Here is a 576,716-nt window from a genome sequence, read left to right as displayed (position 1 = left end):
ACTTCACTGCCTTCCACAAGTACTTTGTCACATGCATCCCTAAACTCTACCTATGTACTATGCAATCTCCTTCAAAATACATCTGCTTTTAGAAACATACTATCCCATGCTTGTACTGACAACAAAACAACTTGAAGAATAACAAAAACAAAAAAAGTTAAATTTTGACTGTAGAGTTGAGAAAGGTCAAATTTTAAAAACTGTTATATCAGGCTTAATTGTATATGGAAATACTTTACTTTTTTGGTAAGTTTATGTTAGTTTAACAAAAAACAGGCTTTCAAACTGATTCCTGCACTGAGTAAACAGTTGTTGCTGTAAAACCTCCTGAGCACAAACAATACTATAATTGCCTGGTTTACTTCAAACATAATTAAATAAAAAAATTAAGGGTGGAATATTTTTAACTTGATGTATTAGGGTATACACTGTGCAAGTATGGAAAAGCTCAGGTAATTATCCTTACAGCATCTTTTTATTACGATTCGTGAATTGAAATTACCTAAAAGATGCAGCAGGATATTAAGAATGGAATTTAGCTTACATGTGGAATTGTTAACAGGAGGGAGAAGATTCATTTAAATGAAATTATTCCAGGACCATAAAAAACAGAAACAGAAGTACTTACTGTGGTTTCATTCTTATTTAACTTAAAGGACTGCCCACCATGCAGAAGGCAAAAGCATACACAGTCAAAACAGGCTCAGACAGCAATTCATGAATCATACAAGAGTATCTCGAGCTGGAAGGGACTAGAGGGATCATTGAGTTCAACTCCTGGATGCCTGCACAGGACACCACCAAAAATCATACCACGTGCCTGAGTGCTGTCCAGATGCTCCTTGATCTCAGCCAGAGTTGGTGCTGTGCCCATTCCCTGGGGAGCCCGTTCCTGCTCCACCAGGATGTGCATTACTGTTTTGCAGCCAGCTTCTGCTAGCCAAGATTTCACTCTGTGTCCTCCTCTGCTTTGAAAGTATACATCTCCAGTATCTCCATGTTTTGAACATCTGTAACACTCACAAAACACATTTCTTTGCCCACAATCCTCTTCAGACCTAACCCCTCTGCCTTTAAGCTACTCCCACTGCTGTTAAAGCAATGTATGGATGCACGGCATCACTCATCATAAACGTGTTTACACTCGTCCATATTTTAGGAGCAACTTCGAAAAAACATTCCAAATAGCTGAAAACACTCCATGTAGCCAAAGGAAAGATGCAAATGTATACCAGTCCTTTCTTTTTTTCTTTGAGCCATTTTTCATGTGAGGGGTTATTACAAGTATAAAAGTACTGATCAGATTAAAAAAAGAAAAGAATCAACCAAAAATAATTCTTTAAAAAAAGCCTTAAAGATGGCATATTTTATATTTGAATAAAATCAATGGCTATTTTAAGAAAAAGAACAAAATAAGTGGAAGTTCTAGCAATTCTGCACATGGAATTATCAGGTAACTTGTAGAACCATATTCTACATGCTCCAAATGAAGCAAGTTCCCAATTTAAGCAATTTTGATAATCTCTCACCTAAAACTCCCAAAAATTGGTAACAAAAGATTTCATCATTATCTCTTAATTTAATTCAGAATTAACATGTTTCCAGAGGTAATGCTGAGAAAATTCAGCACAAAAACCTCTAAAGACTACTTTGGATTCATGTTTATAAGTGTTATGGTTAGAAAAAAAAATGCAATTTTTGAAATTTACATTTTTTATTTCCATTTAGTACATCTTGACTGCCAAGAAATTCAATGTAATCTTGTTCTCTGCTTAAAACCAACCTCAGAATTATTTTGTGGACTAGTCCAATTAAAGTAAGAATTCCAGTTAGACTTTGCTGAACTAGCTATCAAATGATTTAACTGACTCATGCAGATTATCCCAAGCCCAACATGCCATAATAATTCAGAGACATGGCAAATATCTCAAATAACTGGGAAACAGTTATTTGAGACATCTGAATACAAAAGTAGTTAAACTTGTATTTTGGGGAGGGACATATTGTAGTGGCCTATGTATTTCAAGTGTTTATTAAAGCTTAATTTCTTTTGAAATACATAACAAAAGTGAACTATTTGCTTCCATGACATAATTTCCCTTCTTCCAAGAGATAAATTATGGAATTTTAGTCATGTTAAGGAAGATCGATGCTGACTACTGAACTCCACAAAATCTTGGCATTTCCACTGCATTAGACATCAAAATCAAAATTAAATAATCTGATAAAACTGAAGATTTAAATAAGCCACAGAAACACATAAGCCTCAGTTAGCAAAGGGCAAATATTTTAAAGACTTAAAAAAAAAATACAAAAATTAACTTATTATGGAGTGTATTTTTTGCCATGAAATTACCCATGGATAACAGGTTCAACAAATAAGAACTTCCAGTCAGCTAGTAAAATTCCTGATATGTGTCCATATCCTGTAGCAAGAGAAAGTGGTAAACACTTTACCAGGGGTCAAAAAACTAACATCTCTCCAGCCCAGGACATCTTTTTGATGAATGTGAAACAGCTGGAATAAACATATCAAGGGTAACAATTGTGATCCCATGGTAGACCCAGCTGTTGCAAAAATAAACCTGGGGGGAAAAAGCCAAAGACTTAAAAAAAAATGCAATATAAACCCCTCCTACATCAGACAGTCCCATTGTTTCTGCTTTATTTTAAAATACAGGACTTACTGCAATCACTGGTCAAAAATGAATGTACAGATTAATTTGTTAGAAGGAAACCCAGTTTATAAAATGTTCAAAAAAATCAAAGAATGGTTGTTTTATTTAAACAGCAAGTTTTATCTTTAGCAACCTTTTGTACCTGCTAGTGAGAAAGTTATTTGAAAAATAAATGGAGACTCAAACTAATACTGTTAATACTTTATTAGTGTAATTTTTTAGCTTTCTATTGGACAGAACATAAATGCAAACTCCAAAAAAAATTCAGAGTCCTCTGCCATTCAGTAGAAGTGACCATGGCAGTCCATTTCATGTTCATTCTTTGTTACAGAAACAAGAGGAGGGAAAGGGGAGGGAAAAAGCATCAATAGAACAATTAGGCACACAGCTGACACTTACTGTACAATGATATGCACAAGTAATTTATAACAGCTCTATGAGTTTATGAGATGTGTTCTTCAGATTCTTCCTTTGTAATATATGAGCTTTGCTCAGGAGAGCAAGGATCATTGAGAACAAAGGAATTAACATAGGAGTAACAAGTTAGACTTTTAAAACAAGTCCTTAAATAAACTAACATAACAACAGAATGCAGAATTGTTCACCTGAGAAAACATTTTTAACCTAGACTTCAGAACATTAAAAATTCATTTATTTTACAGCTATTCAAATACACATGCATTAAATGAAAATATTGCACAAAATTAAAATTTAGATTGTGGAATTGATATAGCTTCATTTTGGTACACATTCTGGTAGCACTTAAAATTTACTGTTTAGTTCTAGCAAACACCAGCAGCACAAGCTTGAGGATAAACCAAATGAAAAATTCAATTGCTCATTTTCTCTTAAAAATAATTAAGGCTAAAACAAGTGCATTTGTTGACAGTGGCACAATTTTCAGCGGCCAGTCACAGCACCTAAAGGCCAGAAGATACACCCAGACACTTAAGTGCTGTAGATTAACATTCAGTTTTGGAGACTTCCTAGGATAATAGGTTCATGAGTTGACAGCGTGGGTACTTCAAATTGTCAACAGGAAAACCTTTTAAATAAAGATACATACAAACTCGTTTTAACAAAAATTACTCATTTCTGATGGTTCTTGCCAGCCAACAGGCACCACTGAATTAGGAAGCCACATTCTGTAATTAAATACAGAAGACAAAACTTCAATACATATATACATATGCACACATGCGTATATAAATGTGTGTATAGGTATATGTAATAAATTCATTAAATAGAACAACTAATAAGCACGGTGTATTATGTTCATTTCACATTCCTAGAGATATTATTTTATTTTTGTACAGAAATGTACCAGATAATTAAAAAAAATAAAAGCCAAATTTGTATATTATCACTATCCTCTTGAAATTTTTCATGGTACCTACAGATCAGTAAAGGTTCCACAGATTTGACAAAACAGTATTTGAACTTCCCACTTTCATACTGCTTAACAAATTCAGTGACTTAAAAGACATAAATTAGATTTGGTAGGATTAATGAGATAATTACTGTATCACCAAGAAAACAACTGCTGAATGATCTTTCGTCAGTCAGATATCAGTTATGCTTGAGCACCCTGACATCAGAGGAAGATACAGGCATGTAAACAATAGGAGCTGGCTATGTTGATTACTTCACACAGAACTCAAGAATTTTGTTAAATTCAAAAGCATTTAACCATCACACTTCTACAGAACCTGCAGAGAGGAAGGGAGAGGGGTTCTTCTATATTTACCAAGTCATCTTACTAGGGATTACAAAAGAAACGGATTTAATTTACAGCATTTAGTTCTGCAATAAAGAAAAAAAACAAGTGCACTTGAGCCCATGCATACTGTATGAGAATGTTAACAGTACAATATGATCACCATTAAGTAATATGATAAAAGGCTACATTTCATTAATAGAGTCCATGAGAAAAATTATCTATATAGAGGTGTCAGTCAATTTAACAAGGTCCTTTGAGAGCCTTCTATCTTGTCTCAGAACACTTTCATCAAAGGTCTATGTTTCTCTCTTGCATAAAAGGACCATTTGCTCCCATTAAGACACAAATTACAACAAGGATCCTTGGGATCCTTGATCTATAACTGTATTTTACCCTGTGTTTAGTGTTCAGAAAAAAAAGGGACTCTGAAAGATTACCTTCTATTCACTCAAGATAGTAGTACTCAAACAGTCAGGGACTACAAAAAAGAAAACATAAACTGAGATATGCTGTGGCCAAACAGGATTATTCAGGTGTTACTGTATTTTTAATCGGACAGAACTTCTTCAATGAAACTAAACAGATGGATGTGGGGCCTTGATGTCAAATTTTTATTAAAATTTTACACTATGCAAAAAATAAAAAAATTATTTAAAAAAATATTGTTGTTTTATTTCCTTTTTATTTTCATATATACACTGAGATGCATTCAGAAATTTCCAAGTGTTTGCATATGACTAATGAAATCTTTTACCTGTGAGGAACCAAGTAATTCTAACATTTTTCCGTATGAGGCTTACGCACTAAAAGATAAGGAATCTTTCAATTAAGTAGGACATAGTTCTTTCACATCCCAAAAAAGCTCCAGATTTTAGTGGAGAGTTGTGTGTAAACTGTGTCTTAGTGCAATTTCCTCATCTTCTAACACAGTATCTATCCTCTTTGAAATATATATCCCTTTCCTTCTACAATATCAACTTATGTTCCAACAGATCAATTGAACATAAATATGATGCTCCTTCTCCACTGAAGTTACATGCAAAATGTATGCCAGGTGCTGTAAGAGCAGCATATGGCCCTTAAAGCTACAGAATAATCAGAATAAAGGGTTTGTTTCTACTGCACCTCTGCTTTCACTAAAACCCCCATTAGATATAAGGTTAGTTTAATTTTCAAAATATGAAAGGTGATGCAAATGTGGCATCAAAGCCACCTTACCTCCACTTTTATTTAATAAATTTACTTTTATGATGGGGCTATAGCTACTTCTCCCCACTCTTCTGAACCAGCTATTCCACAGACTGCTTTTCTGGTTAACTCAGCCTTTACAGGAATGTTAAAATAGCCCTACAGAGCCTCAACACTTGTAACGCCAAACAATTCCACCTGACTCTCACACATTGCACCATCTCCCAGTGCCAGAACACTCTTTTCTTCAATTGTGTCACCACAGTTGTGCTTTACTTGAACAGCCTGGCACTTTGCATTGCTGGCAAAACATCGACTCAGGAACGGAAGGGATCAGCATTCTGATATACTGGGCCAGTTTTCTTCTCTATGTTGCATGAAGACGCACCAAATCATTTAAGAGACACAAACCATTCTGGTAGTGGTTGAATTACAAGTGAAGATGAGAAGATCCACAGGTCTTACAGATGCATTAATAATCTAATATGTGACACTAGAAGACTGGTGCAGAAATGACGGCATGTGAGTTTGAAGCCCCAGAGAATCTGCCCAAGTAATTAATCCTGGACAAACAAACACCAGCTTAATGGATTTGAAGTGTCACCTTTTCTGTAAGGAAGGCGCTTGAGTAGAGTGTAGTCTCTGCTTATATCTCTGCATTTGCTTGGACCTTGAATGCAGTTTGTTGAACAGCTCAGGGAACTTATTTTGTGGAAATAAGGTTTCTAGGAATCTCTCCAGAAACACATACACCATTCTCTTATTCAGCTGACTGTGCTGGAACATTTCGAAGACGCGAAGAATGCCCTTCCGCGTAGTCTCAGCGCCTATGATGTGCTTCAGTTCATCTACAAAAATGGAAGTCACATAGAAGTTAAAGCTAAATTCTACTTCCATGTTAACAACAAACTTAAACTGACTACTGAAATATAGCCTGAAATTCGAGGTAACAGTGCCTCTACATAAACTAAAAATTCTCTTATAGAAGACAGTGTTTCTGAAAATTACTCCACCCTTACCCTGTGGAAGTGGAAACCATGTTTGCAAGAAAAAGTACTGTTTCTGAATATATCTATTTCAGGTACAATTCAATCCTCTAGAAACTTAATACTGGGTTGGCTGTAAGAGAATTACTGACAGTACACATGAAAATGTCAAATGCTGTAATAATTAGAAACTTTTTTCTTTAAACACAGTTCATATATCAATGTTTCTTCTCAGTAATTAAAACAATCAACATTAATTTCAGTAACAATGTATGGTACGTATTATTAGGCTTTTATCCCAGACTCACTTACCTGGCATTACCTCCAGCAATTTGGTTTTCCCTGCCACTCTTGTTCTCATTCTAATAGCTTTGTCCCTTCTTGGAACTGCTTCTGCTAAAATGCCATTGGGCCAAAAAGCATCTCTGTAACAAAAGCAAATCTGTCAAAATACATTAACGTTTTATCAAATGAAAAGCTCTTTTAAATCTCTCAAGGCTAGCTCATAAAATAAATACAAGAAAGAAATTTGCACAAAACCTAACACACACTTCAAATATCAGAAGAGAAAAAAAAATGAAGAATAATGAAGAAGATTAAAAAATCAAAACCAAGTAGTGCAATACTATCAGTAGCTACCATATACTTTTTTAGTAAAGGAATCAGAAGAAATGAAATTTTAATAAAACAATGCAAATCAAAATCATTCAAATTCTGCATAGTTCTTACATAAAATAAACCTAAGCCTTGCTTTTACTAGGCTTTATTGCTATTGAGACTCTATGTCTACTAATTGCTTCATCAAAATTTTGACACTAGCAGTTAGCCTTTCAACAAGCTAAAGATAAGAAGAAATAGTTTCAGTATAGTAGAAAGTCCAGTGTAAAAGGAATCCCTCTAATAAGCTATTTTGCCTCAGGGAAAGACTTTTTTTTTTTCTGAATAAAAAGTACACATTCTTACAGCTTAATCAAATAATAACAGTACACTTGTAAAGTATGACCCTTTGGAGAATATATTACCCTACTTTGACTTTCACTCCAACAAAAAAAAAAAACAAACTAGAAAGAAAAAATGCACATAGCACTTTCTCAATACCAATGTAGAGGTCACTAAAACTTTAAGGAAATGGATAGTTTCAAATTCAGATCTCAGTTCCATTGTATCTATCCAAAGTGAAACATTATCTCAATGCTGGGACTCTTTTAGCAGGAATTGTTTCCTTTAAAAGCAAGTCACATATGCCTTCATCAAGACAAACATTACATCACTACAGTGATAAATGATGAAATCTCTAAGTATACCTGTACTCTAGCTCTTCTGGACTGGTTAACAAAGATGCTTTAAGGTAGAGTAGAAAACTTAAAAATACTCTTTTCCATGTGACAATTGCTTTCTCTCACTTAACAGGAGTAAAAAGCAGCGTATGATACAACTGTATTTTGGAGAATGACAATAATTTCCTCATGTAAGAAGAACAGGAAAACATATAAATATTAGACATCAATTGGTGAGTGTTTCATATTTAACATTATGATAAAAGACATACCTGAAGCGTTTCACTGCATCTGCTACTTGCTCAGGAGATGTCATCCAATCAACATGATCAACTATTTTTCTAAAATCAAAGCAACAAATCTCTTGTTAAATTTTTAAAGCAGAAAACACATAAGTGAAGCATTTTAAAGAGCATTCTAGGGCAAACAAAGTATAATTTCAACTTTCTCCAACTCTATAATACTGCATGATAGGAAGTCACTGATTCTCAAGATAGAAATCTAAGCTCACTGATCACTCTCTAAAGGTAAAGCTTTTTTCTTTTTGGGTAAATATATGATCATGAAGTTGGCTGCAAAGCTGCTGTTGCATCTCCCACCAGCATAAGATAACTGGTTTGCTTGTAGAGCACTCCTTTACATGCTCTACATGGAGCACTCTTAGATTCTGCTTCTGTGACTCATCATTCACCAGGCCGCCATTCACCAACCCATACATACAGCTCTACACCCCAATCTAGGATGCTTACAGAAATGATACAATGATACAATCTGTGTATCACCATAATTCCAGGACTGTTTCTCTAACCTCAATTTGAATTTAGTTTTCTAAGAAACAGAAAATGACAATTTTTCTGCAGAATGCCACTAAATCCCAAGAACTTGATGGGGCAAGGTATGACTGGAGACCAGAAAAAGCCATGAATATCTGAAATGGCTCTAGAAGCAGAAGCAAACTAGTACTACACTACAGCCATCTCTGCCATAAGGAAGCAGCAGCATGTGCACAAACTCTGATGCATATATTACAATCTGGAAAAAGCAAAAAAGTATACAGAGCTGTTCAACAGGGCAGCATGTTCCTGGAAGTACAGTTCTCAAGACAGTTTTCAACTGGCTGTAAGGAATTATTTGAGAAAAACCGGTGCTATTTTATCACATGGTTACATCATTACTGCTACCACAAGTCTATATGTTTAACAGTGATGATGAAAACATCACAAATATAATTGTGAAGGGTAAAAGGAAATGATACAGTAAGGAATGTCCTGAAAAAATGTAATAGGAAGCTACTTCTTAAAATCTAGAAATAAAGTTTCTGATTCATGGCACTAAATCAAAAGTAACAATGCAGCTCTAAACTTGTATCTAGAATTTGTTGTTGTTCTTTATATTTCTTCAAATTTCAGAAATAAATTATTTTAAGGCAAGCCTGGAAACTGTATATTTCTAAGCCGAGGGCAAGAAACATTACTTAATTAACACTATTAACTGGCTTTGCATTAATAAGTGTACATATGAATTATAAAGAACACGGAGTGGCCAAAACAGACCCCGCGAAAGTTCTTTTCCTTTCCCAATTCCATCTTCAAATTGTGAGAGCAAAAACTTAATACAGCAACTCAATATAGTTCACATAACTTGAAAATGCTAGTGTATCATTTGTGGCATTAAAAAGATCTAAGGAGAAATAGTGCAGAAAGTAATAAGTAATATTAATAAAAAATGGCATAGTAGTAAAACAGGGCAAAAAGCATACATATTAAGTTACATTCATAGAAATGTGAACTAATGTGAAAGCTCTTTTGTAAGTTCTCTGGCATGTAAGAATTACTGTATTTTGTTTCAATAATGCTTTGTATTTATCTCCATTTTACACCATATTTGCACTTAGTTCATTAATTTTCTTCAAAGAGGAATGCACAGATTTAAACCACAATAATTTAGTAACACCAAGAACGATGTGTAGAAAGAGACTATACAGCATCACTCACATGATTGCTCTGTGTAAGAAAAACATACCTATTAATTGTGTCACCATATGTTGCTCTAATAAGTTGCTGAAGCAGATTTTTTATATTTCTTCTTAACCACTGATTTCTCTCCTTTAAATCAAAGACTTCATCCATAAGTAGGAGCATCACTCTCAGCGGAATATTGTCATCCACCTGACCACCAAGTAAAAGAAAAAACAGTAAACTTTTATTTCAGTTCAAGAAAACAACAGTTTTAGAAGCTACTTTATGTGTCAAATACTTCAGTATAAGCACAACAATGACAAATAGTTTACTCTGTATTTTACTGTAATGTGAAATCTTCTCTAAATCTTCCATAACACCATTAGGAGCAAAGAAGGAATGAAAATTAAATTTAAAACCAGATACACTGAAATTTTAAAATGTGACAAGAAGAAGCAGCTATTTCAAAAGTCAACAGTTATTACAGAAATTTAATAAGATTAATACATGTAAATATGTCCTAAAGAGATACCTTATTCCTGACCTCTTCATTGGTTGCTGTGTTTCCAACTGCCTTACACAAAAACTTGGGAAGGAGCATTTCTTGGGCACTATTTTCTTATGGACATTAAAAACAGTGACATTTCACTGTGATGAACTGCTCTTTATTTAGACATCATTGTAACCTGCCTGACTATCCAGTGCTTTTATGCTTGAAGATTAAGAAAAGGATCATAATTTTACTTTTATAGTAGATCATGTTACACAGATTGGCCTACAAAAAACATGTTGGAGGGAAAAGAGAAAAAAAAAACAAACAAAAGTGAAACCCCCAGCCATAAAACACAGAAACAGTAATACATGCACTCTTCACAATACTTCAATGTTGTGCCAAACCATTTCAGTGCTAGAAAAAATGTTAATTTTAAAAGGAAGTATGCAAATTTCTTTTAAAAAAGCTTAGAAGTGTTTTGAAGTGCCTGATCTACTGTCAGAAAACAATAAAAGTATAGCTGAATGTATAATAAGTAACTAATTGGTTTCAGAGGTGGCAGTTTACAAAGGACAAATGTCAGACTCACATTGTCATCAATTGGTGCTGCAACACGGCAATGGTCAGGATCTGAATAGGTTTTCTGCATCAGAGGTGGCACCTGCAATACAAAAGGCTATGTTAAAGATGGAAAAAATACTTTATAGAGTATGCATAGCTCAGAAAAAAAAATGATAAGAAGTTTGGTTATGAAAATATAAACAAACAACATTTAGTCAAAAGTAACTGCAAACTAATGCAGACAAATATACATCAGGTCTTTCACCTTCAAAATCAAAATCAAGTCTGTATACATTTCTGTATAGCTACCAAAATTACCAACACCTTTAAGACAATCCACATCTAATCAATCAAGTGCCTAATGCTTCAACTGAAAAACACCTAAATTCTTATCAGACTGACTTTTTCCTTTTTGGTATTTCTTCCTGATCTTAACTCCTGCCTAGTCCCTGGCTTCCCAGTGAGTACAACTGCAAATATATTGTTAGTCATAGGAAGTAACCAGCAATGAGAAAGTTCAAAGATAGTTCTTTTACTCTGCAAGTAATTAAAAAACTCACATATCCCCCTAGGCCCCAATTTATTATTCCCTTTCATGATTTAAGGGTTAATTCACCCATCTCAGTTGCTGTTCTACATCTGCCATATATAACTGCTTTGGTAGCACAAAATGGAACAACCCTAACCACAGACCTTACAACTACACACAGAAAGAGGAAGACCAGAGAAATAAAGGGAAGATGAAAATGTTCTGAGCATAACTATTTTCACAGGACTTCCAGACTGCATGTCACGCTACCGTTCCTCACCTCTAAAGTATTATATTTGATGAATATAAGAGATGAGGGAGGACGGCATGAAAGACAGAAAAAAAAAAAAATTTAAACAAGAATTCAGCAAGGAATAAGCAGAAAAGAGGCTATCTCCTTATTCTCAGTTTCAAAATATGGGGTTTTTTTTCCCTAACGAAAATAGCAGATGCAGGAAATTAGCTGATTGAGAATGGTTTGTTAAAAAATAAGAAAAGCCATGAATCTCATGTTCTTCTCAAGTTAGTTCTTTGAATTAAGTGAAGGAGAACTGTAACAGTCTGTAGATGCCATCTTAAGATGCCACATGTTACTTAACAGCAAAGATCTCAATTTTTGTAGTAAAATGCCTGTTGAACCTTATTAAAAGTTGCAGGTACAAAAGAGATTGATCTTCTTTTTAATGATTTGACTCATCTATATAACATTAGTTTAAGTGAGTCAATAGTGACTCTTCTGTTAATTTACTAGTATGTATTAACCACCAGTATTTTCTTACCTTGAAAAATGATTGCTTTATGTCTTGTCCCAGTCTCTCTGACATTTTACCCATGTTGTCTGACATTTTAGTCATTCCCTCTGCCAGGCTGTCAGGGATAGACTTGACTGCATTTGATACGTTTCTCATAGAGTTACGCAGTGGATTTACAAATGTGTCCATCTGAAGGGGAAGATGTTTAACCAGAATTGTATAATCTATGAGGACACCAGCATATTAATACACTATGAGAAGTATGGCTCTGTTCCAGAGAACAAAATAGAAGAACAACTCAAATTACTTAATTCATTACAGAATGCAGAATACAGTTTTAATTTTACTTCCATTTATATTTCTCATTTGTTACAGCCCTACTGCAGCTATTTACATCTCTCAACAGATGTTTTCCTGAGTCATTTCCATTTCCCATCCCTTGGTTTTTCTTAGCTTAATTTTAGTTTCCTTTTCTTCATTCAATACCATCTCTCCCTTCCAAGCTTTCTACTTCCAGATGTTTCAATTCTGCTTTCAACTCTTCATCTTTGCAACATGCCTCTTCTAAACAGCACTGGAATAGTATGCATCATGATAAGTATAAATTAAAAACATGCAGTAGTTCCACAGACACTGCTACACTTTTTTTTTCAGTATGTACTCTAAATTCAGTCCAAACAGAGGCACAAATACCAGAGTGATGCCCTTTAAGAAGTTATGATTATAAAGAATCTTGTAAGCTGGAAAATACATCTTAGCAATTATATAAACCTTGATAAATATTTAACAATTTCACTGTTAATTATTTAAAGAATATAGGCAGGACAGTAACTTGAGGTGACAACGGAGTTGCTTTTTATATCTAAATCACTTCAACTTTAGAAATGGCTACATTTGCAAAGTAGATGGTCAAACACACCGGTCAACTGAACAAAGAATCACTTGTCTGAAGGCAGCTCTGGTGGCTTAACAAAAAGGATGCAGAGCCCAGAGCTCTGAATTTGACCAATGACTCTGGATGGTTACATCTAAATACATAACAGGTGCTTTTGAAGGGAAATGCATATCAGGTTTTGGGCTGAAGAGTGGAAAGCATGGAGCAGCAAATACAGAGTAAAGAACTGAAAAGAGAAATCAGAAGGAATAAGACCATGAAAAAAAAAATCACAGATGTCTGACAGAAAGCAACTTGCAACAAACACACTTTTAGAGTAGTAGTCTCAGTGCAATTCACTGCATATAATTTCAAAATTTTATTTTCTTGTCATACAAACACATTTACCTATTATAAAAATAGTAATTTTTTGGTTCTGTATGTCCTCAGATACTTTGCCACTGAAAGTTTTAAAGCAACTCACCTGCAAGCTGCTTTCAAAGTGCTATATAGCTCTTTAATATTAGTTCAACATGTCTGTTTAATGCAATCATTGCATGAATGAATTCTCTAAAGTTCCCTTGACTATACAAAATATTCTTACCTTCCGTGCAAAATCTCCCTTCCCTTTGCTGTAGGCTTTATTCTCCAGGAAATCATACACATAATGGGCTAAAGCTGGAGAAGCTTTCATCATTTCAGGATTTAACAAGAGCTGAGTAAAATAATTTTTTAAAGTTACTTTAATACATAATGAACAAGATACAATCAAAGGCATCACATCTAGCAATGTATTTTTTCATTCCTGAATTTTATTCCAACATTATAATAGTCTCAAGATGGAAACAGTATGTTTCTTAGTTATTGCCATGATTTTAAGCACTACAGTTATCATAGCATCTCAAAGAAAAATACACAGCTTTATCATCAAACTGTCCTTTCACAGTGTTTTACTCATCTTCATTATTTACTGTTTACATGTCCATTGACTTGGTCAACATATTTTAGTGTTATGTGACCAGAAAGTCCCTATGAAGGAAGACAATGGAATTTTTTGGGGAGCTGATACAGGCCTTATCTGAACAGAGGAACTGTGTGGTTTGCTACACTGCTGGAGTGGTTGCCATGGACATCTTTACACAGAAGCAGAAGAGAAAGTGACCACAAAGATGTCAGCAGGAGAAGGTCAAAGGCATAAAGCTCAAAAACAACAAACCTGCAACCTAATCAGCTCAGCAAAGCTGTGACAGAACTGGCTGAAAATAAACCAAAACACCAAAGAAAATGCAAGCTTATAGTATCAAATTTTTATGGTATATTATTTAGTTTTGTGTAACAACTACAACAGGCTTTTTTTTTCTCTTTTACAAAAGAAGAAACCACAAAGGCAAGCTACCTCCAAAAAATAATTCCAAGCACAGAGCTAAAAAATACAATAGCAGCTTACCTGCAAATAAGCATTTAAATCTTTTTTCCTCTTTTCCAAAAACTCTCTGTCCATATTGTTAAATGTTTTTTTGCCAGGAAGTTTTAGTATATTTGCAAGGTTTTCAAACTAGAAAAAAAGAGAAGATTTTTTTGTTCTGTTTTCAAGAGTTTCAAGTATTCGTATAAGGACATTTTATTCACCTATTCTTATATATCATCTAATACCTGACAGAAAGAATACTGCATCATGCCTGGAACTCAGAATTCTCAGAGAAGCCTAAGTGAGAGGTATGCTGTCAAGAACAAATGTATGAAAATTTCCAGGAGGCGAGAGATCAAGGGTAAAATTTAATTTCTTGTGAAATTCTCTTTTGAAATACACTTTTGAAATACAAACCAACAGAGTGTGCAAAAGGCTTAGGCTCAAAATTGATTATGATTATTTGGAATGAAATTACTAGGATTATGAGACTATATATAAAAATTTTCAAGGGAACTTGAAAATCTTTTTAAAATCCCTTTCCTTTCCTATCTTGATCAAGCCTATTAAGGAAATAATTAAGTTTTTTTTCCCTGGAGAGATGGCAGCACCCGGTTTACACACAGGTTATCACAACATGCTCTATATGTCAAGATCTGTGCCTTTTTTCCAGGTAATGACAGTAACTGGCATTGGTCAAAATGCATTCTGATACAGTTTTGCAGGAAGAATGGCAGTCCCAGGGAAGCAGAAAGGAAAGAAGAGGCCCTAACACTTATTAAGGCTGAATATATTTGGTAAAATACACAAAAAATTAAAAAGTAACAAGAACAGGACTTGAAGAATCAGGACTATCCCCATACAGAATCCAGACTTCCTGTAAGTAATATCCTTAAGGTGGTAAAGAGAGAAACATACAGTATTTCAGGCTTTAAGAAACAATCTGGAATCAGGTTTTATCCTTTTCCTCTAGAAAAGACCACAGCATTACAGATTTTAAGATATATTTTCTATTCAGTCCTTGCAAGATCTCTTCCTGTATCATTAACCTTTGGAAGGCCATGAAGCTCATATAAAATTTATAGCTTGTAGAAAGCACCAAAGAATAGCTCTTTATAAATTCCATTCCCTTGCAAGTAGGTCATATGGGAAAATAACTGAACAGGAGATGGTCTAGTTTTCATTTGGACTCTTATATCTAAGCAGAAGCAATGTAAGCAACTAACAGCCTCTATTTTAAATATAGATATCTACTTCAAATGGTATTTATTACATGACTGACTAAAGGAACTGGTGTGAATCTATTCAGTGCTCTGAGGAAAAAAACTCACTTTCAACAGCTAACTTAAATTCCATTTTGGATCAACTCCTATTTTCTCTGAAAAGTAGTCCCTGCCCTTCTTATTAATTTTAAATCAATGATTCTAACTTTTACCCTTAACATGTCAGTAAGAATGTCTAAGATAAGCACACTGAGATGCCACAGCAAATCACAGAAATCTGCCTACTTTTTTCAGTCTTAGTGCTCTAGGGTAACACTTCTAGTCTCTGTAAGTTCAATCAGGCTTAACAACCAGAAATGTTGAGCTTTCATATTTTGAACATCTTTGCTTTTGCCATTCATTTTACTCATTTGAAGTTATGTCAGTTTTAAATGACTGTCCCGTATCAGCAGAATGTTAATTCACTCTAAGATTCAGGATTCTTCAAAACACTGAATTAATTTTAAAAAATCAATTTGAAGGAGCACAAAAGGTGGTATATCAAATCTATTGACAGCACACTAAGATCATCAAAAATTTACAGGAAAGTTGGCCTTCGTTTATAATTAATCCAAATATTCAATGTTCGCTTTTTTAGTAAAGCTTTTTCAATTTTTATTATTGCTGTAACTTTAAAATGCTAACTTAACTGCACAGAATTTGTTCTCTATAACTCTCAATAACAGAGTAAAGGGATATAAACTAACACTTCTGACTAGTTCAAAGGTTATGCAGTCAAATCTGACTTCTCCAAAGGCTTGGTTTAAAAGCACTTCAGCCCCTTTTTAAAGGAAATGTGTTTTTGTCCTTTTTCCATGTAGGTTCCACTTAGAACAAGCTGGTGAATTATAACTCTCTATTTATTCCTTCTTTCATTTTAGGAGGCTTAAGAGTCTGAGAATACAAGTACAGCAGTAAAAGGCAGATTGCTAGTAGTATAGTGAAGTGCTACCAACTCTCCCTTTTGGGACCTCACCAGTTCTTAACATTCAATTAAAACCTAAATACCTATTTCCCAACCTCAGCTTTTGTTTGTTAATCTTTGTGACAAATATAACTAACTCCCTCTGAGACAAACAGCACTTCCATACAAAGATTTAAAGCAAAATTAAGCAGCATGGGAAGAGGGGGGTTTCTAAGTTCCATTTCTTTTCCATAGAGTAATCATACAAGCACTGGTTATTAAACTACAGACAGGAATGCCTATAGGGAGCTTCATGAGGTGGGTTACCTGCTCAGTGATCCTCATGTGGAAGTCATGGAAGTCACTGTAGCGCCGATACGTTTTCCACATCTCCTCGCTGTTTGCGTTCCGCCGGTGGACGGTGATGGCGTACAGGGCATATGTCTTGCCGTGGTCATTGCACACTCCTGCCACAGCATATGGGTCAGAGTCAGCATAGACTAGTGGTTTTCAAAACAAAAACAAAAAAGGAACAAACAGAAAGAAGGAAGACGAAAGGACACAAATGTGAAGTGAAGAAATGTCTGGAATGACAGGCTTGAAAGACAAAAATGGACATGCAAGCAGGAGACTAAACTATCCCTTTAACTTAAACCCTGTATGATTCCCTCCAAAACCTACTACATAAACTTAAATAGAGATTAAGCAGCTTTAAAGCTAGACAGTTTTCAGTGACATGCAAAACATAAACAAACAGAAAATTTTAAAACGTTTAAATAGTAAATAGATCTTAAAAAAAATAATTAAACGTAAAGAACTCAAGATGGAGGTGAAAGACAACTGTGAAACCAGAAGAAATTCCAGTCTGCAAAGTAGTCTAATCACATTGCAAAAGTCTGCCCATCGAAAAATCTATAAATACATGACAGTGATTGCAAGCTGCAAGCATTCAGTTTTGTTATTGGCATCAGCAGTTTGTTATTAACACTCAGATAAAAAAACTCTCCATGCTATTTTAGTCCACTATACATACAGACATGTGTACATATATATAATGCATTCTCTGCATGTGCACATACACATTGTATGGAAAAGTCAATTCAAAAATGAAAAGAATATAGCTCTCTGAAATAGAAGCAAACATCTTTTTGATCTCTGTTAAATATCTCATGTAATAAAGAAAAACAATTTCTAGCTAAAGTTTTTAAAAGATAACCAAAAATGCTACCACAATTAGGACATAAGCTACTTCCTTAAACTAAGTCAGTAAGAAAGTAGAAGGAATAAGGGAAAAATATTATACTAAGAGAATGAAACAGTCAAGAATTATAATTCTGTGACTAGAGAGATGGATTTCAGAATTTCTTAAAATAATTGCTAAAATAAATCCTACTCAATAGTAAGTATAATGAATGGTTCTCCAGAGACAAAAGTAGTAATAATAATAATATCATGAGTAATAAAAATTAAATCACTTTTTAAGAACAGATATATAATCTGTGACCTATAGAACAAATACTGTAAAGATTTCCAGAAGGACTTAATGGAAAATATGAATTCAGATGTTTTATGAGGCCAAAAAATAAGACAATCAGGATTTCAAGGGCCTGTAATATTACAAAACTCAAAATAAATGGTGGAAAAAAAGTAAGCAGACATCATAAAAACTCACTTACCAGTATCTGAGATGTATGCATGAAGCTGAACTGTCTCATCAGAAGGGACATTTGAAAGGTCATCTAAGGACTGCAGGGTGGGGAGATAATGTAGGAGAAAAAAATGGGAAAAAATGCTAAGATCAGAAATCCATTGTATTTGAGATGTGTTTTGATTAATCTATTTAATTCTCAAACTTTCAGTTCAGTATATTAAAAGCTTAGTGCACTGTAACAATGCAGGTGCTCGTTATCAAAGCTGTTCTTTTGCACAGTACAGAAGCTTTCATCTCCTCCATCACTTCACAAATAGTTCTGTTGACCACTCATATTTGATCTAACATATTTGCCACTTCAATCTGATATCTCAACTCTAATGGAAATACAGCTAAAAATGGTCTTTTACTGAGCACTGGGAAAAAAAAAAACCAACAAAACCAAAAAAATCTCTCAAACATCTGGGGAGATACAGATATTGTGTAACAGGTCTTTTGGCTTTTACTTTGATAGCATTCTGTTTTCTTTCCAATGCCTTTACACAAGACACAAATGTTACACAGTAGTAGAAACTGGAAGGTTTTCTGCTTTATGTTAAAAAAAAAGCCCAGCCACCACTTTTCTCAGAAATATTTTTGTCATAAAAAGATGAACAGATACATCCTCAGCTGAGACATGTTCTGTCTCCATATTTAATAATTAATGGGATCAAAAGAACCTTATGGGTTTAGAGATGCTTTGTTTTTAGTTAAAATTAATACATCTGATTACTAAGATTTAACACAATAAAGGTCTTCAAGACTGTTGAAAGACTTGCATATGAAACTGAAAGAAATAGAGGATAGGCCACTATGCATCCTAATCTGAAATTACCAGCTTAAAAAAAAACAGAGTTGGAGCTACCTAAGTAGAATTCACTGACAGTGTGATCCCAGTTACTTGATATGTTTTACCCCAGAATTCTAAAATTCTCCAAAGAAACACTTTCAGAATTAATACAGCTATCTGCTATCTTTTATAATTTAACCAAACCAATTTAATAGTGACTTATCACACAAAGTTACCTACAATGATGAGGTAACTTGTTAGCAGTCTCATGCCCATATCAGAAACTCTACCTACATCAATTCACTTCCTAAATCTGTTTCCTTAAACATAAAAAAATTAATCAAAAGATAGGGTGAACTTAAACACGAATTATTTAAAGACTCTGCTATTGCCTCTTCTTCATCTGAATATCAACTCCACAATAAACCAACATCATTCTCCATCCCTTCCTCCTCTACCTCTCTAAAATAAATGGCCTGAATGTCTACTACTGAAGGCAAGGGAAATAACATTTCTGTTATTGCAGTAGGGAGTCTCCTGAATGATATGCTTGTAGACTTATAGCACTAAGGTCCCAGACTGAGAAAAGCCAGAAAAAAGAAAAGCCCTTCTGGGGAAATCTGTTTTGCCACTACATGCTATAGTGCTAGGAGTTTATGTCTGTTGAACGGTAGAACAGATGAATTTATGCAAAAATATTTTGACAGCAGACATCATCTTTACCTCAAGAATCTATAAGTTACTGGATGCTGGAGAGTTATTCTGGTAAAGTATCACCATAAGTGGGCTGTTCCTTTAATCTTTATCCTTGTTCTCAGTCATTGCTGGACACAGCACTCGGACTTAGTCCACTCTTGAGCAAGTCCCTTGGACAGCCATGACCCTGTCAGATGTGCTGCTCTATACTGCAGTGCTCAATTTAGAAGCAGAGCATCACCTGAGAATGGCTAACAGAAGACATTTGTTGAAGCTTGAATAAAGTGCTTCATGTTCTGAAAGCTCTAGGATTTAATTATCAATAAGATGGAAGGGATGTGACGTTAGAACACAACTATCAACTGCTCAAATGTTTTGTCTGCTACAAAACACTGACACTAAGGTACTGTTAAATTTTTTTTAAGGCGTAATTCTTTCTTTTTTTCTTGCTTCCCTTCACTGTCACTCAAGTACAGATTTCTCTGTGATACTGAGTGGAGGTTCAAGCTGACATATGCAAATGACAGCCAAAAGTTCAACCCAGCCACTTCTGCTGTCTTTCAAGCTCTTGGAACACCTGTGTAACTCCTCCTATTTACTCAATGCAAAGCTCTCATTATGGATCCTTTAGAGGAAATCTGCAAGAGTCTACAAATATTAACAGTGATTTTATACTTCCCGAATGTGAACCACTGGTTTAATATAGTAGATTAATGTATCAAATAAAAAGTCAGAAATTAAGATATTTTTGTAAAACAACTTTTCCTCAAAACAGTTTTGAGCTTCTCTTACAAATTCTTCCACTGAAAGTATGAACTGCAGACAATTTATTTTATAACAGAAACTTTAGGAAACACTCAGCTGCTGTGGTATGGCACTATACAGTAACTATTAATACAAGTAAATTAAAAGGCTGAAACCTGAACAGATAACACAACAGACAGACATTTAATATGAGCTAATATCCCTGCCATTAGATATATTCACAGGAACACAAGTTAATTAAAAACCTAAAAATACCACATCACAACCCAACCTCATTTAATACATTGTCATTAGCTGCAAGTACAGAAATTCCCTGACCTTTGAAGTAACCTTTCCAAGGTCTATTTTTCTTACGTAACAGACTAACACAAGGGAGCTAAACTATGTGTACAGAAATTTACTCTTGACATGGAATTCAGCCAGCAAAAACTAATCTATCAGTATTCAAACACCTGTAAAAGCACTGAACATCCTGAAAAATATGGACTACAGAAAAGTACAAGTAGTTCTGCATAAAGCGAAATTTACTTATGTATTTCTCCTAGAATGTTCCTAACTTTTCATAATAAATGTAGTATCCTATAAATACACTTGTCACAACAAAAACAAAAATCAAGTCTTTGAAGGCTCCCATGCAAATACCTATTTGCACTACAACAGTGCTTGGTAAAGACTTAAGAACTTTCTAACTTAGCTTGGAAAGTCACTTGAAACAAAGCAGCAGATAACCACTAGGCAGATAAGTCACCACAATGACAAATCCTCATCCATAAAACATAACTCTGGTATCTCACAATATTAGAAAGAGTACTTTTAAAGAGATTAGTCATTTAAAAGGCTCTTGTGAAAAAATAAGGCTAAATTAAGTTTTTCTTCTGCACATTCCAGGTGTTTGCATAAATTGCTAAACACCTCCCCTTTTCTTTATGTTTCAAAATGTCAACAACACGAAAATAACAGGAAAGAAAATCCCAGTTTAAGTTAAAAAGCCATCCAAAACCCACAAAAAACCAAACCTCATAAACAACCAACCCTCACACTGAAACACATTTACATTAATGTTACTTGTATTCCTTCAGAAAACACTCATTCCTTTGCATGCAAGCATGACCAGCACCTTCCAAGAACAAACTAGAAGGGCCCAGGCACCGCATAATCCAGGAAATTGCATGCAGATTGTAAATCTCTATGTAAATCTTCACAAAACTAAAAGGTTTGGAAACAGTCTCATATGTCCAACTGAATTTTGCATACTTTGTGGCTCACTGCTTGCAGAAATATAGGGAGGATATATATCAAACTTTTAATGATTTTCCCTTTTTAAATAACTGTATTTGCATATTCGGTTTAGGTACAGTGATTTAACAGTGATTTAACAAAGACAAACTGACACAGGTCAAGAATCATTTAAAAAATAAAATTTAACTTGAAATTGGACAGATTAAAAAAGCAAAGACTCGTGGCTGGAATAAACTCCAGATACTTTAATGTTTCCAAATCAAGTCCTAATGAAAAAAAATTAAAAACCAACCAAAAAAATGCAATTAAATTCCTCATTTTACAGTCTCGTTGAATTTAATCCTTTGAAAATTCTGTTTCAAAGGATTTATCTTCACCTATTATTATGTAACTCCAGATTTATATCTATTTAAGACGAATAAATAAGGATAAGAAAGTATGCTTTCCATAAATTAACTGCTTCTATGAGAAACAATGCAAGATTAAAATAAACATGGGAAAATACAAAAAGGAGCTTTATCTTATAGAGTAATTAATAACTTGTGCATTTCAATTTGATTCAAAAACTCTTTCAGAAATTCAACTGCTGTAAAGTTAAAACCTGTAATGTACATTAAGTTAAACTATTTTATCACACTTTCTCTACTGTTGAGGACAAAAAAAAAAATTTTTAAAAATCCAGACACTTACCAGATTTATGCTGCCAGTAGGAGACCCATTAAAAGATTCTGGGAGCAGTGAGGAAAAGGAAGGGAAAAACTAGTTTAGAAGATTTTCCCCCACTGTAAGGCACACATAAATAAAAATGCATCCACAAAACATTATGGAACATGAAATAGAAGTGTGGCACTGAGAAAAATACTGCATGCAACATGCAAATGCTTCAAATTTCCAGTAAAGACATTCAAAGAAATGTAAGTTTATAAAGATTCTAAACAAATACTTCATTTTTTCGTAACATTTTTTAAATTTATATCCCCACATTGTAATGCTTTGTTAAGGAGCTAGTTTAACAGCAAAACCAATTTCCACTGGATTTGTACTTCAGTTAACAAGCTCAGTGATTTCATTTGCTTTTAAAAACCACATCTCCTATGTACTTTCAATTTCTATTTCCAGAGAGGAGTATAGTGATGTATTAAAAAACCCAACATATTGAAGAGTTTTAAATATTTTCAAGAAAAAAGCAGAATGGAAGAATCGCATATTTATTTTGGTGACAAACTAGTTACCAAGATCTGACAAGAATTTATGTAAGATTAATAAACTTACTACAGTGAAAACCCTATGTGAGTCCCAAAACAATTTACACACAAAAGCACAAGGAGAAAAATTAACTTAAATATCAGAGACACGATAGGAGGATTTAACTTCCAAAAAAACAATGTGGATAATTTTAAAAATTTCATTTTAAAGCAGAGAAATACCCCAGGAAATACCCCTTAGAGATACAGAGCTCACCTCCTTCACCATCATCTGATCCTCTGAAACTGGGATCCTTCAGCATGTCCAGCTCAGCTAACATACGCACATACAACACATTCTGCTTGAACGAGGGGTAGAACCTCTCATCTCGCAGCATCAACTCATACACCTTTTGAAACGAAAATGCCAACTTCAGAAATACTTCTTGCATTTTTTAATTGAACAGATTAGTGTTTAAATAAATTCTACTTGAACAAGAAGTACCTGTGCATATGTGTCTCTGACTTACTCTTAATGGAAAGGTTATCAGAAAATATCTAACAAGTCAGACGTGCACATCTAGGAAGGGAAGTAGCACAATAGCTGTAAGTTCTTCTGTCCTCCACTCTTAACCCTTCCAATTGCAGTATAAACCTATTTGGTCTTTATCCATTTCATAAAAGATTATCTCAGTCCCTCCTTGTGGATAAACTATAAATATAGACCTGCAAACACTTAGGGCAAGAGGTGAGAAGACAGAAAAAAGGGGAGGAAAGACACCATACGTGACCTTTCTGACAACTTCTAGTTTAGCCAACACAATTTAAAAAAAGATTTAACCACACTACCTCAAACAATTTACCTTCACAATCAAATATAGATATATATATAGATATATATAGATATACACACACACACACAAGTATCCATACATAGCAGGAATTTATTAATAATGTTTGGATACTCATGCAAACTCTAGAATATTTTAATGATTTTTTCCCCGTGCACCACTGTTCAAGCACTATCATCTAGTAAGAATAAAACAAAACCCCAATCCATCCAGGTTTGAGGAAGCTCAATTCTTTTGTAACCTATGGGAAATTTATGTTCAGCAGAATTCACAAGCAAGGCCCAGATTTCACGAGGTTCTTAATTAAATGGAAGTCCCAGTACAATAGTGTGATTCTAAATTCTACAGCTCATATCACTGATTTGTAGCATGAATGAGAACACTGAAGTAACAATCTAAAATAAAAACATTTCAGGCTGGGTAAATTATTACCAGAATATTAATAATTCACTTTTCCTTTTTAAATACATATATTAGACTTGAGTGATAGAGTCTACATATGCAGGTAGTAAATACACTGGTTTTTTCTTCAGTACTTGCTGCTTCTGAGTGCTTCACTGCAGAAAAGGACCAAACTAATTTCTGGGAACAAATATAGTATTTAATATGGGACCATTACATTCACCTTTGAAAAAGAGAAGTAAAACTGAACAAAAACTGTGTGTATCAGTCTACTCATGACATTTTTCTTAAATTGGTGCACTAAAACAAAGAAAAACATGATAATCCTAAACTGTGTTTCATATTTAGATTCATACAAGAAGGATACCTACTCCTTCTGTCTACTGCTATGGGCTAACAAATGGCAAAGAAAAATCTGACTATTTTAGACAAGTTTTAGGGTTTAGATATTTGACTTCCACCTTTTTTAGCATCTCTAATTATGCTTTATACTCTATAGCATTAACAGTTCTTATGAAATAAAGGATAAACAGAGTATACCTTTCTCTGAATGTCATCAAAGATTTCAGGTGTTGGATCCTCATGGTTCAGTGTTTCTGCAAGTTTTGCTACTAAGTTGTCATCAATATTAACTCTTGGAGATGCCTGTCATAGAGATCTAAATCAACTTTTGTAGCATAAAAATAAGAAAGCTCTACTTTAACAAATAATATCCAATGCATTGCTGCAACTCTCTAAGTAATTTAAATTTCTTCTTCACAAATATCTCTGTCTAGAACATACAACAGGAGTCAGATCCCCTCCACCTCCAAAATTAAGCTTGGAGTTTCTTTTAAAATTTGGAAGTTTCAGTATTAAACACTAGGAATTACATCAAAAACAATTTATACATACATTTTGAAGCAGTACCTAAATCAGATTTACTCAGACTTATAAACAGTTTTTATCTATTTATGAAAAATATTTAGATTCAGAAATCAAGAACAAGCCAATAAAAAAGTAACAGGATGAAGTCCTGAAACATCTGAGGAAAGGCTAACAGACTGTCAACTGCCCATTTCCAAGGGAGAGGTGATTTTTATGCACACACAAATTCACAACAAAGATACTTGTCAATACAACTTGATGAGTGGTTTCTACCACAGAGGAATCCTTGCTGCCTATTGAAAGATACCCAATGGTGATATTGGAGCAATTTACACAGACAATTGTAGAGAGGCATAGGAAATCTATTTGAGACCCAATCTTAATCCAAGTTTGGACAAATACTCAGTTCCATCTTTTTAATAACACTTCTAAAGGGGCAGACAAGGGTGGAGGGCAGAATAAAAGGAAAGAAAAGGATAGATAGCATAGGCAGAGAGACATTTTTTGATTCTGTCTTTACATTGTCTCTAGTTTGTGTATTCCAGAAAGTCAACTTCTTAGGAACACGTTCAGTGCATCTGACAGGGCTGTGAGTGGCAATATGAGCCTTTTTAAATGAGGGGGAACACAAAAGAGGAAGACTTCCTTACTGCTTGACATGAGAGAGAGAAGATGTAAAAGCAGTGGCTTAAAGGTCAACATCTAAGCAACGTGAGCCACACAAAAACCACTTCATATTAACTTAGCTATTACTATATCCAAGTAGTATCAGTACAAAGAATAAAACCAAATTGCAGAAGTTATTCCTACCTTTTCTGATAAATATTGCTCATAAACTCCAAATGCAGCTGCTCTTAATAGACCCTTGGTCTGATTAGTCTGATGTTTTCCATCTTTCTGCCGGCTTTGAAGTACCTCCAGCTGTTGCTGTGCTGTAACCCTGTATCCTTCCACTGTCATCCAGAAAAACAGATGTGCTTGGCCACCAGTTTGCTGCATGTAATCTACAGAAAAGAGATCTTAGTTATTGTTTAGATCTTGGAATAAGAATTCTCTATTATGTTGACTACATATGGAACACCAGGATCTGGTAATACATCTGGAATGCTTACCATATAGAGTCAATAAAAAAAACCCCACATACATATCATGATATGTAAGTGTATATATGTATACATATATACATATTGGTGATAATCAGTGAAAAAAAAAAACTGAGAGCAAAGTCTAGGAATTAAGTAATGAATTCTCAAATGCCCATGTAAAAAGTGAATCCATCGTTACTGTGTGAATGGGCATGTACATTACACAAATGGAAACAAAGTTCAAACTGAATTTCTAAAACACAGATTTACAGAATCATACAAACATTTGGATTGGAAAATATATAGACTGTCAGTCTAACACTTTCAAGTCCACCACTAAACCATGTTCCTAAGCACCACATCTAAACGTCTTTTAAACACCTCAATGTATGGTAACTCAACCAATTCCCTGGGCAGCCAATGCTTCACCCTTCTGGTGAAGAAATGTTGCCTAATACCCAATGTAAAACTCATCTGGCACATCTTGAGGCAATTTCCTTCTTAGGAGAAGAGAGCAGTCCTCACCACACTACAGCGTCCTTTCAGGTAGTTGTAGAAAGTGATGAGGTCCTCCCAGAGCATCCTTTCTCCAGCCTAAGCAACTCCATTTCCCTGGACCACTCCATATAAAACTTAGGCTCCAGACCTCTCCTCAGCTTCAGTACCCTTCTCCGGACATGTTCCAGCATCTCAATGTCTTTCTTGCAGTGAAGGTCCCAAAAATTCAACAAAGGATTTGAGGTGTGGCCTCATCAGTGCTGAGTACAGGAGGTTAATCACTGCCCTAATCCTGCTGGCCACACTATTGCTGATCCAAACCAGGATATCACTGGCCTTCTTGGTCATCTGGACTCACTCCTGGATCATGCTGCTATCAATCACCACCCTCCAGGTGCTTTTCTGGCAGGCAGTTTTCCAGCCACTCTGCCCCCAGCCTGCAGCACTGCCTGAGGTTGACACAAGTGCAGGACCTGGCACTTGGCTTCATTGAATGTCATACAAATGATCTTGGACCGTAAATCCAGCCTTCTTCCCTCTAGAGAGCCTTCCTGCCCTCCAGCAGATGAACACTCCTACCCAACTTAAATGTCATCTGCAAACTGACTGAGGGTGTTCATTTTATGCCCAGGACAGCCTCAAATATCACATCACCCTATCTGCAAACAAGAGGTTCAGACAAGTGCCTTTCTAGGTTGGCTGCCTCACCAACTGTGTCAGGAAGTACCTCCCACACACTCCAGGAACTTCCTGGACTGTTTCCATCTACTGCATTAAAAGGACTATAACCACCAACAAAACCAATGGATATTCTTAGTACTGACATTTAGTAATTCCAGTCCTGTGAGTTAGCATATTCTTTACAAATAAAACAGATCAGACAAATTATCACTTACCCATAAAAAACTGTAGTGCAACATTGTCTACCAGAATATGGTCCAGAGGGACTGTGCAAAGTTTTCCAAAGTTTGCTGCCAGTTTCACAGTATCTATTTCCTGTAAGACACAGCCCAGTGTGTTCACAGGCACTTTTTTAAAATTAACTTTTAAAACTTGTACTTACCACAAAGCATATAGGTTTGAAAAAATTACATTACATATAATAAAGCAGAATCTGAATTATTAGCTATTTTCATGATCACTAGTAAATGAAGACCTCAATTAGAAGGTCATGCTTTCTTAATTATTTGCCTTCAAAACAGGTTGCAGATATTCTACTACATGATAAGCTGGATTTTAATACTGCTGTTCATGTGATATTCCACAGGTCAAATTAACCCCAAACACCTCATCGACAGTGACAGTAGCAAAATTAATTAACAAGAATTAATTTCAGCATTTGATGGGCCACAGGTCATGACATCTTGAATTCATCTCTGTCACATTTTCTTCTTCCTATAAGACATTTCTTGCTATTATTGAAATGCCTTCAGGTCCAGCTATAGAATGCTTAATCATTTTAATAGTCAATGCATGCAGAATATTACATTATCTTGGAACCACATCTAGGCCGAATTTAATAGAGTCAAGAAGCTAAGTAAAGCCAAACATACCAACACTAGTCATTCCTTAATTATAAAAAAAGCAAAATGAAAAACTAATTAGTCATTTGCAACCTCACTCTTTTGAAACTAAAAGAAAAATTAAAACACTTACTTTTCCTGACTGCAATCTCTGAATTCTTGAATCACATACTTTAATAACATATAATAAACTGTTTATTTGATTTTTAATAGTGTTGATATCTGCAAGCAAAAACAAAGACAATTAAGCAATGCAGATGACTAAATAAAGTCTTGGGTTTTTTTCAATTTAAATACCTTGCTAATGAAAGTGAACAAGAAGAAATATTTTTCTCCTCCCTTTTTCAGATTAATGGTTAACTGACTACCATTATTACCTTAAATATTACTGAAACTCAGAACCACCAGCCAGGCAGCTTTGATTCAACAGAAATACACTTAGCTAACCAAATTCTCTATACTTATGAAGAGGAACCAAACACACACCAAGCAGCAAAACACTTAAGAAAATGAAACCCAAGCCTTATCACTTCTCACGCAACATTTTTTCTATATTCAATAAAGTACTTCATACTATGTTGCACCAGAGCTTTTATTTTTTAATTGTTGCAACATTCAACAGAGATCATGCTGGTAAATGCATTTCATATTTTGCAAAATAATGCAGCACTAACCATCTCCTGCTGTATCTAGAGATCGAAGATATTGCAATTCTTCACTTGCTTTATCTTTCACAGCTTCCAACTCTCCTATATTATCACTTAATTTAATAATATTCATAAAGGCCTCATAGTTACAGTTGGAATCACGAATCTGAAACACAAAGTTTTACAGTGTAAGTAATGGAAAACAGCTAAAAGTACAAGATATTATTTTTCTTCAAGTGAATTAGTTTGCTATAGCACTGCAAAGTGGCATTTTGAAAATTCCTTGACACTTTTAAATCTTCCTTTTGTTTTTGAAATTTTATATGGACTAAGACAGAAAAAGCATGCATAGTTAAAACCTATCTCACACCATCACTTTCTGTTTTCAAGAAGTACAACAAAGACACATGGAAAGTCCATCAACCTGAAGATTTCTAAAATCCGTTCCACCTTCTTCTGCTATTATCTCCTTAGCTAAGTAGGCAGAAAATGGTGAGACCACTGAAAAAGTTCAGCTTTATCAAGACTCCCTGCAAGTACACACATGCTCTGAGAGTAATGGCTCCTTAAGATACAGAATTACAAAAATAATTAAAACATTATACATGTAATCATAACCTACTGAGGGGAAAAAAAAGGACATGACTCCTCTCTGGAACCCTAATTCAGATACCCTGGCAAATACAATTAGGCTATTTAAATACATACTGTTTTACCAGTATTGGCATAGAGTGAACCTGCTTTAGGGACTCAAAGGAATTTGTGCAAGTGAAGGAAGCCTGCTGTGCTGCCAAGGTCACTGGAAACTGTGCTGTGAATGCAGCATGGAGATCAGGGAAAGGTTGGCAGCTTTACAACATGTGCACACAGGTGCTGAGAGTTGAGTTCTAATGCTGTCTTTACCATCTGAAGCTAAAAAAAGTCACTTCACCCACATCTCTTATAAATGCTCACTTTGATATGGAAATGTAATATTTGGTCTGTAGAGGAAGTGCACTGAAGAAGTGCATTGACATGAGCTGCACAAAGCAGAAAGAATGGATAGAATCAAAGTTAATGGAAAAATCTCCCTAGAAATCTGCTTTTAAAAGTAATAGTACAAGCAATACTTGAACTTAAAATATTTGTAAATTTGTGCATTTCACAGTGAAGAGAGAAGTTTGAATTAACTCCTAATTTTATATTGAAGCTTTGTATTTTATTGCAACAGTATTGGACTGTGGTATGCCTAGAAACCTGGAATTAAACTTCTCTTTTCCAGAAACTGATCTTTTCATTCAAGTCTGACTTTATGTCAAAGGTTCCAAAAGCAGACAGGATTTATTTCAGTCATCTCTACTTCTGACTTTAATTTCTGCAACAATCTCTATTTCATAAGACTTGTATACAATGTTTTCCTTATCTTTTGCCTTGCACATTTGCTTCTTCATCTCAGAATGCAATTTTGAAAATTAGTTATTTGGGACATCACTATTATAACAGAAAGCTTTATAAAAAAACTCAGAATCCTATCTCTGGATGCAGCCAGGGGCAGTGCTCAGTAAATAAAGAATGAGGCCAAGTTACAAATAAAGAATACACGTAGGAGGAAAGGGGAATTGAAAATTGAAAATTCTGGTCCAGATGAGCAGTATTTTTTCTTACTAAAGCTAGGTTCCTGTAGAATGTGTGCAAACTTTTATATGAAATGGAGGAGGCTGGAGTGAAGGAAACATTGCACACATACACTTGAAGACATTCTGTAATTCCATACATAATGAGAACTTTGAAATGTAAGGGTGCTTGCAGCATAGAATTTGAATGTACACTGTAAGATTAAATATATGAATAAAAAGAGAGAAGCTGAGGGGAAAAAATTAAACTTGATTCATGAACTATAAGAGATAATAATGTATAAGTGTAAGTTTTAACTTGCTTTGCAAAGAACCAGTAATATTAATTATAGCACAAATATTCTATTTATATTAGCTTAACTATATACTACTACATCAAAAAGTTTGAGAGCTCTTCTTGCAGGTGCATTAGAGAATTACCAAAGTAAAATAAATGTTTCTGCCCATTCAGTTAAATCATTTAGGGTTAACACAAACAGTTCTAAAACAAGTGCCCTGAAAATCCTTAGCAGAAAGTCGAAGTTTCTTATTTTTCATTCTTGAGGCCTCATAAGCTTGAAAGGCCAAACTGTAAACAGAGTCAGGGGAAAACACCTCCACAGTTACTGCCATAATTCCCAAACAGCTAAGCAGAACAATAAGAGTGAACTTTACATTTTGTGATACATTTGTCCTCAGTCAGGCAACTTTTGCTGAACAACCAAAATGAAGAGTGAAGATTTTTAAACTCTCTTTCTGTGTGTGTATAAAATTTAATATAGCAGCCCTAAGATCATTAACTCTGCCAACATATCCATTGGTAACGTTTATACCAGACACCTATCCACAGTGATTAAAGAGAACATCTGTTGAGCTTTATATGAAAATGTTCTGGAAATACAAATAATTTTTAACATTTTAAATCTTACCATCCATATGACATACTGATTAATATAATCAGGATCACTGAGCTGGTTTATTAATGGAAGAAGAATTCCTCGGGAGAGGATTTCCTGAAAAACAAAGGATAATAGATTATTTTATGCATTTATTCATAAAGCTACTAAAACTGCAACAATTTAAACATCACTGAGTAGAGCTTAAAACACAAAAGTGTAATTACAGAAAACATTTAATAGCCACTACTACATTCTCTTCCAATTAACACTACAAATGAAAATGTGTAATTGCAAGAAATGACAAGAAAAACAACTCAAGAAAAAAACAACTTTGAGAAAAACAAAATCGACTTTCTCATGCTTTTGTTAAGACAGAGCTAAAAGAACCTTCAAAAACATTTCAGACAAACTGTTCATTGCTATTAAATCAAGACTCCACTGCTCTGAAAAAACCCCAGTATTAAATTAGATAAATTTTAGAAAATAAGACCAGCAGTTTAGGTACTTTTTTTTTTTATGACATGAAAACTAGGAATAGCTTTTAGAGTCTGTATTTACCCTGACAAAGTATCGCATGATCTTGTTCTGGAAGTCTCCAGGAGGTAGCAATATATACAGTAAAACCTCACATAGATCCCTTAGGAATCCTAGAGAAGGAAAACAAAAACCCCTCAGCACAATTTCGTATTATGTTACTTCACATCTTACCTGATATCACTAAATCCCATAGATAAATCTTGAATTTTGAGTTCAAACATATAATGTATCTCTTACAAGCATTTCAGTAACATCTTTCACTGAAGAAAAAGATCAGCCTCAAATGCAAGACAACAAAAGCCAAATTGCAAGACTAAAAAAAAACCAACAAGCTATCACTAATTGCTTTTTCTTATTTAACATATACAACTTTTTTTCTCCACCTTCAACACTTTGCCTAAAAATATAGTGTTTTTTGAGAAAATGCTACAGAAGTGTAATAAGGAAGGTACATCTAATGAAAAGCAGTAAGAATCTGCAAAACTATCTCCTTCTTCCCAGGAAAAAATATTTTTCTCTTAAAATTCTTCCAATGAAAGGAGGAAGACTTACATATATACATGATTCATTTTAGTTATAGCATTAATATGTACAAACCAGAGGAAATACACATATGGCAGATAACCACACTTTGAAAGTCATATGCTAAGATTTTATGCATTTAATATTGTGAACATAATTGTTAGTATTTTAATCTAGTCTCTTGCACTAAAATATTTATTCAGAAGAAAATATTGAGAGACCTTCTTCATCTTTGGGAGAAGTGCAGACTAGATCACGACAGACTTCTTTTTCCATTTCAACTTCAACCTCAAAGAATGTATCTACAAGTTCCTCAGCATGATCTGTGCAAAAGAAAATAAAAAAAACATGTTTTTTTTTTAAGATTAGAAACTTGAGAGCAACTTGAATTATAAAATAAACCTAAATTTATTTTACACATATAAGATACTCAGACTCAATAAAAAAATACTTCTTATTACCTTTCATCTGATTGCCTTTCTCTGCTATCCTTTGCTGAGCTTTTCTGAAAACTCGAAGATGAGTGCCAAAATCATCAACAAGTCGTGTAGTGAAATAAGGCTGCCAGTCTGTTTCCTTTGACCTATAAGTAAAGGACATCCATGGAAATTAATCCTTTTATTGTGAACACAAAGAACAATAATAAATTCCTACTTTTCCTTCCTTCCTTCCTGCCAAGAACCACACTGATAGTAAACATGGAAATGCAAAATAATAAATCAGTCTCCTAATTGACTATCCACTGAAAACCCAAATATTGTAAAATACCACTCCTGCACAACATTAATATTTATGCTTGATTTAGGTGAAAGTCAACACTTGCATCTAGAATAGTGTTCTCATTTGTGACACTTGCAAATATCTGTGAGAAGTCCTGAAATAAACAGTTCACAACATAAAACTAAAATACTCTCCGAGTATTTTTCAGGCATACTTTTTACCACTTTGGAAGACATCTAAACAAAATAATTTTCTTCTGAATTTGCAGAATACGTACCAGTGACAAAACACACATTTCTCTTGAAACTAAACACAATCTAATATTCTCAACAATTGATTCCACAGCTTATATGAGGTTATATACTTATCATACTCTTTCAACAACACACATAAGTTTAGATCACAAAACAGTCACTGTTAGATTTACATAAAACTACTTCCTTAGTGGTGCAAAAAGGATAGAGGTATTTTTATGATATCTGTGCCTTACTAGGCAAGTTAAATATATGATTGTGCATTATAGGTTTAATGAACCTTCATGCTAGTAATAGCTCTTACACCACACTAAGTTTTTTATTACCTGAACTTTCTCAAGATGCCCACTTTGTTATAGCAGAAATCCTTCTACAACACTTTCTATTTTTTGTGTTTGCTCCCTTACCAGCTCTTTCCTTTTTCAAGGAGAGAAAGATATAAGGAATTCTGGAAGAAAGGGAAGGCTAATGCAAAATCTAGACGTGTAAATAAGAAGCAGAGCTGTCTGAAAGGGCCATTGATCAAACAATCCAGATCCCCCATCTGCACAAGACAGAACCCCACAAAACCTCTGGGTGGCAGCCTTACCCCAGGCTCCCAAAGCTGCAGGTCTCAGGGAATACAAAATTCCCACTGTACTCATTCTCTCCAGATGCTGACAGGCTGCATGAAACTATAGGTGATGGTACTAACCTAAACTACTTCAGCTATATCCAACTACAGGAATTATAAATACACTACATAATTTTTTTCTGCAGAAGAACTGCTGCAGGCCTGTGAAATTGATTTGCTTTCTGCACCAGAATAGAACTGCACAGACCAGTGACTATTTTTGAAGAGCTATACTACTGTAGGAAAGAAAAATAAACTTGCAAGAATTTATTTGACCTACTTTGCCACAAACTCAGTGCTCCACACTTTCCAATGAAGTAACTCTACCACAGACAAAAACACTGAAGCTGGATAGCCAGGTCCATTTCATGCAGCCATAAGTTTAGTTGCTGTAACAGTTTATTTAGCATAGTTTTCACCATTTCAATACTGTTTCCTATGATTTTCATTATTGTACTATACTATATATTGTATATTATATTTGTAATTAATATTATAATTAATTTTTTCTAGTATTAAACCCAGCTCTCCATCTGTGACCCTCACTGTCAGAAAAGCACACTAACCAACATTTTCAAATCAGCAGAGGGAGGGGACAACACTTTAAAATTGCTATGAAGTTACTTATATTTAGGTGACCCACAACCTCTTCTGCAGAGAAAGCAAGTAATAATAAGCACAATGGGATGAATACCTGAAATAGAAACCTAATAAACAAGTGTATGGATATAAAGGCACATGGTACTTGGGCTGAGAAATCAGCCATTCTAAAGAAGGGAATTTTCCAGACAGGTTGCTTAATCAAGTAGCAAAAAGACAGGGAACAGTAGCAGAAATAAGGGGTAATTGACAAACTAGCCATTTGTCCTCAATCCTGTTTTTTAAAAAAACAGGTTTGCATATGTGACATTGTATTTCATTCCCCAGACTATTCTTTTTAAATTCTCATTGTTCTTTCATATGGAAGAGCCACTTCTAAAAACCACTTCTAAAAATCATCTAAGTTGATAACTATGTTGAATTCAGACTTTTGGACTGAATTTAGACTTACCTCAGGAGTGGCCCTACTCTTTACATGAAAAACACCTGAATATAAAGTGGCAATGGTTCACAAACTGAATGTTTAAGTTGTTTAAAAAAAAATTTAAAAAATCAAAACAACTCTCCAGAAAACAGTTCAGTGATTTTAGACATTAATCTAAACTTTGAAATGGCCATTTTCCAAAAAATCATGACTTCAAACACCATCATCACAATTTTTCCCTAAAGACTGTATTTCTTATATTATAATCCTAAATTTATATATGTTCTTTCTGTAAAATACACTGAGCTATGCTAGTACATAAACTTAATCACTTATCTGCTACCACACAACAGGATATATTGATGTAAACAAAAATAAATCTTACCTGGCAGAAAACTGAACAAGTGCATACTGAAGAGCCTGCCTAATTTCCAGAAGAAAGGATTCATCATCACTTAGTGTATAATACCAATACTGCACATAGTCTCTCAGGGAAAACTGAATTACCTGAAATTGGAAAGAAAAGAAGAAAAGAACTAATGAAAAAGGACAAAAAAAAAAAAAGAAAAAAGCAGCAGTTTTTTGTGCCTGAAAACACAATAGCAGTTGACCTAAAAGGTTAACAGAGTGAATGATAGTCCTCTGCCATTATGAAACTGGGAGTGAAACAATAAAATTCCCATACTGAAACTTCTTTTTCAGACTGGTTTGCACACATTGTTTTTATCACCACTACACTGAGAAAATAAAATATAATGAAAACATACTCAAATATTGCCCAATATCCTGGCCCATCTCCCATGTTTTTTCATTTATCATTTTAATATATGGTAAAACTTTGAAATTCTATTTGTCACTGAACTACTACTTTATTACACAGTCAATACTTGCAAAAAAATAAAAGTAGGTTAAATACTCCTGGTTAGAACTTACCTGTTGCAAAGGCTCATCAATTATGTTTGCACCTGTCAGTCTTCTATCAATCTTAATAGGTCTGGTTTCACGTTTCATTTCTTCTATGCACTTGAAAGAGATTGGGAAATGTAACTTTGCAGGGTTTAGCTCTAATTAAAAAACAGCTCTACTGCTTATGATACATATGTATACTTCCAGTAATGACTTCATATATTTTCTATATTATTATAATTTATAATAGCATAAATTATAAGTGGAGAGAAAATATAATCAAAGAATCACAGAACTATTTGGATTAAAGGTCTAGTTCAAACCCCTTGCACTGAGCAGGGACATCTTGAACTACATCAGGTTGCCTAGAGCCCTGTTCAACCTGACCTGGAATGTTTCCAGGGATGGGGCATCTACCACCTCTCTGGACAACAATATTTTCTGTCATTTTTTCTGTGTACTGCATAATGATGAAGAATTCCTGGAAACCTACTTCTTGCTTAATATAAAGGAGCAAATGTTTGTTAAACTAAATCAGAAGCCAATAAAACTCAAATAGTTAGAAGAGGGAAGGTGGAGACACAACAACAGCACAAGGTTGTTTTTGTGCAAGACTCCAGTTCCCCTTTTGTTTGTGAACTTGACTGTGCAATCTCAGGCTGGTAATTCTCAGCTGAGTTATGGCTTCTTTTTCCATATCAGTTTATACTATAGTCTAGAAGAGAAATTACTTTTTTGTACCATTGCTACTCAATGGATGAGCCTCTGGAAAGCAGCTGATGAGGAAGGAAAGAAATTTCTTTATAGAAGGATTTGCAACTCAAAGTAGTTAACTTCAAGAATTACCTCATCAGAGCTGACTTTTGGCAAGTGACATACTGAAAAAGAACTCCCTCTACCAGTGCTTCTCTCAAGTGGGCTAATGCAGAGTCTTTCTAGAAAATTTCAATGAAAATTGGCAATAAACTACTCAATTTTCACAGAAATAACAACCCAACAACTTACACTATTGCTCAAATAAACCAGTAATCTCTTTGATCTAGAAAGATATGACTATATTGGAAAAGAAAATAACTGCCAAACCATAAATGAAGGAATTATAAACCATATATCCAAGGTTTTTATTCTATGTGACTCACCCAAAGTATCTCACATTCAAATCAGTTAACAGTGAATGGCAGTGAAATACTTCAGGTGAGAAAAAAAATCATCCTCCTATTTAAGCAACTCTGTATCACAACACAGAAATATTTTGTTGCAAAATTCTATGTATTTCTTAACATTCCAGACTAGGGAACCTACAATGCTACTTTAATACAAATAAGACTGGGTCACATTCAAAGAATTAGTATATTCCACCTATAGACTAATGAATTTGCAAAGTATTTCCGTGTTGATTGTGTTAAAAACAGCAAAATTTTACAGAACTGAATAATTAAATGCTTTCACTAAGCACAGCAAAGTAAAAATTACCAGACAAAACTGTCAAAATAATTTTGAAGGACTGCATTCATAAAACCACATTTGGAAAATAGAGAGGAAAATGCAGAGAGCAAAAAAAGCAGCAGGCACAAGAAAGAAAGGGAAACAGAGAATATGCTAGATTGCTTGGTAAAAATTTGAATGTTCTTGTGCTCATAGGATCCAGGTTTTGACCTGGATTGCAGGAATTAATCTTGTCCAACCTTCTGCTCAAAGCAGAACTAATTACAAGGGCATATTTTCTTATTCTTTATCTCCAGTGAAATCTTTATGTGCCTGCAGTATAATTTAATTTGCTTTTGATATGTCTGAAGACATCTAAAATTGAGAGTATGTGCTTTTATTCCATTATAGGTACAACAGCTGACTGTAGTTTCACTTGGAAAGCATTGTTGATTTTATTTCTGTCTTCCAGAGACCGACACAGAAGACAGACTTAAAGGAAGGACCCAACTCACATGACAACTATCCCATTTGACTGTCACTTCACTCACAATTAATCTGATGCACTCTATTATTAAATCATTGGTTAGGAAATAAGGGCATTGCTTGTTATTACTACATTTGATATCTCCTTGCTTCATTGTAAGCAGGGAGGAAGCACCTGGAAGGAATGCAAGACACAGACTCCACAAAGTAAGATGCAGCAGAAACAAATTTGTTCTGTAAGCATCTAACTGCACTGAGTTATTTCAGACCTTTGTTCCACTGCACTAATGGGTATTTTTGAAGTCCTCTCTTGAAACTGTTTGGTAACTGTCAAATATGAAATATGCCTCACTTAGACTGTGCTACTATTTCCTCAATTGTAGTCACAGAGTTTCATGAGTGGACAAGACACAGGGTATTTACACATCTGCCTCAAATCTGTGACATAGGATATGACCCACCGACTTAAAGAGACTCAGAGACTATTCAGGGATGCAACATGCAACTACTGCTTGTAAGCTGTTATCACTGTTTTCTTACTGTACTTTGGCAATATTATACCCAGCCTGCAGAAACTCTTTGTCTTCTGGGTGAAGCTTAAAGACATCAACTATCATAAACAAACATTTCACACTTCTGTTCAAGTTCAAGTGAAACTGTAGTTCCAACTGAAAGTAGCATTTAACAGTTCAGAAAGCTCTAAAATTATCTTTCATTTGACATTGTTTTGTCTCAAACCTCCCTGAGTGTATGTAAAGAAACAAAAAAAAAAAAACTGTAGAAAGGTATACAATCTTCCATCAAAGGTACCTTAAATATTCTCCTTAATGTGAGGTATTAACTATATATTTGCTAATAAGTATAATCTGCAGCAATCAAGGACACGTATCAGCACCAAATCTGGTGTTGTAATGTACAGTACATTCTACACATTACATCCAGCCACAGCTTTGATGCTCTGTATTATAAGTGATCTCTAAAATCAAGTATTTGAACATTTATCTTAGCTTAAAGAAAATCTATACATTCCAAAAATACTCCAAAACTACGAATAAAACTCTGATGAAAAGTGCATCTTATGAAGAACCAATATCACCAGATTACTCATCAGACTATCACAAAGTAATTTAATGCTCAGGTGATTTCAGCTTATACTTGGTTCATGGAAGAAGTATAATCCATGTGAGCCACTAGAAAGAATATCCATTTTTAAGACTACTTAGGCCAAAATTACTTTAAACACAAAAAAAAAAATTCCGGTTAAAAGTATTATCATCTTCCATACAAGTCAGCAGAAATTTAATACAGAAATAGCAAATAGGAATCACAAGCAAACACATTTGGTTTTAGCTGGGACTCATCACTACTTGCACTGCTACTGAAAAACTCACCTACACTCGTTAACACCCCTTTAATGCAGTAGCAAAAGAGAAAACACTATTGTAGAAGACAAACAGATTTTATTTGGTGGACAGCTTCAAATAGCATTTCATGAGTCAGCTAAAAACAAATACCTTCGTATTACAAAACGTAAATCCAGAGATTAGTTGAGATGGATCAGTTGAAAAAAGTGCTGTGTCAATAGTCCATACTCAAATCTACTGATCTAAAGATATCAAACTACTGAATTTGCAGAGATTACACAAAAGACTCCACAAGATTTTATTCTTTTATAAAGCAACCAGAGCATACATGCACACCGAATCTAAAAAAGTAACATTAACATTAAAAAAAGTTTCAGCACATAGAGTAAATTTAAAAAACAGGAAAACTTCTCTAAATCTGCTCTCAGAACACAGGACATTAAAGAACACTCCACAATCTATATAACAGAAGCACTAAAGTCTATATAGCATCAAGAATCTTACTCAACCAAAGTGAGGTTTCATTAACAGAACAGAAACATTAGCTGACAGCTATCTTTTCCTTTTTCAGCCTTAACCTTTGTACTTTTCATCTGGAGCATGTAAGTGTAAAGTAAGTGACCTTATTTTACAGTTTGGGGTATACATTCAGATTTATTTTTAAATATTCAAAGACTTAAGTGAACAGGTCACTTAGCAAACAAGCGATGATCCAATCACAGAAAAAATTCTCTGACTAGAAAACATACTGCTGAATCACAAGGTAAATTTCTATGTGCTACTGATAATGCTGAACACTCACCCCCTTTGACAGACAACATGAAGTGTAGTGAACTGACAGCTAAGGAAGAACAGGATGCTTCAGTTATTAAATTAAACACAATTAGCAATCTTTGGGTTGAAGTGTTTATTTTGATGAGCACAAAAAGATTAGGCCGAGATATATCTAAACTTCTAACATCTAACAAGATGCACTGGCTCAGGAATTCCTAGAAATTCTTCTACCTCTTGGCTATTAATGACTTTTTCTGTACTAAACAGATGAAGATTTAGCCAGTTAGGAACCCTGAACTTAAGTCCATTAACAAAAATTATGTTTCTTTTAGGTATTCAGAAAAGAAAAAAGCTGAAAGTGGATTCCACTGCTGCTCTGTATTCTTATATGCATTTCCAGAATTTTTGCTTGGTCTTGAAGATAGCCAAAGATAACCACTACATCCTTGAAGTACTGCAAATCTAGACTTTTTAAGTTTGACTTTCTAAGGCAGACAACTTTTTGACCACAATCAAAAGTGGAGAGACTACAGATCCAGTGATGGAAGACAAATAAAATAAATAGCTGCAACAATCTTGCATATAAAAGCCAGAAAGAGCTATCTCCCCAAACAAAGACACACAAGTAATCTAGAAAGGAATGATTTATTAATTTTCTCACAGATATTAGTTGGTCATACCATACTCATCTCTCACAATGAAGAAACAATGCTTTAATCAAACTTTCCATAACCCATTAAAAAACTTGTATTTCATAAAGGAAAAATATTGTATTTCACTTAAACATTGCAGCTGACTCAAAAGCAGGCTCTTTTACCTTCAGAAATGGGCACAATTGTTATATTAAAACTGTTTATTTCTAACCAAGTTATAAAATCTGATCTAGAAGTTAAGACCAGAAAACTTTCCTTACCTTAGGGATCCCAACCGATGTACAAGGGAGAAACGAATGTTCACACTGCTCAAGATATTTTTCTGAATTGCTTTTTCCAAATAAAAGAGTAACCACAAACCCCCTGAAATGGAAAAAGAAATACCACCTACAACAACAGCCACATTTTATCAAGTCTAGAAAATATTTAACAGCAAGTTATAAAATGACAATACATGACATATTTACTCTTACAATACATGTTTACTCTTGTGCTTTTTCACATTGTAACATGCTGCTCAAAATAACTGACACAACCCTAAGTATGAAGTTTCCCACTCTTGTATTGTCTGTCTTGATATATTCTTTCCACACAGATCTACATAGCACTGTCTATGCTACAGTGTGCCTGCTGTGATGGCACATTGCCTGTGCTCACAAATATTAGCACTTGGGAAGAGGGGTACATACAGAAGTTGCTTTGGTTGCATTTATATGGAGAGTCTCCAACACTATGAAGAGATAATCTTTGCAGGCTGCTCCACTGTAGTGTAAGCCACAAAATCACAGTCCAGGAATAAACTGATGCAGCAAGCATAACTAACTGCATATGTTTAGACATTGTGCTTACCCTTGCTAGAACAGCAAGACTTTATTTACACTAATTTATGACACTAGGGCACAAAAACACATGAATATCTAGCAGGTTTTACTAAGACATAGATGAAAACCTAGAGTCTGCTCCAATTCTAGCATAAGCAGAGCATGCTGCCTTTGAAACATTGAGCAAAGACAAAAAGAAAATAGGTTAGCCTTGGAATGGCTAAACACACACAGCTTTTTACACAAATTTCAAAGCATTCAATTTAAAGGCCAGCTGACCAGCATTTGTGACCACAGCAACTCACAAAGCTATTCCAGGCCTGAAATGTGCTGAAGTAATATGTTCTTTTAATATAGATAGCTGTTGGCACATGATACTCCCATTTATAAGATATTGAGAAAAAAAATCCTATCCAAGCTAAAATATGTCATTTAAAGGTTTTAATTCCCAAAATTAAAAAAATTATTCAAAAGAACCCCGGAGGCCCAGTAATTCAGAAGCTGTGAAGTTAATTCCATGAAAGGGGGAGGAAAGAACCAAAAAAGGCTACACAAATTATTATCAGTAACATGACAATGCATAAGAGGAGTTCACCAGATACTCTATTACAGCCATCTTTACCTGCATATGACAGTAACAAATAAAAACAGGTTTAATTGCCCTCCTGCTACCTTTAAGATCACCAAGGAGAGTTCACAGACAAGAACTTGCTTAGAAAAATCTCAATATTAGTTTCACTAAAGTTTGAGACTCATTCAAAATAATATTACTAATATTACCAATATCCTTTAAAAAATGCTAACCTTCTTAGATGCCTTGAAGTATTCTCAGTTTTATGCTAGAAAAGCTAGGAGCTGCTTCTTCTCTGGCAGAAACTAACACGTTTTATTCTCTAACATAAAATCTTGTGAGCATTAGAAAAGAATACATAGTCTGACCATTCAGGGCATCTGTTTGCTAACCTGAATCTTCTAGTGTAAATGCTTATTTAATTCATCAAGAGGATTTTCAATACATGAATGAGAAATCATATTAGTCTTCCCTAAATTAATAGAGCATAAAAAGGAAAAGATTTTATTTTGCTTCACGTTTCAAAAATTCTTCCAAAGATTACTGGATGGCCAGCTTTTTTTCAAGCGTAGATTAACAACAGAACAAAGGTAAAAGATAGGAAAATGAAGACCACAGATTATCACTTTCCCCTCAAGTCTGAAATGTAACAGTCTCAGCTGAATGCTTTGTGAAAGTCAAAAAGCAGCTACAGAACCATTCCTGATTTGGTCAGCAATTGCAATTATTAATGGAGCCTGACAGCCACATACATATGGATGTAATTGAGTATCAATAATTATGGGATTTGATGACAGAAGAAACTCTTTTAAATAGTGAATCAACCGATGATCCAAGTAATTTCCATTTTTTTATTTGGCAAAAACACAATTCACATCATTTTTATTTCACTTCCTTAGGACTGAAAGAGGGAAGGAAAGAGAATAAGATAAGAATCATTCTTAGTAGGATGGTAAGATACAGGCTCAGCACTCAGGTAAAGGGGTCTACACCAGTACTTGAAGAATAGCACCCTGTAATACTCTACACAGGTTAAGTAAACAGTATCTATCTTTAGCCTCTTGCTTTTGAGCTCCGTTCCCTAAGTTACCAGATGTTATGAGTTACCAGATCCTGAATGGAAAAAAGCTTGAAATAAAACAAAATAGAGAAATTGTGATTTTGAACTTTTATTCATATATACAAATGGTTTCGGTATTCTTCCATGTACCCCAAAAACAATAGTACATTTACTACAACCAGCTGTGCAACCACAGAGTTGAGTGCAAATCAAAAAGAAATAATTAGCACATAATTGGAATTAAACAGTATAAACAGATTGATTACATTGACACAGATATGGCATCACCATTGTCTTCCTGCATAGCTCACTGATGTATTATCTAAATGCTTAGGTCAATACTAAGAGTGAAACCAGCTGTGATTCAGCATTTTCTTTTTCTAAAACTGAAAAATGGGACAGAAGTTGGACTTTTGGCTAGTGGAAGTCAGAAACCTTTGACACAGGGCACTTCTTTTTTGAAAAAAATATAAAGACCTAGAAAACTGTGTGACAAATTTGATAAGAACACCAAGTTTCAACAAAAAATTCAACCACAAAAATCCATGTCCAAAATTGCTATTTTGGTCCAGAGAAGGGCACAGTAAGTGTTACAGACACCACTAAAATCATGAGCCAAAACTATATTTTTGTTTTCTCAATTTATATATATGATGTTATGGCATATAATTGCTAATCATAAGTGCAAAAATTACTTCGTAACGATTTCTGTTTGTTTATAACAGAAGCATGACCAAGCATTCTGTGAAACTCCAAGGGAATTAATTAAAATTTAAAAAAAAGGAGGCAAGAAAATTTCAGATATAAACCCATTTGGCCTAGTTAGCATTCACAATTCTGCATACTGAGTGTTAAAGTGTGTCATTCTGAAAAAGATTAACAGGGTAAAAAAAGGGCCAGATCACAGCCATAGCCAAGATATATATGTTAAAGTAGTGAAGTGATGACATTCTACTGCAAGGGCTGGGACTTCACATCTATATATATAAGTAAACACTCTGCTCTAACAGATACACTACCACTAGATGAATTTATCCTTAACAAGATCAATGTTTACTGACTAGCTACAAAAATGAACCAAAGCAGCACAACAACCACAGCAAAGAGATATGAGAGCTGATTTGAGAATGAGTGAGCTCAGGCACCACATGCAGTTTAATGGTGCAAAACTGTAGCTGACTTCAGACACGCTCTGAGACCCTGCTTCAACTGTTAGCTTTGAAAAGCCAAACAACTGAAACTGTGCAAGAATGAAGGATAAGGTCTTATATCCCATATTATTTTCCATATTATTTTCCATACTGCAAGTAGTAAGGAAGTGGTAAGATAGAAGAGCAAGCAGATGTACTCTTGCCCTTTGGTTGAACTCTGACTTTTGCCCTGGACAAACAGATAGCAAAATAAGCTAACCATACCTGTATCTAAACTCTACTAAACTCTACTACATTTTTATGAGATATACAGGAATATACATACATTCTGCATGGTATCAAATGAGGTAAAAACAATATCCCACTAAGACATTCTAACTTGCCCTTGAAAATGTTTTAATGGTTACAAGGCAAACATCATAATATACAATGTATTAATGGTGTTAAACTTCACCTGTTTGCTCCCTTCCTACCTATATAGATATAACATATGAAAAGTCTACAGCTGCTGAACTGATGTATTTGTTCAAAGTGTATAATTATTTCCACACGCCCAGGACAGCATCCACTCCCATGAATCAAGTGCCTTAGGAAAATAAGATTGTGATAGAAAAGGAAAGGCAAGCACTTAAATACAGGGAAAAAACCTGACACTAATAAAAAGTATGAACTGAAATTACTACTGTTTTTATGTGAGCATTTACATGAGTCCTCTAACATCCACTAAAAACAGCTAAATTGAGATTTCAATTACAGAAATTTTGCTCATAAAGAGGTGCTTAGATGTGGAAATATTAATTACATAAAGTCACTTCAGATTTTCAGAGCAAGCTCATTGCTAATATACCCATTAAAATTTTACTTTTACAGCAAGTTAAGCACAACAGTAATATACTTACCCACCCACAAAGCAGAGGATATAAAATGCAAAGTAAAATACAGCGAAGGGTCCAAAAGTTGCTAGAAAAAGCACAAGACTTCCCCATCCCCATATGGAACGACTGGTCTGTAAACAAGAACACATTGAAAAGGAATAATTAATATTATATTCATACAACTTTAAGTCTCCAGAGCAATACTTGCAGTTTCTATACTTTATATATATATAGATATAGATATAAATATATATATATAGATATAGATATACTTTCTATACCTTTTTTTTAAGAGTATACTGCTGTCAAATACATCCCCCATTATACTGTGGGCCAGTGACCCAGTTTAGCCAACATTAGAGCATTTTTCTTTCAAATACCGTTCCTCATTTCTCACTTCAGATAAAACTATCATCCTTTAAGGTGCCACTTTTTTCTTTCCTATTCTTCCTTTGTGCACTTTTGTTTCTTGAGGTTCCTCCCTCACCTCTTCCCCCATCCCCACCCTGTGAAAAGTTCTCCACCATCTCCTAGGAAAAGCAAGCTTTGTGATAGAACAGGAAGAGACAATATAGCCTTGTTTTACACATCTAGACATGTTATTTTCTACAACCAAGCAATGCTGTTTCCTCCCAAGATCAAAGGAGGTGCAAGACTAAAAAGGTGTCCCTTTCTCCAGTCAAGTCACAGGCAGGTCAACAGGTGCACCAAATAATTGGCACAAGTACACTTTGACTCCTCCACATAAATAAAAGGGAGGGAAACTTCAGAAACTCATACTTGGGCAGTGGCAAGGGTTGTTTGAAAAGTCCATAATGAAGTTAAAGAAGGTCACAAGAGCATATGTGAGGATAGTGGAATTTTGGGGGTTGATGTCTGGCATAAATGCAGCCAACAAAACTCCACCTGCACTGGCAGTCACCAAGAGTACAAAAAAAGCAGCAAGATACACACTTGATCTATCTGTCTATATGCAGATGTGTGCCTGCACATACCTGCACATACATACACGGCAACCTAAAAATGCAAGGCAGGGAAGACCTGACTGATCCGAGCTACTGCAATAGATTTTAGACCATCACAATGCTGCAATGCAGTCAACAAAGTTTATATAAATTTGATTCAATCTAGTCTCTAGTTCAATATGGAAAGCATGTTTCAGCCAAGTCCCAAGAGTGTGAAACACAATAATGACAAGTATTTATAGGCCACCCAAACTGTTCCAGCTCTAAGGTTCTCAATTTTTTTGGTTTTTTTTTTGCTTGCTGCTGTTGTCTAATTTACGCCTTTCCTAACAGTGATCAAATGACACCCTGATGGGAACTCAGACAACTGTGTCAACAAGTAACACTAAGGAAGTATTTAAATAAACTCGTCTTGCAGTTTGACATTTAGAAAACAAACAGAGATTGAACACCAGATTTGCAGAGAGCCCTTTTTTAGCTTTTAATATGAAGGAGCTCATTTCTCTCAAGGAACTATTTAGATTTCATCTTTTCATCTTAGGCAGAGAATTAAAAATAATCAACTTTTTCAGAAAAAGTTTTAAAAATCATATAGACAGGGGAAAATAATATAAATTAAGACTCCCATATACTATGATTATTTTTTAAGATCAAAAAGCAAAAGCACAGCTCTGAAAAGAGACTGTATCACAGATATAAACTGCAATAGTCATAATAGTTTAATTCTTCCTAGTCAAAAGTTTAATGGAACATTGAGATGAAATTATATTTTCTTCCTAGTTGAACCTTCTTTGCCAGAGATACAAGTTGTACTAGCTTTGTTCTTAGTGTTTAAGGCTGGGAAAAATTAAACATACAAGCATGTAGATGAGTGTAATTAAAGTGCCGCAATTAAAAAAAAATGCATTGCAAGTTATTCAATTCTCTTTAAGCTGAGGAATTGCTTTAATAGATAATATAAACCACAAAATCCACACAACTAAAATGCTGAATTGGCACTAATAAAATCACAATCGAGTAGAAGATCCTGTTGTTTTTGTTGACTCATAATAAGTAAATGCAGTAGATAATTGTGGTGTTCCAGTACATGAAGAAAGACCATAAGAAAGACAGAAACTATTCACAAGGGCATGCAGTGACAGAACAAGGGGGAATGGCTTCAAACAGAGACTAAGTTCAGATTAGATATAAGGTGAGAGAGGGTGAGGCAATGGAACAGGCTGCCCAGATAAGCTATGGATGCCCCAACCCTGGCAGTGTTCAAGGCCAGGCTGGTTAGGGCTTTTAGCAACCTGGTCTAGCAGAAAGTGTTCCTGCCCAGGGCAGGGGGGGTGAAACTAGATGATCTTCAAGGTCCCTTCCAACCCAAACCATTCTAGGATTCTATCATAAACTCCTTGGAACATGGAAAGGAGAGACACACCAGTAGAACAAAAAGAAACAAAAAACCCCTGGCAAATGTAACAATTAAACTAAAACATGAGATCCCATTTACACACATTTCAATAAAAAAAAGAAGATCCAGCATATTCATACTCTCAGAAATACATTTTAAAACTTCTGCAGATCCCTACAAGCATGATGAGGAAGATATGCACACACAAGATAGCATTTAATGATGGCCTTTTTATGTCAAAAACTCATTATGCTTAATCACATCATTCAAAAAAGTTTAAGTTCTAAATATGGAATAAGCACTCTAAATGACTTAATTAAACTAGATGGATGTATAGCCAGAGTTGGATGAATGCATAATTAACAAAGAAAGCTCTATAACTCTAGTAAATAAAACAGTGACCTTTTGTCCTATGCTCCAGTTTTGTAATTTAGCATACGAGTACAGAGATTCAAATCTCATTTGGTATTTTAATAGGATTTCTTAAAAATTGTACAACTTGGTACACTGCAGGAAGCATAACAGATATTGGCCCAATTCTTGATTATTCTAAATGAGTGGTTTATAGTCTTATGGATTTCGAGACATTCAAACAGATTAAATAATCAGGATGCTACCCTTTCTGCTGACTGCAAACAAAACTTTCCCTAACTCCACACTTCTTGAAGGGACTTCAGCAGTAAAACTCCTAGAGAAAAAGAATGAAAATTTAAAAGTTCTTTATACATAAAAACCAACTATTTTTTAATAGAATGTCCAAACATACACAAATATGACTATACAGCTGGTTAGTATGAAAACAGGTCAGGTATTTAAATTCAAGTCTCACAGCTTATTTCCAAATTTTATTTATAATGTCAATTTTTTAGAATATTTACATATTTAGTGAAGCTCTGTTAGTCATACTAAAGTTAGCTGCAGGGTGAATGTTTATCACTCTTAACACAAAGAACAAACCAGTCTCCTGAAGAAATGGTGTAATTGCTGGTGTTTAAGTCACAGCTATCCAGACCCTTTAAAAGAAACTGACCTGCCCTATATTGGCAGGGCAAACTTCCAAGCTGACCTGGCATAGGGCTGTCCACCGACTTTCAAGGAATTAGGGACAGTTACCTAAAACCTAAAGAGATACACAGGCCTTAGTGCTGTGGTGGGCATGGTTGGGTATTTTCTGGGTGCATACATATGAATAAAGGATGTTTATTTCATGCCAGCAGCTGTTCCACTTCATCAGTTTTCAGCCACTTTTGCTTACCACCACTTACAGATACGCTATGTTTGTCTCACCATCATTACTTACTAGTTTTCAAGACTAAGATTTTGCAAAAAGACTTCTGCAGTATATTACTAAGGTCATACATATATAATGGGTTCATGCACATTGTGGCTACATATGGCAATTTTCTTTCCACAGCTGGAGTTGCTTCAGCAAAATAAACTGCAGTTGAAGTACAGGGGTGTCTGTAAGGTCCATCAGCACACTCCAGAGGCTCATGAGGTGTGAGAAGACACAAAAAGGTGAATATTTATATATGATTGATTCAGCTTTTACAGATAACAAAACTGTAATCTCAATGACACGTGTTTGGCTTTTTTTTTTTTAACTAGGTTTTATCAATTTTTCACACTGAATGCTTTTTCCACAGTATATAGCCAAGTATTAAAAGTACAATTTGCTTTTTGTTCTGGTTTAGGGCAAATTTGGGAGGAAAGCCACAAAAGGGGCCCTTCAGGGAACAGATTCAATCAGTGCCTCCCACAACTCATTCAGGGAGAAATATTTCATCAGAGAAAAGTGGGGAAAAAAAACTGTTTAACAGACAAAAAACTTCCCAGCACAAAAATTAACTACACCAAACAGTAAAAATTCGTATCGCTCTGACGAGATGCCAAACTCAGCAGGGTCCCTTCCAAGGGTCACAGCCCAGCTCACTCAGGCTGTTCTCAGTCCCTCTGTGGGTCACAGCCCAGCTCACTCAGGCTGTTCTCAGTCCCTCTGTGGGTCACAGCCCAGCTCACTCAGGCTGTTCTCAGTCCCCTCTGTGGGTCACAGCTCACTCAGGCTGTTCTCAGTCCCCTCTGTGGGTCACAGCCCAGCTCACTCAGGCTGTTCTCAGTCCCTCCAGCTAGGAAATGCTGTGGCCCATGCCAAGCCTGGTGGGCCACAGATGTGAGCTTCCAGTGCTCTTCTGGGTTTTCAGTCCAGAGCTGGTTTGAACAATTCCAAGAAAAAGGGAAAAAAAAAAAAAAAAAAATCCACAGTCCAGGGGACCCCTTTTCACCTCTGCTAACCAGAAAAACTAACTAAAAGCAAAGAGCTTTCTCTCCCACTGTCCGGTGCAGACAACACAGTCTGTGTGAAGAATGCAGGGGAGCAAGTGCTGTCTCCACTAACAAACTTTGCACTTCTTGTCTCCTCTTTTCATTCCTGAAACCAGTCTTAAAATTACAGAATTCAATATTCAACACCAACAGAACAGACAATTTGGGGATATAAGCATCATAAAGTCACCCCAAGACATTTTTTAAATGCCTATTTGCTTCTTCTTTCTCTGGTTTCTGCATACTAAGGCAGCATTTTGATGGTCTAAGCAACATGCCATTATAGCTAGTAGTGCTGAACTAGGACTATGTGACTTAACATGACCATTCACACAGAAGTTTCTAGAAATCCACAATCCACAGGGATTATTTCTTCCAGAAACAAACACTATTTTGTCTTACTAAAAAGTAACTTCAATAGATTTCTTATTTCCAAATCCATCTGATAATCTTTCGGACTTTTACCCCACACCTATTTTTAAACAAGATCTTCAGTCTTGACACATCTTTCTCTAAAAATGATTCACCAAGGTAATGTAGGCTTGTTGTTAGGATTTAAACTAGTGCTGTCAATTTTAGTTTGCAACTGGCAGTAAGGTAACGTGTGTCTGGTTTAGGGCAAAACAAGTGTTACTCCACAAGTCCAGATGACAGGCTCTTCCTAGCCCCCTCTGCCATTCAACAGAGGACAAGTGCTTCCACTCTTGTGGTTCTGGTGCCACCACCCTCCTACTCCAGTGAGAAGCTCCCGCTCCAGGCACTTGTCTTCCTTCACAATTCAGTTTGAGTGGGAATTGTGGTTTCAAGTTTGGAGACACAGTTTGAGAGGAAATAAAGAATACCCATATAGGAAGGCAGGACTCTGAAATCATCTGCTTGTCAATCTTATTAAAGCTGCTGCAGAATACAATGTAAGTCTTACAGTAGCATCCAAAAGATTTATACCACCTTGGAAGATTATAATTTGTGATTATTTTCATATTTAATGGTCACAACAGAATAATCTGAACTTTGAAAGAACAGCAACATTTAAAAACAAAAACATGTTTTCGTTGCTCATAATTATTTTACTATGCTTATAAAATTGCATTTTTCCATTAACATTTTAAAAGTAGCAGTAGCTGACCTGTTTCTCGCCAACACTGATAAACTATTTTTTGCCATTTGGGTAGTCAGTAGTTTAAATTACTAGGGCTTTTTTTTTTTTTTTTTTTTTTCCAATGCCTCCTCTTGGCCCACATTAAAAAAATTGTCAGGGATTACATTTACAGTAGATGTCAAGTTTAATTTTGTTAATTCCACACATCTGCCTTTTAATTTGACTTCCATTTTGAGTGCAAATGGAACATGTTCACATATAAACCTTTCTATAATTAAGGTGAGTGTCACTTTTGTCAAGTGATTAAAAAGATTATTTTAGGTTTCAAATTACTGTCTCTTCACTAGCATGACAAGTAAAATTGGAAAGCTGTTCCAACCAGAGTGCCAATTTCAGTGCAATGAAACTGTTATGTTACACTACTCAGAGAAATATTTAACAATTGTGAAATAAACCATTAACAACTTTCTAGTTACATTCTCCTATCTGCCAAAGTTAAAGCAATCATCTGAAATACATGTCAGCAGGGTTTTTACTTCCACATATCACGATTTTCTAACAACACTAAAGGTATCTTTTTAACATCTTTCTTCTTAACCTTTTGTCCTTTTCCTTCCTTAGGCCAAAAAGGCAAAGGAAAAAAAACCACCCTCAACTCCACTCCTACTTCATACTATGGAAAAATAATTGTAATGAACCTACACAATAATTTACTGCAATACTCCCAAGGAATCTCCTGGGATTAAAAAAAAAAAAAAAATTTAAAGATTTTTACATAGTCTATTTTGCTTTTATTAAGTTTAGATTTTTTTACCCAAAAGAAAGCTTAAAATTCCAAAACATATAAATATACACTAAAAATCTTTTAAATAAATAAAGATGGCAACATTAATGAATGTTAAGACTTAAGTTTCTTCTAGGTAAGTGTAATATTCCCACTGATTCCTCCTAGTTACAGAGGCTGGAAACTCTGTTGCAAGCAGGGTCCATCTGTTTTCTCTCTACCTCACCTCCTCTTCTTCCGCTAATGCACTCTGCATGTCAAATGGCTTAATTACTTAACAGTTGCATTAATTTAAACACAATCATGTCTAACTGTTCTGAGTTTGGGTTTTCCTGCTGTTCCTCACACTGCATGAAGCAGCAAAGCTTTTGGGATCATTTTCCCCTACAGCTATGCAAGGCAGTCTAACGTACTAGGCTCTAATGGATAGCTGACAATTTTTCATTTGTATTCATTATTACTGTGGTTTTGACTATTCCTGAAACTCAGTTTAAGAAGGCAAACATTTAAACAAAAATACATGGTAACATTATACTGTGTAACTAGAAAGATTAAAAGTTATTGTGCACATTATTTTGATTTTAGCATTTATCCAGAGAACAACAAATTCCCATACTAAAACTTTACTGCTTGCAATAATCAGGATATTACTATACAACTTGTAATATAATTTTACCAAAAAGTTACATTCCATATTTTGACACAACTGTGTTTTTGCAAGAAAAAAAAATTTTTTTGATTAACACTTACAATTCTATAAGAAATGGCAAATATTTTCAGCGTCGAACTTTCTTCACAAGTGAACAGTCACAAGCCAAGATTATTTTTTCTTCCTCTCTCACACCTGGCTTTGCCACCATTGCTGATCATCACACAAAATTAGGAAGCGAAATGTTTAATTTTAAACTGACCTTCATTTTACTAACCTTTATTTCCTGTGCTCACAGCTACTTTATTATATAGCAGAAATACCAGCAAGGGACAGTAAAGTTTCATTCCACTTAACCTTTACTTGAGTGGCCAAGTACTTAATTTGCTGTGAAAAACAAAGAGGCAACCTTCACAGATGCACACCTGCTGACAATATGCTTGCATTAAAACCCAGTCTGAATCATATTATAGTTAAAGGATATTGAATTTTGGTCAAATTAAAAAGAAGCATTTGAGTATCTTTGGTAACAATGGGAAATAAGAGATGCAAGCCTCACTTTCTGCTACTTTTTTGAATATAAAAGTGACATATTCAAATTCATCTTCAATACAAATTCCAATGTAGTGATCATTTTCCTTTGTAACAATCCATATTGACCTGTATCCAAGCTAATCTATTTGTTTGGATAGAAACCAAGACAAAAAGATAAAAGCATTTTGAATCACCTTAGGTGATTGAAATAGAGCTAGGCTTGACAGGATTGCTTAAGGTGATCTAGAGTTAGATCCCTCTATCTTGAATTCAAGCCAATGAGATAATCTAGACTGTTCTACATTCAGCTTCTGGATAAAAAGATTACATCTATTTTCAGTTTTGCTGGTGAAAATAGTGGCAAAGGGGAGAGAGGGGGAATCCTCCAGAATCTTTAGCAGGTGAAAAAATAAAAGTCTGTTCTCCTATATGGCTCCAAATAATGAGATCACATGTGGCAAGTCAATAAACTGTTATTGTGTATTTCATTTGTGACTATTGCTCAAGCAGCATCTTCAGCTTTTTACTTTCCTGCTGCAAGGGGTTATCAAAAAGTTCTTGTCACCATTTTTTTCTTTTTTCCCTGCTAAAGAAACCTGATTCCACTGAATGAACTCCAAGAATCATGAACTTTGCTTCGAGAACAATTTCAACCACTCCAGCTCCTAATAATTTATCTCTATAGAAATTTACTGTATGCATTGAATGAGTCTCTCTCTCCTCAAGAATCTAGTGGTCATCTCTTTATGTTTCTAATAAAAACATGAAGGCAGAGCTCACAGATACTACAGAAACTGTTGCATGGGACACATTTTTAAAAAGATTTCTTCATCCCTTAAGAGCTACGCTTTTAGAAGGCAAAGAAGAAATCTCTTTAGTTCTAAGCTGTTCTTCTATGGTAGTGGTAATTTCAACTCAGCATCCCTTCTGCCAAGCAACAGGCATCTGCCTACTACTGGAACTTAAATCTCCATTACACTTGCCCAACACATACCATTACAAAAAAAATTTATATAAAGATTATTTATATAAACACTATTTTGTACTTGTGATCAAAGGCAATGCATTATTGTCTATGATCTTTACAGGGAGGAAAAAGTGGGAAAAGATGGGGTATAAGAGGTCTGATGAACAATGATTACTTTTCTTAAAATAAACCCATTCTTTTTTTTTTCTGTGGAGATACCACAGAATTTCATAGCAGTGGCTGTGTGCAAAACGGTTTGTGCAATCTTGAATTGAAAGAATCAGCTTTAAAATGAATAAATACAAAAAAGATGCACAATAATACACTACCTGCTTTGGAAAATCTTGCTTCAAAAAACAACCCCACAACAACAAAAAGTGAAATTAAGTGAAGGCGCACCGTTTTTGCAAATACAGAAGTGTCAAAGATATGAAGGTACAAAATAAGACAAATTATATAAAATTTGGAACATTTTGGAACTGCACACTGCAGTAGCAGTCATTGAGCTTTATTGCTTTACTTTTTTCTAAACAACTCATCACATGTAAACAGCAGACAAAGCCTTCAAACTTTATACTGATAAAAATACTAAGATTTTTGTTTGTATCACTTGATGACTTATTTGAAAGCAGCAATAAACAAATAATTGTCCAAGCAAATTCCTTAAAATCACTAGTTTCTTCTAAACAGATTAATAAACTATATATTTCCATATATATTTGCATGAAGTGTGATTTTATTTTTTTTACTGAGTTAAAAGTATTATATGTGCTTATACATACTTCACAGACACATAAATATTATATAAATATTATACAAAATATTAACATAATATTATACAAAATCCAGAACATAAGTTTATCGAATGAGATTTAGTCATTAATTTCTCATCAACCTTTCAGTACTCTGGCTTCCCCTATAAAATTAGCCATGGAAGAGTTTTGTTTAAATCTTTAATCCACAGGTAATATTGTGCTGCTGTTTTCCACTTGCAGCAAAATATTCATCATTATTCCACTAAAGTTAAGATGCAACTGCTTTGGACAGTATTCTTTGAATAGTTATACCCCAATCTCATATATCCCAAAAAAGCAACATTCCTCATCCAAATGAAAAACTTACTTTAAAAATACTAAGCTAAAAATACAGCTTTAGAATATTTTTTTCAAGGACTGTACTAAATATAAAGATTGACTCTACTTTCCTTATTAGGTTATGCTATAAATCTGAAATAATGTAAGTGAAGAAGACAATTCACATTATCTATCATAATTGCCAGGAGTCCCCCAATAACAGACATACTCAACAACACTAGAAATTGATTTGCACATTGTCCCTAGTGATAAAGGCTGTTGTCTCTAAATACAGTCAGTCATGCTATCTACCCTTGTAGAATTTTTTTTGGCAAATGAAATAATGCTGTTAAAACATCCCTATCCTTTTTACTATCCCTAAAAAAAGGTGGTTGGATTTTTTTTTTTTTTTTTTTTTTTAATGTAGTAAAAAGGAAGAGAAAAGCTATAAGCAATAATGTAGTCTTCAAAATGGAAAACCACATTGAATTTCTCACCTGTAGTGTAAAATGCCACCTTGATTAAAGACAATACTGTAATTGCTATTCTGGAATTAAAAAAAAAAAAAAAAACTTAACAGAAAGTCACCATAAATGATTTCTCAGACTATATTGGCAGCAGAAGGCCATCAGCAAGAAAGGCCAAGGCCAGGGAGAAAGGAAAAATATATGCCAGTCAGCATCACCTCAGTCCCCAGGAAGGTTGTGAGCAACCAAGAGAGATTTACCAAGTGCAAATCATGTCTGACCAACCCAATTGCTTTCTATGACGAGGTGAGTGACACTGAGGGCAAGGGCAGGGCCTTAGATGATGTGAACTTTGCCTTTAGGACAATATCCCACAGCTTCCTTATCACTGAATTGGTGAGGAACAGGCTGGATGAGCAGATTAAATGGCAAATAAAAAATGCTGGATGCAAAGATATCATCATAGTACATAGTTCAGCGTGCAGCCAGTGGCTAGGCAGGAACCTTCATGGATCAATATGGGACCAATGATGCCTGAGCAATGTGGGTGACGTGACACAGTGAGTTCCCAGTAAAAGGGTGCACAGAAACCTTAAGTGAGGTGAGCACTCATTACACTGGAGGGCTCTGATGTGTGTCAACAGGCAGGAGAAAGGGGCTGACAGGAACCTCATCAAGTTCAACAAAAACAAGCACAGGTTTGCACTGGGGTGGACTAACCCTGAGACCCCAAGGTGGGCTGTAAGGTGAAAACAGTATTCTACCCTCTATCAGCAGAAGTGTCACAAGCAGAGACAGTAAAGTGAACCATCCTCTCCATTTGGACATCCCTGGATTCCTACATCCAGTTCTGGTTTTCCTGTTACAATACAAATCCATCTGGAAACCAATGTCAACCAAAATGTCCAATCCCACCACAAAGGATTTTGTGCTAAAATAAAATATATCCATGTTATGAAGCCACACGCTGGCTACACCTGCCACCAAGAGAAGGGTAGATTTATAAAGATTGGTGGTGCTCCCAATTAACATTCTGATCCCCCTTTATGTGACTGAGAAGTAACACAAATTTTAAAGTATCACCCCTTCACTATATCTGATTTCTTGTCAAAAATCTACTGATAGTACCATAACAGTTCTTAAAATTATGTAGTGCTTTTTAATCAACATCGTAATTTATAATCTGGAAAATGAAATTGATATTAAAAATAGAACTCCAAAGATCAGAGTATGCTCCACAAAGAATTTGCTGTCAGTACACAACTAACAAGTAGTATCCCAAGCTGCAAATACATTTTTAACAAACTTAAAACACTGACAGTAACCAGCAGCTTCCTCTGGAGATTGTGATATTACTCCACTGTTTTCTTCAAAAGTTTAAATTTTATGCAGTTCTCATAGTGCCACAGGTTTTCTCCAGTTACAAAATACAGAAACTCTGATACAACCACTATTTCACTACAAATTCCCAGTGGTCTCTGAGTACATCTGAACGCTTACAGGGCCAAATTTCGTCTGAAGCATGCTTACTGGATGAAGACAAAATAACCATGGGAACAGCTGTTATACAAAGTGACACAAACGTCTACAAAGCTAGAGTAAGCCTAAAAACTTCCTGTTCTTCTCAACAGTTTTTCTGGACAGAATATCATCCAGTTGCACAAAGTAAAGCAAGGAAATCCAGTGTCAGCAAGTTTTTCAATAGTCCACAATATACAAAAAATCTGCAACCTTTTTAATAAGCAGCTGATGCCTAACTCTTCACAGAATGGAGAGTGCCAACACAGAAAATCAGCAGTCTGATTTTGCTTTGAATCAGCAAAAAAAGCCCTTACTTAAGAGGGGAAGAAATTGTTTAAATAATATTGTCTTTTTCCATTGGGACAACTGCAATGGGAATGTAACAGAAACAAATAAAATCTCCTTCATGTACTTAATATCCCCCTTTTCCAATACCTCCTACAGTCCTTACTGCTTGTGTGCTCTACCTGCTTGCTTTCCAGAGATGTTTGGCTGCTCATCCCTGTTGGAAGGCTTGCTCACTCTGTGCAACTCTTTCACAGCCCTCTCTGCACTTCGGTCTTTTCCTTAACACTGTTGCTGAGAAAAGAGAAAACTATCTGCTGCCTGCACAACCCTGCACAAGCCACTCGAGTTTTACTGAGTGGTTTGCTACAGAACACTGCTGACAGCACTGCAGGTAACTAAGTAGAGTGGAGTCTCCTACAAGCTCTTCCAAGACTCTGCTCCATGACCTCTGTCCATCTGGCCTCTCCATGGAAGCAAAGAGCCTGTTGAGTATCCTATTTCAATCTTTTAGCCTCAAGTACTCATCTTCCTCCTTGTACAAAATCTGGGCCCAGAATTAGCATGTCAACTATTTCCTGGCTATCTCCTAGGTTCACATACTGCTTCTCCCACAAAGACTCAGAGGAGGGAAAACAACTGTGAATACCTACAAATAACATTTACATAAAGGAACAGTTCTTTGAACTTGCTGGAATACTTCATTCTCATACATAAGGGCATGGAATATTTCCAACAAATTTAAATTAATTAGGAGAGGAAGGAAACCACAGAAATGGTGCATCAGCTCTTGCCACTTCAAGATTATAGACTGAAACTAATTGAGTCATTTGACTATCTAGCTCCCAGGGCAAGTTTTGCGAAGATATCTAAAAACTTCAATCATTGCCACATGGCCAAACAAAAAAAAGAAACTTAATTGGAACTACCAAACCTGTACTTGTAATTTTTTTCAGGAGGCAGAGGTACATTCAGAAGTCACAGGAGGAATAGGGACACTCCCTGTTTTCAAAAGTACAGGAATTATTTTGGATATCAACTAATTTCAGATCTACACAGAAGGAAATGCACACTAACACTATGCACTTCCCTAGTGCCTAACCATGCAGCTGTTGATTTGGCAACTTATTCTGTGTTCCCACCCTCCACAAGACTGGTTTACCAAGGCAAAAGAATTCTTCTTGCAGTTGCTACTTAGCTGCTAGACCTGAAACAAGAAGCTGTCAGACCAGCTTGTGTCTGGTGGAGGGGAGAAAACAACTTTAATAGCAGCCAAACTAGATCCAGTGAAGTCAAACATGAAATGCACTCCTAGTATCTTAAATGCCTTTATGCCTGGATGGCATCTAAAGAAAAATATATGGCCACCCCAGTGACAGCAACAGACAAATAAAAATATATAAAGAAAATAATAAACAAGAGGGCAATACATGAGAAAAACAAAGAATGAACAAAAGAAGAATGGCACAGACAACAAGGTGGAAGCATTTACAGACCAATCCAGGTACACAACTCTACACATAAACAATGCAGCTACTTTTATCACTGGGAAACAAACAAAAAAACATTTGGCATAAAACATTACAAAATAGCAAATAAGGGAAATAAGAGTTATAGGCAATTCTCTAGAAATCTAGAGAGAAAAAATAAGAAGACTGCAAGCATCATGTTATATTGCGATTGTTAAAATATAAAAAATACTTCAAACAAAAAAGATGCAAGTATAATAAAGCACAATTAAAAGAAACAGTGATTGGCAAGAGCCAACCATCATTAATTGGAGAATTTAATAAAGGAAAATATCCAATAAAGAAATAGAATAGCTTAGAAACATTCATAGATATATTGCTTGCTGTTGGTATCACTATTGCTAATTCATAATCTTCATAAGAATTTTTAAGAAGCTGCAGTAGGCTAACTGACAGACTGAAGACCTGTACCATTTAAAGCCCAGACTTTAACAACAACATAAAGAAATAAACATAAAATTTATTTCAAAGTTTTAAGCACACATGCAAGTCAAGCAAGAAGCAATAAGGAAGAAATGAAGCACATAGTTGTAAGGCCATAAAGCAAGGTACCAGTATTAAGTGCTTGTATACACAAAGTAAGGACAATTTGACACACCTACTGCACATTATTCAATTTAGAAAAAAATGCTATGAAGATAAAAACTTTGGTAAGTGTGAAAATTTTAAAAAAAACCTTATTCTAATAGCCCAATGCTATAAATAAATAACTTCTTATCAAAACAATAAAAATTGTATTCACATAAACCAAATTGTTCTCCACAAAAATATTTAAATTTTATACAAGAAATAAACAAGCATAAAAAGCAATTTCCATTTCATTATATGTACCATCAAATTAAACCTGCAATTCAAGCATTAAAGCACAAGACTTAAGACTTCCATAGCACATGATTTTACTTTACAAAGTTAATGACATTTCCATTTGTCAGCGCTGTGATCAAAAATACTAATTTGAGTATATAAACTATAAAATAAAGTATTTTTCTTCCAGTTATGTTAAAAGAGGCTGGATACCTCAATCCCCAATAGGTTTTAATTAAAAATTAAGATATTTTTCAGTAATATACACACCAAGGTATACTGGGAAAGAGGGAAATGGAACCACAACCACTATAGATTTTTAGAAAAAAAATAAAAATCACACAAATACAGACAAATACAGATGTAATTTCAAGCACAAAGAATTCCTTCAGTGAATAAGGAATATATATATAATTTTTATTGTTCCCATTGTTTTCAAGATATCACAAAAAATCATTACATAGGCTTCAGAAAAGTAAGCTGATACAACAGTATGAAACACCACAACCTTTGGGGAAACCTAACCTAAACAAAGTTCTGATTTATTATAACAGACATAGAATGTAAAGTTTTAAGTGGGCCTCACACAGGAGAAAAGACTCAAGTCTCAGAGATATCTCAGCCTGCATCTGCCATTGTTAGAACAGCAGCAGGGCAAGCAAGGCTTCCTCACCTCTCCAAGTCAGGCCTTTCCAACACCACGCTGAGGATCAGCAAGACTTCAAAGCAATCACTCTCTCTGCAGTAACACAGGCTGGACACTTGTTTCCCCAAGGCATGTGCATCACCAGATTTTCAACTCATCTGCACAGTCTGGAATGCCAAATCCTGAGTAAGGGGTGACTGGAAAGACCATGCACATTTGTTCCCCGTTGCTTTTAGTAGCACTTAAGAGGTTATGTGAGAAACCATTCCAAGTCTGAGGCATTATTTCATTATCAGCTAGACAACTGCTGCAAAAATTTTGCTATTCTAGATTAATTTTTTACTTGGCCTTGTATAACAGTGCTGACTGGAAGAGTGGAAATGCAGGGTGCCCTACAGGATATGTAGCAATTCAAACTTCCTGCTCAAGTTCATTCCCTTACATTACAAGAGATAGCCTAACCTGCACTGCCTTAAAGGCACCAGCAAAAGTGCTGAGTAGTCATTCCCTAAAACTGCAAAAATATACTGATAAACAAGAATACATGATCTTACAACAGTAAGATTTCTGAAATCAAAACATTCTGAAAGAAACAGATTGGATTAAAATAGAGCCAGGATTATCCCTTTCCACCAAGAAGCATGAGATTAGGGGAAGAACTGCAAATGAACAGATAAAAGATTTTAAAAACTAACATTGTAACAAAAACTCAACCACATTTAAGCCATCAATACTCTTCAAAAAATGTTCCCAAACTTATGAACATTCTTGGAAAGAAAATGTGTGCAAAGCTCATCCTCCTACTCAGAACTCCAATCACAATGGGATACTGAATTATGCATTTCAGGCATCAATGGTACCTGTGAACTTTTAATTAAGGCATATGAGCCCTCACATGAACAAACAGTGCTATTTCCACCTGTGAAATAAAACGGTTTTGATATTTAGTATTTCTGATTATCAAAAAATCCTTCCAAGTGAAGTTGAAGAAAGGACATCATACAAGCCATGTGATGCATGAAGGGGTTTAATAGGATTCAAGCCAGCAGAGATGATTTTATCTCCATCTCCTGCTGGCAACTAGTGGACTGACAAACTGGTGAGGTTCAAATCAAATTAGTACTGTGCTCACTGTCTGAGAAAATAGGCAAAACAGCAGGACTGAAAAGATTTCAGTGCCTCTGGTAAAGCAGCTTCAAAATAAACTGCTGTACTAACCACTGTGGTCAAATTCCATAATCCATACTAGGAAATCCCTGATTTTTCATTAAAAAAAAAGTAGCTAAAATTTGTGGGACTTTTTTAAAGTGTTTGTAAAATGTCAGTGTTAGAATACAGCAATAAATTTGGCTCACATTATTTTAACTGCAACACTGAGTTCACATCACATTTCACACAGAACACAAAGTCAATCAACATTGCAATTTCTTCAGAAATCCATCTCCACTCTCTCAAGATTTTACAGCTGCTCCTGTCTCAGAGCAATAATAATCTTTAACAGGTCCTCCAAACTATGACAGTTTAGGAATTGACCTCTTGTCCAAAACAAATGGCAGTTATAAAAGGAGTCCCCCTGGCTGAACATATCTATCATCTAAGCTTCCTCACAGTACTAATAAAACACCCATTTCACCTCAAACTTGTAAATCACAATCATGCCGTCATCATTTGGAGATGTGATTCCACAGAAATTATGTAAACACGGTTAGAGTGCTCTTGCTCAAACCTGTCAACATGCTTACATCATGAAAAAAAGCCTTGTTTTATTAATTCAGAAATCACACATTACATGGTGGGGACACAAGAACAAGCATCAGGCCCAAGCTTACAATGCCTTGTACTTCCTGAAGCCTCTTGCTCACATAACTGCAAGTGCCAAATTCAATTGTTTTTGCCATCATTCCAGCCTTGGTATTCTCAACCAAGCAATGGGGGAAATTGTTAGTGAGACTTCTACTGTTGCAAATAACTTTGATACAATATCAATGACTTCTCTTTTCTAATAATAGCAGTTCTCCCAATGCTACTCAAAGAAAACATGCTTTGTCATCTTTGTAAGGGTGAGGAGATGACAAACATTTAAAAGAGAGATAACTCCCTAGAGTGCAACCAGACAGAGAAAATCATCATTTGGAGTTCCTTCAGCTATCTAACCAGACAAGCTATTATTATTTTTGTTGAAGAAATGAATTTCATACTTTTCTTCTTCCATGCTGTTTTGAGGAATGGTCCAGACTGACATTTTAGAGTTGTTGCTGAACTCTGCATTCAGTCTCAGTAGTTTAGGCCCCACTGTACACTCTAAGAATAGTCCTGAGTGTTCAGACACTATCTTTTACTAGTAGCCAGCAAAATACTTAAAAACAAGTACTTAAGAATATATCGTGTTCTCTCCAAAAGTTAGTTTTTCTTAATTTCAGCATTTCTCACACACTTTCAACTGACACTTCTTAAACTATGGAGTTATTAAAAAAGCTGTATTAGGAACAGTTAGGGACACAACACAGACCAGCAGTAGGAGAAACCTCGTTGACAGAAAATACTGAAGGAGAAAGAGGCTTTTTACCTCCCAAGGGCTTGCAACTACTGCTCCAGCTAGATCTCATCTAGAAAAAAACACTGGTACTAAAGAAAGCCACAGCACACAAGTTTCACCAAAGGACAGGAAACTTATTTATTTCAGCACCCTGATAAAAGTCTACACATTTGAAAATGGCTCTACCAACAGAACATAGATCAGACACATAAAGCATAGAGCAATCTGCCACTGACATGTATCATGGAACAGGAAAAGTTAATGCTACAGTACATCAAGCAGTTAACTGTGTTTTCCATCTTTCAGAGCTGTACTTATACTTTACAATGTGCTACTGTTGCAGAAAGGCTAATTCACTATTATTCTAGAGCAAGTTAAGCTGCTGAGTCAACCTTTATTCTTAAAAATCAGGCTAATTTGCCTGGTTCTGCTCAGAAACAGTTCTCAATGGCTAGTATTTACCAAAATTTAAGAAAAAAAAAAAAAAAAAAAAGAAAAGTTGCTAAACTTCTCTTATAAAAAAAATGTAGATTATTTAATGGAAAGGTAGTACATGCATTATCTTGAATGATAAGGGAATTATCTTGACCAGCTGCAATAACAAGAAATACCAACACATCAGAGCTCATATAGTATGATTGATTTTCAGTTGTGGATAAGAAAAAAAGTTTCCCTACTTGGTCAAAATTTCTAGTATGATTGATTTTCAGTTGTGGATAAGAAAAAAAGTTTCCCTACTTGGTCAAAATTTCAAAAATCTTCTCAACTGTCACTAGTACTGCAACAAGTTACTCTTGCTAAGCTGAGAATTAAGTTGTCCAAAATTCAGCTGCTGATAAATTCTGAAGTCCTCTCTAAGCATCTCAAAACAGTTTCATGAATAGCTGGAGAGAAAAAAAAAAAAAGGAACCTACTTCTCAGCTGAGATAAAGTGCCTTCTTCAGAGGTAACACACACTGCAAATGCAGACAGCACAGGCCATCAATTTAAAAGACACCTAAAACTTCTTGAAAATTAAGTCGAAATCCTACTGAATGTTCCACCAGAATTTAAGACACTACTGACTACCAAGAGCCAGAGCTGTAAAGCACCAACTGCTTCCCCATAGTCCATGCAGTGCAGTTACCCCTGCACAAGAGGTGAGCATGATGAAACCAGTTGTCCAAAAAGACAAGAGAAAGAACACTGCTACTTGTGTCTGTCATGGCCCTGCCAGATGAGAAAGTGCTGAGGCAATAAGTCACACAGGAACAGGCCACACTGGCCTGGAAAGCAGAGGAGACATCTGATGAACAAGAAAAGGGGAACAAGTGAAAACGGACAGAATGGCCAACACAACAGACTAGGGAAATGATCATCACAGAAGGGCTCTAAACCATGCTGACAGAATATATGCAATGTTACAGCAGAAATAAGTTTTATGGTGAAAAATTTGGAAATTATATTTGCCAGCCAGGTAAATAAATATGTATGTCTGGCATCCAACAATATGGGTTTTGAATGCAACTAAAATAAGATGGGCAGAAAGGGCCAAATAAAAAACACACAGAGTATTTTTTCCTGACAGGAAGTGTGATCTTCCCCTGAAGTTACTGATTGCAAAGTCCTAATCCTAACTGCATTCACACAAAACTGAAACGAATCTGCTGGGGTCCGCATATATGGATACAGCCAAAGGATGAAGGAAACTGACCTTGAGAAACTCAACACTATGTTACTGCATGATAACAATACATGTAAAACCCAATCCGCCTTTACTTCCTTCTCAAACATATTTAAGAAAAATTATTTTCTACATTTCTAAGTTTTAAAACTAGGCGCTATAACAGGAGAAATGGAGCTAAATGTTTAATGGCTAAAAAAAAAAAAAAAAAAAAAATACAGTGACTTTGACCACTCTAGAAAGCAGCAAACTTGACAAGGCCACAAACATCCAAGACCAGAAACGAGGGCAGTTTTTGCTTCTAATGTCAGTTCACCAAACAGTCCATCTCAATTTTCATATATAAAGAAATCATGTATCAGTAGACTTGAAACAATCTGCATATCCCTCCAAAGTGTGGTAAGGGTTCACAGGTGCAACTGTGTGCAGCTTCACCAGGATGCTGTAGCTACTAAGGCACCACTGGAACACCCAGAAAAATGCACTGGGGAAAAAACTCTTCCAGTTCACCTTAGGGGGGTACTCCTGACAGCCTAGAGCTCTCTGACTGCCTCAAGAACTCCCCACAACTGCTTTTCAGGCAGGCAAAGCTGCAATTTTGCTAGATTCCCTTAAAATCTAAATTCATCTTCTTGGCAGATACCCAGGCTGGAATACTTCACCTTGAAGCATCTTGTCTACAAATAAGATATGTACAGGAACTAGAAGTAGGGAACATCAGAACCCTGTCCCCTTGACTCCAAGAATAAGTGTCCTAACTGGTCATCACATGTGAAATCACTAAGCTTTACCTCAAAAAGCCAATGGATTGTCATTCACACTGATAGTAACAGAATTTCAAAGCCAATTAAAAAAAAAAAAAATTCAGTTCCAAGATAAAGTGTCTTGGATGGACACACACATCCACCATCAAAAGGAACAAACAGTCCAGTAGGAGGCACCGACCCAGAACATTCTATGCTGCCCTTAAAATAATCTAAATTACTATGGCTAATGCTTATGCATCACACTCACCAACTCTCTTTGATGCAGCTTATTAATCCTGACCACCCACCAAATACCCTCAATGCAAAAATAGGTCATGTATTTTTACATGTTTAACTCATTCTGCAAATTTTAATCTGCTGGGGAAATCTGAGAGCTCATGGCTCTACAGAACTGCTTTCTTAATGTCTTAAAACTTTGAACTGATGCAATTTAAAGCCTGGAAGATACTGTTTAATATCATCCATGAAAGAAAAGCTGAAATGTTCAGGTGTTGGATAGCAACCCTTTACCCTGCAAGACTTAAGACAACTCACTTTGGGATGAATAACCTCCACTGTAGAATAAAATGACAAATTATAAAACATGGGTAAGGCAGTCATTGTATTGCAGAAGTATCTGCACTCAGGACACCTTGCTGACATTAAAAATAGAAAATCAATTGCTCTTTGCAGACAAAAAAGAACACAGGGTAAAAGTCTAATTTCCAGCAACTGGGAAGCACTGCCAGATTCCACTTTTTAGAATGCCTTTGGACACAGCAGACATTTATAGCCCACGCTGATCCTCAAATACCTGCCTGCCTCATAGCCGAGCTGCTTCGGGACAGAAACCCTCCACCAGGCAGAGGTGAACCGGGGCAGCCAACTTCTAGGGATTACCTACTGACACAAACTCCTGCAAGCACAGCTGAACCTCCGGGCTTAAGCCCTCCGAGAAGAAAACAAACACGGAGGCTTTAGGAAGCCAGAGAGGAGGCCAGAGGGGCTGCAGCCGGCGCGGGGCCCAGGCGGGGCGATCTCCGGCGCGGCTCAGGGCCGAGGCGGGCTCCCCTCCCCGGGTGCGCTCCGCTCCCGCAGACACGGGCCCGCCGCGGGGGCGCGGCCCCGGGGCCCCGCCGGGCAGCACCGCCCGGCCGGCTGCGGGCGGCGGCGGAACGCGGAGCGGGCCCGGCTGCCGCACGGAGAGGGCACGGCGGACCCGCTCCCGCCCGGCCCTGCCGGCAGCGGAGGAGGGAGGCTGATAAGAGGGGCCCGGCGCTGCCCTGGGCGAGCCGGCCAGCGCCTCTGCCCGCCGCGGCCAAGGGGGACGCTGCCAGCGCCGACACAACTCGGAGGCCCCGGCGGAGGGCCGAGCCGCGGCAGCGAGCGCTGCCCGCTCGGGCGGACGGCGCGCCGCTCCCCGCGCTCCCGCACCTCGCCGGCAGCGCTCTTACCTCTGTTAACATTATTACCCCGCTGCGCTGCGGCGGCGCCTCGGCGGCTCTAGCCCCGCAGCATGGTGAAGCCTGGCGGCCGCGCGGAAAGCTACCCCGCACCCCGCGGGGAGGCGAGGCGAGGCGAGCGCCGCCAGTCCCCGCCGCCCGGGTCAGCGCCCGCCCGCCGGCCCCGGCCCCGCTGCCGCCCTCGCAGCCCGGTCCGGAGCGGCCGCCATCTTGGGACGGCTACGTGCGCCGCCGCCCCGCCCCGCCCAGCGGGGCCGCCCCTGCCGGGGCCGGCGCTGGCGCTGGCGCTCCGCTCCCCGCCCCGCTCCCCGCCCAGCCCGGCCCGGCCGCGCCGCCACCCGCACCCGCACCCGCACCGGCGGAGTCCGGCGCACGGCGCGCAGCTCGAAACTGCGGGGCGTACTTTTCGCCCTATCTCCCCTGGTGTGACCTGTCTTTGAGCTCTTCGGTGTCAGGCAGCTGTGCTGCGGACGCTAATCGAAATATTTTGTTAAATTTCTGAGCAAGCAGCACATCTCTCCTCCGCCAGTGACGCACGCAGCGCTGGGAGTCTTTCCCTGCTCTGGGTGCTAAGGCAGAGCGCGTGTCCTGTCCGGAGCACAGGTCCTGTGAGGAGCGGCTGAGGGATGCGGGTCTTTAGCCCGGAGAAAGGAGACTCGGGGTGACCTTATCCCTCTCCACAGGTGCCTGAAAGGAGGCAGCAGCCAGGCGGAGATCGGTCCCTTCTCCCGGGAAACGGGAGGACACAGCCTTAAACTGCACCAGGGGAGGTTTAGGTTAGATATTAGGAAGAGTTTCTTCATGAAAATATGTTTAGACATTGGAGTGGGCCGCACAGGGAGGTGGTCGAGTCACTGTCCCTGGAGGTGACACTGGATGTGTCACTTCGTGTCATGGACGTGGTGGTGATCAGTCGTTGTTGGGACTCAGCGATCTCAGGTCCTTTCCAAACTCACTGATTCTGTGAAAGAAGCTTTTGCAAGCCTGTCACCTACAGTATTGTTAAGTAATGGCATAAATTATGCCGTCTCCTCAGAAACAGAGCCATGTCTGCCCCATCCCAGAGAGCCCCGGGGTGATGTGCCCCCACAGCTTTGTATTTGAATACACGGAAAGATTCCTGTCTGAAACTTGTTCTTCCTTTAAGCACTGTTCTGTGGGCTTTTGTTGCGTGTTTGCTTTTTCACTAGACTTTAAGTTACACAGTTAACCTTAAGTGCATTAGGAACAAGATGGGCTTTTTTTCCGCAGTGCCTGTAACACAACATGCACACCAAATAGCAATGTTTTGCAGGAAACGTGGAGGAAAAACAGCACTACTATTCTAATGTGAAGAAAATCAACTTTCTTCAATTACAGTGTTTTTTCTCTCTCCATGAAAGCACAATCTATTTTCTTGCAGAAATGTGAGGGACGTTAAGCAGTTCTTGAGGCTGATGGGTTTTGTAGTTCTGTAATTGTCCCAGGGATTGTTAAATACTTTACATTTCAAGGTTGACCACTTCTTAATTTTATTTGTGGGTATTACTGAGTTTCAGTTTTACTCATACAACTATTTTTCCCCAGCTGTTAGTCATGTGAAGCAAAAAGAGCAAACCCTTGATACTCAGAATTATTTGCCTTTTATAAATAATAAAAAATACTAATTTTTCTAAGTGTATAATGTTTTTTGATTCTGAGTCTATAATTCTAAATGTTTCATGTTAGCAGTACTCTTTTCCCCAATCTGATCCCTCAGGAAAATTCCAAATCTTACAGCACACACAACTCGACATTAAACAATAGGCTGGTCAATAAAGTGCTATGCAGAGGTCTTGCACATGGTATTTCACCACCTTGATAAATTAAAAACTATTAAAAGCCATTGAGAAATAGGAGTTGTGAAATGCCAATTCCATTGTATTGCTTTGGTCCCCTAAAACTTTGTAAGTGCTCATTTGGCAGACGTATATGCACATGGCTAGGCACTTTTGTGTCTTTCTCTGTGCTTCAAGTTGAGCAAATAATGTCCTGTGCTCAGATCTGTGTTACAGGAAATACTGAAGGCACATAAAATAGCTGATGTAAATGATCAGTAGTGTGTAATTATGAAAAAACTTCAACACATACTTAGGTACATAGGAAATAGAAACAAAATATTTAAAGCACCTACTGCTTGACACATAATTGAATCAATAAGGCACAGTGTCATGAACAGATAAATTAATATTTCATAAAATGTAAGTGCTAAGCAGGAGATAAGAAATCTCATTATATTTATGATTATATATAAATAACAGCAATTGAACCAAGGTAATAGCCCAGAAAAACAAACTTTCTAGGCACTGTATCTCTTTACCTTGTATGTTGAGCTACAGCAGCCCAGGTTTTCAAAAGAAATAATCCCTTTTGACAATTTACTGCAAAGATGTATATATCCTAAGTGTGATAGATGTAAAAGAAGAGCAAATCTTAAACAAATCTCCCAGTGAAATGAAGTCACAATTAATACTTTTTACTTGAATTTGCCCCTACCTCTGCTTGGCATTTGGCAGCCCAACAGCATAAAAGTCTGGAAAGTACCTTCTGTTCTTGTACTGCTAGAATAAACCTACCAGTACTTCTGCTGAAAACTCTTCTCTGTTTTACAGCAATCAACAGAGCCTTAATAGTGTTTCAAATTGTTGCTAATGCTAGAATCCTTTGTTCTTATTTTTGGTCAATATAATCCAAATATAATTTGGACCAAATATAATTTGGCCAATTACAATCTCTATAAACAGTGTAATTGCAACAGCAAGGAGTGAGGCTGTGAGGAAGGACTGAACCGTATAGACTCAAGGTAGAAGAAGCCTCATAAAGGAGAGGTGAGAAGGGGCAGCAGCTTGGGAAGAAGAAGATATCAGGGAATTCTTGAAAAACTGCTGGGAGGAAGAGAAAACAAATCAGCAGTTATGTTGCCAGTTGCCATTCTTATAATAAAAAAATGGGAAATGCACAATTTTTTCTAGAAAGGAGGATATTTCTAAATTAGTGTGAACAAATCTGGAAATGAGGCTTCAACAGAGACCGAAAGAATTATCAATGGTAGGCCAGAAGCACTTGTTTCCCTGAGCCCATCTTCAAGTGACAATAATTCCATTAGACTTGATGAGTCATCCATGAGAGAGTTCTACCCATGTCATCCTTTTGGCATTCATTACAGACAGCTTGGGACAGGCAGTGCAACAAGGCAGCATATTAACAGCAGCAGGGCAGCCACTTTAGCACCACACTCACCCAGGCAGAGCAGCACACGCCTTGTTTTTCATGGCACTTCCACAAGCCCACAAGCACGGTGTGAAATTCTGTGTTAGGGCAAGTATTTATATCTGCAGTCAAAGGCAAACCTGGCAGAAAGTGTTTGCACACAGTCCTTAAAATACTCACAGAATTTTTTTCTCTTAGGCCTAGACAAATGCTTACTTCATCTAGAAGGAGTACCTGAAAGCTGATAGCTGCAAATACCTTCATAGTTATAAAATAACTCCAACCTGTTGCCAAATATCTTAATGTTCTTTGCAGTCATTACAGTTTTCACTATAAGCTCAAGGAGTGGTCTGATGGTCTAGATCCACATTTTGAAATCCCACAGGGGACAGTGGGAACCATGGGGCTGTCTACTGAAATGATGGATGAATGCAGCATTAAAATCTGAAATACAGCAGGAGAAGACAGAGATAGCGCCATCAGGCTCTACATCCAGAAACTTATTAAGGTTTTGTAAAGTAAAGCATAGGAAGTGCACTAAGTTAAGAGACAAAAATATAGTCATGAGGGGGAGGACACAACACACACAGAAGCAGGGGCACAAGCAGGATTTAGTAATAAAAGAGCAACTGTGCCAACTTGCAGCGAAGCACAAAGGAGTGCAAATTATTTTCCAGCCCTGAAAGGAGGGCAGTTCCACAACCTAAATAACTGTTAGCTCAACAGATTATGAGAAATGAAATTGGTGACCTAATTGTCATCCCAATAATCTCTGAAAGAGCAGTAGCCTGCGTTTGGAGAGAAAAGGATACACTCTCATGGCCTGTACAAGAAAACAAGTGAAGACTAAGGAGTGGGGAAACTACAGGCAAGATTGGGGAGGGGCTGACTGAAAGAACCACAGTTAGATTTTGTTTTACAAATCAGTTTCATGGGAGTGGCTACAAAACTGTTTCTAACATTAGCCAGCCTGAACTTCTGTACCTTCTTTACAATCTAGAAAGATCTTTTACAGAATTGTTTATGAATGCTGTAATTGGTTCTGATTGCCCATAACAACTGGTGCAAACTAAAGTTTGACTTCTGTTCTCTGGTTTAAATTGCTCATTGCTCCAGCACATATTTATTCTATTCAGTTAATTATTATAATGATTTGTTACTATGTATTCCTATGTTTTCCTCAGTTTGTTCCCAAGTTGTATCCTCCCCTGAAGTAACCCAGTTTGGTATTCCCTGCTCCTTGTTCCAGTTCCTTCCCTGTCCATTACTGTAACCCCGCCCCTTGTTCCAGTATCTTCCTTGTCAGTCCCACCCTGGGCCAATGCCTAGTTGCTCAGCCACCTTGGAAAACCCCTGTTACTCGAGGCCCCATTGGCCCCTTCTCCTTCCCCTGTTTCCCTCATTGATTTCTACACTGTAAGGCCCTGCCCTCCACTTTTCCCCTAAGGATCCCTTATGGGTTAATTGTTTGTACCCACTCCCCAATTTGCCCCATATTTATTTGCCTCCAGGGAATCCTATACTGGGACAGTTCCCCACACCTGGCACAGCACTGGTGTGTCCCCAGTGTGCTGGCCCAGGCTCCAGTGACTGTGTCACTGGTGACAAGCTCCAGAGAGCTCGTAGCTCAGGCTGTGGCAGCATGGTTAGAGTTTGCATAGGGTGGTTCAGTTTGGGGTTCACTCCTTTTGTTGGGGGAGAAGGTGAGGTGGAGAAGATCTGTAGAATTCGTAGAAATTAAATATTTCAAGTTGTAAGTTTTAGGTGTTTAGGAGCAATTCTCTGTGATTGCATTCCACTCTATTTCATATAAGATCACATGACCCAAAAGTCTACAAAGCAACGTGATTGAAAGGGGAACTTGAAGTATCTTTTACATGTGAAATTTGAATATTCTGTTATTTCAGGGTGTTGTCAATTTTAAGCTCTTTGGTCAGAGTAGCCTGATCAAAAGTTTTGTTTCTGGTCTGGATGATGACTGTATAATTTCCAATTAAATCTCATTCACTTTAAGCATCATTTACCTGAGATTCAGCACAGACAGAAGATGCAAGGTTGTATGTGAGAGGTCTACTTGAAGCAATATGATGTGGATGTTGGGCATTAGATAAATAATTACTGAAGAAGCAGCAGCTTTAATTCCTGCATCATCCTTTGCAGTAGGGATGCAATATCTCCCCAGTGTTCTCAGAATTGTTTACGGGAGTCTGAAATTTCTTTTAAAGCTTTTGCCAGTGTACGTCTTGAACATTTTGTATTCAAACAGCTGTCTGCAGCTAGACAGCCTACACAGACACTGTTTGCATTAGCAAATAATCCTAGTTGTCTAAGTAAGTATTAGAATAAAAGATAAGCTGCATTTTTAATACGAAGAGAACATTCACAATTATGGTGTCTTTTTCGGAAGTCTATCACAGTGAGAGTCATATCAGAATTGTAACACAGATGTTAGTCATTAGCTGCTTGGCTTATGCCTAGGGATTTTCTGTGAAAATACTGCAGACAAACAGAACTTTGTACACTGCTGATACAAAGGCAAGCAAACAATGCAACAAACTGTTTCGAAAAGTCATCCTAATTCTTAAAATTCCTTTGGAAACAACCAGTGCAATTCTTTATCTGAATGATACGGGAATTTGTAGATAAAACTGTTAAATGAAATTTTTATTCTATGTTGTGGTAAATGTTCCCACTCCTTTCAAGTGTGTCAAGAGTCATGAAAGCATGTCTGTGATTTAAAGATATTTCTATTGCTCTTCAGACTATTTGCTGTTACCTGAGCTTGTTATCCACAATTACCCATTGCAAAAGGGTTTGGATGGTTTTTTGGAATTCTGAGATCAGAACCCCTGAGTGTGTCTGGCAGGTAGATCAGCCTATGAGATGGGCCCATCGGTCTAAAAAGTATCAAAAAGAAACTTCAAAAGGATTCTTTCAGTATTCTCTCATGTATACATATGTACAGTATCAGAATGAACTGCAAACAATGTGTGTACATGGGTTTTGGTTTTGTTCAGTGATGATGTCCCAGAAGACAGTTTACTTTTCTGGAAAGAAGGATTTGCTTGCATCATTGTATCATAGTTATCCTTCCTTAGGTGCAGGTCCCCAGCAGGAGTTTGGGCCTGAACTTTCAGCTTGCAAACCGCTACAGTAGCGACTACAGCGATACTGGCACTGCGATTGTTACAACAATACAGCCTTTTGCCAGCGACTAGTGAACAAAATTCCAATGGTCAATGGCACAGAGAACACGAAATAAATTATATCTAAAACATTTTGGGAGGAAATACCCACTAATAAGAATAACAACAAATTAAAAAAAAAAATACAAATAAGAAGCAAAGTTATTCATTATGCATTAAAAAAATTAGCATAGTTTCCCATATCTATATTCTGTAAAATTGATGTCTTTTGTGTCCTCTTTATGTAAATCCATATGAAGACATCATCCTTAAAAGTTTAAGAAGCCTAACTACCTGTACTGCAGTTAACACATAGTACAAAAGGTTCTTGGTTAGAAAATTAATTAAAAAAAAAAAAAAAAAAATCTGAGCAGTATTAGAAGAGATAGCAATTTTTTTTTTTTTTTTTTTTTTTTCCATTAAGCGATGTTTTCCACTGGATCATAAAGGCCTAATCCATAATCAACAAAATTTCTAGGACAGTTAATCTGCTTATAGGGGATGGATGTGGGGGAGAAAATGAAAAGAATCGAACAGCTATAAGTAAAATAAATATTCTGTCTGCAGTATCAGCAAGCTCAGGTGTTCAGAAGAATCATTAAATTGGAACTGAAAGTTTTTTTATATTTTCTGTGTTACCTGAAACTGTATTTTCAGGCTTTGCCTTGTAATCATGAACACTACAAAATCTTTTAAAAGCTTATTTCCTCTGACAGTAAATGATTTAGCTATAAAAACTATAAGAAAGAAGCTAAATATTGTAAGTTATAGTAAACTTTTAGGACTTGTAAAAAACTGTGACAATATTGGAGATCTTATTGTACTTTCCTTCTATCATTCGTCACTGACATTTGCATTTTGTCTATGTGTGAAGGACTTAATTAGTACTGTATGTGCCCTCAGAGTTGAAGCTTTGGACCTTAAAAACCACCTTGGGATTTGTCTGCATTCTTCTGCTGATTTGTTTTCCTGCCCACTTAGAGCAGTTTGTTCTTAAACACTGATGTAACTACAAAATGTAGATTTAATTTAACCAATGGATACAGCCATAGTAAATTCAAACACCTCAAACGAAATGCTGCTTGTAATGCATTAGGAAGAGACAGCACAGAGGAGTACAGCAATTTTTCCTTATTTGAATAACATTTCCTCTGGTTGTCTGGGATTCTCACAATACTCTCCCCTGTGGACTTTACAACAGAAAGCAGTGTCTGCTCCCCTGAAGGAGCATTAAAACCTGGTCCTATGTCAATGCCAAGTTGTTTTTCATGCATTGCAAGGACTACCAAGTCCTTCCTTCACCAGAAAAACCTGTTCCTCAGGCACTCCTCTTCCTCATTTTTGGATGCATAGTCAGAGGCCATTACGAAGAATTTCATTTGGGTGCATTTTATGTGTCCCTGAATAGATTTGATCCTCTAAATGTTTCCATGGTATGTTTGCTTTAATTTTGACATTCTTTTTTTCTCCTTGAGTTTTTCAAAAGTTTGGTTTTCTGTTTTTGTTTTAGGGGGTTTTTTCCTAATGTTGCTGTTTAAGAAAAAAAAAAAAAAATCTCTGATTGTGTGTTCTTCCGTCACTTTACCAGAAGGACTAATCCTTTCTCATAATTTACATCCAGTTCCCAGAAAGACAGACCCATTTCTCCACAGATTATTGTGAAAGATTTGGAACCATGTATGCCACTACTGCTGACATAAGGACATCAGCAATACACTTAAGGTCACAAAGGATCAGCAAAGGCATAATCTTAGATAGGATTTTGCAGAGTGACTCACACCCTTGAGCATTAATCCTTGCAGCCAAGGCATATCCTAAAGTAGGGATGTGAAATTTTCCATAATAAATACCATAATTTTCTGATAATTCCTGTTCTTTCTTAAGATAGTTCCTCTAGAAATGCACACTTGAAAATAATTTATAAGCTTAAAATGCATGTTTAGTCTTTCCCTTTCTCCTTGAAGTCAGTGGGTTTAACAACAGATATCACTCTTTCTTCAAGCTGAGAATGAAGTACTTCAGGCTTACCTATGTCCCATATTACAAGCTGTACAGATGCTGCAGTCAAAATATAGTCTCAAGCCAAAGGTACGATCACAGGGGTTGTATTTGAAAACACTGAATATGAGTATCACTTGACTCAGACTACTCTGGAGTCAAAGTTGAGATTGCAAAGTAAAAAACTAAGCTAAAATCTCTTTAGCAGCTATGCACAGGAGTCTGCAATGCAGTTTTGAGTTGAAATTTAGATCTGCTTAGTCATCATAGTGATGGAGATTTTGGGTTTACACAGGTAACTGCCAGAAAAAGCCTGATTTATTCCAAATTCACCAGTGCTTTGGAGGTGAGAAAAGAGAAAATATGTGTTCTGTCCAAGCTGAATATATGACTGCTCTGAACAGGGTTATTTTGGATTTTTTTCCACCTATTAAATTAAAAACTTGCCAGTTAGGAACAATTAGGTACACCAAGTTCTTCCTCAATACACAATGCAATTAAAAACTTATGTAATGCATTCAGGTGTTGCCAGAGTTAAAAACCAAACAGCACCTCTAATTTAAGTTGCAAATTATCTGACAGAACTGACAAAGAATAAGGCTGGAACAAATATTTTCCAGTTATGAAACATAAATCAGCTGCACTAGATCTTTTCTTGCCTCTTTCTGGAGCAGTCCAATGAGCACACAATGAAGAGTTAGAAAGTATATCAAGAGAAAGGAAAGAAAACTAAGTTAAAATAACATACTTGTTAAGAAAGTTTAAGATTAAAAAAAAAAAAAAATAGAATTACAATCGCATTTACATCCAGCTGTGGAAAATAAACATCTTCCTTGTGAAGTCTAGTGTTCATCCACCTGTACCTTCTCTTCTCACCCTGTGCTACTTTTATTTTTTCTTTTATTCTTCACCCTGTAATATCTGGATGTAATATTTTCTTAATTCTATTCCTCCATTTTCAGAGGGGAAATATGCTTCCTTTCAGTTCCTAGGCCCCTGGTGTGGCAACAACTCCATATTCCTTTCAGAAATACCTCTCTTTCTCACAGCTCAGCATAAATACGTCTTTTGCTTGCCATGTGGGGAAAGCATCATCCCAGGGGAGTGAGCAAGTTGCCAGGATTCATGTGCCTTCTGCCCCTCCCTTAAACCAAAGAGCTTCTGTCTCTGAGAGGAAATGTGCCCTGGGATAAAACTGATGGTAGCTACCAAAAGCATTTCTGGATAGAATAGTCTCACTAATGGGGATAGGATATGTTTTCTCTGTAACTTTAAACTGCATTCAATAAATATGAAACAGCTTTAGATGGATAAATCAAATAGAGTTCACTATAGCAGGTTCTGGAGTGGGTTTTGTTGCTTGACCTAAAGCTGCCATCTGTGAAGACATGTGCCTGAGCCATGTGATGATGGAAGATGCTGCTGTAGGCAAGCAAGTTTCTGTCCTCCTTCTTGGAACAGAAATGTTTACTTATGTGAATCCTAAAGTCTTAGAAAACTGGGTAAGTAGGAAAAAAATGCATTTCTAGTTTTTGCTATGGGTACTGCTGGATTCAAACCCCTCCATCTTGGTTACTCCTAATGCTTTAAGCCCTCAAAAACTTTTGCATCTCTTAACTTTACTACTGGAATAACTTATATAATCACTCAATGCACAGAACTTATACTTTAAATCAAATATGTTAAAGTGTCTGTAGGATTGTGACTAGAGCACATTTAGATATCTTCTGCCACCTGCTACTGACTGGGTAGCTCTACTCCAAACAGTGTCCCACAAGCAGGTTGATATTTAAAAATATGTGATTGGTCTTCTTCTCCTAAATCTGGAGAATTCCAGGACACAGAAGACCTCTTTAGCAGTCTTTGTCCAAAAATAACTATAAAGAGACAGAGTTTTGTTCCACAAGGACATTTATTTCTGTCAGGATAAGGAAAAATACTTTCCTTACCTTAGGTGAGAAATGTGAATAGAATTGCTTTTATTCATCAGGGTCCACATAGCTGGGACTAGGCTAATTACACAGAGGTTGGCAAAGCCTTTGTAAACTGTTTCTTAAATTTTACATTACATCTAGAGAAAGTTCAATGGTGGAATGAATTACAATGAATTTGAATGAATCTAGAATGAATTGGAGTCCTGCATTCAAGCTAAAGAAAGCAAAACTATTTATTTCCATAAAACATTTTCCTTTTTTTATGTTCTTTAGAGTTAACACACTCATCATGCATGTCAAGTACACAGCTGCTGATTAAAAGATTGCAAAAGGAATGCAAAGAAAGATCTTTTTAAATATACAGAATGAAATAGTTTGAGTGGCATTTGGTGATTTGTTATCCAATTAGGAATGACATTTAATTTTAAGAGTTGAGCTGTTTTTAAGATAACATTTTGTTGGCTCAGGTGCATATGCCTACTAGTGTGATTACTGATTGGAACTCCCAGGGTTTTAGGCACAGATATGTGGTTCCTTACATCTTTTTCCAATAATCTCAGCTTTAATGTGTGGAACTGTACTTACTGTTGTGAATGACAGAACCCCAAATTTATTTTTGCTTCCAGTTTTTATGTATTATATACATTTCTAGATTTTTAAGGAAACAGTAGATTTAAGATGTTCACTGACTTCACCAGTATTGGTGGTAGACCTTCCTCTTCAAGAACAAGGAAAAATGCAGCTTGTTATGCAGGCCACAAACTGTCATAAGGACAGTTTTGAGGTGTGCAGGCATTAGCATCGATTTGACAGTTTTCACATTAAAATCCTATGGTGGAACTAATAAATGACTAATAATGTACTTTCTTCATAATAAATATTTTTAGGTGGTTTATCTAAAAATGGCAGCATTTACAAGGAAAACTGACTTTTTTATGCTACCCCAACTGTATGAGATGCTTCATAGAAATGAGCAAAACTACATCTATACTGTTAACTTGCAAATGAGGGGCTGCAGTGATGGCTCACACTCAAGTTAACCTGACATAAATTGACTCTGTCTCCTCATGTGCCCAGCTGCTCAGTCCCAGCATCTTCCTTAGTGCTGCTACAAGCAGGGAGGCTTTTGAGTGGGCACAGTCAGGCAAGTTATTAAAGAGCACATGCACCCATTTTTGCATGTAATCAGCAGGATTTAATCACATTAAACAGGCTGTATAATCATGACCTGATTCTGCAAAACTGTGAGTTTGAGTTTTGCATCTCAAATGACTGCACATTTTAATCATGTTAGAGCTTATATGATACTAAGCACAAACCTGTGCTAAAGAAATCTATTTCCACTTCAATAGGATGCAGTTGACGGTAGTACTGGGGGAAAACTGTGATGAGGGAATTAGTAGGTTGGATATGGGCTTTTTATATAATATCAAAAATAGGTGTGCCACAAAATAAAAAGAGGAAGGACAGAGGAACAGATTATTTCCTGTTTTGCTTTTAGAAAATTGTTTTCTTTGAAATGCTTGCGTGTCTTTAAAAAATGCTGTAACTGCCTGGATTAAATCAAAACAGTAATTATGATTTCATGAGTTATTCTGTATCTTTTATAACTGAGACTTTGATCTCTGACATCCTATTTTATATTAGTATTTATTACAGACCACCATGCTGTTACTTGACAAATAGGGAATCTTTCATTATGCTGGGACTTACATATAGTTAAAGTATCTTGCTGGGAGTATAAAAATAATATCTTTTCCTATATAAACCTAATTCTATAGCTCAATTTTGGTTTTTATGAGCAATAGGGATATTTTCCAAACTAAATAAAGTGTCAGCTGTTCTTAATGTATTTTTTGTTGTATAATATGCAGATTACTGCTGAAGGGTGTGTTTTAAATTGTATTTTCAAATTGGTTTTTATAAGATGATAAAAATGCCTGTGTGGGCTCAAATGTGTGTGTGTGTTGAATGCATGCACACATGCATGTTCATCTCTCTGCTTTCCATTAATGCTTTTGAACCCTTTGGCTAATTCCAACTAAATTAACTGAGGACCATAGTTCTAAAAATAAATCTGTTCCTGCAAGGCTTGGGAAACGGCCAAGTAAAATAAGGAAATCTTATCAGTGTTGTTGTTAAAGGAAAAGTTGTTGTGCAAGTGCATACATTATTAGACACTGGAGAAGCTACCTTGAGGCCACCCTGTATAACTATCTCAAACGAGGGACTTCTTGGCTGATACCTAAACTGGGTGATGCATGTTAAGATATTCAAGATGCAAAACTGTCAGTTTTATGTCTTTTTTCTTTACCAATCTTGGGAGCATTTCCAAGTCCTCCATTCACATGCAGCCTTTGATGTTACAGCTGTTAAATCCCTGGAATACCCAGCTCCATGAAATTACTTGAAGAGTTTTAGAGGGTGCCTGTTGCCTCCATCCAGCCTGTGCAGATGTTTGTTGCCTGCTGATAGCATCACCTAATAGGCAGTGTCCTTCAGGAACATGAATCCAGCCCTGCTAGCCTGTCATCCACCCTCTGGGATGCTCTGTAGTGCATGGCAGTCAGATAATTAACTGAAACATCCAAAGATAGATTTGCAGAAGTTTCTCAGCTCATTTTCACCTTTGAAGTCGTAAGCCAACCTCCCTGTACTAGCAGGGACTTGGTGCTGCCAGCCACCTTCAGAGGTTTGCAGAGCACTAGATCTAATAGCTTAAAGGAATCAAAAGTGCAGGAAACTCTGCAGGGTGTGCCCCATTTGATATTTTACGACTCTATTGTTGTTGTTGGGGTTTTCCCCCATTTTTCTGATACTTCAAATCCAAATACTGTATGGCAGAATGAAAGTTTCTCATTAGTATCACATGTGTCTATGGTACTTTTGTCAGATTTCTGAGGCTGATGTTATCTTGATTTTCTTGAAACCTCCACACCTACAGAAAAAAGTTTATTGGATTGTGGTCAAAGAGAAAGCTTTAAGAAATGATGTAGTAACATAAAAGCAAATCAAAAAAGAAATAAATGCAACTTCACACTTATAAAAATAATTTAGGACTTTTTTGTGATTTTGATTAACAAATTATATGTCTGTACATTGTCCTTGTATATTAATAGTGTGTCTTAACTAGATAAAGGTGCTAAGGAGGACATTCAGAACATCCATAGCAACAGCAGTGCTGCAGTCACATACTACTTTTAGGGTTTTTTTTGTTTGCATAGAAAATACACTCTCCACTTGGCATAGGCTATAACTACTCTAAAAATGTGTTCTAAGTTGTAATTTGGTCTTTTCTGGTTATTCTGTATGCAAATATATGCAAAATGCTTGATAAAGTACTAAAGCTTTCTTCTATGTGCAACTGCATTTATACAGAAATTAGGAGAAAAAGAGATTGATTTATTGCTATACTTACTTGAATCAATGGGTATTTCATTTTGCAATAGATTTTCCAAGTTCTCAAAATACTAAGAAATATAAGGACAGCTATTTACCTCTTTTAAAGTAATTATGAAGGACATTTGGGGAAGTCATCATCATCCATGCATGAAACTGTTGCTTTGTAGGCAAACACCAGTAGCTTTTCATGCAATGGTGCATTTACGTAGTAAGAATTTAGGAGCTTTTATGAAGTTTGTGATCTTTTATGGAACTTTTGGGGAATTTTGGTATTTCTAAAATATTTTGCTATAGAAACTAGTGTGGAAGACCACTGATATAAAAACCAGATTCTAATCAAGAACTTTAAATTGCTGTGGATGCATTCCACAGTTCAATCATAAAAACTTATTTATAGCCAAACTGTTTTATAACAAAATATTTATTTACTTAGATATTACAATCAAAACACACAACTGAAAAAAATTATCTTATTAAAGATACAGTTTCTTACTATTTCAGTTAAGGTATGAGATTTCAAAATAAAAGGGTGGGAGCACCTGCAATGTCTTCGAACAAGACCTAGAATGACAAAACAATATTCATGGTAATTTTAAGTTTAAGGTTTACTTTCAAAGGCTGGTTATAAATCTAAGGAGCAGAATAAGCTGTCTTAGAAACAATTAATATTAAAGTTTGATTTTCTGTGGATTTATGATGTAGTCACTCATCCCTATAGGTATCTCCAATGTCCACCACAATTTGCAAATAGAACCCAAATAGCCCAGCACTCAGCATATCCTAAATCTACCTTAATTTTACCTGCTGTCTTTTTTGTATGACTAGTTCAGTTACATCTGTGCTGGCTGGCTGGCCAGTTTAGCACTTCTGCTAAATAGGATATGAATGTTTCCATTCTATCTGTCTTTCTTCTAATGGGCATTAGTAGCAGCTCTTTTCTCTCTATAGGTGTCATTTTCTTTCTCACTGAATATGAGGACATATATCATCTGTGAAACCTTAGTGCTTTTTGTGGTGACTCATGCTACCAGCTTCCAAGTTACCAGGAGGGGAGCTTGCACAAGGAGAACCATTTCATAATTTCTAAGGAAAGTACACAAAAAAAGAGCCAAATTTAAAAAAAATCGCATTATCTTTTGACTCTCTTTTGCATTTTTTCGTTGTGGCTTTAGCATAAAACCTATGAACAGTTGTATGGAACTAATTCTGATCATGATCTTTTTGAACCCCATTCAGTCTAGTACACAGGATCCTAAAGTGACATTGGGCTAAGCATATGATTTTGAGAGGCTAAAAAGTGAGAAACAAACTAAAGCTGAAGAGGAATGAGCCTCTGAATCAATATACCTCCTGTGAAGTCACACCATATTCCCTGGATATGTATTTAGGGGTGCCCCTTTACTCTGTGGCTCCAGTGCACAATAGTCCAGGTCTGCCACTGCCACAGTAGTTTTGCCATCCCTGGATTGAGAGTACAGGGTGTCACTGATGAGCATTTCACTTGTGAAGCTCGTTCTACATTGTCTGTCAATCCAATTATAATTATGTTTATTCATGAAAATCTGTAGTAGTTTCTGATGTTCTCCCAAGCTTCTAACATTAGTTCAGGAATACCGTAAGATTCTTTATTTTGCCAGCTTCATAACAATCTGTCTGATTTTCCTTTTAATCACATTTCCTTCTTTCTTTTTTCCCACATAGGCCCCAGGAGACCTAATTTAGTGCATTGCACCTTCCATGATGATGGCTCTACATTTATGCTTAACTGAAGAATTGACTCAAAATTAAAAATATAAACCTCTCATATCAATGGACAAAGTGTATACACTGATAGGTATATAAATTCACAAAATTGTTTAAAAGTCAGAGCATATCTCTAATGCAGTTGCTATCTGTCAGACAGACAGCCATGTCAAAAAACACATTTCTTATAAAATTTGGGACAAACTGTTTTCAAAAATTACTGTATCTTATTCATCACTACAATTGCTTAGTACAAAGTCTCTTGAAGATTAAAATTTGCATTTTCTGATGCAAAGCAGATTGTTACCAATGGGAAATAAGCATTTTCCTGAGTCTTCATCCCAGCTGGTGTTCTAAAAGTATACCTACGTTCAATGACCCTTTTAGGATAATTCTCTTTCTGAGAGATTTCAGAGTCAGAATGGTTATTTAATGATAACAGTTGAGCCACACAAAGCAAAATTTTGGAGTTAATTTTTTTCATCAGGATAATTGTAATTCCAGAGGAATTCTCAGTGAATGAAGATGTATGGTTTATGTCAGGGCCACAAGTGCACAGAGAGCCTGCAGTTGCTGTGAGGATCCTTACCTGAGACCTGGACCCACACAGCTTCTGCCCCTGGCCCAAGACCTCAGTTTAAGCTCTATCTGGTCCTTTATTTGAAACTTAAAGCCCTTACCATTGATTGTTAATGGGTGCAGAACTATGCCAAAACTCTTGTTTTTCCATGTGTTCTACAAACCTGTTCTTTCTCAAGCCCCCTTGCTCAGCATCTCAGGGTAGAGTTAGTAAAACAAGTTCCCTGTCTAAAAGTCTGCAACTAATTTATTGCTTGATCTAAGTTTACACAGTAGCATCTGAGAAAATAGAGGAAGGAGTGGTGGGGGAAGCAGTAGGAGTGAAATAAGCAAGAATATGCTTTCCTAGGAGAATCAAAGGTATTGGATGCTTGCTCATGTTTTAAAAGGTCTTGTGTGGTTTTCACAACATGTGCCAGGTGATGCTAGTTTTGTACTGGGGCTATGACTTTTACACTGGGGCTATGAATCCTCATGCTGATCTGTTTGCCATGCATAATTCTGAAAGTGTTGGAGAACTTTAGACTGGTTTGGGTTGGAAGGGACCATAGCCATGCCCTCCTGCAGCTCCCATCAGTGCTGTGGGGTCTGCCAATGCCCTGTGGGGTTCTCTGGCAGGGCCAGTGACACCAGTGTGGCTGCAGGGTGGGAAATGGGATGTGACTCAGCCTGCTCCCTCCTGTCCTCCTACCCCAATTCACTGCCTTTATCCAGACTAGTCATTAGCTCTACTTTCTGTTTGTCTGAAGATAATTGTTCTTACTGAATAAACCCACCAGCCATTAACTGGTACTACTTTACTGTTGGGTGCTTGAAGAAACAGGACTTAGCATGAGAAATTTAGATGAAAGAACTTCTTTCCTCAAGCAAGAACTTTTTCCAGACTAATCCTTCCTCTCTGTCAGTACTTGGTGTATACATTAATAGTATTAAAATTTCTGAAGAAAGTCTGTAAGGAAAATTTTGTATGTGTTTGGTTTCTGTGTTTCTTCACTGTGAACTTTATCTCTTAGCCTGTTCAGTGACAGATGTCAGAGCAGGTTATTAACTGCTGCTTTTAGCTGAGCTCTGCAATTTGACTTCCAAATTGCTAAACACAGGGTTCTGCAGCCAGAGACATATTTAGAGTGCAGCAACAGGTCTCTTCAGTGCAGCACTATCTCCAGTGTCACTGACATGATTTCCATGGTCTTAAATGAAGAAGTTGGCAAAGCATGTGACTACTAAATCAACTCAACTGCAGGAAAGCAAATGTGTTAGGCAGGTAGAGACAGGGATGTTTGACCCCTTCTCTTGTCTTTCAGATGGGACTGAGATTCAAAATACCAGACTGTGGAGGTCATAGGTTGTGTTTGTTCACATTAGAATTGGGTCATTGCAGCTTATTTTTATACCTCCTTTTTCTTATCTTGCCCATACTCAGGCTGCTTACTGAACAAGGGCAGCCTGAGCAGAGTTAGAACCCAGCCTCTGAATAGATCTAATTTTAAAAAACCAAAAAAAAAGATCGGCTAGAAACTTTTATTTTAAAGGAGTTGTCTGAATGAAAAAAATAAGTGCTTTTTCAAATGCTTTTCATTGCTTTGATAGTTGTCTATCATTGAACAGAGATGGACAAGTCCTTGAAGAAACCTGTATGTAAATACTACAGATGAAAGCACTTCTACACTAAAAAAAAATAATGGTTCTGCTTCTAGAGAATAGTCATGTATTTATGGATAGTAGAGTATTCACACTGCTTGTCCTAGGTATGTGAGGACTTCAAGACTAACAATCTACAAAGATAAATGTACTTTTAATGCAAAATATGTATTTTTAAATTTTTGAAAATATCATGTCTCTTTCAAACAATACTAAATGAGATTCTGATTCTGAACATCTCAGGTATGCTCAAAACAAAAAACAGGATCCTTAGCTACTGCAGATAAGATATACCCCTTATAATATTCCCTCTTTTTCTTCTATTTTTAAAGGTTTTTAATGATAATGAAACTAAACAAACATTTCCAAATGTGTGAAATGAATTATCTGCCATTACTACATGTCAAAACCTTGGTTTCAAAGTTATCTTAACAAAATTAGATGGATGAAAAAGAAAGGAATTGCTGTCCATGCAGGAGGCAGAAAAAATTTACAAGTAGAGCAAGACTTACGAAGTAGAGAAATAGTGATTTATTACTTTATAACTATAGCCTGATAAACAACCACTTGACATGGACTGAACTGCACAGTTTCCCTGTGTTTTAAGGACTAAGTACTTCAATTGCAGGAATAGATGCAACTTTTTTAACATTGAATGGCTTTGTGCAAACTTTTTCACTCTTTCAGTGTCTGTGCTGTGAGGAATCTTCACAAACCATGATGATGATATAGCAGCAGTAACAGCATGGCTTTTACAAACGCTTCTAAAGTACTAGTGACAGACTTAATGCTTCATGACATCTCTGAAACAGGGAGTAACATGGTTATGTCATGTCAGCTCCTGTCTAAGAAAGAATTTACTGGTGGATTTGAGGCTTCTGTAAATTGTTACAGAGGAGCAAGGCATCATGCTCCCAACATATAGTAACAATACAGTGAATATGAGCAAACCACCTATGTTTTTCTTCCAAGTAACCCTCTGAAGAGTCCTGAAAATCATTCTGTTTACTGGATTTGTTTCCTTCTCTCAACATCCTGAACTCCACAATGTCAAGTGGAGTCACTGCAGCCAAAGTTACCCTATGTTTATTCTTTTTTTGCCCATGTTAGGGGGTGGCCACCCATGCCTTCTAGAAATGCCCTGGGTTGCTTGTGCTCTGCTCTGTTGTCTGTTTATCAGATAACTGGTGGTTCAAGTCATTCCTGATGAATAATTGCAAATGTGAAGGCACTTCAGTTGTCTGAGGAAACCTCATTGATCAGAGGTCTGTAGGAGACACCCACCAAACATTGTCCATCCTAATCTCTCACCCCAGTCTATAAACTTTCAACTGCATCATGGCAGAGTTCTGGCCATCCCTGTTGCTCTTACACATGAGGGGCTGTTCCCTCTCCTTGCTGTCCTGAGTCTGTCTATCCTAAAAAGCCTACATCCACCCAAGAGAGCTGTCCAGTCCTGTGAGCTATCCTACCATTCTCCTTCCCCCTGCCCATTCCCTGTGGATGTCAGTTCAGGAAGTGAAGAGGTACTCAGCTCTGCTGATTTAAAACAGAAGGTATAAAATCAATCCCTGCTTGTCTTATTTTCCCTCTCCTCAGTTTCTTTTTTTCCCCTCTCTTCCTTGTTTTGGAGGTCTGCCTTATCCCTCTCTTCAAGCAATTTTTGCTTACCAAACCTGTTCTACCACTTCACTCACAAGCTGATCAGTTGGTTGCAAAAGGAGAGGAAAGGAGAGGGGAGGTAAAACAGCTTGGTCTTGTTGGCCATTCCTTTATAGGTGGCTACTACTTTAGATTTATCCTCTCTGCTCCATCATAGATTTCTTCACAGCTTGTAGAATTTGAAATCTTACTTCCAGTTTGATTTTTAGGGAACAATGCATTAAAATCATACTGAAAACAGGCTTCCAGACTTGTGAGCATATGACATGATTTGGTCAACCATGTTGTATCAGAATGCTAGCACAAAAAGTGTATGTAATAAGTTTGGTCTGCATTAAAGGACTGACAGGTGTTAGTGCAAGGGAAGATATTAAAGGGTCCAACTTCCATCTCCCTTTCTGCCATAGACTGCATGATATGCATCTTTTATGTACTTCTTGTTGTATCTCTAATAGGGAGATTTTTTAAAAATGCAATATCTGTGTAAACTGCTCTAGGAAATCAGATTACACAAACCATCAGTGTCTGGAGAAGATAATTATTCCAAGGACTGGTCAGTGACCACCTGCAGTATTCACTGCTGTCCTCAGCTGTCACAGCTGCCTTAATGCAGAGATGACTTTCCTACAGGGCAGCAGAGGACCTGTCAGCACTTTCAAGTTGCTTGTTGGGATGGAATGAACTTTCCCCATAGCAGCACTGTAGTGCTGAGGCTCCTCTGTGTAGCCCAAGCAGTGCTGATAGCTCAGCAGTGTTTTGGATATTGCAGAGCAGTGTTTGCACAGCATCAAGGCTGTCTCTTCATCCCTCCTGCCAAAGGCCAGCAGCCTGGGGGTTGGGAGGCTGGGAGAGCTGTCCCACACTCACCACAGGGATTTGCCATGCCATGTGATAACATGTCCAGCAATAAAAGGTGAGGGGCAGGTGGGAATGGGCAACTTGTTTTTAAAGTATTTGTCTTCTGAAGTGACTGCTCTAAGTACTGAGGCTCTTCCTCCCAGGAAATATGGACAATGTCTGCTGATAAAAAGTAGAGAATAAATCTTACTCTTTCTTTTGGTTTTTATTTTTCCTCTACGTACAGCTTTTGCTTCTTTCATTAAAGTGCCTTTATCATGACCCATGAGCTTTAAATCTTCTTTTCTGCCTGCCTTGATGAGGAGGGGAGCTGAGAGAGCAGCTCAGTGGGCACCTGGCAGTCAGACAAGATCAACTCACCACACTTACTTAACATAGTTAATAATAATTTAGATACAAATAAAAACCCCAAAATTCAGAATTCTTGCAGCAGATATAGGGGGCAGTGGATATTCATTTGCTTTAAAATGCATCTAAGATGAAATCAACCAGCTAATGAATTTGTTGAGACTTGCTAATACACAGGCAGTCTCAATGGACTGAAAGTGACTGCCAAATGAAAAATTGGCACCCCGGTTTCAATAATACTTGCTCAGACTATTGATCACCATTAACAGGATGAGAATAACATTGTGCCAGTAATGATCTATAGCTCCTTACTGATTTTTAAATGGATTTATATCAGTCAAGAAATTAGGCACATCATCAGATTCCATTTATAATCTATATCAAATGTTTACTTCCTTTGCCAGTGTTCAGAGATTATGCTGACTTCTGGTACCTGGGTTCTGAATACTGTAATAGTAAAGCTATTTATCTTGAATATAAGTGGAACCAATATTAACATCAAGGATTTAACTCTAGGTGGCAGTTTAATCCATATTTTTTTTCAATGCAGTCAGCACAAGCATAGTGATGAGCACCCTTTTGTAAATGCAATATTATAAATGCTGAGAGAGAAAGCAAATAAAGCTGTGGTGACAGTTATTCTGATTTTTAAAATATATTTCTTCCTATAGCCACTTCCTATGTCACTGACCAAATAGATTTTAGAGGGTATGACTAGAATTTTAATTTCCTGAATTATTACTCATTTCTATAATTCTGAGATGGCCAGGAAGAGCCTGATACTGACTCTGAAACACTTCTGCAATTCTTCTTTTACCATATTTTTGGCTAAACCAGTCAGTAACTACTAAATAAATAATCTCTAGTAGTCTTGCTGCTACTTTTTCAAGTATTTGATGTTGGTTGCTGCTCCTGAGAAGTCTGCACCCTTTTTTCAGCCCCTGGCTGCATTTTTTACTGTTGAAGGTTCTGATGTTCAGGATATGCAGGACCATAAAATAATTCAGACTAGAAAGGAAAAGCCCTGGAGGGTTCTAGTCCTACCTTGTGCTCAAGGCATGGTCATCTGGGAGCAAGGCCAGGTTACTCTGCAGAGAAGTTCATTTTGCAGACTGATGGCTTTGGAGTTCAGTTACACATGCTAAGAAAGCCAAGGGAAAGGAATGTCCATCCTTCATTTTAATAGGAAGTAATTACTGAGGCTGGCAGTGTAACTCATAACTGAGAGACAGTGGATATTATTGAGTGTTATGTGTTAGGAAAACTGAAAACTGAACAGATTTCCTTTTCATCCTACATAGACCTGAGCTATATGAAGAATTTTAATAGTGGTCTCAAATGACATGCCATGACATTTCAGGCATATATTTAAAATGCAGCAGTGATCAAGGACTGTGATTTTCAGTTGGAAAATGTAAAATTTAAAATTCCAGTAGTTATGGCTCATGGACTAAACCCTGTCTTAGTAAATAGGAAGGCAAAAAGTACAATTAAAAGAAAATGTTCAAAGTTAGTTAGAAGAGTATTAATTTGGTATATTTTGAAAGTAGATAGCAGAGAAGGAAATAAAATTATCAAGAAAGAAACTGATGTATAGACTTTTTTTTCTTTTTCTTCCTTTTTTTTTTATTTTTATTTTTTAATTGATTCAATAGCAAACAATCCCATCCTTCTGTAACCAATGCCAGTGAAAAAAACATTCTGTGACTTCAGTTGTGGCCAAATCAGACTCATTAACTCCAGCACCATTAACTGAGGTAGGAACAGTATACTCTATCCAACCACCATGCGGGGCTTACCATAGGTCAGCTGTTTGGCTTAAACTAGGAAAAGTCCCCAGCTTAGCCTGAAATGATATATTTTTTTGTTGAAATGATATTTTGTTGTTGTTGTTGTTGTAAAATCCCTGTGGAACAGTAATATTCAGACTTAATATACTTTGGGTGATGCTCAGTATTCCTAAAATGACCTACATATTCCAAAGCTAAATATTGCCTTCAAAAGTGACTGAATATTTAGGGAACAGTCTAAGGAACTATGTCACTGTGTGCATTGCAGCTGATCCAAGCCAGTTATGTAACATGGATCTTGCTGACAAGACAGAGAGTTTCTAATTTTAAATTTAAATAGATTTTTAAAGGTAATTTGAGGTTTTGGGTGGCTATACCTATTTCAAAATGCATTGCTGCATATTCATAGATATCCAATCCCAAGCTTGTCTCTAATTGAGATGAGTGTGATTACTAAGGAATATAATGGATTGCTGCAAGTGATTATGGGAAGTTGTCCCAACAATTTACTTCACTACGAGAGACAGAAACTCCCTGTGGATGACCATTGTAATCCTTGCAGGCAGTCTAAGTTCTCTGAATGGAGTAAGGGAATTTTAATTTTTCACAGTAATGTAAGCTTTCATTTTAAGTATTACTCTATTTGAAGGCATATTAGACTATACACAATCTAGCTGGAACAGAGAGACATGGGCATCAAACTGGCATGTGGGGTTCCTAAAATATAACCTAATTTCTAATGTTTATGTAACTCTTAGTAAGATGCCAAAAACAAGCTCTAACAAGCCTAAAACAACCTTTCATAGATTTTTTTTTTGCTCACTGGTGACAATTTAAGGCAAGATCCCTTATCTCCTTCAGTCACCTCTCTTTTCAAAATCCCCATTCTCTTCCTGCTCTTGTGTCTACTGGGCCCTGATAACAGCACTAGTGCTTGAATTGGTGTCATTAAAAAGGGTTGGCAGTCTGGTTTTAATTTTATTAAAATTTTCCATATGGTACAGGAATCTCTTGAGGTTCAGCTTTTTGGTTTAGTTTTATTTTATTTGGGAAAATATAAAAATCCTGATCTCTTAGGCTTCTGGCTTGAAAGGACTTCATTACCAGGATTTCTTCTGTCTCTGTTTCCAGATTCAGAAACTAAGTTAAGTCATTTTGATGAATACCTTCTTGCATGGGTAGACATACTGTCACTTAGTTTTTTGCTCAAAAATGCGTACTACAGAAAAAAAATGATGGGCCAGTTTAGATTGATGAGTATAAGCTCTAGATGGTACTTCTTTCAGTTTTGGATTTTTTTTCTACATGGGAATGTGTTAGAAATGTCACCACCTCCATAATAGAAAGCATAAAGGTAAAGCATGATTTACCATGGATTGAATTTTCCTGAAATTATGTTTATAGAGAAGTTAAGAGCTGGTTTTGTTTAAGGCCCTGTCACTTTAAAATGTTGAGTTGCAGGTCAAAACCACTCTAAGCATTAATATTATTTAAAATTATCTTGATTTATCATTACTACAACTCATCAAAACAGTGCCAAATTCTTTTGATTTAACTGTTGAAATTGCAGTATTTCTATTACAACATGAAGAACAGAGTGAAATTATCTTTTAAAAGAGGCTAGCCAGGAAAGGTACAAATTTCCATTTGTACAAATTGTTTTAAAATAACTCAGTAGTTAATTTTATGCTCTTCTACAGTTTAACTGTCATACTTATTCCCTACATCTCATATTCTGTTAAATCCCTGAATTGACCCTGCTACAGAAGCATGCTAGAAACTTGTCATTGATAACCAGAAATATCAGTCAGAAAGGTACTAAACTCAAGACAACAGAACCAGTATCCATCTTTCTCTCATCCTCCCCTTGTGCTAAACACATTTGTTACAGCTCCACTGTACCTTTTCCAGTGCTGCAGAACTCCTCCAGAGGTGCACATCTTCAAGTAGATTTCCAAATGTGCTAATAGGAAGCCTCATTCTTGGAGAAGACTCATTTTCCATGTCTCTGAATGAAATTCAGAAAAAAAAATTAGCCTGTATTCTAAAAAAAACCAAATTAGGTTTATAACCTGGTGCAGCTTCCTCTGCTCTCCTTTAATATCAGTATAGAAACACTATGCTGTGTTATCTTCTGTACAGATCACTGCACTTAGCATTTGGCTATCCATTGCATGTAGTCCTGTGTTCTCTGTAATGAAAACAAGAAACTGTAATAGACTTTTCCTGCCTGCTAGTTGAAATTATGGCAGGTTTTATTTTGACAGAATAGTTTTGTGGATTGATTCTCCATTTTTTCGGTTGTTTCTATGACTGATGAATAATTTATATAAATACAAATTGCATAAATACAATGAAATGTATGAAAATAAATTTGTGAAATGGGACTATTTTTCATTAAAAGTTTAAGCTCCTAACAAGTCCCAGGACTATTTTAATGATATGAAAGTTCCTTATACATGAAAATGCAAAGATCTTTTGAAAAACAGATTTATTTCCAAAACATTCCTTTTGAACAATAAAAAAAAATTGAAAAATGAGAGAATTCAGCTGTTTTAATAAAGATGGACCTAAGTATTTCTTGGTTTAGATACAGAATATAAAGAAAGGTACACTGAAGCAGTGGGAGTTATCACAGAAACACAGGCCTGAAAATAAGAAAAATTGTGATTAAAATGCAGTTCTTATTACCCTTAATAAAAGCAAAAGTGGATTCCTAAAAAAGAGGAATCTGTGTTGTAAATTTGGCTGCAGCAAATAGACAAATAGAGTTAATTAATGAAAAAAATTATATTTTTTATTTTATATAATTTATTCTATTTCAAGTATTTAATTCAAGTATTATTTATGAGAACAATTCGACTCACCTTAAAAAGTGACTAATTTTTTTCTGGGATTATGCATTTGCTGATGTTACCTAATATTTCAGGAACTGCTCAATTTTTATCAGCATCCAAACTTTTCTGAATTCTGTAGCAGTTGGCTACTTATATTTTCTGAACATTTCAACCTTAAATCAACATCTCAAGGATTTAAAGGAAAGTTATTTTCTGAAATAAAGTAAGTATTGTAACAGTGCTTCTGGCAGCATTATAAAGAGGAATAGATGCAACCTAGGTGATCTAATCAATCCATCTGAACAGAACAGGAATATTTGCCAGGTCTCCTGCAGTCTCTATTGTTGTTAATTGATTCTAGTGTGATGTTGGGCTTTTTCATAGCAGCATGAAACTGCTAACTCATGCTCACTTCCAAATAGGATATAACTTTTAACTCTTGTTTCAAATTACCTTAACTGAAATACCATATTTTTGCACTCTCCTTGCCCAAGCATGGTATTTTTACTTTTGTAATTGTATTTCATATTTCTCTGCTAATCTCCCAAAAGGAACTTGAGTTCTGATCTGTTTCAGCATACCTATGGTTCCTTTTAGGTCTGTTTTTCCCTCAGATAAAATAACTCCGTTCCCTCAGGTCCTGTCACTGTCCCCACAGAGATCAGTGCCTGTCCTTTCTCAGTGAGGAAGTTCTTACTGCAATGAAGTCTCTCCTCAGCCTCCTTTTCTGCAGGCTGAGCAGTCCAAGTGGCCTCAGCTGCTCCTTGCATGGTTTCTCCTCAAGGCTCTTCACCATTTCCATTGCCCTCCTTTGCCTCTCTAACTGTTTAATGTCTTTTTTTATTGTGTCACCCAAACTGCCCTCAGCACTGGAGGTGAGGCTGTCCCAGCTCAGAGCAGAGCAGGACAATCCCCTTCCTTGCCTGGCTGTGATGCTGTGCCTGATGCCCTCCAGGACAGGGTTGGCTCTCCTGGCTCCAGGGCACTGCTGGTCGTGTTCCCCTTGCCACTGATGATGACCCCCAGATCCCATTCTTGCAGAGCTGCTCTGCAGCATCCTGTTCCCCAAACTGTCTGCACATCTAGAGCTGCCCTGCCCCATCTGCAGACTCTGGCACTTGGCCCTGTTTAACTTCATGTGGTTGGTATGAAGCATTCCCCACCCAATCCAATTTGCTTGTTTAAAAAGCCTTAACCACAAGAACCGAACTGCTTGCTTATTCCTTGCTGCATCACTTATTCATGTGTGTGAAATACAATCTTTAGACAGATCTAATGTCTGGTGGAAAATGCACATTGGATTACTGTGCAGTGCTACATTTGTGTAGTATTCATTTCAGAATGTGTTTTACTTTAGGTAAACTTGCCTGAGTTATTTTGTTCATGGAGCTGAACATTACAGAAGAAGCCTCCTGAGAAAACAACAATGAACAGTACAATTTAGGGAAATGGTTAATTTTATCTTTGTTTTGCCAAGTCACAATTCATTGTCCATCTTGATGGTGTGAAACTAATTGGCTTTTATCACAGTTACTTTACCTCCAAAGGCACATAAAATTAATGCAAAATAAACATCACCATGATCAAAGACAGACTGATTAAAAAGGAAATAGATTCACATGAAGTTGAAACCTACAACAGGCTGTCTCAGAATTATAAATCAAAAAGTTTTTCAGGTTATAAACTATGACTCCAGTATATTATTTTACATTTGCTTTAACCTTGGAACACACTTAATGCATCTACTCTGCAGCGATTAATACGACTGATGAAAATAAACTATGGAAAGGCAATGTTATATTGCATGACTAATTATCAGGTTACTTGTTTACAGCTTTTAAAATATTTTTTTCCATATAAATAAGTCAAAGCCTGTTGAGCTCTGTGTTGTATAAGAAACGTGATCATATTTGACTGTGATACTTCCAGGGGGAGTCTGTCACTTCCAAGAAATTATACTTTGAACTGAAAAATCTCCAGCCTTTCATTTTCCTGCATTCAGTGCCTCTTATATTTTCTGTTTGAAGGAAGATCCTGTTTGAATATGTGAGGAATGTAATCTCTCTCCTCAGAGTTCACATTGGAACAAATTTGTATATTAAATTCCTTCTATAAAAATCTCAAATAACTTTGGCAGTTGCTATTGAGTCTGAATGAAAGAAGGCTTATTGGGCATGGCCACTGAGGAGTCAGGATCATCATTTGACTTTTTAAATTTAAAAATGAAAATGCCAGTGACTTAATGTAATCTCAGTCTTCAAAGAAGAGTGCAAAAACATTATTGTAAAAACAGACATTTCATCTTGAAGACAATAAGTTATATTTAATCAAAAGTGGCAGTTAGTTTTATGTGAAGCAAGTAAAATTCTAGAAAGTTGAAGAAAGATATATATTTACATGGGATTTGTATTTGAAGACTTGACAGTTACTCTGTAGAGGATAATTGATTTTAGAGAATATGATTCTTAATTAAATTGAATGGCTTAGAGACTGTTATTGGAGGAAATATCTAAGAGTTGTTAAAGCTACACAGAAGTAGGATAAGTTCAGAAATCATTGTCATCTACAAATTCATATGCTGACACTTAACCAGACAAATATATAGAAGACTACAGTAAAGAGGAAAGAAATTAATTATTCCTCACATGCACTGGTGGTTGCACAAGGAGTCTGGAACTAAAACTGTGAGAGAGGGAGCTCATATGAATGCTCTCATTCCTGGAGAACAGGGAAAGAGAAGCTTCTCTTCAAATTATTTCTGGAGAAGGCAAAGCCTTTCTCTTTCTTATGACCTTCATCACAGAGGATCCAAACAGGACATGTTGATATCCAGTAAAGATTATATTGGAGATTACAGGTTTAATTAGAGGCATCTATATTTAATATTTTCTATAGTATTTAATATGTGTGATATTAAATATCTCAAAGATAATGTGTTAGGGCATTGATGTGGGTGCCCGAGTGAATCCAAAACATTAGGCAAAATGGGGATTCAGAGTCTCCATTGTATGTGACTGTAGGAAGCAGTGGGGAGAAAGACAAAATCTGGGGAATGAAGAAGTTACACAAGGAATTCAGATATCCATATGCAATTTTCCAGAAGAACAGCCTGCAATTATTTTAGGTGAATTCTATTTATTTATGTTGTTTTACCAACAGCTTTGTCTATTTTCATATAATAGGGTGGGTGGGTTATGTTGGCACCAGTAAGCCAGTTGTGTTCTGTATTGTCAAAGACAGAATTAATATATAAATTATGTGCAGGCAATCTGGACACAACTAAATTGTAGAGGTTATGCTTTCTGAGCTGATGGTCTGCACAGAATTCACTGATGGTTACCAGAAACTCCAGCCTCAGCATACAGGTTACAAGGTCAAATGAGGGCTTTGAGGGTTGGAATTTTTTTGTTTGTTTGTTTTTGCTAGGCAAAAAGAATTGTTCCTTTTGTAGGTAACAATGAGTCACCAAACTGCCTCAGCCCTTCTGCAAAGCAGCAGCAGAGAAAGTTTAAATTAGACAAGGCCACTCTTGAGGTAAGGATTACTAAGCATTAAAATAGATGTCATGGGAGGTTGTGTAATCATCTCCTTTAGAGGTTTTTGAGAGCAACAATAAAGTAAAATCTCTCTCAAGTCTGACAAGGCACCACTTATCTATTTTTCTGTGATACTTATTTTATTTTCTAAAATCCAGCATGTATAGCATCTTATAGAAAATAAAATGCATTGCACTTAACACTGGTGACAGGAGGCATTGAAAATACTTCCAGTTTATTGCCTTTCCCATAAAACCATGAACATGTGATAAAGATGAACTGAACTCTTGTACCCATTTAACTATTTTTCAAATAAATAGTTTAATCTTAGTGAGAAAAACTGCAGAACAGAATTAATTTGTTGCCTCTATCTTTTTATAGTCACAGAACACGAACATCACTGTCTTTAAGAACAATAAACAACCACAGCTGCATTCCCTGCAGTTGAATTAGTAAACAGAAGGTAAAACTTTTCTCAAACGTCATCTAAGTCGTCTGCAATGAGGGAAATAATGTGGAACAAACATAATCGAGAAACATAGCCATTTGAGATAAATATGTTTTCATCTAAGTGCTTGTTAATCTATTATTGGCCCATTCAGAATCTGAAAATACTAGTGTTGTCTTTTTGACTTATTTCCCAGTTCCTTTGCTCTTCTACAGCACATTTGTAAGGATTACAAATTCAAACCTTTTGCTCCCTTTCCATCAAGATAAGCTCTTTGTCTCACATAGAGAAGTTTTATTGCAAGGACATTACCTGAAGCCTCTGACAAGTACCAAAACAGACCTTCCTATCAGATAGCCAGGTCCTCTGTGCTCCTCTCGTGGCCATTAGCCTGCTGGCACCATTTCACTTAAAGTTAGCATCTTTGTATCATAGCAACACCAGAGAATGCAAAGCAGGAATAACACAGTGGTGTTTTGTCACAAAGGACAATTGGAGAATTCCTGAATTGACTCTTACGTTTGAATAATTTTTATGTACAAATTCATGAAGCAAGTTTCCCATCAGATACATAAATAATGGCATTCCAGCATCGAGCCAGCTTGTACATGAGAAAAATGGCCTCTTTTTTCTTAAAATGTATGGCTGTGTCACCTGCTCTTCAGTCACTCAAGGAGAAACAAGTTCCACAATGTTATTGTGATGAGGGCAGGTCAGCTGGTTATTTTTAGCTTGAGCAAACTCCCACAGGAGGAAACATTCTTTACCTACAGCTTATTAGCATTCAGAGCTGCACAACATCCATTTGAGCATCAAAACAGCTATTTAAGCCTTATTTTTACAACCAAATGCTTGCTGTTCAGCATTAAGAAAAAAGTGACTCAGAATAAAAAAAGCATAATATGTTTCTGATCTCAAAAGCAAAATGCAAGGACTGATTACTAAAGTCTCTGGCAATGGAGTAATTAGCATATAAACACAAGGACAGCTACTACCAGACGTTAATGACTATAGCCATTAAAACTTCCCTGGAGGAGGGAATGCAATTTTCACTGTGTTTTTTTAAGGCTTCTTTTCATTTTTTCATATCTGTGTAGTTAAAATTTTGATGGAAGATAGCATTTAGGTTAAAACCCCTTTATTAAGGTCTAGTGAGGATGACATTTTAGGATAGGCAGGATCTTTTCTGTTGTGCTCCTTGACCTGACTGCATAGGTTCACAGACTTAAGAGTTTATCTTTCTACTTTGCTATCTAGACACAGGTTTTCTGAGAGATATTTTTTCCCCAGAGAGAACTCCAAATTATCATCTGGAAAGGTTTGGAAGTATGATCTACATTTTGATACTAATTGTATATCTATACAAAGTCAGGGTGGGAATGTTTTCAGAAGGAACCTCTCTAAAACTTCTGCTTGCTGTCATCTCCTGGATGTATTCCCACTGCAAGGTTAGATACTGTCTGATTTAGCAGACATATACAAGGAACCATAAAAACAAAAAGACAGTGAAAAATCATTGCTTTGTTTAATTACAATACTGCACTGGTGTTAGAGTTAATTAGAAATGTAAATTTCAGTCAAATTTTGAAGTTGTTCATTGTTTACCAGTAGAGAGCAGATCTTTCCTTCCTTCAAAAAGGAAAGCAACCTACTTAAAATTTCTAAAATACCTCATTTAAAAAAATATTTTCAATTCTCCTTATATTTGTTGATAATACTTCTGACCATAAGTTCCAACTGTTTGAAGGCTGACATCAAAGAGGCTCTGTCATTCACTTTGAATTAGCTGAAAATTCTGAGCATTGCATTTATCACAGAGGTTTTGAGGTCCTAGGTGGTTTTTTCTTACCCTCATCCCATGGAAAATATTTCTATTCCATCCTCTTACACTAGGATTTATCTTTTCCAACTTCCCCATACCACTCTTTCCTTTTTAGGTCGTTCAGGATGCTGGTGTTTACAAGCTGCATAGTACAAATCAATAGAGAGATTATGAAAAAATAGTTTCTCTGGAAGAGTTTACCAGCTGGCAAAACCTGAGACATCCCTCTGTCTTCAGCTGCAGAGGCATTTGGAGCTGCTGGAAATCCATTCACAATGTCAGTTGCTAAATTTGTCCTTTATTTCTAATATTTTCTCCTTCAGCTTCCATTACCCTGGTAGCCACTCAGGAGTGGAACTCAAAAGTTCTGTTGCATTATGTACAACAGAGGAATCAGAGCATGTAGGTAAGAGCAAGCAACATCACTGACACACAAGAATGTTGAGAAGTCCTCAACATATAAGGGATGTATAATCTGAAACAAAATAAAAAATAAATAACCCCACCCAACACTCTCATTATTAATTGCTTCATTATTAATAGAGTCTGATTTATATATGGATATTAACTTTAAGAAAATCTAAATTAACCAGAAGTAGTAATTTTGTATGCCCAGATAAATAGATCAGAGAAACAGATAGACCTGAATCTGTTACTTACTTTTTTCCTGAAATAAGTTTTCCATTTTTTAAGGATACACCTAAGAAAATGTACTGGTTGTCAGTATCTCAGTGTAAACTCATAAAAGCTGAGAGAGGCATCATTTGGTTTTCTTTCTTTAAGTATTTTCTGATGTCCTATCGAATGCCTTGCTGCATTTGTGGATGTTGGAGATGTTGGACTGTTCTTTCCAGTCACATTTAAGGAAATGTATTTGGCTAATTGCATTTAATAGTTTGTGAGGCTTTTCCTGTTTCTAAACTGACTCTTTGGTGTCAGATTATTATTTTATGAGTTATTTGATCTGAAACAGAGCTTTAGATTGACTAGACTGTGTAGCCATCCTACCTCTCATTCAGGACTGCAGTGTGGCATTGCTGTGGGCACCCATTATGGCCAATTAACTGTGTGAGAAGGAGCCAGTAATGGTTGTGATTTGAGAGTAAGAGATCCTTAGCTGAGAGTTAAAGGATAAAATGTGTAGGAGTCTTGCAATTAGAGTGGAACAGGTGGAGAAAGTTGCTCAATACAATCTTGTGCTCTTACTTGTCCAGCAAATCTTTTTCTTTTGGCTTCCTAATCCATTTCTTAGACAAACTCCAGTCAGGAGGAAATGTTTAGCACATTATTGACCCCTCTAGCTAACAGAGGAAGAGTTTACCCTGCTCTTCCTCAAAAACCCCTGGCAAGGGCAGGCCAGGCAAGCATGAGCAGATCAGGATTGGGGGCCCCCAGGACTCCTTTGCATGCTGCCCTGCTGCCAGGTCTCTACTGCAGCCACCATGCATGGAAAAGCACCAGGTCTAGTAACCACACTCCACAGCACAGATTGTTGTTGAATTTTGTCAACGTTCCTGTTAATAAAATTTGATTGCTGGGTTGTTTTCAGTAAATAAACACAGAAGAACCATGTATGCTGCCAGAGTGAGTTGAAGCAATACTGCAGGGGAGCGTTTGCTGTAGTAGCAGGGAGTTTTAGTGCTCAGTACTTGGAGAAAGTACAATTAAGTCACAGGCCTGGTAACAACTCGGGTACTGCTGATCCATTAGGGCAGTTAATTGGTTATGCATTGGCTGCAATCCTGACTACATGGGCTGTTAATGCCCAAGAGACAGGTTTCATTTCCCGCATCCAAAATGTTCTTTCAATTCTCAGGCCAACAGTTCCCATCATGGGATGGGGGCATATCATCAACAGTTCCCTTCTCTATTCTGTACAAATGTTTATGATCATATTAGCATGACTATATGCACAGATTACTACTATGCAGCATTTATACAGAGTAACAGAATGACAGATACTGGGGTACTCTTCCCCCTTTTTGACCTCAGTTCCTGTTGTGATATTCAGGAGAGTGCTTATCAAAACCAGCTTGACATTCAGAAATTTTCAGTGGTGTCAGTAAACATCCTTTCTATGAAATTGCTGTTGGTTTCCTCAAGCTAATCATTCTTTGAGTCTGAAAAGTTCTAACTCCTGTCACTGGAAAAAAAAACTGAAAAGAAAAAAGGAACAAAAAAAATCCTTAAATCTGACTTGCAACCCCTAATGAGAAAAGAAAAAAAAAAAAAAAATCTGTCATCTCATTCAGAAGAAAGAAAAAATGCTAGCTTTTTAAAAGTGAAATAAATGCTTTCTCTAAACATGATCGCAGTTGACAAAATGCTGGATGTTTAGGTGGCAATTATAGCCCTTTCAGAGACTGTCAAATCTTGTCACAACACATGTTATAAATGAGGACAGATTTAGACATCCTTTCTGACAGTTATGTGTAGGATGTGGATGGTTGGCAGTTAAATTTCAAATGCAGGGAAATTTTCCTTCCAATAAATCTTTGCTTGTTTATTAAGAGGGAGTTGCCGTGCACTGAATCTTGTATCTACCATGTGCAGCTTTTCATCCTTACAGCTTTTGACATTTCACTTTAACTTTCTTTGTGACAGCCATCTGAACATTGTTTTAGGTAAAAAAGTAACCTACGGTGCTCTGGAGATGTAAGAATTCTTTTGGTGTTTTCATACTGAGATGAGAGTAGGAAACGTGTCGTATTATACACGGATGGATAGATAGCAAGAAAGCAAATAACTGAGGTTGCAACAATGCTGATTGAAGGGAGCAGCTTCATGATGCTCACAGAAAATGGGATAATGCCCTAGCCCACATTCATCATGTAAGATGTGCAAAATGTTGATGAAGTGTTAGTAATAACACTGTGCATCACAAAGGCATCACAAAGCACAATCCATGTGATGATAAACTACTTCATGTGTCATTAAAGGCCAAACCTGACGTGGATTTCAAATTGCTTTTGATCTTAAGAGGACAAGCAGCATGGGGAAGAGAGAGGTAAGAGGAATCATATTGCCATGGGTAAGAATCCTGGCTGTGTCAGACAGAACTTTTTCAGAAGCTCTGAAGGTGAGCGTGCTGGAGCAGCCTCAGTGTTGTAATGAGCACAGCCTAAGCCTTGTCAACTGCTGCTGCCTAAATCTGCTAACCAGCACAGACAGTGAAAAGCTTTGCATTCACACTTCCTGCAAAGGCTGATAAAGAGGTGAGAAAGAGAGAGGCAACATCTCTGTTAGGTGATGTCCAGCATACCTTGCATTATATATATTTAATGGAAAGAAGGCAGCTACAGCTCCAAATGCCAGTAATCCCTTCAAGCTCCCAGAAGCATCTCTTCCTGGAAGAAACTAGTAAGAGGAAAAAAAAAATCTGCTTATCCATTTTGTAGTCCTCTCTCACTGAAATATGACACTATAGACCAACTTTTATGAATGGTGGTGTATAAAACCCCAGTGAATTAGGTAAGTGTAAAGCTAACATTTCATGGAGCGAGGAAGAGATGTAATCTATGATATCAGGACCTTGTGATTCTCTTATTTAGCTATAGTAGCAGTTTAGCACAAGACAGTTACTCACGTGCAAACTGTTAAGCAGATCTATGAGCTGTTTGCTGGACTGGGACCAAAGTGCTCATTGCGTTGGAGGATGGAACCCATAAACTGGAACATTGTGGGCAGCTATACCTTTTGCAGAGCTGAAGTTTTAGCACTTTCTATTTTCATGAGAGTGACAGTGTTATGTAACTAGCATATAGATGAACTTGTGTTCATTCCTAAAGATCATAAAATATTCAAGAATATTTGTGAGGTTCTATCTTGAGTAATACAGCTTAAGCCCGTGAATTCTGAATGGGTAACTCTCCTGTTTCTGTCTGGTTACAGACCATTCACTTAGCCTTAATAACATGCATTCAAATAAATGCTTTCTATTTCACAAATGTGAAAATAAATTTGCTGTTTCTGTGCTCCAAGACATCAGCTTTTATTGCCTCATTTGGGAAAACAACTGAGTTATTTGGTTCATTTATACTCTATTCAAAAACTGCTTTAATGGGGCCATCGTCTTGCATCTCAGAACTCCTCATGAATAGAGCTGTATATTCCCAGGTATCTCCCTTTCTATTTACTTGGAGGAAAAAATCTTAGGGGGTAAAAGATAACAGGATATCTCAGGTATGCATAACTAATTTGTTCATAAACTACTGAAATGCAACGTGTCACTTTTTTTTTTTTATTTGTTCAGTTCTTTACTCAGCTGAGCTTGTATGTCTCTTCTTGGCTTTATAGATTAATTTACTATGTGTGAATAAATTCTTCCTGACTATGTGTGAATAAATTACATTGTATCTTCTTCACAATCATTCAATCCATGAAACCTGGTTCACAATAAAATACTGGAAAATGTTTGTCTGTTCGAGGAATATTTCTGACTCTTTTTAAGGAAATGTCATATTTGCATGTATGCATTCAGAAAAAAACAACAAAAAAAGAAGAATTAGCTACTTCAGAAGTAATCGTCACATTATTGGATTGCTACGGGAGTACACCAGCTAATTTTACTGCTTTAGGCAGTAATTCTGATTGTTATGAAGCTTATCAGAAAATTAGAAGCACCAACAATTTCAACTCTTTTTAGTGTCAGAAAACTAATCTTTAGGATTATAACTGTTTGAGGTTTGCCAGACATGTTCTCCTATATCTACTCACATATTTCTAATTACAGTAAAAAATAAGGAAAAAATACCCCATTAGGATAAAATAACCAACATGTTCTCATATAATATCTGTAAGGGAGCCAGGGACTGGACCTGGGAAAATTAAAATGCAATAACAAAACATTCATGTTTAGATGGAAGCACTTTAAGGCTCCTTTCAATAAATGGCTTTTCTTCAAGGCAAATAGATCTTTCACTGCTGAGGGATATAAGTATATCTGTACTATACCTGTTCAAAATCATGACCTCCAAATTCTTACATTAGAGATGCACATAAGCCAGTTAATGGCACTGCTGTTGGTGCTGTGGAGGGAAAAGGATATTGTGCCATTCTGTCACTGTGTCTGCTCTGAATGTCACAGAGGCCACATGCACCAAGATGGTAGCCAACTCAAGTTGTACAAGTTCCTTGAAGTTACCATGGTTAAATACACAGGAGTGTGGCAGTCCTGTTTTATTTCCAGTCCCCTGGAGGCACTACCAGGACTTACTGACTCTGCCTTCCCTCCCTGAGCTCATCTCAGACTAACCATAACCCCATTTCAGACCAATACGTAAAGAAATCTGAAAGGTGAAGAATGAGCACAAGGAGTCACATCTGGTTTCTGCAAGTTCTACATGAACTGCATGATGATGCCAGAGGAAAAAATGATCTGAGCTAAAGTCACTGTATTCCATTGACAGAAGGCAGAAAAACACATAACTGTAGATTTGGGTGCTCAGTTCTATATTCCTGTATTTGAAAGGATTTGGTATAAGTCACAAGACCATCATTCTGTACTGAAGAAATGACTGGATATCTCCTCCCCCTCCAGCTGCCGACAGCTGGAATTTAAAATTTGCTTCTCAGCCTACCATTCAAAATTACCTACAATTGCAGGTAATTTGGTTCTACATCATTGGCCAAAAGCACTGGCCCAAACTTCCACAGGATGTAAGATATTGCAAGATATTGATGCCCAGTATACAATCAAATCCTAATGAGTTGCTGGTTAGTTTTCTGCAAGACTAGGGTGAAACTACAGCAGCCATTCCTTATATGAATGGTGTACTGGGAAAGGCCAAAAACTTAAATGTAACATGATACTGCTAGGTGATTTCAGATAAAGAGAAGGTAAAAAGAAATAGAGAAAACACCAGAAAATATAGCTGGAATGGTTTGGTTTGAACAGAGCAAAGAGAAAAAGCAAATTTTTTTTTGGTTTGGACAGAGCAAAGGGAAAACAGCAAATTTTTTTTGACCTAATGATTGACAAAGATAACAATGTTTGAATTGTTCTGTTGATCACTGTTTGAGGTGTCACAAGCATATCTGACACATTTCATATATTTTTACAGGGACTATTACTGATCTCTTTTCATTAAAAATCAGAGATAGTCACTAGTCAATAATATGAAGAAACACTGAGATGCTGAACTTGATACCAGTCCTCAGTTTCTGTTAGAAAATTACTTTTCTACATGTACCAAAATAATTCTCAATCAGATGGTTCTATTAGCACTGGCATTCTGATGGTGTTCTAAAGAAAATTATTTTTCCGTGGACTGATGTTAAGGACCACCTCCTTCAAACTCAGCAGTGATGCATCCCAACAAAGAGGAAGTCAAACAAAAACACACAGAGACATGCATGGATGAGCAAGGGGCATGAACACAGACAGACTCACCCTACAAAGGGTGGAGCACATCTCCTAAAAAGAAAGGTTGAGAGAGTTGAGTTTGTTCATCCTGGCAAAGAGAAGGTTCCAGAAAAACCTTACAGCCCTTTCCAGTAGCTAAAGGGGACCTAGAGGAGACCTGGAGACAGATTTTTCACAAGACTATGTAGGGATAGGACATGGGGTACTGGCCTTAAACTGAATGAGGGTGGATTTAGAGCAGATACTAGGAAGAAATTCTTTCCTCTGGAGAGTGGTGTGGCACTGGAAACTGGAGCAGAGATACAGGTTGTCCAGAAAAATTGGAAGCTCCATCCCTGGAAGTGTTGGATGGGCCCTAAGCAATCTGCTTTGGTTGCTGGCATCCATGCCAAAAGCAGGGACTTTGAAACAGCAGGATCTTTAAGGTTTCTTCCTACTCAAACCTTTCTATGATTCTATGTTTTCCCATTCTTTACCATGCTACCAGGAATAATGCTTCATCATTCTGTTTCAGCAGTGCTGACAGTATTTAGCTTTGTACTAAATCTGCCAGACATCAGCCACGGCTACAGGCACAGACACAGAATTAGAGCAGCATGAACAATTTTTATAGGATACAGGAGTGAAAAAAATCCTTTTTAATTCAAGATAACCAAAAGTTTGGTCATTGCTGACCAGTACATCATCTTTAAGGAGAAAATGGGTTTGAGTCATCATAATGAAGTAATTTCCTCATAGATTCTTTTATTATGCCAAGAGCCATCTGTACTCCAAAATTTTAATGGTGTCATAGTATCAGAACATAAAACAACCATCAAAAAATGCACAAATATCTTTGTAAGGCATTGGCAAATGACCAAAATGTGGCTTTCTAGAGTATGGACAATTGTCCTTGCATCCTAGACAAGAAGCTGTACAAATTAAAACTTATTAGGGAAGGTTTGGAGAGAAAAACTGGAAAATAGAATACTCAAATTTTGCCTTATATATATGCATAAGTAAGATAATAATTGGTCTATTAGCAATAGCTTTGACAATTTATGCCATATATAGGGAGCACAATCATATAGAAATATGTGTGCATGTATTATTGCATATAGGTAAAACCTTACAAAAGGAAGGCCTTGTAATATCATGTCTCAGTCTTGCTACTTTGGCTAAGCAGAAAATGACTGTGGGAAAGTGACTTGGCTGAATTAGAGGTAGAAATACAATTTATGTCACCATCACATGTTCACACTGTGGGATATGGTGGTTGGTTGAATTATGTTTGTAATGATTCAAAATTATGTATTTGATGACTGGTTAATTGCCTAAAAAGGCTGGGTTTTTGGAATAAAAAGGGTCTTCTCTGCACCTGCCTGGGGACCCTGCATCACTACAGACCCTCACCTTACATATTATGCTTTGCAAATAACAGTAAATAAATAGAGACTTTTCAATTAATAAGTCCTTTCTTAATATTAATCTTTATAGGTGAATTTAAAGATTTTCTAAAATTTTGGTTATAGCGATTACTTAACTTGTGTGGTCTTAACCCTTAAGAAAAAATGTCATAACACATTTTATTGGAACAGGCTTACATAAATAAATGTGAGTGTCAAATAAATTCTGTAACAAATAATATTACTACTATTTCATTAGTCTCACTTTTTAAAGTGGCTGAATGTTCTCTAGTAGCTACATTGTATGCAGAAAGATTTAGGGCAGAGATCAGAGTTTCTCTCCCTTACATATAAAGGCAGAAATCCAGAAAGAACAGCCTTTGCTTCTCTTCTTATGCAATTCTAGTACTGTGTCTCAGTGGAATAGGAGGAGTTTCAAAGGTTATGTACAGGTGAATTTTGTTATAATCATGAATTCATTTTTATACAATAAAAAGACTGCAGGAATTTGAGATAAAATTTTTCATTTTGCGTAGGGGGATGAAGAGGGAGCTTTCAGCTATAACCTGGATGTTCATGCTTAAATATTATACATACATTTATACATACTTAGGAATAAATATGACACATACATATTTACATGGTACACCTATATGCTAGACATCATATGCAGGTATGTATATATATTTATATACGTGTTGTAAGATTTTATACTGTACTGCACAATTTTTTAATAATCATTACCACAAAAAATGTATGAGGCTCCAAAATGTAGAATATGTCACTCCTACAGAATAGGTGGTATTCAGTGAAAAAGTACTTTTTTTTTTTTTTTTTAGGTACAACAGATTGTGTGAAAGCTTTCAGAAACCCGAAATTCATTCAGTAAAGTGACCTCAACAAAGTTATTGGGTTACATGAGAAAGAAATGGTAGGCTTTTTTCAGCAACATCTCCTGAATTTCTGTAGCTGAGAGATAATAATCATGATGACTGATAGAAAAGAAAAGAATAAAACTGTGGAGAAAAAAACTGAGTGAAATATTTGAAACAGACTAATATTTTGTAAGTAAAAGAAACTCCTTGGTAAATCCCATTTCTGACTCTTCCCCTGAAATCACCCTCAGATTTTTCAGGACCCTATCCATGTCTCTAAATTGAATGTATTAATATTGTGGATGTCCACTTCATCCTGTAGTGTTAATTTTAGAAGGAGTATTCATTTGATATTATTGAACACAATACATCGCCTTGATGATACACATGAATTTGTAAACTAATAATAACTACATACTCAGAATTTATGTAAGAGTAGACATGTGTCTTCTTGGTGGTCTACAAATGAGATTTTCTGGCCACTTGACTGGTAAAAACTTTCCTGTATGACAAAATGTAATTAAAAAAAAAAAAACTGTAAAAACTGAATAACAGACAGCAGACTCTGCAGGTGTTCAGCACCTACAATTGAATGAAAAGTTGTTCTCTGAAACTATTTCCCTCCATTGCTTGAACAGGGAGCTGAGGGCAATGCAGTCACCTAAGTTATGGCAAAAGAGTTTCAGTTCTGTGAAAGCAGGATGCCAATGCACATTGTGGTTTGGAGGATGCATCTGTTGGAGTATGCTGATTCAGTGTGATAGAGAAAGAAATTAATTTTTTGCATTTATTGGAGAATGAAAGGTTTGATGGTGCAGGTGCCAAAGCTCTGTGACTCCCATTGGCTTGGATGAGTATGGGTGGTGCTTTTCACCTCACATGATTTCCATGTCACCTTCCTTGGGTGTGCTGAGCATCTACTGTGAGGTGCTGAGCAACCTCAAACCTCATTAAAGTCATTGGATAGAGCCTTGAGCTATCTCGTGAGATGAAGTTGCACTATTTATACTCTGAGAACATATGTATACTGTACTATTAGTGCTAATATTTTTGTCAGAACACTTTCTTAAAGCAAAATGTGAGAACATTTGTGGGCAGTAATCACAAAACAGGGTTGACAGCTCCTTCCTTCTTTTACTCTGTCACAAACGTTTTTCCTTTCAACAGATTATGAAATGTAAATGGAACTGGTCATTTTCAGAAACTAGTGTTATTTTATTGATAATACATGAACACCAAAAGGGAGCTGACAAGGCTGTTGTCAAGTAGAACTGATAATTGTAGGGTGTGTGCAGCCCTACCTTAAATTGAGAGAGGAGTTACACAGCTGACAGCAATACCTGTAAACAGGAAGTGCATACTGCATTTGCAAAGGTTCATAGAAGACAAGGGGAATAAGACCATCTCTTCCATTTCCACCAGATTAGCAGTTACATGTCAAATATTATTTTACCAATAACTTTCCTTGTCATGGAAGTTTCTCCCTGTCTGAAAATCCAAGACCTTTCCTCTTGGCTGCAGGAAAAGCTCGCTTTCTGTGAACATCATGGTTCATACTGTCCTATGGGACTAAGCTGTGGGATCTCAGGCCAGAAACAATACTGGAAATTAGCAATTCAGAACAAGAAATTACAGGAAGGAATAATAAAGTCACCAAATTGTTTTGTACCCCAGGAAATGACTTGCTCAAATACTCTCATGGAATTGTTTGTTGCACTTGATCATTCAATGAATCATCATTAGGTCCAGGCTGCCTGTATCAAGCTTTTGACAAAAGCACCCAGCAGTAACTTCTGCCTGTTCTCCATCCCACCTCTGTCATCACTACAGAGCGTGGGATAATAATAACAAAAAAAAAAAAAAAAAAAAAAAGATAAATCAGAAAGCCGAAACAAATCCTACCTGATGAATCATTCTAGTGAGGAAGATTGGTGTAATTTCAGACTCACTCTTTCATTCAGAATCACATATTATCTGTTATTGCAGTTAATTGTAATAAATGCATAACAAAACCTGACACAAGCACGATCTGGAGAGGTTTAATGACTGGGTGTTGCTCAAAGAGTTCCTTTTCTCAACTTAAAAAGAGTTTGTTCAGTTAGGAATTAAGAAATTCACCTCCATAACATTCTTTACCCTCTAACAATGATTATGAGCAACAAATAAAACACATCAAGTGCAAAGGCCAGTCATTTTATTTTTGCAATTATGAAGCACTTTTGCAAAGACTAATGCATCTGGAATTTTTTAAGCTAGATATGTTTATGATCTATGGGAAATTCTTGATGTAGTTGTGATCTATCCTTTTATCCATGTTTGATTCAGGGTAAGCCAAGAAAAATTTCAATGCCTGCTAGCTTAGTAGTGGCAAAGAATACAAATTACCTTCCAAACTTGGGATCAGCATAAGACAGAAAAAGGTGCTCAGTCTGTAAGCCAAGATTTGTACAATAAGGTATGAATACAAATGTGCTCCTTTGCTGGAACTGTACATATTTATGCCAGGAAGAAGCAAGGACATCAGAAAATCAAGGAGACAGTAAGAAAACAACACGAATATGTAAACAGGGACGGAGTGACAGAACTTGCTCCTCTGCCTGAACAAGACTCCAGATAGGACTATCACTGGAATCTGTTGTCAGATGACTTTGAGAAAGACACTTCAGAATGAGTAAAAGACCAGGTCAGAGATCAAAGCAGTGTTAGAATACCTGAGGGATTTGCACCAGTATAATGGGACATACCAATGTCTTCAAGACTAAGTTCAGAAAGTTAGGCAACATTTAAAATGGCAAAAAAGGATTTGGACAAAAAGCAGGCAAAACTGCTGCAATCAGAGGTGTTTATGATATGGACAGAAGAGGATTCAGGATCAAGAGCAGTATAGAAAAGCAAGGACAGGACTCAGCTTCAGCTCCAGTTAGTCCAAAACTAACAGGAAATCTTTCACCAGGCACCCAAGCACTGTACTTAGATCCCCTTTTTGTATGACTGTTTGTGAGTTCTGTGCTGCTCACCGCAGCATTAGAGGGCACTTAAACACCCTTGCTTGTGAGATCTGCTTTGGGGGCATGGATGTGTGTAGGCTTGGCATTATGAGTGAGCAGCCCAGTATGGCCACTCATTTCATGACTTACTGCACTCACAGAAACGAGATATGTCTATATTCCCTGCACACAAATAGGTCAGGATCAAACACCACTTGACTCTGTCATGTTTTTAAGAAATAGCCCACAAATTTCCAAATATTGGCTAACCACTGGCACTAAAACAAACGTGTAATTACATGTTTAATTTTACCATCTGAATAGTCCTGTTGAATGTAGGTATGTGTACATATTTCTGAAAGTCGAGGCACTGAAAGAGCTAATCACACATTAAATTATCTCTAGTGTGTGGGAAATATATTTTCATAAGACATTTAAGTATTTTTAAAACAATTAATTTTTTAATGTTATTCTGAAAAATCCTATTATCTGTAAAATGTTGGCATCTGTGTTAATGTACTTATGTTGCTATTAACTGTAGCAGCTAAGAAGTTATTTATGAATTGTGTAAAACCGACCAACTAAATGGCTGATCTTTTCACAGGGAAAAACTCAACCATTTTCTGCAAACAAAACCAACAATTATACCCAATCTAAAACATGTAAAAATGTTTATAAGCTATTGAGCAAGACTAGAGGACTCATGCAAAAGAAGGACTTTAACTAATTCTCAGTCTAACAGACATCATAAATAAGTTACACTCCTTCACCTCACCAAATTTTGATGGTCTTCTTAGGGAAGACAAATATTAAAATTTTAAAGAAGGCCTTAATTCAAATATTCTTAGTAAAAGCACAGATCCACAATTTAACAAGTATGAGTATATTGGAAGTCCAGTTTGGTCTTGTTAAATGTCCAAGGATTTTTCTGTTCATCTTGATGGGTTTCACTTTCTGTGAGCTGGACTGGAAAGGGATATAGCTGAACATCATCTTAATTTTTAATGGTCACACAGTACAGAACATCCTAGATATTTACTTTCAGTATCATAGTGAGGGAAGTACTCACCACTTGATGTGTTTTGGGTACTGCTTGATGAGGTGTTATACCTCAGGGCCTTTTTAGTACCTAAGTTAGTTTCCAGTGAAAGCATGGAATTTCCAAAAGCTATTTCTCCACAGTATTAACCATACTAAAATATGTGTCAAATGGTTTACTGAATGTTACAGTGTTTTATGGATATTAGTTTTCAATATTTTCTGTGTTTCTATTTGACTGAGGGGAAAAAAGAGAAAAAAAGTTTTTCTCCTAGTGCTTTCACTAGGCACTATGTAAAGTAAGGAGCCACGGGGAAGACAACTTTTCTTTTTCAGTGTGGTTTCCAGAACTGTTTGTAGCCATCCAAAAAATGACCTTTCTAATGATCTGTATGAGAAATATGCCAGCTTTTCCCATTCAAAAATCCAGCACTTATTGTAAATTAGAGTATATATGAAGTGCATTGTAGCCTTCACAGTCAGCAGACACCAGATCACAATGTGGCAGAGATGAAGCTTCAAGGATGATGTTTGTCTCTTTTTAGGGATAAAAATCTTTTAAAGATTTCAGTACCCCATCTCAAGTTTTATAAATTAAGCTTATAATGCAGGCACAACACACTCTTTTGTCACTCCCATGACTTTCAGTAAATGTTTGCAATAACTCAGAAAGACAGTGATAACATAGGGAATACTACATTTGAAAGAAAAAATGCACATATTCACTCCAGCAACTCAGTCAAGCCTATAAATCATTTTTTGATCTGTAGGATTAGAAGTAGATAATGAAGAAATGGAACAGCATGAGTAGATATAGGGAAAGCAAGATAAAGACTGGTGAACATAACTACCATGCACCACCACTCCATTATATTTATTAGCAGTGACTGGAAATAAGTGGGGCAAGCACAGCAGTAACCAAAACATGGAGGTGTCTCAAAGATGTCTGTTATTTTCCAGTATAAATTCAGGAGTTCCCAATATAGCACTAGTACTGTGACTAGTCTTTTAAAATCTAATTATAATACTGATACTTCCTTTGAGTAGACAGAGAGCAAGAGTATATCCTGAAACAAAAGTTATGGATCAGTTTGAAGTATATTGATCTCTCAGGGAAACAGTGCTGTGGGATTTCATTAGCCAGTCTGGACCTGGATCTGTCATATGGCACTCCATGACTTACCATCCAGCAATAACCCTGAAACTGATTCCCAAAACAAAACAAACTAATGAGATTCCTCTCTGAGTTGAAACATACTCAGACACTGTTCAATTTCTCGTTCTGAGAAGTGAGATTGATTTTGAGGGTCACAAAAACCACTGTTGACCACAGCTGGGTTTTCATCTGCTTTATTTCTTGAGCAATAAATGACATTCAGGTCCAAATTCCAAACCTCTTTTATTTATTTATTTATTTATTTTTAAATTTTAGCAGCTTTACCTTTTCTAAATTTAACTTCTGGAAAGAATAAATTCAATCAATCTAAAAAAAAAAAAAAATCAATTAAAATGCAGCATGAAAACTTCCAAAGACTTTAAGTGGAAGATAGTTTTTTTGCTTGTTTTTTTTTTTTTTTTTTAAATTTGATTACTTAGATATCCAAGAACTAAACTCCTAACCTTTCCCTGGAAGGAGAGAAATAAAAGGTGATACTTTCTCTCCTGAGTAATGAAGAGATCTACCTTAAAATTTTAGATTAGAAATAAACGTGGCTAAACCAGATTACATTGACTAAAGTGCTTTATATGCTGTATAAAACTATATTAGGAAAAGAGAATTCTGGGGGCTCTTGATCGCTACCAAAGGGACTTAGTGTGCATTCAGAAAGGTGAGCATCCTCTAGATGAAGACACCAAGAGATACTGAGACTGATAAGAAGACCGTGAGAGAAAGCAGCAGTAGAGAAATGCGCAATCATCCCGGGCTGTGACAGTGCAAGGGAAGAGAAGCGCACAGCACGCAGGACCCGCACGGTGTGTGACACCCCCTTTCTCCCCGTGGCGCAGCCGGGACCCGCTGGGGCAGCGCGGGCGCCGTCCCGGACGCGTGTGCTCGCTCCATCCCCCTGCGGGCAGGGCAGGGCAGGGCAGGGCAGGGCAGGGCAGGGCAGGGCAGGGCAGGGCAGGTGTGTCCCCTCTCCCGAGGAGTGGCAGGGGCCACTAGCAGGAAGGGTGCCGCGGGATAACGCAGGGCTCGGAGCGCGGACTCGCCCGGGGCGCGCTCTGGCTGTGCCCGCTCTGCGCTGTGCCCGGCGCGGAGCTGCGAGCCCCGGCCCGCTCGGCCCCCAGCGGCCGCGGCGGGGAGCGCTGCAGCCCGGCCGCTCCCCGCCTCCCCCCGCGCCGCGCCGAGCCGAGCCAGCCGCTATTTTTAGCAAATCCTCCCCGCGTCGCCACGGGCGGCGATCGCAGCGCGCAGCCCCGCGCCAGCTGCCGCCGCCGCCGCCCCGCCCGCCCGCCGCGCACGGCACAGGCTCGCCCCGCCGGCGCGATGGCCACCTAATCGCCACCTAATCGCCACCTAATCGCCACCTAATCGCCACCTAATCGCCACCTAATCGCCGCCGCCGCAACTTTTCCTCCCCGCGCCGCGCCGCTGCTTCCCCCGTGGCTCCGGTGGAAGATGGCAGTTGGGGGAAGCGCTGGAAGTTGCAGCCCGCGAGCGAAGAGATAAGGCGGAGGAGCGGGAAGGTGAGTGGCACCGCCGCTGCCCCTCCGCCCCGCTCCGCTCGCCCCGCCCGGCTGCGGCGGGCAGCGAGCGCGGGGCCGGCCGGTCCCGCCGCCCGGACGTTGTCCTCGACCTGCCGGGGCGGTATTTTTGGGACCTTCGGCAAGGCTTCGGGAAGTTGCACCGTGTAAGGGCTGGCAAGGTGGCGGGGGAGGGAGGATACAGCAGCCCCTGGCAAGTTTTGCTTGGCTGTGGCGTGAGTGGAAAAGCAGTTCCCGAGCGCTTGCCGTGCCAGGCGGTTGGTGCGTTCCTGGCTCCGGGACCCCCTCGTCCTGCGGGTCCGGTACCGGCCGGAGAGCGGCTGCTGGAGCTCCGCGGGCGGTGCCGGCTCCCCGCCGTCGGCTGGGACCGCGTAGCTCCGCAGGGAGCCGGGGGAACTGCCCCGTGGGGCCGAGCAGGTGGGCGACGCCGGGGTGAGCCCGCTCGGGCACCGCACCGGGCCCGTGTCGGACCGCCCGGAGCGGCGGCACCGGAGAGCGGGTGCGTCCCGTCCCGTCCCGAACCGTCCCGAACCGTCCCGAACCGTCCCGTCCTGTTCCCGTGCCGGGTGGGTGGTCAGAATTTTGTGTAATTGCATTTACGATGGCAAAGCGGTGCTTTCATCCCGGCTGGCAGCTTCCCGGTGGGCAGCGCGGGGCATGAGGAAGGTAGTTTCCAGCAAAGGTACAGTTGTTTTGACTCATCTAAAATGTCTGAGTTTTGATATGAAATGGGACAGAATAGCAATCAGTAATCATTCATGCTTATCATTCTTACAGAAGAAAGCAGGTATTGCTCGTAATGCACAAAATGCATATTCATAGTTGAATATCTACCCCGAGCCCACAGCAATTCATATTTTTAAGTGCTCTGAAAGGTCTAAACCCGCTGTTAAACAACATGAAAATTTAAGTATAGACAAGTATTTCAAACAAGCTGATCTTTGAAAAAGAAGTAGTGAGGTGAATTGTGGAGACCTTTTGACATATGAAAATGCATGAATGTGTTTTTTTGATGCAAAAGCTGTTGAGATTCTCTGTTATAAACTGCACAGAACAAGCGCTGACACAGAAACCAGGAATTTTAAACATTTGTCTTTCAACACTGTCAGCTTAAGTTCCTTGACATTTTGTTTTCTGTGACAGAAGAGTAGTTTTGTGACAGTTATTCAGGATTTAATTTGCAAGCTCATAAAGGCCTGTAGATGTGATGAGAACTCAGGAGCAAAAAAAGGTTTTCCAAATTTCCTGTCCTGCTCAAATGTCGTGTCCTACTCCTATCTTCTCTCTCCACACACCTAGTTCCACAACAGCATCCATATATCTTTTGAAGTTATCTTGCTGCTGAGTGTCTTTAAATTTTCTCATGTCCAATACATTTCTGTATCAGTGGCCCCAGCTCATATATGTTTTGTACCAGGAGCACCTACTATGTTCAGAGATGCCAGCTTGTTCTCTGTCATAACATTAGAGCAGTCTTGGAAGTCGATTCCATCCCTTCATACAGTTAAGTTGCATTGTTATTTGTGTAAAATAACTATGTCCCAACTCTACAGAACTTTCTACCATGAATAATGCAAGTAATATACTATTTTAATACTTCTTTTTTCATTGTCATGGCAAAGATGTCATCCAAAACATTGGGAATAAACATGTCATGGCTCCAGAGAAAAGCTGCAGTCAGTCATGTTTACGGTGCCAGTTTCTTCACATAAATATTGAAATGGCTGTCTTTTAACAAAAATCTCATTGTCAGTTCAGAATTCCAAAAAACAGAAAAACATGCCATTATTCTTCTTGGTGACCAGCTTGATGCAAACACAGCACCATAGTTAAACCTACCCAAAAGCACTGGTGTCAGTGTCAAGTCTGTGTGAATGTGTAATACACCCAAATGTTGTGAATCTGACTTTAAAGTGTTAGTTTTGAAAACAGTAGTGTTTGGATTTCCATTAAATTGCTTTTCCACAAATGAAGTTTGGTCTGCACGACTAAATGGGAACATTAATTTGTAAGCTGCTATGTACCTTCAGTTCACCAGCATCTTCCTGATCCCAGAGCAGTTTTAAAACAAAAGTGAAATAGTATCTTCCCTGCTGGAAATCAGTACATGCTTCATTTAGAGCTGTTGTTCCTATTAGAATTTATTTCTGTGAAAAAAGTGATTATACTATGATTAAGTGGCATATGCAGTTTCTAATTTCTTGATAAAAATAACATTGAAAAGAGATCATTATAGAAATTATATACTTTCTAAAAAGCATGTGAAGTGGAAAATAATTTTCAGTTCTTCATCTCACTACTTGAACTAGCTCCATAGAAGTTATATGCTGAAAATATGTATCAAATTTAAGTTTATGTGTCCTGATAATTATATGAATTCTGGTATGTGTTACCATGAATGCTGACGGAACCTAAATGTAGCTGCAGTAGTTAGTTTCTTAGTATTCAGCTAATGCTTAGTCGGTGAAATGCAGCTTTGAAAGTAATCAAATCCTGTTGTGAATGAACAACCATAACCAATGAAAAATGGCAAGAGAGTTGGGATGTAGTCTAATCATCTCCAAATTGGTAAATTAAGCAGATATTTACCAGAGTGTGTGTACTCTTGTTTTATATTCATCGGTGTTCAGGCTAGATAATTTAAAACTGCTTAGGATATGTGTGTTCAAACTGCAATATAAAGTACTTGTAGCTTGCAGCTACTCATAGCTGAACCATTTAACTGAGAGAACTTAGTACATCACAGGAGTGAGGCTTTTTCATTTTTACAAAGGAGTTCTGAGACAGATTTGTTGAGGATTATATTCTGAGTCCTATAAGCATGCCATTAACATGAACTTTCCACATAAATTCAAATTAAAGGAATGAGTATTCATCAGAGTTGTCCAGTCTCCTCAAAAGTAAGGAAATGTTCTTTAAGCTGCTGCAATTAAGTAGAAGGTACATAATACATTTGTTGAGTTAAATTAAAGATAGCTCCCATGTAAAGACATTAGGCTATTCTTTGATAAAACTTATTTGTCATGCTTCAAGGCTTCAGTAATGATTTCCAGGTAAACAGGCAGAGAACATTGCATTGCTGAATCACTTAAGGTTATATTGTTTGCTGAAACTGATAGATGAGTAAGGCATTTTAGAGCTAACATCACTTGATGAAATCACCTTTCATTTTCTCCTTCTGGTTTTGAGTTTTTAAATCAGGATGTTCATCCATGACCACATAATTTTTTCCTTACTCAACGTAACTTACTTGTAAAGAATATATTATGTTGTGAACATCAGCTCATGCTGGGTAAGAGTGCACTAATGTTGAATTTATTGTTACAACTTTAATAATAAATTACAAAGTTTATTTGTGCTTCCAATCTGTAGCTTAATCTTCAAGCAGCTAAAAAATTACAGTGAAATAGTGCTTAAATACTGCTCAAAACTAATGTTTCAATGCTTTGAGGCCAGTTTAGACATTTTCTGTGAGGAGATGCCCACACTTCTCCATCCGTCTCCATTTCGGTACAATTTGTAGCTGCATAACTTTCTGCCAAAGAAGTTTGTCAATGCAAAAAGTTAACACGAGTTCAAAAAAAGATTTGGACAAATTCCTAGATTAAAACAAACCACAAAAAACCCAAAACAACAACAACAACAACAACAACAACAACAACAAAAACCACAACAAAAAACCACCAAAAAACCAAAACCCAAAAAAACCCCACTAAAAAGCCAAACCATATCAAAGGCTAGAAAATAGAGATATAATGCTTCTGAATCAGAATGTCCCTAACCAGCAATTATTCTGGAGGCTTCAGAGTGTTTCAAGAAGGTACCATTCAGATGGTTGCATTGCACTTCCTCACTTTTCCTTATACATTTGCTGTTGGGCATCTGGGGAAAAGGTGTTGGATTCTGGACAAGTCTTTAGTTTGATTAGATTTTACTGTTCATGAATTTTTACCCAGTCAAGGTGGACAAGGTTATATGCAATTTAGACATTCCTTTATGGGGGAAAGTGATTGAAAACTTTTGTTACACAACCTTCAAGCAGATGTTTACTTGAATTAATTAGCATTAATTCAATGTATGATGTTGATTATAAGATGGAAAGGTAATAGCAAGCAAATATTTGTTCTTATTTTCCACTAATTTATTGTTAATGTTATTTTTCAATATAATGTTAACATTGGTCATTCACATCATGATACATTGTTGAAGTTGTTTATGATATGTAGCAACTATCAGGATACTTTGTTTTAAATCTATTGCATAACTATAAACTGTTTTTGTTTAAGAAAACAAAATGCTTTTCAGTAAAGGTGGCTCAGAAGTGCTGGTAAGAAGATGACTCCTTACAGCACATCTTGTATTTGTCCCTAGTTCCTCAGTTTTGGATTTGAAGATGATGGATTCTATATCTATTAATTTGATTTCTGCTCTGAGATGCCCAGTCTTTTATTTAATTTTTGTTCTAGATACAGAGTGGTCCTTCTCTAGAATGGATGACTGTCACTCTTATTCAGACTTGAGTCTGGTTTTCTGGTTTAGTCTGAGCATGCATGAGCCTCTACTGTCATGTACATTGAACCCAGCTTTAGTTTCCATGCTCTTTTAACCTGCAAGAGAGGTGAAGACCTGGTCTAAAGGGTATTTTGAAAAGGTCCAGTACACAAGAGAAATTAGCAACCCTGAGGATGCCAATCTTGTGTGCTTGCAAGATATGTGAAGATTTGAGCCTGAATTTATTCATAAAGGAAGTGCTGCTGCACTGTGCCCTTGGTGCCTCAACCTTTTACAGTGCCAAGGATCTTCCATTTGCTGCTGCCTTTCCATTGCAGCTCTGTCACCTTCCACCAAAGCTTCTAGGGCAGTGTTTGCCTTTCTGTCCTCATGCTCTTGGTCTCCTACTGTTTTTCTCATGGCCTTGTGCCTCCAGGCTGTGCTACTGCTGTTATGGGAGGTGACTGACACTGCTGTCAGAGTCAAACCCTTTCACCAGCCTTTGCTTACTCTGCTTTTTGCAGCTTTTAGTTTGCATTAGGAGGAAGACAAGTATTTGCCCAGCCTTCCCCAGTAATATATGCAAAACTTAACAGCCAGTTAGTTTGCAACACCAGCCTCCGATCAAAAACTGATCCTCATTCGGGGATGATGGCATCATAAGGGGGGACAGGCACTAGGGAATTTGAACAAAATTTATGTGGAAATTTATGTGCTTTCAGTGGGAAAGGTAGTAAGGTGCATCACCTGATACACTGGAGAGAACACCTGGGAGAGGATACTTAATGGGGAAACACTGGCAGTTCTCTTCTTGACTAGCCACTGGAGCTTTCCCTTTCCCCTTTTAATTTTTTCCTTTTGCTTTTCCAGTTACCTTTCCCCTTTTTAAATGTTTTTAGCTCTCCCTCTGCCTTCTTTTTCCCCTAAAGAAGCTCGTGTTGTTTGCTTTGATGCTTGTCACCAGCTATAAACTCTGCAACTAAATCAGGAAGGGACATAGACATGTTTATATACTTGTAATGAGAAGTTTAGTTAAGTGTACAAATAGATTGGTACATGGTCGATTTATACTTTGTAAATAGAAATTATCTGATAACTTTCCTCTTTTTATTTCTTGGTCAAAGAGAAATTATACATCTGCTGAGTATTTGTTTAGTCAGCCTGAATTTACTCTTCTGGTTTTTGATATTTGATAGAGAGATATGTGAGAATATCTCTATTCCACCAGATATCTGTGTGTCCTTCTCTGTATGCTCTTCAGTCTGAATTTAGATTTTTTTTCAGTAAATGTGATCAGAATAATAGTCTGTGCCCCACAGAAATCTCTTTATTGTGTAGTCCAAGGGTGGTAATACTCCACCTTCTTTTTAAAAAAGCTTCAGTGATGTGTCCTAGGTTGTATTAAACTCAATCTGAAAGTTTAATTTCCTGTTACTTTTTGTAATGCTCATGTTTACACTAAATCACAGAATCTTGAAGGGACCTGTTGGTCTGAATACAGTCAAAATAGAATTTAGACCATGTTGTTTAGGGGTTTGTTTAAGTCTATCTGGAAAAGCAATTCCACAACTTCTCTGGACCATCATACCCAATATTTAGGTATCCTGATAGCACTTTTTCTTTATTATGTTGAGCCATAGCTTTCCAGTTTCAATTAATGAGTATTTTCTCTCAGTTTTGCGCTGTGCATGCCTGTGAAGAGCCTGGCTCCATCTTTTTGGTAAAGCTCCTCATAAGCAGGGACAGGCTGGTGTTATGTCCCTGCTAAGGCTGCCTCATCTTCAGGATGAACAGGTCCTGCTCTCAGCTTTGAACAGGGCAAGTTCTCCAGCCATTTCCTACTTTGACAGACTCTGGAGGAAGCTTCATTCAGTTCCTTGGAACAGCAAGACTGGAAGCAATATTCCAGATGAGGGCTAGTGCTTTAGTAAAGTGGAAACATGAAACTTCATATTGGTGAATCTACCAAACAGTAAATAGCATCAAATTCTGACAATCCAGGAATGAGAAATTAGGCAGAGCTTTGCTGCCTTTTAACCATAAAATTAATTCCAACTATTGTACGCTTTTAAGGATTTGTTATTGCTTACGTGAAAACAAAGTTAATTTGGTATTTCTTCTCAGGAAAGTTCTTGAATCATGTTATTTCGGAGTAGGGAAATAATGTGATATTGGAATTTTATTTAATACCCTAAGCACATTATTATATCTCCTTTTTAGAAGCATATTAAGAAAATTGTATGACACAGATTTTTTGTATGTCTAGGCATTAAATTATACAAAGTTCTGATTATTAAAGTTTTTGACAGTTAACATTAAGTCTCCAGAGTACCTAACTATGGAACTAAACCTTGCTTTGGCAACAGCTTGGTGAACTGCAGGCATGAATTTAAGATTTCCAAGGAAAAAAAAAATTACTTAGTTTGAAATGGGAAATAAGCAGCATGTGCATAAAATGTGTAAATCATTCATATTTTGTTTGTTTTGTAGATAGATAGCTCTTCAGTTGTCCATGTATAAGTTAAAATTTTAGGAATGTGTGGCCAGTATAAAATACGTACAGTTGCCATTCCAATCTTTTGTGTTTTCCCTTTTGGCAGTCAATACCATTGACATTGATTAATAAATCATACTATTAGTTAAGCAGGATTTTGATATTTCATTTGGAGTTGAAGCTGTTTTATATATTTATATGGGATATAAATAATTACTCTATATATTCTCTGAAAACATAAATTGAAGGATCAGTGGGTTGAAATGGAAAATAATTTTCAATACTTAAAACAGATCATAGTCTTTAAAGTGGGTTAGGTCTGCCCTCCTGACCGCCATAATCAGCACCAGGGATCTAGCTGGAGGTTGCCATAGGATTCTTTTTGGCCTCAGTGTACTCAGTTTTCCTTCCATAAAAGTCAGAGCAATAGGAAGCAGCAGAGGACTGAAGTTGAATCTCATCCACAGGAGCAGAGTAAAAACATGGTCAAAATACAATCCTGTGGCAATCAGGACCACAGCCTAAAAATGAATAGTTCAGGGGGGAATCCAAGCCAAGATACAAATCAGAGAAAGGTATTTGCATTTGTAAATTTAATTTATGGGTACCCACTGTAGTACCAGCCCTGCAGTCCCTTCCTCTTGCATGTGCACATTCCATGCTTGAAGGTGGACAATCTGCACAGAACACCAAGTACTGTGGATCAGAGTGTAACAAAGAAAAGATGAATAAAATCTTTTAGGGGTGCTAGCTCTACTATTTCAAACATATTAGTCTCTTTTGAAGACTGTGAATGAAGAAACCACCTAAGAGAATATTCAGCTGCTCTCAGTATATCCAGGTTACTTACTCAGAGTCTCTTGGAAGACTGTGAAGTGTTTATATTTATCTATGCTATCACATACACCTTGTCTTCCACTCCATCTGGCTATATGCTTTCACCCCCCTCCAAAAAAAGGAAATTCTGTTAGGAAAATGTGGTTAAATATTGTTATCTTTTGAACAGTTGGAACGAGAGTTCAAGGCTTCCTTTTGACTGGAAAGTGAAGTCAGTAAATGGATTTTTTTGGTCAAGAGGCTTTCTTCAGAAATTGGAAAAAAAAAGGTACAAGTTTAATGTAACTAATAGGTATGTAACCCTAGGTTTGTGTAGCATTTTAGTGAGATACATATAATGTAGAATCCACATCCATTTTTGTGGATTGGTATCAGCCTATTCATGTGATGAGACTTCCTTTAGGACTTCTGAGAGTTGATAAAAAATTTTTCTTCCCTGTGCTAATGCATGTCATTTATACTGATCCAGATCATGAAGAAAATGCAGACTTCAAAAGGAGGTGATAGGAGATGAAATCTAAAAATTTGCTGAGGGTGACGCTAACATTAACAATATTAGGACCTTGATTGAGGAAGTCAAAGATTTTACTTGTCTTTGGGGAGTTTTGCAATTGACTATAATGAGATCAGGATGTAACCATTGCATGTGAAATTTTCACCTCTTTGGTTGCTTGTTGTTTGTCGAAGCAGATCAGATGAAGGGGAGAGCTTGTGAAAGCCCTGTTGAGGGTTCAGATCTACTGAAGACATGCATGGAAGACTGTAGTAGATTCCCAGTCATAGCAGAAATAGCATGAAGCATGGAATCTAGGATAGGAGCTGGCAGCTTTAATTAATTAATTCTTTAATTTATTAGGGCAAACCATGGAAGCTGATTCAATTTAGACAGGCAGTCAAAGCAGTGGAGGAGCTAGAAAAGTGTATAAAAGATAATTCCTGATTATTTTTTCCTGCTGTCTTTTGCAAATTACCTTTAAATAAATTTAGCAGATTTTGGCAGGGTACATTTTCCCTGCATCAAATTGTCTGCGTGCTTCTATTCCCTCCAGTTTTCCTTAGTGATGCCTAAATATAAGTTTGTAGCTTCTTCAGTGTGCTCTGATTACATGCAAACAGAGCATGCTGGTATGCGTAGGCGATTTTTCTGGGTGTCTGACAAATGAAATAATTTTTCTTTAGGCCACAGAGTAGTAACTGAGCTGTATCCACAATTTCACTGCAATTTTTCTGGGGAGTCTGTATACAGTGCCTGTGAAAGATCTGGAAGGGCTGGTTGACTTTGTGGTGACAAATTGAGTGTCATTTCTGACACTGCTTCACATTTACTTATCCTCAGAATGGACATCCGTACTTTTGGAGAGAGTTGCTGGGATGTTGGTTGTCTATGGAGTCTGTATGCATCATTTTTCCTTATTCTTTTCATTTCTATGGGGTGTTTGTATTGCTGTCTCTGTGAAAGAGACTGAGCTGGGAGTGACAGCAGGAGACACAACTGAGAGTCTTTTTCAGTTGACATTTGGACCATAATTTAGGTTGTATGCCTACAAATGTCAGCTCCAAAGACACTTCTGTGTAGATAAAGAAGCAACATAATAAAGGCATTACCATGTTAAGAGAAAAAAGATGGATTTTTTCCAGTGATTTCAGTCTAAGTATTTCAGGAGAGAATTAAAGAAGGCTTTTTTTTTCTGTATTTTAAGGCCATAAATACAATAAAAAAAAATTAAGACACATTTTAAAAGTGTTTTAAATTCTGCTTGCTTACTCTGATTGAGAGTGATTATCTTGCACGAAACTAATTAACTATGTGATATGTAACCTAAAGTATTTTTCTAAAAACATCATAGGATTGCTTCATCTTTAGATTGTTATTGCTGTGTTATGTATATGGTCATTTTATATGACTCACCTCTGTGAAAAATAACTCTGTGTATCTTCCTGCTCCATATTTTAATCAATATGATGAAAATACCAACATCTGTCATTTATGGTATGTAGTTATATTCCAGAGTGAATGGGAAATGCATAGATAGGCAAGGCCAGAAATGGGATCTAATACATGTATCTTTTTTTGTTCATAATTGGGTTTTAAGCCCAACATCCTAACAGGATGTGGACTATGTGCTAAGCAGACATAAAGCAAAGCAAAGACAATTATTTTTCACCTTTGGAGCAGTTACTGTACATTAGTGCAATGATCCATCAGATTTTCATATGCAGGCTGTTATCCTCTTGTCTACAAACTTTTCCCAGTAATGCTGCTGCTTCAGTTAGGCAAAGGAATAATTAACTACACTGATCTTAACAGAACTTTAACAGTTTTTGCTGACACATATCAAGGTAAAAAAAATGAAAATCTGACTCATGTCAGATTGGAAATGTGTTATCTATTGGCTCAGTCTAATTATACTGGATTAATTCTAATTGCATATTGTCATCCAGTACCCAGAATTCTAACAGTAATTGAATTCCTGCAAAGTTATAAGGGTGATTTAAAAAATAATGTAAACTCCATGGAACTTTCTCTGTAAAATTTAAATTTCTGGAAAAAATCCCACTGTTTAAAGAGAATAACCATTTTGGTGAGGAAGTTTTTGTAAGAAATCACTAATAAATATAGGGGATTAACATGAATAGTAAATGTATATCTCAAGGTTTTTCACCAGTTTTGTTCTATTATGTATTTCAATAATTTATTGTGTAATACTGAATTAGAGAAGTTTTGTCATTTGTTATGAAAGAGGTACAACTACCAATATTTCTGGTTTAAGATGACTGCTACAGCTGAATTCTTCATGTTTACCCTGGTATAGAATGGTGTTGGCTATGGCATTACTAGAAGTAGAAATGTGGATACAACTTTTTGTGTAGTAGATAGCTAAAGAAACAATCCTCTCTGAATGAGGAGTTTATTTGGTCATGACCATTTTGCAGCTAGTTAATTGTTTAAAGTGAAAGTGATGCTATAATGCATGTGGGCAGACATAGCAGTTGGTACTTGAAACCAGTTGAGTTTCATTTTGCATCAGTCATTTAAAATTGTATTGATTAGACAATAAAACCAGTGCTCCTAGAAGAAATAAAGGGTAGGTTAAGCAAGAAGAAAATATGTTTTTTTCAAGTTTTAATAGATGAGGAAACTCGTTACCTAATAGTAATAAATTTGAATTCTGTCATTTCACTTTACATTGATTTTTCTTTTGCAATGCATCTGAAAATTAATAGAAGCTTTGCCTATTTTATTAGAGTTCTGCAAAAAAAAAAAAGAGGGGAAATAAAAATTGCATGTGAGGATAAAGCCAATAAAATCTTCATGATTTAAATGGAAGCATTTCTGGGAAGCAAGTGGAAGCTTTGGGCTTGGATATAAAGGCTAACACAGGCAATTGGATTAGGCAAGTTCATCTTGGCTATGGCAGCTAGAAATCACTATCTCTAATAGAGAAGTGTCATTGGAGAGCAATGGGAAGTGAATATGTAATTGAAGAACTCTCTATCTCCATCCTGCCTCTCATACCAACACCTTTGGTACCATAGAAGAAAACATCCCTTTCACACAGTGAGATGTATCATGTACTATGAGTGAGAAAAATATTGAAAGAGCTAATAAAGACAGTCCCAAAGTGAAAAATAAAAAACCCAAACAAACAAATAACGTTTTTATTATTTGAATACACTTATGCCAGCTGTGCTGGAAATGTATACAATATACAGACTTGAATAATTTATGCATGGATAGACAATTACATCAAATAATAACAAAGCCAGATTGTTTCTTGATTTTTTTAAAGGCCCACCCTATTTTTATGTTGAGTTCCTGGTTAGAAAGAAACATCTTTTATGTTCCAATAGAAATAAATAAGTTTTAATATTAAAATAGAATTTATTCACTATTGAGTGAATGTAATTCACTCAGTATTTATTCGGTATTGAGTTCACATAATTCCTGGAACAAGAAAGCATCAACAGGAGAGCCCTCCATTCTGTGTAAGGTAAAATCTGCCATTTTGCTACAGAATGGGGTGTGTTCTCCCTTTTTGCATAGTACTGGCCCACAGAAGGTAATTGCAGCTTTTGTATATAAGCACTGGGGACAGTTTGGATAACTGAATTGAATAACTGTAATAAAAAAGCTGAAAGAAAGAAGGGACATTCAACACTTCAGTTTTTGGAATAGTGACTGAGAGAGAAGCTGTGCCCTTATAGAACCTATGAGAGAGAGCTAAACTCTTAATTCCTCTTTACAATAATTTGAAATGCAGTCAATTTCAATCTGCTGTTTCAGCAATATGATTCATGCAGAAAGAATGTTTGTTTCTTATTCAGATTTCAGTAACCCTCCAGTTACTGTGTCCAGTGGGCATAAATTCTATTTAGATAAAGTGGAGTATTGTAACTGTGTTTAAGACATAGAATTCTATGCATGATTGTTCATAAAGACTGGGATTCATTTTCCTGCACTCAGAAATTTTAGATGCCACTGTAAAATTATGCATCTGAGTTTATTTGTGGGGAAATCACTCCTGATTATAGCACCAAGTTTCTGTATGAACAACTTCATATCCTCTAGATGCTCAGGCCTACATCCCAAGCTATGACATCTGTAGGCTCATCTCAATGGCTAAGCATTTTTAGCATACCTGGTGCTGGCTATATTGTCCAGCAATCCTATTTATTTTCTACTTATTTTCTTCTTCTGAGTACTGCATTGTACCATATGCTATGGAGAAGGGCATTGCAAGGTGTCTGTGTACATGGTCTCATCTCAAACCCAACATAAAATACCTGATTAAAGTAGATGAGAGGAAACATTGCCCAAAGAACACAGCTGGTGACTGTGCAGCCATGGGTAATCACAATGGTGCCTATGCACACAATAAGGGGACAGCACTGAGCCAGTATGGATACAGTCTGTGCTGGTACAAGACCTTCCAATGCATGACGCTGCTTCCTTTTATCAGTAAGCATGTCCTTCCTTATGTTTTCTCCCACAGCTTTTTCCCACTCCCTGTGGCAGCCTGATTCCAGTCAGTCTCACAGCCCTGAACAGAAAGTCCTCTACCAATCACAGCCAGCCAGCATGGACAAATCTTTTTTGTTTTTTTCCTCTTGCTGGCCTTCACGATGCAGAATTTTGGATTACAGGCCTCTTAGTGTTTCAGAATCATGAGGCACAAAGACATAAGTAAAAAAAACAGCCAACTCTTCTTTTCATGAGACAAGTCCTGCTGTGCTTGGCATCCAAATCACAAAAACCTGCCAGATAAGTGGATTCTTCCCAGTTGCCAAACATGCACCAACCACCATTCAGCCTGCAACTTCTAGAGCTTCTTGTGTAATTTTTTATGGAAATCCAGTTACAGGATAGGTGAATGTGTTTTTGTAGTCAACCTTGGATGGCAGGAGGGAGATGGCAACCGAAGAAACCCTGACTGAAAGCAGAGAAGCTCGAGCAGCATCCTGCCATTGCCTAGCATGCAAGTGATTTCTAGCTCACAGCACACAATTCTGGACAAGCCAAGTATAAAACTTGGAGACAATCAGAGACTTGAATGACTTCTCAAGTGTCTTCTATGCTTGGTGCTCCATCCTGCATCTTTTATTGGTGAAGGATGCTTAAGAAGCATGAGTATGTGTTCCTAACATTGAAAGTCAGCAGTCTTTGCCGTGTCCTGCCCATGTTGCACATTCAAAACCAGATTAGATTTCCTATTTATTCCTCAAGTCTCTGTTTCTCCACGTCAATAACTTCTCACATGAATCTGGTCCTTTTCCTGCTCATGACCAGGAGAAATAGGTCTAAACAACATCTGAGTTGTTTAAAATTTGGGGAAGTGTGCAGGTGTTTGTGATGTTTGTCTTTGCAGACTGTGAAATACACACTGGATAGGAGACCTAGAGAGAAAAATACTTTGGTAATGCTTCATCTTTATTGTGTTTATTTCTAGACTGAACTGAATAAGTGGGTTGAGACACTCAAGTTCCCTCCTTCTATCTGGAGTGACACTTGAGACAAACAGTTGTGTGCTCTCTTTGCTCACTACAATGCTGCTTCATTTGATGATCTGTCCCAGTCATAGCCAGGAGAGAGCTGACATGGCAACATCTGAAGTGGGATGGTCCTTTTTGGTCTGAAATCAAACCTGGATGTCCTGCAGTTTGAGAAGTTTTCCATTTTTTACTTTCTTTAGTAGCTAAGCATCTGCTAAATGCCAGATAGCAGTTTGAGTAGAGAACAGGAATGGTGGGAGAGCTGGAGCTCTAGATCTGTACTCCGGAGGTCATGGTGGTACCTGAGTGCAGGGCTTAGTTGCCTATCTTGCATGCTGGAATTACAAGCCATTATTTTCCTCTTATCTTGCAGCTGGGGAAAGCTTGTGTCTTCTCCTCCTTTTGGAAGGTGGTATGATAGATCTGAATTCCCCTAATTCTCAGGGCTGGCTACTGAGCAGTGTACATAGCCTGTCACATCTGGCTTTTTATTCTGCTGAATCAGATTAAGTTATTTGTACATGTATCTAGCCTAAAATTTTGGCATCTCTGAGATGATTTTCATGTCAGAGCAAGTTTAGGAGTGATAAGTGGACATATCAGTGGATAGTGGGACTGTTCTGACTTCTTCAGGTGTCAACTTCCATGTTTTCACTGCTTTGTCAGGTTCTCTAGCATATATCTAAAAGAGCTTGTGTCCTCTAGGCAGAACTTATATATCTTTATTCTTTCATTTCCTTTTTGCCCAGCTGGCAAAAATTAGTAGCTGTAGACACAAAATTAATCTAATTCTTCTTTTTTATCTTAGGGAAAATCAGCGAGATCCAAGAAACTCGTCTGATGGCTCTGTGAATTTGTTTCTAGGCTGTGCCTCTGCTATGGGGCTGGAAGAAGATCCCAAGGCAGGAAGAGGTTATCTGAAACTAATTTTGGTGCTTTACTAAAGGTGACCCTAGGGTTTGTGGCAGCCCCTCCATGTTCTTCATGGAAGGGACAGGTGTTACATGAAGCACTCACAGTTTCTGGATACTGAACTTTATAAACTTCAGTTTGGAATATTTCCTTCTCCTGGAACACTTGACATTGTTCATGATCCTGATGAATGACCATGAAATCTTTCTGTTAGCAGAATTATAAATCCACATGTGGCCTTCCAAACGTGGTCACATATGGCTCACAGACCTCCCCTTGCTATATAATCTGTGGTGCCCTGACTTGTGCAAGAGATTTCCTTTAGAAATTAAATGGCTGCTTGTCTCATTTTCATCCACAGCCCTTGGTACAGATTTGCTAAGGGGAGGGTGAAGTATGATGGCTTGGCAATGTGACAACAAACTTTTAAAATCTTGTTCCTTGAATGATTGTTTCTGGAAGGTTGTCTTTTAAGTAATATGTATTACCTCTTGAGTTGAATATCTGAGAAATTAAGAGAATACAAAGTATTTGACAAGTGCTACAGAAGGTCTCACATCCAGGAAAACATCAGTGGAGAAGTTGTTTATATCAATGTTGCTTCTCTAAGGGGGTGTACACTGCTGTCTTCACTTCTTTGTTCAGAGTGATCATAACAAACAATCCTTTCTCCTGTGGCATTTATGAATTACTTCTGTCAGCTGTAATTTAGATTTGATACAATATCAAATGTTGATATGCAGGTTATAATGTGAAAAAAATACCAATTTTTAGCCTCTAAAAGTGGTATAGATTGGTGACAGCACAAAGCTTTCTGGGCTTAAGTCAGACTTATGCATCTGAATAATTTAAGGCTCTTCTTAAATGTTTTCTTAGATTTATAGGAGAAAATTCACCTACAGTTGCTAGAAAATTAACTGTAAGCATATAACCAGATTAAAAAGAAAAGTGCTGCTTTACCTCTTTCCTCCAAGTGAACTTTTAATTTTCTGGATGAATGCTTTTTCCAAAATACAACTTTTGTCTTTCTAACTGCCTGTTTTAGAAAGTGTCTTTCCCCCAACTCATTTCTCCTTTGTGCTGTGTCGTTTCTTGACTGGATTGTAAAAGAGCTCATGCTGTGGTCACTGTTCCCTGCAGCAATTTCCACGGCATTCTGCCTTTATATCACAGTTGTTTCTCTGATAAGTTGTTGCACCAAGCAGGATTACTCTTTCAGTATTTGTGGCTTAAATACTTGTAGAGATTTCACTTTTCTTCTCAGGTGCTCCACAAAGCCATGAGAACTTTCCTTTTGCCCCTCAGAATTAGTAAATCCAGTGTTTTCTGTAAAACTGTTTAGATACCTGCAGTTTTGAATGCTGCACCTTTTTCACTTGGTTTATGAAATCACAGATGTATAAAATGGTTGGAGTTGGAAGGTACTTTAATGATCATCTGCTCTAACCCCCCTGACCTAGGCTGGGACTCTTTCCACTAGACCAGGCTACTGAGAGCTCCATCCAGCCTGGCCTTGAACACTCCCAGGGATGGGGCATCCACAACTTCTGTGTGCAGCCTGTTCCAGTGCCTCACCACCCTCACAGTAAAGAATTTCTTCCTAATATCTAGTGCAAACCTATGCTCTTTCAGTTTGAACCCATTCCCTGTTGTCTTTGTCCTTGTCCTGCATGTTCTTGGGAAAGTCCCTCTTCATCTTTCTCACAGACTCCCTTCAGGAACTGGAAGGGCACAATTAAGTTACCCCAAAGCCACCTCTTCTCTGAGCTGAACAATCCCAATTCTCCCAGCCTTTCATTACAGGAGATGTTTCCATCCTTCTAATCACCTTCTAGGCCTTTCTTTGGACTCATTCCAACAGATCAGTGTCCTCCCTGTGCTGAGCATCCCAGAACTGAATGCAGTATTCCAGTATTTCAGGTGGGATCTCAGGAGAGTGGAATAAAGGGACAGAATCACCTCCACTGACTGGCTGACAATGCTTGTTTGGATTGGTTTCACAGGACTTTAAACTCAACTCCCTTCTTTCTAAGATACGTGTCATACCTGTTAAAAATCAAATTAATGCAATTCAAAGTAACAGTCTCAGTAGTAAAGTATGCCTAAAACTGTGTACAGCAAAGCCACTTTTGCCAAATAAAAATTTTAAGCTGTGATTTATTAAAGCATGTGGTGAAAAGCATCTTATGAAAAGGATTGAATAAATTATTACAATACATACATGCAATATTTTTGAATACAATGTATTTCTTAGTAGGTACAGTACGCACAGACCTTAATTTCTTCTTTGAACAATTTGTATTTATGTATTTCCACATTTATTTTAAATGCTCACATAGAGGAAAGGTGTCATACACCTAGCACCAGCAAATGGCATGCAGTAAGCAAGTTATAGTCAGTAACTAAATTTCTTATATACTGTGAGTTGGTGCTACCAGAAATAAATGTGTCTGTTAAATCTAGGCATATACTTTGAAATTTGATACTTTAAAATTTCAGTGTCATAATTTAGTTCTCAGTCCTGCTCAGCATACACCGAAGTAACAACAAAACAAAACAAAACAAAACAAAACAAAACAAAACAAAACAAAACAAAACAAAACAAAACAAAACAAAACAAATAAACATCCCCCCCCCCTCCCCCGCCCCCCCAAATAAAAAAACAAAGAAAAAAGAAGAAGTCTGATGTCTTTCAAGAGTACCCATGGCAGATCCTGGACTTCTTCTCTGTAGAACTGTACCTGCCTAAATTTAAAATGCTTACCCTGCTGTTTTCGATCTTTTCCTGTCAGTTTGATTGTAGTGGTATTCTTTGAAGACTTACTCAGTGATTTTATTTTTTTTTATATGTAGAGAGATTAAATGCATTTTCTTTAATAATCTTGGTAGAAAGTGAGTGGTCTAGCTCAAAGTAAAGATTGCACAGTTTGAGAATTTTATGTGTCTTTAAACTACAAGGACCTGTTGAAGAGAACAATGATGACACATATCTAGATGGAAACTCTTAGATTTAAGTTTTGAATTTCAGTTTTCTTTTAGGCTTTTTCTTTTAGTTTAAATGATGATTGTGACTCATGTGACATGAGAGAACCCTTTTAATATTTGTATATTTCAATAGCACTGAAAGTATAGTAGTCAATGAAAGAAAACTTAGATGGGGCAAGGCAAATCTTAACATTTGGTGACTGCAATGGGAGATGTTGAAGTGAGAGGATTTTTAAAAATTAGAATAATTTTTATTAGAATAATTTTTATACCTGGGAAGTGTATTTAAAATGAATCATATTATTAGCAAATAAATAGATAGACAGATATCTGAAAATATATTACAGGGAAAAAAAATTTATGAATATACAGATTTACTCCTTTGCCATAGATGGACAAAGGTTGCCGTAATTAACCAGGCAAAATATTAACATGGTTGAAACAGATTAGAGAAGCCCAGGTAGAAAGTGCTGCTGGATGAATGCCTGGGAAATTCAACAATTTGGATACATATAATCTATGAATGTCCCAGTAAAGAGAGGAATTGGGGAAAGTTGTTAAAGCATGACCTGAGGAACAAAAAAATTAATATTAATAGATTGTGTATAACACTAAACTAAAGTTATTTCTTTCTAAAGCTGTACCTATAATGCCACTTTTTCCAGATGAAGGTTTTATTCTGGCCAGGAAACAGTAATAATACAGATTTTTCATCAAAGCAGCTGCTGTAGTCTGTAATGCACTTTCTTTGGCAGATGCCAATGTTTAATTGTGACTTCTGTGCCTAAACACAGGTAGCAAAAACCTCTTTATTCCAAGGAGAAAATGTCTTTCTCACTGACAGTACTAGGAGATATTCCTGATGTGGAAAAGGTCAATAAATCCTACAATTTTTCTTTCAGAGCACCATGCCTAATTTCCTCGCTATATGTGGTACATCATGAAAAAACTCCCATGTTTCTGATATCAGTATCAGGAGGAAAGACAAAGAACTTCTTTGTGGGTCTTGGCACATTGACTGTTTTGTTTTTTTTTTTTCTGTCTGCATGTGAAGATCTTTAATTTTTTGTTAATGTAAGAATAAAAACATCATGAAATTTTGAAAGACATGGTAAATACTGCTACTATTTTTTATTGCCCAGCATTTGAACTGCATCAAAAAATATTAAGATGTTATTAAATGGAAGCAGAAGGACATTTCTATACATTTCAGCAGCAGTGGATTTTTATTATTGCATTGATAAATATATTTGGCACTTTCCTCCTGCTGAAATGGAAATGTTTGCCATTCTGCTCTATTAAAACTTTAAAAAATACATGAAACTGAGGGTTCTTTGATTTACTTGCTTCATGAGTTGCCTTGCAGGTCTTTTTTTTATTTTATTTTTTACTTTACCTGTTCCCCTTGCCCCAAGCTGATGCTCTTATACTTACATTTATTTCTGAATGGAACTTCTGCTTTTCTGTAAACCATCCTAACTTGTACTTACTGGTTCTTTGCCTTGTATCTTTATCATAATAATTGGCTATTTTAGCTGAAGGCATGTCTTGGGGTAAAGTTCAGCTCCTTACATCATCTTCTGGCAGCCTAGCAGATTCTCTTAACCTTTTCCATGTCTTCCTCTGTCTCCTGTTCTGTTTCTCAGATTCTGGGCAATTTTTTCTTGACTGGTTGAAACTGGATCTTTTTACCTGCCTCTAGGAAACTGGTATTCTTCCTAGTTCTACTAAAAAAGAGGAGTTGAATATGTAGTATGCCAGTTTTATTGGGCTTTGTCAGTTAATGTCAGAGGGAAGCTTCTTTTTGACTTTCCTAGGCATTAAAAAAACCCTAAAAACTTTGCAAGGTGATTAAACTGAAAAGTATTCATGGACTAGTGCAAATGCATGTGCTGCATAGCTGCAGCATCTGTACAGCTTTTTGTAGCCCTGAAAGGTGAAAAGGCTACATGCTGTTAACTTTCATCTGGGTAGGTTCAATTGTGTGCTTCTTGTAGTAGTGCAGAAAAACAACAAATAACTGGCAAGGCTTTTCTTAGTTTCAGGTTAGTAGCTGTTTTATCACTATTCAGCTGTTTTGTCAGTACTAAATCTCAAGCCAACATCTATAACAACTTCAGACTTTTAGTGGAAGCATCAATTTTTTTGCGTTCTCAAAAATGTATGTAAATATGAGCTTAGAATCATTGAATGGTTTGGGTCAGAAATGGACCTTGAGGATCATCTATTTCTAACCTCTCTGGCAGGGGGTCATGGGCAGGGACATCTTTCACTAGATCAGGTTGTTCAAAGCTCCATCCTGCCTGAATTTGAACACTTTAATGATCCACAACATCCCCTTGACAGCCTCTTCCAGAATCTCATTTCCCTCATGATAAAGAATTTCTTCCTTATGTCCAACCTGCCCTCTTTCAGTTTCAAACCATTGCCCATGTCCTGTCAGTACATGTCTTGGTAAAAAGCTTCTCTGATATTCCTTATAAGTCTCCCTTAGATATACTGAGAGTCTGCAGTAAGGTCCCTCTTAACTTACTCATATGTGATAATATCAATTCTGTGAAACCAATTCTTTATTTTACTGGGAAGTCAGGTTGTGAACTAATGCTGAAACAGCTGAATGCTCAATAATTGTCTATCTGTAAGCAAGTAGAATATATCTTTTTATTATTATTTTGGTTTCAATTTCACTACATCACTCATTTTCTTAAAACTGATACTATAATCAAAAAAATCTTCAGTCACCAATGCTGGATATTGCTTCCTTGTCTTACTTAATGCTTTGCTAGTATAGAGATCCTTTAAAATAAAGCTACATTTGCCAGGTTGCTTTTTTTGGAGCCTGAAATGACCTGAGATTTGGCTCAGGCAAAATTTGAGTGGGTTTTGAAAGGAGGTGACGTGACTGCACTCATTTTTTGGGAAACCTCATCCGGTTTTACACAGGCTTATTTTAGCCACAAGTTTATGGTTAGGGATTTTTATGTTCATGAGGAGAGTAGCTTCTTCCAGCTGTGGGACAGTGGAGCTGTTCTATAATTACTTGCTTTAAGCTCAAATTTTATATTGCCAATAAAGCATACTTGAACAAAGAGCTTTCTTATTGTGAAGGTCTGTGCCTTTATTTAAGTTCTCTGTCTTTGTTAAATAAATAGTTTTAATTATTTGCTAACTAATTAAGTCAGGTATTTTTTACTAGGTACAGCAGAATTTTTTTCCTTTCAAATTTTGAGTTAGGTTTTACTTTGTGTAATTTTGTTTAGAAAAATCCAACCATGAGGATGTTCATGTGTTCTAAAGTCAAGAGAAATTTAATTACCATGCTATTAAATTTTAAAAATAAAATAAAAATTATAATAGCATCCTTATACTAAATAAAATAAAAAACAAAACCTTGGTTATACTGGAAAATATTTCAATGTGATGTTTATTTACCAGTCTGTGGTATGGCATGCAACATGTCCTCAAGCATAATGATGCAGATTGTGTTGAAATTGTTTCTAGTTGAATTTTCAATATGGTTGGTGTTGTAACAAAAAAAAGGAAGTCGGTATCTAAAGTGAGGAGTCTGCAGCAGGATGTATGCAGCTGTATGAGCAGTCATGGACTATGGACAGGTTATTGGCACTTTGCCAATAAAAATAACATAAAATCTTTTCCTGTTTGTGTATCTGGACTTACTGGCTACAAGAATTTGGCAGCAAATCCAAATGTAACAATATAACTTTAATTATATTCTCTTATGCTTCTTGTTGTGGGAAAAAAATCTAGGGTTGCTTTCATTAATGTCTCTTTTACTATGGAAATATGGTTAGCAAAGGGACTTATGCTTGAATGGGAGGTGATGGTTCGTTTGGATACACATGTGATTTTTGTACAGAAAAAAACCTCAAGTTATATTTCTCTCAGTTTTAAACTTGAGTTCTCCTAAAAGTGGGCTGTTAAATTATATAGTGAATATCTTGTAAATTCCTAAACTGCCTTTACTTTCTGGTGTATTCACAAACACTGTGTATGTGCTTTTCTCTTAATCCCAGTACAGTCAGAATTTGTATTTGGAATGACAGTCTGTAATTCCTGTTTTGGTGGGATTTTTTTTATTTGTTTTGTTGCAGTTTTGTTTGTTTTTTTCCTCACTGCTGGAAGATCCCTCTTGCTCAACGTTATATAGAAAAGAGAAAAGTTGCCTTTCACATTCCTTACCCCAGCCATGCGCTGGAATCCTAGTTCTGTTCCACTTCCCCATTTATTGTGTCCTTTCCTGCCTCTGTGCCTTTGCTAACCCATCTGTGCACTTTCCTTGGAGTCCCACAGGCTGAAGGAATGTCCTATTTTATTTGACATTAGTTTTGTTTATGTTAGTTTGACAAGTGATGGTTGGACTTACAATTGCTTCTGCAACCTGAAAATATATTTTTAAAGATGACATATTTGCTTTTCAGTTTCAAGTTCTATCAGGCTCTTGAAGTTATGCAGCAGTAATTAAAAACATTAATGCATTATCTAAAGTTTACAATTAACATGATAGATTTGGATAAGTCACAGACCAAGTTCTATGTAACTTCCCTGCCAAGCCAGGGATAAATACCCATTTTTATGTGTAAGAAAACAGCTTTTGCTATTCTTTTACCTATTTTAGTGGTAGCAGCGAGAGAAATAGTCTCACTGAAGCATAAAATGAATTCTATGATTTTGTTTGATGGTTGGCATCTGCATTTTCTGCAAGCTGAACAAACCAAGTGTCCTCAGCTGCTCTTACAAGGCAAGACTTACAAAGTCTTGCACAGTGCTTGAGGTGGGTCCACCCCAGAGCAGAGCAGGACAGTCACATCCCTCAGCCAGCTGTTGATGCTGTGCTTGAAGCACTCCAGGAACATTTTGGCTTCCAGGGTGTACCATTGACTTAGACTCAGCTTGGTATTGACTGGGATCCTCAGATCTCTTTCCTGGCTGTTCACAAATGCAGCCTCTTCCATGGATATTCAGAATGCTGATGTTAAAAGAATGGAAAGAAAAATAACCAAGCTTTTAATGTATTTAAACAACATCTTTATATGTTTCATGTGTTTGTGGTGGCAGGTGCAATGTCGTACATCACAAGTGTTTGCCAAAACCATCGAGTTTTAGTTCCAGCTGTTTTCATCCAGTCAGGATTGATGAAAAAGCATTGAGTCACCCTTAGCCTTGGTTTTCCTTGTTGTGCTTCTGTTTTCACCGGAATTAAATGCAGTTTCTTTGTATGGGCAGAAAAATGATTTGGAGTTTTTTGTTTTGCTGTGCATGTGGTTTTTCTTGTAGTTTTTTTCTTTTTTTTCTCCCCCAAGTAGTCATGAAACTTGGTGATTTAGATTCTTGAGGTTCTGAAATCTGTGACTCAGAAGTGAATTTGAGTGTGGAAAAGAAGAAGCCCACACAGTGAGCTTCAGTTCGGTTCAGTTGTGATTCCTACAGTTGTAATCCTAACAAGGAGGGAAAATGAGTCTGTTGGTAAGAAGTCCATTATTTTTTGTATGTGTGTAGCTAGATGCAAAAGTACATGGGTACAGAATTCATTTTATTAAATTGGGAAATTTACCTGTAGCTTGTTGCTCAGTATAAATTTTAATTTTTTTTTTCTTTTTTTTGGAACTTATAGTGATATTTATGTCTGATATTTACAAATGTGGGAACTTCCTTTTAATTAAGTGTAGGTACAAAGAAATTTGCATTAAATATCATTGCAAGTATATATGTATATCCATATATCTGATGGGTGCATCTGATGATTTTATGTGTGTTGGGTCTTACTTTATTTGCTCAGCCCTCAAACACTGAGCAAGAGTCGACAAGAGCTTGGGCAGAATGTGGGTTGTGTTTAACTTTTCCCCTCCTCCTGCACAAGACTTACTTTCCATGAGCTTCATGAATGTTATTAATTTTTCCCATTATTTTGTTCTGCTACTGCTAAATGACAATACACACTTGGAGGAGATCAGAATTTTCTCAGAAGTGCTGATTTATGATATGAATTGATCACCCAGGTGCATTAATAAGTCTTTTGCATTGCTGTCAAGTTCCTGTAGGAAAGATGTACTATAATATTAATTCATAAATTATCAAAGAAATATTTTTTTTCCAGTAACATTGGTGAAATAACAGAAAACTTTTTGAGCATGAAAATAATTTTCAGTTGTCAACCCATGATCCAATATAACTGTCTGACACAGGGAGTCTGTTTTCTTGGTTTGTATTCCACTGCTGAAAATGCCAAAGTATTAATCAAACTTCCATGTATCTTTTAGTCTCTGCTGAATCATACTCTTAAAACATGTCAGTTTAGAATTAAACCTTGTCTTGCGAAAACAAGTTAGGCTCTACATTAAAGAAATATATTGTCAAAGGATATTCAGTGCAAATGTTCTTCAAAGCATCAGCTGCAGTGAAAGGTTTATTTTCTTGTAAGACAAGCTCTACAAAATTTGTTACTTATCAAATGCTGCAAATAACTATTTCAACAATTAGAGACTTTGTGATAATAGTTCTTTAGAATTGAAAAGACAAAACTGAAGCCTAATGTATCTAGAACTTGTCTAATCTTTGATAAAATTCAGTGACAGCACAAATAAGTTTTTCTTGTGGGGTAAGTTTTCATAAAATAATTCATCTTATATGTTATTTTGCCATTTATATGATTTCCTGAAGAAAATTTGGCTGAAGCTTGTTTTTAATGAACTGAAAACTACTTGGCCATTTAGCAACAGAAGCTAAAGAAATCTTGATTTTTATAAAGACAAAAATCATTTTGCTGCTAAGCAGATAAACCCACTTTTCCATCATAGATTGAAATGGAAAATTTTGACTCCTCTCAGCTACTTTTAATGCATGAAATAACACTGGACATCAATCATCTCATGTAATGAATCACAACTATGAAAAATTTACAAGAGGAGTTTGCTTCTACTTCTTTCTAAGCTTGCTGACAGCTTCTACTTTGTCTATAGGTACTAATGTGATTTTATCACTCTGTAAAAATCTAAAAGTTATCAGTCTCCACTGTGGGTGTGTCTGTTTCTTTGTATTCTGGGGACTCCTGGCCTAAAATTGTCATTAGTTTGTATTTTCCTTGTCTTACTCCTGTATAATATTTGGTTTTCTAGAGAATTGTCCATCACATGCAAGTCAGAATTACAAACAATCCAATTATTCCTGCAGATTTTAAGTTCTCTGCTTTATATTTCTTCAAATATTTGTTTCTCAGATTAATATTTTAAGATGAGTAAGTGATTTAAAAATACATTTTTTCCTAAAATGGTGCCTCATATCATAAGTGGCTAGGACTTGCCCAAAACAAGAAATATATGTGTGTATAGAAGAGTACAATGGGTGCCTGTAAATGAGGTAACACTTCTACAGCTTTTTGACTATGCCTGTGTCACTGAATGCATCTGAGACTGGATACTCTTTAGAGGAGAAACTGGTATACATGAGAAGGTCATGCTTGAGACCTGTGTTTTGAAGTCCATAGAAATTTGCTAATTCAAAGGCATGGAGGCATGCTGTTCCATATTTGAAATTTCAAAAACATTTTGATAACTTTTAAAGGTCAGTTAAATAACAGAGCATTGAATGTCTTATTACACGGATTTAATTCTGGATGGGACATCTAGCTCCTAATTTAATAGAAGTAGCAAAAGTGGTTCAGAAGAAACCAAAGAGGGTTTTGTACCCTCCATGGAAGGGCTGAAGAGTAGAAGAATATTATGATGATTCACCTTGAGGTTTGTCTGGATTCATCCAAACCAAGTGTCAAAGCAAAGCTTACAGAGACATATTGTGCTCTAAAAATAAGAACTGTTTGCAAATTAGGTGCTCTTGAATATGATAAGCCATGCTAATATATATATATAAGCATAAAATCTAACAAGAATATGGATTTTTTAAGGGTATTTTGTTATAACTTCTCTCTAGCCTTTTTGAAGGCATTGGTGAGATTCCCAAGTGTTTTTGATCACATCAAAATGATTAATCACTGCATGCTAAGGAAGGTTTCAGTGAGAGAGAGTATGTATTTTTGTCTTAAAATCAGCAAAAAATATTAAATTCAACAAATTTTACTGAAAGTAAGTTTTTGGGGATTTCAAATTAAATTTTTATAATGTCCGAGGCATTCTATGCATGAAGTTGCTCTTCTAAAATTTTATTATATTTTTTCCTTTCAACCATCACATGCTCTCAAGTTTTCTTTAAGAGCTGGAAAGCAAAGCAAGACTGATTCCTTCAGAGAGCCATTCAAATCACAGACCAAGCATCTGAAACTGCCTTTGGAGGCTTTCAATTCTAGATAAGTAGGCTCTTCTTGTTGAGTCTGTCTAAAACAGACAAACTTTCATAGGGAGTTGATAATTCTCATTGTTTCAAGAGAGATGTTCTATTATTCAAAATTAATATGATGTTGCAGAAATGCAAAAGTGTTTTTTGTGTGAAGGAAGCTTTGATGTTCTGATACTTTCTATTTATAAAGTCCTACTGTAGTAAATATTCAGGTGTTGTGCATGCCAGATTAAACTCAAAATATAAAAAGGTAGTTGTTCTACTGCCCTACATGTGAAAAAATAGAGTAAAAAAAAAAAGGAATAATGAGGAACTGTGTTGGTGTCTCTAGTTCTTCATGGGTAGCTATATGTCAGTTACCACACTGTGCAACAAGGTCAGTAACAGCTGAGATACAAATTAGTTTAAGAAAAAGGAAGGGGAAGTGGTTGGGAGAAAGTTATTTTTCATCTGGTGAAAAGGCAAACATAAAAGAAAGCTGAAGTGTTGTGTACTACATATCTTGTACATCAGCTCTACTTTGTGAGGGCACATCTGAATGGCATAAAGGAAGAAACCAGGACAACTTAAGCTGCAGCAGAAGTATTTCTGCAGTTGTGTGGTGAACAGGTTCCAAGTCCTGATGAGGTTGAGAGAAAAAAGGCTGTTTGGCTTTTTTTTTTTTTTAAGCTATATTATATTTCTAACTGATTCCACTGTGAAACAGAGTAGAAGCTTGTGCCAATTTGTTGTAATTGGCATAGTAGAAGTCCAGCCAGCAGGGTAGCAACATGTTATTTAATCCTGTTGATTGATGCCTTGGATTCTCTTTTGGTGGAAAATATCATCTCATTCTTGATTTCTAGAAAACTTATTTGCTTCATCTCTGTAGTAGGCAATGAATGTAATAGAGTTGTTGAAATAGCTGTGTGGCTTTATTGCTTGCTTTAAAGAGTTTCAGGAAGGAGGATTTGTTTTGCTGGACAGAAGTCTGAGCCTTTCCCAGCTGTGTGAGTCGTGTGCTCACAGCATGAGTGAGGTCTAACACTGCTGAATATTGCATAAGAGTATTAACTTGTTGGTCAAAATAAATAGTTGCATGTTAGAAGTATAGCTGAGGATTCTGTACAGATTCTGTAAGATGTGCATTTCTGTTAGGCACTCCATCAAAGATTATTTTGTTGGGGAAGTAAAAAGAGTGTGACAGTCCAGTATTTGCTGGAGTGGTTCTTTTATACAAAACCTTCAAAGTCATGTGCTACAGAATTGTTACAGACTTCAAAAAGTCTTTAAGTAGATACCTAATTAAGAATAAGATGCCTGAATCCCTTATGGCAAAATACTGAATCCTGCACTGAGCTCTGGATTCTGAAGGCTTTGCTGTAGAGCCACTAAATTCCCACTGAAAGCAGTTATATACCCCGATGTCTATGGGACTAGACTTTGGTCTTTTTACTGCAAGAAAATCGGGACTGTATTTGCATATAAAAGTCACTGAATAATTGCATGTGCTGGTAATGTCCTGGCTTTGGTTTAGCTTTCACTTGTTCTACATTTTAAAACCAATTATAATAGCCATTTGCTTTTTGAATTAATGTCCTTAAGTACTTTGTCTTGGAATTCACAGCATTCCTTAGCACCTTACCACCTTTTCCATATGCGGGCTTACTTCCTAATCAAATTTAGAAGTTTGATACAAGCTTAGAAGGGTTCAATTTGGCATTCTGGATTTGGCTTACATGGGTGTAAATCGCTTCAGTAAAAGTTGATTGTGATTTGTCTTCCAGTCATTTTGTTGTTATGTATTTTTTATTATTTTTTCTAAGGTCTATAGCTTGATTTCCTTTTAATCCAATGTTCAATTAGAATCTGTATGAATACATATGAAGAATTCAATAATTTTCTTTTGAAAAATACATATTTTTTTAAACCATTATGCTTCTCATATTCTAGAGAGAGCAACAATTGTTCTTTTGGGTTTTTGTTTTTAAGCTTTCATTTATTTTAATTGAGCTTCCTGCTGAACTGTTCATTGGACAACAGAATATGTACTAATTCTTACAGCTTTTTTACATGTTTGGCTTTTTAACACAGGGACTGTTAAATGTGAGAAGTGAATATTTCCTTCTTATGACACTTGAGCACTTTTGGCACTTAATGACCTCCAGCATTTTAATCTCAATTCCAAACAACAATTTTGTTTCAAAGTAACTGAAAGCTATTTTAAAGCAATATATGCAGCAGAGAAACAACTAGATGTGTTATTAAATGTGCTGACCTATCATGTTCAGAATTTAATGAAGCTTATAATTCTATATTTTTATCCACAAAATTTTTCATGATTTTCTAGACCCCTTTGCAAATAGAGGTATTTTAGGTAAAAAATCCTCTTGAAAGAGAAAGATCTGGAAGATACCTCCAGGATGTAGTTTTTAAAACTATGAATTAATTTCAGAAGTTCTCATGAAAAATTCATCTTGGGCATGGGGAAAATAGAAGTAGAAATATAGATTTCATCTGAATTCTGTTGATTTATATTCATTGCCTCCTATCTCAGAAACTCAATTCCCAGAAGAATTTTGAAGTATAGACACAAGATAGAAAAAATGTAGTCAGTGAATATAGTTTTGGGACAACACAGTGAGAGATGGCAGTTTAAAGGGATGGTGTTAACTTGAAATGCTTATTTGTGTTAGAAAACACTGTACCTACAATGTAGTCATGAGAAACATAAGGTTTGTGGTGGCTGGTGGGCATGAAAACCTACATTCCATCTTGCACCCTTCTTCTGTAGCAATTTCAAAGGTACAGCAGTCATTGAAACATATGAACTACTGAATTTCCTTTGAAGAAAAAGAGGAACTTTTATGGTTCCTGGATAAGCAAATGCAAGTTGTTAATGTGTAGCATCACCTCCAGTGATATACATGAAGGTAGAAATAACTTTACTGTATATTGTGCTGTAGACTAAAATAGCAGCTTGATAATGAGTAAAGGATGAATTATCATTCAGTTAAAATGTAGTGTAAAATAAAAACCCCTTAGCAGGTTAGTGTTGAAATGTTAAAATGTAGTGCCTTAAGAAGAGCACTTAGTCTATCCTAAATCCTGGAGCCCCTTGCTGTACCTTAGTATCTTCAGGAATTTTGTGCTGTTTTTTGTGAGTGGGGATGGAGCACAAATTCATCTCCCAATGAACCAAGCATCCCTCATGAAATTTTAATGCACAGTGGCCTGTGCTGTACTTTTTTAATTTTCAGTGCTAACATTAAAAAATGTGGCATTCTATTTTGCAGTGTCTAATTTGCACTATGACATTCCTTCAGAAAAAGAAAAGAAATGAAGCATGTCAGCTCATGAGTAGAAGTGTATTTGAATGAGTATCTGTGTTGTGAATATAATTCTGTATATGGTGATGTGGAATTTTTCATGTTCTAAATATGAGCTTTGACAATGTGAGCCTTGTATCATATTTACAAGGAGTTGTTAAAACTGAACCTGAACAACAACATTCAGCTTAGTGAAAGCTTTGCATTTACATGAAATATATGGAAATTTAGTTTCAGGAAGGATGCCAACTGCCACTTCATTAAATATAAGACTACCAGTACAGTTGAATTTCCAAAATTCCTTAACAAATCTTTTTATGGGAATCCCAGCAGAACACTTTCTTATACTGGAATTATTCTCACTAGGTTTACTGCAATGAATATTCAGTGCTGATGCTGTCTTTAGTGATCTTGAAAAGGGAAAATCATATATTCTCAGAATATCTCCAGACCTGTGGAGGTACCTAGTCCACAGTCTTCTTCAAGGCTGGGTCAGCTACAGCAAGTTGCCCAAGACTGTGTACAATCTCCAAGGATGGAAACACCAAAAACTTGCTGGGCAGCCTATTTCTTAGCTGTTTGGCCTCAGTAACAGGGGTAAAGAACCTTCTGATGTTTACATGGAATTGCCATATTTCAGTTTGTGCACATTGCTCTTCTTCTCTCTCTCTGGGGATCACTGAGAACAGTCTTGTTCTGTCTTTACTGCTTTTGACCTAGCTACTCTGCAGCAGGGCACCTCCTTTGCCTCTGACCTTGGGCCTTTTTCTGTTTCTCTGACACCCACCCCAGCCTTGGCACACACATTCAGTAGATCCAGTTTCTGTAGTCCATTGAAGTCCCTCTGAATGACAGCAGAACCATCTGCTCTGTCAATCACTCCTTCCAGCTTGAATCCTCTGTAGAATTGCTGAGGTTATGCTCTGTGCCATGAGCCAGGTCCTCAATGAAAAGCAGCACTGGAACCAGTGTTGACCCCTGGGGGATCCATTGAAGGGACTTTGGCCTCCAGATCACAACCCTTAGAGCTTGGCAGCACAGACTGTTTTCAGCCACCTTGCTGTTCACTTTCCTGCATTTCAGTTTGTGAGGATGTTCTGGGGAATGCTGCTGGCAGCTTTTATTATTCAAGATAAACATTTTCAGCTCTCCCCGATCTATTTTCTAACTATTTAATTGTAGAAAACTGTCATGTGGGCCAAGCATGATTTTCCTTCATAAATAAAAGCTGCCTATTTCCCACCTCCTTCCAGTCCCTCACAGGCTTGGAAATTGTTTCCAGAATTATTTGGCCCATCACCTTCCAAAACACTGAGTTGAGGATGACTGGCCTTTGGTTCCCTGTATTCTTTGTCCTTCCTGAAGACAGGAGAGATGTTTGCTCTCTCATGGTCTATTTGAAACTCCCTGATAGTCATGACCTTTCAAAGCTGTTCTGGGAGTGGCTTTGCAGTGGTGCTGTCCAGGTCCCTCATGGGAGCATCCATCCCATTGGGTCACATGAACTCATGTGTGGCCAGTGTGTTTAAATCTTCTTTAACTGGATTTTCTTCTCCAAGGCTCAATGTTCCTTGTTCCAGAAGAGAAGTTGCTTTTTTCTACAGTTTCAGCCCAGCTGATATGCATAATCCAGTACAGCATTGGTGTGACCACTGTTTTGAGTATAGAATGTCACACAAATGGAATATTTGCAGTGACAGGAGCATGTCAATCGTTATCTACTAATCTCTCTCACACACACAACTATCCCAATTATTTATATTGGGAGAAAGAAATTAAGATTTTTTTTTGTGAGGAGAAAGCTTACCCATTTGAGAGTGCAGCTGGAGCTGACCACTTGTTCTCTGCTCTCATGTGGGTTTCAAATATTTGCTTCGATGGGAGGTCTACACAAAGCAAATTTACACAAAATTAGAGTTTCAGTTCCTAATGCCCAGAATTTTCCTAATGCTCAAAAATACTATGTTTACTTTAAATATATGCTGAAAATTCACTCAAGTAAAGTCCACAGTTATGCATCAATATCCTTTTCTTGGTTTCTGAGAGAAATCACATCATCCCACCTGAGGCAGGATGCTGAATGAATGGATGCTGGATTCACTGGGAATTATTTTTTTCATGATCTATGTAGCTGCTAAGATAAAAATGAGTTCAGTAAAATTAAGTAGAATCTTAGAACTCCTGAACTGTGTCTTAGTTTTACTTTTATTGATTAATCTTGGAGCTTTATGCCTGCTGCAGCCAAAGTAAGGATCTGCCCAAGTGCACGTTTTGGATAGGCTTAACAGTAGAGTCTGTTCAGTTTTATAGCACTTCCATCTGATATTTGGTGATTTCTGATGCATGAAGCAAGCAAGGGAAAGTAATTAGGATTTTCATGAAGGATTGAGAATTTTGGTTTTACAGGTGCTGTCTGCTGGAGTGCTGGTTGTGTCCAAATATCATGCCTATTTGGGCAGTGTATGTCCAGCTTGCTTTAGGGGGCATAACAGCAGAAGTTCCTTATCTAAAAGTGTGATTTGCCTTTCTTAAATGATAATGATGCTAAACTTAAATGATTATACTTGGTTAAAATGTAATTTACTATCTCAAATTTGGCTGAGCTCAGCTTGAAACTAAATGTGCAGTTGGTAGTTTAAAAAAAGTGACAAAAGCTGCTAAAATATTCATCACTAAGAATATCTTTGACTACTTAGATACTTCAGGAGCAGTGGCTGAATAGGATAGTCACATTCGTAATGCACTACAACCTTCTCTCTCATTATGCTGTTTATATCATGCTTGAATGAAAATATATTTTAGTTCCCTGAAAGCCTCTTCTCTGTAGCTTTAAACTTTCAGCAGATGGGAGTATTAGAGGAGAATTTTTGCCTCTGCTTCTGTACTGAGCTGAGAATGTCACAGGACTGTGAAAGGATTTCAGCCAAATTGCAGAACCTTCCTTGCCCTGCTCTTCAGCAGCCCACGCCATTAGCAGCTCCTTTGGGGTATCAGAGATGTCATTAGCTTGTCATGGGAGATCCCTTCAGCTGTGCTAATTATTTCAACAAGTTCTATTCATGAGCTCTCCAAGCACTGGAGCTTTAGGAGGTACTAGTTATTCCAGAGACTTTTGAATGCAGATCAGTTTCTGCACTTTCATGTTTCAATCCTGACTGCAGTAAATCTGAGAATTGGCCACTCCTTAGACATAAGGATGTAACCCAGATGTTTGTACCTCATGGCTTCTATTTCATATAATACTCTAATCACAGAGGAGAGAGAAAGGACACAGTTCATGCTTTGCTTTCTGGTGTTCTTATGTGACTGTGGATGGGCTATAATGCAAATTTCTAGCTGAGGTGCTCTGAAGCTTTAGGATTCTGGTATTGAGTCTTTCAGAGGCCATAGCTCTTGAATTTGCACACTATAGAAGAGATTTTAAATGTTCCTCTGTTTAAGTGTGTTTGACATAATAATATTCTCTTAAAAATATTATGTTGTTAACAAACAATCAAAGATGTTTTTTTCTTCTTTATTTTACTCAGATTCACTCCACTTCCAGAAGAATCTCAAAATCTGAACAACTTCTTCCACAGTTTGCTTTGTACTTTAACAAGATATCATTCCATTAAGAACAATGAGCTCCACAACGCCAGGTCAGTTTGTTTATATTTATACTTCACTTCCTACAGAAAACTGTACTTTCTTAGGAATTATATAATCCTTTGTGTTGATGAAATTAATTTAGCAAATGGCTGATATGCAACATTTCTTATAAAACAGGACAATGGCTGTTTAGGCAGAAAAGGATATCTTATCACAGTTGAATTTTAAAGCCAGTATAATCCTACAGTACATTTAAATTTTTTTTTTTGTTTTTTCTTAAGAAACTGATTAGTCATGATCTGACATGAATAGGCATTTTGTAACCTTTTAGTTCTTAATATGTGTAATTAGACAATAATTTATTTTCTGCCTTTGCACAGATGCTTCTTTTAATGAAAGAATTCACATTGTATCCTGTTATTTTTCTGTTTAGCTCCAAAGTCATCTTTGCCCATAATAGGCATTCTTTGCAGAGCTTCCTCCTTTAAATATGTGTAATTAACAATGGTCTCTGAACCTGCTTTACCCAATGCCTGCAAAATGAGTCACTGAACTGCAGGTTCACTTGATAGAAAGCGAACTATCAGTAGCTGTTTAAACTTCCAGGAAAACAGAATGCTGCATATGGAACATGCCTTGACTTCAGTTCTTTTGAGGAGTGAGAGTCCCCAATTCAAATCTCTGCAACGTCCCATATGGTTCACACTTTGTTCACCCACACTTGAAGTATCTATTCCTAGTACTGTTGGTAAAATAACCCTTTACAGGTGGCTTATTTTATGACTGCTTCAGTTTTGTGCAAGCAGCCTATAAAAGCATCAGGGAAAACACTGTAATACTTTGTGAGCTGTATTTATCTGTACTATTGCATAGAAATTTAATTCAGCAAGTGTTTTTTGAGAATTGTTGATTGTAGTATTAAAAACTGGCAATAGGTTTTACATCAGATGGAGTCAAGCATAGCTGGGTTTCAGATTTGGCTTCTTTTTCTTATAGTGCAATTTGGTGCATGCAGTGAATTTTCCATACAGAGCACAACAGAGCATTCAGCAGAAAGGCACATCTTTATCTGTGTCACAGTGGTACTTAATAGAAAATACTCTTGTACTTTCCTAAACATACAGTTCAAATGTCAAGATACTCCAGCTGATTTGGTATCCTTCTAACATTTCTTCTTTTGTGTTATTTACAGTCTGTGGAAAGAGCCAAAAATTAAATTCTCTCTCACACAAAGTAAATTTTCCACTACTTTTATTGGTATGAAGAAAGAAGATAGCAAACATGAATCCATATTTATTGTGTGTTTCTGCAGGCTACATCTAATGCAAGAGAAACAATCAGTATAACCAGATTAGTATTAAAGGTAGTTAGATACTTCAGGAACATCACTTTTGGTAGGAGTTAGGTGCCTAAATATCTTTAAATCTACTACTTACTGTTCCCCATCATTAGAGTTTCCCTCTGAAAAGTGAGTTGCTTCACCAACCATTTGAATACACCTCTGTGGCATGTACAGAAATGCAGTATTCAAGGGCAGTGTCAGCCTTGGGATCCCCATTTTTCTTTCCCTCAATGAAACAGCATGAGGCAGGATTTATTTGGACTTTAGTCTTGCATCCTGCTTAAAGTTAATGCCATGAACTGGAGGAGGATGAGTGTCTCCATGTGGCATCTCTTCTGTCCCCCAACTGAGAGAGGCTGAGATGTTCTGTGGAGTGTTTTGTCACCTTTTAGAAGTCACTGAAATTTCTGGTTCCAGTGCAGTCCCTGTAATAGAGTGGTAGGAGAAGCTGCCATTTCTCTGAGCAGCTAACATTTGATTTGAATTTTTTATAAGAAAAACATTACTAAATTTTCTTATTGCATCCATAGTAACTGAGTTCCCCTTTTCCAGTCCTCTTCAAGTGTGCATATTTTTATACATGGCCAATGTCTTTGTCCCATTGCAAGTGTTATTGCTATATTGTTTTTTATGAAGGTTAACCTTATGAGACAAAGAGATGGAAGGGCAATTCCATTCAACTTTAAAGGTCTCTTCTGACCAAAACTATTTTATGACTCTGTGATTCAAATGATTCACTTGCAATTTAGGTCTAAAATATGTATCAGGTTGTGGTTGTTTTACTTGTAAGATGTTACAGTAGTTGCAAATGTCTCTAGTATTCCAAAAGAAGAATTAATGAATTGCCAGTGACATGAGCAGCTTCTTCCTATGATGGCAAGCCTGTGGTAGGGCAGTTCTTTTATTTATGGCTTGTAATTTGAATGGCAAAAGCCTGAGAGTTCAGTAGTGTTAGAGTTGGGGGTTTTGTGCTTTTTCTTTTTTATTCCTAATCATCTTGATTTCCTTCAGGGAATAGGTTGTTATACTCTGCTACATCCAGTGGTTAGGGAGTTTGAAATAATTTTTAAGTGGCATGCTTTAAACACATGCAGTGTACAGACAGTATTTATGACCCTTTTTTCCTATGGTGCAACACCATGATGCTATCTCATTTGAATACCAATCTGTGTCTGGTACATAAGACCTGTGAAATTTTCATAATATATGGTAAATGTTGATATTTTGGGTTATGGTTGTAGGTTACAATGAAATAGTGAATGTACTTTTTTTGCAATGTATCCAGACCACATATATCTATATAGCTTGTGTATGTACATTCATACATACTCTTTACACAGAAGATAACTATATTTAAAAACAGAGAGAAGAAAGAGCAAGATGCAAACTGGTAAAGCAGTACTTGAGAGGTATAGGCCAGCTCACTTCATGGATGGTTTGTTCTGTCAATGAAGAATTCTAAAATGCTTTAGAAAGAATTGTGCGCACTATGCTAAATTTCTGTGGTTTTATGATGGGATGTGGTTAGTGAAAAAACTTATTTCTTTAGAATTGCTTTCCCTTCAAACCTAAATTGTCTGGAAGCCCATTGAAGTACCTTATGTGGAACAAACAAAATTCATGCATATTTTATTCAACCATTATCTGAGAAACCTCTTTGGATAGAGTTTGTTTGTAGAACCAATGCACATCAGTATTTCCTTATATTGTATGATGCAATGAATGTGGGGCCTGCAGCATAGCAACATCTACTTGCAACAGCTCTGTAGCCCATTAAATTGATCCCAGCTCTTTGAACCTTCAGGGACCAGGCTCTTGCTAATCTATGAAGCTATTAGGTGAATGCTGAATCTCAACAGGGAAAGGGGCTGATGTTTGCTTTGCTTGTTATGAATTGTAAGATCATTAAGGAAGTGTTTGCATTCTGTGTCTGTATGTTCTGAACTGATTACTGCTCATAAAAAGCATTGGTTAGGAAAAGAAGATATTTATTTCACAGAATCACAGAATTGTTAGGGGTGACAGGGACCTCTGGAGTAAGCATTCAAATCCCTCTGCCAAGGCACTGTCACCCAGAGCAGGTGGCACAGGAACGTGTCCAGGGGGTTTGGAATGTCTCCAGATAGGGAGACTCCATAGTTTAGCCCATTCCAGTGCTCCGCCACCCCCAACGCAAAGAATTTCTTCCTCACGTTGAGGTGAAACTTCTCGTGTTAGTTTATGGCCATTGCTCCCCATCCTGTAGCTGGGCACCACGAAAGAATCTGGCTCCAATCTCCCAGCACCTGGCATTAAGGTATTTTTATGTTTTAATGAGATCCCTTTCCAGCCTTCTCTTCTCTGGATTAAACTGGCCCAGCACCCACTCTTATGGAAAATAACATCAAGTTTTAAGACAGACATTTTTTGTTTAAATACTGATACATTCCAGTGTTGAATTAATATACTCACAGGTATATTTTGGAGTTCTTTCTCTCTGTCTAGTATTTTGAAGCACATCTTCTATTGACATGGCAGTGTAGTTGGAGATTGTGTCTGTTGTATGTCTTCCAGCTCCATTTCCAAGGATTCTGGCCCTTGGAGAGGATGTTACTCATCTGAAGAGGAGAGAGCTTGCTTCATTTAAAGCATGTGTTGGTTTAATACAGTATTTTTTACCCAGATTTTTTTAAGAAAACAGCATCTATGGGGAACGATGGATTATAAATATTTCTGTGAAGATTCAGATCACAGGTGTTCTTTTTCTAACCTGAGAAGGGAAATGAGTCCAGAGAGATTTCATTTTTTTCCCCCTTTGCTTCTCCTGTCACCCAGATCTTTCGGATTTTATGCTCTACTATTCCTCTTGAAATTCAGAGCAATATCGGAATAGTTAAATGAAAAATATTATATTAAAAAAACAAATATTCTATTAAAAATATTATGTTAAAAAACTAAATTGGTCATGGAATCATTTTAGGGAAGAGAGACAAGTAATATTAATACATGACACTAACAAATTATGAAGGGAAAATACCTGAAACTCTTGACATTTATGGAAGTTTTCTAGATGCTGCAGCTATTGTTAAAATAGCAGTGTTTGGTATCACAATTTCCCAGTGGAAAACTACATATACAGTTCATCCAGTTTCTTGTTTTTGTTATTGCAGACAACTGAAATGGGCAGAGAGTATTTACTGTCCCTGCTTTCTGAGCATTTCAACATGCCTGCATCTGAAGACAAGTTCAAAATGTGTCAGGTTTACTTACATGCAGCTAGGTGAATCAGCTCTTTTATCTATCTGTAAGTACTGAACTGAAATCCAAGTGTGATATATAATATTCTTGAAACAGCTGTCCAAACTTTTCTGCTCTTCAGCAGCATTACTTATTTTTTCATGTCTATAGAATCATCTAAGAGCTTCTATAATCAATAGAAAGTTATATTTCTTAATAAACTGAATGGGAGAGAAAGGAGCTGTATGCTAAATTCTGCCAGCTCCTACTTTTGGATCACTTTCCTGTCATCTTGATTCTGAATTTCTTTGATAGACATTTGTTTGTTCCTCATGAGAAATAGCTTGTTATTCCTCACTGCAAAGCTGACTCCCCCTGTTTCCTTGTTCTGCTTTTCTCTGCATTTTTATAAATAATTTTCCTTGTATTAGTAAAGACTAAATATAGAAAAAGTTCCAAAATGCAACTTTCACTACTGTTTTAAAATTAAAATGCATTGTAAGTTCATGTTGCAGTGCAGTAGCCATCTCTTCACCAGCAGTGGATGCTATGAACAGATGAATATATTGATGAATAATCATGTATCTTACTTTAAAATGTATTTTGTTAACTTTTTGGTAAAAAGATGTAAGAGAACTTTGAGTCCAAAACAAAGAAGTCAATTAAATATCAGAAGGCTAAAACCTCTTCTTCACACGCAGGTCTGTTTTGTCAGGTGTTTAAATTCCATTGGAGTTAAGTGCATGGATCTTTTTCAGATTTCTGACTGCAAACTGAAGGAATCAAATGCATTTGTTCCTTGTGATGACTTTGTGATGGATTTTCCTCAGATTAAAAAATAACAGCCTCACAGGCTGGATTAGATATATATGGAGAATTCACTTAATATGGCTCAATAAGATTCAGGATTAGTAGGTATGTTATCTATTTCTGTCTGTCTATGTATGACAGAGCACTGCAGCTCTGTAAGATCTCCAAAAGGAAAAAATAATCTACAAGCTCAGCCTTAATATGATGTGTGTAAAAGAAGGGGTCTTGCCCCACAGCTCTTCCTGCTATTTTTAACTTTTAATACAAAACATGACTGAGAAGTGCAGCTCAGATTTTGACCTCTTGAATCTCCTTACAGACCTCCAAAATAGTTTCAGTCTGGCATAAATCTTAAGTTTGTCCTTATGAAATATAAAAGGTGTTGCTGTTTAGAGACTCTAATTTTCTCATCATAATTTAAGCCTGACATCTTTATCTAGGTATTTCTAGGTAAAACCCCAATAAGCTTGAATGAAAAATTTAGATTCAGTGTGTTCTGCCACTGGGGATTTGATGTACAAGATTACCAAACAATGAAGAAAATGCTCTGTGCATAAGAAACATAATCTTGTTCACTTGCTATAATATAAGTGTGTAAATACATTGATCTACTTACTATGCTTTTTTTTTTCTTCCTCTTGGAAATAATTTGCACCATTTACAATGAAAATTGATAATTAAAGCATTAAAGTGTTATGGTTCTACTCTTATTTGTGCTTCCATACTTTCACATGTTCATGAAGTTCTATTATTTTGAATGCTAATTCTTCAGATTATAAATGAATAAATAATGACAACAACTAGACTGTGGGTTGTGGGATCAGTTGTTACTTTCAGCAGGTTCAGATTAACTGAAAAAAACTTTTTTGTCTGAAAAGTGTGTTTGGTATAACTTTGTGGTACATTAAGATGATATATACACACAAACTTTAACCTATGCATATTAAAAATATTGCTGTCTCTTCAAACAGAATTGTGCTTGACAATTAGAACTATATTGCTATTTTTTTCAGGAGTCAGTTGTTAATACTAGCTGCTGAATGGGTTTGTTTTTTTCTTTTCTTTTTTTTTTTTTTTTGTCTGGGTCTTAGCCTTTCAAAATAACTATTTTGTTGGCCTGTGTAGCCAAAGCACAGGTCTGACTTTTTGACCATTAGCACTTTAAAAGATAAATTAGTTTTCTGGAAATCTTGAAATGTTTCTAAAGCTTGTAAAGATTCTTTAGAGTGGCTTTTTTAAATTAGAGGTGAAAATTTTTCTCATTTTAAGTATTTTAAGTAAATTATCCTCAGTGCTCACTTAGAACATGCCCCTGTAGAAAGAGCCATCAAATTTATTGTCCAGTGATAAAACACAGTAAACAATAATCCACTGTCCTTTTTGCTGATTAATTGTTTATTAAACCAAGGTGGCACAGTTATGGTGTCATTGGAGTCTAGTGAACTTTAAATAGGTAAATTTATATGTTTACATTTTGAGTGACAGAAAAGCAAATCAGAAGATTGCATTCTCTCTGGAGAATGAAAATATGGTGTGTTATAACAGTGTTGATAATTAACCATTGAAATATGCTGGAAAATAGTGGAGAGGCTGATTCCTCATGTGGCTCATCATTGCAAACTATGGATCCCAACAGCCACCTAGAAGTTGCTTTGATTGTCACTAAGTATATGACAAAATTTTCAGTGTTTTTACTGAATAGAAGTCTGCCATCACTCTGAGTGAGTTTGGAAAGCCTCCAAATTTTGAAGTTTTGATTCCCATCTCTCAGGAAATATTTAACCAACTCTGCTTTTATTACTTTACTGTTTGTAATCCTGAAGTCATTGTGTTTGCTGGAAGCTTACACAGTGGGAGCCTTCTTTTTTGCCTCATGAAAGTTTGCCTTTACTTGTAGCAAGATCTTTAGCATAACATAAAGACTTTCATAAGTATGGGAATTTTCTCTAGGAACAAAAATTGTGTGTAATTCTAAATTAAGTCAGAGTCTGAGGCTCAACTAAAGAGATGTCCCTTCCCCATGTCATTTCAGGAGTTGATGTGTCTTCCTGTGCTCTAATTCCATATGGTCCATGGCCTAGATTTTTGTATTATTGGAGGAAGGAAGGGTTCACTGCCATCTCTGAATTTCCTATCTAGGCAGCTGGACTGTCATATATACAGATTATTCCTTGGACTATGCCAAATATAAGAAATCCTAATTCCTTAGTGGGTAAGACTAGTCCTAGATAAGTATATCCACTTTTTTTGCTCCTTTTAATTTTTTGACATTTTCTCAGGTTTTTTATTATTCTCTCCTTCTCCCCAGCATCTGAATTCCATTAGTCTTGTCATAGTTTGTTGTTTTACAGGCAATATTTACTTTAATGTACTGTCTAACATGTTGTTTAAGGAGGGTGGCACTGGGGGGGAAAGTTCAGGGTATTGTGTTTTCAAGCAGTCCTGATTAATATAGCTCAAAGTCTGTAAATAAAGTTTTGCCTCTCCAGGTAGTTCATAGCTGTACTCTATTTGGCAGGTCAGTTGGTTTTCCTAATTGTTTTCTAATTCTTTTCTCACATTTCCATATGGAGAATTTCTGTTGCAGTATCCAGATAAACAGTAGCAACAAAAATATTTTTACAATGTCGTTATTAGCAGGGTTCTTTATATCTGAAAACACAACTAGTGTGGAAGATGTTCATGCTTCCTGCTTTCCTGCAGACACACTTTGCCTCATGGGTGGTTTGGCTCATCAGATAAATCTCATTTCAATTGAGTGATGAAGTGTCAAGACTCATTGCTGTGTGCTGGTCTTTGTGGGGGGGAGGACACAGGAGAGTGTCACCTCCAGGACAGGAGAGCCAGTGGAGCTGCATGGTTCGAGGAGCCACTGGGGGAGGTCACATTTTGAGAAGTCTTTTTCAGTGTCAGTGCCAGAATAAGCAACTCTGGCTGACTGTTGTTCTCACTCTTCTCATTGACTCCTCAGCCTGTGTGGCCACAGGATGAAATGGATTCAGGAGCTAATCCAGGCTCAGCTGTTCCCAAAACTAAGGGCTGTTTTTAGCCTGGATTGGTTCCTCAGTGCAGTTTACTACACAGCCACACAATAATCTTGGCAAAAGTTAGGAAGGAAGAGGGAAGAGAAAAAGTGCATTTAACTCATGTCCTACATTGGGAAGAAAGGATCCTTGAACAAGAGAGGCATGGTCAGCCTCCATAACTGTGGGACTGCTTCACCATAGTACAACTGGAGAGAAGTACTAAGGACTTCTTCATACTTCTTCACTTTACTGGTCATTTCTTTTATGCATTACCTGTTCTGTCCATGCAGAATTTAGAGGCTCAGTGAACACTTTTACAGCTGAATGAAATGACCAACAAAGTCACACCATCAGTCACATCATACACCACACCACTTCTAAAGTGAGAGTTCAGCATCTGGATGCCAGGCATTCTTTCATATTCATTAAAACATAGGTAACACAAAGCAGGTAGGAATATGTGAAATGTGGTATTTAAAAAAATCATAGATGTAATATTTACCTATATAAGTTTATAACATCTACAGTATTGTAAATCTATGTTTCTAAAATCTTGCATTATACAGGAAGTTAGATTAGACTCCATGAATAAAAAAGTTTCTTCATTTATTAGTTTAGCTGTATGAATATTGCTTATATTGAATACCCTAAAAAAGGCATGTTTGCCAACTTTTAATGTTTTCGCACCCACACACCACCTCCTAATTTTGTCTCTGGCAGATGTGTTTCTGCAGAATAAGTGTTTCTGCAGTGATAATTATAACACTTACAACAGGTAATTTGCAGATTCGGTAACTCACAAAAAGCAGGACTATTTCATTGCACCTTAATTTTGATGCTGGTAGGAATTTCAAAACCTCATTACAAAATCTAAAATGTTAGAGTTTATGGAATATCTTAATCTGTAAGCACTGCTTTGCAGCATTTAGCAAATGAATGTCTAAAGGGAGCTCAAGGTATGATTTAAATTGGGGAGGGGTGTGTGTCACACTTGACTTCATATGACGATGTGTACATTGTGGGTGGATCCAAGCCCTGCTTGGCCTGAGACAGATTAACACAAAAGATGTTTTGGACTGTTATTCTCTGCAGGGGAGGATTTTTGTTTTGTTTTTTTCTTTTAATAATAGCAAAGCTGGGCAGCTGTCAGGGGTCCTGAGGTAATACTTAATTTTTGTGATGACTGTACTTCTAAGGGTTGTGGTGCAGGGTGTTGATGTCAACCTCAATCTCTGTTCCATAGGGGAGTCTCCTTCAGGTTCTGACCTCTGGCTGGAAATTCTGACAAAAAGAAAGGCAACCAGAGGTGGTTTGACAAAACTCACATTAGTTAAGCATTAGATATTTTGTGTTCAAAATTTTTGGTTTAACATTTTGGCAGGTTTCTGCTAAAGCAAAGCACTGAGCTATTTTAGGATCCCTGAGTTCCTGCCCAAAGTTCCCTTTGTTATCAATTGTAGTTAACAGCTGACCTGAAGACATGAAGACTGGTGGCCTCTGCCATGCTATTTTATCCTCTAACTTGTTTAATGTTCCTTTCCTAGGCCATCATTTGTTGGTTGTTCTCTCCAGTCTTCTCTTAACTAAGTTGTAAAAATCTGTTACTTTAACCTGTTTTCATAGATAACAATTTTAAATCTGTCCATGGTTTTTTTTTCTTAGATTCTTAAAGTGCTGTTTGGAAGTGATAGAAAAGTTTCTGTTCCATAAAAATGAAATTATGCGAATACTTACTGTTTATTAGTCTCTCATTATTTTGTAACCCTCAATTTGCAGATAGAGTTATTCTCAATTGAATTATGGATTAGTAAGGGTTGGTACCCCTCAGTGCATGACTGCAGGACATTGCCATGATATGAGTAATAAAGATGACAACTCCTTGCATGGCTTCCTCTGTCTACTGCTCTTTAAGGCTGCATATGTGCTGTGCAAGAGTTTACAGATTTTTCAAAACTGAATGTTCACACTATTCATTTACACAAGTCTGATACTTGATTTTTCCTATGTTGGGAAATGGAAAATTATCTGACCTGAGTGAGAAATTCACAGTGGATTACTGATCTGGGGCATGGTAGAGCAAACAAGGGTTTTCTGTAGGTATAGAGCCAGCTAGGTGTGGTGTATGCTCCAAGCTGTGTGACTCATATCTCTTGTGTTAAAAAAACATCTACTCTGTATTTGAAAACAGTACTATTTTGAGGCAGTATCCTACATAAAGGCCAGTGCACAAACTTTAGGCTTCATGAAGAAGCAGACATCAGATATCTTTCATAGCTCCCCCTAAGGTGCTTGCAGCTGTTTCTCTAGCCTTGAAGTATATCTTTAGTGACTTACAGTGAATACAGCTCATTTAGATATCCCCAACTCAGCTTTCAATAGTTGCTATGGGTGCAAAGAGCACACTTTCAAAAAAAAAAAAAGAGTGCTCAAAAGCTGCCTCAGATCCTGATGAATATCTTTTTTCCTCTATTGAAGCATTCAGCAGTTGCTCTAGACAAATTCACAAGTGCGTGTAAGCTAAGTCAGGAAAATCCTGAAATAGCCACTGAGTACTTTGTCTTTTCTGTTCAGCTATTTTTAAAGAGTAGAAGAGAGGGGAACTCAAAACACAATGCTTCTATATGAAATACTGCATCACCTTCCCCATGTTTTATTTCTGTGACTTCATAAATATTTTAGCTTTTAGTCTGGAATATTAATATATACCTTTTGCACCAGGTTACTGGATATATTTGAGGGGTCTACTTGCTTTCCTCACAAAACATACAAGAAAACTTGTTCCTTTATGCACTCCTTAAGCCATTACTGTCCAAGGAATCTGTGCTAGATGACAAATACTGTTTTGATTTCACATAGCTGATCAGGAGTGCCTATAGACTTGTGGAGGCACCATTCATTTCTTTGTCAGGGAGACTAAGCTGCACTGGCTGTCTTTGGGGTGCAGACCCCAAAAATACATTGGAATTTAATAATATAATCCTTTCAGTAAGAAATAGAAAAATGAAACAAACCCAGCACTGGCATGCACAGGATATTGGAAAAAAAGACAGTGACACAGAGGCTTGAAAGCAGCATAGAGAAGGGAAAGTGAGGTAGAGTGGAGATGTTAAGAGCCATGGAAGGGGAAACACTGGACTTGGATTAAAAGAATAAGGAGCAAGAATATAAGAAAAAAAGTATGTAGAGAAGAGATATGCAGAAACCTGAGAGTACATGAGAATAAGTGTGTCTAAAGTGTTAGTGAGGAAAAGAAATTTTTTGAAAGAACTTCCTGGGGAAATAGCCTCCCTTCCTCTTGGCACTGGGACTCAGTGTCACAAGGGAACTGGGACTAGCTTCAGTAGTGCTCGGCATGCCTGGATGCTGAAATGGAGATTTGTTTCAAAGTTGACTAAGATTTTACAGCTAGTCAGTACTTTATTGTGCTGAAAGCATTCCCACTGATAGGTTTCTAAGGTGTTTTGCTGGCACTGGTTTCAAAGCTGGTTATATTAGTGATGTAGCACAGTGGATACGGGCTGGAAGAGCAGCTGCCTGCTTTGGTTGGGAAGTGCAAGGGTCCGGAGATGGAGGGTGTCACACGTACGTAGCACTCTATGCAAAATAGTAAGTTGCAAGTTCATGCAAAATGGAATTAATACCATAAAACTGAGCATGAATTAGCTTAAGATTAGCTGTATTTTACTTCATTATACTGGTTTATTTGTCTTAGCCTTCCTTCATTCCCGTTTTGATGTTGCAATTCAGTTATACCATGGAATGAAAAAATAAGAGACCTTAAAAAAAATCACAAAACATATTATGCATTTAACCTTTCTGGTGCATGTGTTTAACATCATCTTGAGAGGGTTGTTTTAATTGTACAAGAATAATCTGATATTTTCCGGTCAAAAATCAGGTATAAAATCTGTGTGCATGTGTCTAGCTATAAAAAACAGAAACATGATAATGCTTCCTGGACTTGCAGCATCCACTGTTCTGATGTTTTCAGGGCTTTAGCAGCAGAATTCAGTCATTCTGAATTGTACATTGATAATTATTTCCACATTAAAAAAAAAGTGATTTTTCTGGTAAGGAGTTGGTTATGCCGTCAGGGTTACTTGAGATGTAAATCATCCTGTTGTCCATCACTGTCTTCTTCCTGCTGTTCCAGCTCTCCAGAGGTGCTTTCTGCAGTCCTGTACAGAGGCAGGAGGTGCAGAAGGTCTCTTTAGTTGGAGCACATGATGTTTTATTTAACCATCCATCTCTGCTGCGCAGTGACTGTGCCACAAGAATTGCACAAAGCTTTTCTTAACTGTAGGCGGTTGTTCATTTATTAATGTAAACACCATGTGCCTTGGATGTGCGAGCACTAAAAATAAAGTTGCAGAGTTAAAAATAGATCTCTGGGAGTACTGAGATGCTGCTTAATCAGAACCAGCTGCAAGCTGTCTAGAAAATGTAAGTTACATGGAGCCAGATGGCTTTTGCCCTTTTTGCTTTAGACAGCATGTAATTTGGGTAACTGCAGCTACAGTAATGTATTTTCCCAGTCAAACTGTTTGATAAACATATTTGTTTCGATGAGACACTTCCAATTACAGAGCCAGTAAAATGTTAATTTATTTTAATATTTCTCCATGTGGGTAAGCCAAAGGAAAGTTACATAATAATAAACTCAAAGGCATGCACAATTACTTCTCACAGCTGTATTCAGCAGGAGCTGGATTATGACTGTGCATCTTTGTGCAGGAAAGCTCTTATTCTGGGAACAATCTCACTGAAAGTGAGGGAAGAAGGATATAAATTAAATTAATAGTGATCTGTGGGAGTTGTGTGAAATGTTTGCAGGAATAAGACATTACACAAAAGTATAGGAAGTGTATCAGAATGAAATCTGGCAAGTGCACCTCAAACAAGAACCTGTATGATTTCAGGAAGGGTTTCTTGCACACTTGCTTGACTGATGGTATTAAAACCAAAACCTCTTCTGAAATTTGGCAGTTTCCACAATTCACCAGGCTGTTGTTAGCGTCCTGTGTTCAGACTACATTTATGCATCTCAGTGGCTGGTCTAGGAAGGGGCAAACTGAAGCTTGAGTTGACTTTGCTTGATTTGGAACCACTTGGGGTGGATGCTTGGATTGGGAGGCTTAAAGGCAAATACCTCAAACTGCAGGATCATCCTAACTTGGTTCTCAAGGTCCGCTGGTCTGCACCTGGGGGAGTGCAGTGTGAAGAGTCTCAGACCATTGTAGCTGTGTGTGCATAAATTGCTGTTAATTGCTGTTAATTCTCATACTTACATAGCTGGACTGGCGTTATGATTGTTGGAAAACCTGGGGGAAGTAGGTGGCATGCATTTGAGGAAGCAGGCTCTTTTAGGAATTATTGTAACAAAAACCAAGCCGTGCAAACCTGAGAAGCAAGTGACCAGCTTGCATCCTTTTGAAGCAAGGATGTCAAATGAAGATAGTTGTGCAGAAGATCCAGAAAATGAGCCTTGGTTTAAGCAAAGGCTTTTGAAAGATGGGATGTATTAAGGTGCCTGTTTTACAGGCAGATGATACAAATTACTTGCAATCGGCATAAAGTAGTCATATTGAGTGATTAAATTTTTCCATATCCTTCTCCCATCAGTGTTTTACATTTTCTGTGATAACTGGAGTTAGTTACAGTCTTGATGTTCCTTAGATATTCGAGTTTTGCTTTTTTAATCTTAGCACTATTAGCTGTAATTAAACGAATAATTGAATTTTCTGAATGAAATGCCTTTTTCTCTGTAATGTTTTCATTCAATTCAGTAAAGATTTTTCTTGCTCTGCTTCATCCAGTCTCCCAGAATTATTCAACTTCAATGTCTTCTATGCAAATTGTCATCAGCTTACAAATTTAACCCTCCCTTGAGAAACCACACAAAAATTCTAACCTGCTTCTGGAGGTAGCACTGGCTGCCTGAACTAGCTTAGGGGTGGGTTGGCAAGATGTGTTTGTTTTATTTTCCTAAATGCTTATATTTAGATATATTTACCATGCAAATCTGTCTGAAATTGGTAATGTAGCATTCTCTCCTCAACTTTCGTTTTTTTGCACCTGTCATACCCATGAGTCATGAGATTCTTTTTTTAGCTACAAGAAGCAGTTTAATCAGTTTTTTTGTGGCGTGTAATTTTTATACTAATTGATGTCAAGCAGACTTCTAGGTTACAAGGTTTTGGGATACATTTCTTTATGAAATTAACTTTTAAAAGTGTTTTGAAAATGCAATTATTGACTTTAAAAAAAAATTGCTCTTGTTTGGTATGTTTGATTATTGGCTGAAACTACTAGTGATTTAAGAACCTGAAAATCTATCCTTGCCTGAGTCTGATTGCAGGGTCTATTTACAAGCAGTTCTTAAAATAGTAACACTTAGAGTCAATTTCTAAGATGTTTTAGGCTGAAATCAAATTATTAGAATTTACTAGTTTTTGACAGCAGAAGTGATAAACCTGTGCAGATGAATTTTTAAGTAGCTGTGTACATGACATTCAGTCTTAAATTGATGAATGCCTGGATTTAGATCATTCCAGCTGTAGGAAAAGCTCTGTGATGATCTGATTGTTCCAGGCTTTCTCACTTAAATATTTTGTTGGTGACCTAAAAATGGTTGCTGCTCTCTTTGCCTCGGCATAATTATGACCCACTCCTAAACAGAAAAGCAAGAGACGAATGGGAAATAAGATTTCCCAAGCCCCTTGGCTAAGACTTCAGTGTTTTCTTTGTTAAGAATCTGATAGAAGAGATAATACCTTGCTTATCTACTATTTTCCTCCCTTCCACACTTATCTATTGAGGAGATTAAGATTAGACATGGAATTCGCTTTATGTTGGTTGTGCTGTTCAGCAGATCTGAATGGGTATAAGCAAAGACATATGTACCAGTAAGGATATTTAATGGGAGATAGTTACTTTTGAGGGAAGGAGAAGCAGGCAGTCATGTTTTTCACCAAATTTCCTTTACAAATGCTCATGAAATATCTAAAAATTTCACTTAAATGACATCACAAGAATTTCTCAATCCGATGTTTTTCGTGCAGGTCTCCTTCCACTAGACCAGAAAGCCCTGTCCAAACTGGCTTTAAACACTTCCAGGTATGGGGCATCCACACCCCTCTGGGCAATCTGTTCCAGTGCCTCACCACCCTCCCAGTAAATAATTTCTTCCTAACACCTAATCTAAACCTATCCTCTTTTGTTTTACGCTGTCAGCCCTCGTCCTGTCACTGCTTGCCTTTTCAGAAGATTGCTGTCAAGAGTTTAAACATTAGGACTTTGCTAATCTGGTGCATTCTGACTGAAACAGCCTCAGAAGCATTTGCAGGAGCAGCCCAACATAAACCCAGTTAGGGGATGGAAGCTGGGAAAGATCATGCCTGGTGCACAAGTGCAGACAGGCTACTGGCAGGTAGTGCTACCCTTCCTTGCCAATCAGAACCTTCTCCTCCTCCTTTACTTCTTGTTTTGTGTGGCCTGAGAGTTATTGTGAGCCAGGTGTCCTGGGTTGCAATACAGGATGTGACCAAAAGTGTGTATTCTATCACTATCTGCTGAAACCAGGTGGGCAGTGATCCTTATCTCAGTGGGAGATATGCTCTGCTAATGGGCCAGCTGTTAAAATCATGTGAGGCAACCATCTTTATCTTTTCACAACCTATCCTTCCTCCAGGGAGGTATTCTCTGTTAATGGCCATTAAATCCCACTGTATGACTGATAAAATTACATCATTCCACTGGGAGATGCTCCAGCCAGGAGGAGGAGCCCAGCCTTTCCTACCTATATAAAAACTGAGATTTGGAACACCAAAGTAGCCTTTTTCCACTGGATTTCAGAGGAAAACCCAACCTTCCCACATCATCTCTGGACCTTCAGAGGAAAACTGCACCCTTCTACAGGAGCACTGCTTCAACAGACCCACATTTGTCACTCCAGCCACCATTTAATGGGACTGCTACCAACACCCTGACTGATGGAGCGCCAGGTTGTATTCTCTGTCAGTGTTTTGGGATTGTTCTTGGTAATACTGTATTTCTATTTTAGTTTTCCTAGTAAAGAAGTGTTATTCCTAATTCCAATGTCTTTGCCTGAGAGCTCCTTAATTTCAAAATTATTAATTTCAAAGGAGAGGGTTTACATTCTCCATTTCAAAGAGAGGCTTCTGCCTTTCTTGGCAGACACTTGTCCTTCAAACCAGGACACCAGGTAATCTTGGTTTTCCCTGCAAAAGATGGATAATTTTAGGATATCTTACTATCTCCTTGAATTTGTACATGAAATTACATTAACATATTAATTTTCCAGGTTTAAGATAGTTTTATGCCTACATATAAATAAAGGTTGAAGACTGAAAACTGCAAGTGGCCGCAGGTTTCACATACTGCACCCTTTCTTTTTAGATTTTAAGGGTAAACCCCTGTATTTTCCTGGAGAAAGCCGAATTTCCTATATAAACATAAGCTTTTTTAAACGTGGAAATGTTGGTTTATTGTAATAGTTTCTAGGCTTAGATGGAAGTGCTCCTCTTGATTACTTTTAATTTAAAAGTAGATCCCTGTCCTCATTTTCACACTGCTACAAGAAGAGAGAAGTTGATTTACTAAAGGAAAAAAAAAAATCCAAATTTAATAATTTAAATATGAATTTCCCCTTTGACAAAAAATTAGGCAGGAAAAATAATAAAGCTGCAATAAAGGCTTACACTTATTATAGAGGGTCTTGCATGCATTATGGGGTGTGCTTTTAAAATGCCCAGGTTTTTCTGTATGATATTGTTTCCAGGGTCTTTGGGTTGGTTTACACAAGGACAGGAAAAAAATTAATATACACTAATCAGATTTGAAACAGATTCTTCAAATTGCATTAAATCCTTGTTCAGAATGCTTTTAAAATTTGCTTCCTTAATTTAATTTATATTAATTTTTTTTGGAGGTGACCTAAACTGTATGGAGTTAATTTAATCCTTCATGAGTATCCATAATGGGGTTGAACTAGTTTAACCATTCCTTTTTAAAAGTACGTCTGGATTGTTTTCAAATATTTTGATATTCCTTTGAATTTCTTCTTCATTTAAGATGAAATGTCTAGAATTGCTTTTATACATGTTTTTTTTTGGTGGTTGGGTTGTTTGGACTTTTTTTATTGTTTTCAACTTACTATGCTATTGTAAGAAAACCCATAAATTTTTGATTTAAAGTATGTTGGTATTTGCAAGCAAGAGACCCATTATATCTATTCATAGTTAGTGACCAGGAGACAGATGATATGAGAGTCCCAGGCTAGTTCTTGGAAAAGTGCTGAACTTTTTATTCCATCTAGTAATATATTCTCTCTTGTGCAATGTATCTTTTGAAGTGTACTGTTATCTGCTTTTTTCTAGCTTTCCTTACAGCCTTTAAAGTGATACATTTCCCTTCTTGTGTTTGAAAGGATGTTGATCTTATGGCAGAATTTGCTGAGTGATTTCCATATAATTTGTCATTAAAAAAAAATAGGAAAAGATTAAATAGATCTGTGAGGTTCAATAAATGAAACTATTATCATATTGCTAAGGGTGAATGTATAGCTATTAATTACTCTCCAAACTAATTAATATTGGAATGAATTTTTAATGTAATCAGAATTTTCCTCAAATATTTATCTTTAGGCAAGAAAAACCCCAACCTTTCCATACTTCTTTAATGGTATTAATTTTTTAATATAAGGGAATACCACAAAAAATAAGGGTGGACTTTTTCTTAGTTTCCTCTGTTACCACTGAGAATCAAGATGTTATGATTATGATGGAAGAGGAAAGTGTTGTTCCTTTTCTGGTCTTTTCTATAGATGCTAAATAATTAAATTTTCACCAACTTTATTTATTTATTTGGTATTTTTATATTTGATTTGTAGCTAATTTTGTTATCTGTGATGATCTCTGTGAACATATTAATTCAGTGTGTATTAAAAGCAATAGCTTTTAGTTCTGTGTCTGAGTGCTCTTCCACTCTCTGTATATCTCTATAAAGCTTAACATATTTAAATAAATGATTGTTTCCCCTTTTGCTGTCAGACCGAAATAAAATGTCTGATGCATCTGACAGATCTTTTTTATTTTTTCACATAAAAGAGAAAGGGGCAAAAGGAGGGTACAAAAATACTCACACAGTTGTAGCACACACAAAGTCTTCTCAGTCCCAATTAACATTAAGACATACCCATGGCTCTTATCTTCTTACATCATAAATATTCTATAATTTAAATTTTGAACCCATGTTATTGTATATTTTTCTTATTGATGAAAAAGTTGTAATATTTTGCTAGATTTTCTGATATTTGAAAATTATTGTTGTTACTCCTGGACAGGAAGTCATTGTGACCCCTCTTAGTGCTTATCTGATGTCTGTATCCTCAGAAATTCTCATTTCCAAGCTGCTTCTCTACATTATCCCTCATGTTATAATAATCATATTGGAGTCTCATTGCAATTTTCTGTGCTCCGTATGTGTTCAAAAGATTTATTTGCATTTCTATCCTGAATGTATTAAAATAATTTTGTTGAAAAATGGCTTGTGTTTTCATCTCTTTCAATTTCTGCATACTTATTTTTTTTAATCTGCTGGAATTGCCATCAATTTAAAGGTAAAAGAAATGCAAATACTTCTTAAACATGCATTTAGCATGTCTCCTGGATGCTTGAAGAGATAAACTACTTATTAAATTATAATCAAACTCAAATGTTTGAATTTTGTCACATGAATGTAATTTTTTTTTTCTGTTGATAGATGATTTCTTCACCAAAAAATGCAAGATTTGCAAGAGTTAACAGTATTGATCAGTGTTATCTAACAGCAGGCTGAATATGAATTTACAAAAAGTTGGTTTTCTCAAACTGGAAAACTAAATCTGGTTTGTGATGTAGAAATATACACTTAGAATGTATATATTCATATTTTATCAAAAAATGTGTCATTCAAACTCCTAATACTTCTTTGCATGCCAAACTGTGTTTCTGGTATCTGCTGAATAGTTTGTGATTGACAAATTCTTGGATTATTTCAATATGAATGTAGGACTGTGAGAAAGATGCTTTCTTTAATAAGTAATATTAATTTCCTGAAACATTTGTTTTACATTACAAGCTTTTTTTAAAAATATATGCAAGAAATGTAAAGTATGCTGGGTTTGTGGTTCTTTTATTTATTTGTTTTTAACAGCATAAGAGATGCAATTGCAATTATGTGTAACATAGGGATTGAAACAGCACAGGATTGAACATTTTAGATTTAGATTTTAACAGGACTGAATATTTTAGACAGGTAACTGTCTAACTCATCTGAAGAACTGTTCATTTTCATAGGGCCAAAATTTATGTAAAGTCGAAGATTCTGAAGTGCTGTTTTATAAGAATCTGAAAGTTTTGTTATGTTTTCAGAATTTTTAAGAGCCAGAAGAGCTGGACAACAAAATCACTGAGGATCAGTTCTAGTAAATCAATAGAGTTAGTCCCAGAAAAACCAAGGTGAATTAAATAATGATTCAAATATTCTAGTGGGTTTTCTTTGTTGTTTTTTTTTTGTTTGTTTGGGTTCTTTGTTCATTTCTTTTGTTCGGGTTTGTTTGATAATTCAAGTATATGGAATTACTCAGCTCTGGAGGTATTTTATAGTCTGCTTTTGGCCAAATTAACGTTTCAGGAGCCAGATGTTAGGGTTCTGACCGCCACCCATAAATACAGGCAGGCTCTTTGCCAGTTGTGGTGGGCAGACCCTTACTGGATGCCTGGTGCTCACCAAGGCTGCTCTATCCCTCTACTCCTCAGCTTGTCAGGAGAGACAAAATATAGTGAAAGGCTGGTGCACAGAGATAAAGGCAGGGGGACATCACTCATCAAAGACTGTCACAGTCAAAACAGGTTCACTAGGAGAAATTAAATTATTCCCAGCTACATCAGAATAAAATAATGATAAAGTAAACCCCAGGCCTTTAAAACACTTTTCTATCGTACCTCTCTTCTTCCAGGCTCGTTTCACTCCCAATTTTGTTTTTCATGTGGTACCTTTGCCCTGGTGCTGTCCTTCAGGATACAGGTTGCTCCAGTGTGGGTGCCCAAATCCTGCCACGGGGTCACAAATCCTGCCAGGGCTGCTGATCCAGCTTGGGCTCCTCTCTCCATGGCTCCACAGCTCCTGCCAGGAGCCTGCTCCAGCATGGGCTTCCCATGGCTACTAAAGGGTATCAAGGGAACAGGTTCAAAATAAAGCAAGGGGCCTTTTTTTTTTTTTAATTTTTAAATCTGAGTCTAAGGGAATTGTAAACAAGTACCTAAGGAGAAATGCCTGAAGGTTTTTTAGCGTATCACAATCATATCTGCCTCAAAATGTTCCTTGGAAAGGGTTTGGAATCTCAAATACTATTTGGGGGAGCATCATATATGTCTTGTATTTTTCTCTTCCCTGGACAGCTGCTTGAGAATACTGATGGAGATAAGATATTGGTCTTAACTTATATTTCATCTAACAAACAGTTGAAGTTTTTGTTGACTTCCTAATTCTTAAACTAAGAGGTTTTGTAATTTATTTATGTTTAAAGCAAAAAACTGTAATCTGATCTTGTCTCATCTTCACTTAATGGAAACTGGCAAAATATTATCAAGGTATTTGAAGGATCTGTTAAATGCACAGCTTTATTTCTTTCCAATAATGAATAGTTTCAATAACTGAATATTAGCTCTTTAAAGCTGTGGACTAGAATATTTAAAAAAAAAAATGCAGTCACTAATGTCAGTCTAGAATTTTTTTGTGATGTTTTATTTTTTCAATCAAACACACTAAATTCAAACCAAGCTTTGCTCCAAGCATGTCTGATGTATACTGAGGTATCACTGCTTAATCCTTTTCCCTATTTTTATTCTTTTATGAATTTAGAGGTGGACCCATTTCAATCTACAAGATCATTCCTGTACATGTAGACAAATATCTGCTGTTATAAGGATTTCTATTTGAGTTCCCTTTTTGTCGGTAAAGTTTTTCTTCAAGATATTATGAACAGCAAAGACAACAGTGTCAAATAAGTTTTTAATTACCTATTCATGTCTAATACTGAAAAGACTTATTCTGCAAGCCAGCACTACTATAGCAGCAAAAGCATATTGTGTTAACTTTATTCTTCTGAGAGAACAGGCTAATTCCCCAGTGGGAGACAGAGGGGGGCAAAGAATACTCCAGCTTAGCCATGTCTGTGTGGCTGCATGTAGTTTAATGATAATGATTAAGTGATAGTGGCCCTGCTGTGCTGTGATGTGAGGCAGCTGACTCCCAGGCAGATAAATTGCTAGAACAGGTTTATAGGAGTGAGTGGATTTCTGATGACTAAATCAGAATGGTGGCTACACTTTTTTTGCTTTTGTTCTGATGGTTTCAAGTAAGCCAGGTAATTTACTTACCAGCAGCATGTGGAATGTTGTGGAGTATGGAAAAGGAAAACAGAAGGTCAGTACATAATTGCTGTCCCTCCCTGCCTCCCAGTGAACATTCTCAACTTCCTTCTTAGAAGCTTCTTGCAACCTCATTGTGTGACCTGGAGGTGTCCTTAGCAAGAGTCATGTAACAAATATGGAAAACTCTGCAAAAGTAGCTTATGGGATAGCTAATGTTGGTAGGACAAGCTAGTAGATATTAGTGTACTTCTTTTTTTTCCTTTGTCTTCAGTCAGAGTGAGGATTGAAGCATGAGAGATGGATTTTTGTGTTTGGACTCAGTTGTTTATTAATTTTTATCTACAGTACGCTGAGTGCTACAGCACTTTTAGCTAACAAGCTAAAAGTGAAAAAAATGGAGGTTTATCTTGCTTGTTACAAGGTCCTTTAAGACCTAACTGTCCAATTAAAAACTAACATTTATTTTATTTATATTTTTGACCGAATGATCAAACACTTGTGACCTGCAGTGTGACATTTTTTTATCCAATTAAAAAAGTAAAAAACTAAGAAGAAGGAACAAGAGGAGCCAATGCCTCAGAACTTGCATTTCGTCCCATACTTATTACTATATTCTAAAACCCTAAACTCCAAACATTTCACCATGTGATGTTACACACTTCTATTCAACTTCACCTCAGTGATTCCAGCTCCATCACTCAAATTTGAAAGCCTTCTCCAAGACCTCAAGTCAAAAGCAGTGTTCTCCTGAGGGTCAGTGTCAGAAAGCACAGAAAGTTCAAAACTCCCAGGCTTCAAGACTCTAACGAGTAGCTAGAAAAGTTTTTAAAAGCATGACTTTATTTCTGGCAAAGATGGGCCTAATGCCTAAACTGGTCAGATCTTCTTGATTTATTCTTCCTGGAGCAGTTGAAGACATGTTCCTGCTCTTGGGTCTCTTAGTAGTCCTCAGCTGGAGGTTGCAACTCATTTATGTCCTGGCAGTTTTACTTAATGGTCACAAACAATTTAGGAACATTTTTCCTAGGATATTAACTGCCATCTCTGAGGATTATAGGGGAAATAGATTAAAAACCACTGATGTTAAAAAGTGGTAAGATATGGAAAGGAAATGTAAGTTCACAATGTTTCATAGATTGTTTATTCAGGTTGGATGTCCAGAAACAACTCTGCTGAACTGGAGCTGTGCAAACAGCAAATAATGAAACAACCTCATTTACACTCAATTTTTAGATTTTAGATTTAGATTTTTAATTTTTTTTTTTTCTTGTGGCTTTAAGCAGTTCTTGGGAGCAGTGTCTTTCCTCTCAGAAAATCCCCAAAGAAATGAATTTATCAGGACAGAGATTTTATAGCTTCCTGAGGGAGGAGTTACAGAGGAGAGTTAGTGGTCCAAAATCTCCAAGTTCAGCAAGTCCATTTTGGGCTTAAAGTATTACAAAATTGGGATTCAATAAATTTCTAGGGTTAAAATTATTTTTATTTATAGAATTATTTTTTTAAGTTTAGAAACTGTTTACATCCCTGTATGATGAATTACTAGTTCTGTAGACTTTAGCATTATTGAGTAGAATATGTTCAAATTATGTGATTAAAGAAATTAGGGGTTTTTTTTTGCATGTGACTGCACTACCCTATATGATTAAACTCCATGTAATGTGATGTACAATAGTTTCTAGGACAGAAGACAAGGCAATAAATGGTTGGTAAGGAATTTAGGCATACTTAGAATGAAAATTAACTAGATTTTAGACAGCATTAATGTGTTCTGCTAAATTCATATTTTTTCTACTATCTTTGCAAATTTGAATCTATCATGATGATCAAAATGGAGAGGAGGACTGTCAATTTGTTTTTTTACAGCTCATAGGAAACAAGCTGCTGCTTCATTTTGAAGAATACTGAAATACTTTATTTCTATATGAAGTGTGCGGGGTGACTTTATTTTAAGAAATACATAGCAAACCCCACATATCTCTATGATTGCAATAAGTTACTTCTAAAGATAAAATAAGACTTTTTGTTGCTGAATTGTATGTCTTGTACAGTTGTATTTTTGATTGAGGGTGGGAAGTGGTATTGGTGTGCAAATGATAACAGCTGATGCAAAAATGTTCTGGAAGAGGTAGTACTGTAGCATGGCTACAGTAAAATTGAAAATTTTTGAATTGAAATTCAAAAATTGCAGATCATCTGAATAATATTAATGAGAGAGACAAAGGTAATTTATTGAAAACATTTGGAATTCTAAGTTGCTGTAGCTGAGTGTATCATATCAAAGCTTTAGAAAAATGCTTATCATATTTGTGAACAGTGCTGTGAAATCTTGTGAATGTTTAGCAATCTCTTTCATCCACCCTTTGTTGAGATAATTGTGTAATTTGGACCACTACTATTTTCCATTCCGAAATACCTAAAATAACAGAAGTCATCAGAGTTACTAAGAGGTAGGATATGATATTGTTCCTGTCTGAAGGACTGCTACCAGAGGGGAAATGTGCAAAAACTTGTATTTTTTCCTCCCCTCCATCCCCTCTAGTCAACTGGGGACTGATAAACAACTGGTTTTGTTGCCCTCACCCAAAGCAAACCCAAGTCCAGTGGAGGAGGGACAGGCTCATGCTTCCTTAGGTAGTCTTTTTCTCTGTCATTAAAGTGACATGGAAACTAGCCAAAAAGGCTCTAAGTTTATCTGAAGTAACACTTGCAGCTTTGTGGAAGTATGCGGCTGAGTAATAGTACAAAAATAGCAAGTTATTTTGAGGAAGAGCATATGTTCTGTAACAATGAGAAATTGGTATACAGATAAAAGAAATTATGTATCTAAATATAAATTTCAGATGAGAAAGATCTGTGGCTTAGTGCCACAAAGTTTTCTGGAGATGCAGCCATTAAAAGTTGTTTAATGCTCATTTTTCTAACATAGTTATTTAAAGACACACCATCATGGGTAAATTGCTGTACTGCCTTAGGGGTGCATATTCTGTAGTCTGTAACAGCACAGATAATAGGCACTTTTTATATTCCAGTGCACACTGATATACAGGGTACCACACAGTGATAATTGCAGGGGTTATTTTTCTTACAAGAAGGTACATTGCAGAGCCATGGTGTTTGCTTGCTATTTAATGACACTGACAGCCAAATGAAGCTATCTCCTCTCAGAATTAAGCATTAAGACAACACTGGAAGGGATTTTCAGGTGACTTAAGGAAGCAGTTAGATATATATCTGTTTAGATACTGGAAAACAAATTCCAGTACCATCACTTGTGTAGCATCATTCAATATTTTTCACGGTTCATCAAATAGCAGCAAAGTTTGCTTAGAAGTGAGAAAGTATTGCTTTGAGTATTAAAACTTTCCTTCATAGAAGTTTCTCTATTTCATGGAAGAGATTATCTTCTTTATAAAAATATGAAGTGTGCACCAGGTCCCTCAAAGTCTTTACCTTTAAATGCTTCTGCATCTGCTTTTTAATTTAAGCTTCCACTTAAACAATTAGAGATTAGCATATGTAAAAGTCATACTGATGAGCAGAACAAGAGATTAAAAGATTAAGATGCAGTTAGACATTGAATAGCTAGAACCTAAGGCATTACCAAATAAAATCCATGTCAAGCTCTGCATAATGTAAAGCTGACTGAATAGACTGAGCTGACTGAGCTTTGAAAGCCTCAAAAGTAATTACATAAAATAAAATCTTCATTGTTAAAATTCTACTTTTCAGGAGGTACCAGTCAGAAAATATAAGACCTTAGGACAGTCTTGACAAAACAAACCAATTCTTATTGGGTTTTGGGTAAATATTTTTTATCTTTTCTGAGCCACTTGCACTTCAAAAATCTGCATGGTACCTGCTGTCATTTGCTGTCTATAAGAAAGGTATGATCATGCACAGCTTCTGTTTCAGAAGAGGAAGAATGTTGGCAAAGGAGGGACATACAGAATTTAGGAGTCATAGAAACATGCAATGTATGTATTTTTAACCTGTTTGTCTTCCTTCCTCTCTCCTAATCATTGAACAGCCAGCTTTATCTCAGTAGTGTCTGTAGTACAAAGTACCTGTTTGCTACTGCTGGGGAAAAATGAGGAGAAAATGTTCCAAAAGGAGAAGGTTCCAAAATTGAGACAGAAAATTATTGAGAAACTAGGATGAAAGATGAAGAATCCTTATGAGGCTTTTATCCTCTGGATTCTTTCCCCATGCATTTTCTCAGTACTGCTGAACATATTGAGACAAAACAAATTAAGTGGTTTTAGCTCTTGGCTTTACAATTCCCTGAAAAAGACAGATCACTTTCCTCTGACCCAGCAGGCATCACTGCATCTAAAATAGTACCCAAAGAAGGATGTATAGGAGGTAAGATGGTATTTCTGCTGTTAAAACTTTAACGCACAAATTTGTATTTGGTGTTTAAAGTTGTATTCTAGAAATAAAAGTTAAAGAAATCCTTGTGATTTTCATGACTTTTCTGTATGTCTGGGATCTGTTCCATGAGTATTTACTGGTGTGTGCTACACCCCCTGGTTTATTTTCTGTGTAACTAAGTGTGCAGAGAAATAGCTCATACATGTCCAGATTTCATCCTAATACTTCAGATGGAGCCTGGAGACTTATATGATAGGTAAATTATAGACAAGGAGTCAATAAAATACAAAAATATCACCAGCCACTGTAACTGTGAAATCTGGGCATTGAGAGAATAGTCCTGTTGAGGCATTCTGGCCAAAATCAACAGTTGGAATTTTGAGTTTGGAGAGAAATTGGAAGACACTTGTCTTTAATGAAGGGGAACAAAATGTTTTATATGGCGCTCCCTTTGTAGAGACGTTCCTAGTACTCTATTTTACTTGTTTATTCTTGTGATTTTAAAAAAAGCTGCGCACAAAATGCTCCTCGTTTGGAGCTTTGTGCATCCATGCCATATGCTAAAAACATGATAAAGAGTAGTTGTAGAGTCAATGCAGCAACACTTATCCTTTATCTTTCTCTGCACCCACACTGAAATAACAGACTTATAGTCTGTTATTTTCTGCACCATTTTTTCCTCCTGCAGACATGAACTTTCTGGCTATACCAGGTCAATGCTTTTCAAATTGAACAGGGAATTTTTATATATATATATATATATACATATATATATATATTTTTTTTTTTTTTTTTTTGTGACTGATGTTTTGAGAATCTACATTTAGGTTATTTTAAACACTAGGCTGGTATATCTGGAGTATATAAACTAAGAACTGAAGCCTTAATAGTGAATAAAAGTGAATACAAAAAATTCACTGTTTTTAAGTACTGTGCAAGCACCTGTTCTGTAACAAATTTTATGCAATTTTTTATATTTTCACTGTATCATCTGGAAGTTAAAGGAAATTTTAGGAGGATTTTGGGAGCCAATTTTAGTACTTCTGAACTTGTTTGAAAAGTGTAGTCTTCAAGGAGAAATAATACCAAGTTTAACTTATACATGCTAATATCTTGGCTTATTTCCATATCTGCTGTGTACTCTAAAATGTGAAAGAGGGAATAGGTTCTTATCCTGTCTGATCTAATTTTGTTTAAAGTTTTTTTTTTTCACTTTGAGCATCCGGTGACAAGCATTTTTAGCAATGGAATCATAAATGGACTTATTGCTTGATTTTTTTTTTCATACTTGAGTTTTTTTCATACTTGATTTTTTTTTTTTTTTCATACTGACATAAAAGGAAGTGTCTAGATCATGTATCATGAAGTACAATGTGTGTTTATGCATGGAGAATCCAGAGCTGTTACAGGAAAAAAGGTGGTATAATTTCACATGAAAATGTCTGTGGGCAAATATGACACTCATAATTTTAATTGCAAAAATAATTATCACATCATGATAGGTAGAACATATAATCAGTAGTTTTTTCTTGTGCATAAGGTGCTGATCTCTTTGTGCTTTGACCGATGTGTGAGAAAAAAGTATGTTTTGTAAATGACTAGTAAATTTCACTGAAGAGTTTTACTTCAGATATCAATCCTTTGTGACAGCTTCATGTATGTTGCTTTGGTCATCTCTTCCTTTAAGTGAAACTGTGAAAAACAGCCCAGATCACATAATCAAAGGAAAGACATAAAATAACATTGCAAGTTCCAGCATGCTCAGTCTTTTTACAAAGCAAGGATCCACGAGATAAGAACAAATATGTACAAAATGAGGTTTTTTTCTGGCTGTGGAACACGAGTAACATAAGAACACAGAGAGATGCTGCTTTGTGACTATCACTCACGGAGGAGGCAAAGCTGAACCTTCTTGGAGTGGCTCCATCCAGGAACAGCTTGAGGGGCCTGTACCAGCAGTGATCCAGACAGGAGTTACATTTGTCTCCCAGGCTCTGAAAATAAGCCATCTTTGTAGAGTAAATTTGATCCTTGTGTAACCTTACACAGGATAAAGAGCATTCTTGTTTAATTTAGTGCCTGTTGAGTCTCGGAGTCTTTGTGTGTTGAAGAAGCCTCAAGGTGTTCCCAAAAAGGAAAGCTGGCATTGATTCTCCTGTGATTTTTATAATTCTCAGGCTTTCCTCTGACAGAGCTCTTGGCCTCAGGATGCCTGCACTCTGAGAACAGGGTGACTGGAAGAGTTTTGTTATTAAAAAAAAAAAATACAAAAAACAAACCACTTTCAGAAAACCAAAGTCCTCTGAAGGGCTGCACTGTAGCATATACTACACACATTGGGATGTGCAGTCCTGGCATTGTAAAATTAATTTGGAGTGTTTTCAGTCTATTGAATAGAACAAAATGTAAAAGTCAGTTTTTAAAAAAATGCCATTTCTGTTTTGTCCATATGAACACTATTTTTAGATTCTGATCTTCCCCCCTCCCCCACCATTCCCCTCTTATGAAAAGGTATTGTAAAGAAACAGCTTAGGGAAATGAAACAAGCTGTCCATATTTGTAAAAGTTACACTTCCTCATGGAATTTCAGTAATGTATAATAACAGGTCTAAATGGGGATTATAACAGTTTAGATATTTTTTGTTATTATTTTTAATAAGAAGAAGGACTGTAATGATTTCCCAAGAGAGCAAGGATGACATAGCTAGCAATCATGCTGGAAGAAAAATAGATACCTAATGTATAAAAAAAATCCTAGTTTATAATGATTTGTCTTTTAGAATGAAACATGGAGCTATTTTTTTCTGCTGTGGTGATGTTAACCTAGTAGAAACATCCGACCAAACAGAGCAACCTTTGAATGCTGTAGAAGTTGGCTAAGTAAAGTAGTAGACACTGTAGTTGACTAGTCTAAAATTTATGGGTTGCCTGGATGTATGGTATGTTTGCAATGTGGCATACATATATTTATGTGTATTGTGTCCAATGAAAACAATTTTATGCACTAGCTTAGGTACAGTAATTTTTATTTGCTATCAATATTTAAAATTTACTATTTCTAGATAAGCCAAATTACAAATTACTGCTGAGATTTCACCAGATATTGAAAAGAAAAATTAATTCTTCTAGAGCTGAAGGTAGTATATGATGCAATCTGGCAATTTATCTCTGTTTGTTATTTAAGTAACTACTCAATCTCATGCTGTCCTATAATCTGCAGGAAGGCACAAGCAGATTGTACACACAGTTAGTGTGTGCTAATAGATTCACCAACATGGTTTCTCTGATGAGTTCTAAGGGCCCCAAATTCGTGGATTTTCATGATAAATTATGAAGGCTTTTCATGGAAGTTTGAATAATAGATTGAATAATAGTGATAGGGCAAGGGGGAATGGATGTGAGTTGAAGGAGAGCAGATTTAGATTAGGTGTTAGGAAGAAATTCTTTACTGAGAGGGTGGTGAGGCACTGGAATATGTTGCCCATAGAAGTTGTGGCCCCCCATCCTAGCAGTGTTCAGGGTGAGGCTGAATGCAGCCCTGAGCAACCTGTTCAAGTGAAAAGTATCCCTGGAAAAAAACACCGGTCTGCCAACACCCAATTTCCCTGAATATGTGTAGGGGAAAGCTGTCAAAGCTGTTCCACAGCCTGAGATTCCTTTGCATCAGTGCAGTCATTACCAGTGAGGGAAAATCTGTCCTGAGGCTAAAGGACACTTTGAGCATTAAATGCTGTGGCTACAGATGAGCTGTGAATGATCTGTGTGAGCTACTCCAATGTATATGTTGGAATTCCAAAAACGTTTTGACCATCAGGTAAGTGAAGCTTTGGGGCAGTATCTTGATAGAGATAGGGGAAACATACAGCCATTATAGTGTTTATCAATAATGTATTTCCTTACTATACCAGGAAATTGCATAAAAACCAGGTAGCATCACCTAGTCCACATTTCTACTCCTGCTGAGTAAAGTCTTTTTTAATAACCTACATGAGTTATGTTTTTGCCAGGTTTTGGAGGATCTCTGTCTCTTCAGATCCTGTTTTCTTTATCTCCCAGGAGAAGTGGCAGGATTCCACATAGCCTGCTTAGTAACTAAATATTGCAGAAATTAACAGTACTATTGTAAAGTCTTTTGCATTGTCAAACTACAGCAAATGGGTCTTGGTGATATCCAGCTGAATGCCAAATTACTGGGGAGACACAACAATAATGCTGTTGAAATTACCTGCTGTGGAAGAAGATGGCAACATATGTGTGATAGACTTTTGTGGGTACATTGAAAGTTCTTACAAAATGTAGCTTCTCTACAGAGTTAGATGGGCAATCCCTTTGGATGGAAGAAAGAAATATGAGAGAAAGTGAGGTGAAGTATGGCATGTCCTTGCTGCCAGGTGATTCTTTCATAAAATCTTTTGTAGCCTGCTGACTGGGGATGGGATGTGGATGATGGAGAGGGACACAGAGTGCAGCTCCTGCCTCAGCCACGTGTTGGCTTTTGGATGTGAGGGGTTTTTTGGGTAGGGAGAGAAGTTTAACTTTGTTCTAGTTTATGATTTACCTCAGGTAATAAAACCTCTGCATGTAGGCACTAAATCTTTGATGTACTTCACAAATACCAAAGGAAAAATCTGAGTAAACCATAAGACCACAAATGTAAAGATAACTTGGGCTCTTTGGCTTTAGCCAACTCATCTTAATCCATTTTATTTTACTGCACAGGAACAAAGGGAGATGTCTTGTTTGTTTTATCCACTGCTGCTAAAAGTGGAAATTCTTGGTGTTTAAAGGAGATTACTAAAGGAGGACACAGATTGTGTTAATTCTTTCGGAGTTCCTTTAATGTGTGGTGTTAAACATCATGTATTAGAAAATGAAGCATAGCTCAGCAGTGAAATTGAAATTTGAAGTAAGTTCCACAGAATTGGATTGTAACTTGAAATGAAGAAGCATACAGTATATGTATGAAATATGCTAACAAATATGGCTTTAAGGTAAAAAATTAAACATATTAATTTTAAAAAAGTAAATTTTTTTATTTCTTTTCTGTCTCTCATTACCTTTGGTCACTTGAAGTGATTATAAAGTACAGATTTTTTTGTTACATAGCATCCTCTATTCAGATACAGATGCATAAGTACCTGAATAAAATTTCTTGTCCATTGATTGAAAATCAGCTTGACCAGGGCTGTTAGATAACTTGACTAATGATATGAACAGATAATTTATTCTTCAGTTCCCACTAATGCAGAATGTTATCTTCAGTCAAAGCAGAAATGAGAAAAAACAACTTTAAATAGATTTTTGGTTGTGATTTTTTAAAAATTTTCAGTCCAGGTAAACAGAGATTACCCGTGCTTGGATGTTGTGTCTAGTATTTATTATTAATATAGGTATTGAACATCTGGTTTGAGACCTTAATAATCCTGCAAAGGTGGTGTCACACTTCTTTTGGTTTTGTTTTTTTAAAAAATAAATAGAATTAAAAATCGGGATAGTGAGCTGTATTCTGAGCCCATAGAGATAGGCACTGCTGTGAGAAGTGGGAGGGAATAACAGAACCAGCTAGTTGACTAACCACTTCCCTTCTTTGTTGCTTTTAATATCAGAACAGCCTTGCTAGCTTTCTAAACCACCATAAGTTACATTAGAGAGACCATGTACACCCTAACTGGTAAGTTCCTTTCATTTTACATCTGAATTGAAAGAGATTCTCAGTGGCTAAAAATTGAATTAGAGGTATTGCTTTGTGTTATTATAATCATAAAAAAATTGTCTTCTGTGTTGTTAAAAGTAAATAAATCTGGACACATACCTGCCTTAGCAACAAACTTCATGCAGGATCAGAAGGATATATTCACCTGAAAAATTACAAGTTAATTACCAAAATAGTAACAGTTGAAAATACAATGCAGGTTTGTAAGATCTGAAAAGGGGCTGATTGATGTTTTGGAATGAGTTGGGAAATGAAATTCCATTTCTGTCACAAGTACTGTATCTTGTGCTGTGCTGTCCTTCACAAGCTGAATCCATTTCTGTTGGTTGCTGTTACTCCTTGGTGGTTGGAAGATTTGTCTTTGATGGTTTCTGTTGCAAGTCCTGGTAGTAAGAATTATTAGAGTTTAAAGTCCTAAATAAAAGGCTAAAGAAACAAGAAAAAACTTTTTAGTTTAGTTTCACTTTTAAGTGCACTAAATAACCTGGAGTGAGGATATCTTACAGTGGAGATTTATAGCCAAGGCTAAAATAACCTGGGTTTATGAATGCTGTGCTCAAAAAAGTGTCAATCAGCCATGGGGCTGTATGAAGTTCAAGCCTGGTGTCTTGGCAGCAGTAGAATGGAAGGTTCTAGCCTGTATTTACTGGATGGGAATTAGGTCTTAGTATGCAGCCAAAAGCTGTAATAGGGGTTTTACTTGCTACAGCTATTTCTTTTTGTCTTACTGATCATGTGTCTGATGTTGCTAAATATACCCAAGATTAGGGAAGGGCACATGGGCTCAGAAACTGTTTTATTGTAGTCATTTAGTAGGATGAGCTAATTTCCATTGTCAGTATATTTTTTTACTTAATAGCTTTACTTGAAATGTATTAGGAGCTTTTCAATAATTTTCCTAGCAATAGAAGCCCAAACCTAAACAAGCAAGCAAAAAAACTCAAGTAATGGGTGTTTTTCCTAGGGAAGGTATAATGAAAAAGTTGTCAATATATTTTGGGTTCTTAATTAAGACATTCTATTTTATTGCAAGCTGTCTATCCACATTAGCACTCTATAGTTTCCACAGCAGGTATTTACTGAGTGGCTGCTGTGTATTCTTTTCATATTTGATATTTACTTTTGAAAGATGAAAACATTAAGCTAAATGTTTGAGCAGCTTCATGAGGTTGACAAAAAGTAGGGATTTGCAATTATTAGAGTTTTATTTATAATCTCACACTTAAAAACATTGCAAGTAATTCCATTTGAATCTCTCAGAAGAAAACATGGTGGGCTGTGGATCATTCAGTTGTGGCTGCCAGCCTCTTGTGCTCTAAGATATGGGTGGGCTGTCATGAAAAGGCTTCCACATAACTTATCTTAAATGCTGATGCCTTTTAGCAGCAATCAAAGAATAATTCTTTTTCTTCTTGCAGAACTTACTGGGTGTTAAATCTAGAAAAAATGTTAGAGCAGTAATAGCTGCAGGAAGTGTTGCTTTTTGAGGCCATCCACATCCCTCATCTGAGCAACATGAGCGTCATTAGCAAGTAATTTGTTCTTACTAAGTGACAAAATCTTGTTTTGCAGACATCTTAACCGTTAGTATTGTCCTCTGCTTCTTTGTGCCAGATTTTATTATTGTTACTCTTTAACTTGGTTCTCCAGCTGCAGAAGATCCCCTTGGGGTTTCTCGAATTTTTCCCTCATTCAAGTCAGCAAAAATTTCACCCCTTCCTTCAGCCTTCACTGTATTGCAGTGCCTGCTGCTGGATCCCCAGCAAATTTACACAGTTCTTAAAAGTCTTGGTGGACCTGTGACAAGAAACATTTTAGTAAAGGGATTTGGTGAAGACTACCTTCATTTCCAACTGAGCTGGAATAATGCAAATATATGATCATCCCAGCTGTCATTAAAGGGAAGCAAGACAATCAGAGAAAAGCAGCCTTGTCCTTTCCCCTGAGCATCACAACTGCTCAGCCTGGTCTCAGGCAGGGCAGGGAGCAGCTCCTGGGTGCTCTCTGCTCTCCCTGATCCCCAGCAAAGGCAGCTCCACCGTGGGAGCACTGCTGACATTCCCTTTCCTCTCCCAGCTGCCATTTTTGGGAATCTAATATGTTTCACACCCTGCCAGACCTGGCAGAAATCACTCCATGAATTCAGAAGTTATTGTGATGAGGGCCTAACGGATAAGTTTCATTTCCTTAGGAAACTAGGCTAAAAATATCTTTTTAGCTCTTCTCTGTGCAGAGGAAAATTTCTAAAATGTTACACGAAGTTTGTTGCAAAATAGGAGGCAAAAAGTGATTAAAAAAATGACATTTTAGTCAATCAATGTGAGGAATCTGTTGTTGAGTTTTAAGGTATTGGGTTGTCATTTTTTTTCTCTCCAGCACTCAAATATGCTTAGTGCTATTCTTGAGACCATCTATTTTTGGTCTTAGAAGTAGCTATCATGTAATTATATGTGTTACCAGAGCCTAACCTCAGGAATCCTGATTCTGTCCAGTGTTTCAAATCGATGTTCCCAATCCAGTTTTTAATCTCAAACCAGTTGTTCTTTTATTCATTCCAAAATCTGTGGTGTTAGGAGTCATAACAAGTGTAGCCTTGTTCATATTATTAACTGCTCAACTGGCTATCACTGAAATTAATGAACTTCATTGGATCCTGAATACTGGGATAGAGGAATCCTTTCAGGTTAAGAACCCCCCTTTTTGAGATCTGTTTTCATGTAAAGCTTTCCCTTAGACAGTTTTCCTCCTTTAGTTAATTTTTTTTTTTCACTTGCAGTTAGTTGAAATCAAAAGGGTGTGCCAGCAAATGTGAAATAATTCCAGAGAAACTTTTCCTGTGTAATTTCTGTGCTACATGGTGCTAATGTTAGGGAAGAGGTCGCTGCACACCCCCCACCCCTTCCCACATACATTTTTCTGTTTTTTGGCTTTTTTTTTTGTTAAAACACTTCTGTTTCTGTATCCACAACATAGGCAAAATGAGCAATGTTGCAGAAAGGCAAGTTAGGCCTTAAAATCAAGCTTCTGGCTAGAAAATAGGTTGTCCTCAATGAAGTTTTCAGTTTCATTAAATGTAGTGTGAGTCACTATACTGAGTATAAGGTGAAGTATATATATGCTGAGTATTTTAAATCCTGTCTGTAAAATCTGATCCCTTAATACTTCTATAGGAAGGAGAAGGTCAGAGGGAGGAATGGCTGGGGGAGTCTTTGGTATTGCACTATCTCTATAGCTGTTTCTGGAGGCATGTGGAAGAAATGAAACTGTCTCAGGTTTCACAGTTTATGGGAGAAGATCCTTAGCAGCTCCATCAGAATGTGTCCCTGGCAATTGCACATTCCTTCATTTCATCTGTCTAATCTCCCTCCCCAGCTCAGATACTTGCAAGGTCCAGCCTGCATTTGTCATCTTCTGTAGTTACTGTGGGGAGCAAATGGCACGTGGGCAATGATTAGAATTCTAAATCATTTCCATGGTGCATTCCCACCTTCCTGTCTGGGTGCTTCTAGGAAATGAAACTTCAGTTGAGTTTAGAGGAATGGTGAGGCTTGATGTTTCCCAGCACGTTTTTTTTTAAAATCCAAAATAATTGTCTTATAGGAAGTAATAGCATTTTAAAGTTCTGAACCTTCTAAGTTGCCTCTCTATATCTCTGATAATGGCAGCATCATTCTGACAGTGTAAATTTCAAGAGTTAATGGAGAATTTTGAATTATACAATTCACTGCATAGTATGATCAATTATTTTTTGATTTTTTGAGTGTTGGTGGAAGATGAAATGGAACAGAATTGGTTTGAGGAGTATACAGGAATTCTGTAGGAACAGAGCTGAAATTGTCAAGTAGCAACTTGAGAATGTTTCAATAAAGGCTGGAAAACATTTGCCCTATTTGAGTTCCAGTTTAATTGTGTCATAAATATTGATGTCATTTTATTTTTAATCCTGATTTTTTTTCATCAAACATTCTTGTATGAAGCATGATCATTTCACATCAATGTTTGAAAGCAGAGGAGGCAGGAGAGTGTACAACTTTGTGAGAAAGCTTGAAAAGCCCTATATTTGCAGCTGATGTACTGTTGCAGTGAAATAGCAGATGCTGCCAATTATCATCACTCTGATGGCTCTTTAGTGTTGTTACATTTTTCAAATTATTCTCAGCTCGCTAATTTGATACTCCTACCAAGGCTGTTACTAGAGCTCTCTTATTTCATTATTTATAATTACTTTGGCATTGTAAATGAAAACAATCCTGCTGCTGATTCTGTAATTTATAATCTGAGTAATTGTAGATTTTCATTAATTTCTTATTATTTGCCAAATCTTTGTTGTGCAAAAGACTGTTATTACTGCCATTTATTTAAGAAATGGTCTCATGTCCTGGGAGATTTCTTTCTTTCACCTGGGATCTATTTGAAAATTATATGCATTTAAAAAAAAAACTGCAGGAATTATTTCCGTACAGAAGAAAATACTGAATAAAATTTGGGAGTAAACAGCACAATTCATGGAAAAATCGTGAACAGCATTATTCATTTAATGTTTGGTATTATGATTCCAGTTTCTTTTTTATCTGTCTTTACAGGGAGAGGGGTGAAGAAAAAAGGTCTTTAAGCAAACGTATTTAGGCAGATGAACACAGTATTTAGGAATAAACAAAACACTGAATTTTAAGAGTGTGAGGTCATAAAAATGTTTGGGAGATCACAACCATTTTTTACTCTCTTACAGATTTCTGTTTGCAGAAATTCTAGCAAGATTGTTAGCTGAGTCTAACATGATGATTTGAAAGGATGAACTTTTATATCAAAACGTATAGCAAAGTGGGAGTAAAGTTTTGAAGTTATGCCAGGAGAATCTTTGACTGACAGATGAAGACTTTTTTTCTTATGAGTTTTTTCCCTGTTGTAGTGTTTTCCCAGACTGTGAAGAAGATTTTAGACTGTGTGAACCAGATTTATCCTTTCATGTACTCACTCACTCAGAATTGCTGTATTTAGAAATGTTACAGACAGTTGAATGCTGTTTAATAATAAATTGGCAAAAGTTCTAAAGGATATAATCTTTTCTCAGACATGTATTTTTCTGAAGAGGCCATGCAATAGTTTCTTAATGAATATTTATGGTTTATTACCAAAACCTTCTCCCTCTAATGTCACGCATGTCTACTAAGAATACTTAGTGTGGAGATCGAATTAAGAGAGCTGCTTTATTTTCCATGAAGGCATGGCAAAGCTTTCAGTGTGTCTGCTGAAGGCTGTTCTTCCTTAAGTTAGTTATTTGCTAATTAACTTAGGTTATTTTTCTTGCTTGAACACATACTTGTACACCAGAACAAATGGAACACTACATACTATTTTACAAAACCACATTTGGTGCCTTGAATTAACTCAAAAATAAGTTAACTTGATGGGGAAATAAGGAATCATTCCAGACTTTGACTTGAGCTTAAAAATAACATTTTATGTTATTGCTGTGTGACTCAGACACATAGCCTACAGTCATGTATATACTACAGGCTAGGTATGTGAAGAATATAAAGCAAACCACTTGGACAGTAATGTTGAGTTGTGTGTGTAGGTAGGGTCCTCTTCTTTTTGGAGAACCCTCGTTCTTCTAGTACTCCTCATGGCAATAGTTCCTTCTTCAAGACAGCATTCCAGACTGTCTTCAGTTTTATGTGGCTCTGTGAGGATCTTGCTTATCTACTCTGATTTGTCAGCAATTACATTGACAGAGAAACAGGATATATGCAAGAAAGTGGTATTCTATTGCATTTTCCAGAAGACACATCTTATTTGACAAGCTATTTTCTTGTCCAGCATTTTTCTTTATTCTCAGAAACAAAAAAAATACCAAAACCCTCAAACCCTTCTGAAATAATAGACCTATCTCTCCAAATTATAGACCAAGAAAATCCCTCCAAACCCATGAACAGAGCAAAAAATAACTTTCATTTATGTGAAACGTTTTTGCTGAAGCACAGTTTGCAGCAGTTTGGCTATAGAACATTGCTAAATTGCTTTTTTTTTTTTTGGGTGGTAGAGGTGCAAACTCGTCTTGGGCCTTTCTAAATCTCACCTGGTTTAGGGGCTAATTTGGCCCTGTTTTTAATACCAAAATATAGTCCTGTACTCCCCAGGAAGTCACCCACTTCTTTCCATCCATCTCATTTTAATGAGAAGTCATCCATTTACATATTTATCTGCTTTCCAATTCGATTCTGCTGCTTCCAATCATCATTCCCCATTCACCTAAATTTATAATCCTAATTCTGATTTTATAGCTCTAGCATCAATAAGTCAATATGTCCCTTTTAGACAGATGCTAGTTTACTGTTTCCATGCTGCAAACATCTGGTAGATGATTCTTGCTGCATCCTGAGATTGCAGAAAGCTGTGTTGGTACTATGCCCAAACTATTTGAGCCTATTTCTGAGCAGCAAGGGTTCCCTGGAGTCCTGATTGCAGTTAAACCACTATCTGTTAGCCCAGGAGGCACACAGAGATTTATTGCATATGTTTTCAGAGAGGTTAATGGTATTCCCTTTTAAAACCATGGCAACCCCTCTCTTTTGTACCCATATACATATATTCTTTGATTCTGAATTTTGGAAGAAGATAATAATGGATAATCATCAGTTAGGCTTTAGAATAATGGCCAGGGAACAATCTAGCAAGGAAATTCCTAATTTGGGAATTTGCAAAGTTATGTGCAGCACAGGAGAGGACATACAGGACAGTGTGTACCTGGTGTTTGCTGGAAGCTGAGTCAGAATTGTGTGTTCTGAAGTTTGGCAGTAAAGCTATTCTCCTTTTGTTTTGCTAATTCCTTCACTGTCCTTCCCCATGATTCCTCATTCTCTATTCAAAGGTGTAATATACCTATTGTAAATAAAACCAGAACAAACAAACAAACCTTGTTTTGTATTATGAATGTTCTTCTAAACAAAGAACAAAATCTGAAGTCTAAATATGCCTGACCACTTGGAACTGGAAATGTTTTGATTTCTCAAAAAAAAAAAAAAAGTCAATCTTTATGAAGTTAAACAACTACATATGCAAATAAAGCCATTTTCTAATTAAAAATAATTTCATTATTACAGACTGAATTAAAATGACAGTGAAAGAACAGCCTCAGGTGTATGACTGTGCATTTTAAAGTGTTACATTTAATGTTTGTGCAGAAGATTTTTATATTTTAGAAAGTGATTAGCACCTTGGCTGTACTGCCTTCAGAATATTTTTACTTCTGGTTTTTTTTTTTGGTTTTTTTTTGTTTTTTTTTTAACAGTGCATAACATTTCAAGATTTTATTTTCTTTCAACATTTGACCTACTTAGGAAAAAAAGTTCTGATTAGCACCATGTAATATACTCCCTCAGTTTTGGAAGTGCCTTTGGGTAATGTATTGTAGAGAAAAGTAATCTCATCTAGTAAATGGACCCTATCACATTTTAAGATATAGATTTTTTTCCCCCATCTATTCCCTATGCCTAATTTAGTCCTCAGATGCAGCCCTGTTTAATGAATCCACGTTCAACTGTCGAGCTTTACTGATAGCTTAATTATGTTTGCATACAAATTCTTTTCTTCCATGGCTGATTAAAAAGAATCCCTCTCTTTGAAGTCAGGTGGCACAAACAGAGCCTAAACAGTTTATTAAAAAATTAGGTTTTTGGGTGCTCTTTATTTTCTGGGTTCTGTAAAGCACTTTGTAGTTAGCAGGGCCTAAACAGCTGTGTCCCCAAAAGGCAAGGGTGACCATGGCTGTGGGCTATGATGCTAGTTAGGGAAAACCTGTGGGCAAGCACAAAACAAATTGGCTGTTTCATCTAGACTGAAGTGGAAGCAGGATAGTTTGGAATCACTTCCACACTTCTCATTTCTTCCTTTACCCACTTCCCATAATGTGGAGCCCTTGTTAATGGGGTAGTATGCATTCATCTGGGAATTGCTGAGGGAGCTCCTAAATGTTTCTGATTCCAAGTATTCAATAGCTGCAGGAAATAAATTTCAGCATCAGACATGGGCAGTTATTACATTTCTTTCCTTGAATTCCAGGGTTGACAAGAGGAATAACTAATGACTTAAAAAACCCCAAAAATCTGAAAGAAAGGTATCTTCTTCACTGCTTTGCTGCTTCAGCTGGGATTAACAGGTGGGCATTGGTGGGTGAGAACCTGACTATTGCCACCAGAATTTGCCTGAGAATGGATAAACCCCATTTAATGAGTAGATCAGAGTAGATTAGAAAGAATCACAAAGTTTTATGTAACAAATAGCTGATGGTGCCTTTTGTAATGAAAGCTAACCTTTGTGGCTTTAGGGGCTTATGAAGCTGCAAAAGTGCAAACTAATTTTTAATGGTGAATTTCTGAATTCAGCTGCCAGATGTGCTTACAACAATGAGGTGTAGGTAGTAAAGGATGAACAGGCTTGATACCAAAGCCAGAGTGGAGGCTTGTCAAAATTGAATAAGGCAAAGTTGATGATGTAAAAGAAAATTCTGCCACTTCAGTCCTTGGTCTGTTTAGAGCAATGGTTCCCAGTTTGCCCTGAACCATGAGTACCAGTTTGGAATGAAAAATACATTGTGGGCAGCCCTGTGCTTTGCTCTCTGTGTTAAATTGGTGGGGAACCCTGGGCACCTGCAGGTCTTGGGTTTGTGTCCCACCAGCTGAAGTCTCTTCTCTGCAGCATCACCTTAATTATATTAATTATATTTTCTTGAGTATTCAGTGTGATGCCTACAAACAGTTTTATTTTTTTTCCATAAATATTTTAATAACTATAAGTACATTTTAATAAGACATTAATTCTATTTTTTTACATTAAAAAGTGTTTTCATTGTTGCACACAATTGATGTTTTTTATCATTGAGTCAGAAAATTTTAAGTTGATTTGTTTGTACATTTTGGTCTAGCTGTCTGTGCATGGTAAAGGAATACTTCTAAAAGTTTCTAGATCACATTCCTAATACAATGTTTCTAATAGTACCATCTTTCCTATTTTTAAAGCTGCTTGATAGAAATCATGTACAGATATATTTTGCAATTTTCCATCTAAGTTGCTTCCTGCACTACTGATGGGAGTCAGATGGCAGATGTTTGGAGTGCAGATTGCTACTTCTTGGGAACTGTCTCAGTCACACCAAAGGAGTAGAAGCTTGCACAGAATGGCTTTTATTTCTGGTTTGCTGTCTTTCTCTTTCTAATTTCTCTTGTAAAATCATGTTTGGTAATAAATCTCTAAATGTTAGGCTTTATCAGAAAATTTTTTGTTTTCATGTGTTAGGTAGAGATTTTTCTAAATGTGTATCCATGCAGCTCTTGCAGGGGTGTGGAAAAAATAAAGGCACAGAAATTACATAATTATTTATTGTCGTGTCATTTCAGTATTCAGGCTTGCAATTTCATAAAGCAATTTGCACAAAAGAAAAAATAATTGAAATAATGTAAGAATCATCTGAATGCTGCCCAAACCACTTATTTTTTCATCTATTTGGGTTGTATAGTACAAGATCATGAAAGTCGTGGAAGAAAGGGAAAGAATTGAAATTTACACAGACATTCTTTATACTGATTGTAGGCAAACCAGCTTCATTGTGAGGCAATATAGAGAATAAAAATTACTGTTCACACACACTGAATCCAGAGATTCACAGATTTAATACAACCAGTATAAAGAATGTCTAAAAACTATGTGGTTTTTTGGCTATAATTTCTTTTGAATTCAGGTTTGTAAAGAAAATGTTAGATTGACATCAAATTAATTATTTCAAACAATATACTCAGATTCTCAAAATAGATTGCTCCAATAACATGTTCCTGTATTATTTTGTAAGCTAATTTACTACTCAAGTATTTTTCAGAAATGGAGACCTGAGCTTTTTATGGAGGGCTTTTCAATAACTTACAGAAATTTAAATACACTAACTGGGAAATTTTAAATGCCTACCTATGGCAACTCATGTTGAAATCTGTCTATGTATTCTGCTACTGTTTAAAAATATGTGTGGAATGTTTACAGAATTATTTGTTACACAATTTTTTTATGTACGTCAGCATCATGAGTAGAGAAAAGGATGAAAAGATACACCCATAAAAGAAATGCCATTGTGTGCAGAACTGTTTACTTTCAGAGCATATATTTGTGTAATAATTGCAGTGTTTCTCTAGTTACCTATTTTCTTCAGGTAGTCACATATCTATCATGTAATTAGTCCTGTCTCAAAACAGATGCCATATTGGTGGCTGTGAGGCTTTTTATCAAAGGCACTGATCTGTTAATGTTCCCTCATTGAAAAACAAGATTTGAAGTATTTAAGTGTATGCTTTTTAAGTGTATGTCTAAAATATTTTTAATGCTTAATTTCCACATCAACATAGTAGTTAGTTGTACAAATGCATAACACAGAAAGAAATGTTACTTTAGAAGTAGGTATGCAATTAATTCATTATAGATGCAAATTATGATCACATTAATTTTTCCTGGTTTATGGACACAGCAGCAGTTTCTACATCAAGTGGCTGCATTTCAGTTGCTTTGTTGACATTGCAGGTGCCTACAAAGTATTGATGATGGTAAATAAACAGGAACCATATAATTATGAGGGATTTGGAATTGAGGATGGCTTTTCAAGTCATGGACTCTCATAGTGGAAAGAAACAAATATGCTTTGGGAGTATCCCATAACAGAAGAATGCTGCAGACTTCCCCAACTATTAGATCTCCTGAAAAGCAATCAGGTGCTGGTCTGAATGGTGGGTTCTCACAACAGCATTTTCATCTGGATTTCCTGAGACTCCCCAAACCCTAGTTCTGCTGAATTCTTGCATCCCAGCTGAGTCATGTTCTTGTGTGACCTCCCTGGCACATATTTGGTCTTTGCTAGAGACTATCTTAAACTATGCACAAATCATGTCCTAAGTAATCCTAACTTCAGAAACTATTGTATGTGAACATTTCTGAATCTAGAGGAACAGGTTGCTGTCTATTTGCAGGTGTCTTATCTTGTGCATTTTGGCTAATTCTGCTGTGGAAACTGCCTGAGCATCTCTCTGAAATGGCCAGAGACTCCATTCAGGATGATAATCATCTCACTGAAACAGATGAGTTTATCAACTGACAGCAGGACCTGCCTGGGGGAATCATTGCAACCATCCAAAGTTCCCACATGGCAAGCTCCTTTGGCAATTACTCAAAATACATATTTGCAGGTGGAGTTGTAAATAGGTCCTTTTATTTCATCCCTGGGGAACTCCCTGGGGAACTCCTGTGCCACCCAGGGAATTAAGGATTTACGTGCACTGGATGTGCACACAGGCACAGCCCTGTCACCAAGCTGCTCAACAATTAGAATAGACATGGGCCTGGAGAGAAGAGCCATCAAGGAGTGCTGGTTGATTTCTCAAGGATCTCCCCATGCAGGCTCCATCCTAATGTGTATAACAGTCAAACAAAACTGCTGGGAGGCCTACATGGATAACAAAGAGGTCCTAGCAGAAATCTGACATCAAAGGGAAGTCAAAACAGGGACAGGTGATTTTGGAGGAAAAGGCAGATTTGGTTTGCAAAGCCAAAGCTCACTTGGAGCTCTATCTGGCAAGAGATGTTAAGAACAAGAGTGATGATAAATGGTTGTGCAGGTGTATCAGCCACAAAAGGGAGACTACTGAAAATGTCAGCCTACTTCTGAGTGGCTCAGGGGATTTGGTGACAGCGAACATGGAGCATACTGAGAAACTCAGTATCTTCTCCATCCTGTCTCTTTTCCTACCTTCAGGAGTCAGGTGCATGGAACTGTCTGGATTACAGAAGGCTGATCCTCAATAGAAGATTGAGGAGCACAAACTGGACATGCAGAAGTCTGTGGGAGCTGGTGGGTTGCACGCATGAGTGTTCAGGGAGCTGACTAATATCTTTGTGAAGACCACTCTTGATTATCCTTGAAAAAGTGTGGTATTTGGGAGAAATAAAATGTCATTCCTGCCTTCATGAAAGGCAAGGAGAAGAATACAGGGAGCTACAGTCTGGTCATCTTCAACTTGACCCCTGGGAGACTGAGGGACCAAACAACAGAGGAAATCACTTCCAGACATATGAAGGAGAAGAAGGGAGTTGGGAATAGTCAATGTGGACTTAGAAAGGAGAATCATGCTTCACCAATCTCATAGCCTTATGCAGGGAGAGGGGTGGATGTTGTGTATTTATACAGCAATATTTATATAGCTGTGCAGCACAATCTCCTGTAGCATTCCCATGGATGAAGTATGGATAAGTGAACAGGGAGGTGGACTACAAACAGGCTGAGCTGCCAGCCTCAAAGCTTTTGTAACTGCAGCCCCTGGTACAGCTGGAGGCCAGTAACTAGTAGAGCTCCTCAGGGCTGATAACTGGTGCCAGAACTGCTTAGCAGCCCCATTCAGGCACCTGGCAGGTTGGAGAGATGTACCAACAAGAATCTCGTGCAGGACTTTGCATTTCTCTTGGCTGAACTTCAACATTTGGAGGAATAAACACATGTACCAATTCTGCCAGGAGGCCAACTGGTTGGGAAGCAGTTTTGCAGAAAATAGCCTGAAGATCTTGGTGGAAAAGTTGGAAGAGGAGCCAGCAAGTGTACCATTGCAGCAAGGGAGGCCAGCAGCCTCTTAGGCTGCACTAGGGAGTTTGCTGCTCAGATGTCTCTCTTTTGAGAACAGTTCAATACAAAGTATTTTGAAAAACATTTAAATATCTGTATAAGGTGGGGTTTCTCTTAATACAGCTGGAAAATGAACATGATGGTCTGTGTTGTTTTAGTCCCATTAGATGTTTTTAAAAAATTTTTTATGAAATACATAGCTATAATCAGCTTTTCCAAGAGCTTAAAAATCTGACTGCTTTCAGGGAAATTGAGCTTGATTTAGCCAGTTGCACTTCCATTCCTTTTCTTCCTGCAAATACTATTCACAGAAATTTATGTGTAAGAATTAATAAGTGTTTGTTGTAAGTTGCAAAAAACCAGATTAGCTTTACTGCATTTCTTCAAAATCTGCTGTATCAGATAAATTATGTGTCAGTAGCAAAAATCCTTGTCATTTTTTGTATTATTATAGTGAAATACTGAGAAAAGGCTAATCTAAACTACAGCTTCCATAACTTGAAGGTCAAAGCCTGTTTCCATGGACCTTATAGTGTGTGGTGCAGATTTTGTCTTCTTACAGTCACTGAAAATGAAAGCATTGCTGGGCATGTAAAACCTGCAGTTCTCAGAGTGCCTGTTTGGCATGAATAACCTCAGGCTTGTTTTGGCTTTCTTTCATCCTTCCCCCACACCCCTGAATGTGAAAGAAATTGCTTTCTAATCTATACCATTCATTCTAATCCATACCCCTGGCACAGAGATTGTGTGGAACAGTGCAGTGGAGACATGCACCATTAGATGTATTTCTAAAAAAGGGTAATGTGTAAGTTGTAACATCCAGAAGCTTTTTTTGATAGTGCAATTAAAGAGAGAATTTCTTCTCAGTAGTGTTTCTCAAAGCCAAAACCTTTTTTTTCTTGGCAGATTTTTCTCTACCCTTCAGGTACTTTCACAGATGCTTGTTAGAGACTGAGTATATAACTATAGCAGTAAAAATATAAGGAAAGATTTAAAATTATGCTTCTAAAAGAAGAAAAAGATATGGGAAATCATTCTGTATGAAATGGCCCTCTGCATGGAGGTTTAGGGAATAACATTCACATGTACCCTGCCCTTCTTGACACATGGAAGAAGCTTTTGTGAAGTCCAGACTTAAAGAGAGGGCTGAAGATTTCTTTGTCTTCAACAAAGCAAAAAAGCAGTTCTTCAATGACCATTTCACTCTCCAGTTTAGTTCTGAGGTGAATTCAGATGAGGTATAGATGTTTCAAGATCTGAAATGGGACTTCTATGCAATTCTAAGATATATGAAACAAATTGGGGGAATTTCTATTTCTTGGAAAAGCTTATGAGGCCCATTTAAATGGCACACAATAACTCCAAATCCTGCAGTATTGCAACAGTGTGAAAAAGTTCCTGCAAGATGCCAGGTCCTCCCAGCACCTGCTTTAGCTATGCTGGGCAGTGTCTGAGGTGGAGGCCAAGCTTAGCCAAGGGTTCATAAAACACTATCATGGTAATGAGAGTATAGTTTTAGCCTTTTGTTTTTTGTTTTTTTTTGTTTTTTTTTTTGTTTTGTTTTGTTTTGTTTTGTTTGGTTTTTTTTTTGTCTGTTTGTTTTATTGGACAGTATTTCCCATTTCAAAAAGATCTTGCTATTTGGAGAAGCAATAGATTTAGCTGAGTAAAATTTTTGTAGAAAGACTGACAGGTAAAGACATACTCTGTTAACTAGACATGCTAAGATAGCATCCACAGGGAACTGAGGCAACACATGGATTATTAAGGCTGCTAGGTTTGGGAGTGGTGGAGATACTGGCTAGACATGAATATTGGCACGGGGATAGCATTGTGGTGAAACTGGGGTTAGAGGAATTTACCTGCAAAAGTCCAGACTGGGAGAAAACTGCTCTGCAAAGGAAGGTGGCCGCTCTTCTCCATAGTTTAGAGTTTCTCTCATATTGAAGGGATGTTGGAAAAGTAAAATGTGTTTCAAAGTGATTTTCTTCAACATGGTAGGGAGCTAAATGAAGAAGTGAATCATTTTATTTTCAAAGGAGGAGGTAGGTAATGTCTGACAAACTGCTTTTGGAACCTTGGTCAGTGAATAAGGGGAAGAATGTAGAAAAGATTTTTGTTAAATGAGTAAAATTCATCCCTGCAATAAGAGTCCTAAGAAGCATAGAGGTACTTAATTAATTTTTTTTGCTATAATCCACATAAGAAGAGCAAGCAAATTAATATGTCAAAGGCAATCCTAATCCAACGTTTTGTAATTTTAAAATGCTGGATTTTGTGCCCTTAATATTCTTTGGGTTTTAAATTTGTAAAATATGTATATTAAAAGTCTGAAAGTAGAGTCATGAAACTGTGCAATTCTGATTTTTGCTTTTTCCTAGTGGACAGCTGTTGCAAATCTTAATGGATAAGTATTTTTATAGTTTTGCTTTCTGGAATTTTTGTTTCTTTTTTTTTTTGGTCATGGGGTTTTCTCTGGTGTGTGTTAGTGTTTTCTGTTGTTGTCAGGTAGGTTTTCTGTTTGTTTGTTGTGTTCCTCAGAAGATGTAAATGAAGAAAGGAAATCTGTCTAGAGGTATATATAGTTTCCATGAAGCACTATTGTAATTTTCATTATCTAAGTGATATATGGTAAACCAGCTTTAGGCACAAAATGGCAACTCAGTTTTAACTGTTTATACATTTTGCTACTTGCATTAGTCTTTTGCTTAAACAGTTTTATAATGAATATAGCTAAATCCTTCAAACTCTTCTGAAAATATTTTGTCTCTTTGACAACATATTCTAAGGAACTCATGGAATTTGGTTTAATTTTAAGATCATTTCTACAATTAAATATTTTGACAAATTACTACCAGCTTTATTCTGCTGGCAATATTTTGACAGATGGGAGAAAATGTTTCAATTTTAGAAAAGTATTTTAAGGTAATAAAAGAATTGAAAAGTTTTAGAGGTACCATCTTTGAAAACACTACATTCAGTCTTCTTTAATACTGGGAATAAACTGGGAATAAACTGGAAGTAAGACTCAATATGCTTTTTGTATTGTAGACACATGTCATTTACTCAGAATGATTTAAAAAGAGAGAATTAAAGTGGTTTTTAAAACTTAGACCTATGTGAACAATCTAGAAAAATCTTAAAGGTTGATCTTGGAGATTCCTCTGAGTCCAAAAACTTATGATTTTTTTTCTTGACCTAGAAATGTGTGCAATATACAATACCTATACAATATATAATACAATACAATATAGCCTCTGTGACAAGTGTAGGGAAAAATGTCCTGTGGGATGCTTACCATTGCTTGAAGAAAAGCCCACTGTGTTTGTGGCATTTTATAAGTAGCTTTGAGAATTCGATATCTTTTATCAGGTGGTAGCTACATTAAACAATGCAGTGAAAATTGGGTCAAAAGAGGCAAGAAGATGATGCTAATTTGTGGAACTGGTGTTGCTGACAGAATGAGCTTCCTGCTTGTGAAAGTTAGCTGGAATAAGACTGCTCAATAAATAACTTTATCCAAAGATCACACTGTTGTCTCATTAGTGCTTCACATCTTCCTTTGCAAAGCACTAAAATAAGCTTTTTAAAATGGCCAGCTTCACCTGGCAGTTGCTGAAAAGAAAAAATCTCCCCTAAGCAGCATTGCTAAAAAAGTTAATGAACTGAAGTGTCTTCTTTTTTTTTTTTCTTTTTTTTTTTTTTCCCCAAGAATCAATATTTATTGATTTGATTTTAATTTGGATGAGAATCAAATTCCATATAATTGTTAGGATTACAGTTTCACTGCCTTGGTGAACAATGTAGTAGATGAAGTGGGTTAACCAGCCTTTCATAAGGATTTTTTTATCCCTTGGGTTAGGAGTGCAAAGCTAAGTGTGATGTTATTGTAGAAGAGTCCTGAGACATTCAGGTTCTCACCTTACCATTTCCTCAAATATCAACATGCCCAATAGCAATTAAGGTATCTTTGTAACATCTGGTTTATAAGCTGTATTCTTCTTTCCTGAGCTAAAAAGCTATGTTAAACTCATACACACACTAAAAAAAAACCAAAAAAAAAACCAAAAAAAAAAGCACATCATTAAGCAGATTGCTTTTTTTTTTTTTTTTTAATACAAGAGAAAAGCATTTCCCTCATTCCCTCCCTCTTTGATCACTTTCTGTATCTTTAGACAGAATTAGGTATTTTCTTATTTTAACAAGTGGTTGAGATCTGCAGTAAAAGTTGCAAGGAACCAGCCAAGCCTAAAATAGGTCTGCCACCAGCTCCTTAATCTGTAACAGAGCTGTTTCCCAGTGCCCTTCTTCCAATGCTTTTTTGTAGTATTTTGTTTGGGAGCCATGCATGGGTGTCTGAAGTGGAGTCATTCAGTACTGCCCTGTTTTAGATGAGAGCATTTACCCACTTCATAATGGGCAAACTGGTTCCTGTAATACTTAGGCAATGAGGACAGGATTTATGCTTTTGTAGCATGGTTTCTTCTGAAGCTGTACCTTTGCTGAGTGCTGTTTGCTTCCAGGCAGGTTTCCAGGAACTCTCTGGGCTCTCGCTGGACTGTGAACTTGCCACTTAATAGCAGCAACCTATACTTAATGCAGTATTCACAAAATCTCTTAAAATCCATGGATTGCATGAAGAAAAGGGTTAGCTGAGTTCCAGGGAAAGGGCTCTGATGGGCAAAGTCCAGAAAATGGATTTTTTGAAGGGCAGATTTGAAAGTTGGGAAGAAGATGGAGCTGGGCTAAGGATCACCCTCCATGTGCATGGGGGGACCAGGGAGTGAGCCACAAGAACACATACCCACTGTAACTTTTCTGTATAATCTAAGGAATGAGCAAATCAGTCTTTTGTTTCCCTGATCATTTCGGTTTTGTTTGTCCTGGGTGAGCAGTGCCCTGCTCTGGTGCCATCTTTTGCTGTGATGTTATTGTGCACTAGGACGTGGTTCAGCCTGACGAAAGGTGTTGGATCCCTGTCCTGTCCTCTCGAGTCTCCCTTATTTGATCTGACAGTAATTCCCTTCAGCTGGCTGTCCTTCTGCTCTAAAGTGAGCTGTCCTGACACCCTTCTTGGGTATGAAGGGGTCTCCAGCCTAGCTGTGTTCCCTCAGTGCTGCTGCAGATGGAAAGCACTGGAGTCCTTCCAGCATGCTGCTGTGTGTGGGATAAAGGTGTGCTAATTGGCAAAAAACCCCCAAACCACAGCCAGATTTTTTTGGTGTATTTTATTATTATGGTCATGGATTGAGTGGGGGAAACAGATGGAACAGAAAGTTTCTATCTTTGTAACTGAGATTTCTTTCTTCCTAATTGAACTGATCTTTGGTTACTACACAAAAAGTTTGAATGCTGCTGCTGAAGTAGCAAAAGTGTAGAGTAAATGCTCTTATCTGTGTGTTCTAACTTGGAAATACAAGTCCTTTTTTCAAAATAAATCAGGCTGAAAATGGTATTTAGTTGCAGAAAATTCTGAACAAATACCAAAATTAATAATTGAGTAGCAGAAATTCTGAGGAAACTGGCACAAAAATGCTGGCTCATATTGCATGCACGATGGGGAAGTAGACGTGTTTTAAGCAACGAATGAAAGTGTTTTGAGTCTTTTAGATACACACATTTGTGGAAATCAAATAATTTAAGTTTGTTAACTTTTATTATTTTAAGAACACAAGAAAGTGAATTTACCTGCAAACCCCCTTGACCTATGACTAAAAAAGCCCTGTAATAACCACCAGATTTTTTGACTGGAAATTTGTTAGTGCAACTGCAAGCTGCTGAATGTATTTTTTTTTTTTTTGAGTTCTGAAGCTCCTGTTATGTAGGTTTTATCCAAAAGTAGGATATTTATGTAAATACTTCAATTTCCAAGGGTATTAGCCTAGTTTATAGAGAGAAATCTAACATTTCCAGCTGGTAAGATTAGTGTGTGTGCATCTTTACACCTTCACAGAAATTATGATTTGTCTTAAAGTTTTAGTTTGAAAAGAGCATTTAGTTTCTGACTTGATATAGTCTCTTTAAGAATTGCAACACGCTTACTTAGTTTTAATTACTAAAATGATCAACTTTCATTAAACAAAGAAATGCTTTTTTTTCTGACAGTAAGATTAAAATAAATGCCAAACAAACTAAAGTTAGACTAAGCATCTGAAGAGCTGGGACAGTAATAATTCTTCAGACACTATTCTGCCTAATTCTGTGACTAAAGAAGGTAGTGGCATTTGTCTGTATTTCAGCTGCACCTAAAGGTTTCAGGATGTGCCTGGTGTAAGGTGAGCACAGAAATTAAGTTTCCAAACTGAGCTTTTTAAGCACTTCTGGATCTGTGAGGGTTGGCTGGAATTGCCATGTTGTCAGTGTCTCTATTTATTTAACATTGATTTAGTGTAAAAAAAGGGTTCTGGAAGTGGCATAAATGCATTAATACTCTTCTATAATTTTGAGGTGTTTATTGCATTTATATGCCATGTAATTTGTTGGTATGCCTACTGTTTTCCTGTTTGTGCTTGATACACAATCAAATACTAACATAAAAACAATTCATACTTTCCATCATATATATGCATACACATACACTTCTCACTTATGTTGCAAAAAGTATTTGGAAGAAACTGAAAGTTTTTGTTACCACTCCACACTAGGAATTTTTAGTTTGCAGACTGGAACTGTGCTAGGAGCAGCAGATCTCAGCACTGCTGGCAGTTTTCTTCAACAGAGAACATGAGAGGCAAGAGTCCTGTTCTCTTTGGGCTGCTTGCTCTAGACTGTTCCAAGAAATCACAGAACCACATTAGCCCATGTGAGTATCCTTAAGCAAGTGAATAACTCAGTAGTTCTTAATGGCATTCAAAGAAATCTATTCTCCTTTGATCTTCCATTTGAAATTGGAGTGTCAGATGATTATGATGACATAACAAAGGTGTGAAAAAACAATTTACACTGGAACTTGCATAGTAAAGACAGTAAAAGTATATTATTTGGGGGGGGTCAACAGTAGATGTACTGTGCAATACTCAAGTATGTTCAGTGCTACTCAAACCTTTTTTTGTAGAAATATTATGTATATATCATTAATCAGCCACTTTTAATGAATCTTCCCATATACAGACATTTTCATTTTTATACTATTTTGTCCTTTGTCCAGTGCTAACTTGTCAGAGGACAAATGATTGTGATATTACATGAAGAGACTCTTCTGCATATGTAAAATATTTGAGAGTTATGAGGATGACAGGAATTTTTAATTTTATAGCTCCCAACCTTATATTGACTGGCTCCGTATTCCAGAGAGAAAAATAAAGCAACTTGGAATATTTGAGACTAATGAGTATTTCTCCTTAAAATTTTTCTGACTGTTGACATTTTGCATCAACTTTCACGTCCCAAATATTTGCAAAATAGTAGTAATAAAAAAGAGGCTAATATAAAATTTCAACTTTTTAAAAATATTATTTACTGATGGTGTTCTGATTTTGCAAGACATGTTAAAACAAAAAGATTTCCCTCTCTGAAGAAATTTAGATTGTAGATGTTAGACATAATACTGCAAGTATATGTGGACATGTGCATAGACCAAATACAAAAAATGTCTCCTGCTTCTAGCAGAGATATTGCCATAGAAATTGTATTAGATTCTGCATGTATTTGGTGCACTGCTTCTATTATTAGAACCTTTATTTCTATGCAGCACGTGGATTTTACCACTATTCTGGAAACAATCAGATTGTGCAACAAGAGACAGATTGTTGTGTGGTCTGAAGTATGAGTTTGTCTAAGACTAAATTCCATTTGCCCTGAAGGGAAGCTTTGCCAAGTTCTAACCCTGAATTCAAGAGTTTCAGTCTCTATAGCTAATGTGTTCTTTAACATGTTCTGTTTTTAGTTTTGAAATTCACCTACCGTGTTAAGTCACAAGATAATAGTTGAAAAATCTGTTTTCTGTGTCATATCTAGCTAGACAGAGTTTTGTCAGCTTCTGATGAAAATTGTGAAGTGCCTTGAGACTTGCAATGTGACAGACTCCATTTGTGTTGTACTATATTAAAAACTGTTGTTTTTTAAAAAAAATAAATCACATTTTTGTTCCAGATCTGCTTGAATGCTTTTTTAGCAGAAAGCAGACTAGAATTTTCTTTGACTTATTTTCTGGATTTAGAAGTCATAATTCATAAGCATGCAGTGCTGTCAAAAGATATGCATGTACCAGAAGAGAGTTCTCCCAAATGTGCCTTTGCCTCTAATGGGTGCCCTAGATTTATGTTGTAGTCATGTGAATATGCATGAAAATAGATAAAAATCAAGTGGATTGTGAATTTTGGGAGGGAGATAGGAGGTGATTTTGAGATCTGTTAACTGAGGGGGTAACATATTAGAATAGAAGAACAAATTCAATTTAGGAAATAAGACTGGGAAATTATCTGGGTTTGCTTTTTTCTATTGTGTTTCTGTTGTTTAGTAGGGTATTTAGTTTTGCAGTACAATATATCTAATTTCCTACAGTATTTTCAGTACTTTATCAAAGGGTACAATTTAACGTGAATGTTCTGTACTGTGTGTGTATATTTCATTTGCATGAAGCTACATCAGGTTTCCATATTCATTTCTGCATTATGCAGAAACAATTGTTCATGGCTTAAAATCCTTCACTAACCTCAGAAAACTGAAAAAAACCCCAAAAACAAAACCCCAAACCAGACTGACAGCTGTCAACTCTAACTTTCAACTTTTCTCTAAGAGATTATTCTTTTTTTTTTTTCCAGAAAACCAGTCCTTTAACTGCTATGATTTTCATTCAGTTCAAAATAACTTGTCAAAATTACTCATCTTCAGATTGCTGGAGCTTTAGACTAGAAACCTATACAACATTTTTGCATTGTCATTCTGTCAAGCCTTGTAGGAGAAGGTTTCTGTACACTCACATGAAATCCAATCCAAAAGACAGTCTCTGTAATTTGCTAATTTCTTAATAGCAGGATTCTGTTACTTAACTTAAATAATTTTAAATTCTTTTTGAAATGAGGATTAATGAATAGCCAAAAAAAGAATAATTGAACATTATTTAAAAATAAGATATATATATATAAAATGTTTAATTTGGATCACTAAAAAAATAATTCTGACAAGTTTTAAAATACAGAAAAAATAAAATTAATTGCTAAAATGAAAATTTCACAAACTTTGTTTAAAGATAATTCTAGAAGGAAGAATATAGAAAAAAAGTGAATGTCATAATCTGAATATATGAAATAAAAATATGAGAGAAAAGTAAACTATAGAATTGTTATATTGTATTAATAATGCTTGGATTATATTCTTTGTCTTCATGTATTTTAAAATCAGAGTGTACCAGATTTCTTCCAAAAATCCACCTAGAATTAAGACTTTCTTCTTGAAGCCACAGAGAAGCATGAATTAAATGTTAGTGTAGCCTTAGCATTGAATTAATTTCTTATGCTTGCTTGGACTCTTGCTTCTGACATCAAATTCTAATATTCTGCATAAAAGTGAAACAGCAACAGCAGAGTGTTGCAATTGCTTGATTTTGTAATTTTATCTGGCTGGTGGGGCAGGTCTATCAAGCCAGATGAAAACATCTGGGTTATGTGCAGCTGCTTTTTAAGCCTTGACTGCTGAGAATGGCAAAACCATTTTCCATTCACTGGGATAAACCAGTTTCATAGGAGGAGGAGGAGTAGTTCATCAGTACAAGATCATTTATTGTGGGTTACAGTTGTGCTGTGATATACTGCCATACTCACAAAGGTTATGAGATTATGCCTTGCCTGAATTTCAGTTTTTAGCTTTAAATGGTTTTCAGTTTCAATTGCTGAAACTTCAATTGAGTTCATCTTTCAAAGCAGTCTGTATCACAGCTCTCAGAAATATATTTTACTATGCAAACCTTTCAATTTCATCAGTTTAGGTCTGTTTTCAGGAATTTGTTTTATATATGCAATTTTTGCATGAGTAGAGAAAGATATTCTTGTGCCTGTGAAAACACATCAGTCCTGCATTTTTTAAAACACCCAGGAGAACATTTCTGTCCTAATTATTGCAATACTAGTGGCTAAGGAGTGTATTCATAAATCTGTAAATCTGCAGTCCATCTTACCCTGCTTTGGTGTGAACTAAACTAACTAGAAACTGATGTTTGTGGCATTAAATACTTGAACATTTTCCCCTGGGTATTTGACTTTAATCTTTCTGGCCTGAGGCTTTACTGTGTGCTCTTCACTTTCCAGAAATTACATGAGCTGAAATCACTGTGAGTTTTACACTTGCCTTCTTGGCTTATGCACAAATACCAGTAGGTAAGTAGGTGGGTTGGCATGTAAACATTTATTTTGAGGATGCTTTGCAGTCCATGTGAGCTAGGAATATTTCACACTTGAATGCTTGGGTTTTTTGGGTTTTTTGGGTTTTTTTTTGTTTTTTTTTGTTTTTTTTTGTTTTTTTTTTTTTTTTTTTTTTTTTTTTTTTTTTCTATCCCATGGCTTCATTTGGGAGTTTAAATAAAGTGTATGTGAGAAAGTGATCACACAAAATTTAGTCTGAATATCTCTGGTTAGGTCAACTGAAGAGACATATGGTTGTTTTGTATTAACCTACTACACAGTCTTGTTCTTAATGCACAGAGAGAGATCTCTTGAGAGCCAGGTAGGTGTTATTCAACATTGATTCCTTTGGGATTTTTCAGTTTGTTTCCAGCAAAGGTAGTGTTTTTTTGTGTGAAGAATCAAAATTCCCTGTTGTCCTACAGGCCTTAAAACAGATATCAATATGGAAATCCTACCAAGAGTTTCCCTTGTACAAAGAAAAGGAACAGTAAATGCTTTGTGAGAAAAAATTTGATAAAAATGGAATGTCCCAAAACTTGGAACCAAATGTTACAAATCAATATGCATGCATCCGGAAATAAAAAGAAAAATAGTTGTACAATAATTTAAAAGTTTGGTTTCAACCATGAAGAAAATCTATTTAGTACTGAATGCTTTTTCTTAACATATTGTGCTGCTAAGCTGCATAAAGTTAAGCTCTCCTCAAACTACCAGATATATTCCATTAACTGGGATGCAGTGGTGATCATTCTCATATTTTATGGCATTTTCTTAGTTGTGCTTGGTATGTTAACTGTTACTGCCAATAACTTTGTACTACACTTTTCATGCCTTCAAGTATAGGGTACATTTAAAACATCTTTATAAAGGTTTTGAGGGTGAGAAGGCTATTTGCAAAGGATGGGAGAATTGTATGTAAAATCTCAGAGCTGACAAAATTGCTTGCCAAACCTAATGAATTATACTGTCTTGAAGCTGAGTCAAGTCAGGCTTGACATCACACTGGTATAGTCCAGAAGCAGGGCAAGAAGGAGGCTTTCCCATAATATGCTGTGTGAATGTAGCCTGGGATTGTAATGGAAACAGTTGTATTTTTGTTAATTTTAAGGTATGCCTTCTAAATGTACACATTGCAATCACTTCTGAATTATTTACCTTTCTTTCATTTTCCCACTTTCCCCTCTAGTAATTAAAATACCCTTAATTGCCATGGCTTTTAGGTATGGAGCTAAATCAAAGCCTGTGAAAACCATAAGCAAAATTTAACTTTGTACCCCCAAGGCTGACAGAGAATAAGCATTTTTATGTCTTTCTCAGTGACAGAAAAATATATTGGATCTGGAATCCTTGCATTGATGTGGGAGGAAAGGTTGGATGGCTGGTTGGTTGGTTGGTTGGTTGGTTGGTTGGTTGGTTGGTTGGTTAGCTGGTTGGTTGTCTGGTTGGGTGGTTAGCTGGTCCTTGCTCAGGAATTCTGTTGGGTGAGTGGGTCAGAAAGTATTCTTATGTCACTGATAATGTTTTAGATTTTATAATGTCATTAGTGTGTGATCAATGGCTAGAAGTCCTGAAATTAGCAATTTTTTTTGAATGGACAAATCCCCATAAAATAGCTCAAATGCTTAAAAAAATTCCTGATGATATTTTTTTCCAGTATATTCAATCACAGAAAATCAACTTTTCTAAACAAATTAATTGCCAATGCCAGTTTTTAATTCTTAAGCATCCCAAACCCAAGGTCAGAATTCTACATGCATTACTTCCTTAAAAATAAGCAGAACAACCAACAGATTCTTAAGCTCTAAGAAATGCTCTAAAAATGTCTATCTTCTATTTGTGTTTTGCATTCCTATAGGTTAATATAACCAAACTGATTTTCCTCCTGATGTTCTGTTAACTGAATTTCCTCTGAGGCACTATGTTTTGGTATATGCTATATTTTATCACAGAGTAGATTTTTATATGCAAACTATAACTCTCAGAAGCACACTCCATTGACACCACTTTAAGTACAGTTGCACTGGCAGTAATATATCTGCATGAGAAGAATCCACTAAACAATAAAATTATGTAAATTAGACTATAGGAAGATTATTCATAAGCAAATGCCTAGATGTAAGCTTAGCATGTCCTCTGTGGTTCATGGATTTTGTTAAAGTATGACAAACAATCCTGGCAGAAATCACAAGAGAAATTAAGATCAAAGCCTAAACATAAACTAAAAGAAATGAAGTATTTTCCACTGATCAATTAACAATATGCTTTGCTGCCAGCCTGCAGTCATAAACCAAAGAGGAAATCACATTAGGCTGCTTTTATAATCAGGAGTGGAAATGGCACTTATGGATAAAAAGAGAAAAACTCATTATGTTTATCTCTGTATTGTTTTTTAATTGTTTTCCCCCCATCATTGTTATTTCTCATCATTCATATTCAGATTAGATACCTAATTTTAGATGAGCGACCAAGTGTGTAATAAATGCATGAATTCCATTTGGTTTAAATATCCCCACCTAATTACCCTGTGCTTTTGTTATCAATCTCAGATGTTAACAGTCAAATGGCAAAAGGGGTTTTTAGTAATTAAATTGTTAGCAGAATTATTGTAGAGCACGTTGACATACCAAATGCACTGAATCATAACTATAAATAGTCTGTAAAGGCTCTCAGTGGGAGCGAGATTAAAAAGCAAAAGAATAGCAATCTAATATTATATTTCATGTCCTCTCCCTGTATTTGAAACTGCCTTATCCTTGTCTCCAGCATTGTTTACCATCTTATGGGCTATTGAGCTTTTCCTATTCTGAATTTCTTTAACATCTCTTAGATGCTGAAGAATAGGAAAGTCCTGCTGGAAATTGCATACATAACAGAGCACAGAAGACTCTTTTCCATTTGATCCTGTAAACCAACTCTGCAATAGTGGTAAATGCAAGTATTAAGTGACAGTTGCTTCCTCAATTTTTATTTTTTCCTCTCTCAGAAGATATTTCATTGAGGGAAAGATATGGGAAGCTATGCTGTTGAAAGGACACCCATGGTGTCCTTTCATGTAGGACAGTAATGTCAGTATGTGTTTTTGAATGAGATGTGTGGAGTTACACCCAGTTATGAAGGGTTGTATTGATTTCCATAGCAGCAGGGGACAAGTATGTTCCTTCTCATCTTCAGAATGAATATAGTACGTGGAGTTGTGTCTTAGTTTTTTAAGTAGGAGGTGTAAGGAAGGAAAAAATAAATGTCTTCAGGCCAATGTAATTAGGAAGGGTTTTTTTTTTTTTTTCCCCTCTGCTAGGCTGCAGGCAGCTCTTCTGCCTTCCCTGCAGTTAAAAACAAAGAAGAGAAAGAAAGACAAAGAGTAAACTTTAGTGCCCATGGTTCAAAGTGTGATATAAAGTCCCTTCCCCATCTGCTGCCAGTCCTCTGCTGTGTAAAAGTTCTGTAGGTGAAACTGAGTGTCTTCATGAAGTGCAGTCCTGCTGCTAGCATTTCAATCCCTGTGCCTTCCCCATCCTGCCACTGTCTCCCCCTGAGCCTCTTCTCTGCACACCTTTTTCTCCCAGGACTGTTTCATTCTGCCCTGGCTGCCTTTCCTTGCCCTGACCTTGGTCAGGGCACTGTCAGTGCCACTGCAGGGTGGCCCAAGTCAGAAAGTCCAGCTTAGCTTCAGATCTGGTTAGGAGAGGTTAGTGCCAAGGTTGGGTTTTGCTGGATGAGAACTGACAGTGGAAATCTCATGAGTCCCATGAGGAATATGGTAGTTGAATAAAACAGATAAGCTGAGGGACTTTGCCAGAAGAGGGGAGGAAAGACCAGGATCTGAAGATATTTGGCTGAATGGCAAGTCAGGATAGACTAATGGTTTGGTTTTTGGGATAGGAAGGAATTTTCCTCTGAGTCATATTGGCATAAACGAATGCGGTTCTTTTTCCTTCCATTACAGCATAGAGTCTTGTTCATTTGCAAGGCTCACCAGGTTTGTTTTACCTACTAAAATTTCTCCAAGGCTACTGCAACTCATTTTTGTTTTGGTTTGGTATTTTTTATTGGTTTTTTTCCTCCTTCCCTCTCTGTTTCTTGCTCTCCCTCTGTCTCTTTCTTTCACTAGTTAATTTTCAGTGTACTGCTGCTTTTGAGGTTCATGGGTTTATTCTGTGAAAATTCTGGCACTTGTTCTAAATATTTTGAGGAAAATTCTGGGAAAAAAAAAGTTAGATTTTTTTTTTTTTTTTTTTTTTTTTTTTTTGGCATGTTGAAGGCCTGCCATTAATTTGGGTCTGCACCTAGCTGGAAATAAAGTTAAATCAGTCTTTTTGGTTGAAAAGTACTGAATCAAACCACCCAGGTGTCTAGCTTGGATTCCTGTTAACTACTTTTAGGCTGTTTCTTGCTCACTGCACCAATTTTGTGGTTTGTCTTCTGAAGTGAATAATTTTTCCATGACCTGGAATGCTCTGTAATGGGAGAAGAGGGACTTAACACTGTATTTTGCATTTGAGCCTGCTCACTACACAAATTTTAGCTGTTACAACATTAATTTTTTAATTGAGTTAGTCCTTGAATTTACTTGTGTTTTCTTAAGTGTATGTGTAAAGTGAAATCACAGAGAGGATGCTACACATGGAACATCAAAGGCTTTTGATTTCAAAGACTTTATTTCAAAAAGGAATGCAAGGGTTACATTTTGTCCCCTTTTTTGTTCAAGTAAAAAAAAAAATGTCGTTGATCTGGTAAGAGCTGCTTCTCAGTGTGTATGAAATGTACTATAGCATACACCAAGGCAAAATCTGTCATAAATCCTAAAATCACAACAGCTGTTGAGTTGATTGTAATGCTCACTTCATATTTATTAGGACTTTTATAGCTATATTTCCTAATTGTTCATCATTAATGAAGTTCCCACGTCTTGTAGAGGTCACTTCAGTGCTTGTATCAGGAGATGTTCAAATGGAGTTAGATCATGTTTGTCAGCGGGCTTTGAAATCTAATTAGGCAGTTACAGCTTAAATTCCACAGCTCAAAATAAACGGAGCTCCATCTTTTCTGTGAGCTATTTTCAAACAATGAAACCTGCTGAGTACAGACGAACTACAACGGGCAACGCACAGATTTTGTTCATCAAGAATAAAAATGGTGCTGAAGAATGCTGTTACAGTCTGAGAAATGTTAGGGTTTCAAAAATTGCCATTTAGCAGTAAAATGTACTGGATATGCACAGTGTATTTTGTGCAGGCTGCCATTTATATTTGCAAATGAATTATTATTATTTGCCATGAAGAATGGACCTGCATGTTTAAAAGAGTGCTTCACTTGCTCCAAGCAGGTCTTTTGAGAGATTCAATTTAAGAGATTAACTGCTATAAAGTAAACTATCTTGCAGATATGTGGAGTAGGCAATTGTCTTTCCTTGACCTGTAAGTACCCAGAAACATTAGCTTCTGAGGATACTCTTTAGCATTTTTTCTAAAGTTTACTAGCTTTTAAAGCTTTTTAAAGTGCTGGGATGGACACTGGTGTTTTGGCAAATAACAAGTCTTTTAGATTATATTAACATTTGGCTGTTTGTGCATGGCACTTGTGAAGGCACAGATGAACCTTTGCTGATTGTGGACACAGGGAGGCTTCACTTGTAAGGAGCCTAAAATTCTTGCTTACATTTTGTATATGGTCACCTGCAGGGGAAAAGATGTGTGCTAAGCACTGTGTTAGAGGGATGGATCTGTCTGTACCACTTGGAAACCACTGCTCAGCAGGGAGAACATGGAGCTGGAAGCTGCCCAAGGTGCACCTGGCTGCCAGCTGTATTTCTGTTTGGCAACACAGAGCTGGGCAGGCTCTTCTGTAAAGCAACACAAACTTTTGGTACTTCCAAGCTGTTAACACTTGCAATGAAGTAGTGTTTCAAACAGAAATTTCTCGTCCTCCTTTTACATCAAGAATAATTCCAAGGTGCACAGCTTTAAAATAAAAATTAAATTCCAGAAATAAATCATTAATGATTTTTTGCTCTAGACATTTGATTGTCTAGGGATTTGCATTGGTCCTGAAAAATCCCCAGATCTTTTTTTGCCAGATGACATTGTGCAAATTTGGAAGAGGGACAGTTAACACAGCAATCTTTCAAATGTCCTCTTTTTCATAGTTCTGTAATGTATTTATAAAATTGTGTCTCACTTGTTCCTTTGCTGATGGGTGCCACTGAAAATGACCAAAAACCAGCTTGGTTCAATTTTTGTTACTAATAACCATGCCAGCCTCTCTCTTCTCTGATAGATCCTGCTAGGTTCAACTGAATGCATTACAAAAGCGTATTTATTTCTAAAAAAAAAAAAAAAAATACATAAAGGATCAGATATTATCTAATACAGAGTTTTAGTATACTGTAAAGCTATGTCAGTCCAAATAATTGCATTATCTGCAAAAAAAGTAAAATTGTGGGGTTTATATTTCTTTTTTATTTAAGGAATTCTATGGGTTTTAGTTGTATAAAAGTGGCTTAGCCTTTATCATTCTGTCTAAGTGCTCTGGTCGCACAAGTGGACTATTCCTTTGGGTGTAGTATCTTTTAAGAAGAAATTCTTTGCATTTTTACACTCACTTGCATATTTTGACCACCTTTCTCTTTCCCATCCTCATTCTCTTTGGTTTTTGTTTCCTGTGATACATCAGTCTCTCACTTTGAATGTCAAAGAAGTTCTGCCTCTTGATTCCTTTTTAAAGTATACTGGTTTAGTCTAGAAATTAGCAGTCTATCCCAAACATCTCACCACTGACTATTAAAGTATTGCATTATGTTGGATGTGATCATGTAGAAACTGGTTGGGAATTAATGCATCTTCAGCCTTCAGCAAAATCACCAAATAACGGAGAGAAGCCCACAGATGGTGCTTTAAATTAGTATTGATATGATATTGAAAAAAAATCTGAAGCACTGAGATTAGTTTTAGACTTCTCATTATCACCTAAAATATCCAAAATGATGAAAAGGTGTTTTCTCCTCCCACCCTGCTCCTTCAAAGCAACCTCTACACAGATCCAAGAAGGCCAGTGGCATCCTGACCTGTACCAGCAATATATGGCCAGCAGGACCAGGGCAGTGATTGTCCTCCTGTGCTTGGCACTGGTGAGGCCACACCTCAAACCCTCTGTTAGTTTTGAGTTTCTCACTACAAGAAAGACATTGATGGCTGGAGCTTATCCAGAGATGGACAATGAGCAGCTGAGAGACCTGAGGGTGTTTAGGGAGGCTCAAGGGTGTCCTTTTTGCTCTCTACTGTCTGGAAAGGAGGCTGTAGCCAGGTGGGGAATGGTCTCTTTTCCCATGAAACAGTGACAGGACAAGAGGAAACAGCCTCCAGCTGCACTGCAGAAAGTTGAGATTGGATATTAGGAAAAAATTTCTTCAAGTGTGGCCAGGCATTGGAATAATCTGGGCAGGGAAGGAGTGGAGTCACCATTCCTGGAGATATTTCTCAGATGTGGAGGTGTGGTGCTTAGGACCATAGTTTGATGGTGGACTTAGCAGTGCTGGGCTAACTTTTGGACTGGATTACCTTAGAGTTCTTTTCCAACCTAAACAATTCTGTGATTCTGTGATGTGTTCATACTGCTGAGAGGCTTTGATTTTAAATGTTTAGAGGGAGATTTTGGACTAGTCCTTTTTATGGCATGAGTTGTATGTGTTGCTTCAGTTATTCTGATTGACTAAGTCAAGTATTTGGTGATGCCATTTCTAAGCCTCTAAAGAATGAGTGAAATCATGTTTACTAAATAGGATATCTCCTGCTTAGCTTTAAGCCCACCGTTATCAAAGATACGGTTTCTTTTTCTTACATGATAAATTAAACAACAGTCTTATTTTCTCCCCTCTGCAAAAATTCACAAACACTTTTCTCTTTTTAAGTAGCTTTTCATATTCTATTGAAATTTTGATTCCCTCTGAAATGACTACTGTGGAGATAAACTCTTAGCAAATCTCATCTTGCCTTGTTTAAAATAGCTTAATATGGAAAAGAAAAGAAAGAAAGAAGTCCTGAGGTTTTGTGAAAACTCTTTCCAGTAACTTTTAAATCCCTTTGCAAAATAAAGTCATAATATGATAGTAATAAATCAAGAAAATACTTGTTCTTTGAGACTGTGTGTTTCAGCATATTTACATTTGAAAAATCTTGTCTGTGTTAACAATTGATGAAAAGAAAATTATTTTCCCAACTCTTTTAGGTCAGCTTACCAAAATCTATTATTGCCAATACCAAGGTTTTTTTGTTTATTTATTTAGAAGTTTAATCTCTTTGACTAGGACAGAGTTACTGTGAGACCTTATGCTGTCTGGTTATCTTTAGATATTTTAGAGTCCCCTGCCTAGCTCCAGAGAACCTGTGGTAGTTTTTGCCTGCAGTGCTCTGGCTGCTTGGGCCAGTTGTAAGACAAGGGACTTTATTCTGAGAAAAAAGGTAAAGATATGATGGTGACAGAGTCATTGATGTAGTTTTGGAAAGATCTGCTGAAGAAGCTTTCTTAGCTTTCTCTCTTTTCCAATGTTTAAAAAACCAAAAAACTGCCCCCCTTGAAAGACTTCTCTGCTATCTCAATGGTCAAGTGCCATCCAGTTTTTTGTATTCCTCTGCTTTTGACTTGTTTCAATACATCTATGGCAAATACCATAATGTGGGCTTTTATCCTCCTAATATCTCCAAAATGCCTTCTAATACAGACTCCATCCATGTAATACTTCTTCTAGAGAAGGTATTTTAGTAGTGTCTGAAGTTTTCCTCTTGCTTGATCTTCTGTCTGCTTTTTGATGTTGTCATTATTTCTTTAGAATTAACTGTCATATGTTTGTATGCAATATTTTTTTAAAATATTTCCACTCTTCATTTTTAAAAATGTCATTGAATATTCACTGGATATTTGCATTTTATTTACATTTAATAGCTATACCTGGTTTTCTTGCAAAAGAAAATGAGTTAGATGAAACCACAGGTCTCAGAAAATAGTACAAGTAGCATTGGACAGAAAGGTTTATTGGTGAGAACTCTCTTCAGGTAGTGGGTTCTCAATATAAACTTGTTCCCTTTGCCATCTCCCTGATACCATGGCCAAGCAAAGTGGCAGCAGCCCCAGCTGTGGTGCTGATACTGCCAGATGAATAGTTTGCAGTTCTTACTCCAGAAGAGAGATGACAGAGCTCCTTGAGGAGTCCCATAACTATTTGACCAGTTTGAAGAGTTCTGTGATAGACTTAGGAGGCATCTATCAACAGAGAGGGGATAAAAGGGATAGACTGTATTGTTCTTTAAAATGAAAATAATTTTTTCAAAGTTCCTTGTGCATTTAATGGCATGAAGGCAACTGCTAAAACGGCAGCCACACTTGCTATCTCGTGAATTGCCATAGGAACCATACGTGTATCATCTCTTGTGATAATTAGAATTGCCATTCATAGTGTTGAGTTGACAGTCAGTATCAGAAACCACAAACATATGAGTTCAGTGTAACTGTAAATGTCGTGACCTTGAAAAATGCTTCTCCCCATCCCTCTCCCTTCCAGTCTTTTCAGCGTTTTCGTTAGTGTTGACCTTAGCCACGGGAGCATACACTTTAAATAAATGAGGGAAGCTCAGCAATCCTTCTGCCTACTGCTGCCATCTCCTGGGTGGAACCGACCCCACATATGGAGAATTCCTTTTCCTTCTGTAGTGAGAGAAGGCTCAGACAGTTCAGCCTCGTGTGCTGAGGAACTAAAGGCTGTGTGATATTTCCATGCCATATGTATGTGGGCAGTTGATGGTAATGGTGAAAGTACAGCCACAGACAGTTAATTTGTTTTACGTACTGGTGGTGCAATTCTACATTTTATTAAATATTCACATTGAAAAGAAAGCAAGCAAACAAAATCTGCCAGATCCTTCCAATTTGTTTGCAATGCTGTAGTCTTTTCCTTGAGCAAAAGCTGTGGTCAAACAAAATGATGTTTTCCACTTCCTTTTTAATTTCCATGGTTCTTGTTCCCCACAACAAACTTTACAAATTTGATCTGCAGAGAGGGTCATCTTTATCAAATATATGTTTCTAGAATAAATATATACAACCTTCTGTATATTTATAACTATGTATGTAGGAGTGTTTTTTGAACAAAATCCTGTTGAGGCAGATGTCTGGAACTTTCTTTAGTTTTATGTCAAAGACACATGGCTCATACCTCATCTAAATTTGCTCTATCCAATTTACATTGAGCAAGGATCTGGTCAAAAGTTGTTGCTAGAACTCACAATGACATTAGTATGGGAAATTTCTGATGAATACTAGACTTGGGATCACCATGGGGATTTAGTTCAGCCACCCAGATATTACAGAAAAACTAGAAATTCGTTTCCAAACTAGCAATCTTGCTTTAAAAAGAAATTAAGATAAATATTATTTAAGGACTCTACCACAGAGATCCAGTAATGATTGTGACGGTAAAAAGGTAATAGCAAATTGCAAGTCAGTTGCAACAGATTAAAATCATAAAGTAGCCTGTATATTATTGCTGGTCTCTATTTTCATTCATCTCTTGCACAAAATTGAAGAGTTTTCTCTAGCATGGCCTGAAACTGCAAACTAACTTTAAATTCACTGCCAGATAGTCTAACATTTGGAGACTCTATTTGAAGCACTTTTTGCATGGCTATTTGCTTAAATGCCAGTATCTGGATAAACTGCAGTGAGGGATGCTATTGCCAGTCAGTATGACACAAATTAAAAACTCCTTGCATTAATGACATTTAGTGGTCAAGTTAGGAACTGAAGCAGCAAATATTACCTAATGGCTTGTACCAAATTTCTCATAGTGAATTGACAAGCCTAATTTTGTAGCTAGAAATGCAGATTACTGTCCACTGTTATCATAAAATAAAGGAGTATTAAGGTAGGGCTTTTCCTTTCTTACAATGTTTTAATGGCTTGATCTGATTAGGTGTTGCTTTGGCTTGACAGGCTCACTCAGTCTTTCCACTGTGCTTTTGCAGTCTCATTTCCTGGGATGTTACTGTGAAAACATCAGGAGAAATGCTGTCAGCAACTTCCTCAGGAGGGGAAGTAGAGAACCAGACACTGGTCTCTTCTCCAGGGTGACCAGTGACAGGACCCGAGGGAATGGCCTGGAGTTGTATCAGGGGAAGTTTAGGTTGGTGATTAGAAAAAGGTTCTTCCCCCAGAGGATGTTTGGGGGCTGGAACAGCTCCCTAGGGAAGTGGTCAGAGCAGCAGCCTGACAGAGCTCAAGAAGTGTTTGGACAATGCTCTCAGGCACGTGATGGGATTCCTGGGGCTGTCCTGTGCAGGACCAAAATCTGGGCCTTGATGATCCTTGTGGGTCTCTTCCAGCTCAGGATATTCTGTGATTCTATGTGAGAATGATGTTTTCAGCTGGTCTCCTACATTAACCTGGGGGTAAGAAATGCCAGGGCTGATCTAGTCTGAACTAGTTAAATACCATTATTCTTTCAAAAGCATCTTGAATGTAGCCTATTTAGAGAAGGTGACCAACCACCTGATATCTCCTCTTTTACCAACCAGCCTGTGGTGGCACAGGTCATTCATCCTGCTGCCAAAACTGCCATGGGACAGCCAGCTCACCCTCCAGCCATCCTTGGTCACCCTGCTTCCCAGGCTGGCTGGTTAAGCAGGAATGGCAGCAGTGAGGGAGAAGAATGGAATAAAGACAGTCCCCTTCAGAAGAACAGCACAAGGAGCTCTCAGTGCACTTAAAGATCTGCAGCCCATGGGAAGCCCTTGGGAAAGGGGCACACTGTGCAAAGCCCTTGATGACCACCCTCAAACTACCCTCTGAATAGAAAGCTCTTGAAATTGCAGAGCTGCATGGCTGCTCCTGCCTTATGGGTCCCTCTGCTGGCCTTAGTTGTTTGGTTGAATATTTTCAAATAAAACACTAATTTAGTTTTCTGTCTATTATCATCATTAGTGCTCTGGGCAGAGTCAGAACCACCCCCATCTGGCAGCTCCCCAATCTCTTCTGCAGATTCAGCTCCCTGCAGGTTGGAGGCTCCCTGCAGGGCCTTTGGGAATCAGGGAGAAACAGCAGGTCCCCACCAGTCAGAGTGGTTACATGATGGAGGTATTAACAGAAATACAAGAGGCTTTATTGAAGTACTTCTGTCTGTTAGGCCAGGAAGAAGATATCATTTTTTCAAACCCATCCGAATGAATTTCACTACTGAAAAATCATGAAATGCATTGGAATTATTGTTTATTAAAGTTTAAGCTTACCCTGTTTGCCAAATACATATTTATGTCAATGTAAAAAATGTGTGTATGGCAGAGAGGGATGGAAATATTCCTTTGGAGCTAATTAAATTCTGAAGATGAAAAAAATGTAGTACACAATCTGTAGATTTTTTTCTGGTAGGTTTGGGATTTTTTGTTTGTTTGTTTTTGTTTTTGTTTTTTTTTTTACTTCCTTCTGTTCTCTTGTTATATTGATGATTATTTATTTGCTTTACATCTCAGTTCAGGAGTTGTATGGCCTCCTAATTTTTTTTTTCAAGTTTGTATCTGAAGCTGGTATCATAATTCTAGAATCTTCAGTTTATGAAGTTTTCTTTACTCTTTTTCACTGTCAACCTGCATTGCATTCCTCTTTCCCCAGCTGAACAAACAGAAGGCCATATCCATCAAAAACACAATCTTGAATCAAGTGAGCTCATATAAACTATATACCTACACAGTACTGAATTAAAATTGATTTGTACTTATGGGATGAGAAATCATTTCAGCTTTTCTGTTCATCTTTAGAATAATTTATTATTTTCTTAAATTTAGCTCATATGAGAATGGCCTTAGCAAACTAAGTTATAAACAAGAAATTCCTGCCAGAAATAGTAATGGTATTTTGAGTTTTTGTTTTGGGTTTTGTTAGGTTTTTTGGGTCTGGGGGGGTTTGGGTTTTTTTTGGGTTTTTTTTTTTTTTTTCAGTCTGTGGGGATTTTTTCCACTTTAAAATCTTTCTATAAAATGGAGGTGAGGAAATTCTGTCAGATCTGTCTTCAGATAAGAGCACTGGGAAAAATCCAGAACTCAATCCCACACCTTTTGCCTTAGAAAACCTTTTGCATGTCTATCACTTTTTTTTCATTTTCATCAGTGAAACCACCGTCTGAGCTGATTCATATAGACTGCTGCAAATATGTTTCAGTTGCCAAATTCTGATTAAAACCCACTCATGCCTGAAGCCAGTTTGAGATTTACAGGTTATCAGCTGTCCTTGTGCTTTTCGTTGTGCTAAACCAGACTTATGTATCAGACTTTGCTTTCAATCTAATTTAAAGGAGATCTTGTAGAAGGAAAAAAGAAAAGTAGAAAGGAAGAAGCTTGTGACATTGAGGTGATTTTAACTCAGCAAAGTAGGTTTTAGTGATGTAATGGATGGTCACATTTTACATATACTGTTTATTATCTAATAAAACAGAAATATTACCACCTTGTGTTTAAATCCAATAGTTGCATTTGCATTCCCAAGAATGCTGCAGTTCAGAAGGATCTCAGACAAGCCATTTTACACCAAATCTCTCAGGATTCTGATCCTGCTGAGGTTTGTGTTCTCCTCCTTTGTCCTGCTTGCAGAGAGGATCTGGGCCTTTCCTATAAGCCATTCACTGTCTGCTGCTCCTCTAAACCAAGGTATTAAACAAGCAAGCATTGATTGTTCTGGAACACAGTGTGGATTCTAAACTTCAAAGTGAAATTAAATCCCATGCACAAAAGAAACCTGAATATATTTCACCCCAGTCTTGCATCACAGCTGTATTTTCATAAGAAAACAAAATTCCCATTGGTTAATATAGGCAGTCAAATGCATAGATTTTGAAATTAATTATAATAATGTCACATTCACCTTGTTGCACTTTCATTTATGTAATTATATAGCATATTCAAGATCTAATTTTTTACAGCATCATTATGTAGAAATTATGAATGGCATTTATTTCTTAGTAGAGTTTTTTTGTCAGTTTGAAAAGCTAGAATTAAATTTTAAAGCAGCCTTTTAATTTTGTCCTAATTACTAAATTTTATTCTGCTACTTAATGTATTGCATATTTTCTAATACGTATATTATTTGGCCATAAATATTCTGGCTATGTGAGAAATACACTTCATTAAAACATACTACATTCTTATTACACATCAATAGAGTTTATTATTTAAATTAATGTGGGGTTTTTTTTCCAGTTCATTCCTGTCTTAGATATCTGAAGTTATTTAAAATCTCCCAGATGTGATAAAAGGATTCTACAATTAGCTAGGGCACTACATTGTGTCCCTACAACACATACAATATAAATAACAGAAAAATATCTGATTGGTTATTGTGTGTTCCCCCACCTAACCTAAAAAGCTATTTTAATAGATGCATGGTTTGCAAGATACTGATATACAGAATCTATTGTAAAATTAGAATTAAAAAACCCCAGATTATTTCAATATGAAGTTTTAGTTCTATTCTGCCCCCATTTAGATTAAGCATTTCTTAACTTCTGAATGATACCCTCCAAGGAGAAAATATATTTAAGAAAATACTGCTATTTTAAAGGTATGGTAAATAGTATTTGTTCTAGTAACAGTTCTAATAATTTATTAAAAATACATTAATATACAAAGATGTTTGTATATTTGATATTTTCAAATTAATAATAAAGAACAAATAACTGATTTTACTGTGTTTTCATATAGGCTGAACCTATAATTGGGTCCTGAGCGTGAGTTTAGATGAAGTGTTAAGCAGAGTATAAAAGCTGTGGCAGGCAAAAATTCATTGTCAGTCCTTGTATTATAAAGTAAGATGAAAAACTCATATGCTTCCTGAAACAGACCTGTGGTTTGGAGTTTTTTGGTATTATACCATAAATATCTAACGAGGCATTTCTTACTGTAGTTGGAGCTGTGTAATCCATAGATACAGTCTACTATATTTTTTAAGGTTCCTCATTTCACACTTCTTAAAGTCCCTTCTACTTCTTAAGGATTAAAAAAAAAACTTTATTGGTATAGCAGCTTTGAATTTCATTTCCACTTAAAACAGCAGAGAGATGTCCTGCCAGCAGCAGTTAGCTGAGCGTGGTCTATTGCCATAAAGATAAACTGCATGGCTTTCCCAGCAAGGGAGGTCAAAGGACACATGCCCAGCTATTTATTTGCTTTTAAAGCAGAAGGAATATGATTTATGCAGGATATTAGCTAATGTCACAGCGCTGAGCTGTGCAGGTGCAGCCATGGGAGCCTGACCCCGCTAATCCCCCTGAGCGCAGCGGGCACGCAGGCAAGGCTTTGTTCCTGCCCTGCTGCTCCACTTGTGCCTCACTTTGTGCTGGGCTTGCACAGCTGAGGCTGCATTTCCCTGCACAGGCTACCAAACCACTCATTAGATTCGAATTGAGCGAGTTATGGACATTTGGGCAATGCTTTTTGGGCAGGATTGCTGGTTCCTGGGCTGCTTTCAGGCTTTTTGCACAGGTTACTCGCTTGGGTTTGAAGCTGCTCCTGCTCAGTTTTGTACTCAACTTTTGCTGCAAGTGCGTCACAGCTCCCAGCCATCTGCTGATACAAAGCCTGCTAAACAGCCTCAGCTGATGGGCTCTACAAGGGATTCATGCACATTCAAACAGGCTTGAGGCACACACACTCACTCTTCAGGCAGCTGAGCCACAGATGACATCTCCATGAGCTGACTCTACCTGTTTGAAATGCCCCAATAATGCATCTAGTAATTCAGAGGTGCTTTAATGATACATCAGTACCCTGTCTTACCTGCATTCTGTGACATGCAAAGCATAGATGGCCAGCCCAGCATACAGAATTTTTGAGCCTTGTTATCTTCTTCAGCATATAAGTAGAGAGCATAAATGTTACAGGCAGCAATCTTATTGTTTCTCTTTCTAACTGTTTTTTCTCATGTTACTGTTGGGCTTATTTGAGGTGGGGATCTTATTCCTTATGTGCTAGCAGTGTGTAAACAGTCTTTGGAGTTTCAAGCACAAGAATAGACTACAATTTTACTTTGAAAGATTAAGTAAATAATGATGTTTAGCCCTGGAGGTGAGGAAGTGCATAAATATATGACTGATGATTTTTCTTTAGGAAAAAAATAATTAATGATGGTTCACTTCAGAGTTTGTCAGAAGAGTATTATTATGAAGATTTGGACATTGCTTCAGTTTGAAATATTTTCTTACAAACACGCAGGAGATTGTGGTAATTAAAGAACAAATGCATGCTGAATTTTTGCACTTAGAATGTAGAAAATGAGGGCTTATTATACCTTTTACCTTTTCCCCAGAGGGGCAGAAGAAGCATGTCTTCCCCAAGATGGTTACACATATTATTTGCATGTGTAGTTATTTCAAAATCATGTAGTTATCTCCTTTTTCAGATATGAGAGAAATATTTTTATAGGTTATATTAAAAAAGTGTGTTCTGTAAAGACACATACAGAAACCCCTAGAGGGAGCCAGAAGCCTTCCTTAGAACTGAAACAGCAAACTTGTACATGGAGTTGTAAATTACTTGGTTTTTCTGTTCTAATACAGTATTTATTCCTACTTTATTTAGTCTGAGTTTTAAACATGCTGCTATTTGTGCTACTCAGAAATATATTTGACAGTTTACATGTTGAATTTCATAGCTATTTGCCATGATGTTTAAGGAGGGGAATGTGCAGCAGCAATATGCACTGAATGATGGAGGGGGCTGTGAGTGTGTCCTGCTGTGCTGGCACAGCACTTATTGGTGGGTGTGTGCTGCATTGGATAGTGCTGAGGAGATGGTCCCCTTTCTACCACAAATCACATCTGTTTCAGTTTTGAAATACAGGAGAAACACATTTCCTTTATTGTCTCACTTCTTTTCAAAAACTAAAGATAGTACGATTTGTGTGAGTTTATACTTTCTGTTTAGTTCAGCAATGATGAAAAAATGATCTCTTTTGTCTTTTTCCTCTGTATATAAGCAGAAGTAGGGGGAGATAAAGCAGTTTCATCTTTCTACTTCACCCTTCGTAGTTAGGACCCAATCCTCACAACCTGTTCATATACTTTTTGTTGTGCCAAGAGTTTATTGCATGAACAAATTTGTTGACAACTTCACTATAAAGTGTATCTGCTTCTGGGAAAGTCATGCTATGCACTCAACAAAATGTCTCCCAATACCCTAGCAAATCAGCAAAATATTTTAATAAATGCTTTACTCCTATGAACCAAATACCCTGATGGTTATTGGATTTGTCACAGGATATAGGATTTCTCCTCTGGCCATACTGACCTTCCTACACCATTGTGCTGCAAACCAAATCTTAATATAATCAAATAATGAAAAAAAATGCTTAATTAACAATAAATGACCCCATTTTCAAAAGCAAGTAACTAATTTTGTGGTCCATCATTAAATCTTGGTTTTTAAAAATTCTGTTTGGTTAGCATTTTGATCTGTGTTTTGAAAACACAGCAGAACATTGAACTATTTTTAATCAAAAAGGTATCAAACTTCTTTCAGCAGGACACCACATTTATGACTAGACTTAGATCTTGTAACTCCTGATTGGCACAGAAATGAGCAGGTCATGAAAGGCTTTTCTCCTGGGGAAAAAAAAAAGTGCTATGCGGCCATAAATTCTGATATACTCTCATTATTGCTCAAAGAATTAAAGAGCACTAGGTAAATGACTTTTCCCCTCCTCCCATGTGCTCCTGAGTCATATTATAAATGCATGATTCTGTTGTTGAGTGATGCAAAAGCTGCTGTCACAACCTTTTTGTTATTGCCAGAGTTTGAAGCAGTCCTTTGCAATGTAAACAAAAGACATCAGTGAAATTTTTTTACTGTATGATGCCTATGAAGAGCATAGAAGCAGGAGGGGGTTCACAGAACCAGTAACCATGCTGAACTACCATTCACTACTACTTCTAACATTGTGTGAAGGCTCATGCCAGTGAAGATCTAAGTAATTATTTAGTTTGGGAATCCCTTCACACTGTTGGAATATTCTTCTTACTATTTTTGTATAATGCTTGACATTATACAGAGTGCTTCTATCCTAAGCAAAGTAAAAATTCATGACTTAAAAGATGAAACCATGTTTAGCAGATACTTCTAGAAGTGAGCGAGACCAATACAAATTCAAGTGATTTTAATTGAATTGAGTGTAAACTTTAACATGGCATTAAATATGGGAGAACAGTTTTTAATAATTTGTGTATCAGAAGTTCTCTAACTTGCATAAATTCCTTCAGATGCTTAATACCAGCCCTGAATTATCAGTGCCTTGTTTCAGTGGCTGGGTTCTGCTCTTCAGTAAACAAACTTGTAACATGTGATGTGGATGTTAGAGGGCATATAGCCAGATTTGGAGTATAGCAATATATTAGTCTGCATTTCAAGTATATAAATTATAAGTTCAGCTTGAAAGCACTGTGTAAATGTACATTTTATAAAGGCAGATGAAAGCCTATCAGATAGTAAGAAAAAACTAAGCACAAAAGTACCCCAAATGAGAAGAAAACACAGTGATTTATAAAGCATGCTTTTAGCAGCATTTCTGAGTTTCATGTGCTAAACACCTACTCTTGACCTCGAATTGACCTTGAAGTTTATGAGCAAAAGGTAACAATTATGTAAGGGCTAAAATATGCAGACAGGACTTTACTGCCTAGAAAGAACTGCTGTCCTGTGTTTTGTTTGAATTAGCACACTTTGCTGTTTATGAAACTTAGCTTTGTCCTTTTGGGAAGCCAGGGGGAAAGGGGAGCTGGTAGCCAGTGTGCAGAAATCTCAGAACTGAGTGGGGGGTGAGCATGGGAGGGTGGCACATGCATTGGGTTAGGGCAGTTCTGCAGCAGAAGGCAGCATTTTCTTCTTGGTGTCATTTCTGAAAGAGAGAAATTATCCCAGAGAGTGTCTCCAGACAGAGATTTAATGCTGGGAAAGCTTGGTCACAACCTAGACTTTCAAGGAGAGTGAAATGAGCCTTTTTTATCTAAAGCACTAGCTCAGAATAAAATGGACTTGTCAGAGACTTGGCTTTATTAATTTTTATCACGTCTTACAGCCTTTACAGGGTGGCATCAAACTTCAGCCTTTGAGTCCTGGTGCATTCATAGGGCAGAAAAGTGACTGTGTTGCATCACAGCTCTTTGTCTGAACACAGAAATTAAATCTGAGAAATAATGCCTTTAGACTGTTACTTTCACAGTATTCACAAATATCCCTTATAATTTAAATTGATGTCTCTGGTTTTTATCCTTTTGTAAACAGAGGGCTTGTTTTTTTAAAAGGAAAAAAAATTCCCCAAACAAAACCACCTTCAAATCTACTGCATTGTTCTTCTGTTCCTTTGAATAATGCAACAGACAATGATGTGACATTTGAAAAGTAGAGGAACCCAGACATACATACATAGTTTTACAAATAAACTTTCTTGTTTTTCCTGCTTTCTAGCAGCATGGAATCTCAAAGCAGTACAGGCTGTTCATGACATACATGCATGTCACTAATTTTGGCAATAAATGAAGCATTCCTCAGATCCTATTTTGCTCTTAATGTTAGCCACAACCAACTCCTTTGTCATGAGAGGCCTGCTGAAGGTGCAGTTTCAATTTTACTATTGTTTTTCATCCTCTAAGACCCCGGAAAAAGCAGTGTCTACATCAACTGCACAGTGATATTTTTATCTACTTTTCTTGCAGATGAGTTTAGGGAAGAGGCTGCTGTTTGAAGAGTACTTGTAAGGTACAAAGGGCTGAAACCTCACAGTCTTTTCCTCTCAGCAAAGTCAAATGTACTCTCTGCTGTTCCAGTCTCCAACAAGGAATGAGAAAACTAAGGAAATTCCAGGGCATTGCTTTGAACAGCAGGTGTTAGGTTGCTGTGTCTTTCCCAAACAGCTGTTTTAGCTGCAGAAGAAACAGACCAAATGCACATACCCCACCTTTGGAAAAATTTAAATCATATATTTGAAAGTTTTCACGTATATTTAAGTGCATGAAGTTATTTTATTAATGCTAAAGCTACTTGAAAACTAATTGTTACAGATGCTGGGAACTCTCTTGGGCATATTACTTATGTTTGGTGACAAATTTCACTAAAAGCATTGGACAGCATTTTGCTTCATAGTTTCTTTAAGGCAGAGGTTTCTAATGGCTGCAAAATCCTCTAAGCAGTAATGAAACCCTCTCTTTTAATATTTCCTCAAAAAAAAATAGGTATGAATGCTATTATTCATTAGGAAACTATAATAAAATAAGTCCCTTTGCCTAGCTGGCTTTCCTGAGAACTAAAGGAGAATTTTTTAGGCAGAATAAAATTGTTCTCTCCAGTAGTGCCGGTGTGAAATGCTGTTCAAAATTCTTGCTAACTTGAAAATTTGTTATATTTCTGTTCTAGGCTTCAAGGACCTTAAGGTAAATTATGACATATCAGATATCATTCTTTTTCACAATTCCTATAAAAAATATCTATTTAACTATGCATGAAAGAACTTTCAATGGGAATGAAAAAGTTAACCTTTTTTCCTAGGCTCCTATTGGGGTGTATTCTAATAAGCTGTAAGACCATCTCTGAGCAGGTTAAAGAGGCTCCTCACAGCACAATGGGCATGCTTTAAATCAAACCCAGTGTGCCAATTTTGCTCTAGTGGAGTACCTAGGAAATAACTTTCTTATTGTATAAGATGTATCTAAATGCTGTGATGACTCTCTGCACTGTTTTCATGACTTTCTCCCTGAATCTCTTATTTGATAGATCCAATGGGGTACTTTCATCCAGTGCTTCAGGTGTTCTCATGGATCCAGTACAAACTTCTTGTTGCAAAATAACTAATTTAACTAACCCAAAACAAATCCTCAGTTGGGAAGGTTTATGTTGCATAGTGCAGAACTGAGCATTCAGGAGCCCCTTTGGCTGTGGTTACATCTGGGGCTGGCACCACAGTGTCCAGCTGTGCAGCTACTCAACAGTTTGAGGCTGGTTTTCTTTTTTTCCCTTTAAATACTTCCATTTCATCAGAACAAAGTGGGAAATCTTTTGAAATCTAATAATTTGACAGTGTGGCAAAGTGATTTTTCCCCAGGAGAAGGCCTGCAAGGCTGTTCTCATTTGGACAGGAACTGTCTTTCAGGAAGACCCCAGAGCCCTTTGCTCAGCAGCATCTGGCAGGCTTCAGTGAGGTTCAGAAGCCATTCTGCTGAGCCTTGGTCTTGTAATGCATCACTCATGCTCTTTAAGGCAATCTCATAAATTATTAGTACACTGAATGTAGATGGTGTTTCTTGTCCTTAAATCCTTAAGTCATTTACTGTACTGGCTCTCCAGAACACATCATGTTTTTTCATAGTTGAGAGTGGGAAACTTAGACATAATGTCAGTATGCTGAACTGAGTTTTACTAGTATTGAAAAACTGATGTAGGGCTTGGACTAATATTTTAAATTAGTACTATCTGCAGTACAATGCAGAACTCAGGAATTAGAGTTGCCACACTTGTGTTTTCCATGTGAATGCTGCAACCTTGGCTTCATAAGTCAGAAATTCTTTGCTGTCCCCGGGGGTAAATCCTTCAGTTGGTTAAGCATAATGATAATTAAACACATCCAGCAATTGCTTATTCAGAGTGCTCAGGGGAATGGGCTAAGCATTGGGAACTAAGATCAATGGTGGCATATGGAAAAGATGCCAGGAACCAAATCATCCTGCAGTGCATCTCCTACTCCAAGTATATTGTAGAGGTGTACACTTCTGGATGGAAAAGACAAAAAAATGCATGTCAAGGCACCACCAGGTATAAAAGCATGCACAGATGAATAACATAACAACATATATAGTAACTACAGGGTTTTGCACTTGTGTCCCATGTTTTCCACAAAAATGTTTTCATCTTCCAAAAAGCAATAATCTCAGTGCTTAAAATGGCATTTAGGAGCATGAATATAGCATAGGGTTTGTGTTTTTTTACTGTGTATATCAACTTGTTTTCTCAGCTTCCCATATGATATAGCCTTAGTTTCTACTGCATATTAATATCACCACATGCTAGAAATAAAAGCCAGAGAAAGGATAAGGGCCTTTTCCAAGACCACACAACAAGTCAGTAGCAGAACTGGAATGAAACCACAAGAATTCCTGGCTCCTTATTAGATTTTTAAGGCATTTTGGAGGGCCTCATCCAGACATGTAGAGAACAGTTTATGTAGAAAAGTAAATTTTAAACATGTCCAAAGAGTGATTTACACTAAGCTGTGTTCTATGGTACAGTGTAAACCGGGTTTGAAGGCACTGTCTACCTGCTGGCACTCTTCTGATTGATTTTTCCAGCCATTTGGTGGTACTTTGTCTCTGGTAATAAAGAAAGCCAAGGTAAAGAGGTCAGTAGTAGCTACAGTAAATGGTTAAAACACATGTCCTTAGTAGCCTTCTCACAAATTGGTTCTTTAGGGGGGTTACTGTGAAAGATAGGACACAAAGCCCAACCACACATGGTTCCAGTGGTATCAGGTAGAGGGCACAGAGAAAAAAATTCTGTTGTAACTCCATTCAGCAAGTAATGGGCATTGCATCTCAGAAGCAGAAATTAACATAGATGCTGCTGGGGTTACAGTTGTTTACTGAAACAAAGGATGATGAAAACAGCTTGTTCAAAACTTTTTTAATCACCTTTGATCTTCTTGAATGGGAATATAGATTTTTGGGGGTGGGCCAGAGTGGAAGTAAATGCTCAGCATCATATGCCTTAGAATAATATTTACAGTGTCTTCAAAAGCCTTCTATTTTTAATCTAAAACACTTGCATTCGTTTACACCAGCACAAAATGATATAAAAAGTGATAGCTGTTCTTTTATATCCATTCTCAAACAGTATAATTAAAAAAAAAATAGGGAGAATTAGCCTTACCATTGCTTTTTTTTTGGCTACTGAGCTCTTACAGCAGTGGTATAGAGGAGAATCCCCTAATGAAAAGCAAATAAATACACAGGGAACTGAACTGATGGCACTGTTTGTGTGATTTGGAAAGCAGATTGTTCGTAACCCAATGGAAAGTTTAAGGAGCTGGCCTCTTCCTCAGTGTGCTGCAGCAGCAGCCTGGGAACTGTCACAGCAGAACCTGCCCTGCTGTGTGCTGGCCACATTCACTGAGTACTGAATTTATGCCTTACAGCCACTTTTTTTCTATTTTTTTTTTTTTATTTTTATTTTTGTAACAGCAGCAAATTTAAACTGCATCCTAAAGTTTGAGACAGTCAAGCATGAGATTCTTCCTGCTGCACTTTTTACAGACTCTTAACTCAGATGCCTTTCAACTGGGAAAAGGAAATCGTATGTTGTTTCTGGCCAGGCCTACCTGGCAGCTACCAAAACAGGGTCAGAGAATTCAACATTTGTAATAATAGATGGATTTTAAGTAGTTGATACCTATGTTTTGCTTTTTAACTGAGTTTTGGTTGTTATTAGAGCAAAATAATTAAGCTACTAAAAGCAGTACTGCTCCCAGGATTTTTAGTTTATCTGTATTTCACATGGGCATTTTAAAATGTAATTTCTTGTGCTATGCATAGGGAGAGGATTTTTTCATCTGTGCCAGTTCCTTTACTGGGAGTACTCTTAGCCAACTTCTCTTTATTCTTGAAAGACCAATTCCTTTCTGCAGCTGCTTTATTCCTGGTGCAAATGCTAACTCAGCACTGGCAGACTCCCCTTGGCAGGAATGCATTCCTTCCTTTGCAGGATTTGACACCAGGAGAACAACTGGTGCTCAGGGCTAGTCCCAGAGGATCAATAGCTCTTCCAGGGGATGCACTTTGATGGTGAGAAAGCAGCCTGCTGTGTTAAGCTGTCCAGATGATCTGGTCAGAGTCTGGACTGCACAGCCCACCATGCACAAGGCCAAATACCTGTTTCTCAAAGTGGAAGTGGAAGAAATTTTCCAGTCAGAAAAAGATATTCAGAGAGTTATGGAAAATTTTGCTGTGAAAAGTCATTTGGTATTTGTATGTATAAACCTAAGCTTTATCAATTTCTCTTCAGGAATTACTATTTTTTCTTGGTGAGAGATCATGATCTTTTATGCCAACAGTAAATCCTGTGAAGTGAATGATGAATATAAGGAACTATGTAGTCATTGAAATGACAAAGAGTTTGCTTTCACGCATTTGGGAAGTTTTTCTCTAATTTAATCTAGAAATAAAGGGAAATTATAGGAAGTATAAGTAGCTGCTGTAGCTAAAATGTCAGTTGTTCTAGTTATTTTATCTTAGAAAAAGAAAATTTCATACTTGCTTGACTTCAATACCAAAGTATGTATCTGAAATATTTCTTTTTTCTGTTGCTTCTTTTTTTAATTGGAATGTCAAGTCAAGAGTCTTGTATGACTGGAACAAACTGTTTCAGTATAATCACATTGCAAGCTATATTTATCATCTTCTTTGACTGTTGAGATTTTATAGCAACCAAAGTTTCCCTGTTCAAATCCTAACAAATGTTCAAAAGATGTATGATACAAGATTTTAAATCTGTGTTACAATTTTTTAAAAAGAAAGAAAGGAAGCTAAAAGCCTGCTATAGGGCTGTGACAGTTTTTGAACTTCCTAAGAAACAGTAAAAATAAAATAGTCTTGAGGTTAGGCATCAGGACCTAGATCTTCTCTCACCAGTCAGCCAGAGCGAGGTACCATTTTTTGCTTTGTTTTTACCTTGTGATATCCAAACTCTCAAACTCTCTGACTTCAAGTAGGTCAGAAAGCAAAAGTTATGTTTGGGACCTCCTCCAGCTGAGAAGCAAACTGGATCTAGGTCTTCTGCTTCCTGCTAAACTGGGCTTTCAGGGGAAGCTTGGCAAGGATCTGGAAGCTGTACTACTTTTCTGGGACATCTATGCTTTGAAAAGAAAGCTGCTATGTCTGCATTTTGAGAGAAACCTATTTTTTTGGGGACAGCTAAGGTATGTGCAGAGCACAGCTACCCTAAGGGTGATTGGGGTGCTGTTCTGCCTCGTGTCCAGGCTGCTCAGGGCTCAAGAGCAGCTCAAGCACTGCAAACCTTGGAGTAAAGAAGTTGTAGTTTACACAAAGGCTGATTTTGGTGCACTGCAGCATCCTCAGCCAAAGGAAAGCACTTGGTCTTTGGTGCTGCTTAGACTTTATGGGAGTTCAGGAAAACTTGAGTTGGAGATCTGAAATGTGAAAAACTTTAGTTATCTATATTCTGATCTATAATATGACTGAGTACTGGATTTCCCATGTTGTGCAAAAAAATTACTCATAGAACCATATCCTGAAGTATTGTGTACCCCCTTACCTCTTGAGTAGTTTTTATGCCAACCTGGGCATGAGTGTGTGCAATCACTGTCTCTTCATGACCCAATATTCTTACACAATATAATCTCCACAAACTGTGACTGCAGAGTTTGCCTCTAAACACCTTCTTAAAGCAGACTTTAAATCCATCATATGATTACTGCTATTTCAATTAATGTTACTGTTTGGGATATTTTGGATCTGATCCTCATTTTCTATGGATTCATGAAATTCAGGACTAGGAGGGGCAAACTTATCACCACATTCAATGGCACAAACAAGAGTATCAATATATGTTGCTTTAAAGCAACAGCATGCCTATAATTTTCAGCACATATTGTGCACATATTACCATTCAGTATGAGTTAATGTTAGTTTTGCTGCAAGGAAATTGTGACTTTGATATAGAAACAGAGGTAACCATTAGGCTGGGGACAGATATGCATTGTGGGCTTCAATACTGCTGCAAACATACTGAGAAGGCAGGCTGGACTGCAGTAGGGTTTCTTGCATGCAAAGTTGCTTTGATAATTCTCTTTAGAGTGCAGCACACAAAGGTTTGCACTCCCATTTTTTGCATTTTAGATAGGCTGGATAGATCTCTTTTAAAGGCAGGCAGAAGACATTGTCATGCAATCTGTGGGTATTGAGAGATGTGGGTCAGCTGTGCTGGGTGGGAGAACATTGCTAGACTTATTTTGCTGTTGCTGGCAATATACCTGAAGTTTCTTGACATATTTTGCATAAATATTGCATTTAGCCCATAATGTTTTGGCCAGTAAACCATTAGTCCTGTAGTAGGAGGTGCTTTAAAACCTTTAATGAGATGTCAGGTGAACTGCAGTGGCTGGCACTGATGGATGGGGATGCTGAAGCACTGGTGAGGTGCTGGGGCAGGGCTCCTAAGGTAAAGGCCTTGTTCAGAGCTTCCTTTTGCTTGAGCAACAAAGCTGTAATTACATAAACAGAACTGCTTCAGCCAGCACAACGTGTCATTATGGATTTTCCAGCTAATCTGTCCATTCATCTTAATGGTGCAGAACTTGTGCTTCGTGTCACTCTCTGCCTTTGTTCCACTCCTTCATCTCTTGAAACGTCTGTCATGAAGAAAGTGTTTATCTTGAATTATGTGTTGAAGAAGGTTAGAGAGCACACTTCTGAAGCTTGGCATGAAATTTCCTAAACAAACCTTGCCGGTTGCTTCATGAAAATAACAGAGGTATGGATTTCAGATTAACATTGCACATTAATGTTTTTGGAAGCACTTAAAAATAACGGCTGTGGTGTTGGTGACTGAAGGAATCCCGTGGAAGTGCATGTGACGTGCATTATTAACAAATCAGCTTATTCATTGTAATGAATATTATTATGATAAATGTTATCTTAATGCCCAATGATTAACAGTTATTACAGAGACTTTTTATTAACTGAAACATTTACTTGTATTACGTTTAATTTAATAGAGTACAAGGTTTAAACACTTTTCTACTTGGATGTTTTTGTATTGGGCTAATGCTGGTATTGTGTTGCTGTACAAACACTTGCAGAATTTACGTGTGTGGGGAAGTGGAGAGTGCAGTGTGAAGGCTCAGGGACCTGCTGGAGCTCGAGGCACAAAAAGGATTATATTAGAAACAGCAAAGAGTCTCTGAGTCACAAGCAGCTCACAGCTGTGAAATGAAATTATTTCACTTTAGCCTCTCTGCTTCTCTTTTTCCAATAGCTATCTTCAATTTAGGATGTGATCTTTTCCTTATCCTTCAATAAGACATGGTCTCTGATGAATTTATTTAAGTTACATGTAATATTTCAATTCTTTTTCTGCAGCCAGTTCTGCCTGTTCTGACACTTGTTTTTCTAAATTTGATATAGATATTTTTAAAATTAATATTAGCTATATATCTGAGTACTTTATATATATATAATATCTGGAAAATTTGTTGCAGCAAGTAAAAAAACAGCTAAATAAAAACTGAAATATGTTCAGGAGGCCATTTGGATTCTTAAGGTTTGTTTTCACCACAGTCATGTACATAAACAAATAAAAGAGAACAGGTTTCTTATATGCATCTGCCTAGTTTGCTTTCTTAGAAGTGAGGATGTTGTTTTTTCCACTTCACTTAAGATCTCTGCTGTACAGTTTTCAGCAATTTATAAAAGTATATACTAAATCTTAAGAATATGAATCAATAGGATCACTCATGCTCAGAACTGAAACTCTGCCTATGCACCATTCTCACAGACCTTAAAAGCTATAATCCAATTAGTAATCCACTTGATTTCTCACACTTCATTTTTTTCATTTCAGAAATAACATTGCTATTTTTCCAGTAGATTAAGGATTTCTGAATGGTTATTATCAGTACTAAAGTGAATTTGGAAGTGCAGATAGTAATTTGTAATTCAGCTAGACGTGGCAAAATTATTTTCTATAATTAATGAAATACTCATAGTTTAAATTTGGTAAAAATCTAGTTGATGATTTCTCTTTTTGAATAAATTTCTTGTTAAGTTCTGTGGAATTGTCATCTTGTATTTGTACTCAGAACTCAGGTTTTCTTTAGGGTTCAATGTTAAATTGAGCAGAATATGTGTAGGTACTGCACCTACTCTAAAAATAAAGTCAGGGTCTTACAAATCGTCATTAAAAGTAAATATAAAGCAAAAAAATTGACAAAACATCTGTGGATTTTGAGATGTCCACATTCTTTCCAATCTTGGAATGTAATATTATGCAAAGCATGGAGTAAAACCAACTGGTTTGTATCAACTCTCCCTTTATATATAACTAAACTGCATAAACAACAGTGAAAGGCAAAAATAATGAGACTCCTTTTTGTTCAAAGGAAAAGTTTAAGAAAGACAGAACCAGAATGGTTTTCTGTAATGAAGATTAGTCAATCTAATAGCAGCATTGCTAATATCTAGGATTATTTAGGAAGTATAATGGTGCACTACTTTAGGATTTTTAGGTTTATTTGGATGCTTATGGGGGACTTCTGCTTAAGAGAATTAAAAGGGCAGGAATAGGTGCTTTACAGGATGCTCAGGTGCCAATACTTGTTGAAGGATTTGATGACAAGATATAATTTCTCACAAACATTTGTGGATCTTTGTCATGTGTCATGTGATTATTTTTGTTTGATTTTTATTTCTATGAGAAAATCAGTGAATTGTGTAATTGCTTAGGAAATACACCACTGCTACAGTATTTGAAATGTTGATTTTATGTGGTACTAGACCTCTTGTAAATGAAAAGTGAAAGAACTAGGGTGCCATAAATGACATTTCAATAATCCAGGTCACTGACACAACGTTAGTTCTGAAAGGGATGTATTTGGTACTGTTCCTAAGCTTTGAACTTCTGAAGTAAATCTCTTTTATTGATCATTAACATTCCTCAGCTGTTCCTTGAAATTCCCGTTATGTCTGGATGAGAAAGTTAGGAAATACATTATTTTTATTTTAGGACTATAGAACTTGCAAATAAACGTCAAAAATTTTAACACATTTACTGTTACTGTTTTCCATTGAGATTCACTGGGCTACATTTTGGAATGGGATTTATTTTTCAGTTTTAAAACTTCCTGGAAAGTAATACCTGTCATCTTCTTTTTTTATTCTTAGTATGAGAATCATTTAAATAGCTACAAATCTGATACAACTCAAAACCTTAGAATTAAAGAAATGGTGGAAGGCTTTGGAAGACTTCGTGCTGCAGAATTCTTTTCCATTCTGTCTGTGTGCTGCAGCACTTATCACTGAAATCCTTCTCTCAGCTGCTGCTGTATACCAAATTAGATCTTCAACATAGCACTGAAATCAGTGTTTATTAGACTAGATTTTCCCCATGGCAATTAAGCATTGAAGGTGAAATCCTGATCATTATAAAAATGCCTGTATTTTGAGTAAATTTTAGACCTAGTAGTTTTTTTTTTTTACTTTCTATTTTAGTCCATTTATTTCTGATATCATCATAGTAAATATGTTAGTGACAAGTGCCAAGTCTCTGTCATGAATAGCATATGAAGACAGTGTTAAGTCCATGATGCTTGCTTATTAAAATACCTCCTGTACATGAAAACAGTTCTGCTGAAAGCTAGTTTACTAATAAAATCAAGCCTCTTTATAGCAGCTATCTTGCACTGCCCTTGGTACACCCTCTCCCAGTGTGGATGATTTCACCAATTACCTTGGATGGGGAGTTCCTGTGTCTTTAGGACATGGGAATTTACATTTACATATTTACATTGAATAGACACCTATCTTTACTACTCACAGTCCAGCCAATATAAAAACTATTCTTATGATATTTTCTAGAATGTATTTCAACAAAACATGAACGTTCATTTTAGTTTATGTTTTATCACAGGACAAGAGATCATACCAGTTGAAATTAATTCCAAATTAGTTAATGATTGAGTTAGCAAAATGAATCACTTTTGAGAAGGATCTGTTGGGTGTGGGGAGCAGGGGCTGAGCAGAGGGCTCAGGAAGGCTCAGCAATCAGAGGGACTGTCAGTACTGTACAGCTGTAGCAGCAGCAACCCAAGTGTGGCCAGTACCTGTGCCTGATGCTGTCCAGGTCCCAGTGTGAAAGTCACCAAAACAAACCTCTCCTGTGGATGCAATCTGTTTAACCCCAGCCAGCAGCAAAGTCCCACACAGCTGCTTGCTCACTCATCCCACAGTGGGGTGGGGGAGAGAATCACAGAATCCCAGTGGCTTGGGGTGGAAGGAGCCTTAAAGAACATCTTGTTCCAACCTCCCTGCAGGGACACTTTCACTAGACCAGGTTACTCAAAGCCCCATCTGACCTGGTCTGGAGCACTTCTAGGGATGGGGCATTCAAAATTTTCTGGACAACCTTTTCAGTGCCTCACCACTCTCACAGTGAAAATTTCTTCCTAGTATCTAATGTAAACCTCCTCCCTTTCAGTTTGAAGCCATTCCTATTGTCCTGTCATTACATGCTCTTGTAAATAGTCCCTCTTCATCTTTCTTGTAGGCTCCCTTCACTTATGGAAGGCTGCAGTTAGGTCACCCTGAAGCCTCTTTCAGGCTAAGCCATCCCAGTTCTCTGAGACTTGCCTCACAGGAGAGGAGTTTCATCTCCCTGTTCATCTTTCTGGCCATTCTCTGGACTTGTTTAAACAGATCAATGTCCTTCCTGTGCTGGGGACACACAGGCAAGGCATCACAAGGGCAAAAGTGAGAAAACCTGTGACTTGAGATGAAGGCAGTTTAATAGGTAAAGCAAAAGCTGTGCATACACAAGCAAATCAAAACAGCGAATTCATTCACCACCTTCTGTCATCTTGCTGGTGTTCAGCCGTCCTCAGGAGAGCAGACTCCATCAAGTCACATAAAGCTGTGGGCTCCCAGGTGCAGGGAATGGCAAAATCAGGCTCTGTGGGGCAGCTGATGAATCACTGAGCCTGTGGGCTGGGACAGCTTCTGCTCTGCACAGGGCTTTGAATGTTTGTGCTATGGCTGGTTCATATTTGCTGTTTGGAAATGGGGGACTGCAAATAAAACTGTGTGGCTAACGATGGTTTATTTTCTGCATGTTTAATATATGAAAGTAACTAGCAGGTGACTAGAAAGAGTTTTGTTCTGTCCTTCATGTTAAGTTGATTTACTATTATGAAAGCAAACACAGATTTCCTCTCTTGTAGACTTGGTGCTTGAGACTGCACACAGGGTTTTGTACAGCATTCCTGAGATGCCTGAATAAATGTGTGGATTTTCTTATATAAATGAGAATGCACATACAGTAATATATGCATATATAAGAATATTATTTTTTAAAGTTTATTTCTACATGCATTTTGTAAATGGCAAATACAACATAACGCAAATACAGGTGAAGAACTTTTCTTTTTTAGTCAAAGATTTTAAGAGCAATATGATCAGAAGATAAAAGAATGTCTAACCAGAATAGAAAAAATTTGTTTGGTAAAAGATTAAATAGCATCCACCTGCAGATACATGATGGAATATCTGTTTGTAGATGTGTATAATATTGTTGGTTTATTGTTAGTAACTAATGAACTGTTAAAGTTTCTTACAGTAATAAATGGTTGTCTGAGGCCCTGCATTTGACCAATTTACAAGTGTAAGTCAAAGTGAAGTAATTTGTTGTCAAGTGTCTCTTGTACTTGGAGAAGCTGAACTGTAACACTCATCCAGTGATTCACTTATGTCAGTGAGGAAAAGGTTATTCTTCAGCTGCATTTAAAATTGGAGGTTTTCAAATGCTATGTGTGAAAGTGTTGTGTGAGTTGAAGGAAAAAGTTACACTTAAAGCAAGCTTCTGATGTCCAGTTCCATGAATATGCTGCAATATATTGCTATTTAGGTGGAAAAAATGAAGTAAAAAAATGGGATGTATTCAGTTCTTCATGCACTTTGTTATCACGTTGAACACTTTGCTTGTGCTTTTTCTGTGCTGCTGAAGGCAGAAGGTTCCATACATGGGAACCTGGGAACTGGTTTCTTTAGGGTTATAATTGTGTGTCAGTCTGTGCTGTATAGAAATGGCATGTGGCAGTAAATGTGAATCCATAATTTACATACAGTATATCTATGAGTTGTTTTGCAGTGCAAGTTTCAGTATAGATATGCTTTTTACAAGAGAAAAGGCAACAAACAAATTACATGCAGGTTTGTTTTTTTTTCCTTCTAGAGGGCTATAAAAGGCTTTAAATCACTCCATTTCACTATTGAGTATTTTATATACTCAGTAAGTATTAGGGAAACCAATAAACATTTTAGAAGGCTTTAAATGGTATTAGAGGTATTATTTTTGTGCTTATATAAGGTATAAGTACCTTAGTTCAAAGGTAAGGCTTAGACAGTGTCATAAACATAATCCTAAAGGAACTAAAATAGATTTCTGACTCATAAGTATATAACAACTTTTAGAATCAACATAGTCAATCTTCTTAAGCATTCAAAATACCTATTTGCACCTTTCACTGAGAAGTTTGGGAATCTCACATTTTCAGATGCAAAATTCATGCTTTGGGCCTGCTGTTGTTGCACTGTACTATTAATACATCCTTTAGAGTCAGGGCATATAACCATATGTGGGTGGATAAGGGAAACAGTTGGTAGAAAGCAGAGGAAAACATTTTGATTAAACATTTGAGTGTTTTGTTGGGCTTTGGTGGGGTTTTTTTTGTTGTTTTGTGGTTTTGGCGTTTGTGGTTTTTTGTTGTTTTGTTAGGTTTTTTTAAGGGAAGGAATGCAAATGGCTCTTTGAAGCTGCTCAGAATGTTGAGAACTGTTTTAGAACCGAAAATCCCTGCTCAAATCAGAGATGAAATGCTTTCAGAATGCGAGATGCCCTATTGGTGTGCTGAATAGATGTGTGTGCAGAGGACAGGTAGATTTATCTATGTAGTGTGTAACATGCCTAAGCCAACTCAGACGTCTGGAGATGTCTACGTGATGGATCGCACAGCCTCATGATAAATGAGTTCTCTCTCTGCATGTAGCTGAATGCAAACAATGTGTGTGTTGTGTGTCCAAAAAAAACCCCTTGTGAGTTGCCCTTGAGACTCACTTTTAGTTCAATGGGTTTTGCAAAGGTAGGAATGAAAGTGGGAATAGCAGCCCTTCTGATACATCTAAAGAGGATGTTGCCATCAAGGTGGAGCTAGGATTTTTATGGAGATGTCTAGAAAGATAACAAGAAATAGTTGTCATAGATTTAGAATAAAAGGAATATATATATATATATATATACTAGGATAATTAAGCAAACAGATTACTCAGGGAAGTTATGGATCCTCTGCCCTTGGAGTTTCTCTGTGCCCAATGGGACTAAGCCCTAGACAGTGTAATCCAAATTGTGTTGATCTGGCAGAGCAGAAGGTTAGGCTGGAGGTGTCCCAAGGTCCCTGCAAACCCAAGTGCTTCTGGGAATCTGCAGTACTTGCTGTAAACTCAGTCAGTTTGCCTCCAAATGTATGCCATTTCCTGCTGCAGAAGCTGATGACTTGCCTACCTACACAGCTGTAATAAAATGTAGCTCTTATATTATAAAACAAAATAGAAAACCTTTATCTTCTAGATTTAAACTTCACATTAAGGATAAATCTAGTATTTTTCAGTCACTTGTCTGATGCACTCCATTGAAACATGGTCTGGTGTGTAAGGTTCTTTTTCATCATAAAAAATCTGTTCATGTATTAACATTTTTCTTCTATCACTGGACAACTTACCTTTTAGCACACTGTGCTTTTGAATCCTGACCTTCATTTTTTGCTTCTCGTGATTCTCTTTGAATTGGCTGGTAGGGGGAGCTGTTGGTTGGAGTTCAGTCCATCCGGTTAGTGTTGTTTTTCTTTGGTATTATTATTCACTAGAGAACTGACTGTTTAAATGCTTGAGCGAAAAGACCATTTTTTCCAGTTACTGTGTTCAGAAAATATTCATTTGGGTACAGAAAATGAGAAACCAGGAAACTTGAACAAGAATCTCTGATGTTCAGCTCCAAACTGCTACAACTTAATCCTTGGGAAGAAGTGATTACTGGCATGTATTTACCCAGTATTATCACAGCCCCTGAAAGGCTTGAGTGCTATATCTGTAAACAGGGTGTAGCACTGAACTGATACCTTGATAAAGTTCATTGTGCAGATCATAAACCCAGCAGGGTTCATTTGTATTTAGGATTGTGCTCTGTTCCAGCATTTGGAAAGTGTTTGATTTGGCTGCAGTATCCTTCCCTGATCCCACCCTGGTTTAAATTGTGCTTTTTCTCCTTTTCTTTTCTGTGCTGGATAGTGCAGCTGAAGCAGTCCTTTGCTTTCCATGCTGGGCTGAGAGCAGAATGAGAGGGTTGTTTCTTCCCTTAGGGCTGGTGTGGGAAGGAGTCAGAAATGCCTTTCAAAGAGTCTTTCAAAGTCAGGAGTAATTGATGCTTTTTGAATTCTCTAGACTGTGGTCTGTAGCTTACCAGTAGACATGTTATGTGGTTTTGTCCCCATCTGCTTGTTCCTGTCAATTCTGAGGAGTTTATATGATCTTCACAACCAAGAAGTCTGTTGTCTTTTATGAAAACCTGGAAACCTTGAGAAAAATGCCAAGGAATGCCAATATTCAGGACTCATAATACAAAACTTTCATTCAGCTCCTGTTCTGGTGTTGTTTCTAGTGTCTCTCTTGATCTAAAGGCAGGTCTGGAAGAAGAATGCAATACCCAAGGAAGGCATCTAAGCATGTTTGCTGTGCCTTGCCAGGCTTGTGCCATGAAGTGCAAAAGGGGAACAACTGATTTTCAGTGCTGTTGAAAGTAGCTTATCTTATTCACTCACAAACTATTCATGCCATGGTCAAACCACCAACCTGTTTTAGAATGCAGATACTTCTTAATGTACAGGGTCTGCTTTATGGCAAGGTTCCAAACTGCTGCCAGTTAGACAGTCAAAAGGCAGGCACTTGAGTTCAGATAATGTAATTGGGTTGAAGAGAAAAACCCCCCAAAATATGAGATTTGTCTCAGATTTATTTTCTAGTCATTAGACATGATCTGCTCTTTTGTACATTTGTCTCCCACTCAGACACAGGAATTACATGCAATTATGAGCTCCTAGGGTGAAATCTGCTGGCCAGAATTGCAGCCAGACCCCTGCAGAGGGAGCTGGCGCAGAGGACTTAACACACTCTCTTCCCTGCTACCTTGGACTGCTGGAAGGATTTGGACTGTGAACAGATGAGCCTTTTCTGTTCCTATTTCCTCAGTTTGAAATGTTGATTCTTCGCTTGCAGATAATCTTTCTATCCTTTTTTGTCTGGCCCACAAACTTGTAAATCATGTCATTCATGTCCTCATGGTTGCCAGCTGTATTAATCTTTAAAAATAAAGCAAGCCACTATATTTTCTTATGGCAGACATCCTGGAGCCCTCTGTTTTGGATGTTACAGGCATCATGCTACATGAGGGCCAAGAGAAAATTCCTCAGCATAAAGCGATGGAAACAAATTTTTATATAAGATTTCTAGTTTTTAAAAAGAGGGAGGGAAAAGAGAACAAAGGAAAAAAGAAGAGTTTTGCAAATTAGGAGGCATTTTTGGGCAACAGACCTTCAAATAAATGGCCTTGATTCAACCAAAACTGCAGTGACTCATAATCGCATCAGTATAACATTTCTGCCTCCCACTGGGAGGTTTTGGCTTTTCCAACTGATTAATAAGAGTATCTGACAGTCATCTTTATTTCTGACATACTGGAAATGTACTCAAGGATTTCCAAAAACATTTTTAATACAGGCATAGTATTATCAGAGAGGTCATGGGACCCAGATGCTATTTGCTGAATTATTTCTTTTCCCTGCTGTTTAAAAAAGAGCAACAAAGTATTTGAAGTTAATTTCAGTCACTTGAAAATATTTGACAGGCACTCTGCTGTTGAGACTCAACTAATTATTGATAATTTATTTTTCAAGGATTGTTTATTTTCAATTCTGGAACAGGTAGAAAAAAAAAGTAAGCATGATGCATTTTCTTGTGTCTATTTATGTAAGTGTATGTAGATGTGTAATTCTGGATTGAACTGGCTGCAACCTCTATTGTTGGGTTGCCCTACTCTTCCCATTGAATAGAATTCCACAGTACATTTTGCTTTGAAAAGCTCTTACGCATCCCTTGCTTGTAAGTTTCTTTAAAGCTCTGCCAGACTCAAAGCATTAGTTTTTTCTTTTAGCATTACTGAGACGTTAAAGTATCAAAAATTAACACTTGCTTTATGCCAGCTTTAATGCTAAGGAAAACTGTGGGTGTTTCATTAAATGGTAATGGCATGTGAGTGGCATGAAGTCCAAACTGCTCTAGCAGTAAGAAGAGCCATAGGAAGACCATGTTGGAAGCATCTTGGAGCACAGAGCTGCAGAAGGAAGGAAAGGGAAAGACTCTGGCCAGCCCATTTCTCTTACCCTCAATACCTGAGTATGTCAGAGGTCTGACTCTTCTCAGGGAGAACACTTGGGACATGAGCTCTCCTGATTTCTGGGTTTAGAAAGCCATAACAGGCTTCCTGATGATTGTCCCTTCAAATTCAGCAAGTCAAAGCTGTGGTGCACCCTTTAAACTTTTGAAAGAGCAAATTTTAGTTGCAGGCCAGTTTTCTGCTCAGCATCAGTGCTGCTGCTTGGCAGTGTACTGAAGTGCTGACTATTTGTATTTCCTTCAGCTGGGGTGGTATTTAGTGGGGTAAGGTAGTGTGGCTGCATAAACCAGTGTTTATTTTTCCTTTTATTTCTGTAAACACATTCTTTCACACTTCATTTTGCTGCTTTAAAATTATGTTGTTTGCATTGTGAACTCATGCATGCAAACTCAGGATTATGCAAGTTTTCAGGAGCTGCCAGAACCTTATATATGTTTATATATTAGATTGGTCTTTAAATGTGTAAATATGCATTAAGGTTTCTGAAGGAATTACACTCTGTTCAGAGCACAGGGGAATGTAAATATCTGTTACACATCTTTATATGTTGTGGTAATTTCACTTGCATAAATATCTAGTAGTGGACTCAAAATTAAGAAGACAAACTTTTAAGAGTGTGCAAGTTATTCCTGCAAAAGTAAGTAATTGCAGACCAAACTTACTAAATGTGCATTTAATTTAACTGTTATATGGTATGTGCAAAACTGAAAGTTGCAGGAAGGAGGAATATCCCTGTGAAAGTTTATTTCAGAAAACTGAGATTTGAAGGATAACTACTTGGTTGAATCAATCATGACCTCATCGGATCAAAACCATATTTGTAGGATGTTTTGATTCACAGCCATGTGCCACAAAGGCTGGAAAAATATTCCTAAACTTACTGCAATATTTGTTGTCTTAGTAGCTCGTATCTGGATTTTGGACTACATTTCATATACCCAGAACAATTAGAAAATTTTACTCCTAGGACAGTTTTTACACAGCTGTAAAAGGTGTTTTTTCTGAAGCAGCATCTTCCAGTGTGTGACACTGTGACAGGATGTTTGGTTAGAGAGGAATGAAAATTGAAGGTTATTGAGTGTGACATTCTAATTAAAACAGGAGACTAATCTAGTCCACTTCTACTTCCATGTTCTTTCCCTTGCATCATTGCAAACTTGGGCTGGTTCCCCTCTGCCCTCTGTAGGTGCTCAGTACTGCTTCAGTCAAGCCACCTCATCTCTGTGTTTCAGTTCTTTATTTTATTACAGAGCTAACAAGCTGCTTCTCCCATTCTTTGACTTTTATATCTATTTTATCTCCATTCAACAGGGGCATGAGTTTTCTGCCCCTGCTCTGTTTTATGAAGAGCCTTTCTTGGTGGTAATCGTATCTCAGGTGGGGCCCCTATTGCCATAATAAATTGATCTTAAAATAAATAATCACATTTTAAACCCACAATCCCCTAAATATCTACAGGATTTTACACTGTATCTGTGCACCCTACAGTGGAAAAAAAAAAAAAAAAAGATCCTGCCTGCAATATTTCAACTAACTCATAAGCATTTAATCACAATTTATGGCCATAACCATAACCCTGATGTAGTCTGAGACCTTTCTGCTGTGAATTCATTCAGTTCAGTAGTATTTCATTGCAGGTTTTACAGAAGTCTCATATTCCTTAAAAATTAATGATTTAAAGATGAAAATAGATTCTTTTCACCATGTTATAATCAGGTTTTTTTCAATTTTTTTTTTTTTTTTTTTTTTTTTTTTTTTTTTTTTTTTTTTTTTTTTTTTTTGCTGCCCATGCATTTTCTGTTCCCAGTATATCAATCTTTTCTGTGGCTGGGTGTAAGTGCTGCAAATGCATTGGTGGAAGGCTGGATGCCTTGATTTTGTTGACAAGGCCTTCAGCAATGGACCAGGATGTGACTGGGTGAGGTCTGAGCCTGTCCTGGGGTGGGTGAGGGTGGCAGGTGTCTCCTTGCTGGCCACCTGCAGGGCAGGGCATTGTGCCAGCCCCTGGGGCCATGGAAGGTGAAGGCTGGCAGTGGTGAAGCCACAGCAGCTGTCCCAGGCACCTCTCATGCTCAAGAACATGCTGGGGAATTTCCAGCGTGCTTTGAATAGGTGAGGCAAGACTGCAAGTTAAAAATATTTATGTTTTCGGTTGAGCTGTGCCTGGAATGATGTGTCAAGTAATGAGTCCTGCCCAGTGCAGGTTTGCTCACTTTCTGCCAAGGACAAGCTGCACAAGTATAGCAGACAGATGAGCTTGGTCCTTCCACAGAGGAGGCAGACATGCCCTTCCCTAAGGCTCTGGTCATTCACTTGACTCCTGGTCAGTCCCAGGTGTCTGCTGAGCCAGGCTGGGGACTTTGAGTAGATCCAGAATTCTTTGCTGATCTGAGAGTGACTTTATCAGGACTCTGAAGGCACCCTAAAGACCCTCTCTCCTCCCTCTGTCAAAGGCAGTTTGGTTCCTCTTGAGCTCAAAATGGGAAGTGGTCCACCTGCCCCTGCAGAAGTACTTACAGTTGTGGCATGGTGGGGTGGGCAATTTAAATGAATCAATTCTGTGCATGCCAACTTATTTTAAATTTGCTTCTCTGATATTAGCTGCTGAGTGCTTATTCATTTCACTTCATGATGAAGGCAGGTTGCATTTTTGCCAGTGCAAACCATGCTTAATAGTGCAGCTTTCTCAGAGGTGTGTGGTGAAAACCAGCAGGAGGATATCATCAAGATTGTTTTTTTTTTTATTACCACTAAATAATTGAAAGAGCAACAAATAATTATATTTTTAAGTTAAGGATTTTTTTACTCCCCCAGGCTTAATTAGCCAATCAAATCTAACTGCCATGTCATTTGTGGTTTAGTCCAAAACAATGACATGCAGATGCAATCTGTAGGATAGATGAATTCTGGTTTCCCTGGCATCAGTGAAACTTCTACTAATTTAGTAGAGATCCCATATGGTCTACCACTTTGCTTTCCTTCTTAGAGAGAATAATGTAGTTTCACAAGAACAATGGGGATTTTGCATGGATGGAAGACAGCACAGAGAACTGAAAGAATAAAGTCTTTAATGAATTGCAATGTAAAACTGAAGAAAAAGAATAAGTTGAGCATGTGTCACAAATGAAACTTCTTTTAAAAACTCCAGTTTTTCTAAATGATAGCAAAAATACATAAAAAAAATGTTATCCTATCCTCTCAAAATTTTTAGGGCTAGTTTTTAAAGCTAGTTTTAAATACAGGAATTTAGGCCTTCATTCTTGAGGCAACAGGACTAAAATGATAACACCCTCTGTCTTTTCCCACCAAGCTTTAAATCAATTTCATTGGGAAACTTCAAACAGATTTAGCAGAAGAGCAGAAATCTGGAATTCACAATAGAAAGTCTACAGTGCAATGACTGTGTGACAGCTTGTCTTCTAATTTTTTCCTGAAGGAAAACAGGATTTATAAAGCTATTAAGTGTTAGTTTTTCTATAAGACTTCAATTAGTGTTGTTTTTTCAAGCAGAAATCAATTTTCCCTGCTCTTTTTCTAAAGTCCATAGATACACACAAGCCAAAGTAGCACCTACAGTTTGAATAAAAACTAGCCTGAAAAAGAAAATTAGTAATTTTTATGTATATTTTTTTCTTTCAAGTAGGAACCTGTGCTCCTTTTTGCTTACATTATTGGGAATATGTATATTCTAACAGCTAAAAGAATAGGCATGAAGAATATACCAATTTTGTCACTTTGTTTTCACTAATCTTTGGTAGATAATCATCCTGCCCTCTGTTGACACTGAATTATAGTGCAAACTCAGAAATTCATACCAGGTAGCAACTTGAGTTTTTCTTGTTTAAATATGTAAGTTCCTTCTTGCTACTTCCAGTTGCTGAGAGCAGTGTGCAGATCTTTCATGCTAATCATCAAAGAAAAAATAATGTTACATTTCTTTGGACCTAAGCCAATTTGAACAGCAAACCACTATTGTATACCTAACTTTTAATTCAAATTTTAATTCTCCTCATTCTTATCAGTAAAACAATTATTCTTCTTGAAGAGTATTGCTTTGGGGTTTTTTTTCTGATATAGTGCAGTACTTCAGTCTACAGGAATAAATTTTTGTCATTATATTGAAAACTGTGAAACAAAGGTTTTGAGGTATTTTTCTCTGCTGTTAAGAATTTGCTTTTTCTATTAAAAAAACGATTTTTTTTTTTTTTTACTCAATAGACATTCCACACAACATGTGTGTCATAAATATATCCCAGTACATCTAAACAGACAGCCCCAGTCACTAATTTGCATAGTTGCAGTCAAAACATTTCCCAATTTGGTACAGATATTACTAACTAGTATCACTCTCTCTTATAAAAACATTTTGTTGCTATCAACTGACACACTCCTTTTGCTGCACAGTTGCATTCTGAAAGCCTCTGTCTTATCTACTCCTAATTGTGTGATTTTTTCTAAACCATTGTTTTTAAACTGAACTTTATTGAAAGATTTAATGGCTTATAAATAGTAAAGAGAGTAATGCTTTGTTAACATCCCCTAAACTAGTTTATACATGTAGATTTTTAATACCAGTGATGAACCACAGAATAACTATGCTGATGCAAAACAATATACAGTATAAGGAAGTACTTATGCTTTATTTTTACTTCTTGCATGTGTTTCTGTAAAGCTCAAATTATCCCTTGACTAGTGGAAGACAATCTGTTAATTGAAACCTAGGGTACTTTTCTCTTTCTCAAGGCCCAATTTAGACTAGATTTCAAAAACTAAATAAACAACAGTCTGCCTGCCCATTAAAAAAGGACTGTGTCAGGTTTCTGTGTAATTAAGTCTTTTAAATAATCTCCACTTAACCGTTCACAAGGGGCCATGTAATCTTTAAGGATTTACATTGCCATCCCCTTTTGTCCCAGAGTGATGGGGATATGACTGGGCACGGCAGGGTGGGAAGGATTTGCTCACTTAAATACAGCATGTACTGTGTGGCACCAGCACTATGTGCAATAGGAACATTTAAAAATGGTGAGGGAAAGGTTTTGTCTACAGTGGCATTTTAGCTAATACTAAACCCATAGCAGATGCTCTGACTAGTTAAACACAAGGTTTAAGTTGAATAAACTGTCCCTCTGCAATTTTTCTGTATTGCAGTGGTTGCTTTAGTAAAGGCATTGCAAATGTTGGTGCATAGAGGATGTGTGTGACCCCTGTGCATTGCAGCTTTGCACTGCTCTGTTCCCCAAATCCCAGGGTGGGCAGGACTCTCCTGCTGCCTGTGGTGACCATTTGGCCATCTGGATGGGAACTGAGCACCAGGGGTTTATAGGTGGAAAAATCTGTACAGAGTGGCTTTCTGAACACACTGGAACTTCTTGGGAAAATAATCTAGAGCAGGGAAGATTAACAGACCTCAGAGTGCTGAAACCCAAAGAGCTGGAAGGAGACATTTGATGAAGGGGAGCAGAGGTGTCACAATGATCACTGGCAGGAGCACTGGCACTGTGACTGCAGGGTTGCAGCTGGGGACTGAATAGAAGAGCAGACTTGCACAGAAGAAAAATCCACTGCAACACTTTGCTGCAGGTGAAATGTATAACAACTGTGCTTGGAATGCTGTAAATTCTATGCAATGCTAGCCACTGCTGAGGACAAGGGTAATGTCACATGTCACATCCCACATGGGCAGCCAAGTGGCTTCAGTCTTCTAGAGCTGCACTTCTGCTTCAGTGAGTCTTATCAGACTTAACAAAACTAAAAACTGAGCATGGTGCTGCAGTGTGAATTGGAGGAAAACCTGTAAGGATGTGTCAAGAATCTGGAAAAAAATGTCTTTATATCTACCTTGCTGTTCCATGCAAAGAATAAGGTGTGGGTATAGATTACATAACAATCAAAGAGGAGAGGGAAAAAGGTGTGATAGAGCAATGATTTCAGTGAGCAAATGTATCAGAAGTTCTGTGGAAAAAGCCAGCACACAGAGGTGTGGTTAGAGGTTTGGTTACAGCAGCTGTGCACTAAGGTGTTAAAATAAAAGTTGTGCCCTTGAGATTAATCTGGTGTTTCCTCCTTTTTTAATCTTTAATCAAACCTAAAGTTTGTTTTAGTTACTGTGTATGTGTGGTGCACATACTGGTGCACATGGATACAGCATTCTCTCAACGTGCCTGTACTGAATAATTATAAATCATTAGCATGATGTGTGCAATACCCCCAAAAATATTCACAGAATCAAATTTTCCAGAGAAAATTAGTGAATTTTTGCATAAAATGTTTACTCTTGCAATGGTTTAAATATATTAGAAGCACTGGCTCAAGGAGTGGAGTTGAAAGTATTTGGAGGCTGGGAAAAGAGTATGTTTGTTCTGTTCTTACTCTTTTCTATGTAACTACACGAGTTACTGCATCAAGCTGGGTGCAGAGCTAAGTGAACCTGTGTTCTGACCCAGGACTTCTGTTCCTGCATCACTCTAACTTAATCATGTAAATTAAATAACAAGCTCATTGAAGTAGTTTTTAAGCTTTAATGCAAGAACTATTGATATCTTAAAAAAAAAAAAGGTGCTTGTGGAAGTGGAACATGCATTTCTTTTTCTGTGCAAACTAGAAAAGTATGTTTTAATTTAAATGCAGTTTTAAAAAATATACACCTAAAAGGAAGAATATTTGAGAGAAGACTCAAATACTCATAAAGGTGACTGTAAAGAGCATTCTTTGAAGATAGTGCTGTAGTGCTTAGGCTGCCATAGTACTATTGCTGGTTCTGCTTTGTCATGGGGGAGTACTGGGCTTGGTCAGGCAGATGGTCACTGAAGAGATTATTTAGATTATTTTTGGCTTTTGAGGTCAGTATTTCGGATCCAGACTCTAATCTTTGCAGGTGTGGAATTTCTTTGAATGTATGAAATATTACTAATTTAAAAATAGCTAATGTGAGTGTTTGGTGGTTTTTTTCCATAAATATTCATTGAAAAAAATGCTTCTGAATTTAGTCTTTGCTTGCCATATTCCAAGCAGATCTTTATGGCTGAATAATAAACCCCTGGAAATAGGGGTTTTAATGGAAAATACAATTTAACCTTAAGTAGAACAGCACCTTACCAAAACATATTTTTGAAATCTACAAAATCCCTTACTTCCAAGGGTGGTGTTACAGTGAAAAGAAGTTCAATAACCGTTTAATTTATCATAAATATGTAACATATTTTATGATGATTTGATTGTGTTAAAAAAAAAAATTCACCTTATAGATTTCAATAAAGCAACCCACTGGTAAACTTATTGCAGTTGCTTTTCTTTGCCTTTCACTCAGGGTCTCAGAAGAGTGAGACTTAAATGACTTCATGTTAGAAGCTGGTTAATAAAAGGTAGATTTATTTTTCCTTTGACTTGTTTGTGAAGCTGAAAAAGGACAAGGCACATCACTGGTGTGTGGCAAGCTAATTCCTACAGTTATTAAACTGGCTGTGAGTAAAACCTTATGGTTAAGCTGAATAACCCATTTTCCTTTGTGAACATGAAATGCAATAAAAAAATCCAAGAGATGATTATCAAAATCAGGAAAATCCCCTGAAAATCTTCAGTCAAACAGAAGAAACAGATAAATGTAAATTATGTTACCTTTTGGGCAGACTGCTCTTTAGGAGTGACCCAATCCAGGCATGGATCAGTCTTGCTTCCTGAATTTGCAGTTTTACATTGAGAGCTGTGTTTGTTTACCATACTCTGCCTAAATTGAAGTGGCACCAAGGGCTGCCACAAATCAAAGCAGAATTCAGGTAGACAGTTTCCTTTCCAAGTAAATGATTCAACATTCATTATATCTTCCTAATGAAATAAGGATTATTGAGCTTTCAGTTTTGTTTACCTTCCCATCCTGTGTTATGTATAAATTAGAAACTGAGAAGCAGAAGGTAGAAGTTAGATTTTTATTTTACTGTACAATGTTGTATTTCACTACTCTATTGCTATTATCTAAGTTGCATTAATTTAGAGGAAATAAAGATGTTATTTGGCACATTTTTTCAGTGTTGTTTGGTAGACATTAGGATTGTTTCAGTTGAACTTGGGAGGACTTCTGAATCAAGCAGTGGCATTGTAAGCTGAAAATAAGAAAAATAATGGTAATAAATGCTTTGTATGTAGAGCTATGATGCTTACAGGTGAAGCTTAATACTGTATGCCAAGCCCTTAAAACTTTAAAAAAATTATCTGAAGTTGAATAAACAGAGTAGTTCTGAATTAAAACTCTTATTGAACATCTAGGAAATCACAAATAAATAGTATTGCTGGTTCCTTTTTAATCATTCTTCTGAGAGCTCTTTCCTGAGAAGCCAAGAATCTCTCCAAGAAATTCTTAAAATACCATTCCTACAAAGTGGGAATGCAAAGTGATTTTTGTTGTTTTTACTGGAATGTGAATTGAACTGATGAATAGTAGTGGAGTATATGATTGATATTATAGTGTGGATCTAGAATCAAGTAAGTTATTAATTAGACATTACCAGAATATCACACCTTTATATTTTTTGTTGTTTTGTTTTAATCCGCACTTGTAAATTATTTTGATCCCCTTTTCTCTCTAATAGTGAAATGAAAATTACAGTACAGAAAAAAACATGAAGTCAAAATGTTTTCAATTAGGGTTTATAGCCTATGTCTGAAAATGTTTGGCCTATGGGCTTTGATAGAGTTTTTAAAGTTTGTTTTGGTTGAAGTTTCTTTTTAGTATAAATATTGATTTTATTGTAATTTTCACAAACACAGACACAAAGAATTGACTAAAAAACAACTAAGTGACAAGTCAGGAGTTAGATTTTGTTGTAGTTGGTTTTTGTTTTGGTTTGGTTTTTAATTTTAAAAGCTGGATGAAGCTTTGATTATGCTATAAAGTACTCAGCTATTTCTTCAGTTAGTTTGTGATCAGGTAAGGGAGTACAAATGAGTTTCTGGGCAGTATTTCAGTTAATATTTCTTTTCAGTGGTAATGGATGGTGTTCTTCTGAGAAGTGTTCTTCCAGAAGTCAGTGCACAGTAACCTGCACACCTAAATAATAGCTTGGCCTGACAAAAATCACAGCAGTTTGAAACTCCTAACAATGATTTTTTCAAATTGCTTTGTAGTTCATCATGGCCAAACACTTACCAAGTTCTGAAGCTTTATATATTTATGTTCTGCAAAAGCAGAAATATGGGAAAAAAGGGATAGAAAGGGGAAGAAAAAACCCAAGTTGAGATTCCTGCATTGTAGAATCAGTTCAAAGCTAAGACTCTTAAGAAAATTGGTTACCCTTTTCCCTGTAATGGAATTCATGGTAAAAAAAAAGTAATTACTCTTCTTTTATGATGTAAATTTGATATTTTTAGATTAATAGTTTATATAAATTCTATGAACTTTTCCTTCCTCAAGTTGACTGGAGCATTAGAAATTGCATGAATCTTTATTCAGGGTGTTTCCAGGGCTTGTCTAGGGCTATTAATTAGCTTTTTACATTGCATACACTAATTTTGCATCATATCAGTATTTTTGTCAGCCTGGATTCAAATAATTTTTGACCCAAAGGCAAGGTGTAACTGCAACATTTGAACTTGAAGGTCCCCTGTGAATGCAGTTATGTACTCCATTGTAGCCCTGCAGTAATTCTGCAGTTTCTGCATCTCTATGGTAGGAAGATGTCATGTAAATGCAACCCCTTTTCCATTTATTTTTTAGTTTCATCCCATTGCCTGTGGACCTCTTTTCTTTGTTGTTATTGTTGTTTCCCAAGACCTTTCACTTATGCCTTAAGCAGTCTATGGCTTCTTTCCTCTCTTATCTCCCTTTTTCTCATTTGTTTTCATTTTCTTCTTGGATAGCTCTCCAAATAACTTGCATCAATTTTGTGCAATTCCAGGCTTGAAGTTCTAGCCACATTCCACTAACTCAGACTTTCTCCTTTTGTTTTGTGCCACTTACTCATGACATCTGTCCTCCAGTAGCAAAGATGTATTCTCACTTTGTTCAACAGCTTTCCTTAGCAACTTGTTATGTTTTCAGATGGACATCTTTATACTGTCTATTTATGCTTTTCATATTTAGAAGATCCTGTGTGCACCTGCAAAACTGTGGAATCTACAAAAATTTAGCACCAGTGGTGGACATGAGTTGCTGCCTATTTCAGCTGGTGAACAATATTGTCAATGACCTCTTTTCTGCCAGTTTACTTTAGACTTTCTTACTTTATAATTAAAGCTCTCAGAGGTGGATATAGACTTTTTTGGTGTTTTTTAGTGTTTTTTTTTTCTGTGTTCTAGTCTTATTTGAAGTATTACTCAGTGCTAAAGGTCTGTGATTATCAATGGTAGTGCCAAAAGATGTATACTTTGGTATGTACCTTCTAGTCCAAATCCAGGTAAGTTTAACTATTTTGCACTACAATTTTTGTATTCCTGATAGCGATTCAAAAGCTGATACACTTTTAGCTAGTTTTGAAAGAATTGCTGAAAACAAAGGTAATGATATTTGACATCCTTATTTTTTAATGGAGTGTCATAAGATATGTTGAAAATTATTGCACTGTACTTCACACCTTGATTAACTTGAATAGGTGAGTTCTGCCCTCACTTTCTGTCTCCCCCTTGAGAGGAAATATTAGAATGAAAATCTCTAATTTTTTTCTTTAATCACCTCCACCCCCTTTTCTTAAAAAATAACTGCTTTATATTCAGAGCTGTCATATAAAAAAAAATCGACTTTTTTTTGGTACAAATACATTTCTATTTTTTTGCTACTACCCAATTTTTTTGTAGAATAGATTAAAACTCTTGCTAGAAATTTTGTGGCAATATTTTCTGTATTTTGTGAAAAGCTCTTGGAAGTAATCAAAATATTCAACAAGGCTGGAACTTTACCCAGTTGTTAATTGGCAGGTTAAACTTTTATGGGTTTCTGGTACCCTGGCGATACATGACTATTAAAAATTGCAGGTGGTTCAGGGGAAAGGGGGAGGTGAGTTCCTGTGCTAGTAATATATCATAAAACTATATATTTCATGAGCCTGTTGTGAAAATGGAGACTTTAATACTTTTTCACAATATAAGCTGATTAAAGAATCTTTATGGATCTCATTAACTAAAGCTTTTCTCTGTGAACACTGAAAAATGTAATTCTTATGGATAAAACCAGCAAAAATAATTACCCTCTGTGGTACCTCCTTTGGTTTAACAAAAGCAATACCATATCAAATGTGCTTATTTGCTCTGAGCTTGTTTGCCCTTTTACACAAAATGCTGTCAATGATTTGGCCATTTTCCTCAATACTGGCATCATCAAGCATAGGAAGTGAAAGGGTAGCATTGTTGCATGCTCCAACTACCATAAAGTACTACAATGTGTTTCACAGAGTCACAAAATGGTGAAACTGTTGAGTTTGGAAGGAACCTCAGGAGATCATATACTCTCACCTCCCTGCCCAGAGCAGGGCTGGCTACCACAGGTTGGTCTGGGCCAAGTCCAATAAGGTTTCGAACATCTCCAGAGATGGGTACTTAATAAACTCTGTGGGGCACCATGTTCCACTGTTTGGCCACCCTCACAGGAAAAAAAAATCTTATCTTTAACTGGAATTTCCTATACTTATTTTGTGCCCATTGTCCTTTCACTGGTACTACTGAGAAGAGTCCATCTCCATCTTTGCAACACCATCCCTGCTCAGACTTTTGCAGACATTAGTGTTTCCCTTAAGCCATCTCACCTCCAGGCTGAACAGTCCCAGATCTCTGTCTCTCATAGGAGAGGGTCTAAGCCCTTTGTAGACTTTTTCTGGACGTACTCCAGTGTGTCCCCCTCTCTGCCATATTGAGGAACTTTCTTTATGCCCAGAACTGGACACAACCTTCCAGATGTGTCTCACCAATGTGAAAGGATCACCTCCCTCAGCATTGTCCACCTCCCTCAGAGATCCTGGGTGTATTCCTGTCAGGGCTTGTGGTAATGTTTGCCCTTTCCCTAGCCTGATCCTCTTCTAGGGTTGGTGGGTCTTTGCTCCAAACTTTCCCAATGGTCTCAGTGGCTCTCTTCTCCTGAGCTCCATGATTTCATGGTCACTGCAGCCAAGGCTGCCTATGATCTTCATCTTCCCATCCTTGTTTATAAGTATGAGGTCCAGCAGAGCACCTGCCTTTGTCCATTCCTCAATTCAGAAGTGACCACCAATGCCCTCCAGAAACCTCCTGGATTGCTTGTGCTCTCCTCTGCTGTCCTTCCAGCAGATTGCAGGTGGTTGAAGTTCTCCCCCTTGAGGGTGAAGACATGGCAGTTCGAGGCTCATTCAAAGCCCAAAGTTGCCCAAAGAAGACCTTATCTACTTCTTGAGATGATGATTTTAAAAATTATTTTGTTCTGCTTTAAATGAGCAATCTTAATGCCTCATTCAGCCTTGTAAATCAGATTTTACATCACTTGCAGTGTTAATGAAGGATAAAAGCAGTGAATAGCATTTGCAATGACCTTACTGGACCTCTTTTATATAAAAATATTGTTTCTTAATATTGTTTAATAGCAATAGTTTCCTATTAAGAGATAGTTTTGTGTCTGTTGCACGGTGTTTAATTAAATTAATGTTACATTCAGTCAGATATATTGATTCTAATTAAGATTGAACAAAGATAGGCATCCTGTTTATTCCACTTACAGTTTCATCTTATCTAGTATATGATGGTAGATTTCTCCTCATCTTAAGATAAATATCCTTAGAGATATTTCCTGTATTATGTAGCATAGTTATTCAGTGGTAACTACATCCCACACATTTTTCTTGAGAGTACTGGTTTTGTTATTTTCTAATAATTTTGTTCCTGGTGCCAAGACCAAGACTTTTGGAGGTTTGTTTGGAACAGTTCACAAAGACCACAGTGGTTTTTAACCCAGCTCCAGGGGACAGGTAGGTGTTTACTGGCAAAGGCTGAAGAGGTTTATGCCTGGTTTTTTAGAATGTTCATGCTCTGTTGTGCTGGTCCTGGGACTGCCCCTTTTGCAGAGCACAGGGTGTTTCCACTTGTGAAGAGGTGCACCAAGCAGCAAGACAGCCCTGAGCTTTAAACTCCTCTATCAGGCCTGGACTCATCTAAATTTATCCATTTCTGAGACTTAGGGCAGGATTTCCCCAAGCCTTTTCACTGAGGTACTTTGTCCTTCTTGACATCCCTACAGGGCTCTTTGGGTCTAGAAAGAGGCCAGGCAGAAAGAAATTCATTTGAGAGAAGTATCAATTGTCTCCTCCAATAGGGAAGATGTCTTTGAAGTCAGAAAAAGTGTTTCACATGCTTTAACAGATATATATAGATATATCTATATGTATAGATAGCATACATATCCATCAGGACAGCCTTTTTTATATGGAATTTGTATGTATTTCCTTCTCTCCCTAATTACATTGAAATAAACACCCACTATCCCAACATGAAAACTTGAAATCCTGGTTGCTGTTTGTACACATCACTCTACCCATCATAACTTCTGTGAATTAATTCACTTTTCTGATCCCACTACAGAGGGTGTCACAGCAAGTTCCTTACTGGGAAAACTCTTCATGTCACTGAACCAACTGTGAAATTCACAGTTTGTTCCTTTTTTTTCCATTCTGATGATGAATATTGGAAACAGTAGCCTGGAATGTGAAGAATGGCAATTCCAAAATGAAATAAAAATATTTTGATAGAAATACAAGATATTTTGGTTATAGAAAAGTTCTTGATCTTTCTCTTCTTTTCAAAATTTTTGTTATTATAAATGCAGCAAGGACTTTAACTATGTGTCTTCAAATACCCTTTGAAAACAAGAAAGAAAAGATCATTTACATTTAAAAATAGCTTTCTTTATAAAGCATAGCTTTTCCCTCATTCAAATTCAAATGCAAGATTAATATTCTGCTTTCATAATTTTCATGTTACTTAGTAATTTAAAATTCAGTGGCTACAAACCAAAAAGAAAGACATTTCTTGAAACATGTCTGTGAGCTGTCACTGTATTGGAAGGAGAGTTCTCATGTATTAGCACAAGGAATCTATACAATATATAGCTACATGTTTTTTTCTTGCTCTATGATTTTAAGAAAAGCATGTGCAAGGGGTATAGTAAAAAAATATAAAAAATTAAGGAAACCAGCTTCTCAGTGCAGAATAATATGCTTGTGAAACACCATCAAGATAAAAAATACAAAAAATTATCTTGAAACAAAAGATAAGTCACAAGTATGAGCCTACAGGAATGTGTTTCTTCATGCAAATAGAAATTTGAGTGTAATACTTTTCCTTCAGCAAGAAATTATATACTTTTCATGGCATAAATATAAGAACAACTCCCAATATTAGATGAATGGATTCCAGAAATTTCAAAGCATGCCACCAACGAAGCACTGGCTCTCATAGACAGAAAGAATAAAACAGCTATTCAAAAACTAGACACTCCTCAGCTATATTTAATACTAGAAAATAGAGTAGCACTTTCACATTTATTCCACAGGGCCTCATTCCAGAAAACACTTCCATGAATAGAACTCAAAGACACTGCTTATATGCATAAAGGTGCTTATGAGTGTTTCCAAGAATTGTATTTGCTATCTCTGTATTTGAAAAGCTACAAGAGTTTAATTTATTCCATTTTGAATTATTATAAAAGCCATGCAAATGCACTGAAAGCTCGCCTGGCTTAATTTAAATAATCATCAATGTGATTTTAGTTTTATAAAAGAACTTTAAAATAAGCCTTAAATTTATGATTTATTGAATCGATTTAAGTAATTATCAAACTAGTAATAAGTGAAAATGTATTACCTTTGTTATTTGAGTTCAACCAGATTTAAGTTAAATGATTTGGAGTTTTTTCCTGTTTATAATTAGTTATTCCTTATAAAATCAGAATCTGGTAAAAGAAACATGTATTCCATGTACACTTGCTTTCACTTAATATATATTAAAATTATAAGGCCTGTAAAAGAAATGTTGAGAATTTCAAATATGCCTGATGCTGGAACAGGAATGATAGATCCAGGATCCTTATAAATGCTATTATTTGAGCATAAAATTTCCTCCTTCAATGATAAATGGCTGCACAGACTATAAAAAAGGAACACATTTATATCTTGTTCTTTCAATAATAGCTTTCAGCTTGTTGTCCTTCAAGTTGCTTTCAGTAGCAGCATTATAATTTTAATATGTATGTATGTCCTTCATTACAAAAAAGGCTCTTGGGCAAGTCTAATAACACCTGCACATTACCAGCAATGAACACCAAGCAAATTTGTAATGAAAGAGAACTTCATGTGCTACCACACATCAACAGTCCTGGCTTGTTTCCCTGATTTGTTTTGCTGTCTAAATTTTCAGCATCATATCCTGAATACTTTTGTTTCTTCATACCCATACAAAAATGACTCTTCTTGTTTCACATCTCATTGCTGTGAATTTAAATGGGATGTGAACTAAGTTCTTGGCTTCTTGGTCAGGTGATTTCATCCTGTTCATAATGAACTGTGCTATTTCTACATGGTGGACTGCAATACTGGGGGATCAGGGGCAAAATAATGACAGACTGAGAGAGGGCTTTCTGTCTCCTCTGTTTTGTCCTGTGGTGCATGAGAGGTGTTTGCACAGCAGACTGTGTGTCAAAACAAGCAGATATATTGCTTATCCATGCAAGGAGTGGGAAAAATTTTTGCTGTTCATGCTGTTCACTATTCCTCTCTGTGCTTAAGTGCTGGAAATGGAGGGTAGTGATTCTCTTCTTTGAGAAACTGGAGTAGGTAAGACACAGCTTGCATGCAGCTCATCACTGGGGTAGACTCAGTCTAAGTGAATTGGACATTCTTTATGTGTAATGTCCTTAATAGTTGGGAGTTTTGTTTTTCATATGGTTAGAAAGCAAAATTTTGTCTTCTGAATGAAAAGTACAAGTGAAAAAAGTGGCATTGAGATGCAGAGAGCGCCATTCAGTTTGCATCACTTTAACCATCTCATAATCAGGTGTTTGCTCCAGGACGGTCTGCTATGTGTTCCTTCACAGCTCAGTTGAAACTGGTAGTCTGAATCACTCTGAGTGTGCCTACCTCATCTGTCTTTCTGCTATCTTGTGGAGACATTCAGTGAGATTTATGGTCACCCTTCAAAATAGTGTATATGTAATTCTCTAGTAATGTCACTGTAACTGTTGTGTTGGTTTGCTTTCATCCCTTTAATTATCTGACAGTGCAAAGTGCTTTGTTACCAGCAGAACACATACTCATACACTGACTCTTACAGATCAGTGTTTTAATTCTATGCAATTCATTAATAAACACTAGTAGCTCTATGAAGGAAGTAAAAAATTCCACATGCTCATTCTAGCAGTCTAGTCCTTAATGAGATTTTTCAAGCAGATTGGGCTGTAGTCTGCTGTGGAAAAGTAAAGGATCTCTGAGTAGTTTAAACAGAAGAATGCTTTGCAAGAACATGGCTCTGATGGAGATCTCCTGAGTCTTAGGAGTCTCAAGTTTTCATAATAAACTCATGTCTGGCATTCCTATTTATATCTTTAGAAAACCACCCCTCAATTTCTGCCTGTATTTTGGCACCTCCAGGCAGTTATGTATAATGTTATATGTTAGAACAAATGCTGGATAAAGCCATTGACATTCTGACAATCTTGTAAGAGGAGAGCTCTTAGGAAATTTAATATCCTCACCCCAGAACAGGAAAAGTAATCTTCCAGGTTTCAGGAGATGGATGGCTGTATACTCTATTTTATTTTTCTACATTGAGCTCAACAGTCCCAACTATCATTAATCATTTCAGAATCTCTGCATTGCTATTTTTAGAAGCATAAAGAATTTCAGTATTATAACATGATATGTGCTATAAAGAGGTCAAATAAATGATCAGCAGTGGAGATTTGTTGTTAGAAGTACATTGGGATAAATTTGAAAATAACTTTATAGTGCAGAACTACTGGGTGAGTGCACAGAAATTTACTAAATTGCAGATTTCAGCTGCTGAAGCATTTTAAAATATTGTTCCTGTTTAGTTTTTCAACTTGGTAACCTCAGAACACAACAGCTTATTCAAAACAGGTATCTTGGATTTCACTTCTAAGAAATGTTTTGACATTTTTTATACATGTTTAAAACCAGGTGCTAAAAAGTATATAGGCATTTTATGGCTTTGTCCCTTTTTGTCACTTATTATGAGACTGCTCAAATTATGTCAGATCACTGAATGGAGGCAGCTCTGATTAGGGAGCTGCTTTGTCTGTGGGAACTGGTCTTTCCAAGAAAATGTACAAGAGGACTTCAGCTGATGTTCCTCATTTGTATCCAGATGTGTCCATTTAAGAAATTAACATCAGTCAGAGATAAATTCAGAGCTCTAGCTTTCATGAATTTGCCTAAGAGCATGATGTATGGAAAACACATATGTAATATGGTGACACTAAGCATGTTCTTATGGTGCCTTAAGGCCAAGGTTAGTTAATTAAAAACTGGTGTTTAAATTTGAGTGTAAAGACATCTTTGCAATGCAGAGGTTAACTGCAGAAAATCTATTTTTAACAAGCATTACAAGTTTACCAACTCCAGGTTCCAGGTACTTTCCGTGCAGTTGAATAGTCAGCAAACACCAAAAAAAAAAAAAAAACCAAAAAAAAACCCAAAAAAAACGCAGCATAAATTTCTGCCTTGATAACAGATATATATATTTGGCTTGAATCAGGTTAACTGCCCAGCTTTCTTCTCTTCTTTTCATTTAACTTTTTGTTCAGTACCAATCCTGCTGCTTCTACCACATTGCCATAAGAGTCAGTAAAGTCTTCTAGACTTCCAGTGCCTTATGCCTGTGTGAATTGAATACACAATAAGACTTAGGAACAAAACGACTCTGTGCATGTTATTGTTTTTATCAATTTACAATAAGGATGGTAGTTAAGCATACAGATGCACTTATTTTCTTGATTAAGTAAATCAAAAGCATTTTCTCCTTGAACACAGTCTTTGGATAGTCTGTGCCTTTTCAATGATGTAATGAAGAACAGAACAATCCTGGAAAGGTGGCAGATACATTTGGACAGGAATATAGAGAAAGCTTTATCATGAGTTGGGAGAACATTTTCTTGAGGTGCTTATATTCATAATGACTGTGTAAAATAAAAGTAAGCTGAAAGTGCATTAATACACGCTTGGGCTGTGATGCTGTTAGATTTCATAAGTGAAAATGGCTTACGATTATTTTCAAATTCCAGTGCTGATCTAGGAATTGTTTTTCTGAAAGATGGTATTTTGCACTTTTGGGTCCTTACTAAAGCAGTGTTTGATCACATTACTGCAGTTCTGGACATGCTTTTAGTTCTGCTGTAAAACAGAAACAAGGTGATAAATGCTTGGGACAATTAAGTGATCTTAGGAGCTGAAATCCTGACATAATGAAGTCAATAGCAGAATTTATATTAACTGTAATGGGGCCGGGGGTCTGAATCATCATCTTGGGACCTTGATCAAGGGTCATGACATTTAACCCCATTTTCATTGCAGGTGAAGCTACCAAGAAATAAGGTGATTCCTCATTGCTAATTGCTCAGAGCACTGTTCATACATGGGAAAAGTAACATATGTAGGCGTTTCAAGGATCTATGGAATTCTTTATATATGTCATGTTTTGAGATCTGCTGAAATGTCTCACAAGGGAAGAGAGGGAAAGCTGTTCATTGTTTTCCATATTGTTAGCAGCTATAGCTGTTATCATATGTGTACATTTACATACAGAAATAGTATTCTAGACATAAATGGATGTGTTATTTTTTTTCTATTCCCCATGCTGTAATATGATGTATTGAGGCTTTCAAGTTCAGATATTTTGAGTAGAAAAACAAAAGTGCATCACCAAATCTTGCTGAAATGGCAAATCATAGGCTGCTAAAACATTTAAGATGCTGAGAATTTATTTTTTAAAACAGTAGAAAAGCTCTTGCTATTCCATTTGTTTACCACCCATGTCTTTATTTTAACTGTATGCTTTATAAATCTACAGATTATTGCCTTTATTGAAAAGTTTGCGTGTTATTCAAGATGACTTGTAAACTTGTCTCAATCTTCCCTAGCAAGGGAAACAGGAAATACCAGAGAACACTAGACTCAGTAAACCTATAAAATTTGAGAATGCAGCCCATTATTTCTAGAGACTTTTCACATAACACTTTGGGAAGCAATGACTAATTAGTTTTTGGCTTTAACAATAACAGTTTGAGGGGATTTTTGGTTTTGTTTTTATAGCTTTCATATTAGGTAGAGGAGGGAAAGTGACTCTGAATGATGAAATATTGGCAGTGTATACACTTGCTTCTCAGTAGGAGCTCAGCTCTTTGATCCCTAGTACAATTACATTCATTGCCCAAGTTTTATTGCCACGCTGGAGAGTTAACAAGCAGCCGCTACGCTCGTGACAGCATCCTAATAGACTTTTGTTCAATAGGTAATTGAATATTTAAAATTAATGTCTTAGATTCTCTGGATTCTTGGTAGTAATTAAATGTTCACAGCATTTTTTCATGACTGCTTCACAGCAGTAAATAGAGTATTTATATTGATCTGATCTATCCAACACTTCAACAATTCTCCCGAGTGTTAACTGCAGCTAGAGAAACACTTTAGTTATTGTTCCATTTTTCTTGTCTGAATACTTTGTTGAGTATTATTCTTTGAATTGATAAAGCAGCAAAGCTCAACTGACAGAAAGCTCCCCAGCTTCCTGAAGAATATTTAAATTTGTACTCACTTTGGGCTCTTCCTGTAAGAATGGACTTGTTATCAAGTACTGATGAAATTTAAAAGTTGCAAATATGATGGAGGCATATGTAAATGACAATTGATAATTTTCTTTTTTGTTGCTCACTTCTATGATCCTTCAAGATTTTACCTGATATTTCAGTTAATTATAGGAAATATTCTATGGGTAGCTTTCTGAAATAGAGTGGAGGAATTAACTATTATCCAGTGAATAGAACAGATGACTGAAAATCAGAAAACCTGATTTAATTTTCATTTTCTCCTATTGTTCTAAATTATCTTGGAAGAATTACAATACCCATAACTGCTCTAAATATTTTCATTTACCCTTCTAGCTTTTCTTTTTTGAGTAAGGGTCTGACCTTTAATGTATGAAAGGTATCTCAGCTACCACTAGTCAGAGAAGTACATACTACAGCAGTTAAACTTGAGTCAACATGCAGTTTAATTCTTTTAAAATACAGCTTTGCATTCCAGAGTATCTTTAAAATTTTCATTTTTCCTTTCTATTACAAACTCATAATGGAATAATGTAAAAACATGGGCATGAGCTAAAATATAATAATTGCTCATGAATGTGAATGGTTTTATCTACCAATTATATCATATCATACAGAACAGGGTGCTGGAATTTATGCTACTAGATATAACTTGTGTCATTAGTAGAAATGCAAAGAGTTGCCTTTGTGATACAAGATTTTCATACCATTCCAAACCAACACCACTTTCTTGTTCCCATGTTCAACAGGACTCACTGGAATAAACTTCTCTGAAGATGGTTTCCATTTTCAGGATAGTCTAAATAGATTGTGCTTTTTCTGTATTCTCCAAATCATCCCAGCATGATTATCATACCTTTTGGGGAAGAAAAATAAAAACAATATGCATAATAATATGTATTAAAGAGATGCACTTTCTATTACAAAGCTAAACTAAGCTAAAGCAAGACTGAGTAATATTCCATATGTTCTATTTGATCAAGATTTGTTTGATCAGTTGACAAGAAGAGATTCAAGAAAGGCAATTAGCATCAATACAAACTCCTTTCTCCCAGATTAAAGAAAGTGATTGCATAATGTCAGGTTTTTTGTGTTTTGATTATATGGAAAATGATTGTTTGATTATGACAACGGAATTGTAAAATAACTTGAAAAAAGGTCTCTCAGAACATTATCTTTACCAATCCTAATAAACCTTCATTTTGGCAAGTGAGGAAGATCTCTCCATGATACTGAATAAGGTTTCAAAAGGCACAAGAGGTGGACTCCAGCTAATCAGCTGAGTCCATTTAAACCCAGGTAGGTTCAAAAGCAGTTTCTGGTCAGTATATAAATCACTGCTGTATTAGACAGTGTTTAGAGCAGAGACTACCAGCTCTGTATGTCCTAAATTGATGGTCCTGTGGTCACCTGCAGAACTGCAGGGCACAGGCTAATCACAGTTTCCTCTTCTTATTGGCTTTGATTTTAAGGTCTTGATTTTCTACAAACAGATTTATCAATTGCTTAATCAGGATATTATTCATATGAATAAGTGGAATGACTGAGTTGGTAAAATTCCCTGACAGTAGCACTGTGGCAGGCCTCAGAAAATTAATGTGTTCAGATTCAGTGATTGATTTCTTATATTTATTTCATTCCTTTATTCTACCCACTTTAAGATAAATGCTTGGAGTGCAGCCTTTTGTCCTGATGACTAATCCAGTAATGCTGTTAAAAATTAAAAGCAATGTTGAAATACTTTCCGAAGTTTGATAGTCACATGCCATAGGAACATAGAAATTACAGTTTTTGGTGATGAAACATTTTCTAATTTAAGATACTGCCAAAATGAGGTTCTCTGGGTAACATCAGAGGTAATTGAATAAATAATAAAACTGAGTAATACTTGTTTAGATATATACTGAGAGAGAAATGTGATTTTAAAAAGCATTAGTTATTTAAAGATTCCTCTGTCTGGTTTTATGTTTGTAATTTGCCTGTAGAACTAAGGAGCAAGAGTACAGGACACTTGAAAAGTAAATATTTTTCTGAACTCCTTTATGTTTTAAGGATGAGATATCCCCTGACAGCATGTCTATCTTGTAATTCAAAACCTAAATGGTTGAGTTTAGTTTCTGGGTGTTGTCTAAAAACCCCTTCCTGTTTGCTGCATAAAGTTATTGAAATGCAGTCTGTTACTGTGAAACCTGCTACATATCTAGAGCAGTTTACTTAGGAAACTACTGAGATATTTATTTTTCTGGAAGGTGAGAGGTAAAACTGATGTGATGGAAGTGAGTGGCTCCCTGATTCTGAAACCTGAGACCAGTTTGTGCTAATTCACTGATGGATGTGCCTAAACACATTAATAAGGCTAAAATAGACAGAGGCACCCAGTGACGCATGCTGGGCTGGGGATAATGGACTAGCAGAGGGGTTTACTGAGGATCTGTTCCACTGGGAACAGAGCCTTCATATCCTAATTAGAGCCCTGTAAGCCTCCATTTAGTACTGGAAATCCAGTATCAGGTTTACTGAGCTGATTTTAATTAAAACTGATGTTAGTCTCAACTTCATGTGGGTTTCTGACCAAAATAAACTTGTGTAAGTAGTGTATGTGTGCATATCTACATGTGTACTTGCATATGGGTCTGTTGGAGAGTACTTGTGCCCGTGCTTTTGTATTCTGTTGTACTGAAATCTTCTGTAATTAAGAAAAGATCATCCCTATTTTTAAACTAGTAATTGTCTGACTTTGAAGGAAATAGTGACAAGTTATTTTTACTTCCATGTTATCACCTGTCATGTTGAATCTAGTACCAGGTGAGGGCTCTGTGACCCTTATACTGGGAGAGGTGGGAGGGACATTTGTGCTTCCCTGGTCTATAAATAGCCATCTTTGTGTAACCATTGCAGAACCAGTGTCAGTTGTAGATGAATAGAGCACTACTCCTACATATAGAGAGGACTGTAATATCTCAACAAAGGAAATAGGGTTAGGAGGTTTTTTTAGCTTGATTTTAGAGACATGGTGTATCAACATAGATTTAAAAAAGGACTGCATTATAAAATCTGAGGGAAGACAGCCACTTTTTAATTTCTGGTTAGGTAGAATAGGAAATTCTTAATTAGAAAATGTATTTTGCATATTCCTGTATTTAAAATGTGTATGAGAGATATCCACATGGAATTGAGGGAAAAAAAAAAAAAGTGTGGGGGGAGGGAAAAAGAGTGGTAAAATAATGGCATGTTGAAACAGAAGAACAGGTCTGCAATTAAATTGGATATATACCCTTAATTTTCCTCCTTTTCTCTTTGTGCATGGCCATTTCACTTTCATTGTCAATATTCCTCCCCCCCACCACCTTCCCCCTATGGAATGTGGCTTTTTTGGTAATACTTGATCTAGCTGTATGGGTTGTATGTAGAAGTCCCATTCTTTCTTTTTTAGCCAAAGATGTAACTTTATTTCCCATCTGCCCTTCAGTCCTGGACTGGATACAGATTTTTTTGTGTGCTTTCTAGCATTTTTGACGGGGCTATAGACTCTTTTATCTATGTGTTTCACAGATTATTTTTGTCCCATAATGGCCTAAAAAAATGAGATTGTGTTGTTTCTATATTTCACTTTATAGCTAGACAGCTCAAACTCAGGACACTCCTGGTGAGTTACTCTGACTAGTTCTGGTTGATCTAGGTAGTCTACCAACAGCTGTATAATAAGATGCTTTGCACTGTGCTTCCCAAATTGTCCTGAGAATAGAACATGGTTGTGCTATATTAAGACAGGATAGCTCTGACTTGACAGCACAGCACTCTTCTGTTCAGACATATTCTCAGAGGTTATCTAAAATAACTATATAGCTACCCAGCTTGAAAAATTCTGCTTCTCAAAGTACCCAGTAATAGTATCACTGTGTATCAGGTCAGATCCATTCTACTTCTGTTGTAAATATCTCCCTCAGAAGAAAATCAAAACTTGAAGCCTGGGGAAATCATACCAGAACATTAGGTTAGAAAACAGCAAAACACCCAGGTGCTGCTGGGGGTAAATTTAGCTAAAACTTTGTGTCCCAGAGAGGTTCCATGCAGTTAAAGCTGCCTGCTGTGCTGTCCAATTCCTGAGCTCTGGCAGCAGAATCCTGGGCACACAGACTCTGCTGTCTTTGGGGGAGACAGGAGCCCCTGCACAGGTTCCTGAGGAGCAGAGAGCTCTGTAATGGGCTTTTCCCACTTACCCAGTAAGAATACCAGTGTTAGACATGCAATATCTGTTCCTCTCTCCTGCATTAGCACCTTCCTTGATAATGAAAAAGCCTGTCTCAATCCACTGGGCAACCACAACACTGATGCAGATGTTCAGGCTCTGTCCTTCACTTAATTGAGGAGAATCTTGTTATTTCAAAGGGGAACCATGGGTAAAGGTTGATGTCTCACATAACAGAATGGCAGCTTTCCTGGGGAAACATGAGCTCCCTTCCTGCAATCAACCTAAATAATAAACCTAGTGCAATCCCCAACAATTAACAGCTCAAAGGCAGAGCTGCTAGTTACTCTGTTCTTGCTGTGTGTTAATGGTTGTGCAAACAGCTAGCTTAAACCACCTTTAATTTATTCTAAGGGTAAGCTTCCTCTCTTAGGAAGCCTACCCTTAGAATTTGTGCTATGTTCTGATGGTTCCACCTTCCCAGAGCCAGCTGGCAGCAGGGAGGAGACCTGCTGATTATCACTGCTTAGCTGGAGAGCTGCTGATTATCACATCAGATTTTCACTCTACCCAGTGCCATGCCAGTGTAAAGGGAATGGAAACATCATTAATTTTCCTTTGCCCTTTAGAAATAGAAGTCATGAAAATGTCTCCAGTCACCAAAGGAGAGGCTCCCTAGGCCAGAGTATAGGCTTGGCCCAACAATGTGTGTCAGCATTTTGTCTGTCACACAGAGGGAAAATGTCTCGTGTGGAAGCTATGGGGTGCTGACCCACAGCTCTCCTTTCCCTGGCACTCCAGGAGTCACTGATCAATGACTTTGGCAGGAACTGTGTTCAAGGGCAAGGAGAGAATTCAGATCTCAGGAAGTGTTCAGCTTCTGTAACCAAGAGGAAGACTTGCAGTTTCTTTCCTCATTCACACAAAGCTTCCTAACTCAGTAAAAACACAAGAAACTATTCCTTCAGGTGACAGGCTTCAAGCTGAACATGGACAATGTGGTATTTGGAAAATAAAAACACTGTCTGGCACAACGCTCTGGCTTCAGACTGCCTAGACTGAGCCAGGGCCTTTGTTAATTCACCCATGCTGAACTCCACCAGCTGACAGACAGCAGCCTGTAGCCCATAGACATTCCTATGGTCTGGTTCACATTTCTGGCAGCATTGCCAAACAGGAAGCTCAAGGAGAGTCCCAGCCAGCTGTGGACTAGGTGGGCCTTTTTCAGAAAAAAGAAAGTGCAAAGTATATGTTGGAAGGGACCTCTATCCATCTTAAAGCAGGTCTACTTTAGTATACAATCAACAAATAATTTTCTTATTCATCCACTGAAAGTTTTTTTCTTGCATATTTAAATGGTGCTACTCAGATCCATAATTCAACAAAAGATTGATTAGGTGGGAGCACTAAAAGACGCTCCTCAGGCCAAGTAATATCTTCTCTAGCAAGTTTTGTTATCTAAGATGTGGGAGTTTTGGTTCTAAGGAACTAAAATTGTTAGTGATGGATGTTACCTGGGCAAAATAATTTTTCATTTTGTCCAGATTTTTTCTCTAAAAGAGCTGTCTTAGCTGGCTCAGTTGTTTAATTTTTTTTTTTTAATTTTTTTTAATGTTTTTTTTTTTTTTTTTTTTTTGCTCCCCCACACCTTGAACATTATGGGAGACAAACAGCTGAGGTAAGGAACAGATTAAGCTATTTTGCAACTGTGAGAAGTTAAGTACAGGATAATATAATGAAACTATTGGATAACCTGAATGGTAGGTTCTTTACTCACTCTGTTCCTATTCCAGAACATGCAAAATCATGGTTTAATTGGAGTTGTCAGTCTCTGGTAAAGTCATTGGGAGCTGAAGGGGCTTAAGCCTCTGTTGATATGAGATGAGTCCTAAAAAGGCTTAGGAAGAAGAAAATCTATTTTGATTTGCTGCAATCTACATCATGCCTGTAAAAATGATCCTGAAATGTGTTGTTCAGAATGCATTTTCACATGACACCAGCGTGTACAGACCTTTTTACTGGGGGCTGCAAAGCATAGAACTTGTAGTATAGAACTCTCAAACTCTGAAACTTGTTTTTGACTCTTGTCTTAAAAACACATAAGGAAATAATGTAATTGTCTGTACTCCATTAGAGATTGATACATCACAGGTAACTTTACAAAATGCATTAGAGAAACTGGCTATATATTGTAAAAAAGACCAGCATGTAGACTAATAACTTTAATGTTCATTTATTGAAAGGCCTGCAAGAACTTTATCTATGTCAAATGCTTACCTAACTGCTAGATCCAAGACCAAAGCTTCCTTGCTGTGCTAGATCAACCTGATAAGAGTACAGTGGTTTTTATGATGGTTAGATTATATATCCAGTTATTTTGCATAATAATAATTGGTAGATTTTGAATGTTGTAGTGTGGTATTTTGGGGCTTATATTGTAGGGCTCCAGTAGATGGCAGAGGAGACAGACTGTATTGGTGAAGGTCTCAGGTACCCTGTTAAATTATGTACAGGTAAAGAAGTTTTATTTAAGCTTCAGCAAACTTGCCAGTTCCCTTCATTTCCCTCAAGTGGAACTAGTGTGTAGGGTTTATGGGGGCTTACATGCCCTTCATGGTTGTTGGACCTTAGTTTGTGAAAATAAAACATACTATAATAGGGGTTGCACATTTGGGATCTGGAAAGATTACAAAGGTCTTTTTTCTCCTGTAAATTTCAGTCATTGATTTTAGATTCAGCACCTGAAGGAAAAATAGCCTATGGGGACAGTCCTGCTCTCTAACTTAAAAATATTTCATAAAAGAAGCATAAACATAAGGGGCTTGATGTTTGTAGGCAGGAGCCAAAGCCTGTCTCTGTTCTCATTTAAATCACGGTAAACCTCAAATAATAAAACTGACATAGTCCATATGCATTATTAAGAGACTCCATTTGGTCAAGATTCCCTGTCTAAGCCCATAGAACACTCAATAAAGCAGCTGTAGAAATCTCCAGGTAAGTAAGAAATTAGTAGCCCATACACAGCCCCAAGTAAAACTTAGAAAAGCAAAGTATTTTTCCTCTTTTGAAATGGGTTTGTATCATGCTCTGTGCTCACCTGAATGAGAACTACAAACCTCTGACCTGTAGGAAGAACAGCACAGATGGAAGTGTGAACATTGAGCTTGTGAATTGTGGTCTAGATTTGCTGAAACTTAGTATGATGAGCTGTGGAGAAAAAAAAAAACAAAAGACAACAAGAGGGAAAAGAAAAAATATTGCAGCAATCATCATATTTTTTCTGGAGGAGCCATTTGTCAGTGAGTAAGAGAATCCATATTAGGTCATGCTGATATGAGAATTTACATCCTCAATGTGTCCCCTGGTACATCTCCAGTTTCCTACTTAAATTCCTCGCTTAAATAGCTATAAGTGGTTCTGGATCTCCTGTGATCTCTTGCAAAGCAACATCTGTGGCTGCAGCAGTGTTTTTCTGGAGGGCTCTCCCTTCTCATTGAAGTTACTTTATTCATCAGCTTGACAGCTAAGTTAGCAAGTTTGTCCTTGGGAGATTCTGCTTCTTTAGAAGGAGAACAACAGAGCAAATCTGCTGAATTCTTTCAGGTACCATGAACAGCCATAGGAAGTGCTGTTCAGGAAAAAAGAATTGCTCCCCCTTATGTCAAGACCTGAAATTAATTTTATCATTTTATGCTGTTGGTAGGACCTCTGAAATATGTTTTTAACTTTAAGTGAAGAAAGAGGGGACTAACATTTTCTGATGCATGCTGCTCAAGGCAGAGATTACCTTGTTTTCTGAGGCCTTACATTGTAGTGGCCTCACATTGATCGTAGAGAATTCCTGGCAATGTTTATCTGAAGAAAATTTTGTGCTGCTGGTAACCATATAGTGAAAAAACAACATGAATATGTGAAAAATTTGATTGAAGGAATTACAGCTGCCACCTTCCTCAAGAGCACAATAGCTTAGTTAACCTATTTCAAGTCTTCCTTTTCTCTGTTAATTTTAATGAACTTGTTAGTTTTTTCTCTGTTTAAAACCATTTGTGAGGACCTTTGTTGCATGTTCTCAATGGGGAGTTGCTACCTAGCAATGTGGGATGCTAGGAGTTTGTCAAAGATCCTTTGGATAGTAGATGCCATCAGCCCTTCCTGAACTGCTCTAAAGAACCATCTGTCTTATTTATCTGCTGCTATATCTAGTCTTCATTCATGTTTCAGTCTGAACAATCAAATAATTTGTCATCTGAGTAAATGAAATTAAATGGAATTGTGTCTATGTAATTTCACAGTTACCATATTTACCTACATCTTTTGCAATGTTTTAGTATCAAGGGAAGCTTCTGGAAGTTTTAACTTTCATGTATTTTTTAGCATTATTGACTGAGATTGTGAAAATGTGAATTTATAGTTACATGTGTTATGTCTGAGAACATAGATCCACAGACCACACTGGACAATGACAAAATTTCCTGAATTCTACACAGGAGTTTTGCACATTATAGGAGAGCATAATAATGGATGAGTAGTGGAATGCTTGGCAGTGTTGCTGACCACACCTGTTAAACAGAAATTTGTAGCTGCAGCAAAACTAATTAGGCATTTTTTAGTAAGACAATAATCCTGTCAGAGCCAGCAGATAACATACTTACTTCTAATCAGCTTTCACTAATCACAGAAGGTAAAATTAGTTATTAGTATTGAATCACAACTTTCCTTAAGTAGCAGTCTAAATCTAATTACCATAAGTTACTTTACTTTCCAATTAATACTTTATTGTTGTCCACAAAGGTTTTGGTGAACCAGAGGCTATTTATACCTGAACTGATCATGTGCTCTCTTTTTCTTCAGTATATTTGTCCAACTGATGTGGAGTGATCAGGTACTGATTTTGCAGCTGAAAAGTTCATGACTCTCATTAGAGTGAAGTCTGGTATCTTGATTAATCATTTGATGTGTTTTGAGGTTGGTTTCAAATTTGTGTAAACTGGCATGACTTCATAACCTTCCAAATCCCACGAAATGCATATCTGCATTTGTAGGAAAAGATGATTAAGCAGGAAGGGACCAAAAAAAAATTAGTATTGAAGTAGCTTTTAAAAAAAATATAACCCAATTTTATTTCAGCAATGTATTTGATTTTTAAAATATTGAGGTGCCACAGCTTAAGAGAGTATATCACCTTCTACCAGCTTCCTGTTGTTTTCAATAATATTATGACTGTAGAGTCTTTAGAACAGCAGAATTGAAGTTAGTGGAAACAGAATTACACCAATGCTGAAGTCTTCCAAAAATTCTGTCCTAAAAATACTTGTGATGTCTTATGAGTTCCTTCATGTATGAGGTCATACACTTGAAGTTGAGCTCAGTGCTCAGTGCCCTCAGCTCTCTGAGTGGGACTGTTGGAGAGCTGACAGAAGAGGCTGCCTGATGGAGCTGTTATCTCCACACAGCCTCCAGGATGGGAGGCTCACTCTGACCTGGAGCAGCCTCCACACCTGCAGTGTAGAGTCCAGCAGGGGAGGGTGGGAACTCTAGGCTGTGCTGTCCCTGCAGCCTCTGGTGTCAGCTGCAGTGATGGAGGCAGCTGTGCTATGCAGCATGTGTTGGACTTCAAGTGGCATCCAAAGCCTGTAGTCCTAGGGAATGGAATACAAATAGACAAATCTGCTGCCAAGTCTGTGATGGTCCCCAGGCCTTTTAACTTTGGTGATTCTGGAGCAAAATCAAGATCACCAGTGAGTAACAGAGCCATGGCTCTACATAATTCTGCTCCTGACACATTGGGGCACAATGAACAGGTCTAGCTCAGACTCTGAGGGGTGGTGGGTTGAAGGGACATGGCAATAGTACTGAGGTTTTCAGTTTTTACCTACCTTCCATCTCATCTGCATCACTTTAAAATAACTTTGTATTAATTTGTAGTTCTGGCAGCAAGTCCACAATTTATCCCTAGATGTTGCAATACTATAAAGTAAATAAAACAATTTTCTGGCTTTTGGTGTGGCTGTAGTAAATATTCGCTGCACAAAATCTAGAAAGAAATATAAACTTTATAATTCTTTTATAAAAAATAATTTCTCTCACCAAAATGGAATTGTGTATAGAAGTTCCAAAGCAATTTTAATTTTTCCCTCAGTATTTCATGGAAATTTGTTGGGTTTTATTTTGTCGTTTCTTTTTTTTTCCCTCTCCAAAAAGCCGTATGTGCTTTAAATATGAAAATTACTGGTGCCAGCATTTCTAGAAAAGGTTAATATTGCCTGTAAATTGTGAGAACAGATTCCCTGCATCAGTTCAGAAAATTGCTGAGCTTTTCTCTTCCAGTCTTTGTGGACTTGTACATGAAGTTGTATTATTGTAAGATAGCAAGCTCTGATCCCTACACATAGTTTGCACAAGCTTCAACCCAGCTCAGGGAAAATGATTTTCCATGTGGCAATTCCTTCACTGAATTGCAAAGGGTCTGGGTTTATTTCTGTAGAGTAAAATGTGCCTTTAAGCCTGAACTTAAACTCCTGACAGATTGTTGTTTGACTTGGGATTGTTTTGGTTTAACTGGTGCCTGTGGTGCCCGTGTGTGCTCTACAGGACACTGTGCTGGTTGAAGGCTGCTTCATCTGTGCCAGAGACTTGTTACTTTCCATCTGGGGCTCATTATTTCCAAAACTTTGCCAAAATAAGGGCTTGTGCAACTTCTGTACTGAAGTCAAAAGCATCTAAGACATTCCAGTAGATCATCTGACTGGTGTTGTCCTCAAATGAAAATACCTTTTGCTGGCAGAGCTCTGCAGCTGTGGGCAGCAGCAGCTGGATTGCAATGGGAGCACCAATTTATCAGTAGGAGCTACATGTGGAGCAGGTAGTCTGTTCTTGGCTTGAATTTATTACCTATGTGTTTAAATTCACCAAAATAGGTTGCTTGAATAAACCTGTCTATGGTTGACCCATCATCATAAATTACTTACAAAATTAAGTACAAGAACTAGTAAGTGTAGATCTCAGGCATAAGTCTTGCACTGAAAGGTCTTCAGGTGATTTCCTGACTCGTGGGGCACCATAAAAGATGAGGATCTCAACGTGAGAACAAAGGACCATTCATGCATGGGGTGTCTCAGTAAGTTCTGACTTCCCCACAGAAGTTTCATTTTTCCCATTTTTGAAAAATAGAATTAAAAAAAAAAAAAAAGTGAGCTGCAGAAGGTTGCCAGGAGAGTGCCCAGTCAGGTTTTGAATGTGTCCCCATATCCAGAGAATACACCAGCTGTCTTGCCAAACTGTTCTACTGTTTGATAACCTTTGCAGTATATGGGGGATATTTTTTTCTTATTATTTCTAGACAGAATTGGCTGTATTTCAATTTGTGCTCATTGCCTCTTGTCCTTTCACTGAGCACCATTGGGAAGACTCTGTCTCTTTCTTTACTAAAGTATTTATACACATTCACAAGATCCCCCTAATCCTTTTTGTCCAGACTAAACATTGCCAGCTCTCTCAGCTTCTTTTTCAATGACAGATGCTCTACTATGTGACCCAAACTGTACTTGGAGATAGCAGACAAGTCCCTTTTAATCAGCTACTAGGTATTAGGGTTTTACCTAAACTCTGCTTAAAAGGACTTGCTATTTAAAACTATTTAACTCAGTCAAAATAAACTACATTCTTTAAAAAGGAGTCCCTGTGCTATTATTTCTGTCAAAGTTGTTTTTTTATTTGTTCTGTTGGGGTTTTTTGTTTGTTTGTTTGTTTTTTTAATTTGCTCATTACTTTATTTAGTTTTACCTGTTGGTAAAAATCTACACTAAACAGGAGAAAATTGTACCTGTTTTTCTAGTCCTCACCCTTCATTCCTGGAAAAGTGTGAGAATTTTTCATTGCTGAGTTCTGACTTCATAGTCCAGTTAAGGAAATGCATGAGAGACAGTGAGGCTGTATTGCCACCCAGAATAAAAATCATGAGTCAGTCCCCAAAACTCAGTAAGCTCAGAAGCTATTTACTGAATAATTATATGTTGTTTGACTATCTTTAGGACAGTCCTATGTTTGCCTTCTTTTTTTAGGCTGGAGATTTATGTCACGTTCTCAAGCATTCATTTGAACCTGTAAGATGAAAGTAATTGTACATATTAAAACCAACATTTTTAAGCATTTCATTTTTCATTTCCATATGTTTACATATATATGCATATATACATACATATATGTGCATATGACAAAGTGAATTCTTAACTAAAATTCTAACTGTTCAATTTAGATATGTAGGGAAAAACAGACAGTATGCAAAGAATCTGTGATAAGCTTGTATGACATTAAATACTGCATGATGGATGCAATTCCATCAATCAAAAGATGGAATAGCCAAATGTAATTATTTTGCTTCAAGATTATTTGTCGTGGGACATTTTGTGAAAATTGTATCCTCTTTAGGTTCAATAATCCACTAAGTACAACTTTGTTGACTTTATTCTTTGAGAAAATTTTGTTTACTTTCATGTTTCTTAGATTTTACTATATACAGGTCTAAATGAGGCATAATTTATCCCTCCAAACTCAGTAGTACAACTCCAAACAGAATAAAACCAAATTATTTCATCATCTGCCCTTATATCTCCTTATCTCACCTCAGAATATTACAAACCATGCTAATATTTTACGACCAAGAAATGCAGAGTAGAGAAGTAATTCTTTACTAACACCCAGTAGAAATTCGGCAAGTCCCTGAATTACCTTTAAGGGATTAAAAAGGAGCTTTTTTTGTTTGTTTTATTTTTCTTTGGTCTTTAATATTTTCCCTGTAATTATTATGCAGCAGGTGTGAGCATCCTTGCTACCAAGCAACTACTTTTCTACCTAGGATGTAAATACGTGATTCATTGCCCCTATGGAGCCCTGAGTACAAGCCTTTAATAGCTTCACAGTTAATTATTAGTACAATGTTATGGTGACATATTTTCCTTTTGTTGGTTGGGGATGCCATTAAATGAACAGGGAGGGCTCACTTAGCAAAACTTGTTAAATGTTAACTGACTTTGTACTAAGGCATAGCTTATCTGAAAGGTGACATTGCAAACACTTAATTCAGATTGCATTAGATTTATTACATTTGTGAGGTTTTGAAACTCTAAAAGAATAAAACCTCTTTACATACAGGCTGAACAAACAGTGCCAAATATAGCTGTATTTCAGAGAAAAAAAGCATCTTTCTTTTTCTTGATTTACACATGCAGCCATTCACCCATATATATGTGTGTGTAAATATATATATATAGATACATATATTTACGAATTTCCATTTTTATCAGATTGTAAATATTAGGCCATCAGCCCATTGTTTTTTTTTGCATGTGCTATGCAATTGATTTTTTGGCTGTACCAGATTTTACTGCATGTAGACCTATCCAGAGCCCACTGGTCCTTGGGAGCAATGAAACAGGGCAGATGGGAATGGACAGTTCCTAATGGACTAAGTAATCTATGGAAAGGAGCTGCTCCTGTGCTTGAAGGCAGAATTAATAAGTCAATATGCTAGCTGATTCTTATACTTTTTAGTGAGGGAAGGACAATTATTGTGTCCCTATATTTAATTTAACTCCTCTCTACGATTTTCATCTGGACACAACTTTAGCTTATTGAGGATATTTTTGAGTTCTCAAGCTCTCCTTACTAGGTGAGATTCATTAGTATTGTGTTTTCAGGTGGGTGTTTTTTCATGTAGTCTCTCTACAGCCTCTGAGGATTTAGCACTTTCTACTGTCTCGTTTCCGTTTCAGCAGCTCTTATCCTTAAACATAAATTTCACTTTAAAAAATAAAAAAGGAAGAGGGAGAAAAAAAGAAATCTACCTTGTTGCCTTTGGCAGAAGCATAGTTGGATCAGGTCCAGCCAGGACCTGGCTGCTCAGATCAGACAATTACTGTTTGTAGTTACTTCTGCTTTTGTGAAGTTTTGGTGTATCAGACTTTATATGTCTGTGTTTGCAGAAGCCACAGCTTTTTATGTTTAAGAATTCATAATGACCTTACATGGTGTTCTTCAACAAGGGATTTCCCTGCAATGAAACTGTTCATATGTGCAAATGGCAGTGGGATATTTTTATATAAGAGGTGAATTCAGATTACTTGGAAGAAAGATGCGTTTTTCAATAACAAAAGTTTAAATGGTGCAGTGTCAGCTCCTGCCATGGCATTTGCAGCTATGCTGTGTATAATGCAGGACTGAGAAAATAAGTACAAGAAATGGCAGAAATACTTGATTCATGTTATCATGAGAGATGGTGGAAGGCATGAAATTCTGCAGATGAGTCAAATGGTGGGCAATCTGTACATCCACTGCTTGATTTTAGAGGCCCTTTTCTTATAGCTGGATGGGGAATTGTAAATGGGCTGCCTTGTAAAAATATGAAGAATATGAACTGGCAGGTGTTGTAGGGCTTTGTCACATTTTTCCACTTTCAGGGATCCACCTGGTACTGAACTCCTGATACTGAGGTTTGGTCACTGGCTGTTGGCTGTAGGTGACTTCCTTGGCTTTCACCAAACATTGCACCTCCAAATCTTGTATAAACAACCGTGGAACCAACCATGGAGCCAAACCTGAATGCCAGGCTGCAGTACTTTAACCTCAGTGGGTATCCCAGCTTGAGCCCATGGCACTGGGTGCATGGTCACTTTTTATGGCTTGAGGCTATACTGCAGAACACTTTGAATATAATTTTAAGGAAATAATATATAAATGAAAATGTGTTGTTTTCTTATAACAAAGGAGCATTGTGCCTTGTGTTCATGGTATACTTTCATATAGTAAGAAGGTGATTATACCTGACACAGCTGTTTTTATCAATTGGAGTGAGTCCAGAGGAGGGCCAACAGGATGATTAGTGGGATGTAGCACCTTTTGTATAAGGAAAGGGTGAGAGAATTGACATTGCTCAGCCTGAAGAAGACAAGACTGTGAGGAGACCTAACTGTACCTGAAGGGTACAAGAAAGCTGGAGAGGGACTTTTTGCAAGAGCATGTAATGAAAGGACAAGGGGAAATGGCTTCACACTGAAAGAAAGTAGGTTTAGGTTAGATATTAGGGTGAAATTTTCACTCTGATGATGATGAGGCATTGGAACAGGTTGTCCTGAAAACCTGTCAATGCCACATCCCTAGGAATGTTGAAGACCAGGCCAGAAGGGGCTCTGAGGAGCCTGGTCCAATGTACCTGGATCAAAAACCTGTGTCTCTGTCCATGCCATGGGGTTGCAACTAGATGATCTTAAAGGTCCCTTCCAACCCAAAGCATTCTATGATTCTGTGATTCTATGATTCCATGATGACTCCAGTGATGAATCTAATGATGATATGCCATAACATGATAAAACCAAGCTCATACATGCCTTTTACTTAGTTTGAATAATAAATTTTCAAGTTGGGTTTTAGTGGTTTTGATAAGCTTCTAAAACAGTAAGAGAAAATTAACTTTTTTTTTTTTTAATTTATTTACAACAGAACTGTTTATAGTGACAGATTTTTGTTGAAGCAGTAATTCAACTGACAATTGCATTGTCAGCTCTTATCTCTAGGTAGGAAACAAAAGCATACATTTGTATTGAACACATATTTCATTGTTAAGTGTTATGGGAATTTTAATTTGCAACCTCTCAAAGGGAATAAATAACTTTTTTCTTTCTCTTTCTGTTAAATGATTCCTCCCTCCCAATCAATCAATTTTTCCCTTTGATATCAATTTTATTCTATTTTTGGAGCTATCAATTGTAGGTGGCAGCAGAAAATTTCCTATGGATTCAATAGATGTGTAGTCTTTATCCTCAAGTCAAGTTTGCAAGTGCAGGGAGGAGACTGAAGGATTTGCACCTTTGCCTTGGGAAAGCTCAAATAGTTAGTAGCTGATACTTGACTCCATCTTATTTGTGGCACTTTTAAGTTAGAACAAAAAGATCTCCACCAAAGCTTTTCTCTAGGCTTTTCTTCCCTAGCAGTGAACACCATGAGCTCAGATAAATTCCCAACACTGGTACCAGAAGCTTTATAGTTTGAAAGAAAGCTCAGATCTTGCCATAGCTGTGAGCCATGAGCTCTCTATCCTTTGAGAATATATTTTATATATATTTTTGAAATATGTATTCTGATAAGAAATTAAGTTTGTTGATTTTTCAAGCTTTCCTAATTTGTATTGCAACAACTTTCAGCACTTCTCACTATTCACTGTGATAACATTATCATATAATTCAAACAATTGCAAAGCATCTAGAACTAGGAAGTGTTTTGTTAATTTCATAGTTTTGACTTTGTTATTTTTTTCATATTCCAGTGTTTCCTCCTCCCTGCCTTTCCTTTTGTGCTCTGGGATAATTTAGAAATAGCCAGTGATCTCATCGATCCTGTCAGGTGGTATAGTGAAGTAAATAAGGTCATTTAAGGCTTATCTTTAATGTGCAATGTCATTATTTTTTCTGTGGGTCAAATCTGCAGGGCTTAATATAATTTGAAGCAGGTTTAATCCTGTCAGCCACTGGCTTAGATTTTGAATAGAACTTTAAAAACTAAGAGTACATTAGTCTTTAGAAAAACATTCCACAAGTATTATATATAAATGGATAGCACTAATCCTGTCACTTTCTACTCTATTTTTCCACAGTAGTTTTTCTAAATTGATCTCTATTTCTTTTTTCCTTTTTTTTTTTTTTTTTTTTTTTGGTTTTGGTTTTGATTTTTTGTTGTTTTTCTGGGTAGGAAGTGGTGTTTGGGTTTTTTTTTCTGCTATTTTGCTGCTTTTTGATTTGCTATTCTGCATGCAAAATCTGTGTATTGCTGAGAACTCCCAACTCATTTTCCTGCACCTCTTGGAAGGCACTCAGCATTTCTCAAGGTTAGACTCAGTGTTAAAATCATCACAGTTGAGATTTGTTTCTAATTTTAGATGTGACACCATCTTTTGTGACATGATGTGACCATATTTGTGAGGAAGAGGTTAGGACAGCAAGAGTCATATCTTTAGCCTGGTATTTAATATAAAAACAACAGAAATGAGGACATTTCAAAAAAGGTGATTTTGCTGGGCTACTATCTTTTTATTCTCACATAAATAAGGAAATACAAAGCAACCTAGGAACTTTTGCAACTAAACTGTCAGGATTTTCTTAAAGTAAGTATAGAGTGGAAAATTGACATATTGATATTAATATATAGAAATATGGACTGGCTTGACATCAGGTTTAGTGATGATGCTTTTCACACCAGCTCCACCAGTGCATTTGCAGAGCTCATAAAGGAGATCTTGCACTGAAGGCAGTGGTACAGTGTAGGCACGACCTAACCTTCACTGCATACCTCTAACATTAGCTCACTATGGTTATTTTAAGCTTTTCTTTTAATATAACCTAGTAATTTCTTTGCTATTTTTTGCTTAGTTGGTATAAAGCACCTGTAAACATCAGGGCTCAAGGTCCTGGTAGAATGAGAGACCTCAGTCCCTTTTGTTATTGTTACTTCTAGAAAGTTTATTTTATAATGAAAACAGACTGAGTCACTCAGATGAGCTTTTTTTAAAAAGAGCCTTGCATGCTGATGTTGTACCTTGTCCTTGAGCAGTTTAGCTTTCTACTGCTTGATATTCAATATTCAGATAATAAAGGGAGACTGGTGCCAGTCTTGCATATCCATGGATGGCAAGTTCTGTGATTTCTTTTCAGTTGTGTGTCAGTCTAAGTGCAAAGGTAAAAGTTGCTTTAAGATAGTCTCCTATTGTCTCTCTAGCACCATCCATGCACATTGTTCTTAAAGTGAAAATTAGAAAGTTCGTCTCCACAGGAACAAACTCTTGAAATGAAAATCTAAGGATTTAGTAGATTTAGATAGGAAAGTATCCCTAGAGAACTGAAGAAATTGTTGAAATTTGGACACCTAGATATGTTCAGAAAGCTCTGCTCTGTGCTTTGCAAGCTCATCCTGTTTGGTGACGTTGAACATATGCTTTTAAGCCATTTTATCTTGTTCAGTCTCAGACTGATAAACAATGTGGTTTTTCCCAAAGTGCCATTTTTCTGTGTTTGTTTTTCTAGCAGACTTCCAAGTTGCACAGTAACTATCCCTCTTCTGCAACCACCTTCCACTCCTCCTTTTCTATTCAGGGTGCAACTGTGCACAGTGGAAAGAGTGTTTTCTGTTCTGAAATAAAAAGCCTACCTTTGTTCCATGTTTTCCAAAAATATGGTTTTATACCTCTCCATTTTCCATATGACAAAGGCTAAAGCTGCCTCTGGAGAGATTAAAAATGGTGAAAATTAAATATCAAGCCTTAGAGTATGTTGCCAGTGTCCTTACATCTGCTTTGACATGGTGAGTCAAAAATAAATTCCGCTTTTTGGATGCTTTCCTTTTCAGTTGGGATTGCAACAATATGAAATTGCTGAATTAGAGAATCACCTCTGTTATTTAAGTGGCAAAACAGGAGATGTCTGTACCAGTTTGTTGGCTTTTAAGGAGCTAGACATTTCCATGGGAAAAGAGACACAGGTTAAGAGCAATGAAACTTAAACTGTAAAATTATTTCTGAATGCTATAACCACCATTGTCCTCTCTAAAAAAAAAAATAAATAATGGGATGTGACAGAATTGTTTGTGTTTGAAGATTCCTTTGAATTTGAGGACTCAAAGGGAGAATTTCAGTAGTTTAGACAACAAATCCTGTGGCATCTCTATAGACAGAAGAAAGATGAAAGTTTACAAGTATAATAAGAAAACAAGCAGTAAAGAACACATTCTGAATTAGATTTGAGGAAGAATGTTTGGGCTGTTAATAAGTAAGGAAATTGCAGTGCACAATGTGTATTAAAGGATCAAAGAGGAAGAAGCAAATGTGTGAAAATGTGTGAAATACAATGATAAATATAGAATGATGAAGATTAAAACAAAAAATTAGTGATAAGAAGCTTCTGGGGGAAGAGATTGTGGAACACTCTGCAGAAACTATAGGAAGTAAATACAAGAGAAAAAAACATAAATAAGAGAGGCATTCATCTATGCATGGAAAGAATGGCAGAGCTGATAAATGTTTGACACGAGCGGCGTTTTAAGGAATGCTTTGCATCTCTTTTTGAGTTCAGTATTCAGCAGAGATTATGGCAGTTAAAGCCTTGTGAAGTGAATTCTGAATTAGTGGGTTTGGAATAAATATGAATTCTAATGATTACAGGGTATTTTCTTAGCTGGTGGTAGACCATTGGAAGAACTTTACTTGCAGAAGTGCGGGCTGTTGGTGAATCTGTGAAATATCTCCCAGCACCTGGCAGTACAGGAAAGGAGCAATGGAAATGGTACAGAGCCACAACCTCTTCTTTCATCTCATGGGAGGCACTTTATCATCACAACAAGCCTCTTCCAAGTAATTTTTTCAGCCCGATTGGAAATATCTTGGCTGTATGTATAAACTCCATACTTAGTCATATAAGGAGTAAAAGAACCATATTACCTGGTAATGCCAGTGATTTTCTGACCAAAGGAGCTCAAATCCTTGTATTGACCTATGGAGGAGAGTTTTAAGCAATCTTTTGGGAGACTTCTTCACAAACAAGAGAACAACATGGGAGAAACCTCAGAAGTGTCTTTTGTCTGAGATTGCACTAAGTGAAGCTTAGAAGGAGTCACCATTTTAGCAGTGAATGAAAGATGGAGTTAAAGGAGAAGAGCAGGACAGTTGTGTTTCTGCAATAATGAAGAATGAACAACACAAGAAAGGAAAACTGTAGAAGAGATTGTCCTCACTTACTGTTTTTCTCTTGGAAAACACCATCATTTTTGATGGAAGTAGCAAATGAAGAAGGAAAGGGTGGCATTTATAAACAGGTCCTACAATACAAAGACTGTTCTGGTCAGTTTGAAAAGAACATCCTACAGAAATATTTACCCTATTTGCAAATGAGGTTTCCAGACTCATGAGAAAGGTATCAAGAGGACTGGTTAATTTAATGTTGATGAGTGCAGAGACAATTTATCATGGTCAATCATTGTTCAAATATTCTTATTCCAAAAATAAACCAATGCTGTCTGACCATGCCAGGTCTGAGCTGGAGACGAAATAGAAGGAGCAGGGTGTGTATGGCCACAGCTTCAGCTGAATGGGAAGAAAGGCCCTTCAGCTCATCTCACTAACTTGTCAATGTACAATTTCAATGGCAGAAATGTTTACTTGAAAGCATGCATTTATGTTTTAGGTATTTGTTGCTTTTTTTTTTTTTTTTTTTTTTTTAATTCATTGTCTTGAGCTAAGATTGATGATTTTTTTTTTCTTTGGAACTAAAAATTTAGTGTCTACATGAGTGAGATTCACTGCTTGCCATAACTATTGCTAAGCTGTCTTGTTTCTCCTTGTGAACAGAAATATCAGTAAATTGTAAGCCTGGAATTCTAGAGAGACATAATTTTTTTTAGTTGTGGTTTGGGTTTTTTTGCAATTGACAATGTCTGTAGTGTACAGAACTACAGAAAATGTACTGAAGAAAAGGACAAGTGAGCACAGGTGATAACAAAAAGCTTTTGAAATATGAAAACAAGCAGACTTTTTGTGCTCATCTCTAGCTTTTGAAATAACAGTATCTCCTCTTGTGGTTTAGGGAAATCACCCATAATTTTATTTTGGTAGTAATCACCTATCTGAAGTAATGTAGGCCCTATAAAGCATTGATAGCCATGGGTAGTAATCAGTGTTGCCAGTTCCCTGTGGAAGGATGCAGATTACCAGTTGCTAACTGACTGGGTGCTGTAGAAATAGTTTGGCAAAAAGTGTTTTAGCCTAAAGAAAGTGTGTGTTCTCCACTTCCATGATGTCTGAGCACACTTAAAGCACTTATGTTCTAAACAATAACGTGAAACATCCTGCTGTTTATTCCCATTGGACAGATGGGGAGCTGAAAGATAGAGTGTATGGGATCTCTGATCACTGGAAATCTGTGATTAGAAATTGCTACTCAATGCTGCTCAATCCCAGTTCCCTAACGATTTTGAATTTTTTTAAACATTCATTAACCATCCCTCATGGGCACTCTCAAGAAACATATGATGAATACACAAATGTAAAAATGTCACATTATCTTTTTGAATGTTACCACAGGAAAAGTAGAAACATGTAAGAAAAAAAAAAAAAGTCAGAAAAGTCCACTAGTGTTTAGTATATATCTTGTAGATACATGAATGAAAATCAAATTTTCTTCTTGGTGCTGCCAGACTAGGACTGCTGCAGGCCTTTCTTTCTGTCAGTGAAAAATTACATTGCTCAGGTAGAGGAAAAAATGTTACTTTGTCAAATATGGGAGCTGGTCATTCATGAGAGTCTGAAATAGATTATTTCATGCTCCAAATGACAGTGAATGGCACAAGCTGTGTTCAGCCTGGTTTGCTGTGTTGTATGTGAAATCAGGTAATGAAACTTCACTTTCCAAGATGACAAGGGTTCAACCCTCTTACAGGCTGGTGGCAGTTTTGCAATCAAGCATTTAAAGATGCAGAGGAAATCAGAGTCCATTAGCCAGTCTAAGTCATAAGGTAACCTAAATTTCATCTGAATTTCTATGGAAAGTAAAGGCATCAGCTGAAGTCTTGTAGAAATTGCCCAATCCAATATTCCTTTTTTCTGCATCATCAGAAAATAGTGTATTCTGTATGGAAACTAATTAAAGAGTACTGTTCTCCTTTTCAAAGGAGACCTTATTTTCTTAACTAATGCAATTTAGATCTATACCAACACAAAAAAACCTGTTTCAAGTCCTAATATATATTTTTCCCCATAGTGTCCACAATACATTTGAGTGCTGTTGACTTTGTGCATATCTTTAAATGATGGTGGCTAGTTTGAGTAGTCAGTTATGTTGATTATATATATTTATATATATATATAAGCATGGCTATATAGGTTTTCTGTGATTCACCGAAGTCTTCAATATGCAAATCTTCTTGAATACTTGTTATATCAGTTAGTAAAAAGAGTTCTGCATTAGTATAGCACTGGCAGGAGTCCTTTGAACTTCTGTCACTGTGCTTGTGGCTTGATGAGGCAGAGGATCTCATAAGGATAAAAAGTTCTTGCTTTTTGTGCTTGGGCTTTTGGGGTCTTTAATTTTTTGTTTGTGTTTTTTGAGCTGTACTGAAAAATTGATCTGATCTGATTTCTTTCCAAATGAATAAATCAGTGTAAAATCTTGCCTTCAGAAAAAGGACAGCAAAGTAGCAGGAGCACACAAGGATGATGTTGCCAGTGAAGTCTGTGTCCCATCCAAGTAAAGATCATTTTCCTGATCAGCAGTGCAGCAGTGCCAAGACTGCAGCAATAGCTGCTTTGATTTAAATGTTCCAAAAATGTGTTGTTTAGCACAACATGGTCTTCTCTAGAGGATGGTCATATTTAGGATGCTGGAGAAATGGCTGTCCTTGGATTCATGCACTAGAAACACATTATTTTCCAATGCCACTTGAGAAGAAAGGACTGAAGGAGTTTCTGTGATCACTGGATCCAGCTCTCCACAGCTGCAGGTCACTCTGAAGGACGTACATGGCCACTAATGGTCTACTGACCACCTCTGTCCTGTCCTTCTCCCCACACTGCAGCTGTATGCACAAACCCCTTTGGCATCCTGTGACAAGCTTGTGGTCTTTGGATCAGAAGGCAAAGTATAACAAAACAGCTGAGTTCCAGAAAAAGCGTATGAGAAATGGAATCCCATCCCAAGCTTGTTTGTTCCTGGTGCCTGCAGTGCTAAATAAGTTGGCAAAAAAATGAAATGGGAGCCACAGGGCTGTAAAGATTGACTGGTGAAATATTTCTGTTGGCAACCATCCTGGTGTATTTCCAGCCTGACATTCTTTTTGGTAGGTATGCCTTGGAGATTTCCCCTTGCAAATATAGTTAGTTGCTCAACTTCTCAAATTATTCATTCTCTGTTGGGTCCCAGAATAGCATACTGTCTCCCTGAATTGCTGGAGGCTTTCTATTGCATCTGAGAGGACACTAAATGAACAAAAGTACATACAATTATTTAGGGCCCAAGTCAATAAAATACATGATCAACACATGTTTTTAAATGAGACACTTGCCCTTTTAGAGTTTTTGTTTTTGTGTTGTTGTTTACATCAGTGTACTTGTGCTTTAGTATTTCAACTGTGGTGTGTGACACCAGTAGCTGAAAATGCTTTAAATCTGTTTAAATTTTTATACACACTCATATGATATTTATACATATAACATCCTTAGGAGAAATGCACTTTGTATGCCTGTAAATAGTAATTGAAAGAAAACTGTGTGATTAAATAGCTTACACTGGCATTTTATTTGAAGTTTCTAAATAAAACCAGCTCTGCTATGTTACTTCAAGTAAATTATTCCTTAAATGCAAGGTTGTCACATTTGTGTATAGTCCAAAAATAGAGACAAGCATTTATTTAGAATGGTAAGCAAATGACTATTATAAAACATGAGGATATTATTTTTAGAATCATTCTTACTGGCAATTAAAATTAAAAAAATTTAAAAAAGAAAAAAAAAAGCTTGACTAAACTTAAGCCTGTTTCATCACACCAGTAATTAACTTATGTGTGTTTTTTTCAGCCCCATTATTACAGAACATCTATTTTTAGTAAAGGTGGTGCCCAATTTTGCTGCACCCCTTTTTCAGCTGATACAAAGCCAGTCTCATGGCTTTAGTTATTATCCTTTGTCCTCTGAAATGTGGAAAGCTGCTAAGTCATGGCAAGTAAACAATCTGCTAACTCTATGTTTACTTTTTAGTTGCCCAAATTTTCTGTCTCCACCTTCTTAGCTTTTCTTTTTTTCTGGAATTCTGGCATAGGTAAGGAGAGAGATGGAGAATACTATTAAATCTTAAAATAATCTGGGTTGGGATTTATTTATCAATTCCTGTGGACACAGTCCCTGGGTGATATTTGCCACCTTGTTCTGTCTAGCTTTTGTCCCTGGATACTTTCAGCCAAGACTGCCACTTACCCTGTGTACAGCATAATTTTATGGGCTGCTGAAAATGCACTCCTTTTTTTCATAGACTAATCATAATACTTTGTTTGGATTATATGCAGATTTAAAAAAAAAATCCAAATCTCAGTACTGAAATGTACTTAGCGGTTTATTTCGCTGGCAAGAGTTTTAACAAGAGGAGAAGGGACTGGAAATGAAGAGAAATCATAACATGCACAGACCAGTCCATGTGTGACTGACAACTGGTGTGAGACCTGGCTTGTGATAGTGCAGATCCTCTGATTTGGTGACTGAAAGGTGTTGTTTTCCTGCCAATATCACCTGCCCTGCCACCTTGTTCTCTCAGCTACCAATCAGCATGGTATGAAGTGCATAGATGATTGCCATGATATTTTTAGAACAGGCCTTGAGCCCAAGTTTGATCCAACATTTTGAATGGTCAGAAGCTTAAGGTCATCAAAAATAAGCTGTCTTCTCTGCTCATGGCATTGGGATTCCAGCAGTAGCAAGTTACTTTTCACATATTACTTCATTTTTTGACTGTCCTTTCTCAGCAGCAATTAGGGTTGGAGTTACTACAAGAGTTTTCCTCTCCCAGATTCTTTGCAAGACATAAATATATGTGATTGAAGTTGATTAGAATGGGAGTATGGTCTGAACATGGATTCAGTGTATTATCTTCCTGCTTCTTCATGTTTTTAATGCAAATTATCAGTTCTGACCTGTGCAGGTTTTTTTTTGCACAGTGGTTTAAAGCTCAGAAGAATCTGGCAGTGAACAGTTCTCATTGTAGGAAACTCAGCCTTGGGACCAGCCTTGTCCCTGTGTCCCAAGGAGCTTGAGCACCTGCATCTCTCTCCTTTAAGCCAGAGATGGGGCAGATGAGGGACATGGGGAAGCAGCAGCTGCCCACATCTGCCTGCTGAGGTGTGACTTTGCTGAGCATTTCCTGTGGCTTCCCTCTCCATTTGTTCCATCCCTTCTATGGGATCCAGTGCCTAGCAAACTGAATAATGCAAGATTTGGCAAAATCAGCTTGAAGGATGGATAAAGGTCTTCTTGAGGATGGTTTGGCTTTAGAAATACCAGTTGGATGCCTGTATTTACAAAAGTCAAGTTTGTGACACATTTTGGCAGTGCCATAGTAGATTGTAAAGGTATTTTTAGTTGCAGTAAATAGCTGCATTAAGATTTTCAAGGTGGTTTGCTTAGCTAAAGGAAGAGGTTATATTTACTAGAAATGTGTTGTGATTTTCATTTCAGAGTTATGAAATCTTGCTTTCATCTGTATTTTGATTTTCCCCCTCTTTTACAATCTATAAATTTGTTGGTGACACAAGGAAAATTAACATTATATTGGTCCTCAGAAGAAATGCTGGTTCTACAGAAGCCAGGTGAAATATTTACAGTTTACCCAATGGAAATCACAGTTTCATCCTTTTAACATTGCCCCAAATTCACCAGCAGTGTAAAATCAGCTCCCAAGCTGGTGAATATTGATTACATTTTGGGTTGCAGATCCTTATCAAAGTTCAAGAGGATGAAGAAAATTAGATGAAAAGGATCTGGGTTCACTGAAACATTTTGACAAAAAGCCCAGAAGAGGATTGTTGCCATCCTGGCCCAGCTAACCATGAGGATTTTGTGTGGTTTCATAACAACATTATTGACCAGTTTGAGATATGACCTTTCCAGAGCACAGCAGTGGTCAATTTGTTACTGCTCTCAGGGGTATGTTTGTGCATCCATCACTGCTTCTCCAGTGCTTGAATGCTCCCCTGGGAGGGGTGGAGATGCTGGGAGGGGGAGATCCAAGCAGGCAGCATGGTGGGAGGGACTGGAGTGTGCCCACAGCTGAGCTCATGGTCTGGCATCTCAGGTCTATTCTATGGACCTCACATTAAAGGAAGCCCTTTTTAGGGCTTTTTTAGTAAGTAAAATATTTTTTGTTGGCCAAGTTTCCAGTGGCTTGTAGTAACAGTGTTCTGACTTAATTTTGATGGGTTTTTTATATATCTAACAAAACTTCTTTGTTTTCAAAATTTAAAAGAGTAATTGTTCCAATCTACATTGGTATCTATCTGCTATAAATCTGCTCTAAATCTACTATAGCTTTATAATCTGCTTGTAATATATTATGTAAAGCCTCCTCATCTCTTCATGAATCCAAGCCTCTATTTAAAAAGACCCTATTTTTGAAATCTAATTATTTGATGTAAAAGGGATGCTTTGAATAGCAAAATGAGACAAACATTTTGTGGGTTCTTTTTTTTCCCCAAAGGCTTTTTCCCAAGTTATTTAGAGTGCACTCCATTACCCTCCTCTTGTAAAAGCTTATCCAGTATCATAGGAAAGTAAACAGATTTTGGATTAAAAAAGAAACAAACAAAACAAAAATTAAGGCTCTGCTTTTCAGGAGAGGATGATTTCAAATAATAAAATTATTTCTGATATAGGAATAATTAGATTAGTATAGTATAATTTACTATGGAATTTATTATTCCATCAATTCCATCAATTAAGCAATACTTAATAGTTCTTGTTAGCATTGAAGGTACCTAAAGTGGGAACTTGCTGGTGGACTTAGATGTACTTACATTAAGGGTTGGAATCAACAATCTCAGATGTCTTTTTCAATCTAAACAATTCTATGATTCTACCTCCATGATCTGACCTTTTTAGAGTCATGAGATAAGACCTGTCTGGAGTCCTGCAACAAAATCTTGCCTTAAGCTTGACATACAGAACTATTAAAGCTTTCTCTTCAGATACATGGTAAATATTTATGTAAAGCTCATTTGGAAGTTGCTGCAGTGTTTGAAGCATGCTTAAAATGCATGTCCACCTCTGGCTGGAATTTTTCTAATAAATGGATTTATCTTAAGGCCTTATTTCTTAAAAGCAAAACCATTTTACTACCCCACTGGCATTTTGTCCTTCATATTGTAGACAATGCCAAGCCACCCCTGGGCTTTGTCAATAAATTTAGTATCACAAGTTTATTGTGATACTCCCAGTTTTCAAAGGTTTTCCAAACCCATTTTATTCACATGGCATGTCTTGCCATCCTCAGTTTTTCAGCATTCTTTTTCAAGTAATTATACTGGGAGAAGTTACCGTATTCCAGGATATTCTGTGATATGTATATCATCTCACTGCTGTTACTCAGTAAAAACTTGTTATAGTTCCAAGGATTTTATAAGCCCTTTTTTGTCCTGGTGTAATCCTAGGAGCTCATATTTGGTTGGCTGACTTCTGCTATGATTCCAAATCCTTTTCATGGTCATTGGTTTCCACACTACAATTCCCCAGGCAGCCTGGCCTACATTTCTTGTCTTAAATCCAAAAAAAAATCAATCAGAACCAGGCATATATTACAAGCTAGAGATGGTGTTCCTATTGGTTTTCCAGTCATAGGGATTTAGCACCCTTCACAGGAAGGGTGACCAGGTGACCTGACCTGCCAGACTAGCCATGATTAGGAGATGCAGTGCCAAACCCTGCCTGGAGGTTCAGGTTATCTGTTTATTAGGTGTGCAACAAGCTTGAAACACCTGGAGGATGCTGCACAGATTGGCAGCTGTCCCAGATGATGTGCTGGAGGGTTCCTTTATGCCTGTCCACCCTGGTGAGCCTGGTGGAGCCAGGCTCAGCAGACACAACCCTAATGTCTCTCTAAGGAAGGTGGACACAGCTCTGAAGAGCCAGGAAATCTCATATTGCTCATATCTCCTCTAAACTCATTAATGACATAAAAGGGACAAAGTGCTCTGCTGGTCTGAGGCATTTATTTGTCAGTATCTGATGTTGCTTTGGCTTGTGTTGTTTATGTGCAATTTAACCTCAGTCTTGCCACAAAACATGGAAATTTTAGTTCCAACATGATAAACAACTTTGTCAACAGAATAAATGAATTTTGTAGTTTTTCCCTAACCTAAATATTTATTTACTTCATAGCTCCATATTAGGGTTTTTTTATTACTTGAGCTTTGTGATTTAGGAAAGTACCTTTGAATTTATGAAGCCCTTAAGCCTGGCTTAAGTCTTATGCTTATAATCGACAATTATAATTTCTAGTAGACTTAATTTCTGATAGATTTATTTATGTGAGCAAAAAATTATATTTTAAGAGGAGAAAAAAGTGATGTCATCAACTAGTTACAAAACCCCTGAGCTAATTTGCATGAGAAAGATGCAAGGCTCTTTGTATTCTTTCACAAGAAGAATTTCTCTTATCTCAAGAGGTGATAAGAGAGCCATATATTATCTAGCATAGCACTTCTTATCCTCAAAACTTTGTAAAGTTTTATTCTACCATTGTTTGTCACAAAATCCCCTAAAGCTACAGATATGCCTTTCTTTGTCCCAGAAAATTCCTTTGAAGCTTGAATTGAGCTAAAACACTAGAATTGCAGTTTTCTCCTCACTTTAAAAATGTCTATCACGTGGTTTCCCAGCTCTGCAAAGAAAAGCCTCGTATTCCTGCACAGGCAATGCCAAGGCTTGCTACACAGAGAATTGGTTGGAGACATTCCTGTACTCTGTATTTCTAACCAGAGCACATGGATGAAGTGATCCATTTTAACTCTTCCAGGGACTTGGAATATGGTCCCTTAGTTCCAAGAGGGAACAAGACCAGACCATTACAGCATCTCCCCTCATTTCTTTCTGCTCCCAAACCATCTGCTTCTCTGTGGTAATAGTCTTTTGCTGTTCGTTAACATGGTTAATCCTCTAGTGTAAGCTGTAGTAATTTATGCTGGATGTTTGGGTTTCATGTGGTACTAATGGTATCTAATGAACTGTGGCTTCAGAAACATCTGTTCTATTCAATAGTTAATTTTTTCTTTCCTTTTTTTTTTTTTTTTTTCTTTTTTTTAATCCCAGTGATTGGATACACAGAAATAGTTAGGAAGTCTTTAGGCTGCAAAGATTAGAACTCAAACCTTCAGTACTGAAATAGGCCAAATTTAATTCTACTCATGCAACCTTAATTTAGCTCCACTTGTTTATGAATTGTTTGACATTGATGCATGTTATTACTCGCAGCCTTTTCACTTGCCAAATGAAAAAGGGGCTGAAAGAAGGTTGAATGGGACCCCTGTAAGACTGCAATGACCTCATTTAAGCAATGACTAGAAACTAGAGAACATCTCTTTTTTTAACCTGTTCAATATTTATGAGATACAATTGAGAAACATGATAAAAAAAAATCTATGCAAATATTAATTTACAAGTAAGAAAACTGCAGAAGTTGAAACCAAATTATTAATAATAATGAAGGCAGTGCTCCAGAATAGCATGAGTGAGAAATTGGATATGCTAAAAACAATCACTGACATACTGTTTGTACTTTGAAAATAAAATGAAATATTAAAAAAAAAAAAAAAAAGAAAAAAATAAAAAAGTAGTAATTATAATTTGCAGAGTTAATAATGCAGTAGAAATCCTAGCTCTTTCTAATTTGGGGGCTTCATTTCTTAGTCTTAATGTTGTAGTAATGTGGTTTCCAGATTTAATTTCCTTGTATTTATTTGTTTTTAACAACTCAGAAGGAAAATAAGAGAAACACATTGTGAAAATGCTATAATGAGATCACAGTGCTACTAACATGCCTTACATTTTCTATAAAGCGGCTGATTGCATTTAGAGTCACCTCAGCAGCACTAAATCATTTCAGCAGTTTACTCTCTCCACCAGTGTCATTAAACTCCTCCAAGTTTAGGAAATGCATTTGAAAAAAGAGAAAAAAAAAATCCCCTCATGTTCCTGTATGAAAATGTCACCTTATAACATCCATAGCTTTAAAAATAAAAACCAGATTTTCTTCAGGCATGAACCCTTTATTCTTCCCCTGTGGGACTGTTAAGGAGCTCTTTAAATTCATGTGATTGTGCAGTTAAACCCTGGGCTGACTCAGCAAAGTGTTTAACTATGTGCTTAAATTCTATTGCAACCAATAGAATTTGAGCATGTGCTTAAATATTATCTTGAAAAGAAATGGATTTACACATGTGTTTTAAACCTAAGCATGTACCAAAGTAGGCTTATACTATGTCAAAGCAAGTCGGAAGAATTCAGGTTGTAAAAACCCTACCTTTGGGGTGACTGACTTCATAAGTAAAATATTTTTATATAGTTTTTATGTATCATCTAAAATGTAAAGCATAATGCTGTAGTTATTGTGGTCTGTGAATTAGTGAACATATGACAATTTATGTGTCTGTCAGTTTAAAATATGTATGTCAGAATTAAGAACACTTGCAGCTAAGTATCGAAATGTACATTTTCTGCTCTTGAATGTAGTTTGCTTTTAGTTAGTTACTGAAGTATTTTAAGTCTTTTAGAGCTGTGAACGCTGTCTTTAAAAATGCAGCTGCATATATAAGAAGTTATAAACACATATGGGTGCCTAATACCAGGATCCCACACTCTCCAGCTTTCCATGTTCTGACCTGTTTTTAACTTATTCCTCCCGTGTTTCCCTGTAATATGAAACTTGATTATTTTGAGGCGCTGAATCACCAAACAGCGTCATGTTCTGTTTGGCTGAAGGGCATAAGCAATTCCACTTTTTTTTCTATTTACTTCTGTCTGTAAAAAGCTTCTTCTGCATTAGAGGAGATTTCTGTTCCTACCGGTGATGCCTCTTGCACTGTGTTAAACTGCCCTGTACAGTGGGAAGGCCACATACTTCCCACAAAACATTTGGGTATTTTTGTTTTCCAGAGAACATGTTTATGATACCAAATGGTCAGCAATTAACAATGCAATGGCAGGTGTTATGCACATCTGGAATCTTGCACTGTAACACCCTACCTGTGACTGTGCTGCCCCTGCCCCTGCCCCTTTGCATGAGCAATGCCTTCTGCAAGGCTTCACTGCTTCCCTGGGAGCATCTTCCCTGGGAACCAGGGGTAAGGGGAGAGCGATGCCAAGGAGAGCAGGGTGACAACAAGTGATGGTGCTAACTTGAGGATTCTGCAGGGAAAACTCCTGCTGCTGCCAGCTGCAGTGGTCTCTCTCTGTCCAGGGGGCAGGTCCTAGCTCTCAGCAGAACCAGGTGCTTTGGCACACGGAAGTAGCAAATGTTTGGGATGACAGGAAAACTTGAGACACATAAACTTCTTAGGTGCCATCAAGTAGCCAAACGTCACAGGAGTGTCACTACTTTGTTACTGTGAATCTTTTATTTAGTAACGCAATTGGGACAAGTATGTTAAAAAATACACTGCCCTCAGCTATGACCCACCACGTAAGTTAAAGAGCATACAGAACATTCTTCGCCAAAAGGCAGAAGAGAGCCCCAAATACTGGGCAAATTCCTGTGTCTTCAGGAGCAAAATATTATGTTGAGAGTTGAGAATGCTGTGGATTTCTAGAAAGCTCCAATACAGCTTCTGTATTGGCTTCTTGATTATGGTGAGCAATTACATCCTAGTGGCCACTGTTGCTCTCCTAGAGCAGGAACATGGGAGCAGACTTATAATTTCGGTGGGAGAGCAGTCAAGCTGCTGTATAATATAGGTAGCAACAGGCTTTGGTCACCTATGTAAGACTCCGAGAAGCAAAGTAGTGTCTGTAACACTGAAATGAAAGTTGTGTGTGTGTAGGTATATTAATCATCAAATGAGATGCAACTTTTGAAATAACAGTCTGAAAAATGAACTTTACATGTGTGAAACTTGCCAAACCACATAGGAGCATGGTGCTGTTGTCTGATACACCGTCAAAAGCTGCTCTGCTGAAACCACATCATCTTGGAGAACTGAAAAAGACGCTGTGTAAATTGCCTAATGCTTCTAAAAATAAGTGCGAGCTACTCAGCCCCGCTCCAAATTTTAGCAAGTCAACCAAAATGCTGCATAGCCGGTAAGCGTGTCTAACAGGCTGTGCCACAACTGGTGACTTACTACACGAATTGCGTGAAGCCTGCTAAATCGGGAAAGGCTGCTTGCAGCGCAGGCAGGGAGCGCGGTCCCGCACGGACACCTGCCCGCCCGGCGCTGCCCGGCCCCGTGGCTGCGGAGATCGCCCCTCCGGCGGGGCTGCTCCTGCAGGGAGCTCGGCTGCCCTGCCAAAGCCAACTGTGGCGTAGCCAGAGAAACGGGCAGCAAAAATAGAACAGCAGGATGGCTGCGCGTGGGCGAGGCACAAACCACATCGCCAGCAAAACCGCCCGGCGTTATTTTAGGACGGATACAGACAGAGGCCGTGGCGTTTTGCTGTCTTTTTACAAAACGCTCCCCGGGGGAGGATGAGGAGGGAGAGGGGCGCAAGGGCCGTCCGTGTCCCGCTCCTGCCTTGCCGTGTTGCCCCCTCCCTGGCGTGTCCCCCCCGGCCCGGGCTGGGCAGGGGAAGGGTTAATGGCGCTCCAGGCCGGGCGGCGCACGGAGGACGGGCGGCGGTTTGAAAGACAGAGACTGGACAGCTGTGTTTGCTGTGGTATTTTTAAACGCATTAATGCAGGCTCCAATCACCCGGCCATGCTTGACCTATTTTTGGCTCAGGCCGGCCATTGTTCTATTTCTGCCGCCGCTGGGCCACGAGGGTGTCAATTCAAATGCAAATGAGTTGTCGCTGCTGCTCCCGCCAACTTCGCCCAGCGCCGGGCCGAGGGACGGCGGGCCGGCAGCGCGGAGGGGCGCGGGGCTAGGCTGGGCTCAGCTCGGCTAAGCCCTCTCGGTCCCTGGAAAGGTGGCTCATTCGGTTTGATGGTTTGTTAGAGGCAGTCCCCCCCCCGCCCCCTACGCCCTGCCAGGAAGCCCAGAGATATTTCTTCATTTCTTCTTCCACCTGCCGCTGGCTGCCCGCTCGCAAGCGCTCCGAGTCGGCAGCGCGCAGCCCCCCGCACGCTCACGGCTCCTTCCTGCGGGCGGGGGCTGCCGGCGCTGGATTTGGGCTTTTCTCCCTCTCCTCACAGATACTTGTGCATATGCTTAAACACTGCTAATTGCCGAAGCATATTATCTTACAACCCTCGCTGGAGGAGGTAGGACCGCAGAGGGTCGTGCCCGAAGCCTGTGTGCAAGTGCAGTGATGAATCTCTTGTGTAGCTGAAGTGCAGACCAGTTGGAATATGCTGCAGACAATTTACGAGAGTGAATCGTGTTTTTCCTCAGATGGGGTTTCTGGACGTGAACAGCTCTTGGCTCAGCAAAGAATGCACAGTATGATCAGCTCAGGTAAGAGACAGCTCCGTGCCTTAGACTTGAGTGGCTGACCTGGAACATACAGCCTGACATGGGAAGAAAACATCCTTCCTTTTAAGAAGTGACTTTATCTTTGTGGGCTTTATCTAAGTTGTTGTTATATAATTTTGATAGTATATTAGATAGCAGCTGCTGCTTGTGCGAGGAGTTTGTCTCCTTTGGTCTGCTGCTTTCCACTCTCCAAAATGCTCTGAACTGAAGTCGAGTTTGGGTTTCCTGGTTTGTTTTGTTGCGTGATTGCAAAATGGGGCTCATGGTACAGGCTTGTTGACAGGAAGAGGTTTCCTCAGACAAACCTTGTCAGGAGGCTGCATTTAGAGCCCCTCATAAGCAATTCTAGTCATATGTCTGTTGTAAACAGCATTTGCTCTTTCTGCAAGTTTCCTTTTCTGTAGTTGGTATATGAAGGGGGTTTAATACCAATCCCTTTCTCTTTTCATGACAGTGCTACTGCTAAAATGTCTTTAAACTCCACGGTTTATTTTGTTCCTTTAAAAATATTTGTGAACTTGGCAATGCTAGTTACATGTAATGAGTCACCGAGATGTGAATTGGATGGGTTATTTCATGAAGGTATTTCAAAGCTGCTCAGAAAGAACTGCATGTTTACTCATGTATTTCCAGCTACCCATGTGTTTTCTAGTTTCTTCCTTAGCTATGTTTGAGACCTGCTACTGAGGATGAATTAATTTGGAAGGGTTGTTGCCATTCAACTTGGATGGGCTTTTAAAAACGTCAATATTTCAGGTTGTCTACTCTTGCCTATTCTCTCCTAAAATCTGTTAATTCCAGTTCACTTTTCATTGGGATGAAACTCTTGTCTATTAAGGCACAGTGTTTTCCAGTTTATAGTTATTTAAACCTAGATTTCTGACTTTGCTTTTCTGACAGTGTTAGTTTTATAAAAGATCCATATGTGGAATGCAGTGTGAATTGTTTGCATTTTAGTCTTAGTTTGTGCCCCCTTTACTGTTTGATTTTTTCCTTTTCCTTTTCATTTTCCTTTTCCTTTTTTCCCCAAACTTGACTGACCTCATTTTTTAATTATGTGTGTAGACGATGGCTCTCTTCACATATGACCTTTTTCAGTACACCTGTTGAGCCTATGTCTGTTTGTTTTTTAAAAACTGTTTATTTTCCTGCTTTGTAGAAAAGGAGCTAAAAAAAAGTTAGACTTGTGTTCCTTTCTTGCATACAATTTTAGATTGTTGATCACCAATTTCAGTTCCTTTGTCAGGGACACAAACCAGGTGAAGGCACGTTTATAAGTACAAACAGCAAAGCTCTAGCAAAGACTGTGAGTAAGAGCAAAACTCTTCCTGCCAAAGTTACAGTTCTTCTGCAAAGCCATCTACAGTGTCAACCTCTTGTTCAAGAATTTTTGCTTTGCTTTATTGCATTTCCTTAGTTTTCCTGAACAGCTCAACAGGTGCCCAGTGCTTTTAAACTGGTTAGAGATAAGGCTGATTGTGTCCTCTACCTCCTGTTTGGCTTTTTTGTTGTTGTTGTTGATTTTTTTTTTAGTACTAAGTCAAATTGAAATTAATGGTTCACAAGTGAAAATTTGGATGGTTTATCTTACTACCCTCTAACTGCCAACTAATATAGTAGCAGTTTTTTCGTCTGAAATTCAAGAAAATGAGGTGATTTACTGTAAGTTTATAGCTCTGCTTGTCTTCATTGGAAATAAGAATAACATGTAACTGTTATTTTTTATCTGATAGTACATTAGGTAAGTCCATATAACATTCACAATTTCCCCTGTAGTGCCAAATAGAGTGGGGGGGGGGGGGTTAGGCTAAAAATAATCCTCACAAAAGCTTTTTCAAGAACATTATCCAGATAAAAGATGTTCATATATATATATATATATATATATATATATATATATATTCTGTGGAACATAAAGTATTCCTCTGTGTTTCAGTTGGCCTTTGAAATACACAATTAAGACTACAAGTAGTGGACATTATACATAGTCTGCAGTTTCAGTCCATGTCACATGAAACCTTAAAGCCTGGTGCTTCTCTTGGTTACCTTCAGCTCCCTCAAGTTCAGCATCTTGCAGGATCAGTTTTGATAACTTTTCATTGTTTCCATTTATGATACATTTAGGGGAATAAAGAAATAGCTAGGGTATATGACAGTATGCACTAGCATTTGTAGAAGTCAGAAACAGTAATTTGAATTTTCCTTTTCACAATGCCCTTATTTTAAAGTTGTCTTTGCTTAAATGTATGTGACTTAGGTTAAAAAATTGCATGTGGTTAAGGAAATTATAGATCCCTGAACTTTTGTGCTTTGCAGCCTTGATGTGCTTGTTCCAAAGACTTCAAGAATAACTTAAAACAGCCAGCAACTGTCAGATTTTCAGGTTTACTGCTATCCAGATACAATGCATATATATTATGCAACAGATTTTGAACTGGGCGGGAGAGATTCCTAAAGAGGACAGGTTCACTGGTCAGTGGATTGGATTTGCAAAACAAAATGTCTAAGAAGTTTCTGACAAGAGCAGGCATAGGAAATACTTCTGTCATGAGAATCAGTTCTCCTGGTATTCCCTCAATTACTGCTTTGCCTGTCTGTCTCCATCCTTGCTTGTAAGTCATACTATGAATGAGATGATCTGGATAGGTACCAATCAAAAGTCTAATTATGAATGGAGCAATCTAGATGGGCGCTGACTCAAGAAGCTGTGTAATTTACAGACACCTACACCTTACTGCAGAGAGCAGTTTCAGCTATCTTGAGAAGACTGAGCTAAATTCTTCCATATGGTACTGTTGCTCAAAAATGCAGCAGCAAGAGCTGTGCATCTTTATTTAAGAAAATGATGTTGATGTATTTTTATTTGATACCATAGTTGTTTTAATTTCTCTTTTACAAATTAAATCTGGGGTCTTAAGGCTCTTATTTAGCTGGAATTATTGTTTATCTATTCTGTCCCTTTTACTTTACACAAAAAGACTCAATTTCCATGTGTGTGCAATGTCACAGTGGATCCTAACATTCAGCTGGCCTCTGATCTTTCTACAGTACAAGTAATATACTGTAAGTCCTTGAAAAAAAAGCATTTGGTGCAGCACAGTCTATGGAAAAAACACTTATTAAAATGCAGTTAATAAATAACTAATGCAGGACTACAGTTCTCAAATAGCTGATAGTTGTGTGAAGGAGAAAGAAGGACCTACCCAATCCTGGTATCTGTGGACTTTAGGAAGTAATGCCAAATTTTGGTGATTTAATATAGAGTGCTGATTTTCAAAGGGCAAGGTTTTTAAGTCTTCTCTACTGGCCATGTCTTGATGTGCAGCTTTGCAGTACCCTGAATTCCACCTTGGTTTTTATTGGATAAGGCATCCTCTGCTTCCTGCCCAAAGCTGCTGTGTTGAAAAATCAAGAGTTCAAGGAGATCGTAGGCTTAAAGCTTGGCTTGTCAATGAGTTGACAGGTGACCTGAGCAAGTTACACAATCCTGCTTATGTCAGCTAATCCTTCTGTGAAACACAGTAAATGATACCTGTCAGGATCAGGAATTCATAGGGCAAAACTACTCTAAAGGGAATATAATGGTTCAGTATCATTAATTTGATTTGCTTCATCTACCTACAGACTTGTAAAATACCTTCAATTTCACAAGTATTGCAAGTGGATGTAGTGGAAGTTTATTCTCTGCACCAGTCAGGAAATATAAGCTAAATGTAAGCTGTGTCACTTGAATATAAATGACAGAATTACTGCTGCACACATCATGCTGTACGTGGACTGACAGGTCCTCATGAGTGACCTTCCCTCAGTAAACCCCACTGTGCACAGTTTGCCTTGTATGTTGTCTCTATCATGTGTCTGCATGACCTTGTGTACATGTTGCTCTACACATGGATTTATATTGCCTTCAGGGAAAGTTCTTTGGTATTTGCTTTACATTTTTTTTTTTTTTTCCCCTGAACAAAACCTGCACCTGCCCAGCTTTTCCTTTGGACAACCTGGAAGTTCATTTTAAGTTTTGCTCTGATACTCCTGAAAAACTTGACATATTTGCATATCTCAATCAGGTAACATAAACTTCTTAAAGTTACCAAATGTTTCATTTAGGGTATCTCAGACAGAACACTTTGGGGAGAGCAGAAAGAATGACAGTAGATGTGCTGAGCTTTGTGGTTCTCTTCAGAGTAATTAAAAAAATTGGGTGTGGAAATTCAGTATAGAGAAGTTCTGGATAACAACCAGATATGAAAATTCAGTATAGAGAAGTTCTGGATAACAAACAGAGTGGCTTTTTCAATGCCTGTTGTAAAGGTGAGACACAAAATAATCTGCTGCTTCATAGTAGTAGCAGAAGTATTTGAATATATAGTTAGGGAAGTGTAAGGCCTTAGCTTTATACAGTTAATACAGTGAGAAGAAATAAGCAACATGGACCTGCAGGTCTTGTAGTTAAAATCTCACTGATTTTGAGTAGAGGCTCTGCCCTGCAATGCATGCTGGACAAAACTTTGGTTATGGATTCAGTTGAACAAAAGCATGCTAAAATTGAATGAAGCTGCTTTTTCTGTTTTGTGTTGTGAGATGACATTGAATACAGAACGATGTTGCCAATTTCATGTTTCTAATGCTGTAACACCTAAGGCTATAACATTGCCTTTTCCTTCTTTTGTTTCTTTTTTAAATTTTTTTTTCATTCCAGTCACAGCTTCTGATGCTATGTGGTTACCTGATGGTTGTGCTTTGTATTAGGAGGTATATTTATAGGTTGTGAGAAAAGCCTGAAATTCAAAGTACAAGACTGACAAAAATAGCAAGTTAGAAAAGCTGGAAAGTAAATAAAAAAACTATGCAAAACATTACTTTAAAACCTCTTCCAGTGCTTTTCAGAGACCATTAAACACTACATTTAGTACAGAGGTTCTCTAGTACTGGTACTAGGACACTAGTTCCCCTCTCTTCAGTGTATTGAACTAGATCTCTATTAGAAAACAGCTTTTTACTTTGGTTGTTTATTGCTTTAGCTGTTTGGCTTTATGACATGTATTGGTTTGCACTGCATTCAAACACACAGTTCCAGCCAGTCTTCCCTTCTATAAAACTATTGCAGAATACATTCAGTTCATTAGGGTTTGCACTCGATATGTGGAACGCTTGTAACTCTTCTACTGCCAGAGCTTTAATCAGACCCATGTTTCTGTGCTGATTGCCCAGCTCCTCTCTTCTGCACTGTCTTTGCAGAGAAACCAAAAGCTGGAAGGCAGGATAGATAGATAGCCTGAAAAAATATGCACATTCATTTCAGATTTTGGTGTAGATGATGGGGAAATTTCAGATGCTGTTGCATTCTAACCTTTCCCAAATACTGCTGTGGGGCTGAGTTTTATGTGTAGGGTATAATACAAAATACCATAGAGAAACCAATCAGCAGATATTGTTGTAAAACACATGAAAATCTAAAATGCCCTGTTCTGTGGATCTCTTTAACAGGCTGACTCCTCTGGGTCAGTTATTCTTAGCCTAGTTATTTTCATCTTATGGCATTACAGGTCTAAGATTAGCCTGTTAGGCGTTATCATGCCATCTGAGTTACCTCCTAATATAACTGTACACCGGAATGATTATTTATAGACAGAGCATTCTGTCATTTTTGCTTTATTTCTGGTAGTTTAAATAAAGAAGAGCAACATTCAAGAAAAACCACAGATTCCTTCCTGCTGCCAAAACAACATGATAACTGCCTGCTGAGGGGCAGGGATATTGTTTAAAATGTATGCTTGCAGCAGATGCAAACACCTTACCTCTCCTAAAACAAGATACCTCAGGGTACCACTGCTGCTGTCTGTTCTGGAGGAGGGAGAGGGGTGTCAGATTGATGCACAGAGCTGAGATGGGGTTGTGGCTGCTGATAAGAACAAGGATAACCAGGTGCTATTTTTAGAGCTCGGCTCTGTCAAGCTCCATGTTCAGTGTGAACATGTCACATATGCACAAAGCTCCTCCAAAATGGACCCATCTAGTTTTGTTACATAAAGGTGATATCTGCTGTACAAGTGGCCTTCTATGTGATTTTCACAAGACATAACAGGAAGCTTCAGCAAGCTGACAATTTTTAGTAAAGTGTTCTTCATGATTGCTGCACAAACATTTCTGCTCAGTAGAAAAACTTTAAACCTAAAGCAGAGTTGTCGCTCAAGAGCACAGTGAGGCACATTCTCTCCTAAGGGATATTTCTGTTTGTATGTGTATAACTAGGAGGAAGCTTTTAGCTTTTAGTGGTGGTTTAGTGAAGAGCAGCAAAAATAGGAAAGGAGCAGATCTTCAGCTGGGTGTCAGTGCAGCCTCTGCCTGCGGTTGTCGCTCAGGAAGCAGGCAGCTGACAAAACAGGGAAATATTAATGGATTATAATTATCTAATGAATTCCATCTCTTTTTGCTTTCTGCTCTAAATACATTTTCTGTCTTTGTGAAGATTCTGTGTGTAGTTGGGGGCACCTGATTTGTTTTACCTTAAAATGCTACTGGTGTAAAAAGGCTTGCAAAATCGGTGGAAGCCTCTCCATGGCTGAATGATACACTGCTGGTTTAACTTCCATTATAAAATAAGCAGTTCTTTTTTTTTTTTTTTTTTTTTTTGGTCAGCCAGGCAGTTCTGTGCATGACTGTAAAGGTACTTTGGCATTTAGTATAATCTGAGCATAGCCAGCACATCTGTTTTATTTGTTTGGCATCTCATGGTTGTAAACTCCTTCCAGCTTGTGGAGTATACAAACATGATGAGCTCCAAGAATTCAAGCCTTTTGCAGTGCTAGGAATGCAGGTTGCTTTATTCTAATGATAACATGTTCTTTCTAGTAATAAGACTGCATATCATCAAAAGGAGACAAGAGAAGTAATGGAATGAATTCTTTGAAAATGCCAAATATATAAATCATGTTTTTACAATCAGAGACTATTGTTCCTCTTTCAGGATCCCTGTGGTTGAAGGTATGCGTGCCACAGGGAGGAACCACAATTATTCAATTTCAGTGAAGTCTGGAATGGAATAATGAGCAGGCTTAATGTTAATTTAATAATTTCCCCCAATTGTTCTGTTCTTAATCCAAGTTTCCTTTTTCTTTCTTGGTGCCCAAGGCCAGCACCTTGTTGGTGCTATGCAGTAACAATATGAGAGGGACCAAGGAAAACAGACTGCTAGTACTTAGTATTACACAGAGACTCTTTTTGGAGTTTTGTACTCATTTAATAAAATGTTGGTTTTTGGCCTTTTTATTTACCTATTCATAACTCCATTTTTTGCAGACACTAAGTTCTCTACATCTGCCTGCTTGATTGCTAGTTGAAAATGTGTATTTTTCCTAAGCCTCGTGAAGTCTTTTTTTACAGACATAAAAATCTAAAACTCCTGGGCTCTTCAAGTTTTTTATATTCTAATTTGAATTTGGCCTTGAAGTTTTGAAGTGCTTGAAAGAATATATGTATTGTAAAATATATGAATATATGTAAAGAAAAATACCTAGATTTTTTGAGATTTTATGCTAACATAAATAGTGATGCAATTATTATGAGGAACAGAATAGTGTTGGAAATAGCAGAAGGATAATCATCGATATACGTATTTATACTCTCTTTATATTAGCATATATTTATATCATGTAGACACATAATGTTAAAAGACCATACAGAAATTTCTAGGATGCTTCAAAAGACTCATTCTGAAAATCCTTGCACAGCAGCTGCTGAAATCTAGTGGGACCTAAATTCAGGAGAGCATTTTACCTTGGTCTCGCAGCTCTCCAGCCTGTGTCATGCATGTGCTCAAAACTGTTCCAGGCTCCAAAGAGACATCCCCTCATTCCCATGCACACATCAGAGAATTTGCATCCTTTTATTTGCTGTCACTGTTTTTCCTACAGGATCCAGTTCAGAAGAAAAAGAAAGTTTTGCTCTATTTTTTCTATTAAGTATTGTCAGTTGTTATCACAGTACTAATTCCATAGGATATAGTAAGTTTTGCTTAGGTTTTTCTCAAGGAGTATGAAAGAAGGACTGGAAGAAGAGAAAGGTTTGAAGAAGTTATGAGAGAATTTTATAAATGGAGTAGTAGGGCAGAAATGAGCTGTACAAGCATTTCCTATGCTAAAATGCTGTTGTGAGGGAGGGTGGGAAAGGCTCTGAAGATGTAAGAGAACTATGTGGGAGGTGGAAACCAGGGGATTTTGAAGCACAGTTCGAACTGTCCATGAACACAGGAAAAATATAGTTGAAAACAGTTAAGAAAGAAATCAACTGAGATGAGAGAAGTTTCTGTCAAAGAAATCTCTAATGCCATCATGAAGAATACATGGGAAAGTATGAATATTTTAGAATCAACAAGAGTTGTTAAAAACAACCCAGGGCTGTGTTACTCTTGTGAAGACACATAAGCTAGTATTCAGGGATTTCTCTTGCCTTTGTAGAGATTCTTTTTCTGTGTTGTTGGTCTGAGAATGAGGTCTGTGAGAGGGAGAGGTATAGGAAAGATTTTGCTTATGCACATACTGCAAATTCTGCTGCATCTCACCATCCTGAACTCCTTCCCTCCAAATGTAGCTCAGCTTTCCTGGAGAATCTGCAGAGCAATCTCAGCAGAGCATTGCCATGAATTTCCATCCCTGTGTCAGCTGCACCATTCCTGTCTTGCCTTTTCTTCTTGACATAGTAGGCAATTTTTGGAGCTCTGTGCTGATTTTTCTGGTTTGTTTGGTTTTTTTTTTTTTTTCTTCTTGTGCCAGCATATACAGGGTGATAATGGGATATCTAGAGAACTTATTAAGAAGAGAAATTACAAATGCCAAAATCAAAGGAACATGGGCAAAGAAATAAAGAAGGAATGCTGATGCCACCGAATTGAGTAATGGTGATACTGTGGATAATTAAGGATACTAATACAGCTATTTTGTTTAGAAAAGATATGGTTAGAAATGTGAATATTTAGAAAAAATAGCCTTGGGTTAAAAATTTTAAACCTTATTTATGAAAGAATGCCTCTCTGTGGTTACTAGTCATGCATATCTACTTGCCACTAGTATGCATTTACAAGGGTGTATATATGTTACCTTCACCAGTCTTACTCTGCCTCTCCTCACTGAAGAAACTCTGGTATGGCTGTATAAAAACCTGCCCAAAATTTTGGGAACTCTGGGTTTAACAAGTTAGTTGAGGTAGGCTTGAATGACTGCCTGAGGCAAAGTGGTTTTCCTTCTGCAGGACTAGAATCCCACCAGAGGGAAATGCATGTTCCATCAACCTTTTCATCCATCTTCCATTCTTCATCTGGGAATACCCAAAGCTGTGGAGCAATACATGTTTGTTCCCAAGACCTCAGAAACCCATTCTTAAGGACCTGTCTTTGTTATTTCTTTTAGGGAATGCTGTTGAAGGTCTGTTCTGGTAGTGGTTAAGAGATCTAGGTGCATGGCTGGGTTTAAAACATTAGCAGCCAAATAGTCTTTAGTGTTGCCCTGCAGAAACACATGAGTGTGGAAATCTGAACAATTCTTTTCTTCCTTTCTTCTGGGCCCTCATTTTTCTGCTGGGCAGTCACATAATTTGTACCAGCATAGGTGGTTGGTACATGTGGCCATTTGGGCTGGTGGAATCAAGAGCTGATCTTAGTTAAAACATGACCCCCAGTATGTGCTGCTTTGTGGGGAAGGAGGGCATCATCCTTGGGGTCAGAGGGGTCATGAGTGGGGAACAGAGGCACAACAATTCCTCCCAGTTTCAGCTGTGGTGTGTAGGGCCCCAAAATACATTAAACTGCTGCCTGGGAAATCTTCTGGAGATTTTACCTTGCTTCTCTCAACATTTCACAGGACAAAGCCTAAAATTTCACACTTAATTAGCACCTTATTAAACTCCAGTGAACTATATAGCACTTTACCATTAAGTATAATTTATGCTAATTCTGTCCCTGTGAAGCTGTCAATAATTTACCTTTAATCATCCACAGGGTGCATTTTATCTGTTAATGTGAAAGCAAAATACCCTAAAAATGTACCTTGTGTTGTATTAAGTAGAGTGTTGTATATCTGTTGGCCTTAGCAACCTGCACCAAAACTGAATGTACTGGAACCAGTGGCTGTCTGCATCTCAAAGCTGTATCAGTACTAGTGCAGTGTCTGTTCCAGGAGGATCTTCATGGCTCTTGCATTTAATTTCTGATCCATTCTTTATATGTTGAGAGAATGTTTAACCAAACATTTTGTAGTCTCTCCTATCCTCTAGTTTTGTAACCTAACTGTGCTTTGGTATGTCCTTAGACATCTGCCTAGGCAATCTGGAAATCAGTAGAATTCAAGTTATGGGAGAAAAGAATTTTCCTTCTTGTGATGCTGTTTCCTAGTTGCTACTTAGGAGCTGTTATTGAATACTTCCCAACGTAAACCAGAACCATAAAGTAACTAACTGACACACTGGCATGTTAGCAAACACAGATCAAAAGGACTGTGCAATTTTCCCAGTTGTTACTGTAAATTTCTTACTGAGTGCAGTTTCAAGTTGAAGGCACAGTTTGAGTCTTGTGGCTGGCACAAGGCTGCACAGACATTTTTTGGATCAGAACCCTTCAAAACAACTGTGCTCTCCACAGTAACAGGCAAAGTAGAAGATGCCAGATCTGAAAGGAGAGAAATTTTTCACTGCTGTTGCTTTGCTATGAAAGTCTGTATGTCTGACCTGGTGTCAGCCACAAACTGTGTCCCCAGTGGGACAGAATGGAGAACTAGAAGCATTAGTTAGTGACAGTTGTATAAGAAATAACATCTTGTGTCCAGCTCTGAGGAGGTGTTTGACTAATTGTCCAAACCCTCAGTAGAGCAAAGAAAGCTCATCTTTCTCTTTAGATAACACATTCAGATGCTTAAACTTGGTGATGATGCTGAATGCAATTATGAAGTCTATCTAAAAGACAGGAGTTACTTTCTGCAGGAGGAAGGCTGTATATATTAATCTTACATTTCTGCACTAAATCTACTTTGTTTTCATATAACCCTTACTTGCACTCCCCAGAAGGCCTGTAGTTATGCAAATAATGCTCATTTATAATACGGTTTTCCTCTTTCAATATAGATGGATGGATGTTTAGGAGGATATAAATAGTATGTGTTTCGTGCAAAAAAAGAGTAGGAGCACAAATGAAAATCAGACTCTTCCTACTTATGGAAGTCTTCCCAAGCTCTTAATCATCTTAAATCCAATTAGTGTTTTCCTGTTTCTGACATGGCTCCCTTTGAGATGGGATAACAGAACTGGAATATTCCCAATGTCAAAACCTCATTGATGAATATGAAAACTTACTTTTATCCTGCTTTCAGCACTTTCCGGTTTTGTATCTTGTTGTACATTGACCACATGTTGTCACTGAGCTGTCTGCAATGACAGCCATCTGTTTTTAAGGTTATATTAAGGTTAATGAAGCACAGTAAGGTATATTCTACTCATTCCTCCCAGTAGAAATTACCGTGCATATGCAAAAAATGGCTGAACTCCTGTATTTTGTTTCCCTATCACAAAGCTTTATTAGGACCTCTGGCATTCCTCAGAGCCTTCCATGAAATATCCTGAAGAGATTTGTTTCATCTGTGGTTTTAACCCAATCAATCTTTTTTCCATTATTCTTCTTTCCAGACCTCTATTAAAATAGCAATTACTGTTGCCTCACTGCACTATCAACCTTTTCCGAAATTCAAAAAGAATATTTATTTCCCTTCTGTTTTTTGTCTTTAAAACAGTTTCTGATCAGCTATAGAGTTCTTGCTACTCCACATAAAGTTACAGAACAGGACACAAATTCCGGTGAGACACCTTGTGAAGGACATTTTGCAAGTCCAGATAAGTCTGTGCACCAGATCCTTCCATGGTACCAAGTGTCACAGCCCAAATAAAATCCAGACCCTTTTCAACTCACCTTTGAAAGAATTTTTTATGTATTTCAAAGGATGCATGCAATTAGAATTTAAAGCTCATAACTTCATCTTAAAAAATCAGTTTGCATCAAACTTGATTTGTTCCCTAAACGTCTATAAGATTAAAACAAATCAAGTTTAAACAAAAAATTGGCTGAGTTGTGGCTGTTAATGGGGGATATGGTTTCTTAGAGAACATATGGAGAAAGAATATCTCTTTTCCCTTTTTCTTTTAAAATTACATACATGGCTCTCATTTGGTTAGAATAATTTTTGCTAAGACAAAACATTAGAAATTTTAAATTCAAAATAACTTGTTTTAAAAGTATTGGGACATTAAAGCAGTTACAGTAGTTTATACTTTTCAATCTTGACTCGTGTGTTCACAATTATTTCAGTATAAACAGATCATATTTTAAATGAACCTTTTTTTTTTGTTTCCCCACTCATTTGCAATCCTGTCTAGCTGTGGTCCAAAAGAGTTTAAAATTAAAAGAAAATATAAAGATTACAAATCTGATATAAATACTAGAGGATAAAACATATGAAAAGGGATTAAGGGAGCGATATTTATAGCCTATAACGGAGAGCTCAAGGGACATAGGCACTCGCTATAAATAACTTCAAGGTAACAATATAAATGAAGGAAGGGAATTATTTGTTCTCAAAAGATGGTAAAGCATGGAATAGTAGCCTGAAGCAAAGAAAAGAATAGTTTAGATGTTAGAACTTTTTTGTCTCAGTAAGAGCTATGGAGAGCAGAGACATAAATAACTAAGGTAGGAGGCTGAAGCAGTTTCTAAAGCACCAACTGCAGTTATTTGGCTACAGATTAAAATTACTCGTAGAGGAGTTGTGTTGCAAAATTCACAGGGCTAGACTTAGTGATGCAAGTGTTTTTTTCTATTTTCTTACCTGTTACATTTTATAATGCTCATATTTCATGGCATGTGTTAATTTCTCATGAAGACTATATAGATAGAACATTCCTTCCGTCCAAGATTATTGAGCATCTTTAACCAGATTAAGGATAAAAAATGTTATTAAATTATAACCTCATTTATTAGTTGAATTTAAAGCCATATTGTTTTCATCGAAGTTGTGGAATTTCCTGTTGTAATTTATTCTGGACTGAAGGAAGAAATCCTCAGTTCCTAGATGAGATGGTGGCTGAATACTGTAACCTAAAGTTGCTGGGTAGGTAAAACAGCTTCTGTGAATTGCACCTGATGATGTTGGAACTCTGGGCATTTGCTGGGCGCTGCTGACTTCCCTAGCATGAAATGGCTTATGTAGGTGGGGTGCTGGCATGTTCAAAGTGAGCTCTGATACATGACAGAATTAAGAAGGAGACATGGCACCAACCCCAGCACGAATTGGGGTGTTGTAATATCCCACTGCCTACAGCTGTAGACCTCTCAAAACAATATGGTTCTAGTCTAGGTCATCACTTTGACATGTTTTTCTTGGTTCCTTCTTTATTCATTTTGTCTGAGGGGCTTCTTAATGCTGGACATTTTATTTTTCAGTTTAAAAGTTTTGGATGAGATTGTTTCAGAGTAAGCCAGCTAAAAGAAGTCATATCACACCTGTCACCCAGAGCAATGCAGGAGACTTGAAAGACTGCAGCTCTTTCAAGCTGGTGTCAAATATGCTTGAGAGTGTGTGAGTGAGAGAGAGGGAGAAATCAGTTGAGTAAAGAAGAACTACACAGGTATGTTTGGACCTCTGCAAATGACATCTCTCTTTCTTGGTCTAACTTACTATGGCTTTTATATGTCATGAGAACAGTACAAAAAACCAAAGTGTTTCTTTGTTAAATTAATATAACAGCTGTTTTAATCTCTGCTTGTCTAACCTGTAATCCACTAGAAAATAATAGTTTCGAAGGACTTACAGTTTAAATTGTTATGTGCAATATCCATACAAAATATTGTCCAAGTTAATATTGGTCAAGTAATATAGATGTGTTTGGCATGCATAGCTTCAGTAAGTATTGCAAGAAGAGGAATGTAATGTCAACTCATTCCTGCCCAAGATGTCATACTCAATAGCCTTATACTCTTGCATTGTTAGCACTACTAGACCTTCCCACTGCTGTTAAATCAGGCTGGGTCTCTTTCTTGAATTACAGGCTTTTAGGCACACCTGAAACTGAGTTTTTAAACTATTATTGGAATGGATTCAGTGTATAATAGCTCAGAACATGTCCCTTAAATTTCTCAGGCATTCAGTCAACATTTAGCTCTTTTCCTGTCTTTCCCTCTTAGCTGTAAATTTTTGCAGTTTTGATAAATCTGTCTTAATAAGGTAATAAATAATATTATTTAATATCGATAATAGAGAAAATAAAAGAAGATCCTGTGTAGTAGAGGACAGCATTTGATTTTATACCTTCCATCTCTTTTTGTCATCCCTTTTTGGCCATGCTCCAACCCATGTTCTCTCTTGGCCAGATGACAATGCTGGAAGAATAACTTCTCACTCAGAGGCCACCCTTTGAAATCTGGTGTGTCCCACCTGAAAGGGGGCTCTGGAGCTACAGTGCTGCTAGGAACACCTGTGCTCTTCCTGGATTTGAGACATGTTTTTAAGAGAATGCTTGTTGTATCTTGTAAATCAGTGGTAAAATCAGTGATAAAATCTCCTGTCACCTCTGCAGAGGTCACCAGCTACCTCTGGAGCAATTTGCCTTTGGATTGTACATGCCAGTGTCTGAATATTGACAGTTGTCTGGTTATTAATAATTTCACTTAGATGAAACAAATGTGCTTTGGGAAAGATCCAGCTTTTCTAAGAGATTAGACCTCTAGGAAATTAGAGATCTGGTTTAATTTACAAAAACTTCAGTATAGAGTTGTATGTTTGCGGTCTGTATAAAATACTGTATTTCTTAGGTTTTCTTTTTTCACATGACTTGTCATGATCTTTTCCTCTTTCACCTTTAAGTCTGTTTTTCTTTGTAGGGAGGTTGTAGCTCATGTGCTGTAAAAGGTATTTCTCATGGTTTTCTCTTCAAGATGACCAGTATAGTTGACAGCAGAGCTGCCTGTTATCTCTGCTTGAACTTCCCTGAATTGCATTGCTTTATTCTGTCAGAAAAACTCAGTAGTGTTGGGACATGATGACAGCTGCACAATGGTCCTTGTACAAACAAATCTTCTCCCATCATGAAGGAAGTAAGGTGAAAGTGTTTATATATCTGTCTGACTTGGGATTCTTTGGCCTGAAGAATGTCTTATGTTTGTAGGATTTATGTTAGTTATGAGGCCCCTATGCATTAAAAGAATTTTGTGCCCTGTTGAAAACTGGACTGGACTAAATTAAATTAAGAAAATATTACTCTTAATTTCCCAAGATTATTAAAATAATACTTGCATGTTTACTTTTATTTTTTAGATGAAAGAAAAAAGCAAACAATCTGCAGCCCATCGGATTTCCAATGAGTGAAAATGGCACTTAAATGAAAGGCCTAGTTATTTGGCGTAGATAGTGTCACATTTCAGTATTTAATGTTTGTTATGTTTTGAATGCACTGTCCATAAATACTTTAATATATTATTCTGCCAGGAGGCATCTGTCTTACGTTGTAAAAGTCCTAATCACTTTATTTATTTAATCTTCTTGATTGACAGTATCCTAGTTTCCGACTGACTTTTTCAAAGTTAAATAAAATTAAGTCAACTTTTTTCTTAAATTTGATTTATATTGTCATTTTCCCTTTCTCAATTCATGCAAAGCTATGAATTTAATCACAAGACCTTTGGAAATCTTAGATTCTGTCTTAGCATGGTGAAACGTTTTTTGAGGGGAAAAATCACCAAATGAGAAAAAAACAAAGAAAAGAAAATGGACAAAATTATTTGCATCTTGCCTATGCAGATTTTGGCATTAATTCAAATTACTTGGATAATGTGTCCCAAAATGCAAAGAGCACTCAGTTATACTGGTAACAGTCACTTTCTCACAGTGTTCCTTAGGGCATGTTTGTTTGCTTGATAAAATGTATGGAAAAACTGTCTGTCTAGTAGATTGGTGCAGCTTCCTGTCCACTTTGTGTTTTGACTTTTATTAGACTAAATAATGCAAAAATGTCAATTACTTATTCACCATTACATGAATAAATATCCAACTTGTCCAAAATCTAAATGTTTGTTACTATTCCAAAATTAATGATCTTAATTTATATTTGATGCCAGCTGGTAAAGTCTGGAATTAAATTGCCATTTTCTTTCAGTTGCTTGTCTTTATATATGGAAAAATATTCAGAAAAAGTTACTCTCTGATTTGAAGTTTCATTTGCTTATACGTGGGCCAAAAGCAAATGTTATGCATCTGTGAAGGCTTACATACTTTCATGAACTTGAAAAGGGAAGCATGAAATTAAGTATTATTCTTACTTAGTATAGAAAGAACAAAATCACATGCTGATGTTCCTCAGTCTTTCAGGAAATATTTTATCTTTAGAATGGAGGCCCCAGGGCTGCCATGCACAGCTGAGCCTGAGGCCTCTGCAAAAATATATATTCTTGTGCATTTTTTCCTGGCACCTGTGCCTACACTGCCCTCGCTGTTGTTGCTTGAGAAGTGAGGAAGTGATAGAGGCAGCAAGGCTTTGCTGAGCTCCCTCCTGCTGAAGCTGCTTGGCTCTAAGAGCAGAGAAAGAAAGGAAAGCCATTGTCCCAGTTTCACCACTGCAGTGGGATCACTGGCAGGAGCCCCAGGACACCCAGGGGTCATTGTAGGGGGAGGGAAGGAGCTGATTCAGCTTCATAAGTCTGAAAATAAGTCCTTGATAAGTAAAGCTATGAATAAAATAATGTGTTATGACTGTTTAGTACTGTAAGTTAAACAGAAAGCTGCTGAATCTTCAGCTTCTGATCCAAGAATGCAGATTCCTTATGTTTAAACCTCTGATACTTAGAGACCCATACCTTTTTTCACCAATATGAAATGGTGTGTATTATACTTGGACCTCACCCCATAAATCTGTTATAGAGAAGACCTTTTTCTGACAGATTTTGGAAGTGTCAGATCAAGAAAAATTTCCTTGTTAAAGATCTAGGTGAAATTAAAAGACCACGTAATCATTTTTTAATGATTACTTTTTAAGAATTATTGCAATGGCTATGACAAAATGATCAAATCTTACACTTCAGCTGTCATAATAAATGTCACTAGATCTTCAACTTAGCACATTGAAAATTTTTGTGTGGCTGTAAGTATTAAAGACTTCAAATAAATAAGGATTTTATTCAGTTGCATTGGTAACTTGGATGTTCATCATCATCTTAAACTTGATTGTAGCCTTTGAAAGTGCTTTTTAAAACCTATATTCCTTAAAGCAGAGGCAAATTTTTTTAGGAACTACCTTAGGTAGGAGTGGGAATGAACTCATGCTCACAAAGAACTTGGTGAAATTATTTTGGTGTTATGAAATGACAGGACTCACAAGTTTGTATGAGGCTTGTCATCACTGGAACTGTATTACCCAAGCTTTTCAAGAGGCGAGGGAAAATGCATTATGGGATAGCAAGATGAAATTATTATCAAGTCCTAGAAGTTACATGCTATCTTTTATTTTTAACCATCTGTTAGTATGAACTAGTAAATCTTTTTCATTGCTGGTAACTCTTTCATTCTTACTGTTCAGCTATATTTTTCCTTTGTATTCATGCCCATTTTATATTTTATAAATATAAATATTATATTCCATTTTAGACCAGAATGGATTAGAATCCTCATTGTAGTGGTGGTCAAAAAATAAAAGGCTTTTAAACCAGTGTATCTTTGAGATTTTCAGACTACTTTGAGGTGCTACCAACATTTATAGTTTAGAAGGAAATAGCAGTAAATATTTGTGAAACTTGTGATGGTGCTATCCAACTGTCTGCTAAAATGTGGCTTCTTTTTTTTTTTCCTCTCCTGTTATTTTTGGCTGAAACTTTTCAACCATTTTTGAGAAAGGAGCTAGACAAAAATAAACTATTCTGTCCTTGAAAAGTTCTACCTGCCTTATTCTAGAACATGAAACTCTGATGCTCTGGTGCTTTACATCAGGAACTTGGCATGTGATACTTGTGGCTGAAAGTTGAATTTTCATTTCCACTGTGCATGTCTATTTTTGCTGGCCAAATTTAAATTGCTGATAAAGTTTTACTTTATGTTAAGGTCTTCTGTCTTCAATTAGCATGTTGTGCTCTTGTCCTTTTTATTGATCTTGATTTTCAAATCAGAGCAGCCAAAACAGCCCTGGTGCAGTTCCAGGTGCCCCAAGCAAAGGCAGGATCTTGTTGTATCCCTCAGCGTGTCTTGCAGACCCCTCCACCTCCTTCACCAAGCATGGTAACAAAAAAGGGGAAAAAAAAAAGATGGGGGGAAAAAAAAAGGGAAACTGGATAGGGAGGAACTGACTGATCAGCCAAGGAGGCTGTGGCTGGTTGAGGACCACTGGGAAGATGGAACAGGTTGGGAAGGATGGGGCTGGATGAAAGGTGGGAAGGATGGGAACCAGGGGCAGCTTGGATGGAAATCACAAGGAGTGAATAAAGGACCTGAGAAAGGACAAAGTGCAAGAAGTCAGCAGGATTAGGAGCTGTGTAATCTCATCACATTTTCATCTTAAATCTATGGCCAAAGTGGATGAAAGGCGAAAATGTTTCCACAAGCCTGGCTACAGGCATTATTAACTTCATGCTGTTTGTACCCTGCTCAAGATGCTAAGTTTATTATTTTCTTCCTGAACCCTCTTTATAGAACTTTTGTAAATATTACTATATTCACACAACACCTTTTGTGAAACATAAGGGGTTATTATTGCTGCATTATGGATAGGAACTGAAGCCAACATTTCAAATACTGAATATCTGTGAATTCATGGTACCCTCATTAAAAAGATAAGGGCTTGAGGTTTCAGCATGCTAACTTTATATAGAGCTGCTATTTAAGGAAGGGTTTGGGGGCTTAATTTTTAGTATGACTAAAGTATCAAATATATAAATACTTCATTCATTTATTCATCTTTAAAATCAGAGTATTTTTGTGAGGTAAAAGATTTTTTATCTTTATGAAGAGAGAAGTGAGCTTCACTATAGGCAGGGTATAATTACCTGAACCCTCTGTCTGTCTTTGAGAAAGTGTTATATATGATTTCTCAGAGTCATAACATTTTCTTCCAAAATATCAGTCCTTTGGATTTTGCTAAAGCCAGTTTAGCTAAAAATTGCTGAGAGCAAGCGACAGATACAAAGCAAGTTGATACTATAATATTTCTGAGAAATACTGTCAGTTCTTGTGAACTATCTTTAGTGCTAGTTCTTTGTTTCCAGTGGCTTTTCTCCAACATTCAAGCTGTTGTTTTGCTGACTCACTGTTACAATTTCAGAAATATCCTGGATACAAATAGCATCACTCTGTATTCATTCTCATGTTCTCCTTTGTTTTAGATTATCTTTGGATAAATTATTGAAATGTCTGTGGATTCTTTGCCTTTGAATCCATAATTATCTGGCAATAGAAGTGAAAACACCTAAAAAGAATCTTCAAGCTTAGGAAGCTTGCAAAATTTGAACCTTGGGATATGTCAGAGCTAAGCCACTTTTGCAGATAGGTGTGATTCACGCACTTGTTCCAGTGAGCTCCTGGAGCTTAAAGAAAGGAGGGAAAGCATTAACTATGATGTGAAGTTTGTGGAACACTGTGCACTTTGATTACAGTGACCACAGGCTTATCCCAAACCTGTTACCTCAGGATAACAACACCTGTCCTTCCAGTGTTTTTTGGGGTGACTACCAAATTTCTGATTCATTCTGCAGGAACACAGGAATTAGAAAATTCTAATCTCTCAGTGGCATTTCTTGGTAGCTTCCTAAAATTGCAACAAAAATGAAAAACAGCAGCTTAAGTATAATATCTATCAGTCATCAGCTGATAGCAGCCTGGACAGAGCTGTAATGAACAGGGTGATGCTGAATTGTGTGATTGAGGAAGGGAGGAAAGGAGAAGGAGGGAGCTGTAATATTTCTCCTGTGAGTCTTTGAGTCTTTGGTGAAAATTTCCAAACAGTCATGAGGAAATGATTTGCTGTCAGCCTCTCCCCAGTTAATGAGCTCAGTTTTCAATGTAAGTCTGACTGTGTTTGTAACCGTAAGCAGCTTCATGTTGCTCATAGTCAAAAGAACACAGAAAGGTTCACTATATATGCAGTTCTGATAGGTCAAGATTTTTTTTTTCTGCATTACAAAGATGTAAATACTGTTTATACATCTTAAAATTCCTAATCTTCCTCTGGTGCTCAGCAGTCATTTTTACAGTAAGGCAGAACAGAAGAACTTGGAGTGCTTCAGTGCTCCTCCAGAACACGCCAAGCTGGCACTTGTCTGTCCCCTCTCCCTGGATGCTGTGGAAAGATCAGGCTTTCTTGCAGCCAAAGCACTTAGTCTGGCAGGTATAAATGATAAGGTGTTGAGGAGGGATAAGGATAAAGAGATTTTGCTTAGCTAGTTTTTGTTGGGGTTTTTTCCTTTTTTTTTTTTTTTTTTTTTTTTTTTTTTTTTTATCTTCTCTGTCTCCTTAGTTTCATGCAGAACATTGAAGCTTTGAGCTTTTGAGCTTACCTGGAGCCAGGAATGTGGTTTTTTTTAATGGGTGTGAGTGGAAGCTCAGTGAAATGTTCCTTTCTAGTGATGCTCATGTCAGGGCTAACAAAATGCATTTGCTTTACAGCCACAGGTGCTCTGTTGCAGTCACTGTTCAAAGCTTCTTTGCTTACTGAATTAAAATCAGCTGTGCAATGAAGTTACTGGATTAAATTCACCTCTCTAAATTCTCCGATCACCTACTGAAATCATTAACCAAATGTAATGAAATTAAGGTCTCTGATTAGCCAAGTATATATTTTGCTGTTATGTAGAAGAGCCTTGACTCACTCTTTCACTTACTCATCCTTGAAATGTTTGCATTGGCACAAGGATTCCTGTAATGGGAGTGACATAAGAGTGACTATTCTATATAATAAGCACAGAATCAATATAATATATAATTATTCATCTAATTTAAGCACACAAATAAGCTATTTTATAGCCCATATACTAAATTTTCTCCCTGATATTTGGACTGGAAGGATGCTTCATAGCTTTACAGGTCAGCTTCATTTGTGGACCATGCTACTCTTTCAGAGTAAAACAATCAGACTGACAAATCCTTGTCATAAACTGCAGTTAGAATCATTCCTGACTTGGGGAATGCATTAATATATCCCACAATTTTAGAATTTTGTTTTTGAGTTCCTATTTTTGTAATTTTAAAGGAATTATTTCAGCAGTCATCACCAATTTGAATTCATGATGTAAACTACAGTCATGATGCCTTGTGATAATTACAGCTTCTGAGCTGCAAAGGAAAGTTAAGAGACATGGAGAGAAAGAAGCTGTATTTTGTTCTTTCCCTTCCTTTCACATTCAGGTAACTACCCACTGGGGTGTAATCTAGTTACTAGTTTTTAAAACTTTAGCAATATGCAAGTATTTATTAATAGTAATGATAATATTAATAACCACAGTAGTGATAGTAATAGCAGCAATAATAGATTTGGACTGTGCTGCTCCTCCCAATGGTAATAAACCACAGGTACAAAATGTAGAAAGAGAGGCAAGATGATGTTTGGGTGGATTCTAACTGGGAAGAGCAGTTGGAACTCACAAGCAGTTCTGTTAGCATCAGTTCTTTTTGTGTACTTCATGGTACACAGTACAGAATGGAAAGTCAGTGTGAAAGACATTAAAGGTTAAGAGAGAAAATGAGGTGGGAGACAGTCTTTAGTGGGGAAAAATGAGAAAGTGAGAGCGGAAAGAAAGGAACATTACAAAAAATAGTGTGTAGGTGGAGGTAACTGATTGATACTGGGAGCAATCTCAATCCCTTTTAGAGGAGGATGAGAAGACATTAAATAAAAGGAGGAATGATTTTCTGTTTAGTTACAAACATCAATCTGGCAAAAAAGAGTTAATTAAGTTATATTCTGGCAGTAGAAAATCAAATGTGAGATGACATCTAGCTGTGAGGCCCACTTCAGGCTGTTGAAAAGTAGAGGAGTACTAACAATGTTCTATTTTTTTCCACAGCCTCAAGAAAACCTCATGGCTGCAGTGTCGCTGCTAATTTACTTTTACATTTCATCACACGTTAGTTTTACAAAGTGTATTGCATGTCCTCCCAAAGCTTTAGTTAAAATTTCTTTGCATTTTAAAGGTATATTTTTCACATTTTAAGGGTTGTTTGTATCTTCTTTACACTATTAGTGTAACAGCTTACATCATGATTAACTGTCTTAGCAGAATTAAAAGTAGAGTCTTGTCTCCATAGAATTAATTCTATAACTTACTGGAATTTTACTGAAACAAATACCACTACCAAAGCTGCAGAGCTAAATGGAAATGTGCTCTGAGCTTGCTGTTAGGTAACTTGAGGGCACATTGCTGCTGTTATGTTATCTCTTCTCTTCCATTTGGGTACAGGATTGTTTTCCTTATTCATTTAAAAATAAATGAGAGAGAGAAGGACGTGGCCGTACTGAGCCTGTATTGTTTCTACTAGGGTGGCTTACAAACAGATTATCAAAACAAACATTTGTGCCACACTTCATTCCACAAATAGAGAGCTGTCTGATAGTAGTCAGCACGGTGTATCTCGTAGAGAACTTGAATTTAATACCAGTGTTAGGCTTTATGTAAGAAGATAGCCTATAAAACTGGAGCCCTGCTTTGCTGTGTCGACATGTCTGGAGCTCAGAATAAAATTGAGTTTCCTGCTTTAGCTGTAGCTTGATCTTAAAATAACCTGCAGAAATTATAGTTCTGATTACAGGGAAAGTGAAGGACTTAGAATATTCTCCTAATAAAGTCACAGATGACACAAGTCTTAGTCATCTGTAGTCTGTCTGTAATGGGCATTTCAGAGAGGGAAACAAGCCTTTGAAATTAGATAATTTGATTTGCAATCAGGCCTAATTATTTTAGGAACACAGAAAGCCTTTGTTGTTGACAAAAATAACAATCTGGAATTAAATTAGAGGGGAACAAGCCATTTTTAATATAATGGATGCCACACATCATCCATAGGAGAACTGATGTCTTGGGGGAGAGAGTCATGTTTGAAATGAACTCCACCTGTCGTTTTTCTTATTGCCATTTCTGAAATAAACAATTGAGCTTAAAGGACACATCACCCTAAAGGATAAATAAAATGCTTATAACTGAAAGTACACTCAAACCCAGTGCACAATAGACAGTAATTTAAAAATCCTAAGGAAGTCTTTCTGTCATCTTTTTGAGTATTATGTAACTGCAGAACCTGCAGAGAACACTTCAGGAAAGTCATAAATACTAGAAGAAAACCTGGCTATCCTCATAAAAATGTGGATTGAAGAGCACCACTAATGAACTGAAAACCAATGTATAATTTGGAGTTAAGACAGTTTGGGATAGCCAATATTATTTAAAACGCCTTAGTCTCTTTTCTGGGGTTTCTTATTGTGTTGTATAAATTTGTTAAATCTTTATAAACTAATAGCAATATTTAAAGGCTTAATCATTCTGCTTTCTGTGCTTGCAAATGAGTGTATGAAATACTGAGACTCAATCCAGCAAACAGGTCAACTGATCCTACTCTTCTTATGGATTCAACAGGGGGGAAAGCCAGTGCTGCATTGGGCCTAGATAAGAATCAGTATCTAGTGCAAGCCTGAAGATTTTTTTGCCTATATAGTTTTGCTGGAGGGGGGCCAAAGCACTGTATTATTTACACAGTGAATAAGCTTTCCTCATTTACTCCACTAAATGTGGATAATTATCATTCATTTTAAGTTTTTCAGTATAAATGACACAGATGTCCAGACGACATATTTATAATTTCACCCCATCTGTGCTAATTTTTCTATAAATGTCCTTTTAGTACAGCAAGTATTCTGTTTTATCAACAATATCTGCTGTGTTGAACAACATTCAAAGATGTGAGTAATATTCAGCCCTCATTTAAAGAAAACATACCCACCCCATCCCAGAGTCACAGCACAGTTGGAAATTTCCTGGAGTGCCTTGGTTTGTTTTGTTCTTTTGGTTTTCTGGGTCCATCCAAGACTGACAGTGGTGCCGAAGGGCAACAGACAACAAATCCTCACAGGTTATGTTCAAGGCATTGTGCAGCTAAGGGTATTTGGTCATCCACACAGAGAGAAATCACAGAAATGTATATGCAGTTCTTCTGTAATTAAGGGCTTTTCTTTAGAGCCCTTAGGTATCACCCCTTCTTCTGCATATTGCTGGGTGAAGTGAGCTAGCTAACTGGTGTGTCTTAAACCCCCAAACTGGGACCCAGCTTTGTGTGGCTCAGACAGGTGTAGTGTATGCAGGAGCTGCTGTGCTGTCATTTGCTTCTAATGTGCTGTAGGTGGTTGTTTTTCCCCTCTTCTCAGAAATTCCCACATTTCACTTCAGAAGCAAACTTGCATAGGAAAAGACTCCACAGTGTTAAGCATAAGACATTTTTGAAGTCTGTTTTAATAAATCACCTCAAATTCATCAACCTTACTCAGGCTAACCTATACAAATGCTGTGTATATGTAATTATTGAGGAAATTTATGTAGGAAGTAATTAATGATCATTTAGGGAAGGTGTATTTCTAAATGAAACAACTTGAGCATTTATAATTTTTCCCATTGTGTTCCCCAATTCCTGAAATCCCCCAGTGCAGTTTACAGTTTAGTGACTTAAGAAAATAACATTTCCAGAAGCATATTAAACAATTGAAGCAAAAGGAAATAATCCAGAATCATAAACCGTCTGTTATTTTCAGTTCCAATCTCAGAATTTTTTCTCTTAAATTTGCAAGAACAGTTGAGAAAAGAGGTTAAGACCTCCAAACTCACTCTTACTTAAGAGCAAGACATCAGAGCAATAGGCTTTCTAAATAGGATAGAGTTTAAAATGGAAACAGTGTTATCAGAACCACAGGCTTCTGAATACCCTGCTACCTAAAGGTGTATTGAAATGCTTGAAAGTACCATTAAAATATGCTTTTCCAGAAAACCAGTACCAAACTTCATAAGGTAAGTTCCTTCTGCAGCTTTTGAGGTTATTTATTCTGTTAGGTATTCTAGCAAGTTCACTAGCACTTACTCCTGTTTTCTCAGGAAGGACTATACTCTGTAAGATAGGGTAGTTCAATCTGGTAAATAGTGACTACACAGAAAATGAAGAAGTAACAAAGAAAGCACTATTTTCCCAACAACTAGGATTGTGCTTGCACATTTCCAGTGTAATCTGAGCCCTTACAGAAGAACTCTGCATGTACCCTTTTAACATTCCCTATGGAAATAGATTATAGGTATTTGTTCTCTAGGTGTAAAAGCAAGCAAACAGCCTTTTTTTTTTTTTTTTAACTGATCTTATTGTGGAAAAATAGCACTTAAACACTGCAGTTTCTTCATTATTTATGATCTGCATTTCAAAATTATTTAAGCATAAAAAATAGTGTGAGAAGGACCTTAGGATTTGCAAAAATGCTTGGAAGGCAAATGATTGCTGACAACTGACTATTCATCCAAGGTCTTTTAAGGAACTAAAAGTTTTTAAAACCTTCCCCAAAATCTAATATATTATCTGTGTGTTGCTGCAAGTGAATTAAAAGTCTGTTTGTAAAATCAAGCTATTCCTTCTAAGTTTTTTGCATCCTGATAAATTCCTGTAAGCTGGTGTTTGCATACCAGTAAGATATCCAGCTTCTGCTTGATGTCAGTGCTAGAAGCATATTGCTGGAAGGGTAAAACTGCTTCTTCCCATTGTATCAAAAAAAATCCTTTCTATCAAAAAGTTTTGGTCTGTAATGGGGTCAGAGGAAATTAAAGTAGCCTTTCATTTTATGTTATAGGAACTTCCTCTGAAGTTTCAGACTACCAGACTAGCAGGCTAAATTCAGCAGCAGGGATGCCTTCAATTAACTGTATCTGTTCTATTTGTAGTACAAAGGATATGAGCAGCCTACATAGCTTAAAAGAAAGGAGGCTAAATAGAATTTAAAGAGGAACCCTGCATACAGCACTCTCAAAGGAAAGGAATGGGATCTCTGCCAGTCAGCAGTTTAAGATCATGGATAATGCAAAGACTTGAACTGAATTTATACAGGTGTGCTGTCTAGTCAATAAGACATCCAGGAAGAATTTCTCTAGAAGTTGCTCATAATGTAAAGCAACTTGCTATAAATAGTGCCAAAGTGAGCAATGTGAATGAGTTGGGCAGAGTTAGTAAATTCATTTTGGTGGAATGCATGGTTAGCTCAGGGGATTGGTAGTAATCTTGAGATCTTTATCACTTGAACACCATTATGAATTTAACTTGGTTGTTGATGTCAGTCAAAATACACTGTCCTTGTTATTGATCTCTGTGAAATGACTTTCCACTGCCCTTGGAAGAAAATCTAGAACTTGCAGTTGGCACATAAAAATACTGAGATTAAAAAAAAACTGACATAAAGATAATTGACAAAAAATTGAATGAGCATTGAATGAGCTGACCCTGGTGATTAAATTACTACTTACCTTCTGCAGACTAACTCAGAAGGATGGACCTCTTGCAGGGAGGCTGGCACAGACTGTGGAGAATATCATGTTCCTTGCCTCTCTCAACTCACAAGGGTTTTCAAGCTGTAATCTGACAGTGGAATGAACAGCAACTGAGCTCTTAATGAAAGAGAAAGGAAAAAGAATGAAAGGAGTAGTTGTACATTTTGTCATCATTAGAATATCTAGAATCATCAGGAAGTGTGAAACTTCACTACAGTTCTCTCAATTGCTATTTCAAATCCCCTTAAAAGCATTTCCAGATTTGAGACTCTGGGATCTCAACACCTTTTCATGTCAAAATGATATTACAAGATAACTCAGCTTCAGGTGACATTCATACTTAGTGCACCAAGTATCCTGGTGTTGAACTGTCATCTACCTTAGGATCGTGGCAGAAGTAATTTTTCATGATCTAGTGGTATTTACTGGTGGTAAACGTAGATATGCAAGACAAGAGATTTTCTTTTCTCTAGGGTTACTATATCCAGGAAGGTCAAAACCCCAAGGAGAACTCTCAGTTCAGAAAGCAGAGGAAAGGCTGGCATATAGTTAAAGTGCAAAGCAGGAGCTTTAAATTGTTTCACATTGTTAGACATCACTTGCCAGAGGTTTTGCAAGCCATTAAATATTGCTGCAGACTGAAGGGATTGTGGATTCCAGTTTGTTTTCCTTTATCTAGCAAAATGTTAAAGGTTGCATAGATTGGCAAAGTTTCCTTTTCAGTCAGCAGAGCTACTCTGTCATCTGGCTCTAGGCAACTAGATATTCACTGATGTCATTAGTTCTGACACATGATAAATATGCAGTAAATTTTCTGTATATTCAGTAACTGAGTAAGGTGGAGTTTCACTCTAGGGTAAAACAAGCCAGTATTAAATTAACTCTCTATCAGGAAATATAAAAAACACTTAACTTTTCTGTTTAAACAGGTTAATATGACTACACTGAAAATAAATTTGCTTTAGAATTGTATTAGAATAATATGATGAAGTTAAACTAACATTGTGTATATCCTTGGTCAGGAAACTCCCTCAAATACGTTTTGTCTATAGAGGTTACTCATTTCAACTAAAACAATCTTCAGTGGATTTTATTCCTTTGAAGAGTTAAGGGCTTTTCCCAAAGTATTATTTTTTCATTAGATTTCTGTTTTTTAGAAGCACAGAGCTTTGTCTTTGAATAGGAGGAGGAAGTGATCACCCATATCTGCTGAAAATGCAAGCTCTTACTGTCAACATCTTGTGAGAAAATGCACTGATGCTGCAAACTTTCAAGTTTCATCTGATGCAGACTAATTCCTAAGATTTATTCCAGATAAATTTTCACTACAAAAAACGAGAACTTGGACATCCTGCATTGCCAAACATTTCATTCTTAGAAATAAGATTGCTTGCAACAAGTTGCAAGATTTTGTAACTTGATGACATCTATTAACTGTTGCATCCACAGAGATCTGGTAAATGTTTCTTCAGAGCGGCTTTGTTTTGATTGCATTACGAAAACAATCCATTTCCTCTGGGTTTTTTTGGTGGGTTTTTTTGGTTTTATTTGTTTTGTTTTGGTTTTTTTGTTTGTTGGTTTTTTGTTGTTTATTTTTTTGGTTTTTGATTTTTGATTTTCCTTAATACAGGTTTTTGGAAAAAAATACCCTTAGTTTTTTACTTGAGGATCTTTGAAGAATTTAATTACACTCAAAATTAGACACAAAATAAAAATTAATATTAAGGGGAATATATACATAGATGTTTTAAATGTGTTGGATTTTCTTTCTCTGTATCACGTTGGAATTTACTTTTTATTTTAACTAATGTAAAAGATTTGCCCAAAGGAATAAATTAATGTGCATTGCAAGAGAATTTTAGGAATCATGCAAATTAGATTTGCATCTAGATTAAGAACATCTACCTCCATATCGCAATTACCAAATTTGAATAAAAACTCAAATATATTTCTCTGGTGTTCTCATCTCACCTACTGTAAAATTCATATTCTCCAGTGAAAGAGTTTCACTGAATTCAATGAAGTGTGACTTTTGCCAAATCAAAATCTCTGTGGCATCTGAATTACGTTCATCAGTCAGTTATTCTGAATCTTTTAATTTCTTGTATTCTACTCCTTGATTTCAGATCATCTGCTTAGTCCAATACTGATTTTTACCTCACCCCCACATTCTGCAATAGTACAAACCATAGATGAGCATGGAGCTAAATAAATTGTGGTAAGCTGCTAGAGACTGGTGATATTGCAGTGGCAGGGGAAAAGCAAAGCAAACCCATGAAGGGTCACCCTATCTGCTTTGCTGTCATGGCTCACATACAGTGCTCACATTCAAATTTCTGCTGATCTTTAAGAAGATCTTTAAGAAGATACTAAAGCTATCACACTAGAAAATGCATTTTATCTACTTATTTTGTAAAGATCTGGCAATATAAAGATTTTGATAAAACCACAGTTTCTGTGTGATAGAAATTGTAGATCTGTGTAGATAACCTGAAGATTTCATCTCATCTACATTTGAATGTGCTCCATTTCAGAGCTCATCTGTTTTGGTTCTTGGCAGCTCTAGGCTGAATCTGAACCTGGATCCAAGTACTGAAAGGACATCTGTCATTCCTGTGCTCAGTTACTCTTCTTGCTTTCCCTGGGTAGGAAAGAGAAAAACTTGACAGGATAAACTGGAACACTGAGCTTGTATTGATGGCTAGGAACTGAGAATTAGAAGCTGAGTGCAGGGAATATGGTGAGAGTTGGGGAACAGATGAGGGAAAGAAGCCCTTTGGAAAAAACAAGCACTTGTGATTCAATGTTTGATGTAGACTAGCAGCCATAAATCTACTTTTTCCTGTTCTCAAGTGTCTACTTGAAGTTAGTGCCAATTTAAAATCTAATTTAATAACCATATCCTATTTAAATATATATCTGTACAGTTGATTAACATTTTCTGTTACATTCCTTATACCAGTTCACTTCTCAGGAAATAAAATGTTAAGATGATTAACAGTATGAATAGTTAGTAGCAATAGCCAAAAAAGCCAATATATTGCATTAAATTTGCATAAAATTGCATTATTACAGATGTCAAAGAATTCAGTTGAAGAGCCTTTTAAAGCACATCAGTTGGATTCCATATGAATGAAGATACATATGAAAAGATTGTCTCTCCATGAGTTTTCAACTGGCAATTGATCTCTGGCAGTATTTATTGTTTCTTCATTTCCCTACATGGTTTTCTGCTAAGAATTGTGGCTGTGGCATTTTGGCCAGTGACTGAAACCTGTTTGGAATCTTTTTACTCTCTCTAGAGGTGTGCCTCATGGGGACTGTTCTGTGAATTCATATGAATCTGTGATAGCAGACAATCTAGAACTGATCTCAATTGATTGTTACAAACTTTTGGTGTAAATTAGATTTCTGTTGAGATTTAGTTCTCTGGGAAACACTGGTTTCTTCATGTTCTGCATATTCTTTCCCTATTTTCTTCCTGACAAAGCAAAACAAAACAAAACAAAACAAACAAAAGAAAAAAGCAAAGAAGCATAAAGCTATATTATACTCTGACTCCAAATCTGAGCTTCATTTTCTCCACTGGAAGTCTGTCTATGTATACTACATTGGACATTGCAGTGGTGGAAATTACTGTTTGTACAGGTTTTCTACCATTCTCCCTTTCTTTCTGCCTTACAGAAAGCAAAATCAGAAGAAATGAAGAATAACTTACTGCAAAGGAAAATCTGCTATTTTGAAGCTCTGACTGAGAGAAACAAGCATTTGAGATATATTTTTCATTGTTATCAAGATATTGAACTTAATAAGAGGATAGGATGTTTTAGAATATTAAAGATAGTGCCATCTGTAAGAAGTGTGGCAAGTACGTGATTGCTTTCCTGTGGCTGGTTTGGCACCATACTCTCATTTCTTAGTATTTCCTTTAAAGAGAACTGGCAAGACAAGGACAGAAGAGTGCTGTGCCCAAAAGATGATTCTCAGGAGGAGGCAGACAGCCAGGATGGTTCTTCTGTTATGCCTTTCAGGAAAGCAGTTAGCAATCTTTGGTGGGTAGTGAGGTGGTCATAACCTATTTGGTGTCTATCCCACTCTAGATAGGTGAAGAAGAGCTGTGCAATTAGGGTTCCCAAGAGCAGCATTGATAAACAAAATGCCCCTGGGAAAATTTGCCTTCAGTTCATTCCTGAATTGCCCTAGCTGTGGCTGCTTTCTATGAATAGTAAGTTTTCTTTCTTCCTTTTCCATGTATTTCTCTGTTGTTTTTCACCCACTATTGGTAGTTATCAGTAATATGCAATCTTATTTTATCATAGGCAAACATCACAGGTCTATTCACACAACCCACATTAAAAATGTTTCTGTTTTCTGACTTTTTACTCCCTTGAGATAGAAATATCTCAAGGAAGGCAATGGAGCTATGTCAAAAATTCGTGCTGTGCTCTGATTTGTATTGATGGAGACTTCCTACGTGTTGAACACAGACATAATCTGTATTTGTGCCAGAAATCATTGTTTCCCACCTGTACAGTATAATCTGCTCCTAATGCCTATGACCTATTTTTAAATCTATTTCTTTATAGCTGCTCGTGTACCATATATATAGAAACAGTACTGAAATGGTCAGTAAAGAGTGAAGATACCTGCCATGTACTTCTCCCTATTTTGTGGTACATCCTTAAAAAAACCCCACAAACCAAACAGTGGTACAGCTATTTGTTATGCATACTTACCACTCAGTGGAAGAAATCATATCTTTCATCATTTATCCACAAAGAGCTGTTGTGCTCTGAATTGTACATAACTTCTGCTGTCTTTTGCATACTTGTCTGAGCAGAAGATATCTGCTCTGTGTCTTTACTTTCATGTAGAGCTGACTGCTCTGTTATTTGTAGTTTGCCATCAAAATTGCAAACAAAAATGCAGCAGGAAAACACTGACTGCAGATGAAAGTGCTTATAAATTAACCATGCCATGCAACAGGACTTTCAGATTAAAGACCATTTTTTAAGCTTTGAAAGCATTTTGTAATGGAGATGATATTAAATTGTACGCAAACTACATGGAAGTTGGTAAGACCCAGCAGTTTGCTAACAGTATAACAAATAACAAATGATAGCAGTTTAATCTGATGGTGGATTAATTAATATGATCTGAAAAGCAAATTGTGAGGTGGTTTTCAGAAGAGAAACTGGCATTAGAGAAGACTGTCATAAATAACACCACATTGTAGCATTTCTGACTAAAGGATTACATAATACTCACAAAAACTGCAGCGTTGACACATTTAATAGATTAAACTGGTAATTGAAAGGTGCAGTTTAAGATCCAGAAAGACATTTCAGAAGATGATTTAAAGAAGCATCAAATTCTTATTTATTAATCTAAATATTAAGATGTAGTAGCAGGGAAATTTCCAGTGTAATCAATCAGGTTTTATTATGCATGTGCTCAAATATACATGCCCAGATAAGAGAGACTGCGAAATGTCCATGAGGGAGAGTACACTCATTGTGAATGACTAATGGCTTCTGCAGGTAGATTTGTCACTGTTTTTACTCTGTCCCTGAAGAGTGTGGAGAGCAGAAAGGAGGCTCCAGCTTGGCCATGTGGTACATGCCAGTCCCTCTTTTCAGAACATGCTGAGTAGCATTACTTTGCCATGGCCTGGAAAATATTGGCAGACTGACTCAAAGCAGGACTCTGCTGAGAGCATGGGTCAAAGGAGGCAGGAGAAAGGTTAGAAATCAACATGAAAGGCACAGATTTTCTTTTGAATGCTTTTTATCTCTGTAAATACTCTAAAAACTTACAGATCTCTGCACATCTGTTTTTTAATGCAGTGTGGTTAAATGCATGACTTCCCTCAGTGCCTTTTCACCCATTTAAGTTTTTCTCTCTGAAATTACCTGCTTTATCATAGATCAGTTAAATAATATGAAATGCCTGTTGGGCTAAGAGAACTGTTGTACAGGTGAGCACTCTGGTAAGGTTTAGCAGCCAGAAAAAATTGACCAAAAGATGTGGGCAAAATCTGTAAGAATGAAAGTGACAGGTATTTACTTGTGATCCTTTGTTAAATATTTAGACTGAAGAGAGACTTAAAAACTCCTTGTCCTTCAAGATGTGTAAAAGTCACAACAGAAGCTTCTTGGATCCTAACAAGCCCATGGATATTGGTAAACAGTTGGCAGACATGGATTATTTCAGAGCAGACTTCAAGGTCTCCCATAGTGCAGAGGTTCATTAGAGCTGGAGTTGGCAGCCCTTTTTCATTATTCTGTCTTATTAAAACCTGTGAGGTTCTTATGCTTCCTTCTTCTCCACCTCACTTAAGGGAACTGTTTTTACTGTATGCCAATATGAATCATGAAGGAAATGAAGAAATTATTTCCGTCATTCCTCTGTCTTACTGTGTGTGCTAGTGTTATGAAGCCAACTGTAAGCAGGAAAGTACAGGGAGGGGACCACAAGCAATCTTAGAAAGACCAAGAGGTGTGCTCTGTCCTTACCTGACTGTTCCTGCCCCATATTGCACCCACTCATCCAGCAGGAAATGGCAGAAAACAGGGTTCAGCAAGAAAATGGATGTGTCACTGGGGGGAGCAGAGCTTTGCCTGGCAGTGCAGACCCCCTTCTCACCCCACTGCCTCTAGTGCACAATCCCACTGGCAGACAGCCCCAGGAAAGCAGTTTAGTAGCCCTGTGGCTGTCTTGAGTTTTCTTGACAGTTGGCTTTTTAAACTTAATTTGAAACTAGCTAAAGACTATTGACTTCATGATGGTGGCTCTGTCTTTGAGAGGTCACTGAGATGTTGCTTCTGGAAGTTGTCAGTATCAGTTATGGACTATTTTTTGTTCTGAAGCAAAGTTCTTCTCTGCTTCAAAAGTTCTGCTTAATGTAAAAGTGGTTTTATCATTGCTGAATGAAGACTGTTCCCAAGTTGTTGGGCTGTCCAACTTGACAAGTTTTTAAATAATGTTCATATGGTGTTAATTGGCTTAATTGTTTTAAGTACAGGATTATGTTTTACTAGCTGAGCGTGGGGTGTAGGATTCATATTCATCCATGAAGACGTAATTATTTGCAGTCCCTGCTTACTCAGCTCCTGCTTGTTTAACAGCTCTTGCACTTGCTTCTCATGGACTCTGATTATTAATATTGGTTGGTTAAGGCAATCAGGCCTATCACTGGCTGTATCTGATGTGAGTGTCACTTTAAGCCTCATAAACAGCCATGCTCAGAGTGACTTCAGCCTGTGTCTCATCTCCTTTCCTCCAGGGAGAGGATTATGGCAGCAGATCTGTGACAGCCTGCACCCTGCTCGGGAGGGCTGCCGAGAACTGCTGCGAGAGGAGATGTGCAGCTTATGCACAGCGTGAGCAGCTTAGCTCCCTGAGGTGTCATTTTAAGCTCTTCTTGGATTTAATAATGGTTATACTTGAACCATTTTTCTCTAGCTTTCCGTACTAACCCTTAGCTGGAACATTATGTAGGAAGAAATTCTCTTTTCGGGTATGATCCAAATAGTTTTTTATTTTGCAGCTCTTGGCAGGGCCTTAGAGTGTTTGTTTCTTAGTCTAGCTCTCTTTGTGTATATATATATATAAAACAAAAATATAAACTTCAGATAAAGTCAATGTTACCTTTTTCTTAGTTGCTCTTTTTCACCCTGATTGATTTACAATAGCAGACCCCAATGCTTCTGTAGTTTTTGAATAAACTGCTTGTAGCATGTTTTAATATAACACAAAATAAAATAAAATGAAATATTAAAATTAAGATCAATATAAAATTATATGTAGTTTAAAAAAAATCTAAATGGAACAAAATTTCAAGGGTTTCTCTTTTTCAAGATATTTTTCAATTAATATTGCTTTCAAGTAGATTACTCACTTTAATGGCACACAAGGATGCAGTGGAGTTCATATAGTGGCCAAAAAATTGTTTTGAGAAGAAACCTTCATGGGTTGTGTTTTATTCTAATCTGTTATGACATTTCAAGCTACAGATTCCAAAAAGCCTAAGAAAACAGTTAAGAACATACTGTGCTAGCAAATACAGGTATTTAAATACATTAATCATTTTACTCAACAACTCCAGTAGCATGTTGATACATCTGTACTCAAGAGACTGTGGTCAGTCCCTGGTGCCCCAGGTTGGGCTGAGGAGTGCAGGCACAGTCATTTTGCAGGAAGTTTATACTGGTTTAGGCTGTGCCTTGGAATATTGGGTAGCCTAATGTGGGGAAGGAAACCTCAGGGAAGGGATCAGAACAGCTCTGCATGCCCATGCCAATGTTATAATACCCCTTTTTCAATGACCCTGCCAGTGAAGTTTCACAGCAGGAGGAGTCACTAGCAAATGTTCCATAGTCAAAAGCAGTACCTGGAGATGATGGTGAAAAGCTTATAAAGTGCATGGGAAGGAGCAAATACACACCATCTGTTCAAAGCACACACACAAAAATCTGAATTTCACTACGTGATCTCCTTAAATATGGTTGTGTTTGGCTGGAGTTTTTTCTACAGTTCCATTGCTCTTTTTACTGTCTGTGCTGTGATCTTCATATATTCTTTCAGCAGGTTTCTATGTATTTGAGGGGTTTTTTTTCCACTGAAAATACTGCAGTATGAAAGAGGACATGGCTAATTTAGTTTAAGCAGAAAATAATGAGACAAGAGTAATAACTATGCACAGAATAAATTTGTGGGAAGTGGATTCCTTTCACTCCACTGGGGTTTTTTTGAAAATAACATATATCATCTTGAAATTACTTTAACATGATGTCCACTCTGCTACAGAAAGGAAGAAGTGCTTGTACTCCAGCGTGACAATAATGGTGAACAGACAACAATTTTTCATGAAATAGCTACAGATCTGTTTTTTGGAAGAAGGTCAGTTTTGACCTTTACATATGCACAGTAAATTGGAAAGGCTTTATTGTGTAATACATTTATCTACAATTACTTATTTTATCTTAAACGTCTTTATACTTTTCTCTTTTTCAGCAAGATCAGAAAGTCTTGAAAAGTAAATTGCAATTGAGGTCCATCTTTTGAAGGTTTTGGAATTTTTTCCCCTCTGGGAACACAACTGTATCTACATTAGAAAAAAAAAAGCCTTGGTTTCTTTAGTCATGCTTGTTTCTTTCTACTCTTTGTTAATATGATTCTCATTTAGAAACAGGAACTGTGAAATGTGGTGAGGAATAAATAGATCTCTTCTAAATAGACATTGTCAAGGAAGAGATAAGGAAGTGAATTGTGCAAATTCTTAGAACCAAGTAACGTTTATTTCAGAAAAAGACATATTTCTCAGCTCTCTACTTTTTCAGAATACCCTCTAAGATGAGGTGGAGCAAACTGTATAAAAGATGGTTCAAATTCTGGAAGTGGATGAATAAATATGATAATGGGCTGTGACATTTGGTTGTTGTCACATTTTTTTAAGAAAGATCACATGCTATTTTTTTAATCATCTCTGGCGTGAAAGTGAGGCCATTCATTTTAATTGTATTCAAAAGGCATTTAAGATCAGAACCTGTTATACATTGTGTTGACTAGCACCTTCAGTTTTATTTTTTTGTCTGGCAGATGTGGATGTGATTGGAAATGAAATGCAATTTTATGGGTACTTAAGTTAGCTCTTCTGAACCAAGAGCATCCTTTGGTCACTTTGGGACTGTGATTTGTGGAGAAAGTGAAAGATAGTAGCATTGAGTATCAGCTTTTCTCTGAGGTGTTTCATCAGGTGCATGGCTCTCAGTTGACAGGATAGTACTCACATACTTGGAATTAGTGAAATCAGTGTCATTTCCATCAGCTGCACTTCCCAGACATCCTTTCCTGCAGGTGTGCATTGGTCATTCTCTCCCTATATGTGCTATGTCCAGACCCTGCTTTTCCTGTACTTTCTGCAGAGTGCTTCTGTCCACAGTGATGAGTAGCCAGTGATTGTGTAGATTTTGTAGATTTTAGTTCTGGGATGTGATGGTTTATGCTGGTGAGCAGGGGGAAGTCAGCCTCATGGAATGCATTCATCACCTTTAGTTCCTAGGACATGGTGTGAAACATGCTTTATGGATGTAACCATGGTCTCAGCATTCAATTAATTATTTGATCTTTACAGTCAGCAGAGACAGTGCTTGGCAAAGGCTGGCTATTGGGAAATCCATACGAGTTTAGAAATTTCAGTTCAGGTATGCACTATCAGATCCTAATTAAAGGGAAAAAACCAAACACATCTAAAAATTAATGAAAATAACTTCATTTGCCAAAATAAAGTCCTGTTTCTTAGCAGCATAACCCTAAAATATAAGTGTGCATGGCAGAAATATAAAGACTATAGGAAGGGAGGCAGTTAGGAAGAATTTTCACATTTCTGAGAAAAAAAGCCATTTTTCTGAGTAGAACTTACTAAAGTATGCAGCTGCCAGTGCAGTCTTCTGCAGTACCTTGATGATGGTAGAACCTTGATGAGGATGATTCAGGTTGGATTCCAGTTTGCCTCATGTCAAAGCAAACATATTAATAAATTCCTTATGGTAGGAATCCTACACTCATTGCCTTAAAATTAGTACTAGAGCTTTTCCATGGCAAACCTTCAATTAGTTACACTGCATTTTTCTCCCAGTCCTAATATGCAATGCCTGATGCAATAATTCCATAACATGGAATGCCATCTCATTGATCACAGAAAGTTCTGCTTAGAGTGCAGAACAGAAACACTTACTTGCAAGGTGCCTCTTGTGTTGCAGAATTTTAGCTTGTTAGTAATGATGTTTCAAAAGCTCAGTCAACAGGACTAAATGTGCTGAGAGTTGTTCATCTTAGGTCTGGTGAGAGGGAACTTCTGCTCTGAGTGATTAATGTGTTAAGTGGGGGGTGGGAGTTTCCATATGACTAGGACTTATTTAAATGATTAGGCTGAGATTCTCAAAGGACCTGGAGAGCTTCTTGAAGAGTAATTTCTAGTGCTTGACTCCATCAGTCTAGTGTGCCTGTTCCAGGCCTGATCTGTGGGTTTCTAAAACCCGAGTTTGAAATTTGAGAAGAGTTCCCACTGATTTTTGTAGACTTCTTAGCAGGAAATTTAATTTCTTGCAAAACTTCCTTGAGAAAGACTCATTTGAAACTGAAGAAGTGCCTACTTCCTGCGGATCAGATGAGATGAAGAGAGAAAAACCTAACTCACTAGTCAAAAAAATGGAGCTGCTGAAATGTGGAAAAACAAAAATGGGTAATAACTTTTGGCTTTTTCAGTTTTCTGAACTGCAATTGCTAAGTGGCATCAGAATTACATAGAAATTTTCAATGTCTTGTTGTTTTTTTGACATCACAGATGAAGTTTTAGAAGTGGTTTATTAGTGTCTGTAATATTACAGAATGCAGAACCATTTTTTCAATGTTTATTTTAGAATAATAACCACAGAAAATATCACCAGCTAATGTACTGAGAAAGTTGCTGTCATCTTAATAATTTCTAGTTTGCTTTTCCAGCTCATAAAAATTACAAAGGCAAATGTATGTCAGAGTGAGGAGAAATGTCTGTTTGTTTTCTGTACTCACCATAGTATATTCATAACTTTACTTACTGATTGACTGAACCATAAATAAACTGAAAAAAAAAACCTGCTGTATTTACAGCTGGTAAAAAGGCTTTTGAGTACAGCAGTGTCTTGAACTTAGTAAACTTAGTAGATTGCGTAGAACTAAAAGTATTGTTCTTATGAAAAATATTTTAATTCCTTAAAATTTTGTTGATCTGAAATAATATAAGAAAAGTATACTAGCAGGAATTTTGTTAATAACACTTGAAGTGAAAAGGTGATTTTCTTATCTCACTGAAAAGAACCCCAATTAAACCTTATTTTCATTAGGTTTGCTATCCACATAAATCTGGATTCAATAATGATATCTGTCAGTTTTTCTCTTCTCTTCTCTTCTCTTCTCTTCTCTTCTCTTCTCTTCTCTTCTCTTCTCTTCTCTTCTCTTCTCTTCTCTTCTCTTCTCTTCTCTTCTCTTCTCTTCTCTTCCCTTCTCTCTCTTCTCTTCTCTCCCTTCCCTTCTCTCTCTTCCCTTCTCTTCCCTTCTCTCCCTTCCTTCCCTTCCCTTCCCTTCCCTTCCCTTCCCTTCCCTCCTTCCCTTCCCTTCCCTTCCCTTCCCTTCCATTCCCTTCCTTCCCTTCCCTTCCCTCCCTTCCCTTCTCTCCCTTCCCTTCCCTTCCCTTCCCTTCCCTTCCCTTCCCTTCCCTTCCTCCTTCCCTTCCCTTCCCTTCCCTTCCCTTCCCTTCCCTTCCCTTCCCTTCCCTTCCCTTCTCTCCCTTCCCTTCTCTCCCTTCCCTTCTCTCCCTTCCCTTCCCTTCCCTCCCTTCCCTTCTCTCCCTTCCCTTCTCTCCCTTCCCTTCTCTCCCTTCCCTTCTCTCCCTTCCCTTCCCTTCCCTTCCCTTCCCTTCCCTTCCCTCCCTTCCCTTCCCTTCCCTTCCCTTCCCTTCCCTTCCCTTCCCTTTTTCTGTTTGTTCTGATTTTGTAGTTGTCCTGAAACATCAAATTGACTCCCTCTGGTGGTTGAAACCAAGTCTCTGCATTCCAAAGAGAGCTTTTCAGTCATCCCTCCATTCTGGAGAGCACAAATCATTAATAATGTTTTCTAAGTTTAGTGTTACATCATTATGAAAAACCATAGAAATAGTTTTTCTTGCTCTCATACACTGTAGCATTAGTAATAGGTTGGTATTGCTATGTTTTGAATTTCAAGGAGGGATTTACAGCCCTTTTTCAAGAAATCAAAGTAGATTGTCAAAAGAAAGTAAACACAAAATATGGATAAAGTAGGCTTGAAATAATTCACTGTGATGAAAAGTGAAAAAAATTGGAAAGGTGCAATTGAGATAAGTAATGTAATGGTAATGATGCTAAAAGCGTCACACGATTGCATGAACAAGGTCTTTTATACCTAGCTTGGGATTTTTTTTCAGCTTGAGAACATTATCTGATTTTAAAAGTAAACATCTAAGAGTTTATCTTTGCCAAGACACCCTTTTAGTATAAAGGGAATAATTCTTCAGTATTTGGATTACAGCTCTGAACCTGAGATGTCTGTCTCCATTTTTCAAGTAATTCCCCCAAATCCCAAATGGCAAAATATTAGAGACTTTTTGTGACTTACTGCAAATGATTATGGTTTGGATCTATACTCTGCAAAACCACAACTGTCTTCACATTAATGAGATGAAAATATAAGAAAGCATCCTAGAAGATTGGCATTTCCTTGCTTGTGAGTTCATAATGCTTTTTGTATACTTTATGTAATCTCAGGAGTGCCTGCCTTACATAAGGTCTCAGTAATGGAAATGAGGCCATCTGCATGGTAGCCAAGGTTGTTTCCTGAAAGACATAGTCTGTCTGCAGCAGAAAATAAGTTGGATGAAGGCCTTTAAAACCTCCACAGCCCTTTCACCAAGCTGAGGGACCTTCCTCAGTAACCCCTCCTTGGCTTTCTGTAGAGCAGCTTGTCTTCACTGCTACTGATATCATTAGCCATCCAACTTTGGGGCTTTACTAATATTCCCATCAGCTATATTAACATTGTTTCTGCTTTTCCTATTCTGCCACTCCTGATTGAATGCTGCTATTTAAAAAGCCCTAGCTTTGCTTTGCATCATCATTGGGACTGTATCTTTTCCATTCATTTTCCCTGCCTTACCCACAGTGTTTTCTCAATGCATATTGTCAACTCTTCTGCTTCTAGGTATCAGCAATCCAGCAATTAAAAAAACAGCAAGCCAACAATTTAGTGTTATCTATTAATTTTATTTCAGTCCCTGTGCAAATGGTCTCAGTGCTTTATGTGAGCAGAGGGAGAGAGAATCCCCTGAGTGTGCTGCAGTTCAAGGCAATGTGGCACAAAGGGGAGCAGAATAGGAAAAAAATTATAAAACAAACAGATGCATCTTTGTGAATAAACATCTGCAACTGTTAATTCTGCATAGAATACATAAGAGCTTTACTTCTGAGCTAGCACAGTAAGAAATATTGTGTTACCACTTTCCAACTGGCATGACATTTACTATCTCATTAGGATGATCTTTAAAAGGCATTAATATCCTTCTGCTGCATTTTTTCTTCTCTTCTGGGGAAGGTTTCTGTTCAGTCCTCCCTGTCTGTGCTTAAGATCAACACCATTTTCGGCCCAATGTTTGTCCAAGATGAGGATGTTCCGTAAATATTTACAAGAAACATTGGAATAATAGAAGGTCTTTCTTGATTTCCTGGGTATAATAGTCAGGTTGCAAGCCTAAGAAGCTACCTGTAAATTCCAGATTTTGCTATGCAGCAAAAAGGACAAAAACCAAACTCCAAATTATTGTAGTGTTTTGGGGAACACATACTTCTACAACAACAACAGAAGGAACTGAAAGATACTGTTTTCAATGCATTTTTGGGGTCAGTCATCTTTTTTTTCCTAAAAAACAAAGTTGTCAACAGTTCCTTGAAAGATTTGCCCTACATCTTGCTTTCCAAGGGTTTTGTTTGGAGCACTGGCTGTCACACCCCTGAAATAGCAATGCTATTTGGAGATACTTGTTCAGCAAACCTCCACCCACTGTCTTACTTGCTTGGAGCATGCTGCCCTGTGATACTTCAGGACATACCTGCTGGCATGCCCAAATGGTAGCTGTTTTGAAACCCTCCCTTCAAGGGTGATCTTTTTCCCCCTTTCCTCTCCCTCTGTCATCACCTTAAGATTAGAATAGTGGTAGCCCCACTGCTGTGAATTATTCAGCAGGTGTAAACTCAACAGCATCACGAATGTGTCTGCAGCATTCACACGGTGGAGAAGAGATAAAAGTAAGTGAAAATCCCAAGTTCTGGATATATTTTGTACTCTTTGAAGCAGCTTTGTATTGCCTGTGCATCATCAGTGATGAGGCAGAGACTGCAGGTCTCTGGAACCCTCTGTGTTGCCTTTTCAGTCATCCCTAACAACCTGGGGGAATTGATACACTGTCTTTTCATGTGGAATTGTTCTGACACAACTGAAAACATCTCGTGTGGGTGTGGTATCAATCATTATAGGTGTTTTAAAAAGGGAGGTGAGATGAATCTTTTGTGTTGTGTCTGCTCCATAACTTTCTTAGCATTTCAGAATATGATGCAAGAATTATGTATGTATGCAAGTGCACAGACAGAATTATGTATTGTGCTTTCAATTTAATTAGTTAATTTTAAGTTTTAACTGAAGTCACTGGAAGATACTGATAAACTGGTACTTGCTGACTTGGAGACATTATGCCTACATAGTTCTTTAACTAGTAAGTGGAGCTGCCACCAAATCAAACCTGAATTGGCATCTTCACAGGGTTCTCACTGGCAGTGGTACTGATTTCTGTACAAAAGATCCACAACTGAAAGAATGCTGTTTTACATTCTTTCTTGACACCTTTTTGTGCATGGATACCATGCAGACGGCACATCAGTGTCTAATTGGTTAACCTGATGCCATAACTAACACTGATTTATTGCCATTATCTGATGGAATCATCAGTATGTCATAGATTTTGAAACAGAGAATAAAGTTGAATAGAAATTCTACTTTTTAACTATATGTGCTTTTAACTTTGTCCTGTTTTTATCTTGCCTGCAGCAGTAGTATTAGAATTTAGGGTATTCATGTTCTTTATCTCAAAAAGGCTTATTCTGGAAAGTGAAGATATGCCCATGTGATGATGGGTATAGAGAAACGTGTATGTAAGGGTTCTCCTAGGTGAAATATAAATAAAGTAACTCAGAACCCCAAATATAGCTCAGCTTGGATTTCTTGATAACAGATCATCCCAGGTTTGAGTTTGAAAGTGTTTCATGTTCTGATGTGATTTACTGGGAACCTTTGCCTCTTTATTCCTGTGACAGAAGTGGTTGGCCTGATATTTGCATGAATTCTGGCAGGCTCATAAGTGGAACTTTTGCTCATGTATTCAGTACAGAAGAAACAGCAAGCACTATAATATTTTAAAAATTTCTGGTGATAACAAATTAGATGGCATTTATGTCTGTGCTTGTTATGAGTGTTTGACTCAAAAGTCTATTTGGAGAGGAGGAATCTGATTTTAGTAAATCAATATAATAAAGCCTTTGATTCTTTACAAAGACCAGCTAACTGTAACTTCAGTGTTGGTATTTCAAGGCCTCTCACTGATATTTTAGAAGTTTGTGGTTGTTTGAGCTTCCTTTCCAGCCCCTGGGGAAATAAGTGTATGGTAAATCAAAGCCCAGACCACTGTTTGCATTTATTTTACTTCTCATTATGACATGTATGCAAACACTTAAAAGAAATAGGAAAAAGGTATAATCATGATAAGATCCCTTTTTTTTCGAACAAAGGGGAATACTTTTCTAGTTTAATTTATTACACTTCTCCTTAATACTATAAACTGAATTGAGTGCCTCATCAAGTTTGACAGTTCACTTATACTTTTAATTCAGTGATAGTAGTTTTTAAATAATTACTGACTCTTGAGGTAATCCAAGAAAATAACTGGAAAATACTTTTTCTGTTCTGAAATGTGCTTTAATTTCTTGCATTTTTTTCTTTTCCAAGTGAGTAAATTTTAAAACTGCAAAGTGCTGTTGGGTACTTAACTGCCAAAAAAAGTCATTGTGAAAATTTTCCATTTTCATTTGCAGTTTTTCTGCTTTCCTTGCCTGTGACAACCAAAATCCATTGTAAGATTGAAGATATGTAATGAATCAAAAATATTTCATAGCATTCACTGACAATCTGGGTGACACTTTTTTCAGTTTGATGCAATCCCTAGCGTAATTGAGAGAGTGGAGAAAGAAACTGCTGATTTTATATATTGCAGAAAAGTTTTATAAGTGTCATCCTGAATCTGCATGCTTTTGTCCCCATGCTAAATTGAGATGCTCTGAAGTCTGTCTTCTTTCACCCCTGTTCTCTTGAGAGAGTCTACATCTAGCTTCTCAGGTGGCACAAAGCTTTGCCTATATTGAAGTTAGCAGAGGAATGACAGATTATGCCAGCTGAGAATTGAGGTACAGGACTTTAGCTACCAGAGCTGAAATGATAAAAGCATCCCATGGGAGGTAACCTAACCTTTCACAGTTTATTGATCATCTGACTTGTACTTGTGATGTCACTAGTTATTCTTAACATTTCAGCTTCTCGCTCCTGCCGTCTGCCACGCAGGCCCTGCTGTGGCACTGCTTCCCCCAGGAAGCTGCCAGCTGCCTCTCCTCCAGGGAGCAGGCTGCAGATTAGGGCATTTTCTGCACTCCTCAACACTGAACTATTGCTGTGGCACTTTTCATGCCAGTCTCAGTCCTCTTTAGTCATGGCTATTCAAAACCACTTTGCTCGCTTAATTTCCTAGCGTTGTCACCACGGACACATCGCTCCTGTGTCGGCTCCTTGTTTTCACTGGGGCCTCACTGCCACCTTAGCACTGTGCCAGGGCTGCTCTTGGGTTACACAGTGAGCAGTGTCCCTCTAATGCAGCTCCTCAGGGCAGAAATCTAACTCCTTTTCCTGTGTCTCATCCTCTGCTCATGTCTTATTGCCTGGCCAGTCCTTCTCTGTCCCATCTCCTGCCAGTTACTTTGTGGTTCACGTTGCTGCCAAAATTTCCCTCTTACCCTCTGTTCCTTATTCCTGCAACTTTCAGTTTCCTACGGCATTTCATCTTTTCAGTCTTTTCAAAGATTTTTTTTCAATCTGTTTCAAAGACACTGTTATAGCTTTTCAGGTATCAGTGCTTTTCAAGTCCTGAATGAGCTGGCACATAAATCTGGTTAAAAAAATTCTACATTTAAATTTTAGAGTAAATTAAAAGTATTATCTTTATTGGTGAGGGGGTGAATCTTCCACTCTTCTCAGCATTTAGGGCTCTTTTCTATAAATTCCTCAGTGCTCTGATTATGTCATGACTGACTGATGGCTAATTCTGCAAAAAGTGAGAGTTTTTACTTTCTTTGTATGAAGGGGCCAAATGGAGACAGTTTCCTTTAGACTAAAATGTCCAAAATTATTCTGGTTTGTTTTCATTTTATGAAAAGCATATGAAAACTATGGAAAATACGGTGCAAGTTAATAATAACTTTGTGCTCTTTTTTGTAGAGCAAAATTCAAAAGAGTAGCACTGGTATAAACTCTCACTCTCTTTTCTTTGTAATACTTCACCAAGATGCTGTCTGGGGTAAGGTGTAGCCATACTGGTTCTTCTATATTTTACTTGGGTTTTGTGTGTTTTTAGGAATATGTTTTCATTACCTAATACTGCTGATTGGAGAAACTTGTCATCTGTCTTTTTTCAGATGTAGTTTTAATTTAGTGTTCTATTTTAGTGTTCAATTCTGTAGTCCTTTTTGTTCACTTTACAAACCTTAAGTGCTTCTGTAAAAATCAGCCTTGAACAACCAAGGCAGGAGGAGGAGGCTCACCAGCTTCATGCCTTGTTCCTGTCTCCAGCCTTTTTTACTGTCCCAGCCCAACAGCCTAACTGAGACATTCTTTTGGGAAAAGGTTAATTTGGATCCCTGCAGTCCCAGCAGTCCATACAGTTCCTCTTATGGAAGAATCATAAATGTACTAGACAAAATGGTCTATAAGCAAGTCTACTAGAATTCTTCTATGTTGCATCTCAAATCAGGAATGGCATCTGTTCAACTGATGACAGCATTCCTTGTTTAAGTTCCTAGATTTAAAGGTGGCAGAAATGTCTACCAAGAAAGGTAACTGCCAACAAAAAAAAAGAAGATTGCCCATCTTGGGAAATGGTGGTAAGAAAGCAGACTGCTTTATTTTCTGATGTTTTCTGTTAGTATTTGTGATTTGGAAGATTTGTGTTTCTAATACACCAGGAATTGAAATCAGTCACCAGAAACAGAGGTTGAAATGCCATATTTTAGTTGAAGACTTAACAGTTGTTCAGTGTTCCCATTGTAAGGAATGATTTCAAAATGCAAAGCCTGAGGGTTAAACCAAGCTCCTTTACCTCTTTTTGCACATGTTCCAAGCATCTAAATCACTCAACAACCATGCCATTTTTCAAGTCTCTTATTTTCTTTCCACAGAATTTCAAAAGCCCTGTGGGAAGTGCCATCTATGGAGTATAATCGATATGGACACTCTTCTGAGACTATTTTTGTTGTTATGTTTCAAGATAAAGGCAATTGAGTATTTATAGGAAAAATAAATACATATGCCTTTTGCAATGTGTTGTAACTGAAAATTAAATATTTTTCTACTCAAATTTTGGCATATTTCCTGGAATCACTGAGCTTTCAGTAACATTTTTAGTTAATATTCTGCAGCCTACTGTTGTATTCACCGCAGCTGACATGAGCTCAGGGTTTGTCTTTATTTAACCTTAGAGAGGAATCCCAAGCTTGCTCTGTAGTTGGCAGAGCTGTTGGGAAGGATCTGCTGTGGATTGCAGTGGAGAGAGTAGGGACATGATCTGAACTGTGTCTGCTACAGCTTTACTCCATTGGTGGTATGAAAATCCTGAAGAATAAGTGAAGTTAGCCTTGATCAAATTCTGATTAATATTTGCTTTCATTATCCATTCCTGCTGTAACTCCTTCCAGTATTGGATGACAGCACATTCCCTTTCCTTCTTTGTCAAATATTTTTATGAATCCTGTTGCTTACATCCCGCATTTCACTGCTTCTCGTAATGTTTGAAGTTGAGGGCATTGATTAGGTAATTAATTTTTCACCTGTAGAATATATATATCTGTGTAGAGGAGGTTAAAAAACATTAAAAACCCCAATGAGAGTAAGCATTTTGCATCACCTTTGCTCTCCAGAGACCTAAAATTGCAGTGGCATGGTGGTGGGAGGAAGATGCTTCAGGTAAAAGTCAAAGCTTTTAAAGACGCTGGTTCTGATTCTCTGCTCCATTACACATTTTTCACAGTGATGTAGCTCCATGGAGCTGCTTTATCTCTTTCTTGTCAGCTAGTAATAAGTAAGAATGTAAATGGCCTGAGGCATTAGGACTGTGAAACAGACAGTAGCAAACCATTCAGTTTGATTGGTGATCTTATAGTTACTTGTTTAGAATAAATTTGTTGAGGAGGTTGACTATTACCCAGCTATTACTTAGTTGAATTTTAAGACAGTAATTACCCCTAAAAGTTAATATTTGCTATGTCAGCAGTTATTAGTAGTATTGGTGATAACCTTACTCTTAGCAATATTTATGCCAGGGAGTAATGCTTGTCTTTATTTGTTGGCAAGCACTGGCACTGAAATTACATTAAATATTATGTATTGATTTCTATGGATTCAAGTTTAGAACTACCCAAATATTTGTTTTTCCCCACATCAAGGGATGAGGCTAAGGTCAAATTAATGAAGTAGATATTCCAGTGCTAGATTTATTATTTGAGTGTGAGAAAATTCTAGAAAATGTGTGGCTTACCAAACTGAGTCTGATCTCAGTTGCAGATTTTAATAATAGTGAAAGGAAATTTCCATTGTTAAAAAAATCTGAAGGGCTCCCCTCATGCTATGTTCTCTCAAAATGAAGAAATGGGATGCTGGTCCAAGATGGGAAGTATAATCAGCCTGAATCACCGTGGTGATCTGTGGAGGTTGATTTTCAGCCAGTATCTGCAAAATAAGCTGCAGGATTCAGTTTGCAAACACTATTGTGACCCAAACCCTGCGGGGCTCAGTTTGCAAACACCATTGTGAACCAGACCCTGCAGGGTTTGCTGAGCTCCAGTTACTGCCCCTAGTAAGGCTTATTATCCTGTCACAGAAGATGTAAGAAAATCCATCTCTCCCCTTTAAACATGATAAACCTTTGTCACCTACAATGCAATTAATGTTAAAAATAGAAGAGTGCTGATGATAAGATTGTGACTTGCAGGCAATGAGCCATTGTCCAAGTACAGGAGACTTATCTGGCAGGCCAGTCAGCCTACACAGCTTGCTGTCAGTTTGCTGATTGCCGTTTCTCTCTGGGTTTGATGAAATATTCATGTCTTTGCTCTGCTCTCTGCAAGCACTATTGATTTCTTGTATAAACGTGGCTATATTTAGTCTAGACAAATGGAATGTGGATTGCTGCTGAATAAATGGGATGAAAGGCTGGGGGTTTGCCTGTCCGTTTCTCTTGGTCGGTGGCAATTATTTATAATCAAGAGTAGTTTTTGTAAGTTAAAGGTGATTTTTTATAATTTAGTGATTAGTCTCAGAACAAAAGTAAGCACTTAGACACAATCATTCTTTTGGGATAGCGGGTTAGGAAGCCAAATTATGCTCTGAGGTTTACAATCTCAGTTAATAGGATTTAAAAAAAAAAGAGGGCCCAGAAAAATGTATGTTTTCAGAATTTTGAGAATAAAAAAGCATGATCAGTAGAAAGATTTGGTTCCTTTTCTCATATTTTTATAAAATCTTTTGCTAATAGATCTGATCGCACAGTTAAAATTCAGTTCACTCCATTTGCTGTAGTTTCAACTTCTACTCCTTCAGTTTTGCTGTCTCTGCTTACTAGAATATTTCTGTTTCATTTTGGTTTTCTCTTTGGAAACAAATACAGCTGCAGCAGAGAAGAAGGAGAAAATATGCTTAAAATCTTGTTCCCGAGTAATTTCCGACAGCATGTTTGTTTTTAGTTGATAATCTTATTTTCCAATGAAGATAGTGGAAGCATAGGAACTGGAGTGAATGTGTTTGTGTTTCACTGTCCTCTTGTGGATGGAATCAGAACTGCTGGGCTTTAGCAGAGACCTGCAGCTGCTATTTATTTTCCTCTTGTAGATATGCTGCTTGTTAGTCTTTTGTTCTTTTGAAACAGATAAAGTTACACTCACTCTCTTCACTTGATATGAAACCCAGAGCTTTACAAGTATCGTAGTTAAAGTGATCAAATTGCTCTGTTCTGCTGCCCTTTAGTTCCTTTTTATTTAAATTAGCAGATAGAAAATACAGGATCCTCCATTAAGTACTTTAACACTGGATTAAGAGTCTGTAACATTGCTACAACAAATGGAAATCGTTCATTTTCTTACAGGCCATATATAGTGTGCTATGCATGGTGGTCGCTTTTCCAAAAGCTGTACTAAAACTTACTTAGTGTGTCAAATTATTTCCCCAAGTTATATGTTATTCCTCTGTGTTTGCCAGGTGTATTTATATGCAGTAGCCGTGTAGCACAGAGCAGGTTTTCATGTGTAACACTATCCTCAGAAAAATCTGCACACTAGCTTTGAGAAATCTCTTGCAGTGCAGTGGTAACTGCAAGGCCTTCATTTTGTGCTGAGGAAGTGCCCTGAGTGTTTATTGCATAGCATCAATAGTGCCTAGGAGATTTTCACTAAATATTGCTCCACTGGGCTATGGCATGGTTTTAGAGCCTGGGCTGTGTGTTAACCTGTTTAACAGAATATTAATCTGCGAGTATTTTTGCAGAGAATGGAGAGGAAGGTCTGAAGATCGCCCACAGCATAGATTGGATTAAATGTTTTGGAAAGTCTGTACATTGAAACAGTCTCTGAGTGAAATGGATCTTTTTCCCGGTAGGAATGCTCTCTATTCTCCTTCTCCTGTTACATTTGCCATGTGTGTGCTTTGTTTCCTTCCCACAGTGGACGTGAAGTCGGAGGTTCCCGTGGGGCTGGAGCCCATCTCGCCCTTGGACCTGCGCACCGATCTCAGGATGATGGTTCCCATGGTGGACCCCATAATGCGCGAGAAGCAGCTGCAGCAGGAGCTGCTGCTCATCCAGCAGCAGCAGCAAATCCAGAAACAGCTGCTCATTGCAGAGTTCCAGAAGCAGCATGAAAACCTGACCCGCCAGCATCAGGCCCAGCTCCAGGAGCACATTAAGGTAGCAACATTTTTCATTTATCCCTTACTTTATCTGCAAAATGAATTTGCTTAAGCAGACATGGAAAGGGAACATGCCTGGAAGGTTTGCTGTGAATGAGAGATGGTTTGAGTGCTCTTTTCTCTGTATTGGGGTGATAAAAGCCTTTTAAAGCAAAACTGCTGGCACCTACCGGTGACTTGCTCACAGCAGACCAAGGCAATACTATGAGAATCATCAAGCTCATCACATCCACAAAAAATTGAACTACCTATTTTACAACCTGGATTTTCAGCTGAACTTCAATACAGTTTTTCAATATATGCTTTTTTAGTATATTAAGAGACTGTTTTTTCAACTACTGTTGGAGTTTTTGACCACAAATCAAATTGATAGGCAAGTGCATAATATTTGAATTTGTAAAATGGAGGCAGACCCTTGTAGAGTTGTGTTTTCACTCTTCTCTGAGCTGCATCATATCATACAAAAAGAAAATGATTTATGGGATTGCATGCACTATGGCAGGATTGCTATAATGGATTTTGACTGGGAATTTATGATCTTGCCTTTCATTTCATTTTTTCCTTCTTATCTGCTTGCCATTGTGCTGCTGTGCTGAGCTTCCACTTGACGGAGCTGACAAATGCAGCAGAGCACAGCAACCAGAGCTGGGTGATGCACAGGCAAAGAACAATGTGAAGTTTCCAGGCATCTTTGCCAAAAGAGAGAGAAGTGAAACCAGAGCAGCAGGCTGCTACCTGCCACTAGAGTTCAATTTGGTGACATCCAGTAATGCACTGTGCTGCTTAAAAGTCAGTTGAGAGATGAAAAGAAGTGTAAGCATAAAAGCAAGCACTTATCCTCAGTTACTCAAGGGGGTTGTTTTAACCAGGACTGACCTAGAAAACACTGCAAACTGCACTTTCTCATGTCTTTTTGTTCTGTGCAAGTTACAACAGGAACTCCTAGCCATTAAACAACAGCAAGAACTCCTTGAAAAAGAGCAGAAACTGGAGCAGCAAAGACAAGAGCAGGAACTGGAGAGGCATCGCAGGGAGCAGCAGCTTCCTCCCCTCCGAGGCAAAGAAAGAGGACGAGAAAGTAAGAGCCAATGTACCATGAATCCTAATAAGAAATGAATCTATTCCCCTTTGCATTCTCCCAGCCAAAATGAACTATGAACAGGAACCTGAAGGAAGCCTATTCCTGTGTGAAATACGCAGGTCGAGAAGTCAAGACTGTGCTTTGAGAAGGGCAGGGCCACCCACTGCACCCACAGAAACACATTTTTGGTTTGTGTGCAGACTTGGAAGACTGCAGGAAAGCACAGTTTGACAGACTTGTAGATATGCATCTCAGGAGTCAAGCTCTTTGTATAAGAAACTGAGGAAATTTGAAAACATAAAGCTTCACATGAGAACTTACTGAAGAGCTTATTTCTCCATACAGAAAGCACTACAAAGCAGCAAAAAATTAAATTAGTTGCTTAGCATTGTTTCAAGACTGAAAATAAAGTTAAATATTTAAGAATATCTTAGAATGAGAGTTCTAAATATTTTGCTAGGACTTTTTCAAACTGTCTTGTGTTTGCTCTTGATGACATTTCATGAGGCATAACCAAGAGTCATTTCTAGCTTATATATAGCTATAAAGAAAATAACTGTAAAGGTTCATTGGGATTTGGTGCTCACTAGAGGGAGACAGATACAAATAATTCTCTTCAGTGAGGTCAGTTTGAAAATCTGGTTGAAGTACAGTGTGAAGATATTCAAAATGAAGCTACCCAAACAGACACAACAGTGCCCTTCTAAATGAGCATAAGAATTAACTGACAAAGACCAAAGCAGAAAAGAGCTTTTTTTCTTGGGTGGAAAAATATAACTCTTCAACAGCTGTAGGTGTACCATGTCATAGACTTTAAGGTGTCCATGGCTCTTCTACTACTTTGAAGAACAATGAGCCCATAAAAAAATGTCCATCTTATTGACCTAGAAATGTGAGGGTGTGGAAACTGCTGGAACAAAAGGTTCATCTAAGTTGTATTAAAAAAATCAGCTTCCATATGGACAATTGGCTTTATGAGTGCTTCTGCCAGAGGAAGAGAAGAGATGTGACCTCAATGGTTCCCTTTTCCATTTGAGCTTTCTGGGTAGCTGTTCAGGATTTAACAGCTAGCCAAGCAGCTGGTGACCCCTCCAGGCCCAGCCCCAGAGTTTCTTGGTGATGATAATCTATTGAATGGGTAGAGGAGGGAAGGGAGGTATGGGAGGAGTTGGGATATGAAGCAGAGAGGTAGTAGAGGTATTTTGTTGGCAATGGGTCACATGGGACATGCTCAGCATCTCAGCTGTGGTGTGTCAGGGTTGGGTTACCAAATACTTAATCAAATATGCCTTAATGCTGAAACTTTGAAGGAAATGGAGTTTCATCCCCATTTTTTTTTTTTGGTTTTTTTTTTTTTTGGTCATTGATTATGGAAAACCAAAAGTTTTTTTGTTTTCATCCTTTTTTTTTTTTCCTTAATGACCACTATTTTGGCTATGAGTAAAGAAGCATGTCCCATGCTGCAAGCCTGAATTGGTAGCTTATCCTTACAATGGCATGCTCAATTTTTTTTTTCTGTATTGAGCTATGCACCAAGAGAAGTCTAAATGCACTGCCTCCTGTCTTCTAGACATCACAGGTAGAGACTCTTGAGGGGCTCTAATTAAAAGCCTCACTCTGGCTCTTTCTGCAGTTTTCTGATTATAACTAAAACAGTGTTCAGAGCACATTTTTGCTATGTTACTGCTGTTACTTTATTAAAAGAAAAACCATTCATTACTAAAAACTCAAACTGACCTTTTGTTACTGTCTTTTTAGTTCTATTGTGGATTTTGTATTTGGATTGTTAGGAACTATCAGGAAATAATTTAAATTCTTTAGATACATCTGGCCCTGGATAAATGGCCTCATCTACTGTTGAAATATTCCTTATGACTTCACTGGATTTTTTGGGTCATGGCCAGCTCCAGGCTTCCACAGACAAGTATTTAATCCAAATGTTATCTCATTTTGACTGTTTTCCACCAATAGTTTTTTTTTTTTTTTTGTAGTGTACAAAACTTCCAGCAATAAGGCAGACTCTGTTTTGGAACTTGTTTTCTTTAAAAAGGTTTTTTTTTAAAAGTAAGGATAAGATGCATTGATCTCTGTGTTTCTTAGGGGCAGTGGCCAGTACAGAAGTGAAGCAGAAACTTCAAGAGTTCCTGTTAAGTAAATCAGCTACAAAAGACTCTCCAGCAAATGGGAAGAATCATTCCATGAGCCGCCACCCCAAGCTCTGGTACACGTATGTTCAGTATTAAGCTCTTCCTTGTCTTGTGGAGGTATCAGCTAAAATTTGGCAGAATGCTTTTCAAGCAGGGGTGTTGAGAGTCTGCCTCCAGAGCAAGGCAGAAGTTCAACCCAAAGATCAGCAAAAAGCCAGAAGTGTTATATTTCTTGTTTAACCAAGGAGTATTTGGTGTTCAGCAATGAGATGAGAACTATACAGAACAAGACTCTCTCAAAAATCTATACAATTGTCTTTATTTCATCTGCTTCATCTGTAGCATCTATAGCTGTTGCTATCACAAATTTCATAACTATACCTGTCATTTTTCCAAGTATCTTAAATTTTTGCAGTTAGAAAAACCTTGTGCTTGTCTTACTTGGATTTTGAATCAATCAGAAAACATTTCCTCTTGGAGAGATGCTGCTTTCCTTCCAGTGAAGTTGCTTGGCTAGTGTTAGTAGTTCACAAGGATTTTGAGAAAAGCAGTGGTCATTTGACTTTTCTGACTCATGGATTTTAGTATCTGAACTGCATATTCTTATGACAACTTGGCCTTGACAAGAATATGCTTAGACCATGGAAACAAGTGATTTTGTTGAATCCTTCAAATGGTCTTACAGCTTTGCCCTTTTTATTCCCAACATAAATGAATCCAACAGAATGAACTCTGTGTTTCTGAAAGGCTTCAATGTCCCACATTGACCTTCAATAGGACAAACAGAAATGCATATGATACACTAGATTTCCTTTTTTCACTTATTATTTTTAAAAAGGATTAGTGAAGGTTGGCCCTTGGAGTTCGCATTCTGAGCTAACCAGAGCATTTTGCTAAAATGATTTAATATATATTTATATTGTGTTTGGTGGAGATACAGTATTTGATTAATTTTTTTTCTTCCAAATAATATGTAAAAGTCTCTTGAATATGTAAGGAGCTCTGCAGAGGATGCCTTCTGCTACACTGCAGAAAGTAGTATTTCCTCTCATGACAGAGACATATTATTGATTAACCACACTGCTTTGGAAAGACAAGCAGAGTCTGAAAAAGGCCAAGTAAAATTATGTTGAGATAAACACAAAGTTTAAAAGTTTTTCTCCTTTCCCTCTCTCCCTCTCTAGATAAAAAAAATCAACCAAACCTTCCCTCCCCCCCAAAAAACAAACAAACCCACCCCGTTTCTGAGCCAAATGATGCAATTTCTATGTGGTTGCTCAGAAAGCTCTGCCCACAATATTTCTTTTATCCAGCAGTTGTCAGAAAACACTCTTCAAGTTAGAGCTTCTCTGCTGACATGAGTGCTATGTGGTGGTATGCTCAGAAAATTTACAAATTGAACTTAAGGTTTCATTTACCTTGTCCACTAAATAATTTGGGGGAGGGGGGTATCCGTAATTCAGTGTTTCTGGTTATTTTATACAAGCCCTCATGCCCTGAAAATCCACCACATTTTTATAGAGAAGGCTTGATCAATATAAGTCTATTTGCACATGATAATAAATGGCTTTTGCTTAAATGGCTTTTGCTGTGTCAGCTGATTCATATTTAAAAGCAACCACCTGAAATAGTCAATTCCCCGAACTGGTGACAGACTCTGTCTGTAGATCAACATGAATCTTATCCTATGTGAGTGCAAAAAATCCATTTTTGGGAATCCCAGTGAGTTCTATACTTACTGTAAGAGTGAAATTGGTTACATGAGCCTGTGGTTTGTGCACACTTAGAGGAACAAGAACATAAACACAGCTGAGACGTGTACAACATGTGTGGATAGTTACTGCTGGTCACCTCAGTGACAGCTAATCTGTGACCTCTGTGTCTGCTGCAGGGCTGCCCACCATACCTCACTGGATCAAAGCTCTCCACCCCTGAGCGGGGCCTCGCCACCCTACAAATACACTTTACCAGGAGCACAGGATGCCAAGGATGATTTTCCCCTTCGTAAAACGGGTGAGTTAGCTCGTGTATTTGAACCCCTTACCCAGGAATTCTCCCACCCTTTATTTGGCTGTCCATCAGCAAGGCATGTATCACATTCCACAGACCCTGTTCAAGATGATGCTGTGAGTAAGTTCAAAGATCCAGACTGTGTATTTCCAAGGTCAGCCTGGCCACATGGTACCAAGAGTCACAGTTTCCCAGTGTTGACAGCTAGTGCAGACTTCAGTTCTGATAAATTTTGTTTCTAAGCAGATCATCATTTCACAGATCTTTATTTTCTTTCCCTTTCTTCTGGCTTTAATAATTCTCTGCCATTCTTGGTAGGTACAGTATCTGTCTTCATATGGTATTCTGCTTTTAGGCAATGTTTTTCAGGGCATTTTGGAGGGAAATCATAGAAAGAGGAGGAATTGAGTTAATATTATATTTGGTGCCATTAGTTGTCAGAGTTTGTATGCATATCACCAAATCACAGAATATTCCGAGCTGTAAGAGACCCAGAAGTATCATGAAGTCCAACTCGTAAGTGAATGGTCCATATGGGGACCAAACCCATGACCAGTGCTATGCTGTGTCCATATACATACATTTACATGTCTTCTGACACAGAGAAAATGTTCTTTTGAAGGTTTTATAATATTTCAGAAGATCTAACAATGGAGTATTTTGTCTTGGCAGCAGGTGAACTGTAGGCTTACCTTTTGCTGCACCATAAAGGAAGCTAGAATGGCAGTGGGAGTCCATGTGGCTGCTGCCTCAGGACCTTGGTGCAGTGGCTGGTATCCAGGAATGCAGGGAGACACTCACAGGAGGGGGGAAAGGAAAAGAAAACATCAGATGGCTTATTGCATGAGTCTGCTGTTGAGTGATATTGTTACATTCAGAGAGAAAGTCTGACCCCCTACTGTGCTAACAGCCTTTGAATGCGATGTAGCCACTGGGAGATTGAAAAACTAACTGCAAAACTGACTTGAAAAGAAGTGGCATTTGGAACCAGCAAATATTCAGAGAGAAAATCCAGCCTGCATCTAATACTTTGGGGCAGACTCTCTAATCTCATATTATATCCCCAAATATTTTCAGAGGAATGGAAGCATGAAAAGCAAAATGCTAATTTATTCTAGGTGAATTACTCTTTGTAAAATATGGCGGCAATATAACAAGATTCCATAAAATCTTGTTCAGGCTGTTCATCACAATAAACCTGATGTAGTTCTCTGCATAATACCACTGTACAACATATATTTTCTATGCCAATAGACTATACATTTTCATTTTTTGAACAAAAGGATGCCTTCTACATCTTCTAAATGCTGTGGATTAATGTAGATGTATTTGAAATGCAGGGTTTAATTTTTCTTCCATGTTTATGTATCTTAAATGTTATGATTGATATTTATGATGTGTCAGACTGTTGATCTGTAAAACAAAACATTTTCAAACTTTGTAACAGTAAAGTTCTCGTGCAGCTGCTAATACTTTTATATCTCTGTGGGGGTTTCAAAATATTCCTTAATTCAATTCCCATTGTCTGCATAAGAGGACTATAATATAATTAAATCCAGATGTTTTCTATATGTTATTCCAAATATTTGGGCATACAGTGCATCAGTTCCAAAATTGAACAAAGGACATGATGACTCTCTGAAAAGATATCTACAGAACAAATAGACAAATACTAATATAATCATTAGTATAACCATTTCTATGGCATTGACATAATGATTGTGATAAGCAAATATAAATGAAGTGTACAGCATGTTGTATGTTACCAACAGAGGATATTTGATATCTCTCCATATCCGTGAAAATAGCAACTGTTAATATCCTGTTTACACATCCAGTCTCTCTGGGTACTAGAGATGTTTAATTCCAGTCTTCAGCAGCATCCCCACAAAGTTTTCAATGGCTGTTCATCAGGTTGAGTGTCAAAGCAACAGGAACCAAACCGACACAAGTCAAATGACCCTAAACTGATCTGGGTGGCTGTAGGGCCATCCTCCAGGCAGAGGGGACTTTGTGGAGCCTGTGTCATCCTCACGGGACCTCACTAGACAAAGATGTCCCACCAACACTCATGTGGATGGACAGGCTGTAAGCCTGCAGAAATCTGACCTTTGCCACGAGGGGTGAGCCTCTTTTCCTTCCCTTCAGGCTATGAATGCTCATTGCCACTGGCTCCTGGTGGAGCCTCTGTGGTGCTGAACCTGTGTGAAGTCAGCAATTCATGTGAAAGCAGGCCTCACATTCCTTTCAGCCTGAAGAAAGGAATACCTGTTGTGACTTTTAATTACAGATTTGTTTTGCTTTTTGGGTTACTTTTCAAAAAAATATCTTTATATTATAAGATACAGAGCTGTCTTTCTCTTCTCCAAATGCTCTTGTAAGATAATTCTGAATGAATCAGGTACTCTGAGATCAAATTTAATGGGAAACAAAGCTGAATGATACTTCCCTGACATCCTAATGTGTTTTTCAGTGCTAAGGGAACACCAAGTGTCACACAGGCATTGTAAATCATGGGTTTTGGTTGCTTACTTTCTTGTTCAGCAATCCCTTTAATTTTTGCTTAATTAGTCCTGAAGTGGCATCTCCTTTTTTATTCTTCTAAAAATTAATTCTGAAAGAATGGTACAAAGGAAAATATTTTCTGCAGCTTTTACTCTTCTAGTATCTAGAGTGATGGAATGCTTAGATAACTAGGGAAAGACTTAAGAGTCTTGCTCTGTCAGTGTTTACAGTTAGGTATCAGAGTTAACATCCTGGTGCAGTGACTGTAGTTACTCAAAAAGTCTCAGCAATGTGGATTGTTCCTTTCTGTACAAGATGCAGCAGAAGTTGTCAGCAATGGGCTTCAGAAAGTTTAGCTGCATGGAGGATTGGGACTGTCCTAGGGGCTAGAGGCCAGGATATGCAGCTCTTTGCACAGCTGCATTCAGATGCTTGGTGTTGACAGACTTTGAAAAGAGCAGAGCAAGGGGAGCTGTTGCTTCACGGGATAGATAAATACACCATAAGGAGAAGCTACACATCTGTAGCTATGAGTAGAATTTAGTGTAAACACTGTAAGATTAAATTTTAAATATCCCCAAAACTTGCACCATGGATACCAGTTGTAACATGTGTTTTCTGCAAAGCACCCAAAAGCCTGAGCAGCACATGGCTCATTAACTTTCAATGAGACTAATGTGTCTAAATTACCCAGAGAAGTTTGAAAGTGCCTCCCTATTACTGAACACTTCTGAAATTCATACTGACTGTTTTAGAGCTCTGATGGGAGCCATGTACTTTTGAAAAACTGATCATTTAATATGGGGAACTTTTTACTTAGTGGGCTCCTCTATCCTGTGGCTTTCTGTCCAGAAAATATTATCCTCTTTATGGGGTTACTGTAAAACTAACAAAAATACAGTAAGCAATATGAGTTTGGTAGGGTAGAAGATATTTTCAAACATTTTTTTTTTCCCTTTACCTTTTCAAAATGCAGAAATTCTGGCAAATGCCCTTAAAATTTGCATTTTCTCCATCTTTGAAATTTCATATTTTGTATACAAATGTTGATACAAACCAGCAAAAGTGAGTAAGTTCCAACAAGGCTTAGCTCTCTGGCCAAATCTGCATACTTTTAAAAAATATTGCTGTTGGTGGAATTTCTGCTTTTCGTTTCATGTTTTGGCTTTTTTTAGAGGAAGTTCCTGGGGACACCATCATATCAAGTATGAACTATTTTTCTCTTTCCTGAGTTTAGCACAATCATGGAAGAATGGGAATGTCAATCAGTATTTCTATTTATTTTGGTTTTGTGCCAGTTGAATCTTTCTTTGCAGATGGAGTTGTACACTTACAACTTGCATTGTTCTTTGGGATCTGAAGGTCTCTTACAATATAACAATTTGAGAAGATTTTGGTAGCTCACTTTCCAAAAATTTGAAGTAAACTCAATGGAAACATAGCATGGTTTGCTTTTGTTTTTTTTAATAGCAAATAGTATGAGGTTCTTCCTTGGATGGGAGAAATTGTGCAATTTCATACAGGAAAAAAGAGGAGATGAAGGATTGTTTAATATTGTGATGAACAAGAGGAAGAAGGCTGTCCTGCACAGTCATGAAGATCACTCTGTAAAAACCTTATTAAGTTAACCTGATTAGGCAGTAGCATAATAATGTCACTCTTGTGAAAATGAGAATGAAAGATTACTGAATGAGAGCTCAGCAGACATAATTTTTAAGAAAAGAAATTAATTAGAATATTTCCTTACAATTCTTTGTGTGCTTAGTGACTCAGTAATTTACTGGAGCAGTTGAAAATCCAAAGAAAAACATTTTGTGCGTGAAGGTTTTTCTCCTTTCCATTTTCATGCCACCAAATTTCATTTCTGTTTGCATTTTCTAGGAAAACACTCTTTTGTGATGTAATAGTATATGAAAAAGCTGGATTTTTTTTGGTTTCCATTTTTTAAAGAAAGGCTTAGAATATCCCAAACCCTCAATTACCATGTCTGCCAAAATGAAGAAGTCCAGCTCAGTGGAGAGAAGTGCTATTTTTCTCTGAATTTATGAGAGAGCACAATAAATGGGAGAGGCACTTTGTTTATTGAAGCAGGGAAATGAAGCAAACATATGATTCTCCTAATTTTATTCCATTTTCTAAGCATTCCTGCCTCTCCAGAGTGCTTGTTTTCCTGGCTTGGTGAACCATCTCGACAAATTTGGACTAGGTAATGTGCCCAGAAGAAATCAGTACTTATAAGAGTGGGAAGGAGTAAAGGTGTTCTCATCTTGACTCCTCTTCCCATTAATCTCCAAGCATTTTTAGCCTTCTCAAATTCAGTATCAGTAACTTCAGAGCTTGTAATTAGTAGTAGGAAGTTTTAGAAGGAGAAAAAGCTTCCACTTGGAACTGCAGAGTGAATCAGAGGGGAAGCTTTTGGATTCATGTGATGAACAGGCCAAGCCAGTGTTCAGCAGCTCCAAGGAAATGTGATGTGGCTGTAGCTGCTGTGCAGGTTCCCTGGGATATTTATTTGTGTAGTTGCTGCTTGTTGGGTTCCCTGGGATATTTTTTCTTTTTCTTATATTTGCATATATATGTGTACACAAACAATGAGATGGGAATGCTGGAGCAGTTGTGTCAAAGCCTTTATTACCTCACAATCATCAGTCTCATTTTCAGCATTTCAGCATTTATCTAGCAACAGCAGATGAAATTCTCTGTTACAAAGTCTTTAAACAGCTTCCTAGCCAATAGATTAATATTAAAGGCTGACAAGCGTTTGCTCAGGGCAGTTAATAAAGTTACCATACATCTAGCTTTAAACAATGCTAGCTTGTAATAGCTAAAAACAATGGATAAAGCTTCATTACTAAGCCTATATATTTCTACTGTCTTGCTTAGCATATTTTCCTGATGCCTGTCTCTACACAGTTCAGAGCCCTATTGTTTCTTGTCCTTGCATCTTCAGCATTCTTGCATTTCTCCATCCTGAGATTTGCTTTCACACAGCTTTCTGAGAGTTTTATACATTTTCTATTTCCCACAGCTGCTGCTGCCTCCAGCCCTTCAGAGCCCTGCAACCTCCCAAGGTGGGGCTGAGGGATGTCCTGTCATTCTGATTGAGCTCAAGTTAGAGGAGGATTTATTTAAGATATCTCAAATCTAAACAGAAATGAGTGCTAGGTTAGGCTTAATGACACTGTCAAAGGGAAAAGGGCTTGTGTAGGTATGCTTTGGTATCATGAAAGCTGCCAGAGCCTGCACAGGGTTTAACAGGAGTCATCACCAGAATGATTCTCATGAAGAACATCAGTCTTCCCATCAGTGGAAAGCTGGTCCTCTAATGTATTTTATTTAACACTTACTTCTAATTGGAGAAAGCAAATTTTTTTTTGTGAATGGGTAAAAAATTTACTGTTTCAATGTCCTTCTCTTTTAGCAAAAATCCCACTCCGTGTATATATATCATGTTCTTTTGTGCCAGTAATTATTCTATGATGCTACTGACCATTCTTCATAACTAAGCTTGATCAATACTTGATACAATCTTGATCAAAGTACTTAGTTCTTTTGCTGACCAGTGTATAACCAAAATTGCATTATCAAATTCTTCTCCATGTGAGTACATAAATGTTTTCTTACACTGTGTATGTTCTCAAAAATGCTTTATAAATTAGCATTAAGAAGTACCTTGTATAACTTTTTGATAAGCAGGTAATCAGATACTAGACAAGCTTCAATAAGCAGCAGGGAGCATTCCTAAAATCTGAAGCATTTTAAGAGCATAATGTCCATTGAAAATGAAGTGGAATGTTTTTAATGGGTATTTCAAAGCTTATTCCCTCTGGATAAATAAGTTACAAAATACTGCATATAAAATTTGAGACTCTTTGAAGTCAGTAGAAACTGTCCTGTTTGATTTCAGTAGAACTAGAGTTTTGCTTCCGTTGTATCTAGAGCAAGGACAGTTGAAAACTTTTAGAAAAGTAAACAAGAACATCTAAAAGACAGCAAAAAGAGAGAAACAGAGAAGTAAAAAGTGGAAATCACATGGTATGGGATCACCCAAAATAGAAAATATTGGTTAGTAAAGATTGCACTTCTCCAAAATTCTGCAAAACATAGTTTCACTGAAAAATCTATTCAAACCCACAACTTTAATTAAGGGGTTTAGCTGCCAAATAACATGTTGTGGCTAAAGCCAAGTGAGTATTACAGAGCCATTCATGAGCAAAGGCATAAGCTTTGTACTTTGCTTTTGATTTTCTCATGGGAAAGTAATATAAATGAGAGTGATACCTCCCTGTTGGCTTTAAATGTTAGAAATGCAAAGCATGCTGAAATTGTACATAATTCTCTTCCAAAGGAAAGGAAATAGCATTTCAATGGTTTTCCTCAGTGTCTCGTTGAGTTATGGTGGTGCACAATTATTCTTGCTAAATTACTCTACCAGATGGAAGGTAACATTGTATATTTAACTAATTAAGTTGTAGGGGACTGGAATTATATCCCAGAGCATAAAGAATCTATCTAAAAGTAAATTTATTTTGATTCAGTATGGTGGTGAAGGTGTAGTATGGATGTCCAATTAAGACTTCAAACGTGGCATTTTCTTCTCACTTTGGTTTACATGAAGAGATACTTTCACAAAGTTGGCCTTGCCTACAGAAGTTAAAGAAGATAAACGTGCCTTGAATGTCCAAATAACTTTGGAGCCAATATTATCTTCATTTTTCTTCAGTGGGACTGAACTCCCTTTCTGCTTTTGAGATGAACTTGGCCAATTCTTCTCATCTGCTAGGAGAGCAAGATACACTATATTTTGGTTGCTTTTGTTTTCTTGGCATCCTGTTGCCTTTGGACAACTCCAAAGTATGATTCAGCAGTATAGACCTAACCAGCTCATTTTTACTGATGGCATTGATGCCCTGTTAAACTGGGGGAGAAGATAATCATGTTTCATCATGAATTTCTGATGGTTGATGAAATAGTGGACTGTAATTTTTTTGTCTGACACCAGTGAATTATCACTGCTGGATATTTGCCTAGATTAAAATCTGTGGGATTTAAACACCCTATGAACTAGTTCTTTCTTTTATGGGGCTTGGGGAGTAACACAATCATGAACATGATTATTCTATAAAAAATAGATCATGTATCTGGGGGTCAAATGGTGACCATGGCAAAAGCCTTGACTTTGGGGGCTAGGGGATTATCTGTGACAGTTCTTCACTAAACAAAGTATTTTTTCTTGGTATTCAGTGGATTTGCGAGGAGGATTTAGACTGATGAGTGGGATTTGCTGTATTTGCAGAAAGTAGGATATTGTATTCACATTACTTCTTCCCAGCTAGAACCAGCTGCTGTAGATGGTCAGAAGAAAGAATAATCATTACCAGTGGAGACCTAACCAGAAGGACTGCCAGTCATGCATATCTTAATTTATTTATTGAATTACTACAATTCAAATGAGGGATACCCTCTAGTCAAGTGCCTGTTTCATCTTCTTTTCTTCTTTACACCTCCTGAGAGCTCAGATGTGAGTTGGCTCCAGAAAGTGCTATAAAGGTGTGATAAAACTACAGAATTTGATGACTTGTAGAGAAGATGAAAATTAATTTTAAACTATCCTCATTCCTTAATTCTATGGTTCAAGACAGTATAGTAGTATTTGCTTTTTAATCCCCTACTTGTTATTGGAAAAGGGTATTATTTTACCTGTAAGAAGATTAAGATGGGCCTGACATAGTAGTGAAATGTCATGGTTTCAGCAGATTTGAGATGTAGTGAGGATTCATAAGACTAGTGAAACCACTGCCTCCTCAAAACTGCTGTATAATCCTGTGGTGCAAATGCTAGGAGATCTGTTTCTTTGCTAAAAAAACAGAATTTATTAAAAAATCATATCAAGAGACCTGTTCTTTTGCCTTATAGGTTACATGAAGAACATATATCAACAGGAAATACATTATACTCTTCAGATATTCAAGATTTCCAATTCTGGCTAAACCCAAGCAGTACAATAAGAAATTTCTACATCTAACTCAATAAATTGTGCCTAGAAAGATAACAATTGTTTGCATGGATAATGAAACAAATATTTTATGTTTCATACAGACTGCAGTGAATAACAAAGAAAAGTTAGATATTTAAAATAGTTTCAGGGAACTGTTCATTTTTGAATCTGCTATAGAAAATTAATGAAAATTTGCTAATCTGGTTAGGTTGGTTTCCTTAGCCTGAAGAGAGCAGAAGGGCTGCAAGATCCCCTCTAATCTAATTAACTCTTTCACCATGTATTTCACTAGGCCTGTTTTTTTATTTAGAGAATGGATATTTACCTTAGTTAGTCTGAAAAAATAAAGCATTCTACCTTATGCAGAAGTAAAATAAAGCAAAGGACTCAAGGGTTTCACATATGACCAACATAAACTGAATGGCTGTACAGGAAACAGTTTCAATATATCCTGAAAACACATTAGGTGATGCAAGCCAGAAAAACAAAGCATCTCCACCCTGTACTGCTATATCTGGTTCTCCTGCCTTCTTGGGACCACCCAGCAGTCAGGTGGAAGCTCTTGGAAGAGCTTCGGAAGGCTTGTGCAAATACCTTTCACTCTTATTAATCTAATTTAAAACTCTTTCAGAAGTGGCATTTTAAATCATCAGGATTGAGACAGTCACTGAGCCCATAGAATTATACTACATGCAGACTACTACCATCTTCCATTCTGTCATCCAGTAGGGAAAATGTGTACATTGTGCAATACTGTCTTCCATTGGGATGTGGCCTTCTACAGCAGCAATCAGAAACTTCATTCAGAGCAGAGAATATTTACATGATTGTGAGAACCTTGTGCTGTAAAACTGTGAGATCACCAAGTCTCTCAGAACTCTTCACAAATCAGCTGAAAAAGCTGGAAACAGATTTTGTCCCTGACCTGTGTCTCCTTGCTTCTCTAGCTTTCTGCCAGGCTTTGGTTGCATCCATAGTTTTGCTGAGGAAGCCCAGATTATCCTCACATTTATCCTTTCTGCTGGTGCTTAGTGCTGTCTTGTGCATTTGATCCTGCCTACCTCAACTGAAGGGGAAACTGGGAAGTTTCTCCTTAGCCCACAGTTTTCAGACCAGCTTCTTAGGAACCTTAAGATGTGCCTTTTCTGGTTAATTTTGCTGCAGTATTAATGTGGGATTTGACATTTTCCTTGGTCTCCAGGTCGTAGCATAGCATCAGCAGTCAGGCTGCTTTATTATTTATGTGTATTATCTTGTTGACTGGGAGCCCACAGCACCCAGGAACTTGTTGAGATATGCAATGGACCTGACAAAATGAAGATCTATTCATAGTGTGTTTTTTTCCCAATTCTGCCCTCCTGCTCCAGGATAGATCACAACAGTATCCACATGCAGTATCTTCTTGAAAATATTCAATTTCCAGAGTGCTAGAAAGAAACTTGACAAAGGATAAACCAGTGGTATTCTAGCAATACCCCATTGTGCTCACCAGAGCCATCTTTATGTTTGTTTTGCAGTTCTGATTGCCTGTACCCATGCATCTTCATTTTTTGCTGTAACTTTATGCCAGTTACTTTGCTTTAACTTTATGCCATGGAGTGTTATGGTTGTGTGTGGTACAGCATAAAATCCTTGTCTGTACATGAGTATCTAGTACAAAAGTATTAAAAAAGAGCAATATGAGTGGTGTGAATAAACAGATTTCTTGACTATGTATTCAATTACTGATTCTTGTTAGATATGAGCCAGAAAAAAACCCCAAACTCCTGTATGGAGTACAGTGCAAAATATATTCAAATCAGTATCACATAGGACTCTTCACAGCTTTAAAAAATATAGCTAAAGAAACAGAATGTCTGTGAAGATTTGCTTTAAGATCTTGAAGTCTTTGGTTTTTAATTAGTTCTGGTGACTTAATTATGTTAGGGAAGTTCAGGCTGCTGTTTTAATAAGGATCTTAGTGGTAACAGTTGATACCTGGGCAATGGAGAACAATTTATTTTTCTCAAGTAGGATGTCAGTTTTGCCACTGTTGCTCATGGTGATGTTGGAACCTTTTTAGCCAAATTTAGCATTATTTACCTCAACTACCCTACAGCTGTTCTAAGCCAGTTTGCTCGTGAGGAAAAGGAAATGCTTTCACTTTAGTGCCTTTTGGAATCTGGACAAAAGCTCACTTTCTCTTCTTCAGGCTTCCTGTATATGGCTTTAGCCTGGAGATGAGGACCTGCTTGCTATGCGCTCTCTCCCATCCCCCATTTCCTGCCTGGCTTCATTAAATGCTGATTTGAAGTTGGCACACTCTTCCACAAAAGTACTACTGTGTTCCAAGAGTCATCAGAAAGTAGTGCATTATTGCCTTTAACATTCTCTTCATATATGTCTTCTCCCCATGCATAAAAAGGATTTTCATTCCTTCTTCTTAAATATCTCTGTATGTTTAATAAAAAGAAACAGTGAAGCAAAGCCATGTCAAGAAAACCTCAGCTCATTTGGGAGCAATCTGGCCCCAGGCTATATTCTTTAATGCTAGTATCTGCAAATTGCTAATATTAAGCAAAGTGGAATATAGGAATATATGTAATGACTTCACTGAATCATTTAACTATCTCTTGTATTTGGGCATTGTGTTTCTTAGGAGAGACTAGCTTTCTTTCACCTGATCAGTGATAGCTCATGTGATGAAATTAATTTGTACCTACATAGAAGCCTGTATATTTTCCTTTTTTAATAGTACAGTTACTTTATTCTTTCTTCCTCTATGAAGCCACTGTAAAATATGAGAAAATTCACACTGTTGTCTTTCACCTACAGCCAAAGTTGTTAATTCTGTAGACACAATTACAAGTCATGGCAAAATGTTAGGTAACCAATCCTTTGATTGCATGTCATATCTTCTGCTCTTGTTTAAACCAATCCTTTCTGTGTCTTTCTTATCTGCTTCCCACTTAGAATAATTTAAAGAGTAATACCAGCCCATAATTACCAGCACTAAAAAGACAATAAGCCAGGTAATAGCAATGAACAAGGCATATTGCTGCAACATCTCATTATTCCCAATTATGCTACATCTACATAAACACAGTCATTTTCAGACTAGTCTTTCCTGAAATCCTCTGAAGTGGATCACTCAAATGGGTATCAGCTGATTCCTGGTGAGAACAATGGCATGGGCTTTGATGACTTTCAGAGAAATTAGCTGTGTCTTTTTGGTTTCTTTGCAACAAAACACTTTCACATAATACATGCTCACTTTCTCCAAGTGGCAATTGATTAGTACTTTTTCCAAAGTGCTAAATATAACAGAAGTGCAAAGATTTGTGGAGCAAAGTGGCTATCAAAACAGAGAGCAACTAAACCAATATCAGCTGTATGCTGATTCTAAGATTTTAGGTTCACAGCCCAGCCAACCAGACTGCTGCCATGAAAATGTGCCATCCTGTGTTTCTTGTCCTCATAGCCACATTCCTGGCCATGTGCTCTATTTTTTCTCTTGTCTGTGGCATTTGGGCTCCTTGGGCAGATGACTCAGCCCACTATAGTTGGAGTCATCAAACCCAGCAAATCCCACCCCATTCTGCACCTCCAGCACTTAAGAGGCCCCTTTTCCTCAGGAAGGTGAGATACAGGATGTCTGCTGTATGGGGTAGAATTAATCTAATTTTGAGTTCTGGACCCCAGTTGGATGGTTAGCTTGCAGCAAGTTAGCCATGTGCATTAATTTTCTTGCTGTGTCAGTGTCCTGGTTTATGCTTGAATCACCATATGGATTTCCTGATTGTCTTTTCAATAATTCTGTGGTATTACTGTACCAAAAAAAGTTACTTCTTAGGGGCTTGTGTTTGCTTGAGAAAGCTACTCTGCAGTAAGTTGGGGAGTAAATCTTCAGCCTCAGAAGTTATTTGGCTTTAACTCCCCATGTGACAGTTTTCCCCATGGAGAATGCCTTTGTGTGATGAACAGTCAGCCATGGCAATGGATTAATTAATCTGAGCAAAGGAGCAAATAATGGGCAGTAAAAATACTTACAGGGTGGCTAATGCAAAACAGTTATTTTGAACATTACCCCTCTGTAGAACCACTTCTAAGAGCCACTAGTTAAAATATTGAGCCAAATATTCATTTGAAACATAAGGCAAATTAATTATAATAATTGTGGGCGGTTTGCTACTCAGACTTTTCAAATGTCTTGCAAATACTAGGGGAACAATCTAATTCAAAAAAAAAAGAGGTTTTAAAAATTCTTTTTCACTTTTAGCTAACATTCACATATCAGAGTTTAAAGGGCTAAAACAGTTTCTAAACAATCTTATGTATCTGCTTTGAGGCAGTCAGTGTGTATATATAGGCATATACATTTATAATTGCAATCCACATCTCCATATTTGAAGCTTAAAATACTTAATTTTGTCTTTTGAAGTGTCAAAAGAGAGTTGACAATTATAGATGTCTTATTATGTAGGAGTGCACCAAAGCACATAGGGCTGCTGTTGTGATCTGTGCTTCTTGCAGTGAACAATAATTCTGTCCCAGCCTTTGTGGAGCAGGATGGTTCAATGATCTCTGCACTCACACACAAAGCCAATACCTCAACCACTGCTGGGAATCAAGAAACCAGTGTTGAGTTCTGCATTTTTTATTGGACCAGATATCCTCAAATTGCTTAGATTTGTATATTTTGTCCACTGAAACCAGAATTCTTTTTGCTAGCCATTGAGTCCTAGTAAGTACCATGTTTGGAGCTGGCAGTGTCTCAGGGAGAAAATCCAGTAAAGCCGGAATTCGAAGCAAACACTCTTCAAGCATTAACTTTGATTTGCATTGTGAGATTTATTAATTATTGCCATTTTTCATGAACCTTCTTGGATGGCTAATCAATTCATACATTGACTTTAAAGTTTGTTTGCTGTGCTTATATGATAGATTCAGATGATGGGAATTTGGTAAACATAGAAAGGGAATTGCTGTGACTAAGCATGAAAGATTTACATAGAAGTGGAGAATTTCTTCAGTGAGTATTGCAGGGTATTTGTATTACATTCATCTGTCACAGATGCACAGACAGAATATGTACAGACATGTTCTCCTGATTTTAAAGAGTACAGAATAGTAGAAATGGAAATATATCTAAGTAAAAAAGGAGTGATGAGTGCCTTTTTTTTTAAATGTCATCACACCTACTGAGATCTGTGGTGATAGCATGTAATCATAGCCCATTATTATATTTTGTATTTTCAGTTTCATTGCAAATTGTATCTTAGATAGTAAACAAGTCATCAGTACTTTATTGTCAGAATCATTAATCTTGACAGTGGTAGTAGGTGATAAAAATAAATTTCCAGTTGATGTGTTTATTATTAAAGATTTCCAGTGTTGTGCCAGGCTGTGTATCTTGGTCTGAAATGTATTTAAGGCACAGAGGGCAGTGCATGGCCAAGGTCAGCGTGTGGCAGCAGGTTCTGCTGGTCATTACAGCTCTACCACTCCCTTACCTTCCAGTGGCCATTTCCAGCCTCCCTATCCCTGAGGAAACAGGTGGGACAGAAGGAAAAAAGCATGTATAAGATGGGCAGGGACTAGAATTAGAAGTGTAGGATTGAGTTCCTACCCCAAAGTCACAAATGGTGTAATTCTGAATTGGGTGACAATGTAATGTATTTTGGTTTTGTGCTAACTCTTACTCCTTCTTTGAGGCTGGGTTTAACTCTGTGCATAGGAGAGAGAACTGATCCCAGTTTCTAGCTGTCTCTGTTTTGAGATATTGCTTAGCCAATCCTCAGTTCCAGGAAGGGAAATACAAACAAACTCTATTCCACAGTTATCTTTCACTAGCTCTTAGCAGTCTGTTTGATATAGGGTTTACTTGAAGAACAAATAAATGACTACATGAAACATTTTATCATGCTTAAAATACTACTAAATAAAAAAGCACAGCAGAGCTGGCCTTCATATGAAAAGACTGTGTCCATTAAAGAAACAAAGGTGGAATTGGCCCAAGGTGCATTATATATAATCCTGGGTTTTCTGGGAATCAACCCTACTTCTTCATTTTCAGAGCATATATTTTTCTCTGTAAATGTTCTTAGGACACTGTCATAAATCTAGTTGCTTGGTGTGTTACTCAGAAAACATTAAAGTTCTGGACCTAAAATCACTGACCAAGAAATGTTCTGCCAGCAAGGCTTGTCGTAATTTATATTTCTCAGAGAAATCAAAAGGCACCAGTGGAGGTTAATCTCTGTTTCTGCAATTAGACCTAAATCCATTTATAGCATTCCAAGTTCCAAGATGTGTTTTCCAAGTTTTCACCTAAAAGAGAGATAAAAATAATGTAAATTAAATTTGCAGTCACTTATTTTTAATACTTATGGAAGTAACAATAAATAATGGGTAAGTTCAAAGTTGCAATGGAATGAAAAAAATACTGGGATCCAAAGGACTTCTGCTCTCTTCAACTCTTTCTTAATTTCCAGCCTAAAATGAAGTTGTATGAGGAGCAACAGGATGCCTGGGAAGGTTGGGCAGTAAAATCTCTGCCTCCAAGCCCTCCTGGGATCAAATGAGGTTCTGCAGGGTCAGTAGTGTCTGACACAAGCCGGGAGGTGGATTTGTAGTAACATGTTTTCTTCTCTTCATTTCCAGCTTCAGAGCCCAATTTGAAGGTACGTTCAAGATTAAAACAGAAGGTGACAGAGAGGAGAAGCAGTCCTTTACTCAGGAGGAAGGATGGAAATGTCAGTTCATTCAAGAAGCGTCTTTTCGAGGTGACAGGTAATTGAAAATGGGGAATTCTGTTGGCACAGCTCACAGAATAGAACCTGTTTGCTAAACAAAATGAGCATTTGCAGTGTTTGACCTCTTCCTGATGATTCTTGCTTTGACTTTGCATTGATATTTGGTAGATTCATGGCTTTTTCAGGTGATCAGGCCATACCTTTATGCAATCAACCATTACTAGTATATCAGACCTATATCAGAATTCCCTTGGTATCAGAATTATGTCACACCAAGATGAAATTAAAATACAACTTGAACAAACACACAGGTGTCCCTGTACATTCATTTTTTGTGACAACTTTCCACAGTATGTTGTGTGAAACTGAACAGAGATTTGAATATAAGCATGAAAGTTACTAAGCAAAGTAGCTTCCTATTAAATTATTTTCAGATTGTAATTTTCTGCAGCTAATTTGTAAATTCCATTTGCTGAAGCCTCTGTGGGATTCTTTATATCCACTTTATTAGTTTCAGCTGATTTCTTTACAGTTTTCACACTTACTTGTAAGTTATAAAGTAAAATATTTATCACCGGAGGTTTTTTGCTGATGCCATTGAAAGACCAGAAACATGAAAATGGATGTGTTTTTTTCCTGGCCCTTACAATAACTTGGAGCCTTTCAGGTTGCTGTTATAATTATTAATATTGACTATATGACATTTTGGACCTTTCATAACCCTGGTTCAACATTGTTGCCTGAAGTCTTTTTCCCCTTGCTTTCTATTCTCTTAACTTAAAATAACCCTTTATTTAAACGCCTATTTATACAAAAAGTACTATTTTAATATTTAAAAAATGAGAAAAAATATGAAGTTTGTGTGTCTCCACTTCTCTGATACCTATTGAAATATAATGCAAGAACTTCTACATGGCCAGTTGGTATAGCTGGGTATGGACTCACCAGTAAATCAAAGAGATCCAAGTAACAGCTAGGAAGCCTCCTGTGATGTCAGTCAAAGTGAAAACATATTTTTGCATATGAACTAAAGCATAAAGAGTGAATAAGCAAAGAAGTAGCTAGAGAATATTAGATGCCCCATTTAGATATTATTTGCTTTAACATCTTGAGTACTTTAATTTGAAAGATATCCCTTTAAAGAGAGCTACCTCCACTAGTGGATTCCTCTTTCTTCTTTAACCTTCTTAACTGTTTCCATTACATAAATATAATTTCTATCAGTGTAGAATTAGAATAACTCAATACGACAACATACAATGAGGTCATCCTCTCCCCCTTTGTCTTAGACACAATGTGGGACATTTTAAATCATGATAGCAAGCAGCCTTTACAATCCTATTTTAATATGCTTACATGCTGTAAATATTGCTTCCTATTTGTGCCAAAGATACAGTGACGATGTATGTTTTGCCATTGGTACTTGTGTATGTAATGATTGGTTCAAAATGGGTGCATCCCCTTCCTAGACAGAAAGGATAGCAGTAGGCTTCATTCTTGCAGAGCCAGGACTCAACAATTTAAAAGGAAAGAGTTTCTTTTCTTTACTCATTACAAGCTTTGTGTCAGTATCTTTGCCTGATACTGAGTATCATAACCATCTTTATGGGAAAAAAAAATACTAAACTTGTTTTATGTGACACAGACAGATCAGAAGGGGAAAGATCAAGGGTATCTTTCCTTGTTCATGGCAAAAAGAAAACCAAAGAAATGGAAGATGAATCAAGAGTCTTTAATGCAAGTAAATAGTGTAACCAATAGATATTTTTTCAACAGTGAACAAGCCCTATGCTATAAAGATTATATAATTAATCAAGATTATGTGTACATTTCCAGAGTGAAATTCATGTATGTCTAATCTGTTTTTCAGAATCCTCAGTCAGTAGCAGCTCCCCTGGATCAGGTCCCAGTTCCCCAAGCAATGGTCCGAGCAGCAGCACAACAGAAAATGAAACCTCGGTTCTGCCATCTAGCATTCAAGCTGAGGTAAGACTCACTATTGTGAAGATAATTGCTCAGGTTTCTAGACTGAAGAGGATGGCAAATTTGATTTGATCATACAAGCAGTGTAATTGAGGTACCAGGACACTACAGGCTGATGTCACAGTATGTTAAATATGTGGTGTATCTTTATGTACGAGATGCATGTTCTCTGAGGTAACAAAAGTTCAGGGAAAAGCAGCAGTAGTGCTACTGGAAGAGTGAAGGGAACTGTGAAAGGAACTTGGTTACAGAATATCACCTTCTGGGATGACCTGAAAGAGCTGCTCAGTGGTGAATGCTTATAAAGAACTCCTGCCAACAAAACAGTGGTTTAGGCATTGGTTATCCTAACATGTAAGATCTAGGTGGTCCCAGGTTCCGATGAATGCTGAAGTAGATTTCTTTAATCATAGTGTTGTAGTTCAGTGACTAAATCCTTGTCACATCTCCCTTTTATTTTACTGTATCTCAGTTTCCTTATCAGGGCAGTACTTAACCACCGTAAATGTCATGGCAGAATTCCTGAATACTTGTTTTGTAAGGTGAGATTGTGAACGGAAGGAATCTTAACTGCTCCCGATTCTGTTTCATACATACGTGCCTATAACAACAGGAATGCAGATGGTAAATCAGTTGTGATAAACCTCATTTAGCACAGATGACATGCCCAAGTCATGCTTTCTCTGGCAATATTGTAAAGGGACAGTAAACTAATTTGATTAAGACTCAAATTCCACAATATTCTATACCTAACCTATACTTACTCCAGTTCCTGCTTTGGTGGCAAGGTTTTTTATTAATTGTTGTTTTATGCTGTTTGTATTAGAAAAATTGCATAAGAAAATGTGATTTAACAGAGTTTTAGTTAATGGAGCTATTTCTCCAGGTCAGTGGCAGGACATTCACCTAAAAAAAACCCCTGGAATGGGCAGTTCAACCTCCAGCAGTGACTTTTCCCCATAATGAATTAATTGTGTGTGTGAACTATGATCCAGGGGGCAGGTGGGTGACCTCTGCACACTGATTAGTAGCCTCTCTCTGGCCCGTAACCAAAAAGAAAAAAAAATTGCATTGATGGCTAACATGTGGTCTTGTCTCATAGCCCCACATATGTGACTGCAAAGAAATTTAAATGATGCAGAGTAAGATCCATCATTAGGATTAGATCAGATCCTAGTTCAGTGGAATTAAGTTGTGTATTTTACTACTGGGAATGGTTTAGGTTGAAATTGGTAATATGTGGGTGTTATTATGTGCTGTATTAGACAGGAAATCTTATCCAATTGGATCTTCTATTGACTCAGGGATTCTACAAAATGGATCGGCATTTGTGTCTCAGACTGATATGTGGTGTTCATGACTCTGAATGTTGTAGTTTCTAGACTCTTGAACTATCAGAAATACCCACAGGCTGGTCAGGCTGGTGGTCTCTGGGGAGATTTGGAAAGGTTGTAGCAAGAACCAGCAATTATATCTATTTGCTAGTAGAACATTGCATTGCGTATTATTTGCCACGTCTGAGCCAGACATCAAAAATTACAACCCAAATATACAATCAAAGATGCTCAAAGGAGCCTAAAATGTTTCTTTAGAAGTTGAGCTCTGCATGCTGGCATCAGTCACTTCACTTGGTGAAATGTGCTAAGAAGATGAAACTACAGACTTCCACTTCTGGATCCACTTGGGGTTTTCTTTACCTCTCTGGTTACTTGACTCTCAGTACTGTGGTCCTGTGGGTTCAAACATTTTTCCATAAATCTCAGCTTCAGTGATTATTATTTCAGTGGGATTTTCTTTGGTAGCTTAACAGCAGCCAGCAGTTCAACAAACTTCTACATATCTCTTTCCTAGTTTAGTGTTAGCCAGCTTTCAAAGGCTATACAGCTAATCAATTTTTAATCAGATTCTCAAAGTGCAGAAGTTTCTAATAATAGGATGAGTGTTCCAAAATCACCCAAAATATCCCTTGTTTTTTTCTGTAATCCCGCATGACTCACTTTGCTGTTGTTTCATAATCGTTGTTGTGACATTTGCAGTAAGTGTTGTGCTCATATCTGAGTGGGTGGATAGCTGTGGTTTTCATGGCAGCAAATAAAACACTTTTTGCTGGGGAAAAACAGGTTGCTATGACAGAGTCATTTACCAGTAAAACATGAGTCAGTACCATAAATGATTATACTCCAGTGCATGGACAGAATTAGAGCATTATCAGTAATGAAGCAGATTTTTAAAGTATTTTTGCCACATCCATTGGAATAGTGAGACTTTTAAGTGGTGTACTCACTGGAGCAGACAGTCTGGTGGGTAGACGTGTACAATTTTTTGAATGAACAAAGGTGTACTGCACATGCTGCAGCTTTGCAGATTATCTTTTACTATCACAGTTCCCTTAATGGTACTTTCACGACCATTTGTTAAAACACTGGTCTCATTATATGAAACTTGAAAGTTGAACTCAGGATTTTAATTGCACCTTATAAATAAAATCCTGTTTTTATTAGGCACAGTTGTCTCCAGTATCATCAAGGTTCACCGCAGTAGCTATTTGTCTCCTGTAGCATGCCATACCCTTTCAGGTCACCTGCTGTGCTGGGACTAAATCTTACTTGCCTGAGAAATGCAAGCAGAATTGAGCCCCTGCACAGCATGTCCCTTGAGTTCAGAGGGACAACCTGCTTTAGTCATGTGAAATGATTAATTTTAGGCATTCACGGTCTGGTCAAAAGCCATTGAAGGCAATGGAAAGTTTCCAGTTGGTGGAACTGGGCTTCAGGTCAATTTCTTTTTTCTATTTGTGCTTTGGAAAGCAGTATTTCCTAGAATATCACTTGATTATACAGGAGATATAAATAACATGTGACAGATAAACACATATTTGTTTTGTACAACTCCACAGCTTCATGCTTTTAATGCTCAGTTTCTTGAGGTCATCTTCATGAGGAGCCAGTGGGAAAATGTGTAGGTTTCTTACCAGCTGATGAGGTTTGTGTCAAGTGTATGTGAAGAGAGTCTAAATTATTTTTTTCAGAAATCATCCCAAAAGCCTCAGGAAATACAAGCATAAGTAATTGTGAATATTGAAAGCTGTGCCAGTTAGCTCCACAACTGACAAGTATTAAAGCCAAACCATTTTGTCTTCCCCTGGTAATCTATAAATGTGCATATCAACATGCACACATAGAGGTTTCTGCTTCCCAGCAGGTCCCACAGAACAACCAAAGCACAGTTGTTCATGGTTTCTTGTTGATCATCGTGCTCTGCTGCACTGAGTTCTTGCACCCTATTTTAAGAAAGAGGATAACTCTGTTGATGGGCTATTTTAAGCATCAGAAAGCAGAATCTGTTGACCCACAGAGCAGGTACTTAGAGGAGCAAGTAGGGCAGGTTGCTCTTTGGGGTAGTTTAGGTGCCACTCCAAGCCACGATGAGGACATGACTTAGCCACTGTGCTGCCAAATTATTCTCTTGGCAACTCCTGCATGTGCCACCATTGCAAGGAATTGTTGACCATGTAAAGGGCAAAGCTGCAGCTGGGATCACAAGTTTCTGTCTCTGGGGGACCCTGCTTGAGTCTCTTTGAAGCTTACCCATTCTGGGATTCTGTGATACACAGAATCTATGTGTTTCTATGCAAGTGGACTGCTACATTTATTTTGGGAAATGAGGTTAAACTGATGCTTAGGATAATATTACCTGAACATATTTTTAAAAATCAAACTCTTATCAAAATGAAAATGACAGGTTATTAGCACTATTATAAATTAAATTAAGAGGCTTTTACTAATTAACTCCTGTTTTCTGTATTAAACTTCTGTGATAAATAACACTATTGCTTATACCCAATGAAATAATCATGCCTGACCTTAGTGGTAGTGTGTTTTGCTGCTATACACCCTGCTGTTGTTATTTTTATTAATTAAATCTTAGAAGCTAATAGTGGTATGCCAAAAAACAAATATTAAACATAAATCTTTGAAGTAGCTTTGTATCAATGCTGCCATTATTAAAAAATTGATTATATCCTAGGAGGAACATTAGATTGTTGTTTTTCACTTAAATATGTGTAGATTCCCTCCATAATGTCTCCATAATCTTGACATACTTGCATTTATTCATGGTCAGAGGTGGCTGTTATCAAGGCAAGACACTGTTGGCCAGGAATTAATGTAATATACAAGTGGAGCTTCTTTGTTTCCTATGCTATCTGTTGACATTCCCTAGGTACCAAAAGAAAATTACAGGGATAGACTTCTACTGTTATTGTCTCAGTGATAGGTCGTATCTCCAAACAAACTGTATGAGGAAGGTTATGTTTTGGAATAACATCCTGTGTTTTTGTGCTTAACCACTTTCCATTGATGGTCTGAAGTTGCATTGTATTAACACAAAGTATTTTACAGAGTTAATTGATATTCCAGGTTTGTCCGGGGGAAAATCTACAGCTCCCCACAACATGCTTGACAAGTTATTATATTTACTTTAGTCAAAGCCCGAGTGTGCAGTATCCCTCTTGGAGGTGGTCTATTATTGGAGTCCCATATGCTTTTTGTTTGGGAAGAAAGCAGTCACTGTGTCATACTGTTACACAGGGTATTCTTTTTCAAGGATGTTGTTCCCTTGGGGACCATATCATGCCAGAGTTCCTAAGTCTAATAAGACCTTTGTAGCTCTTATTGAGTCAAAGTTCTGGGAGGAAAGCAAGAGTTAAACAGAAAATATAATTCAAGCAACCATACTAGACCACATGTTGGAAAATATCACTTCTCAAGCAGAAAGGCAAAGGCTTCAAAAAGATTCCTGATGTGGTAATCTTTTTATGTTTCTTCCCAATTAATCTGTGGAAATAAAAGGGTGATCTCTGTAGAATGTCTGGTTTTATTTTAAAGTAATTAAAAATATATCAGCAGTTCCATGTCCTTGAATACTAGATCACAAGTCTTCAAAAGAAGTGTTAAAAATTTAAACTTGAATGGATTAGTAAAGCTGTGAGGGGTATCCCATCATCAGAGAATGACAGGATGTTGGTTTTGTATATATGCAGACAGAGAGAGAGTCTCTTCTTTTAAGTGGCAGATGCCTTACTTTCTACACAGAACTTCCATGTTAATGGAAGCAAATAATGTGTCTGAAACATACCCATACCATAGTCTGGCTCACAAAAGACATGGACTAGTTAAAAACCACATTTTGTACATTATAACAAAAGTCATAACAACCATGGTAAAGGTTTAATGCATCCATATTCATGATTCAGCTGGATATAATCCTAAACTCACTGGATAAATTCCCACTGAGTTTCTTGGAGTGACTGTCCAGTTGATGAGAAGAACTGATGTTGAGTTGATGAGAAGTTCATAAGATGGTCTAGGAATCCTCAAGATTTTAGTTTTCCATGGAAATTTGATTTACTAACCAAAGAATAATCCAAGACGCTTATCAGTTGTTTTCCTAAGAAAAGAGCTATCAACAGTGTTTTTAGAGGGACAGCAGTTTTCTGCATCTGAAACTCCATAGGGATGCAAACCAATGACTGGTACATAATTTGCCTTCTGTGTATTGGGGTACAAGCATAAAATAACCACGATAAAAAGCTTGGAGATTCACTTTTGTTGGTTTTCCCCTTTTATTCCAGCACCTGGTTTCCCAACAACGCCTTTTGATACAGGATGAATCAGTGAACTTGTTGAGTCTGTACACATCCCCTTCTCTGCCCAACATTACCTTGGGACTTCCAGCAATACAACCTCAAATCAGTGTAAGTGACCCCTCTCAAGCCTTCCTGCATACATTTACTTCCAGAAAACCTGCTTTCTGATTATTCTCTTTATATTTTTAGCATTTTGGAACACAAGTGACTCAGATTAGGAAGCAGACCTCTCAATGCATTGGGCAAAATCTGGATATTTAGGGGCACAACTTGAAAGCAATATTCATTTTTTATCTCAAACAAGTGCCAGTGTAGATCTTAGCCAAATATGGGCCACATGCATTGCATTTATGCCAGATAATGGATTTTAGACATGGCAAGAAGCATATGAGGAGATTATTTAATGTAAAACTTTAAATTATATGATAATATCTGCATGATAAATTACAGCACCTCTAACTTTTTTATGAGATTTCAGTAATGACCTAAACTGAGCTAGAACATTGTAGGATAAGTATGTAGTATTCTTCTGGCTCAGTAAAATACCTGAAAATTTTGCTACTTTCAAAATTTACAGCAGGTCAAAATTTACCTACTTTCCAGCAGCAACAACAAAAAAGTAAAAAACTGATATTTGGTGGCTCTGTACAAAGTGTGGGAATTGGTAACTTCTACAAAGAAATTAGGAGCTGTAAGCACAATTTTCAGTGGTGGTAAAAATAAAAAATTAAATCTATACAATCCACAATGGTTTGTAATGATGCTACTTAATTCCAGTGCTAATGTAGTTTCAAGTCAAAGTTCCATGTTATTTTATGTCTTTTTCAATACATTTACTGTTCTTAGCATGAATACATTGGTGCAATCTAAGATTTTAACACCAGGTACAGAACTTTGCAAAGAAAATTGTGTAAACCTGAAATCAGTTTTCTAAAAGTCTTCACAAATTATTGTTTTTAAAGGATGGAAAAACTGAACATCATGAAAAGTAGTGCTTACTTTCTCAGAGGATATAATCAAAATTTAGTTAGCTATTTCACAAAAATATAACTAGCTTCAACTAGCTTCAAAGTAAATTTATAATATTAAAAAGAAATGAAAATATGTTTCATTTGCTCACTCAAATCTTGTAAGCTTTTGATGTGGCCAAGTAACACCAAATATTACTTTTGGCATTAGAAAAAACAAAGGGATTGATTTATGCAAGTAATGTTTATTTCTGTTACTAGAATAAGCAGTTGCAAATTGAATGTAAAACTTACTTTGTTGTTTTTCAGGGGAGGGTTATAGCAGTGTGAAGTAAGCATACACCAAAAAATATTGGTGAAAGCCTTACTTCAGAATTTATGGAATTCATATTATCAGAGATATTGTTTTTATCATGACTTACCATAAGTGGTTATCTGCAAGCCTCAACATGCATGTTTCTGTTAGTTTATTATTTTTGCTGTAAAAATTGTTATTCTGCTTGAACTGCTGTTTCAAGATTTTTTTTAATAGGCAAAGAACAAAGCAATACAAAGTACATTTTTAATGATGAAGGGCCAAAACTTCCAAAAGCTTTAAGTCAATAACTGTGCAATTTATAAGGCACTTGAAAATGCCACACACATACAACAGCTCTTGATGAATCTGTAGACGAGAGTTTAGCTGTACAAGTTTGCTTTGCAAAGGGTGAAACTTATATTTGTGCTGTCCTTCAGGGAGTCAGGGAGTGCTCCAGGAAAAGTAATAGCTTCCCACTACTACAGGTAACTATTTTGTTTTGCTGTTTGGCTTGCTGTGTGATGGAAAGTTATGTGAGAAACCAAGCCTTGCCTATTCCAAACTCAGTGCAAACTATTTCCTCTGATCCTACAGTTTCCTGGGTAGGAGGCTGTGCTAATTCTTCAGGAATTTTAAGGATAGGTCCCATTCTTTCATTAATAATGTTCTAACTAGTAATTCCTCATGCTTTGCCTTTTATTGCTGTTTTTTTTTTTTTAACTGGTTTCATTACTCAGTTACTCACAGCGTTACATTTAACTGGCATGTTCTTCCTTTTTGTCTCACAGTCAGAGTGCAAGATAGGGATGTTAACCTTTTCTTCTGTGTGTGTTCATGAAGACATAAGGCCATCTAATCAAACAGAGGTGTAAATGGCTATTTCCCTGAAAAGCAGTTACCAATGCTGTTTTTCTTTGACAGGCTTCGTCGTCATTCAAAGAAAAGCAGAAGGGGGAGACCCCGTCACTGAGACAAGGAGTGGCCTTGGCTGGACAGTATGGAGGAAACGTCCCTCCATCCTCAGCCCATCATCACATTGCTTTGGAGGGAAAGCCAAACAGCAGCCACCAAGCTCTCTTGCAGCATCTGTTGCTGAAAGAACAAATGAGACAGCAAAAACTTCTTGTGACTGGTAATGATCAAAGCTCTAGCAGTACTAATTGAAGATGTTTTTAATAACATTTGTGTTCGGTTTAAACTAAATGTGGTAATACAAATAGCATACATCCTAACTCTTGGGAAAAGTGGAAGGGTGGAAGAAAAAAGGACAGCATCTTTGTTTTCCCTTTTAGTGATTTGTTTCAGTCTGTTAGCCTGAAAGAATTCAATGATTACAGAAAAGAGAAAATGATTACTTCATCACATTCTTTTGCAGCAGCTGAACTTCCCAGCCTGGCGAGGCACGTGGTACACATCCCACTGCATCAGTGCAGATGCAGAGTTCTGCAATGTACACCCCTCTTCTTACTGAAAGCTTTCTTTCCTGTTAGAACTGTTAGTTTGTTGTTTTTCACAGGGGAGTGAAATGTCCCTGTTTTGCAGGAGCGGTTCCTCTTCATCCACAGTCTCCTTTAGCAGCAAAGGAGAGAGTCTCACCTGGCATAAGAGCTGCCCACAAACTGCCTCGTCACAGGCCTCTGAACAGAACCCAGTCAGCTCCTCTTCCTCAGAGTACTTTGGCCCAGCTGGTCATCCAGCAGCAACATCAGCAGTTTTTGGAGAAGCAGAAACAGTACCAGCAGCAGATCCACATGAATAAGGTGAGTTCCCAAAGGAAAGAATTTCCAATAAATTTAAAAGTGGAAAACTTAACAGCCTTAAACCTGGAAGTTTAGTAATTGGTGCCATGTCATCAGAGACAATAGACAGGTTCTTGCAGGTGTATTTGTTTTTGTTTATGCATAGTTGATACATACCTTTGTATGCATCTTAATTTTAAGGTTCTGAAGTAGGCTACAATTCGAGAAAATAGTTTAAAGCTGCTTACGTTTTTACCTGACAGGTGTTTTCCTGCTGAATGGTAAATGATGTCTTAAAGATTGATTGTACTTCTGAGCTGCAGCAATCACTCCACTTGCTGCTTTTGAATTGCAGTAAAATTTTTCTGATTGTGGACTAGAATGTTGCATAGATAACTTATTTGAGCTCAAACCAGCTTTTTAATTTTTTGGGTTTATATAAGAAGCTTTCTAAACATCCAAATAATTTTTAATCTGTGTTTATCAAACTGACTTTTCTCTGGGAGTAACATGAAAGTTTCTTACCTATATGGTGATATAAAATGACCATGTAAGGAGAAAGAGAAAAATGTCCTGTTGCTAGTATCTGACACAGAGTTGAATCATGTATACAAGATTCCCTGTACAGAAACACCTTATTCTGAGCAGGGGCAGGGAAAAGAAGAAAAGGGAACATCCATTAATAAACAAAGAACAACAGATTCTAAATAAATTTATCAACACTTCTACAACAAAATCAGGTTGTAACCTGCTCTGAAATTAAGATATGCAAGTATCCTTATCTTTTCTGCACTTAGTACACAGCTTTCCACAAGTTGTATGCTGAACTCCATTAGTATTACAAAGATGTTCATTACACATCTTTAGTTGTCTTCTTTTGTTTTAGTGTTACTCAATAACAATATACAAGAGGCAGTGTCAAAGAAGAAAAGATGAAAAGTGGACGTTCAGCTCTTGTACCTAAAAAAAAAATCAATCCACCTTACTTACTGGGTGAATTTCCCAGGGGTTACTGATTCTTTGGAATCTACTAAGAATTCCCAACAAAATTAGAAACAAACCTAGAGTTTAAGTACATAGTTTGTACAGTGGTTTGATTATTAAATCTTGTCTTAATTAGGAAAAATGAAGACCAGAAAACTTCAAAGTTCAGAGCTGATCCTTGCATGTTAACCCCTCTCAGCTTGGGTGTTTTGATTACTCAACTAGGACTCCAGTTGGCTTTTCTTTGAGTATGCATTCCATATGTTTAATCAAGATGGCATATGTATATCTCGTAGCCTCAGGTTTTGAAAATATTTCACCTTCCCTCAGTTGTCTAAAAAGACTTCTTAACTGCTCAAGTATTGAGTCTTTGTACTACAAACCCATCAGTTCATGCATTCCTCACAAAGCAAAGAATCCCACTGACATATTTTTCTTAGCTAATATGCTTATAAATTCTACCATAGCATCTGGGGGTATATGCTGTGGCATATATGAGCATTTGTCTACAGTGTGAAAATTAAACTTGAGGCACATAACCATATATTTCTAGTCACATAGGACTAAGAATGCACTGCATCTTACCAGAGATAGATGGGATAAGGAAGGAAAAAGATTGGAGTTGGTTTGCCATAATGTTTATTTCAGTAACATTTTTTTTTTTCAGTTGAACTGCAGTGAAAATACATGCTAATGAGAATAATTTTCTTTCATACTTGAAATATGCCTTCATTCTCACATGGTTCTTTGTGATGAAGACACAAAACTGGTGAATCTAGCATTTATTCTGTACACTAGGCTATACACATATGCAGAGTGGAAATTTGAGTCTGTCCTAGGGCCTCTATTTGCCTTGAACCTCCATAACCTACTTTTGCCCCAAGAGTTTCTCAGTCTGCTTTACTCCTACTCCCAGAGCAACCAGGCTTCTTCAGCAGCACAGTAACTCCTAAGAGCAGCAAATGCCTGAGGAGGAATGAGATCATGTTTCAGCCAGAGAGGCAGTGGGTTTTCTGAGGATGAAATGATGATTAGACTTTACAATTTGCAGCATCCAGTCTCTTCTCCGTTCTCAGAAGAACCATTTTGAAAAGTAGTACTGAAAAATGTCAGTGCTCTAATCATGTATCTGTCCTCTGCAAGGACACAGAAAACCAGGGGGCTTCCTTATGTACTTAGACAACCTGATTTTTATAATCTGGAATTTAAGGGTAGCCAATAGACAGGATAGTGAAAAAGAGATCAAATCATGAAGTAGCTTTTAAATGGTGAATTTAAAGCTATCTTCTTTAACCTTTTAGCTAGAAGTTCTGATTTAACTCCTGGGCTACATAAGGTTCTTGAACTCTGCCAGAGTGGTAGAATATACTTTGTTCAGCCTTTAAAAATGCTTCTGTTCACAGTTGAAGCTATTTTTTTCATTACATAATCTGCACAGCTTTGCAATCAAACTCTGCTAAGCAGAGTTATAGTTATTTGAAACTTTAAACAGTAGATACTTTAGACCACGTAGGAAAACAACCAAATATTTTATTTCTTAGGATAAGTTTGGGCATGTATCAAGTGAACACGTGAACTTGTGTTTTTTCTGTTGTTCTGTCCATTACTCATCAGTTAGTGGGCTGCATAATGAAATCTGCAGAGAGATGTAATTCCTGTCTTTTCAGTCATGGAAAATGCATAGGTTTCATTTAAAAAGGAATACTCAAGAACCCTAAAAGTTTTGGTAATAAAAGACCAGAACCATTTTAAACTGTCAAAACTGTGAAATGCTAGTTGATCAAAATCTTAGAGCAAATTAATATCTTCTTTTTTGTTTTCTATTTCCCTTCACATTTTCTTTCTTATGTTTAATCTTCAAGTACTTAAGTCTTTAGTATTCAACTGAACCCACAGTTTGAGTGCTTGTCCTGAGCTAAGATGATGGGGCATGTGTTAGCACTCCCTGATAACTGATTTTGGACTGATCTTTTTGGCTGACTTAAAGTTGTAACAACAAATAGAGGAAGAGAACCACTTTTTCTTCACCCCATTGTTCTTGTATTTATCTAATATTAAAAGATTTTATTTTTCTTTTAAGTCAGTGCTGCTGTAAGGGTGACAACAAGCAAAATCTAACATAGGTCAGAGGTAAAGGATTCCCCTGGATCATTTACATTTTGAAAAGAAACAAATCATTGCCAAAAGGTGTGCCTCTGTCCTTACTAGCAAAGAGGAGATCCCCTATGGATTATTTCTGGTCAGCTGTCAGATGCCTGGCTTTTGATGTGGGAAATGGTATATGTCTCCCCTGAAGTCTGACATTTATACCTGTGGGATCTACTACACTGACCTTCTGAAAACATTCTGCAAATGTTGACATCTCCTCCAAAAGTAGATATAAACCCTTGTCCCAGAATTAATAATGAATGTGAAGTAACCTGAACTCAGCTTGTCTTAGGGAAGACCAGCTTTGCCATTGTCAGCTTTAATATACTTCTGTCCAAATGACAGCTTATTTCCTCATAACACCCTTTGATCACCATTGCAGATCTTCATTCTGCTCAATAAAGGGAGACAAAAGTCCAAAAACTCCCAGTAAAAATTAGTGCAATTGGATACCAAAAGACCACTGCCACAATAAAAAAACTTAAAATCTTGATATTATTGTGTATATCTGTAAATAGAAAGCTTTGACCCAGCCACTTGCAGAAAAAACAAGGATTTTGGTTTAACTAATCTAAATGCAATACTCCTAGCAGAAGTCTGTGTTAAAGAAAATCTCAGAAATCATAATGTGAAGAGTACTGAACAAAACCATCTGTCTTTAGAAGTTATTTTTGCATGCATGATGAATAAGACCTGCCTCTACTGAAGCTGAAGTCTTTGCTGGGGCCAAAATTTTATTTGATCAACGCAGGAACTCTATTTGTGTTCTTAAGTTGTGTATTCATAGCATTTTTGCAATTTTCAATGGTAAAATTCTCTGTATTGGGGAAGTAAAGGGTAAAATAATGGGGCAGTTGGTATTGTGCTTTAAAGTATGGGAGGTATATGGATAATGTTAAGGCTTATAAAAGAAATGCCTGAATTTCAGTTTTCATTCTAGGATGTCAGTTGGTTTGAAGCATCTCTGTTTAGGGAATTGGTGACCAGGAAAGCCTGTGAGGTAAAAATATATGTAGGAAAAATATTCGTTTGTTCTAATTTTGCCAATATCTCAATAAAAAATAAGAAATTTATACAGAAATTTATGTTGATGAAAAAATTGAACTACTATTTATGGCCAGTAGAAATATTGAAAAGATACAGTTAACCCCAGATTAATCATTCACTTCTCTGAATGAATTTAATGGAATGTGGGAGACCAGGTTCAGCAATACTAACTCAATCTAGCTTCATTAAACATTTTAGCCTGAGGTTTCGGCTTTTCAGCTTTCAAATCTGACCAGCATCTTCTGTAGGTGAGAGATGCTCCTTCAAATATTGCTAATAGCAGGGGATTATTTTGGCAAAACTAAAGGAACTCTTGTCTGTTTGGAACAGGAAAATGCCCAGAACATTTTCTCCTTTGATGATAACTAATGTTTAAGCCATAATGCAGAAGAATTATTTTGAAAGATGAATGCATCCCTTAGAAATGTTTTACTGCATGAGTAACAGGTACAACAGGTGCCAAGTTGTTTTCAGTACAGTGTATGTACAACACGTAGCTGGTAATCTGCTGTAGGGGAGAAGGGGAAAAAAGTGTTTAGTAAGAATATACATGAGTTCTTAGAAATGACTGCCATGTATTTAAAATTTACAATTAATTGAGGATGGAAATGTGTTGGTTGGCTGTTACAGGACTTTGTGATTTTGTCTCTTTGGAAAGATATCCTGCTTAAAACACTGCTATTTATAAGAGCATATAATTTCAAAGGAGAAAGTGACAGGCATGCAGCTGAAGGACTTATAAAATGGTCTATTGCAGTGTTCATATTATTTAGTCTTCTGTTTTTCTGTACAGCCAAGCAGATTAGGATATGTTTGCTGTCTTTTTCTTTGATTGGACTCTTGCAGTTATACAATGGAGTTGATATCTGTAAATACTTCCTCTCCTGCTGATACTATTTACTTTGACTCATGCATATCCCTCATAGCTTAATTTCCTGAAGATAAAAGCAAAAAATATATAGGTTACATTAGCATGAAGACATTTTTTTAGTGACCACTTGAAATGGAATGTGTGATAGCAGTAAAGTATACTGGTGAAATATAACCAATATGTGCAACCCCTAATTTATTAGGGAAATAAATTATGGCTTCGTTATTATTTTTCAACATCCCAGTAAAATTCAGATTATGCAATCACTTTTTCAAAATAAAAACAGATGCATTAAAATTAGGAGAAAGTCCTCCATGTAGCTACAGAGAAAGTCAGAAAAAAAAATGTAAGTGGGGGTTTAAAGCGAAAAGTTTGAACATTAAATGTGAGCAGAAGTATCCAGCTGTACAATGAAAGGACCTGAGAAGTGTTTAATTCAGAACATTTTCTGCTGTGTAACCCATCTTTAGATGGAGAAGATGGAAATACAGACTCTAAACTGCTATTTTCATGTGTCTCCATACAGGACTACCACTAGGAGATAGAATTTAAAATGAGATGTTTCCAACTTAGGAGAAATGTCCAGTAATGCCATTAGTATAATTACTGGAATAGGATGGGGGCAAGCTGTCTAAAAAAAAAACTTCAACAAATATGAAAGCATCGTGGTGCCACAGAGCAAGCAGCCAGCTGTGGCTTAGCAGTCTGAGCAGTAGAAGGGATTTGGAGATTTTGGGTCGTGTACCCCCTCATCCATGCAATTTGATCATGCTCCATCCCATGAGAAGACATGACTGTAGTGCCTCTTAGCCCCTTGCCTGAGGCTACGTTAAAATCACAGTGGGAAGGATGCTTTTAATGAAATTTTGCAGTAAAGAAGGCACTTTTTAAACCCTATTGAGTAAATATATAGAGACTTTCATTTCACAGAGTTTTAGAAAATTTAATTTGCTTATCTCCCCCTGTTGCTGAGATCTGGAGCAAATCACCTGCTGAGTTCCACAGCATGGGACAAGGCTCCAAAACAGGAACACTGTAAATTGAAATGCACACAAATCCCACTCTAAGTCTCTGTATCTCCCTGTGTGCTTGTTCTCTTCACTAGTTGCATGCAAGAAGTGTCTGATGGTGATCCATGTATAGATTCTATACTGCAGTCCACCATGTGTTTCCTCAGAAAGCTCAGCAGCAGATCTGTCCCCATACAGAAGTGTAAAGAAGAAAGAGCCTGACATAAAAGTGAAAAAGTACAAAAGAAAGGAGCCCAGTAATGAGCTAAATATGTCCTAACTTTGCTGTGGGCATGCACTCGTTTTCTCTTGGCTTCCCCTGCAGAAAAGCCCACCTGGTGTCAAGCAACTGGCACAGGGAATGGTTTACAGATGGATCAGCCTCAGTGATTCTTGTAGTTTATATGATTATCTGTCACACAGATGTTCCAGCTTGTGTTTGCTCACTTGCAGACAGCCATGCTGCCTTACCTGCCTTTTATTTCCTGCTTGAGGAGTAGGGAAGGCTCCCCACAAATAGTTAACTAATTAACAATAATGGTAATAATAACAGTAATAATAATGATAATAATAATAAGTGAAAGGAGTGTACCTGAGCTGATTATATCTAGTTAGCTTTAGTACTTTCTTGGTCAGTGTCATCCACTGAGAAACAACTGGAAAAAATTCATAAGTTTGCTCTGAGAAATTTTTCAGATACTGTGTAATGAAAGGAGGCTCTCCCCATTATCTGAAGTGTGAGGATTGCCCAGTTTAGGGCATGCCACCTGCAGCATGCAGGACACTCACGTTGTGATTTGCCAGTTACTAGAGTAAAGAAGAAGGATTTTTTATTTGTTTCATTTTAATAAGCCACTAAACTCTCATAACACCTCAAAAATGAAGGTTTGCTGTCACAGTAGCCAGACAGGATTCCTCTGAGGAATTTGCTTCTCCACTGATGTGAGGCATATGCATCAGAGCATCAAGTGGAAATGTATAAATTGATCTTTCAACTCTCCTTGTTGACTTCATGGGATTTCCTAAACCCAGCTGCAGTTTCTTGATCACAGTTTACATGATAACCCATCATTTTTCTGTATGCATTGTGTATGAATGAAACTGGATGGTCCATGGTTTGTGACAAAACCAGACTTTTTGAAGCCATTCATATACTCAACAATTGAGTATGTAACACTAGCTAAAACTCTGTTTGAAAGACATGATTGATGGTTGGGGAGAGACAGATGGGATGAGGAAAGTATGTAAGGATAAAGGCAAAAGGTGTTTTTTCCCTCTCAGAGTATTTGACTTAGATGATACAAAACAGTATTTGCTTGAAATTGAGTATGCCAGCTGAATAAATGATAATTACTGCAATTTCTTTGTCACAAGTCTGATTTGTGCCTCTTTCAACAAAGTAGGGATTTTTTTTTCAGTTTAGGTTTTTGCACGACATTTGGAGCATTTTGGAGTGCACTGGCTTATGTTGAACAGCAAAACACACAGTGCACATGATTGCAATGCTCAGGCATCTGGCACTTCTGCACAGCTGTACAAAAGCAGTTACTGGGCCAGAGCTGGTGCTGGCTGGGGAGCTGTGTTATGTCATCATTGAGATACCTGTGTGATGCACCACAAAGGCTGTAGTACATCCAGTCATGAGCAGATCTCCTTGTACCACGGGATAGAGGACTGGCACCAGCTTGTCACTTCTCCTTTGTTGGGTTTCAGTGCCTTCATGCTTTAATTGATAGAGATATTTGTTTGAAAATTCTCTGATTTGCTTATAAAAAAATATTAATGAGATTATTAGTTTGCTTACGTCTTATATGTGTTGCTCTACTATTTTGTGTTGTGAGTAATTAACTGTAAGATGGTGTTTCTGCATTCGTGTTTGAAGATGAAGGAAGATTAATTTTTTTAGTTTACTAGTTGTAACAGATGTGTCATGTTTTTCATTATCTATAAATGTGGTATTTTCTGCTGCAGAATAAAAAGTGACCTTTTGCTCAGGGACTTTTGTTCTTTTTCCTGGATACATCAACATTTTGATGGTGCGTGGCTACGTGGGTTTGCTGTGGACACTTTAATTTCACCCATACAGATCTGGTATTTCATGATGTTTGGCAGCAGTGTAAGGAGTTAATGCTTGTTCCCCTCTTCTCTTTGCAGATGCTCTCCAAGTCCATTGAGCAGCTCAAGCAGCCTGGCAGTCACCTGGAGGAAGCTGAGGAAGAGCTTCACGGGGATCACTCGATGCAGGAAGAGCGAGCTCCCGCCGGCAGTGCCAGCATTAGGGCTGAGAGCAGCAGTGCTGGTGTGGATGACAGAATAGGACAGCAGGTGGGGGCTGTGAAAGTCAAAGAGGAGCCACTGGACAGTGATGAGGATGTTCAAACCCAGCAAATGGAATCTGGGGAGCAAGCTGCTTTTATGCAACAGGTAATAGGCAAAGATCTAGCTCCAGGATTTGTAATTAAGGTTATTATCTGAATGAACATCACATGCGTTTTCTAGGCTTTGATAAGCAATTGTGTTTTGATTCACTGAGCTAGCAAATCCTGATTTACTGTTCAAAGAATTTAACAAATGCAGAAGTGCTGTATGTACACTTGAAAACATAGTGAAGCTCATCCTTATGGCCACTAATTGAGAAAATATCTGTTGCAATCAATTATTCTACATAAATCTTTGAGTAATAGCTGATAGTCACTGTATTAGCCCAGAATGACCTTACATTGCATAGTCCTAGTGAAACAGAACTCGTATCACCTAGCCTGTTGAGATCAGCAATTGATGGAATTAGTTTCCAGACCTGATTGATGAAACATTCTTCTGATTTTGAATCCTCTGACTTCTGCTCTCAGCTGTCTGTATATATTGTATCATACTGTAGTCTTGAACACTGTTAACATTAGGGTATTCTTTTCCCCAGTAGACAGGTACTGACTGCTATCTTGGTGGTCTCAGGCTGATGTATAAAATTTTAATTTAGAGAGAAAAGTACAAGGTGGTTATAAAGAGGCAAGGCAAGGCACTGTTTTAAAATTGCATTGTTTTCTTTTTTTGCACTGCTTGGTTAATTTTTCATTCTGTTTTATTTGATGATAAGGTCTGTAGAGACGTCCTTAAATGCAGCAGATGCAAGTACTGGTGAGAAGCAAAATGCAGCTTTAGGTTCCAGTCAGTTGTTAGGACATTGCACGGAAAGCACAGAACTGTTAACGTTATCATCTGATATCCAATCACTTGTTTGTTTGCTTTTTAAAATGAAGACTAATTGTACAATATCTCATAACCTTTACCAGGGAGTCTCATGGACAAATCCTGAAATAACAACTGTGCCTGAAATGGCACCTTGGCAAGAGGCAGGTTGATCTTGTCAGGGCACTTTGGTCAGGGCTGAGGCGCAGTCGTGTGTGCAGCCCCGAGCTGCATCCCAGCCCATCGCTCACAGCCAGAGCAGGGCTGGCTGCAGTGCAGGGCCTGTTTATTTAAGTCAGTGCTTTGTCAGGTCCCTGCTGTTCTCCTGCAGAAAAGTGATTTTGGGAGGGGGGGCAGGAAATGCCTTGTGGAAACAGGAAGCCCAAGTGATTCATGTGCTGAGGAATGCAGGGCAGGGGGGACGGGGCAGCGCTCCCTCTGTTTTTAAAGGCACTCTATGAATTGATTTATTGTCAAAGAAAATAACAAAGCGAGTAGGGAAATTGTTAAGGAAGCTTTCCAGTGAAACATTTCCTTCATATTCCCTTTTGATATGTTTACCTTGTTTTATAGGTTTACTTTTGTTAAGCTAGTTAAAGATTCATTGTATTAAGATCCCCTTTAATATGGATAATCCCAAACTGACCTGGACTCCTTGTCAGGTTTTTTTTCTATTAAAAATATTTATATTTCTAAAGCTGAGGTATTTTAAGGTGCAGTATCCGGTTTCAAAAGAGATAGTTGTTTTGCCAAATGTAGAAATTGTTCTAAAATATGTTATTAGCATGTGTTGTTTACATTATGTTCTAATACTATTCAATCTCTTCTAAAATGTTGCAACTTCTAAAGATACATTATCCTTTTTTCCTAGAAGGTCTCCAAACAAAGGACTAAATAGTTGTTGTTAACATAAAAGACCTCAATAGATAGAAAAAGATTTAATTTAGAAATACACAGGTGATTTTTATGTGTGCTTCATATTTGAGCAGAAATCTTTCTCCATCCTGCATGAAAAAAATTACATTTACATTGAAAAAGTGAAGACTGTTAAAATGAAATTATATGTGTTTCCCATTCTGTATATTTTTAATTTTCTTTGAAATCTGACTTCAGCTTCATCCAAAAAGGGATAGTGCATCTTTTAAAATACATTTGGGGAGAAATTTGCAATTGAGAAGAGTTTTGTACAACATCACTTCAAAGATGTGTATTCACAGAAGACAAAAGATATTTTTATAATGTCATTCAGGTGAGAAACCCCAATATATTAGTGTACTTTAATTTTAGAATCTCTCAAATTTGGATAAAATCAAAATAAGAGAAACTACCTGGAACCAGTGAAAAGGAAAACTGGGTTTAAACAATCACATTTCTAATTGATTATTGTCTCTTACATTTTAAATCTACTGTATTTATTATAATTTACACCCTTAGAGGTGATCTCGTTTTGTGTTGTAAATATATTCTGTTTGTATGTTCCCTTTTTTTGCCTTCTGATATAAGTCTCTTCCTTTCTCAAATAAAGTTTTTTTTTAAAAGATCCCCTTCCAGATATTTGACTTTGTGTAACTTTGGTAACTTAGTGGTGTTTTTTGCTTTGTACAATCAAATATGTTTGCTACACATTGTTGAAACAATTTAAACTTTCAGGAACAAACAAGGTTTTTTATTACACTATTCTTACAATAATTACACAAAGTCTTTCTTTTTGGTCTCTTGTTTTATCCTACATCAGCCATTATAAGTTTTAGTGAATGTGGAATAGTATTGATGCATGCTCATTTTCCCATCATGGCATCTGTCTTGAACACATGATCATACCATATAGGAAAGGTAAAAGCAAATCCCAGCTCCTCAGCTTCTAATTATCCAAAATTCAGATGAACTGTAATAATAATGTAATAATTTACATGACACTTCTAAAACCTGCCTAGACCTCTTATCTGAAAATGTGCTTGTTCTGACAACTTTGGTATTCATCCAGAGCTTTGCAAAACTAAAGTCCACCCATAAATATGCTGAGAGAGAAGCAATCCATGAACTTGGCAGACTTTAAAACAATTGCATGAGACAGTGAAGTCACAATATTGAGGACATCCATAAAGAGGTTAAATATCTTTGTGCCATTTCCTGAACTTTGCTTAGGATCCACAGAGAGAGAACTTCTTCTGCATAACAATCCCTTTTGCTACAGTGCATGAATTATTACTGCCAAAAGAGTTCAGAAAGCTATTGCATTGTAGTTCTTACAACTGTTCATTTTATTTCCAAATGCTTTATGCAGTTTTGATTCTGGCATAACTTTAACTAAAATAAAATCTATGTTTCAACAACATAAGTACATAAGAATAAATAGTTCTGTAAATCAAATTCAATTATTTTCACTGCTATGTATAGCAGCAGCATAATGTTTCATCAGTAATATAACCCCCCAAAACAGATAAAAGGTCAAGTGTTTACTGAGGAAAACTTAAAACCAGCATTAACAGTATAACATTGTACTGTATTTAGAATTATATGTCTTTAAGTAAATAATACTTTCATAACAGGGATTTTATTTAGCAACCTTTTGTTTAAATACCTGTGTTAGAATTAGAAGAGCAGCCATAAATGTTTTCAATTTACAACATTCCTGTATTGGAGACTGCACCTAGATTTTTTTCTAAATTGTTTACCATGTGTCAAAGCACCCATAATGAAGAAAATAAACATAATACAATGCAATTCACATGCCTTATTTCTTCCCAGGATGATGTGCGTCTCTTTTTAAAATTTTTTTTTAGTGTTTACTCTGTCCTGTTGTACAAGAAATAAAGCCAGTATAGTTGACAATTTAGAAGTAATTGCTAATAAATGAAGGAAAATCCTTCATAATATTTACATACTCAGATACACATTACTGGAATGTAGATTCTGCAACATTAGCCCTTTTGTCATCTTCTGGTATTAACAAAATAGGATTAAAATCTGAATGCCTCAGTGAAGCACAAGCACTTCAGACACTACCACTCATTTGTGCACTATCTTCATTCCATCTTCATCATCATCAAGATCACTTAGACTTGCTCCATGTTACTTAAGCCAACTATACCCTGTTTTTATCTTCACTGGAATTCTGAGGTAAAAATCTATAAACAATTGTCTCCAAGCAGCAATCTAAAAATGTTTACTTACTTCTCCCCCTTATGAACACTTTACAATTTGCAGCCAAAATTAGCTAAGCCAAATTAATTTCCTTATTGTATTCTGTCCTGCTAGCAGCATGTCCTACTTATCCACTTAAGAAATGTTTGTTTGATTTTCATTTATTTGTTTAGTTTCTGATTTCCTTATGCAGTTCCCATCAACTGGGTGGTAATGGAGTTTCTGTACCTCATTTCGTGGTGGAAGAATATAGTTTAGAACACCATCTGCTGAATTACTGGTTAGGCAAACACAAGAAGAGCATCCTGGATGAAATTATCTTCTCTGGGCTAGAGCAATAATACAAGTTATGTTTGTGGAATTTTACTGCTCTATTTGATAGGCTTTGTGCTTTTCATTTGTTCTTTTCTTGTTTTGTATTTTTCTCTTCTAATTCAGCCTAACTTGGATTAAGATTTAAATGTAAAAAATAGGATTAGCTGAAGCTGCATAGCCAGTGGAAAATCTGGGTTCCTCAGCCATGCTCTCACTCACACACACACACACAGGACTGGGAAGGTGCATCCTTTAGGCATGTCCCAGTTTCTGGCCCCCATTTGCTGAGCTCAAGTGTCACACTTCTGCTTGTTTTGCTTGTGGCCCCATAGCTCATCTAGCCTGTACAGGACAACCTCCCTGGCTACCTGTGGGCACACACACCTGCTTCAGCCAGCCAGGGATTACTAAGCAGCAGCTGAGATTGAGAGGAGTCCCTTAGTAACCTGAAATCATTCAGCAATGTGATTTGCTGTGATCATGGGGGCTTTGGTCACTAGAGTTGCTTTGACACACCAGATGCTGATTTGTAAGGGATCCAGTGCCTTGATTAACTGAATAAGATGTTTTGATTGTGGAAGCTTTGTTGCATTTGTTTTACTTTATTTTACATAGCTGGCTTGAAGTAACTGTGTTGACTTTAATGGTACATAGTCCTGAAATATGAGGGAGATGTTTTGGAGAATATGATGTTAAAAGTATCCCTCTATACACTTGATCCTTCCAGGATGGTTACAGATTTTTTAGCCTTGAGAAGTGCTGTGAAGGGCAGGATAAATGGAAATGTAAGTTTTCAACAATGTCAGACTTATAAACAAACCTGCCCTCCCCTCTCCTCCCTCCTAAATTAGATTGCCACTGCAGTCTTAGTTCAATTATTCTCTTTTTTTTTTTGTAGGCTGCCTTAGCTGTTTCCTTTAACTTTGCAGCCAGTAAGAGACACTAACCTTGCACCTTCCTGCCCTTCCTCAAGTCTGTGAGTGCAGTCTCAATATAACTCCTACACCACACAAGCTGGCTCTGTGATTTCTGGGATCAAACACAGTGTAGATGGAGCAAGGAGGTGGAGTGCTGTGTAGCTGGATTTGTGTTGTGAAAAATGTTCATTTATCAACATGCAGGGAAGCCTCTGAATATTTAGCCTGCTTGTTGTCAGCCTTCTTAAGGAATTGTTCATTTCTATCAAGTTTCTAACTGTGGTCTTTAAAATCTGTGTTACAGGAAGAATAATTCTTTTTTGTATGCTAATTCTACATGGAAGTGCATAATAATGTGAATAATTGCAAATAATTATTCTTTCCCAAGTAACTGTCCTTTCCCATCTCCAGTTGGATGGGAAAATGATCTTCCTTTCCTTTTAGAAAGCCTCAAATCTATTAACCTTTATAACTGTCAATATTTATTATTTAATATTTAATATTTATTATAATTTAATATTTTTTATTTTTGTCTCCTATTATAAACTTACAGAAGGCAATAACATTTACTTTATCATAAAATTAACGAACTGAATTGTCCGCCTGACCATATAGCATTACAATGTAAAAAATTATTTAATTTTATTGATACCTTCATGGACTAATGTTGACACTGCTTTATTAATAGATCCAAGAGATTTTATGCTTCTTTTCCTCTTTCAAATACTGAGGATATAACACCTTGATTCTTTTTCTTATTGCTCCTATTTGTCAGAGAAAGCAGAATGTCAGGAGACCACTGGGGCAGCACTAGGCAAAATTCCTTAATCAGGGCTATATAACTAGCATGAATCAAAAGCCTCCAAGTCCATATCCCAGTAATTATCACTGCAGATTTTAACAGTTAGATGATACAATTTTCTACCTTTGGGCAATTTATAATTTCCTCTATTCTACAGCACATTTTCATTAATATTGTCATTGAAGAGGATTATGTGTTCTTGGAAAGTTGCTTCTTTAAATGCTTCATTTTGGAAAGAATTCTGTTTGACCTCTGAATGTCTTTCTCACTGTAAATATTCATATGTGCACATGCACAATTTTCCACTTTTCTCCTTACTTTAAAATACAGGAGTGAGTTAATGCACTATACTTCAGTATATTTCTGGTTAAATCTTCATACAGCTACGTTGTTTAATGTCCTGGAAGTGCAGCTCAGCCCAAATGCCTTGGAAACATAGGTGCTGTAATGCAGAAAGCAGTGCAAAATCTGTCTCCTCTCATGTTCTGACCTGTGACCCTTGGATCCCCAGGAGACCAAGGAGGTGTTTCTGTTCATACTGCCTGTATTTCCTCAGCAAAGGGGCTTGTGCAAATTACAGCTATGAGATTGCAGCAGTGCAGCCACGTCAAGGGCTTGAGAAGGCTCAGCTCAGGTTCTCTGCAAAGCAGCAAGGAGGATCCAGTCTCATACTCCTCCCTTGGTCTTTTCCTATTGCTCCCATCAATAAGAGAAGTTGATAGTTTTTAGGTGGCAGCCTGCAGATTTTTAAAGCAGATCTCTGTTACTGAAACAGACCCAGAAGGAGCACAGGGCAAAGCACTGTTGGGAAATTCTCTCCTGCTGTGTACAGAGGGACAGCTACCGAGACCAGCTTTTTCTATGGCTTGTTCTCCTAGATCTTGCTCTATTGAAAATAGGAGCTGAAGGGTTACTGCACATCAGAGACCGTAATTCCATCACTCAACTTCTTGACTGCACACAGGGACAGGTGGTGACTGGTTTCCCTCATTTCTCAGCCATTTTGACACCTTGTCTAAGAGTATCAAAGGCACCCAAACCCAATAGCACATCTCTTGGCATCTTCCTTACTTTCTAGAACTTCTTGGCTTTCACCATTTATCTAAATTTGTAGAGGTCTTTTTCATAATTTCCCGTAAGTTTCTGCATATATTACAGTTTTCTGAAGCTGACTTTATACGAGAAAGCTTCAAATATTCTCTTCTACCATTTCTGGCAGAAATGAAAACAGGAGTGCTGAATACAGGTGCCATCAGCCCAGGTTCATCCATAGCTCTGGTTTGGCCCTTTCTGCAGGTAATTGTGTCTTGCTAAGGGTGCTAATTATTCAGTTAAAATATGTACAGCATTACCCTTTGTGCTGTGTGAGTGATTTTCTTTTTTTTTTCATAACAATCTCCATCCCTTCTCAGGCAAGCTCTGAGAACAGAAGCACAGGCAGCTCAGGACCAGCAAGAACAAAGGAACAGGAGCAAGATCTGTTTCTGCAGCAAGAGACTGAGAATTAGCATGGGGACTGTTACTTACCTTGCTGATGGATAATCCACTAACAAGGCAGGCTGCTCATTTTCTCATGTCCATTGACTACTTTCAAGTTAGATATGACACAGTTATAGTAGCTTGGACCCTCCTGTAAAAGAAGTAATCATTTCTTTCACCTCTCTGGCCCTTTCCCTCCATCTTTTAATGAAAGAAAATTACTCAAAGCCCATTAAGTCATTTTAATTTTCAAGCTCTTCTTTTAGTGGCTGTCAAAATGCTCTCAGGCTGTGAAATCGATGTGGAATGCACTGGGTGAGAGAGGAGGCAGTGGGTTCAGCCTGGTGGGATGTCAGACGCACAGGGCACAGCTTTGTGGAGTGCTGTTGTAAAGGTGACATGCAGGTGGTCACAACTGAGAAACAATTCCACAACACACTTTCCTTCATAATTTTGGTCATCAATACCCAATCCTAGAGGCCACAAGTGAGGATCATTGGAAATTTGAAAGGATACTGTGAAACTTAGCTGGTCAATAGTAGAAGTGAGTGTTTGGTTTTTTATCTTACTGATGTGGCCATCTGCACATTTAGTGTCATCCCAAGAGGCTGAGTATAAACTTATAGACAGGTACTTAGAGTGGGTCAGGTACATTAGATAACAAAAAGTTTTGAAGCTCTTTACCAGGGTCAGGATCTTTACCAAGATCTTTACTAAGGTGTCTTACCAGGATCAGCTCTACTGTGTCTACTGCATGATTACTTTAGCTAGTACTTAAGGAAATCACAAGACAGGGCACTTAATGTTTGATGCACAGCAACTTCTTATTCATGAAGTTCTGACATTTCCTATTTTTTTTCCTCACCTTTAATGTATGTTTGTATTGAAAAGTCTTGTCTGGTGAGTGGTTTATAACTGGAGGAGGATTTGGCAATTTGGAAAGCAGGGACACAATTCCACTGAGATCAGTTGCATTAAACCTGCAGAATCCCATAAATGAAAGAGAAATTGATGTCAAGGAGGACATGTATATATATATATATAAATATATATAATGTATTTTGGTCTTCTGTGTTAAGTTCATCCATTGAACTTAGAATTTCTGCCTAACAAAACAAGGAGATTTTAAGCCATGCAGCTGACTGCACAGCAGAGATGCTTTGTGCAAAAGGAGAAGCTGGAAAGCAGTCTCACAACTTGACTGCTTTAGAAATCAGACTCTCCCCTCAGGCATTGCCTTCTCCACAGATCTCTGTTACAGTGCTGTGGCATCAGCAGTGAACAACTGGCAGTCATTACTGGTGCTGTGCTCAATCCCTGTGTTGCATTGCTTCTGAGGAGTGCTGTGCTGGAGGAGGTCCTCAAGGCTTACAGCACTTCTTTGGAGCAAGGAATAAGAACTAGAAGAGAAAATAATGAAACTGTCCAAACCCTTTGGTCTGAGTAGTTCACCAACGGTATCACCAAGGGCAAAACTGAGTTTCTTCAATGCTGGCAGAAGCCACTGGACTGGGTTTCATGTGCTGTCATAGGTCTAAGTGCTGGACAGCATTACTAGAGCAAGGAAATGTTGCCTAGTTCTCTCTACAGGCCACTGAAACAGCTGTGGTGGTTCACAGGGATGGAGGCTCCTCACAGCATAAAACTTGTGTCCATAAAAAGGGTAATGCTGGAAAAGCACCAAAAGGTGAGAGGCAGAGTAAAATCAGAGCAATTATACCCAAAGCTATCACATAGTTTTTCCCCTTCAGTGATTAACTCCTACCCAGAAGTTTCTCCAGCCCCTTCTCCCTCCCATGTCTGTCTATGTAGGTGTCCCCTGGTGTACCAGCCCAGAACTCTGGCAAGTTGTCTGGATTTGTCCCATTACAATCAGAAGATGTAAGAGACCCTCTTGGGAAGGGCTGTGAGCCTTTAGTCACCACTGCTTCTCACAAGTGCTCAGCCCTGCTGGGGTTGGCTGCTTGAGATCCCTCTAGGCTCAGAGAGCAGCTCTGTCCCCTCCTGGGAATGATGGCATCACTTCAGCCAGAGGCTCCAGATTTCCACCTGCTACAAAATATTTTTCCCACTGTCCTTGTTCTCAGAAGACAATATGCTACTGGGGATCAACTTTTTTGCCTTTTAACATGCTAGTTTAACCCACATTATAGAAAGTTCAGACTAAATAATTTAAGTTGAAGTGCACTGGTCCTTTCAGGGAATAGAAGAGTTCAGGCAGTTAAAGAAAGGTTAAAAAAAAGAGCTCTCTCAGGTCCTACCAAAGTGAGTTGTTAGTCTTTGCTGTCCTGTCACTGTTGTCTCCTTTGATTAGATTCACTGTTAAACACAATTTTTTTCTGATCAAACAATGGAGATTAGTTTCTAAAGAAAGCATTCAAAGGAATAGAAGAAAAAAGTCTCAATTTCTAATTCTCCATATGACTACATCTTGAATCACACTTTAATAACTTGAGAAATATCATAAATTTTAAAGATTGAACAAAGATTATTAATGTTTTATCATCTTTTACATTACTTCTCAAAAATAAATTTGCATTTATTTTTCTAGCTGACGCTCTTATTTTGATTTAATTGAATAGAATCAGTTAATAAACTTAATACTGTAGCTCAGTAGTGGATCTGAAATCAGAAACACTGAAGTTAACATTGTTTCATCTCTGAGTTTTCTGGGTCAAGGAGATAGATAAAGGGAGGATGGAATATCTAAAATGTTTATGAAATTATCCAATATATATTTCATCAGAAAGGGCCAAGTTACATTTTAAATTTTTTTCAATGAGCATCTTTTCATGTGCTGAAATGGTTTTCTTTTAATTCTTAATAATCTTCATATTAAAAATATTTTACAGTCTTCAGAGTTTCTCATTTATAGGAAGGGTTCTGTATGTCATCTCAAAAAAATCCCAAGGATTGGGCATTTAAATGTCTCCTTAATTGATTAAGAGCTCCTTCCAAACTGATTTGTGGCCTTTTCCCTGTTGTACAAAACCATTACACAACAGAAATACCAGATATTTGATTTGACATCATCAACCACTGAAAGATGAGTCAGAAATGGATTAGCAAATGTTCTAGTTGATCTTAATAGTGTAGTGACAAGTAAATTCAAGGATGACAGATGATCCCACTGACTAGCAATTCTTCTGAGTGTGTTATGGTGTGGATAAACATGTTGGCTTTTCTAACAACTGGCCATGAAAACAAAGAAATTTGAGTTGATACTGCTGTGGAAAATAGAACTGAAACAAAAATTCATTTTTAATGCTTTGAGTATGTGAAGCTTGCCTAACTCTTGTAAAAGACTGACAGGAATATGCTAGGATCTCAGTGTGGAAGATAACCAAAATGTTTATCTTCACTTTACTGGGAGGATTTTATTTTCCCCTTGGTTTGGAGCATCAGCACTACCCTCCACTGTAAATCCAGTAACATATCTGGAACTTTCACATGCTCAGGGCATTTTAAGCACCAGCTTTATTAATAAATAAATAAGGAATTAACTTCTTTGGCACTTTAGACCAGTGACCAAAGCTGGGGAGCCTGTTGAATATGCTACTATATCCCCTTTATTTTTGTGGGCATCATGCATTTTTAGAATGGTTATACATTTCCCTGAACCAATGTAATATAAAAGATTTACTGTTACAGTTTGTGTGTGGCCAGGCAATGGCATATGGAAAACATGTTTCCTGCTATTTAATTTAATTACTCTAATCACGTGCCAGCCCCGGGCATGTCATTCTGGACCTCTGAGGCTCTTTGTCTGTCAAAGAGATGGACAATATCTTGGCTTTGTTTAGTTGCTCTGCAGGCTGCAGATAAAACCACTGAAATACTGACTGTTTGTTTAACCAAAACTTTGCATTTTAACCATTTGGCTTTGATTTTTTGTTTTACAAGAAAAGATGACATTTTGGCCTTGGTGAGCTGAAAAGGAAATATTAGGGATATGAAGAAGAACTGTCACTTTCAGGGCTTAATAGATGAAAAAGAATACTCTAGCCTTCTGGTCAGAAATCAGCTTTGTTAGCAGAAACTTAAGACACACATCACTGTTATTTTAGAATTGCCTATTAGCAAGGGCAGCTGGAAAAGTTCTGTTTATAAATGCTCCTTTCTAATATGGTTAGCCCTCCATTCAACAGTTCCAGTAGATTTTTGTTTCTTTCATCTCAATAAATGAAATTGTTACGGGTGAAACTAAGATTCCATAGCAAATACTTATATCAATACCATTGCAGCCAGGTATAAGTTAGTTTTTATGTTAACAAAATAATATTATTTTTATGTAAGAAATATCTACAAATGACACCTCTAAGTTTTTTGACAAAAATTGAAGAGCAGTTAGAGTACTCTATTCATATTATAAAACCCAAATCTACAGAAAAATTATTCAAACACTTAGCCTTAAGTTTATCTTTAACAGCACAACTTCCTTGACCTTTTCCTGCAATCAGAAGTGATGCTAAAAGTATTTAAGACTGTATGAAGATACTATTTCTAAAAATCAGGTTGTCAGGAAAAAGTAAGAACCATGTTTTAAGCAAATTCCATCTTATAAGGTATTACTAGATATAGAAAGATTTGCCAACTCATTCTTTTGGAAACTATTGAATACAAATTTTTAGTATGTTTCAGCAATAAATTAATGTACTTCTTTATACAGTAGTGTGCCAGCATCCTGCCACAGTAATTTTTTAACTATATAATGTGACAGAGGATGGGTAGATGGCCTATGAATATGCTCTGAAGAAGTTTACATCATCAGAGGAAAACATTGGTGAGATGACATGGATGCACGAAAGGAAAATGTCCATCCTAACAGTTTACTTAGTTCTGATATTTCTCCAACTGGCTTTACTTTGTTTTTTAGCTGATTCAATGAGATATAATAGGTAACACTTATTTCCTCTAAGGTGCAGAGTACAGCAATGCAAGAATTAGAAATGTTTACTATGTGCTGAATTACAGCTCCTGTCCCCTTTAGCCTTGAGCTAACCACTAGATGACACTACTTCCCACTTACTTAACAGGTGTGGGCATATCTTCCAGTCTCCTCATGTAACAGTTCATATACTTACATGCTTCTCAACCAAAGAACTTCAAAAAGAATATTGTGCAGGAATTGCCTTCACCACTATACATTTTGATGAATTTTGTGTAGATAAACATAGGTATTTAGGAGTGTGCATGAAGGTGTACACAAGCAGCACATATGTCTTTGCATTTATAGAAAAAAAACATAACTCACTGTGAGTCTTTAGGGTGTTGTAACTTAGCAAGTGTCAATGGCAGCTCTATATAAAAGAAATCAGAGGAAGTCCAAGAAAAACTTAGTAGGCTGAAGTTTGTGGAGAACGTTCCCCTTATCCCCTATCTCCTCCCTTCCCCCCCCAAAAAATACAGTATTGGCTTCAGTACTGTGATTCTGGAAAGGCTGAAAAATATCCCACTGAGGAGTCAGGCAAGAGTATGCTGCACTATTCAAGTCCAAAGATGACAAAGTGTGAGGAGGAGAGAGACAGAGAAGAGCTGTCATGTAAATCTATAAGGCACCGGCTGCTGCGGGTTTTGAATTAGGAAGAATGAACTTTCCAGAAGGATGTGTGGAAAGAATCCCACGTTTTTAAAGGCCTGATTTCCAGAAATCCAGAAGCTCCAGACTACTTGAAAAACAGATCCTCCAAAGTTACATTTATGCTTCTGATTTGCATGCATGAGAGCATGAGGATATGTAAGTGGAATAATAACACCTTCAGATACATTTTTATTTGTGCCTGTGTCAACAAGTATCTTGCTTTCTTAATATTCATTTCAGTGATTTATGACCCATTTTCTCATATCACACATGTATTGTGTGATATACTTAAAGATTATTTTAAAGAGCTACACTAAAACTTGTCTTCAAAATCAGTTTGTCAACTCTTAGTGCAACAATGCACTACCCATAGTCAAAAGTAAGAATTACTTTTAGTTTAATAGTCTAAATTTGAAATGTTATAAATCTTCTTCATTTTCCCCTTATTTTAATCCTGATCTCCCACAGCTGTAGCAATGTGGATTGGCTACATTTTTATTTCCTGTCACATTAACCATGTACTTCTGCACTCCTGTTGGAGGTGCCTTGGAAGCAGGGAAGGTGAGACTCCTTGCCTTGGAATGATACTATTCTCCATTTCAAATTCTGTCACAACTCATTTTTTAGCATTTTTTCTGTTTCAATGCAAAAAACTTCTAGTAAAGTGTAATGACATTTTAGTGTCACATAAAGTCTATCTAGCACTAGATCAGTGAGGAAGGTATTTTTGCTAACAAGCTATTTATGTTATATCAAGTGTATTTCATAAGAGACAAAAGTCAAATTGCTGATTTGTGGGGTTTCAAGAAGTTCCAGGGCCTTGATAGTGTCAGTTTTGCTGTCTCTGTGCAATAGTTCAGTTAATGCAATGTTTCCTGTAGTTCTGTTGAGTGTTTGAGAATTGAATTTACAAATAAAACCACTCCCATTCACAAGTAATTTCTTCCAGCTTACAACAGTTCAAGTCAATGCCTCCTAAAAAAGAGCAAAAATATAGCATAAACAGCAGCATACTTGCAAAATTATGTAATTTGTCAACAAAAAAGAGATATGTTTATCTGTTTGCAGCCAGCAACCTAACTAGATCCATATAAGAACTGAGATTTTCTCTGCAGTTGAAGAGTGCTCAAGTCCACAGAAACAACAATGGCTGGAATCAAGGCTACCTAAATTGCAACCATAAGCAAAGTAATCAAAATCAAAGATACTGTTTTATCCTGTACATGTGCTATTTGGATGGGTTAATTTATTGGGGATTATGGATCTGAGGATAAAATATAACTAATTTTGAACATAAAATAAGAGAAAAGCTGAGAAGTAAGATGTTAGCCAAAGGTTTTGCTTGTTTATTAAAATGCTCTCTTGCATTTAATCTAAACAAATGTAATTACTTTTTCAGACTTTGATTTCCTCTGCAAATCTGGTGCTTTTACATTTCATTTAGACAGGCCATTTAGGTGAATTGCTTCTTTTCACCAATTTCCTACAGTTTCTTAAATTTGTCAGTGAACATATATGAGCAAAGCCTGCTTAGCAAGGGAAAAAGTTCTCCACTATATTTTTGGTTAAGCATGGGCTCCAGAAAGTTTAATTAGAGCATATAAAAGCAGGCAAGACAAGAAAGCAGCTTATCTTCAGACCAGAACCTGGAGCTTGCTGCAGTGAAAACACTGCTGATCCATGTGCTGCCTGAACAGGGAAAATTCCCTGCTCACTCTGATTATAAAAGCACACGGTGTGAACTTTTGCTTTTGAAGGGGGGGAGATAAAAAATGTTGTTTTTTCTCAAGTTTGTTCTCTCCTTCTTCTAAAGGGCTTTAAGTTATGGTGACCCAAGAAATGCAGTACTGTGGGGCTAGTCTCTTCCCTTTCTCAGGGGTGGGAGGGAGGCATAGGAGGAAAGAAGCTTGGTTATACCTGCAATGCTTGTGGAAAAGAAATTATGATTTAATGATGTTTCATTCTTGCCCTGTAGCAAAGGAATTCTTGTTAGCTGGATCTGACATGGGGGAGAAAAAAAAAAATACCTTGCCCCAAGTAACTAGAAAGGCAGCAGAGTAAAAAGTGTGCAAGTAATCAAGTGGATGTGAGCCAGATTCAGGAAGTGGAGAGTCACCTATTCAGCTTTGCACAGCCCTGGAAACCAGGTATTTGTAAAGTCCTCCCTCCTCTCTCACTCACATGTGTGACTGAGGCAGCAGGAGCAAGATTTTGGAGCAGTGCAAATGCTGATGGAGGGGAGAAACAGCCTTTGTTGTGAGGCTGCCTTCATGTCTGCAAGGACACTTGAGTGCCTCCTGACAGCTGCTGTGAAAGCTCAGGCCACATTACTCAAAGCCACTGCATTTCAGTTACCATTTTAATTGCCTTGCTGAAACTTCTGCTTCCATACTAACAGATTAGAACAATCTACCATATTACAGTTTGTACTTACTGTACTCTCAACTCCACTGTATAGTCTGGAGCAATGCAGTTCAAAAGTACATTTTAAACTGAGCATAGACCAGTGAAGTAGAAGTTGAGTTTTATTTTCAATAAAAGAATAAAGTACCCTTTTGTGCACAGCATTCAGTCAGTTTATAGTGAGGAGTTGTCAGAAGGAGTTGCTACTTCCCCACACATTCAGAAATATCAAGAATTCTTTGAAAAATAACCTGAAGACAACACTAGGAAGCTCTATGTCAATTCAGTGAGATTTTGTTGTCAATAGATATTAATTTTGTCTGGCATTTTCAAATTACTTTTTACCTTAGACAGCAATGGTGAGGTTCTTCCTCTACATGGAACCATGTGGTGATGTTTCCTGCAATGGTATGGCATGTTTCTTAGCTCACAAGGAATGTCAAAGACCACACAGGAAAAACAAACAAACAAAACCATGAAAAAACCCTAAACCAACAACAACAAATTATCAAGAAAGAAAAAAAAGCAAAGATACAGAAACAGAAAAAAAACAGCAGCAGATACAAAAAAGAAATGGCTCTAGCAAGCTCAAGCTCGTTAGAGAGAAGCTTTTGAATGTTGAAAAATAAAAGATGGAGCTATATGGAACAATTTCTGTGAAATGTGTTACACCTACAGCACAATCCCTTTCTAGCAGTTGCTCATTTTACTAAGCTCATTGTAATAGTTGGTTTTATGCACTTGAGGTAGCCAGTAGTGTCCAAGGCACAAGATTTATAGTTTGCTCTGGGTATAATGGTATGAGAGGAGGCTGCCAAAAAGGACTGTGATTTGAAGAGGGCGCCTTTGGTTTGGTAGGTGGTGTGTTTCTTCTGTGGCTGGAGTTCAGTAGACAAGTTGTTTGATGCACTGGCCAACGATAACTGTCTTGGGAGAGGGAGAAACCCAAATCCTCCAAGTTTCAAGGAGAGAGCAGAATGAAGTACTTGGGTATGTGGAAAAAAAAAAGGAGATGACAAACTCCATGCCAACATGAAGTAGATCAATTCATGGGGCACTTTGTGGTCTATCACTTAAACAAATAAGATTTATTGACCCCCAAATCATGGTAATTTTTAGTATTAAATGGACCTCTTTTGAAGACTAAGCTGCTTGAGAAAAGGAGACAGTAGTTTTGGAATGGAGCCCTCAGCCTTAGAAATAACACTGCTGGTTTGGCTCTGCTTCCAATATTGTTGCCTAGTTTTAAAGCTTTTCAGCAGGACTTCTCTTCAGTCTGGTGATCAGCATGAATCACTGTGGAGCAGATTAACACAGTGTTTTCCCAAGTGTCTAATCTCATTTTAAAATCAGAATACAAACAGCAGCAAAGCATCCTTAAAACCCATGGAGTCCTAGGAGCAAGCTGAAATTCAGCCCCAGTAGGCATTCCCATTACCTCAGGCTCCATGGCTTCACTTGGATGATCCAAAATTCTTGGAAAGTTCTGGCATTTCTGCCTTGACCTAAAGCATTGCCTTTGCATGCTGAGTGCAGCTCTCAGCTTGCCTTTGAGAGTGGTGTTATATGTATAACATCTTATCCTCTAAATCCTGCCTGCTGAGTGGATTCTTCCTTTCAAGCTCGCTTTTTATTGCTAGAGGGAGAGTTTTTGGAGGAGCTGTGTCTCTGTTCCTTCTCCTTTGCTTCATGTTTTTTTTGCTATTTTAACACTTTTGAAATCAGGGAAGAGCTTTGCACTTTCGAACCAGTGTGAGTCCTTCCAAGAGGCAAAAGCTGAGAGACACTGATGGAAAGTTTGCTAAACAGTTTACATGCCTCTACAAGGAGACCAGGCTAGGAAAATGCAGATTAAGGTCTTTTCAAGTTAACCAGAAAATTCTCTTTGTGTTGCTAGATTTGGCATTTTTGTCATCAAGAGATTAATCAATATAATTTAAACAAACAAACAAAATCTGTGGCCCATGCGTGAAGATAAGGAGATATAAAAAAGAATTAGGAACTATAGCAGTAACTGATTCGAAATCACTGATGCTGAGGAAACTGTGTGCAAAAAGGGACAAAGGCAAATGAAGTGGCATCAACAATATATCATGTGTAGCTGTGGAGGCATTAAGCATGCTTCAGCACAGTTCAGGTCATTGACCATCACAACAGACAAGAACCTCTGTGAAGTAATTTTAAGTAAAACCACAAAAATGCTTAGGTGTCTATTGTGAACACACTTATTTGCCTGTGAGTGTGGGGGTCAGTTCCTTGGAGCTCCTTGCAGGTGATGCAAATGCATTCTCTGAGATCTAACAAAAACATTTTTTTTGTTTACTTCAGTATGCAAAAACAACAAAAGAGTTCATGTTTGAGGGGAGCCTATATAAGTGATGGTGTGGACCCAGACACTGAGATGTGTCCTATCCCAAAGGTACTTTATAGGCTGAGGATTATTATATAGTTCTCTGTGTATTAAAGGTTGGTAGATTTGTTTAAACAAGAAGCAACAGTACTAAAATTGGTATAAAAAATTCCCATCCTTCTGTAACAAAAGAATGAACTGAGAGTTCCTTAAAAACATATATGAAAAATTACCAACAGTATTTTGAATATATTATAAATTTAAATGAGCACAAGTTTTCTGCATGTCACTCCACTGCCTTTTCTCATGTTACAGAACTAAAAAAGATACAGGGACTGTAGTAAGTAGTGCAATATAAAATTATATGTTGATTTTTCCATGGGCTATTAATATCTTGTTACTGTGAGACTGTGCTGGTTGGTGGTTTCTGGCTTAGTGGTGTTTGGCTTGTAGGTAAAGGAAAAAAGAAAAAAAAATAGAACAAGACCACCTCTAACATGAATACTGACCTCCAACTGCTATTTTATGTAACTTATTTTTGGTTATTTCCACATTTTTACATTTAGTAGAAATTAAATAACACTGTATTTTCTTTGTACACATTTTTGTGCATGCTCAAAATAGTATGTGTAGAAATACTTTTTATCTTGTTTACAAGTTTCACTAGTATCAAGATCAAGACTCGAGTCTTAACTTCTGGATCCCAGCTGGAACTCCAAGGGACATTCCAGTGGGCAATAGAGCAGAAGATGTAAAACTGCCAGTAATGGGGAAGAGAAGAATTTTCTCTCACAATCAGTCACAGGGGAGTGTGGAATAAGTAGTGTAGGAGTGGTGCCTAATGTGTTCTCCTAGGGCAATGTCTTAGACACTCCAAACACACAGTCACAATCCAACCTGCTCTTCTTCCCCACTCCACTTTCTAAAATAACTGAATTCCTAAATATCTAACAACAAAATGCTGAATAAATTCCGTTTTTAAGACAAACTCAAATTTCCATTTGAAGGGGAAATGACTCAGTATTAGGAGACTGAAAAATGTTACCACATAGCTTGTAAAGGTTAGTGGTATTTAGTTATTGATATAAAAACCTTGGAGAGGGACTGCATTTGCAGGGGGTTGCTAATAGAATACAGAACCTTTCGCCTTTGGGTCACTGGATCAAATCTCTCTCTTGTGGATAGTGAGCAAAGTTCGCAACAATTTTAGTTTTCAGTGCCCTATATAAATTATATATGTAGAAACTAGAGATGGAAAAGATTTGTTACAGTTTGCAGCCTATCCCCCTGCCAGTACAGAATTGTTCTCTCGAATGTATTTCCCTATTACAGATATTCCAGTTCCTAGTTGGTCCTGTCCACCCTGCAGAGTAAAGCAGCTGGTATTAATTGATGTGTTAGTTTAACTGGGTCCTGGTGAACTCCCCTCTCTGACACTGCAGCTGCAGGAGGAATTTGGCAAACACCCCTCTGCTACCTGTCTCCATGGGAGCACTGAGTGAGCAGCAGCCCAGGGAGCTCCCAGATTCCCCCCCTGCTGCCTGGCATGGGGCAAGCAAGCAAAAGTCTCAGCTCCTTCCCACCCTGTGCAAAATACCTTAAAGTACAGGAGGATTACTGAATCTCATTTTCACTGCCTCACTTATCCCCCTTTAAAGCCCTACCAGTGTCCCTTCCATAACCAAACAGCTGCAGGTCATAGTTCTAAATTGTCAGGCTGATGGATTAGTTCAGGTAGCTGAACGGGAGGCCAGATATTAGTTTAGACATTGATATGGACTAAAATTTTCCCAAAGTTTGGAAGAAATTTGGAAGCTTCAAAAGGGCTTCTTTTTGATTTAAATAAAACGGTTTGAACCCTGTTATCTTTTAGAGCTTCCATTTACAAGTGATTAACTGTGTTACAGAATGCCCATTATGAAGTGCTAGGGGCTGGGTACTGACAATATTAATCTTAGTGTTTTAGGGTATTTAGTGTCCAATGCTGTCTATAGTGCTATAGATGTACAAAGTCTTTGAAGGCTTAGAAAATACAACGAAAAACATGCTACAAAAGAAACCCAAATGAACAAATAAAAAACTCCACAAAACGCAGTACAGTTCCATTCCAAAGACCCATTCCAAAGCAAAATAGACATGCAGTAATTAAAACATTTTTTTATTTTCTAGAAAAAAGTCCAAAAGGGGTTACTTTGGACTACTTTACCTTGCCCACCGTTGAGTGCCTCAAGGTGCAAGTTACAACACTGAGACAACTAGAATTTAAGTGGGATTTCCTCAGCACTTCTAATTTTGGCCATATGTGCCTGTCCCACAAACTTTATAATCCAATGCTTCCTGCTAAAATTCTAGTAGTATAAATGCAGCCCTGGAAGTATCAGAGTATTTTTAGAAAGAAAGCTGAACTCTGTGGCTGTTGCTCCCTCGGTGCCCCAAAGCCTAAAATGCCAGCGAGGGTGACGTGCTGGAGCTGCCCCCATCCCCTGTGCTGCTCCTGGCAGGTGCTGCAGGAGCTGGAGGAGCAGAGCTCAGGACTCCCAAGAACCCCATAAAACACCAGTTTCTCCACTCACAGTGCAGCTAACAACTGCTGTGTTACCAGAGTTAACTTATTTCTGATATTCACGGTGCCAAAGTTTCAGCTGCTGACAAAATTCAAGTGATCCTAAAGGAAGATCCTTTGGGATTCAGAAAGTTTACTATCAGGTGGTTTAAAAGGGAAGAACTTAAAACAAAAGAACACCAAACAGGAACACAAGTGGTACCACAAAAACGGCAGTAAATCTACAAAAGGGACACTCCATTTTTTTTTTTTTTCTTAAGGTAAAAAAACTCCACAACCCTGTGTTGTGAAATGTCTTCTTAAAGACAGATTTAGAGAATGAAATTGAGGGTTATAAACTTGTAGCCAACAAAAGCAAGAAAGGCTGGAATGTTGGTAACCAATTGCAAGCACAGGATCCAAGCAAAACATCTTGAATTGCTGGTACTGTAATAAATTATAGTTTTCACTTTTGTATTCTGCAAGTGAAAACAGCACTAAGTCAAGCTCGAGAGAAGGAAAGTAAAGGATGACCTTTCTAATTCACCCACACCCATTACAAGTAGAGGAACTGCAGCACGGAGCAGTGAGAAATGAAAATACAACACCCATCATTGTGGGAAGGGACAGATTCTGCTCCCATAAAAAGGGGTTCCTGTGTTGCTGAAGAGTTAATTGTCAGGTAGCAGTAGATGAAAGCCAAACCAGGCTCTGGGATGGTCTGCTGTGGTGGCTGTTATCTCATTTTCTTCCATGGATTAATTTTCCCCTCTTTAACTTTAATTAGATAAAAGTCTAGGGGCGGGAGGTGGCCCTGGAGTGCTCAGAGGGCAAGAAATGGTCAAGAGCTGTTTTCTCTCAAACTTTGATTAGCCTATTTGATAAGTGATACTAAGCACCCCAATTGGTTAATGAATGAGGGGTGCCCATGAGGTAAGTGGCTGGGAAATTTAGCCTCCCCCACAAGGATGGTGAGTATGTAAACTTCTGTCCTTCAGTTAGGTGTCTACCATGGCTAGGAGTAAGGGTGATTTATATCCTATCTGGGTCCTGGAGTGTATCTACATTGATTGACTCCCTTGATCTTGACATCAGTCACTTCAGCTTTCAGAGAAAGGGGGAACATAGGAGATAATGAAAGCTACATTAAAGAAGACCTTAGCATTTATGTAAACGTTATTCTATCTTCAAAGGCAGAACTATCTTTCAACAGAAAGGAGACCTATCTTTCAACAGAAAGGAGATTTATTTCCTACTTGAAAATATTAGAAAGTGGCAATATATTTAATATCAAACTGCTAAATTGGTGCTGGTCTCAGCCTTCAGGGTTTGCCTCTTTTTCTTGACTAAACTGCATTATAGTCAAATTTTTACTGCATACTGCTTGCCAATACTGATGCAGACACACTAATGACTTGTGCAAAGATACACCATCCTCTCCCAGAGGGGAGAACAGGGAAAAAGAGAGAAAGACAAAATTAAGAGTCTGAAAAATAGAACCAGAAGTGTAGAGGAAACAATTTGAAATACTCATATGTTACTTTGTATAAAATGTGGGACTTTTACCCAGGCAAACCCACAGCAGTATAAACCAGAAACATTTAAACATTGAAATAAAACTAAAAAGCACTTCTCAAATGCTCCCCTAGGGACTATCACCTAAATAGTAAGATTTTCCTGTCTGGCTTCCAGCCTCCCCTTGGTCTGGAGAAGAGGTGGCAGATTTGGGGGATGCTGGGGCAAGGAGGGAGCCTGGTAGGAGCTGGCAGAGTCCTCTCTCCAGTGAGTGTGTCATCCACCAGGCTGCTGCAGCACAAACATCAATTAAAGGATCACTTTCTACAAGGCTGAGCAGAAAGGTAGTTTGTACAACTGAGAACCAGGGCACATTATCACCATGGGAGGCTGAAAAAGTGCACAGACCCTTCTGGGTAAACATGTCTAACTCTGCTACAGAATACCAAGAGATTCAGAACATCAGAAGGGCAGCAGGCAAAGTGAACAAGAAACTGTTACTCAGATTATCCTGCAATATTAGATTTGGGAGTCTTTGCTGAAATTATGAAGAGCTCAGTTTAAAACACACAAGATTTTGGTGAGGTGGGTTTTACTGGTTAGGTTTTTTCTTGGGATGTTTGTTTGGTTGGTTGGTTGGTTTTTTTGTTTTGTTTTTTCTTTTTCACAATGAGCAGTGAAATTCTGAAATTTGTTGCCATGGAAGATTTGAGAATGATCAATACAAAACAGGATTAGACAAATTCATGGTTGTAAGCAGATATTAAAGGAAAGAGAGAGGATGTGCCTCTAACATCTACAATGTAGAAATTCTGGATGCTGGGAGGGTATGTGGGGAATAAATTAGAAAGAGTAACAATGCTCATGTGTTCTCACTAAATAGCATCTCCTATTGTCTGAGACACTATTTGGCCATGATAGACTGGCCTAATGCTGTAAGGTATTTCTTATGTTCTTATCATCATAAATCTGTTTTGGATCATCTAGTCCTTCAGTTATAGCCAAACTTAGATTCTTTGAATAAATTTGTGTACTAGTTTTCTGTCTAGCTTTAGGGTAAAACACATTTCTGTTTCCTTTTCTTTGAGCCATGAATTATCTTTGTCAACCAAACAGTCAACAACACAAGCCTTTTCCCTTTTTAGCTATGGGTCCCAAAAACTTCAAATCTGTCTTCACAACATGCAAAATATGCTGGTATTCCTGGGTAAAATGCTGCTGTTAACGACAGCCTAAAAATTCAGCAAAATGGCAACTTAGGGTAAATTAAGGGAGAGAGAATTTATAGCCCAGCATCATCTTATTAAATATATCAAGAATTAGGACTAGTATATAAGGCTGAGTAATCAAGGGAAAAAATATATTTGTGGAAAGTTTTTGCATTAACTACTGTGGTTTTAGGCAGAGGGCATGCAAATAAAGCCTTAGTTGCTAAGTCCTCTCTGTGATGTTTGGTAAGCAGCAGACATAAGACTTAACATTTGCACTCTAAATGGAATATGATCCTCTGTCTGGGAGAACTGATCATTAATATGTAACCTGCAGAGCTGGGATATTTCTGTGGTAATGAATAATTTCTTTGCAGTGAAAACATTAGCACAAGAAAAATACATAGCAAGGTGAGAAGGAAGAGGAAGTTTTCTTTCACTCAAACACAGGAATGTAGAATTACACAATCTGAGTGATAATCTTTATTTTATAAGTAATAAGAGGTCATGGAATGGGAAGTATGCTAATCAAGAAAAGCACAGAAGTATGGTCTTCACAATCTTATAAACCATATATTTTACTCAGATAAAGGAAAACGCAAGGGCTGGCTTAATCAAAATGGCTTAATCAAAAATGACATGATATTAAAGCTCCTGGTCAGAACAAGGTAGCAGGAAATACAAACTATTTCTTGGATAGTATTTCTGGACAGATAACACCTACTGAGTGCTACCTGTGACATTATACTAGTTCTACTATATTCCTTCACACTTCTTTTTCTGCAGAACTCAGACAAACCTGTAAGTGCTAGCCTCCCCCTAAAAGCACCTTTAAAAAAATAAATCTAAGAATCAAAACTCAGTCAAGATGGCAGGAAAATAATCCTCTGCAATGACCTGTTGGTGAGATGTCTCTCCTGTGTTAAGGGGGCTGAGCTGTACTTGACTTTGAGGTTTCAGCACTCCCACTTCCTCAGTCTTAAATAAACAGTACTTTCTGGCAAATCAAAGAAAACCACACCTTTACATTCATACCTGTGATTTCTCCAGGTCCACAGTGTTATTCTGAGAGAATAGAGAGCCCATGAGCAGAACTTCCCCATGGATTTATTGACTTATTATTGTAGAAATTAGCAAGCCTGATTCCTGCACTAGAGCTGCTGAGCTGAGAGATATAATCTGTGCAGACATTACCAGTCTCTGCATCAGATTTTGGATTCTTCACTTAGTGACCAAAAATCCAGACTCATGGAGCAATTCCTAAATTACAGTCCCAAAGAGTCTTAATTGCTTGCTACAGGGCAGGCAAATCCCTGTCACCAGCCATCAGGACATCCACTGGGCAAACAGCCCAGCTAAGCAAATAGTTTGGCTTAACATACACACAAGCCCACAGCATTAGATGAGAACCACACATGTGCATAAAATCTGCTCTAGATGAAAATGCCTACAGAAAACTCTGTTCATGCTTTGTTAGGGTGTAGCAAGTACTCAAGGTGATAAATCATCTCTGTTTCCCCACCCATCCTCCCCCAGCTGCACAGTGACTAAATACCTCTATCAACCAAGCTTTAAGTCAAATCAAGCTTTTTAAAAATTCCTCTTTCTTAATGCTCTAACATGCATGGGTTCACAAAATTAAATTACAAAATTTTTATCTGTTTGGGATCAGCCCTGTTTCCTCCTCCTTGTGTTTACTTTCCTTCAGTAGCTTACATCAAAATGTTTTCTGGAATGCTGAGACTAAATAAGTTATGCTTAACTCAATATCTAATATAAATAGCCCTGGGGAAGCTCCAGCAGCACAATCATAAAAGCTACAGTTTCTTTTAATAGCTTGCCACACTTTGCTGATATAGTATTTCTCTAATCACCAATCTTTACGTGCCTTCCTGACCTTGGAGCTCTCTGTCCAACTGACTTTGTTGTATCAAAGGCTTGTGTCATTGGAAGAGTGAATGGCTTTCATTTTTCTCCCTGAAACTTCCGGTTCCTGGCATCTGCAAAGAATTATTCCAAGCAGTGTTTTGCTGCCTTGCGGCCACTGCCCTGCAGTGGCCTGACTGATGGAAGTGACTTTTCCCAAAAAGGTTAGTGATTGTGGCTGCTGACAGGCAGGGGCTGCAGCTGGTGCACAACCAGCCCTGCTTTCTCAGCTGATTTTCTCTGGCCATTGGGCTACCACAACCACATGATACAGCAATTCTTTTCTGGGGTGTTTTGGAGGAATTGAATAAACAGGATAGACACTGTTTTATAGTGGACTAGAGCAATAAACAAAAGCCCTCCAAAATAACCACAGATTTTAAAAGCCTTCATATTACAACAAAGGTAATCTAAATTTAAAAGCTTTTCTAGAAGTTATCATTGCATAGTGACATGGGGCATCAGGGTTTTCTTAACTGAACTTCATACTGTATGAATATCCAAAATCCACAGTTGTGGTGCTCTGTTTCCAGGTGATGAGAATGTTGGATCCAGAGTCTGAGTTATGATTTGTCTTTTAGAACTGGATTCTTGTTCTTTCTATACCTCTCCCATCTAGTTTCTCTTCTCTCACATTTTCTCCTTTTGCTCTGGTTCCTTATACTTACCTCTTCTTTCTTTTATTTTTTAAATATGAAATATATGTGGACCTAAATGTATTATGCTGAAACCAACTAAATGAAACAGTATTTTCCTGTTAATTTGGTTTTTTTTTTGTTTTCTTTTTTTTTTTTTTTTTTTGAGGGGGGAAGGCAAGCAGCAGTAAGGAAGAGGATTTTTGAGGTATATTTTCATTAATTATGATGTGCTTTAACTCCACTATTGTAGTCAAGCATCCTTAGCGTTGAGCACAGAACTGTCACATTGCAAAGGACAAACTGCTTGAAATATCTACAGTTAGGAGAGATAAAGCCAGGGTGAGATAAGGTGACACAAAGGCTCAGAGACATTAGAAGACTGGTGTAAGCTCATACAGCTGATCAGTAACAGATAAAATTTGAAAATCCTGCTTTTACTTCTAAGAGACAAGATTAGGACAGCATTCCTCAGAGACGGATTATGTATTTCAATTACTTAAATTAAATTTTAATTCAAAGAATGAAAACTAAACATCTTCAGAGATCCAAATCCTCCCAAAGCAACCTAATTTGACCCAAACCTCTCTTGGGACTTTCAGCCCCTGGTGCAGCTCTTTTGGCAGCATGGCCCTGTAACCCTTCTTAAATGAAAAGGAGAGGCTCTCACACCCCCTCTGCCCCTGGGGAGAGAGAGCCCCTAGGGACACAAACATTTCACAGCTGAGAGGTGCCAGCCATGGATCCCTGCTAAGGAAGGTGTTTTCCTTCCTACCACAAGAAGTTGGAATGTTTCACTTACACTGTAATAAGATTGATTTTTGCTGTTAGCAATCACTGCACAAGTAACAAGACTTAATTTTCAAAAGAGTTTTGGCTGTATCAACTTGGGTAACTTTACATAATACTTTTTCTACTGAAATATGTTGAATTTCCAGATATTAGAGGTAGTAGCCCAGAAATACATCCAGCTCTGAAAGGGAGCTCAGTAACCTTTTCCTGTCACACACACAAAACTCTGGAGATTAAATGAGATAGAAGATGCTTCCACCTGAAGTTATATTGAACCCAAATTTTCAAAGCATTTTCTGGGGTTTTGTATCTGGAGCAACACCTGGATGTACCTAAAATCAGAATTCTCCAGGTAATTAACAATTTTCTATAAAATGTACTGGAAGCCTTGCAACTTCATGATTTCTTCCCCCAGAAAAAAAGAAGCCTAGAAACTTCTTAAGGGTGTAACACTTAGAGTATGTTGTATTATGACATTGGTGAATATTGCTATATAAAAGAAACAGTCATCAGGGCTTAAATTCAGGCTGAGAGAAAAAAAAAAGAAAAAAAAAAAAGAAAAAAATAACCTGGTCATAGCTTAGATTGATGCCTCACAATGCACATGAGAAAAACCGAAAAACAATCCTGTCTCTTATTTCCAAATGTACAGTAAAAGTCTTTGAAGTTCTCTGTAGACTGACTAGGTAGCAGCCATCAGATTCTTATGAATTAAATTATATCCATATGTATAGCACATTTCAATGTCCAAAGAGCCACTTGGATATGTGAATCTGAACCTTTATGATGAAAACCAGGGATATTTCTAAAATTGTCAGTAAAAGCCAAAAGCTTGGCCCCAGTCTCACATATTTTCTCCTCTTTTGAATGTTGCTATTGTTTAATTGCTCTAATTACATTTTTTTTTTTTTTTTTTTTTTTATCAAGAGCAGCAAAGTCCTAATATCCATAGTCAGAGGAGGATTTGGAAAAGCAGAGAGGGAAGGAGCTGAGAAGCTCACTGCCTGTGGCTGGATTTCTGGACAGCATTAGGTTCTCTGGTTGGGCTCAGGGCTAAATCTTGTTTTTAGCATATCTGTTGATACTGCAATCAGGTTGCATTTAACCCCTGTGGTTCCTGGGAAGAAACCTTCAAACATGCCTTGTATTGTAGAGTTCTGGCAGGAGCTGCTGGGCTGGCAGCACCCAGTGCCTTGAGCCCTGCCTCAAAGCTCTCAGCCCACCTTTGCAGCTCTGCCAAGGGTCTGAGATACATTTCACAGCATCCTTTCTTTTTCAGAATTTCCCCAGGCCATTCTGGATGCCAGGTATGGATGTGGGGTGCCAGCTGTCTGGAGTGCTTTGGCACCACCTTGCCCAGAGTGCTGTCAGCACATCTCTTGGATTTGCAGTGGCCCCAAGGGTTGGCTGTGGCACAGTGTGCACACCATGATGTATACACTCATGTGTATGATCCCCTTTCCTCCTTTCCTCTGAGTGGGCTTAATGCTTCCAGAGGTTGGAAACAAAATGGACTGGATGTTCCCAACAAGATTAAGGACCACAATGACCCCAAAGACACAGAAGCTGGGAAGTGCCGTGGGCTCTTCCACCACTTCACCACAGAGAAGTTACGGATCACAGGGATGATCAGCCTCCCTCTCCTCACCCCTTTTTCACCCAACTCAAAGACACAGAGCAGGGACACTTTAGTTGGTCTGAGCAGCACCTAAAAGCTGCCAATTCTACAATTCACAATTCTACAGTGCCAATTGCTCCACCCTCTTTCTCCTACACCTCTTGAAATACAGCACCATCAAACCAAAACAACTTCTGACCATATCTCCACTGCTATCAGTTGTATTAAGAAACACAGAAAGCCACAGTGCAGTATTATTCCATAATTAAACCAGAAATGAAGTTAGAAAAGGAGAATATTATTGATACAACGCAATTTTTACTGATCCAGTGGCTTAAAAATCAGGATTTCTAATCCTTGTGCACTTTGGACCTGTAATGCCTACACTTTAACTTGTCCACACAAGAATTCTCTTTAAGTAGCAGACGAATTACAGATTGTTTTCATTATAACCTTTAATAGGATAGTATTGAGAAAGGTATATATATGCATCATATAAATAAAATTTATTACAGAGCAGAAGAGATGACATCCCCAGCAAAAACAAAAATGACAAAAAAGCTTTAAGAACAATATATTACACTATATATTGTCTGAAGAGGAAAAAGGACATTTACAAAATCACACCAGTGAAATTTCATAACACTTACTAACCCAGTGTCAGACAATAAACAAGCACAGCTTTGTTTTCAGCATGTTGGTAGCTACACTTCTGCAACAGAGGAAAAAATATTATTCCAGGCACTGAAAGATTTCGTTTGTCACAGGCCCCCAATCAAGAGCATTTGGGGACAGCTTTAATGTTATCTTGAGTGAACACAGGGCCAACATAATTACAAATAAAGAGGTAAGAAGCAAGGGGAATTGTCTGCATAACTTCACTTGGTAAAATCCTCCCATAGAAGGTGGCAGGTAGGAAATCTGCATAATAACAAACTTGTCACAACACAAGGCCAACTAAATATAGCAATTAGAATTAACATCTTGCTTTGACTGGTTCTCAGGATTCCTCCACTCTGTCTTCCCAGGTTTCACCAGATATAGTTAAAGTTGTAGCTATTTATTTATTGGTGCAATGTTTTCCAGTATATATTTTTTCTAATTATTGTGTGGCTGCAAGAATTCTGTCTCCCTCCTTTTTGGGCAGTGCTTTAAGACACAGCTATTGAAATGACAAATCCTTCTCTTGGATATCTCAGTGAAAATAATATCCCAGTCCCACAATAAATTTCTTGGTACACCTCTAGTTTATCTAGACTTCCATGTAAATAATCCAGACTAGCCCCAAAACAGAACTGAATATTTTATAACTTATGATTGGAGGAGGTTGCCTTTCCCACTGAGTGCAGGTCCTTTCTTTTGAGTCACTGGAACATCTCTCAGACTGCACCCTCACAGCTCCCAAAACACTGTATTCCTGCCTCCCAGCTGGCTCATCTGCCTCTTCCCCACTGCTTCTGGCCCTCCTGCTCACCCACTACCTCCAAGACAATCTCCAGCATGTCCATGTCCTCCCAAGCTGCCATCAGACCACAGCTAGGGAGGTGCTTTAAGGGACCTCACCTTAAGCCATGGAGTTGATCTTCAGGGCTGCATTCCCCAATATTTGAATTGAATCGCTATCTCAGCTGGCCTTTAAAACTGAGATAGTAATTCTAAGTACTAAGCAGCTATCCTCTGAAACAAAAAATAAATAATACTCATTGTCTAAAGTAGAAAGCTATTTTTGTTCCATATGCAGGCAGCTATAAAATTTGTAATTAATATTCCTAAAACTGTTTATTTGTTTCAGGAAGTACATAGATCATAGAAAGAAGTAACAGAGCCCAGATGAGGAATGCAGACCATTGTTTGGCCTGTAATTTTGAGTCCTTTGCTCTTTTAAGGATTCAGATTTCTTTTGTTGCAAGTTACTCCTGGATACTTTATAGAGATCTCTCTTCTAGGTGAAGAAAAATACTGGCTAATGCAATGCTGAGACCCCTATGCAGTGTGAGCAAATCAATGAACAACCTTCCTGAAGTTCTACACTGGGACAAGTGTTCTTATTGCCCCACTTCTCCTCAGCCAGTATTCTTTTTACTTATTCTCACTGCTTCCATTTATTGAAATTGTTTTAATATCTTATGATATTTGAGGATTAATGTGAGCACATGAACGATTCAGTTTTTGGAAAAGGGATAAAAGCAAGAAATTATAGTTGAGCATACAAACAAAACAGCATCCAAATTTTAAAACCTGAAGTAAAGTGGAAAGCACTATCATAAAATAAAGGACAGAGGGTGAGAATGGAAAAAGACCTTATGCTATTCAGATGTTTGGATTTTGTAATACTGCTCCTTCTTTCTTCTTCATTTTAGTCTCACCCAGTGTTCCACATCCCTCCTTGTAACAGCAATCTAGCCCCACTTGAAGTACAGTGCAATGAGGCAAGTTCAGATAAATTAATTTATCCATCCCATGAAATATAACAAGTAACATGGTATCTACTGAAAGTTATTTTGCATTTTAAGTTTGGAGATTGGCTTAAGGAATGAGAAATTGCATAATTTATTTTGTAGTCTGCATTATACAATTTGTGCTATGCTAGCACATAATATTTTGCTTGTTTCTTTTAAACTTTTTATTTGTTCCTAAATCAGAATACATAATGGGTTTTTCCTCCATTTTAAATCTGCCCATTCTGGCAATTCTCCTACTTATTAAAAGCAGCAAACCCTAGGCTGAGAAAACAAAGTGGCAAATATTTGTAAGTAACTTTTTGATGTTCAGTTCAATTTTTGTTCAAATTAAAAATAATTTGATCTTATCCCAAATAAAACAAAAAAACCCCAAAAATTAACGAGTTGCACTTTTTTGTTGCAGAAACATATTTATTCTACAAATGTCTAGAGCATTCTACAACTACATAGAATTCTAAATATAAAGAACAGATCTGAAAGGATTTTCATGACAGTTTGTTTTTCCATCTGCAACATCCTTCCTACATTTAAATCCTTTATTTTGTAGTCTCAAATTATATCACCAATTTCCGATATATCACTATTTCCTTGTGCTCCAAAATCTGAAAAGGGTAGTAGAGCTCTGCACTGAAGAGAGAAAAATGTTCTTAAAATAACTTGTAATATTTGAGATGCATCTGTGTATGTACACAGTTTTCCAAGAAACTCTATCTCTTACTACATATGTGTTGGAGAAGAAGTCTGTGGGCATTTTAGCCACATTAAGTGTGAGATTTGGCAATATATTTCTCTGAAATCTTCAAAGGGGTAAAGGTCACAGACCCACAGAATTGCTTAGATTGAAATGGAACTTTGAGGTTGTCTAGTTCCAAACCCCCGGCCATGGAGGAGGACTCCTTCCTCTAGACCAGGTTGCTCAGAGCCCCATCCAACCTGGCCTTGAAGACATCCAGGGATGGAGCATCCACAATTTTGTGTGACTTACTCCAGTGGCTCACCACCCTCACAGTAAAGAATTTTTGTCTGGTATCAAATCTAAACTTACATTTCTTTCAATCTGAAACCATTCCTAGTTGTCCTTACGTGTTCTTGTGAATAGTTTCTCTTCATCTTTCTTGTATGATTCTTCCAGTTATTGGAAGGCTGCAATTAGCTCACCCTTGAAGCCATTTCTTTTTTAGGGTAAACCACCCCAGTTGTCTCAGCCTCTCCTTACAGGGGAGGTGCTTCAGCCCTGTGATCATCTTGGCAGCCCCCTGGACTCCCTCCAACAGATCCATGTCCTCCCTGTGCTGGGACCCCAGAGCTGACGCAGAACTGCAGTGGGATCTCACCAGAGCAGAGCTGAGGGGCAGAATCCCCTCCCTCCCCTGCCCACACTGCTCTGGATGCAGCCCAGCACACTTTTGGCTTTCTGGGGCATGAGTGCACACTGGTGGGTCATGTCCAGTCTCTTATCCCCAGGTCCATCTCAGCAGGGTTTCTCTAAACCTGTTCATCCCCCAGCCGTGTGCATTAGGTACAGTGACCTGCACAAATGCTCTGTTAGAGAGAACAGAGTAGGTCAAACACTCCGGTGGTGGCTCTTATATTTGCTGACCATATGGTCCATTGGTGTTCCCTATTCTGACCTATACACCCTCATGATTTTATACTTAGGCTCTGATGTGTTAGTGTGTCTGGACTCTATATTGAAGAGCAGGGTTTTCCAAGATTTTCTCTTTATATGTCAGATCCAAGTAATTTCCATTAATTCTACAATAAAACCTGAACTCAGAAGAACTGTCTGTAAAACCAAATCAGAATCTGTTGAAATATGCAGGAAACACAGATCTGCAGCAGACTGCTAATGAATTTAGCCTGTACATTATTATTTTTCTGTATGAAGGCCAAAGTAATGATTCTTCACTTAAAAATAAATCATACAAATCTGCTAAGAAAAGTAGCTCTGATGAAGACCAGAAAAATGGAAGTGGTTGAAATAATCTGCATAAAGCAATATCAAACTTTTTGATTTGCCAAGACTGTTGAAGAGAGTTGGGTGACATTTCCCAGAGCAATGAAATGTGAGACAGGTGATTTATCATTAACCAGTTTTGGCCAACATATCAACTCATTGATTTTAAAAAGCTATTAGGATTAGAGGTTGTAACCATTAAATGTTATTATAGAGCTAACTTATTCTTCATATCAAAGAAAAAAATACTTGTCAATACTGAAATTTAGGGCAAGACGCGAGAAATTGTATTTTCCTTTTCCATTCATTTCTGCACTTCTCTGTGTTCTTTTTTTGGAAAGCACCAAGTGACTTCTGGAAAGTCATTTTTTTTCTAATAAAAGCAATAAAGTAACAAGAAACCTCCTCAGAGGTTTCCTTAAAAAACAACAACAAAAAAGCCCACAAGATATTCAGGTGATTTATTTCCCCCCCTTTATTGTACTCCCAATTATTTATACATTTGTATTAAATATCTGGGAGAGTCAGAACGTGAGGAAAAGGTTCAGCTGGGAGTGTAGCTCCTGAGGATGTGCTGCATTTTCTTTGGACTAGTGCTGTGCACACTGCAGGCAGCACTTTAGCAGGAGTGACAGAAGTCAAGTACCTGCCAATGTTTGGAGCAGAGGAGGCAGGTCTCACAGGAGCAGGAACCAGGAGTGAAACCAGCAGCTCAGCTGGACTCCCGGAATTTCCCTCCAGTAAAAGTGCTCTGACTTTAAGACCACCTTTTCTGTCACTTCCAAAATTCCTTTCTTCTTAATCATGCCAGGCTTCAACATAATGACTGCTTGGTTCATATTTTTTAACAAAGATAGCTAAAAATGTCTCAAATCATATGACCACCTCAATTCCCCACTTCCAGGGGACCAACATGGGTCATGTTTTGATGCTCATGCTTCTGGAAAATTTCCATCCAAGAGAGGTACTTTCACCCTCTCTCCCTTTAAAACACAGGTCAGCAGCCCATCCACCTCCTCATGCAACAGTAGAGGTAAAAGGGGGGGTCCTGCCTCTGCTGTCACATCCTGCAGCCGAGGCAAGGGGTGTGTGACTCCAGCCTGGACTTGCACATTTAGCCATGCTAAATTTATCCCATGTCCAAAATACATCTTCCCTATGTGCCTTCATAAAGGAGCTCTTGTTATACAATTAAGAGTCTTGCTCTTCCTCCATTTCTTGCCCAAAAGCGTTGCAATATTTATAATATGTTTTGTTCCCCCAGATTTGCTCCTGTGCTGGAAAGGAGGGATGGTAGGAGAGGGGCAGAGACCTCTACAACAGCAGTTTTGCAGCTCCAGGAAAAGAGGGGGGAAAACAAAACTGGTTGAGGGCGATAACCATTCCCTGGGCTGTCACTGCAGTAGGACCAGTCTAAACACTAAGCTCCACCTTGGCAGCACCTGGAATAAAGCCATTCCACAGTCCTCCAGAAGGCAAAGGGGAAGACACAGGGAATGGGGATATTTTGCTGTGAGAAGCAGCAAATCTCTACCTGGGACTCCAGGCAGTTTTGGGTTATAGCTTCCATCCCACTTCTCTGGATCTTCACCTAAGATTCAGTTGATAGGACTTCATTTCTATTTACCCATTTTCTAGTTAACACTGTGTTCCTTGGATTACAGCATGAGAAATCAAAATTCTGTAAGCATTCTTATAATATGAGACCTAATATATCCAGATGCCTCAAAACTAACTGCCCTGTTTATTCCTGTCTATGCTTTTGCTTGCTCTAAGTCCATTTCTACCTATTCAATCTATGTGTCTGTAACCATACTTGTAATTTACTTACTTTTTCTTAAAAGTGCTGATTCTAAGTTTGTGGTTGACTATATTTCAGATGGTGATACTGGGGTTTTTTGAAAGTGATGACCATAGAAGTTGGTGGCTCCTCATGTGGTTTTGTCACAAATAGAAACTGGTAGGGCTTCCTGGTGGTGTGTTTTCTCCAAGTGATAGAGAGGTTAAAAAGTTGTTTCAACATATTCATTTTCAAGGGTTTCTCAGACTAATTTCTATTTTAGGTTGTATATATTGACAGAGAGACACCTCTCCTACGCTTTCACATTTGTTCACACACTTTTTTTTTTAAAGACCTCGGGACCTATTTATTGCTTGATTCTGAGGGCAACTAGTTATGGTTCTGTTTGAGGATAAAATAGTACTTCACAAAACTCCTGGGTTAAAATTGCTAAAAATTCAACTTACCCACATTTTTTTGTCCCAAGGAACAAACTCCATTGTATAAGCATTAATTGCTTTCTATGTTTTTCTTCTGTCACTTCTGAGGATAATCAAGGTCAAATCTATTAATATATTGTGTCATATTTCTGAAGGACTGTTAACTACTTATATCTGGGTTGAAGGAGAAGTTTCAAGGTGACCAGAATTTCTAATTCCAGCAGACTTTGGATGATGTTATCTTAGTTTAGGCCAAGACAGCCTTCACAGGGACCTTAGAAGAGCAGGACTGAGCTCTACTTGCTGCAGGCTGAGGCTCTTTTTGCTGGATGCAGTCACTGGCTGGCCTGGACACCCCTTGGATGCAGTCAGCTATAACTGCATTAGGAAGGCAGAAAGCAGGAGGGTGGTAGAGAAGACAAATGGCAGGATCTGAAGTTGCTCTGATCCCATGTTTCTACAAAGGTCTGGACAGGGCTAAGGAGTAGGGCCTCCAATAGAACCCATGGGGTGAGACAAGGCAGCAGAGCAGGCATCAGAAATATCCTTCAGAAGGAGAGAGAGGAAGGTCTGAAAAGCAGCAGGTCTTGTTGACATCCTTACCTAGGGCAAAACTTTCTGAAGTTATGCGTGTAGCTTTCCCTTTCAGGAAATTACCCATTCTTTGGGTCAATTTCTGAAAACAATGTGGAAATTAGCAAGCAGATCACCAAAAATTATTTGAGAGGAAAACTTTCGTAAGGTTAGTAGCACTTAAGGTCTTTTGGGAGAGGAAGGCAGGACGGGCAAACCATAAATAACTTTTACCAATTATTTAGCACACACTTCATACTTCAGCAGATGCATCAAAGACAAGACAACAGAGGGATATAAACCTGGCCATAAGTATAGGAGAGTAACAATCTTATTAAGAAATGCAAAATTTGCTATCTCAAAGAGGAAAAAAAGTTTTCTACCACAAGGAAAAAAAGCCAAAGCATAAATCCTGAAGAGAAGTGTGAATGCGCCCATATGCATGATTATGTTACAGACATATAAATCTTTGGATTTATTTAGCTGTGACTAAACTAACTATTAATACATTAAATTTAAAAACAGACTGTTAGGAGGCAAAAAAAACCTTTTATGAATGAATCCCACGTATTTTTTTCTCTGCACAAAACATAACAGTTTAAAGGACTGTTAATTTATAGACAACTCATAAAACATAGATATGTTTTATTCTCCAACACAGAACATCTAATAATCTAACAGAATGTACTCATAATTTATCAGTTCTCAGAGCCAGTAGAAATAAATAAATAGTTTTCATTAAAATCCTTAAAATTTACAAAATGTTAAGCTCCAAAATGCACAAATCACACATCTACACGAAAGGAATATTCACACCAACCCAAATTAATTCAAAGCCCTGCTGAACAAGCCTTACAGTAATACTGGGAGAACAACAAATATTTACTTCCTATGCTCCTAAAAGGCTGATATTCTCTTTGGACACTGATTTTAAGATTCCTCCTCAAAGCAATTACGGAGGGCCTGAGCTCATTTCTGTGGAAGGCAATGGATGGCCCTCCTCTAGCTCCAGCAGAGGTCTTAATTGCTTGCCTCCACTAATAAACTAATCTCAGGCACCTGGAACTAGCAGGCTCCACGCCGGGCAGACAGGGCTCAGGTTACCTAAGAAATACTCCTAATATATTCACACAAATCACTAGCCCTGCAGATGTGCAAATACTGCTTTTTTCATGTTGCTGGAGAGATGGATATGTGTTTGCAGGGCTGTAGCACATAAAACCTGAAGACGAATTCATTGTGTTCCTTTAATCCCTTCCAGAGACCAGGTGGGCATTTGGGGAGCCAGATAAGTGTGTTGATTATCCACATTACTCATTGCATTAATCCACTTGTCTGTGACTTAGAGTACCAGAAATGCTTACAGCATAAATATGTTGGTGGCTGGAAAAATTATATATATTTCATGAGTGCCTGTTGTCTGTAAAATGAAACCTAATCAGGAAGTTAACCTAAAACTTTGACTAAAATCTAAACAAGTCTAAACTTTGCTGATGTCTGCAGTTTTTAATATTAAAGGATCTGGATTCCACAAGATGATGTAAGGCTCAATGTAGGCCTTGTGAGACAAACTACTCTACTTTTAACACATTTTAAAAGATTCTCACAGGCAAATGTTTTCTCTGTCCTCAGAAATTAAAGCAGGTGTCAGGCAATTTCCATGGAATCTTCCACAAATTTCTTCTCCTTCCCTGAGCAGATTATGTTGATAAACGTGTCAAACACAGTATGTGTCTGGTTTTATTTGAGGAGGGGAGAATGATATAATCAGGACACACTTTAAACTGGAAATGAAGGAGAGAAAGAATAGTCTGTATTCTTGGTCTCCAACAAATTGCTGAAATAGATATCTGGTTTAGGTGATGCTCACACAGGTTTGTATTTAAAAAAAATATCTCAATTTGTTCACCTGCATGAAAAATATTGTTTATATTGACTACATAGACATAAACACAAAATCATTTTAGAAGCAAAGATAGGCACATCTTCCAAAGTTATCTATGTTTTTTGATGTTCCAGAGTTCTTCTTCTTCAAGACAACATAAAAAAACCCCAAACCCACAAAACAAACAACCCAGCAAAAAATACAAACAAAAAACCCAAAACATACAAAACAAGCAAGCACTAAAAACAAATAAACAAAAAACCACCCCCAAAACCACCAAACCCACTTCAATTGACTATTTTAGATCAGAGACCTGGAAAAATTATGTTTTAGATGTTGACTGAATGGCAAACTTACAGCTTCACTGGAAAAAAAAAAAAGTGCAGGTACTGCAAAATTGAAGTTCAGGTCTGGAAGTAAAAGAAAGGCAGACAACACAGCCTAAAGCCTCAGAGCTCAAAGCAGCACTGAGAAAAGCCCAAACAGACAGCATCAATTCCCCCCCATTGATATCTGAATTTCCAAGATTTCTTTAAGAAGTATGTTCAAGTAAAAAAGCTTGATGAAACTACCACAATCCACTGGGGAACCCTTACTAGCTTGAGGAACATTCCAACAGGGAACAAATCCTTTTGTCTTCTGTACTCTAATGACTATCAGAAAAGTGAACTCAATGACTTAGCAACAGTTAGTGTGAACACTTAAATCAGAAATTCCTTTGCTCAAAGAACTATCCAAACACCAGATATTTAATTAATGCAATGAAGGCAACATATAAGTTGAGGACAGCAGCAGAAATAACAGTGTTCCACTGATTTCCTGTTGCCAGCAACATTCTGTGCCATGAACAGCTCCTGCAGGAATTTGGCTTCTTCCAAACTGCTCAGCTGGGAGTTTAGAAGAGTAGGCAGGAGACTGTGAATACACGAGCATCAGGCAGTGCTGCTGCCACCACTTGATCCAGGATGAGGGAGCAATCATGCCACAGACAGCAAAATGCCTCCTATGCCTACTTTATTAACCACTAAGCCAGCAATGAGGAAAGTGAATGGTAAATTCTCACAAAGGAATGTATTTTCTTCTCCACAAGGAAAATATTCAACACAGTACTGCCCATACATTCTTCACTCATCTCCAATCACACATGCTCCCAGCAAAGGTTGCAAAAGGTGGGTATGCCTATGAGGACAAAAAAAATCTCCTCTGAAAGCTTATCACAATTGAAATTATTAGCAAAACTAAGCAAAAAGGGATTTCAGGAAAAAAATCCTGAATATTAAGTTTTATTATGTATAGATGGATACAGAGACCTTTCAGATAGCTCAAGATATTTCCTGGAGTATGTAACACTACCCTGTCATTGTACATTAAAAAAGCAGTAAGAAAAGTTGGGGACTGTATTTAAGGAAGGGAAATGGTTCAATGACTCTAAACCAAGACAATTCTTGTAAAACATCTTTTTGCTTACTCATATTTTTTTCTTCATCTAGCCACTTATGACAAGGTCCCAGGTGATTTACCTTTCCCATGACCTTATGTCTTTTCACTGAAGCAGTGACCCTAAATATTAATGTGGGTTTTGAGACTGCCTTTTAAAGCATTTATTCTCATTTCAGCTGTTATTGATGAGTACTTGTGTGCATAAAGGCCTCTTTTATTGCATGCAGGGTAGACATTCTCACATCCCATGAGCTGCCAATTTATTTTGCAGCGTGTGATGGGCTGGGGTACTCCCACCTGCCTTCCCACACAGCCTGAACTCAGCTTCACCTCTCTGAGCAGCCAGTAATCTCTCTTTAACCAAACTTAACATCTGAGCTGCTGTCCCAAGCAACCACACAGAGCAATGCTAATTGTTACTGGTTTACTAAAAGGAAAAAAAAAAAAAAACCAACCAAAAAGCCACACGTATATATGCATATATATATATATATGTATGTATATGTGTGTATATATATATAGATACATGTATATGCACACACATATATATACACATTTATTTACTTATATATTTATTTACTTACTTTCTTACTTATTTTGATTCCTGCATATCTGTATATTGAGCCCAGGTGAGGATAAACAGAACCTGCAGTTGTGAATCACAAATGTGAATTTCAACTGGATTCGTATTAAGTGGTTTGAAACTGTTTCTCTTTCGATTGAGATTCTGGGACTATATGCACATGAAAAAAAAAGAAAAACAGAAGGAAAAGGGTTTGAGAAGCAATCCTACTCCGTGGAGTGAGCCAGGTTCCTACTGGCTTCATAGGGTCTTAGCCTTTGTCGTGTCAGCAAAAGTGACCATATGTTGACAAAACAGAAGAGAAAATCTTCTTTTCTACTCTGTTACAGTCTTTTCACACCTGTCTATTTCCCTGAAGTGTTTGCCTCTGCCTACAGACAGCAGCAGTAACAACAAAAAAAGATGGTTCCTAAGTGGGATCTCATATAACAATTCCTGAATTTCTAAATGATTTGTGAAAACTAAGATGCAAATCATTGCTGCTCTGGGAACTGAGTTAACTGTAGAAACTTGACTCACAGTTGCTCAGTTCATTTGGTACTGAGTAGTAAGAACATCACTTTTCACTTCCAGTGCTGTGGGAAAATTTAAATTTTATTTGTGTAGCATCATAAAATGCATGTTCTAAAATCATATTATGTATTCAATGTATTGGAAAAACTTTGTCTTTTATAAGCCTTTGCATGTGAAGCTGTCTTTCCTGTCAGGGAGAACTGACAGGTTGCCTGCCATCACCTACTCTCCAGCAAAGTCAGTACCCCACACTGTCAGTGTGAAAACATCTGTTGAATGGATTTATTGAATGGTCTTAGGTGCAAGTTGGGTCTGGGGGTCCCCACTGTTTATTACAGCCCTGACCTAATGAACTTAATTTGTTGACATGTTTCCCTCAGTGTTTTACTTGATCCCATCTCACATTTCTTTCTCCTGTGCTGTTTTCTTGGAAACAGGAGTTCCTGGCACACCAGCATGTGCACCAGTTGCAAATCTACCAGTCTCAGATGGCTACAGTTGGCATGGCAGGATCAGATAAACATCCACCGCTTTCCAGGACCCCATCTTCCCCCTCTGACTCCACATTACCTCACCCAGACATGGACCAGCCCAACCAGCATGTCTACACAACTGGTAGGATTCCCTAAAGACTGCTTTTAATAGGCAGGGCAAATGCATTTGTTCATGTGGGATCAACAGACTTAAATGCCTCAAATGCCTCCTGCAGCAATGGTTCAGTTTTAGCCCTGTTGCATCTCTGTTTTATGATGCTATACTGGCACCATCTCAATCAGTGCAGCTGATAAATCACAGGGTTAATATTCACACAGTCATAAATTATTATCATTGCCTGGCTCTGGCAATACAGAAACAGGTGCATTTTTGGTGCCTTTAAGTCATTTACAGCTTTTTCTTTCCTTTCCCTATTCTCTGATTCTTTTCTTTGTGTTCTTGTTGCCTGTTTTGTAAAGACACCACCAAACAGTTGAAGAAAGACCACCATTAAGGAGGAAAACTGCAATGTAATTCTCAATGTCTTCATTTGACAAATCAATCTCTCTTCAAAGTCACTTTCTCTACAGAAAGAGCAAAGCTGTAGGCATGAATAAGAGAAGTGAGCCACAACTTCTGTGTCATTGAGCAGTCGTATGGAGTCTACAGAGGCACGTTTTATGCTTAGGTCCTGAGCCTTCCAGTCACTCAGGAGCATGGATTGTCCAAAGTAAAGTGATTAGAACCCCAAAAATTTTCAGTCAAAGGAAGGAAAATTATCATAGAAACCTCATTTCTTATTGTGGGTAATCTAACCTTGCTTGAAGGTCCATCTTTTTAAAAGCCTGAATGTCAGTATAACAGGATGGTCAGAAGTTTACTCTGTGTACAAAGAAAAATAAAAGTAAATACTTGCATAAAAATAAATACTTGAAGCTACTGTTTATGAAGATTTATGCCAACAGTGTATTTCCTTCAGCTGGCAAAATTCCTACACTGTGAAAAGTTTTCATCTTTTCAGGCCTCAACCGTGGATTTATGTAGGATTGAGTCCTTAATGGGCAATATATGCAACTGTGTGAGACAGTGTGCTCTCCTGTCTTTCCAAGTAGAATGTGAACTTGGAAACCAAAAATGTATTATTATTGTTGGGTAACAAAAATTTGGGTTGTACAGAAACAAATGTACTAATTCATTTGCCATGAGTTTCTCCAAAAAGAAGAGCCACATAGAGACAGGATTCTTAAACTAGACCACTGTATTTCCAGTTGTGTTCATAGAGTCCCCAAAACATTGTAAACTCATTCTAAGATTTGCAGAGCATACCAAAAGTGATCTCACTGTATGTAGGCTTCACTGTCACTGTCTCTTTCACAAATCTGCAGCTCCACTGAAAAAGCTGAATGGAGTTATGGGTGTAAAAGCTGCTGCTTCAGCCTGATTGCTAAGGTTTACTGACACCTCCTTTTATAATCCTCAGTAAGGGCAGTAGGGTCAAGGGGGTTACAGAGATCTGTGGGCTTGTGGCATTAGTGGAACTAATCAAAAAAGAAAGTGTGAAGCTGAGATGGAAAAATAAGAGAAGGAATGAAATTATGTATGGCAAACAATGATTGCAGATAGTGATGGGAAAGGGCCATCCCTGGCATGAAGGGCTCGAGATGTGACACAAAGAAACCTGATAGGTTCAGGGATGGAAATGCAGACAGATTGGGCAGAGAGCTGAAATTCACTCTTTTAGCAAAGCATTGCTACATGAACACCAGTGGAAAGAGAGAGAGAGAGAGAGAGGAAGAGGAGAGGAGAGGAAGGCAGGAAGAAAGAAAGGAAGGCCAACCAAGATTCTCAGTCCTTTACTGAATTCCTTTTTCAAAACATGAAACATCTTTTTCTTGAATTTCTGTTTCTTGTTTTATTGAATCCTTTTTCCCCATCCACTGCTCATTCAAGATAATAATCCCTACTCATTACTGAAAAAAATAAAATCCCTCTATTTTCATCTGCCCTACAACTTTCAGCTTCTGCTTCTCCACCTCTGCTCTGTACCCTCAGCTCTTTTATGTCCCCTAGGTACTGGCTGGGGACAGTGTGGTGCTGTACCTGCTTGCAAGCTGTATCCAGGTATCACAGAGCACATGGCTCTGCATTCACAGTGAAGCCTTTCCTTTCTTCTTAAAGAAATGTCTTTCCTTGACATGTGTCTAAACTTACAGATTTATACATGTAACCTTTATCACTCCAGTTTTGGAGTACACCGAAAACAGAGCTATTTTTTATATTATGAGATTGATACCTTTGGAGTGACAATGAACAGAAACTTTGCAACATCAACAGTTTCTGTGAAAAAAAAACCAAAAACCAAAAACCCAAACACTCTGTGCATTATTAACATATGGGGTGTTAATGGTATATGACTTTATCTGTGCATACTACTTCCTGGATCTGGATGGTGCCCTAGCATTTATTAATTGTCACTTGAAAGAAAAAAACTCAGACCCAGTTTTTATTTATTCTTATATGGCCTTTAGAAAATCCTTTAGGATTAAGGTCCCAAGGAATGTGGTCTGATCACAGTGCTGACCTATTCTGATCAGTCAGCCTACAAACCTCTGGAGGTCCCTGCCAACCTGAGATATCCTATGATTCTATGATTTTCTCCCTTAAGACAGCACAAGATGCAGCCAGCCATTGTCCACAGCAGTTACAACACTGCCATTTGTATAAGAATGGAGGAAGGAATGGGTGTGTGGAAAGGGAGAAAATTCTAATCTACCATAAAGCAACAGAAAATTCAGACTCTAGAAATTAATGCAATAACATCTCTCTGCCTTGGGTTATTATTTACTGTTAGGGGCTTTTTTACTCCCTATTTAAGGACAATATATATTCTTGGAAGAGAAAACAAGTTAGGAGGAAAACTGTTGCAGCAGATTATCACAATGGCATCAAATTGAGCCCATAGTTTTGTGAGTCATGAGAAAACTGCCTTTAGCCAAATATCTGAAGATATTTGAAGAACAGTGATTATTGTGAGAGTTAAGCAATATATACACAGTATATGCACAAGATAATGAGTTAAAGGTGGAAAAAAATGAAAGTCCACTTAATTTTCATTTAGGCAGTTTACAGAATATTTGACATTATTTAGTTGAGATTTTTTTGTTGGAATAATTTATTAGATATTCTGCCCTTGGGTTTTCTTATTGGTACTGTTGTTCTCCAGGGCAATTAATCTTCTTCAAAGCATGCTGTTAGCCAATGATTTTTAGGTCTCTCCCCTCTGCTTAAAATATTATTAAAAGAAACTGATCTCAATAAAGTATTTTGGAAATGAATGAGTGTTAGGGAGTCCCCACCAGGAAAATCTTGGTTTTTTGATGATTAATGCAACTTCAGTTTCTTTTGTCCTGTGCCCCCTATCATTATATGGTTCAGTGGTGGCACCATTCCCATCTGTCTTCAGGGCCACATTCTGACCTCAGTAATATTGGTGTAAATCCAGAATAAATCCACCAGTCTCAGTGGAGCTGCTCAGATTTACACAAGGAATCTGAGAGCAGAATCTGGCTGTAGGCATTTGTTCTGGAGAGACAGAATAACCATCTTTTATTAATATTTCACAGCAGTCTGCAATTGAAAACAGTTGTCTCCCTCTCTTGGTTTTTTTTTTGGGTTTTTTTTTTTTTTTTTCATGGGGGTGGGGAGATTATTGGCTGAATCCTGTTAGGGAAATCCTACAGACTATTTTTAGCAGTAAGCTCTTCTGCTGCATTCTGGTATTGTACCAAGCACATGTGCTGTATGACCAGCAGCCACACATCTGAATCACTTGCATATCCTAAATCAATTTAAAAGCTTGCAATAAATGAAAACATATATTTGAGTATTTTCTTAAGTCAATTAATCCCCCTAGAAACAAATTCTGCACTCAGTGGTGTGAATATCTTGGTATTTAAAAGTGTGGAGCAGATGCTTCTGCCATGCAATACTGACCTGACCTTATTAAACTGATTTTTGATTCAGACAAAATAACTCATCTGCAACAAAATTACATTTTTAGTTATATTCTATTTCTAGACAAGTACTATGAAAAGGAAGCTTATACCAACCAGATGAGGCATCCTGAATACACAGTTTCAGTGCTTCATTTTGAATTTTTTTGCAAGCCTCATACAGGTAATCAAAAAGTGTCATTATTACACCTGATTCTGTATAACAAAAACACAGTAATTTGTTTTTGATTTATTGATATTATTTCTATTACCTGCTGTTTGAACTATTCAAGTAAGAAGAATAAAAAGTTAATTGGAAGAATGGCAGGTGGAAAATGCTTTCAACTTACAGCAAATTCTTCTGAGTGTTTAACAAGCATTTCTATTAAAATCTATTTGATGCAACAGCCTATTCTACCTGAAAGCTTCTGGATGTCCTGATGCCTGTACAGTTATCCTATGAACAGCTTCCCTGTTGGTCAGGGGATGGGAGGAGATGTTTTGTTATCTGTTGGTATAATGGCCACTGCCAAACTGGACCAGCTGATTAGGCAGCAGACTGCAGAAGTTAAAACTGTGAGGGCCAAGAAAAGGAAAGTGATATATGTGAGCATGCACTTATTTGTGTGCATGCTTCCAAGTCAATTACATGGCCTGATGATAGAGCAGCAAAGAACTGCAGGGAAAGGAAATTATTAACTGTTTGACAATGCCAGCACATATTTTAAGCTGCATTAGCTTATTAGCTCCAGGTTTTTGCTGGTTCTTTTTTCTTTAAAAGAAAACAGAACAAGAAAGTAAATACAAAAATTTATTGCTAATGAATTGTTATGTTTGATAGATAATCATTTAGCATAAACTTAGTCATACTGCAGTTAGGTATTATATTTGCATTTTCCTTACACTTTACATAAGTGCATTATCATTTTGGCTTAAATACCAAGATCCCAAAGGATTAGTTGTAAAGTGCATGAGCTAAGAAATATGGCAGAATAAATATTTCTAGAGCAGCATAACTTCTGGCTGGCTTCTAACTGAATTATCTCAGACCCTTGACTCACTCACAATGTATATAAGCTCTCATTCAGCAGAGCTTTTAAAGACTTTAATGATGTTCAATACCCATTAGAGAACTGTGTTAAATAAGGGTGGTATTGAGCATTTTGTTGAACCTGGACTTTAATTCTGTATTTTCTTAACTGGCTGACTTTTCAGTAGCAGGCTAATACAATTTTCCCAGAACTGTGTTGGCGTCCCCAGTAGTGGTGGCACATAAGAAAGATGTTTTGAATGCCAAGTATTGCAGCTTGGAGAAATTGTTAATTTGAGTCCCTTTCAACTGTAAGGGAAAGAAAAAAGCCAAATATTTCCCAAATGAAAATAGTTCACATAGGGGTAAGGAAAATAATTTTTATTCCAGACTGTCTAGGAGAAATGCAAAGAACAAGTAAATACAGAAAATCATTTTTCAGTGTTTCAGACTTGGTTTGAAAGCCTTGAAAATTGAATTTAGCTTGAGCCTACTCACTAAAATTTCTTTTCTTCTCCCAATGCACAGCTACAGAGCAATGTGATATTGATAGCTTTTTTTGTATAAAGCTGTTCTGTCCTTGCATAAATGACCATAGAAAATTCAAAAGGTACCTTGCACTTGCAGTCAAACAACAGGATTTGATCCTAATTAAGCAGTGGGTGTAACTTTTCTTTTTTATGAAAAAGAACTCTGGCTGCCACTGTTTCAACTCTCTGAAATATCCATTGGATATGCTTTGAGATCTGGAATCAATATAGTTTTAGTTAAGCAGTAAAACTGCAGAGTGCCATTCATAATTTATTTTTAAAAGTTTCTCTAAATTATATTCTTTACCCTTCTATACATAACATTTTCTTGTTGTATATAGGTTAACAGCTTTAACTAACTTTATCTGCTAAAGAAAGAGAGAACAAGTGATTCAGTAATAAGACCTTTTTTTTTGAGCCATAAAAGCTTTCAAAAGACATCACCCAATTCCCCTTCTTATTTACAGTTGCTTGTATTTATTTATATAATTTTTTTGAGAATTAATCTTTCCTTTATTGGTATCACAAGGTTCACCTCATAAATCAGAATTCAGAGCCTCACAAAGGAAAAAGAAATTTAGCTCCAGAGAAGAGCAACAAAGATGGTGAAGGGTTTAGAGAGTGATGCCTGTAAGGAGCATCTGAGTGGGCTGGGGGTGTTCAACCTGGAGAAAAGGAGGCTCAGGGGAGACTTTAGTGCTCTCTGCCCTGCCTGAAGGAAGGCTGTAGCCAGGTGGGGATTGGTCCGTTTTTCCAGACAAACAGCAACAGGACATGAGGACATGGCCTCAGACTGTGTCAGGGGAGGTTCAGGTCCAGGTTGGATATGAGGAAGAATTCTTCCCAGAGTTGTCAGGCATCAGAATGGGATTCCCAGGGAGGTGGTGGAGTCACCATTCCCAGGAGACAAACAAATGTTCATGTCACTCAGTGGTCTGGTCTAGTTGACAAAGTGGAGAAAGGTCAAAGATTGGACTCAATGATCCCAGAGGTCTTTTCCAACCTAAGTGATTTGGTGGCATTTTCATCTTGTTTTAATTGTCAAATAAAATCCAGTTTTGCTAAAGTATGCTGACAGGGAGCAGTATAAGTTGCATTTGTTTCATTTGTTTGTTATTGTGCTGTCTTTGTGCTGAAGGTGTTGTGTATGACAGCCTGATGCTGAAGCACCAGTGCATGTGTGGGAACTATGCCAATCACCCTGAACACGCTGGAAGGATCCAAAGCATCTGGTCAAGGCTCCAAGAAACTGGGCTGCTAAACAAGTGTGAGGTAATTAAAAATTGAGACCAGATATTTGACTTGTTAAAGTAAATAGCAAATTTATTAATTCCTAAACCCATCTTTCTTCTGTAATAAGAGAGTAATTTGTTTTAGGAATTATTTAGTCTTAACTGATAATATTAAAATAACGCATTACAGGAAAGCACACTTCACAATCAGAAAATAAAAATTTTACACAGTGTCACACATCCACATTCATCAGAATATAAAACTCAGACATGATTATTCCACACCTTTATAAAGGAATGTTGACAAGCAGTAGTCAAACAGTAAGTGCAGTCCTCCCAATAGCCTGGTTCTTAACTTTTTCAAGCAGATAAAAATTTAAGTCCTGCGGCACAGAACATTTTTTAAATACAGTTTGTATCACTCTGTAAGCACATTACATCTTGTCTTTTTCCAGATAGTAAAGTCTGTTTTCACAGCATGCTCATTTACCTGTTGTACAACAGGTCCCATGTGAAGCTCCAAGAACAATCTTCTAGGCAACAGCAAATTTGTAATTTCTTTCTGCTATGATTTCCCTCAAAAAAATGCATATTAAACCATGCTTGAATAAAACATGGTCTGTGAGGCTCATATAAGATTTGGGTTAATTAAAAGTAGTTTTTTCTTACCATTCCCTGCTTCCTGTGAGTTATGCAGCACTGTCAACTTCTGCAGAAGCCTGTGACAATCACAGGTGTTTACTGCAGCACAAGTTAACAGAGTTCAGCAAAAATTTGCTAATGTTTCGCTCCATCTCCAAATTTCCAGGACCCTTATGTTCTGTTTAATTACTTTTCTTTACATCCTTATGTTTTTACAATCCCAGAGGAACTGGTTCAATAGATCCCTTTGAATAGCTATTAGTGGCTGTCCCCAAAGGCTTTCTGCAGGCAGCTCAGTGGCCTGGTCAGTGAGATATTGCAAGTTCTGTAAATGGATTTGTTGTATACCCTCATCTAACTAGATGGCAGCACTCTAACAGGCTAATTTTTTTTTTTTTTTTTTTTTTTTTTAGTCAGATAATTATGTTGGTGTTCAAGAAGATTTTCTTTCAGCAAGGCCCTTAAGGCCACCTATCATATAAGTGATTTCACTGGAGAATCACATACTTTAAGATTAAGTTTAACATGCAGCTGAGTGCTTTACTAAAATAAAGTCTAACTACCCTCTTGACTCAGGACTCCATATTGTAAAGAAAAGACAAATGAGGGGAATTAAATACAATGCAGTGTGCTACTATGTACTGCTTTCTTCACTAACAAACAGCTGTTGCTGAAGAGTAAACTGTGTGGCTCTGTAAAAGGTGCAAAATGAAAAAGTGGTATACATTGATTCGAGATGCATGCAATGTAAAAGTCTCCTGGAAGATTTAAAGTTTTCTCATGCAATGCTAAAATTTCAAAACCTGAAGCACAGCCTATCAGGTCTTGCATGATCAAGTGAGGAGGGAGAGAGGAAAAAAGTCACTTCATGTTGAACTGCATTCAGCTAATTTTGACCCCAACTGTGTGCTTTGAACTGAGGCTGGAACGTGAAATGAGCTGTCAAAATGTAAATCCTGATGATAAAACTAAGGAGTCTCAGTGTGAAGCTCATGCATAGATCTGGTGTTTAACTAGATCCTCTTATGTAGCTAGAGACAGAATTATATTTGGTGATGCAATCTGTCCTTTGTTTCTCTAAATTACCTGGCAGTAATTGCCTGGCTTCAAACAAGGGCTTAAAACCGCTCACTTTCCAAAAGAAGAAAGGTTACAGTGACACACTTAATTGGTGCTCTGTTTCTTTAGAAAGTCATTCGGCTGAATAGATAACTTGTGTTACTAAAGGAGTGGTTATTGCATTATGCAAGATATAAAAAGCCACCATCAAGTTGCTTTCTGGAATATACCACAGCAAGAGTGCATAGGGAAAACCACATGGGCAACTGCACTGTCACTTCTGCTGGATTCTGAATGCCCCCTCACTCATGGACACTACCAATTCTTAATATAATTTCTCAACATAATTTCCAGGTTTTTGTCAGATGGAGTGGGGAGATCACTGGCCAGGTTTTGCTGCATGCATTACCTCATACAGGAAGTCTAAAGGGCAGGTCAGCAGCAGCAACCTGCAGGAGCCACTTAGGAAATCCCCTGCACTTAATGGTGAATGTTTCCCCTCTCCAGCTAAAACAGTAATTCCACAGGAGGGCTGCAGTCCGACTCTTTATCTGATAAGGACTTTTAGGAGCAAAAGTAGTTCAGTGGGAGGTAGCTCAGGTTTTGTTACCTTGTACCATAGGTATCCTTGTGCTTATTTAGAGGGCTCTCCCAGTTTTCATAAAGGAGCAAGAAACCCTTATGGAAAAGAACAACCTGTATCTCTACGACCCTTGTTATCTATAGCAGTGAGCTTTATGTGGTTCCTAAATCCTTTAGTGTGGATTAACTCCTCTCACACAGCTCAGGTCTTTGGCAATAGAGAGATGTTGGCTGAGTGTACAGAGAATTGATAACTCCAACTTGGCACAGGACAATGAAAGTCACACAGGCTAGGCTGACACCATGCCTGCTGCAGTTCATAGATTATTTAGGTAGACTGACCTAAGCTTGATGTATTGTCTTTACATATACCTGTACATATCACTCATGCTGACTCCATTTATTTTTAAAATATGACTTGGTAAAATCATAACAAGGTTTTAACGGGGTACACAAGCTGTGTGTTTGCTATAAAATAAAAAGTGTCTGAGTCTGCTCTCTGCCCCTGCAGCCAGCTGGCATGGAAAGGCCCACGTTCACCAGGAATGCTTCCTGACCCATGCCAGTGACCAAACCATGTCTGGGAGTTGTTTGGGAGAGTGCTAGTTGCTGCTCAGCCAAAACAGTATGAAGGACCACTTTAGCAATTTAATAGTACAGATGATTGTATTACTCTGCCTGGGAATGTTTCCTGGCACTGCTTAGTTTGCTGCTGCACACACAGCCAGGAGGACTTGCTTTTCCAGACTGTATTTTGTCTTTCTAGCCATAGATATTTGTGTTCTTGAATTGTTCAAACAACAGACTGAAGGACTTTTGCTAAACCAAAAAATTTGTTTTAACTTTCAGATTTTTTTTAAACCATATCCTACTTCCAAACAGATAGATTAGTTCCTCCATTAGATTCCTCAAGACAAGGGAAAAAAAATACATTTAGACCATTGCCAATCGCAGAGAGCCAGACTTGAGAGACCAGTCCCTGACTGAGTTCAGGGCAGGAGTGAAGTAATTCACATCCATCCACATCCCCACATACATGCATAGTGAACTTTTTAATATTCCTTTTATAAATGTATTGAAAAAACAAAATTAATACAAAATATTTTTGCATTAGTTTCAAAGTTTTATGTATGTTTGCTGAAATGCCTGTTTGGTGTTTGCTAAAGGCTGACAGATGTAGAACAGATAGTTATCAAATGCAGAAAGGGGCAGCTAAAAGATGCAAAGATGAGCATAAAAAACTTCCATTTTATATATATATATATATATTTTTTTTTTTCAGTCTTCCCTTAGTAAAGAGCAATGCCTAGCTGCCCTACCTTTGGGACAATAAAAGGATTGAATTATGTTTTGGTAGGGGTGTCTATTTTCCACTTGCTCTAGGGAGAGGAAGTATTCAAATAACTCCTTTGGGGCTGTAATTTAGGCATACAACTGACATTAGGCTACAGTGATCAGCACACTTTCAGAAGAGAAAAGAAAATGTAGATATGGTCCTGCTTCATGTCCCCATCTTTGTCCTGTAGGGACTGTGATCCAGCAACAGTTTTCTTTTCAACCTTGAATTTGTTCTGAATTTTGGTAGTTTTCTGGATTAGGGTGGCATTTTACACCTCCTGTTGTGCACATCTCATGGACTGAAGGGGAGAGAAGGAAAGAATTTAAAGTTGAGTCTGCCAGATCACATAAACTCAAATATTTGAAAAATTCCACTCTTTGAACCTCTATTTGCCACTAGATATAAAATAATGCAGGAAAAGTTAGTATTTTTTGAAAGAGAAAAAAATATTTAGTGTTTAACATATTCTAAATCTCCCTAAATCTTTCTAAATCACTCTAAATCTTAAAGAGTGTTAGGTACTAGATGACCAAAACATGTGAAGAGAATGAATGCATCTCTATGTGGGTGCATGTGTGTCAGAGGCATGCTTGAAATTCACATATGGTGGAGAAACAGCAAGTGATGTGAGTATACTGACTGGCACAAGACATGGTATCTGTGAGTAGTTCTGAAAACAAGGGAAAATTTAACAACCATGAGAAATCTCAGGAAGGCAGGAAAAAGACCTTGTTTACAAACTTGATAGCCTAAGGTAATTTCATATAAAAAGCTGCAATACAGGCAATGGACACATTACACTGAGAGACCCCAGTGAGAAATATTCTGTGTCATAATTCCTGTTAGTTTAGCAGAGACAAACAGGTAGCACCACTTTTGCCTTTTTGAATCTCTGTCTGTGCATGAGTTTACCCTGCTGAAAGTCTAACCTAAATCTTCAGGTTAATAGAGGCTGTCTGTGTGAAAATTTAATTATCTCCTTTTAACAGAAGACCAGACTTTGACCTTAAATTCTGTAAAAGGTGAAAACATTTTCCTGTTGTTGGGACAATGGATTTCTAGTTCTAGACTGATTTTTTGAAGCACTCAGGTGCAAGTATTTTGCTCTCCTGAGATGTATAAATGTTTCTGTTGGTGAGGAAACAGCATATGTCAGAGGACAAAGCCAACACACAAATTGTCATACACATTAGAAAAGGATGACTTGCCTTCTACTAAGGATGTAGTAGATGAGTGGATGTATTGTTCAAATTCTCTGTAATGAAACAAACACTGTTCATCTCTTTTCCTATGCTATTCCTTCATTTTTGTTGTCTTTATGCCAATTTTCTGCTACATTTTATGCTTTTGATACTGCCATGATCAATGAAAATTAAACAAGACACTTCCAAATAAAAAGTGTAGGTGTAAAGTTATACAAATGCATATGTTCTGTTGTCTGATAACTCATGCTAGTGACAGCCAAAAGTGTTCACTTTACAAAACTGAAGTTACATGAGAGACTGGCAACAGACTTTGCACATATGCTTGTGTAGATCTGCTAAACCATGACATCATTGTGTGAGAACTATTATCAGAAATTAATACAGGTAAATTTTAATGCAGTTTCTTCCTCCATGAAGAGCCTTAGGTAGTTGGGATTGTTATGCAAAGCTCCTGCAAGGATGGGATGAAAGAAACACACAATGAGGGAATGCAGAATCAGCACAGATTGCACTGTTTACCCTTCCCTTTCCTCTGGCATCTACAGTGCAAATCTCTTGCTGGTGTTAGAGCTGGAGAAACCAAGGAGGAAGAGCAGCTCTGGGCTCTGCCAGCTCAGCTGATGGCTGCACTCCAGGGATCTCACTGGGGGAGCAGCCTGGAGTGGGGTGTCCTCCTCAGTGCTGCTTGATTTATTCACCAAATTGGTTTCTGCACAACCTGTTTCTACCCCAGAGAATTTGACTGGTGATACTGGGTAGGGATGTATGTTGTTGGCAAAACATTTTGGGAGACCACTTCCAGACCAGATATCCCAGAGCACTCCATTGTAAAAATACTGGCTAGCTGTGTGTTTTTATATAGTTAAAAGGATATGGCATTCCATTTAACAACACTTTAAAAAGTGCCAGACAATTTACTATCTGAAATATGTCTAAGACTTTTTGTATACCTTGTAGAAAATAAGTGACCAGAAAGAGAATATTTTGCTCAAGATTCTTCAGTGTGACCTTCATAAAATTCCTCCTTACTTTTCTTATTTTATTTTATCTGTCTTAAAAGCCAGACTCCCTTCCCAGTTTTACCAGGGAGAATTGGGTATAGATATTTTAAAGGAGCTTTTTAGAAACATGGACCTTAATGAGAATGGATGAAGGAATAAATGTTACCAGTCACCTCACTTGTGAAGAAAAATATTTTATCTGACCCAGAAGAACCATTACAGAGTTTACTGACTCCATGAAGTAACATAATGTGCTGATTTTGATTGTGCAACTGTGTGTTAAAAGGATGTGAGTGCACTGCTGCAAATTCTCATGTGAGACTGGGAGAGGCTTGAAAAAATTAGAGATGAAAAAGGGTTTATTAAGTCATTTAGTTCTTGGATCATTCCCTAAAATGTTCTTTCCACTGCTGTGTCTAGTCAAGTTTTAAATACTGCAAGAAATAGGGCTTCCACCGTTTCCCTGAGGGGAAGCTTTTTCCATGGTCATCTAGTTCTAACTCTTAGGATATTTTTCCTGATTAGTCAGAAAAAATTCCCACTGCTTAACTTAATAGAAATTGTGCATGGTTCTTCTGACCCCCCCCCCCATCCCCCAGGCATCTCCTCTTTTCTGTAGTGCACATTCTCTTTAATATTCATAATATTGCTTTCCTCTCCTAGTGCAGAAGTTGGTGTTTTCTATTGTGTATGACAAGGTGTTGGATACAATATGAATTTAACCTCCAGAAAATTAGAATTAAATGCATTTCTGTAACAGGTAAATCAGTCTAATTGAAAATAGGATAGTCTATTTAGATAACTGCTGTACCTGTGTATCTTGAGAGTCAGAGAGATCCAGTCTAAGCTGTGAGAGAGTTGGCCTTCAGTGTTCATAAGGACCAAGTCTACAAAGAGGGTCCAAGACCTTAAAATCAAATTGTTTTCTCTTTACTTTATCCAATATCAACAGGAAAGATGATCTGGGGTCCAGAACTTTGTTGACAGTGCTGTCTATTATGCCCAGTCCTGAACAAAATCTGATTCATGTTGCTGTATCTGCAAAGGCTGTGCAGCACTAGCACAAGCAGAGAAATTAATATTTTTTATATGCTGTAACTCCAAATACACATAAGGAATAGACAGCCAAATAAGAAAGTGTTAGTTTTATCTTTCCTTTGCTATCTTTCTTCCTTTCCTAAACTGATTTGTAGAAAGATGTCCCAGACTTTTTGCATCTTTTTTTGGGGCAAGTACAGGCTGGAGACCCCATTAAAGAGACAAACTTTGCTTACAAAAATGTAAGAAAGCAAGTGAACCATCATGTGTAACAGCAAAAGTATTAATCTTACATGACCACACATGTGATATTGATATTGATAACACATTAAAAATTTAAAACATACACAAATACATTACTAAAGCATTTAAAGTTTAGTTTTCTTTTTCTCCCTGTCTGTCCTCACTGTGATCATGTTCCTCCTAGCAACATAAATCACAAGTACTAGTAATGATGCAAAAAACATTAATCCTCATTCCAAACACATCTGCAGCTTACAGGTGCGAATAAGTTTTTGCTCCCTAAATCAGGTTTCTTTCTAGCCAGATTTCTTACTTAATAAATAGTTCATCTTTTGGGTTGTATTTCTTAATATATTATGTAGAAAATAGGCAGAATCTTTTATTTTTCTTTTATGTGAAACCCTGTATTTAGATAACTCTCCTAAGGCTTAAGTGAAGCCTTTTGTGATGAAGCACACACGCATTTGTTTTTCATACAGCACTACTTTAATAAACAAATCAGTGTCACATTCCTGCATGACGCAATTTCAACCCATTATTAATCATACTAAATGTTATTTTGGACCTTTACTTTTCTTTTTTTTTTCTCCCTAAATATTGTCAGTGGAATATTGTAGGCCTCTGCTGTTTTCTTTCAGCGAATTCGAGGTCGAAAAGCCAGTCTGGAGGAAATACAGCTGGTTCACTCTGAACATCATTCACTGCTGTATGGCACCAGCCCACTGAACAGACAGAAGCTGGACCCCAGGAAACTCCTAGGTCTGTACAGGCCTCTATTCTACTGAGAACAGCACATTCCAGCACTGTCATTAGTCATAGCTGGTGTCAGTTTAAAACACTTGGCAAGCAGTGTGACAAAAATTCACTTTTTCCAAACGCATTGCTATGTGCAAGGAGAATGTTACAATGGAAGCCAAATGCAGATTAGCAAAATACACCGGCTGGAAAGCAGTGATACGAGTTTCTCCTCATTTGCTTCAAAAATCATCAGTGTTAACCTTTTACTGTGATTTGTTCTCCACTGGAGGTCAGTGGCAATTTTGAACACAGCTGGTTTTCTACCTCCTTGCATTCTTTGATTTGAAATCAGGAATTTAAGATACACTTGCTTGTCAGAATTGTTTGTTTGCTGTTCTCATTTGCTATACTTCGACTATTTCAGCCACTATGTCTGCAGATACTATGCCTAAGTTTTGCTAATAAGTGAACTTTATTTTAATGCCTTCTCATTATGCAGGATATGGTATCTTTCTGAACAACACAGAGGAAAATACATTAACATATTAAATGCACCTATGGTTGTACAGAACAGCAGAAAACTGACAGGTTTTTCATGCACAGCCAATGCTCAGTGTATGTCTTTTATAACAAAAGTAAGGTTAAAATTAGCTCTGCTATTAGCATATCATGAAGCAAGTCTACTTGTCAGGAACACACAAAAAACTAGTGCATCTTGGAAATACTGCCTGAGTGAAATCCTGCCCTTTATGTCCCAGCACATTGGATGCAACACTCTAATTCTCAGTTATTTTTATAAATCTTCTGCTAAGATTGGAGCTTTTCCTAAATGTAATCAAAACCAACCCAAACAAAAATAACATTAGCCATCAAAAGAAATTGTTGTCACAATGCTAGTAATATATAGCAATTATTTTGCTTTGGAAACTTATACTGTTTCTTCTACAAGGCAGTTTGTTGCTTCAGGAAGTCCTAAGATTATAATGTTATATAGGTTTATATCTTTTCTTAGCCAAAGCAACATCAAAACTGAAAAATATTTACAGTATAATAGATTCTTAGGAGCTTGAATTTCTAAGTAGGAAATCCTCCTTGAAAAAAAAAAAAAAAAAGGCATTTCCAAGAAAAAGTTTCTAAATTCCTAAATTCTAAATACATTTTTATTGGACTTCATCCACATTGTCAAATTGTTCCTATTTTGATACAGTCAAACCTTTCATGTAAATTTTGTTGGGTTTAATTTATTTTATTTTATTTTTTCATTATTGAATATAACATACATTGATATAAACTATTTCTCCAGTTTTGGATCTCAGTGGTTGAGCAGCCTCTGGGATGCAGTGTGCAGTTGCAGATACAAGGTTAAGAAGGAATGACCTAACTGTGTTTCTGCTGATGTACAGAGAATGCAGAAAGTTTTGTTTATCTGATCTCAGAAAACTATTTCTTGGCCCACCACTCCTTACTGGACATGCTTTGCCTTTTTTATTAGACACTTAGTCCAAAATATTTACTCTCTTAAGTTTATATCAAGATCACACTCTTAGAATATATTCTGAGTGCATCCTTGGCTCTCCTCATTTTCTCTTTCCATTTCTAGGATATTTTCTTGTTGCATCTCACATGGCCTTTTACCAAGACTAAAGTCAATAAAACACCCTTCCCACATCCTTTTGTATTTGCCTGTTTTCTGGCTGGAAGCTCTAATCACTTGGGTTTCCACACTCTTGGATAAAGGAACCTAATTGTCTCTTACATTCTTCCAAATTGAAATCTTTTCCTGATTTTGCTGTCCCCATTTCAGTGAGGTTGAACCTAATCAATCCTGACATTAAAATTAACATTTTTGTATATTACAGAAATTCAATATAAATGTACCAAAGGAAAAATATCTAAAGAAATTTTTTTTTATAAAAAATGTCATCAATACCAACATTGCCTCAGAAAATATTTCTATTTCAAAGGAGGTGTATTATTTTTTCTACAGAAATAGTTCCATCAAATGATGATTCTAATGAAAAGTAGGACCTAACCTTTTTTCTTTGCTTCTTTACCCATCCAAAAATATAGAGATTTGTTCACCACTTATTCTCTAGAAAATGTTTGTGTTTCCTGGTCCTTGTTGAAAGAGTGCATCTGCTTTGTCTAATTTTTTTTTTTTTTTTCACTCACAAGCAACTTGTGTACCTTTCAAACAGAAAAGAAACACCTGAAGGAATTAAACTTAAGTATTGTTAGAGCTAGTAATGTGCTACTTGTCACTAAATGCTTATCTCAGTTTCCCTGTTCAAGAAAAAAAACTTGTTCTGGAAGACTGCTAAATTACATGACTAGAAACTACTGAAATTGATGAGATTTCATCTGTTCTTAATGGTTTACAAGTATTAACTTTCTTGAACTCTTGGCTTTATCTTCCCTGCATCAGGGTCTACAAATGCAGCTATCCCAAATGGACACCTCAAGTTCTACACTATTGTGTAGTTAAGCTTTGGACTGATGCACTTTACTGTGTGTTAAATGTTATATTGCATTACCATTGTCTTGACACAAAGGAAACTAATTTGAAGAGTGTGTCACATCACTTTATGGTTTCAAGTACCAGCATACAACCTTACAAATCTCTTCATATAAATTCAAGGGCAGAACAGAAAATTTCTTACAAATTTGTTTCCTTTTTCTCATTCCAACCATCATAAAGAAACTGTCACTCTAAATCAAGTTTCCTGTTATTAAAAGTTTGTAAAATGAGAAATACATTGTCAACACTAAAAGATGCATCAGAAATTTTAAATTAATGAAGAAATAAACCTTTAGCTGAAATGGAATTCTTGAGGAATAATACTGAGAATAATCAGGTTAAAAAGTGAGCACACTTTTAATTTGTGTTTGGTTTCCTTTTTTTTTGAAAGTGAGTTTCTGCTCATCATTTTTCCTCAGTTTATCAGACTCTCAGTCCTCAGTCATCAATCTCCTAAGCAGCTTCTTTGACTTCTTTAGGGGCCTGACCTCAGTCACTGATGGCAACCTCAGCACCTAATTTGACAAACTAGCTTCTACTGCCTTTGTGCATTGATATTCTAGAATATAAATCTTGGAACATTTCTATCAGTAAACACTTGTACTGAATCTAAAGTGCTGGTGACTACAAACTCTGCCCTAGTACTAAGTCAAAAATATTTGACTATTTAGACTTTGCTTTCTGTCTTTCTTGAAGCATCCCAATATTTTCTGGGACATCAACTTCAAACATCATTGGAAATTCTTACTCCAATTCATTTTCACAGTAGCTTTTTGCTATTGATGTTCATTTATGGCAGACTGTTGTGAGCTTTCATTTTCTGTGAGGCTAGCTAAGTGATGGTCTGACTTTCTCTTAGTCCAACATTTCCCCACTGTTCTTTTCATGAAATTTCAATGTTTTTCTTGTTTTTCAGAGTTTGACAACTACTATTTTTAAAGGCATCATGCAATAAGAAGCGAGTATTCCAGCAAACTTCTTGATACACTGAATAGGCTTATGCCTTTGTTTTCCCCAGTTTTAGTACTATCTTCTGATTGATTTTAGTGTCCTTCCTCACCATCTGCTTTTCTGTTTTTACTTTGTGTTTACTGTTTTTAATAGTGTTTTCCATGCACAATGTAATTGGCTGCAGGGAGATAAATGAGAATTCATCTGTTGTCTCTTATGTCCCAACTCTGCCATGGAATTTAAGAAAAAAATGTCTAGCCATTCCATAAGTTAAAAATTACTTCTTTTATCTCAAATTACATCTTATGTTTCCATTAATGTCCCCTGGCACTTTAACAGCACTAATTTTTTTACTTATCTGCTTGACACTTTTTCATCTTTCCCATTGTAAAAAATGAAAAATTGGTCCCTGGTCCTGCTTAGCAAGAAATCTGGAAACTCCAACTTGCACCTCTACTCTGACAATCTCCTGCAGCCAACATTTCCTTGCATGTCTGGGGCCATTAGGACTCACAGTATGAGAATACTCTGCATAGCTGCTGCACCTGCATTTCCCCTGGTAGCTCCACAGGAGGTTTTGTTTGGCTCCTCTCGCACACTGTGCAAACTGATCAAAGGCCTCTAGTCGGATAAAAATGCATCTTGGATTTTACTCAAAGTGTAAAGCACTTTCCTCATCCCAGACCTTGCAGTCTGGTCTCTCCTACTTCAAAGATGATGGCTTATAGTTGTCTTTATGCATTTCACTGGCACCTGCTAAACATGAGTAACTGCAGCATTCACCCCTTCCATAACAATGGGTGACTCCTCTAGGTAACTCAAATAATTCACTATCTAATGTTTCCTCCAGATGGCAAAGTTACAAAGCCAATTTTGAGATAGGGCAGGGGAAAAGCTTATGTTCCCTTCCACAGCTGCCTTAGGATCAGATTACACACTGGGGTAGGAACTGCATCAAATGCTGAGATCCTACCAGTTTTCATACTGTCATTATCAAGATAAACAGGGAGTTTAGTAGTACAAGAAAAAAAATAATAAAATGTGAGTATAAATATTAAGGTAAACTCTATCATATTAGTTACTACATAGAGTAGATTAGCTAAAAATTAGACTGTAAAGCCCATTAAGTTTTTGTTCCCTTTAGTATAATTTACTGAATAATACTGAAAAAACCAGTATTTCAAGTTATGTTTTCAAAATATTAATACAATCATTGATGCAAAGTAAATGAAGAAAGCAGCATTTTTACATAGATAGAAAGACTTAGGCTGCAATTTTCAAAAGAGATCTCCCTTGAAGCAAAAATAAGAAATTAGTTGTCAGTTTTCTGTAAACTTAATGAGGTTCCCTCTGTTGTCAGTGAAAAGAAACAGGTACCTCTTAAGCATAATTCATCCCATCAGTCATGTAGGCTGGATGGAGGTGCCTGTTTCACTCCCCTGGCTGGAGAAGAAGCTGAGATGAGTAGCTTAGCCAAGCTGCTTATCAGCTACAGATATCAGGATGATTAGTCACCTTAGTTCAGAGTGATTTTCTCTGGAATTTTGATCATTATATTCCTTTGCCACTTATATGCCACTTACCAGTCATAAGATTTGCCACTGTTGCATAACAGTACCTTAAATGTCCCATGGCTGATTTGATTTCTAAGTATTATGAACATTTTTTGTACTATTATCTGTCATTTTCATAGTGAAAATAACACTGGAATCGGAATTACTGTAAAGAGTAAGGAAATAATGTTCCAGTACTTAAATGTCTTTTTTGACAAACAATACTCACTGTTTCTTTTTTTCTTTAATATATAGGAAACGTGTCTCAAAAACTCTTTTCCTTGTTGCCTTGTGGGGGACTTGGGGTAAGTAGATGTTTGTTTTTTCCACAAAAGGGGCAGCACACAACATGTGTGTTCTCTGGTTAATTCTTCAGCACTATCAGTTCAAAGTCTTCAGAAGCTGATAAATGCAGAGATCAAACATGTGCCATTATCACACTGTGTTTTCAAAGACACGGAAGACAGCGCATTACAAGAGGCACACAGAACAATGGGGAAGAGATTTTGAGCAAATGTACCCATTTCTAGTTATCCCACTTTGGGTTTTTACTTGAGCTATTTTCTTGAGGAAGGTAACATGGGAACAATTCTTATAGCACAATGAGCTTTGGAGAAACTGTTTCGTGTACTATTGAAAAGCAAATGTGGCTCCACACTTCTCTAAAAGACAAAAAAGTTGCCAAAGCTAACATTTAGCATGAAAAGGGCTCACTAACTGCTTGCCAATAATTTCAGTATTAAAGTAATAAATTATGTGAGCATTTTTATGCCCTGTTTTGAAATGGATTCATCCAGAAAGACAAGCTCATATTAGGACACAAAACCCAAAAATCTGCAGAAAGAAATATGTTGTAAATAAAAGAGTAAAGCTAAATTGTTGAAAACCATGTAGAATTTCTACTGATATTGGTATCATGCTCCTATTCAATTGTAGTGAAGATAAGCCAAGGAGAAATAGTTTTTCACATAAATGAGTTTTTCACACAAGAGTATTTCACGCTTTTGGTCCATCTGGATCCATTATTTACTGAAGTCATCAATGCCAAAGTGAAATGATAATATTCTAGATATCAGTGGGCTGGGTGGTTGATGAATACTTTGCTTCGCTTTCACTGTTTCTCAGTGAATCCTCTGAATATCTTCTCTGAAAAGTCTGAGCAGACATAAAGGCTTTGGAGGTCAACTTTCATTGCAACTTTACAGTTTTGTTCTTCACAAAGGACAAATTCCATACCGTAATAATATGTTTATATGACAAAAGAAATACTCATTTTGTAAGGCTTTAACACACACACACACACACAAAACCAACCAAACAAACAAAAAACCCCAACCAAACAAACAAAAAAAAACCCAAAAAATGTGTTTTAACCTACAGTATTTCGTAATTTTTTTTGATTTCTGTACTATGAGTTGAGAAAAAGAATCAGGAAGTTGTAATCATTCCAGCTCCTCCCACTTGAGCTTAGCTTGCTGAAAACCCTGCCTAAAATGTGGAAGTTGGTGACTAGCAACTTGCCAATTTGGAAACTTGGGCATCATTTCTGTATGTGGTAGCATTACACATTGACATGTAGACATGTGTGTGCACATGCATCTCTGTAAACAACTGTATGCACACATGCACACATATATGAACACACTGGTAAGTAAAAAAGGTAATTTTTCACACTGCTGATGCAGAGAAAATTAAAAACATAATAAAGTTGAGAAAGGATCAGTTCAGGCTTCTAAGTAAAAAGGAGATTATGTAAAAGTTCTTGAAAAAAATCTATTTGAAGGCCTTGGATAGTAAAATGGTCTACAGCATTCTTTGAAAATTAAAGGGTAAGTTTTTTCCACGAAACAGATTATTGTGATATTAAAAAAAATCATGACCAGAGATGTGCTTTGAAATCCTTCTACTAATGATATGTTCCATTCTAAAGCTAACACAAGTCAGAATTGCTCAGTACAACTTAATTTTTAAAAGCATTTAAATTAATCTACACTTTTTTTCCCCCAGTCAGTCTGTTTCATTTATTTCTTATTTAAATTCATGGAAATTGGATTAAAGAGCACGTTGTAGAAATGGATCTTTTATTTATTTATTTTCCACTTGGTCTGCCTTTCTATACATGATTACTGTCAGGCTTTCTGGGAGGCTCTTTTAAAGGAATGGGTTATGACCTTTTTCAAGGTAAATAATCAGATTAGGAGCTTTCTTTCAGCGATATTTAGCTGTCGATTGGTTAAGATGAGCTCTGGGAAAGGGAGCTGCTTCAAACTATGTGGAAAGCAATTGTTAGGCTTACTTTCAGAAATGATAGTGGAAAGGAACAGGAAATATTGCTACTTAGTAGCTTTCAACTTAAATGAATGGTAGAAAGAAGTAATCAATGTAAAGCAGGAAACGTAGTTTATGCAAAGATTTTAGAGAGAAATTGAAGAATTTTATCTTTTTTATGTTTGTTTTATTTTTCCTCCTTGCTTGTATCATAACTTGTTTGCTACAGAATATAACAGTGTTAAGGAAAAAAAATTCTATTATTGCAGGAGACTTAATGACTGTCTTTTGAAAGAGGCTTTTCAGAGCTCTTTGATCCTATTGTTTTCTACCACATCGGGACCTTGCTATTATTATGCAGCTCTTTAATTAAATACATTATTAGTCTGACAACTCATACAGGGGACAGAAAACCTAGGCTCAGTTCTGCCCACTCCCAGGTTGGATTTAATATCAGACCCTCTTTCTTAGTGGGTGCTGCTACCACACAAGAGATCAAATATTATTTCTGGCTGGGGACCCTCACACCATGCACTGAAGTGGTGCCACTGTTGGAAAGAGAACTTGAAAAGCAAGGCTTTATCCATAAGTAGGATAGACCCCATCTACCTAAGGCTATGATCTACCTATTATATATAATTATAAATACTACCAAGTCCTAGTTCTGAGGCCCTGTTCCACAAAATTCTTATAAATTTGATGTGAAAGAATCACTGAGCGGAATGAAAACTGCTCTTGGACCAAGGAATGGAAGCTAGGACATCCTAAACACTGAAGACATCACTTGATGGACTTACATTGTCCACAAACAAAAGTCCAAGTAACCTCTGTAATTCTGAATTCCACTCTATTACTGATATTCTGATCTCTGTTCTAAAACTGCAGTCAACATCAGGGATCCTCTTCTTTGGACATTACTTACAGTGAAAGAAAGTTTGTATCAAGAATTTTGAAAAGCAAACAAAAAGCAGTCTGCATCCATAATTAGTATTTTCTGATCCTTTTTCATCACTCCACTAAATCTTTTGTAGCAATGAAAATATGCATGTAAAACTTACATTCATTAATTTCTTAAACACTTTTCATCCATATGAATTATTTTTAAGTAGTGCTATGAATTGATTATGTTAAGAGTCATTGGCTTAGTACATGTTACACTCTCAGAAGAAACCAAGTAATTGTTTTTGTTTTTTAAGGAACTACGTAAAGTAATTATCTTTCTTATCTAAGAGCAGAAATCGGTTTCATCTGTACAGGTAAATTAAACAGATCTCACAAAGAGAGAAAAAAATTATCATCCTAAATTTGCCCATAACAGGTTTTCTTTCAATGATGGTTAATATTTTATCAGAGGACTATCCAGGGTCAGTAGTATAAAATCCACTGAAGTATGGTATCTCCCTCCTGCAATAATGCTTTTTATGGGTTGTTTTTTTTTTTTCAAGTTAACCTTGTTCCAGAACCAACTGTTGTTAAAGAATTCTAATACCAGGGGGATGAAATTCTTTATGTTGGAAAGAGACTAGCAGCTCTATGGCCAGCAGTTTTAATAAAAAGAGACGGTTTCTTGCAGATGGTCAGAGGTTTGGAATGTGAAAAGTTTTCCAGGAGAGGTGGGTAGATTGCAGGTGAAGTGGCCAAACGGGGAGAATAATCACAAATTACATTTAGGTTCTGTGGATTGTCAGACACAATTTTCCACAATTTTTCATCTGTAAACAGCCACTGGGGCTATAACTGATCATTTGACCAATGCATCCATCTATTGCAATTCCTCTCCTGTTGTGCTGTGAAAATGACAATAAGAGAAGCAGAAATCTACTTTTAATGGGAATAAGTTTCATCTCCTTGTCTCAGTCTGTCACTAAAAATAGTGATTGTTTTCTTGCCTGTTTGACCTGCTGCTGTGTGAAGAAATCTTGAAGTCATTTCTCAGCCATATTTTTTTGTCTAGTTGATAGGCAAAAAACCCCACAAAAGTAAAGAAGAGCAGGCTTTTATGATAATGTCATCATCGGCTCCCAGCTTCAAACACTTCTGCGGCTTTTGAATTGTCATTTATAACTTGGAACTGAACCGACCCATAATTCCCTTGATGCATTTAGAGAAATTGATAACAGACTGCTTCTTTTATGGCTCAGAGGAGGCAACTCCCATCACATCACTATTGGCAGTCAATATTATTTTCTGACATGGTTGTAAAAGTATAAAGGGGCTTATGGCATTTGTTTAGATGAGGAATGGGCTCTCAAGCTGTGCTGGGGTTTATGGGTCCAGATTACTGAGAAGCAAAGGGAATATGATGTTTGCAAACAGGATATGATTTTATTTAAGTTTGGGTTTCATACGTTGTTCCCTGGGGATTGTCCTGCAGACAGAAGAGAATTTCACTTTTATCATATGAAATTGGGCAGTTATCCAATCCCCCCTGCTCTCCCCCCACCCTCTCCACCAAAGACACTGCCCCAAACCTGTAATGTGTAAAGTCAGAACGTTAAATTGCAAGAGGAGGAGCTGGGGGAGAGCACTACCCTGAAAAAAATAAGACTTCAGAAGAATCAATGTTTAGTGAGCTGAACAGAATAGCTCTTGGGCTAATATCAAACTATCTGAATGCATAAGAATAGCTTGTACATATTATGGAATGTCCACTACATTTCTTCTAATTTTGCTGTGACAGAACTAAAACAGAGATGATTTCTTCTGCTGGGACAAGCTGGTCGTTTCGAAAACTGAAGTGTAATTTGGATCTTTCATATCAGAAGACAATTTGGCCTTTAATTACCAAGGGAGGAAGTTTACAGCTATAAAATATCAACATATTTACCAAACTTACAAAACATTCGTATTTTCTGAATGCTAAATTCCTTCCTGCCATTCCTTGTTGTGGCAGCTGACAGTGCTACTTTTTGTCCTGACCACACAGGAAGAAAAGCAATAAGAAAGGCAAGATTTTACTAGTACACAAGTTTAGTAAGTCATCCAGGAAATAAATTAGTTTCTGCTGCTTCTCATTCTTCTCTTGATCTCCTCAGTCAATTCCCAGGAAGAAATTTTCAGCTTTTACATATTATGACTCTTCACTCCTCTGATTTCTGTAAGAGCTAATGGTACCAAACTGGTTGCATTACCATGGTACAACAGTGTAAAAATCAAGAAAATATTGGCAGTGGAATTGCCTTCTTGTAGCAAGCTTAGGTTCCAGGCTGCTTAGGTGTCTCCCCCTATACCTGCACACTAATGTGTCTGTACTGAAATTAGACTGCCTATTGTTTGGGCTCTCAAATGAATCATCACCTCCATACAGATGTTAGAATTAACTTGTGCCTCTCCCCTATACTCCAGGCTATACCACAAGAGGTATTGTCATCTCAACAAAAGGTATGTCTGTCCCTAGTTATGGAAAAGCAATCTGTAATTCCTAGAAACTCATCTACTCAATATTAAGTCTTCTGTTGTGAAATCATTAATATACTATGCTGCCAATGCATTAACCTAATACTTTAAATTAGTTACTTGACTCATAAACCTACTGAAATCTGCTTTTGGAGCACACTGCAGAAGGCTCCTAGGAATGAAGGACTTGTTTACCTCCTGAGATTGCCAGCTACACCACCTCTAAAGAAATACCAAGATTTAATCAAAACAGAAGGCACATTATATTTTAACTGACAGATTTTGCAGACTATTTAGGAATCACAATTACATGGTGTTGACTGTGGTATTTTCTGCAGAGTTCAACAAAATGTGTGATCAATAAGGCCACCCTGGTACCACCTCAAGGCAATTACAGGCTGCTGGGGATGGAATCAGAGCCAGAGCTGGAAGTTTGTCTACAGAAAAAATAGTGAATTTAGATAAAATCTGCACATGTAATTAAGTTGCAGTCCAGAACAACAGCTCTCTGAAGATTCCCTTGTCCAGCTTTATGCACTGGCATTAGAAAGCCAAGCAGATCACTAGAGCAGGAGCCATTCTACCTAAGATCAGAAGGATTAACTGGAAGTGCTTGATTTCTTTTTTTGACAGAGACTTGAAACAACTAAGTTTCAGATTTTAGGAACATTGATTTTAGAAAAAACCCCAAGTGAATCTCAATGATCCCACCACAGCAGGAAACAGCCAGCCTTCCTTTACTGAGGTACACAGACTCCATCTCTGGTTCTGGGAAGTGCATCCTGGGCAGGGAGGGAGCACATTTAACATATCAACACCATGGCCACAAAATATTTATTCACATTACAGGGCAGATATTTTGTCCCACTCTTGTTCTTTCATGACACTGAGGTGGCCCTGTGCCATCTACCACAGAGCTTGATGTTTTGGTGAGAGGTGAAACTGTTTATCTGAGAGACATAGCTCCTTGGCATTGCTGAAGGCACAATAAAATGTTCTAGAATAGTCCCAGATTGCTTTTACTTGCAGCAGGCAAGGATAAAAAGCTCAGATGTGGTAATCTGACAAGTCATCAAATACACAATTTGGTCCCTTGGATAATTTTTTTCCTCTTTTTAACAAAGGACCATTTTCCCTTGCTACTCAACCAGATTAAATTTTTAGGCAAAGATGCAGTGTATGGAACACAGAAAATTATTGGGAATTTAATGAACTACCATAAAGCCATATCTTTTAAAGGTCTTACCTAATTTTCTGCATTTTCTAAAAACTATTGTGTTGCCAAAGGCAAACATTATGCAAAGAAGCTTCTTATTTCCCAGAATAGGAAATTAGATATAGATAGATAGGTAGATACAGATACAGATACAGATATAGATATATAAATATGCATTTATAAAAATATATATACATTTTATAAATATAAAAATCTACTACTACTATTCACTCTTCCCAGACTTAATCCCATACACTCAGATGGATTTGACAGTAATTCTGTAATTAAAGAAGAACACACACATTTGCACTATAAAAACGTATCACATGCTCATTGACAGAACTTAACCCCCAGATGGACAGAAGAGCTTTCTGAAGAAAAAATTTATTTATCTGAATAAACACCAGATTCTAGTGTAGTCCCATGGTGGCCTCTAACACAAAGATATTCTACATCCAGGCAGAAAGCTGAAATGTTATGTTTTAATAAAAGTGTGTGCATGCAGCAGTAAATGATGAAACTTTTCAAAAATAAGGCTTGAATATTGCACAAAGAAGTTGCATTTTCTGTAATTGTATGCATGTATGCATAACCATCTATACATTGCTCTTGTATCTCCTTGTCTACAAACTCCTGGAAACTGCAACATCAAACATAAGAAGGCAGTTGCACAAGCATTTTCACACACTTACCCATTAAATACTAAAACAAATGTCAAGTTAAATTAATAGAGTACTTAGGGCAAGGGCTGAAAGCACAGTAACATTTTTTACAAGCATCTGGTGATATATGCCACATATCTGAGACTTGAATCTGGGCCTAAGTGTTTTATTTATGAGTTTTTTCTAAAAACAAGTTCTAATCCACATCTAATCCATGCTATCCTCCCTCCACTCTCCCTACCAATGGTCCACACATCACTGTTCCACTAAGGTTTTGAGATCCTTTATGGTGTCTAATGTATACTTTGCATTACATTGAGATTCTGGATGTCTGTCATAAAAGTCAGCTTAAGAGAGAAACCAAATAAAACTATTTCTTTTTGAGATATTATTGTATTCAGGCTTCATCTTGACTTAGCCTGATTTTTTTCTGCTTCTCATTTTGAATACAAAGCTATTTCTTTTACAATACAGCTCTCACATATTTAATTTTTTTGCAAAATTTAAGATGAATTTTGTTTTTATGGAGGGGATGCTGCATTTAAATCAAGGGATGACTACCAGCATCAGTAACTCTGCTAGGCATTCAATAATTAATTAAAATTTTGATTTTTTACTGAATATTTTCTGAAAATTGGCTTTGATTGACTTTTCATGTTACTTCACTACGGGCAGGTAAAACTTGAAAGATGTTAAGTATTCTACATACAATTGGTTCGTGCATTGCCCACATTCCTTGTTCTTGCAGAAGGCCTGGAAAGAGGCATTTGGAATCAGAATGAATAGCTTTTAAAACTATTTTTAGAAGTCCTCTTCCATAATTATTATTATTGATGAATTCTACTGGAATTATTCAAATACAGAAGTCAATGCAAGACTAAGGGAATTCCATGGTTTTTGTTTAAGCAATGATTTGTGATGGTCCTTTGAACTATTCATCCTGCTGGAGCCTAAAGATCACATGCCCTTCACAAATTATTTCTAAATCACACTGGTAGGCAAGAAAATATGCAAAGCTGATATTCTGGTTATTCTTTATGGTAGGCATTTTAGATCAAAACAGCTGGAAAGGCCTTTGACAGAAAAAAATCTTTGATACTTTACTGCAATAGCAGTAAAAATAAAGGAAGCGCACTGTAGTTATTTTTCCTAAAGTAGTACACTTTTACACACTTCCTGTATCTGGAATTTATGGAGAAGACGTCAGCCATGCAAAGCTTTTCTCCTTTGTTCCTTAACGAGTGACACGGCTGACAGGCCATTCATTAGGAGTTGTTCCTTGGAGATGATGTGCACACCTTCGCTTCTTTAGTCATGGTGAGATGAAACAGCAGCTGAGAAGCACGTTGAAGACCTTTTGCTTCCTAGTGGAAATCACAGAGGTGATGAATGATCACCAGGACATCTGTAAGAGTGGGAGGTGAGAGCTATGAGCGTGACACCTGGCAAGCTGCACTGCTCATGGTCAGGAGCAAAATATTACAGACTTATGCAGTAGTGTTAGCTGGCACCAACTGTCTCTAACAATGACAGACTCCTTGCTGGAAGTGCTACTGAAATGACACACGATTTTTAGAGACTGAAGCACTTCAGAAAAATATTTAATTTCTGTTTTCACACCGGTATACTAAAAAAATCCAGCGATGGAAACATGTTTGCTCTGGCATAAGTGAAAAAGTGTGAATACTTATAAATCTAAAACACAGGAATTCACTCTGAAATATCTAAGTTTTATTAAATTTCAGTATCACTGAGGAGGTCAGTACTTCCCAGTATTATTTGTCACTGATTCTTAATCAGTTTGTTTATTGCACATAGCTACACTATTGTGAGCTGACCAGATTTCATGTACTTGTCAGTATTTGAACCAGTTACATCAAAGGACAGAATTTTTTAACATAGTTGTTTTTCTAGATTGGTGTTGAAATGTATCCATTTGAAATGCATATTTAACTAACTCCCATCCACAAACTCTAGAGCCCAATCTCTACTCTTTAAAAAAAGGACAAAAATCCTTTCAAACTACAGTAAAGAACTTCTTGTTGTCCAGAAAATTGGACCATAGAATGCAATGACTGCTATCCAAGCAGCATCACAGGTCAAAATTTCCATGAACAACTAGATGATAAATTGTATTTTTGACCTGTTGTCAGAAAATTAGTATCTCTTGTGGTGCTGTGTGGTATCTCTAAGAAGACTGGTTTTGATTTTAATGATGGCAACAATTGTGCAGAGAATCCAGAGCAGGATGAGAAATTCAGTGTATTTTTAATTCCTCTCCAGCGTAAAATCAGAATTCCACTGCAGAAAATGAATTTGCATTAAATCACAAGCTGTGTGTTTGTGGGTGGGAGAAGGAGTGGGGAGAGAAAGTTCTAGGACACTTTGAATTCATCCCAAAGCAGTAGCTTGGTCTCTCTTTTATATTGTCATATCGTGATCAGTGGGGATATGTTCAAGGCAACTTCAGAGTTTACAGCAATTTAGGAAAGATAAATAACTTGCACAGATGAATACATCATGCAGGATGTAAAAACCTCAAAAGATGAATCAGATTGTGAGCAGCATCTCTGGTTAGCAGAGCTGTGTTACAATGACCACTTGGTAGATCCCAGGAGATTTCTGGAAAAAAGAGGACTGAAATAGAAGATGAGGAGTGAAGAGACATTATAGCTGGGAAGGACAGGTAAAACAAAAAGCAATTATTATCTTAGAAATGCTTTAACATTATTAATCACACTCCCTTTTATGCCCATCTGAGGTAGGTTCCAGATAAATTTAAAGAGCAAGACAAGGAACATTTCCAGTTTTGTCAACTGCAGTAATTTCAGAAGGATCTTGAAGTAAGGAATCTCTCCATCAGGTATATCTTTCTTCACTATTTTCACATATGCCACAACCTAAGCACAGCATAAGGAGCTGGTAACTTTCAAACTTTACAGTCAGTCTTCTTTAAAATGAGATTTTCCAGCCCAAAAGGGGTTATAGTACAAGCTTTCTGTCTGTTGAAATATCTCTGCTGTAAGGCTTCTTTCTTACCTTGTTTTGAGTTTGTTTAAAGTCTTCATTGCAAAAGTGGCATTATCACATAGATATTTCTTACAGGAAGCATTCATATCAAGTTTTTTTGTAGTGCAAAGCAGAGAATTTCTAGACACAGAGCTTGAAATATTAATTCATTCAGTCAGGAGAAGTTACCTACATTTCTTTTCACTTAAGTCATTCCCTTCCTCTTTAATGCCTCCACATCCACTTCAGGGACAGGTAGCTTAATTTCTATCATCTGTAGCTTTGCAGAGTATTAGCTTTGCTACACATGCCAATGATTGAGCTATAGTAGATGTGCTTGAAAAAGCCTGCAACCTACAGTGCTCATTCAGGAAACTAGGAGTGAAGTAAATCCATATGTGTGTTAGAAAGTCAGTGTTCAGACAGGGCTCATGGTCTCTGGCTCTTGGCACTCTACCATGCACAATTCTTCTTTGAAGAACTGTAGCAGTGATAGGATTTTTGATAACAAAATATGTAGTATGCTCATAGTTCAATACTGACGTTTTGATGTTTTATAACGGTTTTTTTTTTTCATTTGGTTCAATTAAGAACATTCTTTTATCCTGACAATTTTAAAGGACTCCAAAACAGAAGTAATATTTAAATATTAAATGTAAATAAACAGAAAAGAAAAAAGGTTAAGATTTTGGGTTAGAATTCAGCTAGAAATCTGTATTTTCTGTAAATTTAGTTTAACATTGTCAGAAAAACAGTCCTGATACAGACATGTTTTTTACTGAATTCTTTGGCTGCTCTAAAGCACTTGAACAAAAATAACCTCTTAAAAAATTCCATCTGACTTCGTCATAGCCTGTGATTCAGAAAGCATCACTTCTGTCACAAATTCATGCATAGTCAGCACACAGATAGGCTGGCAGATATATGAGATATATACATGCAACAGAACCAGAAACCACAGTGTCTAATCCTATTCCCTTTACTTGTATAAAGTTTATTTCATCTCAGAGGAATATAGAAAAGCACATCAGTAGGATTTTAGAGGTTCATTTCATATAAAGCCTAATGACTGGACCAACTAGTAGCTGTAATTTTAATGGGTTTGCCATTTATAACACTGTATTTCAACAGCAATTTACAAAGTAAACACTGAGTAACACTAAAAGAAAATCTCTGTTCAAACACCTGAAACATTTAAGGGAATGCACAGAATTATTAGAGATATAAAATAGAGTGATTTTCCAGTTGTTACAGCTAAAGCCTTGGCTGTATGATGCAAGTTCTTCCAGGTTGTTCATGAGATGCTCCTCAGAAATTCAGTCTTAATTTTGCAAGAATAATAAATAGTATTTTGGCACCTAAGTTTGTAATACTATATTTATGTTACTTTTCTTGTATTATAGTAACTGTGCACTAAAGTAGGCAGTTTCAGTAAGCTACCCCTAGTTTTAAGACTTTACCACTCATTACATGTACCATGCCCAAGAGATTAGCTAAAATATCCTGAATTTCCTCTGTTCATTTAGGTGGTCATTTTTGAAAAATTTCTCAGGAAACACTGTTCTGTTTCCTGATTGCCCATTTTTTCTACCAGTCCAGGTAAATTAAGGTAGCAGTCATTCAAGTGGTCTGAGGGAAATTATTCAGTGGAAGATACTTGGTCTTACTGTCCCAGTTCAGTCTCCTCACACTCAGCTGAAAGCAGAAAATGATAAATGCTGTACCTTGGCCAATGCTCAGCACTCAGCAGAAGGAGAGCCTGCAGTCTCATGTGTCAGAGCAGACAACTGTCTTAAGGGTGGGTACTCTCAAGCTGTGGTTACAATTTTAACTTAATCAGCCTTCCTGGAAATGAATCATAGTTCCTTTGAGGATGCAGGTTGCTCCTGCTCATGCCCTGGTGTACAGAGCAGCTGCCATTGAATCATTTTCATCAGCCACTCCTTCATGTTAACCTTAATTTTCTAGCCATAAAAATGGTAAGAAAGTACTCCCTCCCAGCCCTCTTGCTGATACTTCTTGATTTAAATACTGCACAGTATTTTTCAAACTTTATTATGGTTTGATTAAATTGATTTAACCAATGACCTCTACTTATTTATCTCCCGATTAGCTTTAAAAATGAAATTTGATTCACAGCTCCTTTAATGCAATAGAGAGATAAATCAAAAGTCTGCCTAATGTTACTTACATCATTATTTGTTTACTACGGTTTCTTTCTTATTTCTTGTTATCTATTGATCAGTGTGCATCTTTCCAAAGCCTACTTTTCTTTCTTTCAATCTCAAGCTACCAATCTACCAAACAACCATAATAAATCATTCTATATCAAGCTGATGATGCCGAATTGTGTTTATACAACATTATGAGTTACAGTGTGCTGTCACTACTGTTACTCTAAACTTCTCAATCAAAAGCCAGTTTTCTTATTCAAGTCCACTGCAAATACAAACTATTTTCATTAGTTCTGCTGCATGCACACAAAACCGATCAAAATGATAGAAAAATCAGGTCCAGGATACTGAAAAGTAAGATCATTTTAGTAGCTTGAAATATAATATTATTGTAACAGTAATGGCAAAGACATTTGACAGGTGTAGAGAAGATCAAGCTTAGATCAAGCTTCTTTCTGTTTCAAATGACTAATCAAAGAAATTCCTCAGAACTTCCAGAGTCAAGTAGCAGTTCCATCCATTTTCAATTACTTGATTTCTTTCTTTCCCTTTTTTTTTTCTTTTTTTTTTTTTTTTTTTTTTTTTTTTTTTTCTTTTTTAAGGAATTAGGAACAGAAGCTTCTGGTTCAAACTGAAAGCATGTCTCAGTGTGCTTGGAAGTCATCCAAATAGCATCTGCCACAGTATTTTGTCTATTTCTAAACTTTTTTCTTTTCATGATAAATTTGTACGGTATGCTACAATTAAATGCACTTCCCATGGAGCATTGAGGAAGTCTGGCTGCCTTTTTGGATAACTTTTTCAGACTATTTAACACCATCTTGTCTGCTTTACATAATACATTTTATATAGAGAGAAATATACAACGTTTCACCTACATGTTTTGGTATGTTTCTGTAAATAAATAATTATTAAAAACAGATTTCAAAAGTAAAGTTTTAGTATACTGATTGAAGCTGTAGAGCAGTGCTGCTTAGCCACCTTTATTCTTTATAATGTGATGTTTAACATGTCCCACTTTCTCATATAGAAGGTGCAGAAGATAACTTTCTCTGTTTTAAAATCCATTCATTTGTTACAAAATAAAGCCTTTCAGCCAAAACTTATTACTACATCCAAACTGGATATACAGCAAGGATCTTGCTTTGTGTAAATTCCATTTTCTCTCTATGGCGAGAGTGACTGCTGAAATTACTCAAAACAATTAATTGTTCCAATTTCAGGCACTTAGAAACAAGTTACTTAGAAACAACCGCCTGGAAGGGAAAAAGAGGGGCTACTATTCTGTTTTGTTCTTAAGAAAAGGACCACAGAACTGATGTGCCATTGATGAGCTCTGGTGCTGGGGCAGCGGTGGCTGTTCCATTCCTGCTGGCCATTCCCACTGGCCATTCCCGCTGGCCATTCCCGCTGGCCATTCCCAATGGCCATTCCCAATGGCCATTCCCGATGGTCCCGGCGCTGGCAGGTCCCCGTCACCTCTCCAGCCGGCCTGAGGAGCGTCTGGCGAGCAGGCCCGGCCCGGCCGATGTAACACTGTTTGTAATGAGAAATCTAAACAGGGAATGGCAGCGAGGCATGACAGGAATGTGTTTCCATTGGAGAAGCCCGTGCAGAGAAAAAGCATAAGCAAAGCCATGTCCAGAAGGCCTTTCAGCTGGCCAGCACGGAAGACTGATGTTATTGTACACGGGCTGTCACGCTGCCAGCCCTCCCTCACGGGTTTGTTTTCTCTCATGCTCTCCCTCTCCTCTGCTCTCCCCTCTCGGCCGCCTTCCTCCGGGGCCGGCTGTTTGCTCAGGTGGACAGTGACACCGTTTGGAACGAGCTGCACTCGGCCGGGGCGGCACGCATGGCGGTGGGCTGTGTCATCGAGCTGGCGGCCCGCGTGGCCTCCCGGGAGCTGCAGGTGAGGTCGGGCCGCGCCGTGGGTGGGAGGGAGCGCCGGGCGGGCCGGCGGCGGCGCGGGGGGCTCGGGGCTGCGGGCGGGGCACAGCCGGGACAGAGCCGCCGGGGTGCGGCAGTGCGGGGGGCTCGGGGCTGCGGGCGGGGCACAGCCGGGACAGAGCCGCCGGGGTGCGGCAGTGCGGGGGGCTCGGGGCTGCGGGCGGGGCACAGCCGGGACAGAGCCGCCGGGGTGCGGCAATGCGGGAGCGGCAGCGATCGGGGCAATGCCCGCGCCGAGGAGAAGTTAGCGCACATCTCCGGCCACTGGCTGCGGCACTCCCTTTGAAGTCACGTTTTGATTTTATTTTTTTTTTCTAAACGCCGTTGTTCAGTGCCAGCTGCCACCCAGCGAGAGGGGCCGGCGGTGCCCGGCTGCCAGCCCGCCCGTGCCCGCTCCTGCCTCCGCGCCGCCGGATCTGCCCGGCGCGATGTACGAAACACAAATTATCCCCAGTCTAAACAATTTATAAAAGCTCCGGACCTGACAGACTTTGACATTTTATTTGGTATTTTAACGGCCCTATTTAAAGGTACACCATATGCAGCCGGAGTGCAGGCTTGCCCCAATAAACATCGTTGGAGCTAACATGTCTCCTTAATGAAACTGTTTATTCACTTTCCAGTCCACATACTAATGGATTCAGTCCTTTTTCCAGAATCAAGATGGAAATAAATATTTTAAAATTAACACTGCATGATGATTTTTAAAATCACAAATTCTGTTTGAAATGGAGACTTTTCGTCCTGTATACTTCTCTTATTTCAGTCAAAATATGTTAGCTACTTATTTGGGGATGCGTGGAATATATTTACATAGAAAGGTAGATAGATACAGAATATATCAGTGTATAAATGAGAGCATAGTCAGGTGAAATACAGTGCTCTGGCACAATGAAATGCACTTACTAAACTTTCATGTTCAGATACTAAAATCATTAGGCACCACACAAAATGTACAAATTTTGAAAGCTCAGATCAAGGACAGGGTCCATTATATGAGATACTGTTGTGTATCCTTTCTGATGGGTTCTTCATGTCCTTAAAGATATTTTGGGCATAGTTAGATATGTAACTCACACTTCCACACAGGAGTAATCAAAGTGAAGTAGGATGTTTTATCTAGTTCTTATCTTTAGCAGCTGTAAGACACACACCAGTGTCTAAGGCAGCTTAAAAGCAAGTTTTGGTAAGAGTAGTGACATATGTCCTGTGTGCACTTGACATGAGTGGGATCCACTGCAGAACCTTTACCACTTACCTCTGTACATTTGTGTCTCACACAGTGTGAATTCTCTTGCTTATTTAAGTGTGTGATAGGCAGCTGAAAAGAGTCATCAGCCATTGTGAGATTTCTCTTGCTACTGCTGTTGCAGGAGTCTGCAAACAAATGGTTTATATTTAGTACTAGGTATTTTATATTTAGAACTAGTTCGTAGTTTAATGTAACATTATTGTTGATCCTAAATACAATCTTTTTCTATAATGCAGAGAATTAAATCAGTGTCATGCAACTTGCAAATTGAGACATAGGAAAGGCAATTCTTCAATAGATATGCCCAGTAGTTGGTTTAAACCAAATCAACAGAAAAACAGAAATGGAAGGAATTTACTGTGAAAGAGAATTGTGCATATTCCTGCCATTCCTGATAGGTGTTTATCTAACGTGCTCCTAGACTTCCAGCTTGAAGGCCAGTGATTTACATGCCACTATGGCATCTGTATGAACTATCAATCTGCCTGTGGTATTTTTCATTTAAGGTTATGGAAAGGTTATTAATGCCTGACTGCAGTAGGAAAGCATGTTAGCAGAAGTTCTGTAAATGCAACAGTCCTGACATTAACTATTTTCGCACTGTCACCCTGTGTTTGTTTTGTCACTGTATCCATTCAAGCCCAGGATTTGCTAGCAAATTGCTGTCAATACTTTCATATTGTAAATTGCACTAGGGAGGGTTTTGCACTGTTTCTATGTTCCAGTCTACCTTTATGCCTTCATGCCTTACATATTCCTTTTCCATCTTCCTGCCATTTTATCTGTAAAAAAAGAAGTTGATTAGTTGTTTCTGTTAGGGAAAATACCAACTTTGTAGTGTACTACTGAATATCCAAGGGGAAGAAGATTAAATTGGCCACTTTCATGGGCATTTGTTGAGCAAATATGCACGTGAAGGAATCATTTGGGGCCTGTACTGTGAGCACTGAGTGGGAGGATTAAGCTCTGATGAGAATTTAGAATGATCTGGTATAGCCTTTGAATTTTTGGATAACAAAAAAGCTTCCAAGAATTGCATGCAAGCCATACCAGCTCTACAACATGTTAACAGCAAGATGAGTGCAGTAGAGAAGTAGAACACCACATCAGTTCCTTGGATGTTTACCACTGTGGATTGCTGTCAGATGATGTACTGTCAGTTTGGTGTCAATTCAATAAATTTAAATTGAATTTAAATTTTTTGCAACAGTGCCGGGCTAGAGTGTGGAAACCAACATCAAGTGCCCTGTATGGGCCTGGATCTGACATATAAAGTTCATTTCAGGAAGGACAGAACATTTCAATGTCAACCCTTACTCCGTGGTCTCTACTGATATTGCTTGCTATGGCACAAAGTGCTAGTAGTAAGTTGGAGGTATAGGTACACAGCACTAAAAAAAGAGATGAGACTACAAAATAAACCATGAAAGTCTGCAGAACAATTGGGGGAGTCATTACAGAGCTGGGCATGAGTCAAACTCATATACAAGGCAAAAAATTATTTTCTTTATTCTGAATTTCCTGAAACTATCAGTCCCATTGCACATAAGTCTCATTGAGAACAGCAAGATGTTGTTCATCTGATTTGGACACTGTTCAAAAACTGACAAGGAATTAAGAGGAATTCTATTTGCTGTAGTTTAAACCCCTTGTGAGACATCAGATTTCTTTGATCTCCTTGATCACTGGAAAAAACATCAGTATGGCAGTACTAGGGATATAAAACAATAGCCACAGTAGTAATTAACAGTGGTGGGGTGGGGTTTTTCTGGTGGGGGATTATTGGGGGTCTTTTTGTTGTTTATTTTGTTGTTGGTTTTTTTTTTTTTAAACTAGGACAAATTGTCGCTTCTCTGTGGAGTCTTAATGTGGATGTTTTTTATTTAATTATATACAATTGTTAAAATTAAGCATTGTGTGGGTGTGCTTAGTGATATAATGAGCAGTCATTAATATCCATTTGATACACTCTTCAGGCAGTATTTAATAGAGAATAAAGAATCACACCACTGAAATATATAGTACTATAAATGTTACACTGAGTCAAATGCTATGCTTTTCCTTTTTTTTTCATTAATTTATTTATGTGTCTGATGAATGTGTTCTTGGCAACATTACAGTAGGAGATGAGCCTAATTATTGCATGAGGGTTACCTTTTTTTGAGCTGTTTATTAGGAAAGCTGCTGATGCACAATGAGGTATCTATGTTATGTGGAATCAGAGTCACACCTCTCCTCTCTGTCTATGTTTGGTAATTTCTCATTTCCTGAACAGATTTATGTAGAAAGCTTCCAAGAGTCTGCTGCCTGACTACAGATTTTTAGAAGAAGAGAGTATGTGAATAGAATTCCGCCCCAGCTATATCCAATAAATAATTTTATCAGATAAGAGAAGTCTTATGATACATTTCCCAGTGCTTTTGGAAGGAACAGAGGTAGTGCCCAGCCTATGATTTCTTGCATGCAGTGTAGCTCATGAGCCTGGAAATCATTGTCTCCAGCCTCTACTTAATGACCTTGTCTTCATAATTAGGGCCCAAAAATAAGCAGAGAGAGAACGTCTCTTTACTGGAAGTGTTTACTAAGGATCTCGTTGCTCTCATTCATTGCCACGGGATGTGGCACTGTAAGGTGCTGTCCTGCCTCCCTTGTCATTTATTGTCCCACCCAATGCTTCCCTTGCATTCATTGCCTGCTCAGCTCAGTTCACCTCCCCTCTCTGCTTTTGTGCTGCTTCACTTATGCACCAGGAGACTCTCCCCTTGCCTCTGCATCTTCCTACACAGCAGGCACGACCCTCCTGGGCCCAACTGGACAAGTACAGAGGTTGGACAACCCCACATTAGACAAGTCTTGGAGAAAAACAAGAGGAGTTTCTGCATCTGTGGTTTTTGAGTTTCAGATTTCATTTGTAACTGCTAGAACTTGCAAATAATCTTATCTTTAGGATTTAGCTTGTCAAATTGTTTTTATTTTTCATGAAAGAGTTAAAGTTGCTGATATTTTCATTTTGTTAACCAAATTATTCATGTTGGTGGTGCCACTTGTTTTGTTGCCATATATTAGGGGTTTATGAAATTGTTAGTATCACATTTTAAAAGCTGGAGGTCAGTACAGTTAGGTTACTATGATAATTTTTCAATAATGATACTTCGATGAATAATGGCCTCCAAAACATCATTTGTTCTTGTAATAATTGTTTTGTTGTGTGATGTTTTGTGAACATTAAATGTGTCTTAATTTATTTTCTAATAACAACTTGTACGTTTCTCTGGCTGTCCCTCAGTATCTTTAAATTGACTGTTAGGAATAAAAATTATATAGGTGAAAAATATAATTTAAAAAGAGTATACCTACAAAAAGTTTCTTTTGGGAGAAGTTACCGAAGAGGAGATGAGAGTCATTCTCCCAATGGGAGATGACTTTCTATCATCATAGATAACTTACTGCCAGAGCAGACCATGTAACTGTTGAAAATACAGAGGAATATTGTTGAAACATTTTTCGTCAGCCTCAGATGACCTCTTCAGTACTATTATAAGGTAGGATTAAGTATTTTAAATACAGAAACTATAATAAGGATTACTGTCTAGTTTGCTTTGCATATCCTTTAAATATGTAAATCTTGGTGATGGTAGCACCATTTTCTGTGATAGAAACATGTAGTGCCATATATTTTAAATTTGAGAAACTTTAAACAGAAGAGACCTACACAAAAACCTATCATAAGCTGGTAGAATCGTTTGTATGATTATTCCCTGCCAAAAAAAACCCCACCAAAAATCCAAAAGAAAAACAGCAAAAAAACCTGCATGGAATAATAAGCAATTTTTCAAAAGAACACATAAGAAAGGCACATAAGTTAAAGCACAGTGTGAGACTATCTTGAATATCCACTTCAGCTGAATCAAGCAAAGCAAAAGCCTTTTTTCTACCTTGTCATATGTGGGCGTGCACACTCACAGACACACACACACAAACACACGTGTAAAGTTGCCCTGTTGGTAGATAAGGGTCATTTAACAGAATGAAAGCAATTGAAATGAGTTTCCCCTGAACCAGAATCTGATACATTCCTGGAATTGTTCTTTCTGATATGTCAGGTTGAATCAATACCAAAGTAAACCTCCTGAATTTGGTTGTCGCTACTCTGGTGTCTTTGTGCAATCCATAGATGACTTAAATTGAACTTGAAACTCTCATTTCAAATGAGCTTGGGTTTTTTACTGTTCTCAAGGCCTTTGTCACACAGAGCTATGGAGGAATCATCATTTGGTAAGTAGTACTAATCTAGTGAATAAACAGAATTAGCTGAATCAACCTCCTCTTCCCCCCAAGTTCTTAGTTTTCTAGTTCAAAAAGTATTCTGAATAAAAATCTTTCAGCCATATTTTACAACTCTATTGCTAGGTTTTATTGCAACAAAAAAACAACATTCTAAAGATAAAATAAGCAAAAAGAGCAGAAAACAGATGTCTCCCTAGTCCCATGGTGTCCTTCCTCTGGTAAAGCCTTAGGCCCTCAAATTTCCATGGCTGCCTGAACAACACAGAACCCCACACAGCTCCTCTGGTTGCCTACAAAAATCTCCTTTCCTGGAATGTGCTCTGTGCCCAGGTGCCTCCTGGACAGTATTTCTCCTGCAAGCCCTTCCCTACCCTTGCTTCTACCTTCTCACCCTCTGCCCTATAAAAATCTCCCTTTGCTTGAAAAAAGATTCCAGGTAATGTGTGACAGACACAAAAAGCAGCATTTTTTTCCACACCCAGCCACAGCATTTTGAACAATGCATGCAATGCATGCATGTAAGAAACAGTAACAAATGAATACTTATTTTACTACTGTTAAAGATGTGATTAATAAAAGCCTTCAATCAAAGTCACCAATGAAATCTTTTAGGTAGTAGTTTTTATTCTTTGCTTTTACAATGTTAGAAAAATTGCAAAATTTTGTATTAAACCATCTCTTAGATATTCTATCCTAGCAATTATGGTTATATTTATAGATGAATGACTGTTATTATTTCATATAATCAGACAACTTTAATTATATGTGTGGTACACTGCTTACCTCCATGACCACTCTGTACTAAAACTCTTTTTTCTGCTTTCTTTCCCAATATAGTTAATACTAGTTGTGGCTAAACAAGCCATCATGGTTGTATCTAAGCTAGTCTGCAAGCACCAACTTTTCATGTGTGTTTTCTGATGCTATCCACTTAGGCCTTCAGGAAAGGAGACAGGGAACCCTTTGTTTCCATCAAAGTTAAGTGTTTAATGTCCATTTCTGTGTACTTGACCTCTACTAGCTTCCTCTGCAAGACAGAACAGTATTCCCTCATGTCCATTACTGTTTTCTTGGCAAATCTACACGCTGCTAATGCTGCTCTCGTAAATCACAGGTTCTTGCTCACTGCATTCGTAGACCCCCAGGGCCAAGTGCTGACTCCTGCTCTGGCTGTATGAGTGGCTTGTAAAATTGTCCTAAACAGGTGCCCAAGGATTGCCTCAGCCTTACACCACTCATTTTCATGCTTACGCTCCCTGATGGATGGCATAGCTTGGGATTGTGCTACAGCATAATTGGCACTGGGAAGAATGTGGTTGTCTTCTTTCTGGTACCAGTTGCAAGTGGATTCTTGCAGGCAGCCACGACTTAAAGCAGCCCTGATGTTTATTATTGTGGGACTTGACTACACCAGAGATGGCAGAGTTAGAGATGGCACTAAGGCCACTTTAGGGATTAGACCTGTCAGCTCCACCTTTTAAATATAAAGAAATTGGGTTTTTTAATATTACTTTATAAGGAAACAAGTATATCAATAAATAAATAAATAAATAACTCAGGGAATATAAATTCTGACAGGACAGGCTGATAAATTTCTGTATAACAGTGTATTATACATTTCTGTATAATTCTCATTCTGAAACGTGTGAACATTGAAGCCAAAGTAGGACTTTTCCATTAAAAATAAGTGTATGTCCAAGACTGCCTTGTTTAAGCACTGGTAATTTTAAAAGTTAACAGTGAGATAGGTTAAGGGATTTAGGCAAGTAGAAATGAAAACCTTCCAACACCTAACCTTAGGAGCAAATTGAGCTTTGAGTGTGGAATTCAGATCCCCAGTTAGTTACCTGGTCTTCATCTGAAATACACAGAACAGGTGAGGTTGGAAGTGGTCTCAGGAGCTCATTGACTCCACTTCCCTTGTTCAAATAGAGCTGTCTAGAGCTAGTTGCCTAGGTGTATATCCAGATGGCTTTTGTATATCTTCAGGAATGGAGACTCCACAACTCTGGGCAAGATGTTGTATTGCTTGGTCACCCACACAGTAAAAGGTTTTTTTGTGTGAAGCCTTTGCTCTTTCAGTGCCTATTGCCTCTTGAATAGATGGCATAAATGCCATTGCTCATTCATACAGGGCTTTAGAATTTAGAACAGAAAAAGACCTTAAATTTCTAATAATAACTAGCAATTTTTGTGTTTGACTAAAAGCTGAGGAAGAGCATTACTCCAGCCAGACTTATTGTTAGAAAACTTAAACTGAAAAGATATGTCTCAGTATCTATTTTATGGACCACATTATCTAAATACACAAAGTGGTGTGGGAAACAAATTTACTAATTCATCCCCATGTTCAATAAGAAGTTGAACCTGAGCCTTCTAGTACTTCAGTAAGTGCTCTTGGAGTACCTGCTGTGGTTTATTGCTCCTTTTTGCATGGCATTGCTTTTCTCAAAGTCTACAAAAAGCCAGATGATTTTACTAGGGTAGTACTAGGGAAACTAGTATGCACTGCTTCTTAGTGAGGCTCCTCACCATACCTAGAGTACCTGACTGATCAGGTAACTCTTGGTTCACTTGGGATCTAGGCAGAGCAAGCTTCTTGCTGTCATGAGAGTGGAAGAATCATTCACACCTTGCCACAATGACAATATATTGCCCTAGAGAAAAATTACCTCCTGTGAGGAGGTAATGTAATAGAAACATCAGTTCTAAGCCCTGGATTGTCCACCCATGTTATTGTATTGTCTTGAGTACTTGTCTTGGAGAGGTTAATGCAGAGGCACAGTAGATGCCCACCCAAGCATCCCACCCACCCACCCACCACTGACCACTACAGAACACTACAGAAAGGGATTATTTTTACCACCAAAGACAAGAAGGCCACAGTAGGATGTACACCTCTGTTCCTTGGAAATCAACCCAACTACATATTTAGAGTCGTGAAAGAAGAGAACAGTTAGCTGACTGTGGAAAAAGACTAACATTTTTCTTAGTTTTCATTAAAGGTCCAACTCAGCGGGTTTATCTGCAGTTGATCTTCTGTGTAAACTGAGTCTGGACTTCTCTTCCTTTGTTGTTCAAACAGGCACAGATTTTAGAATATCTCTATTCAGGCTTTATTTTTAATCCTGAAATTTAAATAAAGGTAATCACATAATGGCACAGACATGAATCGTTTTCCTAATGTTCATGTCTGTCAGTCAGTTTAATGTTCTGTCTACTTATAAAGGTGTCTGTATCCTAGTATAAATAATGCTCTGTACAAAAAGGCTTTGAATTTATGTCTGTTGGCTTCATTTTCCACATATTGCTCTGTGTTAGTCTTTCTATCTTTAAAGCAGATTTTTGCCTTCCCTTCTACTCTTCTGCTGTCTACTGAGCTCACTGACTGATATTTAAAATTGCCTGAATTAAAAAAAATTCATGTTCCATTGTACTAATGTGTGTTATGTTCATGCAAAGTTTGAAAGTAGGAGAAATTAAGTGTTTTTTCAGTTGAACAAAGGTTTCCAATAATTCTGTATGGTAATTAGTTTTCAGTGTTTGGTATAATTCAAGTATATATTTTATCATCAGTGTAACATATGCACAGTATTTCTTAAAAAAGAAAATTTCCCATGTGAATTCTGAACTTTTTGTGATGTCAAAACTCATAAAAAGTAGTCATGATGCTACTGTGAATATCCTGCTTGCTGGTGGAGAACTATAATAGCTAAGCCCTGATTTCAGAAGTTACCTAGATATAATAAAACAGGGCTTCCAAACAGTCTTGTCAAAGGGAACAGATGAGAAATCTTCATATTTTCTGTCTCTACATTGCCCCATGAAATCCTCCTAGAGATAATCATCTTAATTTTATTGATCTTTTGGGAATACTGATAAGGTTAGATGATAATGAGCTGTTAGCTGAGCAGGGGCAGCTGTGAGCCTTTCATGGACTTCTTCCAAATTCCTAAAAATATTGAGAGAACAAAATACAGGTAACATCATGCTCTTTCTCTAGTAATACCCTTTTTGCTGAGTCTTTTTTCATCTCATTATCCCGACATTCATCAGCATAAATATACTTTGTTTTTTCATAAATGCTACAAAATACTTCTTTGCCAAATTCTTCTCCAAGTTATATTTTGTGTAAGGAAAGAAGGAAATGCTAAAAAACCCTCAGAAGGATAGCGAATACACTTTGAACTAGGAGTCTAAAGTTGCTTTAGTTCTGCAAATTAGTGCAGTCCACAATGCCTTTTTTTTTTTCTTTTTTTTTTTTCCCCTGGTGTGCTTGATCAATAGGCAATTTATATCCCATCTCCAGGAATACCTGCATGAATACTAACACAAATGATTTTTGTGCCATTAATTGTTGGGTTGTTGTGTTTTGTTTCTTTGGGGTTTTTTTTGTTTGTTTTTTTTTTGTTGTTGTTGTTGTTGTTTTGTTTTTTGTTTTTTGGTTTTTTGTTAGTTTTTTTTTTAATGGGGATACAATGTAAAATAAGTAATGATGTCAAATCCCACAGATTCCTTAAATGGTGGCCAGAAGAGCCACTGTTACACATGCACTCCCTTGGTATTGTAATTTCAGTTTACTGTACTTTAATAGAACTTTGGCCATGCTCCACAAGATTTTGCAGCTCTCTGCTTGGATTACATCTAGCAGCAAATTAAATAAGACAACATGGTAATATTTATTTATAAATAAATGCAAATGAAGCAACACAGGTAGACAATTCCACAGGTACACACAAACCACACATTCATATGATTGCAAATAAACAGATTTCACAGGAACCGATGTAACTATGAACTGCCATGTTCCTCTGTATTTGCACCAAAGTGAATGAAAGTTTAATGATTGTTATTTTTTTTTCAGGTAAGACAAGGCCGAAACATTTACATTTATCAAGATTTACTGTATCAAACTTGAATATTTTAATACTGATTATTAAAATACAGAATTATTCCAACCTTTTTCTTCCTGTTCTCTCTGAAAATACAATGGTCATTCAGGCATACATACACACCTACTGTTCGTTTGAGGCTGTGTGAAAATACAAGTTAGGCAGATATATCATGTACAGATTATAATTTCTTTTTTTTTTGTATGCATGGTAATTGTCATTAATTTGATGGCACATATATATACACATAGCTGAATAGAAGGACCATCTTTGTAAGATGAAATAAAAAAAAAATACTGTGAAGCAGCAGTTTCTCCTGAATCTAACTGTTGTAAGAAAAATTTGATATGACTTTATGAGACACTGCTTCTTGAATATATAATCTGACTTTCTGAATAGAGCTACCTTGCCAGCACTTCTACATTTTCCCTTTACCATACCCACACTGGAAGGATGGAATTTCCATTTTTCTTTTTATCTTCAGTGACAAAAAATTAGTGTGTACTTCATAAAATGTGTATACAGTCCAGAAAGTGTGTTAGAAATTGACTTCAGGAAATCTATTAACCTGCAAGCATGGCAGGTTCTCAAGTGTAATTTATGGTTAGCTGAAATATGGGATGTTCATTGTCATCCTTTTTCTACTGTTAGAAATTATGTGTGTAGGGAGATCTGAATTTATCATTTAGTCTATACAGAGGTAAGGTCAACAACGCCGAATCATGTAAAATATATACCTTAAGATACTTTTATTTTGAAGCATCTCAAGATGGAGCAAATTAAGATTACATGATCCTAGATGACCCTCATTTTAAATGCAAATTCTAAACAGTAGAATTCATAGCAGGGCTTTCTCATTCTGCCTTTCACCCCCTCTTTAAATCATGTTGTGTGTGTGTATTTATAGAAGTTTATTTGCCACTGTTCTCAACTGTATTATTTCTGGCAGTACTATGAAAGGGCGATTGGATAGAAAAAGTGCTCAAGAGGCTCTAATAGATTTCAATCCCATCTGCCTGCTGCCCTGTTTTGCTCTGAGTCAAGTATTTTTTTAAGCTGATAATTGAAAACCTATCTTGTTCTTACAGAATGGCTTTGCTGTTGTAAGGCCCCCAGGCCATCATGCTGAAGAATCAACAGCCATGTAAGTACCAGGGAATATTGCCCATCTTGGAGCACTAAGGTTACTGGCAATCACCTGCATTGTGCATGTCTCTGAAGAACTGTAATTGTTAGCAGATGACTGAAAAGGCTTTCTAGGTACTCCCAGAAGCAGATTTATGGCCTCAGAGATCATATAGCATTTTTTAAAATGCTCTGAACATTATTTATAGCTGTTTTCCTGACTGATTTGCTTTCTTATTTCTGTTCTTCTCTATTCCACAGGGGGTTCTGCTTTTTTAATTCGATTGCAATTACTGCCAAATACTTGAGAGACAAGCTAAATATAGGCAAGATATTGATTGTAGATCTGGTATGTATTCTTGGCAAGCATCATACTCACAGTGCATCTAGATGAAAGATCATGAATTTGTATTTATAAGTCTGACTTTCCTGCTTTTAATACCTACAAGTAATAAAGGTGTGCATTTCCTCTGATTTTGGGAACTCATTAAAGCCAGGATGGCAGTACTGAAGCTATAAACATCTATGTTTCACTTTAATGGTGTTAACTGCAATTTAATGAGAAGAAGGCACAGATCAGGGCAACTTTTATGATCCTTAAATGAATTGATACTTCCACTGTTAAAATAACCCTACAGAACCCAAGTTTACTTTTCCCTACAGAATAGAAACTTTAAGTAGTTAGATATTCTTTAAAGAATGTTGTTGCATTGGTAACAAAATTGACCACTCTCCCCAGTTTGCAATTATTTGACTTGTGTAACTTTGGTATTATTAAAAAATCAACAGGTCATTCGCCCCAAGAAGTTTTCTAGTCATGTATGCCAGATTTTGATGGTTCCCCAAAGGAAAGCTATGTGATTAAAAATCCACTTCATTGGATTAGTCTTGTATTTTAATAGAAGGCATTCTTACACAATACTTAATACATTTAACAAATGGATTATTTAAATGCAGATGACATTTGGCATGTTGGCTATATTATTTTCATGAATAATGAATTGGAGCTCTGCCTTACACTTAAAGGATCAGCCCAATGCACAGCCCAAGGAAAGTTGAATGCTGATTTATGAGCACCATTTTTGTTTTCCTACAGTTCATGACGAGGTGTAATAGGGTGTCTGACAAAGCATAGACAGGAAATGAACCCTGGCATCAAAACCTAACCTGTTACATCTGCACTTAATTAATTTTTGCAGGTGATAAAAGATTTAAAGACAAAATATGTTAAAGGGTTTTTGAAGTGCAGGGCTTAATAGTCTAAATCTTGTTCATATCTGCACTCATAATTAAATCTTATTGTGGAGTCATGGCCTTACCATCTAGCACTTTTGTTCAGTTAAACATGCGTACTGACTGTTGAAGAGAAGCAGAGAAAGGGGGAGTGTGGGAGAAGGAATGGTAAGTGAAAAATGAGTGGCAGACTAAGTATATGTGTAGATAGACTGTTTTTCAAATATTTCTCAGATTGTTCTATTGCCATTTACAAACATAATTATAAACTGCCAGAAACTATTATTTCTGAAAAATTCACTTCTACTGTATGTTATATCTGTTTGCTGACTTGAATCTTTCAGTTCATTGCTGTAAATTCTGGCCAAAAGTGAACTCTCTGTTTATTCTCATTTTTTAAAGGAAAAGCCTCCTCAAAGTTTGTGAATGTTTTTAAGTCTTTTTGCCTGTAAATGTTACATTTGCCTTGTTGGGAAAAGAAAACACTTCCCTTTGACATACTTAGCCAATAAGCACTTAGAAATTCAGCTTCAGTGGGTAAAAAGGAAGAGATATATGGCTGACACAGATTACTTAATTCCTGGAGCAGTTGCAGTCCAGTCCCAAGTCTACTCTATGGTCACAGCAATGATGTACAAAAATTCATATGGAAAATTTCTTATGCATGCAAACTATGGATAAATCACAGGCCAAACTGAATGAATGAACAAGTTAATAGTGATGTCTTTATTCCCACCAACTGAGTTTGGGGTATCTGAAGGAAAGAATGGAATTACAGATGTTAGACTTGAAATTAACCTTTAAGACTGTATTTTGATAGTGACTAGCACAGCAGGACCCTATGCAAGTTGGCAGCTATACATGTTACTACAATATAAATATTAAAAAGTAATATCCATCCCACACACTGAAGTGTACTCTAGTTATAAATTAAGTGTAGTCTTCATAGCTGCTACATGTCTTCATATATAAATTTTTAACTTTTTAATTTTCAGTCTTCCCTTGATCTATTTAAACAGTAAAGTAAAATACCTATCTGACAGGATTTTTTCCTCATTCCACCATTTGCATAAATCTCTAGTTTTGAACTGACTTATATACTCTGAATACATTTGATCTACTAAGGGCAGAATATGAACTCATTTCCCACATGCTAATATCCTTAGTCTTAAAGAACACATTCCTTTGTCTAATCACAGAGGTTACTGCTCTTCAAAAAAGAGCTCTTAGTGGAATTAAAGTTTATACAAGAAAGCTAGCTTTGAAATTTGAATAATAATAAAAAGTAATAAGGAAAAAAAGATCTCTTATGCCCCTCTAACATTTTTCATTCTGTTTTAGAAACTGTTACAGCAAGAATATATCTAAAGCCCAAAATATGTATGGAAAAGAAAGACTAATTAAAACAACAAAGTGAAGTTCCCCTTCAGTGTCTTTGCAAATCTATCTATTTGTCCAGCATAGCTTGTCAGGTTGTTGAAATCCTCATTCCAGGATCACCCATACTTGCAGTTATGCTAGCAAGATTTGAGTCTGTTTGGAGTAAACCATTTAACTCTGTCACAGCTGAAGACTGAATGGGATTCTGGGATTAGTCTGCATGCCAGATTTTACTTCATTTGCCAGTCAGAACCATCTAACACTACGCTGGCTGCCTTGAAATCTTCAACAGGCTCATACCATTGTGTTCTCCTTTGCATGTCTCACGTGTTCCATTTAACCTTGGCATTAAGTCACAGTGGGGCTGTAACTCCATCCTCATGTTGTTTCAAGTACTTTCAACATAGAAAAGACAAGAAACTCTTATAATACGACCCTACAGAGGTCCCAGAGGAGGTCCAAGTCAAGCACAATGCAGTACAAGTAGGACTCAACCAATGTAGAGAGTTCTGAACAACGTGGGTGAAACTCATGTGTTGCTTCAGCTGACAGGGAGGACAATCAATGTTCAGTGCTTGGTGTGCTATTGGCAGTGCACACCTTGAGGTACAACTTGAGCCTTCCTGGAGTAGGCATAGCGAGGAGAATGTGACATTGGTTTCACAGATGCTAGATTGGATTTAGACCTCTTAACATTTGTAAGATAAATACAGACTGGGTGACAGTGACAGTGTTGCCATTCAGTATACTTCATCTGTCCCCCTATAATTCTCAAAGTCAGAAATTTCAAAGGGATGGCTTAAAGGAGGAAAATAAATCATATCTACAACTTTTCAGCTTCTTAGAAATGGCAGTGAATAAACATTTTTGGGTTTTTTTGGTTTTTTGTTGGTTTTTTTTTTACTTTTACTGAAAGGCAAGTGGATTTTCTATTTTTACTTGTAAAATACTTGTGTGTCTAACCACATAGAGTAGTGAACTATGAAAACAAACTAAAAGAAAAAATGAAATGTCTGCATCATCAGCCTTTGTTATACAGATATATTGTCAGCATTTCTTTGTCAGCATTTTACTTAATGACAGAATTTTATTCACTGTCATTATATAATGTTTGAAATATGGAGACTGGCCAAGGTCACTCCTTGATTGTGGAAGGCACCATCCTATCTGGCAGATGATTTAATAGCTAATGAGATCATATTCCTATGTCTTCAACTGTTGCCGTCATGATTTTGCAAAAATGAAGTATGAAGTCCTTTCCGCATCTGGCATCTCTTTTGATGTGGATCTAACTGCTGGGGGACTGAACTGAACTGAATGTTTCAAGAAAGCCAATTTACTCAGCTGGTCGCAGAGCCTTTGACCTCAATAGTGGAACTTGGCAAATCAATGAATACTCTTATGTTTAGTGTTCTGTCAAGAATTGTGAAAAAGCTCTGTAAACCATAGATCCCTCTGCAAAATACTAGTTTGTAGTTTAAACATTAGTCTTTCTTCAGAGGCCAATGAGGCTAGTTAATTAAGCCTGAGGGGTTATGAACTGTTGGCAGTTAATAAGTCATAAAATTCCTCCATAAAACAGGATGCTAGATTCCATCACTAAGGCAAGGAGTACAAAGAGCCGGTGTATAAATATCTAATTGTACAAAAGGACTGGGATTTCTCAATGACTGCTCATCTGGAGTCTCCAGGGCATGCTCGCTATGGTTTCCTGATTTTTAGAAGCCAGTTTAAAAAATGAGTGCATTAAAGAGTAATTTGCCTGAAAGTTCAGGAAGTATGGGGTGGTGAAGGGAGGGGGAAAGGGAAAGACAAAAGGAGGGCAAGGGAGAGGGAGAGAAACTGAGAGAGAGAGAGGAGGGGGGTGGAAAAGAAAGCAGAACTGAGCTCTCTACACTGAGTTGGACATTATTACATTTGTCATCTGTTTTCTTTCTCCTTTAGGATGTTCACCATGGCAACGGTACACAGCAGGCTTTTTATGCTGACCCCAGCATCCTGTATGTTTCCCTCCATCGCTATGATGAAGGCAACTTCTTCCCCGGCAGTGGAGCCCCAAATGAGGTTAGGTTTATTTCTTTAGAGCCCCATTTTTATTTGTATCTTTCAGGTAATTGCGTTGCATGATTACCCCTAATTTTCTTGTCCTTCTCTGGTTCTTTAAATTACACCAGATTGCCAAATTGTCCGCTGGGAGCAGGGGACCAGTGGAGAACAAGTGCATTACCCAGAGCAGTCCTTGTCAAACAACGCTGATCTGACATGTTGTTTGATGTTTGTTTCTAAAGCACATTTGAGAAAATTCTCCCCTTTCCCTCTCTCTTTTTCTCCTCCTTTTTCCTCTTTTTCTGTCTTTTTGACATTTTATTTCTACTTTTCAGGTTGGAAGTGGCCCTGGCGAAGGGTATAACATAAATATTGCTTGGACAGGTGGCTTGGATCCTCCTATGGGTGATGTTGAGTATCTCACAGCATTCAGGTTGGTACCATTTAGAGTTCTGAAAACTGTAGAACAAAAGCACATGAATAAAAGCTAATGTAATATTGAATGTCATGAGACTAATCCATGAGTTTGATTAAAGAGACTAAATTAATCCTGGTATTCCAGTATAAGAGAGTTTAGTAAATTTAAAAACGGGTAATTTAATCATTGTGATCATCCATACAGAATCAACAAAAAAATTCCGATTATTTAATTGGTCACTTGTGTTTTCATTATTATGCCATGGCAGTAAAATTACTTTGAGCTTGCTTACTTCTCTACCTATAAAATTTAAACGCAAGTATTTATACCAAGCAGAAGAAAATTACTGTTGATGTTCACATTGATTGAAGTTACATGCCAGTAGAGCAGACAGAAAGCAATATGAAGTATGGTCCAAATCCAGTGTTCTTCATTCACTTAAAAGACTCATTATGCTGCTCACGGATTTGACCATTAGGTTTTTTCTACAATTTGCAGTAAAATGTTACAAAGTTAATAATTTTGACATACTGCAATAAGAATGATAGGAAATGTTGCATGCTGTATTTCTCTTTGCTCATTTTTAATGAATGTTCTCAATAGCTTATTCATAAATGAAATTTTATTCCTTCATAGGTGGTCTATTAAGATCTATTAATCTATTAATTCTTATTTTAATGGGAACAGAGGAAATAAGAACAGTCCAAAACACTACCTTTTTAATGTTTAATAAACAATGTACCTGAGATAGTCTAAGCCCTAGTCAGAGAAACATCCTTACACATTTACAATACCCCACTGTTATTGTGGAAAAAGTTGGGATTTTATTTACATTTGTCTGTATTTAAAGAGTCTAAACAAAAGATAAGTGGCGGGCTTCAAATTTTCTACACTCAGTAGTGCCTCAAGCTCTTTCCAAGATATTTCCTATACTTCCATAAGATTTTTAGTAAGTTAAGGAACTGGATGGTTCAAATCACTGATGTTAGTGTCTGATACTAATATCTCTGATATTTCCACCCCAACATTTTTGGTTTGGATCCAAACCATTCCATTAATGGTATAGGTAATGTCCATCTAATGATGCTGAGAATGGTGATCCCAGTTTATTCAACAGAGGACTCACATACTGAGACTGTAACCACAACTGGTCCCCCTGCTATCCTGATGATGAATACCTGGGCTTAATAGTGCATTACAAATCACAGTTCTATTTTAACTCACTAGGAAGTTCTTTGGAGCAGCTAGTATTGCTGCTGTGCCTATTACTCTGCTTTAGAGTTAGAGAGAATTTCAGTCTCTGTTCCTAAGCAATGCAGCACTATTCAGGAAAATGAAATTCATGTAACTTACTACACTCTGACTAATCACATGCAGACTTAAACTTAACTGTATTTTTTTAAGGCAAATAAATTTAATGTTGCATCCATTCAACTTTGTGATTAATGTTGTAATGAATGTGAATGTTTTTCTCCGAGCAACAACAGGAAATGTTTCCCTACACTCTCCAGCTCCTTTTGACCTGGTCACAGTCTTTGTGCCCTCTGTAGGTCTTGCTGACATGGATTTAGTATGACTGGTATGACAGTTTTGAATGGGGATCATTGAGTCAAACAACATGGAACTTAGAAGGGTGGATATAAAAATTTGTGAATTACTTAGGATAGAGCAGGTAGCTGTTTCTGTAGGTGTGGTCTGAGTGGTCAGTAGATTTACAGCTCCTAGTAAAGAGACACTTTATCTGTGGGCCAGAATCTATCCTTGCTATTATCCAAAATGTCACACATGATGTAGCCTAAGTTCTCAGTTTGGCCATAACAGAATTGTGAGACAGCAGACTGGCAAGAGTCCAGAAAAATCCAGAAAATCAATGGAAGACTTGCCACTCTCTCCCAACAAATCAGCTGTTGTTCTGGAGTTTCTGTCTACAACAAGGCAGTTTTTAAGAAAAATAAGTGAGTTGCAGAGATAGAAAAACATGATTTGGTTTTTTACATTAGATTACATGCTTTTATAAAAAAACTTACAGAGATGGTCCAAACTAAGGTGTGGAGCAAATTTTGAACATTGTCAATCTTAAGAGAAAAATAAGGAAAAAATGGAGGGATTTTGTCTTTGTACCTACCAGAGTTGGGCAGTATTCATCCCCAAGCAAAGGCAGGAGTGGATACTGGTGAAGGTTCTCTCCACCATGACCAAGGTGTGAAAATTTTGCAGATGGGTGGAGCCTGTTTGGAAAGAAGCCAAGGCTTCCTGCTTACTGGCTGTCTCCAGAGTTTAATCCTTTGAGTTCTTAGGAGCTGAGAAATTTGCATTAAAATAATCTAAAACTCCCCAGGGGGTGCACATAGCTTCCACTTTCTCACCAGAAGAGCCCTAATTTCATCCTAGAATTTCACCGAGCCCATATTTGAAGTGTCACCAGCCTTGACACTAGGTAGCTCATTATTACTTGATTGACTGTCAAATTTCACAGCAGAGATCCTTCTGAATGATAATGTCCACAGAAAAAGAGACCAAGGCTTTTTTTTCTGTCTCTAGAGTTCAGCTCATAACCAGGTATTATATATGACAATGTGCTCGATATCAGGTATATTGTTTTTAGGTCAGAATATATTTGTAGAAGCATTTCCACACACATATATATACATGCAGGTAGCAGAATACTAGTTATTTCCCACTGTATAAATAATTAGATAAATCTATTTTATGTAATCTTTTTTATTTAGTCATTGTGTAGTCTTTATTATGTAGACTATTTTATTTAGTCTTTTTAGGACTGAATAATATTCTACCTCACTGTTCCTCCAAAAAGTTTGAGAAAATATCTATGTTTATTCAGGAAAAAAACAACTTTCCTGTGTGAAAATGCAGAAAAATTTGAACATAGACTAATCACTTCAAAGGCATGCTGAGTGAGTGGCTGCACTGCGACTGTAGTGAGAAAGAGGAAAAGTTACAGTGCTGGTTTGTGTCTGCCATTTTGATTTCAGTGCTATATGAAAAGTTTATTATATTTTTGAACTAACTCTTTATATTGCAAAATCAAATTTAAGTGGCTGTAACCAATTTAAAGATGAAGAATGCTCATTCATTTATAAAAGATGCTTTCATTTCTTTCTTATTTCTACTAAGAAAATAAATTTTCTTGTGTTAGCTACAAGGAAGAGTAGAAAATGTAGGATAGAGAAGTTTCTGTAGAATGGAAAATAATTGCAATAATCATATCATTATGCCATTTAATATGCCAGAAAATTGTTGTTTGATGTTTACCATAGTTAAGGGACTGGCCTCGCTCCAAAAATCCTCGAAGTAATGACATTTTTCCAAAGGACAAGCATCTCTTATTTTCTCCTAAGATAACAAAAAATGCACAGCTCTTTTCCATTATTTTTAAGCTCTGAAGTATCCCTCTAGAGAATTTGTTTCATCATTTACTTCCACCTATTCAGGTTAAATTTGCTTTAATCTCTTTGAAAGCCAGAAGAGATGGTGGCTGTTTTCTAAGAGGATGATTTTACACTCGAGTTTATGAGGATGTAATCCACTCTCTTCTGCCAACAGTTCTAGAAAAAAAATAAGAGCAATGGTTGACTAGTAATGTTCAAATAATTATTTTCATAAGCTCCACATTACACCAGATGTGCTCAGTAAAGCAGGCAGCAGAAAGAGGCTCAGGTCTGTGTAGTACATGCACATATGTCTATGTGTGTACTTGGAGTTTGCAGGGGACAGGAGAGATGTGTTTCTGTAGGGTGAATGAAGATGCAGGAGGTGGTGGAAACAAATGGAAGTGTTCAGAAGAGTGAAGGAGAAGCAAGAGACAGAAGGAAACTGGGCTGTGCCTTCCAACTGCTTTGCACTGCTTTTATTAAACAAAGGCATTGTAAATTTAGCTGAACCAGCCAGTATGCTCTGGCTGCTTTGCACTACTCCAGAGTAGCATAAAGCAGCCACAGCATATTAATGAACCTGGCCATTAAAACTTGCATAAAATGAAACATGTATGTGTGTGTGATTCTTGGAATGATTAGCAATAGCTCATGACAATATTATCTTTTAGCAGTCAAGTGTTTGATTTTAATTTAAGAAGGGGAGCAAGTTCAAAATAAATAGGTGGCAATAAGGCAGAGTTAAGGATTAACTATATCCATGATTTAATTTAAAATACATTTGTAACTACCCCAAAATATAATTTTAAACAAAGTTCAAAATTAAAATCATGGTTGAAATTGCATGTGTTAAAATGTAAAAATACAAAGGTGTGAAGAAAGTACTCATCCTGTCTTGTAGTTCTTAGTGCTTGTTTTTTGGAGAAAATAAATATGTTTAAAACTACCTGTATTCTAGTCTGTGCTCAAAAATATTGACAAAAATATTCCTTGTTATCCTGTGGCCATACAGGGCACAGTTAAGTTCATTTGAAGCATTGTATTGATGTGGATAATTTTTTTTTCCGTAGTTTTGCATTTCCAGATGTCATGACATTTAATTTTGATGTTTCAAATGAAAAACTTTGCAAAAGTACTTTTGGTGTTTTCATATATATTGTCCTTGTTAATTCTGTTTCAGCTTAGGTATTGACTGTAGTTTCTCTTTAGTATTTATGTTAGAATTTAACTCATAAAAGCTAAGAAAAACACTATATTTCTATATATGCATTATGTTTTTAATTGAAGTAACATAGCATGTATTTTTATTTATAAATTTAATTTTCCTGTAAATTTTACTTTTAAAACATTTTGTTGACTAAGGAATTTGATATAACTTTAAAAAGTTTAATTTATCCTGTTGGTATTGAATTTCATGGTCTTAAGTATGTGTGTCTGAAAAACAAAAATTCTTTGTTTTAGCTCAAATCACTAGTCTTCCACTTTCATTAAATGTCCATTTGTTTATGTATTACATGTGTAGATGAAACTCACATTCTTGCCTGTCCACATTTATTATTTTAAATACATTTGTATGATCTGTGTCATGTCCTTTCCTATTTTTCTTCTCTCAAAATACTGTATTTCTGGTCTTTGTCAACCTCTCTTCATTTAGAAATGTATTCAGTTGCCAAATCACTTTAATTGCTCATTGCTGAGGCTTGGCTATTTTCTGGAAATGAGCTAAATGCACCACATGAGGGCGAACCATCGATTTATATGTTTTTGAATATTATTATGGCTGTTTTTGGCATCACTGCTCTGCAATGTTGTATAACTGTCTGAGTAGAAACTTTGGTTTCTGGTAAACATAACAAAAGAATAGAGAAGACAAAAATCAACATTTTTTCCTAACTGTACCTAACTGCTGAAATGTGTCATAATTAAGTGCTGTATTCTGATGTTTAATGAATTCCTCCAAGAAGAGAGTTTGAGTATAAATTTATTTTAAACAATGATTCTTAATATCCATAACTTAATGCTATTAATTTTTATGACTGTAATTTCCAGAGGCTGCTGCTGAGTCTAGATTAAGTCTAAAAACTACAATAAGTCTAAGTTTCTGATTCAAATGTTTGATAATTTTTGACATCTTCAGAGAGATAAAAAGACAAAAGCATGGGAGGAGTTTAAAAAAAGAAAAGCAATTTAGTTACTCAGCCTCATGAGTCAATGAAAGAATGGGAAGCAAACTCCAGTAATCTTCAGAACTTTAACCTATTGTGTTATCAGTGAAGTCTATTCACAATAGTCTCAGACTAACCAAATGCCATCCTTATCTTTACTAATGGAAACTACTTATTTCTCAATATATTGCTTTCTAACAACTGCTAAAGTTGATCTCAAGTATAGTTATTTCTTTTGTCTATTTGTTGGCAGAAATATGTTCAGCATTGTACTGTGTATAGATGAAAGCAGAATCTCTGAGTCATGTATGACAGGCAGGTAATGATTTACCCAAATGCAGGTGGATGTTATTGAGACTGCTGGTTATCCACAATTCTTCTGCATTGTCAAAAGAAATGCATTTAGGAAGAAAAATGTAGCTGAACAGAACACAGTCATGGAAGCTCTAGGAAATCTAAACAATGGTTTCTGTATGGATATATATAGATTGCTTTCAGACACCCTTAGCATTCTGCAGTTATAAGTTACAGTTTCAATCATTTTTAAATTTCTGGCCTTGTCACTTCTACCAGGTGTCTTTAAGAGATGCTCATTTCAACCAGAGATGAAATGGTCTCTTTTCCCTTCTGCCATGGAAAATGTCTTAGGAGAATTCCAATAATGAAGTACCAAACAGCTATAGAAAGATGACTTAGGCATACCTGAGCACTTTCTTTTGAAGAAGTTTGGAGAAGGTAGAAGTCTGCTTGGAAAAATTTTTAAATATGCTTTTGAGTATAAGTTTCATCTGTAAACATTCAATAATCCTGACAATTTGTGACTTTAGAATACTTTTTTGAGTGTGGTAACAAAGGTTTTGTAAAAGTGGTAAATGTTCATGCTTTTTTTTTTCCTTGACAAATGTTTTGAGCACTGAGTCCTTAGGAAATGGAGAAGCAGAGTTAAAAGCATTTGAAACAGTGGTATAAACAGTTTTTCAGCATTTTGTTATACTTCAAAGTTCACCATAAAACTAAAACTGGCAACAGTGTTTATAACCTGCAACCTCTTGTTCTTCCTACTTCTTTGCTTTTATTTGGAAAATCTAACTTCTTCTGACTGAAATGCCCTAAATTTTCACCTTTACTGTACCAGGATTTTTAAAACTGTATATGGTGCTCTTTTAATTCACTGGAACTACAAAAGTGAAACCATTCATTACAGAAATTAATTAGTGTTGGCTTACTTTTCTACAGATGCACAGTTTCTTTTATTGACATGGCAGAGTAGGGGGTGGAGGAGAAAGGATAATAAAATATGGCATGTGTCAGGTTTATGTGCTTCAGGTTAAAAACTATTTGATTAAAACCCCAAGCCATACATGGTCTGTAGTTTCAAAGTACTGGAAAGTATCTGAACTCTTTACCAATATAACCATTTTCCAATTTTTGTTAAGCTACAAAGATGAAAGAATAAAGGTGTATGGATAAAGGACTGCTGTCAAATAATTTGATGGAAAAGTTGAGAAATATCACCAAAAACATCCTGGAAGAAATTAAACAGCAGCAAGAGTGGAGAAGATACTTTTACTGTAAAAGTCAAAATACCTGTGGTCTTTACGCACAGATAAGTCTCAGGTCAGAATGAAAAGTCCTACAGCAACACTGAGTGATTGTATAGATGTCCAGTTCCAATTTAAATTTTTTTGCTTTATAATAACTTTTGAGAACTACACTGCAGCCTGTAAAAAATATCCACATGTTCTCTGCTGGAACAGCTCCAGACTGTAACAGAACCACTAGATTGCACCCTGGTGCTTTATGTATTGTTTAATTGTTTTCCTTTGGTGGATATTTTTATTAAAAGCCCATTATCCAGAATCAGACAGAAGTGTTGTTTCAAGAACAGCAGAAACAGAGGCCTTTCAGCTACACAGTTCTTATTCATGCTTTCTTTAGCTAGCTTAGCTAATGAGACCTCCACTATTCTTCTTTTAATGCTTAGAGAAGAAAAAGAAATGGGAGTTTTTATTTTGTTGCTTTCAAATCTAAGCAGGACTGCAAAGAAGTATTGTGAGGTTCTGGTGTGCTCACCCACCTGTGTCTCAGTGTTAGTTTGTGTGAGTACCTCCAGGGCATGTCTGTGCTTATAGATGCTCTCATGTTTTTGCACAAATAATTCCTTGGAGAAATATTTCTTATCCTTTTGCGTGTCTTTGCTACACTTTACCTGTACAATTGCATAAAAGGAATAAGCAAAAAAACAAAACAAAACAAAACAAAACAACAAAAAAAACCCCCAAAAAATTCTAGAAAAATATCTGGCAAGAGTCAGATTTTAAAACTGAGACATGCTGAATAGCACTGTGCTCAGTGCTGCAAGATCTTATGAGGATTCTTGTTACTGGATATTGTTGGAACCCTAACTCTAAGTATTTATTACTTTTTGAAGTCAGTCTTTAGTCCTGCGGAGAGATGTTTGAAACCATGAAAACAGAAATGTCTCAAAAATAGATGTCTAATGAATAAGTTCAGGGAGGTCTATGACTCATCATTATGTGGTATTAGCAGTACTACTTGGGCCATCAGTAATCCATTAAATCAGTGCAGCTTCTTGGATAGTAAGTCATTACCCAGTGTGAGGGAATCCATCAGACTTCAAACTTTGAAACATTAATTATACAAGCAGTATAAGAATAATGCTTAGTTGTAGAGTGACTTATCATTGTGTATATTTTTATTCAGGCAAAGTGGGGTGTTTGTCTTGTGATCAAATATACTAGGTTTAGGTTTTAGAAGGAAATTGATCATTTGTGTTATTAGTTTGTACAGATCTCAGTTGTGCACAACACCATAATTCATAGCTAAGATACAGTGCTGTTACTTATACAAAATAGCTTCTTGCAGAAAATCATTCTTTAAAGAGTTTGTGAAATCAGAGGCTTTTCATTGAATGAATGTGGCAGGATTTTATCTTAAATACTGTGACTACATTTAACCTAATTAAGCAGTCAAATCTTTAAGATTATATATGAGCAATTTCATGAGCTGTCATGCCTTGAAACAAAGTAAGGTTTTGAAGGATCTTATTAGCTGATTCATATGATTGCCTACCACAATCCTTCCAGTGATATTTATTTCATCTGCTAAAATAAAGTCACCAAGATTATTAATTTATAAAAAAATTAATGGAAAATGAAAGCAAAGAAATTGCAGCACAGGATAGGCCAGGTTGAAAGTAGCTGTGTTTGGGATGCATTTCATACATGTAGGAGTATACATGCTTATCAGAAGATAGAAGGAGGAGGGCTGAAGGGATGATGCAGCTTATTTGATTCTATTTCTTACTGTCAGTAAAATGACCAAACTCTGGTGCTGTGTCCCTCCTGTGCAGGGCGTGCATTATTAAAGTAGAGATGATTAAAGGCAGCACTTCCAGTAAGCTGCAACTGTCCGTGGTTATGACGTGATTTTCTTCTGCACTGGAACAAAACCAAAACTATTGGAAGTTTCCAAGAAAACAGCTAAGTGTTTGTGTTTCAAACACTTTTATGACAGTTTTCATGTCTAACCTCTTGGTGAGGACATTGCTCTAGGAAGCTAAAAATTTTTAAGTGAAAAATCCCAATGCTGTGGCATTGGATTTGGCCTTAAATTGCATTAGGGGAGGTTCAGATTAGAGATTAGGGGAAAAAAATCACTTAATGAGTGGTTTGTCATTGGAATAATTTACCCAGGGAGGTGGTAGAGTCACTGTCTCTGAAAATATTCAAGAGGTGTTTGGATGTGGGACTTGGGGATGTGGTTTAGGGGTAGTTATGGTGGTGTGGGGATGACAGTGGGACAAGCTGGTCTTGATGTTCTTCCAACCTGATGATTCTGTGATACTGTGAAATAGTGAAGACAGTTTCTTGTCCCCCATTCCTGCAAATCAAGGGATTTAACCTGACCTTATCACACATGAATATGTGCATTTGTTGTCAGTATATTTGGAATGCTTCGGGTTTGGTTTTTTTTTTTTTTTAATATTTAAAAGAAGTCTCCCTCTAAAAAATATCAAAGAGATGAAAATATGCAAAAAGGATTATGTTTAAGTAAAAAAAGTATATTTCTTGAAAAAGTTTATAATAGCTTGAAGACCCTTTAATTTCCAAACCAATCAAGAATGCAGTGATTTATTCTCATTCTGATTTTCTGATTCTGATTTATCAGATGGGCCACTGCTAAGTATTAACTGCCCCTGAAACTAAAACCATGACATACATGAGTGTTCTTCATTCAATTTTGATTCTCTCTGTGTTCAGTCATTGGCCTTTATATATAAACTTGCTGAGCAAACCCAGAATTTTTTATGCTGTCTTTTGTCATCTTGCAAAGCAAATTTTGGATTAGAAGTACTTGGAATGTAGTAGATTGGAAGAGATTAAAAAGATCTAAAGATTGGAAATACATTTCTAGTAGTACCAATCAGTATAAATAATTTTCAAGATTGCTAATACTCCCTTCTCCTCTTCTCCACCCTTCTTCCCCCTTCCACGTTTCTCTCTTGTAGTCATAATGTGATCATTCATCAGTTTCTCCATAGCATCTGTAACATCCCTTTTCTTCCCACAGTTCTTTCATATGCCTCTGATCACAAAGTTGCTCCTCATCAGTTTTTCTCAGATGCTCAGAAGCATCTGAGTTTTCTCAAAACTCTTTTGCTTGTTAGCAGGCCCTCATGCTCTTTCATCTACTGCTCTGCCTGGGATATAAGATTTTTTCTTCTCTTATTTGTCTATTTAACCCCTCATTCCCCTCGCAAGAGGCTCTTGTGCCTTGTAATACAATCATGATTCATTGTAAAGAAAAAGTACTGCTAAGCTCTTCATCTTCTTCTCTCCTTTCTCCCTCTCTATCTGCAACAACATTGAGTGTACATATTGCTGTTTATCCTCTGATTATAGACCTCCTCCAAAAGAGCATCTGTCTTCCTCTGAAACTATTCTTAACATAAATCCCTCCTAGAGCCAAAGCTCAGAGTCTATTTTTTACCCTCATTTTTCCTAGCTTGTGTGTCATCCACTTTTGTTTATCCCTATGACCTTTTTCTCAAAAATTCATCTTTCTCTGACTTCTGTGCTTGATAGTCCCTGGCCTCTACCCAGACTTGAACATAGAACATCTCCTTTAACTTGTCTTTTGGAAGAATCAACATTTGCCTCTTTGATCTCTCTTCAGTTATTCCATGACATTCTGCTTTTGGTCTTGGTATCTTCTCCTGCCTTGTGGTTTTCTGCAGGACAGTTTGTCCAAAATGCAAATTGAATTATTGTTTGTCAACCAATGGCTTATCCATTCCAGGCATGTTTCCTCTGTACATCATGAAATTTTATAGTAACTTTATTATATGCTAATTGAGGAAGTCTTATTGAAGCTCAACTTTACCAAACTTGTATCCCCAAGCCATTACTAACTACTGCCACTCTCTATAGGCAAAGCCATTTTTCTGCCTGTCACTCAGGCAAGTTCTTGTGTGACCTTCGACCTTCTCTGTTGGAAGTCACAATACAGCAATGTCTAAATTTTGCAAATTCTTTCTGTAGCATGTCTTTGAAATACAGAATGCATTACCATTCCAACCACCTAAAGTGATTTCTAAGTTTCAGCCATTTTGTTTATTATTGGAGTGTCATTCTCAGAATGCTCTTATGAATTTCATTTTCCATATGATAGCAGGTAGAGGTTTTCTGATTTTTTGTGTGATAAAGTTCATACTTGTAGGGTATTCTCATAAACAGCTACGAGACTGGTTCATTAACTTCCTTGAAATATTTTATTACATTTATATTTTGCTATATCACCTCATACAAAACTGGACAGTGGTTAAACTCCTGTACTGTTAAGACTGCTTCTATTTTCCTGGCATGTTCAGCTTCTGCCTGTATTTCCCCAAGTCTCCATAGAGTACATAGACAGGACCCATCTTTTTCTTCATTCTGTTCAGTGTTTTATGCAATTGGGTTTGGTTCATGACAGTTCCTCCAGTGTGTTCTACTGATATAAATGTGTTGGTTTTTGTTGTTAAGAATAACAGTAAGATGTAAGGAGTTAACAGGTTAGTTTGGAAGATGTAAGTTGTTCCTTTCCCCATTACATTGCATGTTGCAGGTACACATGCTCAATACTGGTGACTTTGGCCATATGTGGGGCACAGGATGACTTGAGGTGGAGCCCTGTGTGGTACCAAGGCTAGAACCAAGCTAGAATCAGGTTCTCTGATCTCATGCAAAAGGCAGTGTCTTCCCAGAGTTTGAGAAAGGAAGATGGAGGGATCAAGTACTCTAGCCCAGAAGTCATTCTTGCAAATTTAATTACTAGAATTTATTTGGGACATGGTGACATGGATCTGCATTCTGATGCTGTTCTTCAGTTCCAAAAGTAAGCTACTGGTAGGATTCAGTCCTTCCCAAACAGGCTTTCTAAGTGTGATCCAGCCTCTCAGAAGAGTCCATCCATCTCAGAAGCACAGATATCTCTCAGCATCACATCTGCAGCATCTGTGATCTCATGAAGCCCGTGAGCACACATATCTTGTTGACATCTGAGGAAACACGATGATCATCAACAAAATGTAGGGCCTGTTGTACACTGTATGGCTTCAAACACAATGAGGTTTTTAAGGCTTAATTACATAAGAAACAGTATACATGTTGTGCAAGATTGTAGAATGTCACTTGCAGAAGTTAGGCAAGATATAAGAGTTTCCTAAGTTTCTATTATAGTTTTATTTCCAGCAGTATTCTTTGACAAACTAAATAAATTACTGCATGTATTGGACCTCTGAGGCTTGGGGCAAAGAATGGAAAAATTATTTACAAAAGCTTGAAAATATTTAATCACTAGAGGCAGGGGGCAACTGTGTTTTAATTAGAGGTTCCTCAGGCCATTGGCTGGCTGAAGGCTTTCTCAAACAACCACACAAATGCACTGAATAGCTGTTTGCCAGCCTTAGGGTCAGGCCTGAGATGAAACAGATAAGATAATTGGCTCTAATGAAATCCAGAAGGCCTTGGCTTTCTTGTTTGAGCTTGGATTTGAAAAGTGCGTGTGGAAGTGAGGCTTAATTCAAACCAGTCCTGAACTAGGCCCGTTTTTCAGTGACTTTGATATTGTTTGAAGTTCTGAAAGTGTTCGCCACACCACTAGCCTGCTGGGCTGGGCCTCCCCAGTCACCTTAATTACTGAGCTTTATTGCTGACTTTACTACACAGGAAAGGAGCCATTATATGTTCCATCAACATCAGCTCTCCTCAGATTGGAGGAAAGGGCAGGGTGAAAGGCCACTGTAGGAAGGCAAAAACTTCACTTTGAGGTAGTCAGATCGTTTACCCGTGTTAAATTTCACTGTGCTATGTGTGTACATTCCTCACAACACAGAAGCTCAATTTCCATTTTTTTTAACAAGTGATTACTTTTCAAAACATTTTGTTTGTGTCTGATTAGCAGAAGGGTACATTTATTCTTAGAGGTGGAAAGAAAGCAAATTGTAACAAACGCCTAATTAATCATCACAGGGGAAAGAAATCTAGTTAAAAACTGTAATAAAGAGAAATTGTTCTTAATGCTTCTTTGAAGTGGGAATAAGTGAGGAAACCCCTATGGTGTGTTTGCAGACCTGACACCCTACAGAACTGACTCCTTCCAGGCAGCCTGATATCTTCAGGGTAGCTTGTAACAGGGTCTCCAAAACCAGAAAAGCTCCCATGAAGTACTGTTAGGGCAAGCAACAATTGAGGTATTTTAGCAATGTTAGTTCTGAGTTATTCTCTTCAGCATAATTGCTTTCAGAATTTGGTCCTAATCTCTTTAGCTGCTCCAGCTGGTGGTGCTGCTGGAAAAAAATGAAGCTGAACTTCTGTGCATGAATTGGTTTTCATATCTAGACACCCTGCAGCAGGAGAGGTGTCTCAGGATCCATAGTCTGGGGCCACTGAGGTGCCTGGGAGGACTGCTGTCAGGAAACCTGGGACACATCCTGCAGCTGCCTAAATTAATATATTTGTGTATTAAATCATTAGTAAGTCAATTAGGCCACTAGCCAGAGTAAAGTTACATTTGTGCATTCATGTTTGCAGGATTGGACCTCCTGAGACTAATGAAAGAATATAATATTGATCCATTTGTGCCAGATTCCATATTACCAACACTAGCACTTAATAAAAGAAATATTGATGGAAATTAGTTTCTAGTGGAACTGTAGTTCAGATCAATAGAAGAAGCTTTTTTTTTTTTTTTTCAGTCTTGTTAATGTCTACTCCGTGAGATTTTATTTTGGATTTTTCTTGTATATTTTTTGTGAAATTTTGCTCTTTTTTTTTTTTGTTTAGTTCATGGAACTAGTGTTTCTGTTTTTCTGAAGTCTTGAAAATGTCCATGATTTCTTCCTAAAAATTAGAATAATTCCACAGAGTATTCAGCCCTTTCCTTAAAGGCAAGTCTTTTCCATTAAAAAGAATTCTGTTGATCAAGATAGTTCCACCTTGTGCTTTTTTATAAATAGTATGAATATAGCACTTAGATTTATAAATATATTTATAAGTAAAATAAGTGTATAATATTTTTAAAACACAAATTTTATGTATATGTAGCTCAAAATTTTTTTAAACAAAGGACTCATATTTAAGAATTTGAAGGCTTCTTGTTTTTCTTCTCTTTCATGTGACCTGTCACTTTAACATGTTTTATGTTAGTAGAATGGCAAATTGGTTTTATGCTTTAAAGAGAAGCAGCAGGTTTTAATATTTTTATCATCATTTTGTGAAATTTTAACCTGTTAAACTCATACCCATCATCACAGGGAGCTGGTTATATCTCGATGTGTATTTTATTAGCACTAATGAGTCTCTCTCTGAGCTGAGAAAATAACTTTTCAAATCATCATAATTCATCACAATTATTGGAAAACAATAATTTCCCTTCTAATACAAAAGATTGTTTTGTGAGAAAACAGTGGTGTAAGTATCATAGTGGGAGAGTATGAGGGTTCTTATAAGCAACATTTCCAGATGGGCAGACATTTTGATCCTTATTAAACATAAGATTTTGTTTGCTCTCATTTTTTATAATGTAAAAACCAAATGTCCTTTTTGATTCCATGCTTTCTAAGAGGTAGTTTGGACTATTAATCATAGCCCATCATTATAAATCATGATCCTTGTCTGACTGTACTTTCAACTACATTCACATTTTAGAGAGGCTAATGTGATTAAGAGGATCATATATGATGGTTTAATAATATTATATTGGAAATTACTTTTTGACGGGCAAAAGTGAGGTTAGGTGATCTATTAGTGATTTAGTGGATACCTTGCACATATGCCTAATGATCTTTTCAACAGAAGAAATAAAATTATAAAATCTACAGGTGATTTAATTTGACCTTTGTACATCTTCCCACAAACTTTGTAAAGTTAAGCTTACATGGATGATGTAAATCAAGCAAAGGGATAGTGACTGAGGAAGCATTTTATTACAGGAAAAAATTTACCAGATGCTTGAATCACATATTTCCAAAGTTTCCAATCATGTTTTTAAGGTAGTTCAATGCTTATTAGTAAAAAGGGTATTTTTTTTTTTTTAATGTGGGGAACTGGGGACTGCATAGTTTCTTAATTTCCATCTTGCTTACAGTTTCTTTTAAATCTGCAATTTAATAAAAGGAAGTCTTGACAAAATATTCAAAAAGTAGCCATTATCTGATGTAATGGTGTTGTGTTGTGTATTTTTAAAGCACTATATAGGCCACACAGGAAATCACTGGCTGAGCAAAGAGTAAATGTTTGGTTTCATTACTTTCACTGATTCTGTGAATTTGTTGCATCTTTAAAATGACAAATCTTAAAATAATGACTGTTAGATGGCATCCTTGTATGTACCCATCTGCTCTCCTGTATATGTTTTCAGATAGAAAATCCATCTGCTTTCCTTCTAAGATTTAAAAGTAGATTTTGATTCTGCTTTTCATTATTCTTCCTTTGTATCATTTTAGAATGTGTAAAGAAGAGTTAAATTGAACCACTTGTGTTCAGTAAGTCACTTTTAGATGCAACAACCACAACACACATTTTAGCAGGACTGCGTTCTGTTGTTCATTACTTGGTTTTTTACACTCTGATAACAAGAGGGTAGCTTGAAGATAAATGCCATATTATTTGTATGCTGGCTGCTTTAACTTCTTATATAACTGTAGATGGCTTTTATTTTGCCCTGGTAAAGAATAGAGAAAGAGTTAATAAGGACATTACCTACCTAAGGTATATTCATGTGTGTCTGACTGTGTCTTTTCACTGCTGTACTCAGTAACAACAGTAGAAATAATTCACTGCAGAGAATTTTCACAGAGGATGCCATAGGTACATAATTCTTTTGACTAAAGAATTCAACTGGGATACATTTCTCATACTGTGGCATATGCTATATTCTCATAGATTACTTTTGTGTGATGTGAGAGATCAAAGGCTTGTACTCCTATTTCCATGGCTACAATAAACTTGCAAAGAACAAAAGGTAATACTGGTGAATATTGCATAAAACCAATGGGAACTAACATGATTTAGAGGAAAGGACAATTAGAGGAAAAATGAGGACAGCATGCTTCTTTATTGTTCTTGGTTATAGTGTGAAGTCTTGCACCTGCTTGTTAACAAGGTCAGATATAGGATTAAGAAAAACTAAGTGGTTTTATTTGCATATTTTCTCCTAATAGCTCCGTTTTCTTAATTTAATTTGTATGTACACTATTGTGAAATAACTACACTGCTTGATAGTACTGTAATATAGCACAGGAAAATACATGCAAATTCAATGTTTCTTTAAAAATTTAAAAGACTTCCCATTGTATTATATTTATTATTGTGCTTAAAATGTTTTTTCAGAAGTGAAATTCAATTCTAATTGTAACATGAAGCATTATTTTCAATTAGTAGACAAGCCTATTTTAGACATCTTAAACAATGAACTAATAATTTACATAATTTAAATGAAAAAAAGCATGTATTTTTTATTTAATGGAATCTATTGTGTAACTACAATTTGTGGCATATTAGGTTGTGTGAAGACTGTGGAATTAACAAAGTGCTAAGTCCTGTATTGCCTATGCAGCTCGTGAATACTATTATTCTTAGTAAACTCTAGATAATTATTGTTATAAGTTAGTATAATAGTATTAGCTCCCCAGATTAGACTATGACTTTTGCAATGAAAAGTACCAATGTACAAGCTGTTGAGAGGAAACAGAAGTTTCAGCCTGCTGTGTAGAAATAATTTGCATTAATACCCTAAAGGAAAATGTGGAATGCAACCATATTTTTTCAGATCTTATTTCAAAAATTTGATTATACGGATCTGATTCATTTTCCTATGTCTTTTATTCTTTGAGCATGAAGAGAGATGTCTTTATATTTGAGAAAAGAAGCTTGAGTTCCTTTGTTCTCTACCCAGGACACCTTCTCTGCCCCAGTACCATAAGACTGCATGGAGAATAGTGTTAATGGAAGGCTTCCTAGAATGGTTTCTCTGTGGGAGCTTTTAGCTTTAATGACTGAATAATATTGAAGAAAATGTGATTTTTGGTTTCTCATTTCATACTGGGCCATGGCTAAAAGCTACAATATAAACACAGAGAAATTCAGGATCAAATTCATAAATCCAACCGCATCCCTACAATGTAGGCGTCTGTATGTCAGCAAGGTGTTTGATCACCCCTGAGCAGCTCTGGGTGATACAGCTCAGTTGGGTCAGCCCACTGAGACAGCTGTGTGGCTCACCCTTAACCAGGGATATGCACTGGTTGTCTGAATAAATTCCTAGATTTCAGTCTGTACTGCCTAGGACCTTGGTTCAGTTTGCAAACACTGGAGGAGCTGAGGTTTACTGCTGTGGCTGACAGCTGTAGCAGAGGATCTCTGGGACATTGTGCAAGTGGCCAGAAAGGGTTCCCCAAAAGCCACTGGACATCTTCATGTAGGTAACTGAACTGATCCTTTGCCTCCATGCAACACAATGGGAGTTTAGACCCTGAGCTCCCATAGAGAATCCTACAGTATATTGTTAGCTGTCAGCATCTGGATTTGTATGCCATTCCTGGTTGAATGTATCTCTATTCTAGTTAATATTTATTTACATACATGAGGGAAAGCTCAGTTAAGCATGGGTTCATCCATATATGGCTAGGGATATTCTAAGCCAGTGTTTTAGAGCATGCTTATACTTCTATACCTGCAAAGAAAGTGTAAACATGTCCAGTCCAGCTTTAAGCTACTTATGCCATGTCTGAAGAATTCTCATGAGCTGCCCATGCTAGTTGATTTTATCTTTACTGAACAGTGACAAAACATAAACACGCACACTGTGAGTAGTTCATGTTTGTCCCCAAAGTAATCTTTCAGGCTGGAAGAAGTTTTATAGAGGCTAATATACTGTGCTGACACAAATTACCTTTTCTTAGTAGCATGAAATAACCTGTACAAGACCTAGTCTCCCTGAGCAGAGTTTTTCAGTATCCACATTGACTAATTTCAAACCTGCACATCTTTGCATCTAGCTGCAGCATGCATTGTAGTCATATCCCCAGGCAAGGTCTCTCCTTCAGTTTATTGATGAAGTGGGAAGTTTACCACTTCAGTTGTACAGTTAATTATAGTTATATCCTTACATTGCACCTTCCATAGACATGACTGTTGGCTGCACTTAAACCAAAATTCATGAGAACACGAATGAGGTTATGTTTTAGTCAGGTTGTACTATATACTCCTGAAGGCACTACATCTCAACAGGGCCCCTCTCCAGAAATTTAGAGCTGGTAATATTTATGGGAGTTCAGAGCAGTTGAAACACTGCCTAGAGATCTTTTAAATGGCTGAATTTCAACACACTCCCTAAGGAGCTGGGATGGAGATCATTTCAGACTTGTCAGAGGAAGATCATGCCTTAATTGTACTTCATTGTACTATAAAAAATGAGACCTCTCCACTAGATTTAAGAGCCTGTGGTATTGCAATCTGTGAGAAATCTTCAGGGAACTCATCTAGGATCTTACAGTGTATGTGAAATAAGCTTGTGTCACTAACAAAGGTAGAAATTGTCACATAAATATGATGGTTTCTGTAACTGATCTTTTCTAAAAGTATCTCCAACTTGACAGGGAGCATCTTTTCAGTGTGATTTATTCTGTAATATGGTACACTCCAGTGGCTGCCTTCCAAAAATGCTGTCTTGAGTATCTACTTATGAACAGAGCAGCCCCAAATCACTCAGGTCCATAACTCTGGCATTTAATGGAAAGATGAACACTGCTTTGGCTGTGGCACAGATGCCAGCCTTTAGAACAGAGTGTCTCTGGAAGCATGAAGGACAAGTTACTTTTTCAGTAGTAGCTTTTACTGTGACAGAGGTCTACAGTAAGCATCTCAGTTTTAAATATAGTTGTTGTTTGATATGTCATGGAGTGTGAAATGACATGGTATAACACTACTACTTTAATTTATTAAAATTAAAATCAGCAAACTTCTGTCAGAGGTACAGTCTTTTCTCCAGTCTCTGATTTCAACCTTTCACAAAAGGTTTCATAAATCTCTTTCACAACCTAGGAAAGAGATAGAGACTGTATAATTTAGGCAACATGCAAACTGCATCTTTAAACCTATTTCTAACCTTTGGGAAGTTGTAGAAGTCTCTGGAGTTTCCAGAAATTTCCTCCACAGCAGGATGCTGATTTGTAGTGAGTTTTCTCTTTCACTCACACTGGGAAGAGCAAGAACATTACTCTTTGTTCCTGCTTGGAGGAATACTTGAAAACATTTCCTTGGATGGCATGAGGAGAAGGGCAGAGTTTGAGGAATGAAAGCTTTGACTGATGCCGTTCTCTGCTGGCACAAGGGCAGAAGTGGTGACATAAATGGGGTTTTCCTACTTTGGGGATGTTCAATTGGAGAATATGTCTTTTACTGTGACTGGAACCTGTCTCAGGGGAAAAGGACATAGCATAGGGGACTTCACTGGAGTTGGCAGTTCAGTTACATGTCCAGCAGTGTTCCCTGAGACATAGAAATGTGCAAGTAATTCTGTGACTTATGCTGAATTCACCCTTTAAATGAGGCATCTGATGCTGATGTGATGCTCTTGCCTAAGTGGCATTGCATCTTCAGATGGCTCACAGAAGAAAGCCAGGTAAAATGTACAAATGTGAAAAATGATGAAGGCCCAGCAAGTGAGGCCATATGCTCAGTTGTGGAAGATCAGTAACTTGCTGTACTGTTATGGACATTTGTGGAGAGTTTTTCTTTATTAAGAAGGAAAACAAATAGCTTCAAGCTGGAAGTTTCTGATTGAATTCAGTTAAAGGATTAATGATTATTTCTGATCATCAGTGGCTAGATTGCTGCTTTAGAACAGGAAGTTGTGTCATTCATGTTGTCACAAAGATAATTGTAGGGTATTAAGCCTCCATGTTAAGCTATTTCTAGTGATGAAATAAAGTATATATTTGGCTCATTATTCTAAAAGGTCTTAAATGCATGTCATTTTTTTTTTTTTTTTTCTTTTTTTTAATGAGTATTCTGCAACAGATACAATAAGATGCAAAAATAAAATGTTTGGAATTTCCCTTCAGAGATTATTAAAGTAGGTAACATGATATTGTGCTAACCTGTGTGCAGGTAGGACACTAGGGAGATACAGTTTTCTGGGAAAAGCACAAATGGGTCCTGTAGAAATTTTTGTTTCCAGGAATAACAGCACAATGTACCTTAGATAACATTCAGAGAAGTAACATGCTTAGGTCAGTGAAGACATCCAGGAAGGTCTTAAAACTACATTAAAAGGAAAGCATTTCAAGTTTGCAGGTCAAAAAAAAGGAGTTAAAGTGGTCAGCATCTCTCAGAATGAAGCTCTTGGGTCTCATACTTTCTCTCCTTTCTGAGATAACTGGGAAGTAAAGGGGATAATAGAGGGTTGGACTAATGGTGATGAGAAAGCAGATGAGAGAAACCAGAGTAAAAAGAGAATGCAGATGAGGCAGAGTAGAAAAAAAGATGAGAGAAAACAGATGGAAACCAAAAAGCCAATGAAGTGAGAGAGACAAGACTACAATGATTTACACAGGACATGGTGAAACTCCTCTGGATAAACCACTGAAAGAAACTTATAGCCTCAGTCCAACTCTGGAATAAAAACAAAAATAACTTTTAGTAGTGTTTTAAATGGGTTAAGACAGAACTTTGTGAATCTTTTCATCCTGGCATTAGAAATAAAGATACTATAACAGGATATTCTGATAGTATTGCTGACCTTGCATAGATTAGATTGAAATAAACATACATGTTTATTTGAACTAAACTTCAACTTCCTTGAGGTCTATTCTTTGCTAATATATATTTCTTTTTTAATCTGTAAAGAGTCTGCGATTGAATCTATATTAAGTATGCATGAATTGATAACAGGAATGCATGTAAAACAAGTTAAACAAAAGCCGAGTCTGAGCATTATTTTTTATCAAATTAGCATGATCTAATAATAATCTTAATTCCCTCAATAGTAAATCATTATTTACAATTATTTGGGATTGTGAATTTAAAAAATAATTCTACCTGAATTTTTTAACTTATGGAAAGACAATGTAGAAACTGTTCAAGGAAGCACAAGTCTGAAGAAATTTATCAGGATTTGGATTCATTTGCAATTAGAAACAGAACCAAATTGGATGTTGCTTGTGTACCCTGTAGCTTTTGAAGCAACAGTGGTTTTCAATGCTAAATGCTTTTTAACTGTACAATATCTGCATGAATTACAGAAATTCGGAGTATTCTAGAATTGCAGCAGCTTCCTTAAACATTCTTGAGCTGTATTAATCAATATTTAGTAATTCTGCTAAAAGGAAATCTTTGATTGCAAGCCAGAGTACTTCTAATTTGTTGGCTTAGTCACAGCATTTTTTTTTTTCATGGTCAGACTAGAGGTCTTCCTTGGTGATTCAATGGAATTTAAAGAGAATGGAGTACAGCCAGAGGGAGATGAAAAAATCAGGCCTGGCAGGATGAGCTAATTTTTAAGCACTCTTTTATCTTTGATGCTCCTCATCTCTATCATTGCTTTTCTTGGTGAAGAAAGCACTGCAACGAGGTGATAGGAAAGCTGGCTTACTTTTTATTGCAGCAAGTAAGATTTAGCAGTTCTCATTCCACAGTCAACTCCCTTCAAAGATAACCATTTCCTTCCTGACAGGTTTTCACTTGGACTGACAGGTTGCCAGTACTCCCAGTGTCAGAGCACCAACTGATGTTTGAGGTTGGAATGAAAGATTTCCTATTAAAAGCTCAGATATTTTAGAATTCATGATATAAAATAAATAAATTGTTAACAATTTGATAACTAGGGCATGAAATTTAAATTTATATTTTTGCTACTTCAATATCTTTTGAATCTAACTTGAGAAAATAATATAGAAATATTAATTATTTATTTGATGTTAGAGGGAACTCATTGAAAAACTACTTGACTAATAGTGTCTATCAAGTATGCAGAGCTGGATAAAAACATAAAAAAAGGAAAAAGACATGAAGTATAAGTGAAATATAATAAGTATATATATGTATGAAGTATAATAAATGAGAAAATAAAAATTAAACTTTAAATATTATCTGATTGATCTTATGAATTCAAAAAAGTTATAAAGTGTTGAAATTAGGACTGTGTATTGGGTGATTATATATACAACCATTCTGTACATTTCCTTGACATTACACTAACTGAGAATTCTGTTTTTTCTTCCAAAGACTGAACTATCTTACAGCAACACAGTACAAAAAATACATAATTTTTTCCTTAGCTGTTCATGCTGAAAGGCTGAAAAATTCTTTTTGCTTAGGTGCCAAGAGTCTTCTAAACTTTCTTGAGGGGGTCACAACCTAAAAATCTTCTGGATCACCTCCCATGTATTAGCAAAGATAAAAACTTCCTCCTATTCACTGTAATTGCACACCTCCCTATGACAGGTTTGGCAATTTCATGTTGGAACGGTTATTTTAATGAAGAGTAGATGAGAATAGTATGCCAAATTTCTCAGCTGGTGTAAAATTCCATGTATTTAAATCTAGCTTGGCAACTGGAATTGGAGAACTCCTCACTGCCAAAATGGTATTGTTCAGTTTTGGAGACTGTTGGTAACCCAAGGGTAGCAGCATGAAAAGTGCTGCTTTTAACTAGTCCCTTGAACAGTTTACAAGATCTGTTGGCAATTTCAAGTAAAGAAATGACAAGAGTATTTCATAAAATGATGGTAACTTAATTGCAGTAAGTACAGTAAAGCTGACTGAAGTCATCAGATCCTTAGGAGAGAAATGATTATGAAGTCCTGATGGGGTTTCTGAAATACTTGGAAAACTAATATTTTACTAAATATATTTTGGCCTTATTAAGAAGTCCAGTTTTTGAACAGAGTGAAGAATTTGAATTACATCATACCCATATATTGTATCATCCAGATATCAAAGCTGAAATAACTATTTTATTTTATTTTTAAGTGAACTTGATTTGAATGCACACTTTACTTACATTTATTTCAATGTTTTCTGAAACTTCACAGTTATTTTACTGAAGTTTCCAGTCTAAGTTTTATTGTTTTGGTTTTCACTCTGAGACAGAAGTGCAATGAAAATACATCTAGAACTGGAAATCATGCTTATAGATGTTTTTGTTGCTACTTCCAACACTGTAAATTGAGATGGACATTGAAAAAAGAAACTATGTGATTAAGTTCATTCTTGTATTTTCTTGAAATTAGAATCAATCTCAGTTTCCAAGACAACTGACAATATGAGGATGGACCAGCCAATAATGAGAAACAGCTTTCTTTTCTATTGCTGTAGCATATGGTAGGACAAGTCTTTCTTGGTTTGTGCTGTTGAGAAGACTAACCAATTTATCATTCCAAACAGAATACAAAAATTATTAAAGGAGTTGTGAGCACTTCAGTTTTTCAAGAGAAGGACAGGGATGTAAGTTCATTGGGGAAAGGCAAATTCAGAAATATCAAAATGTAATTTTTAGATGGTTTTCAGTTAAATCCCAAAGGTCACTTTGGTTTTTTTTCTCAGTCCTTCTTCAGAGGTCCTGACAACATGAAGAGTTTGTGCAAGTGATGGTATTGCAAGTGGAATAACAATGTGTCAATATGACTCTCTTGGGCTGAGTGGGATTGCCTTTCTGCTGTAAAATCCCTGCCACAGATAAAAGGCTTCTTCTGTATACCCCACTGAAAGAGTTATGATTGATCTAGGACCACAAGACTCTACAATTATTTTGCAGATGTCAAATAAAATCTATTATATGTTGGTTCCATGAAGTCAATGGAAGCCTTAGTAAAATATTAAATCACATTGCAATATATCTGCATTTTCATTTTCAGTCTGAGATTTCAAGTGCTTTAAAGTTCTTTCTAGGTGGAAATGCTTCCCTTTGAATTTTATGTATAAAACTATTTTCTTTCATACTACTGAAACCAGAAAGAAATTCCTGTTGTCCTCAACATGTCATATTTGGCTTTGTATTTCCCTAAACCCTTAGTTCTCCCCAACCCTTTCTTTGGCTTCAGTCTTTAAGTTATAAGTGTAACCCTCTTGCAGGAGAGTGTTTCTCATTTTAAACACCCTACCTGATGATACTCTCTGAACAAGTCTAGTACTTTTATTTGTGAATTGAGTCCTTTCAGTCACTTTCAATTCAGTTGATCTCTAAGTGCTGACATCCAATTTTCTCTCTCTTCGAAGTCTATCAGATTTCCTCTATTTTGTTGAGTGTGAAGGAAGAACAGGGATAGAATAATATAAAAGAGACAGATTCCTCCAAGCTACACAGAGCCAACACCAGATCACATTTCTAACCAAACAGTAGCTGAATCTGCACCAGAAAAAGCTGTAATTTCTAACACCATGTGGTACCTTGGGATTAGTGCATTAGTGAGAGTGTTCCCCCTGGCCCCACAAATATCTCTTCTCTCTCTCTCTCTGAGAATTTTCTGGGAGAGTGGGACGGAAGAGGGAGGAGAAAGGGCAGGGATTTAAAAGTGCTTTTCTGGGTTCCCTTACATTATCTGTAAATGTTTCTTCTAAATCCTCAATAAAATTGTATCAGTATGGGCTTTTTTAAGTGGCATTCAATTTAGGTAAAGTGAGAAGACTTGAAGTTTTTGTACTATATAAACCTTATTACATGAGGGAAACTCTATTTTTTGCTATCAGAATGAAGGCCAGCTGTTCTGTTTAAATACATGCTAGATGTATTGAGTTGGTACAAATGAGTTTGTTCAATGAGCTGGTCCAAAGTGAGCTCAGCTCCAATGACAAGGCTCTGCCAAGCATGAAGCAGACAAACATTCCTGTATTTACTTACACTTTACTATACTGCTGTTGCTGCCTGTAGCATCAGTATCCTGCCTGTAGCATCAATTAAGATCAAAGGCACTTCTCATTGGTTAATTTGGTTTGGGTGTAAGAAAATGTCTATGTGTTCCTTGTCTACCAGTACATGTTGTTCTTCAGCAGTAAAACAGGAGGAAATCACATATGTCTTCATTTCCCTTCGGAACATCAGAAAAATACTAGTCATATGAGCAATTTTCTGAATAGCTTCAAAGGAAAAGTGACAATGCAGACTAAAATGGCAGTTGCTATCCAGAAAATTGTGAAATTCCTGTTTAATGATAAGCCAGAAAAGCAGAGAAAAAAATACCATTAGAAGTAGTTATGAGTATATGGAAGAAAACATAAGACAGAGCAAGAAAGCATGTGTAAGAGAAAATATGTAGAGGTCTCTGAGAAAAAAGTTAAGGCAACTTCATGTGCTTTGTATTCACAACCATGTTGATGAATACAGCATGTGGAAAATTATGGTTTTGCAAATGGCTATGACCTTGATAAATAATTTGATTTCTAGAAAATGTTGGTTTTTTGTTTTCTTTTCTTTTCATTTAAAAGGAAACAAAAATCATCCCCTTCTGGGCAAAATGCTCTTTTCAGAAATGAAGAAAATTTCTTGGTGAAAGTGCTTTTTCCAAGGAATTTCTGTGTCTTCTATCTACTCAACCTATTGCTCCCGTAAAAAGTGCAAGCACTCCAATTCATCTCTCCAGGCATTTTAAAATCAGATTTACCTTCCTTTCTTCCCCACATCTCACTTTTGCAAGAACTGAAAACTGCTTGACACTTGTCAAATAATAACCATTTGTGGTGTCATAAGCAGACTATTGACATTGCAAACTAAGCTGTTGCATAATCAATAGAAGTCAACGTTAGGTAGCATATGCTTTTCATTCCTGCTGTGCATCAAAGTGTGTGCTATATCCCCAATCTAAAAAGCTTTTCTAAAGGTGTTTTCATAAACATGGAGTGTAGATTTTGGACCTAGAGACAAACTCATACTCTGAAGCCCTCTTCTTGTAATTTATTCAAAACAGTGCCATTTCCTTCTTTTCCCCAACTCCACCATCCTGTGGAATGTCAGTAAAACAGACACTAGGCTTTCCTTTCTTTTATACTCATTTTGGAGTATAAATTGTTGTTTTCTTTAAAATTGCAAACATTTCAAGCACCCTAAAATACACTGAAATGTAGAATATGCTCGAAATAGTGTGCTTTTCTGTAGATGTAAGAAATTCCTTGGAGACTCTGTCCTACTGTCATTTATTTTGTGAATTCTGTAAATGTGACACATTGAGGCAAGTTTTTATCTCAGTATTTAAGTACTTCTGATACTAACTAACGCACTAACTTTTGTTTTCTTATAAGCAATCTTATTACTATGTAATAAGATTACTGGGAGCAGTGAACTGTTTTAGTAGCATTATTAGTTTATTATGTTAACATTTTAGGCCAAGACTTTTATAACAAAATATGGCTGAGACAAATTACAGAGTAAAAAGGCAAAACTGATAGTTACTTTGTTATAGAAAATATTGTAGTATTTTCAGCCTTGATAAGAATGTAATATGTTTTCTAAAGAATTATACAAATTTTTAAAGACAAAAATTACCCCCAAATGTGATTATTATATTTGTAACAGAAAAGCTTCTAATTATTTACTGTCTTTTTCTTCCATAAAATAATGAGCATTGAATTGATATTTCTGGTAGGAACATGTTACACCATGAAAGCTAAATGATATCTTAAACAATACTTGGTGGTAAAACTTGGCAGTGTGTATGCATGTGACAGTACCACTTCCTGAGTTAGAATGGCTTTGATAGAAAAATAATTTGCTTTAAATGGTGGGATCCCATATTTATAGCATTTTGCTTTCTCAGTGTTGGAGTTTCTATTTTAGGTTATTCTGTGTTTTATTTTAAACTCTGTCTTGCTAATTAAACCCCTACTTCCTCCCTCTCATATATCATCTTCAGTTGTGCAGCTCTTGGAAGACACATCAGTCCTTTAGTTAAAAACTGGAATTCAGTAAATAAATTGTTCATAAGAATAGCATGTTACCAACAAATTTTAGTTGAGATTTGAGAAATAACTGAAAGATAAAAAATCATTTTGTTTTTCATCATGTGAGTGCTTCTACAAGTGCCTGAGAAGACAGAGAAATATTTAATAGAAAATGCAGATTTTGTAAACTCTGTTTTTCAGGGTAAAAGTGTTTTGTGCCCTGCTATTGCAGTATTATCTCAGCCTGTGTTTTCATAGAAGGCTTTATATTTGTATACTTTCCTTTGAGACTTGCAAACTTGCCTTTTAATGTAACCTTTTCTTTAAGCCTATACTCATTTGAGAGATACTTAGACCTATAATTTTTAAAGCTTATTTACCATAATCTTCAGCCAATCCCTTTACATATTGCCCCTGCACTTTGAATTTAATGTTTTGAATATGGACATGAGTATGCATAGTACATGTGTATATGCTTTTTCTGGTGTTTCAAGAAAATGGATAATTTTACTTGACTATACTATTAAATTTTAAGTGAATTATAGAAAACACAAAGTAGTGCTTCTTCTCATAGTTTTTCTCTATGTTAACTTTTCCTTATTTTGGTCCTTTTTGTACTAGTTAAGAGACTCTGACTGAGGCATATTATAGATCAATTGCAGAAGAGTCCTTAAAATGACATTCAAACCACCTTTCTAATAATAGGAAGGATGAGCAGATATTTGGACAGTATTTCATATACTTTGTGACTGCTTAAGATCTTGCAGTTCCAGCTGCAAAAGAATTCAGGAAAGTTACATGAAGAATGCCAAAAATAATTATTCATTTAAAAAGGAACCCACAAATAATAGCCTTAGGCTCTGAAAATGTCTTTTAAAAAAAAGTGCAAGAAAGCAAGCAAGCAAGCAAGCTGCTGGTGCTTCTAAAATTTTTCATTCAGTAGCACTTAGATACTGCTAGAATTATAACATTTAGAATTGTTAACTTTGCAAATGATCTTTAAGTGGGTACATCCATGATCCTGAAACATTGAGGCATGTGATTAAGTTCAAAACCATGTGCAAATCCCAGGGACATGATCATGATGTCCTGTACTGAGGACTTCATATTGGTGTGGTACTTTTTGCCAGTTGAAGAAATAAAGAAAAATATATTTTATACCTCCAGAAAGCAAATAAGGTAACTATAAAATAAAAGTAAGCAAGGACAGGAATATTGACTGTTCTTAAAAAAGAAATAGAGAAGAAAAACAATTATTAAAAAATATAAAAAGAATATCTAGTAGAATAAAAGAAAATTTATGAAAAGAAAGGTTGCAAAGATAAAACTTCTATAAAATATATGCCTTAGAAACTAATGCAGACAAAATTGGCAGAATTTAGGAATGCCTTGGAGGATAAATCCAGGACAACACTGATAATAATCATCAAGGGGTTTTGAGGGAAAGTTCTCACGTTGGCCTTGCTAAACTGACAGCAGAACTGGCACAAAGGAATGTTGTGAAAGTAAACCAGCATTTTAGTGAGATGCACTATTATAAACTCAGTGCAGAAAAAATTATTATCTCTGAGTTGTAGAGAAATTTTATGCAGTTTTCTATGAGAAGAGACATTACTTGTTACTGTGTTACATTAAAACGTATGTTCAAACAACACATAAAAATAATAGATACTGTAAGTTCCACATACCTATATGGGCAATCATTTAAATGCTTTTTGATCTATTTTTATCAGGGAACATTCAACAACTTATTTTACCTTGTGTAATTTTAAGTTAGGACAACAGAGTGATTGTTTGGTACAGTATTTTATTTACATTATGTGAAACTGAGAAACTGTAGGCAGACCTACCTTCTTTCAAACAACAGACTGAGTCTCCATTTGGTGGCTAAATCCCCACTATAATAGCAATAATGCATTGTATATATCTATATTCTTGCAATATACAAGTCTGGTATAACTGAAAAAAATAATAGTGCATTTATAGATTTGGAGGGTTTTTTCCCTACTTCTTGAAGTTATGGACTTTAGAGTCTTCTACATTTTCTCTCAAGATTTTTCAAGAGACAACTGGCTAATTTATTCAAGGCTTTGACCAGCTTTTAGTTTTAGCTGATTCATCTGTGAAGTGGGTAAAGAAATGCCTGCTTTAGAGTATGCAATCAGAAACAGCTATGCTGATTTATACCAGCTGAAGAGATGAACCTTTCTATTTTTCAGTGTTCTCAAAGTACTTTGAGATCACTGGATGAAAACACTGGAGGATTTTAGGGAAAGAGCAAATAATTTATGTTACTAAGTAATTCCAATCTGCAGTTTCTGAACAGCATGGATTATTTTTCTCAGTTACATAAATTATTGTCCTGGGCTGGTATTCCTGCTCATTTCCTTTTTAAATTAACAGCACAGCAAAAGAATTGTAGCTATTTGCATAAGTTTGACTTTCTTTGGAGATTTCCAGCTCTGTGTCGTGGTGCTTAGAGAGTTGTTTCTGCGTTGGGTACTTCTCTGCAATCTCTTCTGGGAGAACAAATGTTTGGTAGCATCCTAGCCATGTGCTTTGAATGTACAAAAATAGAACAGCAGAATAAAAGAAACAGAGTCCCTTGGTGGAATCTCTTTAATGTCTTGCATCTGATGTTCAGATTGGTGGGGAGGGGAGGATCACATGCCTGATGTTTTCTCTAGAACTACACCCAACTGGAAGCCATCCCTTGGCTTCTCTGCGGACAGCAGCATACCCAAATGGAACATATTAATTCTTTGGGGAAATCTCCTTAGTCAGACAAAAAGAAATCTCTTCAACTTCCCAGATACTTGCTCTGTTCCCAGTACCATCAGGCTGAAAGAAGAATCTGCATTATGTTGATTTGGAAGATACAGTTTCTAACTCTAACTGCAAGGTTTAGATAAATAACTTCTGCGATGCAGCTGCTCAAGCTTTCAGGTTTTGACATGTTTATTAATGAAAATGAATGAGAACAGAAAGAAATAGTCAGCCAGGCAAGATGCCTCTGTGACTCTGCTGTCATCATTAGGTGAATATGGTATACCAAATATTTATGCTTCTATATGATTCAGATCAGAGAAAATAAATATAATTTTTATGTGTTTTATTTTCTTTGGAGAAGGAAGTGGAGGAGAGTGTGAGTCATAGTGGAAGAATAAAATCTATGTCTTTTCTGACAAAAGCTGCTTGTTTTCTCAGAGAAGGATTCTAGCATTAACTTCAGTTTGCTGATAAGCTCTGGAGCCTGAATGACTTTAAAAAGAAGAGATGACCTGCCAGTCCCCAGTCTGTACCTATCTGGTGACCCATGGCCAGAAGCCAAATCATATTTCTTACTCCTGCTGAGCATAAGATAATCAGTGTTGCTAGCAGGGTCTGAATGCAGGCTGCCAGTGCACCCTTGCAAGGATTTCTGGCAAGCAGAATTTTGACCCTTCGCACCGTAACAAATCCTGCCAGCTGCAGCCTGACTCAGAGCACAGGGCTGCTCTGAGGAATTTTGGAAGGTTAACATGAATATGCATCAGTATATGACCAATATTATTTGCCTGCTTTAAAAAAGAAAAACAACACCTCAACGTATTTTCTGTTACGGTCAGATTCAGAGAGTTCTCGTCTTAGGCAGCTGAGAAGGGAAGTGACATGGTTATAGGAGCTCCTGAGGAGGTTGTCAGTGGCTGATTTGTCCTTTTTACTCCTTTCTGTGCCCTCCAGAGTGTAGAAAAAATAGAAAAGGTGCCAGATACAGGGTCTGATGATTCTCTGCTCACAAGAGATAGTGAAGGATTAGGAAGTGTCACTGCCTGTCCAACCATCCTGAGGCAGAAAAAGATTGTTTACAAGGGAGAAGTGATCTTCACATTGCTTTGTGTAGGCTTTCTTTACAACTACCAACCTCAAAACATTTGTTGCCCATGGCAGGGGTGGTGGGTTAGGTGATCTTCAAAGGTCCCTTCCAACCCAAGCTATGTTTCTATGATTCTGTGATTTTCCTAAAGGCAGATACTCATATCAACAGACTAAAGCCTGAAAGGTGACAAATTACAAAAGGTTTTATGTATATCCTGGTGAAATCTAGACTGTATTTAAAAATATGTGTGTATATCATTCCTTATAGAACTTCATAAGATAAGAAAGTATCTGTCTCTTTTGTGAAAGAATTTTCACGTGTTTTTTGTCACAAAGCAGTTACTGCCAAGGCTAGACAAACTTTAGAGATACTCTACTTACATGAACTCCAAACCAAAATGCTGTTTTCCAGATGTTAAGTTTCTGTTTTCTGAGTGGAGATATCACAGAATTTATTCAAAAGACCAGCTAAATGCCTGTAGATTAATATAGAAGACTGAAGATATTTAGGAACCAAAGGTCTCTATGGTCTGTAATTGAGTGACTTGGGGCTGACATCTTTTGGAAGACCAAATAGTAGCCTTGACTGCTGTAATAAGGACTGGGGGCACTCTGAGATGTTTGAGAGGAGTCAAGCTTGCTATCCCAGTAAAGAGATTTTTTTTTTCCAGTTTTCCTTGATATTTCTCACAAAATAGTCCTTAGAGGTTCTTCAGTGTTAAATGAAGAGCAGTATAAGATGGATGAGCTCTGAAATTCCACTTCCCTCAATACTATGGTGGAAGAAAAAGAAACGAACAACAGAGGGCATACAGATTAGCTCTTCTGGTACATTGTTTGCAAAGTAGCAGCAGCAAAGTTCTGTCTTTATGAGACAATATTAAAGCAAAAGTAGGATGTTATTTTTCTGGTGGAATGTAACAGACACTGCATACATTTTTAAATGAAAAAATTCTTTCTTTCATAAAAACCCTCTTAGCTGTTGTTTTGATAATGTGAATTCAGGTAATACTGAAAGCAGAAACAGAACACTGAATTATAAATGTCACCTCCAGTTTTTAGTGTAATAGCCTTCTTTCTTTAGCTGAGATTTCTATATATCATTTCTGGAGAGATTTATGAATGTGCTAGAATTTTCTGTTCAGCACTATTAAAGATGGTGTTAATAGCTATTCCTGGTTCTTTGTGTCGAAAGATCTTGCTTTCAGTATTTAATAATTTTCCTATTGCTACTCAGTATGGCTGGCAGTTTAATGTCAGACATATTTATTTGACAAAAATTTTGAATAAACTGTGTCTAAACAATTTTTGCTTCTTCTATGAATGAGATTAAGGGTCAAATGCATTGTTTTGCCCCATTGTTATTAAAAATTGTGCTGACATCTTTACGCTTTAAAGCAAGGTCTTGAAATGTGGTAGAAGTGTGGTAGATTTTCCAAATGTTCCAAATTATAAGACTTTCAAAAATTTCTTTGTGTGTTAGGCTGGTGAGGCTTGTTGCTGCTCAGCAGCTCGAGCTTGCAGAACTTCTCTGCACTGAACACACTCCATCATCTGACTCCTGTGCTTAGTCTGGGCTCTACTCTGGGGTGCTGCCACTTTGTTTGACATGAAGAAATGGAAAGCAGAGCCTGACTTGAGTTTGAGGAAATATGAATGGAGAGGAGGAGGGCAAAAGCTCAAGTGGCTGCAGATAGGGAGGGCTCTCCATAGGATCCCTCCTTCTTTCAGTGTATAAGATGTATGGTGCTATGGGGACAGATGAAGATTGTGTCAGCCACAGTCCTCATCAGTAATCAGGATCCATGCCACATGTGTTGCAGACGTGGGGAAGTTTGGGAAGTATGTGTTGCTTCAGACAATGAATTTGTAATTAGAGTATCAGAAGGTATGTACATAAGATAAGATGTGGTTGCATAGGAGACCTTTATTCCTGATATTATTCCCTAGCTTTGTGGAGATTAGCCTGCAAAAGCTCAGTCACTGTAGTGTCTAATGTAAGAATTCATATGTGTATTTTGTGTGTTATAGAGGTCTACATCTTGGGACAATAGGGAAAAAAAACCTAGAAGAGAAGTAATTTACTGCTTGCCTCCAGGCCATGTCCATTTGAATCTGTAGCAAATTTGATGGATATTTGTTTTAGCTATCATAAAAAAGTCCAAGAGGTGAAAAGTCTCCAATTTTCTTAAACATTTTATTTATATTATTATTTATTATTACTATTTAAAAGTTTGTTCCAGTGTCTGAACATGTTTCCTGCTGCAGCTGCTTCAGGTCCTGTCTACAGGGTACAGAACAGTTATTTCTTCCCTTTCGTAACTTACATATTTGTGCACTTGTATCATATTTTCTCCCATGTTATGCAAATCAAATAATTATGTTATTTATTTCAAAGTTGTTTCTTTGCTTTTGATCTCTCCAGTTGGTCTAGATCCTTCTTGAAGTGCAATGCTCAATACTGGAATCCATATTTCAGCAGAGGCCTACTAATCATATGTAAAAAAAGGAATGTTTCCCAACTTTACCTGCAGATATTTGTGGTGCAATTTCAGAAAAATCACAAAAAAAAATTTAAGCAGCCTCTATCCTTTTTTAAATGCAAAATTATATTCATTGAAAGGCTGTGTATCCTGAAAAAGACTTTTTTGCTTCATCTGAATTCTCTTTTTTATTATTAACGAGTAAAAGGAACATTTTCCTAAAATTACCTCTGGGGAAAATGAAACAAAATAAAGTTTATAATGCATAAATCAAAAACTAAACAAAAGGAAAACTTGAGAGTTGTTAATATCATTAATGTGGGGGGTTTTTCCCACAGAAAACGTAAACCTTTCAACAAAAAATATGATTTCTTTGGACTAAGTTGTTTATCAAACAGATTAATAAACATTGAACTTAAACATATAGCATTACACATGCACAAAATTAATCTTCACATTCTGACCAGTGTAGGGATTTTCTAGAGTTAATTTATCTGTGATAGAACATTCATATATGTATTTGCCTTTTAATGTTAGCCCTGATTCAGCACAGCTATTACAGGCTCAGTGTTTGTTAAACCAGTGCAAAAGCCATCCTTACTCCTTCCCTTTGGAGTCAGCCTGAAAGAAAACATCTGCAAGTGCAGAACACAGGGACTTATCTTCTGCTTTCATGCTTTGAGGTTGGAGAAGGGCAAAATCAAAGTTATAAAAGAACCACACATAAATTTGTCAAGGAAGGGGTTAAAAAAGTGGAATCTTTGTGACTGTAAAGGGCTGAATTATCTTCCTGACACCAGCAGGGGTTGCTGTCACTAGTTTGTGGTTGTCACATTCCTGTTATGCTTGACCTTGGAAAGGCTTGACAACATAGTCTGGATTTGATTAAGGGAATTTCATGTTTTTCCTTTGCTAGAGTCACCCCCCACCTCGACAAACATTTAAAAATGTTAAGGAGAAAGAAAAAAAAAAGTTTGGAAAGAAAACATTTTCCCAAAAGAAATTTATAGTTCAAATTTACACCAAGTTCGCACTAACTGGAGCAGTCCGGGTTTCCAGTCAGGCTTTGAGAGCTCTCTGTAAACCATTAGTCACTTCCCTGGAAGAGGCAGCTTTTTATAGGCAGCAGGATAAAACAGACACAGATGTGTAAGTAATATTAGAGGCTTTCACATGTACCTCCCTTTTTTTTCTCAGTCATAGAAAAGAAAAAAGAGTAATTATAGAAAGAAATTGATTGAAGCCTTGGACTTGAACAGCTACCATGGAGATTGGTTTAATGAAAAGAAAACATCTTGTAGCTTTTTCTGATTGTGGCAATTTATATAAAGAAGGTGGAAGTTCTTTTAGTTTTATCACATTGGGTTCTTTACATTCTACAGGACTGTGATTATGCCAGCTGCCAACGAGTTTGATCCAGAAATTGTCCTGGTGTCGGCAGGATTCGATGCCGTGGAAGGCCACGACCCTCCGCTGGGCGGGTACAAAGTCACAGCTAAATGTAGGTATTGCCACTGGCACGTGTTTCTGAGTTGCTCTTTTTCCTGGGTAGGAACTTTATCATGTAAGTCCAGTTCACATCTGTGTGTCTGTTTTGTGAGATGACAGCTGTGTCACTGAGGACAGGGACTGTCCAGCCATAAATACTCAGAGATGCCTGGAGAGCTGCAGTGCTTGCCCAGCTCATGGACAAGGTAGAAACAAACATGTTAGAGTTTCTGGCTCACTCCTTTCTGTTCCTCTTGGCATTTTTGTCTTGACTTTTTAAAGTATTACTTTTCTGGCATTCAAATAACATTTTAGAGGTTTCATGCTTTTCAATAGGCCTCAATTTCCAAATGCTGGAGTAAGTTACTTCTCTTTAAATATATATTGGAGATTTTAGACTTTGGATGCCTAAATCCAATCTCATATTGCTCTTTTGTTATTGTAATCTTTTCAGCTCCATGGCATTAATCCTGAATTACATCAGTGTTTATGAAGGCCAATTTTTTCTAAAAGACTACTCTGTTGGGTCTTAATATTTGGATGTCCATTTCAGTCTTTCAAAATGTGTGCTTATGGCAGAGATTTAATACTTTCTGAAAGACAGATCTGTCTGACATATCTCATATGTAGCACTCCAAAATGACTAGGTCTTACCAGATATTGTGGCCAAACTGATTCTGAGCCTGGGATGTTAAGGAAGGCTGGGTGATGTAGTTAGTAACTCTCTGCACAATAATGTGCATTCTAACATTGCTATATATCAATTACTTTACATGGGGCAAGACAAAATGGTTTCCTATAGCAGTGCTGTGAATAATTTTCTTCAGTATATCTGCTTTTATTTAGGATATTGAGTATGTAATATCACTTCAGCATCTGTTAAATATGGAACTCTGCTGGTAATGGCAAATGCCTTGGGAAAAGTCTGGAGAAGTCAATGAGACTTAATGGCATTTGAAACTCTGCACGAATGGACTCCAGTTTGGAGGATTTTGTTCTTCTAACTTTTGCCTTTTGTTACAGATCACTAGATAAAAGCTGTTGTTTATCTCAGGACGTTCAGGGCAGATATGCATATTCATAGTTTTCACTGCATGCTGAATACCAATGACAGTGGTGGAGGAGCAGAGTGACTGTCCACAATGATGTGGACAGGGAGAAATCAGAGAGCAGTGCAAGGGTCTGCCCAAGACACTTACACAGATGTTAATGCACAAATGGACTGGAAATGGAATATCCCTCTGGCTGCAAGACATTGAGTTTTAGCACAGCTTTTCAGCTGGAAGCAGTGGTTACACTGGAAAGACACGTAGCAGGTGGTGTGCATGTTTGAGTATCATTTTGCTGTGTGTTATGATTTTTAGTAAAACATTTAGCAGGAAGAGGTGAGAGATTTACTCTCTGTGGTTCCTGGTCAGTGGCATCATTCCATGAGCTTGTGTGGGAGGGAGGTGAACTTTCAACTGGTACTAAATTAATATTTTGTTGAGAACCATTGTATAACTATCTGTATTTAGCTGCTGAGAAGGTATTCTATGTGTCCCTTAAGGATCCAAGATGCTTTGGCATTTGTAATATTCTGGCATAGCAAGTTCCAACAGCTGAACTAGAAATTGCAGCAAAGAAAGAAAAATTGTCTTACATTAGAATTAGTACTTGGTTGCATTCACGAATTAATTAATTAACTCTTCATAACTTTTTTTAAGAAATCTCAATACATTTTTTAATATAAGAGGCTGTACATCTACTTCTGCATATGTGTCTGTAAGGAAAGCAGACAAAAAACAGTGCCAGTGTAGGTGGTTCTTGTTTAAATTAAGAGAAAAGCTGAGATAGACTCAGATAGTGATCATGCACCTGAGGGATGAATAAAGTCATTTTTACAGAGCCAAAGGAATTTATTGTTTCCCCAAAACAAAATTCTCCACATTCCACTATACTATTTTAGAACATAACATACTATATGTGGTATGTAGGAAAAACAGTCAATTAAAAAAATAAGGTCCAAAGACAAACTTCCATATTAGAGACTCAAAATAGATATTTGTGCAAAGTTTTAATATAATTGGTTACTAATAATTAGAAATTATAAGCCAACAAGTAAAGTTGAACCTGTAAATATTCTTTCTTTATAAATCTTTAGCCACTTCATGTACACTTATACATTGAATTTTCTGATTTCTGTGATTGAATGCAAGCTTTATGAATTAGGGAGAGATTGACATCAAAGGAGAGAAGATAGATCCTAAGCTACTAACCTTGCTCTTAAAGAGCATTTAGAAGCCACTAGATACTTGATAATGAATTATTTATGTCTTTCCCTCAGAGTACAATCTAAGAGAAAAAATACATTAACCAATCAACCATCCTAAGTTATATAGTAAAAATCATTGGATGAAGATAGCAGATTGAACTAATTACAGCCTTGGAGTAACCATATAGCAGGCAATTATATTCAGAAAATTTTGGTCTGGTAAATCTGCACAGTTTGAAAAATGTAAACTGTAATCTGCTTTAACCCAAAATTTTATTTTTTTTCTACATTGTCATACAATCTCATTTACTGAGGAGCTGCCATTTCTGATTAGTAAAGAAACATGTCAGCAACAAAATAATCATATATATGTATATTTGTAGCTAATTTTAAATCTGTGAGTCCGTTGTCCATGTCAGGATTTCTCACAGTGAGGTGACTCTCAACTCCTCCAGAAGGCTGTAGAGTGGAATCTGGCCAGCTGAGATCAGTGATGATAGCAGAGCTTGGAGATATCTCACTTCCTAATTTATCTCTAGCTGTATTAAGTAATAAAATCACTAATGGTCTTTTTCCAATTAAAAAAAAATAAAAAATATATAGTATTTAAAAACAGATTAGAAGGGAAATTTGAATCTTTCCTATCCTATTGCACTTTCCAAATTACTTTCCCTACTTTTTTCAATGTGGCTTTTCAATTCCTCCTCATCTGTTGATTTGTTTTCACTAAACTAAGCAATATTTAACTAAGTTTTACTTGTCTGGGAAACAGATTTGTTTGGTGCAATGTGGAATTGAGAATGAACATTAAGTAAAACATTTTATTCAACCCAAACTTTGAGGATTTCACAGGCACATTTTTCTTTATGTTAGCTCTTTTTGCCAATCCTCTCTCTTAATGAAGTGCTATGATTTCAAAAGGTGCTTGTGTAATACACCTACATACACATACACATCTTGAAATATATACTCAACCCATGTGCATAAACTTTGTGATGGATTTTATATTCTTTTAAGAGCAAAAAGGCTTCAAAGATTTGATATGACTGGTGGCATATGGCAGAACTTGTTGCTGCTAGGAAGTTCTCAGTCCTTTGGTGCAAGCTACATTCCTAATATCTTAGTAAGGAAAGGCAACCTTTATTGACAGCACTGATGAAAGGCCACCTAGCATAATTAGAAACAGGTATACTATTTTTGAATTCACAATCACTTTGCCCTGAAGAAGGTCTTCCCCCCAGAAAGGATTTGTATCAGAAAAGGACTTTGTTTTTCCAAATAAAAATGTTTTGTCTGCTAAAAATATTATCTTTACTCACAGACATTGCCTTGTCTGTGGCTTTATGCTATGGGAAGTGCACCAAGTTTAACATCAAAAAAACAAAGAGAAGAAAGTGAGGCAAATGTCATGTTAAACTTCTCTGGTAGTTCTCTTGGCCCAGGGTCTTATATCAGGTAAAGGTGCCAACTCTTGCTAGGAGCTTCTCTAATATCTGGTATGTTCTCTCAGGAATATTCAGGCAACTTATCTCAGATTTTGCTTTCTGTGCCCCTTCTGTAATGACTCAAGTTTAACTTCATTAGCTGAAATAGAGGAACACCTTTTGTAGTGTGAAGTCCATCTTGAGTCCCAGCATGGCTCTGTCCCTGTTTCTTGGCTGAGTGGTTCCCCAAGATGTAAAGTGAAGGTGGGTGCAGCAGCTGGAACTCTCATACACAGCTCTTATGCAGAGTATCTATTGAAGACTTTGGGATCTCTTTGTTTAGATCAGAGACTGCAAAAGTCTTTTGATTTTATTGTAAAATATAATCAGGTGAGAGGAAAATATGTCTCAGTTCCTGACTAGTCCAATGGTTTCTTTTTAGAAATTTATTTTTTTAGTATGAGAAAACAAAATATCAGGATCATGTAACATGTATTATCAAAATATTATTTTTATCAAATTCACTTTTTGTACTGGAGTAATAAAAGTGGTATTGACAATAAAATACTAAAAAATTAATGGCAAAAGTAAAGGAATAAAGGAATTTTATATTTAGAATAGTAAGGATATGTTTAAAGAGTATGAATCTACTCTTTCTTATTATACTGATGATCCTTAGATAGAACTACTGAAGATAGAACTGAGACATTTTGTGCTTTATTTTGCCGTTAATTTTTACATTGTCTGCTAAAATATATAGTATTATCACACAATTTGAATTTTGTGTAGTGAGCAAGTCTGAAGGAGGGGTTATCTGATCTGATCATAAATTTGCAAGTTGTTAGATTTTGTAGGGGAACTATTTTTAAATTTAACTCAACTGGCGGAAGCTCTCCATGTAACATTATCCTGAGGTGAACTACTTTTTCTTTGTTTTATTGAACAGCCCTTAGAATAATGCTTGCACTAAAGCCATGAGATCACTTTACTGTTCAAGTAAATATTCTACATAATTGCTCATTAAATCGTGACCATTCCATAAAAAGAATAAAGTAAATAGAGAAGTGTCAAGCAAGAATGAAGACCTTTATCAAGGTACTTAACTTCCTGAAGCACTGCATTTGTTAAGGGCTATGATGATTTACTGGAGTTTTCCTGTTGTTTTACTCTCCTATTCCAAAGATGCTATTTGACACCAGGGTGCAAAATAAAATCAGCAATTAGCAGTAGGAAAGGATACCACTGTGGGCATTTAAAGAGTAAATGATATTTTGTCTATTGAAAAGTTTATCTTCTGTTATGCCAAATTTGTAATGAAAAGTTGATCCAGTGCCTGGAATATAACTGATTCTGTCTTAGCTGATTTGCAACTTTTAATATTTTTATTTGAGAAAATGGCAATAATTCCCTTAACCTCTCAAAAGCTGCATTATGTTGTAATACACTCCATTCAAGTGGGACCAATGAAAAATGTGCTGAAGTTATTAGCAGTTTCCCTTCTCATGAGCCCAGGCTATTTCCAAAGGATATGTCAGCATAAGTGATAGAAATTAATGTATAAAAAAGACTGCTGACTCATGTAGCCAACAGAACCAACAGCTCTTCTGTGAGGAATTGCTTCTCATGGCTGGATCTGATACTTTGCAGAACACAAATAAGAGCAACCAGGTTGAACTGGGGGTCTGTTGGTTTACTGTTGCTTTGCCTTTCACATTTCAGTTCCACTTCCCACTGGAAGTAATGAGTTTTGATAAGATCTCTAAATGCAACATAAAATGCTATTAAAAGCTAACATACCTAGCATCTTGGCACAAGAAAATTCAGAAGCAATGGGCACAGTTGTAATAGAAATCACTCATTGCTTAAACAAATGATCTAGCATGGTGTACCAGCTGCCACTGGAAGGCTTTACAGGAGACTTATAAATAGATAACATCCTTACAACTAAGTATGCCATAGCACACTAAGACACCAGAAGCTTAATGCAAAAGTTTTTCTTCCATGACTAGTCTTTTCTTGAGCCTTCACAACTGTCCTACTGTTTCTTGGAATTCTTCTCAGTTTCCTACTGTGTTTTGTGTATAGTATATGGGTTAGAAACAGGCCAAAGGCTAATGCTAATACTACATATCACTGCATTCAAATGCAGAGCTGCTCGGGCTCAAAGCCTGGTACTTCAGATGTGTTTTGGAGATAAAGTTTCCCATGTGCCAGCTTCAGTATTTCTAAAACATTCTATGTGACTATTCTGAGTATTTCAAGTACTTAAAAGTCTATATATGTTCATAGTTTTTGTGTTGTTTTTGTATTTTTTTTTCCCTGGAAGTACTTAGTTTCTAAAGGAATCCCCTGATAATATTATTACTCCCTGCTGTACTTAGACAGCCCTGAACTGGCTGTGATTTTTTTGGGGTAGAATGATTTTAATGGCTTTGGGTAAGGATTTCATTTTCTTGTGTTTGTCTCAAAGTCTTCTCTGACTCTTGACTCCAAGAAAGAGTCCTGACTGGGACTACTGGAGCTAATTTAATAGGTATATGTTAAGGAGGGCAGGAGAAAGGAATCCCTGCAATTTGACAGCTGACTAAAGAGAATAGTAGTAGCTTGGTAGATGTTTTAACACAGTTTGAGTTTCTAAAAATAGTATTGCGGTCTTTTATAATGTCATGTCTAATCTCTTCACAAATAAGAAATTCTTTTTGACTCAACTATGAAATGCTGTGATCTTGGTAATTCTGGCACTGTCTGCCTCTGGCTGCAGTTTCACAGCTGGTGTAGCTTTTCCTAGCAGCTCCTTGCCATACAAAAGGGTGGTTGCACACCACTTCCCCTTCTGAATTGTCCATTATTTACCTTGCACTGGGTCAGCTTCTTGTCAATCTGTCTGTAAACACATGGAGCCTTAACTCACCAACCCACCAGAAAACAAAGTCAAAAAGTGAAGAGGCTTCTATTGGGCTGAAGCTGAATCAGATCATGGAAGGACTAATGTGTGCCAGAGGCAGCAGAGAAAGGAAGAGATTGCACAGGATAATTAACATAGCAGTAAACCATTAAATTACTTCAGTTGCCACAGCTGCTTTTTTTCTGAATTCTCCTGACTTCAGAGATTTGATTTTTTTTAGCATAATTTGGTAATCTTTTCATTCTATCACTTGAGGTGATAGAATGATTATCCAGCGGACAGATCTTCAGCTTTTGACTCAGAACTAACAGCACTGGAGATAGGTTGGAGCAATGATCATTGATTCAGCTTTTCACTGGGGAGTGTCCTCACTGGTATTTTCTTCCTGTCATTTTTGTCTCTTGGAAACTGCACAATACCCAGTGACTGGCAGCAAGGAAATGTAGCATCAAGACTTTGCTTCCAGTTGTTCACGTCTGAAAGCAAAGTCTGGGTTTTTCCTAGGGTGATTTCTTGAATACTAATTAAATGGCAGTTTGATATGATCCAAACAACGTCAAAATAAATGACAGAGTAGTTGGTGACCAACCCTTAGGCATGATTATTTTCACAGGATTCACTCTAAGAAGTAAAGCATTTTGGATGCTTTTTGCTTGTAGCCCATAGCAGCCGTTGCTGTGTCATGTCCTATGGTTTGGATATGACCATTGGATTGCCCACCCTCCTAATTCAGATTATGTTTATTTACTCCTGCATTTGTACTCCTTAAAGTTGCTCTTGCAATACAGATGTCGTTGATTTATTTGTCAGTGACTTCAGGATCTGGTATATTATTGGCTTGTACACTGCATTTACATTTATAAATATGAATGTAGAAAATTTCAGAAATCTTTCTCTCTGAGGAAGAGTAGTCTGTTGGCTCCTGTGGAAGAGAGATTGGAATTCACTTTATAGAATTAATGTCTTTTCTAGGACACAGCATAAAAAGGCAAAAGAGGAGAAGTTCTTTTTTTTTTTTTTTTTTTTTTTTGTTATTTCATTTAAAGAAGGGATTAATGCTTGGAGAAATTCAGGAAAGTTCTGATGTTTATTTGGGGAACCTACTTTCACATACTGGCAAGTAAGCATATATCAATGGCTTGGACTATCGGCTTGAGCCGTGAGAAAGCAGGGAATAATTCACCTAATTTACTGAGGCTAGGGAGATCCTCATGTTCAGACTTTGGGGCATGCACGTCTAACTGGAAGCTCATCTGAAGGAATCAGAAATCTTAATACTGATTTTGTTGTTGCCCAGTGTTTTCAATACTGTCTGGCCAACTGGTGTATCTTCCAGAAAGGGTCTACCTAAGCAGAAAGTGAGTAAAATTAGAAATATTAAAAAATAAGCATTAATTTGACCTGCTTTTTCACTTTTACTTAGCCTTTCTTTCTGCAAATGAGCCAGGAGAGATTTCTGTTTCCATTCCCATTCCTGCCTCTCAAAGAGAAGATCTGTCTGCTGGCTAGTTAACTAATTGGTACAAGTGAAAAACCACCTGTACAGTGTGTTCAGCTCTGCAGTGTCAATCTGTCTGCAGAATGCATCAGGTGCCCATTCCTTGATTTAGGGCAGTTGCTGGGGACAGGGCAGAGGATAGAGTACAATGGGAAAGAAAGAACCAATCTACAGAACCATTAAGAAATATTTTCACTTTTTTGGTTATCTTCCCTTATCTCTTTACCTGCATCTTGATGTTTTTTCTTTCATGCTACAGTAGCAACATTGGGTAATGACCATAACTTAAGTGAGGGATGAAAAAGGTAAAATTGGTCATATCATCTCTCAGTTTTTAAATTAAACTTATGAAATCCTTTTTCTTAGTGAAATAAAGAGGCCATCATTTATTAGAAGAAAGGAAATAACAAAGTTGTTTTTTTTTTTTCCTTAGGCACTATTAATAATGTCAGATTACAATTTAAATAGAGCAATTAAATGTAAATTTTTAGGGCCATTTTGAAACTAATGGAGCTTGACACAGTGTTCAGCAACTTGCCTGTGCCTTTTGCAGGATTGGGTCCTGAGAGAACATTGTTGAAAGACATCTCCAAATGTGGATTTCTGCATAACAAAGTGTCTGATCTTTTATAGCATCATTGCATTGGGAATTAGTCTTGTCTTTGGGAATTTGTAGTCTTTAGTAGAAGAGCATGATTTATGTCTTAGAATTTAACCATTCTCTGTAATAAATAGAAATGTGCCACAAGTATTTACTTGGTTGCGCCATGGGAAAATTTTTAACATATTGTTCACAGCTTCAAAATGCTATAAAAGAAGGCATGTAATTTGAAGACCGACTATCCTTTGTGATTTTTAACCAATAGATTGATTAATATCTTTCAAAAGAGACAGCAGCCAAAATGTTTACATCTCATTAGGCAGAGAAGAAGAGAGCACACACAATTTTGATTATGAGCTTGGATGGTTCATTTCTTTGGGCTTCACATCCCCACTACTTAAGGCAGACTGTAACTTTAAGATGTTATCTCTTGCCTGCACAAATAAACAGCCAGTTATGCTTTTTATGGTGGGTAGTTCTCAAACCAACAGGGGATTAAATGATATTAGCTGGAGTTTGTGATTCCCTGCTGAACTATCACGGGCTCCATGGATTCCTGTCCTGAATATTTCACAGAGCAAACACCTCTTATCTGAGGTGATATTCTCACACTGGCCTCTTGGCCATGGACTTCAAAAGCTGATCACAGGGAGGGCTTGAGAGGCAATAACCCTTAATATAACAGTCTCTCCTGATAGGGATAGACAAGGTAAAGGTAAGGCGTCTCTGAAGTTTGCTCTTGTGTGTTTAGCCCCATGGGGTGATAAGGGGCCATCTGTTTTTCCAGTCTGCAAACTCATCTTTTTCACACTATCCCAGTATCAAGTACACTTTAGGTCTGACTGGTATCAGCACCAGCAATTCTTCTGTAATCTGAAGAGATTTTCTTGGTATTTTTAGCTTTGATCCCAGCAATTGTCTTAGTTGCTATTGTGTTGGGTTTTTTTACCCAAACAAATATATGAAATAAAATTTAAGGTACGTTCAAGGTAGCATTGTCACAAAGAAAAAAAGTTATTGGAATAGATGTTATAAAAGATATTTTAATTACTTGTGAGTAAAGGGAAATTTTTGTGCTTTCCTTAGTGATTAAACTCAAAACATCAATTCACCTTTATTAAATATTGAAATAGAATATCACTACTACCAGTTCTAGAAAAGAAACCAAACAAACACTGCTTCAGGCCTCAAAAATATTGTTAGAGTTAGTAAAATGCTACTCTGATTTCTTTTATTGTGGAGCTCCCAGAACATCTTCCTTCATCTTTGAAGCTTTTCCCTGCAGCCATTTTTTTATCAATGAAAAATTTGGATTCAGTTGCAATCTCCTCATGGCTTTATATGCAAACACTGAATACTATGAAATCTACAATAAAACGATACAAACTGCCAACACTGGCACATTGGAAAAAAAAAATCCTAATTTTTTTTCATAACTTTATTACTTTAATTTGTTGTTTTGTGGGGTGGGGGTGATGGCTGTCTTTAAGGAAATTGTTCTTGCTTATACCAACTAATTGCCATAAAATTTCTGGAAATGCAAGAATGTAGATCCTAATCCCACAAGCTTTTACTTGCTATGAGCAGTCCTGGTGATGAAGACTACCCCCCCAAGCTGATTAAGATTTACTAAAATAAATAATATTTACAGAGAAAGAGATTGCAAATATTAATATGGTACCAACAACATGCTAAAAACAAAAGCATATTTACATGAGAACTCTGTTATTCAAGTGCTTCCTGAAATCTTACAGAATTAAATTGAAGTATTTTGTTCTTTTGTAAAATATGCCAATTTGAAGTGAATTTGCTAATAACTTATTTATTTCAGATTCATTCTTTTCTCCTCATCATCAATTGCAATTCATGTACACTAAAATGGACCAAGGGAAAGATCTTGAATGTTCTTCTTTGGAAGAAGAAACTAAAATTAGATAACTGTCCAGAACAACAAAGCATTGTTAGTTAATAAAAACTCACTTAATGTTTTCTGTTTATGATGACAAATCAATCACATATTTGTTTCCTTTGATCCATAGTCATACCCCTTTTCCATAAATTCCTCTCTGTTAAAAAAAAGTTCTCTTTTTGATATCTGACACTGCATCAATTCAGAAGAAATTTGTTTGTGAGAGCTGTTGTCTGAATGTTTGTTACTTAAAACAGATTAGCATTCTCTAAAAGCAAAATATAACAAAGCTGTTTCACTTAATAGTGGAATGTGTCCTTTAATGAAATATCTGGGTTTTAAATGTAGTAGCTTCCAAAATTATTTTCCTGATATGATTAATTAACATCAGATATTAATTCAGTGATTTATTTGTATGGAAAACAGATCACTGACATGTATTGCCATATAATTTATGTTTTTATTTATGATTGCAGCCAGGCATAAAGTGTTCTTGCTCATAATTTTCTTTTTATTAAGCAAAAGCTGGTTTGCAAAAAATAACTTAAATTGCTTTGCATAGTACTTTTATGCTGTCAAAAGAAATTATCAATTTAAAATTTGAGATATATAAATCTCAATAAAAATTGATATATCTTCCTAAGTTTGTTTTACTTTTCAAATTTTCATACAATATATTTATTTTTAAAATAAACAGATTTATTATTTATTATTATTTCTGTTAAAGAGTTTAATTTATCCAAAACAGTGGAAAAAATGCAGAATATCTTTAATTTGTTTGAAGTTTTTTTCTGCTAGAGAAAAGGTATTGACTAAAAGATCAAATCCAGTTGCTACTATTTGTATTTGTTTTAATTTCTATTTTGAAAGGTAGTATCTGTTGTCTCAAGAATCCTTTATTTTCAATGAAAGTTATAGTAGCATCTTTTATGGTTCCTACAGGAACAGCTTTGCAGTAAAATTGATTTTCAATATGACTGGTCTGTGTCCTAACAAATTTAGCAGGAATTTCAAGAAATTTTGTCAGATAATCTTTGAAATAGTTGCATAATTAGGTCCAGTGTTTTGAAGCATGTTAATACAGAAATAAAAGTGGCAGAGTGGAACCCAATTTTTTGAATTTTCCAAAGCCAACATGGACAGATCAAAATAATTTTTTATTCACTTAAATATTTGAGTAAGCAGCATACTTAAACCTGCATCAAATCCTGGAAAAACAGCAAAGAAAATCCATTTATCAAGTGATGTGATGCTGTTTCAAAATTGTATTTTAATTAATGAACGTGTTACATCAAATGAATCAGTTCTCAAAAAATAATTGTGATATTTATGTTACCATGTGAATAAAACAATATTATTTTAGTGGTGTAACTGTACCAAGAACATATGTGAAGATGGTGCATATGTTCTGGACCATGTAACTTTTTTCTTTCGGCTCTTTTTGGATGCATCTATTCCCACACAGAGTGGAGACCTCTGGGATTTTCCCAGGAGACTTTTTGAGGAAAAATATCGAGGACACAAAAGCTGAAGATCTCTAAGGGATCTTTAAGGGAAAAAAAAAAGTAGTAGTTCTGAAATGTTTTCATCCACCAGGAGTTTCCTTCCTATTCATTGAGAATTGCTGAAGATTTTTTTCCAAGTTACATTACAAATTTGAAGATTCTCTAAATGAACATTATTTTTATAATGTTTTAGGTTACTGATAGGGAATAAAGAAGATTACTTTAAAAAACACTTAAAAGGGTCTGTGCTTTTTTAATGGCATGAGTGAAACAAAACACCAAACAGGATGTCCCTGTCCCCTTTGAACTTGAGGCATCACATTGACATGAAGCTACTGAATTCTCTCATTAGTTATGTGGTGCTGGAATCCCAGCAGCACTTAATGAAGATAAGTTTTTATGTAGTGCTTTCTAAAAAGAGTTGGAAATTGAGTCTGATCAAATTTAGTACTCTGGTACAGACATAATAAAGTTGGGAAATCAAGAGAAAAGAAAGGAAGAGGAAGAAAAGAAAGAAAAGAAAAAGGAAAAAGAAAAAGAAAAAGAAAAAGAAAAAGAAAAAGAAAAAGAAAAAGAAAAAGAAAAAGAAAAAGAAAAAGAAAAAGAAAAAGAAAAAGAAAAAGAAAAAGAAAAAGAAAAAAAAGAAAAAAGAAAAAATAAACAGGAAAAAGGGGAAAAGGGGAAAAGGGGCAGAGTATAAATAAAAGAGACAAGAAAAGAAAAGAAAAGAAAAGAAAAGAAAAGAAAAGAAAAGAAAAGAAAAGAAAAAGAAAAGAAAAGAAAAAGAAAAGAAAAGAAAAGAAAGAAAAGAAAAGAAAAGAAAAGAAAAGAAAAGAAAAGAAAAGAAAAAAGAAAAGAGAAAAGAAAAGAAAAGAAAAGAAAAGAAAAGAAAAGAAAAGAAAAGAAAAGAAAAGAAAAGAAAAGAAAAGAAAAGAAAAGAAAAGAAAAGAAAAGAAAAGAAAAGAGATAAAAAAATAAAAAGTGGAAAATATTAATATCTAGAACATAAAATAAGAAGAAATTTTGTCTTTCATTCAGACAAAATAAGATTTTCCTTATTGTAATTTGCATTGTATAGTTAAAAGAAAGGAAAAGTAAGATACTACTCATTTGCATTTTTTTGCAAAAAAAAAAAATCAAAAATACTTTTAGATTATTTACCTGCTTTTTTATTGTGCTTCATTTTATTGGTAGAAAATTTTGTAATTTATTTTAATGGAAATGGCCATCTTACACTATAATAAAGGTACTTACATCATAACCACTTTAGCATGGTGTACACTGGCCATCACAACTATTCAAAACCTAAACTCAGCATTTTTAAAAGAGAAAGTAGAAAAGAAATCTTCTATTCCAAGGTGGAACAGATACTTCAGGCAGAAACTGTGAATATATTTAGTTCAGTAAACAGTCAACACTGTTCTAGATGTATTTCATCTGAAAGACAATAGGAGTCTTTTGGCTTTGGCTAACTATTGACAATTAGAGCATCATAAACCAGATGACAAACATTGCATCTTGAATAACTTTTTTCTTCAAAATTTGCCCATCCTTCTTGTCATCATGGCTCAACTACCTAATTTAGTCCATTGGATAACACTGTCCTTGCTCAGTACCTGCTTTTATTTTATTTAAATTAGTGGAAGAAAGAGTATCTGTAAAATATATTGATTTGATCTGAATGTTTCCTTAGCTTTTAAGAAAACTGATGCACAATTAGTAGACTCAGAAACAAACATAAAATGAAAATAGTTCAGATAAAAGACCTCTCATTGCTACAAGAATATTCCCTGACCAATTTTATTATAATTATATAGCTATGTCACTGAACTGTTCCTTCTGTGTTATTTTCAGCTCAGTGACTTTTACCACTTGCTGTCTTTGGGAGATTGATCTGTGGAGATTCCATTCTTGAAGCATGTCCCTTGAGGTTTGATTTTGCTTCAGCTTATCTCTCTGAAGTAGGCAATAATTTCCCTCTTTCAAATGTCTTGTTTTTGAAGCAATATAGATATTTATGGTGGTACTGTTTAGAGATACCTCAACTCCTAATCTGAAAGAAAGGGCTTGAGAGATGCAAATTAATTCATGATGGAGGAGGACATTTTCCACTGTTTCAGCCTGGGAAATCCCAGGTGTGAGGGTGGGAAGGCTGGACATCAGACATCCAAGCTGGAATGATTCTTTTGACCAGGTGGTTTAACTTCTAAAACAGCAGAACAAATGGTCAAATTCCCTTCTTTTTCTGGGTTATCTAAAAGCCACCCTGGTAAATGCATACCACTTACCAAGTTTTTGTCATGTTATTAGCAGAGAAGTGCCAGTGCATTCAAGGGAGATTGAGCTGAGTACTGAGCAGAGCTTTAAAGAGCAGATGATTTATGTCTTAGACACAGAAAGCAAGGTGCACAGTGGGTTGGTGGGATAGCAAATATTTTGAGTCAGATATCTAGTCTGAGGAATTATTATTGGTTTTAATGGAACAAATTTGGCATAGAAATTCTCTCTGTGCATACAGTTATCTTCAGCTTTTATGAATCAGGGGATGATACTAGACATTCATAGATGAACAGTCTCTAAAGCTAAGAAAATTATCATTATGACATGCTAATATGTACTGTAAGTAGGACAAACATCATTTCTACATAATTCTATGGTATCTGTATAAAAAAAAACCCTGTTAGGTTGAAATTTGAATGATTATTAGGAATACATTATGTAGTATTATTATATAGAAAATACTTTGTAAATAATTTCATAGTAAGTTTATAATTAATATACTAATATTGCATGATAATAGTATTATAACTGCCTTATAATACAAGGATTTGAAAGTAGATATCCATAACCTACAAAATCTCTATCAAAAATAATTTTATGGGGGTTTTAATGGAAGCATAGATTACTTAACTAAAATGTGTTCATCTTTAATTTCCTATTTACCTGAGAAGCTTCTCACTGAGTATGCTGTATTCACAATGATTGACTTTGACAGATTAAAGCATATTTTATCTGTCTGAGTGTAAATAGTCTTTTGGAGCCATAAATGAGCTTCCTCTCCCAAAGTTTGGTTTTGTGGATATTAAGCATCTTATTAAGTCCAGTTTTGTCCATGACAAGCAGTAAGAGAGGTGTTTAATTCCAATAAGACCATCTCTTCAAAAAATTGGGGGTCTTCCTGCGGATATTCCTCTCTTCCTACTGAGTAATAAATAGACTGGAGAAGTAGCAGAGGCAAGACAGCTAACTTTTCCTGACTTAGAGGTAGGGAAGAAGAATCTTGACAAATATTAAAATCAAGTTTTTTTTTCCCATCAGTTTCAATATGTAGAAAAGTCATAAACTGAATATGAAATTAAATGAAATTATAAATGAGACTTCTTTTAACACAGATCAAGTTGCTAAAATGGGTAGTTAAATTCCCTAAAAATAAAATGAACTGCATAATCTTCAATATTGAGAAAAAAATTTTCACAAGTTCTTCACAAAGATTTTAAGAATGGTATTTTGGAACTCAGAGGTGTCTTTGCACTGCACTTCACTGGGAAAAACCATTTTGACATAAATTCAGCTGTCAGGGTTGGTGATAGGAGGTTCTGTTGGTTTTGTTGTTTTGCACTAACGCATGAATGATCTGTAATATGAAAAGAACTTTCACCTCAGATGAGGTTGTCATTTCTCTGTTAGCAGTAAGCAGTAGTTTAGAAGGGGTATGATATGCAATGTTGAAGGTGAGGGAAGATTCCCAGAAAACTCCCAACATACAGGTGTTAAGCTTTCTCAAAGTCCAGCTGCCTTGCTGGCCCCTGCTTCTCCAGCTCTTTCAGCTCTCATAAATACCTGCACATGCCCTTCTGCACATTCAGATTGGTAATGTATGTGCACACATGTATTTGGGCTGACAATTAAGAATTATGGCAGGGGGGTTGTTAATATTCTTCAAACCTCTGGACACCTTCAGGACTTGCCCATCTAGAAATCAGTTTGTAGGTAGACTGTAAAATCCTTCTTTGTAGCACCTAGTGTTGGTGCATTTAGATGACACTACTAATGGACTAAAATTTTCCAAGGAATAGAAGACCCTAAGGAGGAGAAAGACTAAAGCCAGTTGTGGTGTTTTTGTTGTTGTTTCAATAATTTAGTTCTTGACTGAAAGGGAGAGAAAAAACAGGAAGAAGCTGGCCACAGAACAAATAAATATGGCATTGGCTCATATTCATTACAACACATTGGATAAAAATGAACAATGGCAACTATCAGCTTTCATGCACTTCCTTGGAAAAAAACAGTGTTGTGTAACTTGGCCAAAAAGACAACAACATGTACCACTGCACTTACACAGCCCAGAAGGGGAGTCAAACAAGCACCAGAAGAAAATAGCTGTTTTATTTGGAGGTCCTGTTTACTTGGAATATTTATTACTCTCATCAAAAAATATCAGTTTACCATATCACTTGCACAATTTCTACTCTTTTGGTTTTCATAAGAATTCCAATAAACTCATTTTGCTACTGAATGGGAAAGATATTAGAAAGATTCTGAGACTTGGGGGGATAGAAAGGAGAAAAGAAAGGTCAGCACAGAAGAAAAGGCTTAGATGAAAGTATGTCAGAGCAAAGCTTCCCATGAAAGATTATTGAGAATAAAGCGTTTTTTTAAACAGACATAAAAAAACAATATATAAATCAAGAGCACAAAAGCCCTGTTTTATGATTTTTTTTCTGGTGCTGTTTAATTTTTTTATATCTTTTTTTGCCATTGTTAAAAAACAGCCAAAACTTCAAAGGCACGCTGCATGTGTTCTAAATCAGGACTTCAGTGCTGATGTATGACAGCACAAAAATTAAAACTAAATAAATGTGCTGTCTAAACTACCATATTTCTCAAAAAATTACTTTAAAGGCTTTAAAAAATTAGAATTATTGATTGATCTTACTTTACCAACCATAATGTTTTCACCAGGGTAAAGGACAAAATATTATATTAAAAAGACAGAAAGAAAGAAAAGAAAGAGTGTTGTCTGAACATATCTGAACACCTGTATTTGGCTGTCTTACAGTTTTGTCAGACAGGCAAGGAGGCAAATGAAACTTTCCAGTGATTTGTCAGATAGTCGGTATGGGCTGCATATTTTCTCAGTTTATTCACTGTTTTCTGGAAGGCTCTTTTACAGTCAGGGTAAATGGATAAAAACAAGCCATTATATCTGTGAAGGACTAAATAGCATTTCTGGTCTATCACTTAAAAATGGTTGTAGGACGGATGTGTTCTCATGAAAAATAGTCAATGCAAGTTTTTTACTATTTTCTTTTCAAAATATGAACTTGTTAACTTGTTGAGTTATCATTCCATTTTAATTTACTTACTTTGTGTAGGATCTTGCTGTTTTCTCTTAGAAATGGCATGTCTGACTCTAAAGGTGTCTGGCCACAGCAAACCCATTAAATCTGCTTGCAACAAGAATTGCGTGACTGGAGTCTTTGTGGCGTCCCTTTTCCTCTGGCCTCTGATTTTACAATGGCCATTTGCTGTTCTTCCACTAAGTCATCTTGATTTGTATTGACTGACTTGTTTTATCAGGTTACAAAAGGGGCAAGTGGCCCAGGCAAATAGGAATGCAAATGCTGTTCTTTTTTCATAAACCTTTATTTTACTTTTAGGGCTCATTCGTCCCATCCCTGCTAATATCCTTTTTCAAATTCTTATTAAGAAATAGTCCCTGGCTGTAATTTATGTTCTTATTTAACTCTGAGGAGTGGCATTTCTTTGCAAAGGTTCCTGGATATTTGTGTGATCAATATAACTAATTTACTAGTAATCATTTTATCTTATTAAATCCCTATTGTGTTTTGTTAAATTGCTTCAGTTACACATTAAGAGAGCAGATACTACAGGATGTTATTTTATGAGCACTAAGTAAGAAATAGATAATGAAATTTAGGAAGTCAAAGTGTGCAGTGTGCTGGGAGTCTCTAAGCTGAGTATAACATCTGGCAAATACTAATATGCATACAAATAGTGTTACAAACATGAAACAGGAGTACACTACCTGATCTGTTAATTTACTATTAATTTGATCAGTTATTTTACTGTTAGTTTCATCAGTTCTATTAATGTATTGAAGACTGACCATACTTAGATGTAATACAAGGCCAGGAATAACATCCCTGGCAGTTCTGGGCTGCCCCAGCTTTAACCACCTGACCCAGGTATCTCAACTGAAAACCCAGATCCCTGAGATTGTTAGAGGTGCCTCCAGAGGCTGACTCAATAGTTCCAGAGCTGTCCAGGAGTGGCTAACCCCAAAAGAATCTCTCAGGGTTAGCTGCAATTTTTTTTATATATACTAAGTGCTAAAGTTACTTTTCCCACATGCAGAGTTTGCCAAAATTCATCTTGGAGACAGTTACTTTGATATTTTTAATGAGCACTGCTCATATAGATAACACATTTTTATTTTTGATAAATTTTGTAATAAAGTCTTTACAGTGTTTCATCGAGGAAAGGGTTCATCACAGTTTCCATATACACGTCACCTAGAACACATGTATGGAAGTGATATGTGTGCTTTTCACATTGAACTTTTCAAGATGTGGCCTGAAACTTTGTTTATAGAAAAAAAGAAATATCAAAATTTAAGACACTGCACAGTTATCGTGGGAGCAAGTAGAAGTTACATTTGTGTTGTCTATGTTTCTGTTTTTGCCTTTTTCTTGAAGAGGTCCTCTGAATTTTTTATTAATGGCAATCATTTGATGATTGACAAGGGAATACTCTTGCACTGGCAAAGTGTCACTATCTTCCCCTATAATACCCTCTGCTGTCCAATGAACTGCTAAAACCTGTCATTTCTCTTCTCCTAATTTCATTCCTGATTAAGATAGTATCAGGACATAAAATAAAATAAATGAAAAATTCTAATCTGGAAGCACTGAAAGTAGCATCAGTAGAGACTCTTTCCAGAACAAGCTTTCCAGTTTGGCACAAACATTTATCCATATGTAGGATGAATGAGTTGCTCACTTCAGTCTTGTCTGAAATTGTTTACACACTCCTTCTTTGGAACAGTAAATCTAGAGATTGCATACAAAAACTGTGCACAAAGGAACATTATTTGGGTTGTAAGGTCAATTGCTCTGAAGTTAGACCAAGAGAGATTTATGATTGCTTGCACAATGGACCCTTTTTGCATATGCTGTAAGATAGAGATGTTAATTAAATGAACATCTACTATTCTGGGCCTTTGCTTTGCTCTGCATAGAGACAGCTAAGTTCAGGTTTTAACCATAAGCCAGCAGTAAATTCTAACTTCTTGATTTCTGCCTAATGCTAAAAACTATAGGAAATAATTGTTCTTCTCTGTATATATATATTTTTCCTGTTATCCACTTTCCAATAATTAAAAGTAATTTTAAAACCCAACAAGTTCTGTGTTTGGTAAAAAAATAGAGCTGTGGTACCCTAAATTTCTCATTTCTTAATTTCACATTAAATACGAAAATGTTTTTATTTTTCTGTCTTCCAATGTGTAACATCAGCTGCCTGGTCACTTATGCATTGTCACTTCACATGAAAAAACACAGCTAGAAATATGAGCCAAACTCTGATAAAAATATTAGCTTGCATTATATAGCAGTCCCACAGAACAGGTTATAGTCATGTCAAAGCAAATTTCTCTCGAGCATTTCCAGACATAGTGAGAGCACAGGAAGACCCAGTACAGAATGTGCAACAAGTGAAAAAAATCCTAGCCTGAAGGGGTCATAAGGACGATTCCTGCATGTTTCTTGGGCATCTGAAACAGAATAGGAAGAAAACAAAATGGCTTTTTTACAACCTTCTCTGCCTGCAAGCACACACCTGCTCAATCACACCTGTATCAGCCCTGCTGGCTGCATGTGTTGGATTTCACACCTTTTGAATAGGCAATATCCAGATCTTGCTCTGATTTGTATAGATTTTAGCACTAAAGAAATATTTTTTATTAATAGCTATCAATGCCAAAAATCATCTTAATTTTGGAAATTACTTTTTTGTTTACCTACGTGCAAGCACTTGTCTTCAGACATGTTTTCTACCAAGATCTGAGCATTTGGTCCTTGCAAGTGTTATAATGGATATAAAGATTTACTATTTGAGTTCACATTGGATCCAAGGAAAAGGAAAAAATATATCTTTGTTTGTTATCTTTGTTAAAAAGACTTCCAGGCCATCTTTGATCTTTGAGCTATTCCAGGTTGGACTAAGTACATGCCAAGGCTCATCACCTTGAGATGGATTTATGTATCACCTGGCTAAGAGATAGAAGCCACCTTTTCCACTCACAGTTCCAGAAATATAAATCCATTGCAGCCATTGTATTACTTCAGATTTTGTCCCTGTGACAGTATGGTAGTATGTCTGAATAAATGGCAAGTGATGTGATTGCTCCTAGAGAGGACCAGCCTGCTGTCAAGTACCTGCTTATTTAAATGTTTTCATTGCTTTGAGGGTTATCACAAACACTTTACCCACACATGCAAACCTGTCATCCAGCACTGTGCCAGCTGCCTGTGTCTAGACTTCATTTTAGTTATCAAATTATCACTGGGGAGTCCAGAGTTCACTGCAGTCAAAAGCTGAATGATTTTCATGTCAGTATTACTGGGCACTGTCTCATCTTTCTCTGCAAATGAAGGATTTAAAAAATCCTTCAAATCCTTATACAAAAGTATATCCCTTGGGGAAAATTCAGAAATGCACTGCATCCACTTGTAGAAATAAGATCATAAACTTTGGTCTCTTTACTTTCTGGCCCTTTCTGATGGTTGTAAGAAAATCTGTTTCCTTGACAGTGTTTAGTTTCATACTCACATTAATTTTTTTCTTGCATATCCTTCCATGCCTGTATTGTCTATTAGTCACAAATGTATTTATTTTTCCTCTTATTTAATAACAGTCTCTTTTAGTAACTGAACAAACACTTTTATCCTTTTCCCAATTCTCTTATGTCCCATTTTTTTTTCATCTATATCTCTCATGAGTAATTGTTATGACTAATTAATTAATTCCCCCATATAAATTTTAGCACTCAAATCCAGGCAAAGCAGTGAGATGATGCTAAAATTTTGGCCCATAGCCACTTACTTTATTAAATTAAATCAGCCCTTTGGCCAAAACTGAGAATGACTGAAAAGTTTATCCTCTGCTGGAGTGACCACTTACTGTCCTAATGAGTGAAACTGTTCTGAATTTGATATTTTTCCCTGTTTATCCCCATTTATTTATAGTGAGATGGTTGAATACCTTTCTTGTCTAGGGTTTCTAAGTGGCTTTGCTATGAAGTTTGGATAATTTTTGCCCAAACTCTCAGCTACTGTGGATCTTTAGCTTTCATCAGAGTGAAGAGTAAATGCAATCCTGATGCTGCAATTTGATATATCTTATTTGCTAAGATTCTAGAGCCACTAGAGAGCTTTGAGCCACTGCAACAAATTATTTTACTTCTAGCTGTTAAAACTCTGGAGGAAGAAACAGTAGCTATTCTGGTAGTAGATTTTCTGTGTCTCCAGCTAAAAAAGCTGATGTACTGTTTTCCCTTGAAGAAGAAATAGCTGTTGCTGCTCAAGAAACAATATCTCAATGTGGAATGAATGGGTTTTGCCCTGTTGTGAACTTCCCACTTTTAAGAATGACTAAGATGACTGTTGCAGCTGCAACAACATCTGGAGTCCTCAAATTACCTTGACACTAGTTATCTGGATTTAGTGTAGCACAGAAATACCATTGTTTGTCTTGATGTTTCTATTCTTCAGTGAAGATTACCATTTATTTTAGGTTCTCCAGCTTCCCTTAAGACTGCTCTCATGCTATGGCAGCAGCATAGATGGTGGTAATTTTCTTATATATGGATCCTGCAGAATCAGGAGTGATTCTGCTCCTCACTCTGAGAAAATCCAGAAAGTAGTACTCTTTGACTGCTCAGCCACCTGAAGGCATCTTTCACCCATGTCAGCTTACAGTCATTGTTTTAACTTTCTCTAATAAGAAAAGGTAGAAAACCCCTGAGTAAAGAACTCCATAAGGCTTCTGAGCCACTGATTCTCATGCAGTAATTGGTGGGTCACCACTTGGCTGCAGAATCTCACAGAAAGACTCTTTGAGATAACTGTGGGTTAGAAGACTGGAAAGACAGGGCTGAGATATTCAAAATTCTAAGAAAATATTTTATTGACATATGTATTTCTTGGAGGGTCTGGGGGGAGTGGTGGGGGAAAGGATTGGAGTAGTCGAATTTCTGTGGAAACAAAGAGACTAGAAAATTAAAATGTCTTCTACATATTCCCACCTGTTGTGCATGAGAACAAAGTGGCATCAGTCCTGCCTTCACCTGAAGCTTGTGCAGCTCCCTGCCACTTTCTCTTGTGCTCCTGGCAGGTTAAGGCTCCTGCACACTCTGCTGTGTAATAACATGACTGACAAGGTTCTGACATGACTTCTCTATTCATGGAGAAGGCTGGATAGAGTCACCTATGTAATTCAAATGGTAGCTACAGTTGCTTTTACAATTCCACCATTTCAAGGCATTTGTGTGTCCTTTTAAAAGTATGAACAGGTACAAAGGGGCTGTTGTCTGGGTTGAAATCACATCCTTAATTCTTATATATTTTTGTAATAAACAACATAATAGAAAGTTGCTCAATGTATTTTACTTGGAAATTTCAATTAAGCAGAAGACTGTAAGCAGTCAGACCCCAAACCTAGTTTCAATACTATTTCCTCTAGCAAGTTTTACACATTACCTTTTCAATAAGTGGTGACAGGCAGTGCATTTCTGGGTGATTATAGCATGTGTCAGGTGGGGTTAACAGGCAGAGGGCCAGAGGGAAAGTGAATAACTATATGAGATGTACAGTAATCCCTTAGAAACACAGTGCCTTATTCCCTTCTGATTTTATAAAATGATGTTTATTAAACAATGTGATCCAAATCCTAAGGGGCACTAGACCTCTGATACTAATACTGAGTTCACCAGGAAACTTGTTGCCAAATTTGTCAGGAAATAGAGTGTTTACTTCAAGTCTGTCCACCTACAAGAGCCTCTCCCTGATATGCTTATTGTATGTGTGTTGCTAGCCTTGGAATGATGAATGGTCCACATCTGGAGGCTAGTTCTTTAGATAATGGTATATGCTGATTAACACTGGCTAAGGAACAAGCTCTTAATTTCATCTGATATGTTGATATGGTAGGGTCAGCAAATGACTGAAAATAAAATGAGAGTCTTAATTTGTGTGCTCTGACAAACTGTATAAGTTGGAAATATCCTTTAGTCCACGTTGATTTTCTTGGCAGAATATATTAGACCATCTTCAGAAAATGGCAGTCAGTTCTTAGCTTCTGAGTGATGGGGTTTAAGTCAGATCCTTTGTGTCAGCCTCCTGGGACAATTCAGCATTAACTGTCTTGGTTTTCCATCAGTTAGAAAAAGAAATAAGGCTAGATCTTCCCATTTGATTGTTTTCAATTATAACTCAGTGCCCACATTTCAGCTCTTCATGTATAACAGCCGAATCTTTGCCCCACATATTTTAAAAATGTGTCAGGTTGATTTTATAGGCAGTAGCATTATAATAAACTTCTCCAAACCTAATCAAGCTTACTGATTTATTTGGATAGTCAATAGTAGTATCTGATTTTCATTCCAGCATGGAATAGAAACAAATTCCTCATATTTTGAATTATTTTTTTTATCCTATGTTTTGTTTTTTAGCCAACCCCTTACTGAGCCTAGACTCAGATTTGGAGATATAATCATCTGTAACTTGTAACATCAGATGCATGTCTTGTATATCAGTTTAATCAGGCAATTTGATCAGATTTGGAAGAAGTTATGATAACAGTAATACCACATGCTCTATCAGCTTGGCAGATTTCACAGTATGTGGGACAGATTTTCACAGATAATTATTAGTCTGATTAGTCTGTCTCCACAGAATCCTTTTAGAGGGTTTTTAGTCTCTAGGAAAAAAAAAGAATAAAAGAAGAGAAAGAAAAAGGAAAAAAGAAAAAGTTCTCCAAACTCCATGGAGAATCCTCTCACCTCACAGATGAAGCAACAGCCTTTTTCAGAGAGATCTGAATCCAAGACTCTGAAATACCACCTTGCTATGTGAAGTCCTACAGCTTCTCTCTTCTGACTTCTGCTTTCTGATGCAGAACTACTTGTTCTTGAAAAAACAGGGAAGATCTCTGCTGGACGGATTATCTTGCATCCTGTCTGGCTTCATTTAGTACAGGATTTTATAAATAGGAAGCAAAATGAAAATAGAGAGGAAGATAGCAGGAGAGTGAAGAAACTATTAGTTGGGCCAGATATAGGAAGGGGCAGACATTAAAGAAATGTAAAAAAACAGAGAAAAAAGGAAGGCACAGAGCAAAGAGCTAGTCAGAACAGGGCTAAAAACATCCAGCCGGTTTTGGGAATATTCAAAAGTTCCTGCTTTGACTTTGGCAGCTGAAATCTGTGGTTGAATATTTTCCCTCTGAATCCACATAACAGCACTTCAACAGTTCTAAAAACTTCATAATATTTTGTATATTACCGTGACCTTTCCTGAAGGGTGCAAAATCCCTAAAGCTTGATAATGCAAGTTACAAAAGAAATGCCATCCTTTTATTTTTGCCATTAATTAATTGGGAGAAGAGTTTGGGAGAGTGTTCTTCCTCCATATGTTTTCTCTGAGGAACATTTTGCCTGGTGGTCAGCATTGCCTTATGTGATGAAGGTGTAAAAGTTCCTCCCTCCTGAAGGACTAAATGCTATGTACTCTATGACACACTTGGATACATCCATATCTCAAGTGGGTTGAGAATACCATCTTACTGTGCATTGCAAGGTCCCCTTTCCTGTAGCAAGACAGGTTTGCTGTATTTGACTTTCAAAGAGGTATCCTATGTATCCTTGAATATATATTGAGATTTAATAAGTTATATTCAGTATAACAGCTAAAGAGCAGCTAATTATGAAAAACATATTACTGTAGACCTAACAGGCATGCAATAAAAACATCTATTACATAAATCATTATTCCATTAAAATGTGTTCCTGAGAATATTGATATTTATTTAACATGCAATTAGTGTCTAATTTAATATAAATTAAATGTCTGCTTGAGGCATGTAATTTGAAGTGTTACTGAGCTTCCTTCTCCCATATTAAAAGCAAGAAATCAGCAGCTAATGCCTGGAGGCCAAGTGCACCATTTAAATTCAGGTACCTCAACACTAACATTTGTAATTTCAGCCATTTGGAAAATGTTTTTCATAAGAATGTATTTGGCATTAAAATCTCCTTTTCCCCCTCACTCAAGGCCACATCCTGCCAACTGAGTCAAGTCTCTGACTTCATCCAAATGAAGTTTTGATTAAATAAAAGGTCCTGAATTAAGAGCTGAGAATAAAATATGTTCTCCTATCATAGAACACAAGCTTTTCAAAATGTCCCAGCCCCTGCTAGTGCTGGAAGGGTAAATTATCATTTGACTCCTGTATGGACATATTTATTTAGGACACGTAGCCTGGTGACTCAGGAAGTTATGTAAAAACTGACCCAGTTAATTTTAGATGCTATTGTTGGAAGAATATCAATGAAAATTAATCAAATAGTCACGAAGGAACCACAGGGAAGGAGCACGGAACACTGGTGGGTAGAATTTTGGCAGCGATCATCGCAACAGTTTTAATGAGAGGAAAACACATTGTCAAGTAAATTAGTGAGTAATGACATGATTAAATGGTAAATAATAGTTAAATACACGCTTGGAGGTCCAGGACAGAGACTGTGGAGGTTTTGTGTTTTGCATGTATTCCTCTCCAGGCTGGTCTGAGTATCCAGAGGAGCTCACCAGACTCTGCTGTAATTTAGGGTTGGGTTGTAGCTTTTAAGGCACTGAAGCCAAAAGAGCTGTTGGGGCCCTGCTGCTGAGGCTGAAAAAGCTGATGCTTTCTCCACAACTCTAAAGCTTCTCCAACCTTTCAGTTGTTGACGTGTCCTTGTTCCTTCACTAGCCATCTCCAATGAGCAAGGGCCAGCACCACTGCTTTGTTCAGCCTGCAATCACCCAAAAAATGACTGTGCAGGAGACATCTGCTCTCCTTATGCACAGTGGGGGAGAGGGAAAGAGTCTCTCTTCTGCTGAGGCAGGTTTAGTCCCCACTAACTGGGTGTTTGCACGTTTGCTGGCAAGCAAATTGAGTTGCATATATGACTATTTATGCAAACGAGTTCTGCAGTGCTGGCTGGGAGTTCACCCCATCCATATGGCTCCCTTCCCTGTCTGCTGAGGAAAGGATGCAAAAAGAATAAATTCACAAGTTTTCTTCATTCTCAAATGCTTCCTTTGCAAAATGGAAGGTTGTCCATATAGACTCTGACTGGTTAGCTTTACTTCAGCCACATGTAACATGAATTACAGTTGGGTAATGAGCCTGTCAGAGGGGAGCTGACCTGGATAAGAGGTGTTTTACCTGCCTGCTGTTTGCCACTGTCCTTTTCGAGTTATCAAAGTAAGGATACCTCAGAGGAAAAAAAAAAATAAAAAAGCCAAACCACCAACCAAAAAACCTGAAATAACTCTGGATTCTCTTTTTATAGGATTTTTATGTTATTTTGGTTTTCAGTAAGTCCAGGTAGAGTTCAGTTACTTTACTGATTTTGTTCAAATGAGGCTTCAGAAACCTCATCCATGCCTTACTGCTTATCAGAATTAAAAAGAGTTTGGGGGGAACTTATATGTTACAAATAGAAAAAAAAAAAGAAAAACAGGATCCTTACTGAGGCATCAGTCCATCAGATCACTAAAAGATGAACTACTTCCTTAGATGGTAATTCAAGTGATCAGCACACTCTGTCCTTCAATAACAGCCTGACAGATTCCTCATTAGTATAATGGAATAATAATTTTCTCTTTCCACCTCCCCACACTACAATAATTTCTTACAAAAGTCTGAGTATTGTATCTCCTCCAATAATAATACTGCAGGAGGGGAAAAGGTGTAATTAAAAATTACACGTGTTGGTTTTGTTTTGAAATTTTGTATTCTTACTTCAAAAGTTAGCAAATAATAGTTCATATGCAGCTTATCTCTGCAAGGCATAACATGATTTATAATGGTTACACTCTCAATCTAGTCTTCACTGCTTGGATGTACATTGTGCATTCCCTTTTTTTGTGGAGAAAGAAAGTAGGAATTTCAGAATTACTTAAGAGTGTTTTGTTTCTTGTGGAAATAAAAGGTTAATAATAATAGGATGATAGCAAATGAATATTTAATGATTTTGCATGTTCTACCCAGGATACCCAAATGTTGGATCTGTTAATGAAGCAAGTACTTTCAGTGTTTAAATTACAGAAATTATGAAAATAATAGTTGGCACAAAATCATTCTCACAGTTTCCTGACATATTGCATGAGCCTAACTTTTAAAAATGCTGCACTTCTCTGAAATACAAAATTACTGAGCACATTAACAAGATTTCAGCAGGTAAAGTAGAAGAGCCAAGAACTGGTGCTGATTTCTAGATATTCATGTGAATTGGAAGGCCCAGGATTCAAAATGCCTGTCTGAATCCTTTCTCACCTTAAGTTGGCCAGTGCTTGATCTCCTTATATCAAGGGAGATGATGGATTCTTTTAATGGTGGTTGTTACTATTTTCTTCTTGTTTTCATTAATCATTTGGCATGAACTACAGCCCATCTTAAAACTATTACTTGACTGGGATTCCTTTCTTTCCATTTTCTTACTTATGCACTCCAGGGATTTCCTTGAGGAAGCTAGCATCTTTCCTAGGTTGCTGCAGTGACACAGGATCCAAGTTTCTTTGTTAAGAATTTCCATAACTCATTCATTCAGTCACTGGCGGTGTTGGTACTGTTGACTAAAGTTGTTTCTTTACTTTCTAGCAAATCACCTTTACTTTGTCAGGGTAGCTATACTGAAGAAAAGCACCACCACGTTTTAATCTGGGTTGGAAAGAGTTTATCCTGTTACTGTGATCTCTGTTCAGAAAAATGCTTTCTGTGAAGCTTATTGTATCCTGACTCAGTAAGGGGTGATTATTACAGCATTGATACCAGGAAAATCATCAGCCAACCAGCAGACAAATTAATATTGTCAAAATGATTATGGGTTATATTATGTATGGTTGTCTAAATGAAGAAAAGGCATAGCAAGAGTCTTCACATTTATTGCCTGACAAACCTCAGAAGATTACAATGTGGAGATAGTATTTGCAGCCATATAAATTTCTCCAATGTGCAGTGGCAACATGGTAGAGCTTTCCCTTCACAGAATCTGTATAACACAAAGGATAGTGTCATCTTAAAAGTGCTGTTGGATTCCTCACACACTCAAAGGGAGAATGAAAGATGTGGGGAGCCTGCGCCTGTTCATTCTTCTTCATTTCCTGTAAATGTTCTGTCTCTGACTCACTTTACACTGTTGGCACACTCTTCTTATGGACCTAAAGATCTCATGTGCAACATGCAGACAGAAATAATTTCTGTAGGTAAAAGACAGCAGAAATTGGCTAAAGATCAAAGGTTACCCTCATTCCACTCCTTCCTTCACTTTTATTATCCTGTCTAAATTTGGTCTTTTGTAGAGAGCGGTGGGCGGGGCGTGTTGGAGGATTTTTGTGGATTTTTTTTTCATGAGGGAAGGTTGACTTTAAATGGGGATTTAAGGTTTTATTTGTTATTCAGCCCTTTATTTGAACCACAATGTAGTTACTTTGCTAGAATCAAAACTGTGGTAGTTTTAAGGTACAGAAGATTGGGCAGTGGCTCAAGGAGATAGTATTTAACCTCAAATGTTTCTATGATCATCTGTATGTTAAGTGGCAAATAGAGGAGTTTTGCTGTTTTGGGGTTTTTAGCTAATCCAGATTTTATATAATTAAAGTTCCTAATCTAAAAGCAGTTGGACATGTGCTTAACAGAGATGTGCATTTTGCATCCTAAGATGAAAACAGAACTAAAAGTGAGTTTGGAGAATTTCTCTGAAAAATATGCTTGTATTTTTCACATTTTTAATTTTTTATGGTCTTCTTCACTGGAACAAAAGATGTTTATTTTCCTGTCTTTATAAAACTCCAGGGTTCAGCAGGTACCTACTAATGCTTTATTAAAGGAAATAAAATGCACTGGAATGAGTAGTGGTGATCATCAATGGAGCAACTAGTACAGATCAAGTGGTAAAGTTAAGAACAAGATGTGATGTTTATTTAACACCAGTAATTTCAAATCTTTATTTATCATTTCTTACTTGAAAAAGATTAAACAAAAACAATAGCTGTCTTAGGAAACTACCACAAAAATTCTTTCAAAAATCTTCACTTCAAATTGACATATTTCATGCAATTTTTCTTGTCATTAAAAACGTAATTAATTAAATTTATTTGAATCACAGATGAAAACTTTGTGGTAATGTCTGTGTAGTTATAGATCACCACAGAAAATGAAGTACCATCATTTTTGGAAATGTTGCAGAGTTTCCTAGAGTACTGCTGGTCAGGAGTGAGTGATACTGGTAGAGATAGCTCCAAAGTTCTAGACAGTTTTGACTTATACCAAAACCCTGAATTAAAGTTATTAGTGCTGCTTCTAAAAACACTTCAAGATGGAGCTAAGAGGTAACATATGTTTCCACTATCTCTCAGTCCATGATTTTATATTATTCTCAAACCTCAAATACAAAGGAAGAGGTTATTTTTAAATAAAAAACCCTTCATCATCCCATTTGGAAAGCACTGTTATTTTTAATTATAGAAATGTAGTTTAACTACAAATATTATTTGTCATATCAACGCCGTAAGTGGCCAGGGTTATGTCAGATCTCTCTAAATAACATGACTGTATGTCACACTGATATGCAGATAGGAAGAGAATCCAGGCTGATAATGGTTAACAAAGGTAGGAAGAGAGATATCCTCATGTTTCAACTTATCTCCAGCAATGAGGGATCAGCATGAGGGACATTATCTCACATGTGCCTCATAAAAAAATTCCATATACTAACTCCAAATCATCTGGTGTGGGCCATGGTCAGAAACAGGATTCTGGACTAAGCATATCCTATGCTCCCTGTACAGTATTCCAGAGCTTTCTACATTCCCATGCAGCAGATGTGAGACATGCCTGCAATGCCTGTTTTGCTTTAACTATTTGCCCTCCTGTGTTTGAACACCAGGTTTTGGTCACCTAACCAAGCAGCTGCTGAAGCTGGCGGGTGGCCGCGTGGTGCTGGCGCTGGAGGGAGGACACGACCTCACTGCCATCTGTGATGCCTCTGAAGCCTGCATAAATGCCCTTCTGGGAAATGAGGTAAAACATAAATCATACATAAAGCATAAATCAAGGGGAGAGAAAGAGCAAAGCCTGCTGAAGCTGCTATCTTTGGTGTTCTTTTGGTAACAATGGTGTCAGTCCTTTCTTCATTTAGTACAAACCATGGAATTTGAATATGTCTTAGAAATTGGCAGACCTGGTTTGCATAAATATCTCTAAATTAGATGATTATACAAATTCTTTAATTCATGTCTAAATGATTCCCAGTTCTGAGTCATATTTAGAACCTCCAAGTTGCTTTTAGTGATGTGCTGAATACCAAACTTGACATCACTGGTTGTCTTTGATGCCCATATCAAGCACTAGGAATGGACCTTTCAGCCATCTATAATGGGAAAAAAAAAAAAGGCATTTTCAAGGTAACTGGTAATCTCAGAAACAGGGTATTGCAAAGGCACATATTTTGCAGTATTTTGACACTTCTGAAACATTAGTAAAAATGTGTATAAGGTTAAAAAAATATATATAAATGAAGATTCAGATTGATCTGTATGCAGTTGACATGGACTTTCCAAGAGTTACCACACACCGCAATTGTTAACAACTTTTGAAAGGAGACTATAAGACTAAGTAAATATGAGAATGTTCTATTTATGTGTACAAATGCAAGATAAGGATTCCTATTAGAGAAAATATTTCTTCTGTCCATTAAAAAATACCTTTTACCCTATAAATACAGTAAGAAGGAAAAAAATTGCTGGAGGTGCAGCCAAAATAATTTATGAAGGGACAAAAGCCTTTACCATAAATTGTGAATTTTGCAAGATCTTGTTATAAAGGGGAGTGTACTACTTTGTTTCCCCTTCAGTGGAAGTCTTAATAGCTGTATAATCTCTCCAATCAAATGTATTAGTGCCAAATTGCAGGCTAGTCTGCCAGTTCCCTTCCACTTCAAGGCTTCCTACCTATGTGAATAAGGTGAAATAACGTCTTCTGATGGATGTTGGGGAGAATTTTCTAAGCACTCTTTTAAACCTTTTCTTTGCATCTTTATGACACATCAACAATGCTTGTTAGTTTTACATTATTCATAAAATGAATAGTGTTAGCTTTTTCAAAAATATGCTCAGAAATGTGACACCAGAATAAAAAAAAAGGAAGATTTCAGTGGGTTTTATCTACTGTCACCTTTGACAAACTCCATAAGGAAAGTTTTCCAGTGTGGTGGTATATGCCACAAAAAAGCTGCTCAGCTCAGTGTTAGTTCTTTTATTTAGGTACTGAAATATGGATTACATAACCCAGCTTGGGACATTTGACAGTCTTAGTGAATGCAGCATTGCTTTCCTGACCAGCTGCCATTCCAGGGCACCCTCATTGATATTTCTGTTATCATCTTCCCTGTGACAGCAACTTACAACACCAGTGGCTTTCATAGCATTTCTAAATCCATTCCCTGAAGTTTTCATCCTTGGAGTAATGTGAATAGTTCTATGCTGAAGGTGTGATATATCCTCCTCTGTGTAGGTGCCTGGATCACTCTGTTCAGTTATGACCATTTGGTGGTGGTGCCCATTTATAGAACCTGCCTTATTTTGTTTTACAGTTGTATCAAACCTACCAGGCTACTATTTCTGCTATCACTGAATGAGAATGAATACAAAAAAACCCCATGCAGTCATTTTTGATTAACATAGTCGTTAATGACTTGAAACATCTGAGACAATAAGCATTTTTCTCATGTCCATTTGCTAACAACATTGTCTTCTGGGACATGCATCAAGTGGTTTGGTGCAGCAGAATTTCACAGACAAAATGTGCTGCATGTGAAGAAAAGTACTCCAGCAAGGATGTTGCTACCAAGAGTACTACAAGAAACCAACATTGACTTAAAAGAATAAGTAGAGGTGCTGCCAAAGAGCAGACACTAATGACAAAGTCTGATACCTAGTTAGCAGTTAGAAATAGATTTATGGCAATTTGTACCTCATGGCCCACAGCATATATGTACACTGCTTGATTTCAGCAAACTGTTCATGAACTTGCACAGCAAACTCCAAGCATGTTCTGCCAAGGGTGGAATTTTTTTTTTCTTTAAACAACCAATTACTATAATTTGAGGATGCATTCTTCTCTGAATGCAATTCTTTACAGGTGATTAATAGGATAATTATATCTTATTATCTACCTTTCACTTTTACAAATAATGATATTTGCTGCACCCCTTGTTAAAGATATTGGCAAGATTAACTTCAGTTCTAAACACTACATATGCATTTGAACTCAAATTAGAAAGGTTGGGAAAGGCCTTTGTGAAGTACCCTGCAGTTTGTCAGATGTATTTATTCATGTGCTGAGGATTAGAATTCATAAACATTTTGCAGAGCTTTTTGAAAACTTTTTCTTTTCTTTTGTTGTTTTTGGCCAGGACTTTTCAATACAGAAATTCACTGCTTCGTGTGTCCTATTACCAACAGAATAACACTTTAAAAAAAATTCTAAAACTATCCACAACTTTCAACTTTCAGAGAATACTTGTCTAATATGTTACCTAAGAGGTAACATTAAATTTACAAGTGCAAAATGCCTTATTTTCTTAGTTTCTCTCAGACAATCAAGAAGGAAAACAGGTTGACAACAAAAATAGATATATTTTAATTTATGCATTGCTTATACATCAGTGATTTGTTTAGTAAGATAACTTCTCACTCTTGTCTTAGATAAAAAGTGAGTGAAGACACTAGGAAAATAATATTCTATCAAAATAATCTTCTTTAAATAATTTGAGCATGAAAGGACTGGCATAAGTAACAGAATTTCAAGGAGATCCACACTCTTTCTGACAGCAACTGGAAAGAAGGCGAGAGACCCTGTGGTATCTGAAATGGCTCTGTTTGGTTTGGCCTGTGAATACTTTCTTAGATAATAAACAAACTTAAAAGGAAATAAACTTAAGGATAAACTTTATAAAGATAATTTTTAATTAGAAAGTTTACATGGAAAATTGCTTTTAAAATATTTTGATGTCTTAGGTTTTCCTCTCCATGCTTCTGTTTACAAGCAGAAAGTTTCCATGTCACTTTGAGAAAAACCCATTTGACCATTTGCAGACCTAATTAGAAGCACTGTAGGTTATCTCCTTGGAAGGAAATCTTCCTAAGAGGTGAGAAGAGATTAGGCAGCTGGGTTCCCTTGAAATCCAAAATGTAAACATGGAAAAACCTTCTGGAAGGTGAAAAGGCAAGGTGACCATCTCATGATTTGAGAACTGGTCCATTAAAAGAACATCTGTCAAAACAAAGCGAAAGATAGATTCAGATAATTCTACAAGAATAATTGCTTTTAAGCCTTTCTGAGATTATTATGTGCATGCTGAAAATTAAATTCTTTCACTTGTTGTGATGCTCTGCAGTTTTTCACACATTGGTTATATAGATTTAAAAACTCGTTTTCAACATATATATATATATACATATTACATATGTAATACATATAAATTAATAAACCGTTGAATATAAAGATTTATATTTTATTCCAAGAAGTCTGTGAAAATTGGGTTAAATATTGGTTTTCCCCCCAAATATTTGTTGTGGAGTATGGAAATTCCACCCTATTTTGCCCATCCTAGCTTTAGTGCAATAAAGAGTTCTGCTATGACTTTTGGTCCCTGGTGGTGAGTAATGCTGCTCTAGACATATAAGTATACGTGTTCTATTTCTTTCCTCCACATTATTTTTGAAGAGGTTCTACTTGGATTAAGAAAATCCTTGAGCAAGGACTTTCCTTGAGTCCAATATTCTAAATCCTACGTTTTATTTCCAACGTAACTGCAGTCATATAGGGGTTCTTCTGCAGCCAGAAGGGGTAGGGTAGTGTTCTTTCAAGTACAAAACTCTTTGAATGAAAACCTGAGGATACAGCTCTTCCTTCATCCCATCCCTTTTAAAGCAGCCAGGTGTGATATCCCACAGGACACAGAGTCAGTCTAACATCATGGTCCCTCTGATCTGCCTTCAGGTTTGGGCAGTGTCTCTCAGCTTCCCGTGGCCACAGCAGCTCTCTGTGGTCTGTACCAAGTGATAATTGCTCACAGACAGGGTCGTGCTCTCCTTTGCACAGAGGAAGCAGAGGAGTGCAGCTCACAGTGTCCCTGCCCAGCGGGGCCCTGCAGCGAGGGCGCGGAGAGGATGCGCGGCTGTTCTCACTGGCTGCGGCGGCCAAGGCTGAGCTTGGCCCCAAGTGTGAAAACATTTCTAAGTGACTAAATTTAACGTCTTCTAGTAAATATTCTTCTGGCTTGAATTTCATTCTGAAGCAGAATTTGACAAAACATTGTGATTGGTTGGCTCCCAAGCATGCTTGAAAACTTACACCGGACAATTTTCTTGCAGAGTGTGAAGTATTTGCTTCTTTCTTGCAATCTGTTGAGCTGGCATTTAGGAGGGGATGGTAATTTAAGTGGAAAGCTTGTACTCTGCAGCTTTCCTGCTGCTGATGAAAAGTTGGCATTTTCTCCTTTGTGGAATTCAGTGTCAGTCTGGGGCTGTTGCCAGCCAGGCAGTGAGCTTTGCCAAGAGGGCATTAAAAGAGGTTGTTTACCAGAACAGGTAATCATTTCTCTCTCCAAAATGGAAATATTCATGAAAGTGAATATGGCCTGAGATCAATTTTAAATTGCATGGTAACCTTGCTCACAATCTCACATCCTCCTTGTTAGTCTGAATCTAATACTAGAAAATAATTAACACTAAGTCTAAACACCTGTCAACTGCTGCTTGCATAAACCCAGAGTCTAGAAATAGAGATCTGGATGGGATAGGAAACTGGAGTAATGTGTGTGCCAGAGGTCAGCATGGTGACATCAAAGTTCCCAAGGTGGGCAGTGCTAGTTGGGAAGTGGTTTGGCCAAGGAAACAAAGAATATTCTGACTCCAGTTGCATAATTCCAAGGTATTGCTTGGTTTTCAGGTACTAATGACCTTAATGAACCTTTGTGTCTTCGAAATTATTCCCTGATGAGGTCTGATTTGTTTATTTACTGCATTATAGCCCTTGATCACAAAAATACCTGCCTCAAGTGCTTATATGTAAACAGAGAGTGCAGAAACCCTGAGAAAATTGCTAATATAAGAACACATAATATAAGAAGACCTGTGAGGTCTCTGAACTTGCTCTTCTGTAATCATAGGCAACTTTAAGAGCCACAAAGCTCAGTTTTGTGTTGATAGGTTTCTTACATATGTTGACCAAGAATGGGGGGTTGTGATTCTTCCCCCTGCAGCTCTGGCATCCCTGAGGAGCCTGCCTGCCTCCTCCTCTTCCTCTGCTTCTGACAGACTCTTTGAGCTCCTTACCTTCTGCTTACACTTGCCTCACTTGTCAGTAATCTCTAACTGCACTCTGCAACATTCTTCAGTGAAGCTAATCTTGGTACTTTAAAACATGACAGTGCTAAAGACAACACGGATATTACTAGAATTTTCAATTCAATACAGACTGCTGTAGTTTCAGATTCCACGTTCCCAAGGATCAATTCAGATCCCTTTCTGGGCACATGAAATTTCCATCATTAATTCCTTCTTCAAACATTTGTTGATATGCCTCTGGCAGATTTTGGCATACCAAGTGGTTTTTTTGCCCATTTACATTGTTTTTCCCATTTTGAAAATGATTAGTGGACTCCGTTTCTACATTAGTCTTCTGCTTTGGACAAAAAAGCCCAATTCAGTCATGCAAAAGCTTTGAAAGTGTGACCCTTTGTGCCTGGTCCAAACTGCCTCTCCAGTGGTTTGGTTATTTCTGCAGACTTGAGCTGTTCTTCTCTAAAAGATTTCTTTCTTGATGTTGTATTTCCAGTGCTTTTTTCAGCTTATTTTCTGTTAGCCTCCAGATTTAATAGACTCCATGATCTGAATGCCAGTAAGTGCAGGAGGGAAGGTGATTGTGCCATACATGCCAGGTGTAGAATAGTTTCTTTTGTTCAGTATTGGGTCTAACTGCTGATATTTTCCAGGGACACCTCTGTGTCTATACAGATGTATGCAGCAAGTGGACAACTGCCAACAGAATCCTCCTTTTGGATGCTGACAATCTCATTTAAAAGGGTATAGAAATAGCTGCCATAACCCACTGGCTTTATTTATGCAGTGATTTTGTAATGGAACTTCATTTTGGGCTGTGCAGGATATATGATGTAATGAACTCACTTGTGAAGCCTGATAAAATTTCCCTGATATGAAAGAGAATCCAAGGTCTGTTCAACTGTACTTAAGGATGAGGAGACAGAAAGGCTTGAAAGGAGCCTGAAAGTACAGAAAGGGGCCTGGCTCAGACAAGCTTAGAATATAAAATGAAAGTTTTGTGGAAAAAAAGAGTAAAGGAAATGATCAAATATGCCCATTATACTCACATCACCTACGAAACTGTTAGTGGGGCTAACAGATGGAGTAATGATTGGGATAGGTGTTGGATGTTTTACCCTTTTTCTTCTTTTAATTTTTATGCTAATTTCTGAAAACACATCTGCTATTTCTAAATATACACCTGATATGTCTATATTCAAATACAACCTATTTGTTTAAAAAAAATCTATATTGATAAGAAAAGAGGTGTTTTTGATATGTTAGGGAAAACAAAACCTTTTGTGTTTTGGCTCTTGTAAAATTCCAGCTTTAAGGAAGGCAACAAAATATTCACCTTCTAATAGAAAAACTCCTCTAACTGTCTCTACATCAGTTGTTCCCATCTTAATAAGTAGTACAAAGGGTCTGCATACAGTTAGTAAAAAAGGTCTGCCTAAAGAATCTTATACTCAAAGGGCAAACCAAGACACAGCTCTCACATATTGCAGTCTGGCAATTCCATACCTTTTACTATTATTCCTGCTGCTGTGGCCTGGAGCTATTTTGTTCTGTTTCAGAGAAGTGAATTGGTCATCAAAGCCTCAGGAATTAGGAAATTGATTAAACAGAACCTTAAACTACTCTTTGTTGCCCCTTATGTGTTTCTGCACCCAACATGACCAAACAGAACTTCATGGTTTTATATTCTTCCTGGCTAAATGACAGATTATTATATGGATTATTGTTCTAAAATCTGTAAAGCTTGATCTGTTGGTTGGCATTTTCATAAATAGGCAGTTTCCCCCCAGGCATCTTAAAAAGTTACCAAATAGAGCCACCTATGAAGATGATAATTAGATGTGGTTCAAGGATTGCAAAAGTATTAAAATATTATTTGTATTGTAATTGCTGTCTTTGTGCTAATCCAGGTACATACTAGATAGGAACAATCTTTCTTTGCTCTTTGGCCTCTTTGTTAACCAAGTAGCACTGGGACCCAGTCAGGTCCAACTATCACTTCTCTGCACATTTGATCACTGAGCAGAATGGGCTGATTTATGCTATTTGAAAACAAAACATAGTGCTATTGTTTCTAGCTAGAGGAAAATCTTCCAGCTGCAATCCCATATGGGCTTCTAAGGAAATAATGACATGAACAGCCCTATTCATTTGAGTTACCAGGACTCCAAAGGACTGGTGATATTTGCAATGTCTTTATCACTGACAGGCATTCAATGCTGACTGCAGTGGCAGGATCCCAGAAGTTTTGGGATTTGTAGCTGAGCTTGCTTAAAATAGCACCACTGAGGGAGTATCCACACTGCAGTTACTTCCCACTATGTGTGCTTGGATCAAAGTTGATTTTATCTATCTGGTGAGTAGCCATGCAGCAGTAGCAACCTGGAGGATAGTATATGATGGCTACTGAACTATTAACTTCACAAAGGAAGCTCCTTGGGTGGGCTTCACTTGACCTAGTTTAAAATAGACCCAGGAATACTTAAGAAGGGAGTTTTGTCTGCAGTACAGATGTCTCCTGTCAGCAGTGGTTGAACTTCCTTGGCTTTAGAGAGGAGAGATTGGTGTTGAGATTGCTCTTTTTTGTCCACCTTGGCACAGTTGCTGCTCCTCAAGCAAGTTTGCATATGGAAGCAGAGGAGCTTCATGACTCCTAATTCTAGGAGAATAACTATATTCTCCTAGTTCAAGGAGAATATAATTATTAAAGTGCAAGGAGAAGCATTTAGCCCAAACAATTTTTTCCCTTTTTTCCTATGAAAAAATATGTGGAGGGTGGACAAAAAAGCAGATGTGGATGATATTCAAAATACAGTTTACTTTTTATATTTACCCACTGTAGGGCAAAAAATAACTGTGCAGTAACTGAACACTTCTTTCTCCTAGTGCAGCCCTACTCAAAGAATATACAGTTAAAACTAGCAAATTAAAATGCAGCTGATTCTGTAAAAAAACTTACTTAGGGAAATCTACTGCTAATCTACATAACCATTTTTTAATTTACTTTATTTGAAATTAATGTTAAGCTAGTAAAAGCAGCTGTGTTTTATGGTTTTTCCTCTATAAACCTTAAAATGTGTAAGATGGTTAGATGAAATAACACCAGAGAAATAAAGATAATAGAGTGCACACTTTGGTTCCAGTGCAGCTTCAGCAAGGTTTTGTTTGGAGTGCCCAGCTGCGTATACAGACGCAGTGGAATTTGGTTTGTGAGGAACCTACAAAAATTACACAAATAACTGGCATTTTTTAATGAATAATACACAGACATGCACCTGCTTCAGAGACTCCATAGATTAGTCTTGCAGCCAATAGAAAAGCCCCTTGGAATTCAATTACATGGCTGGAAAACAGAAAACAAAATCATGACTATACATTTAGAACTGATACCAGCAACATGTTAACCAGTTCTTGGGCTGAGCTTTTCCTGAGGATTAGATCATTTCAGTTTGTTTTATGTCTCTGTGGCTTATTGAATATTTATATTATTCTATTCTATTCTTTCAGCTGGAGCCTCTCCCGGAAGATATTGTGCACCAAATCCCCAATATGAATGCAATAGCTTCTTTAAAAAAGACCACTGAAATTCAAAGTATGTTTCTCAGTTTGAGTTGGTGGGTCAGTGGGCTTGGGGTTATTTTTTATTATTAATTAATGCCATAGACATTACTGTTTCAGAGAAAAAAGTGGGAAAATGTTTCATGTATAAATTTACATACTGTGTCTAGTATTTATATGTATATATGCTTTTATTTTTGTTTATTCAGCATCTCTTTGTTTCTGCCATGTATTTCATCTTGAAAACGTAACCCATTAAAATTATTTAAACATTTCTGATCCCTAAATATTCCCAAATCTTTTCATTCCAGAGGAGCTTGGATGAAATAGATGTTTTTCAGTGAGGGACAGGAACAGACAGGTAAATCAGAGCTGTAACATAGTTTGTTCAGACTGTTTTTGCAGCCTTTTTCAAGGTAGTCACTTTGAGATTCACAGGAGCTTGAGATAAAGCTAAAAAGCTCCAAATGGGCACTGATCTATGGAACAGTGCTAAAAATTACATTATTTTATTGTTTCTGAGACAGAAAGTACTTTATTGCTTCACTTGTGTACTCTGATCCCAACCCTTAACTACCCAGATCCTTTAGGGAATTTGCTCACTGAAGAATCTTATGCCATCAATTGCTTTTAAACCAACTGAGCACACATCCCTTAAATTCTCTAATCTTCTGGTCTCCGCCATTTTACTGAGCCAGTGGGAGCTTCCTGACTTCTACTGTTTGCTGGCTCCTTTAGAATAACAAATGAATAACAAATGTTTTCCTTCATTTGAGATGAACCACAAATGGTTAGGATTCATCTACATAAAATAAATGCAGTTCTTAAAAGGGACACCATGCCAAATTCACTGTTCATGCAGTACTTCTCCATCTGATTTTAGTTGAAAAGTGACAAAGCAAATTCATTGTAGGTATATAATTCATCACCCATATCCAGTAGACACCGAGATATGGAAAAGCTCTAACTAAATCGTCTGTATATAACATATTCCAATAAGTCCTCTGTGCTGAGTGATATGTTCTTGTAACTCACGAGTTAAAATTCCCTTTTAATAATCTGTTAATGATCTGGAAGGAGTCAGCAGGTTAAGGAGGGTCATGTACTGTGCAGGATAGAACAGATTTGCAAATGATAATAAGGGCAGAATGCTACACACAGACCACAGACACAAGGAAGAGAGATGATATTTTTTTGAAATAAAATATGTATATAATGGAAAATGGATCTGAAACAAAAAAAAAAAAAAAAAAAGGGGAGAAACAGACAAACAGAAGAGTAGGCATACACACAAATGATGGCTGTTCAGAGAGGTGTGGCTTTTGGAACAAATACATAGTGTAAATCTGAGAACAAGGTCCAGAGCTCTGCAGAATGAATTGATTTTGCCACAGCTAGGTTTCAGCTGACCTGGTACAGTCATGCAGTCCAGAGGATTGTTCTGAAACCTTAATCAGGCTGCTGAGGATTTGGACTTATTTACACATAACATTTTGCCTTTTCTTACAACTACCTAAAAAGTTATATTTACCTCATTTTGTCTGGAGATACACCAGGTACTAGAAAGGAATATGCCTGGATGACAGAAAGGAGCCCTGAGGAAGTTCAGTGCAGCTTTGTGATGCATATTTAGATCTAAGAGAAGTAAGAACCTGTTTGACATTTTAGATAGTTAGGCAGGCTGGAGAGCATTAGGCTGTTTAGTAGCACCTCAAGAGGTACTGAGAAAGCTTGATTTGTTTGTGTCATTGCATTGCCTTTGGATATTGGGTTTGTATTTCTGTGATCCAACTTTCATAATGAGTATTAACAACATTTTATATCAAATAAAGCCCTCCTCTGTGCTTTTTGCAAAACCTTGAAGCTACAATACTTTGAAACTAAAAGACAACTTTTTTTCCTAACCAGAATAGAATTTCTATAAATGTTTTGTATTGACAGTGATCCAAAGCTCCTTTGAAAATGTAATACATTTGGAATTAGTAGTTCCCACACCCATGTCATAGGCTACTTCTAAACAATTCTGTTCAACAGCAGAATACCAACCCCAAACACTCTTTTTCAAGCAAGCCACAGTACAGCATATCCAAATCTATGAAAGGTAATTACAATTGCCTATTAGAGTGACAGAAACTTTCCTTTTGATTATTTCCTGGTAATAGCCAGTGCTCACACAAATCTTTGAGGGAGGCTTAAGCACATTTTCATGCTGAAAGCTAAGTCATACCTAGAAGACTGATTTGTTTTCATTATTTTTTTTTCTTGCAATCAATGATTGCTCAAATTTTGTGTGAATTAAACCAGCAGTATGCTTCATTCTTTCCCTTGAGCTCCACCAAGTTCTTCTCAATGAATGTTACAGCAGTGGTAGAATTTCACATCCCAGTAGAGCACAGTAGAAATGGAATTTTCAGGGGTTGTAGTGGTTTGAGGCCAATGCTTTTTGACTTCTTTTAATTGTCTGTCCACAGCATATCTCCTAACAAAGCTCCTTTTCAGCTGTGTGCTGTGATTGCCTCCCCATTCCATAACTCTTTGCCTGCAAATCTTTTGGCTGAACACACATTCAAGGTGTGTGTGTTTTGTGTACAGCAAATAAAGGTTGTTCTGGTTAAAAAGAAAGTTGCAAAGCTCTTCTGCTTACCCCAGGTGTTTGTAAAGTACAGTTTTCTGATTTCAAAGAAAAACCTATCATTGCTTTTCCACAAAGCATCACAGAGCCCTCTTTGCATGATGCTACCTGGATGCTATTTCTGATTGTGACTGCTTAAACATTTCCCCCAAAAAGCCACAAACACCCTGCCAGTGTAGCTCCTTTCTCCAGGACCCTCCACTGCAGTATATGGGCTGCCACCTGCCTCCTGGCCTGACTCTGCTCTGGCTGAAGCCTCTCTCATAACAGAGCTCTCAGTGTGGGGAAGCAGAGCAAACCACCAATCACTCGGGAGTGAAGGGCAGCTAAACAGGCACAGAGAGCCCACTAATATGCTTGAATTGGCCCTAGGTTTTAATGTTACAAGAAAGTCAGGATTCAGGGGGCAGCTGGGGTGCAAGCCTGTGTGTGAATGAACGAATGTGATGCAGCAATCCTCACTGATGCTGTTTTATTGTTGCTGCAGGAGAGCAACACAGTGGTAGCTGGGTACTAATATTTTATTTTATGAATAAAAGCCCTTGAAAACTCCAGCAGTGAACATGGGTTCATTTCTTTTATAGGCAAGAGGGGGTATTATTCCCATGCCAACAGATTTGATTTTCTTGCACATCTGTTTCTGCAACAAAAAACCCCACCCACTCTGTGAACATTTAGCTCATAAATTATAGGGTTTGAATTGGGTGTATATTGCAAAGACTGACTTTTGCACATAGGATCTGTGAGAACATTGTGGAATGCTCATATAACTTTTTTGTTTGTTTTTAGTGTATTTTTTAATGAATAGAGAATATGGTCTCTGAGCAGAGTAATAATAGAGAATATTTTTGTCTTGTTTTTATAAAATTTGCCAGGCTCCAATCATTGAGCCTACTGTTATGTACATAACTTTTTAGCTCTGTCTTTCATGTTTTTGGAGCAAAGCCAACCTCCTAACACTTAATCTCAACTTTGTAGGATACTTAATACACTTTACATTTTATCCCCAGAAGGTCCCCGTTATTTAAAGATTCTGCTAACTACTCAAACGTGCACACTATTAGAGTTCAAAGAAACACTCTGGCCATGCTCGCTGGTTGTTCTTGAAGATTGACTTGGGCTTTCATCTTGCAATGATGTTTTTGAATAAAGACATTTTCAGACTTTATTGACAGCTGCTTTCTCACTGGAGGGAAAAGTTCATCCTTCCAAAAGCCTGAAACTGTAGAGAGCTGTGTTACCAAAGAGGGAGTTTTCAGCAGCGCAGGCAGCACCACTGCTGGCCTGGCCTCCCAGCTGTCAAAGCCTCCAGCTACCCTCTGGATAAGCACCTCAGCTCAGCCTGCTGCCCAGCTGCCAAAATCCTAGTTTTAGTCCTTGGAAAGGTCCCCTGCTTGATCCCCTCTCTTTCACAGCTGTTGAAACCCTCCGTCTAATTCCCAGATAAGTACCCTGATCCAACCTCTGCAGCAGCTGCTGAAAGCTTCTTGCTAAGCACTGAGTAAGCTCTGGTCCAGAGCTCCCAGACTTCCCAAAGCTCCTAATTCCCAGGTGTCATCCACCTGCCTATTAGTGAGTGCTCAGTGTTTTACTGGACTGTTAATAAATAGATATGTAAATTCATACTTGTTCATGTGGTTTCCAATAGTAAAACTGTTTCTTCAGATCATTTTATATGTTTAGGATGAGTCACCTGCCATTATTTTTTGCATTGCTTGATGAGCTTTTTCTGTTGCAGGCAGAAATCTGAAAACACTCATGTTTTTAATCCACTGCTGTATTTTTACATAGCAGACCAGAAAGCTCTATCCCTCATGATACCTGGCAGCTTTCCAGCAACAGCCAGTTCATATATGAAAGTTTTAACTAAATTATTGTTCTAGTATACGCCCTGAGGTTGGAGGAGAAAGAACATCCAGGACTAACAAGCCTGATTGTTCTGGCAACACCACTTCAGTCTGAGCTGGCATTTCTGACTTCTTTCCTTTTCAAGACAGTGCTGTGTGAGCACTTTGGACAAGAATGTACATTTTTCTACATTTTGCTGTCTCTGCATCAACAGTGTGCCATATCAGAGCTTCCAGTTATTAACCCTCCTCTGAACTCCCATCACCTGGTCGAGATAAAGCCAATAGCCTTTCTGACAATCTGTGTTCATTAGTCTGTGTGTTACTCTTCCAGTTTATTACCTTCTGGGGAAGGGTGTGACACAGCTCTTGGAATGAAAGCACTTTCCAACTTGGCATTCTTAGGTTCAGAAATAGACCTCTCCACTGCAGCCTGAAATTTCAACTGTACTGCTTATACCACAGTGATTTTAAATTATAATCACTCTATGTTGAACTAAGTGATTACTGTTCTTGTACCACCATGCTAGCTAAAATTCCCATAAATTATTATGTGTGCTTTCCTTAGGCAAGTACTGGAAGTCAGTGGAGCCATACTCTGTGCCAGTGGATTGTGCTCTGGCTGAGTCTCAGAAGCAAGAGAGGGAGGAGACAGAAACAGTATCTGCTATGGCCTCTCTTTCAGTGGATGTTGAGCAGTGTATTCCTCAGGAAGGCAGCAGGTAAGTGCATTAAATTATTACAGAGTTCAAGGCTTTTGCTCCAACCAAGTGAAACAAAGAAGAAAGGAAGACTAAGGGTTGTTTCAAAATTATCTGCTAATTGAGATACCTGGAATTTTTCATCCCTGGATTTCAGTTCTCTCAGCCACTGGAAACAGACATATTCTGTTTGCAGGGTTTTTTTTAATTTGGTCTCTCTATTTCTGTATTAAAGTTCATGATTAGTATAAGAACCTTGTTTTCTTCCCATGTCTAATTCCTGCTACTGCATAAAAAGTGCAATATCCATATGAGGTAAATAGACAGGGTCAAGTGTAATCAACCACATTCTTCTCATTAAAAGCTTTTCAAATCTCTTTTAGTTTTAATTTTCTAGGAAGGTGTCCAACAAACAGTCAGATAAATTTAATTATGATGTACTTAAATAATTATTAAGTGATATTAGACAGACATCAAAAGTTACTTCCCTGGAAGAAATGTTAACAGTGCCAGTATGAAACTTAAAGCAACCCTGACCAGGATTAGGGACAATGTTTTCTATGTACTAAGGTGGAGGTACACCAGCAAAGAGAGTGCTGGTTTTTCCAGCTTGTCATCTGCTTTTTACATTAATGAAGATTGCTTTCAACTTCCAAATTAAGAAAATGATGCAGTTAATGCTGTTGTATGTTTTGCCAATTACACGGGAAAAAACTCAGTAGCCACTGAGAGAATATTGTGTCATCTATAATCAGAAAAGCCACTGCAGACGTTTTGAGTTTCCTATTTTTTTTGTTTTAAGCACAAACATTTTTGGTCTTCAGCAGTGGAGAAAGACACAAAACACAGTGAAATCACTTGGGTTCCATCATACACAGAAAACAAGGGAGGAAAGAAGAAAGATGAAAAAAGCCTTATAAGGAGACTCATCAGCTCATCAGGCTGTGTGACAACAGTGGAGAAAGGAGGGAGCTGTGGGTAGGGACAGCAGTGGTGGGAGGAGAGCCAGAAAGATCCATGGCTCTTACATTGTGACTGCTTCTTGGTTGCTTCAGTTTTTTCCTCCTGTGTTGTGTCTCTTAATCAGAACTGAACTGATAGGCACCCAGGGGATTAGTGCAATGCTCAAAGCTGTGGATGTGTTTGGGACTGAACATCCCCCACAACAGTGGCAGCACTCATCTGTCAAGGAATCGAGGCATGCCCTCAAAGGGACACACAGGGAGAAGAGCTAGCTAGTAAAGTTCACAGTATTTTCATAATTACCTTTTCAACTGTAATTATATTTTAATATGCCATGGCTATTCTAGTGCTAGGATTATTGCAGAAAATTTCATAAAAGCTTAGAGAAGAATCCATGATGAACACAAGATGTGTTTTAGATTTGTGACTGTGCTGATCAGTGCTCAGCTGAAGAGTAATGTTGTTTTTCATATAAGTTTCTGACAGTTACGAGACACTTCTGCTAGCCAGGGTCAGAAAAATTCACACTTGTGTGTGCATAGCTCTGAAATAGAAATAATATTAGTTAAAGTATTGGAAATAATGCAGTCAAGCAAATTAAAGCTATAAATTGTCTGGAAAAGGGCATGGTTAATTTTGTGTGTTTTTACTGCTGAGAATAACCAAAAATTTTATTTGTTATGTGCCACCACTCAAAACTACAACTACCAAGAACAACTGCTACTCCTACATGATTTGAACAAAATAACCCTTTGACTAAAATTGCACTTAATTACTGCACTTATTACCTACCAACTGATAACCTGTGACAGTTTCCACCCATTCTGAAAACAGAATTTCAGGGCAGTGCTGAGAAACATGGGAAAAAAATGGATGTACTGAAATGTACACAAGTGGAATTCATGTGGCTGCCAGATTCATTGCACTTCATCATTTCTGGACTCTTGTAGGGATGAATCCATTGTGATGAATTGTTTTGTGGAAAAATGACTTCGTTTGGAATATCTTCTGTGGTGCTGCAGACATTTGTCAGCCGCACAAAAAAAACCCAAAAAACATTCACACACATGCATCCTGAAATCTCTTTCTGCATCTGTAACCCTCAAAGAAGGCACATGGAGCCAAGCTGCCATCAGAGAGTGACAGGACAAGAAAAATGCTGTCCCTCTGGACCAAAATTGATTGATAGGTATTCTGAGGCTTCTGAGCATCATTTTCTTTGCTTCCTTCCTGATGAATGTAAGGAACAGTATAGAATCAAAAGTGATCTTCCTGAGAGTTGGGTTTTGAGGTTCCTCAACTGTGGGGAGACCTGAGAGGACTTTCCTGCACTTTGAGTGTGAATGAAAATCCATCATGGAATGCCCAGGGTGTGAGTCTGTGACACTGCATGCTTTGGGTTCTGCATAATTTACTTCATTTCACATAAGCACACCATCCATTTCACAGGTACCTACCAACACAAACAGCAGTAATGTAGAGATGAGTTCAGCTGTGCTTTTTCACGTTTTTTGGTTTTTGTTGTAATAAAGGGACATGCATGCAATGCCCCTTCTCCAGCCACTTCCAATGCAAACAGAGGGCAGCAGGACTGTGAGGAGTCATTTGGGGTCTCAAGCTCTGTTAGAAGATGTGCTCTTCCTCCTACTGCTATAGGTGGGGTCACCTTCTGAAGAGCTGCTGCAAGCTTTTGCATTGAGTGTTCATTTGGGAAAGTTGCTTGTGGCAGGGTGGGAGCAGAACAGGAAGCACCATGGCTGATGGGTTCCTTCATGACACCAGGAGTCAATTTGCTTCCTCTTAATTCCCACCACGGTCAGGCAGGCTGATAGCTCTGGCCTGCAGCTCTAAGCCTGTTTCACTGGTTCAATGGCAGAGATCCTGTCTGCTGCAGCTCTGGATGCTCAGGCCTCCAGATGAAGAGCAGCAGCAAGAGTCTCTTTGCGGGAAACTCGGGCCAGTTATGTTGGAGGATATATTGGTGTTGGAGTGAGATGACTCACTTTAAACTCAGATTTTGGGTAAAGCAGCTCTTTTCCTGGCCAACTCATATCTGACTCATTTACCACTGATGGATAAAATGCTCCTGGCTAAGGCCCATATAAAGTATTTTTATTTCTTTCTTCTCTCTTTCTTTCTTTTCTTCAAGTGACAGTGCCAATTATTTTTTTACTTGATTTTCTCTGGCAGAGTAAATGAAGAAAAACGTGAAAAGCTGCTACGCTTTTGGTGTTTTATTTTACCAAAGCATAACTCTGCATCCTAAGATCCAATTGAATCTTGATTACAGTCTTTGGAAGAGTACAGATATTTAAAAAAGAGTTTGTGGATATGAAAGGAAACATGTATGGTGCTAACGGGCATTTAAATAGAGATGCAATTGAAATAGGCATGTCCTATAAAACATTTCTAACTACCAGAACTTTTGTGTGTTGATAACTGTTTATTCCCTATGTGAGATACAGATTTAGCTGATTAGAATTTTGGTTTGGCCAGAAATCTGTTTCAGAAATCGTGCTTTGAATATATTCAGTACACTGCTGCCTCTGATACCTTGGAGCTTCTGTATGTTTCTTCTTAAAATGGAAAAAGAAAAGGGTGTGGAGGGAGATCTCTTGCACTTACTATTTTTACAGGAAGCAGTAAATCTTGAGAATGACATTTATCAGAATTTGTCTTTATGGCTCTGGTTCAGCTGAGCATAGATTTTACTCAAGTGGAAATGAAAACAAAGTATAATTTTTAGTCTTAGCATTACAGAGCTACCAGTTGCACTTTCAGTCAAATTGCATTATATTATATATTAAAGCAAATGGTTGAATCTTGGGATACAGCTAGCTACCATTTGGGGTCACTTGCTATATTTGTCTATCAACTCATAAAGCTTCACTTGGCATTTCACTATTTGAATATCTCCCTCAGCTGTGCTGAGTACACAGCACACACCTGACCATACCCCACAAGGCTCACAATCCCCTCCAGGCTCGGGAGCTGCAGAACAGCTTTCCTAGGTCAGCCTGCACCCTTATCTTACCCACCTTCTTCTCATCCTTTGGTGATGGGTTCATAAGGAAGAGAACCAGGAGAAGGAGGTTGAGCACTTGCCCTGGTGAGCTGATGGATCTGAACTGCTGTATCTGACCTATCCTGTGTAAAAGCCTCGAGGATACATACACAGGCATAAACTTTCCAAAACCTTTTTGAACCAGCTTGCACCTCTGGCACTTGAGTAGTAAATCACACAGCCTCATCAGGAATCACACTGCTTTTACTTATTAACCAATAAAATCAGTGGGAATCCCCTAGGTCTTGTATTGTGAGAAAGAAAACCACTTCTTTCTTACTCATAATCTTTGATCCATATCTGGTTTTAGAGGCTTGAGATTCTCAAGACTCTGCATTCCTGCTGATTTGAAAATAATTTCTTACCTTTGATGATTTTTGCTCATCTCTGAGGTTTTTTTTTAGTGTCTTTGAGACGGAATAAGAGCTGCATGCAGGAGTCCAGGTGCTGGGCACATTGTGAATTTACACAGTAGCTAATACTGGGGTTGTTTTGTTTCTGTGTCTTTCTGCTCCTCTACCATTAACTCCAAGCTCTCAGTCATAGACATCACTGTTAAAACAGTTGAAGCTGTCCTCCCTTGTTTTGTGTATTCTGTATTTGTTTTGCTTCCTTTTCCATACAGAAACACTGTTATGAGCCTTAAGGCTGAGTAGTATTGGCAACTTGACATCATCAGCAAACATTTTCACCATATCTACTTGTAGTCCACATAGTCTTTGTGAGATGCTCTGTAGAATCCTCCATGGTGAAAATTCACCAATATTATGCATTTCCTGCATTTGATGTATTATTAATCTGTGAAAGGGCCAACAACCTAGGTTCTTCTAGGCACTTGGATAAAATTTTGGAAGACCTTCTTTACAGAGGGAAATCACTTGATCCCTCTTCTCTAATTTCCTTCAGAAACTTCTAATAAATTTGAAAAGATTGCCATCTTTATAAGTGTTAAGACCTAATTCTTACCCAAATGACTATTACCTAAATGCCTACTAATTCCATCACTGATTGTAGCTGCTTTCAATTTTGCCATACAGACTTACTGTACCTCCTGTGGTTTCCAAAAGGGGAACTGCTTTTTTTGCCTTCTCTACCTCTTGCTGAGTTAAACTGTAGAATATGTTCAATAACTGTTTCTTTAACAACATCCTAATCATATTTCCCTGGAATTTAACAGACAAATATCATCTGCTCTTGGAAATTTGGCAATGTTTGGTGTATCAGTTTGTTCTAGCACTGATTTAGTTTAGGATAGTTCATCTGCAAGTAATAAAACCTCGCTGACACTTCTCTAGTGAACCCAGATATAAATAGTTCATTTTGCTTTTGTGGTCTACCTTCCTTGATGCTCCTTTTATGCTTTGATCATTTCCTCTGATGTATTTTGAAAGATCTTTTTATTATTAACTTTTATGCGTTTAAAATGTTGCTCTTCAGACTTTCTTTTAGTTTGCTTCATTGAGGGCTTACATGTAACTTGCCAGAGTTTATATTTTATTTAATTTGCCTTGTTTGGAAATTACTTCCTCTTTTGAGAACATATATGGAGTTGCCTTATTCTGCTCTTAAACTAGGGTGGTTTTACTTTTAGTTCCTTTTTCTTTGATCCATACTAAGTCCATTTTTACTAGGTTATACACTTACTCAGGATGTCTTATATAATGTCTTTAGACACTCCCCAAATCACCTTCATGATGTAGAAATGTACCTCTTTTTTCCCAGCTCTTTGCTACCAGAGGATCACTTTTCAATTACAATGATCTTCTCTGAGACAGCTGAGTTAAATTAGGAACAGACTATGGCATAAAACAGCCATACCATGCCAGAAAAATCTATCTTTTGTTCAGGAGTTTCTACCTTGGAAACATACCTTGAATTTGTATTTTTGTGTGTGTGATAATGTAGCGAAGACGAATCACTGTAATTCTCATTTAAAAAAATAAGGTAAGACAAACACTTTCTTTTTTTAGGTGATGTACAGAGTTTATCTACATTCTTAAATGCTACCTTTTTAAATTGTAGATATTAATTACTTCTAATAATTTCTCATAAATAAAATTTATTCTCAATTGCCACAGAACAATATTTAAGACGTCACATATATTTCCAGATTTTATCCATATGGTAGGATTTTTGCCTCATGTATTTATTTATTTTTAAAGTTTTAAACAGCATCATTTTGTTTAGCATTAACTGCAAAGAGATTATTTCACTCTGCCATAGTCAGAATTCTACATATAGAGAGCTAAAGATGAGCACTCTTCACAGCACTCCAAAGTGAATGCAGGAGGGCTCAGCTCTGAGGAACTTGCAGTTTAAATGAGCCACAGTGCAGCCTTAGAGAAAAATCACAGTTGTGGTTCTATAATCATTACAATCTCAAGTGGTGTCTTTCTGAATTTGCTGACTGCATGGGATTAGTTTAGATCAGACCTGAGCTCACAGCTGCATCTTGAGGAGCTGCTCAGAGCATACAATGTGGGATGGGGGTTCTGCCTGTTTTATGATTTTTTGCCAGCTTCCTGTCAGCTGCAGGAAGACTGACTGGACTGACGTAACTCACAGTGACAAAGCTGAAGTAACACAAATTTGGCCTGTCAGACTGTGCCCCCTAGATTTTTCCTTTGACAATTTTGATTTTGTCAGAATGGGTATATATTGATTCTCTACTCATTGCTGTGGGATTTACAGTGCTTTTCTCTTTGTCCTTTGGCCCCAAAGCAGTACTGGCTCTCATACAAAACTCTGGCCTGAGCCGTTATCTCATAAAAATAAATGTTTTTAATGATAAACCATTGGATAAATCCAGTGATTTGGATCCAATTATTTGAATCCAATCAGTGACTTCTCTGACACTAATAAAATGAAGTTAAAGCATGCACATGTCTTCAAAAGGAGACTGAAGAAGACTGTGGAAGTACCCACACTGTGAGACAACAGCTGGATTGGCATGGCACTGTAATCTTATTTCCCTTCCCTAAAAAGGACCTTGCACTGACACTTATATATAAAAGTTATATATATAAAAGATTTTGATGCTTATTCTCTGGCTGGGGAGGAATTTTGGCCTGTTGTTGGAATATATTGGAATATATTAGAATATAGCACTCAAGATCGATGAGGGCCACTCCTCAGAAACACCTTTGTCAGTGAAAAATTTCCCAATGGAAGAAGCACTAAAGATCCTTAATTGTAATGTGTTCATGAGAATGTCAGTCCTAGAAGTCAAACACATGTGAGCAGACTGTTGTATGTACTGCTTCCCTAGGTTCTTAAAATAGTCCAAATCTCTATTCTTACTTCCAGAGGTTTTCCAGAGCTTCACTCTTTCCTGATCTGCCAATCACCACCTGAGATCTACTGACATAATGTTTCTCTTTGCAGAACCTAAAAACTGAGCTGTCATCTGCTTCCAAATTATCTTTTTTCCAGACAGACCCATAAGGTCCTGGATGTTTAACGAAGTTTTATTGACCCTCTGTGTTATGCCAAAGGACTTTTGGGTCTCCCACAAGTGGCTGGAGGAAGTGGAAGTGTGTGGTCAGCACAACAGCAGCACACACCATCAGCATGAATTCCTCACCTGGTGTGTGATCTTGTGTTCCTCCTGAGGACCCGGGCAGCAGGCAGGGCTCCGTCTCACCCTCCTGCCACTGTGTGCTCTCTGCTGCAAGCCAGAGCAAAGCAAGAGGAAGGAAAAGAGGCAGTGCAAGGGGGCTTCACCTCACTTCTCAGGAATGAGGGACCGCAGTTACTGTACACAGGAAACATCCCCCACCATGTGGCGAGGAACTAAAGATCTGTGATTTATAGATTAATCATCTTTTAGAGTCAATACCCTCTGGAAAGTGATTAGTCTGAAAAACTTCATCTTTTTCACATCCTTCACTTGACATATTTTTCAACATACTATCACAGTGATCATTCCAAATCATAAAAGGATAACCTGTATAAAATAATTTAAAGACATACTGCTGATTTTTTCATTGGGAAAGACTTTAATAAATTCCAGATTCACTTAAAATTCTCTGGCTTCCTTGCTGAATAAACTATCAAAGCCCAAGCAACCCCCATTAATTACTTTTTTTTCCATGGGATCTCATGAATTTGTACTTTCTGAGGAATGTTTTACTGAAGCCAGTTATTATACTGGCTTACAAGAATTAACTAATAATCTTCTTTATTAATTTGCATTTACTTTTCTCCCCTGATTTCAAAATTACTTGAAGTCACTATATTAAAGTAGTTCTTATGGTTGACAAACTGAGATGAAAAATTATTTCTGTGCTAATTCTTTGCCCTTCAATAGTGAGGTCTCTCCATGATCTCAGAATCTTCCCATTTTATAATTGCCATCATATTCCTCAGGTGCAGTAGCTTGTCAGATACTAGGAATTGCATGACTTGACGTTAGTTCACCATATGTATCCTCACCATTTTCTTATTGGTTGTCTTGGAGAGCTCATCTTACCTAAGCTGCTAATTTCCCAGAGTTTTTCATATAAAAGATATAGATATAATCTGATTTGGTATGATTAATAGATACTTTTTGTTTCATAGCTATCTGCTGATCAGATTCAAGATTCAGTCTCAAAAGTTGTAGGCAGGCAGACAGGCAATGTGTTTATGAAAACACAAAATCAAAAACTAGGGGGACTGGAGAAGAACCTGAGAGGGAACACTGCTTGGGTACTAGTGAACTGTGTTGCTTTAATGGTATGGGCCCGCTCGGAAAAATAAATGTATGTATTTCTAGTTGCAAAAGCTTGTAAAATAAAAGTATCACAGCTATTTTTTTCATTAAATTATTTGATTCTGTTGACACAAAGCATGTACATTTCTGAACAAAATGTTATAAAATATTCTGACATATTTTAATATAAACAGGAACATTTTCGGTGATTGCTTGGATCTAAAATGTTTTTCCACTTGACATTTGTTTATACTTCCTAGGAAAGAAACTCTATTTATGGATAGCTGAATAACACAAATAAACATCTGAGAGAGCTGAAAAATCAGCTTTGATTATGCATGAAAATCTACAATGTCATTGTGTACTCTTGTGCCGTATTCTGATTGCCTGTTTATTTTTACAGAGCTGCTGGTGAGCCCATGGAAGAAGAGCCAGCCTTGTGAAGTGCCAAGTCCTCCCTGATATTTCCTGTGGGTGACATCATTGTGTATCCCCCAAAGCACCCTCAGACATGTCTTGTCTGCTTCTTGGGTGGCACAGATCAGATGGAACATAAACACTGGGCACAAAACTCGGAATAGCAGCTTCACTTGTTCTTTGGAGGGACTTGAAAGAGCCCGAAAGATTCCTTAAATGTAACCGCCACAATTCTAGAGTTACAGTAAAACGGACTTGGGAGAAAGAGCCTAGAGCATGCTTTTTTAATGCTGTTTGACCCACTCACCAACACAAATTGTGAAATAGAGTATTGCAAAATTCTACATGATAGATTATAGATATGAGAATTGCAACAGCCAGCAACATACTCTGTGAACTCCGTGAATCACTTTCTGACACTTTTTACTGGATAATTTTTTTCATACTGTGTTAAATTGTTAATAGATTTTGTTTTCTTTGCTCCGTGTAATGAAGAAAAAAAAAGCCCCACCCTTATTTTACATGCCATTTTTTCACCTCCTGTAATGAATTCTTAGCTGAATAAGTGAAAAGTGTTTAAATTATGAGGAGGGATTTTAGCTAAAGGGAAAGCACTTCTCATTGTACTATAAATCCCCTGAAGTACTGTGCTTGGTGGTGCTTTGTTTTCTCTTCCCTATTCCTGGCCATCCCTCCCCATTTCATGTAAACTTTTCTATCATAAAAACACATTCACGATTCTCTAAAATGAGCGATCTTTTTGCCTTTAAGAAAAAGTGCTGTACCCTCTGTAGTTGACAGTAGCGCTCACCATGTGTGCAGCAGAGATCAAGTATGGATAGTTTTTCAAACGTGTTTTTAGTTTGTTCTGCAATGTTTCTGCGTTCTGCCTCCAAAGCAGCGACCTTCAGTAACTGCGTGCAGCTCATTTGAAGCTCAGGTGTTTCTGTGGAGGTTGTGTGGGAGTGTTTTTTACAGGTCGTGATGGGAATACGAACTGATTCTTTTATGTAGTCCTGCACCAAGAGAACTGATGTTGCTTAAGGAGCTTCAAAGGGTTTAGGCTTTATTTTAGATTCCCGAAGTGCAGCAAGATCTCCCTGCAATGTGACTTTGGCTGTTTGATTCCATGTTTGAGAACGTAACATAGAGTTGTGCCTTTAGCTGAAAATGAACGCTTAAACTGTTACACGTGTTGCCTTACTGTCAGAGAGAAAGAGAGATTGGGGCATGTATGTAAGAGTACTTCAAATGAACAAAACTCTGCTACAGTAACTTTTATTTTGTTTACAACTTTCTCACCTAATGAACCCCAGGACATACCTTGAAGTATTCAGCTTGCAGTATTTGATAGCTCGCTCAGCTTTTAAAAGCAAGTGATGTTCATTTTTTATATATTTGCCAAATTCAAAAAAAAAAAAAAAAAAAAGAAAGAAAGAAAGAAAAAAAGGGATACATATATTAAAGCCATAAGTGAAGACTGTCATGCTTTTTATTCTGAAATCTGAAAGGAACCTTAATTAAAACAAGATTTTGGGGAAGGCCATGATATGAAAGATATGGAACAATATGGTTTCAGTTATAGGCAGACTCAAACCTGTAAATCAAAGATGAAAGATTTCACTCAAATAGAATTATATAATTCTCTTTTGTTATGCAGTCAGACTATATCTTTCATGCATTTGGGTTTGTTTACGATTAGCATTTTAATTTTAAAGACTTTTATTACTTATACCAAAGCTCTCCACTACAAGTTAGAAATCTGAGGCATGCTTTGAAAAGGGAAATCTAAAAAACACGGATGTCATTTCCTATAATGTGAAGTAAACTTTTATTCTGAAAGGTTTACTCTAAAATGAATGTATGCCCCTTAGAAAGGGAAATAAAATTCTGACCCTCAGAAAGTGAAATAAAATTCTACCCCCCATTTACAAGCCAAAACCGTGCTCGTTTTAGTAATGCAAAAAGTCCCAGCAGGCTAAATTAAGTCCTGGTGTAAGCCACCTTGCCTGACTCTGGGCTGTTCTGAAGGGGCTGTTCACATGACTAAAGCAATCAGGAGTTCTCCTGCATTTTCAGCAGGCTCCTGATGGCAATCTTACTTGCCATTTACTGCGATTTTGTTATGGTCATCAAAGAAATTTCCCTTCAAGGAAACCAAGGGCTATAGCTGATGAGTTGGGTAATTTGTAGAGCTTTTCACATATTGAAATCATGGCTGCAAAATTTTGAGTGCATAGTAGCATCATTTTAAAATTAACCCTAAAATCTGTTTGTCTCCTTAGCTTGCATGAACTTGTATATGGATTGCAACCTGAAATGTAAGTTACAAGCTTTTCCAATCAAAGTCTGTCTTCTGGGGTGCAAATCAACTAAAGCTGTCTTTTTTAGCTGGAAATGCTTTTAAAATGCCAGAATGATTTGAATTAAACAACATTATAAACTCACACTTACACATTTGCACAGATGTAGTCCCAGGCAGATATCTAGACGTGCTGTTGGTTGAAGTTAAGATCGTTTGGATAAACAAGTGTGCTAATAAACTGCACACAGATTGTGTCCAGAACTCTGTTCTTACTGAAGTCAACAGCAAAGTCCTCTTTGATTTCGATGGGAGATGGATCAGGCCCTGCTTTTCCTTTCCCCTTTAAGTCAAGAACACCATTGCTTTTGGATTATGTCATTCCAAGGCATCTTATGGCCCTCTGGGAGATGATTGAGGCTTATGGTGAATATCAACACTTCCTTCAAAGCAGACCTGGGCTTTCTGAGAGGGCAGTTTCACTTGCTGTTGTTTTCTTCTCACAGTATTTTTTATTACCGTCAATAGCTCCCCATGGACTGGAGTTAAAATATCTTCCAGCAATTTTAGTCATAGTTCTAGGGAAATATTCACATGGACACTCTTAAGAATGCCCAGTTTCAACTGGATTCAACAACAGATTGCAAGAATTTCAGAAAGATGCATGAATTGCATGTTTCAAATGAAAAAATTCAGGGTTTTGAGAGACATCAAAGTCTCATGTCTCCCACAAACCTTTCCCACTGGACTGGAGAGATTGACACCTCTGAAAATTCAGTCCCAGATATTTCAAGTTGGCTGCCAAAATATCTACGTCTGAGCTTAGATGACATCTAAAATTGAGCTGAAATGCATGAACAATGTGGGATAAGGGAGGTTTCTGTGTGATTCCATGGGGAAGGTGAAGCTGAGGAGGTGGCAGGGAGCACTCAGAGCCAGGGTGACCATCTGCCTGGTTCTGGTGGTACAAGGACTGCAGGCAGGCAGTCCCATGGTGCCTCCACCCCAGGCTGCCATTGCCTTTGGCAGCAAATCTTTGCCTTGTGGTGGAATCCTGAAGTAATTTTCACTCTGCCCCTGCACCAGTCACCAAACATCAGAAAGAGAGATGCCTCAGCAGCAAGTCCCACCAACATGCTTGCAGCAGTTCATTTTCTTCTCTAGCATTAGGAACAAAGTATTAAGCCCAGTGGTCCTTTTCTTGTATTACCAGTCTTTTCTCATATTTTCTTTGTATTCTTTCTTTGTATTCTTTTCTTGTATTCTTAGGTCTTTCAGTTCATAGTACAAACTGAAAACTGAAAAGAGATATGACTCTGAACATCAAGAAAAAGATTTTTTTTTCCAGCTTAAGGCTCTTACCTGGGCTGGAGTAAGAACAGTGATGAACAGCAGATCTCAGAACTGCTGAAGCCTTCATGAGTGTCTCACACTCATTTTTTTGATTTTGTGAAGGAATTCTGCATATGCTTATTTGGTTTTAATATAAGTTGTAGCTTGATTATATGATCTCTTTTCAGGCAACATTTCTAGTGGGTAATCAAAGTTCATGGGAATTTTGCCAGTGTAAAGATGACAGAATTATTCCCCTTTTTTATCATGTACTCTCCTAATTTTTCATTCAGTGCAAATGAAGTGAATGCAAGTGAATCTGAGCAAAGTAAAATCGTTAGGTTATCTTAAACAAACATCATAAAAGAAATGGAAAATGTTATGCAAATAAAGATGGCTATGCCTTTACTTTGCAAAAAAGTCACCAACATGCTGCAGGCTGAATATAAGTGGCAAAACAAACCCCTCTCTAGAGTATGTGGTATTTTAGTTGGTGTCTTATCTGAGTGCAGCCTCTCTGAAAAGCTGAGAGTCATAACCAGAGATGAAATATTAGAAAGGTTTTGCTGCAGCCAACACCAGAGGTCCTGTAGAGAACAAAAATGTAGAGACTGACTAATTTTTGTAGACAGACAGCAGGACACTTTCAGGGCAATGTGTCTGGGACAAAGAATTAGAGGGAACTCTTCCAAAGGCACTGATGGTTGTAAAACAACTAACTCCTGTTAGCTTGCAGGGGCAAGGAGGTGCTCAGCAAGCATTTATTCCTTGGGAAATGCCACCCCTGTCCCAGCAGCATGCCCACACTCATGCAGATGTGAACCTGGCTGGGCTATTTTCTCTCCTAAGCAGCAGCAGCAGCAGCAGCTGCCACGTGTGCTGATGTGTGTACTGTGCATTTGCCCAAGAAATCCTCAGCCCCCAGCAGAAATTTCATAACATGGCTGATAGGGGAATTTTAATTTTTTTCAATAGTGGCCTTTCCAAAAGCATAGCAGTGCATGGTTGCTTTATTTTTAAAGGTCACAATAGAGCTTTGTGAACCATTGTACTTTTTTTTTTTTTTTTTTTTTTTTTTTTTTACAGACTCCATATGGAAGTAGAATAGAATATGTACCTGGGGAGGGGGGATGTGGTGTGTGGAACCTGCCAGGAAAGGATCTCACTTAAATCAAGTTTCTGCTACTTGCTTTTCATCCTGACTTTGAAGGAGTTTGGGTTCTAAATTATCATTTAAGATCTTTCTTTGTCATGTCACTTGCTTTGTTTTTGTACCTGTAATTGAATTCACCTTTGTAACACACAGAAAACTGATGCCATCTGAAAAAAATCTGTTTTCTGACAGATTCCCCTGCCCTTGGTGTGGGAATGAGAGCCGCTTATCTTTGTCACTTCTCGGAGCAATTAAATGCTTCATTTTTGTAACAGATCCAAACTGCAGCAGTATTTTAAGAGTACTATTTAGCTGGCTGTCTGCTGACTGTTAAAAAAAGAAATTGTGAAACTTGCATTCCTCTCTAACCTCAAAAGAAACCCATTTTGATTTTAACAATGTCATTTTTTCACTTGATCCGAAAGGGTTTTGTCCCATGAGATCTTGTTACTAGCTCAGTTCTAATCGCTAGTAAATCACACGCTACAGAAAGTGAAGACCACAAAGGATGGATGTTCCAGCAACCCTCAGTTAACTCTCTTCTGCACAATCCATCCTGCTCCAGTGCCAGGCTCTGTGGTTCAGCATGTTAGCATAGATTACAGCAAAATATAAATTGTTCTGCACCATCAAATGTACTGCACTTTGGATGTCAATTAGCACACTGTGAGTTGGGCTGTCATTTATGAGAGCTGTGCTTTATGACAAAGACACGCTTCCATGGGGATGGTCTGAAGACAAGTGATGCTTGCAAGCAGTGGCACTAGTACTGTGTGGTCAGAGGGATTCTGTGCCAAGATCTCCACACATTCCTCCTTTTGATGGTACACCTGCATGGCCAGGGACACAGTGGCAGTAGCAGAACCATATGATGTCCTGATTCAAAGACTTAAATTCTTCCTCTAAAATGCTTTGGGTAATATTTTGGAGGCAGTTAGAGGAGGAACCTGAACTCTGCATTCAGCCACATGAAACTGTAAAAAAAAGCCCAGGTAAAAGATTGGAGCTTGCCCACACAAACATTTTTCTGATAGAAAGTGCCAGTTCTGCTCCTGAAAAAGTCTGTCTGAGAGAAAATTGACTCTGCTGGATCTATTCTACTAGCTTCATAAGTGTGCATTTGTCATGTGTTAGGGGAACAGATCCATACTCATGTCTCTTGCTGCTTAGTTTACTGCTATTTTAAATTTCATGATTGGCTTAATATTCCAAGTTCAGATGCAGTAAGAAAGCATAAAGCAATACCTGGTGAAGTCATAACTAAGGCTTTCAAAGCAAGCTTACTGCCATGAGTTTTACAAGACTGAGTTTTTGGTCTAGGGATACACAGCTGAAATGTCTATATTTTTTTCTTGGGAAATTGATGTTGCTATCTGTTTCCATGATAAAAACCAGTCCTTTTGCTCAGAGCTCTGAAAGTTTATCTGTAATTTGTCTTTCCAGGCAGAACAGATTCTAAGGGATAAAGCATCAGTGGGACTGACCCAAAGGGCAACATTTTTAAAGGTCAATAGTAATATTTCCATAAGAGTAAAAGGAATCATTGTTATTATTCCTGATACATTTTTGTATCTGCAAGTATCCAATGAGTAATGTTAAGTAATATTGTGCTCCAGAACTTTGTTGACTATAGATATATGAACATTGGATTGGCGTGAAATAGTCTTCAACTGAGTTGTTAAAATCCCTTTTGTTTTGTGTTTTGTATAATTCTTTGGCTATAGTCTTGTCCTAGTGTTAATAAAAGCTATTTGAAGTAAGCTCGTCCAATACTCTGAGGAGTTTTTTTTTTGCCTTTTTATATTTTTTAATCAGTGTGAAAAAGAAGTGGAGCTTTGAACATGCCACCCTGGTTGGATCATAGGATTCTGACTGTTAAAATATAAAAGGGGAAGCATGGTGAAGCTGGAGTGCATAAAAAAGGAACCACAAACGTTAATGTAAAAGTAATGTTACATAGCAGTCTAAAACACACACAAAGCAGAGCATTGCAGAGCTCCTGCTCTAACACCAAGCTCATATTCTATAGTTCCTTTGGCTCATTGTCCTGAGGCGTTGCAGAACACATAATTCTCCTCCCAGTGAAGCAATTTAAATAGTACATGCACTGTTTTGAAAGCTGCAAGGCCCCTGCTTTGTGGGCGGTGGGGAATACCCAGCACTGCAGCAATGCTCTGGGCTGTGCTATTGCTCCAGCGCTGCTGCTGTAAAACTCAGAGTTGTTACCTTGATAGAACAGACCTGTTTTGAGAGAGGCACCCACAAAAGCAGGGGAGTGAGGAAGGAGTGTGTTTGCTGTGAGCACATTTTGATCACTTGCACATTGCCAAAAGTAGCCCACAGATCGAAATTGCTTCTGTGTGTGAACATTCGTGCACCTGAACTTGAAAACTGAGCAGAGAGGAGGGTGGCTGGGAAGTACAGGCTCTTTGTTTGCACATGGAAACCCCTACCTCCTGGCATGTATCCAGTGCTGCTCCAGAAGGGGATTAAAACCAAAGTGAAGCAAAACAGCATCCTATAATTCTAGCTTTTTTTTCATTCTTCAGAATAACACATCTTTCTCTTTTCTGGGGAAAAGGACAGCTCTGTTCCATCAATGAAATTCTCTTTGAAAATCTGAACGTGTAACATGTAATTTCCTTGGCATATTTCAAAGAAGCTCCATGCACAGAGGATCTCAATCTATCCAGTCTATCTATCTATTTCTTTGTTTTTCTTGTTTCCTGTGATTCCGTTGTGATAAATTGCAGAGCCCAGTGATAAATTGCATTCATCATGTCTTTCTGGCTGCCTCACCTGCATTTTATACATTAAAACATCTCTCCTGGGTCTACTTCTAGCATTCCAACCTTGTGAGAGATTCCAGCTAGACACCATTGCTGCTTTAAAATCAACCTGCCAGAATTGACCTTGCCTTTGAGAAGGCTGGAGTGGGTATTTTGAAACCTTCAGACAAACAGGAATCTCCTGTAGATGGGTGGGAGTGAATTCTTTCAGATTCCTCCTCTCATGTTTTTTCACTGCTTCCCGTGGAGATCTTCCTCCCCAGGAAAACTCTTTCTTTCCATTGGCAGCTTTATAAGAAGTAGCAAGAGCTGGATGGCTCTTTGTCAGAAAGGGTAAATAGTGAGATAAAGCTGAGAGAATATGTGCTGAGCCACTGCTCTTCTCCCTTGTTTCCTTGTTTTCTCCTTGACAAAAAAAGGAGAGGGATATTAAAATTATGGAGTTTGGTTTCAGTATGCTAAAAATACTTATTGCTTGTTTGTTTATTTCTTTATAAAGAGAAAAGTTTTGTTTTTACCTTTGCTGTCATGGTGCCCAGGTACTTTACTTTATTCATACAGGCCTCCTGGAGACTTGTAAAATAGGGTTTCACAATTCTTCATAATTTCTTTTCTGGGGTTGCCTGTAAAAGGAAACAGGTTCAACAAAAATCCAAAATGAAATTCTGTACTTTACTAGAAGCTGAGTAAGGGCATGGATCCAGGATTTTGTGCAAAATTTATATTCTTAGCTTTTGTGCAGCTTCTGGTTGAAGTTCTCTGTCCACATATCACTGAAAAATACCCAGCCTCAGTTATGGCTGTCACATGAATGTCTTAATAGATTGTTAGTAACTGAATGCAACATTCCTGATGTGATCCTAAATTACCTCTCTTGTGGTACATTTTATGTACAAACAACATAATTTTACACCATTCAGATGGTTGTAGCATTTTAATGCATCATTCTTTGGCTATGTAATTTAATTAGTCTGTGATAATTAGCTGTTATCAAAACAAAATATCAATCAATCAATCAATCAAGGTAAAAGCATACATCACAAATATTTATGTTTGAACAGCCCCAAGGCTGTACAGGTTATTTTTCCATGTTCAGAGTATCTACACTAGCTGTGACAGTGGCCCAGCCTAACTGCATGCAATTCTGCCAGACTCTACACAGGAACACAGAGTAGGAAGGTAGGAAGGTAACTACCATAATTTTTAATACTTCCTTCTCAACTTTCTATTCATTGTCTAAATTCTGCTCTTCAACTTTGGCTGTGTTAGGCAACACAACCACTGAAAGTTTAATATTTTTTTCTGTATTTTAGGTAATCATGTGTTGAAAACCTTATTGGAACATCTGTAGATAATATAGTATCTAGTCTATAATTAATCTAATCTTGTCTATCTGACCTACAAGCAGGGATAAATTCTTAGAAAACAAAACCATAAGTAATCCTGCACTTGATTTCTCTAATTCTCAGCACCCTCTCCTTCTCCCTTCAAAATCATGTAATAGAAATATATATTATCTTATCTGAAATTTAAATGTGCATTGTCTGTCAGTACATCTGATGTGAAGCAGTTCTGTCTCTGCCACCTGGGCCAGAAGGAACCAGCCCTGGCTCCTTTTGAGCTACTGCCTGGAATGGGTGTTTGGGTTTGTTCTGGAAGTCAAGCACATAATTTAACAGCTGCAGCAGCATCTGTAAAGAGCAAAAAATGATGAAAAGCTTAAAAAATGGATATGTGTACTCCAGTTCTCCTTAAAAGTTTCCAACAAATTACTTCATGGGAAGCCTCATCACAGTGTAGTGTTGCCTTGCAATGAAATCTTTCCATCTTTGTAGACCTATGATAGCTCATGTTGTCTCCTTTAGAGTGTGTATCTGAACCAGAAATGTAAATCTAGAGTGGGGTTAGACAGCTCCACCTGAATCCTCTTTGTAATATCAAAATTTGTCCATAGCCATGGTTGCTGTCCTTTTCTCCTCTGTAGGTGTAAGTAACTCTTTCTTTGGTTACTGTTGGCACATCATGGAAGAGCTGTCCTGGTCACAGGCTCACAAAACTTTTTTTTCCCCTTTTCATAAGTTAGGAGAAAAATCTGTGAGAAAAAAGTTTGATTGATACTGAAGTGCTGACAAATGGTCAGTACCAGTGTACACCATGCCTTTTTGTCTTCCATTTCAGTCAGAAATAGACCTACTCTGAATAGCAAAATGGCTCAAAGTGAATTACTTTTGAGCACTTTTTACAGCTGAGTGGTCTGAAGAAAAAAATTTATTTCAGTGGCACTCAACACAAAAATACAAGATCCTTGTAAACACCCAGGGTTTCATCCTCACAGCAGCCACAGAAGCAGGCCAGTCATTGCCTCTTTTCACAGATAGGATTAAAGTGTTGCTTGAGGACCCACGAAGAGCTTGTAGCTGACGGAAAAATCTCCAGAGCTACGGTCCTTATGCCAGCACCCAGACTGTCCATGTGACTATATTTCTTCCAGATGCCTTCACATTATAAAGTTAGTGTGTGTGTATTTGTGACTTCAGATGCTGAATCTGCCTCTTCTAATTTTAGCTCATTGTTTTGAGCTTGCTTGTTCTCTGGCATGTGTGTTACTTACTGGAACATTGCTAAACAACAAAACCTTTTATTTATTTTTTCAAAGAAGACTGTGTGAGCATATAGAGGAGATGTGGGATTTTTATGAATCACATCCTGTAGTTTCTTTGTTTTTACTTCTCTTATTCACTCATCATTTTTAAATGACCTTCACGAAACAGAACTGTTTGGGTTGTATAACAATATGTGCACAGAAACTAGACTTTTCTTTCCCCTGCTAGATGTGCTGCTGGCTGGTGTGACTTTGAATGTAGATTGCAGAGAACAAAAAAAAAAAAAAAAAAAGCAAAAAAAACCCCACATCAATAAATACTGCACTTCTGTAAGGCATAACAACTGAACTGTTTTAGATGAGGCTTCAGGGAATTTGGAAGGAAGTTATCTTGAGACTTGCCATGTTTATAAGCATAAGATGTTGTGGTTCTTATTACCAAGCAATAGGGATTCAGTGAATGGACAGGTGAGAACAGGCACAGGTTGCATGCACCAAGCCCTCACAAATAAATGTAAAGCAAAACCCTATTGCCACATTTCAATTTGAGTTGTAAAAACCTGCTTCAACAAGTGGTTTCTCAAATTTGTTTCTATTTTCTGCCTAAGAATTCCTCTGAGCAATTTTAATGACTTTTCAAGGTACATTTTGTTAGACACTTCTAATATACAATTGTTTAAGTGTCTTTGTGAATGCATGAAGGAAGGAGATGGTACGTGCCACAGACTATCCATGGTTTAGCTGTAAATTTGGATTTCATCTTCCTTTAAAATTCTCTTAGGTAGTCTAACCTGTTACACTGAGAATACATGCTCTTAACTATGGGCAGCCAAGCAGATGTAGACAAGTGTGGCCATATTTCAAGTATAATGAGACTTGCATGGATGCTATGCTCCATGTCCCCACAGGATCCATGGCATTAGGACATCAAAGTTTAGAGCAGCAGGACATGATTCAAAACTGTCTGGATGTCTGGGACATCCTTCATCCCTTTGCAGAATCAGAATACACTTCTAGAGAAAACCCTCAGAAAAAAAAAAAAAAAAAAAAAAAAAGAAAACCCTCAGAAAAAAATCTAAGCTGAGCCTCACACAATTTAAATCCCAAAGGTGAGTGGGAAAGGACCAGAAAACTCCACAGCTGCTCCTACTGATGGATCATGAACTGTGATATGAACAGCAGCTTGTGTCTGAGCAGCTCAGAGGAAAGTTTAAAATCAGATCACAGAGAAATGTGTCTGCTGAGCTCCAACCTCATCCACCCATCTTTGGTTCAAACAGAATGAAGAGGCAAGGAGTGATATAGGAGGAATCATCTTAAGTATGTATTACATATCATCTCTATTCTGCATATACCTGCATGAAAGAAATTTTAAGGATATTTTGAACTCTATCTAGGAATTGAAAGGAAAATAAGCTCTAGGGGAGACTACCCTGTAGGCTGTACAATTCCCTGACTGGCTTCACAAGTGACACAACCTTTGTAAAGAAGGTGTGCTGGGTCATGCAAATATGGCACAGGGGAAAGACACACTGATCACATTGGCTCTCCCAGTTATTTTCCACACAGTAATAACTGTACAAATTCTCCATAGCAGTGTGCCAATGCTGAATTTCCTGACAACAGTCTGTGAGAGTTATTATGCAGGAACCTGTCATGGCTGGGACCCTGTCAGGAATGCTGGCACCAGCACATCTCTTCTCTTTGCAGACTTTTAGACCAAATTAATGTGTATATGAGGAACAGTAGACTGACTTTATAAAAAAGATAAGATTTGAAACACATGCATTATGCTTTCTGATGATGGCATATATTTTCTCTGGCTTCTGTTTTCAATTGTGTCCATGCCTATAGTATCTATATCTAGTATCTATTTTAAGCATCTATATCCCTGATTCACAGCAGAGGCAAAACTGTGTGAGGTCTGGAAGGTGCATTTATATTATCCAAGATGCTTTTTTACAGTAGATATAATGGTATTAAGCTGACTGATGTAATGAATCTAAAAATGTACATAATGATGATTATTGAGGGATACTAACTGTAGAAATAGGGCCAAGCTATTGTTAAAATAAGGATGCAGTATACCCCTTTGCTGGTGATAAACTATATTAAAAAAATAGTAATGATTATTTCTCTGCTCCTTGTTCTCCAGTCACAAAATATGATAATAATTACTCTGTACCTGGGATGTTGCTAATCACAGATGGACTCTGTGAAGTTCACTGAAAATACAGATAAGATGCCCTGAATTATGTGGAGAATGTAGATCCTTATGACTGTAACACTATTTTCTTTACAATCCTATGTTAACTATACTTTAGACATTTATGACATTTTCTTTAAGACCATGCTTTTAGATGATGTTTTAATTGATTGCAGGACATCAGTGCTGGGCTTTCAAAGACCAACCTTCCTGAATCCAGCATCAACATTGCTGGAACCCTGCTGGCTGCCTGCTCCTGGGCTCCTCTGCTGCCCAAGCTCTGTTATGATCCTCAGGGGAGGTGTTTTCAGAGGATGTCACCTTGCTGGTGCACCACAGAGGCTTTTGTGCTGAGTCAGCACCTCTCCTGTCTGTACCCACAGTTTGGGCATGCCACCATTTTCCTGGGAAGGCATGCCAGTGGCAATTTTAGGCATGTTCACCTGCAGTCTGCTAGGTTTGGTAGATGTGTCCCTTCTTCTCCTGCCCAGACACTCCCATTCCTGCAGAGAGCCTTATTCTCCAGGACATTAAGCAGAGCTGAGGAGACTTTTTCAAAAGCTGTTTTCATTCTTCTTCCAAACAAATTGCTTTATCTTTTCTTTTTCAAATCCAAGAGTTTAAAACCTTGTGGAAGGAGGACAAAGGGAAATACTTAGTCTTTTTTTTGTTCTAATTGTTTTTTCTCTTGGTTTGGGAAACATGGCCATGTGGTTATTCCCAGGATGAAATGTATTCCCCAGTACCCTGTCAGCTGCTGATGGTGTCCGATAGTCCTGTCAGCTCCCCAGCTGCTGTTAATAGCCATACCCTGCTTGCTGTGGCATTGCACCCCTCCCTCCTGGGGCAGTGTGTAACCACTGAGCCACATGGCCATGCCTGATCCCTTTCTTACTCTCCCCATGATAATTAACCAGCATGCATTTAAGCAACATGTAAATTGAAGCTACCCTTGGTACCCCCAAATTTCAGTTTTCTCACGTCTGCTTTGACTTGTCATTCCCCTCCAGGCAAGGACCATAGCTGTGTTTTTCTCAAACCCTTGCTGATGTAAGCATAGGAGAAAAGACAGAAGCCTGTTGCTCCAGCTGGTTTTTGTGCACGGTCTGACCCTGGAGATATGCTTGGAGAAAATCTGGCATAATGGACCCTGTGAGCTGGCATAGGTTTCAGCCAGTTACCTGGAGCCACAGGTCCTAAACCAGGATGTTGCTTCAGACTAACACTGTAAAAGCCAAAGGCAGCTTTGAGGAAATTGACTTAAGTTGTCTTCCTAAATTGCAGCAAGAAAGTCTATCACTAAAATGACCCAACACATTTATACTTACATAAACTAGGTTTTGGCCCAATTGGAATTCAGATCCAGATTCAGAGCCACATTTAGACTGTGATGTATCTCTAGCACTGCAATATGCCAGGGAAATGAACTGCTCCCAAGGATCAAATTATCAGTACTCTTCCAGTGTTCTCTTCTCTTTGTTTTCTGATATGTCTTCAAATATGTTTTACAAAGCAGACAGGTGTGCAGCAGCCAGGGAGGAACAAGACAGTTATTTATGATGACGTGTGTAGCCACTCTCTGGGCAGGAAACTCCCAAAGTGTGAGCATCAGCAAGCTGGACAAAAGAGCTCTGGCATCAGGGGTAAATACAACTACAGCTGGTGTCTTCCATGGACTGGACACAAAGGAGAGCCAGGGACAAATATATTCTGTACTGTGGATTAAAACAGCAACAGGTGAGACTTCTGATGGTGTTTTGCTTATTCATATGAGTAAAAATATTCTTTCTTATCCTTGGGCCAAATAATAAAGTGTGAGGGAGTCCTCACTGCCTGTTGTAGAGTAGGCTTTTTTTGGCTGCAGAATTTTCTCTTTCTTACCTCCTGCAAGTGTCTACTTCCCCCTTATCTCACATGTTTTCTGTTTTGTTGTGGCTCACTTGAATAAAGACACTAAGAATAAAGTTTCATTAGCGGTATATGTTCTGAGGGGGCAAGTATGCAAAGAGAAGTTCATAAAGGTAACAGACCAACACAATAATTGTGCCATATTCCTCTTAACAATTAATTGGTGTTAAGAATGTGAAGCACTCTGATGGAAACTTGTCCTTCTAGATGCAGCTTTTATTCCCATTTGACTACATGCATTTTTCTACCATAACCTTTGGCTCATTTGAGTTATTGTTTCCCACAATCAAATATGTTAGTATAATAGTAAAGATTTCCAGAAGATTTTTCCCCCTGCTACTTTGGGAAAGGCTCTGCATGCAAACTGCTCTATGACTTCATGCTAAGTATGCACACTAAACAAGATACGTTTATTTTACCATTTGTAGCTAAAGAGATGTAATTATTTAAGTGGATGTAATTTAGTGTTATGGCATCCCTCAAATTGCAGTCCTGAAATTACTTTAATCTATACTTTGGCTGGGGAAATATATGAAAAATTGAAAAGCTAAACAAAAAGCCTGAATCCCAGAAAGGAGTTGTTTCTGGGGGTTACACGGACGTCCTTGTGACAGCTTTTCAGGAAGCAGTTCTACTTTTGCAAGAGCTTTACTATCTATTGAACTATTTATGGACTATTTATCAGCCATCACTGATGATAGTTCACCAATAGCAGGCTTATGTGTCAAACTGAAAATGGGTGCTCCAGGCAAGCTACCAAATATTCTGTGCCTTTCACAACCCATGGAAAGAGTGAGGGACTAAGCTGTCCATCCTTCCAGGGACACAGAACACTGGACTTTTACTGCTTTTAATCTGAACAATAGTCCATTATTAGAAAGTTTGAATCTTTCTCCACTGTTTACACGCAACTTGCAAAGCCAGCAGCAACAGCAACACACTGAGCTGTGTGAAAACAGCAGCACCAAACTACTGTCTTCTGATTTTTAAATATACATTTTGCATAAAAAATCTCTCTGGATTCATGCCTGTGCTTTCTAGCAACTAGTCCTCTCTGTGAAAATCAGTCTGAGCTTTTTAAAGAGTGGCTTCATTAAAAGTCTGTGCTTCATAAACTGGGTGTGGTATCCTGGTTTTTATAATGACTTAAGCACATTTTGAGCTGAGTAGAGTAGCTGTCTAATACTTTTGCTAGAATGGAAATATCAAAGTCAGCTCTTATTATTACCGGAATCTCTTCTATGAAAAGCCATTTCAAACAGAAGTTTGTAATATCTGTTTTTAAATGTATTTAGCTTCTTAGTAATTCTCTAATGACTTTGGGCTACCTCCTGCTCCCATTGAAGTCAGTGGGAATGTTGCCATTGACTTCACTGAGCTTGGGATTCTGTTTCCTTTCATTAAAGGTTGTTCTAAATGTAGTTCCCTGCAGCCTCAGTTAGGTATATATACATCTCCATCCCAGTTTAGCATGAAATTAAAAGGACTCTTGCAATAAACTAAAGCATTTTACTTCCTTTAAGAGCCACCTCCTGCTGCCACCCGTTGAGACTAGGAGAGCTGCCTGGCTTTTTGGGTTTATGAGCATGTTTCTTTTTCCACTGTGGATGACTATGTTAACTGCTCCAAACTTATTCCTCCAAAAATCCAGAGCCTCTGTGGCAATAGAGATTAAGTGGTTTGTTCCTAGTCTGTTATTCTGCCTCTAAAACAATCACGAGGGGAAAGTTCCATTTTATCTCTAGGCACCTGGCACCAAAAATAACTAATGTAAATTGTAAATAATATATATTGTGGTTTAAAACAATGAATGTAAGTTAAGATCTGTGTGAATTTTACCTACAAAAACAAACTGCCCATAGATAAATCTTCTGTCAATTCTTATAGTCCTGGAATCTAGGCTATTTTTTCTTGCTTTTATCCTATTTTAATATCTACCAAAAGCGACAATCAAACTTTTGCTCAGACAGTGAACCACCAGTTAAAAGAACCTGAGTCAAAAATCACTGTTTCCAACAGGGCAGTTTTGCCCAATACTACTCTTTCTGTTATTGCAGAAAGTACTAATTAATCTATCTCTCAAATCATATTTTGTTCCACGTTTGGATAAAGAGATAGAACCTTAAAGAAGTCTGGTTATTCAATTAATGACAAGGAGGGAAGAAAGTTGACTTAAAGCTAGAGAAAAAAATTGTGAACTGTAGTAGGGAACAAGATGAAAGCAACTATATAAGCTGATTAAAATGGGGAAGCATCTGGAAAAAAACCTTAATTAAACTGCTGCCTTCTGCAGTGCCTCCAGAGCACAGCATTCAATCTTCTCTGCATACATGTTCTTGAAGGTTTTTACTATGATCAACAGAAATCCACTAGCTTTTTTAGGAGACTCCTGTTCAAACAGCTCCACTACATTCCATGGGCTAACTGACTGAAAATAGGTTTTAAAGGAGCAAAGTTTCAGCTAGAATAAGTGTTCATGATTTTTATTTAGAATTATTTTTCACACAGTATACAGCATGTCAGGAGCATGACCAAAACCTTCTGAAACAGAAATAGTTGTCTATTTATTACACTAATCTGTAAATAAGGGATCCAGAGGGCTCAGAATTTAAATGTCCAAACTCTGAGGATGCCTACCTCTCCCACAGGGACTTATTATTGAAACAAAAGCGTGCTACTGAAGGCAGCTATTGCTGGCATGTTAATATGCCTGACTTATTACCAAAGGTGTTTGATTGAGTGTTTGTGTGTGTGCCTGTAATAGGTGTTTTTAATGTCTGCAGGAGAGGAGTGAATAGTGACTCTTAGCAGGGGAAACACAGGTCTCCATGGGAACGTAACAAACATGGTTGCACACAGTGATGCTTGCATTTCCAGGTATGTATCTGTTTCTTGGTCCATTTCTGTCATGCTGTCACCTGGATTATACATTCAGTTGGACTGTTAGCATCATTACTGGCCTGCTTTTCTGTCTGGTTTCTTCATTTTAGCTAATTAGAATCTACCCCTATCCCCCATGATAAAATATTTCTGTATTTTTTAGGTTTGTGCTTTTATTGTTTATATTTCTGTGTTTCATTTTGCCCCAAAATGTGTTTACAACATCAGTGATTTGTTGCAGCAAATGTGAAGAGCAGATTTCATCCACTAAATTTTACATTTGGTCAAATGTTATTGCTCAGTTGAAATTGCTTTGAAATTGTTTTGACAATGCAAAATAAAGATGGGAACACAATACATATTGTGAGGTCATGGAACAGTTCAGGGATGGCAACACACAGAGATGTTCTTGAAAGTATTATGTGCTTTAATATAAGAAAGGTTATGTTCTTTGTCCTTTCTGATTATTGAGCCAATGCATGCTATTCTGCAGGTGTGAGGTGACTGCTCATTGTGTTTGAAGTTCAGTTTTACTCAGAAATTGCTAACCACTGTCACTTGTGCCAAGCACACCTATGAGTTATGGAGCAGCATTCTCCACTCCCTGGAGCATTGTCTGAGATGTTCATGGTGCTCACAGCAGAGCACAAAGCAGTCCTGTAGGTGTTTTAGCCAGAGGACAGGCTGTGATCATTCCTGCCAAGGAGGAGCTTCTCAAATGAAAATGTCAATGAAAAGAGCAAGAGTGTAAGTCATTTACTAATGTGAATAATTTGTTACAACATTTTTTGTTCTTATTTGGCTTTTTTCTTACATATGAGCCATGTGCAAGAAA

At 37.1% G+C, this 576,716-nt stretch overlaps 2 protein-coding genes across 16 annotated transcripts; one reads left to right on the top strand and one right to left on the bottom strand.

Moving 5' to 3' along the window:
• Positions 1–2,869: 2,869 nt before the first annotated feature.
• Positions 2,870–66,771, bottom strand: SNX13 (sorting nexin 13). 4 transcript variants are annotated; one of them, XM_079302927.1, is made up of 26 exons: positions 66,515–66,771; positions 45,099–45,205; positions 40,857–40,959; positions 35,922–36,011; positions 35,374–35,495; positions 32,839–32,960; positions 32,599–32,700; positions 31,877–31,965; positions 31,349–31,432; positions 28,855–28,993; positions 28,314–28,402; positions 27,554–27,653; positions 25,885–26,078; positions 24,748–24,852; positions 23,232–23,364; positions 22,461–22,498; positions 18,267–18,336; positions 16,918–17,090; positions 14,464–14,571; positions 13,621–13,731; positions 12,170–12,331; positions 10,890–10,961; positions 9,872–10,017; positions 8,122–8,190; positions 6,885–6,997; positions 2,870–6,434 (listed from the first exon to the last, which is right to left on the bottom strand). In XM_079302927.1, exons 1-26 carry the CDS (start codon positions 66,524–66,526, stop codon positions 6,187–6,189), a joined length of 2,901 nt encoding a protein of 966 aa, XP_079159053.1. In that variant the 5' UTR covers positions 66,527–66,771; the 3' UTR covers positions 2,870–6,186. The 4 variants fall into 4 exon arrangements, with proteins under 4 accessions (XP_079159053.1, XP_079159054.1, XP_079159055.1 ...); XM_079302928.1 differs by having other exon boundaries at positions 16,918–17,057; XM_079302929.1 differs by lacking the exon at positions 12,170–12,331.
• Positions 66,772–112,572: 45,801 nt separating this feature from the next.
• On the top strand, positions 112,573–565,238 carry HDAC9 (histone deacetylase 9). Of its 12 annotated transcripts, none has more exons than XM_079302269.1 (27): positions 112,574–112,863; positions 145,742–145,852; positions 290,065–290,127; positions 339,334–339,575; positions 340,505–340,655; positions 342,759–342,885; positions 344,697–344,818; positions 359,961–360,089; positions 361,923–362,038; positions 367,668–367,790; positions 369,870–370,080; positions 370,491–370,708; positions 378,902–379,171; positions 419,231–419,408; positions 425,958–426,091; positions 433,799–433,919; positions 439,176–439,225; positions 453,447–453,554; positions 465,112–465,167; positions 465,410–465,497; positions 469,706–469,825; positions 470,143–470,240; positions 504,943–505,061; positions 535,377–535,510; positions 544,342–544,426; positions 549,440–549,593; positions 558,696–565,238. In XM_079302269.1, exons 2-27 carry the CDS (start codon positions 145,834–145,836, stop codon positions 558,733–558,735), a joined length of 3,276 nt encoding a protein of 1,091 aa, XP_079158395.1. In that variant the 5' UTR covers positions 112,574–112,863; positions 145,742–145,833; the 3' UTR covers positions 558,736–565,238. The 12 variants fall into 12 exon arrangements, with proteins under 12 accessions (XP_079158396.1, XP_079158395.1, XP_079158390.1 ...); XM_079302266.1 differs by lacking the exons at positions 112,574–112,863; positions 145,742–145,852 and adding exons at positions 177,627–177,674; positions 369,386–369,433; XM_079302270.1 differs by lacking the exon at positions 290,065–290,127 and having other exon boundaries at positions 112,573–112,863.
• Positions 565,239–576,716: the final 11,478 nt, after the last annotated feature.

This window comes from Erithacus rubecula, assembly GCF_903797595.1.
Source record: "Erithacus rubecula genome assembly, chromosome: 3".
Lineage (NCBI taxonomy): Eukaryota > Metazoa > Chordata > Aves > Passeriformes > Muscicapidae > Erithacus > Erithacus rubecula.
The sequence above is the reverse complement of the archived record's forward strand: the minus strand, read 5'-3'. Positions and strand labels throughout refer to the sequence as shown.

Bases quoted from the DNA above. Each gene is read 5' to 3' on its own strand.
- SNX13 (XM_079302927.1), bottom strand. The intron at 28,403-28,854 runs GTTAGTGCTGCA...TTTTGCTTGCAG, and splicing joins TCTAGATACAGCAGGAGATG to ATATCAACACTATTAAAAAT. The intron at 24,853-25,884 runs GTAGGAATAACT...TCTCTATGACAG, and splicing joins AGCAATATTTATCAGAAAAG to GCATCTCCAAGAGTTAATAT.
- HDAC9 (XM_079302262.1), top strand. From the start codon at position 290,022: ATGCTGCAGACAATTTACGAGAGTGAATCGTGTTTTTCCTCAGATGGG. The intron at 370,709-378,901 runs GTGAGTTCCCAA...TTCTCTTTGCAG, and splicing joins AGCAGATCCACATGAATAAG to ATGCTCTCCAAGTCCATTGA. The intron at 439,226-453,446 runs GTAAGTAGATGT...CTGTTTGCTCAG, and splicing joins TGCCTTGTGGGGGACTTGGG to GTGGACAGTGACACCGTTTG.